The sequence below is a fragment of the Aquarana catesbeiana genome, linkage group LG08 (assembly GCF_042186555.1).
Source record: "Aquarana catesbeiana isolate 2022-GZ linkage group LG08, ASM4218655v1, whole genome shotgun sequence".
In the NCBI taxonomy this organism is placed as follows: Eukaryota; Metazoa; Chordata; class Amphibia; order Anura; family Ranidae; genus Aquarana; species Aquarana catesbeiana.
The window spans coordinates 41,564,951-42,141,666 of record NC_133331.1 but is presented as its reverse complement, the minus strand read 5'-3'; the positions used below and the strand labels follow the sequence as shown (position 1 = coordinate 42,141,666).

General features: G+C 42.9%; 1 protein-coding gene across 2 annotated transcripts; it reads right to left on the bottom strand.

The window, feature by feature from the left end:
• Positions 1–159,851: 159,851 nt before the first annotated feature.
• Positions 159,852–527,606, bottom strand: LG08H10orf90 (linkage group 08 C10orf90 homolog). Of its 2 annotated transcripts, XM_073595738.1 has the most exons (9): positions 527,383–527,605; positions 421,467–421,537; positions 415,700–416,630; positions 372,422–372,625; positions 296,922–297,043; positions 294,410–294,587; positions 179,468–179,531; positions 163,473–163,572; positions 159,852–163,392 (listed from the first exon to the last, which is right to left on the bottom strand). In XM_073595738.1, exons 1-9 carry the CDS (start codon positions 527,534–527,536, stop codon positions 163,354–163,356), a joined length of 1,863 nt encoding a protein of 620 aa, XP_073451839.1. In that variant the 5' UTR covers positions 527,537–527,605; the 3' UTR covers positions 159,852–163,353. The 2 variants fall into 2 exon arrangements, 1 of the variants encoding a protein (XP_073451839.1); XR_012235628.1 differs by lacking the exon at positions 179,468–179,531 and having other exon boundaries at positions 527,383–527,606.
• Between the last annotated feature and the right edge of the window lie 49,110 nt (positions 527,607–576,716).

Below are 576,716 nucleotides of genomic sequence, written 5' to 3'. Positions count from 1 at the left end.
GGGCAGGCGTCATATGAAGTCCTCGGCTTTTCGTCGCTCATGCAGGCCCCCGCAGCGTGGCAATTGGTGATGAGGCGTGTCCCTCGGACACAGCCTATCCCAGATCCCTGTAAAGAGCCAATAAAAAATGGCTCTTTACCACGTGACTGGCTGTGTCCAATCACAGCTGGTCACATACACTGTCCACGTACACGGTGCTCGTGCGCGCCCAGGGTGGCGATCGGGGACGAGGCCTATTACCCTGACACAGCCCAACCCCGATCGTGGTAAAGAACCAATGAAATTCGCTCTTTACCATGTGACTGGCTGTGTCCAATCACAGCTGGTCACAGAATGTCAACAAACTGTGGTAATGAGATGTTACTGGGTTCTGCGGGTTCTGGATTGCGGTAACAGCTCGTTACCACTTACAGTGTACATCAATCACACTGATTGCCCCCCCTAATAAAGAGGACCTGTCACCAGCCATCAAAGTACCTGTCACCAGCCATCAAAATACCCGAGTACCTGTCAAAGTCCATATGAGTACCTGAATACCTGTCACAGTCCATATGAGTACCCGGGTACCTGAGTACCAGTCATAGCCCATCTGAGTACCTGTCACAGCCCACCTGAGTACCTGAGTACCTGTCACAGCCCACCTGAGGACCTGTCACAGTCCATATGAGTAACTGAGTACCTGTGTACCTTTCACAGTCCATCTGAGCACCTAAGTACCTGTCACAGTTCATCTGAGTATCTGAGTACCTGTCACAGCCCTTCTGAGTACCTGTCACAGTTCATCTGAGTACCTGTCACAGTTCATCTGAGTACCTGTCACAGCCCATCTGAGTACCTGTCATCGCCCTTCAGAGTACCTGTCACCACCCATCAGAGTACCCAAGTACCTATCTGAAGCCCATCAGAGTACCCAACTACCTGTCACCAGCCCATCAGAGTACCCGAGTACCTGTCACTAGCCCATCAGAGTAACTGAGTACCTGTCACCAGCTCATCAGGTTACCCGAGTACCTGTCTCCAGCCCATCAGAGTACTCGAGTACCTATCTACAGCCATCAGAGTACCTGAGTACCTATCTGCAGCCCATGCCTCATAGAATATACGTTGGGGTGTTTGCTAAAAAGGGGTCATTATGTGGGTAATACCATTGTCCTGGTGCTCCAGGACCTTCAAAAGTGTGATATGAAATGAGATCTGTTATTTATGCTCCTAGAATGCCTGAAGGTACTACTTCAATGTTTGACCTCTGTATGTGGACTGGCTGTGTAAAAGTCTCACACATGTGGTATCACCATACTCAGGATGAGTAGGAGAATATGTTTTGGGGTATAATTTTTGCTATATACATGCTATGAGTTAGAAATATCTTATAAACCGACCACTTTGTGTAAAAAAAAAATACGTTTTCATTTTCTTTCCACGTTTTCCAAAAAATGAACCGTACAAAAGACTCATAATGCCTCATAGAATAGACGTTGGGGTGTTTGCTTTCCAAAATGGAGTCAGTTTGTAGGTAACTCCATTGTCCTTGTGCTCCAGGGCCTTCAAAAATGTAATAGGTCGTTAGGAAATTAGAGGTGTAATTTATGCTCCTAGAACCCCTGATGGTGCTCCCTGCATGTAGGACCTCCCATACTCGGGAGGGGTAGCAGAATGTATTTTGGGGTGTAATTGGAAGTATGCATATGCTGTGTGTGAGAAATAACTTGTTATTATGACAATTTTGTGAAAAAAAGTCTTAATTATCCCAAGAACTGTGAGAAAAAAATACAACTTCAAAAAACTCACCATGCCTCTTATTAAATACCTTGGACTGTCTACTTTTCAAAAAGGGGTCATTTGGGGGGTATTTGTACTTTCCTGACATTTCAGGGCCTCAAGAAATGAGATCATCAGTACATCAGGTGTGATCAATTTTCAATGATTTGCACCATAGCTTGTAGACTCTATAACGTTTACACAGCCCAAATAATACACACTAATTTGGGTTATTTTAACCAGAGAGATGTAGCAGTATAAATTTTGGCCCAAATTTATGAACAAAAATTACTTATTTCGTGAGTATACAGCAAAAGCTCTGCAAGTGACCCCTGTGTTGGAATGACTATTGCACAACATAACTGAACCAGAACTTACAGCAGACTTGCAGAATGTTTGCAAAGAAAGTTGATCTGGAGTCATGTAATGCGGACTTGCTCCAATTGTGCAGCAAACTAGTGAAGCCTGTCAAGTCTAACAATAGCTTAGCAAGTCATTTTCAAACTTTCAGCACAATTGCTTGCTATCTGGGTACATCTTCCGAACCCTCCCTCCTCCCTATTAAACATTTGGGGGGGGGGGGGGGGGGTTGGTGGGGGGGGCAAGTATGTTTTTCAGCAGATACTTGCTCCCACTTGCTCTTTTTTCACCTAGGCAAAAATAATGTAGCTTTCAGCTGACCCCCTTCCCAACCACCACCTCCTGGTATACAGCTCACGGATCAAACAAGATATACACACTGCTCAGGCAAATGATAATAGGCTGGCTGCTGCAGTTGCTTGCCCTGCCTCACCACCGACAGTAGCAGATACACAGAAGAAGAATATGGCCGGACACCACAGCGAAATAGATGCCTTTCAACGTCTTTATTGTCACCCTGCCAGACAAGTATCACAGGAACATTTGTTGATGCATTTCACACTAGCTGTTTGTTTGTTGACAACCTTGTTGAGCAAGCACGAACAGCTCGTGTGAAACGCGTCAACAAATTTTCCTGTGATACGTGTCTGGCACAGTGGCAATAAAGACATTGAAAGGCATCTACTTTACTGTGGTGTGCGGCTATCTTCTTCTTTTGTCTATATACAGCTCACAGGTCCCTGGGGGCTGCAGGACAGTCTCCCTCAAAACTCACCCATGTTCGGGCTGGCTTCCAAATCCAAGATGGTGGCACAGGAACAAGAAGAGCTGCAAAGACTTTGGGGGCCAGTAAAGCAGTGCTAGATTTCATGGTCTAGTAAGTATGTGGTTTTTAAAAGTCTGCTGACTTTTATTTTTTGGATAGCTGGAGAATGTTACCCTTTAAATAGTATCTATAGGCAAAACTTTTTTTTTTAGTAAGGGTGTACAAGAGCTTTTTTGGGGTTTTACTGTTGTTGGGAGCTCTGTTGGAGTGATTCCTTCACTTCATCTCTGGTAAAAAAGGTTTTCCCCAGAACAGTAGTAATGGGAAGTCACTCCAATGCCCCGTACACACGGTCGGATTTTCCAATGGAAAATGTGCGACCGTTGCGTGTTGTCGGAAATTCCGACCGTGTGTGGGCTCAATCGGACTTTTTCCATCAGATTTTCCGACACACAAAGTTTGAGAGCAGGCTATAAAATTTTCCGACAACAAAATCCGTTGTCGGAATTTCCGATCGTGTGTACACAAATCCGACGCACAAAGTGCCACGCATGCTCAGAATAAATAAAGAGATGAAAGCTATTGGCTACTGCCCCGTTTATAGTCCCGACGTACGTGTTTTACATCACCGCGTTCAGAATGATCGGATTTTCCGACAACTTTGTGTGACCGTGTGTATGCAAGACAAGTTTGAGCCAACATCCGTCGGAAAAAAAACATGGATTTTGTTGTCGGAATGTCTGATCAATGTCCGACCGTGTGTACGGGGCATAACAGCAACACAGACAAACGTAAAAATGCTTTTCTTTATGTTAAGTAGGGGAATGCTAGAACCTCTGCCTGTGTTCCGTCAGATTAGATTAGGCGACCCGTCAAAACTTGTAACGGAAGTGACGTTCCGTCGCAGCCATCTTGGTACATCCCGCCTCAGTAAGCCTACAGTCTGAAGTCGCCAAGCGGACATCTTTTTACACCCACTGGAGTCTTGCATTTCACACTTATTTTTACCACTAAACTGAGCTTATATATCGTCAAATACAGTATTTAGAAGTCCGTGACACTGTTTTGATGCTAAATTTAAAAGCAGTGGTCTTCTGTCAGATTACCAAACGTGTGAGATCAGCAGGCTTGCCGCTGCTTTTAAAATTCACCATCAAAACAGTGTCACGGACTTCTAAATACTAGACGATATAAGCTCAGTTTAGTGGTAAAAATAAGTGTGAAATCCAAGATGGGTGTAAAAAGATGTCCGCTTGGCGACTTCAGACTATAGGCTTAGTGTGGCTGAGTGCAGGGTGTACCAGGATGGCCGTGACGTAACATCACTTTCGTTACGAAATCTGATGGGTCGCCTAATCTGATGGAACACCTGCTTTTTATTGTGTATCCCCTTGGTGTAGATTTTCCCTCACTTCTCGCCTGGTAAAGTGTTGTCCCGAGAACAGAAATCTAAAAAACCCGCCCAATAGCACTAAAACCGGATGGATTGTAACCTTCCCAATTGTATCCGAAATGAAAAGAAAAATAGTTTGAGGTATAGATACACTTTAGAAGACATTCCTGGATGGTCATTAATGATGGTCTGTGCATTATTTGGTATTTAAATTAGGGGGGAAAATGCACCACTAGTTTTAGTTGTGGCATTGCCATCTAGTGGACATTTTTGCCATATGCATTACCTTTTGCCCTGGGTGGTTTGTAAAGCTCACACGCTTATGCCCCGTACACACGGTCGGACATTGATCGGACATTCCGACAACAAAATCCATGGATTTTCTCCGACGGATGTTGGCTCAAACTTGTCTTGCATACACACGGTCACACAAAGTTGTCAGAAAATCCGATCGTTCTGAACGCGTTGACGTAAAACACGTACGTCGAGACTATAAACGGGGCAGTAGCCAATACCTTTCTTCTCTTAATTTGTTCCGAGCATGCGTGGCACTTTGTGCGTCGGATTTGTGTACACACGATCGGAAATTCCGACAACGGATTTTGTTGTCGGAAAATTTTATAGCAAGCTCTCAAACTTTGTATGTCGGAAATTCCGATGGAAAATGTGTGATGGAGCCTACACACGTCCTATCACACATTTTCCGTCGGAAAATCCGACCGTGTGTACAGGGCATAACAGGCCACATGCTGACAACATACATGATGAATGTATGCTTCTTTGAAAGCTTGTTTTTTAAGGAAATGAAAGGTTGTAATTTATCTATCTCTGCAACCTTTTCTATACATTTCTTAAAGTATTTTGAGATGCACAAAAGGGAAGTACCATTTCCTGATTCCTTTACAAACTGTCAGTGTTTGTTTACAGGCATTTGTAATGATAGGAAGACCATTGTCCAGATACACCATGATACGCCATAAATTGCAGAACATCTCATTTTAAAATACCTAAATAGAGCCAAACAGCAGAATCAGCAGCACTAAAAAGGATTCATCTGCCACACTAAGGGCTCATTCTGTAATGTTGAGCTAGGTTCAGTTCCCACTGAATATGAGCTGACACAGCATGAAAGGTTTGTTGTATGGTATAGTTTGATGGAATTTTAAAATAATCTACAGGATATTGTACTGCTGAGCTAGCCCTACAGAGCTTCTATGTTAGTGGGCCATAGCAAACTATTCTTCTGATGGACTAAACTTTTTTGCTAAGAGTTAAAACGGTCTAATCAGAGTGCATTAATGCTTTGCTTGCGGCAGCAACTGGCACCAGACAGGTTTTCCTATCTACCGTGCTTAGCATATTTCCCTATGCAAGTAACAACATGAACTAAGCACCCCACTGTGGTTAATGGAAGATTAGGCTGTCAGTGCTTCTGACAGTTAGTGCTAAGTGAACACACCTTCTCATAATTATTATTCAGTAGGTAATCTTGATCTGCAATGATTCGCATTTGTTACCGAATAATGATTTTTTTTTTTTTTTTTACAAACTTCGCGCTCAGGTTTGTGTTTTTGATTATATCCCTTGGTTATTCCTGATTGTAAATCTAAAAACTAATTTTGCATCATTTATTTTAACTCTTCTATCGTGCATGAGAAACACCTTGGTGTGATCAGCCTCTAGTTTTGGACTTGCACACTCTTATGCGTCGGACGTACACACGGTACGAAAATCAGAAGGGGATTATCGTTTGAAAGGCTGTTGTCCGAAGTTCTTACTGTTAAGCCTCGTACACACGATCGGAAATGTGTGAGGACAGGCTGTTAGTGGAAAATACGACCGTGTGTAGGCTCCATCGGACAATTGTTCTCGGATTTTCCGCGGACAAATGTCTGTTGTCGGGTTTTCCGAGCGTGTGTACACAAGCCCATCAGACAAAAGTCCAAAGTACAAACACGCATGCTCGGAAGCAAGGACGAGCCAGAAGCGGTCGGTCTTGTAAACCAGCGATCGTAATGGAGAATTAACATTCGTGACGTGGCAAATTATGAAATCTCACACAATTATCTTCTTATTTAATGGGATAATAATGAAGCTGCTTTGCTGGTGATATTGATGGAGTTATTGCAAACAAAATTTCAAAGGCTTTTTTTTCTAGTGATATCAAGAATAATATTATTATGTTTATTTTTTTATTTTTTTATTTGGGCAAGTTACCACATCACCATTATCTCGTAGTATCTAAGATCAAAGATACAACTATGTTGGTGCCCCTTGTCAATTTTACATTGTATTTTTTTAAATGTAACTGCCTACTCCCAAACTGTCATTTGAAGTAAAACACATAGCCAAGTATTATTCTACACATTTTTTTTTATTGTGCATTAAAAAAAAAAAAAATAAATAAAAAATAGACATGCTATCTGCCAATAGAACTTAACCAGAAAGTGCATTCTATGCATCCAAAAATATAGAAAATATACCAAATCAAATCATTATTCAACCAAAAAAATAATGTTAAGGCAATAACTCCAAGGCCAATAATAAATAACATGTTATCTCTTCCGATTCTGCAACATGGCTGGTTGATGAACGGCCGTTCAGAAACTAACTGAAAAGTGCTAAATGAAAAGTGCAAAATGAAAAGCGCGAACGCTCATCAAACTTCTACAAACACAAAATTAGTAGAAGGAGCCCAAATGGTGGCGCTAAAGAGCTGAAAAACCACGTAGTACATCTAGTATGTCACTACGTTCGTAATTGTTGGCCAACAATTGTGTGACCATGTGTATGCAAGACAAGTTTGGGCCAACGCCCTTCGGACAAAATTCCACGGTTTTGTTGGCCAACAATCCGATCGCTTTAAGCCTCGTACACACGGTACGAAAATTAGAAGGGGATTGTCGCAGGCTGTTGTCTGAAGTTCTTACCGTTAGTACGCTCCTTTCAACAATTGTTTTCCAATTTTCGCCAACAAATAGATGACAGGCTAGTAAATTTTTGTCAAACGACAGCTCCTCGTCAGATTTTCGGATGGTCAGTATACAAATCCGTCACACAAAAGTCGAAAGTACAAACACGCATGCTCAGAATCAATGCTCACCAAACACGAAGTTAGCAGAAGGGGCCCAAAGGGTGGCGCTCAAGAGCTGAAATTCTTTGTAGTACGTCATTACATTTGTGTTTGTGGCATGACAATTTGTGTAACGTTCGTATGCAAGACAAGATCCTGGCACACTCCATTTTGATGAAAATCAGACGCTCGGTTGGCCAACAATGGTACCGTGTGTACGAGGCTTTACACACAATTCTCTTTTTTTTTGTGATTGCCCATTCTTGTTCTGTGCTATCTATGGTTTTTGATGCACAGTTCCGGGATCTTTTGTATTGACCCATTGCTCACCCTCAAAGTTTCCTTCCTTCACCCATTAATATGTAACAAACTCAGCTGGTTTTACTCCTTTCATTGCAATCATTTCTTACTAACCCTTGTGGCACACGGCTGCTTCTACCATAGGGACAAATTATGCAGATTCTCTAGGCCAATGTTTTTCAACTTTTTTCCAGTCAGCCTTGCAAAATATTTTCAGTCTCAAAGCACCCCAGTCTACGGCTTCGTTCACATTTCTGCGTGTCTGGGTTCCCGCACAAAATGGCGCGCATTTATGACATGCAGACAAATGCGCTGCTCTTTAGCAGACACATAGGAATGTCATTAATCATTAATGGTTCCCCCACACGTTGACAGTTTTTTGGTGCGGCGCAATTTAAAAAAAAGGATTGGGGGACGTCTCTCCATGTGTTTTTACAAGTGGGGCAGCACATTGTAATCAATGGGCTGCCGTACATAATGCATGCAGGTGCACAAATGTGAACCAAGTGCTTGTTAACATGTGAGGTTGGGGGATGGTAAAAACCACATAGTTGAGCCGCATATTTACCCCCAAATTGCACTCCCTTTAGCTGAAAAAGGCACCAGCCAGATACATGCTGTGGCCACAGCTGGAGGTATATTTTTAGGTGAATAGGGCTGTGCTGTTATTGCCCCACATGCGGCTGCAGCACAGTGATGCTGCATTTAGGGGATTAAAACAGACGGTGAGGAGGAGACATATCTCCTCTTCACCACCTATCAAATGCCTCTGAAAAGCAATCCATGCTCAGTTCACTATTCAGAAGTGCTATACTATAATGAACGATTAAAAATAAACAAAATGCAGCGCTTACTATAATGAACGAGACATAAAAATCAGTTCTGATCATACAGGATTAGGGATAAAGGGTACATACACACACACACACACACACACACACACACACATACATAGACACACACACATACAGTATCTCACAAAAGTGAGTACACCCCTCACATTTTTGTAAATATTTTATTCTATCTTTTCATGTGACAACACTGAAGAAATTACACTATGCTACAATGTAAAGTAGTGAGTGTACAGCTTGTATAACAGTGGATATTTGCTGTCCCCTCAAAATAACTCAGCACACAGTCATTAATGTCTAAACCGCTGGCAACAAAAGTGAGTACACCCCTAAGCGAAAATGTCCAAACTGGGCCCAATTAGCCATTTTCCCTCCCCAGTGTCATGTGACTCGTTAGTGTTACAAGGTCTCAGGTGTGAATGGGGAGCAGGTGTGTTAAATTTGGAGTTATCGCTCTCACTCTCTCATACTGGTCACAAGAAGTTCAACATGGCACCTCATGGCAAAAAACTCTCTGAGGATCTGAAAAAAAAAAGAATTGTTGCTCTACATAAAGATGACCTAGGCTATAAGAAGATTGCCGAGACCCTGAAACTGAGCTGCAGTACGATGGCCAAGACCATACAGTGGTTTAACAGGCCAGGTCGACCAAAGAAGTTGAGTGCACATGCTCCGCGTCATATCCAGAGGTTGTCTTTGGGAAGTAGAAGTATGAGTGCTGCCAGCATTGCTGCAGAGTAGGGATCAGCCGAACACCAGAACATGCGAACAGGTAAAAACTTTGTTCAAACACCGTTAAAGTCTATGGGACTCGAACATGAATAATCAAAAGTGCTCATTTTAAAGGCTTATATGCAAGTTATTGTCATAAAAAGTGTTTGAGGACCTGGGTCCTGCCCCAGGGAACATGGATCAATGCAAAAAAAAGTTTTAAAATATATATATATATAGTATGCCTGTAAAGGAGCCCATGTTTCCCGTGTTTAGAACAGTCTGACAGCAAAATGTCATTTCAAAGGAAAAAAAGTCATTTAAAACTACTCGCGGCTATTAATGAATTGTCGCTCCGACAATACACATAAAAGTTCATTGATAAAAACGGCATGGGATTTCCCCACAGGGGAACCCCAAACCAAAATTTAAAAAAAAAATGAAGTGGGGGTCCCCCTTAATTCCATACCAGGCCCTTCAGGTCTGGTATGGATATTAAGGGGAACCCCGCGCCAACATTTTTTTAAAAATGGCGTGGGGGTCCCCCTCAAAATCAAAACCAGACCCTTCAGATCTGGTATGGATTTTAAGGGGAACCCCGCACCAAAATTAAAAAAAAAATGGCGTGGGGTCCCTCCAAAAATCCATACCAGACCCTTATCCGAGCACGCAACCTGGCAGGTCTCAGAAAAAGAAGGAGGGACGAGAGAGTGCCCCCCCTGAACCGTACCAGGCCACATGCCCTCAACATTAGGAGGGTGCTTTGGGTCCCCCCAAAAGCACCTTGTCCCCATGTTGATGGGGACAAGGGCCTCATCCCCACAACCCTTGCCCGGTGGTTGTGGGGGTCTGTGGTTGGGGAGCTTATCGGAATCTGGCCTCCCCTGTGTGAAATGGTGAGGGAGTACAAAAGTACTCATACCATTTCACAAAAAAAGTGTCAAAAATGTTAAAAATGACAAGAGACAGTTTTTGACAATTCCTTTATTTAAAGTCTTCTTCTTTCCATCTTTTTTCTTCTATCCTCCTTCGGTTTCTTCCTCTGGTTCTTTCGCAAATCCTCTGCTTCTTGCTCCGGTGTTCTCATCCGGCATCTTCCTCTGCGGCGTCTTCTTCCCTTCTTCATTCTCGGGCTCCATGATGGGAGGCTCCTGCTGTGTGACGCTTCTGTGAACGACTCGAGTATAAGCCTAGGGTGAGAATGTAGCAGCTACTGTAAGTGGAAAAGAGGGTCAACAATGCCCATCTACAGCCTCACTGTGCCCATTTGCCGCCTCACTGTGCCCATTTGCCGCCTCACTGTGCCCATTTTCAGCCTCACTGTGCCCATTTTCAGCCTCACTATGCCCATTGCAAGCCTCACTGTGCCCATTGCATGCCTCACTATGCCCATTGCAAGCCTCACTGTGCCCATGTACCTCATAGAGAAGAGATTGTGAAAAGGGGAAGCTTTAGGGAAATGTGTCTGTAGTGAGGGCACCTTGACAACTAGGTAATCCTAGGAGCCTGAAAATGTAATAAAAGCCTTCAAAAACTTTTTTTTTTCATTATCCACTTTTTTTCTTACCAATTGCCACTGGACTGATCCAACCCCCAAAAGCTCCTGCCGCCATGTCAGTATTGATGCGGAGGGAAGGAAAGCCATATTACGCCATACATTTCCCCCTCCGATTCACAGCAGGGTTGTGTGTATAGGAAGTCTGGGCTGTCCACGCCGTCCCGGCTCCTCCTCGTCCGTCCGTGACGAGGAGGAGGCGGAGCTTTGTTACAGTGCATGTGTGTATAGGAAGTCTGTGCTGTCCCGCCTCCTCCTCATCTGTCTGTGACGAGGAGGCAGAACTTTGTTACAGTGGACGGCGTGGACTTCCTATACACACAGCCACTGTAACAAAGCTTCGCCTCCTCCTCATCACGGACGGACGAGGAGGAGGCGGGACGGCGCAGACTTCCTATACACACAGCCCTGCTGTGAATCGGAGGGGACAATGTACGGTGTAATATGGCTTTCCTTCCCCCTGCATGAATACTGACATGGCGGCAGATAACCTGAGCCAAGGGGGGTATTTTCAGCACAAAAAAAAATGTGCTGAAAAACTCAGCTTATACTTGAGTATATACGGTATATAAAAATCCTATCCCACTATGCACTTTTATATAAAAATCACATCCCACTATGCACTTTTTTATAAAAATCCTATCCCACTATGCACTTTTGTATAAAAATCACATCCAACTATGCACTTTTATATAAAAATCATATCCCACTATGCACTTTCATATAAAAATAAATCATATCCCACTATGTACTTTTATATAAAAATAAATCATATCCCACTATGCACTTTTAAATAAAAATAAATCATATCCCACTATGCACTTTTATATAAGAATCTCATCCCACTATACACTTTTTTATATAAAAATCACATCCCACTATGCACTTTTGTATAAAAATCCTATCCCGCTATGTACTTTTATATAAAAATCATATCCCACTATGCACTTTTATAAAAAAATCACATCCCATTATGCACTTTTATATAAAATTATATCTCACTATGCACTTTTATATAAAAATCCTACCCCACTATGTTTGGTCCCCGGCATCATCCGGGGGCCCGCATGGGACAGGGTAAAGGGCTCTTCGCCTGTGCCGTTCTTTCCCTTTTCTCAGCAGGTTTTATTGGTAGAATCTCCCTTAGCAACAAGCCTCCATTGGAGGAATTTTGGTGGGCTGTTCTTTGCGCCCTCTGAATGCCTTTAAAAAGCCGGATGTTGCCGCAGCTGCCAGCCACCTGAAGAGGACTGGTCTGCACTCCTGTGTACCCCTCGTCAGCATGGAGTCTCTCCTCGTCAGCTCCTGGAAAAAGCAGAAAGCTCCAGTTTTTGAGGAGTGGCTACGGCATTGCTTAGGTGAAGACCCGCCTGCTTGTTCTTCTCTCCCTGCCTGTATGATGCTCATGCTGAATATAACTATGGAGGAACACAAGGATTCTGCAGCGGCTGGCAGCTCCCGCCCACTTGTGGGAAAGAAAAAACTAAAAAGTCAGCAGCCCCAGCGGTTCCTTATTCTCAGGAAGATTCTTTCACCTCTGCTTCTCGTTCTAGATATCATAAGGATGCTGCAACTTTACCCTCCTCAGCCTCCATTCTACAAGCCAGGGCTGCAGCTCCTTTGGAACAGAATGCTGTGTTGGATAGCCCGCCTGGTAAGAGTTCTGTTTCTTCTATGCCTGACTTAATTTTTATTCTTAATTCCTTAGCGAGTGCTTTTGCTAGCCTGTCAGAAGGGGAACAAGGGTCTCCCTCTCTCATTGCCAGGGCTCTGTTTGCAGGCACTGGCAGTTCTTTTCAGAATGGCCAGCAATTACTGAATGCTGCAGGTCAAACACCTCTCCCTGTACAGGAGGCACTGCCTTCTGGTACGTTACAGGGAGCACATGTATTTGGTGCATCTCAGGAGACACAGCTTTCTGCATGCTCTCCTTAATAATATATCAGGTGTACAGTCCTCTGGTACTTTTTCCTATAATTTTCAGCCAGGTGCACAGTATTCTGGTGCAGTGCCAGGAGCTCAGTATGCTGGAGCAATGTCGGGTCAAAACTCAATTAATTATTTAAAATTTAATACTGCTCCACCTGCTGGTGTAAGGCAGGGTGTGCAGCCTTTAATTTTTTCAGGTGCACAAAATATTGGTGCTTATCAAGATACTGGTAATATGTTTCAGCAGTCAGTCACTGGTGAATCATTAAAGGTTGGCTCTGTTTGGAACAGTATGCGTTCTCAGGGTAATGTTACTATTCCTATGGATAAACAGTTTAACCCTTTCAGAACTCAGAACACTTTAGTTAATACTGGTGGTCCTGTTCCGCCTATTTCCTGTACCAATGCACCATTGCAGGTGGTAGAGGCTTGTATGAAAGAGGCTCTTCCGTGCGAAATCTCCCCGTTAGGCTTCCATTTGTCCTCAGTTAAAGAGAAAATTTGGAGAAGAGAGTTTGTTGACTTATTATCCCTCCTGCCTTCTTCTAAAGAATTTCTTTCTAAATTGGATAAGAAATCAGATGATCGTTCGGAAGAAAATAGGAGGAGAGCCATACCTAGAACATTTTAGAATTGGTTGCAGATTTTGATGCTTCAATCATGCCTCTTTCGATGAGGGCTTGGTTCTTCTTAGGCATTTTTTTTAAAAATGCGTTAATGGCCAAGGCTGATATCAAGTCTGCATTTCGGTTACTCCCAGTACATGCCCAAGGCTTTAGTTCTTTAGGCTTTCATATTAACTGATTTTTTTATTTTGATAAATGTATGCCAGTGGGCTTCTCCTTATCTTGTTTTTACTTTGAGGCCTTTTCTTCTTTTCTTCAATGGGTATTGTCTGTGGTTCACCCAGGTTCTGGTTATATTCATTATCTAACTGATTTCTTTTTTGTAGGTCTATCCGATTGCTCTTTGTCAGCGTTCTTTGATATTTGTGAAGATTTTGGCATTCCCCTTGCCTGGGAGAAAACAGTGTTTCCATTCACTAGTTTGGAATTTTTGGGTATTGTCATTGATTCAAACGCCATGGAGTTTAGATTGCCTCTGGCAAAGCTTTTCAAAATTAGGTCTTTAATATCCTCTTTTTTATCCAGATGAAGAGTTCTGCTTCAGGACGTCCAATCTCTTTTGGGCTTGTTTGCTTTTGCCGCAAGAGTAATTTCGGTAGCTAGGATTTTTTCTCGGCGGTTTGCTAGGGCTGCAAAGGATTTAAAAAATCCTTTTTCTCATGTTACCATTTCAAAAGCCATCAAGGATGATTTAATGGCTCAACAGTATGGCAGGAGTTTATAGATGATTTCGATCTAGGCCTTTTCACAGACGCTTCGGGTTCTATAGGCTTTGGTGCCTTCTTGGCAGGTCATTGGTGTGCTTCAAAGTGGCATACATCTTGGAAGATCCCTGAAATTTCTTGTAATTTAGTCTTGTTAAAGTTATTCCCGGTAGTGGTTGCGGTTGTTATTTGGTGTGACTTGTTTAAAAATCGGAGGGTATTAATTCACACGGATAATAAAGGCGTCCTTTTCGATCAATTGTTTATCTTCTAAATCTGAATTTGTAATTAAATTGCTTTGTTTTTTACCTGTCCATTGTATGAAATCTAATATTTGGCTTAAGGCTAAACATTTGCCAGGTGTTAGCAATAACATTGCAGACTCGTTGTCTTGCCTTCAGTTTTCCAGGTTCCGTGACTTGGCTCCGGAGGCAGAACCGATTGGCTCCCAATGCCCGGAATTCCTCTGGGGCTTGATTTGGGAATAATCTACGCCAATTTGAAGAACTCCATCTCATTGAGAACATGGGAAGACTATCTGCGAGCATGGTTGAGATGGAATAATTTCTGCTCTACGTACAATTTAAGTATTGCCAGTGTCAATGCATATACAGCACTTTCTTTTGTTACCTTTTTAATCCACTCTAAGCTTAGTGCCACTTCTATCCATAAAATATTGGCAGGCGTTTCCTTTTTTCTAAAAATTGTTGACCATCCTGCTTCGTCTACTTTTTATCCAGTCCGTGAGGTATTGAAAGGTTTTAAGCGTTCCCATTCGGATAGAGATGGTAGGAGACCCATTTCTATTGAACTTTTAGTTAAATTGATGCAGACTTTGCCTTCCGTCTGTTATTCTCACTATGAAATTTTATTATTTTAAGCAGCCTTTTCACTGGCCTTTTTTTGGCGCTTTACGTCTGGGTGAGTTTTCTGCCTCAAATAAGTCTTCCTGTGCTATCCTATTGGATAGTGATGTGGTTGTTTCTTCAGATTCACTCACTATATGCATTCGAAGATCAAAAACTGACTAGGTTGGGAAGGGATGCATTATTAATTTAGGTAGGGCATGGCATATGCCCTGTCCAAAATAATTCAAATTTATTTCTTTCAGACCTTTCTTTCATGGTTCATTTTTTATTCACAATGACCTGTCTCCTCTCACTCGCTATCAATTCTCTTCGGTCCTTTCTTCTTGTCTTAAAATCCTTGGTCTGTCAGGCTTTTATTTCTCCTCCCACTCTTTCAGGATAGGGTCAGCCACTGCTGCTAACTCTATGGAATTTTCTTCAGAGGAGGTTCATAGGTTGGGTTGGTGGGACAGTTGTAGGTATAAGTCTTACATTAGACCTGATTTAGTTACTAATTAATTTTCTTTTATTCATTGGGCCTACAAGCCGAGACAAGGAATTGCGCAGAGACTTTGGGTTTTAATGTTCATGCTTTGCAAATCTTTTGGCATGGTGTTATTGGTTTGCACTGGAAGGATGTAAGAAATGAGTTGATTTATTTAGCTAATGTTTGGCCCAGCCCGGATTTATTGATCTTCCATGCTGGGGCTAATGATATTGGTAAAGTTAAAACCTGGAATCTTTTATGTGAGATGAAGCAGGACCTTTTTCGTTTAAGGTCCTTTTTCCATCTGCAATTATCGCATTTTCTGAGATGATTCCTAGGTTACTTTGGTCCCCTTCTGGCAATTTGTTTTATTTAGACAAGATTCGTAGGCGTTTAAATAGAACCATTCATAATTTTGTTTCACAATTGGCTTTCGGCCGGTGGGGTTCGTCTTCCAGTATAAGTCTGGAGGGACATGGTGATTGAGATCTGGTATTGGATCATTTTGTTAACTTTAAAATTCAGTGCTATGCTGAAAGCTGATTTTGGTTAATTTGAATGTGGTAAATTTGGGTTAGCCCTTGAATAAACACTGTGGCCATTTTATGACCAATTAAGTATATTTGTGTCAGTTTCATTTATTTTAGTATTAGCTACTTTGTACTGTCCCACTTTTATATAAAAATTGTCTGCCACTATGCACTTTTATATAAAAATCATATCCCACTATGCACTTTTATATAAAAATCATATCCCATTATGCACTTTTGTATAAAAATCACATCCCACTATGCACTTTTATATAAAAATCCCATCCCATTATGCAGTTTTATATAAAAATCACATCCCACTATGCACTTTTATATATAAATCCTATCCCACTATGCACTTTTATATAAAATCACATCCCACTATGCACTTTCATATAAAAATCCTATCCCACTATGTACTTTTATATTAAAATCACATCTCACTATGCACTTTTATATAAAAATCACATCCCACATTCACTTTTATGTAAAAATCATATCCCACTATGCACTTTTATATAAAAATCATATCCCATTATGCACTTTTATATAAAAATCATATCCCATTATGCACTTTTAGATAAAAATCCAATCCCATTATGCACTTTTATATAAAAATCACATCCCACTATGCAGTTTTATATAAAAATCACATCCCACTATGCACTTTTATATAAAAATCACATCCCACTATGCACTTTTATATAAAAATCACATCCCACTATGCAGTTTTATATAAAAATCATATCCCATTATGCACTTTTATATAAAAATCATATCCCACTATGCACTTTTATATAAAAATCATATCCCACTATGGACTTTTATATAAAAAATCACATCCCACTATGTACTTTTATATAAAAATATATCCCGTTATGCACTTTTATATTAAAATCCCATCCCCCTATGCACTTTTATATCAAAATCACATCCCACTATGCACTTTTATATCAAAATCACATCCCACTATGCACTTTTATATAAAAATTATATCCCACTATGCACTTTTATAAAGAAATCATATCCAACTATGCACTTTTATATAAAAATCCTATCCCACTATGTTCGGTCCCTGTCATCATCCGGGGGCCCGCATGGGACAGGGCAAAGGGCTCTTTGCCTGTGCTGTTCTCTCCCTTCTCTCAGCAGGTTCTATTGGTGGAATCTCCCTTAGCAACAAGCCGCCATGGGAGGAATTTTGGCGGGCTGTTCTTCGCGCCCTCTGACTGCCTTTAAAAAGCCAGCCACCTGAAGAGGACCGGCCTGCGCTCCTGTGTACCCCTTGTCAGCATGGAGTCTCTCCTTCGTCAGCTCCTGGAAAAAGCAGAAAGCTCAAGTGGTGAGGAGTGGCTACGGCATTGCTTAGGTGAAGACTTGCCTGTTTGTTCTTCTCTCCCTGCCTGTATGATGCCCATGCCGAATATAACTATGGAGGAACACAAGAATTCTGCAGCGGCTGGCAGCTCCTGTCCACTTGTGGGAAAGAAAAAACAGAAAAAGTCAGCAGCCCCAGCGGTTCCTTATTCTCAGGAAGATTCTTTCACCTCTGCTTCTCGTTCTAGGTATCATAAGGATGCTGCAACTTTACCCTCCTCAGCCTCCATTCTACAAGCCAGGGCTGCAGCTCCTTTGGAACAGAATGCTGTGTTGGATAGCCCACCTGGTGAGAATTCTGTTTCTTCTATGCCTGATTTAATTTTTATTCTTATCTCCTTAGCGAGTGCTTTTGCTAGCCTGTCAGAAGGGGAACAAGGGTCTCCCTCTCTCATTGCCAGGGCTCTGTTTGCAGGCACTGGCAGTTCTTTTCAGAATAGCCAGCAATTACTGAATGCTGCAGGTCAAACACCTCTCCCTGTACAGGAGGCACTGCCTTCTGGTACGTTACAAGGGGCACATGTATTTGGTGCATCTCAGGAGACACAGCTTTCTGCATGCTCCCCTTAATAATATATCAGGTGTACAGTCCTCTGGTACTTTTTCCTATAATTTTCAACCAGGTGCACAGTATTCTGGTGCAGTGACAGGAGCTCAGTATGCTGGAGCAATGTCGGGTCAAAACTCAATTAATCATTTAAAAGTTAATACTGCTCCACCTGCTGGTGTAAGGCAGGGTGTGCAGCCTTTACTTTTTTCAGGTGCACAAAATATTGGTGCTTATTAAGATACTGGTAATATGTTTCAGCAGTCAGTCACTGGTGATTCATTAAAGGTTGGCTCTGTTTGGAACGCTATGCGTTCTCAGGGTAATGTTACTATTCCTATGGATAAACAGTTTAACCCTTTCAGAACTCAGAACACTTTAGTTAATACTGGTGGTCCTGTTCAGCCTATTCCCTGTACTAATGCACCTTTGCAGGTGGCAGAAGCTTGTATGAAAGAGGCTCTTCCGTGCGAAATCTCCCCGTTAGGCTTCTATTTGTCCTCCTCAGTTAAAGAGAAAATTTGATGAGGAGAGTTTGTTGACTTATTATCCCTCCTGCCTTCTAAAGAATTTCTTTCTAAATTGGATAAGAAATCAGAGGATCGTTCGGAAAAAGATAGGAGGAGAGCCATACCTAAAACATTTCAGAATTGGCTACAAGCATTCTGTATTTTCGCTTCAGTATTGGGTGAATAGTTTCCAGAAAAATGTTCTGGGTTATTCCACCACCTGGATATTGTTTCTGAAGCCTTTAGGCATTTCGGTGGCATCTCATGGTTTCATTACGATGAGAATTTCAGACAGAAACTGGCTGTACATCCTTCTCTGCGTTGGGGTGTAAAGGCCGTTGGACTTTGGTTAAATCTGATGCTGCCTCCGAAACTGCAGGTGCAATATAAAACACTCAGCCCTCCTAATAATTCATTTCGCAAAGGATTCTGCTTTGCGTTTAACAAAGGGCAATGTAAGTTTTTGGCCAACTGTAGATACAAGCATGAGTGCTCATACTGTACATGGTCGCACCCTGCTTGTAGATGTTATCACAAAGCCTCTGCCATGTCAGGACAGCCTCAATCCAGAGACGGGTTTTCAAAAGGCACTGACAACAGTGAAATTGTCAAGCATGTTGCCCTGGCTAAAAATTTATCCAAACATCAAGATTACGGAGCTGCTTCATGGCAGCTTTAAAGATGTTTTTTTTGGTCCCTGGATTTTCTGGGACTGGTTGTACGAGAGTTGATAATTTATGGTGAGTTTATTCACATCCAGAAGTTGTTAGAGATAAAATTGAGAAAGAATTAACAGAGAGCAGGATTGCAGGTCCATTTCTCATCACCCCCTTTTTCCAATTTTAGAATTTCACCTTTAGGCGTAGTCCCTAAGAAAGAGCCAGGCTTTTTTTGCCTGGTACATCATTTGTCCTATCCTGCTGGTCATTCTCTTAATGACGAGTTTGCGGATTTTGATGCTTCAATCATGTATGCCTCTTTCGATGAGGCCTTGGTTCTTCTCAAGCGTTTTGGAAAAAATGCGTTAATGGCCAAGGCTGATATCAAGTCTGCATTTTGGTTACTCCCAGTACATCCCCAAGGCTTTAGTTCTTTAGGTTTTCATTTGAAAGGATTTTTTTATTTTGATAAATGTATGCCAATGGGCTTCTCCTTATCATGTTTTTACTTTGAGGCCTTTTCTTCTTTTCTTCAATGGGTATTGTCTGTGGTTCATCCAGGTTCTGGTTATATTCATTATCTAGACGATTTCCTTTTTGTAGGTCCATCCAATTGCTCTGCTTGCTCTGATTCTTTGTCAGCTTTCTTTGATATTTGTGAAGATTTTGGCATTCCCCTTGCCTGGGAGAAAACATTGTTTCATCCACTAGTTTGGAATTTTTGGGTATTGTCATTAATTCAGACGCCATGGAGTTTAGATTGCCTCTGGCAAAGCTTTTCAAAGCTAGGTCTTTAATATCCTCTTTTTTATCCAGACGAATAGTTCTGCTTAAGGACGTCCAATCTCTTTTGGGCTTGTTTGCTTTTGCCGCAAGAGTAATTCCGGTAGCTAGGATTTTTTCTCAGCGGTTTGCTAGGGCTAAAAAGGATTTAAAAATCCTTTTTCTCATGTTACCATTTCAAAAGCCATCAAGGATGGTTTAAAACTATGGGATGAGTTCTTGTTAGGTCTTAATGGCTCAACGGTATGGCAGAAGGAGTTTATAGATGATTTGGTGCCTTCTTGGCAGGTCATTGGTGTGCTTCAAAGTGGCATATATCTTGGAAGATCCCTGAAATTTCTCGTAATTTAGTCTTGTTAGAGTTATTCCCGGTAGTGGTTGCGGTTATTATTTGGTGTGACTTGTTTAAAAATTGGAGGGTGTTAATTCACACGGATAATAAAGGCGTCCTCTTCGTGATCAATTGTTTATCTTCTAAATCTGAATTTGTAATTAAATTGCTTAATTTTTTAGTTCTCCATTGTATGAAATATAATATTTGGCTTAAGGCTAAACATCTGCCAGGTGTTAGCAATAACATTGCAGACTCGTTGTCTTGCCTTCAGTTTTCCAGGTTCCATGACTTGGCTACGGAGGCAGAACCGATTGGCTTCCAATGCCCAGAATTCCTCTGGGGCTTGATTTGGGAATAATCTACGCCAATTTGAAGAACTCCGTTTCATTGAGAACATGGGAAGACTATCTGCGAGCATGGTTGAGATGGAATCATTTCTGCTCTACGTACAATTTACGTATTGCCAGTGTCAATGCTTATACAGCACTGTCTTTTGTTGCCTTTTTAATCCACTCTAAGCTTAGTGCCACTTCTATCCATAAAGTATTGGCCAGTGTTTCCTTTTTTCTAAAAATTCTTGATCTTCCTGCTTTGTCTACTTTTTATCCAGTCCGTGAGGTAGTGAAAGGTTTTAAGCGTTCCCATTCGGTTAGAGATGGTAGGAGACCCATTTCTATTGAACTTTTAGTTAAATTGATGCAGACTTTGCCTTCCGTCTGTTTTTCTCCCTATGAAATTTTATTATTTAAAGCAGCCTTTTCACTGGCCTTTTTTGGCGCTTTACGTCTGGGTGAGTTTTCCGCCTCAAATAAGTCTTCCTGCACTATCCTATTGGATAGTGATGTGGTTGTTTTTTCAGATACACTCACTATATGCATTCGAAGATCAAAAACTGACCAGGTTGGGAAGGGACGCATTATTAATTTAGGTAGGGCATGGTATATGTCTATCTGCCCTATCCAAAATAATTCAAATTTTATTTCTTTCAGACCTTTCTTTCATGGTTCATTTTTTATTCACAATGACCTGTCTTCTCTCACTCGTTATCAATTCTCTTCGGTCCTTTCTTCTTGTCTTAAAATCCTCGGTCTGTCAGGCTTTTATTTCTCCTCCCACTCTTTCGGGATAGGGGCAGCCACTGCTGCTAACACTATGGGATTTTCTTCAGAGTAGGTTCAGCGGTTGGGTCATTGGGACAGTTGTAGATATAAGTCTTACATTCGACCTGATTTAGTTACTAATTAATTTTCTCTTTCAGATTTTCCTAGGTTCAAGGTGTGGATTGTAGGCCATTCATTTATTCACGGGGCCTATAAGCCGAGACAAGAAATTGCGCAGAGACTTTGGGTTTTAATGTTCATGCTTTGCAAAACTTTTGGCATTGTGTTAGGGGTTTACACTGGAAGGATGTAAGAAATGAGTTGATTTATTTAGCTAATGTTTGGCCCAGCCCGGATTTATTGATCATCCATGCTGGGGCTAATGATATTGGTAAATTTAAAACCTGGAATCTTTTATGTGAGATGAAGCAGGACCTATTTTCGTTTAAAGTCCTTTTTCCATCCGCAATTATCGCATTTTCTGAGATGATTTCTAGGTTACTTTGGTCCCCTTCTGGCAATTTGTTTTATTTAGACAAGATTCGTAGGCATTTAAATAGAACCATTCATAATTTTTTCGTTTCTTCCAATAACTTATCCTATCGCCACATTGATTTGGAAGGATTTCTTTCAGGTCTCTATAGATCAGACCTGGTACATTTGTCTGACATAGGTCTAGACATATTCAATGTAGGTTTACAGAATATTATAGAGGAAGCCACGGTGTTGGGGGGGCGTCAGCGTTTTGTTTCACAATTGGCTTCGGCCGGTGGGGTTCGTCTTCCAGTATAAGTCTGGAGGGACATGGTGATTGAGATCTGGTATTGGATCATTTTGTTAAGTTTAAAATTTAATGCTATGCTGAAAGCTTATTTTGGTTAATTTGAAAGTGGTAAATTTGGGTTACCCCTTGAATAAACACTGTGGCCATTTTATGACCAATTAAATATGTTTGTCTCAGTTTTGTTTATTTTAGTATTAGTTACTTTGTACTGTCCCATGCACTTTTATATAAAAATTGTATCCCACTATGGACTTTTATATAAAAATCATATCCCACTATGGACTCTTATATAAAAATCATATCCCACTATGCACTTTTATATAAAAATCATATCCCACTATGCACTTTTTTTTATAAAAATCACATCCCACTATGTACTTTTATATAAAAATCCTATACCACTATACACTTTTATATAAAAATCCTATCCCACTATGCACATTTATATAAAAATCACATCCCACTATCCACTTTTATACAAAAATCCTATCCCACTATGCACTTTTATATGAAAATCCTATCCCACTATGCACTTTTATATAAAAATCCTATCCCACTATGCACTTTTATATGAAAATCCTATCCCACTATGCACTTTTATATAAAAATCATATCGCACTATGCACTTTTACATAAAAATCACATCCCACTAGGCACTTTTACATAAAAATTATATCCCACTTATGCACTTTTATATAAAAATCCTATCCCACTATGCACTTTTATATAAAAATCACATCCCACTGTGCACTTTTATATAAAAATGATATCCCACTATGCTCTTTTATATAAAAATCATCTCCCACTATGCACTTTTATATAAAAATCATCTCCCACTATGCACTTTTATATAAAAATCATCTCCCACTATGCACTTTTATATAAAAATCGTCTGCCACTATGCACTTTTATATAAAAATCACATCCCACTATGCACCTTTATATAAAAATCAAATCCCACTATGAACTCCCATTATGCACTTTTATATAAAAAATCACATCCCACTGTGCACTTTTATATAAAAATGATATCCCATTGTGCACTTTTCTATAAAAATGATATCCCATTATGCTCTTTTATATAAAAATGATATCCCACTATGCACTTTAATATAAAAATCACATCCCACAGTTAAGGCAGTGTTGGAAAATAAGGGTGGCCCCCAAAATATTGACACTTGACCCAATATGGACATTTTCACTTACCTTTGTTGCCTGCGGTTTAGACATTAATGGCTGTGTGTTGAGTTATTTTGAGGGGACAGCAAATTTACACTGTCATACGTGCTGTACACTCACTACTTTACATTGTAGCAAAGTGTAATTTCTTTAGTGTTGTCACAAAAGATATAATAAAATATTTACAAACAAAAATGTGAGGGGTGTACTCACTTTTGTGAGATACTGTGTGTAAATAAATATATATTGGAAGGCTGGTCGCAGGCTAGCCTGAATTTGTAGGATTAGTCTGAGGGCTATATATCCCTCCTCCACGAATAAAAAGAAATTATATACTCTCCCAAAAAACTTTCTATGAATACGGCAACAAATCCAGTAAACTCCTGGAAGGGCTCTACAAGCTAAAAAGGCCTCCATGACTATCCACTCACTTACTGACGCTAAAGGACAAAAAATAGTCTCCAACGACCAAATAGCTGAACAGTTTATTCGCTATTATTCCCAGCTGTACAACTTACGCACCACAGACCCTCTGACTGACAACACCGACAGACTACAACTAATCAGAGATTTCCTCAGTAAATACTGTCCTGATCCCCTATCGGCTGAATCGGCCAACGATTTGGAACAACCTATATCGTCCATGGAAATCGATAGGGTTCTTAAACAATTGAAACCCAGTAAAAGCCCCGGCCCTGACGGACTGACGACGGGTTATTACAGAACTTGCATTCACACGCTTAAACCTCACTTTTTATCTGCCTATAACTCCCTCTCCTCCGAAAACCCACCACCACGAGACCTACTCACTGCACACATCACAGTAATCCCTAAACCAAACAAAGACGCGTCATTAGTGACTAACTACCGCCCGATCTCATTGTTAAATGTTGACCAAAATCCTAGCCAATCGTCTCTTGCCTCTCTTAACCAATCTCATCTCATTGGATCAAGTAGGCTTCATTCCAGGTAGAGAGGCAAGAGACAACACAATCAAAGCCATCAACATTCATAAGTGGCTGACCTCCTTCCAGCAACAGGGTTTCTTTCTATCCCTGGATGCGGAGAAGGCATTCGACAGGGTGGCTTGGGACTATATGACTGAAGTGCTCAAAATGATGGGAATACGAGACCGTATGCTTCAATTCATTATGGCCCTGTACTCCACCCCTACCGCAAGGGTCAGGATCAACGGTCACCTGTCGGATGCCTTCTCCATATCCAATGGGACTCGTCAAGGCTGCCCGCTTTCCCCCTTAATTTTCGTCCTTTCCATTGAACCCCTACTCCAACGTTTACGATCCAACCCGGACATCAAAGGAGTGTCAATAGCAAATATTACACACAAGCTCTCTGCCTTCGCAGACGACATTCTCCTATTTCTAACAGACCCGCACATCACTTTACCTAACCTACTTAAAGACTTTGACACGTTCAACACCCTTTCAAACCTACAAATTAACTTTGCGAAGTCAGAAGCCCTAAACATTTCACTAAGTAAAGAAACTCTCACGCTGTGCCAAACCAATTTCCCATTTAGATGGTCTCAGAACGCCATCACTTATCTAGGAATCAACTTACCATCCCAACTCTCTGACCTATATTCTAAAAACTACCTTCCTGTCCTCCAAAAAATTCAGAAGGACCTGAAGGCGTGGTCAACAGGCATGTTCTCGTGGTTTGGAAGGGCATCAATACTTAAAATGAATATCCTCCCGAGAATACTATACATCTTACAAACTGTCCCCATAAAACTACCGCAAGCCTTCTTTGCCTCATATCGCAGAGCATGTAGTGAGTTCCTGTGGGGCAAAGACCGTCCCAGGCTGAGCTTTGACCGTCTAACCCTGCCTAAACTCGAAGGAGGCATTGGTCTACCGGACATTGCTAAATACCACGAGGCATGCCAATTGACGAGAATAGTTGACTGGTGTGTCCACTCTTCCACGAAAGCTTGGGTTACAATTGAAAACAAATTCTCCCAGATACCAGTGCGACAACTACCCTGGATCACCCCAAATAATATCCCCTCGTCCTACACACAACATCCCCGATAAGTTGCACTCTCCAAACCTTTCAGAAGGCTTGCAGACACCACCACATCTCCTCCACACAAAGTCCGCTGACACCAATTCGACACAACCCGGAATTCCCAACGGGCATGACCGACACGTTTCTTACAGATCTCTGGCCTCACACAGACATACACGCTGCACACTTCTTCTCTGGAGAGACCTTCCTACCACTCTCCAATTTACATACGCAATCAAACGACCGACCATTCCCGAGGTGGATTTACCTCCAAATCAGACACTTTCTCAACCACCCTCACAAACGGGCCAATTACGCCAGACAACTCACGCCGTTTGAACAATTATTCACCAAATCAGAACCACAAAGACACTTAATCTCAGTTATCTACTCTCTCCTATTCTCTGACCACAACCCTAATGCCGCGTACACACGGTCGGACTTTTCATCTACAAAAGTCCAACGGACGCCGACGGACTAAAGCTGGCTGGTAATCCGATCGTGTGTGGGCTTCTCCGGACTTTCAGCAGACTTTTTCAGCCTCAAATCCGACGGACTTTAGATTTGAAACATGCTTCAAATCTTTACGTCGTAACTACGACGGACCCCGAAATCCGCTCGTCTGTGTGCTAGTCCGACGGACAAAAACCCATGCTAGGGCAGCTATTGGCTACTGGCTATGAACTTCCTTATTTTAGTCCGGTGTACGTCATCACGTACGAATCCGTCGGACTTTTGTGTGGTCGTGTGTAGGCAAGTCCGTTCGTTAGAAAGTCTGCTGCAAGTCCGCCGAAAGTCCGCCGGAAGTCCGCCGGAAGTCTGTCGGACAGGCTGTCGGACTTTTGTAGACGAAAAGTCCGACCGTGTGTACGCGGCATAAGTCTAACAAAGCTACCCGCAACTGGGAAAGAGACTTATCAATTGAATTGTCGGAAGAAGAATGGGAAACTATCTATACACACATTCATAAGGGTTCAACTAATGTGTTTGCACAAGAGAATAGCTTTAAAATCTTCTCTAGGTGGTACAAAACTCCGGCAAACCTACACAAAATTTCCCCCGCCTTATCTTCCAAATGCTGGAGATGCTCTGACGGAGAAGGCTCCCTACTACACATATGGTGGTCATGCCCATCTATCCAACCATTCTGGAAGGAGGTACATCGCATCACTTCCAACATCACCACCTATCAGATAGAATTTAGCCCTGCACAAATGCTCCTACACCACGCTACACTTGCTGAACGCTGCAAAGATGTGCATCCCGACCCTCTGGAAATCCCCCAAACCCCCTACCACCGCTACTTGGCTTAAACGTATAGCAAAAATAGCAGAAATGGAGGAACTGATACACCAATCTAAAGATACACCCATAAAATTCAGGACAATCTGGTCCTGTTGGCAACATTATCAGACAACAGACGAATATACGCACCTACTCTCAAAAGAGTAGGAAAGGATCCAAAAGGTCTATAACATAGAATAGGAGGCACGATCCATTGCTCACAACCCCCATCCTATACCCCCTTACTCCCCGTCCAACAGGACTCACCACCCACACACCACAGATTAGGACGCTATACAACCCCTGAAACCAGAAAACCTCCACCCACTCCAAACCTACTCCTCACCTACTCTTATTCACAACACCACTTTCCCCAAGTCTCCATCTTTCTCATACTTCCTGATTTCTGACTTCACTTCTGGTAGGATTTGGTGGTGGTCCGTAATCAGCAAACTAGCTGTCTCCTGTACCACCAGGCCTATAAAGCCAGGTGACAGTCGCCACACGTATACAAACACGCAACAACACCAATTAAATATCTCCTATCTCTCCTCCCCTAGCAGTGAATCCACACACTCGAACTGTAGCCACCAAACTATATACGAGCCCACGCTCCCCACTTATATGCTTTTAGCAAAAAACGGGCCACAGGCTTAGAATCGCATTAAGCGGTGAACAGATTCCCTCGAATGTATCAAGGTATCTAGCTACAGACAATACACATACCTGTCCAGAATTCCGTACAATGTTTCAAACACTTCGTTAAATAAAGGGCTCATTACCCCTGTTGAGTTTTTGATTATTGGTTCTATGTTCAGGAATTATTCCTTTCCTTAAACTTGACTTATATAAACCTACAATGCTGTTTGATCATTGTTGAATACTGTACTTCCTACTCTGTATTACCATGTTGATACAAGCTTGTAACACCTTTCCTATGTATTGAGATTGTGTATTTCAACATGTAATTCAACTTGTTTGAACAATAAACTTTTTGCTTTCCGAAAAAAAAAAATATATCCCTCCTTCTCCATCAGATCCTTCGTCGGCTCATTTTCGGGTTACGCTGACACACGTCACTTACGAAGAATTATGCAGGATGTGTATGTAATGGCAACAAGTGCGCACCCCCCCCCTTTCAAGCTGCAGAGGGGGGGCCACTGAGGGCAGTACCAGGTTGGGGGGGGCTGGTTGGTGTGTTAGTTCCACTGTCATGGTCGGTTCATGGGATTCCTTGCCCATATTCCTATCTTAGCGTGTTCCCGTCTTGGTGTGTTCCTGTCTTGGCGTGTGCCTGTCTTGGCGTGTGCCTGTCCTGGCATGTGCCTGTCTTGGTGGGTTTCTTTCTTGGCGTGTTGCTGTCTTGGCGTTTTGCTGCCTTAGCGGTTTTGTCAGCATGTCTGCCTTAGCAGGTGGTCATAACGGTCAGCAGTTCTACCGCACAGTTCCGCCTTGGCAGTTCCTGTCACAGCATTTTCAGTCAGCTTTCAGTCATAGCGGTTCTCGTAGCATTTTCAGTCATAGCAGGTCTGTCACAATATTTTCAGTCATAGCATTTTTAGTCATTGCGGTCCTGTTACAGCGTGTTCGGTTTCAGCATTTTCCAGTCATAGCAGTTTTGTCTAGTGTTTCAGTCACAGCGTTTTCAGACATAGTGTTTTTGGTTTAGCGTTTCAGTTATAGCGGTTTAGGTCATAGGGGGTTCAGTCTAAGCATTTCATTCACACCGTTTCCAGTCACAGTCATGTGTTCAGTCATAGCTTCCTGTCATAGTGTGTTACTGTCATAGCGGGTGCTGTCACACATGTTCAGTCATGACGTTCCAGTCTAGCGGGTTTAGTCTAGCTGGTATGTCCTAGCGTTGTCGTCAACGTGTCCAGCCTCAGCGTCTTGGTTATAACATGTCCAGTCATAGCGTTCCTGTCCAGCGGGTTATGTCTGACGGGGGCTGTCATAGCATGTCACAGTCACAGCAGGTACTGTTGTTCAGGTGCTGGCAGCAGGCGCTGTCATTAGGTGTTCAGTCATTGTGTTCCTGTCACTGCATGTTCAGTCATAACCGGTGCTGCCGTGAGCGCGTTACAGTCGCAACAGGTTCCAGACGCAGCTGGTCAGTCACAGTGGTTCTGTCATAGCAGATCGGTCACAGCAGTTCTTGTCAGCGTGGTCTGCGGCCTTGTCATAGCGGTTCTGTCACAGTGGGTTTATCATAGCATTTCTGTCACAGCATTTTCTGTCACAGCGTTTTCTGTCACAGCGCTTCTGTCCAGCATGTTTTTCCTGTCGTAGGTTTTCGTTCATAGGTTTTTGTTCGTAGCATTTCTGTCATACCATTAGCAGTAGTGCTCTGAGTGCACTACTGTATAACAGACATTAATTCTAGATCTGTATGGTGCTCTTGCTGGATTTTTCAATCTGTCAGCATCAGTCATCGTTTGCAGCATTTCTGACATAGCTTTCGAGGGTAGCATTCCTGTCGCAGCTTTTCATTCGTAGTATTTTCCTGTCATAGCATTTTCCTGTCGTAGCAATTTCGTTCGTAGCATTTCATTCGTAGCACTTTCCTGTCGTAGCACTTTCCTGTCGTAGCAATTTAGTTCATAGCTTTTCATTTGTAGCATTTCTGTCAGCAAGTGTGCGCATATCTAGGGTCTGTCACGTCTACGGATCCATACGGGCTGAGGTTTTATTTTTAATTGATTGTCGTCCCACAATCTTCTCACCCGTATACCATACGTCATACATGCATGTTCACCATTACACCTTTACTACTACCCACCACGGTCTGTGGGTACCTCAGCCCTGAGTGTTCAGTTTTAATTACCTGTCTTGGCGCTGCAGGTTGCTCAGGCTCGCTTACTGCATACACTAGGGTGGTGTCATTAGGATCACATTCACACTCTGTTGGCTTGTCATTTCTGCACCTACATCCTCATATTTATCAGGTACGAAGGGGTGTTGTTTTTCATGGGTTGGTTGTCTGTTCTCATTTCTCTAGTTTGTGTTTCCTTAGTTTAGGGCATGTTGGGCGTTCGGAAGCGGCCAATTTACATTCATCTCTCCACCGCCGCATGGGGGTTTAGTACATGGTAGCACCCCATCATTAAGGGGTGGGACCATACCAAACTCATAGCTGTTTTCTCACTGGTGTACCCCTTTCCTGGCCTCAGCTGGGGGGGGGGGGCAGTACTTTTTATGTTGTTAACACTGCCAACACTATCAAGTATCTATCAGGTGACCAGCATTTCAGGCCCCTACAAACTCCTGTCACTCTGTCCATTTTTTGCAGCTCACCCTCTCTAAGCCATCATAAGGGTATTCAGAGAAGTCAGGGATGTTCTCTTTGGCTCGGCTACCAGTTACCGGCCAGGTTTTTATGGTGTTTCAGACTTCCTGTCTCCTACCCTTGGTGCAGCTCCCAGTTAGCGCTCTAGGCAGTTCTCATTTACTACGCTTACGACTTCCCTATCATTAGAATAGATGGATAACAACGGGGGTTTGTGGTTATATTACTGTACCACAGTAACCGGGTCGGATTAAAGTATTTGTCCTTCTCTGCAATATTCCTCGAGTCTGCTTTTTCTCTCTCTCCCCATGCATTCTCTCATTACAAACAGTTTGTTCTCATGTCCAGGTATACTTGCCAAACTAGGCTTGAATCCTAAACCTAATTGGGGAGCACCCAATTATCCAAAAAGTGTACAGAATACGACCCAGAAAGATGATGCCTTAGGTGAAAACAAGCAGGGTTGCTTATGGAAACTTTAATATTGTACACACCTTCCAGACTTGACTAATTTACAGTCAACTGTAGTGCTACTTCATAACTATTATTACCTTTCTGGATTCAGCATACTGGACTTACCTGTTGTCTCTAGCAGTGATTGGGCCTGAATTGGCAAAATGGGAAAATTTTTTAAAATCATTTGCTTATTAATGGTAGTTCTGGAATATTCCTATTATTAAAAAAAAAAAAGTGCCTTACATTTACAGTGGTGTTTGTGTATTTTTCTGTCATGTCCTAATAAATTGCAAAACCAGATACATATCATTAGGTAAATTGTGTCTAGTTTTCCTGGGCAGTCCCTTCACAACCCTTTATGATTCTCACACCGTGTGTCACTAAGAATCTCTCATTTATGTTGAAGAATGCCGCATTTGTAGCTGCTTGTGACTCTCTGACTTAATGCAAAGGAAGGACCGCAGCAAGTGCATTTTAATAGAAAACTGCGGAATGTGTTTATCTTGGTGTCCCCACAGAAGAGCTTATTATTCATAGCCGTGTACATCACATGGGCCTAGGGAGACAGCACAGGTCAGAGGAAAGCCAGAAAATAATCCAAGGCTAATTACTTACATTACTTTCTATATTCAACATGAATATTATGAGGCAGTACAGAAGAGGAACTACAATTCTCCAGAATATATTACTGTATATCCAGGGGTGAGTTTCCAAAATGAAAGGAACTGGGTCACTTCATAAATAATTACATGTAAATCCTGACTTGGAATAGCCTTTTGGGCATTTTCTGACAACTCGTGACTGGTTGTCAACCCTTTACACCTCCCAGGAAATCTAGCTTGAATGTATTATAGATAACTCCACATTTTATTATACCCTGGCATGGTGGGCAGGTGATTTTAAGCACATTCAACTTTGAAAAAATCTGGCCAGGCAGCCAAGATGGACTGTAATGCCCAGCACACCTTGGCACCACTAGCAGAGTATGTGGAACTTAGATTCTCTGGTTGGTTGTAGTTATACTTTTGTCTTCCATAAACCTCCTACTGACACAGTAGAAACCAAAACACTTTTTTTTATTTTCCTTAACGTGTGCTTCAGTGTGCTGTGACGCATTGCAGTGTATTGCAGCTCGATGTGCTGCATTTAAATGTGGCATGTTCCATTTTCACCCAGCTCCCATCAAAACAGCTTGTAGGTGTGAACTGGACCTATTGGAAACAATGGATTTAAAATTGTCATTGCATTTGGACTGTGTTGAGCAGTAATCTCCAATGGATCTGGTGTGAATGGCCCCTAATTCTGATTACGGCTGAATTATATGTCTCAAGTTATATAACAAAACCTTATGCAACTTTAGGAAAATAGCTATTTTTTATATCCCCGTGGTTTTAACAGATTGACAAAATGAAAAGTAAAAAATAAATGAATTAGGACCTGTAGCTGTATGTTACTACATTCTTAATAATAATAATACAAAAAAATCATAATAATACAATAAGATTGTTATTTTGTTCATTGTAAGCTAGACTCTCGTGATTAGGGTGATGTTGTACGACATGATATTTTGTAGCTCCCTACACTGTCATGGATGTTGCCTAGCTGCATGGAAAATATATATGATTTTTACTGAATATATTTATAAACATAAACAGTTATGTGTATTGAATCGGTGTCATGCTTTTTTCATAATGGCCCAGAGTTCTGTTTTAATGAAACCTGCAACAGTGCTTAAAAGCCGCATTCCTGCTACCCAATGGCCACAACCTAAGCTAGAACAATGTAGGGAAAAAATATAAAAAAGCAAAAGAAGTTGCCATAATAAAAAAGTTTTTTTTCTTGTATCACTGTATTGTTATACGAGTGCTAAAACTATGGGCTCATTCAGACTAAACGCATGTCCTAATATGTGTTGACATACATTTTTAAACTGATGTGCTATGTTTATGAAAATATGTTAACTTAACTGGAATGGTAAGATGCAGATCAGTGCACCAAAAATGTAGAACAATACAATTAATTATTGGGAACAGACCCTTTGGAAATCTATGGATTGTCCCATGTACAGTATATGTATTTTGCTGGCCAGTGTAAATAAGCCCTATGATGGTCAAGACCCACAGGGACCTGCACAAATGTGTTTTTATATATGTTATTTATGTCTAATTGTATAAAATGAATGTAAATACCATGTGCTTCATAAAACAGAAGTGCAGTAGTGCAGTCACCACATTACAAATGCACTGTCCAGCAATGACACTGTAGACTTCATATAAATATACTATATATACAGTGTATCTATCTATCTCTCTATCTCTCTATCTAGAGAGATAGATATATAGAGATATATATCTATATAGATATATATATATACAGAGAGAGAGAGAGATAGATAGATATAGATATTATATATTTATATAGATATAAATATATATATCTATCTATATACAGGGCTTTTTTCAGCTGGAACTTGGTGCAACTCAGTTCCACCACCTCTGGCTCAGGCCCTCTGCTCCCTGCTCACCACTATCACTTTTGTAAACACAGAAGTCTGGCTTGTCTCCCAACGGCTTCCACAGATCTGATCTCCTGACTGAGCAGCTCCCACTGAGTGCAGGATGGGGACAAGGGAGATGCAGATGTTTGGGAAGCAGTTTGAATGTTAAAACCCCCACTGGATGATCTCCCGACATGTGAGAGAGGCAGAGCCATCTACCATGCGCAGACAGGTACTAGAGCCAGCTTGGTGCTTCAGTTTAATACAGTAACAAAAGTAAGATATGTGGAAGATAGTGGAGCATTTAAGGTGGGGGGGGGGGGGGGGGGGGGGGGCATGGGGGGCAGTGGAGGGGGGTTGCATGCAAAGGTCAGAGCTGAAGAGAGGTGAAAGTGAGATGTGGATGGGGACTGCAGAGGTAAGCAGCTGTGGAAGAAGGCTGAACTCTGCACTCTGTGTGTGGCGCACCCCCAAACTCTGCACTCTGTGTGTAGCGCACCCTCAAACACTGCACTCTGTGTGTAACCCCCCAAACTTAATGCATGCCTGGTATTTAATGCCCCTTTAGGACCCTCCCACTCTTATTTCAAATTGACCACACCCAGTATTTAATGCAGTTTGGAGAATTTACAGTGGGGACGGAAAGTATTCAGACCCCCTTAAATTTTTCACTCTTTGTTATATTGCAGCCATTTGCTAAAATCATTGAAGTTCATTTTTTTCCTCATTAATGTACATTCAGCACCCCATATTGACAGAAAAACACAGAATTGTTGACATTTTTGCAGATTTATTAAAAAAGAAAAACTGAAATATCACATGGCCCTAAGTATACAGACCCTTTGCACAGTATTTAGTAGAAGCCCCCTTTTGATCTAATACAGCCATGAGTCTTTTGGGAAAAATGCAACAAGTTTTTCACACCTGGATTTGGGGATCCTCTGCCATTCCTTCTTGCAGATCCTCTCCAGTTCTGTCAGGTTGGATGGTAATTGTTGGTGGACAGCCATTTGTAGGTCTCTCCAGAGATGCTCAATTGGGTTTAAGTCAGGGCTCTGGCTGGGCCATTCAAGAACAGTCACAGAGTTTTTGTGAAGCCACTCCTTCATTATTTTAGCTGTGTGCTTAGGGTCATTGTCTTGTTGAAAGGTAAACCAGAGAATCTTATTTCTCACCATCTTGGAGTCCTTCAGGTGTTTTTTAGCAAACTCCATGCAGGCTTTCATGTGTCTTGCACTGAGGAGAGGCTTCCATCGTGCCACTCTGCCATAAAGCACCGACTGGTGGAGGGCTGCAGTGATGGTTGACTTTCTACAACTTTCTCCCATCTCCCGACTGCATCTCTGGAGCTCAGCCACAGTGATCTTTGGGTTCTTCTTTACTTCTCTCACCAAGGCTCTTCTCCCCTGATAGCTCAGTTTGGCCGGACGGCCAGCTCTAGGAAGGGTTCTGGTCGTCCCAAACGTCTTCCATTTAAGGATTATGGAGGCCAGTGTGCTCTTAGGAACCTTAAGTGCAGCAGGATTTTTTTGTAACCTTGGCCAGATCTGTGCCTTGCCACAAGTCTCTGAGCTCTTCAGGCAGTTCCTTTGACCTCATGATTCTCATTTGCTCTGACATGCACTGTGAGCTGTAAGGTCTTACATAGTGTGTGGCTTTCCTAATCAAGTCCAATTAGTATAATCAAACACAGCTAGACTCAAATGAAGGTGTAGAACCATCTCAAGGATGATCAGAAGACATGGTCAGCACCTGAGTTAAATATATGAGTGTCACAGCAAAGGATCTGAATACTTAGGACCATGTGATATTTCAGTTTTTCTTTTTTAATAAATCTGCAAAAATGTCAACAATTCTGTGTTTTTCTGTAAATATGGGGTGCTGTGTGTACATTAATGAGGAAAACAAATGAACTTAAATGATTTTAGCAAGTGGTTGCAATACAACAAAGAGTGAAAAATTTAAGGGGGTCTGAATACTTTCTGTCCCCACTGTATGTGTATATATATATGCTGACGTCATCGGCACATGCGCACTGACACAAACTGAAGCAATGGCACATATGTGCCGTTGCTTCAGTGAGTGTTCCTTTACTGCACGCATGCGCGGGAGTTACGTCATCGTGGCTCCGGCCAATCACAGCGCCGGAGCCGCGATACCCGGAAGTAACCCCCGGGAGTGATGTCAGCCACCGGAGCGGTGTACGGGCTCCACAGTGAGGGCTTTGATCTCAGGTGAGTATTACATAATGAGCTAGTATGCTATGCACCAACAACCATGCCACGTTCAAAGTCACTTAAATCCCCTTTCTTCCCCATTCTGATGCTTGGCTTGAACTACAGCAAGTCATCTTCACCACGTCTAGATGCCTAAATGCATTGAGTTGCTGCCATGTGATTGGCTGATTAGCAATTTGTGTTACCACGCAATTGAGCAAGTGAACCTAATAAAGTGGCCGGTGAGTGTGTGTGTGTATATATATATATAAAACATCTCACAAAAGTGAGTACAACCCTCACATTTTTGTAAATATTTTATTATATGTGACAACACTGAAGAAATGACACTTTGCTACAATGTAAAGTATTGAGTGTACAGCTTGTTTAAGTTAGCGCCGGCCGTACGCACATATGCGGCCTCGGCTTTAAGGGGTTATACTGGGGTGATGCCAGCAGCTGCAGGCATCATCCCGGTACCGTTTTTTAGAGGGGTTAAGGGGTTTTACTGGGGTGATGCCAGCAGCTGCTGGCATCGACCCGGTACCGTTCTTTTAGAGTGGACGTTTGGCTCTTTAGGGATAACAACCGATGTGGCTAAAAGCCGCTCGGCTGTTATCTTGAAGAAGCTAGAGGGTACATCCCCCCTCCCGCCACCTTCCGCCACTCTTCCCGGGCCTCCTGTCCCACCGGGAGACCCGATTCAAGATCCGGCACTTCTGCCGGCTAGAGTAAGACTGGAAGAAGGCCAGAAACTGCTTCTTTCCATGCTCCTATGTGTAAACACGGAAGCGACGTCATAACATCACTCCCGGTTTACTCGGCTGCTAATGGTGGCAAATTTTTAAAAAAACAACAGTTTTCAGAATTGCCGTTTTTGATGATCTGAATACTTTGCGGTGCAAAGGAGGGATTTGTGGTCTTTTATACCCCCAATCTCTCCATAAAAAGTACCTGTCACCACCTATTACTGTCACAGGGGATGTTTACATTCCTTGTGACAGCAATAAAAGTGATCGAAAAAATTTTTTTTCAAAAGAGACATGGTAATAAAAATAAAAATAAAGAAAATAAATAAGAATAAAAAATGTTTTTTTTTTAAAGCGCTCCCGTCCCCGCGAGCTCACGCACCAAAGAAAACGCAAACGGTGTTCAAATCACACATGTGAGATATTGCCACAATCGTCAGAGTGAGAGCAATAATTCTAGCACTAGACCTCCTCTGTAACTCTAACCTGTTAACCTTTATTTTTTTTTAAAGCATCGCCTAAGAAGATTTTTAGGTACCAAAGTTTGTCGCCATTCCACGAGTGTGCGCAATTTCAAAGCATGAGATGTTAGGTATCTATTTACTCGGCGTAACATCATCTTTCACATTATACAAAAAAATTGGGCTAACTTTAACCCCCTTCCTGCCCAAGCCATTTTTCAGTTTTCAGCGCTGTCGCACTTTGAATGACAATTGCGCGGTCATGTTACACTGCACCTTAATTAAATTTTTATCATTTTTTTCCCCACAAATAGAGCTTTCTTTTGGTGGTATTTGATCACCTCTGCGGTTTTTATTTATTGCGCTATAAACAAAAGAAGAGGGACAATTTTGAAAAAACACAATATTTTTTTACTTTTTGCTATAATAAATATCCAATTTTTTTTTTTTTTTTTTAACAAATTTTTTCCTCAGTTTAGGCCGATACGTATTCTTCTACATATTTTTGGTAAAAAAAAATTGCGATAAGCGTATATTGATTGGTTTGCGCAAAAGTAATAGCGTCTACAAAATAGGGGATAGATTTATAGCATTTTTATTATTTATTTATTTTTTACTAGTAATGGCGGCGATCTGCAATTTTTATTGTGACTACGATATTGCGGCGGACACATCGGACACTTTTGACACATTTTTGGGACCATTCACATTTATACCACGATCAATGCTATAAAATTGCATTGATTACTGTGTAAATGTGACTGGCAGGGAAGGGGTTAGCACTAGGGGGCGCTCGAGGGGTTAATGTATGACCTAAGGAGGTGATTCTAACTGTGGGGGGAGGGGACTGACTGGGGGAGGTGACCGATCGCTGTCCCTATGTACAAGGGACACGCCATCGGTCTCCTCTCCTCTCTGACAGGACGTGGATCTGTGTTTACATGCACAGATCCACGCTCCTGCTCTGTTACCCGGCAATCGCGGGTGCCCGGCGGACATCGCGGCCGCCGGGCACGCGCACCGGGTCCCGAGTGACGCGCGCGCCCCCTAGTGGCTCGGGAGGGCAAGGACGTCATATGACGTCCTCCCAGAACAACAGAAGCCTCGTCCAGCCGTCATATGACGGTGGGCGGTGGCTTAGCGGTTAATGTTTCGGTTTTTTTTATATAATGAAAGTGCCCTTTTTCCCCAAAAATTACGCTTGAAAGACCGCTGCGCAAATACAGTGTGACAATTGCAACGATTGCTATTTTATTCTCTAGATTCTCTGCTAAAAAAAAATATCTATAATGTTTGGGGGTTCTAAAGTAATTTTCTAGCAAAAAATAGGGATTTTAACTTGTAAACAACAAATGTCAGAAATAGGCTAAGGTATGAAAGGGATAACAGTGTAAATTTGCTGTCCCCTCAAAATAACTCAAAACACAGCCATTAATGTCTAAACCACTGGCAACAAAAGTGTGTACACCCCTAAGTGAAAATGTCCAAATTAGGCCCAAAGTGTCAAAATTTTGTGTGGCCACCATTATTTTCTAACACTGCCTTAACCCTCTTGGGCATGGAGTTCACCAGAGCTTCACAGGTTGCCACTGGAGTCCTCTTCCTCTCCTCCGTGATGACATCACAGAGCTGGTGGATGCGCTCTCCACCTTCCGTTTGAGGATGCCCCACAGATGCTCAATAGGGTTTAAGTATGGAGACATGCTTGGCCAGTCCATCACCTTTACCCTCAGATTCTTTAGCAAGGCAGTGGTCGTCTTGGAGGTGTGTTTGGAGTCATTATCATGTTGGAATACTGCCCTGCGGCCCAGTCTCCAAAGGAAGGGGATCATGCTCTGCTTCAGTATGTCACAGTACATGTTGGCATTCATGGTTCCCTCAATGAACTGTAGCTCCCCAGTGCCAGGAGCACTCATGCAGCCCCAGACCATGACACTCCCACCATCATGCTTGACTGTAGGCAAGACTCAGTTTGAAGCTGTGGAGCTTGGTGTAAGTGGAGCTGGATTAAGTGGGAGTTAAAAACAAGTGTTAGAGTATACAAGTCTTGCTGTCTGTTGGTGTGTGTATTGCTGCTGTCTGTTGGTGTGTGTATTGCTGCTGTCTGTTGGTGTGTGTATTGCTGCTGTCTGTTGGTGTGTGTATTGCTGCTGTCTGTTGGTGTTTGCTGGGTTGCATTTTGGGGACTTTTCCTTTTAGTTTTTAATTTGCCTTTTGCTGTCACTTTTTAAATAGCTTTTTTTTTTTTTTTTTTTTCTGTTTCATCAGTCTATCAATTAAGGGGTGTGGTTAATTGCTCCCAGGTGCCTATTTAACTTGTTGTAGGACTCAGTTTGAGCGTGCTCAGTTTGAAGCTGTGGAGCTTGGTGTAAGTGGGAGTTAAAAACAAGAGTTTAAAACAGGAGGTTATAACAGGGGTCATAGTACCTGTGTAGTGTGAGTATCTGAGTGTTGTCTGAGTAGTGTGTGTGGATCGTTAGTACTTGTGTATTGTCTTGTCGTGTACCTGTGTATTGTCTTGTCGTGTACCTGTGTATTGTCTTGAGTATTAGTGCCAGGAAGCTAGTTGTTAGGTAATTTGGACAGGGTAAAATCCCCAAATCCTCACTAAATTTAATAGGTACGATGCCCGGCGGGTGTGGAGAGGCGACTCTTTGTACATCTTGCCGCATGTATGCGTTCCTTGATCATCCGATCGAGGGCGAATACTGCTGTGCAAAATGTAAGCACATTGTTTCCCTGGAAGCCCAGGTTCTGAATCTGGGGAAGCAACTGTCAGCACTGAGAAGTCCCTCCATACTAAAGGTGAGCCAGGAATGTACACGGCAGGTGCCGGCAGGGGCCAGCACAGAGGCGGGTGGAGACAAAGAGGTGCAGGCACTAGCAAAGAGTAGATGGGTGACAGTTAGGAGGGGTAGAGGGGGAAGTGCCAGGGAGGCCGATCCAGGACTGGAGCATCCCAATAAGTACGCTCCATTGAGTGACATTGGTGTAACCAGTCAGGGACCAGCACTGCTGGAGATGAGGGACTCTCCTAGCTGCCAGGGGAAGAACTCCTCCAGTAAGAGTGGGGGGGCAGCAAAGGGAAAGGAAAGACAGATTCTGGTGGTAGGGGACTCAATTCTTAGAAGGACAGAGAGGGCAATCTGTAACCAAGACCTGAAGCGCCGAACAGTATGTTGTCTACCGGGCGCTCGAGTTCGGCACATCACGGATCTTGTGGACAGATTACTGGGAGGGGCTGGGGAAGACCCGGCTGTCATGGTGCACGTTGGCACCAATGACAAAGTCAGAGGCAGATGGAGTGTCCTAAAGAACGATTTTAGGGACTTAGGAGCTAAATTGAGGAAAAGGACCTCCAAGGTAGTGTTCTCAGGAATACTACCGGTACATCGAGCCACACCAGAGAGGCAGAGGGAGATTAGGGAAGTAAACAAGTGGCTGAAGAGCTGGTGTAGTAAGGAGGAGTTTGGGTTCCTGGAGGACTGGGCCGACTTCTCAGTCGGTAACCGGTACTATAGAAGGGACGGACTGCACCTAAATGAGGAGGGTGCAGATCTGCTGGGAATGAAGATGGCCAAAAAGTTAGAGGGGTTTTTAAACTAGGCGATGGGGGGGAGGGTCCAGAGACAGTGATAGCCAGCGCGGAAGATATTCCAGAGGGTAGTATTGGGGGCATTAGTGGTAGGTTAACCAAAGCACAAAAACACAAGGTGAGTATAGTAGCAAGTCCAAGTTGCAATCTTGAAACACCCAATACGAGGACAATATGCGACCGGTCTAAACTATGTGGCATGTTCACCAATGCCAGGAGCCTGGCGGACAAGATGGGTGAACTAGAGATACTGTTGTACAAGGAGGATTTGGATTTTGTGGGAATTTCAGAGACCTGGTTCAACAGCTCTCATGATTGGCTGGCAAACATTCAAGAGTATACCCTATACCACAAGGATAGAGAGGGTAAAAAAGGGGGAGGGGTATGCCTATATATCAAGAATAATGTACAAGTGAATGTGAGAGATGACATCACTGAGGGGGCTAGGGAGGAGGTGGAATCTTTATGGGTAGAGCTCCAAAGGGATGAAGCTAAGGGGAAAATAATACTGGGAGTATGCTATAGGCCCCCTAACCTGAGGGAGGAAGTGGAGACGGATCTCCTATCACAAATTGGATTAGCAGCAAGGATGGGAAGTGTTATCATAATGGGGGATTTTAATTATCCAGACATAGACTGGGCGGAGGGAACCGCGCATTCATTTAAGGCTCGCCAGTTCCTTAATGTCTTGCAGGACAATTTTATGGGTCAGATGGTAGACGCACCAACTAGAAATAAAACATTACTAGATCTACTGATTACCAACAATACAGACCTGATAACAGATGTGGAAATACGGGGCAATTTAGGTAACAGCGATCACAGGTCAATTAGTTTCAGTATAAATCACACAAATAGGAGACATGAAGGGAACACAAAGACACTGAATTTCAAAAGAGCCAACTTCCCTAAACTACAAACCTTGCTAAAAGGCATAAATTGGGATAAAATATTAGGAACAAAGAATACAGAGGAGAGATGGGTTTTCTTTAAGAGCATATTAAATAAGGGCATTAGCCAATGTATCCCATTGGGTAATAAATTTAAAAGAGCGAACAAACATCCTGGATGGCTTAACTCCAATGTAAAAATGCATATAAAAGCAAAGGAGAAGGCCTTCAAAAAATACAAGGTTGAGGGATCATCCACAGCATTCAGAATTTATAAAGAATGCAATAAGAAATGTAAGGGTGCAATTAGGATGGCTAAGATAGAACATGAAAGACACATAGCGGAGGAGAGCAAAAAAAATCCCAAGAAATTCTTTAAGTATGTTAACAGTAAAAAAGGGAGGACAGACCATATTGGCCCCATAAAGAATGAGGAAGGACATCTGGTTACAAAGGATGGGGAGATGGCAGAGGTATTGAATTTATTCTTCTCCTCAGTCTTCACGAGTGAATCGGGGGGCTTCAGTAACCAAAACTGCAGTGTTTATCCTCATGACACAACACAGGAAGCACCTACATGGTTAACAGAGGACGGAATTAAAATTAGACTTGAGAAACTTAACATTAATAAATCACCGGGACCAGATGGCTTGCATCCGAGGGTACTTAGGGAACTCAGTCAGGTGATTGCCAGACCGTTGTTCCTAATTTTTACAGACAGTCTATTGACTGGAATGGTACCAGCTGATTGGAGAAAAGCCAATGTAGCACCAATATTTAAAAAGGGCCCAAAAAACATCCCTGGGAATTACAGACCAGTTAGCCTAACATCAATAGTATGTAAACTCTTGGAGGGGATGATAAGGGACTATATACAAGATTTTAGTAATAAGAATGATATCATTAGCAGTAATCAGCATGGATTCATGAAGAATCGTTCTTGCCAAACCAATCTATTAACCTTCTATGAGGAGGTGAGTTGCCATCTAGATAAAGGAAGGCCCGTAGACGTGGTGTATCTGGATTTTGCAAAAGCATTTGACACAGTTCCCCATAAACGTTTACTGTACAAAATAAGGTGCGTTGGCATGGACCATAGGGTGAGTACATGGATTGAAAACTGGCTACAAGGGCGTGTTCAGAGGGTGGTGATAAATGGGGAGTACTCAGAATGGTCAGGGGTGGGTAGTGGGGTCCCCCAGGGTTCTGTGCTGGGACCAATCCTATTTAATTTGTTCATAAATGACCTGGAGGATGGGATAAACAGTTCCATCTCTGTATTTGCAGACGATACTAAGCTAAGCAGGGCAATAACTTCTCCGCAGGATATGGAAATCTTGCAAAAACACCTGAACAAATTAATGGGGTGGGCGACTACATGGCAAATGAGGTTTAATGTAGAAAAATGTAAAATAATGCATTTGGGTGGCAAAAATATGAATGCAATCTATACACTGGGGGGAGAACCTCTGGGGGAATCTAGGATGGAAAAGGACTTGGGGGTCCTAGTGGATGATAGGCTCAGCAATGGCATGCAATGCCAAGCTGCTGCTAATAAAGCAAACAGAATATTGGCATGCATTAAAAGGGGGATCAACTGCAGAGATAAAACAATAATTCTCCCGCTCTACAAGACTCTGGTCCGGCCGCACCTGGAGTATGCTGTCCAGTTCTGGGCACCAGTCCTCAGGAGGGACGTACTGGAAATGGAGCGAGTACAAAGAAGGGCAACAAAGCTAATAAAGGGTCTGGAGGATCTTAGTTATGAGGAAAGGTTGCGAGCACTGAACTTATTCTCTCTGGAGAAGAGACGCTTGAGAGGGGATATGATTTCAATTTACAAATACTGTACTGGTGACCCCACAATAGGGATAAAACTTTTTCGCAGAAGAGAGTTTAATAAGACTCGTGGCCACTCATTACAAGAGGTTACAGAGGTTTAACCTTAAACTACGTAGAGGGTTCTTTACTGTAAGAGCGGCAAGGATGTGGAATTCCCTTCCACAGGCGGTGGTCTCAGCGGGGAGCATTGATAGCTTCAAGAAACTATTAGATAATCACCTGAATGACCGCAATATACAGGGATATGTAATATAATACTGACACATAATCACACACATAGGTTGGACTTGATGGACTTGTGTCTTTTTTCAACCTCACCTACTATGTAACTATGTAACTATGTAAGACACACTTGTCTTTGTACTCCTCACCTGGTTACCACCATACATGCTTGACACCATCTGAACCAAATAAGATTATCTTTGTCTCATCAGACTACAGGACATGTTTCCAGTAATCCATGTCCTTAGTCTGCTTGTCTTCAGCAAACTGTTTGCAGGCTTTCTTGTGCATCATCTAAATCATCTAAACCTCTGTATGGTCTTGGCCACCGTGCTGCAGCTCAATTTCAGGGTCTTGGCAATCTTCTTATAGCCTAGGCCATCTTTATGTAGAGCAACAATTCTTTTTTCAAATCCTCAGAGGGTTCTTTGTCATGAGGTGCAATGTTGAAGTTCCAGTGACCAGTATGAGAGAGTGAGAGCGATATTACCAAATTTACCACACCTGCTCCCCATTCACAGCTGAGACCTTGTAACACTAACGAGTCACATGACACCTGGGGAGGGAAAATGGCTAATTAGGCCAAATTTGGACATTTTCACTTAGGGGTGTACTCACTTTTGTTCCCAGAGGTTTAGACATTAATTTAGACATTAATTAATGAGTTATTTTGAGGGGACAGCAAATTTACACTGTTATACAAGCTGTACACTCAATACTTTACATTGTAGCAAAGTGTCATTTCTTCAGTGTTGTCACATGAAAAGATATAATACAATATTTACAAAAATATGAGGGTTGTACTCACTTTTGTGAGATACTGTATATACAGTATATATGTATGTATGTGTATAGATAGATAGATAAAGTGCTGGGCATAAACGAGTACACCCCATGGTTCAAGACCATGTTGCAAAAAAGAATACACTCCAATGAAATTCTTAGGACCAAAGCTAAATTTTAGACAACAAAATCCTAATTAACAAGAATTCAACTACAGGTGAGTCTAATTATTCATTAAACAGGTGCCCAGCAGACAGTTGATTATAAAAGGGCGTTACTTAACAAAGAAAACCCCTTCTCATTTCATGCTGTCATAAATGGCACCACATGAAAGAGAAATGTCACAAAGCCTGAGAAAGAAAATAATTTCTTTACACAAGAAAGGTGAAGGCTACAAGGAAATTGACAAAGCTTTAGGCTGGGTTCACACTATTGCAAATTTGATGCGGGATTCTCCACAACCAATTCGCATGTCTTGAGATTGTGACCGGCTCTCAATGGAGCGGATTCACACATCTGCGGAACAGCTCTGGAGCGATTTGCACAGGAGTTCTGTGCATCTTCTGGTCTGTTTCAGGTCCGAATTCAGCCCAAAATTTGGCCTGAAATCGGACCTGAAACAGTTGAACAGGGACGCACCGGACCCTGCTGTGAGCCACTCCATACAGCAGTGTGAACCCATCCTTAACAATCAGAAGACTGTAGCAAAAGTGATACAAACATTTAACAAAGATGGAACTGCAACCATCTCACAGAGACGTCCAGGTCGTCCATGGAAGTTAACACCTCAACAGGAGCATCTTCTGATGAGAAGGGTTGAAGAAAATTGCCATACAAGTTCACTGCAGTTAGCTAAAGAAGTAGAAAGCCAAACTGGGGTGATCGTTTTCTGTGACACAATACGGTGTACACTGCAGAGAAATGGCATGCATGGGTGTCGTCCACAAAGGAAGCTTCTCCTAAAGCCCATGCACAAAAAAGCCTGCCTAAAATTTGCCAGGGCCCATGCTAAAAAAGAAGACTACTGGGACTGTGTACTCTGGAGTGATGAGACCAAGATAAATGTTTTTTGGAACTGATGGCTTTAAAACTGTATGGCGTCTCAGAAGTGAGGAGTACAAAATAAAATGCATGGTGCCTACAGTGAAACATGGTGGTGGCAGTGTCTTTCTGTGGGGATGCATGAGTGCTGTTGGTGTCAGGGAGTTGCATTTCATTGATGGTATCATGAATTCACAGATGCACTGCTCTATATTGAAAAAGACGATGCTACCATCACTCTGTGCCCTTGGTCGTCGTGCGCTTTTACAATATGTGTCAGGAAATGCCCTGTGGAAGAAACAATGCTGCTGGCCAAGCTGGTGCATGTCTGCGTGCGCGCACAGGAGCGCACGCGCACACGATTCTCTGCGCCAAACGGGTTATTTAAACAGGGCTTGCAAACAGGAAAAGTGCTGTCTGATCTGCAGCTTCCCGTGACCCCTGCTCCCTGTAATCTGCTTCTGTGATCTATTCCTGTGATTTACCCGGCTTGCCTTTGGACTCTTCCTGCCTTCTGCCTACACCTGACCCTGGCTTGTCTTTGACCTTGCTTCTGCCTGCTCCTTTAAGTACTACGCAGCGCGCCAGTTACCGACCCGGCCTGTGACCCGACTTGCCTTGCCTACTGCATCAGTTCCAGTATCTTCTGCCTGTGTATGACCCAGCCTGCCTGTGCTCCATATCCCTCTGGGCTGATCTGCTGTCTGTCAGTCCCTGCATCCCAGAGTGTGGTGTCCGGATATTGGTCGATCCAGTTTCCAGCCTGCCCGCTGTCCAGATCTCTCACCTTGCTGGTACTCATCCTTGCAGCATAAGGAACCCAGCGCAAATCTTCTGACAGCTGACCCACCAGGCACTCATACCACTCTGCACTCCTGAGCCGCCTGTCTGCTCTATCAGTGGCCACAAGTCAGAAACGTAAGGGAGGCCTTCCTCTGCATTATCGGGCTCATCTACAAGGTACGTGGGAACGTGACAATATGACAGTGATCCAAAATACACATCTAAGGCCATTGTTGCATTTCTGAAGAAGAACAGGGTAAACGTGATTCAGTGGCCAAGTACTTTATGTCTCCTGATCTGAACCCAATCAAACACCTATGGGGATGTCTGAAAAGACAAGTTGAGCATCACTCTACATCCAGCATTCAGGTTCTAAAAGAGGTCATTCTTGAAGAGAAAGCATATCCCCCTGAGGAAGTCATGTGACCCTGTGGCATAACGCTTAGGGGAGGGGCTTGCTGACGTCACGACCCACTGAGATATAAGGGTGTGGTCATATACATGCAGTGGACTGTATTGTTTTCTCACTAGAGTTATGTACATATTTTATGCTGTATCTGGCTTGTGCACCTGTAGCACCAGGAACATGTGAGTGTTTTTAAACTATGTGTATTTAATAAAAAACGGTTAATTATAAAAGGAAAAGCACTATGTATAGCATTCTTTTTTATGTTGATAGATGAACGGAGGGGCATTTAAAGAGGAAACTGTTTATCTACATACTACTCTCTGGAGGGAGATCTAAAGAGCTTCCCCATATGTGGGATAGAGGGGCATATAGACCATAATTGGTGGTCATATATTGCAGGTGAGGGCACATCTGGTGGAGGGGAGCTCACATTTGCATGATAGAAGATTGTGCATACAGTGGTGAAAATACCAAGAAGCTTGCCATTCACTGTTATAGCGACATATCTTGGACTGCGCAAGTGGACTTATTTTTTCACTAGTTTTCATTTTCATTTTTGATATAACATATTTTATATTTTAAATATTTTTTATATATTTTTTTCTTCGTTTTTTTATAGTGATTGAAATTGCACATGTATGTGGGATTACTTGCGTTATTGTTATTATTATTTTAATATTAGTGGATACTTTTAAAAGGGAACACACACAGTTTTGTTCATTTTATTTAGAGATTTATGGTCAGGCGTGTGGAGAGCGGCACCATCTATTGAATATTGGAAAAAGATAGATGTTGCAATATGACGCCATCCTGTTCATTCCACGCCTAGAAGACTTGGCGCTGTACTTACAAATCATGGAGGTCATACAAAATACTAGACCAGGGCCCAAAATTTCAAGTTCTGAGCTACTTGCCAGGCCTTAGGGGTTACTCACCACCAATTGCCCTACCCAACCCCTGCCCCACCCCTAATTCCATCCCTAATTCCACCCCTAAACACGCCCTCATAAATGATCTCATGAATTGACAGTTGAATTGTTGAAATGTTTTATGCAGAATTAGGTTACAAAATAAATATTAACAACAACTTTAGCAGTGCCCATCAGTGCAGCCTCAACAGTGACCATCAATGCAACTTTACCAGTGCCCATCATAGCAACCTCACCAGTGCCCATCAATGCAGCCTCACCTGTGCCCATCAATGCAGCCTCACCGGTGCCCATCAATGCAGCCTCACCTGTGCCTATCAATGCAGCCTCTCACCTGTACCCAACAATGCAGCCTTACTGGTGCCCAACAATGCAGGCTCACCTGTGCCCAACAACCTTTGTCCAACAATGCAGCCTCACCTGTGCCCAACAATGCAGCCTCACCTGTGCCCAACAACCTGTGTCCATCAATGCAGCCTCACCTGCGCCAATCAATGCAGCCTCACCTGTGCCCAACAATGCAGCCTCTCACCTGTGCCCAACAATGCAGCCTCACCTGTGCCCAACAACCTATGCCCAACAATGCAGCCTCACCTGCGCCCTAAGACCTGTGCCCATCAATGCAGCCTCACCTGAGCCCATCAATGCAGCCTCTCACCTGTGCCCATCAATGCAGCCTCACCTGTGCCCAACAATGCAGCCTCACCTGTGCCCAACAACCTGTGTCCATCAATGCAGCCTCACCTGTGCCCATCAATGCAGCCTCCCCTGTGCCCAACAATGCAGCCTCAGCTGTGCCCAACAATACAGCCTCACCTGTGCCCAACAACCTGTGCCCATCAATGCAGCCTTGCCTGTGCCCATCAATGCAGCCTCACCTGTACCTATCAATGCAGCCTCTCAGCTGTGCCCATCAATACAGCCTCTCAGCTGTGCCCATCAATGCAGCCTCACCTGTGTCCAACAATTCAGCCTCACCTGTGCCCATCAATGCAGCCTCACCTGTGCCCAACAGTGCAACCTCATCTGTGTCCATCAATGCCTTTTCACCTGTGTCCATCAATGCCGCTTCACCTGTGTCCATCAATGCCGCTTCACCTGTGCAGAAGAAGAGAGAGGAGAGGAAGACAATTGCCGGCCAGATCATCAGAGAACGAGGAACATCGCTGTCATGCTGCGTACACACGATCGGATTTTACGACAACAAATGTTCGATGGGAGCTTGTTGTCGGAAATTCTGACCATGTATAGGCTTCATCGGATATTTTCCGTCGGAATTTCCGGCAAACAAAATTTGAGGTCTAGATCTCAAATTTTCCGACAACAAAATCTGTTCTCGTAAATTCCGATCGTATGTACACAATTCCGATGCACAAAGTTTCACATATGCTCGGAATCAAGCAGAAGAGCCGCACTGGCTATTAAACTTCCCTTTTTTAGTGCCGCGTTCTTGACGTTGGGAAGTTTCAACAAGATTTGTGTGACCGTGTGTATGCAAGACAAGTTTGAGCCAACATCCGTCGGAAAAAAAACATGGATTTTGTTGTCGGCAAATCCGATCGTGTGTACGCGGCATAACAGCTTTTATTTGAATTGCCGAGTGTTCCCTGCATTTGCCGTCACATACAGCCCCATCTCCTGGCCCAGGTATTTTGATATATGTCACGCGTCCCAACATTGGACCGGTGTTCTGTCTATCAAAGTACCCTGGCCAGGAGGCGGGGTTGTATGTTTCATCGAGTAGGGGAAACACTCTGCAATTCAAATGAAAGCTGTTATAGCGATGTCCCCGCTCTCTGATGATCCCGCCGCCTGCTCTTCTCTCTTTTCCCATGGGCGATCGCTGGGAGAAGGGCTCCCAGGCAACCACGCCTGCTGGCGGTGCTCGCCCCCCCCTCCGAGGCAGCCCAAGCTTGCCAGCATTCATTTTCCACTCACAAAATGCGAGTAGACGAGTGGAAAATTGGAGGGCCGTACTAGTAGTTTTGGTAGTGGGGTTTATTCACTTTTGCATTAACTAGTTTGAGTAAAACTGAAGATTTTGTCATCTACGTTATATTATTAACCTTACTTTAATGAGATAAACAGATGTTCTAAAAAAACTCTATAAATACCTTGTTTGATCTTTTTTTTATAAGTGATCACATCACCTCTTTTCTCAGCGACATAAGCGGCCTAGAGAGGTGGGGGTCGAAAAGCTGCACTATACTGACTTTTTATTATTATTATTATTCAGGATTTATATAGCGCCAACAGTTTACGCAGCGCTTTACAATATAAAAGGGAGACAATACAGTTATAATACAATAAAATGCAAGAGGATTAAGAGGGCCCTGCTCAGAAGAGCTTACAATCTAATAGGGTGTGGCAGGTGGTACAAAAGGTTGTAACTGTGGGGAATGAGCTGGTGGAAGTGGTAGGAGATTAGTTGGAGATGTGATAGGCTTTCCTGAAGAGATGACTTTTCAGGAATCGCCTGAAGGTAGCAAGAGTAGGGGATAGATGGAGGTAGCGAGTTCCAGAGGATAGGAGAGGCTCTGGAGAAATCGTGGAGACGAGCATGGGAGGAGGAGATGAGCAGGAGGTCTTGAGAAGAGCGGAGAGGATGATTCGGGTGACTTCCTTAGTTAATGGCTGTGCGGGGGGGGGGGGGGGGGGTCAGCAGAATTCTGATCATTGTGTTAAATAGAAAAGCCGGGGGATTGGCAAGGTCCCCATATACAGTATTTCACGCAAAAGAAGCAATACAAAGTTAACAGGACAATTTTAAACACATGTACATGGTACAACAGGCACATATCAGTAATATGAAATATTGGGGGTAACATATTTACAGTGTGTGTGTGTGAATACCCTAGATCAGTGATGGTGAACCTTGGCACCCCAGATGTTTTGGAACTACAATTCCCATGATGCTCACCTACACTGCAGAGTGCATGAGCATCATGGGAAATGTCGTTCCAAAATATCTGGGGTACCAAGGTTCGCCATCACTGCCCTAGATGATGTGTGTTAAGCTAGCGGACATAGTTAACAAATTGTGTGCAGCAACCCACAGCAGCCGATCAGATTTGACTTCCACTAAACAATTAAAGATGCTGACTAATTGGGTGCCATAGGATGATGCACTTTGCTAATTGTTCCATGTATACTCCTTTGCATTCTAAATTGTCTGTTTTGATAAATGCTTTGTGTAGCAAGGTTAGCATTACACTTAAATTCAGTACAAGCAAAATTATTTGTAATTAAGGTAATTACTTTTCTTTGAAAATAAAGATTAAACAACATTTTCTATTAGTATATATCAATGTATGGTTTTAAATAGGTGGTGTCAATGGCGTCCCTAGGGGGGCCAGAGGGGGCCTTGACCCCCCCCCCCCCAACATTATGCTGTGCCCCACCATGTCCCCCCCCCAATTTAAAAAAAAAAAAACACGGCCGCCCGATCTGCTCCTTCCCCTGCATCCTCTTTGGCAGGGAGAAGAGCAAGTTGCAGGAAGGACTCCACCAGGACTCTCAGTTACTGAAAAAATAGACTAATTTCTCCCGTCCTGAGGACAGGAGAACCAGCCTGTAAATTCCAAGAGATGCCAGACCAGCGCTGTCAATAGCAGGGGCAGGACAGCAAGAGGAGGCTGGGGAACCCCACAGCGGCAGAACACCAGAACAATATAAAGCATAAAAATAAGTGGTGCAGCGCTGATCCACACTAGACAACCATGTGTAAAAAGGTGAATAAAAAATCCCAGTGTCAAATATTAATATCATAAGAAAAGATCAAAAGAATATAAGTAAAACCAAAATGGGTGACAACAAGTGACAAAATTGCAAATCTAATAAAAATAATATTAATAATAATCAAAATAATAGGTGAATGTAGATCATTGAAGACTCTAAATAATTTGATACACCTAACAATAAACGATTATAGCATCAGGTAGGCATATATAAATAAAGAGGAATGGTATACACTTTGTGCCAATGACGCTCAAGAAAGTGACAATGTGCAATGAATGTGCAATGAACAATGACAATCATATGGGTCTAAACCCCATATCAATAGGTGACAAATGTGCAAAAAACACCCGTCCAAGTGGGTAGGGAATAATAAATAATAAATGTCCCAAACATTAAAGTGCAAATAGTGCTATACACAAAAAGTCCTTCATAAACTGAAATATGTGACAGCAACGGTTTAACATGCGGCCGTTGTAATAAACGTGCTCAGCGTGGGTAACATCACAAGTGTCTTCGTGTGCAAACACACAAGTGGGTAATGGCCCCTTACCTTAGGGTAATAGGGCATGCGCATATAATCAATAAGCCTTTGGGGTGTCCACCTAGGGGCTCCGGCGCGTCCCTCACGGTCCTGGATCCGGGATGTAATCTCTCAGGTGTGGTGCAGGGGGGGAGTATATGAAAAGCAGGAAGAGTCCCAATAATGTGATACCATTTAATCAAATCAGTTTTATTTAAGAAAGAAAATAGGGTACTCACATCACAATTTTAAAAACAGCGCTTTGTATCCGACGAGCGACGAGCTCGTAAGGGACGAGACAGGCTGCAGAGACTGCCAGAGGCTTACGAGCTCGTCCCTCATCGGATACAAAGCGCTTGACTTGCACAGTTCTTAACCTCACGCAGATATACTGCGGCAGAAGGGCACGTACAGGCAGATTAATGTACCTGTATGCTGCCCCTTAAGAGGCGGCTTGCGGGTGCGGTTGCGCCCACCAGGAGCTCCGTGACCGCGATCACAGGTCCCGCGGACCCGATGTCCGCGGGGATACCCGCGATCATCTCACGGTGAGGAAGAATGTGGAGATGCTAATGTAAACAAGCATCTCCCCGTTCTGCCTAGTGACACTGTCACTGATCACCGCTCCCTGTGGTCGGGAGCGGGGATCAGTGTAGTGCAGGGATATGCAATTAGCGGACCTCCAGCTGTTGCAAAACTACAAGTCCCATGAGGCATAGCAAGACTCTGACAGCCATAAGCATGACACCCAGTGGCAGAGGCATGATGGGGCTTGTAGTTTTGCAACAGCTGGAGGTCCACTAATTGCCTATCCCTGGTGTAGTGTAACACACAGCCCCTCCCCCCCCACAGTTAGAAACACTCCCTAGGATACACTTAACCCCTACAGCGCCACCTAGTGGTTAACCCCTTCACTGCCAGTGACATTTTTGCAGTAATCAATGTAATTTTTTAGCATTGATCGCTGTATTAATATCAATGGTCCCAAAAATGTGTCAAAATTGTCCGATGTGTCCTCCATATTGTCGCAGTCATGATAAAAATCGCTGATCGCCGCCATTACTAGTAAAAAAAAAATTATCAATAAAAATGCCATAAAACTATCCCCTATTTTGTAGACGCTATAACTTTTGCGCAAACCAATCAATAAACGCCTATTGCGATTTTTTTTTTTTTTACCAAAAATATGTAGAAGAATACGTATTGGCCTAAACTGAGGAAAAAAATGTTTTTTTCAAATATTTTTTGGGGATATTTATTATAGCAAAAAGTAAAAAATAATGCGTTTTTTCAAAATTGTCGCTATTTTTTTGTTTATAGCACAAAAAATAAAAACCTCAGAGGTGATCAAATACCACCAAAAGAAAGCTCTATTTGTGGGGAAAAAAGGACGTCAATTTTGTTTGGGAGCCACGTCACACGACCGCGCAATTGTCAGTTAAAGCGACGCAGTGCCGAATCGTAAAAAGTGCTCTGGTCAGGAAGGGGGTCAGTTCTTCCGGGGCTGAAGTGGAAGAGGAACTTCAGTCAAAATGTAAAAAAAAACCCTATAACATTTACAATGAATTTGTGAAGAAGGCTTCAGGGCGCACAAGAAAGTCCAGCAAGTGCCAGGATCTTACAATTGATTCAGCTGCGGGATCGGGGCACCACCAGTGCAGAGCCTGCTCAGGAATGGCAGCAGGCAGGTGTGAGTGCATCTGCACACACAGTGAGGAGAAGATTTTTGGAGGATGGCCTGGTGTCAAGAAGGGCAGCAAAGAAGCCACTTCTCTCCAGGAAAAACATCAGGGACAGATTGATATTCTGCAAAAGGTACAGGGATTGGACTGCTGAGGACTGGGGTATTGTCATTTTCGCTGATGAATCCCCTTTCCGATTGTTTGGGGCACCCAGAAACAACCTTGTATGGTGAAGAAAAGGTGAACGATTCCATCAGTACTTTGTCATAAAGCTCAAAAAAGAACATGAGCTTCTTTGGGGCAGATTACAGGCGTTTTTCTGCTTTTTACATTGATGACCTGTACAAAATCGCAGCAAAAAAGCAGAAAAAAAACGCGTGACTTTGAAACACTCAGGTGTGAATGCAGCCTAAAGCATTCTGAGAACATTCATGTGTAGGGTTGCTTCTCAGCCAAGGGAGTGGGCTCACTCACGATTTTGCCTAAGAACACAGCCATGAATAAAGAATGGTGCAAAAACATCCTCAGAGAGCAACTTCTTCCAACCATCTAAGAACAGTTTGGTGATGAACAATGCCTTTTCCAGCATGATGGAGCACCTTGCCATAAGGCAAAAGTGATAACTAAGTGGCATGGGGAACAAAACATCAAAATTTTGGGTCCATGGCCAGGAAACCCCCCAGACCTTAATCCCATTGAGAACTTGTGGTCAATCCTCAAGAGGCGGGTGAACAAAAAAAACCCCACAAATTCTTACAAATTCCAAGCATTGATTATACAAGGATGGGCTGCCATCAGTCAGGATGTGGCCCAGAAGTTGAATGACAGCATGCCAGGGCGAATTGAAAAAGAAGGTTCAACACTGCAAATATTGACTTTTTGCATAAACGTAATGTAATTATCAAAAAAAGCCATTGACACTTGTGAAATGCTTGTAATTATACTTCAGTATACCATAGTAACATCTGACAAAAAGATCTAAAAACACTGAAGCAGCAGACTTTGTGAAAATTAATATTCTCAAAACTTTTGGCCATGGCTGTATGTTGTTGCGGTGGCCATTTAGTAAGGGGAGCGGAAGCCAGTGTCTGTTGTCTTTCTGCAGCAGCTCCCAACTCAGCATGACGAAAATATACACACACACGCACAGACTGTGCTGTATAAAAGCTCATTTACTTGCCTCCCCACTTCCCGGAAGATGAGCCTTTGCAAATGTAAATGTTCAAATCTTCCTCTTACCCAATAGACGCCTGTAGAACATCAGGCTGTGCATTATGGAAGCCACATGAAAGTGATCCCCTTCTTTTCGCTCAACCAATGTCCTGTCCTTTTTTCATGATGTTTTGCTCTCTATCTTAGTGCAGAAAAACTCCTGGGATTTGTGTTGATATCCCAGGAGTCAACGGAACAGGAGACTACGTTGTTCTTCAAGTGAAAAAAGGAGAAGGTAGAGAGGGACAATCAAGAATTATGGTCAACAAAATTTTTTATTTTATTTCTATTCAATTATGTTATAGTAGTGGGAGATCATTACAATTAGCGGAACTTTAAAAACAGGGTGAATGTTCACTTTAAGTTAATAGTTGATCAAAATAATAAACCATTGTGTGGGCCTTTATACAGTCTTCTATGTACTGTAGAAGGGGACAACAAGTAGAAATTGGGCTAAGGCTAGGTCAGTTTGTATTATTGTAAAAATATTTACCAATATTTAATATTATTTGTTAAAAAATACACTCGTGCCACCTATATAAATATGAATATCTGCAGCTGCTGTCCCAAACCTTTTGGTTGTACAATAATCAAAAATATATATAATCCACAAGAGTTGGTTTTCTCTGTGCATAAACTGCTCTTGCCTACATGAATATTAGAATTGTGAAATACGTTGAAATTATCAAACACAAAACAACTTAGAAAATAAAAAAACTGCGAAAAAGTCCAAATAGTGATAATGTCATTTCCGGCTTGTATGGTTGGCTTACCAGTTTTCCCAGAAGTCTGTATAAAGGTACAAGTCCGATTTAGGCACTACCTGAAATTTCTGTTTTGGTGAGATGCAACCCAAGGGTTAAATGCTTCTTAGGGGATGCAGACCCTAAATCTTTTCTCATTAGAATACTGAGAGAGCACCAGCTGATTATAATGAACCTGCCCCTCAACTCAGAATCAGTCTGCAAAAAACATGGTGAAACAAAGACCTATTTCTTCAGCACATTGAAAGGCAGGAATCTCTTACAAAGTTTGTTAAAATCCTTACAATGTACATTGATCACCTAGAGGGTTTGTGCTAAAGAAAGTTCCTGAAAAGCTCACTGAAGAGCACTTCAAAAGCGCCTCAAAATGGTTCTTGAAGGTCATGTGACCTTCAAAAAAGCACACCCCTAACTCCTCAAAAGCTCCTGAAAAGTGATTGAAAAGCTCTGCTTTTTTATAGCGTTTTACAGCTTTTTTTAGGCAGTTTTCAAGCGCCTCAGTGTGAAAGGGGTCTTAGTGCAGCAATTACGCATGTATCCATAACCTCCAGGATAACTGGAACCTCTTTATGGTCATTAGGACTCTAGATATCACTTAGGAAGAAAGTATGTATCAGAATGCATGTGCCTCCACTGTGGGGACACTCATATTTTAGTGTTAGGACCACAGATACCAGGGTGCCGTGACGTGGCTCTGTGGCTCACGCATGCGTTTGCAAATGCGTGCGGACTAAACCCCGGTTGTCTGCGAGCTGGTGGTAAGTAGGCTTTATTTTTTTCCTGGGTTTTTCCTGGGCAATCCCCATGCTTTGTTAAGAAGAAAGTATGACTATATAGTGCAATACTGTATGAAATTACCATAATATACCACAACCATGCATGTAGTGTTACTCACAAAACAATGTCACATAACACCAGTGAGAGCCCTCACCACCCCAACCGCCACCCACATGTAGTGCGCACCCTCATACAGTATGCTGCACAAACAGCAGCAATAAGGGCTTATGCACACTGCATCTCAAAGAATCAGCTCTTACAGGCTTTTGAGCTTTTTTGAGCTCTCATTTATTTTTGCCTGGAAACTCCCCTCCATGTTAGCCAATGTATCCATGCACACTATGGCTTTTTCAGGAGTTAACAGGCATATACTCTTACAGGCAGAACCCCACCCCCCTCCCCCCCTTATCAAACCAGCGTTTTTGAGAAGTGCTCAAAAATGTGTGAAAAACTTGCAAACGCACAAAAAAAGGAAAAATTAGCTGGGGGGAGGATTTGTGAAAAAAAAAACGCTCAAAACGTCTCAAAAAAGCTTGATAAAAACGTGCAAAAGAGCACAAAAAAGCACAAGCTTCATCAAGCTTTTAAGCAGAGAAATGAAAGCTCAAATGCCTGTAAAAAGTATTTTTTTTTTACACAGCACAAGTCAAAGAAGCTACCTCTAATGGCAGTTCTCCTAGATGTGAATCATTTTTAATTTCTTTGATGCTGGATACTACTAGCAGCACTTTTCTTCCAACACTGAGATTGAGAGTCCTAGCTCTCATCCAGTAATGTTCCCTGCCATTCACCCTCCTCCTCATCTCCCCTCATCCATGCACAAAAAGCCTTGTATACCTTTCACAGAATTCAAGGCATTTTGACAATGAAAAAGGGAAAGTCTCCCAAACTTCTACACCTAAATATCTACATGCCAAATATCCCATTTACTATCTCTCTAATGGACCAAAAAAGAAAAGAGGTGTGGCAATTTGTATAGCTAAACATATACCTTTTTAATCCTACTTTAATACTTAGAGATGATGATGGAAGATACATCATGGTAGTTGGAGAAATTTTTGAATAGCTTATTACTCTGATTTATGCCCCGAATGTCGGACAATTGAAGTTTTTTGAATCGATGCTAAATAAATTGATGTCCCACATCAATGGTCATATTATTTTATGGGGAGATAGTAACATGCCTCTAGATTGGACACTTCTGACCCACTTCGATCCACTTTAAAACACATTCCAAAACAGAGCAATAATTTGGCTCATATATTAAACTCTTACGATCTCATAGACATTTGGGGAGAACTCATCCCCACTACTCGTGATTTTACTTTTTATTCTCAAGTACACAAAACTTATTCTAGAATAGATCATTTATTTGCGTTGTCATCATTACTTCCTTTAAATACTTCCACTACCATACTTAATGTGTCTTGGTCTGATCATTCCCTAGTACGTCTCACTCTATCGGATATGTGGTTTAAACCTAAACCCTCCTCTTGGCGATTAAATGCCTCCCTCCTTAATGACCTTTCTATCTATATTGAAGTAGAATCAGCCATTAAACATTATTTTAATAACAACCTCTCCCATAATGTTTTCCCAAATATTATTTGGGCAGCTCATAAAGCCACCATTCGTGGCAAATTAATTCAAATAGCATCTAGATCAAAAAAAAAAATCGCGAATAAGCAATACTACAACAAGAAACATAATTACAAAATATTATTTCTGAACAAAAACAAAATCCTAATTTAGATTTAAGACATAAAATTGATGCAGCACGTGCAATTCTAAATCTAATGCCGCGTACACACGGCTGGACTTCCCAACAGAAAAAGTCCGATGGGAGCTTTTGGTCAGACATTCCGACCATGTGTATGCCCCATTGGACTTTTTCTGTCAGCATTTCCAACGGACTCAGATATAGAACAAGTTCTAAATCTTTCCGTCGGAAATGCGACGGAGTTTAGCCTGTTGGCAAGTCCGCTCATGTGTACATGGCATTAGCCTTACTACCAAAGCAGAAAAATCTTTGCAATGGTCTAAGCATCGATTCTATTCTAATGGAGACAAACCATCTACATTATTAGCAAGAAAACTCAATCCTCGTTCTTTTAATCCGGCCATGCCAAAATTACGCTTGAAAAATGGTAATTTAACACAAAATCCACAATTTATAGTCCAAGAATTTTCTGATTTTTATTCTAAACTTTACTCTTCTCCAGATTCATTTTCCACAATTCATGCTGACAAATTCTTTCAAGATCTCTCACTACCAAAAATAACAAATGATCATAAAGATTTAATGGATAGTGATTTTACTGATTACGAAATTAAAGAGGCAATTAAAAGTTTAAATCCCTCTAAAGCACCCGGTCCCGATGGATTTTCAGGTCTCTATTATAGAAAATATTCAGATTTATTAGTACCTCATTTATGTTCTTTTTTCAATAATTTAAAAAAGGGATCTCCTTTACTCTCACATGAAAATGCAGCTTTTATACACGTAATACCTAAAACTGGGGAAAAGATCTTAGTAATTGTGAGAATTTTCGCCCAATTTCACTTATTGATGTGGATCTTAAGATATTAACTAAAGTAATAGCAACCAGACTGAACTCATTTTTATCTCAATATATACATCCAGATCAGGTGGGATTTGTTCCAAATAGACAATCTCCTGATCAAACTCGGAGATTAATAAACATAATTTCTGCATTATATTCTAATTGGGACAACTACGGTAAACGACAAGGAATGCTATTATCATTGGACCTTCATAAGGCCTTTGATTCTGTGTCATGGGATTACCTATTCTATGTATTAAAGGGATGTGGATTTGGTCACAATTTCTTAACTATACTAAAGGCCTTATACAATACACCCACTGCAAAAATTATTGTAAATGTTATAGCTCACAAAATATAAATATTTGTAGAGGTACGCGACAAGAATGTCCTCTCTCTCTGATATTATTTGTCTTGGCTTTGGAACCCTTAGCAATAACACTCAGAAATCATCCTGATATCAAGGGTATTTATTGTGGTGACAGAATACATACATTCTGATGATCCTCTCTTCACCAATAATTTTGCTACCCAATCTATACCGCACAATTCAATACTTTACTAACATTTCTGGTCTTAAACTCAATCACTCGAAATCCGAAGCCTTAAACATAAATCTTAGTATAGATACGGACCAAACATTCCAAAATTAATTTCCTTTTAAATGGCAAAATGAGAGTTTAGCATATTTGGGAATTTTTCTTACACCCTCCCTACATACTCTTTATAAAGCCAATTACCCACCGTTATATAAAAAAATGTCATTAGACCTTATACGCTGGACGAGTTCTCCACCTTCATGGTTTGGTAGATTATATACAATCAAGATGGATATCTTACCAAGATTATTACAGGCGGTTCCCGGTTTACAAACAAGATAGGGTCTTTAGGTTTGTTCTTAAGTTGAATCTGTTTGTAAATCGAAACAGGTACATTTTTTAAGTGTAGTTCCAGCCAAAAAAAAATATTTTTAAGCTTTTTGGATAGCATAGGGAAGGGTTAACACCCCTGTAACATTTGTTTTGCTGTGTGTGCCCCTGTTCAGAAGATTTCACCTCGCTTTCTGTCCCAATGACAATTGGATTTTGAAAATTTTGGGTTGTTGTGGAAACAAGCCTTGGTTATAAAGCATCAGTGGAGGTACCTTTTTCCCATAATAACTCTTACAGGAGTAAATTTCTCTTCCTAGGGGGATATTTCCTCCCACTTCCTGTTGTCTCCCTCCGTTTGTAAGTAGGAGTCGTTTGTATATGTGTTTTGTAACTAGGGGACCGCCTGTATATCTATCACAACCATCATGGATGAAAATTGAATCTTCTCATTATCCATCATGACCTATTAGACATCTCTTATGGTTGCAAAACAAAAATAGACCATCCATAATGTGTCCTACACTTTCTTTTTCTTTAAGTTTATGGGATAGGTTGAGCAAGGCTTATAAATGTATTTCTCCCCATGTTCCTTTAGCTCCTTTAATCGGTAACCCTTTATTCTTTCCAGGTCTTAATCCACAAGCTTTTTCTTGGTGGACGAATAAAGGTTTATTACGAATTGCCGATTTTTATGACTATAGGGGTGTTTTAACAATACATACACTCAGAGAAAAATTTCAATTTCCTGATTCTGAAATACACCATTATTCTTAAATTTCAGATTATATACAGTCATTAAAACACACATTTGACCTGACTTCTTCCACTTCAATGGAATGTTTATGTAAATCTTTTGATAAACATTCTGGACAAATATCGAAAAAATTTTTATTTTTTTTTGGTAACATTAGTTGAATTTACATATCGAAAATGTATTCTATTTTAATTTCTAATTCTGAAAAACTATCTTGAATGGTTCAAGTTGGCACAATATGCCTCTAAATCCTTTATTAATACTAATATATCCCTGAAGCATCATCATTATGTTTCAGAGACTGTGGAATGGATGGCACCATGTTCCATATTTGGTGGACGTGTCCAAGAATAAAAACATTTTGGATACGGATTTATGATTTAATATATTCTTTGACCAAAATTACCCTAATAAAATGTCCTAAACAAGCATTATTGGGATACCCTATTGAACATTCTCGGAAACATATAAAAAAACTTATAACATTCATTTTTACTACTGCTAGAGTTGCAATAGCCAAATCCTGGAAATCTCCCTCTGTTCCCATTCAGTTGGTTAAAAATAAATTGTCATTTATAATGATTAATGAACGTCTTACAGCTATTTTACTGTACAAACAAAATTCTTTTGATGAGATGTGGAAACCTTGGATAGATTATTTATCAAATTGTTTATAAATTGATACTATATTGCTTACAGATAGTGTACTCCCCCCCCCCCCATATTTTTTTTCTCTCTTTTTTACTCTTCTCTTCATTCCCTTAACTTTTTGAGTTATTTTCCTCAACGTTATATTATCCTGAGTTGAATAATTTGTAACAATCAGTTAGTTACGCTCTGTATGTATATTTGTGATTGTGTTTGATCATTATTAACAATCTTATATTTCTATGACTGTAATTCTTCCTTTCTATTTGAAATATCAATAAAAAAATATTGAGACATGAAAAAGGGAAAGTCCTGTAGTTCACCTACCCCTCCTTTCCTCTTGTCCATTTGCAGAACACCTTGCATTCTGTGAAAAGAATACCAGGCTTTTTGAATGGATGAGGAGAGAAGAGGAGACGGGTGCACAAGAGGGTCCTTCACTTTATGACAGCCACAGCACTGGAAGAAAGGCATTGACAGTTTTATTTGGCATCAAAGAAACAATGAATTTAACAGTAATTCACACCATTGGAGGTAACTTTTTTGATTTGGTGCTGTGCAAAAAAAAAAAAAAACTTTTTTTCCACTCAAAGTGTTACTAAACCCAGGACCTGCATTCACTATATCTGGTCTCCCACAGTACACAGAACATGGAAATTCAAGCTGAGTAAATATAAACTGCTAAATATTTTTTCTCATCAACAGTATATAGCAGTCTTGTAACTTCTATCAGTTCCTAGTAATGAAATTGTAAGTCACACACCCTCCCACCTTAACCACCACCCGGATACTGCCAAATAACCACACCACACATTTTGGCAAAATATTTGGCTGTGGGCAACTTTATTGGTTTAACATCTAAACATCCAATTGCACTTACTTTATTATCATAATAATATTACCAAATTATTAAAATGCCCAGTTTTCAGAACTTGGTCAGCCAGTCAACCACATTCTTTATATAATAAACAGTCCCCCCTGGAAATCCAGGGTAACCCCAGCACATAAGAGGTGCATGCGACTAGGGAGGGAGGGAGTACTTCTGCTGCTGGTCTGGTCCAGGGGGGAAAAGGAAATAAGCCCCACCACAGCTGCCCTTTATAGACACTCCAAGCTTCCAGCACATTTCCAGCAATCCTATTGGATCTTCCGAACCTGCAACACAGAACCCCTAAAGAGACAGTACCTAAACCTGCCTAACCATAACCACTACCTTATCTAACTATATACCTATCGTAGGTGTGCTGGTCACAATCTCACGCAGGTGGGCCCAAATTAGAGCCCCTCTTTGTCAATCTTGTAGGAGGGGTTTTAATTCTTCCCTTATCCTCTGTCTGGACAGTGCTGATTGGCCCTGTGCTGGTCACATGCACCCTCCCAAGAAAAAAAAAACTCTCTAGGTATACACACCAAACTGAGCATGTGCAGCCCTTCCCCTGGCTCTGTAAATATCAGGTTATTTTTTGGAGACAGTGGAAGAAGGGGATGAACAGAGAAGACAGGACCAAACAGTCTTTATACACAACACAAAGGATTAACCCCTTAGGTTCCACAGGGAGTATAACAAGCATGCTTTACTGCATATATAGACAGATTTTACTGTTGTGGGTTTAGTAACACTTTAAAGGAAGCCTATTTGCTTTGATGACGCAGAAATATACACAAAATATACCTATAGTTTTTTTTTGTTTTTTTTGCCAATGCAGGGGACCACTAAGCATTCACATCTATGAACTGTAGTCCACTTAAGGGTGTAGGTATATTTGTTTGCACTGTATATGTGCATTAGGGTGCCATTTAGAAGGAATGGCAATGCATATATAAAGCTGTCAATAATGAGCATTACTGCGTATGCAAAGGGTTAAATCCAGCCTTAATTAGATTAAAAAGTGTTTTGATATAGTTCATCTAAGCTTTGAGGCTTTTTCTCTCATCATTATTATTGCCAAACAAGTTCAATCCATGGTTCCCCTTTATCAATTCCATCTTTTGATTTGACCGTTTAAATGCACAACATGCTGTCCGTTCAGAGTCCTGCCAATTGGAAGCTCTTCTTGGAAAGAAATATGTACCAACTGTCTGCCTATTATCTGGTGAGGCACTTGTAATTTGCTATGGAAATGGGATTCTTGGCCTGCCAACTACATCTTTGTTTTCATTTTTCGTGGACATATAGTATAATTAACACTTTGTTGCATGATGACTGAGAAGTAATGGTACAATATTAATAAATGTGCTAATGGAATGGATGTGCAACTGTAGGTCATATAATGAAATTACCTGAGTAATCATTATTCCATATTGCACTGGTAAGTGTGCATCTGCAGTGTGATCTTTGTACAGCTCAGTCTTTGATGGTTAACGTGCAGCCTAAGCCAGAGCCAGATAATTCTTGTTTGTACAGTCTGCGGAATAGTTTATTCCAGAAATAAAATGCTACAGAGCAGAGACGATCTATAATTTACAAAAAGGAAAATGTCATGTACTTTTCAGTAAGTGCCTATTTTAAGTTGTTATTGTAAAGTTTACCTGAAAGCAAAGTGTGTATTGGGCCACAATGTCATGATTTTTATTTCAAACACGGCTCCCTCAAACAGTTACCAGTTTGTCAGTAAAATCAACATCCCTGCTGAACAACCTCCATTTTTTAATCCAGTAAACCAGGGCTTGACAATTTTGCTTTGAATCTAGGAGTCAGCTAAAAAAGTTATGACCCAGTCTTTTTTTTAACCAATTGCCTACAGGGCACTGTCACCCCCTTCCTGCCCAGGTCGATTTTCAGCTTTCAGCGCTGTCACACTTTTAAATGACAATTGGGCGACGGTCATGCACCACTGTACCCATTTGACATTTTTATCATTTTCTTTCACCAAAATAGCTTTATTTTGATGGTATTTAATCACCACTGTGTTTTTTATTTTTTGCTAAACAAACCAAAAAAAATCGAACATTTTGAAAAAAAACCCCAAAAAAACGTTTTCTTCTTTTCTGTTATAAAGTAATTTTTCTTCTTCGCTGATGTGCGGCGACAAGGCTGCACTGATGGGCACTGATGGGCTGCACAGATGAAGCTGCACTAAGGTAGATAGACGGACACTGATGAGGCTGCACTGATGGGCACTGATGAGGCGACATTGATGTGCACTAATAGATGGCATTGATGGGCACTGATAGGTGGCATTGATGGGTACTGATATGCTGCTCTGATGGTCACTGATTGGCACTGTTGGGGGCTGCACTGATAATCACAGCACTGATGATTAGTGCCCTGATTATAAGTGTAAAATGTCCCCTGTCACAGGATAGCGGCTTTCCTTTCCCCGCACTGTGACAGCGATGAGGAAAGGAAATGCCAATAACCGGCATTTGTTTACATGTGATCAGCTATGACTGGACACAGCTGATCACATGGTAAAGGGCTGCTGTGATTGGCCCTTTATCTCAATCTGTGATCAGCTGCGTCCGAAGGACACAGCTATCACAGAGCACGCACGCCAGGGTTCTGGGAGGACATCAATAGTGGCCCTCCCAGAACCGTACGACCACGATTTAGCTGTCTTTCGGCTTTAGCCTGGTTGGCAAGTAGTAGGCGAATGTGGATGGCTGACAAAAGCCCAGGCACCAGGACACAACTTCTAGTTGCCATGGTGACCTGGCGCCTGGGATTTGTCGAGCCCTGCAGTGACCTTGATAACTACATGGAGTGTTCATTGTTTTCTAGACTCTGCAGCTTGAGCTGAGGCTTTTGCTAAGTGACACACTCACATTGCAAGTAGTTTAGACATTCAAATTAAGGTGCCCCATCATTCCCCAGACTCCTTACATAGGTGTGTGTGTTGACGCCCAGCTCTTGTCCCAAGGGGTCATTGCGCCCTTTACAAACAGAGAAACTTTTTCAAGGTTTGTATTAGAACCTTTTTACAGTTCCGTTAATGAGCTGAGGAGCCCAGCCAATCTGGATCTGAAGACTCTCAACTTGTTCCTAATGGTTCAAAGGTTTTACATAAAGCTATATACTCTGTGAAACCATGCTGGTGAAAAAAAACAAGAATGAAAAGCTGCCAGCAAGCTATAAGATATTAAATATAGCTATTAAATACAGTATATCAGATGTGATGCACTAATTAAGCCTTTATCAAAACATCTATAACATACATATTACACAATAAACTAAATTGAATAAACAAAGTCCACACTTGTGATTCTTCACAAAAAGGCAAACAAATGTCCAAAATTCAAGCACTCTGAATCCCATTCCAAATGAATCTCCGCCACGTTGAGAGCACAGCAGAAGGCTTACCAGATACTGTATATATGACTCTCAAGTTTTACAGAAGTCATATATTGCATGATGTTTTTCTAACCCCTAATAGGCAGGGCTCAAGCTTCTATTGAAGAATCAACAAAAGGAACACCATAAGTCACTTTTCGGCATCCCGTGCCCCAGAAGACCTCAACAAAATGTGTAGGGCAGAGCTATGTATAGGGATATTATCACTAGAAGTACGTTTCGGCAGTTTGTTGAATTTTTATACAGCGCATTAGCATTTGCATAGATATAAGTACATTCACTTTGCTTTCTTAAATTGTTTTAATGGGTTTTATACTATGTGGAATGTATAGCCTCCTATCTGCCCATATTTCTCAGCATTGAGGACAGCATTCTTGCAGCAGATGAAAGACACATCATTCTTATTTCTCTTCAACATCGAAAGATGTCCAGCAGTGGCATTGGCACAGAATTGGCAGAAACCAGTGGGACCCAGGTACACCCATCTACTCTGTCCTGTCGTGGTTTTCATGGAAATCCAAAAAGCCACACCTTCGACGTGGAAACAAGGCTAAGTGACTCAACTGTGCTTGAAGCATAGGAAATGAGATACAGAAAAATGGCAGAAGGTGCTCTGGGCTGATAAATCAAAATGTGAAATATTTGGCTGTAGCTGTAAGCAGTTTATTCCCCCGAAGGGCTGGAGAGCAGTACAATAATGAATGTCTGCAGGCAACACTGAAGCACGGTGGAGGTTCTTTGCAAGTTTGTGGCTCCATATCTGCAAATGCAAGTAAACAGGACTGTATAACTTACAATATAGTGTACAGAGTTCATAGGTCAAAAATGTGTAAATTAGAACAAAGGGGAAAGGCAAGTAATTTGTGCCCCCTAACCCGTGGACTTTTAGCACTCCCTGAATCCCTTCCACTAGTTCTGCTGTGACGGATTATTAAGGGCTCCTCGTTCTTCACAGCCTTAGCCTCTGATTGGCTGCCCACAGCCTTTTATTATTCATTGAGGCGGGTGTGGGACTTTTCTGCACCCCTCTAGATGTTGTGCCCTCCCCCACTCTACGCTACTGGTTCATTGTGGCCCCATTTATGTGGCTGGTCATTGTGGCCATACTGATGCACTTGCTTACAATAATCACATTGTAGTAATTAAAAAAAAATACGGGGGGCGTGGCCGGATGGTGAAGAGAGCAGTCGCATAGACACACAGCTCCGGCTCTCAACGACCATCCTACACTTATCCTTGGTCCTAATTCCTCGTGGAAGGTGTCACTTTGCTCCCCACGGCTGTGGGCACCTATCAGGCTGGCAGACATGGTGAAATACAGGCTGCCGCGGCCCTCACGCATGGCAGAACAGTTGGCGCGGTTCCGGAGACAAAATGGCACTGGGACACATGCAGAGTGCACAGATGCGCTGCAGGCCTCCTCCACTGCTATCCAGGACTCTGTAACAGGGGTGAGTGCATCAATTCCTGCTATATTCCTCACACATACAGAACCCCTGCAGACACAGGAATCACAGCAATCTGCTGAGTTTAGCCAGGCTGGGGATTCTCCCCCTGCTGAGCCTATGTTATCTACCATTATGCTGGCTATCCAGGATTGCAAGGCCTCCCTCTTCACCCAAATAGCTTCTATCCGTATGGACTTTTCTTTATTGAAACAAGATGTCCAGAACCTCTGGGACCGCACAGGAGACGCTGAGGAGCGGATCAGTACCTTAGAAGATACTGTGCACCCCATGTCTGTTACCATAAGAGATACTACTAGCGAGATGGCGGCACTGCGTGCCAAAATCGACGATTTGGAAAATCGCTCTCGCAGGAACAATCTCAGATTTGTGGTATTTCCGGAACGCGCGGAAGGCTCCCATCCTGAAAAGTTTCTTTATTCATGGCTGCGGGACATTTTTGGTAAAGACGCACCCTCATTCTCACATGTTATAGAGCGTGCACACCGCACTCCTCCTCGTCCTCCTCCAGTGGGCGCCCCACTATGTTCCATCATTGCACGCATCCTCAATTTTCAGGATAAAGTTGACATCCTACGCCTGGCACGAGAAAAAGGCCCACTTACATTTAATGGCAATAATATTTCTGTTTATCCGGACTTTTCTGCTGAAGTTCAACGCCAACGGATCTTCTCCTCGGCAGTGAAATCTCGATTGCGCACGGAAGGCCTCTCCTACGCTATGCTCTTCCCTGCCAAATTGCGCATTATTCATGATGGCAAGGCCCATTTCTATACCAACCCCAAGGAGGCCATGAAGTGGCTGAATGATCAGTATGGAGCCGCACACAGACGCAGAGGAGATTGAAGTCGCCATCAACCTGCAATGTCAGTTAATAATTACCCTACTATAAGCCCCATACCTCTCTGTATGATTCGGTGATTATATAGCCATAATTCTACAATGTCTGAAGATTTGGTCATCTGGCCCTTTTTTTATCAGGAGATATTTACACCCTGCTATGCAAGATACGGTGTCAATACTCTGCAGGCTTCTTCATTTTCCCCTGCCCTTCATCTCTACGTTCTCCCCTGCACTGGTACTGTTTGCAACCCATGGTAACTTGCATACCAGAGTAATTGCCATGACAATACCTTCCACACGAACAAACAGCTCATGCATCCTTCATCAGGACACGATCAATGGGGAATTTTTGTTTTTTTCTCGGTCATCAGTTGGGAGCCTCACCAGACCCCACGTTACCCCCTTACCAGCTTGTGGCGAGGCCATGGTATAGTTTTTGACTTCTGCAGTTTTCTAGTTAGGAAGGACCTTCAGTTTAGGGATCCAAAGCTTGCTATGTTTGGGATGGCTGAGCGGGGTGGGGGGCAAAAAGGTTTAAAGGGAGCTGTTGATGTTTTTTTTTTTTCATGTTTTTTTGTTTTTTTTTCTTTTTTTACTTTTTATTTCTTTTTCAACACATCTCCACCTTTTGTCAATAGAGTGTCATTGATGGCCTATCAGGTCACCGCATATAGTGGTTTGTTAATGCCTCTGTTTTTAGCTATATTTTTAATTTTTTTTCTAAAACAAAAAAGTTTCTCTGGTCCATATCACCATACAAGCAGGTCCACGCACTTTTTTGTCATGTGCTTGTATGTGCTTCAGGTGGCTCGGCCTATCCGCTTATATTGGTACTAGTTCAAAGGTTCACCTATGCTTCTTTATTACTACATGTTCTAATATGGCACGGTCCCTTAGGATAGTCTCCTGGAACACTAGAGGCCTGAATGCACCTCAGAAGAGATCCTTGGTTTTTTTTTGTATTAAAAAAAGTCACCCTCACATTATTTGCCTCCAGGAGACTCACCTGATGGGCTCTAAGACAAGGGCCCTAAAGCGCCCATGGTTATCTAAGTTATACCATGCCACTCACACCAACTATTCAAGGGCAGTATCTATCCTTCTGGCGAAATCTCTCCCAGCTGAGATGATCAGCGTTAAAACAGACCCAGAAGGGAGGTTTATTGTTCTTACTTTACAAATTTCCACCATAACCTTCACGCTAGTGAATATTTATATTCCCCCCCATTTTCAGTGGAAGTACTCTCTAAATTATCCCTCCAACTACTAAAAAGGCCCCCTGGCCCTTTGCTTTATGTGGGGGATTTTAACGCAGTCCTGGATCCAACAGTGGACCGCCTGGGAGGGGGAGGTAGGTCTTTCCCCTCTTTTGTAGATTGGGCCCAGGTCCATGGTCTGACAGAAGTGTGGCGCTGGAAGCATCTGGATGAACACCAATTTTCCTGTCATTCGGATAATACTTTAAGACTTTGCATAGGTAATCTGTTTTGTGACCATACACTTTTGAACAGCATTCTGGCAAAAGCACTGAACTAATTGCATGAATGCTATTGTCATAGTTGCCAGGAAAAGTGACCCTGTTTGGCAGCAGACTGAAATGGAAAGGTAATTTTGATAACATTACGAAATGGACAAATGAGTTCCATTATATTGTCTTTTAATTAAAGAAGTTTTTCTTTTAATGAAGAAAGGAAATAGGGGGGAAGATATAATATATAATGTCATCGCTGTTAGGCTCTGTGCTCCAAATTGCTACAAGATCCACTGTCCTGAAAATTGTAAGTCACAGGCAATCTGAATACTTTTTGTGGATTTTGAAGGTGGTCATTTGTTCTGATTTGTAATGAAATTTGTGATAAAAATTATAATCTGTGAGGCTTCCTTGTTGCAGCTGAGGCCTGATGAGAATTTAATGAGGTGGAAAATACATGAACTAATATTAATTAATGCAAATGTGGAGAAGGAGCAGCGGGATAAGTATGGTATAGAATATATCTTCTTACACTGACTGCATTACAGCCGACTTGTTTCTTCTGCATCTACCTTTCGATGACTTGACTACTAAATCTCTTCTCGGCAGGAATAAAAATATTTGAGCTTTATGAAAGCTATGAAGGGTCCTTTGACTGTCATTGATATGCTTAACTGTACCTTCTGTGCAACTTTCTGTAATGGCTGCAGTTTCTTAGCAAGCACCAGGGATTCCTAACTTTTGGCGTGACTGAATGGTATGCAGAATCTCCCCACTATACCCAACATTTTAGCTCTAGGGTATTTCATGCTTTTACCATTTTGTTTCCAGGCTAGAAAAAATTCTAAAATTTTTACTTTTTTTGTCAACAGGACACACCAGACAAAAATAAATGTAAGCAATAATAAAAGCTAAGATTAAGGTATACATATCATTAGACAAGAGGCAGCTACCATTGCTGACCACCTCCTAAAAAGGCTAGTTGCCTGATTGGTGACATGGAAATATCTTTGGAAAAAAATGATTTTACTTGAAAGAAATATCATGTGTATTTTTTTTTTTTATTAACCAATCCATGTGATAGCCATGCCAGGGCTAACCTGGTGATCAATCCCTTAACCTTTGACATATAGAGCTCAAGCTTACTCTTCGTTCTTTTAGTCTGCCCTCGTGACCTTAACATCCCTAGACAAATATTGTCAAAAGTTTCTCAACCCCAAACTTGCTCATCCATGCCTTTATGGACCTTGCTTTGTGCACTGGTCCAAATAATTTGGTGGAGGGGGGAATTATGGTGTGTGTTTGTTTTTTTTTCAGGGCTTAGACTTGGCTCCTTAGTTCCAGCGAAGGGAACTCTTATGCCCCGTACACACGGTCGGATTTTCCGATGGAAAATGTCCGATCGGAGCGTGTTGTCGGAAATTCCGACCGTGTGTGGACTCCATCGGACATTTTCCATCGGATTTTCCGACACACAAAGTTGGAGAGCAGGAGATAAAATTTTCCGACAACAAAATCCGTTGTCGGAAATTCCGATTGTGTGTACACAAATCCGACGGACAAAGTGCCACGCATGCTCAGAATAAATAAAGAGATGAAAGCTATTGGCCACTGCCCCATTTATAGTCCCGACGTACGTGTTTTACGTCACCGCGTTTAGAGCGATCGGATTTTCCGACAACTTTGTGTGACCGTGTGTATGCAAGACAAGTTTGAGCCAACATCCGTCGGAAAAAAATCCTAGGATTTTGTTGTCGGAATGTCCGAACAAAGTCCGACCGTGTGTACGGGGCATTAAGGCGTCAGCATACCAAGACATTTTGGACAATTTCATGCTCCCAACTTTGTGGGAACAATTTGGGGATGGCCCCTTCCTGTTCCAACATGACTGGTCCATAAAGACATGGATAAGCGAGTTGGGGGGGGGGCGGAACTTGACTGGCCTGCACAGAGTCTTGACCTCAACCCGATAGAACACCTTTATGATAAATTAGAGCGGAGACTGAGAGCCAGGCCTTCTCGTCCACATGAGTGCCTGACCTTACAAATGCGCTTCTAGAAGAATGGTCAAACATTCCCATAGGCACTCCCCTAAACCTTGTGGACAGCCTTTTCAGAAGAGCTGAAGCTGTTATAGCTGCAAACATGACACCTCATGGCAGAGAACTCTCTGAGGATCTGAAAAAAAGAACTGTTGCTCTACATAAAGATGGCCTAGGCTATAAGAAGATTGCCAAGACCCTGAAACTGAGCTGCAGCACGGTGGCCAAGACCATACAGCGGTTTAACAGGACAGGTTCCACTCAGAACAGGCCTTGCCATGGTCATTTAAAGAAGTTGAGTGCACGTGCTCAGCGTCATATCCAAAGGTTGTCTTTGGGAAATAGACGTATGAGTGCTGCCAGCATTGCTGCAGAGGTTGTAGGGGTGAAGGGGTGGGGAGTCAGCCTGTCAGTGCTCAGACCATACGCCGCACACCGGATCAAATTGGTCTGCATGGCTGTCGTCCCAGAAGGAAGCCTCTTCTAAAGATGATGCACAAAAAAGAATGCAAACAGTTTGCTGAAGACAAGCAGACTAAGGACAAAGATTACTGGAACCATGTCCTGTGGTCTGATGAGACCAAGAAAAACTTATTTGGTTCAGATGATATTAAAGTGATTGTAAAGGCTCGTTTTTTATTTTTATTTTTCAGAGACTGGGCCACAGGGCAGTATTCCCACATGATAACGACCCCAAGCACACCTCCAAGACAACCACTGCCTAACTAAAGAAGCTGAGGGTAAAGGTGATGGACTGGCCAAGCATGTCTCCAGACCTAAACCCTATTGAGCATCTGTGGGGCATCCTCAAACGGAAGGTGGGGGAGTGCAAGGTCTCTAACATTCACCAGCTTTGTGATGTCGTCATGGAGGAGTAGAAGAGGACTCCAGTGGCAATCTGTGAAGCTCTGGTGAACTCCATGCTCAAGAGGGTTAAGGCAGTGCTGGAAAATAAAGGTGGCCACACAAAATATTGACACTTTGGGCCCAATTTGAACATTTTCACTTAGGGGTGTACTCACTTTTGTTGCCAGGGGTTTAGACATTTAGGGCTGTGTGTTGAGTTATTTTGAGGGGACAGCAAATTTACACTGTTATACAAGCTGTACACTCACTACTTTGTAGCTAAGTGTCATTTCTTCAGTGTTGTCACATGAAAAGATATGATAAAATATTTACAAAAATGTGAGGGGTGTACTCACTTTTGCGAGATACTGTAGTTGACCTGGGGTGGATTTGTTTTTTTTTCTCTGGTACACTAAAGCTTTGCTTTCAAGTATACCTGTCAAGCAATTAAACATATAAAATCCATAAACCTACCAATGAGTACATACACAGGATGCCTGTTATTACTGTTATTATCAAGAAAACTGTGTGTTCTGTGTGCTGCTGCTCAGTGAGAATTTCTGGGCTGGCTAAATAGGAATACAAATCCTTTGACACTTATAGCAGTTCACATTTATGTATTTACATATACACCATATTACCAAAAGTATTGGGACGCCTGCCTTTACACACACATGAACTTTAACCACTTCCATACAGGGCATTTTCACCCCCTTCCTGCCCAAGCCAATTTTCAGCTTTCAGTGCTGTCACACTTTGAATAACAATTGCGTGGTCATACAACACTGTACACAAATGAAATTTTTATCATTTTTTCCCCACTAATAGAGCTTTCTTTTGGTGGTATTTGATCATCCCTGCGGTTTTTATTTCTTGCGCTATAAACAAAACAAGAGTGACAAGTTTGAAAAAAACACAATATTTTTTTACTTTTTGCTATAATAAATATCCAAATTTTTTTTTAAACAAATTTTTTCCTCAGGTTAGGCCGATACATATTCTTCTACATATTTTTGGTAAAAAATATCGCAATAAGCATATATTTATTGGTTTGCGCAAAAGTTATAGTGTCTACAAAATAAGGGGATAGTTTTTTAGCATTTTTATTATTTTTTTTTTTTTTTACTAGTAATGGCGGCGATCTGCGATTTTTATCGTGACTGCGATATTGCGGCGGACACATCGGACAATTTTGACACATTTTTGGGACCATTCACATTTATACAGCGATCCGTGCTATAAAAATGCATTGATTACTGTATAAATGTGACTGGCAATGAAGGTGTTAACCAGGAGGGGGCGCTGTAGGGTTAAATGTGTTCCTAAGGAGTGATTCTAACTGTGGGGGGAGGGGATTCACAAGGGGAGGAGACCGATCTGTATGAGGAACACACCATCGGTCTCCTCCCATCCGACAGCGGACATCGCGGCCGCCGGACACGAGTGACGCGGCAGGGATCCTGGAAGGCAGTGCCGTCATATGACGGCGGCCCAGGATAACAGCTGCACCGTCCCGCTGTCATATGACGGTGGGCGGGCAGCAAGTGGTTAAAGGCATCCCTGTCTCAGTCCGTAGGGTTCAATATTGCATTGGCCCACCCTTTGTAGCTATAATAGCTTCAACTCTTCTGGGAAGGCCATCCACAAGGTTTAGGAGTGTGTCTATGGGAATGTTTGACCATTCTTCCAGAAGCGCATTTGTGAGGTCAGGCACTGATGTTGGACGAGAAGGCCTGGCTCGCAGTGTTCACGCTAATTCATCCCAAAGGTGTTCTATCGGGTTGAGGTCGGGACTCTTTGCAGACCAGTCAAGTTCCTCCACCCCAAAGTCGCTCATTCATGTCTTTATGGACCTTGCTTTGTGCACTGGTCCAAATCATTTGGTGGAGGGGGATTATGGTGTGGGGTTGTTTTTCAGGGGGTTGGGCTTGGCCCCTTATTTCCAATAAAGGGAACTCTTAAGGTGTTAGCATACCAAGACATTTTGGACAATTTCATGCTCTCATCTTTGTGGGAACAGTTTGGGGATGGCTCCTTTCTGTTCCAACATGACTGCGCCCCAGTGCACAAAGCAAGGTCCATAAAGACATGGATGAGTGAGTTTTGGGTGGAGAAACTTGACTGGCCTGCACAGATATATATTCCTGAATTTATATGAAGTGTATTTAGCTGTTTGGAGTTCAGCCTGAAAGCTCTTCCATACGTTTCCGTAAAAGCCCATCATAATACAAACCCCACAAGTGCTTCATTGTTCCTGAATAACCCTTTCTTCTCTGTTATCATGATAAGAACAACACATATAGTCCAGCGCTCAGGATATTTTTTTAAAATGCAACAGGCATAAAAATTGAATGTTTTAATAAACAAGTGATAGACCAGTCATAAATAGTAATCTAAGGTAACAGTAGTAACTACCACTGGGACCAAGTTAAAAAGCACTGTTGTAAAAAAAACACATAATTTTAGAGGAAAACATACACGCAATAACACAGTATTAAAATGTAGAAAACCAAAATATCACAATGATAAAAATAAATGTGTATTGCACTTAACATCAGAATGTGCTTGAATGGGGGGACAGTCAGCCTTAAACAGCAGGGGACTAACACTGGAGATCCATCCAAATATGTCCCACAGGAGCCACTGGGTAGAGTGATGAGAACCAAACACAGGCTCAAAGCAGGTGACAGTAGACGAAATAATGGGGGTAAACCAAAGTACTCATAGCCAGAAGGAAGTGCTCAAAACTACCTCATTCCTTGGGGAGGCTGGCGTCATGTAGGGGGGCTCACTGGCTCCGGCAGATGGTAGGATGGCCGCGGCGTGGAGGTGTACAACTCCGCCGTGCGGAGAGCAGCCTGGCCGGAGCTTCGTGTCAGTGACGGATGACGTCAGCGCGGGAAAGCCGCTGGAACGTCGGTGAATGTAAACACACCGCTGGTCTGCCGGAAGGTGTCTCCACAGGGTTAAAACCTCTTCAGTGAGACGTGGTGACACTGCGCTGAGATAGAAACTGGATCTGGGAAGCCAGGCAAGGGGGAGATGGTGCTGGCGGTAGGCTGATGGAGCTCACATCTGCCTGACCAGCCTGGGAAATAGCCAAAAAACATGTAGGCAATGGAAAAATGAAAATAAAAATAAATGATAAAATAAACAACTGAAACAAAAAGGGGAAAACTTGTCCAGAAAACAATAAGCCCGAATAGGGTGGTAGAGATGAAGAAGCTGAGAAAAAACCAATGCTGGTTAAAGGGGCAACTGCACAGGAAAGGTGGATGCATGGGTGAATGGATCAAAGCTCACAGTGAAAGGCTCTGGCTGGGGCCTCTGCCATTTGGTTGCCTTGACGACGCGTTTCGCGCATGAGCACTTTGTCATAGTCAAGGGTGTAGGCAACTCGCAGGGTTTAAATAGATAAATGTGGATTAAAGGAGGGGACATAGTGGGCGGGAAAAAAAAAAAAAAGGGACAAAAGTTTAACCCATTGTGGGGATGGGGGGGAATAAATACGTGGTCTCCAATGTTAACCCCCCGCCGTCCAAAGCCCCAACAATGGATAAACATACAATATTATACATATATATAAATATAAATAAATGTACAAGGTACACGTCCAGGGAACACATAGTTTACACTTCAACGTAGAATTTTCAATAATTGTCACTTAATACTTTTCCATAAAATATCTTAAAACTCTCTTAGAAATCTTTTATGCAAGCCTCTTGGAGTCTCTTAAGAAACCTTTTAATTAAAAAATTCTATCGGTTTAGTCTCATATCATCATTATTAAAAAAATGTAAAAAACATAGTAAACATAAATTTTCATTATTATTCTAAAAAATGTTCAACCTCTCATTAAATTTACACAAAACTGCATGTTTCTAGTTCTTCATTCAACCCCTTAGGGGCAAGCGAGTCAAACATGTAGATCCAAAAAACCTCACGCTTGCACAACAGAGAAAATCTTTCATTATTGGTTAGCGTACCCTTGGGGATCGTTTCAATAACAAAGACCTCCAGGAGTCTAATGTACTTGTCATGGAAACGTAAGAAATGCCGGGGTACACTGTGTTCATCGCACCCCTTAGAGATGAGTCTATGGTGATCACCCACCCTTGCCGTAAGGCCCGAATGGTCCGGCCAACGTAGACCAACCCACAAGGGCAACGCAAAACATATATGACAAAATCAGTAGAACAGGTGATGAATTGCCTAATCTTATATTTTTTGCCTGTGTTGGTTGTGATAGTCTTGGTGCCATGGGCAATAAATTGGCATGTAAGGCACCCTCTCTTTTTACACTGGAATATGCCCTTTCTGTCGTGAAAATAAGATCTAATATCAAGAGGAGATTTGGAAGATTTATTTATTATTTTGCTGGGTGCTAGCAAGTTTTTTATAGAACATGCTTTTCGGAACGTCACCTGTGGAACCTCAGGTAATACCGAAGCAAGATGTTGGTCCAGATGAAGAATACCAAAATGTTTTCTGACTATTTTAGAGATGGATTTATAGTTATCATTAAAAGCCGAGATGAATCTGACTGTCTGGTTCATTCTCAATTCGTTTTTTGGATACTTGTCTCTAAGGGGGGTGTTTAAGTGAGACAAAAAGGCGTCATTAACGAGATCAGATGGTTAACCTTTCTCCTGGAATTTCTTTTTCATCACTGTTCCCTGTTCAACATAATCCTCCAATCTTGAACAGTTGCGTCTGAGTCTGTTAAATTGACCACCAGGAATGTTGCGTTTCCATAATGGGTGATGGCAGCTTCCAAAATGGAGGTAGGAATTGCCACTAGTTGGCTTGACATGGTTTTTAGTGAGAATCCTATGTTCATCATGGAACAGCACCAAATCCAGGAATACAAGTTCCTGAGGGTCTATAACATGGGTAAATAACACCCTCAGGAACTTGTATTCCTGGATTTGGTGCTGTTCCACGATTTCTTACGTTTCCATGACAAGGACATTAGACTCCTGGAGGTCTTTGTTATTGAAATGATCCCCAAGGGTACGCTAACCAATAATGAAAGATTTTCTCTGTTGTGCAAGCGTGAGGTTTTTTGGATCTACATGTTTGACTTGCTTGCCCCTAAGGAGTTGAATGCAGAACTAGAAACATGCAGTTTTGTGTAAATTTAATGAGAGGTTGAACATTTTTTAGAATAATAATGAAGATTTATGTTTACTATGTTTTTTTACATTTTTTTAATAATGATGATATGAGACTAAACCGATAGAATTTTTTAATTAAAAGGTTTCTTGAGAGACTCCAAGAGGCTTGCATAAAAGATTTCTAAGAGAGTTTTAAGATATTTTATGGAAAAGTATTAAGTGACAATTATTGAAAATTTTACGTTGAAGTGTAAACTATGTGTTCCCTGGATGTGTACCTTGTACGTTTATTTATATATATATATATATATATATATATATATATATATATATATATATATGTATAATATTGTATGTTTATCCATTGTTGGGGCTTTGGACGGCGGGGGGTTAACATTGGAGACCACGTATTTATTCCCCCCCATCCCCATAATGGGTTAAACTTTTGTCCCTTTTTTTTTTTTTTCCCGCCCACTATGTCCCCTCCTTTAATCCACATTTATCTATTTAAACCCTGCGAGTTGCCTACACCCTTGACTATGACAAAGTGCTCATGCGCGAAACGCGTCATCAAGGCAACCAAATGGCAGAGGCCCCAGCTAGAGCCTTTCACTGTGAGCTTTGATCCATTCACCCATGCATCCACCTTTCCTGTGCAGTTGCCCCTTTAACCAGCATTGGTTTTTTCTCAGCTTCTTCATCTCTATCACCCTATTCGGGCTTATTGTTTTCTGGACAAGTTTTCCCCTTTTTGTTTCAGTTGTTTATTTTATCATTTATTTTTATTTTCATTTTTCCATTGCCTACATGTTTTTTGGCTATTTCCCAGGCTGGTCAGGCAGATGTGAGCTCCATCAGCCTACCGCCAGCACCATCTCCCCCTTGCCTGGCTTCCCAGATCCAGTTTCTATCTCAGCGCAGTGTCACCACGTCTCACTGAAGAATTTTTATCCCTGTGGAGACACCTTCCGGCAGACCATCGGTGTGTTTACATTCACCGACGTTCCAGCGGCTTTCCCGCGCTGACGTCATCCGTCGCCGTCACGAAGCTCCGGCCAGGCTGCTCTCTGCACGGCGGAGTTGTACACCTCCACACCACGGCCATCCTACCATCTGCCGGAGCCAGTGAGCCCCCCTACATGACGCCAGCCTCCCCAAGGAATGAGGTAGTTTTGAGCACTTCCTTCTGGCTGTGAGTACTTTGGTTTACCCCCATTATTTCGTCTACTGTCACCTGCTTTGAGCCTGTGTTTGGTTCTCATCACTCTACCCAGTGGCTCCTGTGGGACATATTTGGATGGATCTCCAGTGTTAGTCCCCTGCTGTTTAAGGCTGACTGTCCCCCCATTCAAGCACATTCTGATGTTAAGTGCAATACACATTTATTTTTATCATTGTGATATTTTGGTTTTCTACATTTTAATACTGTGTTATTGCGTGTATGTTTTCCTCTACAATTATGTGTTTTTTTTACAACAGTGCTTTTTAACTTGGTCCCAGTGGTAGTTACTACTGTTACCTTAGATTACTATTTATGACTGGTCTATCACTTGTTTATTAAAACATTAAATTTTTATGCCTGTTGCATTTTAAAAAAATATCCTGAGCGCTGGACTATATGTGTTGTTCTTGTCATGATCTGTTTCTACCAGTTACGGTTTGTCTGGTTGCACGGGGTTATTTTTGATGGTTTCCCCTTTCTACATTGTGTATGTGCTGTGTGAAATATACATATTACACATGTTATACAGCACATGTGTTGTTTTAAACTCTCCGGGTGGTTCACCACTGGCGCTGGGTCATTACTCTGTGTTTTTCTCTGTTATCAAGTGGCTGGCTTATTACTTTGGGTCCTATTCTAAGTGTCAGATTATTGTCAGGAGCAAAATAGCTGTATCTGGTGGTTGGTGGCATTTAAGTATAATTTTGATTTTGCCAAACAATGTTTATTAAGTTGGAGTGTAGTTTTGCTGCAATTTAACATATATACTATTTATAGTATAGTAAATATATTGTAATTTTTCTGACACAACAAGCATTCATTGTGTTGTTGTACTGGTTGCTGACTTAGCACTTCATGCAATAATTGCACTAATTCGTTACTTGAAAATTTAGGGGAAAAACACAAATTAGTTTATTTTCTGTGTAGCTTCACTGATTGAGGAAGTTGACTTTTTTTCTGCAATAAACTGTGTTCATAATGGAGTCTAGCAAGTGTAAATTTTGCACAATTAACAATGTTGGGAGATGTTTCTCTTAAAGCCCAAGATTTCGCTATTTACTTAACTGTAGTCATTTTCTATAGTGGGAAAGGTTAAAAAAAATTTTCATGTTTTTAATTGTGTATGATTTCATTAAGAGTATTATCCTTTTTTTTTTCCTGTGCCAGGAAATTGTGAGCAAGAAATTGGTGATGTCATCGGTGGACAGAAAGGTACAGACAGCAATATGTAAATACATGTTTTTATTGTGGTTGGACTTTAAAAAAGAAAAATTGAATCTTGAGAAAGGCATTGTGTTAAGTGTACAGGATTTTTTTTCTTATTTGAAATAGGAAAAAAGCAACATTTAATTGTTCAAATCATTATTAAAATCATGTTGCCATGCTGTGTATAGGCAACCAAAGCTTTGTATGGTTAAGCTTAGAGTACTTCTGTTTGAAAATGAGTAATTCGGTTCAACAGTCATTTAATTAACATTCCATTAGCAATGACTAATTGATAAGGTTGCAGCATTCTTAATAAATGTAGGACTCTATTTGCATGACATTTTCTACTACATGCCTCTAATGCCTCCTCATCCAGTACCTCCACTTATACTCTGTACACACGGTCGGATTTTCCGGAAAAAGTGCGATCGGATTGTGTTGTCGGAAATTCCGATCGTGTGTGGGCTCCATCGGACTTTTTCCGTCGGAATTTCCGACACACAAAGTTTGAGAGCAGGCTATAAAATTTTCCCACAACAAAATCCGATCAATTAAATTCCGGTCGTGTGTACACAAATCCGACGCACAAAGTGCCACGCATGCTCAGAATAAATTAAGAGACGAAAGCTATTGGCTACTGCCCCGTTTATCATCCCGACGTACGTGTTTTACGTCACCGCGTTCAGAACGATCGGATTTTCCGACAACTTTGTGCGACCGTGTGTATACAAGACAAGTTTGAGCCAACATCCATCGGAAAAAATAAATAAATAAAAAATAATGGTGGCCACACAAAATATTGGCACTTTGAGCCCAATTTGGCCATTTTCACTTAGGGGTGTACTCACTTTTGCTGCCAGCGGTTTAGACACTAATGGCTGTGTGTTGAGTTATTTTGAGGGGACAGCAAATTTACACAGTTATACAAGCTGTACACTCACTACTTTACATTGTAGCAAAGTGTCATTTCTTCAGTGTTGTCACATGAAAAGATATAATAAAATATTTACAAAAATGTGAGGGGCGTACTCACTTTTTGTGAGATACTGTAGGTTAGTGCACCCAAATATAATATTTAGTTATAGATAGAGCCTGGTGGGCTGACTCAGTTCCTGGCTTGATGTACATTTTAAATACACAACCATGAGAACCCCCTGCCATAATTCCCAAGTTTGCTGCTGTCCATTTTGAAGTTTTAGTTGTATGTCTTTGCAAATTTCAGTGCCTGATATTGCATTCATCATGATATAAAATACATAGATCCAAAAGTGAGCAGGGGCCCCCTCCAATTGGTCACAGCAGGTGTGCAGACCTGGGGCTCTTCCTGAGATCTCACCAAAAGAGAACTTGAAATATATAATCAACGGTCAGGTGTTTTAATGTGGGCCTAAAGTCCCACTTTCAAAAACTACAATCAGGCAGGCTCTTTATTGCACAAAAGACATGCAATGTACAGGAGTGACATCATCCCATGCCTGCCAATGAAGATATCCACAGTCCAGCATTGGGACGAAACCAGGTAAATTATACTAGAAAAGGACATTGGACCATTGAAGGATAAGTATATATTATGAGTTTAGAGCTGCTCATGTCCGCTTATCTCTCTACCAAAACCAAAATATTAGTATTGGGGTTATTGTGCCTCTATAAAATATTGCAATCTCTATGTTTAGCTCTTGTAATGGTTCATTTCCATGATGCTTTTTTCTGCTTTTAACATGCTCATCGGTTGTGGTTGGTGAAAAGCTTTCATGTGGTGATCAGGAATAGTGGGTATGTTCAAAAGTTCTAGGATAAATTATACAACAAAGACTAATTTGTTGGTATTCTTACTCTCAGATCTTTTTTACGATGCACCAGCAAGATTTGTCCCAAGTCTCATGTTCAGTCCATATCAATAAGAGTTGCTGACTGTCATTGGTTCATTACTTGCCCATGAGATATCACACAATCATGTATCAAATTTACAGCTAGGGCCATGCTTGAGGGTAAATGCCGCCTGAGGTGCCACACAGTGTCATTTTGCTGTGAGACTTGTATTGTTGTCATTGGTTGCTAGGATGCAGGCCCTTTGGAACACCTGCATCAGAATAACCGCTACACATACTGTAGCTACTGAATTTTAATATTAGGACACTTGCCTGTCCTGGAACCCAGCAATGTTAGCGCCCCAGGTGATGTTTCCATTGGCGCTCGGGTGCTGCTGCCGCCATTGCCTGTAAGGGAAACTAGCAGTGAAGCCTTGCATGCTGCGCTTTCTGAATAGCCCAGCGGCGGGGGGGGAGAGAAGGGGGGCCGAACTTCCGAGTAATCACGCTGCGGCAAGATCGCTTGGAAGTGGGGACAGATACCTGGTACCCGCACCCCCCGAAAGGTGCCAGATGTAGCACCAGAGGTAGAACTCCACTTTGAGGCTGGGTTCACATTTTCTGCAGGCGTAGCTCACAGCAGGGGGTCCAGTGTGTCCTTGTACACTGATTCAGGTGCGAATAAGGTCCGATTTTCTGCCTGAATTTGCACCTGATTCAGAGCCAAAGACGCAGAGGCCCTTCTTCAATGCAGACCGCGGCCGCCCCAGAGATGTGTGAACCAGCTCCATTGAGAGCCAACCACACTCTCCTGTCATGGGAATTGGATACGGAGAATCCCGCATCCAATTTACATAAGTGTGTACCCAGCCTTAGAAGTTCTTGGCAAGCAGTGGAAGACAAGTCCCTGAAATATACATGTAGACCATCTCTAAATACCAAGGACAGTCTCAGAATTTGAAGTCTCTCTTAAAGAAGAATTGAGTAGGAGACATGCACAAAACATCCTCTGCACACTAATGCCCAACAGACATTATTATACTGTATATATACTAACCTGATAGGACCACTACATATTACTCTGTACTAGGTATAGCATTAATGCAGTGGATGACACTGGCTGTATTCCCAGAATAGGACTCTCAGGAATCAGAGAAAGTCAGCAGGTGGAGTGTCCTCTTTACTTCCAATAAACTTTTCTTGGAGGAACTAAGGAACTACAGAGGATCGCTTTGTGGCCTTACTGTTTTGTATTACATGTGTATGTAGAAGGAAGCTCATGTACACTGACTCATTTGCAAAGCATCATTAGAAATTGTTATAGAATGTACTTGACTGTTGTGCCAAAGGTCCATAATATGTATAATGCGCCAAGTTCAAGGTATCCATTGAGTGCCAGTGCAAAAACCACAAAGGAAAAGGGCCTCATTAAGGTGAGAATAGTATGAAAACCTGCATCCTGCAGATAAGCATACGATTATTTCTTTCTTTTTTGTTTTTTAACAAGTTAGAAAGTGGGAGTGGGTAGAACTATGGGCAGAAACCTGTTTAATTTAGAGATTGACCTTTTTTTTTCTACAAATTTAGCAGCTTTATCATTAGCCAGAAATCTGTCTTCTGCAGCAGAAGAAAACAAAGCTTAATAGCTGATAATTTTATCCCAAGCCTGAATAAAAAAAACAGCCTTTCATGATGCACAAATTACACCGGGATTGTGAGTCCTCTTTGTAGAATGGGAACTGTGACAAATCCACTTCCTATCTCTATTTTTTCTAAAATAATGTTTACATCTATAAATGTACAACTTTTATTTTAACACCAATATATTGTCCTGCTCAATGACAGCTCATTTGTGTAGACTGACCAGAAAATTATTATTTTGAGGCTGTCGCTACTATCGTTAAAGAAAAAGTGAAAAAAATATGATAAACATAATATTCACAAATGTATATCAGTGTTTCTTTAGTTTCCTAATTATATATTTTCAAAGTGGTTGTAAACCTTCATGTTTCATTCACACCGAGCGTTTGCTCAGCTCCCCTGAATGCCTTTTCTCCTGGCAGCAGAAAAGCTGCTTTTAAAAACTAGCTTAAAGCTGCATTTTGCACAGGTGTTTAGGCACATCAAGCGTTTGGGCATTCATTCATTCCATTGGCCAGAATATTAATAAATTGTACGCATTGGGCTGACTAAATTCCCAAGCTCTCAACACGCCTAACATTTAGGTGCATTTACAAGCGTTTAGGAGCATCAAGAGGTTTTATGCTCAAATGTTCGTCTCCTGAATGTTGATGTTTTTTTTTTTTTTTTTTTTTCAGCCATTAAAGGCTCCTTTTCTAAAACACCCATGGTACTTTGTTGCAGCCAGACAAAAAAGAACAAAATATATTGATAAAAGTTAAATGTTTATTGTACAAGGTCATAAAATATACATATTAAAATCCTCAGGTTACTGTGGATGTACAATAGTATACATTGCCTTCCAATACAAAGGTGAGAAGGGCATGTAGATGCACATTAAATAAGTAAATGAAATGAGAATAAAAACGGCGCTGCCTCTAATATAATAAGTGCTATATACGAGTGTGGTAAGTAAATCCTAATGACTATAATGTATGAGAACTCAGTTAATAGCTATCAATGGTGCGGTCTACACCAAATATTCAGAGGTAACCGAGAAAATCAATAACACCAGTATTTTAGACACTGCTGAGTAAGTTATATCCCCCCAGTGGGATAAATGTATCAGCCAAAGTAGGATATAAGGTAAAAGAGTGGAAAAATAATATGGTGAACTGTGTAGGTAAATAGGAATAAAAAATGATAAGTTTCCACAGAATTCAAAAGTTTTGGGACAAGATGGCGCCAGAGATAATGTTGATTGTATAGTGAAAAATTATATGTGCATGGTAGTGTTGGTGTGATGCCCGTGTTGCCCCTTCCGTGTATATGTACAAAATATTAAGTTGGATCGTGAGTTACCCCAATGTTCAAAAATATTGGGACAGTGTGGCGCTTGTGAAACGTGGGATGTCTTTCTGTGACACACTACTATAAAACTCCCTGTGTGTTAGATACAATAAATAATATATATAAAAACATACATAAACCATAAATTCCAATTTCTTAAGTGTGTAACAGACAATCGTTAGCTTCTAAAAGGTTTAATATATAGTCCATGCAAAAAATTGTGTATTTATAACCAAGTGGAAAATCAAAGTTCAAGTATAAATGCTGTTTATTTCATCCTTGGGGACACACCACAGTGACTTCTGTGCGTTTCAATCAAGATGGTGACTTGAAGTGCTCACCCCCCAATGCTACCCCACTCACCAGAAATAATCACCCCTGCAGGGGTACCGAGCGACAGAGTGGGTGCCTCAGGGCAGATGATGTTCACTCCTGGTTTGCTTCCATTCCTCTGCTGTGTGCGATCCTTACAGCTGTTCCAGGGAAAATATGTGCTCTAATGTGACCATGCTACTCCAACGGTATACCACCTTATTCTGTTAAACTCTCCAGTGGACCGGAGAAAAGAGAAACACAAGGGGGCTTCCTTCGTGAAGTATGTCTGGTAAGTTTATTGCACATAAGCCAAAAAAGAGTCCAAATAAACCAAAAGAATGTCCACAATTACAAGCCAAAGCTAAAGTAAAGTTAAAACAGGCACCGCTGTGTGCAGGGATGGGACCAACAGCGATCGCTGAAAAAGTTTAGCAATCTTATCTATAGTAGCAGGCTTGAATGATGAAAGTGTTGTGTACCTGTGGGCATGGATTGTTAAGTTGGTGAGATCTATGTACTGTAAAGATCTCATCACAAATTATATCAATCTTATTTTTTAAGTGATTGGCAATCTCCTGGGCAGTGAGTGAGTTAGTAGGTAGAGGCAGTGGAGAACAAAGTAGAGAGTTAAATGTGGAGACTGGAGAAGAGTTGACGGGCACTGGATGAGAGGGTGTTAATGAGAGTGATAAAATAAGTCTGCTTGGCAATGTGGAGACAGGAATTGGAAAGCCCTTAAATATATTTGCCCAGGATGTATTTTTGTCTCCTAAATCCTCGGGGTGTGTTGTTCCGCTATACCTTACTCTCATTTGGTTTACTGCAGCTGCAGTGCATGCCCTGCCATTTCCTCTTTCTGGGAGCACCTTCTAACCAGCAAACCTGTCTCCTCCACTGGCATAATATAGCAGTTTCACCACAATGATTGGGTTCATAGCAGCCTCTAAGCCCACTGAGGCCTTCCACCCCTCTCCAGAGTGGCAGAGGTCATGAGTACGTACCCCCCCCCCCCCCAAAGCATTATTTCACAAGCATGGTAGCACACAAGCACACAAAAGATTGTCAGATGGACTCACTAGCTCAGGCTCAGCACTTAGCTCCAACAAGGATGGTAGTTTATCCCTTCAGGGCCTCAATAACCTTTACTGTAGTGGTTACCCCCAGTCTTTTGTTGGCCTGTCTGCCACTCAAGCTTCCTCTCTTCTGTCCAAGAGAGGAATTTTTTTGTCACAGCGAAATTTCATGGGCAGAAATTAAAGTCTTATTAAGGCCATATATAGCAGAAGTCACACCCATGCACCCTTGACCTCCCCTAATGAACTGGTCCTTGAATTTACTATTGAGCCAGACATGTGACCTGAGAAGGAAGTGCTAGGTGTAGATGATCCCTCTCCTGAGCAATGGGATCAGGATTAGACACCTGTAGCAGAGATTTTATCCAAGCTTGCTTAGTATTAGAGCAGCCTGAGTCTGCTCACCCCAAAGTGTCCAGCTTGGAGTCCCTTATATTGCCTAAACCAGCCAAGGCTTTCCCTGTCCACTCACTAGTAGAGCCTATTATGTATAGGGGCTGTACTCATCAGGAGAAGACTTTTACTAATCCAGCAGAGCTCTGGTTGAATCCTCAATCTGAGCAAGTCCTCACTGGATCAGTCACACAGATTGGATTACCTGAGTCTGACATAAGACACAGCCTTGTCCAAAATCTCACTGCTGTAGGACAGAAGTCTTTTCACTTTATGCCTGCATAAGGGTCTTGAGTCCAATGGTTGCTTCCTTCGAGGCTGTATTATATTCCCAGTATAACTCCAGACCATTTCAACTCATTCTGGCAGTATTGGACAAACAAATTCAGCCCTTAGACCTTTGCGCCTTACTCCCAATTCCAGACTCCCCATAGCAAGGTGTATTACCAACTCAGCTCCTAAATTAGGGAAGGCTTTTTCTCCAAAAAACATGGAACACTCTCAAAATGGATGTCAGACTTGGTCACAGGAGGCCCACCTTCCCATCAGCATGCTGGATCTCAAAGCAATTCATTTGTCCGTTCAGAGGTGGACTACTCTACTGCCACTGGACAAGAATCCAATTGGACTATGCCATGTCCGTGAAGGAGACACAAGAAGGTGCATCAGATTAAATCATGTATTAGTAAAAAATGCAAATTAGCCACTCACATGAAGTATGAAGTAGATGAGAGCAACACCACCAGTGTTATGAGATGCACAAGCTCAAAACCAGAAGATACATAAGCTCAGGAGCCAGTTAGATAGGTTGGAACTTGGCCGATGACATCAGATGCTGCAGGGCATGGAGGGGGCGTGGCTACACGTTTCAAGGCTGAAACACCTCTTTTCAAAGCCCATGTTACTGAGAAATACCTATGCTCCCTTTGAATACATACAGTGGCCAGCAAACCCTGCTCATCAAACTCTGGAAGCTGAATTAAACACACTGAGTGTGTGGCTGCAGCTCGGAGGTTGTTTTCCTGGGATAGGAGGGAACCGCTAAATGCTGCATATACAAAGAGACACATACAGTAACCTATAAACAAAGACATATGACTATGCATGAATAGAATCAAGGGATTAAAAATAATAATAGTAATGCTAATGGAGTGATTGTTCCCCATAATTGGAAATCCTGTGACCCATACTGTACTCTGCAAAACCGATTTTATTGGTAAGTCAAAAATCCTATTTTGCAAAAAATACCTAATCGTGTTCAAGGAAAACTTGAAAAAAGGAAAAAAAGCAGTATTTTTGCTTGCACATGATTGGATGATGGACAGCTCCGCCTCATTCACAAAATTAACCTTGCAGTTTCACCTTACTAAGCTAAGGGAAATTTTTCCTTGAAAAGGGAAGAGCCTATTTGCCTTTAGAAAACCAACCTCATAGCATCCAATCAAAAGCTGCCTTTGAATGTTCCGATGGCTCCAAATTGAGGAAACATGAAATCTGGATGCCAGGTGTTACTTCATCATTGTTGTACACTGCCTAAGTAAATGGTCCCATCATTATCATTTTCTTTTGTTCAAAGTGAGATTTAGCTGGGCAAAATATAACTTTAACTTGGTTAGTGTGTCAGCCGGTGTGTCACCCAAATTCAACTCCTTTATGATGGTAGGAAAACAACACATTGAGTTTCCCAGAATATACTGTATGTATTTCTGTGTATGTACTTTTCAGAAGTGATGATGTCTGCATATTCTGGCACACGCTGGTCAGTGCAGGTTTCCCACACATTGTGCTTGTTATGGAAGGGAGCTCAGCTTTGTTTGTTGCCTTGGGGAAGATTCCCACTTTTGACACAGTCTGCTGGATAGTACAGTGAACTGTGCAGGGAGACACTTTCCTGTCTTGGGCAAGAAGTCTGCTTTAGGCCTTAGGGAGCTCTACTTTAGTGTTATTTCCAACTATCATTTAATCCATTTACTAGTTCTAGGCTGATGGCAGACACATTTGCAAACAAAGCAAATGTATTACATCGCACAGATACATTTTCTAAATTCAGATTCTGGTTTCAGTTTTGTGTGTAATGGTAGAGAAAAATCATGAGGGACATGGCTCTCCACAGGGCCACGTCCAATTCTGCCAACCTGAACCTCTGGTGCATGTTTGGTACCAGTGATTTAAAATCAACCAGCAAGTAGGTATCCAAAGGGAGTCTACTATATAAGCACTTGTTTATACTCTGAAAAATGGCACCATGAAGATGTGGGAATGTTGAAACTGAAGCTGGCCACAAGTTCCAATCCCTAAACCAGTGGTGGTTAATTTTAACATTATAAAGGGCCCCAAGTGCTTCCCCCAACACTTCCAGAGGGCCACCCAATAGCAGCGCATTTTCATGCATTGTGTCATTATGTAGCGTATTCAAAATGAATGGGTTGTTATAACGCACCTCAACACCCAATAATTTCTGTCCTTCTGCATTTTATGCATTGTATCACAATGTGCACTGAAACATTTAGAGCACAATAACCAACAGCATTGGTGTCAGTGGCAGTAATAATAATCCCTAACATTAGTGTCAGTTAGTGCAGTAATAACCCCCAGCATTGGTGTCACTGAGTGCTATAATAACTACCAGCATTATTGTAGTGGACACAATAATAACCTGCCTTCCTTGTTGTCAGTGAGTACAATAATAACCTTCAACATTGGTATCAGTGAGTGCAATAATAACCCCCAACAGTGATGTCAGTGGCCGCAATAAGAACCTCCAGCATTGGTGTCAGTGGATGCAATAAGAACCTCACATAATTAGTGGCAGTGGACATGACCTGTGCGCAGGTGGAAGTTAATCCCTCTCCCATCCCCCCCCCCCACATTGGTGGTCATGGCAGTGAACGTTAACCAGTGACCCATGTATCTGCCACCAGGGTTCTATACAGTCTTATATGGATTTACCATAACTATGTAGCAGAAGCTACATAGTTATGTACAACTCATTCAGCGAAGTGGTTATTGGTGGGATATAATTTTGGATTGATTGAGTGTAAGAGCATACAAGACAAACATTAGAGTCAGATTCACACAAGAGATATATGTTTGGATTTTTCTGGTTTACCTGGCTAATTCTTTTAAATTTGAGTATTTTTTCCCATTAGTCTTTGTCATTGAAAGCATATCTAAATCCAAAAACAAAAACTTAACATACTGCAGTTTATTAGTTCTAAGATGTGGCAATACCATACTTCCTGTCCCTTTTTGTATACACTCATCTCTCCACTGTATCCAAGCAAGGAGCCATGGTTGTCGTATACACTGGACTTGAAATATGTTTGCCTGTGTTCATCTCAATGTAGCACTCTCCCCCAAAGGGGTCGTTGTAGATTTCCCCAGGTCTCTCTTACTAGAGTACAGAAGCTGGCGGACCCAAACAGACTGGCAAATGTTGGCTCAGTCTAAGAGATGTCTTTTTATAAATTTATTGCAGAAAACTTAAACAGGAGAGGGATATGGGTGCAGGTCACTCCAAAACACAACAGATATAGAAGGGTAGTCTCTTAATCACAAATCCATTCACAGCCGCCTTTGCTGGGGGTAAGAGAGAATGTTCCGGCTAATCTGGAAATCGGTGTGAGCATTCTCAGTCCTTACAGCAACCTCTGAAACTTCCCAAGGCACATGCACATCTGGGAACCACAATCAAAGTCTTACTTACAACGTCCAAGGACAGCTGCCTGCCACCTAGCTTCCATGTGACACCCTCCAGTGAGGAAGAACAGGGTCCATATCCAGACCAGTCTCCACAGGTGATACCCTCCAGCAAATGTCTTAGTCAAATCTTTTCTGAGCCTTCAGCCCAAAGCATTCTAAGACCTGACAGCAGCTATTCAGAACACAAACTGGCTGCTTCCCAGGGGTAGCAGCACCAGGGGAAATGGAACCCTCCAAGGAGAAGTGAAAAACAAGTCTGATCAGCCCTCCCAAATATTTATCATCTCCCCCACCCACCTTCTGGGTGCCCCTTCCCATTGGCTGAGGTCTGATAAATATTCATAATTCAGTGATTGATCTCCTACTCTATTTTCCAGAATATTCTTCCAAAAAGAGGCAGGGGCAATCAATCACCAAGCCCTCAAGGAGCTTACAATCTATGATCCCTTATTCACATTCAAACATACACATAGTAGGGCCAATTTAGCTGAATTTAGAAGCTGATTAGTTACTATAAAGAGCTGCGCCAGATTATCTGGGTTCCAGGTTTAGTAAATCTCCCCCTGTGAGTACTGACCTAAAAGAGAAAGAATTCAGTGACTGTCACTTCTATCACTCCTGCCAAACAAAGTACAAGGCTTGCCTGGCCTGGGTCAATGCTATCAGTGCCCCAGTGCTGTCCTCTTAATGTCCCACTGCTTAAGGGGCTGTTTAGCAGAGCTACTACAAGCAAGAGTGTCCTCTTACAGTACCTGTAAGGCTGGCCATACAAGAGTCGAACCATTAATGGGCAGGCTGAATGTACCAAGTTGATCGATAAACTTGGGTACAACCAGCCTGCCAGATTTGCTTCTGATTATCGCAAGTGGGCTGCTATAGCCGCTAGCAATATTCACTGTGTTCTCCTGCCCACGGGAGCAGACAATAGCTCGGCAGCAGGAATACCCCTTTTAGTGCTGTCTGTTCTGATGGGGGAATCGTGCAAATTTCTTTCCTGCAACCCGTGGCTGCAGGAAGGACATTTTCACCATCTATGGCCAGCTTTAGTAATGTTGAGTATCCCACAGCTCCCTGAACCCAATCCAAGTTACTGCAATAAACTTTAAAAAAGGCAACCCTTATGAACAAAAAATTCTAGGATCAAAGTGTGAAGTTGCTGTTTGGCTGCTGCACTAGCAGGAATTACATAAATGTTCCTTTTGAAAACAGTACAGGAAACAAATTTAAAAAAAAAAAAACACTTCGGGGTTTAAGAAAGAAAAAGGTTTTGGGATTCAATTGGTTAATTCCAATATCTGTTAAAAAGAAGGCCCCTGTCCTGCAGCACCATTTATGTTGGCATCTCAACTGTAGGTCATGTTGCCTTGGACTCAAGTCTATGTAGCCTGCCTGCAGATCTTGGCTTGGGTACCAAGTAATGGTAAATAAACGCTGGTATTGCAATAGATTTATAGGTGTAAACCTACCGGTGAGCAAACATACAAGTTGCAGTGTGTAGTGACACAGGATAAAGGCCTCATGTACACTGCTGCTGGTAAAAGGACGATTAGGAGCAGTTGGGAATTTTTCTCAACTGCTCCTGAGTCCTGAACTCTCCTCTATGTTATCTTATGAGTACATGTACACAGGGTCGTTTATAGTCGTTTCTAGACAGTTGCATTTAGAGGCTTTTTTTGGAACCCAAAAGAATACATTCAGAAGCCGTGTTTAGAGGCATTTCAAACACCAAACGCAGGCTAAACGCGGCTACCATTTCGTCTAGAAGCGTTTTTAAAGGGAAACATTTTATTTATTACTTTTGGGCCTGGCAAATGCTAAAAAACACACCAAAAACTCAACTATCACTGTATGCAAGCTTGATATATATGTGATATTCCCTTCATCAGCTAAGTTATGCTGTACAATACACAACTTGCATTACTTGATCCTGAAGTTGAATAAGAATTTCACTCACCTGCCAACCATTGAGAATTTAACCTGATGACCCCCACATTGAGCTTGAGACCCTAATGTCTGGCTGTTTGCATTTCTTTATGACCCAACATGTTATAAAGTTTTCCAGCTAGCTAATGAGATTCATACAATTGTCTCTTCCTTCCCCCAGCCTGTAACCCTATATCAATCTCTCACGTGTTATGCAAACTAGACGGGGTCTAACCTTTTCCAAGAGAACGTCCAAAGGTGGCAATTGACATGTGTGTAAAATTAAAACATTTCTCTGGGTAATTACGCAGCTGAACATACATATTAGAAAATTATCCTGTGGACATGCGTTGAGCCATCAATGGATGTGTCCAGTAGCGAAAAACTCTGGTCCTCTCACGCAATATTCTATGTCTTTGGAGCCTCAGCAAAAGCAACATCAGGAGCATTTCCTCACACATGCTCATCATGAGATCCATATTAACAAACCAACCAAAAATTAACAGCTAGCTACAAGCACACTGCTTTCTCAGCTGCTACTCGCAATGTTCTCTCACAGAATGGCTGAAATAGTTAACAAATACTTGTTTTTAGTGCTTTCTAATCATTTAGGAGGGTTTCCTAAAGGGCTTTCTAATCATTTGGGAGGGTCTCCTGAGGTTATCTTTAGTAAATGCTCCTGAACGCAAACGCGAAACGCCCCATGTACATGAAGCCTTAATGTTTAACTTTTCACATGACTGCAGTTCCTGCCTGGTCCTAGGCATTGATTAAGAATGTGCTCCGCACGAGAGTTGCCCCACGTGTAGTGGCACAGTCACCCTGTCCACATATTGGCGAGCTGAGAACTTCCAGTCTGCTCTATCTGACTCTACGACATCTGCCGCATACCAAAGGCAGAGATACTGTAAATCTCTCCACCCATTCCCTTTCGCCTGAAGAAAATCCATCCTGAATACACATCTGTGCATTGTATTAAAGCCTTAGCAAATACGCAGAATGCGCACTTATGTTTGAGCAGTTGTTCCGCAGCAAGAGAGAACAGATTTTTTTTGTTGGATATTTATACAAAATTCTCCCTGTTTTCCTCCTGGGTGTTTTGATCTCCTTTAGTTTTCCACTTCTGACTATCATGTTGTAAAACCCATCCATAAATTTCTAAAACCTATCTCTATAAATCTCTCTTTTTCCCAAAGTCCCTAAACTGTCTCTGCGAGCAAAAATGTCCTTCTTTAACCTTTCAGTTTGTTCTGTGATGCCAGATTTTTTTCTTCCTCTCAAAGCTATTAACTTATGTCCTCCTTTTTTTTGCGGATAGCAATGTGTATTACACAGGAGAATGCAGAGCTCAATGTTGTATTTTTGCAGCCTGTTGAAAAAAAAAAAAAAAAAAAAAAACCTTTATGCAAGCCCTGTGTCTAATTTGTGACATGGCGTATCGTTAAGGTGGCCAAAGACAGGAATTTGTGTCTTACCGAAAATATATTTTTGTCTGAAAACAATAGATGTAATTGAAGATTCAAAAAAAAAAAAGACCCTACAAATGATAACTGGTTTGTGCAAAAGATCTTTAATGTCTCAATCAATTGAATGTCAGTGAACAGACATCTTTGCAAAACTCAATCAGCATCAAGCAAGCTAGTCCTTAGAGAAAAAAGAGAGAATGATCTGGACCTGTACCATCGTCACTAATTGGTTTTACATGTGGAACTTTTTTTATGTACTTGCATGTCTTCACTTCCAAACAAAACAAGGAATTTATTTATATTATTAACATTTGGGATAGAAACACGTGAAACCTTACTATTGTGTACCATAACCAACTCTACATTCAGAACCATTAGTTAATTTGGTTACATTTTTTTTAGACTTAATACATTCATTGCATTAAAGTGCTTGTTAAAGTGATTGTAAAGGATCATTTTTTTTTTTTAAATAACAAACATGTCATACTTACCCCCACTGTTCGTTTTGCACAGAGTGGCCCCGAACATCCTCTTCTGGGGTCCCCCGGAGGCTCTCGTGGCTCCTCCCCGCATCAGATAACCCCCTAGGAGAAGCCCTTCCCCTGAGGGGGTTACCTTGCGGGCGCGCTCCCGAGTCCAGCTTTTGCATCCACAGAGATGAGTGCCAGACTCGGCCTCTGCGCCCGTGTCATTGTATTTGAGTGACAGCAGCGGGAGCCAATGGCTGTGCTGCTATCAATCTATCCAATCAAGAGCCGGGACCCCATGGAGAGAGGGGACAGCACGTCCCCGAGGAAGAGATATAGGGGCTCAGGTAAGAAAAAGGAGGGGCTGGGGGCCAGTGACTGCCAGGTGTCTTTTCACCTTAATGCATAGGATGCATTAAGGTGAAAAAACATGGGGGTTTACAACCCCTTTAAGGGTGAAGGTTTTTTACCTTCATGCAATCTATGCATAAAGGTAAAAAAACATCAGTGTGCAGCTCCCCCCCGCAGCCCCCCAATACCTAAAATATAGCAGTTTAAATGGGGCGGGGGGGTTGTATCCAAGGTCTGGTTTATAAATACTATTTTGCAGTTTATTTGGCCTCCCTAATACTTACCTGAGCCCGATCCCGATATAGCAATGTGCACCAGAGCAGCGGCTCTCCTGGGTCTCTTTTTGCTCCTCATTGGCTGAGACACAGCAGCGGGAGCCATTGAGGTGGGAGTGAGGGGCGTGACTGAGCCATGCTCTGTGTGTTCCATAGACACACAGAGGCAGCTGTCAGTGGTGGCCTTAGTGTGTAGGAGAGGCAGCTGATGTCCGCTTTCTCCTGCACACCAAGGGCGCCGCTGGAGACTTGACTATAGCAGCTGCAGAAAAGGTAAGTATAGTGACAGAGCTAGATAGATTAGGCTTAGAATATGGTTGAGAGTAGGTTTAAAGTTAGGTTTTATCTTTACTTCCACTTTAAAGCACATTATGTGCCTTAGCACTATGTGGTCCCTTTCCTTTTGAATAGCACCCCAAGAGACAAAGGCAACACATTGCCAATGTAATTGCGTTGCAGTGCACCAAAATGCATGGTGCTGATGTAAGTGAAGGCAATGTGATTTGGATCATTTGCAAATCACAAACTTGTGAAATACTGGTCATCCTGCTAATTTGTGCCCTTGCCAACTCTTTGTCTTGTTGTTATACTTCCAATTTATGTAAATCAGTATATTTTCCCTGCATTTATTGCAGTGTATCATCGAAAGGGAAATAAAGCTCTCCTTAAATAGAGCAAAGTCATTCAATGTAAGCTTTACCCATCCACAAGGGTCAGCAACCCTTTTCCACTGAAAGCGGAGTTCCACATGTTTGTAAGTTTATTAAAAAAGTCAGCAGCTACAAAAAGTGTAGCTGCTGACTTTTAAAAAACAGACACTCACCTGTCCCGCGGTCCAGCGATGCGGCCGCCTGAAGCCTCACTCCTCTCCCCCTCCTCTCCGTGGCGCCGGCATTGCAAGTGTGGGCAACCGGCTGTGACAGCTTGTGGCTTCACAGCCAGGTGCACACTGTGCATGTGCGAGTCGTGCTGCGCTCTCTTAATGGCCAGGCAATCTTCTGGGACCTGTGACATGTCCCAGAAGATTGCAGAGAGGTAGGGGGAGAGGAGGAGTCGCCTAAGGGGAGAGGAGAAGTCGCCTAGGCAGCGAGGCAATAATAGCAGGAAGTGGGAGCTGGGTACCTGTCAAAACTAGGTACCCGCCCCCCCCCCCAAAAAAAATGACATGCCAAATGTGGCATGTAAGGGGGCGAGGAGTGCTTAAAGCGGAAGTTCCACTTTTGGGTGGAACTCTGCTTTAAGGGCCGAATTCAATGTGAATGCATGGAGGGCCGTATCCACCTGCTAATAAATGAAGATAATAATAATCCTAACATAGTAATAATAACAGTACAGGTTTACCTCACTTTAAGGTGTTTCACTAATACAAAGCCAGTTCACCCTGAGGGAGCATGTGGCTGGGGATTAAGATTTTACTGCCCCCTCCCTCATCCTGACACCCAAGGGTGGCTGATGCCAGCCCTGCCAGTCAGCATGGTCTGGAGATGGGGTTCCTGTCCCTAGGGAAAATTAGGTTACTGCCCTTAGGGGAGATGGGGTCCCTGTCCCCAAGTGAGAAGGGGTCACTAACCCCAGATGAGATGGAGTCCCTGTCACCAGGGAAGAAAGGCTCCCTGCCCCAGGGGAGAAGGGATCCCCATTCCCAGGGGAGATGGGGTCCCTAATAGGGTCCCCCCTTATTGCAGTGTCCTCTGTCCCCCTTCACATCACTCCCATAGTGTCCTCTGTCCCTCTTCCTCCAATGCAAGTTACCTGTGCCCCACAAAGCAGTGTCCTCTGTCCCCTGCACCCCCCCACTGTAGTGTCCTCTGCCTCCCTGCACAGGTGTAGAGCAGAGATCGGCATCACAGGTCTGGATGGGGGTGGGAACTGCTGAAGTTAACTTTTCACATTAACAGGCTGGTGATTGGTTACTAGGATTGATAACTCTAGCTGTTCCCGCATCCATCCAGCCCTGTGATACCGGCCGCTGTCCAATGAAGAGGAGAGCGCCAAAAATGTCCGCGGGCCGGGTGTCCATGAATTAATCACAGGCGCTGATGGGCCAGACATTTAGCGGTGGTGCGGCCTGCGGGTTGAAGACCCCTGTCTTAAAGACAAAACACTTGGGTATTCAAGGGGATTAAGAAAGAAAAAGGCTTTGGGACGCAAGTGGTTAATGTCAAAATATATTAAATAGAATGCCTCTATGCTGCAGCATGATTCATGTTGGCATCTCAACTGTAGGTCATGTTGCCTTGGACTGAAGTCTATGTAACCTGCTGCAAATCCAGGCTTGGTTACCAAGTAATGGTAAATAAATACTGGTATTACAATAGGTTTATAGGTGTAAACCTACCTGTAGGCAGGTTGTCTACTGTAAGTTAGGTAGTCATGGCTGCCGTAGTCAGGGGGTTAATGCATTTACCGCCTCCCATGGGCTAAGTTGGCAAGCTTTTTTGGGATTTTATAAAGGGAGAGGGTCTCCAGAGAGCCACCTAAGAAACCTATGAAGACTTCCACCGTACTCACCTGGCCATTATGTAGAAGGGCTTCTGGGACTTGCTGTCCACTTCAAGGAGCACCGACTTGTCGGCACATAGTTGTCATGGACTTCTGCCATTCTGGAATTACTACTTGTGGACACATCTTATGCAGGTATGCTGGGGCAACCACAGTTAGGTTAAGTTAGGTAAAGAATCTTTGCCTGTTAAACTGTTGAGTTTTAGCATTAAAGCCTTTGAGCCGTTATGAGCCTGGCCTGTTATTCAAAAGGGTGCATGTTAAATTCTGGCATATTCCAAAGCACATGGTTCTTGAATTGCACTACGGGGTATGGAGTAATACTGCTACAAAGGGTTAACTTGTAAGGACAAGAAGAGTTGATATAACTAAGTAAAGGAACAAACTCTAGAAACCAGTTGTTAAAGTGGTTTTAAAGGCAGAAGATTTTTTAATCTTAAAGTGTTACTAAACCCAGTAATATGAAAATAGTTCATCTGCCCCCCCCCCCCCCCCCCCCCCCCACAGTGCCCACAGCTTATAAATCTTCTTTTTACATTAAAATATTGCCACTATATAACTTTTTGACTGTATACCATGATCACTTGATAAACTGCAGTGTTTGCTCTAGTGCTCAGTGTTCAGTTAGGAGGAGATTTCCACTATAGCCTGTGTCCTCATGCTGTTATGGGAGGTAGATCATCCATGAATCAAGATGTGACATCCAACCCACTGTGTTCTTCTTTAGTTACTGAACATTGAGGAGGAGGGTGGGACTGGGTTGTCATTTAGGATCAGTATACACGCCGACATGTGTGATGTCAATACCATGTGACCTGACTAGCTCAGCTCAACAAGGAAATATTCTCTACAGCAATAGAGACCAAACTGCGCATGTGCGGAGGGACCACTCTGACTGTGTCTTATCTGGGCTTGCCCAGAGAGACCCTGCAAGAGGAGGAGGATCTCCGCATAAAGGATCAAAGAGAATTTTTATACATTACAGAGGATTAACCCCTTAAGTTTTACAGTGAGTATAACAAGCATGCTATTCTGCATATACAGACAGGTTTTACTGTTGTGGTTTTAGTAACACTTAATTGCATTCTATGCATTTAGATAAAAAAAAAACCTGTGTGCAGCAGCTCCCCTAATACTTACCTGAGCCCCATCTTGATCCAGCAACGTGCACGAGTGCCTCGGCCATCGAGGACTCTCCCTCCTGATTGGCTGCGATACAGCAGCGGGCGCCATTGGCTCCTGCTGTTGTCAAAGTCAGTTAGCCAATGTGAAGAGAGAGGGGGTGGGGCCGAAAGGCGGCTCCGTGTCTGAATGGAGAGCTGCATCTCGGGTGCTTCCATAGCTGTTTGCTTTGGGGGCACTCAACAGGAGGGAGGGGCCAGGTGCACCAACGGTGGATCCAAGAAGAGGAGGATCCAGGCTGCTCTGTGCAAAACCACTGCACAGAGCAGGTAAGTATAACATGTTTGTTATTTAAAAAAATACATAAACTTTAGTATCACTTTAAGTGTGGTACCTGGTAAAGCGACAGGTCCTCCCGCAGCAAGGGGGTCAATGTTCTGGCTCCCTCCCCAGCAGTCCATCTCCGATGGCAATCATGAGCAGACTAGTGTTACAGAGATCTATGGCCTGGTCACGTTGTACGGGAAGGACAGAATTAAGTGAGAGCACGCAAGTGGTCCATGTTAGGTGCTCGGCTGGACCCCATTTTGTTACTTGATGTGAGGTAACAGAGGTACGCTGGACTGTTGGAGTGGGCGCAGGCTACACACGTCCCTACTAATGCAAACATACAAGTTGCAGTGTGTAGTGACACAAGACAAGTCAGAGGAATGCTGCATTATTATTGCACACAGGTTGGGGAACTGGCCTAATGTTTGACTTTTCACATGACCGCAGTTCCCACCTGGTCCCAGGCATTGATGAATGTGCTCCGCATGAGAGTTATCCCATGTGCACAGGCACAGTCGCCTTGCCCACATACTGGTGAGCCGAGAACTTCCAGTCTACTCTATCTGACTCTACGACAGCTGCTGCATACCAAAGACAGATATACTTTACATCTCTCCACCCATTCCCTTTCACCTGAAGAAAATCCATTCTGAATATACACCTGTGCATTGTAATAAGGCTTTAGCAAATATGCAGAACACACATTAAGTTTGAGTGGTACCATTCATGTTAGCATCTCAGCTGTAGGTAATGCATGGTGCATTGCGTTATAAAGAAATGTTGTCCATTTTTTGTCCGTTCTGATGCATTAGCAACTTATATATGTGAATAGTTACCCTAATACAACTTACTTTAGCACATGACACAACAGGACAACAAAGTGTGAACGAGCCCTCTGGCTTTTTGCTAGTCATCTGTGCAAGATGTAGAAAATGGTACATCAGTGGAATTGGTATTGGAGATGACCTAGATTGGTCAGCTTACTGTTGTAGGGTAAATAGGTTGGGTTACTGAAACAGTACATTCTTTGTTTTCATAAATCTAAAAACATTCGTCCCTCAACATAAGCAGACAGGTTATCCTGTCTTAGTACTCCAGTCCTATTAGAGTAATGGTGGTGTTTGAAAGTGCTTTGGTGGAGGTCTTCTTTGTTTCTTTGATTGGTCTGTATATTGGCGTTCAGTGGATGAATACATGTATGATCTTTAGCGAAGATGTCACTTGTGTTTTGAGAATACAACCTTTCCTAGCTGGGTTTTACTTTTTCACCTCATGGTAGGACATATGAATAGAAACGTTGCAGTATCCTGGCTCTCCCAGCACAAATGGACTGACTGAAGCAAAACATTGTCACGTGTCCAATCACAGAGCTTACAAATAAGCAAGCGGTGCAATTGGCTTTTGTCCTGCGGGTGCTTAGAGTTGGCTCACACAGTTATGTTACATAGCAGTGACTGTTTCCGAAATGCAAATCATTGTTAAACTTGACACGTGTAACCTAAACGCCACAGGAAAAAGGCTGAAGAAACAACATTTTGCTAACTATACAGTAGAACATGATGTCCTCCTAGCTTATACCTAAAAAGGAATGGATTTTTCAATATTAAGCCGCATTTTGGGTATTGTAAAGCTGGCACAATACATTATATCCACTGCTGTTATACAGTCAATCATGTTGAGTCAATAGGCTTCTAGAGGAATGTAGCAGAGCACTTACATTTATTGTGTTGCAGAAAGTATAAATATCAGGTAAGCACAGTAAATTTTACAGCTTAGGTATGGCTTCATAATATAAATTTTTATTATAAGTAATGCTACTTTTTTCCTTGTCGACTAGATAATGGAGTGCAGACTTTTGTGGCCAGAAAGGTGAGGCATAACTAAATATGACTTCCCACTGTTTGACAGTTGGAGATGCTATAAAAAATACTGCATGTACACAGCCCTGAAAACTTTAATAATAAAATTATTCATATCTAGTTTTTGTAGGGCTCATGTGAATTATGTGATACGGGGCAAGATGAGAAAACACTTTTTCGTTAAAGTGTCCGCACTTGTCCCTGCTTTCTAGAGCAAAAGTGCCACCATTAATAATCAGATTGTTGGAATCTTTTGGAGAAATTTTAATTTTATCGCTAACTACTGTGTTTCTACTGTAGTTTTCATATCAACCCCTTAGTTTGCAATATTTTGAATTGTCTGTGTAGTGTAGGTTTTTGATAGTTATTGATTTACAAGAAACCTATAAATTACAGTGTATAAATAATCACTTATATGTATATATAAATTTATCTCTGGAACCCACATCTCACTCCTTCAGTCGCCTCACGTATCACTAATTTACTAACAGGCATATCAGTCTGGATGTCACACCACTTCCTCAAACTCAATCTATCAAAAACCAAACTCATTGTATTTCCTCCCCCACGTGCCCCTTCCCCTGATCTTTCTGTCAAGATCGATGGCACAACTATCAACCCGTCCCTGCATGCCAAGATGCTAGGTGTAATCCTGGACTCTGATCTATCCTTTAGGCCTCACATCCAATCACTGTCTAAATCTTGCCTCAACTTCCGCAACATCTCCAAAATATGTCCCTTTCAAACCAATGGCACCACCAAGCTCCTAGTTCACCCCCTGGTCATTTCACAAATCGACTACTGCAACTCCCTCCTTATTGGCTTACCTTTACATTGGATATTCCTCTTCAGTCCATCATGAATGCTGCTGCCAGGCTCATCCACCTTACCAACCACTCCATTGTCTCCTCTCTGTCAATCCCTCCATTGGTTCTTGCTCACTCAACAAATTAAATTCAAAATACTAACAACTTACAAAGCCATCCACAATTCAACCCCAACCTACATCACTAACCCAGTCTCAAAATACCAACCTAACAGTTCTCTTCGTTCTCCCAAGACCTCCTACTCTCTAGCTCTCTCGTCATCACCTCCCATGCTCGCCTCCAGGACTTCTCCTGAGACACTCCCATCCTATGGAACTCCCTACCACAATCTGTCCGATTATCTTCTACTCTGCTTTTAAACGATCCCTAAAAGCCCTCCTCTTCGGAGAAGCCTATTCTGCCCCCACCTAACAACTGTACTTTGTTTTTCTACATCACCTCATCCCCCACAGTTATTACCTTTTGGTTTCACTTAACCCTCCCTCCTAGATTGGACGCTCTAATGAGCAGGGCCCTCTGATTCCTCTTGTATTGAATTATAACTGTAATGTCTGCCTTCATGTTGTAAAGTGCTGCGCAAACTGTTGGGACTATATAAATCTTGTATAATAATAATAATAATAATAATAATAATATATATAATATGTCTCATGTATACTGATACATATGGTCTCATTATTCTGTGGAAGTTGAGAACCTCTGACCTTTTTTTATTTTATGGTGTGGCTCATACCGGTTTTGACTAGTTTTTGAACTACTATATATATGGCTGAAAACAAAAGGCTGTTGGAGTTGGATTCAGAAGAGACGTATGAAGCAAGGGCTATGGCCTCTCGGAAGTTCAGATGAAGAAGTTGGGAACTCCCCCTAGATTGAACATGCTGTATTTATGTATTTTATCATTTGCAATACCTCTTTAAACCAAGCAAGTAAACCAAGTAAATTCCTTGTATTGTTATAATCTCGAGTTGACTGAAATTATTGTATGATACCCACATATCTGAAGGGTTAAACATAGAAACATTTAAAAGGCCAACCCTTTATTACACTCAGTGACACCTTCTTAAACATAACAGTGCATAAAAATGACTCAATAACAATAAATAAAATAGCAGTACCCTCAGGTTCCGTGTAACATCTCTAAAAAAAAAAAAAAAAAAAAAAAAGCCAAAGAAACTCGCAAGGCTCACAAACTAAGGTCACTCTAAAACCTCATACACACGATCGGACGTTATACAAACTTTCCCCTGGATTTCTGTACAAAGGGCGTTGGCCGTGAACTTGTTAAGCATACACACGGCAGGACTTTTTAGGTAACAAACACGAATGTAGTGACGTTTCAACGTACTGAAGACACTTCAAAAGAGGACGTTCAATTCTCCGGCGTCATCCTTTGGTCAACTTCTGTATTGTTGTCTGATCTTTTGCATTGGTTCTGAGCATGCGTGTTTGTACTTTGTACTAAAGTCTTTTTTTTTTGTACACACGATCGGACTTGCCGACGTGGGACTTTTGTTCATCGGACAAGTTTGCCTGTTCGCACAGCCAACATTTGTCCGATGAAAAACGAAAAAGTTTGTCCGATGGAGCGTACACACAGTCGGATGTTGCCTTAAAAAAGCTAATTTGCATGTTTGTTGTCAAAAAGTCAGATCGTGTGTACGGGCCTTAATATGCCAACTGGAGGTGGTGTGTGTGTGCTTGTGTGTAAGGGGGGGGGGGGGGGGGTCTGCATTTTATAGATAAGCCTAGCTATTTTTATGTAATGAAAGGTTAAGGTGGTCTATGCTGAGAGATATATATGTAGGCTGCTATTGTGGATAGCTAGCTTATCCTCTTTTGCTTTGTGTAATACTAACATTTTGGAATTTTGTGTTAGACTTTTGTTTATGTTCTCTTACTGAGAGGTCAGACCATGAACATCCCATATATTCCCTTCCTTTGGGTTTGTTATATGCTTATTCTCTTGCCTAAATATTTTCTTAATCTCTGATACTAATTTCAGCACTCCTGATTTGCTTACACATTGCCCAGCTGTTTGTGGGCTTTTTAAGTCACCGATCTGGAACAAGAATCCAGATCAGAAAGACCAACGTAATGTCAGGAGCTTTTATGAACCTGCCTATTACTAGTCACAGTCAGTGACTCAAAGGTTGAATCTATTGGATCAGAATGACAGCCAGGCAGCTAGGATTTTTGGAAGACCACAGCAGTGGCAACCTGTTTATTCACTTTGCATGGATTCCTTTGTTACTATACTATTTTATAATAGTGCATAATTGTAAAAGAAAATTGTATAATGTATTGCCAGTTTAATGTTAATGAATCAGATTTTTTTCCACATTTGTGGCCGAGAAACATTTGCATTATTATAGCTCACCTTTTAAAAGATGGATGATTTGACTAATTCTCAGGTGTAGCCATGCAAAAGTCTGTTCAGTTTATGTAAACGAAATGGCTTTAAGTTGATACTTGCAAAAAAGACAGCTTAAGTAAATTGCTTCCATTCGTAGGACATTGTTGTGAAAAAACAAAACTGTAAAGAAAGAGGAACAGGGGAAGCTGGTGCTGAATATCTGAAAAAAATTACTTCAATAGAAAAGTCACAATTGCTAAAGGAAGGTGAAAACAGACATGACTGACATGACTGTTAAGAAATGTACTTCTCTTCCTTTTTTTTTTTTTTTTGTGTAATAAGGGGGGATATCTTCTGTCAGGTTTTTGTTGCTGTGTCCCCACCATGGAGTTTTACCCTCTATGTTTAACGGGGACTGAAAACCATTGAAAAACTGCCATTGAAAGAGAGAATCTTTCAAAGGGGACACCAGTTTCGGTGTCTCCGAAATTTCCCACTTCCCCCTTTGTATTGTCTCTAGGACAGAAAGGTATGGGAAATCTCCCCAATGAGACACACATACAGTCATGGCCAAAAATATTGGCACCCCTGCATTTTTGTCAGATAATGCACCGCTTCACCCAGTGTTGCAATTACAAATGTTTAGGCATTCTCATGTTTATTTCTTTTGTTTGTATTGGTATGACAAAAAAAAGTGGAGAAACAAAAAGCCAAAAACTCCAAAAAATGGACTGGACAAAATTATTGGCACCTTCTCAAAATTGTAAGAAATAATTGCACTCCACGTTTGTGATGCTCCTGCGATTTGTAATTAAATTAACCTTTATCAATTAACAGGTGCTGACAATATAAAAATCACACCAGAAATCAGTTAAAATGGTGAAAAATTGACTCAACTTTTCTGTTGTGTGTCTCTGTGTGCCACACGGAGCATGGAGAAGAGAAAGAACAGCAAAGAATTGTCTGAGGATTTGAGAACAATAATTGTGGAAAAGCATGGACAAACTCCAGGTTACAAGTCCATCTCCAGAGATCTTAATGTTCCTGTATCCACTGTGTACAACATTGTCAAGAAGTTGACAGCCCATGGCACAGTAGCTAATCTCCCTGGATGTGGATGAAAGAGAAACATTGATCAAAGGGTTTGCCAAAACTTACATGAGATAGACAACATTATTTTGGGAGAATGTGCTGTGGACAGATGAAACAAAATTACAGCTTTTTGGTAAAGCCCATCATTCTACTGTTTTCAGAAAAATAATTGAGGCCTTTAAATAAAAGAATACAGTCCCTACAGTCAAACATGGTGGAGGTTCACTGATGTTTTGGGGTTGATTTTCTGCCTCAGGAACTAGATGTCTTGACTGTGTGCATGGCATTATGAAATCTGAAGACTGCCAAACAAAATCTGGGGTGCAATATGGGGCCCAGTGTCAGAAAGTTTGGTCTCCATCAGTCCATCAGTGGTCATGGGTCTTACAGCAGGATAATGACCCAAAGCACATGTCAAAAAGCCCCTAGAATGATTTAAAACAAAGCACTGGAGAGAACTAAACTGGCCAGCAACACGTCCAGATCTAAATCCCATAGAGCAGCTGTGGAGAGATCTCAAAACCGCAGTTGGGAAAAGGAACCTTTCCAATCTGAGAGACCTGGAGCAGGTGGTGAAAGAAGAGTGGTCCAAAATTCCAGTGGAGGGGTATAAGAGACTCATTGATGGTTATAGGAAGTGATTTTTTCCACGGGGTGTGCTACCAAATATTAAATTGAGGGTGCCAATAATTTTGTTCAGTACATTTTTGGATTTTTGTGTCAAAAGTCAGATTTGGCTTTTTGTTTCTCCACTTTTTGTGTCATACCAATACAAACAAAAGAAATAAACATGAGAATGCCTAAACATTTGTAATGGCACCAATTTTCTGGCAGAAGTGGTGCATTATTTGACAGAAATGCAGGAGTACCAATATTTTTGGCCATAACTGTATGGCAAAAAAGGACCCCTTTTTGAAGGGGTTCCAATCATTCAATAATTCATCAAAAATATAATAATAAAATGTTCGGCTTTAAAAAAAAAGTTTAAAAAAAAAAAAAAAAGTCGGCCATCAAGTTTAGTCAGTAGTCAGGTGGACGTACCATTGTCGATCATTCCCAACATTCATCTGAAAGTGCTAGTTTCTCCTCAGTGGTGAAGCAGGAGGTTCTGCATGGCAAGCCAGGGACCTATAATTTCTTTGTTTGTTTTAGTTTTGGATAGAGTGGAGAAGGATTAGGACACCTGTCAGTTTTTATTGCCTTATAAATAAATAATTAAATAAAAGAAAAAAACTGCGCCGTTTCAAATCTACAACTACAGCTGCAGCTCAAAGTGAAATACACACAAACATCAATAAGTAAACATAGGGAGCTGAGCTTCTCAAAAATATATATATATATATTAAAAATAAAAATGAAATTAATAAGTACATAATTTCAAATAACTAATGTGAGAATAAACAGTAAAAAAGTCCCAATAAGTGAATCAAGTGATATATAAGAGTCCTCCAATAAACGAGGAAATCTTGAGAGATCCTCCAGAGGAAGAATAGGTGGATAAATCAAACAACACAATATGGTGACTGTTTCCTGTGACTTTAGAAGAGACAATGTGAACCCACCGCCACAGAGAGTGCACACTTACCAGCTGCACAAGCTTTAAAGCTTGTGGCTAACACCCAGCCAGGGCGTTTATTTTCCAGGAGCCTTCGGTGGTCGATCAAACCATATTCCGCTATGGATTGTTGATCGTAGCAGCGGTCAGCAGCCCAATGTCCCGGTCCCGGTCCACACTCAATGCAGGTGATCAAAGCAATCCGGAGAAAATGTGGGAAAGGATCGCCATAGGTAAAACCAGGTGGTATGATTTATTTGTTTGTTAAAAGCAGTAACCGTTTTTATTGCTGCCTGCCCCCCCGTTTTGGAGTTCCACCCAAATCTATAGTCGACACCAGAACAGTAATAGATGGGAAATCTTCCAAAGGGGACACTAGTTCTGGTGACCCTGCTGACACCCTGGGATTCCGTCACTTTGGACAGATTTCCTCTCACCTCCTGTTTTAGCTATGGGGCAGGATGTGAACGAAAATCTCACGTATGTGACACAGATGGCAAGAAAAACAAAACAAAAAAAAGGACAAGAACTTTTGGCCCCCTTTACTCCATTCAAAATGAAAAAAAAAAAGTATTTTCTTTAGTTCTACTTTAGGTGTTCCATAGATTAGATTAGTTCATTCCAAAATTCAGACTTTCTGCTGCCTCCCTTTCTTTCCGCATGTTGCTTTAATTTCTTTGAATGATTTGTATAACTCTTTCCCTGTAAGCCAATGCAGAGTGAACAAACATCATTACATTTTCTGCTAGGTTTTCCACTTTTGTCAAAGCCATTCTATAAAAATGTAACAGACTGAATGCGCTCGTAAGTGAAGAGAGCCATTTTTCCCCCCACATCTATTTTCTAGTGTAAATTAACAAAGGCGGGAGACAACAGATGTGTTGATGAGATTTGCAGTATGTCTTTCTCACCTATAACATACTTCTCTAAAATAGCTGCTTGCGTCATGTATAAAAGACATCATATGCAAATTGGGTTTTCAATGAAGTCTTTACACTTTTTCAAAATGATTCAGTTTAAATCATACCACCCCACACATTTTTTTTTGCCTATTAATTGCACATCTTTATAAAACTTCAAGCTTTAAATCAAAATCATATCATGGAGCCTATCAGTAATTTCCTGTTGTGAATACAATTATTAAGCAGAAAAAGAAAGAAAAAATTATGTGATTATATATTTTTAACTCATAGTGCTGTCTATGGAGGGCAGCTGAAAGCGGATTAGCTGATATAGGCAACCCAGACATATTTTGCTAACTTGCTGATTATGCTATAAGTAAACTGTGGTTAGTGCGCTAAACAATGCCCTTTAATAAAACAATGTAATCCAAAAAATTAAATATATTTTAGACATACATACACGCAAAAGATTGCTGTGCCAGATCTGCATATCAATTTCAGCAAAAACCTTTAGCTTTTGCTTATATTTGTTCTATACTTTGCTACTTTTTAAAACTTTTTTAATGAATTATTTATTTCAGGTACTTATATAGAACCATCAATTTATGCAGTGCTTTACATATATATTGTACATTCACATCAGTCCCTACCCTCAAGGAGTATACAATCTAAGGTCCCCAACTCACATTCATACATACACATAATGGGGTAAATTTAGACTTATCTTTGGAGTGTGGGAAGAAATCGGAATACCCGGGGGAAACCCACGCAGGCACAGGGAGAACATGCAGGCAGGTAGTGTCATGGTTGGGATTCGAACCTGCGACCCTAGTGCTGATAGGCAGACATTTAGTGAGCACACAAGCTGATATGTATAAAAAAAAATCATTTTCCATTTGTGCATCATATTTCTATTTTCTATATATTTCTAAAATATTTAAAGTGGTATTTAACTCAAAAGCAACAATTTTATATATTACAGCTTACCAATCCTTAATGTATTGGCTGCATTAGTTTTCTTTTGTAAGGTATTTTTTATGTGGTGATCGGGTCAGCAAGTCTGTTGTTTTTCAATGTTCCTTAACAGACCAAGCTGTCCAGAAAAAGTGGTAGTTAAAAGGTCGAGGCAAACCATTTAGCACTTATAGGGGTGCCTAGTGCCTACATTTGACATTTATGTAAAACTTTTATCCCAAAAGGAAAAAACTGTTTCTTTAACTGCTTTATAAGTGTTAGCTGAAGTTCAGCACTTTTTTTTTTTTTAACAAGTCCTTCTAAATCTGCTAGTGTATTGAACTTTACCCTCTCCCCAGGTTGACAAAGTGGACGTCCTAAGGTGTCTTCATTGCTTCTCCATGTGGCGACACCTCAAGCCAGAAAGTTTGTTACTGGCTGGATCACCAGGTGAAGATAAAGGGGGAAAAAAAAGACTAACAAAGAAAAAAGAATGCAGTAACCACCTTATGCTCGGTTCACACTGCCACGACCTGAAAGTCGCGTGACTTGTGGTGCGACTTTGCCAGGTGACTTCCTACTTTAATAGAAGTATAGAATAGAAGAGGATAGAAGTCGCCTTGAAATCGCCCTTAAGTAACACAGAAACCTATTCTGAAGTTGGAGCGATTTCAGTAGTGATAAGTAAGACAGCTCTCATTGACTAACATGGGATTACACATGTCACATGACTTGGGGTCTTACAAGTCGGATCCCAAGTCGTGGCAGCATGAACCAAGCCTGAAGGATTGGTAAACTGCAATATATAAAATGTTTGCTTTTATGTCATGGTAGATGTTTAGTGAGCAGCAAAGACCCTCATTAAAGAAGAGCTCCAGTCTGTAAAAAAAAAAAAAAAAAATTAAAAGTCAGCAGCTGCAAATACTGTAGCTGCTGACTTTTAATATAAGGACACTCACCTGTCCAGGGAGCCCACAAATCAATTTGTCAATCGTCTTTGGGTGCCGGCGCCGGCATTGTAAGTAAGGGAAACCGGCAGTGAAGTCTTCAGGTTTCACAGCCGGTTTCCTACTGCACATGCGTCGCACTGCGCTTTCTGAATGGTCCTGCCGTCTTCTGGGACCTGTGTGTGTCCCAGAAGGCAGCGCGGGGGGGGGAGAAGGAGGGGTTGGAAATTTCGTAGATCGCTGATGGGGAACTTACCTGGAAGTGGGAACGGGTACCTGCCAAAACCAGGTACCCGCCCCCCCCCCTAAAAAAAAGGGCCAAATGTGGCAGTAGAGGGGGGGAGGGTGTGCACAAGCAGAGCTTCCCCTTTTGGGTGGAGATCCGCTTTAAGCATGCAAAACTGTTGGTAGGAAGGAAATCATGAATCCCCTTATATCACCTTTATATTCTGCTTGTCAAACCTGACCTCCAAAATATGACAAGGATTATTTCCAAAACTATACATCTTATACACTGCATTTTGAAGTCTGGCAACATTAGCCTGTAACTTTGTGAGTATCCAAGTATGATAATACTCTACATTTGGTTAGCATTAGAATTTAACACAACTTTGGTCTCATATACTGTATTGCACAATGGAGGCTTCAAATCCAGAGCTTGTCATACACATGGAAATTTTAAGGCAGTTTTTAGGACCTGTTCATAGCGGAACTTCACTCTCAATCAACATGGATTATTTTTAATCCTTACGCTGCTAGCATTAGTAAATAGATAGGAAAGTATATCATATTCACTTGTTTTAAACTTTTTACATTTCTTCAGGTACTTCCTGATTTCAATGCCTAGGCAAACTATGTCATACAACCCAGTAGTCTTTAGGAGGGGAGGAAGTTTTCTCAGCACAGCCTTTGCCTGAGCTAATGGCAGGTGGATTACAGGAAGTAAATGATAAATAATAATAATAATCTGCCCTTACTCAAGATGGCCACGGCCAAAAATACCAGGGGGTGTTTTTCAAAATGATTTCTCAGCAAAACAAAGCATGGAGACATTGATGGACGGCTGAGTTTGTTTTGAATATTAAAAATAAGTTAAATAGCATTTTTGGTTTGTGGTGCTCAGATGCAGTGCAGTTCCACTTTAGGGTTTATTTACACTTGCTTTGGCTTCAACAAGGCTTTAACAAGGCTTCGGACACGCTTTGTAAAAGCTCTCTGAACGCCAGTCAAAGCTCCTGTTACTAAATAAAATGGTTAACTTATAGTCCTGTTTACACCTTGCTTTTGCTTTGCTTAAAAAATTATACCTCATGTGGCTTCAGTGGTGCTTCAAAGCGTCTTCAAAGCCTCCATAGAAATCTATGGCAAAGCTCGCTTGAAGCCCCACCGAAGCCCCATCGAAGCCCCACGAAGCCTCACCGAAGCCCCACCAAAGCCCCACCAAAGCCCTACCAAAGCCCCACCAAAGCCTCATCGAAGCATCATCGAAGCATCATCAAAGCATCATCAAAGCATCAAGCAACAGCAGGTGTAAACAGGACTGTAAGCTAACCATTTTATTTAGTGACAGGAGCTTTGACTGACGTTCAGAGAGCTTTAGCATGTCCGAAGCCTTGTTTTAAAGCAAGTATAAACTAGCCCTTAATCATTCCTTAGCAGTGCATTAACATAAGCGCGTTATGACCCCTGTGAACATGCATCGTGCTAAGGCAATTGATGGAAAAAATGCACATGACCAGGTACATTTTATCATATTTTTTTTTAACAAAAAATTACAGAAACAATAACAATAGTGGCACGCATGAGAGACTAGAGCAAAGACTACAGGTCACAATTGCATGTCAGCCCAAAAGTACATACACAAAAGTATTGTAAAAGGGAATATCCCAATTATACAATCTTGTCCTACATTCTAAAACAGCCCTTTGGCTCCCAATGAAATTACAGCAGCTCTAATGCTATTCGGTGGAGCTTCTGGTGGAGGAGGGGGAGTGAGGGTCAAAAGGCCAAGACCAAAAAGAGGGGATGACAGGGGAAATGTAAAGAGGAAAGGGAAAGGCATGGGGGGAGGGGGAGAGAGGGGAGGCGAAGGAGCAAGGAGAAAGTGGGAAGGAGTAAGATTGGGGGAAAAAAAGGCAATGTACGAGAGAAGAAGGAGACAGCCCAAAGGTACTGTGCCTCGCAAAAGTATTCACCCCCCTTTGCTTTTTACCTATTTTGTTACATTACAGCCTTTAGTTCAATGTTTTTTTAATCTGATTTATATGTGATGGATCAGAACACAATAGTCTAAGTTGGTGAAGTAAAATTAGAAAAATATATACATAAAACTATCTTTCAGAAATAAAAAACTGATAATTGCATGTGTGTATGTATTCACCCCCTTTGTTATGAAGCCCATAAAAAGCTCTGGTGCAACCAATTACCTTCAGAAGTCACATAATTAGTGAAATGATGTCCACCTGTGTGCAATCTAAGTGTCACATGATCTGTCATTACATATACACACCTTTTTGAAAGGCCCCAGAGGCTGCAACACCTAAGCAAGAGGCACCACTAACCAAACACTGCCATGAAGACCAAGGAACTCTCCAAACAAGTAAGGGGCAATGTTGTTGAGAAGTCCAAGTCAGGGTTAGGTTATAAAAACATATCCAAATCTTTAATGATCCCTAGGAGCACCACCAAATCTGTCATAACCAAATAGAAAGAACATGGCACAACAGCAAACCTGCCAAGAGACGGCCGCACACCAAAACTCACAGACTGGGCAAGGAGGGCATTAATCAGAGAGGCAGCATAGAGACCTAAGGTAACCCTGGAGGAGCTGCAGAGTTCCACAGCAGAGACTGGAGTATCTGTACATAGGACGACAATAAGCCGTACACTCCATAGAGTTGGGCTTTATGGCAGAGTGGCCAGAGGAAAGCCATTACTTTCAGTAAAAAACAAAATGGCACGTTTTGAGTTTGCGAAAAGGCATGTTGGAGACTCCCAAAATGTATGGGGGAAGGTACTCTGGTCTGATGAGACTAAAATTGAACTTTTTGGTCATCAAAGAAAACGCTGTCTGGTGCAAACCGAACACATCACATCACCAAAAGAACACCATCCCCACAGTGAAACATGGTGGTGGCAGCATCATGCTGTGGGGATGTTTTTGAGCAGTCAGGACTGGGAAACTGGTCAGAGTTGAGGGAAAGATGGATGGTGCTAAATACAGGAATATTCTTGAGCAAAGCTATTCTTGAGTTCACCTTCCAGCAGGACAATGATCCCAAACACACTGCTAAAGCAACACTTGAGTGGTTTAAGGGGAAACATGTAAATGTGTTGGAAGCCCAGACCTCAATCCAATAGAAAATCTTGGTCAGACTTCCATCATCCAACTTGAGGGAGCTTGAGCAGTTTTGCGAGGAGGAATGGGCAAAAATCCCAGTGGTAAGATGTGGCAAGCTCATACAGTAGAGACTTATCCAAAGCAACTTGGAGCTGTGATAGCCGCAATAGGTGGCTCTACAAAGTATTGACTTTAGGGGGGTGAATAGTTATGCACATTGACTTTTTCTGTTATTTTGTCCTATTTGTTGTTTGCTTCACAATAAAAAAAAAAAACATATTCAAAGTTGTGGGGATGTTCTGTAAATTAAATGATGCAAATCCTCAAACAATCCATGTTAATTCCAGGTTGTGAGGCAACAAAACACGAAAAATGTCAAGGGGGGTGAATACTTTTGCAAGGCACTGTAAGGCGACAAGAGATTACTGGGGTTCCAGCTCTCAACGGTAAACAGCACTAGAGGATCACCAGACAGTTCAGCTCTGTAAGTTCTACAGCTTCAAAACTCTGACCTTAACCCACGCCTCCCAAACTTTATTACATTTCTTAGGGCAGCTGCAGCCAAGATAGGTAAGCTTATACAGCGGTAATACTTTGTTAACCAGGGAGCTCCACTGCTGTACTATAGGGGGATATGACACCTTCCACTTGAGAAGGATAGATTTTCTAGCATAATACCACGTGATCTGTTTTTAACAACACATCACACCATAGCATAAAGTATGTGGGGTATGTAGCCTTGCACTCTGCTGTACATTGCATTGTGGTGCCTGTCACAATAAATGTTGTGATAATGCACAAGTGCAACTGGGCCCTCAATAGCAAAAATAAGTAAAGGCATAAATGCAAACTTTCCAGAAATCATTTCAGTTAATACAATGAAATGATATAAGTATTGCTCATAGGTTTCCTTCAGTTGCCTTGTGACTGATAGCTGGTTGATGGAATTTAGTTAAAATTTCAGTGTATGACCAGAAACCAAAAATATCCCAAGAGAACAACCCACTTATTTAAGTTGATCTCAATCTTGGTATATCTGTAATGGGATCTAGCACATATCACCTGTGGTTTAAAGACAGCATGTAAACCTGAAAAAAAGTACAGTGCCTCTACAATTAAGCCCTCACTAGGGCAAAGCACGTTAGAGGGGTGTTCCCCCATGGGTGGAGACCAGACTGAAGCCATTTGACTGATCTCCATTACGGTGGTGAACATTAACAGAGTCCGGAGATGCATCATTTTGTTGTGGACTTACTGACAGTATGGCCAAAGAGCAAAGGGCAAGCCTTCCCTAGGTATTGATTGTCACAGACTTCAGCCCAGTGTAAGTTTGCATCTGGGGAGGGTGGGTATTTTGGGCAAGGAAAGGGGATAAAAATGTTAAGTACACTTTGTTTAAAAGTGCACTTATCCTTTAAGCTGGCTAGATATTTTATAGTCTGATGGAGACTGTCTTTGCTGGTCTGTTGTTCAGAATAAACTGGTTCCCTGGGATCATGCTGATCTAGTTGCTTTAGTGCAGTTTTTTATTCGTATTTTATGTTGGCTAATAGAACAGTGCAAAAATAACAGTAATCATTTTAATAGTATTAAACCGTACGTGTTGGATGGATGGCAGTCAGTCTGTTATCTAGCAGTTGGGGGAGGGAAGATATTGGCTAATGAAATATAAAGTGAAATTTACCGGTAGGTGGAATGTAAAGAATCAACTGGTGAGTTATAAGTTAAAGTGACACTAAAGTCTAGTTTTTTTATAATTACAGGTACCTGCCTTGTGCAGTGCTTTGGAACAGAGCAACCCCGATCCGCCTATTATCAGCTTCATCACTGGTGCTCCTGGCCCCTCCCTCCTGCTGAATGCCCCCACAGCAAGCAGCTTGCTATGGGGGCACCCAAGCCGAGCCGCAGCTCTGTGTCCCCTTTCAGGAGTTATAGGCAAATAATTTTAGGTGTGTGGTAGCATAGCGTACTACTACAGTCCAGTCGCTTAATCTTTGGGCATGTGCAGAACTTTAGTGCAGTTTTAAGCCACGGAGCTGGAATAAGTATGTTTATTTGAAGTTCTGAATTTACTTGTTACATTTTACAATACATCTTATTCCAGGTCACATTGCTGAAGCCAAATATAGCCAGTAGGCTAGCATTTTTGAGAGTAGGTCACCAATGGCCACCTTTGTATTTCTCTTAGTGGCTGGTTTAAGTAGGCCTTTGAACGAAATAGTTGTCGGTACCTCTTAAGGAGATTATGTGGCTTGCTTAGCCACCTTACTACTGTTGTATTGTAAAAAAAAAAGGTAGGTAGGTGAACTCAATTTTCTGGAGTGCTACTTAATACTGGCACTGCAGAAAAGACATATGGGTGGCTAGTGTGCGTGTTGAATGTCTGCGATTGAATTGTCAAAAGACAGGGCAGACAGCAGGCAAAATGCACAAAGCCAATCGGAGTGGCTCTTTGCCTTCTGATCACTGTGATGACCTATCACAGTGATCACAAATTTAAACACTGACTGTTTACAATATAGAGCTGCCCCCTTTCTCTCACAATGGGTCTGGTATGGATTTAAAGAGAAACCCACGCCAAAATGTTTTAAAAAACAATGGTGTGGGGACCCAAATCCATACCAGAACCTTAGGTCTCCTTCACCAAAAAAGTGTAAAAAGTTAATAAAAATACAACACAAGTTTTTGACTTGTCCTTTATCAAAATGTAAAAATGTCCTCTGCTATAGATGCATTGTCAATCTTGATGCCTTCCGCCACCTGTTACCTGAAAAAAAACAAAAACCTCATAAAAGCCTTTATAAAAAGTTCTCAAAATGAATCTGCTCCTCTGTGCTTTAAAAAACATCCAGGATGTGTATCACCACAGGTGCTCCCCCCCACAGGAATATTCTCACCTGGGTCAGTGTGACCACTGCAGCTAAGTAGGGTCAAAAACAGCTTTCTAGCCTCATCAATGGCTATAACAAGACAACTCCAGAGCTCCTCTCCACTCCTTGCTACCACGTTTCCTGAAATCCACCTGAGAAAGATAGGAGACCCTGTATCGACACGTGTTTGGGAGGGCCGTGGACAATCAGCGAGACTTGTGTGAATTGGAGAGGTGATTCCCAAACACAGGTTTTATCTTTGCTGTTTACAGACTGGTGTGCTTGAAGCACCAGAAAAATGTGAGTACCTTATCATTGCTTTGTATGCAAATAAATGCTTTTTAAGCCTATTTTTGAAATTTGGTGTTTACAAGTTAAAATCCATATTTTTTGCTAGTAAATTACTTAGAACCCCCAAACATTATATATATATTTTTAGCAGAGAATCTAGAGAATAAAATGGAGATTGTTGCAATATTTTATATTAAACGGTATTTGTGCAGCGGTGTTTTAAACGCAAATTTTTGGAAAAGGGACACTTCCATGAATTTTAAAAAATCCAAACAGTAAAGTTACCCCAATTTTTTTGTATAATGTGAAAGATCAGGTTACGCAGAGTAAATAGATACCAAACATGTCACACTTTATAATTGCACGCACTCGTGGAGTGGCGACAAACTATGGTAGCTATGAATTTCCATAGGCGACGCTTTAAATTTTTTTTACGGTTACCAGGTTAGAGTTACAGAGGGGGTCTAGGGCTAGAATTATTGCTCTCGCTCTGACAATCGCGGCAATACCTCACATGTGTGATTTGAACACCGTTTACATATGCGGGAGCGACTTCCATATGCGTTTTCTTCGCTGCGCAAGCTCGCGGGGACGGGGGCGCTTTAATAAAAAAAAAAATGTTTTTATTTATTTTATTTATTTTTATACTTATAAATTGTGTTTAAAAAAAAAATGTTTTTTTTTAACTTTTATTGTTGTCACAAGGAATGTAAACATCCCTTGTGACAGTAATAGGTGGTGACAGGTACTCTTTATGGAGGGATCGGGGGTCTAAAAGACCCCCGATCCCTCCTCTGCACTTCAAAGTATTCAGATCACCAAAAATGGCGATTCTGAATACTGTGTATTTTTTTAAATTCGGCGCCATTGGCAGCCGAGTAAACGGGAAGTGACGTCATGACGTCGCGTCCGCGTTTACAATTGGAGGGCTGGAACGAAGCCATTCATGGCTTCGTTCCAGCCCGCCCACAGCTGCTGGAGGCAGCTGATTGGACACCGGGCCTCCCAATCGCACGGGAGGCCCGGTAAGAGCGGTGGGAGGCGGCGGGAGGGGAGGTGTCCCCTCCCGCTCCTCCGGTATAACAGCCGAGCAGCTTTTAGCCGCATCGGTTGTTATATACAGATAGCCGATCGCCCGCTCAAAACAACGGTACTGGGATGATGCCTGCAGCTGTATAACCCCGGAAAGCCGAGTATGCAGATGTGCGTATGGTCGGCGGGAAGGGGTTAAACAATATAAGCACTATCAGTTTTCTTTCACTACTATTTATCATTGGTAATCCCTGGCCACCTGGGAGCAAGGAGTGAAGAGGAGCTCTGGAGTTGTCTTGTTATAGACCAGGGATATGCAATTAGCGGACCTCCAGCTGTTGCAAAATTAGTCCCATCGTGCCTCTGGGTGTCATGCTTGTGGCTGTCAGAGTCTTGCTATGCATCATGAGACTTGTAGTTCTGCAAAAGCTGGAGGTCCGCTAATTGCATATCCCTGTTATAGCCCATGGTGAGGCTAGAAAGCTGTTTTGACCTTACCTAGCTATAGTGGTCACTTTGACCCAGGTGAGAATATTCCTGTGGGGGGGAGCACCTGTGGTGATACGCATCCTAGATCCTTTTTAAGCACAGAGGAGCGGATTCATTTTGAGAACTTTTTATGGATCCTTTTTAAGCACAGAGGAGCAGATTCATTTTGAGAACTTTTTATGGATCCTTTTTGAGCACAGAGGACGGGATTCATTTTGAGCACTTTTTATGAAGCACTTACATTGTGGGGATTTTATGGACTCATTTCTACTGTATTTTTCTATATTCAATTTTTATTATTTTTTTAATGCAAAATTTAAGTATTTATGCACTGTATTGCACTGTATTGGTTTCACATATGAAGTGATATTTGTGGTATCATCAGAAAACTTATATATTTTCACTATACATGCACTTTAGTGTGTTTAGTTTTAAGCACTGCACAGTTGATTGTTTAAATGTATTGATACACATGTAGAATTGTAATTAGTGTTAGCAGCTTTTTAGGCTTCCCATTATCACGTTATAGGAGTGGCGCTTAGAATTTCTTTTTGATTTATGTTATAATTACCTGCTTTGTGCAATGGTATTGCACAGAGCGGCCCTGAATTTCCTCTTCTGGGGTCCCCCTGCCAACGTTCTCTTCTCCTCCTCATCTGAGGGCTAGCTCTTGAGCTGGGCTGTGTGCATTCATAGACACACACAGCAAGTCTTTGCCACGCCCCCCGCTCTCTGCTCACAGGATTTGATTGACAACTGCAGGAGCAAATGGCTCCCACTGCTGCCTTTAATCACCAGCTGTGTGGTAACATTTTTTTTGTTCTGTTACTAACTCCGGGCTGGGCCATGTTGGCTGGATCTGAGTCTGTCTTATAGTGCAACAATCAGGCAACCTGGTATCTACATAATCTAAGTATCTGCATAATTATTGTGTTGTCTTGCAGCTAAGGCTGGCCATACACAGTGCGAATATCTTTCCTGAAACCACGGGTTGCAGAAAAGAAATTTGCAGGATTCCCCCATCAATGCAAGACAGTATTGACAGGGGAATCAGCAATTGTCTTCTTCCGGCAGGGGGGCGGGGAGGAGATAGTGATTATCGCTAGCAGCTATAGCAGCCACTAGCAATAATCATAAAAGAAACTGGCAGGCTGGTTGTACGCAAGTTGATTGATCGATCAACTTGCTACATTCAGCCTATCCATTAACAGTTCGAATCTCAGACGGTTTCTGCTGAACTGGCCGAGATTCGAACCATGTATGACCTTCCTAAGTTTGAAGCCTATCAGGGAGTTTGACCGTCCTAAGTTTGAAGCCTATCAGGGAGTTTGACCGTCCTAAGTTTGAAGCCTATCAGGGAGTTTGACCGTCCTAAGTTTGAAGCCTATCAGGGAGTTTGACCGTCCTAAGTTTGAAGCCTATCAGGGAGTTTGACCGTCCTAAGTTTGAAGCCTATCAGGGAGTTTGACCTTCCTAAGTTTGCATGGGTTTCTTATCAGGGCTCTGGTTACCCCTCACAATCCAGAAACATACTGATTGGTTAACTGTTATCCAACCAGATTACCCCTATGTGCTTGTATGACTATTGACGCGGGACGGGGGTTGTAAGTTCCCCAGGGGGTAGGAACTGCTGTGTATGGTTCTACGTTCTCAGCAATATATAAATACAGGAAATAAACAGTTCAAGCCTTGCATAGGACATTTATCTGGAGTGAATATTTAAATTCTAAAAAAAATGGGTCTTAACCATCCTTTACTATATTCATACTTTAGTATTGGTATTAATGGCATAGAAAAGAAAGTATGACATTTGTATAACAAATGCCACCTTTCATGTATTTAAAATTGCTTTGTATCTTGCACGCTAATATGAAGTCAATAATAAAACAAGACAAGCAGAACTAACAAAAGCCTTAATACATTACAGCAAAATACACTTGGAACTTTTGTAATGTTTTGAGCAGGACCTTTAGTGAAGCGTGAGACCCATAATTAATTGTGATGTATTATTTTTCTCTGTTAGTGCCTGGTTAGGGTAATATGTAAATGTCTGTTTTCCAAATCTGATTACTGTGTAAAGACATATGAGATTTGGTTTATTAAAATATTTACAACTCCGCTGTAGCATACAATGTTGTACATTACTTGTTATGTTATCTCTTCTATTTAGTAATGCAATAAAGGATTAAATAGATTAAGAAATGCATATTTTTTGTGTATATGCACTTTATATACTGTAGTGTATGTGTGTATATTTTATATTTATTACAGCGTAGTTAGTAAACTCCAAGGCTTTGCATCTATTTAGCAAGATTTTATGAGCAATTGGCCAAAATTCCTAAAGTCAAGATTTCTCCTGTAAAATTTTCAATTCCTGACAGTATCACCAACACCTAAAATCGGAATCTCATCAACCTATCACCCTATATAAGAACAAGGTGATTGTTAACTTCTCTGCACATTTACCTGACATTCCCTCAATCTATTTTCACTCAAATTTGCCAGATTGAGTTTTGTCAAATCATTGCTCTGTCTACTAATAATGCAATGTTTTCCTAGTAATGCCGCGTACACACGGTCGGACTTGCCAACGGGACAAGCTCCGTCGGCATTTCCGACTGAAAAATTTAGAGCATGTTCTCTATCTAAGACAGTCGGAAATGCCGACAGAAAAATTCCGATGGGGCATATACATGTCGGCTTATCCGACCAAAAGCTCCGGACTTTTTCTGTCGGAAATTCCGACCGTTTTCTTCATTATTCCAGAGTTTTCTTCATTATTCCACATGCCCAGGAGGGCATGTCAGCAAGTGGTGGCTTATGTCCCACCTACCCTCGCCCATAGGGGGCAGCTTGGTGAATAGTTCCATCCCTGGTGAACTGGTTTTTAGGGGTCTCTTGGAACCCTAATCAGTTTACTGAACATGTGGGTAAGTAAAATAAATAAAAACACTAGCACAATTTTAGTAAAATAGATGACGTAGCATTGGGGATGGGGGACCCATTCTCATTCATCCAGTCTACCCAGAAATCTTTTGGACATTACTGGAATCCAACTGGTAAATATTGGTAGATTTTTCAATGGTGTGGGTGTTCTTTACTTTTTCTTAGCCGCCACATGTTAGGGGCCCCAGGGGCAGGTAGGCAGTAAATAGCCCCCATTGCTGCCATGCCCTCCTTGGTAACAGGGGAGGTAAAAAGCTGGGTTTTTAGGGAACCCCTCCCAAAGGACCCCTTCTGCAATGCTAAGGGGCATGCAGGCTGGTATCAGTTAAGCAGGGATCAGCATGCTTGCTATTTCCTTGCTAATGGGATAACAGCCCATATGCCTTCAGGAAGAGGGGAGGAGGAGATTGAATTAAACATTTTTTTTAAGCATATATAAATAAAAATACAATTATATCTACTGGTGCTGAAATTGTGTATAAACACATTTTCAGCAGCATGGGGGAGCTATTGTGGGCAGATTTGCCTTTGTTTACATTTACAGCCTTTTACAAATTCATCCAATTCATACTGTAAATAGGGAGAATATGACCATGAAAAAAAGATCAAATTAAGTTTTCACCATGTCTAGTATCTATCTAAAAAAGAGGGCCCTTGGTTGCTAGAACAATTTTTTTGCGTACGGTTGAGGTATAGCACAGCCTAAGCTTGAGAAAGACTAAACCAGAGACAATTTCCCAGCTCAGCTCACCAACCAATCTGCTGACCAACCGAATTAACCTGTCCAACAGTCTGCGTTAAAAACATGGGTTTAGTTAGCACACATTTGCAAATGCACGCGTAATCTGCAAGGCCTCTTCATGGCACCCTGTGTATTGCTTGCAGTCCGAACACTACTGAATTTATGGTCATCTCCACAGTGTGAGCACATGCATTCTAATGGATAGATAAGGGGCAGGTGGGCCTGGAGGTAGCCCGGTCCTCCTTAACCACTTCAGCCCCGGAAGATTTGGCTGCAGAATGACTGGGCCATTTTTTGCGATTCGGTTTAACAGACAATTGCGCGGTTGTGTGACGCTACACCCAAACAAAATTGACGTCCTTTTTTTCCCACAAATAGAGCTCTCTTTTGGTGGTATTTGATCGCCTCTGGAATTTCATTTTTTGCGCTATAAACAAAAGAGGAACGACAATTTTGAAAAAAACACAATATTTTGTACTTTTTGCTATAATAAATATCCCCATTTTTTTTTTTAAAAAAGCAAAGTTTTTTCTCAGTTTAGGCCGATATGTATTCTTCTACATATTTTTGGTAAAAAAAAACGCAATAAGCGTATATTGATTGGTTTGCGCAAAAGTAAGGGGGGCACAAAATAGGGGATAGATTTACAGCATTTTAATTATTATTTTCTTTTTTACTAGTAATGGCGGCGATCTGCGATTTTTATCATGACTGCGACATTATGGCAGGCACATCGGACAATTTTGACACATTTTTGGGACCATTGGCATTTATATAGCGATCAGTGCTATAAAAATGCATTGATTACTGTATAAATGTCACTGGCAGTGAAGGGGTTAACACTAGGGTGCGGTCAAGGGGTTAACTATGTTCCCTGGGAGGTGATTCTAATTGAAGGGGGAGGAGACTGACTGGAGGAAGTGACGGATCATGGTTCCTAGCTAATAGGAACAGACGATCTGTCACTCCTGTCAGAACAGAACATCGAAGTGTGTGTTTACACACACTCGTCCCTGTTCTGTGTCTCTTGCTCACGATCGCTCGTGGCCGGCGGTCATCGCGAGCATCGGCACCCCCGCTGTGCAGTGGGCGTGCATGCGCGTGCCTGCTATCCTGAACCCGTGAGCCGACATATAGCTACGACGGTTCGCGGGATTGTGCCGACCTGCCGCCGTATAATGACGCCGGCTGGTCGGCAAGTGGTTAAAGGCACAAGCAGCACACCTGACACATAGCACAATGGAAGTATCCAGTGTGTCCCCTGACCAAATATACACCAATAACAAATGGCCTCTGCCCCCACCTATAACTGGCCTTCACAGCAAGGAGCACATGGAAGGCCAAACGCATGAAAAACAAAACCAGAGAAAATTTCCAGCTCAACTCAACTCAACTGTCCAACAGACAGATTTATAAAAACACAGCCTAAACTTCCATGATAATTCCATGATGTTGTGGGCACATTTGCAGTATATATTATTTTCTAGCAATCATACCAGAAGGAAGTGAAATTTTATTTGAAATAAGAAATACGTCTGTGAACTTACAAATGTGTGCAAATGTACATGAGCTGTGTGAGTGTTCCGGGTAGGGAATGACCCACAATTTTTGAAGACAACATTCTAGAACCTTAAACTACAGACAGCGGAAACAGCTATTCACTTTATCTACCCAAAGTCTCCAGTGATGTGTTCAGACTTTTATCATGATGGACATTTTTCTGCAGACTTAGATTCCCTGACTGACATGTACTAATGTCTGATAAGGTTTCTACAAGGCACTACTGGCTTGTAATCATTGTCATTTTAGAGCTTGAATATACAGTAGAGAGCAACTTAGGAACACTTTATCCTGTTTTGTCTAAATGATTTACTGGTTGCCTTCCTCTGACAGCTGCCCACCCCCTCAAATGCACCTTCTGTGTGTTCACAGTATAAAAGCCTAAAGCTGATGTAAACCCAACCACTAAAAACAAATGTAAGCTATAAAAATTCATGCAAATTGAAATATTATTTTCGGTCCGTTTAAATCTGCAACTTTAATTAACTAACTTGTGATCCTACTATGAAGGTCCTTGTTCAGGCATTTCCTGCATGGGGGTGACAAGTGTATTCTAGTTGTGCTACTGTATTGTTACCCTGTTACATGCACCCTTGATGGAAACTAATAGAAACAATGCCGATATACAATGTGCCAGTGGCATACCTGGACTATCTGGCGATAATTGTTTTGTCACCCCCCCCACACATTTTTTTTGATTGCATGATTATAGTATATATTCTGGCCATAAAAAAGGAAAGCCACAAAACTGATGAAAAAAGCACTTATTGCCAGTTCACACCAATAGCGGTGCAGTGTATGGAAATAAGCTGCCATATGCATATGCACACATTTAGCAAATGCAAATGTGTTCACAGCCACCAAAATGCGCTGCCATACTTTTTGCGTATTCCGCAGCTGTTTGAAATTGTCCGCCTGTCGAAAATGTGCCATGTGGGCAATATGCTGTGCATAAGCCCATAATCAGTATGAAATATACAGTACAACGCCATGAATACCCTGGGTACCTTTCTGAAATAGTGCAACAAAAGGTTATATAGATGCAGTATATATGTATCACTGTCACTTGTAAACACAGTGGCTTGGTTTCTGTGTTTTCAAGTGACAGCTTGTCTTCCAGTGGCTCCCACAGATCTGATCTCCTGAGTGGTTCCCAGGGCAGTGACAAGGGAGATGCCAATGCCCAGGGTGCAGTGCGGTCATGGATGGGAATGGGGCCTCGGGAGGTAGGCTGCACCTTCTGTGATCTCTATCTAGTGCCCGGATGCCAATGCCCCTGCTGGAAGATTTTGCTGAAGAGAGGCAGAGCCACCTACAGTGTGCAGGGAGGTGCTAGAGCTGACAGGGTGCTTTGGATTAATACAGCAGCAATGGTAAGACATATGGAGGAGCTTTTAAGGAAAGGGGAGAATATGAGGGCAATGGAGGGGGTGTGTACAGAGTTCAGAGCTGAGGAGAGGGATACATAAGAAAGTAGTGGTGGAAGAGAGCTGAACTCTGTGTAGTGTACCCTTAAACTCTACACTCTGTGTGTAGCGCACCCCTAAATTCCACACTCTGAGTAGCATACCCCTCAACTTTGCATTCTATATGCAGCACACCCTTTACCTGTGCACTCTGTGTGTAGTGCACTCCTGAACTCTGCAGCCTCTGTGTAGCGCACCCCTGAACTCTTTATGTAGCTCACCCCATAATTATGCACTCTTTATGTAGAGCACCCCTGAACTCTGTACTCTTTGTGTAGCACACCCCTGAACTCTGCACTGGAGCTTTTAAGGGGTGGGGGGAGATGAGGGCAGTGGAAGGGGGTGTGGTCAGAGCTAAGGAGGGGTTGATGGGGGTGCAAAGGAAAGGAGTGGAGGAAGAGAGCTAAACTCTGCATTCTGTATGTAGCACACCCCTTAACTCTGCACTGTGTGTAGCTCATCCCTGAATTCCGCACTCTGTGTGTAGCGCACACCTGAACCCTGCATTCTCTATGTAGCGCACCCCTAAAGAATAAGTTCACTTTTTAGAAGGTAAAAAAAAATGCAGGTAAAATAATGTGCATTTATTATTATTTTTTTGAAGCCTGTAAAGCATTGCACCAGCAATCAGTAGATCGCTGGTGCCATGCAGGTCTCCAGCAGATCTGCCAGTGTATCTGCTTGCCTGTATAGTCTGTACGGACAAGCAGATGCAATCTGACAGGAAGAATCAATGTATTACCACAGCGCCATGGTAGATCATTGAAATCTACAGTCCGACAGCCACAAACGATGCCGGGGCATATAATTCATTCACACACAGAGCCCTGCACAGCCGCGCTGATTTCAAAAAGTGACGGGGAACATGTTACATGTTTCACCCTACAATATAGCGAACTTGTTCCCAAAGGTAAACTTATTCTCTAACTCTGCACTCTTTGTGTAGCAAATTCCTAAGCTCTGCACTTTGTATGTAACGCACTCATAAACTCTGCATTCTGTATGTAGTGCACTCCTGAACTCTGCATTCTGTTTCCTAGTGCACACCTGAACCCTGCACTCTGTATGCAATGCACTCTTGAATTCTGCACTCTGTATATTACTGACTTTTGTAATACCTCTGAATTCTGTCCCTAGCGCACTCCTGAACCTTGCACTTTGTACATATGTACACAGCACACACTCCTGAACTCTGCACCCTGTACATAGCGCACTCCTGGTACAACTCCAGTTCCAAAAAAGTTGGATCACTGTGTAAAATCTACATAAGAATAGAATGCAATGATTTGCAAATCTCATAAACCCATATTTTATTGACGTTAGAAAACAGAAGACATATCAAATGTTTAAACTGAGAAAATGTACAATTTTAAGAAAAACATAAGGCAATTTTGAAATTGATGGCAGCAACAAAAAAGTTGGGACAGGGCTATGTTTACTATGGTGTAGTATCTCCTCTTTTAACAACACTCTGTAAATGTCTTGGAACTTAAGAAACCTGTTGCTGGAGTTTTTGGAGATTTTTGGTGTTTAACCACTTCAGATCCGTGCTATAGCCGAATGACGGCTACAGCACTGATCTACTTTGCCAGGAGGGTGTCAATAGATGTCCTCCCGTGCTCGAGCAGCCTGCGCGCCCCCTGCAGGGCGTGCGTGGCCCGCTCTGTGATCAGCGAGTCTATGAGACTCACTGGATCACAGATCAGAGTAAGGTGTTGATCCTGACCCCTTACCACGTGATCAGCTGTCAGCCAATGACAGCTGATCATGTGATGTAAAAAGAGCCGGTAATCAGCTATTTTTTCTCCTCACGCTGATAGCATGAGGAGAAAGAAAAAAAAAAAGCCGATCACTGGCGGCTGTCAGAGTGATATTGGTCCTGATCAAGGAGAGCAGCCGCCAGCTCATCTGTGGCCCAGAGAAGATGGCGACATTTCTGGATCATGTTCAGATATGGCTTCTTCTTTGCGTGATGAAGCTTTAACTTGCAGTTTTGTATTTCATTAGTTTTTATTGGGTTTTACAAAGGTTGTACGGGAAAAGATGGTACCAAACAATGTGCAAAGAATAAATTAAATAGAACATTTTTAGTGTGTACAAGAACATTACACAAGGAATGAATATATTAAACTTACCATTTCGAACCATAAAGCAAACTAACAGTGCACAAAAGTGGAGTGCAAAAAATCCAGAGGAAAAACTGAAGGTTTTGGACCTAATGAGTGTATCTCTGCCAGCTGATATTGCCAAGTGGATTGTGACAGGCTTATATAGGAGAGCATCTTAAGTAACCTATCAAAGCAATGTAAAGTTGGTGGGAAATTAAAGAATTCCAAGTGAGAGTGAATGTGGGTATGCAATTATTTTTTATAGCATATATGCACTCAAATGCGGAATTACGATTGATTTCTTTGACAATTTTGGAAATCCCTGGGATATTGGAGGATTTCTAATGTCTCAAAATATTAAGCATAGCAAAAAGCAAAATATGAGTAATAACCCTTCTGGTGTTTTGGGGGAAGGTGTCTGTCTATGGTGAGGTGGAGAGAATTGCCAATTAACCTACAGTGGGGACAGAAAGTATTCAGGCCATTTGCTGAAATCATTTAAGTTCATTTTTTTTCCTCATTAATGTACACAAAGCACCACATATTGACAGAAAAACATAGAATTGTTGACATTTTTGCAGATTTATTAAAAAAGAAAAATTGAAATATCACATGGTCCTAAGTATTCAGACCCTTTGCTGTGACACTCATGTATTTAACTCAGGTGCTGTCCATTTCTTCTGATCATCCTTGAGATGGTTCTACACCTTCATTTGAGTCCAGCTGTGTTTGATTATACTGATTGGACTTGATTAGGAAAGCCACACACCTGTCTATATAAGACCTTACAGCTCACAGTGCATGTCAGAGCAAATGAGAATCATGAGGTCAAAAGGAACTGCTTGAAGAGCTCAAAGACAGAATTGTGGCAAGGCACAGATCTGGCCAAGGTTACAAAAAAATTTCTGCTGCACCTAAGGTTCCTAAGAGCACAGTGGCCTCCATAATCCTTAAATGGAAGACGTTTGGGACGACCAGAACCCTTCCTAGAGCTGGCCAGCCGGCCAAACTGAGCTATCGGGAGAGAAGAGTCTTGGTGAGGGAGGTAAAGAAGAACCCAAAGATCACTGTGGCTGAGCTCCAGAGATGCAGTCAGGAGATGGGAGAAAGTTGTAGAAAGTCAACCATCACTGCAGCCCTCCACCAGTCGGGGCTTTATGGCAGAGTGGCCTGACGGAAGCCTCTCCTCAGTGCAAGACACATGAAAGCCTGCATGGAGTTGGCTAAAAAAACACCTGAAGGACTCCAAGATGGTGAGAGATAAGATTCTCTGGTCTGATGAGACCAAGATAGAACTTTTTGGCCTTAATTCTAAGCGGTATGTGTGGAGAAAACCAGGCACTGCTCAATGCCTGTCCAATACAGTTCCAACAGTGAAGCATGGTGGTGGCAGCATCATGCTGTGGGGGTGTTTTTCAGCTGCAGGGACAGGATGACTGGTTGCAATCGAGGGAAACATGAATGCGGACAAGTACAGGGATATCCTGGACGAAAACTTTCTTCAGAGTGCTCAGGACCTCAGACTGGGCCGTAGGTTTACCTTCCAACAAGACAATGACCCTAAGCACACAGCTAAAATAATGAAGGAGTGGCTTCACAACAACTCTGTGACTGTTCTTGAATGGCCCAGCCAGAGCCCCGACTTATACCCAATTGAGCATCTCTGGAGAGACCTAAAAATGGCTGTCCACCAACGTTTACCATCCAACCTGACAGAACTGGAGAGGATCTACAAGGAGGAATGGCAGAGGATCCCCAAATCCCGGTGTGAAAAACTTGTTGCATCTTTCCCAAAAAGACTCATGGCTGTATTAGATCAAAAGGGTGCTTCTACTAAATACTGAGCAAAGGGACTGAATACTTAGGACCAGCTGATATTTCAGTTTTTCTTTTTTAATAAATCTGCAAAACTGTCAACAATTCTGTGTTTTTCTGACAATATGGGGTGCTGTGTGTACATTAATGAGGAAAAAAATAAACTTAAATGATTTTTGCAAATGGCTGCAATATAACAAAGAGTGAAAAATGTAAGGGGGTGTGAATACTTTCCATCCCCACTGTAATTACAGTACAAGGCAGGCTTCTCTCGAGCATCCTTGGTTCTCGATTCTGCTCCATTTCTAAACTCTCACCTTCTCAGGTGGACCTTATATGATAGGTTCATGCAAAGTTTTATCTACAGACTTGGGTGGGTGTAGCAGAACTAAAGTGTTTTTGCATGATTGTGTGCACAGGATAGCACCACTAGGAGGATATAGTGCTGCACGAAAAGCCAAAATCCTTTCTGTCACTTTAAAATAGTTTGTTTAAACCAAGCTGGTCCAAACTAACTAGTACTTTCATTAACACATACAGCGACTGGGTGGACTATATAAACTAGCATCCGCTACATACAGTATATAGCACTGTGTTTCGGCAATGGAACAAGACTACCCATCTCATTCCAAGAAGAAAATTAAGCTAGGCTGAGCACTGCTCAGCAATTCACAGGAAGCTTTGTATTTTCTGAATAAATACAAGATGTCCTCTGAGGTTGAGGTGGAGAGGTGGGCAGATGATGTCACAATATCCACCTCAACCAATAAGAGGAAACAAAAAGTTCATTTTCAAAAATTCATTTCAATGGGCAGGGGTGGTTTAGATGTATACAGCGCCCCAAAGATGCTGCTTGCAGGACTTTTTCTAGCGTCCTGCAAGCGCTCAGCTCCAGTGTGAAAGCACTCGGTCTTTCACACTGGAGTGACAGGAGAGGCGCTTTACAGGCGATTTGCCGGCTTTTTTTAGCGCTAAAATGCCTGTAAAGCGCCTCAGTGTGAAAGTAGCCTTAGTGAAGTAAATAGTTTGCTTGGACCAACTTGGTCCAAACAAACTATTTTAAAGTGACAGAAAACTGGAGTTCGGCTTCAATAAATAAAAACACTTACTTTTGACCTTATATAATACTGATGTCCTGAACATTGAAGCATTTGCAAGCTTATTTTAGGGCACAGTTTGTAAAAGGAGAGTGCAAAAGTTTTACTGATTATTAATGACTGGCAGTTTTGCACTCTCACTTTACAAATTGTGCCCTAAAATAATCTTGCAAATACTTCAATGTTTTAGAACAGCAAAGGAAAAAGAACTTTAATAAATGCAGCAGACAGCACTATATCTGCTTAATCTTCTCCTTGTGCAATATGATACAGCAAAATAAAGTGAAGTCCAGAAATGTAAACAAATACACCCAGAAATGAGTAAATTTTATTGCCTGATGCCCAAGACATGCACTTCCGGGTGCCAGGCAACTGCTTTTGTTTTTACATTAAGACCCCTTTCACACTGGAGCGGTTTTCAGGCGGTATTGCGCTAAAAATACCGCCTGAAAACCGCCCCTAAACAGCCTCCGCTGTTTGTTCAGTGTGAAAGCCCGAGGGCTTTCACACTGAAGCGGTGCGCAGGCAGGGCGGTGAAAAAAGTCCTGCAAACCGCTTTTTTGGAGCGGGGAAGGAGCGGGGTATTCCCCGCTCCTTCCCCGCTCCTGCCCATTGAAATCAATGGGACAGCGCGGCTATACCGCGGCAATACCGCGGCTATAGCCGCGCTGTACGAGGGATTTTAACCCTTTTTCGGCCGCCAGCGGGGGGTAAAACCGCACCGCTAGCGGCCGAATACCGCTGCAAGAACGACGGTACAGCAGCGCTAAAAATAGCGCTGTTGTACCGCCGACGCCCCCACCGCCCCAGTGTGAAAGGGGCCTTAGCTCTGCTGCGGGCAAGCAGCAGGGTTTACTTTATGCGTTGCACCTTTAATATCAGTTTTCAGTGCCATTGTCATTGTGAATTCAGCACCACTGCGATTTTAATTCTGCCAACAGTTTACACAGCGCTTTAAAGGGGGACAGTACAATTACAATACAGTTCAATACAGAAGCAGTAGGAGGGCTAAGCAAATCAATCATCTAGCCACCTCTATGAAAAACTGCCTTCCAGTCATCTCTATGCAAAACCAGGTATATATTGCATCCTATGCAAATAGTTATTTCAGAATGCCACAATGCTCTTTGCTGTGCGAGTTTGGAACACATCACTGCAAACTGGCACAGGACCCTTTTTTGAACCAGATCAAAATTGCATTGCACAGATGTGAACGTCCTTCATAGAAAAAATAATGTATTTTCAGATGCCATGCAAATCCACAAAACTCCTTCTCCTCGTCTTTGGGGGGGGGGGGACTAATGGAAAGCGTATACTTACCATTGGTGGATGTCTAAGAGGGGAAAGACCGTAAGGGTCATGGACCTAAAATGATTAATGACAAATCATAACATACAGTATGTCATGCAATAAAATGAAAATTCATTATTTAAAAATCATACAATGTGATTTTCTGGGTTTTTGTTTTAGATTCTGGCTCTCACAGTTGAAGAGTACCTATGATAAAAATTACAGACCTCTACGTGCTTTGTAAGTAGGAAAACTTGCAAAATCGGCAGTGTATCAAATACTTGTTCTCCCCACTGTATGTTAGGCAACAAACAAAACAGAATTTCAAAAAAGAGAGAGAACAAAAAAATGTATATATCTAAATGTTACTTTTTGAGAGGGAAGGAAGAATGCTTGCTGAACAAGAATTTAGAGTAAAGGGTTAATTTCCAGCTCCTTGTTCAACCCACCCAGTGTAAGGACATCTAGTCTGTAAATCCAGTAAGATTCCCGTGCGCACAGGCATTTGTAGCGTTCTGCTGCTGGAAAAATATTGGGTATGGCTTAGATTACCCAAACTTTAAGATCATGAGAGGAATGTTTATGATGAATTAGGAAATGTTTGGGGACAGTATGTTTATCTGACCCTGCGTCCACTAGACGCCTGTGTTCCCCAAATCTTTTTCGTAGTGTACGGATCATTCAGCCTTCATATAATAGGCTGCATGGACAAGACAGGCAATATATCACAAACTTGGATGAGCATGTGTAAAAATCAGATAGGGAATATGTTTTTCCTTTTCACACTGGGGTGGTTTGCAGGCGTTATTGCGCTAAAAATACCGCCTGCAAACTGACCCAAAACAGCCGCTACTGTGTGTTCAGTGTGAAAGCCTGAGGGCTTTCACACTGAAGCGGTGAAGCGGTGCGCTGGCAAAAAAACTCCTGCAAACCGCATCTTTGGAGCGGTGAAGGAGCGGTGTATTCTCCGCTCCTTCAACGCTCCTTCACCACTCCTTCACCGCTCCTTCCCATTGAAATCAATGGGGCAGCGCGGCTATACCGCGGCAATACCGCGGCTATAGCCGCGCTATGCGAGCGGTTTTAACCCTTTTTCGGCCCCCAGTGGGGGTTAAAACCGCACCGCTAGCGGCCAAATACCGCCGCAAAAACGACAGTAAAGCAGCGCTAAAAATAGCGCTGTTTTACCGCCGACGCCCCCACTGCCCCAGTGTGAAAGGGGCCTTAGAGTGGAATTCTTTTTGTCTGTGGGTGACATGTGAGCAAGTCAAGCATAGGGGCTTACGGCATTGGTACATGCCTCGGATATTGAAAAACTTAAATGGAGCACTAGTGGTGGGTGGATTTGATTTGAATGTGCTAGGGGCAATTCTGTTTTTTAGGTTCCTGGCACGTCTATATGAGATGAGGAGTCGTGCTGTGATGGTAGATTTGAGGTGTGGGTCTTCTTGTAAAATGGCCCAATGTTTTTGGAAGATTCGTTCCATATTTTTGAATTTGGTGTGGAAGTTGGTTGTGAATCTCAACGGTTGTGTGGGAGGGTTATGCCGCGTACACACGAGCGGACTTTTCAGCATCAAAGGTCCGACGGTCTTTCCGACGGACTTTTGATGGAGTTACTACGGACTTTCGAACAACCGGACTTGCCCACACACGAACGGACTAAAGTCCGTTCGAAAGTCCGTTGGTTTGAACATGATGACGTAGGAAGGGACTAGAATCAGGAAGTTCATAGCCAGTAGCCAATAGCTGCCCTTGAGTCGTTTTTTGTCCGTCGGACTAGTATACAGACGAACTGATTTTTCGACCGGACTCGAGTCTGTCGGAAAGATTTGAAACATGTTCTAAATCTAAAGTCTGTCTGAATTTTCGACAGCAAAGGTCCGATGAAGCCCACACACGATCGAATTGTCCGGCGGATTCGTTCCGTTGGACCTTTGCTGTTGAAAAGTCTGCTCGTGTGTACACGGCATTAGTTTTATTATATTTGTCTGTAAAACATGAATGCTTCATTTATGAGGGTGGGTAACCTTTCTCTAGGAATTTTTGTTTGAGAATTTGGCCATGTGTGGCGTATTCTTCATTTCTGGTACAATTATGTTTAAGACGATAGTATTGGCTTTTGGGAATGTTTTTAATCCAGCGTGGGTGGTGACAGCTTTTGTAGTGTAGGTATGAGTTTCCTGCATTTCATGAGTTTCCTGAGTTTCCTGCGGTGGGTTTTGTGTAATTTTGTGATTGTATGATTCCATTATCATGAATCATAGGTCAAGAAAAGCCAGGGAATTTTCGTCACAGACTGAGGTGAACGTGAGACCCATGTCATTAGCATTACAATGAGCTACGAATTGTTGGACTAGGGGTTTCGGACCGTCCCGCATTTAGTTATATACTATTTTCTTTACCTCAGTTCACCTATATCCCATTTCAGCTGCTTCCAGATCATAGAACTTAATTCTTTTTTGTTATATAGAAAAAAAGTATTTTATCAACCCCCCCCCCCCTCTTCTTTTCTTCCCCTGTATTATCTTCATTGCTATGTAAAAAAAGCTCATCTTTGTTCACATGAGCTCGATCAGTCCAATCCAGCCTGACACACCAGTGCCCATTCTGTAATCAGAAGCCTGTCCCACGAACGGTTGCCATGGCACCGCATCAACATCCCCTGGCTGAATAGACTATAAAAACCTCTTCAAACATGGCCACAACTATTGCCTGATGAAGAAGCACGCATGCTCTCGCCATCCAGAAGTGACGTGTCCAGCCACCCCTGAATCTGAGAACCAGGAAGCGTTGGGAGCCACCAGCGCAGCCGGGAACATCAACTGCCTCTCCACCTGCGAGCCAACTGCCTTCCCCCCAGGAGTGGATGAACTTCCTATACCATTTCACATGCGCTCTAATCTCTACAATCTTTTGAGTTTAAAATCGTCTGTCCTATATTAAAATGTTTTTTATCACGCTGCACTTAGATGGCGCTGCTCTCTTCTTTGTTGTTCAACATACAAGAGCATTCCTCCCGAAAAAAAGGATAACGGCAGAGTGTGTGGCAATTCGCTGCACTTGCCACCTAATACGTTTACACTACAATAGACATTGACCTAAAATTCTGCTGTATGAGAAGTTCTACTTTGTGCCTCATCACGTTTATTATTCATATTTTTTCAGCTGCTTGATATTCATTCTGCAGCGAGCTGGTGATACATTCCTGAACACCTCTGATTTGTGACACACTCACAGATCTTAGAGTGAAATGAATGGATGGGAGCTTAGGGAGGAAAAAGCTTTTTATACCAGTTTATCCTGCAATGTTTTTCAGCTTTGAAAAGCAAATGTCCTCTTTTCTGTGGGTTTTGTGACTGCTAGCAATTTAAAGGAGAGGCAGAAATATGATCCAAGAACAAACAGAGGAAAAGACACATGAAAATATAAGGGTGGCGGAGAGGTTCTGCTTGGGGGATCCTTGTCGTTTTTGGTAATGTTTTCTTAGCCAAGCACATACAGAGTAGATTAACATGAATTACACAAAGTGAAACATGGTTTGCAGAATGTACAGTGAACTGGGCTTCACATCACTGGGTTTGTTGTACATATTTTTATGCCTGCAATTTACATTGGAGACATCACTGTTTTGTCACTGATGTCCAAGTCTAACTAGTCATTCCCAGGATAATTAGCAATCATGGTGTAGTTCTGAGGATAGGCTAGGTTTCAGCGGAAGGCGGGGGAATGCAGTTTTCTGAACCTCCAGCACTGAATGTATGCAATGCCAAGGGGTGCTGGGGTGTGATGGAGGGTCTACTGATGCTGGCTGCTGGGGTACCGATTGTTGCTGGAGGTGATCTATTTTTGCATTGTAATCTATTGTTGCTGGTGGAGGATCTTTGTTACTGGAGGGGGGGGGGGGGGTCAATTGTTGCTGGAGAGTCTAATGATGAAGGCTGGCTGCTGGGAGATCTGTTGTTGCTTTTGAGGGTCTATTGTTGCTGGGGGGGGGGGGTCTATTGCTGCTGGCTGCGGGGGATCTATTTTATTGCTTTTCTTGTTATCATTACCAAATTCCATACAAATTACTCAGCACTACAAAATGAAACCTGGTTCTGTATTCTCTAAAATGAGCCGTACTGGGAGCTGGGTAGGGGGTGGAACCAAGTGTAAAGCCTCATATACACGGTACGATTGTTGGCCAACTCAGCGTCTGATTTTTTGTTAAAAGGGCGTGTGCCAGGTGTCTTGTCTTGCATACTAACGTTACACAAATTGTCGTGCCACAAACACGAACGTAGTGAAGTACTACGAGGAATTTCAGCTCTTGAGCGCCACCCTTTGGACCCCTTCTGCTAATTTTGTGTTTGGTGAACATTGAATCCGAGCATGCGTGTTTGTACTTTTGACTTTTGTGTGACGGATTTGTGTACTGACCATGCGAAATTCCGTTGGCCGCTGAAAATTTACTAGCCTGTCATCCAACATTTGTTGACCGAAAATCAGACAATTGTCAATAGGAGCATACTAACAGTAAGATTTTACGACAACAGTCTGTCAACAGACAATCCCCTGCCAACAATCGTACCGTGTGTACGAGGCTTTAGTGCTCAGAGGTGGATAGGGGAGTTCCTGCACCTATTCCCTGAGTAAAAAACACTGCTTATTAGTAGAGATGAGGTTCTGGTTCACCACTGTGTGAATCCTGCATGTTGTTCGTTTTCTTGCAAGAAATTTTTTTTTTTGTTTTGTCTAAAGCCCCATACACACGATTAGATTTTCTGCAGATTTTTGTCTTCAGATTTACCAAAACCATATAATATGAGGTCAATCATTAAGGCCGGGTTCACACCTATGCAAATTAGATGCGGGTTTCCATAGCAGGAGAATGTGACTGGCTCCCTATGGAGCCAGTTCACATATCTCCGTTGCGGCTGCGGAGCGCACTGCACAGAAACGCTGTGTGTCTTTGGCTCAGTTTCAGGGCCGAATTCAGGCATAGATTCGACCCTGATTCATCCCTGAAAGGGGGAACAGGGACACATATCGCTCCTGTGCGATCCGCAGCGGGTTCCAGTGTGAACCGAGCCTAGGAGTTTCAATTTGCATGCAATCAGGCACACCCTTGCACTACATGGTTTTGGTAAATCTGAAGACAAAAATCTTCAGAAAATCTAACAGTGTGTATGGGGTCTCAGGATAAGTTTAGTACCAGGAATTTCTTCTTACCTAAAGTAGTACTCAGCTTGCATTGCTGTCCTTTCCTGTGTTTACTTGACTAGAGCAAGAATGCCGTTAGGCTCGCTTCACATCTATGCATGTTGCTTTTGACTGTTTCTGCAGTGTTTTTTGCTGTGCTTTCCGTGTTTTTCTAAATGCATTTTTGCCGCGATTTGCGTTTTTGCTTTTTTTTTTTTTTTTTACATTCACTGTATATAGCCAGTTGCTAAGAAGCAGGTCGGGAGTCCGGACGTCGCTTTCTTAACTACCTATGAGTCATCAGCTGTCAGTGGGCTTTACCGCTGACAGCTGAATGTAAAAAAATTAATTTGCCAGCAAATAAAATTCACGAAAAAAACAGAGTCAGGTCCACCCCCCAAAACTATACCAGGCCCTTTGGTCTGGTATGGATTTGGAGGGGACACCCCCACGCCATTTTTTTTTTTTAATGGCGAGGGGTCCCCCTCAAGATCCGTACCATACCCTTATCCGAGCATGTAGCCTGGCAGGTCAGGAAAGGGAGGAGAACCATGCCAGGCCGCACACCCTCAACAAAGTAGTGTAATGTGACAAAAGACAATAGACAGTGTTTTTGACAAGTTCCTTATTAAAAATGTCTTCTTCTTCCCCCGCTCCTTCCTCTGGTCTTCTCTTCCCCCGCTTCATCTTCCGGTCTTCTTCTTCCCCTGCTTCTTCCTCCGCCACCGCTCTCGCCACCGACCCACTGAAAATAACAATAAAAATCCTCCTCGGGCGGATGTTGTCTTTCAGAGACCCTGCCCCCTTGTGACGTCACTGCCCGAGGCTTGATGGGTCTGTGGCGTCACAAGGGGGCAGGGTCTTTGGATGATGCCATCCGATGGGCATGCCCCACAGTTGTATATGAAATGTGCGACATTGAAGGGACAGAACGGTGGATGCAGCGTCGGAGGAGGATCTTTTTTTATTTTCAGTGGGTCGGCGGCAGGAGTGGCGGCTGAAGAAGATGAACACCGGACAAAGAAGACAGGAGAAAGAAGAAGACCAGAGAAAGAAGAAGAAGAACGGAGGATGAAGCGGGGGGGAGAAGCAGACCAGAGGAAGAAGCAGGGGAAGAAGAAGTCATTTTTAATAAAGGACTTGTCTCTTGTCTTTTGTCACATTACACTACTTTTTTTGGTGAATGGGTAGGGGTACAATGTACCCCATGCTCATTCAGAAAGGAGGGGAAGGATCTGGAGCCCCCTTGTTAAAGGGGCTTCCGGATTCTGATAAGCCCCCAGCCACAGTCCCCAGGGTTGTGGGGAAGAAGTCCTTGGCCCCCCCCCTTGTTGAGGGCATGCGGCCTGGTATGGTTCAGGAGGGGGGGGGGGGGGGGCGCTCGCTTGTCCCCTCCCTTTCCTGACCTGCCGGGCTGCATGCTCAGGTAATGGTCTGGTATGGATTTTGGGGGGACCATTGATGTGAACGTGTTCCATAGGAACCCATGAAAAAATGAAATGCGTTTCTGCAAAAAGCATAAAACATCAAAAAACGCATTCATGTGAATCGAACCTTACAAGAAAAAAACAATTAAATCATAAATAAGAAGTATTGAAAAAAATGTAATAATGTGTAAAACAAACTGTATAGCAAATAGAATATTTGCATTGCACATGTTCATGGAGATGACTTGAAGAAATTGGGTGTTGTAGCGACCACCAGCTGGAAACCAGGATAAACACAAGTCTTAATATACTGTATATTACTAGCACACCACAGATCTTCAAAGTAGCATCCAAAACTGTCATAAAGCAATCACATCACAGTAGTAAATTGACATTTCAGGGCTACACAGGACCCAACACATAACAATTTACTATTGTGATGTGATTGCTTTAATACATTTTTGGATGCTGTTTTGAAGCTCTATACTGTGATGGCGATATATGTAATAAATATTTGTATAGGGTACAGCCTCCAGACATACTCTCCTATGTTTGACCTTTAAGCGGTTGCTGACCTCATTACTTAGTTACACAGCAGCAGAGTGGCTCTCCTGTGTACGTGATCTGCCACTTTCGGGTAGGGGTCGTGCACGCGCCATGGCTGTGCTGTGATTAGACACAGCACAAGCCAATCAGTGGGTTGCCGGCCAACGGATGTCTGCCGGCACTCGCTGATCGGCCAGGAGAGACACACAACAGAGCTCTGCCTATGTAAACAAGGAAGAGCTCCATTATGTCAGCAGGGATGTGATGGATTTTCTTTCCCTGCAAAGCGGTTTCTTATGACTGCTACTTTCACCATTCAATTCAGGCCTATTACAGCTGGATAAAAAGCTGCAGGAGTCGCAGACAAAATTACCTAAGATTAAAATTAAAATGAATCAGACTGGGGTGCTGCTGCTGTATTTGGGCCTAGCTAAGTATAAAAAAGCAAAAAAAATTTACACATTCAAAATATATGATACTAGAATATGATGCTGCTGTCACTGTGAAAATTGTACTGTTTCCTAACATCACATGTGCTCATCACTGCCTCCCCCTTCCACCCTAATGTATTAGAGATGAAGACATGTTTGAAGCCCCACCTGGGTGACAATTGTGTGACAACCCTCCATAAATGCAGTGGAGGACTGAGCATAGCCACCCAGGGATAAGAAGTGTGGTGTTCCTGGGACTACCAGGAAAAAATAAAGGGGGAAAAAGCCTGAAAACAAACTGATGCAACCACCTCATCTATGAAAACTAGTAAGCAGCAATAGTATACATTTTTGGTTTTAGATAGACTAAAGTTTACCTCAACAAGATTAGAGAATGGGGGGTGTGGCCGAAATGTGAGCCAGAGAAGAAATGTGGACTCAGAGCTCCGTGCAGATCCATCCTATTTACCCTCAATATTGATGCTGCTGAGGTATCCATCTGCTCCTCCTAGCCTCCTGGATCCCCCTGTGTCAGCGATCATGTGTGTCTGCAAAAGGCTGGGGTAAGTCATACAGAGACCCGAAGCCCCAGCGCTCTGTGAAGGGGTTGGGTCACATGCTCACCCGACACCACCTTAGCTTCTGCTTCCAGAGCACAACGTGGGCAGAGGATGGAGCAGAGTCCAGCGGTGTTCTCCTCAGACATGGCATCTCCCTCTCCAGGTCTAGAGGCCCCTAGTTCTCCTCCACTCTTGGAGGCAGCTCCGGACTCTATCACAAAGCATATCTTAGAGGCTATAGAGGGCTTCAAGGCTGTGCTGATGGTCCCTATAGATCACCTGGTGTCTGAATGCACATTAATCCGCCATGACCTTGATAAGATCAGAGGGAGGATTACAGAGGTTGAGGACTGCATCGGCATGGTGGATATCTTTTCATGTAAAGTAGTGAGTGTACAGCTTGTATAACAGTGTAAATTTGCTGTCCCCTCAAAATAACTCAACACACAGCCATTAATGTCTAAACCGCTGGCAACAAAAGTGCGTACACCCCTAAGTGAAAATGTCCAAATTGGGCCCAAAGTGTCAATATTTTGTGTGGCCACCATTATTTTCCAGCACTGCCTTACCCCTTACGGGCATGGAGTTCACCAGAGCTTCAGAGGTTGCCGCTGGAGTCCTCTTTCACTCCTCCATGACAACATCATGGAGCTGGTGGATGTTAGAGACCTTGCGCTCCTCCACCTTCCATTTGAGGTTGCCCCACAGATGCTCATTGGGGTTTAGGTCTGGAGACATGCCTGGCTAGTCCATTACCTTTACCCTCAGCTTCTTTAGCAAGGCAGTGGTCTTCTTGGAGGTGTGTTTGGGGTCATTATCATGTTGGAATACTGCCCTGTGGCCCAGTCTCCAAGGGGAGGGGATCATGCTCTGCTTTAGTATGTCACAGTACATTTTGGCATTCATGGTTCTCCCAATGAACTGTAGCTCCCCAGTGCCAGGAGGACTCATGCAGCCTCAGACCATAACACTCCCACCACCATGTTTAACTGTAGGCAAGACTCACTTGCACACTTGTCTTTGTACTCCTCACCTGGTTGCCGCCACACACGCTTGACACCATCTGTACCAAATAAGCTTACTTATCTTGGTCTCATCAGACAACAGGACTTGGTTCCAGTAATCCATGCCCTTAGTCTGCTTGTCTTCAGCAAACTGTTTGTGGGCTTTATTGTGCATAATCTTTAGAAGATGCTTCCTTCTGGGACAACATCCATGCAGACCAATTTGATGCAGTGTGCCACGTATGGTCTGACCACTGACAGGCTGAACCCCCACCCCTTCAACCTCTGCAGCAATGCTGACAGCACTCATACATCTATTTCCCAAAGACAACCTCTGGATATGACGCTGAGCATGGGCACTCAACTTCTTTTCTCAACCTTAGCGAGACCCTTCTGAGTGGAACCTGTCTGGTTAAACCACTGTATGGTCTTGGCCACCGAGCTGCAGCTCAGTTTCAGGGCCTTGGCAATCTTCTTATAGCCTAGGCCATCTTTATGTAGAGCAACAATTCTTTGTTTCAGATCCTCAGAGAGTTCTTTGCCATGAGGTACCATGTTGAACTTCCAGTGACCAGTATGAGAGAGTGAAAGTGATAACATCAAATTTAACACACCTGCTCCCCATTCACACCTGAGACCCTGTAACACTAATGAGTCACATGACACCGGGGAGGGAAAATGGCTAATTGGCCCCAATTTGGACATTTTCACTTGGGGTTGTACTCACGTTTGTTGCCAGCAGTTTAGACATTAATGGCTGTGTGTTGAGTTATTTTGAGGGGACAGCAAATTTACACTGTTATACAAGCTGTACACTCACTACTTTACATTGTAGCAAAGTGTCATCTCTTCAGTGATGTCACATGAAAAGATACAGTATAATAAAATATTTACAAAAAATGTGAGGGTTGTACTCATTTTGTTAGATACTGAACGTGTAGTGGGCCTGCCTGAAAGAGCAGAGGGCACCTAACCCTGCTATATTTGCTGAATCCACATTTAAACAGCTGCTGTACCTGCCTGATATGCCACCTACATATGTTGTGGAAAGGGCACACAGAGTACCTACTGGAGCTTGCCTGGCTGGGTCACCTCCAAGACCATTCCTGGTATGGTTTTTGAATTTCCGAGACAGAGATATGATACTAGCGGAAGCATCCTGAATTGCCCTATGAAAACACCAGGGTGATGCTATTCCCAGATTTTTCAGAAGTTCAGAAATGCCGCCGATCCTTTAATGAGACGAGGCATTGACTCCGTGAAAAAAACGTCAAGCACAGCTTGCTTTACCCCAGCCGACTGAGAGTTGCACACCAGGGCAATGTCTGGTTCTTTGATACACCCATGGAGGCCAACGACTGAATCGATAGCCTGTGAGTCCCAGGCCGGCCAGCCAGGAGCTGGAGTTTCGCATTGCTGAAGTTTGGAGGCTCATGTTGTTAGCGGGGTTGGAGATGACAATCTTTGGGGGGTCCTCTGAGTGACAAGATTATCCATTATCAGTATGTACTATGACTATGTCACTGGAGGGCCCAGAACAGGTCTGAAGACACACCATTATGCCTTTTCAGTTGGGATCACTTGTTTAATGGAGTGAAGGGGAGCCAATACTCCTGACTGGGTTTTTTCTGATATCCTGTTTGAAGCACAGAGCTGTGGTAACACTGTAAAGTTTGTTTCCTAGACTAACGGACTCCAGAACCTTTTTCTATTTTTGTAAATTTTTTGGACTTTTCTACGGTCATGCTTTTGTAACAATTGTTTGGACAAGTTTTGGGATCATGCTGCATATTTTTGTTGTTCCAGTGTTTTACATAGCAGCAGGAAGTTACATGGGACTGGTGACTATTTTTGATGGTTTGTGCAATGTTTCATACTGGCCCTTTGGTACTATGAGTGCTGTGGATTACTTGCAGCCCTCTGGGGTCCTAAAATGACTAACTTTATTATGCTATACAATCTATGCCTTCTTAACGTTTACTTATGACGGGGTCTACAGTTAACCTAGTATCTTGGAATGTCCGAGGTCTAAATGACAAATTTTATCTGGCTTGATGTTCCAATACTTAAAACCACTTGAGTCTCATAGTGTTCTTGCAGGAGACACATTTGTATGGGAACAGTTTCCTGACTTTGCGATGCCCCTGGATTCAGTGTGCATTACAGGCCACGTATTCCACATATGCCAGGGGGGTAGCCATTTTAATCAGTAAAGTGGTCCCCTGTACCATCCACCAGGTCATATCGGATCCAGGAGGTTGTTATTTGATTGTTGTTGCTGATATTTACATGTATAAAATGGTGCTTGTCAACCTTTATGTCTCTCTCCCAATTCCAGGTAAAGGTGTTGTATGATTTAATAAGCAAATTGGCTCTCTTCATGCATTTTCCTCTTATTAAAGTGGGTGACTTTAATGCCATATTGAGCAGTACCTTAGACTCATCTAATTCGGGAAGGGCAGCATCTGTAGAACTTTCAGCTTGGGTGACAACGGCTTCATTAAGGAGCTGTGGCGATGGAAGAATCCTACTACCAGGAGTTTTTCATTCATCTAAAACATGTAAATCTTTCTCAAGGATTAATCTAGCTTTTGCTAATGCCCCAATGTTGCAATTGGTGTAGAAAGCTAATTATCTAGCAGGGGTTTGTCAGATCACACACCTTTATCTGTCCACATTGGTCTGCTCTTGCAGAGTAGGGGGGTGCATGGAGGTTGAGTCCAGGTTGGTTGGAGGTGGAGCCATTGTCTTTTCAGGTGGTGCCCCTTATTTCGAGCTACTGGGAGGACAACCTCTCCTCAGCTTCTTTTCCTATCATATGGGATGCCTTTAAGGCATGTATGCAGGGGCATTATATCTCAACTATTAAGCAGACTCATAAGGAATTCAATGCCACGTAATGCAGTGTACACACAAGCTGACTTTTCGGCATCAAAGGTCCGACGGACTTTCGACGGACTTTTGACGGACTTCCGACAGACTTTTGAATGAACGGACTTGGCTACACACGATCACACCAAAGTCCGACGGATTCATACGTGATGACATACGACTGGACTAAAATAAGGAAGTTGATAGCCAGTAGCCAATAGCTGCCCAAGCGTCGGTTTTCGTCCGTCGGACTAGCATACAGACGAATGGATTTTTCAACCGGACGCGAATCCGTCAGAAAGATTTGAAACATGTTTCAAATCTAAAGTCCATCTGATTTTCGACCGAAAAGATCCGTCGGAAGTCCGATGAAGTCCACACGCGGTCGGATTGTCCGACGGATTCGTTCCGGCGGACGAGTTCGGTCGAAAAGTCCGCCCGTGTGTACACGGCATTAGAGGAACTTCAGGATAAGGAAAGAGCTTGTGAGCTAGTTCACGCAACAGACTAGTAAGAACTCATTTATGTAGAATTGTTGGAAGCTCGTCGCCTCCTGATGTTGCATTATACTGAGCTAACACATACCTCTTGGACAAGAAGGGCTGAATCCCTTTTTTGAGCAGGGAGACAAAAACAAAAAGTTGCTGGCTATCTTAGTTGCAGGACAGAGAGTTCAGACCAACATCCCTTGCATTAAAAACACACAGGGAGATTTACTCACAGATTAAGCTGTCATTTTGGACACCTTTGTAGAATATTAAAGCACGTTATGCACCTATTCCAGCTTACAATGAACAGGACTTGGAATCACTACTTTCCTCCCTTACCCTTCCTGTTCTTTCTGAGCTGGATTAAAACAGTCTTCAGGCTGAGATCACAGAGAAGGGGATTGAGTCGGCTATCAGAGCCTTCCCTCCTCATAAATCTCAAGATCTGGATGCGTTTTGTGTAGAGGGGTATAGGCTACATCTGGAGGCTCTTGTCCTGAGACTTAGGTCCCTGTTTCACTTTTGTTTGGAAAACAAGGTTCTTCCAGACTCCCTCGTGGAGGCTTGGGTGATTCTTTTGCCTAAACCTGGCAAAGATCCTCTGGCATGTTCCTCCTACAGGCCAATTGCTCTTTTAAACCAGAATCTTAAGATTTTAACTAAAATACTGCCTAGCAGATTAGCACAGGTTATCACTACCCTGGTGGACATAGACCAAACCGGCTTCATTCCTCAGAAATCTACAGACACTAATCTCCGCATCCTATTTGCACACTTACAAATCGATCATGCCAATTCAGGGGCTAGGGTGGCAGTGTCCCTTGACATGGCAAAGGCCTTTGACTCAGTGGACTGAAAATATATGTCCATGGTCCTATGTCACATGGGGTTTGGCGATGAGTTACTCACCTGGATCTCCTTACTCTATAGTAGACTTAAGACGACTATTAAGATTGGTACGTCGGCTTCTCCTCAGTTTGCGGTGGGTAGGGGAACGCATTAGGGTGTCCACTCTTCCCATCCTTATTTGCCCTCACAATAAAACCAATAGCTATTGCTCTGCTAGCATCTACAGTGGTGAGGGCCCCTGAGGTGGGAGGTATCTGTGAGTGAACTGCCCTCTACGCGGATGATATTTATCTCTTTTTACAGGATCCAGGACAATCTCTCGATGCGGTGTTCAAGATTTTAAATACTTTTGAACATTTTTCAGGTCTACAGATTAATTGGGAAAAATCTCACATGCGCGTGAGCCGCCAGTCACGGCATGACCCCTATTAGAAACGACACGATGTACCCTTTCTAAAGTGCGCATGTGCCATAAACATCTGCGCTTTTTTGTAAATATCTCCTAAACAGTGGAGGTTTAGGAGATATTTCAAGCACCTACAGGTAAGCCTTAATATAGTCTTACCTATAGGTAAAAGTGGTTATACAGGGTGTACAACCACTTTAACAGGCTGCAATGTAATGAGTGATGGTCTCTGCATGCACGTATGAGGGTCCTGATGACTTGGGAGTCTACTTACAAAAATCCGGAATTTCCTTTTTCCATATAGGACTGGTGCAACAAATTATGTAAGTTTTCGTTTTGTTTTTCCTCTTGTTTTGTATCATGATGGTTAAACTGTTATGTATAAACTGTAATATGTGGATACTAAATTTAATTTATATTCCAGAGTGGTATCTTATCCCTGAAGAAGATAATTGTTATAAATATTTTGAAATGCTTTGGAGTCCCTAAGCAGAGTGGGCTAACCAGTAATCCAATTACTGCAAGCTAAATCATCAGCTGTGGGGAATACCATTTGGATCACACTTTTTGATGTTGTAACCCTAATTTTTTACAATATTTTATACTATGTAATATGTGATGCAATATATGTGGTTCAAATACATTTTATTATTTCAATCTTATTTTTTAGTTAGAAGTTGCCTTTAAAATCCTATAAAGGCAAATTGTGGTTTTCAAGATATGATTAAAAAGGATGGTGGCAACCACACCCAGAGTCACACATAGACATGTGCAGAACAAAAAAAATATGTTTTGTTTAGTTTTGATTCATTATTTACATAAATTTGTTTAGTTAAATTTGTTTAATCCGTTCAATCCATTTTCGGAATTATTTTCGTTTATTCATATTCGAATCGATTCAAATTTTCATAATTCGAATTAGAAAAGTTTTCTTATCAATTTTGAATAGTTTTCTTATCAATTTTGAATAGTCTTCGAATTCGAATAGGTTTCCATTATCCTAAGAGAACAAAATAGAATAGAAAAAAAAGGAATAGATTAGAAAAAAAGTATAATAAAATTGAAAAGAATATAACAGAAGATAAAAGAATAGAATAGAATAGAAACACAGAGGATCGAATAGACTAAAAAAAAGAATAGAATAAAATAGAATATAACCATCTTCTGAAATTCAAATAGAAAAGAATAGAATAGAAAAAAATATAATAAAAAAACAATAGAATAAAACATAAATAATATAACCATTTCCCCTTCAAATAGAATCAGTCTGAATTTGAATAGAATAGAAAATAACAGAATAGTATAGAAAAAAACATATAATCGAAAAGAATAGAAAGACTATAACCATCGTCCTATTCTAATCTATTCTTTTCTATTCTATTCAAATTTGAATTGATTCTATTTGAATTTTGGGAAATGGTTATATTCATTATATTCTAGTTTATTGTTTTTTTAATTCATTTCTTTTTCTATTTGTTTATTCTATTCTTTTCTGTTAATATTCAATTTATCCTATTTGAATTTCGGAAGATGGTTATATACTTTCTATTCTATTCTGTTGTTTTTTTCTATACTATTCTGTTATTTTCTATTTTATTTTAATCTATTCTTTTCTATTCAACTTCAAATTGATTCTACTTGAATTTTGGGAAATGGTTATATTCTTTCTATTCTATTGTTTTTTTTAATTCTATTCTTTTCTCTTCTATTATAAACTATTCTATTCTATTCTTTTTTTTCTATTCTATTCTTTTCTTATGTATTCTATTTGAAGTTCGAATTTCAGAAGATGGTTATAGTCTTTCTATTTTATTCTAGTCTTTTTTATTCCATTCTATTTGTTTCTATTCTATTTTGTTCTGTTTTAATATATTATATTCTTTTATTTTCTGTTATATTCTTTTCTATTCTATCTATTGTAATTCGGAAATTCTGATACATCTGAATTTCCAAAAAAATGAAAATTTGTCATATTTCAATTCGGAACTAAACAAACTGCACATGTCTAGTCACACATAGGGATAGGCCGAACGGACCCCAGACACCGCGAAAGTTCGGACCAGAATAACGAACTCCATTAAAGTCAAAGGGACCCGAACATCAAAAATCAAAATTGCCCATTTTGAAGACTTATATGAAAGTAATTGGGCATACAATGGTTATGGGGGTCCAGGTCCTGCCCTGGGGGACATGTGTCAATAAAAAAAAAGTTTGTGAAAAAAACGCAATTTTTAAATTAGCAGTGATTTTTTGATTTTGCAAGTGAAAGCCTAAAAATGAAAAATTCCTTCCAATTTGTGCCTGGGGGTCCCCTTGTAAAGTGGCAGATCTGTACCATGTCTAGAATCTGCTGCAGCAATAATTGCATTTATAAAGCCCCCAAAAAATTACATTTTCCATGCAAACTGCCTTTATTTTGCCCAGCAACAGCTGGGGAGCCAGTGTGTATGATGAGGCCACAATGTAGTGCACTGGGAACAAGATTACAGATTTTTTGGATACATTCTGGTGTCACTCTGACTTTGGATAGAAGTAACGGGGGCATAAAAAATGGTCTTTGGGTGTCGGTGGTGCCTTCCCACCATAACCCTTTAGAGGTACTCTTGATGAAAGCAAGAATTGGCCTTGCTGTAAAAAATTGCAATGATATGCACCTGTCAAACAGGTGCTGAAAAATTGGTCTTTGGGTGTTAATTGTGCCCATGAAACCTATACCAAAAACATTCTTCCAGATGAAATGATTGAACACCCTCAAAGCTAGGCAGCCTCGAAGTCCTGCAGAGATTCCACATCCCAAAAAGACTTTATCAGTGGCATCGGCATTAGCTTCATAGCTGGTAATCCAGGACCAATTCAATTTTATAAAAGTCAAACAGTCCACGGAGTCTGTAGACAGATGCATTCTATGATCAGTAACGAAACCTCCTGCAGCACCGAATGCTCATTCTGAAAGCACGCTGCAGTGCAGCCCAACAACTCAGTAGCATACTGGGTAAGTTCTGGCCAATGGTCTATTCTCATGACCCAGCAAGTCAGTGGATCGTCAGCTGGAAAGCTCTCCATCTCTGTTTTGGTAATCGTCCACCATGTGATGCAGATGCTGCCGATAGGATGTGGAAGCTGACAGCCCTTGGCAGGGAGGACTAAAAAAATTCCAAAATACCTCACTTAGGCAGACGCCTTCTCCAATGCTCCTCTCTTGACCAACGGAAGACTCAAAACGAATCTCTTGAGGACACGTTAAAGAGGATTTTATTGAATGTTTTTCCTGACTCCAGTAAGTTACAGTGTGGTGGAAAACATTTTCTACCACACTGTAACCTACTGGAGTCAGGAAAAACGTTCAATAATAAAATCCTCTTTAATGTGTCCTCAAGAGATTTTATCTTCTGCACTCTCTGTGGGGACGGGATGAGTTCTGAGACCTTTCCCTTATAATGGTGGTCAAGGAGGGTTGCCAACCAGTAATCATCCTTCTCCTTAATACCACGTATTCTTGGGTCCTTTCGCAGGCTTTGAAGCATGAGGTTGCCCATGCGCCTCAAATTTGCAGAGGCTTGAGAAGCAGCCTCCTCGGGGTCACTCAGGATGACAGCATCTGGAACCTCCTCCTCCCAGCCACATAATACTCCCAAGGGTCCTAGGGTTGGAAAGACATCACTTACAGATTGACGCATGTCTTCCTCTTCTTCGAAGCCTATGAAAGTGCCAGAATCCTCCTCCTCTCCTCTCTCCTCCTGTGTGTTCTGTGACATAGGAATGATGGTGTCTGGATAAAGTGAGCCTTGAGAGGAAAGAAAATCCTCCTCTTCCTCCTGCTGCTCTGCTTCCAGTGGCCTGTCCTTAATGCCACGCAGAGTCTGCTCCAGCAGGAAGACAACAGGGATTGTGTCACTGATGCATGCACTGTCATGGCTCACCATCCTTGTGGCCTCCTCAAATGGTGACAGTACAGTGCATGCATCCTTAATGATCAGCCATTGGCATAGGGGAAAAAAAGCCAAGGCGGCCTGAGCCTGTCATTGTGCTGTGTTCGCACAGGTACTCGTTGACGGCTCTCTGCTGCATGTATAGCTGCTGCAGCATTGACAAAGTCGAGTTCCACCTGGTGGGCATGTCACAAATCAGGCGGTTTACGGGTAAGTGGATTTCCCGCAGAATTTTAGCCAACTGAGCACCGGCAGTGTATGACCTCCTGAAATGGCTACAGACTCTTCTGGCCAGCTTTGGCACATCTTGCAACCCTGGGTACGTATTTAGGAAATGCTGCACCACCAAATTGAGGACATGTGCCAGGCATGGCACATGTGTCAACTTTCCCTGTCTAAGGGCGGACAGGTGGTTTGAGCCATTATCGCACACCACCATTCCTGGCTCCAGCTGGCGTGGTGTGAACCACCTCTGGGCCTGTCCCTGCAGAGCTGCAAGAATCTCTGCTCCGGTGTGAATCCTGTCCCCTAAACACACCAGCTAAAGCACTGCATGGCACCTTTTATCGTAACTCTGGGATTATCCCTTTGAACTCTTAGGGGGTACCTGATGTTCATAGGACAATTCTGCAGAGGAGGGCATTGTGGTGGCAGAGGAGGAGGGGGTAGAGCTCACAGGTCTGGCATCATCACCACTAGCTGTATGGAGACAAGCTGTTGCATCTTTTCGAGTTGCAAGCAACGTTACCCAGTGTGCTGTGAATGAAATATATCATCCCTGCCCATGCTTGCTGGATCATGTGTCAGCAGTAAGGTGGATTTTACGGCTGACTGCCTTGCCTTGCCCAACGATGCCAGAACATCCCCTTCCACATGATGGTAGAGAGGTGGAACAGCCTTATGTGAAAATTAGTAACCTGCCGTTGTGGTACAGCACATTGTGCGAATTCAAGGAAGGGGGCAGAATGCATCAGGCTGAAAGGCAGAAGTTGGAGAGACAACAGCTTTGACAAGCTTGCATTTAGACGCTGGGCATGTGGGTGGCAGACTAATATAGACTAATATAGTGGAGACTATATTATTTTTTTCTGCTGCAACAGATGGGGCAGAGAAATTTGCCGGCTACAACCTACAGCTGGTGGTGTGCTGCTGGCAGATGTATTACTTGGACCTGGGACACCCTGTGCTATACCATCATCCCTGTCAGTGGAGGCTGCTGAGAGGTAATGACTCGGTATAGCAGGGGCAGACTGAAGTGGGTAAGGAGGAGGGACAGATTTGTGCCCCTTTTTTGTGGCTTTTAGGTGCACTTGCCAACGGGCTGAGTGGTTGGACGTTAAATGCCTTGTTAAGCATGTGGTAGCCAAATGGTTGGTGTTTTTGCCACGTTTGATGTGCCTGAGACACAGTTTGCAGATAGCAACAGTGCGATCTGCTGCAGATGTGCTGAAAAAGGCCCAGACAGCTGAGCTTTGGGGAGTGGGAGATAACAGTTGCAGAATGTGATTGAATAGGGTGGCTGCTCTCTACTTCTTCTTGATGTCAGCCTCCTTGGTGTTGTGCCGCCTCACCTTCAGTTTCCTCCTCTGCTCTATCTGGCACCCAAGTCACATCAGTGACCTCATCATCATCTCCATCACCTCCATCTTCATCATTACCACTGGAGACAACATGGCAATACACTGCGGCTTGGGGAACATGAATGCCAATTTGTCTACCAGTGTTTCTCCCTCTCTCTAGGCTCATGTTCCTGTCATCCTCAACCTCAGAACCAACATCTGAAACCAGTAATGGCTGGGTATCATCAAGGAGCAAGTGGCTGAAGCTGTGGTCAAATAACTCAGCTGACTCCTCAATGGATGATATTGGGGCTATGGCAGGAAGAGATGTGGACAAGGATGCAGATTTATCCACTCTGGCAACTGCAGGGGACTGCCCACTTGTTTCTGCTTGCGTGACAGAGGATGAGGAAGGTTTAGTAAGCCAGTCCACCACCTCCTCTGCATGCTGTGGCTGGATAGCATGGGCAAACTCACTAAACAGAGGAAATGATGCCCTGCCTGAGGACTGACAACCACGTCCACCTTTGCCTTTGGACACATTTGTTGCTGGCCCCCTTACAGTGCCAAGGGAATGTCTGCCTCTCCTTGTTGTCCTCCCAGACATTATTAGGAGGGAGGGGGCGGTGCTTATAAGCAAATGTAAAGAAGAAGTTGAAATCTGTATGTAGATGCACTTCAATCAATGTAGTTTTGGTGCGCTTTAATTTGAGTACTCACACTACACAGACACACTCCACGGATACACTATAATATAATGCAATATAATGCACTAAATGTACAGTGACGCACAGAACTATATGGCGTTAAACTGGCAGTAACGCACACAAAAGTAAATGGCGTTAAACTGGCAGTAACACACAAAACGATATGGTGTTAAACTGGCAGTAATGCACACAGAACTATATGGCGTTAAACTGACAGTAACGCACACAGAACTATATGGCGTTAAACTGGCAGTAACGCACACAGAAATATATGGCGTTGAACTGTCAGTAACGCACACAGAACAATATGGCGTTAAACTGGCAGTAACGCACAAAAACTATATGACGCTAAACTGGCAGTAACGCACAAAAAACTATGTGGCGTTAAACTGGCAGTAACGCACACAAAAGTAAATGGCGTTAAACTGGCAGTAAGGCACACAGAACTATATTTTATTAAACTGGTAGTAACCCACAAAAAACAATATAGCGTTAAACTGGCAGTAACGCACAGAAAACTATATGGCGTTAAACTGGCAGTGATGCCCACAAAACTATATGGCGTTAAACTGGCAGTAACGCACACAGAAGTAAATGGCGTTAAACTGGCAGTAACACAATCAAATAGACGGAGTTCAACGTTCACTATACTAACGCTATCTGAATTGTCCCTACTCTAGCTATACACTAATGTAAAGATTACAGACACAGTCTCTCTACATTACACTGGAACTATCTGAGCTGTCCCTACTCTATACTACTGTATGTATGAATGACATGGTCTCACTACACTACAGCGAAACTATCTGAGCTCTGCCTACTCTAGCTGCACACTATGCAAAGCTGAATGATGGTCCTCCTCACTACACTCACACAATCCCTAGACTGACACTAAACTAATATTCTATCTACACTGTGCAAAATAGCACACTATAGCACACTAACTAACTAATAGCATTGAACAGAGCCCTGTTCTATCTCTCTCCACGCCGAAATCACATTGAAAATGGCTGCTATTGAAATAATACTTTTATACTGTGGGGTGGGAATTAGCCATGATTGGATAAAGTCATGATGACAGCATCCAGTCATGACTCTGACAGTGCTCTGTGCCCTGATTGGCTGAAGCTTCCACTGCTTCAGCCAATCAGGGCTTGCAATGCACTGTTCAGCGCCGCAAAGCATTGTGGCCGGTTTGGGGGGGCGAACAAATGGTCGAATGACCCGTTTGTTCAGATGTTTGCCGAACGCCCGAACAGCAAAAGTTAAGCCGAACTTATGCTCGGGCCGAACCGCTTGCCCATCCCTAGTCACACACAATAATTGTAATTCCTCCTATTTATCTTGCCTACCCTGTATACTTACCCATAAATATTTTTTGGAAAGTTCTTTTTTTTAAAAAGATTTTAATGTGTTTCATGCACATAAACACAAACAGTAAACTCAACAGTAGAAAAAAAGAAGATTTATCACCTACGACTAGTACAACATACTCCTCAGGGGGGGGGTTGACATCAGATCCCCACCCCCTGCATTCTGCTGCTGAGATCCTTTGTAAAATGTGTGTTTTGGAAGACTGCAGAGGTTAGATGGCTGCAGATAAACAGGTACTACTTATGAAGGAGGATTTGTTTCATCCCTGTGTATCACCTGAGGCTTGTCACTTCATTCGGTATATATGAAGGTTTACAACCACTTTCATTTAGAGAATTCATCCACTACAGTCTCTTTAAAAACCAACACCTCTGAGAGTGTTGATCTTGTCCAGTAGTGACGTAGAGGTCAGTGGACCAACCACAGTGCACAAGTTCTGTACATTAGGGCAGTGTTTGGCAGCACCAGTAGTGGGAAAGAAAATGTTTTCTATACTCCTTTATGAGCACTTTGATTTCAGTGACTAAGTCACTTTAAAGGCAGATATGCAAGAAGTGAAATGTTGGTAAATAGAATACTTTTTCTGGTCAATGTACAGTATGTGGAGTGTGAATGGATGATTAGTTTGACAACCCTGAAGTCAGCATCTTCAAAAACACGTCAGCAATAGCAGCTCCAATATCTGATTAATTACTTTTAATAAACAGTCACTAGGTGTGAAGCATTATAAGCCAAATTAGCCCTCAGATAAGCTCAGGTCAAATACACTGTCTAAAAATATACAGAAAAATCAGGCACTCCAGCGTTCCTCACACACTTCCTCCCTCTTGGCGCTGGTTTGTTCTATTTTTACAATTATATAGTTCACTGGGTCTGCCATTATCCTCTTTGATGTTTGAATTGTGCATCAATGTGCATTCTCCAGCTAAAATCTAAAGATTTCTGGATTAGTTGCATGCCTAATCAATGGGTAAAGCCATTCCTTTGTGTCTTTCCTCCTCTTATCCCTAGCACACATAGCAATTATGTAGCAGAGGGAGGAATGTGCAGGAGTTCTATATAGAAGGCTGATTACTGCCACCATTGTATTGCACTGAATGGCTGATGGTAAACAATATTATATCAAGAAAGTGTTTTAATGAACACAGGGATCTAAAAATGCATCCCCCTAAATATAGCCCCCTGATTATCAAATCATTTTCCTATGGTTATATGTTGTCCTTAACATAAGCTTACACTGTGCGATTAACCGACTATGGGGTCAATTCACTAAGAGTTAAATAACAGATAAAAATAGTGGTAAAATACCACATGCGGTAACATTTGTGCAAGTGTTCAATTCACTAAAATTTGGAGTTAAATACCGAATGCAGCATTTGTTCGAGGCCCCTTTCACACTTATATGGGTATATGGGATTGTTTGATATTATTTTTTATTTATTTTTATGGTTGAACTAGATGGACTTGTGTCTTTTTTCAACCTGACTAACTATGTAACTATGTATGTAACACTTGTGCGACTTGTCCTGCGACTTGGGACTGCAAAGTCACATGACAAGTCGTACCCCATGATTTTCAATGAGTACCATTCATATCTATGCGACTTCAAGTCGCAGCGACTTCAATGTAGTCCCTGCACTACTTTGGTCCGACTTTGAGGCTACTTGAGGTCCCTAGACCTCAACATTATGCAGGCATTGGTTCAAGTTGTGGCAAAATCGCGGCAAAATCACAGAAAAATCGTGGCAGGTCGCACAAGGTTGCATTGAGCTGGTTGCTAAGGAGCAGGCCCAGGAAGCCTGCCACCGCATCGCTAAAAAACAATGACTCATCAGCTGTCAGTGGGCTTCCCCGCTGACAGCTGATTGTAAAAAAAAAAAGCAGACAATTAAAAAGTTTGGAAAAAAAACATCGTGGCCCATCACCCCCTCCCCCCCCTTTGGGTCTGGTATGGATTTTAAGGGGAACCCCATGCCAAAATTTAAAAAAATGGTGTGGGGTCCTCCTATAATCCATACTAGACCCTTATCCAAGCATAAAGCCCCTCAGGTCAGGAAAGGGGGGGGGGAGAGCAAACAATCCCTCCTGAACCATACCAGGCCACTTGCCCTCAACATGGGAGGGTGGGTGCTTTGGGGCAGGTGGGCTGTGCCCCCCCACCCCAAAGAACCTTGTTGATGGGGACAATGGCCTCCTCCTCACAACCGTGGTCGGTGGTTGTTGGGGTCTGTGGGCAGGGGGCTAATCGGAATCTGGAAACCCCCTTTAAGAAGGGTGCCTTCAGATCCCCCCCATGTGAATGAGTATTGGGTACAATGTACCCCTACCCATTAACCAAAAAAGTGTCACAAGGTAATAGAAACACACACACACACACACAGTTTCTGACAAATCTTTTATAAAAAAAAATAAAAAAATAGTGTCCCTCGATGTAAATCCACCATCAATCACGCTGTCAAATCCACTGGTCCGTGACAATACAAGGGGGCAGGGCCACCAGGTGATGTAGCCAGGTGGTCCCGCCCCTTACATATATAAGAAATGTCAGATGATGAAACCTACATTAAGCAGCCAGCCTTCACTGGCGGCCGGAGCGGCATTTTTTTTTTTTGAGTCCGGTTGGGTGGTGTGATTGACGGTGGATTTACATTGTGGGACACTATTTTTTTATTTTTTAATAAAAGAATTGTCAAAAACTGTCTGTGTGTTCTTATTACCTTGCAACACTTTTTTGGTGAATGGGTAGGGGTTCAATGTACCGATACTCATTCACATAGGTGGGGGCTGGGGGCCCCCTTCTTAAAGGAGGCTTCCAGATTCCGATTAGCCCCCTGCCTGCAGACCCCCACAACCGGCCCTTATCCCCATCAACATGGGGGCCTATGTTGAGGGCATGTGGCCTGGTATGGTTCAGGGGGGCTCGCTCGTACCCCCCCTTTCCTGATCTGCTGGGCTGCATGCCCGGATAAGGGCCGGTATGGACTGGGGGGGCACCCCTGACAGCTGATGAGTCATTGGTTATTAAGGATGCTGTGGACGGCTTCCTGATCCGCTGCTTAGCAACCAGCTATTTATCAAAAAAACAGCCTGGGGGTCCCTTGACCCCCCAGGCTGTTTTTTGACAAATATTGCATGTGATATCAGCAGCAAAACCCTGGGGGTGATTATTTAATGCTTTTTAATGCTCTGGTCCATTTGTGAACTTAAGAGATTTTTATGTGCTTTTACCTCCGCATTTTTTTTTTTCTGGTAAATACCGCATAATCATTATTTTTAATTTTTTTTTGTCAATTGGACTTTGATGCACGTGATCATTTATGCAAATGAGTAACATGATACCCTTATTGCATGCAGTAAACACTAGTGAATTGACCCCTAACTATGGCTAGATAAATATGGCATTATATTTTTTTTTAAACAGAAATGGGACCTCCTAACCACGTGAACTCCGGAAGGTTTTACCCCCCTCATGACCAGAGCATTTTTTGCTATTGAGCACTGCGCTATTTTAACTGGCAATTGCGTGGTCACGCAACACTGTAAGTAAATTAAATTGTTATGCTTTTTTTAACACAAATAGAGCTTTCTTTTGGTGGTATTTGATTACCATTTTTTTTTTTTTTTTTTTTTGCAATATAAACAAAAAAGGCCCGAAAATTTTGAAAAACAACACAATATTTTCTACTTTCTGCTATATAAACATATCCAATAAAAAAGATAAAATTTCTTCATAAGTATAGGCCAACATGTATTCTGCTACATGTCTTTGGTAAAAAAAATCTCAAGTTATATTAATTGGTTTGTGAGAAAGTTTTATAGCGTCTACAAACTATGGTATATATACTGGAATTTATGCAGCTAAAGACAATATACTGTAATGGTTATGATCAGTGAATTATAGTGTGACTGTGATAGGATGGCGGCCAATCTGGCGCTAAGAGACAGGGAGGTTAATTTACTGAAGTCAAATGTGCTGTGCACTACAAATACACTGCAAGTGCAGTTGCTCTAGATCTGAGGGGAAGCTCTGCTGATTTCTGTCATACAATCATGTGCAAGTAAAAATGCTGTTTTTTATTTTCCTTGCATGTTCCCCTCAGATATGGAGCAACTGCACTTGCAGTGAACAGACTATTTGCCTTTAGTAAATCAACCCCACTATCTGGGAAGGTCACCGACTGACACTAACACTGCACTAATGACACGGGCTGAGAAGAGGTTAACATCTAGATGCAATCAAGGGGTTAACTGTGTGCCTAACAATGTGTAATTTAGAGTAGGGTGACCAAACTTCCCCAATTAACGGGGACAGTCCCTGGACTGAGGACACTGTCCCCGGACCAAGACTGTCCGCGGTTTTGTCCCTGGCCGGCAGGGGCGTATCTGCCTCTGCAGACCCCCGAGGAAGGAGAAGGCGAGATGCTCCACCAGTTGTCCTGGATCCAGACCGGCAGGAGCTCCTAGAACCTGGACTGGAGAAGCCGCTGGAGTTGTCACCCCTCACCCAGCCAAGGAGCTGGTGCACCCAGACGCCACCTTCTACCCCTGGTGCTGCTGTCAGCAGGAGGAGGAGGGGATCGGGCCAGCCCACTGCAGTCCCGTGGAGAACGGATACCTCCACCAGGACTGCTGCTTTTCCCAGTGCCCGTAGCAAGGCACACCGTCCCCCGTGCTCCCCTCTGCAGCCACCCATATGCTTTTGAATGGGGTGTGCCCTTATCTCCCCATGCAAACTAGAATTATCCAGGGCATTTTTCAGCTTTAATGTCCGGTGCCGATCCCTGGCTCGCCACTGACTGCTGTCACTTGTAAATACAGAAGCGTGGCTTCTGTATACATGTGACAGTGCTCCTCTGTTGGCGGCTTCAACAACCATCTCTGCCCTGCATATCCCTATGACAGCAGAGGGGGGAGGGGGAAGTACACAGTTGCTCTAATCCTATGGCGGAAGCTAATCAATAATCCGGCAACCTGCGCTCCTGTGTTGTAAGTTGCAGCTGCTATTGTGCAGCAGCTCTGTCTCTCATAGTTTCAGGGTGGCAAAGAAATCATTTGGGGGGGGGGGGAGAGAGCTCTGTGCTAGAAGCACTCTATGCACACCATACTCCTTAACACTGCACTGTATGCACAGTGCACTCCTGAGCCCCGCACTTTATGCGCTGTGCACGCCTGAGCCCCGCATTCTATGAACAGCACACTCCTTAACACTGCACTGTATGCGCAGTGCACTCCTGAGCCCTGCACTTTATGCACTCCTGAGCCTTTCACTCTATGCACAGCACATTCCTTAACCCTGCACTGTATGCACAACGCACTCCTGAACCCTGCATACTATGCACAGCACACTCCTTAACTCTGCACTGTATGGGCAGCATACTCTTCCTCTCCCTCCTGTGGCTGTCAGCTGCTTCATTGAAAGCCACACAGGCAGACTGGTGCTTGTAACTTCTCCCCACCGCCGTACCGATTATCCCCCACTGTCCATCAACTGTCCCTTGATCTCTGGACCACCATGCCCTCCTCTGGCTCCTGGTGTCCTCCTCTGGCTCCCTGGGTCCTCCTCTGGCTCTCCACCTCCTCCTGTGGCTCCCCGGGTCCTCCTCTGGTTCCCCTCTGTGCTCCTCCGTCTCCCCGGCTCCTCCAGCCCCCCCCCCCATCCTTGATCTGTTAGGATGGAGAGTGGAGGAAGGAGCCGGTAAATATGTCATTTACCGCCTCCTTCCTTTTCTAAATGAGCAGTGAGCAGTGAGTCAGTGACTGTCCATTCATAATTGAGCATCATAAACTATGTTTACGATGCTTCAGTTTATGAACGGAGAGGAGCCTTGGTCTCCTGTCCATTTCTCTCAAGCGCAGCTGAGGTCGCTTAGAAAGGGATTGGGAAATCTCTGTTCTCAGTCCCTTTCCCTGTTTCAGGGGTCTGTTCAGACTCTTGATATCTCACCTAAGCCCCCCCCCCCCCCCCCCCCAACAGGGCTGATAGAAAAAGAAAGAATTGTAATAAATAAATATTTAAAAACTAAATTGTAAAAATAATAAAAAAGAAAAGAGAAAAAAACACTGGCACCGTCCACTCCCCCCCCCCCCCCCCCAAAAAAAAAGCATTGTAAAAAAAATAACAAAAAATATAAATTGTAAAAATAATTTTTAAAAAAATTGTAAAAAATACAATTGTAAAAAAAATAAAAATAAAAAACTACCCACACCATCCACTGCTCTACTGACACAGTCCACTGCCCTCACAAAGTGTTTGTAAAAAATAATACAAAAATAAAATTGTAAAAAATAATAAAAATTAAATAAACAAAAAAAATTGACACTGTCTACACTGTCTATAGCTCTACGGACACTATCCACTGCCCTACTGACACCATACTGCACATACTGTACTACCCACCCCCATATACTCCACACTCTTCTCCTGCACATACAACCCACAGCCATATACTCTGCACTCCTCTCCCTTAGCTGATCATTATATTAGTGTCACTGTTGATGTCAGTCAGTTAAGCCAGCCATAGATGATTAGAATCTTCATGGTTTAGCAGGGACCAGCTAAGATTCAAACCATCTATGGGGTCACCCCTGAACTCTGCACTCTGTACATAGCGCATCTGCACTTCTTTGGAAATAATAAAATCCAAAATATGCATTTAAAAGTTTTTTTTCTCTATCTTATCTTCTTGTCATATCCTCAAAAATTCTCATTGACGAAATGTGAGAAATAATGTATATATCATACAATCATTCCATAAACACATACCATATACACTGCATATATAATTTAAGGAACATATGCTTAAAAAAATTGTTTACCTTTTGCCAATAAAAAAAAAAAACCATGTCCCTGGATTTCATTTTAAAAATCTGGTCACCTTAAATTAGAGAGAAGAATGAGAATGAGAGAGAAGTAACAGTCAGGATGCTGTTCAATGTACACAGAGTTCTGGGTTTTGTAAACACAAAACCACGTGTGTGTGATTGGCCACAGCCAATCAGGTGATTTCAGCCAAAATCATTGGCTGAAATCAGCTGCCAAACTCATGCTTTGTCCAATCACAGCACGGGGTAGAGGGGCCCAAGCCCGGAAGTAAGGCCACGATGTACCAATACGTCACCTGGCCTGCAGCAGCCGCCCACCTACAGTACAACTACCGTGGATGGGCGGGAAGTAGTTCATTTACTTTTGGTAGTTGATAGAAAATGCAGTCATTCACTGGCTGCCTATTTACCTAGGGAACTCCATGATTAAGGGCACCGTGTCCAATACAAGAAGATCTCACACTCAATGAGAGACATTTATCAATTCTGGCACAGAGCACAGAATTGCTTACCAGGAGCATGAGACCAAATATGGGACAGATTTACTACAGAGTTTAGCTCCATTAATAATTACTGCCCCCCCCCCCCCCCCCCCGGCTCTAAAGGAGCACTGCAACAGATTAAAACTTTCCCCTGACCATTTCTTAATTGTGCATCTGTGTAGAGAGAAATTCTGTTTCATCTTCATTGCTAGATTCTGTTGCAAACCTGTCTCAATTGGCTGCTTAAGATTCCAGGCACAGGGGTAGCAATGAGCGTAAATTGTAACATAATTTTGCTAAATGACAGCCATCCTGAGTTGTGCCTAGTTGTATTGTGAATTGCCTTAATTAATGTTCCTCTCTGTCCCTTTTTTCTAGTACATATTTTGTAGCAAGCAGTAGGAGACTTGATAATTCCACTGGTGCAGCAGGAGGAAGAAAAGTAGCACTAAACTGAAGTGGCTGGTTCAGTGTGCAGGTCACCATTTTTTAAATAAATGCACAATGTGGTTGTTCAATTGAAAACAGCGGGGAAGAGGAATGCACACAAGCGGACCCCTCCCAGTGATGACTTACCTAAAATGTCAAGGTTTTTAGACAAATCGGATCTTTCCCCCATAGTCCCTCATAGGTGGTTGTCTGCTGTAGACATTTATTTTGCATATTTATAGGGAGCCAATATACTATGTACTATTTTACAGAATTTATGGAATTCCTCTGATGACAATTTATAATAGTGAAAACATAAAATATATTTTATACAAAAAAAGAGTGGCTAGTTTGGGAGATGTATCATATGGTAAGTTATGGATTCTCCTTAGCTCTAGAGAATCCATCACTTACCATGTGATACATCTCCCAACTAGCCACTTTTTTTTGTTGGTCTACCATATTGCACAGACTTTTCTTGTTGTTCTTCAAGGCTCTGATGAAGAGGAACCCCTCGAAATGCGTCAGCTACCGTTGAGCACTTGCCCTTGTATGGGCATGTCTAATTTCTAAATTTTAATGTGTATATTTTGTAACCCAGTTTTTATGAATATGTAGACACTTTTTATATGCATTTATCGTTTCTGTATATGAATAAACTGTATCATTTTGATCAAAGCGTCAGATCACGCGCCTTCCACCTCTTTCCTTCACTTGGCTCTCTTCGGACCACCCCTGGTCAGTTTAGGCAGCGGGACACACATGATCATCTTTTAATTCCCTTCCTTTGAAAGTACTACCACTCTATACTAACAATGCCTTCACGAGCCCTGGAGAAATTCTTTCTTTGTTTATATTTTCCCACTGGAGTGACAGGAGAGGCGTTTTACAGGCCCTATTTTTAGCGCTATAGTGTCTGTAAAGTGCCTCAGTGTGAAAGTAGCCTCAAGTCAGTTTAGGTCCACCTGCTGATTAACCTCATTGGAGTTGCAGTAATTTTCACAGAATCTCAATTGCTTGCTGCAGTAGGAATCATGTTATATTTACTGCATTCTCTGTGCTGTAAAACAAAAATCCAGTGGAAAAAGTGAGATCCTAAGTAGATGGGCAAAATTGGCAGTCCTACCACAGTCCCTGAGGGCTAGGAGAAACCAAAGGGTGGGGTCACCCATCAAGCATCAACTCGTCAGTTTCGGGTGGATACATATTTTAAGTAGTTTTTACTACAGTCTCATTCTCATTCACTTCTTAGCAGATGCCTAGGTTTTTATAGCCCAGTGGCCAAAAGATGAGTAGTTACTGGGCTCCAACAAAAGGGAGTAGTTTGGACTCTGCAGCTGCATGGAAAATGACCCGCTTTGGTCTGAAATTTAATCTGTGAGTATTGGCAGGTACACTACTGAGGACTTGCCTACCGTGGAATATGAATGGGTACGCTTTTTTTCCCTGACATAGAATATGGTGCACTCTACCAAAAAAAGGTTTTGTTGTCTAAACTTGGCAAGTCAATATGCAACCTAAATTCATTCAATAAGATTTTAAAGCCAAGATTCAGCAATGAAAACACAAAACATTTCAAGGCACTGAAATGATTTAATTAGGTCACATAAAACAAAAGGATTTAGATAACATCGTATTGCTGTTTCAAGAATATGTAAAACAATGTCTGGTAAATAAATATAGACTATTTTGTATCTGCTTAAAAAAAGTTAACGTATAACTAAAGTTTTGGATAGGGTGGAGTCCCTCTCCACCCTCTTAGAACACCTGTCCACCTCCCACCCCTCCATACCTGTCCACCTTCACCCTCCCCCTCTCTAACTCCTCCCTCTCCACCCTATTAGGACACCTGTCCACCTTCCATCCCTCCACACCTGTCCACCTTCACCCTCCCCCTCTCCAACTCCTCCCTCTCCACCCTATTAGGACACCTGTCAGGTTTTTCATTACCATCTGTGCCCTCATTAAGCCAGCCATAGACTGATTGAAATTGAAATTTGAACCATGTATAGGCATTGGGCAGGCTGGTTGTACTGAAGTTAGACTATTTATCAACTTCAGTATAACCAGTCTGTTTTTTTTCTTCGTTCGATTCACACTTGTGAATGCACCTGGCTGCTACAATTAGCTGTAAGCAGCAGTCCCATTAAAAGCAATGGGAGGCTATTAGCTCTCACAGCTAATCATGCCCATTCACATGCGAGTGATCAGCCCTGGAGGCAGGCGGTCTTTTATTGGGGCTGCTGCTTGCAGCTAAATGTGCTGGGGGTTCTTAAAAATAATCGCAGTCGGGGTGAATTAGCAAGTGTGAATGCACCCTTAGTACAAACAATTGCAACTGCTATTGGCCAGCTGCCACGCCTGCTTACCGACTTTCCAGATCTGCCAAGCTATATATCCTGTAATATACAGAGTCCACATGGAGGATAGAACACCAGGAAGCTTTATTGTATTCTTCACATACAGCAGAAGGAAAAATGTACGCATTTCGCACTATAAGCATAAGGACTTATGACTAAACGCTGAAGAGTAAAGAGCATCAAGAATTTTCTTCTGCTGTAAGAGTCCTGATTTAAACAGTCTTCTGATGCTCTATCCTGCTTTTGGACCCTATTTCTGTATATACAGTATACTAGTTAGTAAAACATAGTTTTTTTGTTAGTAGATGACAATTGTAACACATTCATCTTAATCCTTCCGTTTGTTAATGTGTAATAGGTCCAGCACTATATATTTTTTTCTAGTCTTGGATAGAATAAGGGAATCCTAAAACCCCTATTGGGGCTGCTGGAGCTTAGTTAGAGAGATTTCTCTTCACTTACGACCACTGTGACAACGGTTTCACCTAACAGGAAGTGAAGTAAAATCTATAGCAGCATCACAGACAGAAATACAATTGCTTCTCTTTCTTTAAAGAAGCACCTTTTGCACCCCAAAAACATATTTTATGATACAAGAGTATAAAAGATGACTAATAAAATTGAATATGGACTGCATATGTTTTGCTTCTGCCACTTTCTTCCTTGCCTTGTTAGCTTTCTTTTTGAGAGTAGGGGAGGCTACAAAACTTTACACTTACCAGTCTTTACACTTACCAGTTACTGTCCTGCTAGTCTTGCTACCACCAATGGTACAGTTTAGCATATTTGTGGGCAGGAGAAATGGGTAATTAAAGACATCTCTATTTATAGAAGGCAACAAGCCATAAAGGAAGTATTCAATAGTGTTTTGTGAGCTGGAGGGAATTGCTCAAATTTCACATTACAAGCATCCTGTTCATTCTATCCACTAGAGCAGTTTAGGGAAAAGGCACTAGAACAGCAAAATCAATTTTGTATTTTTTGCAGGGCTCCTATACATGGCCTGTTTGCTCCTTTTTAATATTAACACTTACTCATCTTTTACAACACTTTTTTCATTTAAAAATACACTATCACCTTGCCCATGCAGAACAAAGTGACATTAGAGGGGAATTAATGAATTAATAACAACTTTGTCTCAAACTGTGTGGGGAAAAAATGGAAAAATAACTGGTTGTTATCTGCAGCGGCACCATTTGAGATAGAACTTGTCTCGGGCACTTAGACCCCTTTCACACTGGAGGCGTTTTTCAGGCAGTTTAGCGCTAAAAATAGTGCCTGTAAAGCGCCTAAAAAAAGTCTCAGATGCAATCTCAGCGTGAAAGCCTGAGTGCTTTCACACTGGGGTGCTGCGCTGGCAGGACGTCAAAAAAGTCCTGCAAGCAGCTTCTTCGCAATGGGCAGCGCCACTGAACTGCCAGCAAAGCGCTGCTGCAGCAGCGCTTTGCGGGCGGTTTTAACCCGCTAGCGGCCAAAAAGCGCTGCTAAAACGACGGTAAAGCGCCGCTAAAAATAGCGGCGCTTTACCGCCGACGCCCGAGAGCTGGCAGTCTGAAAGCACCCTTATTATTTATTATTAACTCCCCCAATCATCTCTACCAACTTATACTCTCCATGCCTGTGCTCCACTTCTTCCTCTGTTGCAGCTGATGACACTGTCTGGGGCTTTTTTGGATATGGGGAGCATGCAAGCTGCACACTGCTGTAGGCTAGAACACTGTTACATGATCAAGGGAGTGACATCTCTGAACCCACAAGTTGCTAACGTCAGTAATTTTAGTGAAGGCTGCAATAGGGGGAGGAACAGTGACACTGTCACTTTGCCCTGGATGTGCAAGGAGCCATTGTCTTCTTTAGGCCTTTGCTGCTTTAGGTATTTGTTGTTTTCTTAGAAACTGGTTCAAATTAAATAATGGTATTCTTTCTAGGATAGACCAACAGCAAATACTATATATCGCTAACAATGTATAATGTGTATACAATGCCTCTTTTTTTTTAAATACTACCTTTCAACCTTCAGAACAAGTAGACAAATATAAAACCACTGTAAAATGACTTCTGGCAAATTGATAGAAATGAGCAAAACTTTAATCAGCTTTGGTCTGTACGGTAACAGTATTTTGTGCAAAGCAAAATGTAAAGTGGATCTGTTGTTTGACCATACTAGTATAAGTAATGGGTTTAGCAATACTGGACCCTAAGCAGCAGCTTCTTACCTTTCCCACACTTGCCTCAATGTACCATAAGGCTTGGTTCACACTATTGCGAACTGGATCCGGGTTTCCCCGCATCCAATTCGCATGTCAGGAGATTGTGACCAGCTCTCAATGGAGCCGGTTCACACATCTGCACAGTGGCCGCTTAGCGAATTGCACAGAAGTCCTGTGCATCTTCTGGTCCGTTTCAGATCCGATTTCGGCCAAAAATTTGGACCGAAATCAGACCTGAACTGGTGAACAGGGACGCACCTGACCCCTGCTGTGAGCCGCTCCGTACGGCAGTGTGAACCCAGCCTTAATTCCTGTGTGGGTTTTGGCTTTTTTTTTTTTCTTTATGCTTTTATGTGACAGTTCAAACACCAAGCTCTACATTGGGGAGGCAACGAAAGTGCCACGTGTTTCCCATACCCTTAAATTATCTGTGGACCCAAAGAATTTTTCTTCAATGTTCCCTTTTGGTTTCTGAAATATGCCATTCAAGGTGTTTTTGTTATCTTTTAGATAGTTGCAAAAATAAAGGAGAAAAAATATAAAGAAACAAATTGTGCAGAATACAACCACCACATCTAAGGAACGATAAGCTGCAAAATGTGTTTAGATACACTTTAACTACTGGTTATTTATTTTGTGAAATGATGGCATCTGTTGAGTGTGGGAAGGTAAGGACTGACCCTTTATGAACCTGAGCATGTTGATTTACCTAGTATAGGCGAAGTACAAATCCACTTTAATTAAATTAGAGTAATATGCTAACCAAGACTGTGCAAATAATTACACTTAAATGCATGCAATTCTTTCATTAGTCTGAACTCCGATGCAGAATCTGATCCAGGAGTTTCTAGAAAAATAAAAAAAAAAGTACAAAGTTAATACGCAAAGCCATATATTTCCTCTCTGAGGGCCTCATGTATCAGTTACCTTTTTGAATATCTGGGCTCGGTGTCTGTTACTCTGGGTTATCACTCTCTTCTCTTCTTCCTCTTTTTTCTTTCTCACTTCAGGCAAGCTGTTATATATCCTGAAACAAGTCAGAAAATGATGTAATATTATTATATGAGCTCATGGTTAAAGCTATTCAACTGCAGAGATAATAGGATAATACCAGGCATTAGTCAATTCAGGGGGAAGGTCAGCCCATGGATTATTACAGTTGATATAACCATATATAACGAAACACAGATGTCTACTGAGTCTTCTTATAGGTTTACTTTTAGGGGGACTTAAAGTTAACCTGCCTTGCCTAGGTGTTTACGGTAACAATACTGATGATGAAGTGCAAGCTTTTAAGTGCCTGGAAGTATTATCTTTGTGTCCCTGTGGAATACTTTGGGTCCTTGTTCCTAGTTTACATGGGGCTTCAAAAAAATGTCACTTCTCCCCCCTCTTATTTTGACTTAAAGTGTATGAAAACTCTAACATTGAACTTCCCTTATTTGTTTCCTTTTGGTCTAATAAATACTCTCTTTTTTTATATCTGTTTAATTAGTGCATAAAACACTTGTTGATCCAAACAGAAATCCAGTGAATGTGTAACTTCACGTGTAGTGTTATTTCAAGCAGTGTTATAAGCCCTGCCCAGCTTACTTCTTAACCACTTCAATACCGGGCACTTTCACCCCCGTCCTGCCCAGGCCAATTTTCAGCTTTTAGTGCTGTCGCACTTTAAATGACAATTGCGCGGTCATGCAACACTGTACCCATATGAATTTTTTATAATTTTTGTGAGACAGATAGAGCTTTCTTTTGGTGGTACTTAATCACCATTGGGTTTTTTATTTTTTGCTAAACAAACGAAAAAAGATTGAAAATCATGGAAAACAAAAAATGTTTCCTAGTTTCTGTTATAAATACATTTTTCTTCTTCACGGATGTGCACTGATGGTCACTGATGTGCGCTGATGGGCACTGATGAGGCAGCACTGGTGGGCACTGATACGCAGCACTAATGGGCACTGATGAGGAGGCACTAATGGGCACGGATATGCTGCACTGATGGGCACTGGGGTAGGCAACCCGTGGCACACAAAGTCTGTTTTGCCATCACAAGCGCAGGGAAGTGTCAGTGAGACACTAACGTATTCCAATTTCAGAATTCCCCACACCGCACCAGCACTGAGGGGGAGGCACTGTGCCCCCACACATTGTAAAAGATGGGAAACATTGTTTGGTTCTCAAACTTAGCTGCAGCTGAGATCTTCAGCTTTTGTGATGGGGAAGAGATTGGGTAGAGTTCCTTCTGGGGGGGGTGGTCCCTGTTTCCAGGAGGAGGACAACTGTCATTGGCCACCGCTAAAGCCAATCACAGTCCTGCTAGGCCACCATCTCGATTGGTTGCCACTACCAATCTCAGAAAGAAGGGATTTCACTGTGATTGAGAAAACCCCAATCAGGTGACAGTTTGTGGAATTACTGTTGAGCTTCTGGGAACTTTGTTGAAATTAACCCTGAACCTTACTACTGAACCCCTCTGCACTCTGTGTCCCTTTAAGCAACAGACAGTATCCAGCGCGATGAAAATCACGCCCAACTTATGATCCTGCACACAGGCCCACTGCTTTCAGAAAATGCCCCTGACCTGAGCTCATCATTGCGCATCCATTCCAGATGCTTGTATGTGACATCACATACATCACATACCAGCACATGGGTTGGATGCGAGGTGGATCAGCAGGATGAGTGTGCCAGGACAGGTAGACGTGTCTCATCTCTGCTTCCTTTCACCACTCTGCATATCACACATATCATAGATGAGAAGAGGGTACAGCGGTGGAAGAGATGAGAAGGGGGTTCAGCAGTGGGGCAGAAGGGGGGGTTCAGTGTTGGGCCATATGAGAAGGGGGTTCAGTGGTGGGACTAAAAAGCAGGGGGATAGAGCAGTGGGGCAAATGTGAAAGGAGGTGTATTTGTGGGACAGATGAGCAGGGGGTTACAGTGCTGGGGCAAGAGAGCAGGAAGAACAGAGGTGGGGCAGAAAAACGGGGGTACAGAGGTGAGACAGGTGTGCAGGAGGTACATTGGTGGGGCAGATGAGAAACCGGGTTACAGTGGTGGAGCAGATGAGCAGATGGGTTCAGTGTTAGGACAGATGAGAAGGTGATTCAGTAGTGAGACAGAAGAGCATGGGGATACGGAGGTGGAGCAGATGTTCTGGGAGGTACAGTGGTGGCGCAGATAAGAAAAGTGGGTACATTGATGGGGTAGATGAGCAGGGGGGTTACAGTGGTGGGACAGAAGAGCAAGGGGGTACAGTGGTGGGGCACATGTGCAGGAGGTACAGTGGTGGGAGGGATGAGAAGGGGGTTCAGTGGTGGGACAGAAAAGCAGAAGGGTACAGTGATGGGGCAGATGATCAGGGGGTTACAGTGGTGGAACAGATGAGCAGGGGAGGGTTCAGTGTTGGGGCAGAGGAGAAAGGAGGTACATTGGTGGGACAGATGTGCAGGGGGTTACAGCGGTTGGGCAGAGGAGCAGGGGGGTACAGAGGTGGGGCAGATATGCAGAGGGGTGCAGAGGAGAAAGGAGGTCCATCGGTGGAACACATGAGCAGGGGGTTACAGTGCTGGGGCAGAAGAGCAGGGGCGGCAGTGGTGGGACAGATGTGCAGGAGGTACAGTGGTGGGGCAGATGAGAAAAGGGGTACATTGGTGGGACAGATGAGAAAGGGGGTACATTGGTGGGGTAGATGAGCAGGGGGTTACAGTGGTGGGGTAGATGAGCATGGGGTTACAGTGGTGGGGCAGATGAGCAGGGTGGTACAGTGGTGGGGCAGATGAGCAGGGTGGTACAGTGGTGGGGCAGATGAGCAGGGGGTTACAGTGGTGGGGCAGATGAGCAGGGGGGCTGATCTGAGGCGTGAGTGTGCAGGATGTTAATTTCTCACTACTAAAGTAGTTTACAGCATTTACTTTATAAAAAATCCTTTTCGTGATTGAAAGGGTGAAGTTGACATTTTTTTGTTATAAAATCGGCACTCTCAATTTCTTTGAAAACATTTTTCGGCACACTGTACTCAAAAGGCTGCCTACCCCTGGTCTAAATTATGTGCTGACAGGCTTGCTGGTATACGACTTTCCTCTCCTTCCACAGATACAGTGTGGGGGGAAAGGACTACTCATAACCAGCAAGTCTGTTTACATGTGATCAGCTGTGATTGGACACAGCTGATCACATGGTAAAGGGCTGCTGTGATTGGCCTTTTACCACGTTCTGTGATCAGCTGTGTCCGAAGGACCTGGCGGTCACAGAGCGCGCCCGATGTATGTTGCAGGAGGCGCGCAGGGGAAGGGATTCTGGTAGGACATCTATGGATGTCCTCCCAGAACTGGGCAACCTTGCTGTAGCCACCCTTTGACAATAGCACAGTCAGGAAGTGGTTAAACAACAGAACACATTCAATGTTATGAAGATGAGAAGAGGCGATCTGTAGTACTAACACATTTTCTGTCTTAGGGTGACAATATTGCTTCTTTATAGATACAATACAGTAAGTGCTACTTTATTAAGATGACTTCTAAAGTACATAAAGTATCTCACAAAAGTGAGTACACACCTCACATTTTTGTAAATATTTTATTATATCTTTTCATTTGACAACACTGAAGAAATTACATTTTTCTACAATGTAAAGTAGTGAGTGTACAGCTTGTATAACAGTGTAAATTTGCTGTTCCCTCAAAATAACTCAACACACAGCCATTAACCGCTTCAGCCCCAGAAGAATTTACCCCCTTCCTGACCAGAGCACTTTTTTGCGATTCGGCACTGCGTCACTTTAACTGACAATTGCGCGGTCGTGCAACGTTGTACCCAAACAAAATTGACGTCCTTTTTTTCCCCACAAATAGAGCTTTCTTTTGGTGGTATTTGATCACCTCTGCAGTTTTTATTTTTTGTGCTATAAACAAAAAAGTGACAATTTTGAAAAAAACGCATTATTTTTTACTTTTTGCTATAATAAATATCCCCCAAAAATATTAAAAAAAACATTTTTTTCCCTCAGTTTAGGCCGATATGTATTCTTCTACATATTTTTTGGTAAAAAAAAAATCGCAATAAGCGCATATTGATTGGTTTGCGCAAAAGTTATAGCGTCTACAAAGTAGGGGATAGATTTATAGCATTTTTATTATTTTTTTTTTTTTTACTAGTAATGGCGACAATCTGCGATTTTTATCGTGACTGCGACATTATGGCGGACACATCGGACAATTTTGACACATTTTTGGAACCATTCGCATTAATACAGCGATCAGTGTGATTAAAAATGCATTGATTACTGTAAAAATGTAACACTAGGGGGCGATGAAGGGGTTACCTATTTTCCCTAGGAGGTGATTCTATCTGAAGGGGGAGGGACTAACTACAGGAAGTGACGGATCGTGGTTCCTAGCTAATAGGAACACATGATCTGTCACTCCTGTTAGAACAGGGAAGTGTGTGTTTACACACACTCGTCCCTGTTCTGTGTCTCTTGGTCACGATCGCTCGTGGCCGGCAGTCAGCGCGACCATTGGCCACGAGCATCAGCACCCCCGCGCCTGCTATCCGGACCTCCTGAGATCACGTACAGTAACGTAATTTCGCACAGGGGAGCCAGCCTGCAGCAGTAAAACTGTGGCGGCTGGTCTGGAAGCGGTTAATGTCTAAACCGCTGGCAACAAAAGTGAGTACACCCCTAAGTGAAAATGTCTAAATTGGGTCCAAAGTGTCAATATTTTGTGTGGCCACCGTTATTTTCCAGCATTGCCTTAACCTTCTTGGGCATGGAGTTCACCAGAGCTTCACAGGTTGTCACCGGAGTCCTCTTCCACTCCTCCGTGACAACATCACGGAGCTGGTGGATTTTAGAGACCTTGCGCTCCTCCACCTTCCATTCGAGGATGTCCCACAGATGCTCAATGGGGTTTAAGTCTGGAGACATGCTTGGCCAGTCCATCACCTTTACCCTCAGCTTCTTTAGCAAGGCAGTGGTTGTTGGAATGTTGGAATACTGCCCTGTGGCCCAGTCTCCAAAGGGAGGGGATCATGCTCTGCTTCAGTATATCACAGTATATGTTGGCATTCATGGTTCCCTCAATGAACTGTAGCTCCCCAGTGCCGGCATCACTCATGCAGCCCCATACCATGACACTCCCACCACCATGCTTGACTGTAGGCAAAACACACTTATCTTTGTACTCCTCACCTGGTTGCCATCACACACGCTTGACACCATCTGAACCAAATATCTTACCTGTTCCCCATTCACACCTGAGACCTTGTAAAACTAACATGTCACATGACACCGTGGAGGGAAAATGGCTAATTGGGCCCAATTTGGACATTTTCACTTAGAGGTGTACTCACTTTTGTTGCCAGCGGTTTAGACATTAATGGCTGTGTGTTGAGTTATTTTGAGGGGACAGCAAATTTACACTGTTATACAAGCTATACACTTACTACTTTACATAGTAGCAAAGTGGCATTGTGTTTTGTCACATGAAAAGATATAATAAAATATTTACAAAAATGTGAGGGGTGTACTCACTTTTGTGAGAGACCGTAAGCAGGGCTTTTTTTCAGCAGGAACTAGGGGGAACTCAGTTCCACCACCTCTGGCTCAGATCTTCTGCTCCCTGCTCACCACTATCACTTGGTAACACTGAAGTCCAGCTTCTGCGTTTACAAGTGATAGCTTATCTCCCAGTAGCTCCCACAGGTCAGATCTCCTGTGCAGATCTCACTGAGTGCCGGACAGGGACAAGGGAGATACAGAACAGGTGACCAGGGTTTAGTGCAGTCATGGGCAGGAGAGGGTGTGTGGTAGGCTGCACCCTCCGTGGTCTCCATTTTTTTCCCTGGTGACCAGTTGTTTATGCTCCTACTGCATGATCTCCCTTGCAAGTGACTGTAGTATAGTATAGTATGCTGGGAGGTACTACAGCCAGATAGGTGCTTCTGCTTAATATTGCACCAACGGTAAGACGTATGACAGATGGTGTAGCTTTTAAGGAGGGGGAGAAGATGAGGGCAGTGGAGGGAGGGGTTGTATGCAGAGGGAAGAGCTACTATTTCATGCCATTTTGCAGGTATGTGTGTGTGGCAGGCATGGTTGAGTTCCTGCACCCATTCTCTGAGGAAAAAAAGCCCTGACCGTAAGTAAAAGTGCTCAAGCTGGGGTAGTAAATATGAATTTTAAGAGAACTTAACCCTTATATGTTCTCTTTATTAAGCCAATCTTGTGTAATAATATATCATATTGTTAGCTTAAGCTGTACTTGATTCATAGACAGGTTTTAACATCTTTGTACAGCCTGGTTAGCACAAGATTTAAACAAGACTGTGTAGCTGATCATAAAAGTATCAGAAGGAAGACAAATGGCCAGTGCTGAGATCCCCCAAGCCTATCACAGACTTATTAGCTTGACATGGCTATAACATCACAGAGAAGTCACTCCAGGTAAAATGTGTCTGTTGATTTGAAAAATGGACCTTGTTTCTGCAATATATAACTAGAAAATCAACCAGTTCTTCTCTGAGGTCAAAACAACCCCGTCAATCTATAATGGAAGTGAAAAGCGAAGGGACATATTTTTTTTATATATATTGGATGAAGAAATCCAGGAGTATTTGTACTTTCTTCCTGCAACAAATGCCTAAGCTCTGGGGTAGAAAAAAAAACAGAGCAAAATATTTTTTTATTTATACTTTACTATATATCGAGGTACATTTTGGAAATTCTATGTTTTTAAAGCGTCACTAAGCCCACATCATAAAAAAAAATGAAAATATCAATAAATGCTGTATTACAAGCTGTTCATAATCATTTTTTTTGCCTGTTCGTGCTGCTTTCTATCTGCACCCCCAATGTCCCCAATTCAGCATGTCCCCAATTCAGCTAGGGAGTTTGCACCTGTGGTGGGAACTCTACACATGCTCAGTTTTCAGTGAGTTTCTATGCTGCGCATTTCCTCTCTATCACATCTGAGCAGTAGGGATGAGCCGAACACCCCCCGGGTGAACATGAACATGCGAACAGGCAAAAAATTTGTTCGAACACACGAACACCGTTAAAGTCTATGGGACACGAACATGAATAATCAAAAGTGCTAATTGTAAAGGCTTATATGCATGGTATTGTCATAAAAAAATGTTTGGGGACCTGGGTCCTGCCCCAGGGGACATATATCAATGCAAAAAAAAGTTTTAAAAACTGCCATTTTTTTTGGGAGCAGTGATTTTAATAATGCTTAAAGTGAAACAATAAAAGTGAAATATTCCTTTAAATTTCAAACCTGCCTGTAAAGTGGCACATGTTTCCCATGTTTAGAACAGTCCGAGAACAAAATGACTTTTCTAAAGGAAAAAAAGTCATTTAAGAGTACTCGCGGCTATAATGAATTGTCGGTCCCGGGAATACACATAAAAGTCATTGAAAAAAGGCATGGGATTCCCCCATAGTCCATTACCAGTCCCTTTCAGTCTGGTATGAATATTAAGGGGAACCCCGAACCAAAATGAAAAAAAATAAATTGTGTGGGGGGTCCCCCCAAATTCCATACCAGGCCCTTCAGGTCTGGTATGGCTATTAAGGGGAAAACTTTTTTAAAAAATGGCGTGGGGGTCCCCCCAAAAATCCATACCAGACCCTTATACGAGCACGGAACCTGGCAGGCCGCAGGGAAAGAGGGCCCCCCTACTGAACCGTACCAGGCCACATGCCCTCAACATGGGAAGGGTGCTTTGGGGTGGCGGCCCCCCAAAGCACCTTGTCCCCATGTTGATGGGGACAAGAGCCTCATCCCCACAACCCTTGCCCAGTGGTTGTGGGGGTCTGTGGGTGGGGGGCTTATTGGAATCTGGAAGCCCCCTTTAACAAGGGGACCCCCAGATCCCGGCCTCCCCCCCTGTGTCAAATGGTAACGGGGTACAAATGTACCCCTACCATTTCACAAAAAAAGTGTGAAAATGGTAAAAACGACAATACACGCCTTGGGACAAGTCCTTTATTTAAAAATTAAAAAATAAAAGTGTCCCACGAAGTCCAGTCATCTTCTTCTTCTCTCGCTCCGACGGACCAAAAAAAAAAAAAAAAAAGCCATAGGAGGCACCTGCCGTAATGACCGGCCTCTCAGGTGACAGTTTTTTTTTACGTGACGTAACGTAACCGAGTGACCCCGCCCCCTCTGATGCTACGGGGAAGCCATAGGAATGTCTCCGTGTGTCAGAGGGGGCGGGGTCACCCGGCGACGTCACCGTGTGGCCCAGTCCTCAATTATAAAGGGAACTGTCACCTGAGAGGCCGGTCATTAAGGTGGGTGCCTACAATGGAGGCAGATCGGTGGCAGTGTGCAGCTTTTTTCTTTTTTTTTTTTTTTCGGCCTGTCGGAGCGAGAGAAGAAGAAGATGACTGGACTTCGTGGGACACTTTTATTTTTTATTTTTTTAATAAAGGACTTGTCCCAAGGAGTGTATTGTCGTTTTTACCATTTTCACACTTTTTTTGTGAAATGGTACATTTGTACCCCGTTACTATTTCACACAGGGGGGAGGCTGGGATCTGGGGGTCCCCTTGTTAAAGGGGGCTTCCAGATTCTGATAAGCCCCCTGCCCGCAGACCCCCACAACAAGGCAAGGGTTGTGGGGATGAGGCCCTTGTCCCCATCAACATGGGGACAAGGTGCTTTGGGGGGGCCGCTACCCCAAAGCACTCTCCCCATGTTGAGGGTATGTGACCTGGTACGGTTCAGGAGGGGGAGCGCTCTCTCGTCCCCCCTCTTATCCTGTGGCCCACCAGGTTGCGTGCTCGGATAAGGGTCTAGTACGGATTTTTGGGGGACCCCCACGCCATTTAAAAAAAAATTTGGCACGGGGTTCCCCTTCAGGTCTGGTATGGATTTTGAGGGGGACCCCCATGCCAATTTTTTTAAAATTTGGCGCGGGGTTCCCCTTAATATTCATACCAGACCTGAGGGGCCTGGTATGGAATTTGGGGTACCCCCACGCAATTTTTTTTAATTTTAGTTTGGGGCTGTCGGGCTGTTCTAAACACGGGAAACATGCGCCACTTTACAGGCACACTATAGACACCCCCCAGGTACGAAATTTAAAGGCATTTTTCACTTTTATTGTTTCACTTTAAGCATTATTAAAATCACTGCTCCTGAAAAAACGGCCGTTTTTAAAACTTTTTTTTGCATTGATACATGTCCCCTGGGGCAGGACTCAGGTCTCCCAAACACTTTTTTATGACAATACCATGCATATAAGCCTTTAAAATTAGCACTTTTGATTTCTCCCATAGACTTTTAAAGGGTGTTCCGCGGCTTTCAAATTTGCCGCGAACACCCCAAATTGTTCGCTATTCGACGAACAGGTGAACACCCGATGTTCGTGTCGAACTTGCGTTCGACTCGAACATCGGGCTCATCCCTACTGAGCAGCCCATATGACTATAGAGTCCCATATGTGGGTGTATACACTGTGATAAATGACAGCTCACTCCCTCCCTCCTCCTCCATGCCCACTAACCAGCTAAATACAATGGGTGGTTGGATATTACATGTAGATTAATGGTGACTTCATCTCTTTCTTATTCTAAGACACAGGCTGGAGGGGCGTGACACAGCCTGTGACTGGCAGAAATCCGCCCACATCATGTTATTTCCAGGAAATAGTAAAGATGTCAAATATATATTTGTATGCCAATTTAAAACAGTTTTTTTGTTAATTATTGTTTATTTATTTTTACTATGTATTCCAAAGGCTGTTTTTTTTTCTGGACATGTGACCAGCAGCAGAGGAATAGAAGCACCTCCTGCTTATGTTTCCATACAGACAGGCTGGGAAAGATCTGGGTCATGTGATAGCTGTATACCGATTAGGAAAAAAGTACTTAGATTTTTTTTTAAATAAAATAATTACAGTGCCATCAGCCACATAAAGAAATAGAAGGGAAAATGTAAATTAAACAGTGTATGTTTAGCATCACTTTAACCACTTACCGACTGTGTCACACAGATATACTGCGGCACAATGGCTCTCCTGGGCGAAATCCCGTACAGGTACCTCCTACCCGTTTTCAGCCACCAGAGGGTGCACCTGCCTGCTGCACAACGGGGGACCCGATGCGTGTGGCCGGTGGGCACGATCGCCGCTGGCCATGCGCGATCGTGTGCACGAGCTCCATCACGGGGATTTGTGTGTGTAAACACACAAATCCCTGTGCTGTCAGAGGAGAGGAGCCATATCATTTGTTCCTACTAAGTAGGAAAAACTATATGGCTCCTCTCCTAGTCACTCATCCCCATACAGTTAGAACATGCTGAGGGAACACACATTTAACCCCTCTATCGCCCCCTAGTGATAACCCCTTCCCTGCCAGTGAAATTTACACAGTAATCAGTGCATTTTATAGCACTGATCACTGTATAAATACCAATGGTCCCAAAAAAGTGTCAAAAGTCTCCAATCTGTGCATCACAATGTTGCAGTATTGCTAAAAATCACAGATCACCGCCATTACTAGTAAAAAATAATAATAATAATAATAAAAATGCCATAAATCTTTCACATAGTTTGCAGACGCTATAACTTTTGCACAAACCAATGGGTATACGCTTATTGCTAATTTGTTTTACCAAAAATATGTAGAAGAATATATATTGGCCTAAACTGATGAAAAATTTGTTTTAAAAAAAAACTTTTTATTTATTATATATATATTATTTATATTTATTATAGCAAAAAGTAAAAAAATATTGTTTTTTTTTCAAAATTGTCGCTCTTTTTTTGTTTATAGCGAAAAAATAAAAACCGCAGAGGTGATCAAATACCACCAAAAGAAAGCTCTATTTGTGGGAAAAAAGGACGCAAATTTAGTAAACTGCGCAATTGTCAGTTAAAGCGACGCAGTGCCAATCTGTAAAAAGTGCTCTGGTCAGGAAGGGGGTAAAATCTTCTGGGGGGGGTGAAGCAGTTAAGTAAATACAAATTAGGAGCTATTCTTTTTTCAAAAGAGCAAGTCATAAAGGTTTGAGTGATCAAGTTCAGATCCCCTGGGGCTACGCACAGCTGTCTTTTTATCCAGTGGTCTGTCCACTCTTATGCCCCATACACACAATCAGAAATTCCGTCAGAAAAAACTTGGATGGTTTTTCCCACGGAATTCCACTCAAGCTTGCCTTGCATACACACGGTCACACAAAAGTTCTCCGAACTGTCGACCGTCAAGAACACGGTGATGTACAACACTACGACAAGCCGAGAAAATGAAGTTCAATGCTTCCAAGCATGCGTCGAATTGTTTCCGAGCATGCGTGATTTTTTGCGAGTCTGAATTGCATACATACGAACGCATTTTTGGATAGGAACTTTTTCCGACCAAAAGTAGAGAACCTGCTCCAAATCTTTTGCTGGCTGGAATTCTGTCAGCAAAAGTCCGATGGAGCATACACACGGTCAGAATTTCTGACCTAAAGCTCACATCCGACTTTTACTGGTGGAATTTCTGATCGTGTGTACAGGGCATAACGTTTACAAATTGCAGATTACAAAAGACTAGTGGCTGTCAGCTACAGTTTTATGAAAGGTGTCTCTGAAGCACCATTTTCACTATACCTAAAGTAAAACACTCCTAGACTTCAAGTAACACGAATGACTCTTCAGTATGATAAGTTCTTTTGACAACAGTTTTCAGCAATTTTGATGTGCTTTTTATATGTTCTATTTTACATTTTGTTGTAAAATTTTACATCTTATACCAACTTTATACAGCCACAAAAGAGAGAAAACACTCCTAAAACAATGTGCTGCACATCAGGTATTAACAGTTTTTGTACAGTTACAAAACTACAAACAATACACCCTAGCCTAAAAAATCAAATTACATTGTATAGTATATTGGCGAGTTTTTCCTTTTTTTTTTTTACTGCAGTCTGTAGAAGACCTAGGTCTTACTGCAGGCAATTTTAAAATCGACAAACTCACCTTTCCTAGGCACTTCCTTTCACTCACGACCTTTCAGTTTCAGTTGCAGTAAACAAGTAGATTAAAAGACTAATCAGGGCTGACCTTAAAGTGATTGTAAAGTCTCGTATTTTTTTCTATAAAAATAATAAACATGCTTACCTGTTCAGTTGTAGTGGATTTCCACAGAGCAGCCCAGATCCTCCTTTTCTCGTGTCCGTCTTCTGTGCTCCTGGCCCCTCCCTCCTGTTGAGTGCCCCGACAGCAAGCAGCCTGCTATAGGAGCACACAAGCCGAGCTGAAGCTCCGTGTGTCCATTCTGACATGAAGCTGTGGTTCGGCCCCACCCCCTCTCTCTCTCCTGATTGGCTAACTGACTTTGACTGACAGCAGCGGGAGCCAATGGTGACGCTGCTGTGTCTCAGCTTATCAGGAGGGAGAGTCCCAGATGACTGAGACACTCATGGACATCGCTGGACAAAGATGGGGCTCAGGTATTAGGGGGGCTGAGGGGGGCTACAGCACACAGAAGGCTTTTTATTCTAATGCAAAGAATGCATTAAGATAAAAAAACCTTCTGACTTTACAGCCCCTTTAAGGTCGGCCATACACAGTTCGAATCTCGGCCAGTTCATTTGAACCTTTAATGCGCAGGCCGAATGTACCAAGTTGATCAATCAGCCTGCCAGATTATCTTGCGATTATCGCTAGCCAATGCTATAGGCTATAGTGATAATCACTGTCTTCTCCCAGTGGAGATGGCTTCCCAAAACAACCCCCCCCCCCCCCCATGCCTGGAAAATATAATGGCTCGGCAGGAGGGATTCCTGCATCAACAAGGTCTATGGTTACAAGAAAGAAATTTGCTCCGTGTATGGCCGGCCTAAGAGAACATATGCATGTAATAGCTAGAGTAGAAGTTAATAAAAACTCCAGGGAGGCTAAGGAGCATTACCCAGTCAGTGGTAAAAAACAAACCCATGCTCCAAGCGTATGTTGACAGAGCCACTGGAACTCCTACATGTATACTTTCTTGTTTGTTTTTCATCATAGGTTTGCTTGCATATATTGAACTTGGTACAATAATATATAAGACAAGGATATAAGATATATACATATAAAAATATAAAAATATAAATATAAAATAAAGCAGCAGTACCCTGGAAAGGAGTGAGGTATTCCTTAAGTCCTGGGTTAGTGCAGTAGAGATAAGGCTTAATTATTTTAAAATATTGTTTGAAATAAAAAAGATAATACTTAAAATAAAAAATAATAGCAGCAACAATATATATGGGATTAAGGTTTCAAGCACACAGACTATTTTGCCATTTTCTATGCCTAGCAAAAATCTACCAGTGCTTTCTTGCGCCAAGGGAGCCACACGTTCTGCATACAGGCTGCCATACAAGTGAATGTAGGCTGCCAAACTTTTGTAAACAAAGATGCTTCATTGCACTGTGGTTTACCCATGCATGAACGTGTGAAGTATTTCCCAAACAGGGGAGTTTCGTATTTACAAAAGTGGCCCCTGAGGAGGGAGGTTGCAGAAATGACATAACCAATCAATTGTCTGAGGGGTGAAAAGTGTTTGAGTGTCATTCTGTGGTCACTCCCTCAAATAGTGATTTTCCAAATGCATCCATATTTTTATATGTTCATAGGTTACAGTCTGGTATCTAATATATTATTGTTTATAATGCAATTACCTTTTAAATGAGTCTAAATATGATAGATAATATCAGATGCCTATGTCGTTTTAGGGGGTGGAATGTGTCTAATTTGCCTCCTGTATATGATACTCTTGCCATGTTTAGTATCACATTAGTCGTGGTGTATTGATACATTTGGCTAAATGTTTGTTATTAACATATCTGTATTTCATCAGAATTTATGAAGGGTGTGTGGACTTTAGTTCTAGCAGTTTAAAATGGGACATTTTCTGGTCAAGGGACACAAAATGTTTATCACATGACCTGCTAGCTAAACTAGTTTATGGCATGTCAATAAGCCTTAGAACAAAGTGCACTTCTGCAGTCCATAGGAGAGGTAGGGCCATACGTCTCCTTTAATGTCTAAAGCCTAACTGTTCAATCTTACGATTATATTGCTGAATATGAATTTTGATTTGCGGGAGGGTCCTCAGCCCTCCTTCCCCCCCACCCCTGCCATTTAAAATCCTCAGGTTGCTGGTAACGTGATGCTGCGGAATACTTAATCTTGAACCTGCAATTTCTGTAGAAATATAGATTCTCAACTACACCCATCAGTCTCTCTGCAGTCTAATTATGCACACTACATATTCTATAGCCACTTGGATGTTTTCTATTATAATAGCTTAATCAGAATGCTGCACTTATTGGCGAACAGTAGTAATCAATCCCTGAACAAATCAAACAAACTGCTTTCTATGGTGTAAGTTAAACTATTAGCATTTAGTTACAATCCCATACAATTTGAATATTTTGGGATCATACAAGAATAATAAGTTCTATAAGGTACTTGTTGTTTAAGTTAAACAGGACAAAGGTATTTGTTACTTCTGTTTATCCACAATTCAGTTACCAAAGATCGCCCAATGTAGCTTTAGGCTAATGCATTAGCATTATACACATCTGCAGTCATTCATTAACATTGTTCATCTCTATGCACTGCTGAAGACTGTACTTAAAAGAGAAGTTTGGGTTTTTCTTCTTTTTTTTTTTAAATCATACTTACCTAGGTAGGTGGATGCAGCATTGGTTCGATGCTGGATCACCCCCCGCCGGCTCTAAGACTGAGAACTGAGCGATCAAAGACCGCTGATCACTCAGTTCTCAGTGCTCCTTGAGCAGAGAGCTGGTGACTGTCAGTCACTGGCTCTCTGCTCTGCCCCCCCCCCCGCACTGGGCTGTGGAGGGGGCGGGGGCAGCTGGCTCAGGGTCTCAGCAGCTCACTGAGAGGCTGAGCTGGGTGCCGGTCCAGGCATCTGGGTGGATCCCAACCATAGGGTCGCAATCTTTCCCCAGCCTGGACTGGCTCTGTGACATCAGCTGACAGCGGGCTTCAGCCTGCTGTCTGCTGAAAACGGGTCACAGGAGTGCAGAAAGGACGGCACTCCTGTGATCCACAGGAGAAGTACAGCCAAACAAGCTTTGGCTGTACTTCTCCTTTAAAGAGAATTATGGCCAATGATTTTTTCTTTTCTTGGGGGTCACAGGAGTGCACTTAGTTTTGCTCTTTTGTGATCCGGAATCAGCCAACAGTGGGCTAAAGCCTGCTGTCAGCTGATGTCACAGGCTGCTCCAGGCTCTGAAAAGGATCCCGACCATATTGTTGGGATCCACCCAGCTGCCTGACTGACAGCTGGCTCCAGCTCTCCAGTCTGGCACTTTAGTCAGTGCTGAAGGAGCAGAGTGGAGAACTAAGCATTCAACAGTCATATGATCACTCAGCTCTCAGTCTTAGAGCTGACGTGGGCCAGTTGTAGCACCATACCTATGCTGCAGCATTGAGGTGAGTATGTATGTTTGTTTTTTGTCATCCCTATACATCTCCTTTGAGTATTACATGTGTAATGTGTGAGTATTACATGAAAAGATTTGCACAGAATGAATGACCAGAAACTGCAGTCCTGTTTAGAGGTCTTCTGAAAGTCCTGTTCTATCTGTCAATAAGAGATTGAGAGAAGTAAAATGGGCAGCTGTTTGATTTCTTGTTCTCTGAAACAGCCTGCCTCTTAATAACTATTATACGTCACGCATCACAATGTGACACAAACTTCTCTAAAGAAACTGATCAAGAATTCTGATAATCTCCTTATGTAGAGTATGAAATTGAGGTTTGCTCTGGTAATCAAATAAAAAGAGGGACGACAACTGAAAGGACAAAGTAACTTTTTAAGGAACTCTACAAGAAGCTGAGTGCCAGTGTAATTTCGCTCTGAGCACACTCCATTTGATTCTTGGATGGGGTGTCAAGATGTCTCCTACCTTCTTGATCTTTGCTGCATTTCTCGTTCCGAAATAGCTCTTTCCTTTGGTTTGAATAAGTTATCTAAAAGAGAAAAAATAGACATGGACCATCTGAATAATTCATGAGACACAATTTGCGTGTATCACAAATTCAGTGTTTAATGTAAGTGGAAAACGAAATAAATTATTTTCAGATTTGGAAAGGTTTTTTCTTCTCTGTTCAGCAGTAAAATAAAACAATTAGGGCCAAATTTTATTTAAAAATTTCCACTTTCTGCCACTAATAACAACTTTATGCCCTTTATACAGCCCATTTTTATATTTAGTTTTTTCTCAGCTGCTTTGGCATTATCAGAATGTTACCACTGGTTTCCCGATATAAACAGCACACATAAAAACAGTGAGTGTTAGAGCCATTTCACACTGAAAGTGCCCGGGCGTCGGTGGTAAAGCGGCACTATTTTTAGCGCCACTTCACCGTCCTTTTAGCGGCGCTATTCGGCCGCTAGCGGGGCGTTTTTAACCCCCGCTAGCGGCCGAAAAAGGGTTAAAACTTCCCGCAAAACGGCACTGTCCATTGATTTCAATGGGCAGGGGCGTTATAGGAGCGGTGTATTCACCACTCCTATAGCGCTGCAAAGAAGCTGCTTGCAGGACTTTTTGTGATGCCCTGCCAGCACTCGGGCTTTCACATTGGGTTTGCAGCTGAGACTTTTTTCAGGCGCTTTACAGGCGCTATTTTTAGCGCCTTAAAAACGCCTCCAGTGTGAAAGGGGTCTTATTGCAAGGATTGTGGCACCAACAGGAGAAGTGCAGCTTGCTCTCAGACCCTTTTCACACTGGAGATGTTTTTTAGGCGCTTTTGCGCTAAAAATAGCGCCTGTAAAGCGCCTGAAAAAAGAATACACCACTCCTATAGCGCCCCTGCCCATTGAAATCAATGGGCAGTGCCGCCGTACCACCGGCAAACCGCCACTACAGCGGCGTTTTGCGGGCAGTTTTAACCCTACTTTTGGCCGCTAGTGGTGGTTAAAACCGACCCGCTAGTAGCCAAATAGCACCGCTAAAACGATGGTAAAAAGGCCCTAAAAATAGCGGCGCTTTACCGCCGACACCTGGGTGCTTTCAGTGTGAAAGGGCTCTTAAGGTGATCATGTTAATTTACCTAGTATGGGCAATGCACATATTCACTTTATTTGACAGAGGAGAGCCACGGGTCTAAGCCCTTTAAAAATCCATGTAAAGATCAACTTAGTGTTCAGGTAGTTACTGCCACCAAGGTCAGATTTACAGGTGGTCACAGTAGACCTACACTTATAGGTGGCAACAGCAAAGAAGCAACTTTTTTTTGTATAGGTATTAGGCACACCTTTCTTAAAACAACAGCAGAAATAGTCATCTCATATTAGAACCCTTTACACTTCTCTGGTGCTTTACCACACGCATGTTAACATTCATTATATGTTACGCTGCCCATTCATTTTGGACTGGCTCGCAACACACTGCAATGTATAAAAATTCCGACAGGAACCATTTTTTTTTAGCACCACTTACAGATGTTTCCCATGCATTGAGGTATATTAGGGTGCCATTAAAAAAAAAATGGCACAGTGTATGTGTAGCATTAATGGGCAGTAAAAAATGTGTTCCTACAAAGTGTGAAGCCAGCTTCAGGCTTATTTACACATGGTCATAACATTCTAAGTTAGGTTAGGGCACCCCAAAAAAGGAAGTTGAACAGAAATGAAAAATGATTCTGCATTAAAAAGGGAATCCAAGCATATGGTTGTTACTTTGGGTTCCACAGGTATCACAAAATGTGTCCCCGACTGTCACAGATACTTTTAGGCCTGAAGAAGTAAACATCTAAGAATTAGGCCGGGTTTACACCTATGCGAAGTGGATGTGGGTTTGTCCTCATCCAATTCGCATAGCTAGAGAATGTGACCGGCTGTCTATGTCTATGGAACATATCTCCAGGGCGGCTGCGGAGCACACTGCACAGAAACACTGTGCGTCTTTGGCTCTGTTCTAGGGCCGAATTCAGGCAAAGATTTGGCCCCGATTCGTCCCTGAAACGGAGAACAGGGACACACAGCATTCCTGTGCGATCCGCAGCCAGTTTCAGTGTGAACCGAGCCTAAAGCTACAAGGGCAGTTTTAGTCTCTTGCTACTGAGAGATTTAAAGCCCAACTCACAATTTTATAACGTTTATTCTACAGAGAACCATTTCTTTTATTACCTGTTTAGTGATCATTTGTTACTTCAGTGTAGGTGAGCCTATGGGTAATACCTCTTCTAACCACTGTGACAGAGTGAGGCTCTTCACTGTGGACATGGTCAGGAAACAGACACAGGGATTGCAGGTTTTGCTGTGTGCATGACTACAGAGTGGTAACTTTGAGAGGCGGAAACTGCTTTTGCAGACTTCTCGGGGTTTGGTATTTCTGGATGGGACTCCATAGTTTGGAGATTTCAAAGTGCATTTGGAGGGAATAAATCTCCAACCCAGTGTCTCGATTTTTTGAAAGACCAGCAGGGTGTGTGCCCAGGTGCACACAGTCCTTATTTTGATGGTCTGGTGAGACTTGCAGGAGGAGTAGGAGGGGGAGTTGGCATTGCAGTTGGCATTGCAGTGGTTGCCGAGTGGGGATAGACCCCTGTCAGCAGAGCTGATGGTGCCTTTCAAAGACTACATCCCTGGTGTGGCGGATTTTTTGCCAAAGGATTGAGAAAACTGGGACAGTTACGTGGGCTTGGGAGACCAAGAGAGAGTCTGGAAGCTGAGAAGACTAAGGCGGTTAGCGGGTTCAGGATGTCTGAAGTTCTCAGAGAGTAAGTGAACCCGGGTGCTGGAGAATCATGACGAGGTAAATTTTGGAGATTAAGTTGCGGGGATTTCTAAGCCCCGGACCGGTGAAGCGGCGATTTGATGTGTCAGTGCGGGTGATCACCGTGCTCCAGGTCAGTGAGACTGGGGGGGGTGAGGAGGGCGTCCTGTATAAGTTCACCTTACAGATTTTTCTGTACATATACCCTCAGCATAACGACTATCATAATAGATTTGAGGGCTGTGTAAAGTCTGTAGCCTTCTTTTGTTATCAGGTGTGCTATAGCAAATTGGTTGTTAGGTGTGTCATCTGGTCGGGATGCCTAGCTTTAGTGGTCGATATGTTTTTCAAGTGAGTTCACGTCAGTCCATACTTTATCTAGGGGTCTGGTTGCCCACTTATTTTAAAAGGCAAAAATAAAGAAAAAGTCCAACATAAACGGGTTGCCAATTGCAGGGGTTCTTCTCCAGCCATTTACAAATAATGGCAGCAGCAAAAATGCCAAGTCACCTGGCTACGCTTTGACGGCTGCTAGTACACTGGCTTTTCTGGCTCACTTAGCCTCGGTTTGCGGTTCCTCACTGCACAGGCCTACTCCTGGCCTCAACAGGATGCCTCCTTTGTACATGAAAACCATTAAAACTTCCCTGACAAACTTCGCCAAGGTAAAAACAAAATACTCTGACTATAGCTGGTCAGAAATTAAAAGAGCTGTCATTCCTCCCTGATGCAGTTTTCTTTTTTTGTGTGTGACCCTGCACTACCTTTCACTACTAATGCTGTTTAGTTGTTGTCTAAGAACTCCATAGGGATACCGCACTGAGTTTCCCACCCAATGATGCACAGGACAAATGTAAAGAGCTCTCTGTTACAGCAAAGGACAGTGTGAAACACTATATCTAACTTCACAAAGCGACTTTATCTGTTCATTATTGAGGGGTTCAAGAGAGAATTGAATAAATCTAAAAGTAACCTAGAAAACCCCTTGAATGTACTAATCCGGACTGGCAGATGAATCTGTAAATCCAAAGTTGTGTGTTGCTCAGAGATAAGAACACATAAAAAAAAACATTCCATACTGACAGCTGTATTAAATACTACTCATCTCTCATCCTGCAGGGCTGGCACTTAATAAAATTTTGCTGTAATCAGAGGTGCTGTACTTAATCACAAGAGTTACGTGATTTCTACTATACAGGTGGGATCTATTTTTCATTTTTTTTGGATCACAATGAAGCAGAAGGATGTAATTATGATAAGTGATTCTATTTAGAGGCAGTTCAGGTAGTTAAAGATTTAAGGACTGATTACTGAAGAATTATTACTTGATAAGATGACATCTTAAGTTTTGAATTGCAATTCTATGTGCAAATTATTTAAATGTGGAATACATTAAGCAGTTGTTTTTTTCACTTGATATGTGTGCATTTTGCTCTTGCCATTAAGCTCTATTGATGATTGTTTCGAAGAACAGTATCTGCTGGGTGCATGCACTTAGCCCATCTGCATGGGGGGGAGAAGCAATGGATCAAAAAGCTGATTTTTTTTTGTGGGATGGCAAGTGTAGCACTTTTTGTTACTGATTGTAATCATTATGGACTGTTGATAAACATATCCACCGTTTGCACATCACCAATCAAATCTGGATATGACACATAGGCCCTCTGTACGGGCCACACCACTAGAAAGCTAAACTTCTCAATTCAGTTTTACCCTGATCTATCCCCACTCTCACATACCTTATAGTCTTACATAAACTTACCACGCTCCTTCCAACAATAACAGGGGAAAATAAAACTCCAGGGATGGTGGGCAGCACCAAAAGGGGAGGCGGGACGAACGCGGTCACTCATTCCCATCTAGCAAAACTGAAGTGGAAGTGAAATACCCTAATACATTCCAACCAATAGCCACGACGGTACAGCATAGTCCATCCTAACCCTCCCCCCCCCCCCCTCCAGGTTAAAGTGTTAATGTTTAGTAATGGTTTTGGTACTGTTATTACTTACCTCATGAAACGACTACTTTTGTTCATTTAGGTCACATCCGGTAACTGAACATTGTACATTACTATATATAACTAATTAATATCCAGTGTTTTTGTATTTCTTTGCAAAATTCAATAAAAATATGATAATAAAAAAAATAATTATGGACTGTCAGATGACCAAAAGCCGCATTATGAATGTCTTAAAGATTTCATCATGGCAGGAGGATTCCTGGCACATTCAATCTCAGGCATGGTTCTTTTCTCAGAGTGTAAAGATGATAGGCGCCAGTCTCCTAAGTGAGCTGGAAGAAAAGAACTTGTTTAATGCACAGTACAATGTGGGAAAGCGTGTGAGGTGTGAAATCAAAAACATGGATGATCTCAAACACCAGACTAGGTGCTAATCTCTTCTTCACCTCTCATCACTGACAAAATGTCTCCCTACCTTCTGAACACAAACTACGCTGGTCGGATACCCACAGAGTTCTGGCTCCTTGACAATTATTAACGTTCAAGTGGTATCTCAACCTTTATGTTCTATGGCAGAACATCATCAAAAGGTTTCTGTGTAAACCGTGATGCCTGTCTTCCTGTGGAATATTAGCTTTGTGTACGTATTTATTAAGTCCTCTACCTGTCATGTTCATGTGTTTAAATAGGCCTGTTATCCCATTTCTACACAGACACAGAACACTTTTATTTATTTGTAAAGCGCCCACTTTATTGCATTACTGTCTCTTTACCAATGTTATTTCCAGCTCTGGCTGCACTTTATCCCAGTATCCCTATGGGATGGAGGGATATGAGGAGCCAAGATTCCAGACTGGGTTACCATACAATCAGGAAGTTCAACAGTGGGCTCAGCAAAAGGGAGAGACAAAGGAAGGAACTCATAGGGGTTGATTTACTAAAACTGGAGAGCGCAAAATCAGGTGCAGCTGTGCATGTTAGCCAATCAGCTTCTAACTTCAGCTTGTTCAATTAAGCATTGACAATAAAAGCTGGAAGCTAATTCTATGCTGTTTCTATGCAGAGCTGCACCGGATTTTGCAATCTCCACCTTTAGTAAATCAACACAATAGTGTAGTTATTAATCCAGGCTTTTTACAAGATGGCAGAAGTAAAATCGCATATAAAACAATCAATCACATGCAGACACTCCAGCGGGTGGGATAAAGTCACCGCTGTAGCTCCTCCCGACTAGTTTTGTTCAAAAGAACATTATTGAGGGATAAAGGAGTAACATTCCACTAAGGGGACCAGTTTAGCAGTGCAGAGGATCAGGTAAGTAAATCATCTTTTCCATGCTTCCTAGAGCTAAAGGAGTAGCTAACCCTTGAGATATGTGCATAGCTCCACTGCAAGAAGGAATTTTTAATTTTTCTGAAATTGGGCTTTAACACACATTTGTAACATTGCTATCAGGATCGTAAACTGTGCTTAGGTGTGCAAAAGAAAATAATTTTGGATGGAAAAAGCTGCAAACACACTATGAGATATTAACATAGTCATACAAAATGCAGAGAATACATACTGCACAATTTCCAACACTGTAAATAAATAGAATTCAATTAAAATCAAATAAACCCACAAAAATAAATGTGATATTAAAATATAAGTGAATATTCATATGCAAAGTCCAAACGTGAAATAAGCATAAATATCCAAAGGTGACCACATCCACCCACATAAACGATTAGGAGATGAGGGTATCTTGAAAGGAAGATGAGAGATCCTCCACCAGGTAACACCATGCAGGCTTACCAGATAGCCATGACCTTGCAGAAATATCAGAATGCGTATCAACCAAAAAGGCCCATAGGGATCTTCTCCAAAAAAATCCACATAAGGTTAGGTATGCTTCACTCATCATAAAAGGTGCAATCAGGGGAATTCCTCAATCATACGTCCATATGTTTTAATGCCAGAGATAAAAGCAGAAAACTCCACGCAGTGTAAACCAGTATAAAAATCCTCTTTATTAAAAGTAGAAAGAAACTCACATTTAAAAGGTACAAAAGCGCTTGTAAACAGTCTCCGGCCTAAAAACCAAAATGTCTTCCCGCAGACTTCCGGTTACACAGTGACATCACAGCAGGCGGTCTCTTTAACAGAATTTCAACTATATTTTCCCCTTTAAAGTCTAAAGCTGGCTTCAGACCTATGCACTCTGGGGTGTTCTGTTAAAACACAAGTGCAAAAAAAACAAAAATACATGCTCATCTAAATAGCTGCAGCATCTACACTGAGAACTGATGGATCAAATGCTGCTAATCGCCCAGTTTTCGGGTCCGCTCTGAACACAGGATGTTGACTGTCAGTCACTGCTCAGTGCTCTGCCCCTCCAACATTCACTCAGATGAAAAAAACATACCTACACTTTTTTTTTTCCATCAGTGTAATGCAGGTGCATTGGGGTGGCATTCAAAATAAATGACAAAGTATCTTTTGTATTACCTCAACACAGTGGTGTGAAGGGGGTCCTAAAGCTACTTATAGATATGAGATGGGGTCTTCCCTACCTGGTCATTATAAGATTGGCTGTGTGGCTATGGTAGGCTGCTGACCATTCCAGCTGGCTACAGTTTCAGGGAACAATTGATCAAGCAGGTGTTAGAAAACTTTTCACAATAACCCCTTTTCCCTGGGAAAAAAGCTGTTGCAAAATAAAATATTTTGAAGCACTATATAAGCTGGTATGGTGCTCCTATCCTTTCAAAATGTCAGTAAGCTCCTTTGGGGGTCCTGCAGGACCCACAATTCCCTTTAGGACTGCAAACTACCCAACATGTTATAACACATCTCCATAAGGTTCACTGCTCCTACATCACAAAGACTGGGAAAAGCAATGGCAGCAGAGTCTGTCCGTGCTCATAATCTCCTTCCACCTTCCCTTCAGATGGGAAGCTTTATCTGGCTGCTGTAACAAACTACAGCACATGGATATTAGAATTAAATATAGCGTGCTTCATCTCTGCCACGATATAGTCACAGAGTTCTTCTGTGAATTCACATATGCTAATAATGTACAGCATAGGTACTTAACCCAATACACTTTTATTTCTACCATCTTCACAAATATAACATTTTTCTGACTGAAGGTACCTAGGTTCTGTTAATTAAATGATGTACGGAGCCCAGAATATTAGCAAAATACACAGAAGTAGACATTTGCCTTCAGGGTGACAGGATCACGATAACTCATATGCTAAAAAGCCACATAGAACAGTGCTTGCTCTTATTTTGTTAGTTGCTCACATTATGTAAAAGTCTGCCCTGAGTGTAAATTGAGGTCACTTTGCATACTTACAATTTGTCTTTATTTCTGGGTATCAGTTTCAGCCAGGAGCAGTTACAGTTAGATAAGGCAACACATTCAAACCTTTTGGATGAATTAGCAAGGACAAAAAGCATCCAACTAACTCAATTACTGAAATATGGATAAAATGTATGTTAGCTTCTATTTCCAACTTTTTAAAGCTCATATTGTGACTCTCCTTGTGGCTGGACCTAAGCAAATCAGGAGGTGGATTGAAAAATAGAGATGAGATACGGTTTGTGGCTGAACGTATCCAATCAGACTGGTGCATGCTACAATGGTGAAGTCGTAGTACTGACAGACAGATGTAGCCAAAAACACTTTAAAGCTATGCAGCAATACAGATCGACTTCCGATCTCCAGTGTGTAAAAGGGAGCATCTGCCATACTGTCTGTTGGGCTGACTGCCTTAGCAACAGATTTGAGAGCAGCAATATTTATTTTCTACACGGGTGTCTCACCTTTGTATAAAAGTGTGTAAATTGTCCCTTCACTTGGACATTAAAGTTTGCATGAACCAGCTACTATTCACTGGCAGATTCAGCAGGTGATGTCCCTTCCAAACTTCAAATAGAAGTTTATTCTATTTAGTCATTAGCAGGTCATGCAGCCTCTGAGGTCTGCATAGAGGATCATGGCACATACTTTTATATAAAGAGAAACATAACTTCACCCTCACTAATTTACACACCTTCCCATCTGATCCAGTGTTGTCCTGCTGTGAGCCACAGTGCCACTGCCACATGCCCTGTTCCATGCCAGCATTTTTTTTTCCTGAGGTATCAGGTACTTCTTCCTGGTTCAGGCAGCCCCACCTCTTGTGATGCGCACCAGACCCATCGTCCTCTGGCTGCTGTACATGGAAAATAAAGTATCCTGGGATGTACATATCCAAGGAGGCTTCAGAGCAGTGATGGTGGCTTTGGATAGGGAGGGGGTGGTCAGAGCAGACAAAAAAATAATTAAAGTAAACAAAAGAAAAAGAATGTTTTATTGTTTTAGATGGAGAAGGAGAGCAATGATGCCCAATGCACCCAGGGGGTGAAGGTTCCACTTTAGGAATGAAGAAAAGAAAGTATTTGCCACTTCTTGACTCTCAGTGTTAAAAGAGCACAAAAAATATGTATTCATATTATCTTCTTAACACACTCATATAAATCTAGTGTTGAGAATGACCTAAAATTAACCCCAGAGTTCTAAATAATCTGATTAACCTAGAATAGCGATTTAAAGTTCTAGAAAGGGCAATGTCACAAGTTTCCATGGGACATAATTGGGCTGATTTAGAGAGTTGAGTTTAGAATCTTTACATAATACGTTGTGTAAATATTCACTTCAACTACCAGATCACATGCAGATAAAATAAGCAAACAAGAAAATTTTCACAAATTTATTGCGTGAAGATTCTCAAATGCTTTAGTACATCAGCCAAATCCAGACTCCTTATTCTATTAGCTTGTGAAATGAAAGCATCATTTTAGTATATATGAGAACCTCTGGCACAAACCATGGGACTCTCCATGAGCAATCCTAAGACCTAGTTGGAAAAATAAAACCAACTATAGGAAGCCAACATTTTCTATTCTGGGAAATGTACTATGTAATCATCATTGATTGAATCTGGATATGCTCAATGCAAAAATAACAAATAGACCAAGTGTGAGTTGTCAATAGGTGCAAATGTAGTAGAAACATTTACATTAGAGGCATGCACATATCTGCAAGTTTAGAAATGTAGGTTTTGCATGTTGTAATGAAATTATCTTATGAGAATGCAATTCTTTTATCATTCTTCACAATGTGAAGTACAGTTAAAGCCTTGTCAATGTTTGTCAAATTTTGAAAATGTATCCAAACTTTATGTGATGCTATGTAAAGTTCTGACACCTTGGCCCACTATGCAGGATAACTGTCACTGGTGGGTATGATCTCATATTGAACCCAAAGTGCTAAACCCTGAAGCCTCAACTCTCTCAGAGTCGCATAAGCATTAGGAAGTCTATTTATAAATGTTCTCACACAAGATTCTCACTACTTTCACTCAGGATTTACACATTTTCCAATTTAATCCAGTTAGAAATATTTTTATCTTGTGTGTGAATCTGTACATTTATAAAATGTGAATCTTGTGTGAAATTTTTGTTATAAATAGACCCCTAGGAGTATAGTTTAATTAGCAAACAAAAATGTTTTGTCAAAAAAGGACATACAACTTTTCAAGGAACGAAATAGTTGAAAGACAAAATAATCCCCTTAAAGTGACACTAAACAAAATCCTTGTTCTTCAAATATAATTTAAAAACATTCACTACTTAATGGCCCTCTAATTTTTTCATTAAATCACTTCTCACTGTATTTAAACACAAAGAAGTTTGACGAAGGGGCGTGCCCCCCAAAATGCATACCCACGCCCCCTTCCCATCCTGTCATACTCCAGTATTTCTAGCTCCGCTCTAGGTTCGAGGCTAACAGTAGGGCGGCACAGTGGTCTAGTGGGTAGCGCTCTCGCCTAGCAGTAAGAAGGGTTGCTGGTTCGAATCCCAACCACGACACTACCTGCCTGGAGTTTGCATGTTCTCCCTGTGCCTGCGTGGGTTACCTCCTAGGAACTCCGGTTTCCTCCCACACTCCAAAGACATGCTGGTAGGTTAATTGTTCTCCCTGTGCCTGCGTGGGTTTCCTCCGGGTACTCCGGTTTCCTCCCACACTCCAAAGACATGCTGGTAGGTTAATTGGATCCTGTCTAAATTGTCCCTAGTATGTATGAATGTGAGTTAGGGACCTTAGATTGTAAGCTCCTTGAGGGTAGGGACTGATGTGAATGTACAATAAATATGTAAAGCGCTGCGTAAAAATTGACGGCGCTATATAAGTACCTGAAATAAATAAAATAAAATAAATAAACAGTGCACTGTAAGTTGGTTCCAAAGAGAGGTCCCAGTTATATTGCGCTTCTCTTCCATCTTGCGATCTTCCTATGCTCCACCTCCACTCTGGATGATCTCCAGCATCACCAATAAATTTGCAGTGTGTACATTTTATTAGCTATGCAAGTCTACATGCATTCTTGTTATGGTATATGCAGTTTCCTCTAGATGTTTGTACATGCACATTTGGATATGTAGCATACTTATTGTGTGTTACTTTAGAGAATCCTCCATTGTGCTATCCAAGGGCAAACCCCTGAAGAAGACCATACTGGTCGAAATGCATTGGACCGCTTGGCAAAACGCATATTAGAGTATCTTTTTGGGTATTACTGTATTTTATAACCTTGTGCATGTTTATTGCTATTTGTATTTTTAATGTTCAGTGACATTTCTGCCAATGCTTCCCACATAGTTTAAAATAGGAATTTTGACTTGCGTGTACATTGCCTTGTGGCAATCTTGTGGCTCAGTACCGGACACACAATTTGTAATATTAGACCATGGATTATATGCAGCTACCTTGATTTGACTCTGGGAAAAAAATATGCTATGGCCACCACTAGACATAATGACATAACCCCTCCCACTCCCAGGGCCATCTTAATAGCATCATGGGCCCCTAGGCAAAGTAATGCTCTACAATGGAGACAGTGCAGGTAAACAGACATCAAGTAGGTAGGAGGCAGACAAGCGGAGCTTCCCCCTTAACTACATGAACAATCATTCTTTACAGCAAAGAAACAGTGGGAAAATACTACATACAAAAAGCAACAAAGCTGTCCTGTGCATATAATATATCTGCTAGATTGATGCCTCCCCAGCATTATGGCCCCTCTACACCCTAGATATCCCACCAGCACTCTGACCCCTCTACACCCCAGAATTCCTCCCCCCAGCACTCTGACCCCTCTACATCCCATATATACCCCCAGCACTCTTCCCCCTCTACACCCTAGATATCCCCCCATCACTGTTACCATATACCATAAGATACCCCTTGTATTGTGACCCCACTACATCCCTGATACCCCCTACACCGTGGCCTCGCTACATCCCTGATACCTCTAGCACTATAGCCAACCAAGCATTGCTGCCCCCTATACACCCCAGACCCCCCCCCTCAGCATTGTTTTCCCCATACACCCTTGATATCCCCCAGCACCATTATTCCATCCATGTAGTACCCCCTTTTCCAGTGGAGATACAGTGCATGTGAACTTTTGGCTATGTGCCCACCTCCAGCACTGGACTCACCTATACCAATCAAGCAGGCAGAAGGAGGGGCGGAGGAGGGAGAATCCCACCGGGCATTCCAAGCCCTTCGGTGCAAACAATGCTGGAGAGCTGGGCTCACCATGACACCATCCACGATGCTACTTCTGCAGGTGGGCTCTCAGTGCTGCCGACTCAGCAGCTCCCACTCGAGCTCCTACCCCGCAGCCTTTGAGTCCAAGCATTCAAGCTGCATGGGGTGGGGTCAGAGCATCACTGGTGCTCCGGCCCTGCCCCTCCCTGCTGGCTGTGAAATAGGTATTGTTCTGCACAGCATGGCGCACCACTGCCAGCCTGCCTCCCCTGTGTATCCATCACTCTCAGTGCCATCATGGGGCCCCCAATTTTGGGGCAGCGTGGACTCAAGGACCAGCTGCTTTGGGGAAAGTGCAAGGGCCCCCCATGCAGCTGGGGCCCCTGGGCAGTGCCCGGGTGTGCCCACTCATTAAGACAGCCCTGCCCACTCCGAGATTCCAGTGATTTAGCAAGCAAAAAAGACATGGGGGTGGGGCAATACTGTAATCTAAAATAAGGAATTTACAGGTAAGTCAAAATTCCTATTACCTCAATATCATCATAAAGTATAGTACATAGGGCTTGTATTCTTAGACCATGGGACGTACCCAGGGGCAGATTAATGCACAGGCTGGTCTAGGCTGCAGCCTAGGGCCCCACGTGTGCAAGGGCCCCCGATTGGCCATGATATTTTTTATTAATTTATATACATTTATGTATATGTAGAATAAAAACCATGCCTGCGTGTTATACGAATACGCCGATAAATGTTTTTTTACCAACAAGGGGCGGGGATTGGCGGTCCGCCCCGGGTGCCACCCATTGGGGGGGTATCAGGCCAGCTGTACCGCCTCTCCTGGCCCCGGCACAGCGCTGCCAGCATACTTTAAAGTTGAGAAAACATTATTGCCAGCCTTTTCTCATGCACAGCTCCTCGTGTGTCACTCTCAATGTAAATGGAAGTCTCTTAATACCTCAATTAAAGCCTCTCTGTCTGGCCGCTCTCCTCCTCCCGCTCCACCTCCTTCCCGAGTGTAGCCTTTGATTGCAGGAGGAGAACGGTCATGTGACCCTCAATGAAACAGCAGAGGAGAGCAGGGTGTTCAGCTTTCCACATTGCCAACCATTGTTTATCCTGTGATCACTTTTAATCTGTAAGGTTTTTTATTCAATAAATCCCTTTATTTTTGACCTGCGCCATGTGGAGCCCCTTTTTCCTTTTTTCTCCTTCATGTTGTTATCCTTGATTGGTCCCTTTGAACCTACCTGGAACCTGAGAGCGTGTGAGAGGACTGTCCACCCCCACCGTTGACTGTATTGGCTATCAGTGACCGCGACTGTAAGGAACAACTTGGTTGATCGGAGATCGTGATCGAAGGGAGAACCCTTGGAGAAGAGTATATGGGAGGCTACCTCCACAAGCCCTGATAGACGTACAGCTATATGGCTGACACGTCCCACTTGCTCTGGTAAGAGTATTTTACTCTAGATGTTTTGTCGTGCTGTCCATGATTGATGTACTTTCCAGTCTCTAGTCAACACCATGGGTCCAAGCACCTCAGCTGTCTGAGACGACCTTCTGTATGCACTGACTTCAGCCTTTGACTGCAGTCCGTGGAGCACAACATATGGTTATTGGACATTTTTCATATTTTTCACTTTTTTGTTTGGACATTCACATGCACTCCACCAGTGTTTATTAATATATAGTTTTACTTCACATCATATTTGGTTTCAGTCACCTGATTGTATGTTAAGATTCACCCACTTTTTAGCGCTGCACTTATGCTTTTTATATAGAGGAGAGCAGTCACATGACCGGGTCACGAAATTTACTATGAGTGACACAGGAGGAGCGGTGTATGAGAAAGGGCTGGCAGTGATGTTTTCTCAACTTTAGAGTATTCTTTACCAGGAGACTGGGGGTCTCCTGGGAGTGCAGCGGGGCTTTATAATGAAAGAGGCCTGTGTGATATGCAGGCAAAGGGGTCTGTGTACTGTGCAGGGAAAGGGGTCTGTGTACTATGGGCGTGTAATATAGGTCTACCCTTTTACACATGGCACTAAATAATTTATTTTTTGGTAAAGCATGCTTAGGGGGGCCACACAAAAAGTAGCCTAGGGGCCCATGACCACCTTAATCCTCCACTGGGCATGTACCCAAGCAATAAACTGAAGAGTGGGCAACAACATAGCATACAGAACTGCCAACAGGTGCACAAAAAAACATTAGTTAAAGAACTCTAATAAAATGCTGCGGATGGCAGCTTGAAGCTTTTTGTGACCAAAGCTCACATCAGCTGAAGCCTGACCATTAACTTGGTGGTGAACTTGCAAATCTGTGACGCAGATGCTGAAAAGCCCAAGAGACATCAAAAGTCCTGGTGGAATGGGCTCTTATAGGGAAAGGAAGGAATCTGTCCTTAAGGGTGTATGACCTGGAAATTGGTTGCTTGATCGCCCTGGCAATGGTGGAATGGAAAGCAGGATGCCATTCTGTGATGGCACAAAGCAGACAGGACCTAAAGGGCATCCTGTACACAGATGCTGTGGCTTTCAGATAGACCCTGACCACAATTAGGCAATGTAGGGCGATCTCCCTGTCATGTTTTAGGGCAGGACAAGATCAATGTCCTTGTGAGGTGGAAAGAAGAGACCACCTTAGGTTGGAAATAGGATTTTGGTCCCAAAACCACTTTGTTCCTGTGTAAAAAGGAAACTGCTGCCAATGCCTAACAGATGTAATGGCTAGCAGGAAGGCAAACTTACAAGGGAGTTCTTCCAACAGGATATCCCTAACTGGTTCAAACTGAGGTCTCCCAAGTACAGAGAGCATTAAACTGAGACCCTAGGGTGACAAAGGAGGTTGAATTAGGTGATTTATATAGGCAACTCCATAGGGAGAAGTCTTGATGAGGGATTGCGAGTCAAGATATTTATGGAATAAAATCTATAAAGCAGAAACCTGACCCTTGTGCTTGTAGGCAGATGGTATCTGATGGGGCTATGCCAGTACTGACAATAAAAACTGAACAGATTCTGTATGCCTATTGCAACCCCTAAGGCTCCATGAACACCGGCATAAAAAACGTTGCTTCTCAAGGAGTTTTATGTTCTGCCTGTAGCAGCAGCTCAATATTATCCTATGTGTCCATGCACATTAGGACGATTAGAGGCATATTTTGAGCTCAACGTTTGAGGCAGGAAAAAAAAACCTTTCTGGTTCACGTTTCTGATTGGAGCTCGCTGGCAGAAAAAACGTAAAACTCTCCTAAACTCGTCTAGACTTTGTACAAAAAATGCTCTATATGAGTGTTTTTTACTCCCAAGAGAACAGACTTTTTTAAGCCTAGACTTTTTTAAGCCTAACAATCTCAATCTAAGAGGCGGGGAGCCAAAACTGCGACTTCTGAAAGTGAAATGTACAGTTTCAACAACTGATCAGTACAGCAGGGAGGAACATGTTTGACTAAAGGCATGTCAGGAATGTGTTCTTTCACTCTGGCTCATAATTTGTCATCACTTGAAACTTGTAGTCTCTGCTCTTAGTGCATCTGAATGGTTGGCTACAATGGGAGGCAATGAGGGAACAGAATTATTTGTAGTACACACAGGCATAAAGGAAATTAATGCAGTTGGGGATCTTTAGAAAGGTACTAAGGTATTTATGGAGACTAAATTTCAAAGAATTTTAGGGAAACGGGATGAAACAATTGAAACTTGAAATATATGTGTTATTTTTGTATATCAACTTTAGTTACACTTTAACGTATGCTCAAAGGAGAAAAAAATGCATGTGAGGAAAACAAAAAGCGATGCTTTATTATTTGTTGAATGGTGAGCAAACAGGTAGTTATTAAGTGAGAATAGTTAGCATAATAGGACCTCCTGAGTTTCCAGCCTTGCACTTCCTGTAGTTATGTCCTACTGTATATATTTAAGTATGCTATGCAAATACAGCAGGTAAAATAAGTATTGAACACAGCACCATTTTTCTAGGTAAATATATATTTTTAAAGGTGCTATTTTCACCACATGTTGGTAACAACCCATGCAATCCATACACACAAAAAAAACAAAACAAATAGGTTCAGAAAAAATAAGTTATGTGTAATAAAATGGAATGACCCAGGGAAAAGGTATTGAACACATGAAGAAAAGGATGTGCAAAAAAGACATGAAAGGCTAAGACACCAGCTGAAATCTATCGGTAATTAGAAAGCAATCCTGCCCTTGACAGTGCAAATTAATATCAGCTGGTTTAGTCTCAACTGATGGCCTAAAAAAGGTGTCTCATTACCAAGGTGTCACACAAGAAACATCTCATAATGGGTAAAAGCAAAGAGCTCTCTCAAGACCTTTGCAACCTTATTGTTCCAAACATGCTGCTGGCATTGGTTACAGAAGGATTTCTAAACTGTTCCAGTGAGCACTGTTGGGGCTATAATCGGGAACTGGTCGGGAACAAGAATCAATGGTGGAGGGGGGATTATGGTGTGGGATTGTTTTTCAGGGGTTTGGCTTGGCCCCTTAGTTCTAGTGAAGGGAACTCTTAAGGCATCAGTATACCAAGATATATATTGATATTCCGCGCTCAGGACAGGCACCTATACGAACTGCAGCCCCTCAGAAAAGGAAAACACCTAGGTGAAGTCCAAATGCTGTAAACTCTGCGAAAATAGGGGATTGGCGCTGTTCACTGATAAAATAATAGTAATAAACTCTCACTACAAGGGAAGAACTGCGCTACAGATCTGAATAAATAAACTAAAAACAGTGAAAAAAAGTGTGCTTCAATATGTATAAAATGGCATGTATATATATCCACGAATAAAACTAAGGATACCAATAAACATACAAACTGCTTAAAGTGAAAAAAATAAAAATAAAAAATATCTCCAAAACAATAAATAAAATTAATAATCGATCAAATATGCCACAATAACACAAAATCAAAAAATTATTAATATTAAAGAGGTGTATATAAATTGTGCCCTGAGAAAAATCAGTGATAAACAATCCAAAATGGTGTTATACCAATTATGTGTATTGGCAATCTAGATAGTGATCAGATGAAAAGTGGAACAGAAAAATATTTTATGTGCATTTAAAATTATGATCACATACCACGTAGAGCAAAAATAAAAAAATTATTTGAAAAATTAAAAATACTAAGACCCAGCATTAATAGTCCGTAATTTAAAAAAAGTGTCCGTGCATACAAAAATTACAGGAGTGTCAAAAATGTGATGCATATATCAAAAAAGTGTCCAGTGCATATAAAAAGTCCTTGTGCAGAAATCTAATATGTCTCCAAATGTTTCGGATGTATCCGTTCAGATTGGTATGAACCGTCCTATATGGAGCCCCCTCTAGTGTCCCCACTCACCGGAACGCCTAACCCCTGCAGGGGTAATAGGCATGTAAACGTAAATCCGATGATCCAAGCGGTCGATGTCCCCTTCACCGACTCATCTCCACTTGTGTCAGCAGTGTGATCTTAATGGCATCCGCCGGGATAAAATTCCATATACAGGGAGAAGAGAAGAGTCTCATAGCATGAATCCAAAGATAACTTTATTTGGCTATCAAAGCTTACATTAAAAACTACAACAAAAACAAAAAAACAAAAAGACTGGCAGCTCTCTGCCGGCTGGCTCCACGCCAGAAGCCGCAGACAGTGCAATGGTAGCGGCGTGCGTTCCACGGCCCGTCTACCAGAAACCAGAAGTCAATTGCATAAACAGAAAGTAAAGGGACGTATGCGTACCAAGTGGCCACGCTTACGCGTTTCGTCATCAAGACGTCATCTGAGGCGCGGCCATCTTGGTACACCATACGTCTATAAATACTTCACGGAGGAAAAGACACAACCAGCAAAGCAGTCTGCCACCCCCTGGTGGAAGTTAATGAAATTAGTCCAGATTAATGCAAAGAGCGCCTCCGTGTGTAAAAATAGCAGATTACAAGCATTTCAACAGACAATTCTATGCTTACAAACTAAGTGTAAGAAATAATAAAAAAAGAAAATAAACAAAAAAAGTACTTAAAAAATTTTTTTGAAAAAATATAATAACAAAAAAGGGGGGAAATATAAAATTTGACAGTTCAATGTCATATACATAAAAATCTTTCGTGAAGAGAATTAAAATGGATATAAATATTATAAATGACCTTATACGAAAAATATAAAAATAAAATAGATTTTAAAAAAAAAATTATCTTTATAAAAATAGCCAACGATATTATCACGTATCATTGTAATACGGGCATTAAGGCAAAAAACTATGATCTTGCGACACGGTGTGTTAAGTACATATATCCTTGCCCCAGAATCTAGGGACGAGGCCCTTAGATTGAGGTCTGGGAGCACGAGAAAAGAACAAAACCAACCTTACCAAATGATGGTATGCTTGAACAGGAGAAAACATATTTTGCATAAAACAACAAATAAAATAAAATAAAACATGAAGTGAAGATCAGGTAAAATTAAGAATGGGCCATAGAAAGCTAAGTGGAACTGAAAGGAGGAAATTCGTGTGCCTCGGGCCCACTAACATAATCCTATGTCATTCTATTTAACTCTAAATACGAGGGTACAAGATCCCAAAGGGGAGAATTGATGGTGAACATTTCATGGTTCTATAAATATTCTTCTGTTACCCACTAGCAGGGAGGGAAAGATGAAAGTATAAATATGAAATAAAGTCACTATGTATATATATAATAAGAATGTGCTAAAAATTGGATAAAAAACAGCTCAGATCGATATCCACATTGAGTCCTCTAGGAACCAGACTGTCTAAACGGTATATCCATCTGGTTTCGTTTTGGGAGATCAATATTTTCTTACTGCCCCCCCTCCAGTTATCTTTGATCGTATCTATACCGTAGAACAGTGTTTCTCAACTCCAGTCCTCAAGGCGCCCCAACAGGTCATGTTTTCAGGCTGTCCATTATTTTGCACAGGTGATTTGATCAGTTTCACTGCCTTAGTAATTACCACAGCCATTTCATCTTAGGGAAATCCTGAAAACATGACCCGTTGGGGCGCCTTGAGGACTGGAGTTGAGAAACACTGCCGTAGAACACCAAACACGATGGATCTCGATGATGAAATTCATCGAAGTGTCTTGAAAGATTATGCTTGGGAAACCCCTTTCTTATATTAGTAATGTGCTCCCTAATACGCACACATAGGGGTCTAGTGGTTCTACCCACATATTGCATTCGACATGGACACTCCATGACGTAAGTCACATGGGTAGTATTGCAGGTGATCAATTCTCTGATGTCAAACTCTATACCCCTCCTAGAACAAAAGGAGGATCTCTTCTTTGGTTGCTTTTTACTGACCCGGCATGCCAGACACTTCTGGCATCTGTAAAAACCTTTCATGCCTGAAAACAATTTGATGTTTTTTGGGGGTCAATGACGTTATGAACCAAGTGATTTCTGAGGGTAGGTGCCCTCCTGTAGATGAAACATGTTTTTTTAGTGAGGATGCTCCCCAGAGTTCTATCAGACTTTAATATGGGCCAATATTTCCTCACTCTATGCTCAATATTCCTATATTGATTATTAAAACCTGTGATAAAGGCTACATCCCCTGGAGAATCCCTCTGGGTGTTATTTCTTTTGGTAGTTAATAGAGAATCCCGGTCCAGATTCTTTATTTCGTTTTTCAATTTCAGCAGGGTTTCGGTACGGTAACCTTTGTCAATAAACTTCTTAATCAACATATCAGACTGTTCACAGTAGTCATCAACATTCCGACAATTCCTCCTTATTCTCAACAGCTGTCCCTTAGGAATGTTTTCTTTACACTTGGGGTGGTGACAGCTGGAGATAGGTATGTACCCATTACGATCTGTGGTTTTAAAATATGTTTTCGTAAACAATTCATCACCCTCTTTGAAGATCTGAAGATCCAGATAGTTTATCGTGTTGTAATCCGATTTTCCAGTGAACGAGATACCATATATATTCTGGTTCAATTCATCAAGAAATTTTTGGAATGTATCAGGGTTACCTTCCCATAAAATGATGACATCATCGCTGTATCGACAGTAAAACTTAATTTCCTGTCTTCTAGTCCCATATATGTAACGTTCTTCCATCATGTCCATAAATAAATTCGCCACGCTGGGGGCGTACTTAGCCCCCATAGCTACACCTTTCTTCTGAACATAGAACTCTTTCTTATACCAGAAATAATTGCTCTCCATAGCCAACTCCAGTCCTTCCAAGATAAATTTAATCTGTTCATGCCTTAGTTTAGATCTTTCATGTAGAGCCTTTTTTACCCTTTTAATCCGTCCTTCTGGGAGATGCTCATATACAAGGAGTTGACGTCTATGGTTGCTAATAACCATTGACCACTCCCTGAAATAGTTCTTAATTCATTAATCAACTGGGTACTGTCCCTAAGGTAAGACTTCCCTTCCACCACTAGGGGTTTCAAAAATTGATCGATATATTCCTCTAGTCTGGAAAATAGGGAATCCACTCCACTTATAATTGGCCTCCCCGGCGGTTTGTTCAATCTTTTATGTATTTAACTTATGCATTAACTTCCACCAGGGGGTGGCAGACTGCTTTGTTGGTTGTGTCTTTTCCATTTTTTCTACCACAGCGTTCAACCCAATTCTTAATGCTGGGCGGATGTGCTCGTCATTACACAGCTTCCTGATTGGATTCTGCGGCGCCTCCGTGAAGTATTTATAGACGTATGGTGTACCAAGATGGCCGCGCCTCAGATGACGTCTTGATGACGAAACGCGTAAGGCGTGGCCACTTGGTACGCATACGTCCCTTTACTTTCTGTTTATGTCATTGACTTCTGGTTTCTGGTAGACGGGCCGTGGAACGCACGCCGCTACCATTGCACTGTCTGCGGCTTCTGGCGTGGAGCCAGCCGGCAGAGAGCTGCCAGTCTTTGTTTTTTTGTTTTTGTTGTAGTTTTTAATGTAAGCTTTGATAGCCAAATAAAGTTATCTTTGGATTCATGCTATGAGGCTCTTCTCTTCTCCCTGTATATGGAATTTTATCCCGGCGGATGCCATTAAGATCACACTGCTGACACAAGTGGAGATGAGTCGGTGAAGGGGACATCGACCGCTTGGATCATCGGATTTACGTCTACATGCCTATTACCCCTGCAGGGGTTAGGCGTTCCGGTGAGTGGGGACACTAGAGGGGGCTCCATATAGGACGGTTCATACCAATCTGAACGGATACATTCGAAACATTTGGAGACATATTAGATTTCTGCACAAGGACTTTTTATATGCACTGGACACTTTTTTGATATATGCATCACATTTTTGACACTCCTGTAATTTTTGTATGCACGGACACTTTTTTGAAATTACGGACTATTAATGCTGGGTCTTAGTATTTTTAATTTTTCAAATAATTTTTTTATTTTTGCTCTACGTGGTATGTGATCACAATTTTAAATGCACATAAAATATTTTTCTGTTCCACTTTTCATCTGATCACTATCTAGATTGCCAATACACATAATTGGTATAACATCATTTTGGATTGTTTATCACTGATTTTTCTCAGGGCACAATTTATATACACCTCTTTAATATTAATAATTTTTGGATTTTGTGTTATCGTGGAATATTTGATCGATTATTAATTTTATTTATTGTTTTGGAGATATTTTTTATTTTTATTTTTTTCACTTTAAGCAGTTTGTATGTTTATTGGTATCCTTAGTTTTATTCGTGGATATATATACATGCCATTTTATGCATATTGAAGCACACTTTTTTTCACCGTTTTTAGTTTATTTATTCAGATCTGTAGCGCAGTTCTTCCCTTGCAGTGAGAGTTTGTTACTATTATTTTATCAGTGAACAGCGCCAATCCCCTATTTTCGCAGAGTTTATCATTATACCAAGACATTGTGGACAATTTCATGCTTTGTGGGAACAATTTGGGGATGGCCCCTTCCTGTTCCAAAATGACTGAGCACCAGTGTACAAAGCAAGGTCCATAAAGACATGGATGAGTGAGTTTGGGGTGGAGGAACTTGACTGGCCTGCACAGAGTCCTGACCTCAACCCAATAGAATACTTTTGGAATTACAGCGGAGACTGTGAGCCAGGTCTTCTTGTCCACATCAGTGCCTGACCTCACAAATGCGCTTCAGGAAGAATGGTCAAACATTTCCCTAGACACACTCCTAAACCTTGTGTACAGCCTTCCCAGAAGAGTTGAAGCTGTTATAGCTGTAAAGGGTGGGCCAACTCAATATTGAACCCTATGGACTAAGACTGGGGTGCCATTAAAGTCCATGTAAAAGCAGGTGTCCCAATACTTTTGACAATGTAATGTATATTTACCTAGAAAAATGCTGACGTGTTCAATACTTATTTGTATATAGTCTTAACAGGTGTTGCTTAATTCTTTTTCTAAAACTAGAATTGGCTGTTGCATTTCTTATGTCATCTCTTCCAGCTATAGAAGCAGATCTAATTTGTTCTTGGGTTCCCCTGCCTATATGGGATAATCTATATCTTATGACCGCACTTTGCCTTTAACGCAGGACACATGAATAATGTATAGTGCGTTCTGCTTCCAATGCAGTCCTGCAAAATTGATTTCCCGCAAGTGTCCTGCATTAAAGATCAGCTTCAATCTCTCCATAAAGAATGGATGTGTATTCTGAATACAATAAAAAGCCCTTGTCTTCAGATCCCTAAAAAACATTAAATTACAGGAGAATCCATTAAAACAGATAAGATAATATAATGTAAGCAGCGTGTTGTTCCCATCCAGCACAGACAATGTATAGGAAGATGTGTCCTGTATTGTAGGTCTTAGGGCAGGAGGGTAAAAGAACACAGAAAATCATAATGCATATTTTTCTTGTTTTACCGTCATCGGGCGTACCACTTTCAAATCAAATGCAGAATAAGAATGATGAAAGGCTATTGCTTAGAGTGTTTGCATGTTTTGTCAATAGATGTTTTTAATAAAAAATGTATTACACCTGGACAAACTAGATCTGCCAGTATATACTATCAGATGGACATGTAGGCATATTTTCTTTCTTTTGCAAGAAACATTTCACTATAGGAACTTTTCATACTATAGAGATTCTACATAAAGGATCTGATTTACTGTAAATATGATGTTCCTCAGGCCACTTTTCTTGTGCCCTTTCTCTCATCACCAAGGAAAATACTCAATAACCTCTTCCAGGTATGAAGTAGCACTTAAAGTAGTTCTAATCCCTTGTTGATAATAATAATTCTCTTTGTACCTTTATTTCTTTTACCCAATAATTGTAATAATATTCCATTTATATTTTCTATTCCTTTGTTATTTTTTTTTTTACTTTCCCTAGCTCTTCCTTCCTTGTGCTGCACTTTCCCCTAACTTCTGGGTGGGGAGCATGTACAGTATGTACACAGTGTTTCTCCAATACCCAGCACTGGAACGAATTCACATGCACAAAATTTAGAATGAGTTTCTACTGATCATTTCACCTATTACCACTGGGGAGGACCAACGTAAGTACTTTTTAAAAATTTTTTTTAATTTTTGGTTTGCATAAAGTTTCCAAAGGAGTAGCAAAGTGGCTCAACATGTAGGAAAAGAAAGATGGCCAGGGCCGCACAAGACCCCATAGCAAGGGAACAACAAAGGGGGTCATTTTAACATACACAAGCACCCAACATGTACACTTGCTCTCTACCTCCCCAATGCATTAAAAAAGAGAGCGGTTAAAAGAAGACACATAGGACCAAGAAACCATATTTAAGGTAGCTACATCGGGTTCCCATGCTGCGGGGGAATCAATCCATGAATTCGATATTTTTGGGGCAAGTTATGCTGGTGCAGACAATTTTATAGTTTGGTATTTTTGTGTTGATCATGTGGGATACTTGTGATAGTGTTGGGGGGGGGGGGAATTAGAACTTTTCCAGTTAAGTAGTATAACCTTCTACCTAGGAAATAATTTTTTATTAAAATAATGACTTAAAAAGAAAAAAAAAACAATCTGTATTGACCATGTTAAAAACTCAATCGCAGTGAGCGGGTGGGGAGGTAGGCAGATCAAAGATCCAGTGATATGAAACATATAATTGATAAAACATATAAAGTGCTGAGTGCAAAAACGCAAATTCCAATGGCCACAACCAGTGATGAATGTGGGTCACTGTGTAATAAAAATGAGTTCAAATGGGATTGATGGCCAAATACATGAAAAACAGTCCACCTTTAAAACAGAAAGTGTATTCAAAAGTGGGATGAAACGGCCATGACCGCACACAGAACACCAGAGATGGTGCATCCTCTACCCGGGATGAGAGGTAAATACTCTTACCGGACTTAGTGGACTCACATGCCAGCGGCAGTGGGTCGATCACGCTAAGAATGCCAGAACATGGAACCCCCCGTGGTGGACCCTGGAACTCCCACGGAAGAGGGTAAGACAGGAACTCTGATGACGATCAATCGGGGTGCAGGCAGTGAATGCAGAACACTCTCATCCTGAGGAATATGGGGATTATAGAAAGAAAAATGCCTCCATATGGTGTAGATCAAAAGGGATGGGTTTATTTAGCAGTACAAACATCAATTCATAGATGTGTACAAAAATTGTGATCACAAGATAAAAGGATAAAAGCAATGTGGAGAGCTTTCATATGGAGGCATTTTTCTATTTTACATCTCTCCATTACCCCCCTCCACACCCCCCCACCAGTCGGTAGGACGGTAGGTCACACCTGCCCCCCCGGTCGCTCAATCGTCAGCCCACCAGCCCCGCACTTACCCCATCTAGGTCACAGGCAGTGCTTCCTCCTCGTCGGCTTCACCCTGCGTCTCCTCTTCCTCGGCATCACGGCAGCTTCCCCTGCATCTTCTCCTCCTTCTCCTCGGCAGTAAATACAATCGCTTCTGCTCTCGGCCAATTGGGTCTCAGGACCTGCTTCCTGATTGGCCGGGAGGAGAATCAGGAAGACAATAGTGAATAATAGTTCAATATTGTCACACAACTGGGTAGGCTTAGGACGCAGTGCTCTGCGCTCCGAGCCCACCTTTTTTAGAAGCCAGTTTGTTAGTTAAGAAAAAAAGAAACCCATTGGAATCCATGTGTCCAGCACCCTGCATGTAGATTAGGGGGCCGGACGCATGGATTAGGTGGGCGGCGCCCCTTCGCCCCTTATGGACGGGCCACCACTGATCAGTACTCATTTCCCCCATATATTGCAGACATTTAGGGAACTGATTGGTTACCGGTCTTCAGCTGCTGCAATGTCATTAGCTAGCCCTGACTAGACATGGAAATGAGGAAGTTTGAATTGCTGTGGAAATGCTTAAGCCATATCTGTGACATCACTGGTTTTATCTCTGACACTTAGAGGACCTGGTTGGATGCATAGCAGAGCTGTTCTGGCTATCCTTGCGTCTGTTCGACAATAGATCACATAACGGCTTGCTGTTGTCTGCAAGCTATGGATCACCACGAGGAGTAATCAGTTGTGACATGAATATATGTTAGGCTGTATATACATAAATGAAAGAAAATTAAAATAAATGAAAACTGACAGTAAAAGATAAATATTTTATCTGCTTCCTAAGATGTTTCTGCAAATATTGCTCAGTTTGACATTGATGCTTATTGCATGCTTGTCACACTTATGCATGAATGCACAAATACCATATCACTGACTCTGAACACAGAAAGAAACATCCGAAAAAATGTTGTTGTAACAGTGATTTTGTTCCATGAAAACTCACCACTAGTCTGGCTCATCCATTGCATATAAATCCTTTACATTTATGTTCAGTATATTTTATGACTCAAAAGCACTGTTAATCTGAAAAGAAGACTACTAACCTCAGGGGTCTCTGGCACATAAAAAAGTACTCTTATGTCATATTCCTGGACTCTAGAGAATTAGCCTTTTTTACATTATGATATAAATTACTGGGATTGCTCTAATTATGTAAAAGTAGGTTAAGGAAAAAGTACCAGATTTTTTTTTTTTTTTGCTACTTCTGCTAAAGTAACCTGTACAAAACAAAAAAACCCATTAATTTACAATGAACTTCCAGACTGGAATTGCCTGCCAAAAAAAAGTAAAATCCCCATTGGTTATGAATAGGTCCCGCACTGACCCTGAACCTCAGAAGGTGATGAAGCCTATGGATTGGTATGACAGCCAGGAAACTAGGATTTTCAAACAGGGATGCCCTTAGGGCATTGCTGGCATCTGCACTGCAGGAAGTCCCCGAGTGCATTCATCTCCCTCCCAAAGGTGCCTGCTTGTGGACATTCAATTGAGCCAAAGCCAGCAGTTTCTCTTTTCTCACAAATAATTAACCACAGGTACTAGTTTTTACCTAAGTGCACCTGTGCCTAGACTAATGCCATTAGTGTTTTTACATATTCTTAATACATTTCAGGTATGAATAGTTTTACTTAGTTACACTGGTCCATCTTGAATAAATCTAACTATGCATATAGTGTTCCTGTGGCATCCCCCTGGAAGCTGGCAATCACTCTAGTAGTCAACTCTACTCCAGTCATCTCCACTAGTTTCTGGGTTCCGTGCCAAGCTGGTGTTCTGCTGCATTGTGAACACAAAAGGTCAGACAGTTGACACAAGCGCCATGCAGAGAATAGTTTACATTTTCTCAATTAATGCAAAGCATTCAATGATTGGACTACGTGGAGAGGCTGGGTGGTGTATTCACGCTCTCCACTTCGTCCAATGAAAAATGGCTTTGCATTCAGAGAGAAAATACAAAGCATTCTCTGAATGGCGCCCATGCCAAGTGACTGATCTTCTGTGTTCACAATGCAGCTGGGCAGTCATTTGGGACAGGATCACTGTAGTAGCGGTGCCAAATACAGTGATTTCCAGCTTTTAAAGGGATCCCACAAGCACGGAATATATAGTTACATAGTAGGTGAGGTTGAAAAAAAACACAAGTCCATCAAGTCCAACCTATGTGTGTGATTATATGTCAGTATTACATTGTATATCCCTGTATGTTGCGGTCGTTCAGGTGCTTATCTGATAGTTTTTTTAAACTATCGATGCTCCTCGCTGATACCACCGCCTGTGGAAGGGAATTCCACATCCTTGCAGCTCTTACAGTAAAGAACCCTCTACGTAGTTTAAGTTTAAACCTCTTTTCTTCTAATGAGTGGCCACGTGTCTTATTCAACTCCCTTCCGCGAAAAAGTTTTATCCCTATTGTGGGGTCACCAGTACGGTATTTGTATATTGAAATCATATCCCCTCTCAAGCGTCTCTTTTCCAGAAAGAATATGTTCAGTGCTCGCAACCTTTCCTCATAATTTCGGAATATACATTTAATTCCTTCTTCAGGGGGTGGTCACAAAAAGCTGTGACATCTAGTAATACAATAACAGAGTATCAGAAAAAATATGGTATAGAAAATTTATACAGAAGGAATTAAATGTATATTCTGAAACATGTTGGGATTTTCCTTTGCGGTTATGGCCTCTAATGCCCCGTACACACGGTCGGATTTTCCGATGGAAAATGTTTGATGGGAGCTTGTTGTCGGAAATTCCGACCGTGTGTAGGCTCCATCGGACATTTTCCATCAGAATTTCCGTCACACAAAATTTGAGAGCTGGTTCTCAAATTTTCTGACAACAAAATCCGTTGTCGGAAATTCCGATCGTGTGTACACAATTCCAACGCACAAAGTTCCACGCGTGCTTGGAATCAAGTAGAAGAGCCGCACTGGCTATTGAACTTCATTTTTCTCGGCTTGTCGTACGTGTTGTACGACCCCACGTTCTTGACGTTCGGAATTTCCGACCAACTTTGTGTGACCGTGTGTATGCAAGACAAGTTTGAGCCAACATCCGTCGGAAAAAAATCCGATGGATTTTGTTGTCGGAATGTCTGATCAATGTCTGATCGTGTGTACGGGGCATTACTGTGAGATTAACCGTGTGTCAAAGAATTCAGCTGTATATTATCCATATATGATTACCATTCATGTATAGTAAATGTGATATTCTCGTCTATTGTCAGGCGGTTTTTATCAATAAAATTTGTACTTTTTATTATACTTCTTTACGCATCTTTCTGGTTTCCAACCCATGCCTACAAAGTCTCAGGGGGCACCTCCTTTGTTTTTCTTTGAGGTATACAACCCTGCACCCAATCGCATTCTCTAGTGTTCCGGCCGCTGCTCACCTTCTCTGATGCTTGGCGGAGTGTTCCGTACAGTGCTTTACCCACTCCGCTATCTCAGGGACCGATGTAAGACAGCTGACAAGGAGGGAGCGGTAAAACTAATCCTGGCGGCGGTAGCATGTAGCACGGCAGGCACTGGGCAGTACACAGTGAGTTGAGGTGTTACAACACCCGTTGTAATCTTAACCACTTGCCGACCGGCTCACGCCGAAAGTGGCACGGATGCGCAAAACAACATACCCGTACGTCGCTGCGTCATCAGCGGCTAGCGGGCGTGCACCCGCCGGTCCAGCGGACTCGATGTCCGCCGGTGGCCCGTGATTGTGGCACGGAGAGGCAGAACGGGGAGATGCCTATGTAAACAAGGCAATTCCCTGTTCTGCCTAGCAACATGACAGGGATCTACTACTCCCAGTGATCGGGAGCAGTGATCTCTGTCATGTTCTAGTGAGCCCTTCCCCCCTACAGTTAGAACATGCTAAGAGAACACAGTTACCCCCTTGATCGCCCCCTAGTATTTAACCCCTTCTCTGCCAGTGACATTTACACAGTAATCAGTGCATTTTTATAGCACCGATCGCTGCATAAATGCCAATGGTCCCCAAATAGTGTCAAAAGTGTCCAATCTGTCCGCAATGTCGCAGTCTCAATAAAAATCGCAGATTGCCTCCATTACTAATAAAAAAAAAAATATTAATAAAAATGCCATAAATCTATCTCCTATTTTGTAAACGCGATAACTTTTGCGCAAACCAATCAATATACACTTATTGCAATTTTTTTTTTTTTTTTTACCTAAAATATGTAGAAGAATACATATCGGCCTAAACTGAGAAAGAAATTCATTTTTTATATATTTTTGGGGGATATTTATTATAGCAAAAAGTAAAAAATATTGCTTTTTTTCAAAATTGGCGCTCTTTTTTTGTTTATAGCGTAAAAAATAAAAACCGCAGTGGTGATCAAAAACCACCAAAAGAAAGCTCTATTTGTGGGGAAAAAAAAGGACATCAATTTTGTTTGTGTACAATGTCGCACAACCGCGCAATTGTCAATAAAAGCAACGCAGTGCCGTATCGCAAAAAAAGGGCTTGGTCAGAATGGGGGTAAATCCTTCCGGGGCTGAAGTGGTTAATAGAATCATCCTCACAGTGCCTTATAATTCTCAGTATAGGATAATTATTCACACAGCACAGGAGGCGCTCCATGGCTCTGTCAAAGTGTGTCACATGCTGATGTGTGCTGACTTTGTTACTTTATGGGTGTACTTACTATGTGATACAGATTGTACCACAGTACAGCCATAGCAAAGTCAGCACCCAACAGCATGTGACACACTTTTGACAGAGCCATGGAGCACCTCCTGTGCTGTGTGGATGATTATCCTAATGCTATAAGGCCTCATGCACACAGGATGCTTTAAAAATGCCCCTCCTCCTTGCCACCGCCTTTTGCCAGAAAAAACATGCCCGACGCTTGTAAAAAGTGTCTAACACTTTTACAAGCGCTTAGGCTCATTTACAGGCATCAAGCACTTTGGACGTTCATTTGATTGGCCAGAATAATAAGTTATTCTGGTCACTGAAATAAATTATCGCTCAAGCTAAACGTGCCTAGCGTTCACATGCGTTTAGAAGCATTTCCATGCATCAAGCATGTTTTTTTTTTGGTCAAAACACTGCTGCTCCTGGACGCACTAGCCCTGTTTATTTTTCCTGCTTGTAAACGCTCTTACCACTAAAAGATTCTAAAATTCTATGTTTGCATAGACACATAGGATACAATGGGGGGTGTTTGGAAGCAGTAAAAGAAATGTGTGCATGAGCCCTAACGATCACACGGCACTGTGAGATGCTACTGTACACTTGTGTTTGGGGGGGGGGGGGGGGGCAGTAAAAACACACAGCTGAGCTGCATTTTTATAGCCCCCAACCACTTCCCTTTAACCACAGCATTTTATATCAGAGCTGGAGCCGTGCTGTGAGCATGTATTTTTTTAAACACATACACACATTTCCGGCTGGGGTCAGCAGCAGCCAGGAGTTTTTGTATATTTGTAAAAGCAACTGTCCAGGTTTCATGTGGAAGTGATACGAGCAGCTCTGAAGTAACCGTTCACTTCCACAACTGTTGTACCCATAGGCGTGCGCACAGGGTGTGCCAGGTGTGCCTGGGCACACCCTAATCACCCCGTGCGGTGCAGATTCCCCCTGTTTAGACTCCTGTTTCACCAAAGCCCCCTAACGGGGCTCCTAAAAAAAAAAAAATTATAAAAAATAAAATACTAAAAATAAAAAAACACTGCCCTACGGATACCGGTGGTATATATACACATGCATATGTGTTTGAGCTTTGGAGTGCACACCCTAATGCAATAGGCTGTGCACACCTATGGTTGTACCATATCCCCCCCCTCAAATTTTGAGGCAGGGGAGGGGCGGGGTCGAAAGGGGTCCCGTCAGGTAGGCTATACGGGGCCCCATGATTTCTAACAGTGATCCTGCAGCTGTCAGTGGATAAGCAAGCAGATGTGAATGAACCAAAAAGCTGCAAGCATTAGCATTTTGCCACTTTTGAGTTCACAGCTGTCATTCCCCAACAGCGCTGGTCAGGGAAGAAACTAATCAAGCATGATGGGGTCTATAAGTGACATTATTAGACCCCTGATGTCTACATAACTTCTTCTTTAGCAGTGCCCTTTATATATGGGACTTTAAAAACACAGTGTTTAAATTTGTTCTGTGCTTTCTGGTGGAAAAGATTCGGGCCGCTGGAAAGCAGCCCAACCACTTCCACAGCCCATCAAAGGTAAAAGTGCCCCTCTCACATATCCCGAGCTCCACTGTCCTACCTGTGAACTGGGGACCAGCATGCGAGTGTTGGAGGTGTAAGACCCCTTTCACACTGGGGTGGGCGTTGATGGTAAAACGCTGCTAGTTTTAGCGGCGTTTTACTGTCATTTTAGCGGCGCTATTCGCTAGTGGGGCGCATTCAACCTTTGCTAGCGGCCGAATAAAGAGTTAAATGCGCCTGTGTATCGCCGCTGCCGAAGCACTTTGCAGGCGCTTCGGCAGTGGTGCCCATTCATTTCAATGGGCAGGAGTGGTGTACACCGCACCTTCATCGCTCCAAAGATGCTGCTTGCAGGATTTATTTTAATGCCCTGCCAGCGCAGCGTCCCAGTGTGAAAGCACTCTGGCTTTCACACTGGGACTGCAGGGGAGGTGTTTTTCAGGCGCTTTACAGGCACTATTTTTAGCCCAAAAGCACCTGAAAAACACCCCAGTGTGAAAAGGGTCTAATGGAGGTAGATCAGCGAATATTTGTTCGATGATCTCCCCAGGGCTGCTGATAGAAATCGTGGGGCCCAGTACAGACTACCTGACAGGCCCCCCCCCCCCCCCCCCTAAGAAAATATTAAAGCTATATTTTGCTAAAAATATAATAAAATTATTATTAGCAGAGGCAAATACAACATAATTCACAGAATTCCTGCGAAATCTAAAAGATAAAACTGAGCGAGAGAGAGATACAAAGTTACAGAGGTAACAAGCTCAGGAGCAGAGATAACTATAGAGCCAGCGCTGGGAGGGGGGCCCGCACAGGGAGAGGATTAATGAGGGACAACTGTCTCTTTCTCAGCAGATAAAAGCTGGCAGCAGGGAGAGGGGGAGAGACCAGCTTTCAGCTGCTGGAGGAAGAGTTCCACAATTGTCATCCATCACTAATCCCCCTCCCTGTGTGGGCCCCCCTGTGTGCTCAGGCCCCCTACAAGAGAAACGGTGGTGCCCCCCTATCAGCGGCCCTGGATCTCTCCACCGATGCATGAACACAGAAGAGATGTATTATGTATTATGTCACTTTCGGGTTCAAATATTACTTTTCCCAGATGCTATGGCTGGGAATAAAGCAAATGGAGCATGTTTTGTGCTCCATTAACTTTGGTGAAGGGCAGAGGAGACACATCCCAGTAAAGAGAACCTGTCATTAAAGTATACTATCATACTATCAGGATGACAGCTATAAAGTTAAGTGTAAAAGAAAAATAAGAAACATATAAAAAAAAAACAAAACTAAAAAAAATTATAAAGTCTCTTTCCACCAAATATATGCACATAGGAACATAAATACTTGCAGCTAGTGCCTTTCCACCAAATATATGCACATAGGAACATAAATACGTGCAGCTAGTGACATTTTCAAAATGCAGAGGCACAAAAATACATTGATGTAAACGTGTTCCATAGGAACCCATGATAAAAATAATGTCCTACATTTCTGGAAAAAGCATGAAAAATCACATCGTTGTGAATGGAGCCTTACCGTTAACTCAAAAATGAATACCTGTAAAGGCTTTTAAAGCATCACCTACCCTGTTTCCCCGAAAATAAGACCTAGCATGATTGTCAGTGATGGCTGCAATACAAGCCCTACCCCCCAAATAAGCCCTACCTTGTTTCCCCGAAAATAAGCCCTACCCTGAAAATAAGACCTACAAGGACTTTAACTAGGGCTTATTTGGGAGGTAGGGCTTATATTGCAGTCATCACCGACAATCACCCTAGGTCTTATTTTCGGGGGAAACAGGGTACAGGCATACCCCACTTTTAAGTACACAATGGGGTTTAATTACTAAAGCTGGAAAGTGCAAAATCAGGCTCACTTCTGCATAGAAACCAATGAGCTTCTATTTCCAGCTTGTTCAATTAAGCTTTGATAATAAAACCTGGAAGCTCATTGGTTTCTATGCAGAAGTGAGCCTGATTTTGCACGTTCCAGCTTTAGTAAATAAACATCATTGTGTACTTAAAAGTGGGGTATGCCTGTATATACAGTTTTGGTTACTGAAGTTTGTCGCCATTTCACTTGAACATGTAATTTTTAATGCTTGACATGTTTGGTACTTATTCATTGTTTATAATTTAGAAAAAAATTGGGTTATATATTCTGTCTGTGTGCACTAAAATTATTGTCAGTGTATTATTTATGAAACATATGGGTTTGATAAACATGTGCGCTAATATCATGTAAAAAAAATTGCAACTGCCTCCATTTTATTTTCCAGGGTCTTTGCTTTCAGAAAATAATATAATGTTTGGGGGTTTTAACTAATTTTTAGGCCTAAAATGTGCATTTTAACATGTGTGCAAAACCTGAAAAAATGGTTCTGGTAGAAAAGTGGTTAAAGAGGACCTTTAATTTATACTATGCTATCACATAAGGGTAAGAGTATTTTCTGAATACTGTGTGCAGGAGCATAAGTTGGGCCCCTGGAACAGGGGGAGGCCATGCCACACTGCATATACATGTACATATACCACCCTCCGATACCGATAAACAATCTTCAGTAATAATAATAATTTGCTACACAGAATACTGGGTGTGGCCAGATTGCACTAACAGTGGGTGAGTCCCCTTAGATCAGAGCTCCCCTTTAGATTGGAATGATCGCTTAGATCAAAGTCACCCCTTAGATCAGAAGCCCCCCCCTTTAAATCAGGGTAACCCTATAATTAGTAGTCCCCCCTTAGATCAGATTTGCTCCTTAGATCAGAATCTCCCTCATATCAAAAGTCCCCCCTAGATCACAGTCACCCCTTAGATCAGGAGCACCCCCCCTCCCTTAGAACAGAACCCCCCTTAGATAATCCATTTCCCCTTAGATCATTAGTTCCCTTCATTTCAGGAGTCCCCCCTTGGATCAAAGTCTGTTTTTAGATCAGAATCTCCCCTTAGATCATCAGTCCTCCCTTAGTTTAGGAGTCCTCCCTTAGATTAGCAATTCTCCTTTAGATCAGAACCCCCCTTAGATCAGGAGTCTCCCCCAAAATCAGAAATCCCCTTTAGATAAGAGTCCCCTCTTAGATCAGAGTACTCCCTTTAGATTGGAGTTTCCCCTTAGATCAAAAGTACCTTCTTAGATCAGTCTCTTCATAGCAGGAGTCCACCCTTAGATCATAGTCTACCTTTAGGTCAGTTCCCCCCTTAGATCATAGTCCCCTTTTAAATTAGAGTCCTGCATTAGCTCCTAGTCCATCTTATCTTAGGGGGTGGGAGTTAGGAAGAAGGACTCAACAGGCAGAGAAGCTCCACATAGAGGAAGTTCTGTCTTGCTGTGTGTGCAGTGGAAGCATGTCATTGGTTACTAGGACATCGGCGGTCCTAGCAAACAATGACGGTGGCGAGGGGTCACCTGCATACGAGAGAACCGGAGAGTGCAAGCACCTCACAGTAGTCCTCAATGTGTGAGGGCACAGTGAGCCCCATCCCCCTTAGGATCTGCAAATGTAGAGGGGACTATTCGTCTCCTACACGATGGCAAAATGTAAAAAAAAACATAGCATAAAAAATACAAACATTTTTAGAGCCTCAACGTATAAGCATATACATACATATATAAGACCCCAAATCCATCCTTTGCACATAAAACCATTCACAATGCCAAGATTGGTGTCTTTGAATACTTGAATACTTTTGAATACTGATTTTTTAAAACTGGAAGTGATGTCATAACATTGCTTCTGAGTTACTACATCTGAGACCCGATCAAAGCCGATCTTGTCTTTCTTTGGGTCTCTGGCCAGCCGGCGGACGTGCCGGCTGGTCGCTTGGGTCTCCAAGTAGGACAGGAGAGTCTGGGGCGAGCAGTAGAAGGCGGCGGGAGGGGGTCATCCCCTCCCGCTGCTTGTGAGAACAATCAAGTAGCTGCTTAGCTGCATGGGTTGCTATTAAAAGAGAGCTGACCGTTGGCTCTAAACAACAGTACCGGGGTGATGCCTGCAGCTGTAGGCATCACTCCGGTACAACCACTTAAAATCAAATGACTTTTATTCCCCTAAAATTTGGGTTTGATAAACATGAGCGCTAATGTCAGCTGACAGAAAAATCGCAACTAGCTGGTGAAGCTGAGTCTTTCTCCCACAGACCACCAGTGTAAAATAAACATTACTCCAGTGTTTTCAAAGAGGAGTTCCACCCCCCCCCAGCAAAAAAAATTAAAAGTCAGCAGCTACACATACTGTAGCTGCTGACTTTTAATATTAGGACACTTACCTGTCCTGGAATTCAGTGATGTTTGTACCCCAGCTGATGTTTCCATAGGCTCTCGGGTGCTGCCGCCGCCATTCGTGGTAGGGGAAACCGGCATTGAAGCCTTTCGGCTTCACAGCCGGTTCCCTACTGGGCATGCACGAAGCGTGCTGCGCTTTCTGAATGACCCGGAGATGGGGAAAGGAGGAGGGGGGCCGAACTTCCAAGTGATCTCGCCACAGCGAGATCTCTCGGAAGTGGGTGCAGGTACTTGTTAAAAACAGGTACCCGCTCCCCCCCAAAAAGTGCCAAATGTGGCACCGGAGGTGGGCAGGAAGTTGATAAGCAGAGCTACCACTTTTGGGTGGAACTTCATTTTAAGAGGATGAGTTGTCTTTGAAAATTACACCAATCAACCATGTTTGTTAAATCCCTGTTGTTTTTGTCCAAAAATAATGCATTTACTGTAAAGATTAAAGCTGAATTTACAGTGCAGTACAAGGTCCACATATACAGTCTGCGATGTTTTTCCCTGTAGAAATTGCCTTCAAATGGTAGAGATAAAAGTGACATATTGAAAAAAAAAGAATTAATTTTTTACTTGCCTTACCCCCATCTTCTGCATTGCACATGCCCATCCTTTTAGGAATATATCTGGGGAATGCAGAACAGGTCTGATCCTGCTAGAACAGTGGTTCTCAACCTCAGTCCTCAAGTACCCCCAATGGGCCATGTTTTGAGAACTTCTCTCAGATAAAATAGCTTTTATCAATACCATGTCATTGATATTGGTTTAAAGCAGCTGTGCAAAGTAAAGCAATAATCTGAAATCATGGACCGTTGGGAGTACTTGAGGACTGAGGTTGAGAACCACTGTGCTAGAAGATGTAGATGTGCAAGAGTGCTTTCGCAAGATTTGGGCTGCTTGGTGTTCCCCAGGAACTTGTTGGAAGGGCAAAGGTAAGGCAAGTATAATCCTCTTTACAGGAAATGCTAAGACTTACTACTAGAAGGCACTTTATACATGGGGAAGGAGCCTGGATAGAATATGCAGACATTGCATTGCGCTGCAAGGTTCACTATAACTTCTTTACATGTAACCATGAATTTTTAAGCTAACATGAAAAGTGCCTTTAAAATAAAAAAAAAATGTAATTTCTAACCCACTGTAGTAAATGTGCCATGAGCAGAATGTTGTGTGTTGCAGCACTTCAATGCCCAAAGGCCATGACTGCAAAATATATGAGAGAGTTTGGAAGTGGAGACTTTAGTGGCCACTGTGAAAATAAAACCTCTTGGTTGCTAGGTGACAAAGGGATGTCACAAACGAGCAAGTTTCAGTCTATCACCCCGGTGAGAGTTGTTAGACATTAGAAAGCTCTGTTATAGTTTGCCATCTTAAAATTGATCCATCATGTTGCACTCTGCTGCACATTTTACACCGTTCCAAAGAGAAAGATATATCAACAAGGTTTATTGTATACTTTAAAATGGTACCTATGTATCATTTATTGCTAATGCTCTATAGTATTTGTCCACAGTTCACCCAGAGCTCTCTACAGTCTCCGAGATTTGTTTGGAGTTACTATGACTGTGTTACTGCTGCTAACCTGTGATGAGTAACTTAAGGATGGTTTTAAGTGTGTAATGCTGCATTTTTTTTTTTAACTTGTAGCACTTCTTATAAAATACGGAACATCTTTAATGGCATACGTATGGATTTAGGATTGAATATCAGTTGCAGCACTATTTGATATTTTAATCTTTGCATACAGGACTGCAGAATACCATGCAATTAAAGCTAAGCTCCAGTGTGAGCTTCATGACTGGTGTATAGCTGATTTTCGTGTGCTCCCCTTAACCAAAACCCATTCCACTACTTGCCTTACCTTACTTATTAAAATGATCGCCACACACCTTCTGGATTAAATGGCCATCCGGCCCCTTTATTAACAAATAACAATTTTTATAAAAATAAACTCAATTTAAATATATATAACCATATATATATATATATATATATATATATATATATATATATATATATATATATATATATATATATAACATATAACACTTATAATAAACCCCAACTTTTTTAAACTCCTGCTCTGTCTGAGGTTTGTGAAGGAAGGTATATCTACCGCATCGGCTGCACCACCACCACCACAGTATCCTTGGCCCCTAGCCATGATCCCACTAGCACAGGGACGAACCATTGCCACCTTAATAACACTGCAGCCCGATGACCGGTAGCCTATTATTTCCAGCTAGGGAGGGTACCATACCGAGATAGGTCCAACCCTCCCCACACCATATCCTGTTTACCTTCCACCATTCCAACCTACACGAACCAGAGACCCATATCACAGACTCCCAACGGTGACCACCTCACGCGTGGGAGGCCCGCCACAGCCGACAGGCCCGCTGCAGCCCATCCTGGAGCCCCAGGAACCACATGTCTTTTCCGACGGCTGACAAATGTACCCCATCAGCCCTTAAGTACAGACCGATGTCCTGTTCCAACTCGAAATGGCGGACCACCAATCCACCATTGTGAACCACAAATTTGGCCACAGCCTTGTTAACCTTTATCCTGGGCTTGTTGATTCGCTTAACAGACCGGGCACCCCTCCAAGTTGCCATGCCAATCATATCTGACCACACCACCACTGTCTACGGGAATGCTAACCTTAAACATGAGAAATCCCATTTGACATCCCGAATAAGATCTCTTGAGGCCCTGATACTCAAATCATTACCCCTACGTGCAACAACAGCACATCCGGGGGCATATCCAGCGTCGCGTACCGTTGCTCTTCAGGAAGGACGTGGGCCCACAGCATGCCCGGAATCCCAATCCACTGCACCAAAGCTTCCACCCTTGGGAAAGCCAACTGTCTTCCTTCCCGTCTGACCAAGGCCCTTCTTGCTCCCCAATAGATGAATGAGTGCCCCATGATCCATATCAGGCACACCGGGCCTGAAAGACAGAAATACACAAAGGGAAACATAGACACACACACCAATCTTCATTCATACCACCCCATTATTAACATACAACACCACATAAAGACATTACAAACAACACCAGACAGGACCCGTCTACCCGAGCTCCACCCCCAGACCCTTCCCCACAACCCTTCAAAGTAAATGAGGGCGAACATAGAGTCGGAATCGTTGAGATTTCCAGCGACCAATCCGTTGCAAGATCTGGTCACTGACACCCCACCTTGCCGCCTCCGTAGCCACCCCAATCCTAAATGAATGAGATGAGTAGTCACAAGGGGAGAAACTCCCTGCCACTAAACACTTCCTGAACACGGACACAAATTGATATCACAACAACTGCGAACCATTGTCATGTACCAGAAGAGAAACCCCACTGGAAGGCGGTATTCCTAGCCACTCCCGGATAACCCTTACTGGGCATAACTCCAGCCCAGTCACCGCACCCAACACCACCTTAGCCCCTTTACCCAACTGATCAGTTTTTGATCTAGGGATGACCAACGTAATCGAATCGTCCACTACTGATACATCCGACAGTGCCAGACCCCCAACCACCGACTTCGAGGGGCTCACCAATTCACCCACCCTCAAGACCCCAAAAAAGGCCAACACGAAAGCTATTCTGAACAGCTGTGCTTCAAATGAAGAAAAACAAACCTGGGGCAGATTACTCACCAAGTTAGTTAACATCCCCAACGACACTGGCCTCCTGGAATCCGGCTTACTTCGCCCCCGTCTGTAACCCCTCAAAGCCTTCCGCACTATAAACGCCTTCGTGACATCCTTCACCCCATTCAGCTGGAACATGAAAGCAAGGCCCGACATCTTCCTATCAACCACGGAAACCGACACCCCTTCTTCACAATTCTTACCCAGCAAATACAAAAGTACCTGAAGCCTTTCTCTTTGTTGGAACAACCGCTGATATCACTTACCAACTTCAGCCATTCCTGCCATACCCGCTCATACCCACGCCACGTAGCGTCCGCTACAGAGCGCCGCACCAAAGCCATCACATATCAAGATGAGATCCCACATGTGCCTGGGGCACGGGACTCCCAGCCGTTCCGCTCCTGGCGCCAATTGACGGAACCTCTCCCACTGTAAACGAGAAAGCGCATCAGCTACCTCATTCTCCACCCCAGGGATGTGTACAGCAGACACACAAATATTCAATCGTAAACATATTAACACCAGATGTCGCAGCAGGCGCACCACTGGCAAAGAAGAAGCCGACAGGGAATTGATGGCCTATACCACACCTAAGTTATCTCAATGAAAAGGAACCCTCCGGTTGGTGAATTCCATGCCCCACAGTTCCACCGCATGCACTATTGGAAACAACTCCAACAGCATGAGGTTAAGCACTAGCGCCGACAGGCCACCGGTCCGCGCACCATTTCCCATTGAAATAAGAGGCATAGCCTACCGACCCTGCCGCATCCGTGAACAACTCCAGCTCAGCCGCCTGAACCGCTGGCCCCAACCAAAAAGACCTACCATTATACTGCTCTAAGAAGGAATCCTAAACCTGCAGATCTGCCCGATGCTCCTGACTTAACCGAATGAAATGATGTGGCGCCTTGACTCCGGCAGTCGCGGCTGCCAGGCGCCTACAAAAGACCCTCCCCATTGGCATCATTTTACACGCAAAGTTCAGTTTTCCCAGTAAGGACTGCAGCTCCTTCAGCTGATCCTTATACCGCCTAGCCACCCCAGCCACAGTCGATGGAAGATCCTCCAGCTTATCACTAGGTAACCTGCACTCCATCAGTGTAGTATCAATTATGATACCCAAAAACTTCAGGACTGTGGTTGGGCTCTCTGTTTTTTCTCTAGCCAGGGGATCCCCAAAAACCTGAAAGACATGTTGCAACGTGGCCAACAAAATGGAACTCGGCGGACCTATCACCAAGAAATCGTCCAGATAGTGCAAGACTGAACTAAGGCCGAACAAGTCCTTGATGACCCATTACAGGAAGGTACTGAACAACTCAAATTACGAGCAAGAGATAGCGCAACCCATAGGAAGGCACCTGTCCATGAAAAACTGACCCTCCCAGCAACAACCCAACAAACGCACACTATCCGGATGAACCAGCAATAGGCGAAAAGCCGACTTAATGTCGGTCTTGGCCATGAGTGCCCCTCTCCCGAATTTCTGTACCCACCGCACTGCTTTGTCAAACGAAGCGTAAGACACCGTACAGCGCACTGGATCAATCGCATCGTTTACCGAACCCCCTTTTGGATGAGACAAATGGTGAATCAGGTGGAATTGATTCAGCTACCTCTTGGGCACCACGCCCAATGGGGAAACCACCAAGTCCTCCACCGGCGGCCCCTCAAACGGGCCCGCCATCCTCCCCAACTCAACCTCCTTATGCAACTTACCTCCCACCACCTCCGGATGTTCGTACGCTGATCTAAGGTTAGGAGAAATAAGGGGGACCCTATCCAATGTGCTCGGAATGGTGAAACCATCCCTAAAACATTTTATAAAATACAATGTAAAATTGACAAGGGACACCAACATAGTTGTATCTTTGTTTTTAAAAACTACGGGATAATGGTGTTGTGGTAACTTGCATAACTAAAAAAAAAAAAAAAAAAAAGCATAATAATATTATTCTTGATATCACTAGAAAAAAAAGCCTTTGAAAATTTGTTTGCAATAACTCCATCAGTATCACAAGCAAAACAGCTTCATTATTATCCCATTAAAGAAGAAGAGAATGTGCGCTGCATTTGGAGATTTCATAATTTGCCGCGTCACGAATGTTAATTCTCCATTACAAACGCTAGTTTACAAGACTGACCGCTTCTGGCTCGTCCTTGCTTCGGAGCATGCGTGTTTGTACTTTGGACTTTTGTTCGACGGACTTGTGTACACAGTCACACGCTTGGAAAGTCCAACAACACACATTTGTTGGCGGAAAATTTGAGAACATGCTAGCCAACATTTGTTGGCGGAAAGTCCGACAACAATTGTCCGATGGAGCGTACACACAGTCGGATTGTCCGCCAACAACCTGACATCCAACATTTCCCCTCATAAAGTCCGATTGTGTGTACGGGGATTTATACACTATAATACAGCACTATCGTTATGCACTTTATATGTAATTTACTTTGATTATTTGATATATGTAACATGTATTGATAAGATTGATTTGATGCACTAATCTATTGGAAAGTTTGCAAAACACAGATTGCTTTTACTTGTGGGAACATAGTGGGTGGCTGCAGCAACTTAAGTATTGAAATATATGTTCACACACACATTGGGGTTTATTTACTAAAGGCAAATACACTTTGCACTACAAGTGCACTTGGAAGTGCAGTCGTTGTAGATCTGAGTGGGATATGCAAGGAAAATAAAAAACAGCTTTTTTGCTTGTACATGATTGGATGATAAAATCAGCAGAGCTTCTCCTCATTTCAGATCTTCCCCTCAGATCTATACTGACTGCACTTCTAAGTGCACTTGTAGTGCAAAGTGAATTTGCCTTTAGTAAATCAACCCCATTGTGTTTTATTATTTTGATAGATTATTATTTACATTGAGGTAGCGCAGAGGTATATTTTATTTATTTATCATGAATTCACAGATGTACAGCTCTATATTGAAAGAGAAGATGCTACCATCACTCCGTGCCCTTGGTCGTCATGCACTTTTCCAACATGACAATGATCCAAAACACACATCTAAGGCCACTTTTGCATTTCTGAAGAAGAACAGAGTGAAAGTGATTCAGTGATTCAAGTATGTCTCCTGATCTGAATCCAACCGAATACCTATGGGGAATTCTGAAGTTGAGCATCACTCTCCATCCAGCATCCAGGCCCTAAAAGAGGTTGTTCCTTGAATATTGGAAAAAGACAGATGTTGCAATATGTCGCCGACTTGTTCATTCCATGCCTAGAAGACTTGGTGCTGTCCTTACAAATCATGGAGGTCATACAAGTAGTAGTTTTTGTTGTAGCGTCTATTTATTTTTCCATCAAGTAATTTGAGTAATACTGCAGATTATGTAATCTAAGTTATATTATTCACCTTACTTTCATGTAATGAGCTAAGCAAATGTTCTATAAGACTCAGTTTTGTCAAGATTTTGGAAATTGTTCTTGTGTTCATTGAGATATTGATAAAAATCTTGCTTTTTTTAAAGGGGTGTACTCATTTATGCTGAGCACTGTATATAAATTATGACAAAGGTTTTATTTAAAAATGTAATCGGCATGTTGATGAGGGGCGTAGGGCAGAACCAGGGAAGTCAAAATATAGGCACATTAACCTACAGCTTTAAGGCATCTCGGCAGTCATGATTCAGAAAATGTCAGGACCAAACTGATATCATGTATTAAGGATAATTATAAAATTAGCAATGCACAGATATGATTTGTTTGGTTTTTCAAAAGAGTTGCTCATCACTCTGCATATGTTTATAGCTATTAGGGAATTTAATAAAGCTTCCTGGAAACTGCACCACAACAGGTCCGGCATGGGTGAGCCTGGTAGACCTGTTTCATATTTTCCTGCCCCACCTGTGCCAGTTTCTATTTCAGAGTGAAACAGAAAGAGGTGTGGGTTGTCTGCCTAATTAACAGAGGGATTGTGGCAGTTTTCACTATAGAAAACTGCCTCAGATCCCCTTCAGATTGGACTTGGATTATGAGATGTTAATTGTTTGCCAGCAACCAGCTTACATGCCTCTCTCTGCCCCTGCGGAGAACACACTACTACATGGACAGAGCATGCATAATTGCAGTGGTAACAGCCTTCCTCCTTCTTCTTGCTCTCAGTTGGGCAGGGCTAGGCTAAAGGTGCTGGAGCGAGTAGCTCCAGCTCTCCTGCTCTCTATACTATGTCTGGCACAGACACAAAATATAAATTGAAGCAGATCACTTACGCCCTCTTTGTTCATTCGGAGTAGTATCTGCTCTACTTTCTCAGTTTAGAAAGCCTGTGCCACTCTTTGTTAATTCCCCCCATGATTTTAATAGTTTTCCTTGCACTAGTAAATGTCAGGTGTACATCTCATTGGCTTCTGAGGACACTTTCATTTGTTTGAATTAAACAACAATAACTGCTTTTTTAAGTAGATCCCCAGAAGCCTTACTAACTGTTTTCTCCTTCCTTCATCCTTTTTATCTTAGTACTGCTGATCTGCTCCAGGCTCCTGTAGCTGTTTTTTTTTTTTGTCCACATGCATATCATTGCTCTTCACCAGCCTTCTGAGTGACAGCAGTGGACCACATCTGAGCAATGCAACTTATAGTGGTTGATTTACTAAAGACAAATAGATTGTGCACTTTGCAGTTGCTCCAGATCTTAGTAAATGAGGTAAAATGTAACTTTGCAAAGAATAGCTAATCACACGGAAAATAAAAAAAAACAGCATTTTTGCTTGCACATGATTGGATGATGGAAGTCAGCAGAGCTCTGCTTTATTTACTAAGCTCTGGAGCAATTGCACTTGCAGAGTGCAACTGCACTTTGCAAAGTGCACAGTCTGTTTGCCTTTAGTAAATCAACCCCATAGTCTCCATCAGGGGTGCATGCGACAATGTAGCACCACAGTTGGGAGACAAGTTTTAAGCCTTGTGCACACTGGGCTTAAAAAATGCTGCTTTTACAGGCCTTTGGCTTTTTTTTTTTTCAGCCTGTAAAAGAACCTCTATGTTGGATTATGAGGTTGAGTTACTAAAGGCAAATAGACTGTGCACTTTGCAAAGTGCAGTTGCTCCAGAGCTTAGTAAATGAGCAGTTTTTTGTTTGCTGTTTGCTGTTTTTTTTTATTCTCCTTGCATGTGATTGGGTATTCTTTGCAAAGTGAAGCTTTACCTCATTTACTAAGTTCTGGAGCAACTGCACTTTGCAAAGAGCACATTCTATTTGCCTTCAGTAAATCAACCCCTATGTGTCCATGCATACATAGGCTTTTACAGGTGTATTAAAAAATGTGTTTGGGAAAAGAACTGAAGATCAGAAAAAATGCATTATGCGCCTAAACTTGTGTTAACGTTCCTAAATGCTAGATGAGTTTACACACATTTGAGCATTAATGCATTCCATTGGCCAGAATAAACTAATATTTTGGCCAATGGAATCCATTCATGTGCAAAAGCTCAACGCGATTAAAAGTGTACCTAAACACATGTGCAATACAGGGCTTTAGGCACGTGTTTAACCACTTCAGCCCTGGAAGAATTTACCCCCTTCCTGACCAAGCCATTTTTTTCGATACGGCACTGCGTCGCTTTAACTGACAATTGCGTGGTCATGCGATGCTGTACCCAAACAAAATTGATGTCCTTTTTCCCCACAAATAGAGCTTTCTTTTGGTGGTATTTGATCACCTCTGCGGTTTTTATTTTTTGCGCTAGAAACAAAAAAAGAGCGTCGGACTTGCAAATTTTCGCCTCTCACATTGCTTTTATACATTATTTATCCAGTTTGTGATAATTTTACTGTCTATCTTGTAAACTGTTGTAAGATTTTTACGTTCAATAAACCACACCTGGCTGACCTGCACCATATGGAGCACCCTTTTTCTTTTCCTTTCCTTTTTATATTTTGATATTGCTGATTATCCTTTCATCATCATGTGAATGGGTTTTAGATTCTTCTGGCTGTCGGTTGTCGGTTCCTTCCGGTCCTATGGTTTGGAGTCGCTTACTGACCATCGCATCCAGTGTGACAGTCTCAGAAGGACTACAAGCTCCTTTGACCCACTGCCGTATGGTATGTGTGTCCACCAGAGCTGGTAAGAGTACCCTACCTCATGTACCATATCCCTTGGAAGTGTCCATAGGCATTCCCACTGGTTTATCGGGACCATTTATTAGCCAACTTATCTGGATACGGGGCTAGAAGGACTCTCTCCATTTTATATGCACTTACCATATGGATGTTTCACATCCCATTGTGTCTCACTAGCACAATCAGTGTTTATATTTTCCTCATTTCACAATACTTCACTTTTGTGGATTGACTGTTTCACATTCATTATATGTATAGAGTATCAATATTAATTGTTTATGTATTGATTACCTCTTCAGGTCATTTGATTTTATGTTTCCATTTACATGGTCACAAGCCTAAGCGCTACACATTATTTTCCACATGCCACTTTGAAGTTTGTTTGTTTGAGTGTTAGCTGCTCCCTATTTTTTTTTTTTTTTGTGCATCGTTTGTTTTTTTGGTTTAGCGCAGTATTCCCCCCCCCCCTTTTCACCTACTGAATAAATATCACTTACAGGGAAGGAGTTAACACTAGGGGGTGATCAAGGGGTTAAATGTGTTACCTAGGGAGTGATTCTAACTGTGGGGGGATGGGACTGACTCCTCTCCCCTGACAGGACGTGGATCTGTGTGTTTACACACACAGATCCATGTTCCTGCTCTGTCACGAGCGATCATGGGTACCCGGCGGACATCGCGGCCACCGGGCACCAGCTCCTCTGTGACACGGCGGGCGCTTTCGCGCGCCCCCTATACTGCCGGGAAGCTGAGGACGTCATATGACGCCCTCCCAGGATGGGAAATTCCATCTGCAGACGTCATATGACTATGGGTGGGTATTGAAGTGGTTAAGCAGCTTTTCTCATCCCAGGAGTTCTGGCGTTCGGAGGAGAAAAGCAAACGTCATGTATGCATGAGGTCTAACAGGAGGTGCTTGAGCAATGGTTTTCATGGTAGCATCATCAGTTTTTATTTTAAAGTCAAGCTGCAGGTTTAAAAAGATTAAAAACTTTTAAAATGACACAAACATGCTAAAGTTTATATGAGATTTTATTGATTGGGCTTAGATGTACTTTTAAGCAGCAGTTCTGTATGATAGCGTCTTTAAATTAGTCACGTAGAAGCTTTTGAAGTAACTACAGTTTGGTTATTTATCTGCGATAAGCTCTTCTGTAAAATGAATTGTTTTCTGAGTAAACTGTTCCATCGATCTTGTCTAGTACTCAGTATTCCGTTCGTGAATTATCATTGAGATGTGAGAATCTTGTTTTGCAAAGGTGAAAGAGAAGCACGCAGAGGTATTTAGATGGAAATAGTGCAGTAAAGGAGCTGTTGTGCCTAATATTCTCAGCTAACAGCATCCCGCATAGAATCTGGGTATGGGAAGACCTACAGAGCCGTACTTCTTCTCAGCTACACTGTATTCCTCTTCAGATCAAAAAAAGAAAAAATGAACGTATAACTCTGAATAAATATGAGACACTCTATCTCCCACAAAGGAAAAAAAGTAGAAAATGGCTACAAGGGCAGATATATACGCAGGTATTGCACACATAACCTACAGCATTTGTATTTGTATACCTACACATAGAAATGCAAAGAATACACCGCATTGCCAATACTTTACCATGCTGGAAGGTAAACTATATTGGTAAATCTGTAAATGCCTCAAAGTCACCAAAGACATCAAATGAGGTCAAATGAGCAGGCATGATCTGACTGCCAAAACTTCTTTTCATAAACATGTATGCTTGAATCAGCAATGCAGTAGAGGTCAACCAGAAATATTAAACTCAGCCAATTGGTTATGTTCAAGAAGGCTTGGCTAGGGAAAGTCTGGATAGGTCGCAGACAGGTACATTTGTTATTTGATCTAAATGTATCGGTCCAGGTTGTAGAAGGGTGTCTGACATTACGGAAATCTTTTGGGGCTAGGTTTGTGCCTTACCTTTGATTGATCCAGCTCCTATCAAGGACATTACCTGCATGCAGTTCATATGTTCTTCTCGTGCATGTGTTGGTTTTCTCTGGGTGCTCAAGTTTCCTCCCACAGTTTACAGGACCCATAATGGTAGGAAGGAGGAATGAGCTGCTTCCAGGCGTATTTGCCCTTAATTTATCCATTGCTATATATGGTTCAACATGGAGACTCTTAATTTTTTTTTTTTTTTTTGCAGGCTGGTTGGTAAGTGTGCTGGGAAATCTCTTGTTTGTGCTGAGCAAAGCCCTTCCATGTGCACCTTGCTTTAAAGGTTAGTGATAAAATCAACTGCCATTTTTGTTTATTAAAGTAGGTTGACTGGTTGCTAATGAAATTATGTTTGTGCATATGGGCATCTGTATGAGCATAAGGACACTAGATTGGAGGCTTCTCTGTAGCCAGAATTGTTTTTATGTGGTTTGCAAAGTGTTGGATGTGAAATATAAATTGTTAAAATGAATGTTATTGTTTGTAAATAAAATATACAGAAAGTCAAACTGTCCTGAGTTCTCCCACAGATCTTAGGTGGTGTTGTAGGTGATGCCCTAACAGATGCAAAGCACAAAGTGAATTCCAAAAAGCCTTAATGAAAAAGTGCATATCATTAGAATCTTCGCTGCTTTTAAGATAATGGGTAGCAACCAGAAGTGTCTAGCCAGTGATCCTGAGTGGGTGGCTTGAAGACCTAATGAAAAACTGGCAGAGAGAAAAGTGTTCACCTAGACATCTATGGAAGATGAAGAATAATTATTGCTCTAGATCAGGGGTCTCAAACTGGCGGCCCTCCAGCTGTTGCAGAACTACAAGACCCATCATACCTCTGCCCATGGGAGTCTTGCTTGTAACTATCAGCCTTGCAATGCCTCATGGGAATTGTAGTTCTGCAACAGCAGGGCCACCAGTTTGAGACCCCTGCTCTAGATCACAGTTTCTCAACCAGGGTTCCTCCAGAGGTTGCTAGGGGTTCCTTGAGCAATAAGCACTTTCTGCCTCTCAGATAAGTTCCTGCTGACACCACTGACATCATTGATTTTGGTAGCAATCTGGTAGGGGGGTGTAATTTTTCCCAATGACCACAAATGTAAAGAGCATTCTTCAAACTGACCATCATACTAATGTAAAGGTAAAGGTGGTAGATATAGCAATGTTTAGAAGGGGTTCTCTGAGACCGGAAAGATATTTCAAGGGTTCCTCTGTGTAGAAAATTGTGTTGATTTGGGTAAGTATGTATCTTGGGCAGGGACTGCCTTAAAGCAGGGACTAAGGGTGGTGTGGAAGGGGCAGACAAAAAAAAAAAGAGAACTATACTTTTTATAAAAGTACAGTTCTCCCTTTAACTTTTAAATGGCTCTGATTTCCTTTTAAAACTATTTTAGCAGTTAATACCAAAACAGCTGGGAAGTGCATTGTTAAGTAGCCCTAGTGTATTCCTGGGATCACGCGTAAAATATTGTAAAACCACATGGATAATCTTACAAAACATGTTGTAAAACATATCCACTATACTGTATAGAGTAAGCTAGTGCATAATTACCTATTAGAAAAACAAGGACATTCTCTGCCACCCCTAGTATACCACAACTTTAAATTTGAGGTTTAATTTAATTACTTCGTAAACTGTTACCATTTATTTTCAAACCAATCTGGTAAAACAATAATAACATTGGACACAAATCTGCTGAGGAAGCATAAGCATGAAAATGTCAAGAACTGCGAAAGTCGCTGCCAAGTTCTGTAACAGAAGGAAGAGTCCCAGTCGAATAAAAAAGATGGTATTAAAAATAACAGGAGCTCAGAAATTAATGATATGTATAAGAAGCTTTGTGTATAGTGTATATAGTACATAAAGAAAAGGATCATTTAAAGTGAAAAGCTGCAGGGCATTGCAGCACCCCCACCAGAAGAGCACAGTTTGGGCATCATTGCATCTTTTGAACTAACAGTCCCATTAGTGGATTAACACACATGTAATAATCATAAAGCCCATCTTTAGGCCAGCCTAAATGTTTGATGAGACAGCCCCCCAATCAGTATGAAGTCCCCACACTGTTTGTTTAACCTTCTGTCTGTAGAAATCTCTCTCTGAAAACAGGGTGAAGGTTTCTTCCAGCAGCAGCTACATGATGCAGGCACGCCTTGCAGAGAAGGGGTATGAAGTAGACCAGTCAATCTGCGCACAGTTTAGCAGCTCAGATGACTAGTCTTCTCAACAGGAAATGTTACTACTACAGCCAGCAGGCCACATTTTCCTGATCAATTATAACTAAAGAATTAGTAGCTGCATGAAGAAGTAACCCAACAATAAAATTCGGACACTTGCTTCATTTTTTTTTTTTTTTGGCATGATCAGAAATGATAAAAGACAACAGGATCTAAAAACACCCTCACCAAACAAATGATCCTACCTCTGCGCCAAAAATGAGCAAATAAAAATTCTATTTAAGCTGCCACTTTAAAAGATTGGTATAAGCAGTACATATATCGCAAACGGAAGATAAATAGTAGCGCTAAATATATTAACTGTATAACACCCAGTGATGACAGAGTGCCAATGGTCATAAAGAGTCCAAATGTGAATACATCCATAGAAAGTAGCATGTAAATCAGTCCATGAAAGATAAATCCAGATAATGTCCACTCCACACCATGTGCCACGTGTGTCACCACTCCCCCATAAGATGTACACTCACCAGCAATATTTGCCTCGCACTCTCATGCTTGGCAATAAGGCATTGTACCCCTCAGGGATATAAGTGATCCATAGCGTATCCTCCAATCTCATTAATAGAAAGCTCCCGTTTATAAAAGACATAATAGGAGACTTCAATAGTTCAAAACTATCTCCTGCACTCCTCTCCCCCTCGGTATGGACCTCTCACCTCCTCTGCTCCTCACCAACCCCCCTGCTCTCCCAGCACACCAGCTGACAGCTGGAGTCTCCTCTTATGTCTTTTATACATGGGAGCTTTCTATTCATGAGATTGGAGCATATGCTATGGATCACTTACAGTATATCCCTGAGAGGTACAATGGCTTATTGCCAAGCATGAGAGTGCGAGAAAAATATTGCTGGTGAGTGTACATCTTATGAGGGAACGGTTACACACGTGGCACATGGTGTGGAGTGGACATTATCTGGATTTATCTTTCATAGACTGATTTACATGCTACTTTCTATGAATGTGTTCACATTTGGACTCTTTATGACCATAGCACTCTGTCATCACTGGGTGTTATATAGTTAATATATTTAGCAGTACTATTTATCTTCCGTTTGTGATAAATTTACTGCTTATGACCAGAAATTAGCTTAAAGAGAAACTTCATGCTACTTTTTATTCTTAATATTAGTGAGGTGCTAATGCTAGCAGAAAGTCTATCTGATTTGTCTTCAAAAGGCTATGTGTGGTTTTAATTGTTGTTTAGATATACATGTGAAATAGGTGATATCAGTTGTAGACAATCTTATAAATCTTATAAATCTGTGTTGTTTGAAATTTTATCTTGTGCAGATTGTAGGTGTATGTAATAGATGGCAAAACTAGACAGGTGATGTTTAGGTGGGCCCAAAGGTACCAAAGACAAAAGGTCTTCTTAAAACAAAAGTTATATTTATGTCTCACTTCACAAACTCCAAAAACAAGTGGCTTTTTCCTCATTTTACAATAGTTATGTGGATACCTTCAGCGTGAAAACAGTAGTAAAGTCTGCCTTTTTTATTTATACCTACAGGTAAGCCTATAATAAGGCTTGCCTGTATGTGCAGTAAATATCTCCTAAACTCCTAGGAGATTTTTACTTTAGTAGCAGCCGGTGACATCACAGCGCATGGGCACTATGCTCTCAATGGACGTCTATTCAGAGACCTGTGCTGCGGGAGTGACATCATTGCGGCTCGGCTATTCAAATGGCCAGAGTCCGTGAACCCAGAAAAAAAGACAGAATGAAGATGGAACCCCTCTCAGTGGTGACAGCGTGCCGCTGAATGGCTTCTTTTTAAGGTAGGTCTGTTATAATGTGCTAGTATGTGATGCATACTAGCAAGCACATCATAACATTATCCTGCAGGGGCCCATTTTTTTATTGTCATTTACTACCGCTGTAAGAAGGCTCTCCTTTTTTGTACAGGTTTAAAGCCCATCATCAGGATAAAGATAACCCCCCTTCCCACCCATTTCTAACCGATCACTTTATTAAAAGAAAACCTTAAAAAAAAAATCTTCCTAGAAAGGCTTTTATTCTGTTTGATTCTGGCAGGGTCCGCTTTGTAGAAAGGCTTTTATTCTGTTTGATTCTGGCAGGGTCCTGCTTTGTATGTACACGCCACTGCCTGCATGACATGGACACGCCCTATTGGCTGTCCACAAGAGGAGTCCTCTCAAGATCCAGAAGAAGAGTAATGTAAGCACAGCGGGAAAGCACAGCAAGGGAGCATCTGCAGTAATAGATTAGCGGTCCTTGGAAACAGCAGCAACGAGGGACCTGGATGAACTTAAGTGAGCATAACTTGCTTAATTAGGTAAGAAAAAAAGAAAACCTTGCAGGATGGGTTAGAGGGGGGGGGATTGGGAGGTCAATCATATTTTACCCAGAGTGGGGCATTGTTGGAGGGCTTTTTGGTTTTCTTTTGGCCACTTCACCATAACCTGTTGGGTTATACCATCTAGTCAGGGCTTTTTTTCTCTGAAAAAAGGTACAGGAACTCAATCACGACCCCCCCTTACACACATCCTCCAAACGGCATCAAATAGTGGGTGTGGTCAAATTTTACTAACAGTGGGAGGGTCTTAACAGGATCATTAAATACCAGGAGTGCATTATGTACAGAGTGCACAGTTCGGGGGGGTTACACACAGACTGCAGAGTTCAGGGTGTGCTACATAAATAGTGCAGAGTTCAGAGGTGCGCTACACACAGAGTGCAGAATTCAGCCTTCTTCCACAGCTGCTTATCTCTGCACCCCTCATCCACATCTCACGTTTACCCCTCTTCAGCTCTGATCTCTGCATGCAACCCCCCCTCACCTGCCCCATCTTCTCCCCATCTCCTTAAAAGCTCCACCATCTTCCACATGTCTTATTTTTGTTGCTGTATTAAGCTGAAGCATCCAGCCGGCTCTAGTACCTCCCTGCTTACTGTATTTGGCTCCACCTCTCTCACTTGAGGGGGATCATCCAGTGGTGATTTTGGCATTTGCACTGCACCCCAGGTACCTGCATCTCCCCTGCCTCCATCCTTCACTCAGTGGAAGCCACTCAGGAGATCTGTTGGGGAACAAGCTGTCACTTGTAAGCATAGAAGCCGGACTTTTGTGTTTTCAAGTAATAGGGGTGAACAGGGAGCTGAGGACCTGAGCCAGAGGTGGTGGAACTGAGTTCCACCAAGTTCCAGCTGAAAAAAAGTCCTGCATCTAGTTGCTCCCCAAGCCCTACACTGTAGAAGTCATTGCTTCCATGCACTGCAGTGATGGTGGCCAATACACTTGAAACATCTGTAGGCAGGTACCAGATGACCTTCTGTTATGCCCTGTACACACGGTTGGACATTGATCGGACATTCCGACAACAAAACCCATGGATTTTTTCCAACCGATGTTGGCTCAAACTTGTCTTGCATACACACGGTCACACAAAGTTGTCGGAAAATCCAATTGTTCTGAACGCAGTGGCGTAAAACACGTACGACGGGACTATAAACAGGGCAGTAGCCAATAGCTTTCGTCTCTTAATTTATTCTAAGCATGCGTGGCACTTTGTGCGTCGGATTTGTGTACACACTATCGGAATTTCCAACAACGGAAATTTTATAGCATGCTCTCAAACTTTGTGTGTCGGAAATTCCTATGGAATATGTGTGATGGAGCCTACACACGGTCGGAAGTTCCGACAACAAGGTCCTATCACACATTTTCCATCAGAAAATCCTATCGTGTGTACAGGGCATAAGTGTGTATAGCAGTCTGTCCAACAGAACAGAAGCTGGTCTAACAACCAGCTTTTGCCAAACGGACGTGCTGGAAAACCAGCATCCGATTAGTGTTCACATGGGCCACTGGGTTGAACAAAAAAAAAAAACTGCAGTGTGTATCAGGTTTAAGACATGTATACAGTGGGGCAAAAAAGTATTTAGTCAGCCACCAATTGTGCATGTTCTCCCACTTAAAAAGATGAGAGGCTTGTAATTGTCATCATAGGTATACCTCAACTATGAGAGACAAAATGTGGAAACAAATCCAGACAATCACATTGATTTTTTAAAGAATTTATTTGCAAATTATAGTGGAAAATAAGTATTTGGTCACCTACAAACAAGCAAGATTTCTGGCTCTCACAGACCTGTATCTTCTTCTTTAAGAGGCTCCTCTGTCCTCCACTCATTACCTGTATTAATGGCACCTGTTTGAACTTGTTATCAGTATAAAAGACACCTGTCAACAACCTCAAACAGTCACACTCCAAACTCCACTATGGTGAAGACCAAAGAGCTGTCGAAGGACACCAGAAACAAAATTGTAGACCTGCACCAGGCTGGGAAGACTGAATCTGCAATAGGCAAGCAGCTTGGTGTGAAGAAATCAACTGTGGGAGCAATAATTAGATAATTAGAAAATGGAAGACATACAAGACCACTGATAATCTCCCTCGATCTGGGGCTCCACACAAGCTGTCACCCCATGGGGTCAAAATGATCACAAGAACGGTGAGCAAAAATCCCAGAACCACACGGGGGGACCTAGTGAATGACCTGCAGAGAGCTGGGACCAACGTAACAAAGGCTACCATCAGTAACACACTACACCACCAGGGACTCAGATCCTGCAGTGCCAGACGTGTCCCCTTGCTTAAGCCAGTACATGTCCGGGCCCGTCTGAGGTTTGCTAGAGAGCATTTGGAAGATCCAGAAGAGGATTGGGAGAATGTCATATGGTCAGATGAAACCAAAGTAGAACTGTTTGGTAGAAACACAACTCGTCGTGTTTGGAGGAGAGAGAATGCTAAGTTGCAACCAAAGAACACCATACCTACTGTGAAGCATGGGGGTGGCAACATCATGCTTTGGGCCTGTTTCTCTGCAAAGGGAACAGGACGACTGATCCGTGTACATGAAAGAATGAATGGGGCCATGTATCGTGAAATTTTGAGTGCAATCCTCCTCCCATCAGCAAGGGCATTGACGATGAAACGTGGCTGGGTCTTTCAGCATGACAATGGTTCCAAACACACTGCCCGGGCAATGAAGGAGTGGCTTCGTAAGAAGCATTTCAAGGTCCTGGAGTGGCCTAGCCAGTTTCCAGATCTCAACCCCATAGAAAACCTTTGGAGGGAGTTGAAATTCCGTGTTGCCCAGCGACAGCCCCAAAACATCACTGCTCTAGAGGAGATCTGCATGGAGGAATGGGCCAACATACCAGCAACAGTGTGTGACAACCTTGTGAAGACTTACGGAAAACGTATGACCTCTGTCATTGCCAACAAAGGATATATACCCCGTATATGCTCGAGTATAGGTCGATCCGAGTATAAGTTGAGGCCCTAATTTACCACAAAAAAATGGGAAAAACGTATTGACCCGAGTATAAGACGAGGGTGAGAAATGCAGCAGCTACTGTAAGTGGAAAAAGAGGGTCAACAATGCCCATCTGCAGCTATATACCACCCTGTGTCCTGTGCATGTGTCCTGTGCATATGTGCATGTGTCCTGTGTATGTGTACCTGTGTCCTGTGTATGTGTCCTGTGTCTGTGTGCATGTGTCTGTGTGCATCCTACCTGTGTCCTGTGCATGCCTCCGTGTGTTGCTCTGCACCGATCAGCGTGTGCTATTACTATTCGGCAGCCATTCACTGTTGAAAAGCCGCGCCTCCTCCTCGTCCATGATAGGCAGAACACTCAATTTCCCAGCAGTCAGCAGTCAGCCTATCACGGACATTCTCTCATCCTCATACCACGAACGAGGATGAGAGAATGTCCATGATAGGCTGTACACTGACTGCCTATCACAGACGAGGAGGAGGCACGGCTTTTGAACAGTAATAGCACACGCTGGCCACCGTCTCCCTGCATTAAACGCTGATCATGTAGGCAGACGGTGGTGACTCGAGTATAAGTCGAGGGGGGCACTTTCAGCCCAAAAAAAAGGGCTGAAAATCTTGACTTATACTCGAGTATATACAACAAAGTATTGAGATGAACTTTTGATATTGACAAAATACTTATTTTCCACCATAATTTTCAAATAAATTCTTTCCAAATCAGACAATATGATTGTCTGGATTTGTTTCCACATTTTGTCTCTCATAGTTGAGGTATACCTATGATGACAATTACAGGCCTCTCATCTTTTTAGGTAGGAGAACTTGCACAATTGGTCACTGACTAAATTCACTGTACACCTTGTGATTTAGGAAGGCTCCACTGTGAATTAAAGTAAACACATATTTTGTCCCTACGGCCTGTGTGTTTTTGTCAGAAATACCAGAAAAATTATCAGTAGTAGGAAAGGGTCTAGAAATGTTGATACTAACTGTCATTCTTTCACAGTTCAGGATTTAAAATGAAAATAATTTACAGACCATGTAATCACATTAAAAGGTTTTTAATTTGGATGTAAAATATGGTGCTAACTTAAAGCAGGCACATGACAAATGCATTCCCCTTTGCCAAGGTATAAGCAGAATGGGAATCTAGAATGAATAATCCAAGGTTGAGACTGGTATTGACCAGTTATCATGCTTATATCTTTAGCCATTTCTCTTGCAAAGCTTATTGGAAAACAAAGCTATCCATAAATCAATATACTTGCTGCGCTGTGGCATCACAGCCAGCTGCTGATTTATACTACCTACCATAAATATAAATTTAGTATGATCTGCAGGTTAGTGTATAATCCTGGAGGCTGCTTGCTGATGCTACAAGAATGGTTTGAAAGAGTTGTTCTTTCTATTTACTTTCATGCAGAACTGATTAGTCTGATGTGCTGGTCTTCTTCAAACTGTGCACATCAGATGGATGCCGGGGAATTGTTTTGTGGCCTTGCTGATATGTAAACACAGAGCAGATGTTTTATCGGAAGGTTATAGGAGTCCCTTTTATCCTTCATGTGACAAGGGAGAGGTTGGCAGCTTTCTTAGAGAAGGACACCAATCTATTTTATTGGCAGAGCAAATAAGGCTATCAGTGGGCACAGTGCAATCGCACACAACACTGCAACGCCAAGCAGGACCGCTTCAGGAAAGCAGAAATCAGTCAGGAATGCCTACCCGCAGATTCAATAAGGACCTGTTAAACTTTCATATGGTCTTAAAAAGAACCTGTCAAATTTCCTCTTTTTTGTCTTGGCTAAAGCACTTAACTAGAGGCAGAAGATGCCTTATGCACTCAAAGTGCAGTGATTGATGTTTTTCTGCACTGTCTGAACATCAGTCACTACTAGAACACATAGAAAACAATTTTTTGCCTTCCACATACTGTAACACAGTTAGGAGGTGCGGTGAGGTGAACTGAAGAGGTAAAATGAAGACCTGAAGCATTTCACTGCAATGCACTGAGAGACACTGAAGGTCACCACACAGCAGCACAGCATACTACGCTGCTGTGCAGAGATATGAATGAAGTGTCACTGTGTGACACTTTAAATAAAGTTAAAAAGATGAAAAAATTCAACAATGCAAAGCTCTGAAACACACCTCACACCATGCATTTAGCATGCAGGCAGTGTGAACGAGCCTTCAACCACCTTGAGTCAAACAACGCTTTTTGTTTCAGCAGTGTTTCGGTTCTGCACATCATATTTTTTAGCTTCTGTGGTCTACCAGAACATATTATAAGTTGTTTTTTTTCAGGACAGACAGGGCTTTAATTTGATGGCAAATTTAGATACAATTTTTTTTTTGCTTGTTTTCTATTATTAATATATAATAAAAAAAAGATTAGAAAAATGCATTTTGCTCAATGCAACATTTATGTAATTTGAGCATCCCTCATGTGTTTACAGCAAAATGTATTTAATAAAGTTCTCAGATTAAAATGATATCACCTTACTGTGGCTTCTACTAGAGGAATGGAAAAGCTCATATAAAACGTATGTGTTATACTTTAGGTGGGCTTTATTCCACTTTTAAGGCTATATTGTGATACATCCAGAGGGGGAGTAAAAAAAAGAGTTTGCATAAATTTTTAGGATAGATTTAAGATAGGATTAAGTTAAGTTGACAAGGTCACACATTAGCATGATGGTGACATTTTCCCTGGTTTGCAACTATTAAAAATTTGAATGACATTGCGTTCATTTGCGTGAGCATTTGATGCATTGGAGTAAAGGCAAATGTCATCCAAATCATTCAACATCATGGTGCAACCTGGGGTGGAGAAATAGTTTTTTTTAGAATTGAAATGTGTGTATTCATGTCTTTATGGACCTTGCTTTGTGCACTGGTCCAAATCATTTGGTGGAGGGGGGATTATGGTGTGGGGTTGTTTTTCAGGGGTTGGGCTTGGCCTCTTAGTTCCAGTGAAGGGAACTCTTAAGGCTTCAGCATACCAAGACATTTTGGACTATTTCATGCTCCCAACTTTGTGGGAACAGTTTGGGGATGGCCCCTTCCTGTTCCAACATGACTGCGCACCAGTGTACAAAGCAAGGTCCATAAAGACATGGATGAGCGGGTTTGGGGTGGAGGAACTTGACTGGCCTACACAGAGTCCTGACCTTAACCTGATAGAACACCTTTGGGATGAATTAAAGCGGAGACTTCAAGCCAGGCCTTCTCGTCCAACATCAGTGCCTGACCTCACAAATGTGCTTCTGGAAGAATGGTCAGACATTCCCATAGATACACTCCTAAACCTTGTGGACAGCCTTCCCAGAAGAGTTGAAGCAGTTAGAGCTGCAAAGGGTGGGTGGACCAACTCAATATTGAACCCTATGGAACGGACTAAGACTCCGATACCATTAAAGTTCATGTGCGTGTAAAGGCAGGCGTCCCATTACCTTTGGTAATATAGTGTGTGTGTATATATATATATATATATATATATATATATATATATATATAGTTCAAGTCCAGTACATAACCTAAAATGATACAAAGGTTAGCGGTGCCAGAGGTTAACACAAACTGAAAAATAATGTACATTTCAGAGTTACTGTATACAAACAGGAATTTTCAGAGAAGTAATGGGTTAGCAGCTCACAGTTGTTCTGCAGCAATGTAAGTACATTAAGCCTGAAAGTTTATGCTAACAATTCCTACAGGTGTCCCAAATTTTGCTGATTACTTACATGCTCTGTTTGTATAAAATCAGTATTAAAACAGACTGTATTACTACATCCTCTTAAGGAATATTTAGACAGTATTTAACTGCAGGAAATGATATATTGCTCTCAAAATAGTGCAAAAAAGGCATTTAGCAAAGGGAGACAGACAGACTATTAGAACCCCTAAAAGTATAGGTCCTTAGATCATAAATCAAATAGTGCTGTGCAATAACATCCCATACAACAAATAAATCCAACAAGTTAATGCTGTGTATAATCAAGAAATTTATACTCAAATAAACATGAAAGGTAGTATAAAAAAAAAGATCAAAACATTTCTGAATGAAAGCAATTCACTATTGAAAAAGTCACAAAGGAGGTGAAAAAAATGAGTCGGGGTGACCTTAGTGACGTCATCACGCCACAGGGATACTGGATACTTTACACTGGTGATGCTACAGTCTTACCCCTAAAGGGAACATGTACTTTTATGTGAACTATGTGTTTTTTAGGTGGTATACTACTGGAAATTAGTGCACCTACTTTGTAAATGCATTTTACTTTCATTTTAATTGCCATTGTTATTTTATATTTCACATGATAACTGCAATGTAGCAATGGTGGTGGAACCTTCTCACTAATTCACTGAATGACTTTCAGTTTCTTATTTTAAATTCTGTGTGTGCTTATTATACGGCAGTATTTGGAATTATTTGTACACACTTATATGAGGTGAAAGAATATAGTGAATTGCTTTGATTTAGGATTTTTTTTGTTTGTATACTAGCTTTTACATTTATTTGAGTATATATTTCCTGATTTTACTCAGCATTAACTAGTTGGAATTATTTGTTGTGTTGATGAAGTTGAGGGACAGTATTTGATATATGATTTTGGTTTGATGTGGGGACACAGTGTGAGCATCAATATTAGTACATCAGGAGCATTTGACTTAATTTATCAATGATTTATTTTTGATATAGCACTTTTTGTGTTGCGCAGAGATTTCTTCTTGTTCAAATTTTTTATTGGTAACATATCAAGAAGCATTCATTGGTTTCAATTTGTAACGACACCCCAAAGTATGAAAGGGGTTAAAGTTGTTTAGGACATTCCAAACCCAAACACAAAGGCAGCTACCGAGCACTTCAATCAGCCGAACAAGGAACCCATACACATAATTTTCCCCCAAATACGAGACAAGGCTCTGTCTTGAGGTTCAAGCAGGAATGATTCTTTATTCAAACACGTTATAAACTTCCCCCCACCCTTGGAAAACAGGACAGGTTAAACTGTCCAATGACAATGGACACACAGGTCAGGTGTGTATAACTTCTAATCAGTAAACAGTCTTAGCAGGGGGCTGCTGGAGGAATCCCCCCTCCCTCCATAGAGATAAACATCCCATAATATCCAGAGCAGACAGACACAATAGAACATTGTAATACAGCCCCACCCCAAACTAGCACAGCAAATGGTAAACAACAGCATGAGACAACACACAATATATACACACAACATTGTGAAGCAGTCACTATTTATAATGTGGCACATACGGGTTCCCAGAGTTTAGTGTTTTGGGGGGACATGGACTTGAATCCAAAGTAACATTACTTCCAGGATCCCCAGGCATACAGCTCACAACGAGCACCGTTCCCCCAAATGCCAGGGCCCATAATCGGTAGGCAAGAGGCTGGCATTCAGTCCCCTCCAAAAGCCTCTGTCCCGGCTAGGTCTGTCACACAATTAACCAATACATTGTTGACAATCAACAAGGAATACCAACAAAACAATATTGGCATTGGGGATACAGAGAGGTTTAGAACAACAATAAATTAAGCACCAGGGAGGCGCAGAGATTTATGTTCACTAATATCTGTTTGTAAATGTTTCTTTTATATATATTGCAAAGAAGTCCAAGGTGTCAGTAAAAAAAGTTTACTACACTGTGAAAGGGTACTTGGAAACTGGAGGAAACTTTTATAGGAGGAGGTCTGGCTGACCCAAAGCCACAACAGAATCAGAAGATACGTGATAGGCAGCTCACAGGACAACAGCTTCAAGCACAGCTTAACACTGAGGCTCTGTTCACATCTAGGTGTTGCTATTTTATTTTACAGGCATTTTTCTGGAGTTTTTTCAGGCTTTTTTGCAGAGTTTTGCAGCGTTTTTGTACAGGTGTTTTCAAGGTTAAAAGGTCACCAATGTAAAAGCGGTAAAATGCCTATAACCTGCCAAAAAAGAAGCTCCTCTACTCGTTTGTGCGACAGGCATTTTGCTTCGGATGACAGAACGCTCAGTGTGAACAGGGGCCATTGAAATGAATGGGATTTGTCTTGTTGGGCATTTTTAGAGCTGAGGCTTACAGCAGAAAAATGCCCAAAAAAGCCTAGGTGTGAACGAAGCCTGATCAAAATAAGCAAGTCTTAACTGTGATTAGAAGACTTCAAACTGCAGGCTTGACAGGTCTAGTGGCTGTAAGAAAGCCATTGCTAAGATGGCAAAATAAGAAAAAGAGGCCATGACTGGGACATGAAGCACTGCCAGTGGATTACTTATTGAAGACTAGAAGGTCTTATGGACCGATCAAAATGTGATATCTTAGGTTCTTCATGTGGGATTTTTGTATGCCGTTGAGTAGGTAAAATGATAGTTCCTTGGTGTGTGACACCAACTGTCAAACATGGAGGAGGAAGTGTGATGGTCTGAGGCTCTTTTGCTGGATCCAGGGTCAGTGACTTGCACAGAGTGAGTGGCACCCTGAACCAAAATTACTATCACAGCATTTTGCAGCACCAAGCAATAACCCCTGGAATAGTGGGTCGGGGGTTCATCCTACAGCATGGGTGCTCAACCTGTGGCCCTTCAGCTGTTGCGAAACTACAAGTCACATCATGCCTCAGCCTATGGGAGTCATGCTTGTAACTGTCAGCCTTGCAGTGCCTTATGGGACTTGTAGTTTTCCGCAAAATCTGGAGGGCCACAGGTTAAGCACCCATGTCCTACAGCAAGATAATGACCCAAAACATACCTGTCAGAACGATCTCAGAAAAAAAGAATAAGAAGGTTAGGCTTCAAATCATGGAATAGCCAGTAGAGTCTCCAGACTTAGACACCATTGAGCTGGTTTGGGATTAAATGGACAGAAGGGTGAAAGCAAAGCAACCTACAAGTGCAACATATTTGTGGTAATTTCTGCAACAGTGTTGGGAAGAACTTTACGAACAATATTTAATTTCCAATAAAAATGTCACAAGTGTGTTCAGCTATTATATCTGCAAAAAGGTGGCTACTTCAATGGGTCAAACATTTAGATTACATTTTGTTAAAGAAAATGATTCCATGATTTTGTTTGATGTCCTATTGTTTATTTGTTCTAAGCTTTATTTATAGAGTACACTGAGACATCAAACTGAGACATCAAAAATGTCAATAAAAACTGGAAAAATTGGCATGTTACAAATTTTTTTTACAATTTTTTTTCTTGGTGAAGCTGTGGAGCACCAGATTAGTTCTAATAGTGATCTATTGCTGCAATCAGCCAGCAATAGATCACTATAGCAGCATACCTCCCAACTTTTTGAGATGGGAATGAGGGACACCCATCAGCAAAAGTATGCAGGCATAGGACACACCCCTTAAAAGATAAAAGTGTAACCCTGCGCTTACCCAACAAGGAAGCAGCTCACACAACAAATAAGGATTTTGTCAAATTACAAATGCATATACAAGTGTAGCGCTGTGGGTTAAAAAGCTTATAAAATAATGGAAATAAAGAAAAAACGTCTGTGTCAAACAACTATAGTTGCAAATTATGTTAACTTCTCAGATAAATAAAATAGACAAAATAAAGTCTCTGATATTTCTTCAGATGTTTTTTTAAAAATTTGAAGAGAACTGATGTTAGTCCAAAGGTATGTATAGTTTCTTATTCACCACGTGGATAATACATGCAAAAGAGTGATGAACCCTCCACATAAGGACAAAATGAAGGCTTACCAGAAGGATTGAACTCATAAGAACATACGTTCAATGAGTCAATCAAGCTTGTAACCCCAACGGGTAATCAAAAGGAGGAACCTTGCGACTGGATGGTGGTAAAGCTTCAGTATATGTCCACACTTCTGACGGAACTCAAGATAAATGGCAAACCTTCCCACGGGTCATCTCAGATGGATAATCCATATAAGAATAAAGAAGGGGAGCCACATAGCATAATACCGTTTGGGAAAACAGATTTATTAAAATAAGTAAACAACTTACATTCAGTAGTAAGAAAAGCGCTTCAAATTAAAAATTATGGCAGGCAGTGGAGTCTCCCGGGGAGACTCCACTGCCTGCCATAATTTTTAATTTGAAGCGCTTTTCTTACTACTGAAATGTAAGTTGTTTACTTATTTTAATAAATCTGTTTTCCCAAACGGTATTATGCTATGTGGCTCCCCTTCTTTATTCTTATATGGATTATCCATCTGAGATGACCCGTGGGAAGGTTTGCCATTTATCTTGAGTTCCGTCAGAAGTGTGGACATATACTGAAGCTTTACCACCATCCAGTCGCAAGGTTCCTCCTTTTGATTACCCGTTGGGGTTACAAGCTTGATTGACTCATTGAACGTATGTTCTTATGAGTTCAATCCTTCTGGTAAGCCTTCATTTTGTCCTTATGTGGAGGGTTCATCACTCTTTTGCATGTATTATCCACGTGGTGAATAAGGAACTATACATACCTTTGGACTAACATCAGTTCTCTTCAAATTTTTAAAAAAACATCTGAAGAAATATCAGAGACTTTATTTTGTCTATTTTATTTATCTGTGAAGTTAACATAATTTGCAACTATAGTTGTTTGACACAGACGTTTTTTCTTTATTTCCATTATTTTATAAGCTTTTTAACCCACAGCGCTACACTTGTATATGCATAGGACACACCCCTTGCCACGCCCCTTAAAGGAAAAAAACAAGATTGGTTAAACCCACAAGTGTTTTTTTTTTTTTTTACCACTACTATTTCTTTATATTGGCTTTTGGAATTTACAAATGCAGCATTTTAGAAATCATATGAAAGGTTTAGCGCTGGAAAACACTTTTTGATAGATAAAAAGTGCATTTTATATACAGCTATATAGATCAGACCAAAATGAGGGACAAATGAGTAGGAATGAGGGACAGAGGGACATTGCTCCAAATCAGGGACAGTCCCTCCAAATCAGGGACAGTCGAGAGCTATGTAGCAGTGATCTGTTTTGGGGAGACTACAGCAGTTTTGTCTGAGGTTCATACTGACAGGAAGTGCTGTGCCGTTACTCCTGACATCACTATACTTCCAATGTAAATCCTATGCAAACTCAGGTTGCGAGCTCTGCAGGGCAAGAGTGCTAACCACTGAGCAACTGTACTTATTGAATAATGATCTTGGATGAAGCTGCACAAGTAGTAGTATGAGTCTGTGAATGACCACCCTGTGAGTCTGAGGCCCAAGACATCTGCACAGATTCCGTCTAAACACCTTAAATGCCTACAGATCTCCTGAAGCTGACATTTGTATTCTGCTGGTGCTTTTACATCTTAAATCTCCTACTTAAACCTGTTGGCTGTGGGCTGCAGCTAAATTGGCAAGTTTACTGTCACATCAATAAATGTTGTTATGTTGGACTTGGCTTTTAACAGAGTAATTGAAAAACGTTAAGAAAACAACTAGGTGAATAGCCTCCACTGTTTGCTTCCTATGTGATTGTATCATTAGCATAGATTAAATCGTGTGAAAATGTTTGTGACTTGATTAGTTTGTAAATCTTATTAGAATTGCTGTTTTAATGGAACTGCTCCATTTTGTGGAGGCTTGCATGACATATCCTATTTGGACAGTGTCCGTGGACGTGCAGTGCGGTCAGTGGCTGGTAAGGCACTGGCTAGTATCAGAGCCAGATAAACACAGGTTACATACGCTGCGAACATTAGAGCGAGAGCAATAATTCTAGCACTAGGCCTCCTCTGTAACTCTAAACATGTAACCTGTAAAAAATTTTAAAGCATTGCTTATAGAGATGTTTAAGTACCGAATCTTGGCACCATTCCACAAGTGTACGCAATATTAACCACTTAAGGACCGGAAGGATTTGCCCCCTTAATGACCAGGCCATTTTTTGCGATACTGACAATTGCGCGGTCCTTCAATGCTGTACCCAAAACAAAATTGTCGTCTTTTTTTTTCCCACAAATAGAGCTTTCTTTTGGTGGTATTTGATCACCTATGCGGTTTTTGTTTTTGCGCTATAAACAAACAAAGAGCGACAATTTTGAAAAGTTAAAACTTTTTGCTATAATACATATCCAAAAAAATTATAAAAAAAACATTTATTCATCAGTTTAGGCCAATATATATTCTTCTACATATTTTTGGTAAACAAAAATCACAATAGGCGTATATTGATTGGTTTGCACAAAAGTTATCGCGTCTAAAACTATGGGATAGATTTAGGGACTTTTATTTTTTTTATTGTTTTTACTAGTAATGGCGGCGACTTGCGACATTAGGGCGGGCAAATCTGACCCCAAATGACACTTTTTGGGGACCAGTGACATTATTACATTGATCAGTGCTGTTAAAATGCACTGATCAATGTAAAAATTACACTGGCAGGGAAGGGGTTAACACTAGGGGGCGGTCAAGGGGTTAAGTGTGTTCCCTAGGTGTGTTCTAACTGTAGGGGGAAAGGGCTCACTGGGACATGACAGAGATCACTGTTCCCGATCACTGGGAGCAGAAGGTCTCTGACATGTCCCCTGTCAGAACGGGAATCCGCTTGTTTACACTGGCAGATCCCCGTTCTGCCTCTGTGCTAGGTGGTAGACAGTCGTCGGTGTACATTGAGTCCGCCCAACCCATGGGCACGCTCCCGCAGCATGCAGCGGGAGTGAGAGTGCGCCCGCAACTGCACCTGCGCGAGCCGCCGTACAGGCGATTCACGCAGGAGAGCCAACCTGCCGCCATATAACGAGAGCGGCTGGTTGGCTTAAAGCGCGACGTTAGGTATCTATTTACTTGGCGTAACATCATCTTTCCCATTATACAAAAAATCAGGCTAACTTCAGAAGTTTTTTTTTTATATTCATTCATTATTTTTTTCCCAAAAAAACACTTTTGAAAAATTGCTGCGCAAATACCGTGTAGCATAAAAAGTTGCAACAACAGTACGCATGCGCGGGGCTCTGAAGATGGCCACTTGAGCCAGGAGCTACTCATCACCCCAGCACAGCAGAGCTCACAGCAACTCACACAGCACACCGTGAACAGTGATTGGGGGAGGCACGGCACCCCCTGACACCCGGGAACCCCCTATTATGTCCGGATCCTCGATCAGGAGAGATGTCAGGCCGCAATTCAGCAGTGCTGAATCACACAGCAAATTCAAGATGGCGGCTCAGCCTCATGCTACCAGCTCTGAGGGTCTCCAGGAACACAGGGAAATGATTGCCCCGACGACTCTGAACTACACTCCAGTGATCCATGTGAGTAACCAGCAGGCCATGCCACCCTCCCCTGCCTCCACAAAGTCCCTAATAGGCTGCACTATGGAAGACTATGTATTCTCCCCTATGGGGCCTAATACAGCCTCTGCCTTCCCTGCAGCGGAGCTTTACCAGAAACTGTCAGACCTCTTGGAAAGAGGCCTGGCTCAAACTGCAACTAAAATCACAGGGGATTTAAAATCTGACCTCCAGAATCTAGGTGCCAGAATGGAAACTACTGAACATAAGCTGGACAAGACTGTCGCAGTAACAAACCAAAACTCAGATCATATCCAAACATTACAGGAACAACTGGACATTGCCCTATCCAGAATTGATGATTTAGAGAACAGATCCAGGAGATACAACATCAGAATCAGGGGACTCCCAGAGTCCATCACTAATGTCCCTGCATCGGTACAGGACGTAATCAAAAATCTGATCCTAAATATCCCCCAACACCGTCTGGTGCTTGACAGAGTCCACAGGGCCATGGGGCCCCCTAGGAAAGATGGTCATTACTATGCTGTGAAGAAGGAGGTGATTAAACAATCATGATCCATTTCCCGGGTGACATGCCAAGGTCACTTAGTTCAGACCTTCTCAGATCTGTCCCCCTCCATATTACAGTGCAGAAGATCACTGAAACCATTACTATTAGTCATCACACAGAAGGACATTAAGTACAAATGGGCCTTCCCTTTCGTTCTCTGATAAAGGAAAGAAGTATTCCTCCTCCAATTTTTCGCATGGTGAAAAACTTCTTCTCCACCTGAAATTTGTCTCCCAGGAAGCTGATATGGACACATCCAACAATGCACCTGGATCAGCCAAAAGACTGACACCTACTAGCCCCCAATTCCCGCTCTGGAACAAGGCGAAGACACAGAAAGCTAAAGACAATGGTCCCTCTTGAACTTTCGCCAACTACTCCGGATTTTTCCTCTCTCATTACCCAGAGTTTGGTTCCTAGTTCTACTGAATCCACTGATTACAGATACATCTCTCCTATTTTCCTGATGTTTTCCATACCGGTTTAACAGTTTTCCAGTTTTTTTTTCTTTATCATTTTTTACTCTTTTGAGACTCATCAGAAAATCTGGACTCCCCTGAGGAGATTCTGCCGGCCGCCTTGGAGGGTCTCCGCCTTCTCAACTCAAGAAGTCGCTGTCCCCGGATGGGGTAATTCGTCCTCATTCTTACCACAGGGACCCAGAGACACATTAACTTTTTTCAGGTTTACCATCCTGAGGTGGGAGGTTCAGCAATAGAAGCTCTGGGCCTCCTCCCATCTTCTCCCCCTAGGGGGAGAAGGAGGGAAGGACCATCCAAACAAGTTTTGGAACCTTTTTTTTATCCATATGTTTACGTTACTGGTTGCTGTTTTGTAGCTCTTATACAATGACACCAAGGGCGCCCTGGCCAGGGGTGGACCCCATGTGCCTCCACCTACCCCTCAGACTCATGAGGGCCTCTGGGGGCTAGGTTGTCTATGCCTATACAGGCCAGACCCTTATTGTTTTTGCGTGTAGTGGATCTCGAGGGGTTTCTCTCCCCCGGTCCTGTTCTCTTGCGCTAGAAGATCCTCACCTCTCTACTCTGTCCCCTTTTGCCTACTTCTCTCTTCCTTACTCTCTATGTGCCTAATTCTTTCATCTGTTGCAGCCATCCACTACATCTTTCCAGCGATGAACACCGGGGTTCCGTGCAATCCTAAAGGAGATCCTTCCCACCATCACTCTGAGAGAAGACATCTAAGGGTAAGTGGCGGTAAAGACAGCACCATCGCCCCTTTGGAGCTCCATGTCTAACCCCACAAAGAACACTCTTAAAATAGCAACCCATAATGTCCAGGGCCTAGACTCTCCTCTCAAACGAAGGAAAGTTTTTGACAGTTACAAATCCCTAAAACTAGTCATTCTAATGCTACAAGAGACTCATTTTCCTATATGGTACAGCCCCAAATTCATCCACTCACACTTTCCCCACTTCTACTTGGCCAATGCTACAAATAAAACCAGAGGGGTAGCAATTCTGGTCTCTAAATCCTGTAAATTTGATTGGCTTTCCGACTTCAAACACCAAGAGGGCAGGTTTCTTCTAGTGAAGGGCACAATCGAGGGGCACCTATACTCCCTAGTCTCCTATTACTCCCCCAATAAAGGACAATGAAATTTTTTCCAACTTCTCATGGATACCTTGAGTACTCTTTTGGAGGGCATGATCATCTTTGGAGGGGACTCAAACGTAGCATTTGATCAGGGGGTGGACAAATCCAAGTCTCCTTAGGCTCAATTGACCCGACCAACCGGGGCGAGACACAAAATAGGCAAACAAATTCATGCACAGGGTCTTGCCGATGCCTGGCGAGAACTAAATCCCTCCAAACGGGACTTTACTCATTATACCCTCCCACACAATACATAAGCCAGGATTGACCATATCCTGATCCCAACAACCCTTCTCCCTCTTGTTCTTCACTCTCAAATTAGAGATACTGTCCTGTCAGACCACTCCATAGTGGTCATGTCTATCCATTCTAGCATCCTTAACACAAAACTGGGTAATTGGAGATTGAATGAATCCATTCTCTCTAACCCAATCAGAACCACGGAGATAAATAAATCACTGCAGGAATACTTCAAGCTTAACAATATAGATGGCATCTCATCTGAAACTTTGTGGGCTGCCCATAAGGCCTTTATTAGGGGTAATATTATCCAGATTGCCACCCAAATCAAAAGGGAATGGAATGCTGACATTGAACGCTTAGAGAAGGCTTGAGCAGCCCAGTGGGGGGCTCAACACAAAAATAATCCCTCCAGCACCACAGTACCCAAATAGACAAAGCCAGACTGGAACTTAACTTAACCCCTTATGACAAAAGCAGAGAAATCCATCCGCTGGAGTGGCAACAAATTTTACACACACAAAGACAAAATAGGTCCGTTGCTAGCTGCCAAATTCTCCCCCCCGAACAAGGATCCACACCATGCCATGAACAAGGATCCACACCATGCCCAAGATACAAATCTCTGGCCAGGAGCCCACAGCCTACCAGGATACTTGATGCATTGCATGACTTCTATTCAAGACTCTATAGCCCCCCTTCACAGACCAACAGGGATTATCTATCCAGGTTTCTTGATAGCCTTCCCATTCCATCCCTAGATACTAAACACAGGAATCTCTTGGAGGCAGCCTTCACAGAGGAGGAGGTGATGGAAGTCATCAAGGGCCTCAAAAAGGCCTCATCCCCCGGCCCAGATGGCCTTTCCATCCCCTACTATAAAGCCTTTGCAGGCACCCTAGCCCCGCACATGACAAAGTTTTTAAATGCCAAAACCCAGGGTGACCCTCTAGACACCCAACTCAACACAGCCTACATCACGCTCATACAAAAACCCTGAAGAAGTCAGCAACTACCGCCCAATTAAATAATGACCTGAAAATCTTAACCAAAATTCTGGCCAACCGTCTTGCCTCCTTTATTAGTACATATATACATAAAGACCAGGTGGGCTTTATCCCGGGCAGACAGGGGCCCGACCAAGTAAGATGAGCAATAGACATCATATCGATACTGCAAACTATTTGGGACGGGGGGCCAAAACAACAGGGTCTACTCCTCGCACCTGACCTACAGAAAGCCTTTGATAAAGTGTCATGGCCTTACTTATTCTCCCTCCTGGAGCGATGGGGTTTAGGTTAGTGCTTCATGGGGCTGATACATGCCCTCTATTCCCTGCCAAAGGCACAAATTAGTCTACAAGGTTACTACTCAAATCCAATAGACATAGCCAGAGGCACGAGACAAGGTTGTCCTCTCTCTCCACTCATCTTTGCCATTGCCATTGAAACCCTAGCCATAGCGATTCGCCAAAATCCCAACATTAAAGGGGTATCATGTGGTGGCCAGAACCACAAATGCGGACTCCTTGCAGATGACATTCTCTTATTTTTGACTTCCCCCTTACGTCACTATCCAACCTCTACCAAGTCCTAGAAGAATTCTCCAAGATTTCAGGTCTTCAAGTTAATTACTTCAAATCGCAAACCCTAAATGTCTCTCTTCCATCCACAACAGTCTCCCTTCTACAGAAGTCCTTTAAATTTGAATGGACTGAGTCCTCAATCAGATACCTAGGGATTACCTAGCCCGCACAGAATCCCTTTACACTAACAACTTTCCGCCCTTATTTCGAAATCTGGAATTAGACCTCAAGAACTGGTCCAAAAATGAACTCACCTGGCTAGGCAGAATAAATTCTGTTAAAATGACTTTGCTCTCAAGATTCCTTTATTTATTTTGTTCCCTCCCCATTCCCATCAGGAAAGACCGTTTCAAAGTAAGATACTTAAATTTATTTGGGGAAGCTCAGGATATAAAATCCCCCAACACACTTTATACCTTCACAGACGAAAGGGAGGTCTTGGACTTCAACATTTGCATAAATACTACTTAGCTGCTAGACTTGCCCAACTCTCCACAGTATACTCCAGATTTGAAAAAAACAGATTGGGTTCAAAATGAAAGACAGGCCGTTCCTCAGTTCACCTTGGACTTCTTACTTTGGTGTCCCCAGAAAAATCGACCTCCAATTCTAGCCCCTACCTTATCCCACTCCTTCGCTTTATGGGACAACCTCCGAAACCTGCCAGCTCTGGTGTCCACAGGACATCCTCTTGCTCACTTATTTCACAATCCAGACTTTCCCCCTGGTCTAGATATTAAATCTTCAAGTGGTGGCTGGACAAAGGCCTGTACTGTATAGGACACTTGTACACCTCCAAGAGACCTATCACCCTTAGCCAATGTATTAGCAAATTAGAATTCCCTGACTCTGAAAGGTTCAGATTCAGGCAAATCTCACACTTCCTACACAAATTATGGACGGACAAACCGCTTCCACCCAAATTTACAGCATATGAACTCTGGTGTGGGCATGCCATGGGGCAAAGAGGAGGCATCTTTGTAATCTATTCATCACTTACTCTCCCGACAGACAAATCCTCCTACATGACAACCTGGGAGGCTGACATCCAATATAAGTGGGATCTGGAGACCTGGCAGGCCACATGCGCCAAATCTTTCAAAGGGACCTTAACATTTCCCTGATTGAGACCAGCTTAAAGGTTCTAACTAGATGGTAACTAACCCCCACTTGCGTCAATTTACCCCTCAGCAGACCATGTTTCAGGGGCTGCCAAATCCTGGGCTCGATGACGCATATTTGGTGGGAGTGTCCTAGAATTCGCTCATTCTGGAACCAAATTTTTAACCTTATATCCAAGGTTACCAAATGCACGGTCCCCATCAGTTGCCCTACTTAATGCCCATATCCCACAAACCCCCAAGTCTAAACCAAAAACTGATTCACTTTATTCTGCTAGGAGCAAAGTTCACTATTGCCAGGGCCTGGAAACAGCCCAAGATTTCCATAGCAGCGGCAAAATGTAAAATTTCCTGGATAATGTCCCAGGAAAAATTAGCAAGTATTCTAGTGGACACAACCCAGAAATATGAAAATATTTTAAAACCTTGGGCCCTCTACGTAGATGTTTCATTTACCCCCGGTATTCTCCTCAGCCAACATTCCCCCACAGCTGAGTGATTGGCACAAACTCTTCTTCTTCTCTTCCTTCTATTCTCTTTTCCTCTCCCCTTCTCACCTTACTTCAGATAGATTGACTACTGGAGATGCTCCATATCTTGGCTCATAAATTTTGGCAGCAATACAAACTTATTGGTCTGTCTAGTTTTCCAATAGTGGTTACCAAATGTTAACTCCCCAGTGATAGTTCTTTTTTGATGGCTTTGAGGTGAGGCTTAGTTGGTGGATGGGGGGGATTCCCCCCTTGGCACAGGATGATCCCATTAGGTGTGCCAGGGGCATGGATGACTCCATTCCTCTCCCGCTGCCGTTCCCCCCTTGGCTCTAATCCATGGCTAACCTGTCTTGTGGGGTGTCACGGAACGTCCCTCACTCCGCTTGAGTGCTTCCGTCAGTATTCCTAAGTTCTGGAACACGAGTCCAATGGATAAGGCTATAGGAACCCCCAAGAACTAGACAACACCAGTCTTGGAGTACATCAGGACTAACTCTTTATTTGAGATCTCACACACATTTATACAGCAGGCTGACTCAAAGCTAACCTAATTAACATGAGCTAATTTACTAAAAAATTTACCCAGACCAGATGACAGACTTGTGGGCACCAAGCTTCACACAGTAGTATAAACACAATAGCTGGAGCTAATTACAATTAACAATACAAACAACAATCTCCCCCCCTCCTCAGCCTAGTCATCAACAGTTCGTCTCCTAGCCAGTCCTGGAGGCTAATGTGATCAGCTCACTCAATTAACAGGTTGAGTTCAGAATCAACCAAACCAATAATAGTCTCTACATACATCCTGGGAGATATTGTGGACAAATATTACTGTCCCATTTTAAGTAGTCCAAGATATATTTTCTCACTCACCCTGTGCCAGGATAGCACAGGGTGACTTAGACATAAGATGTATATGGGGAGCTGAAACAAGGACATCCCCTACTTTCCAAGGGATTCTGAGTTCCACGGGCCCTCCCGTCACATCTCTCCCCTTTCAGCAGAAGACTAACACAGGAGGAGACCCCAGACGGGTTGACTCCAAAGTTAGTAAGTAGTTCCAGTCCTCTAATGCCTGTACCCACAAAGTACCCCACATAAATTGTTCCAAACAAAGCATTACTCACCCAGCCAACCTCTGCCTCTCTCAGAGAACATATCTGCCGCTGGGGAGAGGCCTGGACTGGCCCTTCTCCCTGGAGTCCTTTCTGCCGCTGGAGAGAAGACAGGGTGACTGGGCTCACTCTGTCATGCTGTTGGGGATCTGGGCCCACTGCCCAGCATCCCTGGGGTATACAGGTGGAGACTGAAGTCCCATCCACCTTCACAGGAAATCCAGCCTCTGTTAGTTGAGGGCAGAGTCCAACAGTCCTCGGCCCTGTTGCCAGCCCTTCTCCTGGAAACCCCACACCATCTGTTTCGGCTAACTGTTGGGGAGGGAGGCCGACTGCCCCGCCTCCCTGGAACTCTGTAGTTGTTGCCGGTGCTGGGCAGAGGTTGGTAACACTCTGCCCTGTTGCCAGCACTTCTGCTGGGGACACGGCATCCTCTGCTCCGGCTAACCGTTGGGGCAGGAAGCTGGCATCCTCCACTCCCAAACTGTGTAGCTGCCATTGGGGAGGTGAGCCGGCTGCTTCCTTTTCCATTCCCTCATCTGGTTGCTTGGACGACATGTCTATGGTACTGTCTCCCAGGTGCACTGATCTTTGCTGGGGAGGGAAGGCCGCTTCCTCCACCCTGGCCAACTGTTGGAGAGGGACAACACACACCTCCTCTCCCTTCTCCCCCTGTATCTGCTGCTGGGAAGTGATTGCCACCTTCTCACCCTGGGCTTCCGAAACTGCCACAGGTGTGGGGCAGAGGTCTTGGACCCTCTGTCCGGTTGCCAGATCTTCAGTTGGAGAAGTTTGTTGTAACTCCACAGATACTGCTGTTGGTGCTGGGCAGAGCACAGTGAAGTTTGGCCCTAATACCAGCTCTTCTGCTGGAGGCTCATCAGGTTGTTCTTCCTCAGCAGAAAAGTCTACTAAATCCCCTATCTCTATAACTGGTGTCTGGGGATAGAGGTTCACCATCTCCTGTCCATGGAACCCAGAAGATGTTATCAGTGCTGGACAGAGGTTAGCAGAGCTCTGCCCTGTTGTCAGCACTTCAAGTTTGGGGACGGCAATCTTCAGATTTTCCACTGCCGATTCTTTGGCATGGTGCTGAACGTGTTCTAGCAGTTTCCTGTATGCCCTTTCCAGATGCTGTTCCTTCCTTAGCAAATGGTGCAGATCAGGTTTGAGCTCTGAGACCCCTGCAAGACCGAGCATAGCCTCTCTATATTCTCGCAGGTCCTCAAGGTCAGGCTCCCCTTCATCGCCAAACATACAACGATCTGTAAGGCTCTCCCACAGCAATCCAGGGCCTCCAAAGTCATATCCCTCCGGAGAGCATTCTGTTGTCTCCCCTAAATATCCCTCCTCTGCGTGCCATTGGAGAGCCTGATAATGATTGTCCATCTCTATCTCCTGCTGGACCAGCCTGTCCAACTCAGTCACTCATTGCTCCTGGGGCTGCTCTCCCAGGAATGCCATCCGCAATGCCCATTGGTCACTGGCCCATTGCTCTTGTGTTGGAAAGCACTTGCCCTGTTTTATACCAGCGAGCTGGAAGGCTCCAAACCAGAGCTCCATCCGAATTTGCTGCCTAAGCTCCAGGTATTCATCCTCAGACACAGTCCTGGTGTATGTTGAAAGGATGATCCGCAGCAGCCCCGGGAACTCTGATGCCAGGTCCATATCTCCGCTGGGGTGACTGAAGTCTGCTATCCTGATCTTGGATCCAGGTGGAGGTTTAGATTTCCCAGACTGCAGAAAGCTATCCCACTGCTGCCACCAATGTCACGGAACATCCCTCACTCCGCTTGAGTGCTTTCATCAGTATACCGCTTCCTAAGTTCTGGAACACGAGTCCAATGGATCTGGCTATAGGAACCCCCAAGAACTAGACAACACCAGTCTTGGAGTACATCAGGACTAACTCTTTATTTGAGATCTCACACACATTTATACAGCAGGCTGACTCAAAGCTAACCTAATTAACATGAGCTAATTTACTAAAAAATTTACCCAGACCAGATGACAGACTTGTGGGCACCGAGCTTCACACAGTAGTATAAACACAATAGCTGGAGCTAATTACAATTAACAATACAAACAACAATCTCCCCCCTCCTCAGCCTAGTCATCAACAGTTTGTCTCCTAGCCAGTCCTGGAAGCTAATGTGATCAGCTCACCTAATTAACAGGTTGAGTTCAGAATCAACCAAACCAATAATAGTCTCTACATACATCCTGGGAGATATTGTGGACAAATATTACTGTCCCATTTTAAGTAGTCCAAGATATATTTTCTCACTCACCCTGTGCCAGGATAGCACAGGGTGACTTAGACATAAGATGTATATGGGGAGCTGAAACAAGGACATCCCCTACTTTCCAAGGGATTCTGAGTTCCACGGGCCCTCCCGTCACATGGGGCTTCTGAGATTCCTATCTCTCTAGCAAATGGCATCTAATGACCTGATATGGACTCATTACTGAATGTATGTCCCTTCACATCTCCAGTGCACTGTCATTTACCACAATGTGTTTTATTTTATCGTACTATGCTGATTTTTCTTCTTGATTGAAAAATAAAATATTTTGTAAGACAAAAAAAAAAAAAAAAAGTTGCAACGACCACCATTTTATTCCCTAGGGTGTCTGCTAAAACAATATATATAATGTTTGGGGGTTCTGAGTAATTTTCTAGCAAAAAAAATATAATTTTTACATGTAGGAGAGAAGTGTCAGAATTGGCCTGAATAGCAAGTGGTTAATTACCACAAGTAAGTAATATGGATTTAATTATTATATATTGTTTTTAAGGTAATTTACTATATTTTATATTTATATTTAAAACTCAAGCAGGTGGCTTAATGGACAAATTACTGAAGTTTGAAGTTATAACTTCCAACCAGTAATTTCACAGTAAATAGATAAATAATAAATTATTATGTTTGAATCAAGCTAAATCATATATTATTATGCCATATGTTAAAACAGTACCTTTTCAGCAGACAGTAGATTCTCAATCTCCCTCTTAACTGTGTGAGAAAAACATGGGATTGTGGGTAAATCTTATACCCATAAACCCATGCTTTTTCCTTCTAGTTAAGAGGGCTGGGCTGGAAGGGAGCATGTGTCTTTTAGACACATGCCCGCTTCTATGACACCGCATTGAGAGGCGAGCCTCCACTGCAGCATTTTTATTGGACAGCTTGTTCCAATGGTGCTTTACCATTGGTTCAAGGCTCCAAGCTGTCCATTAACCTCAGTGCTTCTGAAAAGAAGTGAGAGGCACTGTGAGCTCATCCTCTCAGTCTGCTGCAAACAGAGTGTGCCAGTTTGTATTTAAACTGGCCACTCTGTATGTAGCTTCTGACAGGCTACACACGAAGCCCCGTATCTCCAGAATTATATGTGACAGGAGCCCCAAATTTTGACCAGTGGTGGGGTAGGACTTCAGTCTCTGTGACCCCAGAAAGCCGAGTTATGGCCCTCAAAGCTCGATTGTTTTTTTGGGGGGGGTTTTTGTTTTTTTTATGTTCTCCCCTAACTGCACATCCCTGGTGACAACAATACGCCTGACCTACAGGAAGAGCTGTCAATTGTTTAATACAAATGATAGTAGATTATGCTACACTAGAATCATACTTTGGGGCTGAATTATTAGAGCAATAAGGATGTGCAAATATCTTTATTCCAATACAGTAACAAATAAGAATTATTATGTACTGATGTATTTACTGTACACAGAGATTTAATTGGTTACAATGATTTACTGAACTTCATTAATTTGCATTACACTTTGCACTGGTTTACTGGAAAAGGTATCCCAACTGAAGAGCTGGATATTGCATTTAAGAGCTATCGAAATCAATATTGTCATTTTCTTAGGAATAAGAAGGCACCCGCTGTGTATGTTGCTTCCTCTACATTAGGTTAATTTTTCTGGATCAGCAATGACATACTGAGGAGTGGCACATGTACAGACGAAAACTTGACTTTGTGCATACGTTGATGGCAGTTAGAAGCTTCACTAGTTTCACTAATCACATTTAAAGTGACACTAAATTATAGTTTAAAATAAAAAAACATACTCATAAAAGTAACTCTAATTGCACTCAGCCTCCTCCAAATCCCTAAATTAATGTTTTTTTTGCTCCTGGTTACTACTCAGTACCTACCAGGTTACTGACCCATTTATATAGCAGTAGTTGAGCGAACTGACTTTTATACTTTTCTGCTGGCCTTACACATAGTAATCTGATCATTCATTCTCAATTGGGATTCTGTTTTCCATTGATAGTGAATCAAATAATATACTATTTTTGATTGATTGTTGGGTGATTTGGTTGAAGAATCTCTGAATGAATGTGGTGGAAAATCTGATTGCATTCAATAAGATTGCTTGATGTGGTTTCAGTTTTTGATTAATTTTTCTTTCAGCCTATTCATACTAATCTATAAAATCGATTGAGGTTTCTCGATTGATCAAATTCAATAATAGTAAGTTGCCTTCTTTCCTTTAATTGTTTTAGATATTAACGACTGAAAGCTGCTTGAACATGGATGAAATTGCCTGAATAATATATTATGGCGTTAATTTACTTAATCTGGAGAGTGCAAAATCTGGTGCAGCTCTGTATAGAAACCAATTATCTTCTAGGTTTTATTGTTAAAGTGATTGTAAAGTCTATTTTTTTCCCTATAAAAATAAACAAACAAACATGTTATACTTACCTGCTCTGTTGCAGTAGAGTTGCATAGAGCAGCCTGGATCCTCCTCTTCTCGGGGTCCCTCTTCTGTGATCCTGGCCCCTCCCTCATGTTCAGTGCCCCCACAGCAAGCAGCTTGCTATGGGGGCACCCGAGCCGAGTCACAGCTCCCTGTCTCCATTCAGACATGGAGCCCTGGCCTGGCTCTGCCCCTTCTCTCTCTTGATTGGCTGACTGACTTTGACAGTAGCGGGAGCCAATGGTACAGCTGCTGTGTCTCAGCCAATCAGGAGCAGTGTCTCGAACGGCCGAGGCACTCGTGGACATCGCTGGAGAGAGAGGGGACTCAAATAAATATTAGGGGGGTGCCAGAGGGTGGCTGCTGCACACAGAAGGTTTTTTATCTTAATGCATAGAATGCATTAAGATAAAAAACTGTCTGCCTTTACAACCTGTTTAAAGCTTAAAGTGGAGCTCCACCCTAAAGTGGAACTTCCTCGGATTCCTCTCCCCCTCCGGTGCCACAATTGGCACCTTTCAGGGGGGAGGGGGGTGCAGATACCTCTCTAATACAGGTATCTGCACCCACTTCCGGGCATAGATAGCTGCAGAATAGACGCAGATACCCACCCCTACACAGTACCCAGAACACAACGGGGACCAGTTAAGACGCGCAGCACGACTCACGCATGTGCAGTAGGGAACCGGGCAGTGAAGCTGCAACGCTTCACTTCCTGATTCCCTGACCAAGGATGGCGGCAGGGACAGCCGAGAGACGAGCGATCAATCAGCTTCGCTGCCGACATCGCTGGACCCTGGGACAGGTAAGCGTCCATTTATTAAAAGTCAGCAGCTGCAGTATTTGTAGCTGCTGGCTTTTAATAATTTTTTTAAGGTGGAGCTCCGCTTTAAATGAACAAACTGAAGCTAGAGGCTTCCATGCACAGCTGCACCATATTTTGCACTCTCCAGTTTTAGTAAAACAGCCCCTAAGAGTGTTGCCAAATTTTAGATCTCAGGTTAAAATTTCTTTGGCTAAACTGAAACCTTTCACTTTCATGTACAGGTTCCTTTATCAGCCTGTGACTGGGTAGTGAAAAGAGAAGAAGTAGACTGATGAGCTCATCTTTGCCCCATGTGCTGCAGCACACCTGCAGCTCTTTGTGCTGCTTCTTTCTCCCACCATGTGAGTTCTGCTATACAGGGGTGGCAAGAAGATGATACCAAAGTAAATTATTTTAAAAAAATGTAATCTTCTTTCTTTTTTTTCTCTCTTTTTTTTGTTTGTTTGTTTTTTTTGTTTTTTTTTGTTTTTTTTTTTCCTTCTTGCCGTTACCCGCCATCCCTTTCCCCTCCATTCCTTCCCCCCCCCCATTCAACTGTAATCATGCAGGCAGACAGGAAAGATTCTGTTCGCCTCATGTCATGGAGTGACGCAGAAGGCAGGGCCCTCTTTGTGAAGGGGACTTTGGGTGGCGCATTGGTTACTTTGGTAAATTTATACTTGCCTAACTCTAACCAGATTTCTTATCTGGAACCGATCCTGAACAAGCTGGGAGACTTTGCAGAGGGGATGGTGCTTATGGGGGGTGATATGAATTTCACCCCGGATCCATCCTTAGATGCGTCTAAATGCACCTCTCAGATCTCCTTTGCTGCCATTAAACATCTAAAGAAAAACTTCCATGCGTTCCACCTTGTGGATGTGTGGCGGATTCTTAACCCGGACCAAGGAGATTATACATTCTATTCGCATACTCATGGTTCTTACACTAGGATCGACTTCTTCTTCTTGCCCCAGTCCCTCTTATCTAGAGTCACCTCCGCCTCTATCGGTTCCATTACATTCTTGGACCATGCCCCAGTTTTTGTAGACATCGACTTATTAGCCCCTTCTCCTAAGCAATGGATGTGGAAGATGAATGATTCCTTGCTCCAAAGCCCGGAGGTCTTGCATGAGTTGAACAGGGAACTGGGATCTTTCTTTTCATCCAATATTGGTGAAGACAGCGCCCCCATGATGGTGTGGGCGGCGCATAAATGCTACATCAGGGGTCTCATGATCAAGATTGGCTCACAGATGAGACAGGCAAGGGCAAAACAAATTGTAGAAATCTTGGAAAAGATTAGAACTCTGGAATCCATCCATAAGAAATCCCTAACAGATAAGTACCTAGTGGATCTTACAGTTCTCAGATCCCAGCTGCGAACCCTGGCGTTAGATAAGGCTAAAGCTACGATAGCGAAATGCAGACGGACCTTCTACGAGCATAGCGATAAGTGTGGGAAATTGCTAGCATGGGCTAAGGGAGCCCAACAGGCCCGTGCCTTTGTTCCCGAAATATAAGACGACGGCAATGCCAAAGCCCATACTACAGAAAGGATAGCAGACATCTTTCGGCAATACTATACCTCTCTCTATAACCTTCCCCAATCCACCAGAGAGGTCTCCTCCAGGAGATTGGCAGTCCGGGAATACCTACAGTGCTCAGGACTTCCCCGTATCTCGGATGACGACCTCACCGATCTTGACGAGCCTCTCTCCGCTGAGGAAGTGGCCCTAGCACTAGCACAAATGAAGCCGGGAAAGGCGCCGGGCCCGGATGGCTACTCTCTCCTATATTATAAGACCTTTGGAGACCTGTTAACCCCGCATTTCCTTTCCACATACAATGCTGCTGGGGAAGGCACCACCCCACCAAAGGACACCCTCCGGGCTCATATAACTGTGATCCCGAAGGAGGGTAAGGATCCCCTATTATGCCAAAATTACCGACCGATATCGTTACTAAACGTAGATCTGAAGATATTCACCAAAATACTTTCCCTGCGCCTGTTTGGGCCTATCCCCCATCTGGTTCACTCAGATCAGGTGGGGTTTGTCCCAACGAGAGAAGCGAGGGACAATACGACCAAGGCGCTCAACCTGATATACGCCGCACAGAAGCGTAAAATCCCCCTATTGCTTCTCTCCACCGATGCCGAAAAGGTATTTGACAGGGTGGATTGGACCTTTTTGACTGAGACCCTACGCTTCCTCGGCCTGGGGCGGAGGATGATGCACTGGATTCAGGCCATTTACTCATGCCCCTCGGCCAGAGTGAAGGTAAATGGACACCTATCACAGTCATTTGAGATATCCAATGGCACACGTCAGGGGTGCCCCCTGTCCCCCCTGATTTTCATCTTGACTCTTGAGCTGTTCTTGCGAACCATATGAAACAATCCAGACATCTCTGGTCTCCAGTTGGATAATACTCTCTCTCCGAAGATTGCAGCATTTGCGGACGACCTTCTCTTCGTCCTGTCCAACCCTCTGATCTCCATCCCAAACTTGCTTTCGGAGCTGAAGACTTATGAAGCGTTGTCCTTTTTCTGAGTCAACTATGAGAAGTCAGAAGCTCTGAACATATCTATGACTGCTTCTTACGTGCAGACTTTCCCTTCAAGTGGGCTGCAGAGCATATTAAATACCTGGGGATCTGCCTTCCTAGACGGATAGAAGAGACCTTTTCGTTGAACTTCCCCCCTCTACTGATGGCACTTAAAAAAGATTTAAATTCCTGGCAGAAAGGTTTGTTCTCATGATTCGGACGCTGCAACATAGTGAAGATGAACACGATGCCGCATCTGCTGTACCACTTCCAAGAGCTCCCGATCCGGATCCCAAGCTCCTTCCTGAGGACGGTGAACCGAACATTGGTGACCTTCTTGTGGTCGCAAACCCCCCCCCCCCCGACTGGTACAATCTACCCTTAGACTACCAAAGCTCAGGGGAGGCATGGCTTTGCCTGACACTAATCTCTACCATACGGCATGTCACCTGACGCGGGTTCTAGACTGGTGTCACCATGGTGAACTCAAACAGTGGGTTAAGATTGAGCAGATTTTGTCGGGAATGCCACTTGAATCCTTACCATAGTGTCAGTTTGCGGTACCCCAGCAGGTACTGGATCACCCCACGATAGGGGAGACCAGGAGGGTCAGCCAGATTGCCTTCCGAGACTCTTCGTTGGCGCCCTTACCGTCGCCACACACATCTGTAGTAGGAAATCCGGCTTTTACACCTGGACTCCGAGACCCTAGATTCCAGGACCTGAAAAGCAGGGAACGAACACAGGCTCGACACTTTGTAGTCAATGGCAAATGGATGACTAGACAACAACTCATGGTGGACGCAGATTTGGCAAAATTGTCATTTTGGCAAAAAATACAGCTGGCACACTTTCTTGGATCCCTACCCCCTCCGGAGTCATTCGAGAGACAACTTACCTCTTTCGAATTGCTTTGTATAGATCAGTCTCCACTTTCCCATGCTGTTTCCTTAACCTATCAACTGCTGATCTCACCACCAGTGGGCCATAAGCTCTCTTATATCGCCGGCTGGGAAAGAGAACTGGGGATAGAATTGTCAGAGACACAGACAGATAGACTCTTCCTGTTATCTTATAATACTTCGATCTGTGCTAAACATCAGGAGGCGGGCTTTAAAGTACTGACCAGGTGGTACCATACTCCGGCAAAGATTCATAGAATGTTTCCCCAGTGCTCAAACCTATGCTGGAGATGTGGAGAGGAGGTTGGCTCTATGCTTCACATTTTTCTGGTCCTGCCGTCTTTTGGAGCCGCACTGGAACGAAGTGTATTGTATAGTTCAAAAATTCACGGATAGACCCATCCGAAAGATCCAGCTCTCTTCCTTTTGCACCACCATGACATACCAAGTAGGGATGAGCTGAACACCCCCCTGTTCGGTTTGCACCAGAACATGCGAACATGCGTGTCTATGGGACACGAACATGAATAATCAAAAGTGCTAATTTTAAAAAAGTTTTAAAAACGGCCGTTTTTTCAGGAGCAGTGATTTTAATAATGCTTAAAGTCAAACAATAAAAGTGTAATATCCCTTTAAATTTCGTAACTGGGGGGTGTCTATAGTATGCCTGTAAAGTGTGAAGGAATGTGATGTAAATAATAATAATAATCTGAAAATGTCTATTTTCTTATGTGCATACATATTTTTCTCCTTACTCATTATATAAGTATACAGATTAGCTCTGTTCCTATATTCTTCTCAAAATGGCGGGTACCCCCTACATCCCACACATCAGAAGAACGCGGAACTGAAGATAAAACCAAGGACAGCCAAACCTCGTTATGAAGATTCTCCATCTTCTTTTCTATCCTAACCAATGAGATGTACCTATTAGACTAACATAGCAATGACGTATTTGTGTGTATAAAACATTAGCACCGCCTTGAATAAATCAGAAGTGTAAAAAGTAACGGAGCTGAGCGTGTCTCAGAGTGTTTACTTTTATATGCATGCATAGCCACACTTTCCAATTAGAGACAGCAGCAGACAACCTTGGGCTCGATTGGAGCTCTTAATCATTTCCATAACAGCTGGTGCCGAAACCCGGGACCTCAGGCTACAGTCGAAGCCAGACCGCGATAAGGATTCGAGCGTTAATTGATTGATAAGAGTGGGGTGTTTGCGCAGCCCTAACAGTACCGGTAAGTTGATTTATATTCTTACAACTGTACGACTTTCTTATCTTTCGGTTGACCGCTGGATTCTGTCGGTATGCTGAGACTGTCTTAGAGGCAGGTATCTCCTCGCCTGAGGTTGTTTTAACGAACCTGCCAATGGGTTTCTGCTGACTGTATTTTTTGTTCACTGTCTGCCATTCTTTGGGCTATGAAACTCAGCCGTCTAAAAGTGCTACATGTGTGAATGTGTGGTCTCATCTCCAGATGAGCTGTCGGCCTCTGGAATGAGATTTTTTCCCTTGTAGCAGACGTTTATAGACGGGTTACTCTGGGTTTGTCGAACCTTTGAGGGTTATCTCAGCTGCTGGCTTTGCAGTCTGAAAGTGTTACAGATGTCTCACCCCAAGACGAGCTGTCGGCCTCTTGGTGTAGAGCTGTAACAGACGTCTATAAACGGGTTAATTTTTGCAGGGTGGTCTGCCCTTGTGGTTATCTTAGCCTGCTGAGGCTTTGCGGTTCAGAGAGTGGCAGGTGTAATGTCCTGTCCTGAGTGTATTTGTGGTTTATTGTTTGCTATACACGAGAGGGGTTGGGGTGGGGACTGGTTAAGGTCGGAGGGGGGGCTACCCGGGTGATCTGTTGGGTCGCGGGCCGTAGCTCCCCATTACCCCTGATGTGTTTGTTCTTGTTCTGAGATTAACCGTACATTACAGGGTTATAGCAGACAGTAGCAGCTAGGAGCGCAGTCTTATGTGCCCCCACCCAAGGAATTTGTTGATAAAGAACACTGACAAAGATTATTAACCCCTTGGTTGTACGTATTCTCCTCTCAAGCCGTTAGCCGAGAAACAGAGAGAGAAAAGAATGTGATAGTGAAGAGGAGATAAGATGTTGAAATAGTTAACAAAGTCGAAAGAAGTGGCGAAAGTTATGTTGCTAAAGAAACAGGGAGAAAAATCCTGTGTGATAAAGAAAATTGGATAAAGGAAGTTAAGAAAGATGGCGATTGTATTATGTATGTGTATCACAGAGTTGGGGATACAGTATGTGAAATTACCACGCTATGTTGGAATTTGAAACAAAAGGAGGGGAGGGACAACACTGCCCTCCGTCTAACAACCACTCCTTTCTCACCACCCAAGCACAACCCACTGTGACAACTCAGCCTGGCGGCCATCTTAGTGCACCCATGCCTTCACTTTCTACCTAGCCCAGTGCACTTCCTGCCGGCGGCCATCTTGGTACACCCAGTAAGCTTAAACAGCCTGTACCCAGCCCTCCCTGTTTTAAACCAGGATGGTTCATACCACACATCTGTCTTCCCCAATACGGAAGCATCACATTCCCAGGCCGGATATGTTAATGATGAAAAAGCTATAACCAAAGATATGTACAATCAGCGCAAACAAACAAAATCAATCTAATTGCAAGCTGAACACTAAAGGGTAAACACCAAGCCCAAATGACATAATATACAAAGCAATAAAAGTGCAGCGCAAAAAACTTGAGAAAAAATAGAGTCCTTTAAAGGGCATATATTTCTCTTCTGTAAACTTTCTTCTTGTTAAAAGACAACCCACATACTTCAGCATTACTGAGCAAGTTGACTGCTTACCAGATGGAAAATCAAAGTAGGCATAATTACCACCGATGCTGGGGATACTTGGATCAGCTGATCTGACAGTCTGAAATAATGTCCGGCAGCTTGTCCTCCAATGCGATAGGTGATACAGTCACTACAAGATGCGGTAAAGCAGGAAAAAAGGAAGGGACATCTAAGAGCGTTCCATATAGCTCAATATATTTTATTAACTTAAATGGGTCGGAATACAGTCCATAAAAAAGGTAGCGCTATTTAAAAACATCTACGAGCGGAGATAAACCAGACTGTTCGCATCCGAACAGCTGTGAGATGACAGCGGGTGACGTGAGACTCCGCCCCCGTACGCGGCGTTACGTCCTATGGACTTCGTCAGCAGGGGCCCTGCTGACGAAGTCCATAGGACGTAACGCCGCGTACGGGGGCGGAGTCTCACGTCACCCGCTGTCATCTCACAGCTGTTCGGATGCGAACAGTCTGGTTTATCTCCGCTCGTGGATGTTTTTAAATAGCGCTACCTTTTTTATGGACTGTATTCCGACCCATTTAAGTTAATGAAATATATTGAGCTATATGGAACGCTCTTAGATGTCCCTTCCTTTTTTCCTGCTTTACCGCATCTTGTAGTGACTGTATCACCTATCGCATTGGAGGACAAGCTGCCGGACATTATTTCAGACTGTCAGATCAGCTGATCCAAGTATCCCCAGCATCGGTGGTAATTATGCCTACTTTGATTTTCCATCTGGTAAGCAGTCAACTTGCTCAGTAATGCTGAAGTATGTGGGTTGTCTTTTAACAAGAAGAAAGTTTACAGAAGAGAAATATATGCCCTTTAAAGGACTCTATTTTTTCTCAAGTTTTTTGCGCTGCACTTTTATTGCTTTGTATATAATGATGAAAAAGCGTCTGAGTGGGAAGCCCAACAACAGGCAGCAAGGCCACCCACTGATTTAACCCCCAATCCGGCTCCGGACTCACAGTTCCGAGAAGATCTCAAACACATGCTGGCAACCATAAGGAACAGTGCCTCTTGTCAGCCCCCGCCCCAACAACAGTCTCGGTTACCAGAAGGGGCACCAGTGATGTATGTCGCTTTTACTCTATCACAAGCAGCGGCCTTAGTGACAAGTCTGCCTGACCCAGAGAAGCAGCCAATTCCCTTCTACCACAGGATAGTGCAGATACAAGAAACTTACTCAGCTGCCTGGAGAGACTTGATCAGCCTATGCCAAATCAAAGCAGGACATGTCTTTTGGCCAGTCATGCAGACGGCCTTCAATGATGCCAGCCTGACAAGTGCCACTTCCTACACCTCAGGCGTGGAGTTCTGTGCACAACTCCACGACTGGGCAAAGGAGAAGTTGACGGATCAGACCACCACAATCCAAGATATTACCCAAGATAAAGGGGAGTCTGTGAAGAAGTATCATGCTAGACTCATAAAGGCACGAACACACATGTTATCAACTGCTTTTGTTTCAGGGCTCAGAGAGGATATCAGAAAAGGCCTGATGGTGGCCCGCCCTGAATACCATTCAGTGAAAATGTCTGATTTATTGTTGGTGACCAGAGGTATAGAAAATCAAAAAGGTAAAAAAAAAACACCCCTCATGGTAACCCATGACGAAGATCCCGCCTACACTAGTCCACCACCACTGCCCAATACCAGGGAAAGGATCACCTGTTACAACTGTGGAAAACGGGGTCACTTTAGAAAAGAATGCAGAGCCCCAAGATGTCCCAGACGAAAAACCTACCACTTTCCTCATTGACAGGGGTGCAGCCAAAAGTGTGTTGAGGGTGGTGAACCTGCCTAATAATTCTTTCCTTTCCACTATTGATGTTTCCTGCGTAGGAATGGATGGGGTGCCCCGCTCCAGTCCACTTCCTGATTTGCTTGCCAGATTTGTGGTGTCCTCTACATGTCCCTTGAATCTACTAGGAGCTGATGTGTTGTCCAGACTACAGGCCTCAATCAGGACACGCCTGAAGGGGGGATGAAGTTACATACTCCCCTATGTTTAGAAGACTCATCTGCTTTGTGTTTTTTTGCCTCTCCTGATGACACTTCATGAAGCAAAAACTTCAAGTTCAATACTGCAGGAAGTACTTGACAGAATCCCTGTGTGCCTATGGTCCACAGGACCGGAAGACAACGGTCACTTAAAGGTGCCACCAGTTTCAGTCAAGCTAAAAGAGGGCGCTTCATTGCCCCGGAAACCACAATAACCCCAAGAAGAGAACCCCTAAAGAAGAACCAGGTACCTGCTGTGGATGCCTTTGACTGCAAAATACCTCACAGAGGTGGACCTTACAAACGTTTTCTTCAGTGTCCACCCTCACCCCTCCTGCTGGTACCTTTTCGCATTCATCCACGGAAAGAAACGGCAACATACCTAAATAGTTGTGCTGCAAGGGGCACAGAACTTTCCAAGCCAGTTTGCAAAGGCTATGGCTATCATCCTTGACACATGACAAGAGGAACACCCGGAAGTGATTCTCTTCCAACATGTTGATGACCTTCTCCTTTGTGTAGCTGACTTACCCCCTGTTGAAGTCACCTCAGAAAGCCTGTTGTGCTATCTTGCCAACCAGGGGTGCAAAGTCTCAAAGCCCAAATTGCAGTGGTGCTCAACACCTGTCATTTTCCTTGGACACTGTTTGTCCCATGGAACAAGACATCCCACTGAAGACAGGGTGCAAGTAATCTCTGATATCCCATTGCCACAAGGTCAGAAATCCCTTCATGCCTTCCTTGGACTAATTTCCTAGTGCAGAGCATGGATTCCAGAAGCCTTCCTGCTGATGCTCTGCAATCAGACCCCTTCCAGATGTCTCCTGAAGAAATATCTAAAGTTTGAAGCCCTTAAGTGCGCCACCTCCGGCGCTAGGGCTCCCAGCCTACGACAAAATGCTCAAGCTCTTTGTATCCGAACGTCTGGGACATGCTGCAGGTGTACTCACCAAATCACACGGCATCAGCCTACGCCCCGTAGGATATTATTCCTGTCGGCTGGATGCGGTAGCAAGAGGAGGCCTATTGTGTCTGCGAGCTGGCTTTGCTACACAAGCCTTGCTTGACAAAACTTTGAACTTGGTCCTCGGACACTGCCTCGTTCTGCTTGCTCCCCATGACGTTGTTGCCATATTCAACCAGGATCCAGCCGAAACACTTGTCCACTACCAGACACTTGAGGCTCCTATGTTTCCTCCTACTGGACAGCATTACTCTATTAAGTTGTCAAACACTGAACCCTACCACCCTTCTTCCACTTCTTGAGGGGGGAAAGGAGGAGGAGGAGTAGAGTCTTGACTTGTCACCCCATGACCACACAGGACACGCGGTCACCACTGAAAACACGGTTCTACAAGCTGAAGCCTTACCACCGGTGATGTCTGCACAGGAGGCAGAGCTGTAAGCACTTACTACAGCATGTAAATGGGCAGAGGGAAAAAGAGCCAACATTCATATGGACTATATGAATTCAGCATTGCCCATGATTATGGTGTTATCTAGGACAGAGGATTCCTGGCGGCTGCAGGAACACCTGTGAAAAATTGATGCCTTGCTTCTCCCAACCCAAGTGACTATTCTGAGTAAAAGCACACGACAAAATGAACTCAAAGGAAGCTCGAGGCAATCATCTAGCCAATTCAGCTGCCAAACAGACAGCTGGTGGTCCACGGGAAGTGGACAGCAGGGTGGTAGAAGAAGACCACCCCGTGCTTACCTTACAGACTTTCCCAGTGGACAGAGTTTATCTAAAAGAACTACAGGAAACAAGTCCGGATAAGAAGGAAAGCTGGAAACGGAGAGGAGCAACTCTCAGAAATGGACTATTCGAGTGCAACAAGAAGCCTTGTCTACCCAGGAGTATGTACCCAGCCGTGGTGCAATGGGCACATGGAGCTGCCCACTTGACAAAGACTTTTATGAACTCTCTTATCAACAAGTGTTGCACCAAGAGTTACTCCACTGACCGACAACTTCTGCAGATCATGCATTATCTGCACCAAATGTAACCCAGGATACACAGAAGAAGCACCTGGCAAAAGCCCTATACCCCATTCCAGAGGATGCAAATTGATCATTCTCAAGTGCCAAGAAGTGGCAGATTCGAAAACGCCCTAGTGGAAGTGGTCATGACTGCCAGGACCACAGCTAAGAAACTACTGAGTGAGATAGTATGTAGATTTGGGGTCCCAGAGGTGATATTGAGAGATCAGGGCCCAGCCTTAACAGCAACCCTTACTTAAGAGATTTGGGCAGCACTGGGGGTTCAGTTGGCACTACACATCCCATACCACCCTCAAGGTAGCGGGAAGGTAGAAAGGATGAATGGGACACTAAAAACAGGATGTTAAAGATGGCCCAAGAGACTAACATGAGTTGGCCAGACAGTTAACCCATTGCCCTGTTCAGTGTCAGACACACCCCCGGGGGAAACATGCCCTATCCCCTTATGAAATTTTGTTTGGTTCAGCTCCCAGACTTGATTGTTACTTTCCACAACAGTTACAGTTGCAGTCTGATGTGTTGACTAATTATGTAACAACATTATCACGAGAATTAACCTGAATGCATGTCCAGGTGTTTTCTTCCATTCCAGATCCTGAATTAGATACAGGAACACACCAACTACTGTCTGGAGATCCTTGAGCCAAGTTATGATGGTCCATTCCAAGTTTTGCTGACCACAGCCACCTCAGTCAAGTTGGCCAGGAAGAACACCTGAATGCACGCTTATCACTGCAGGAGAGCGTGTTTTCGGGTGCTGCATATCCTTTTTCTGTTTGATCTAGGGGGGAAGGGCCCAGGAGGTGGCCATCACAAAAATGATAACATAATTATGTTTTGGTGTAACTCTTCAGGTACACATGTGACCACCTTTACCTTAGATTACTGTGACATAGTACCTTGTCCGTTTGACCCTTCATGGTGATGCCATTGGTACAGTGATATCCCTGACGGTAAGGACATATATGTATGCCACACAGACAGTTACTGGGGACAGAGTTGTGGTTTCTGTGGGGGCCAGTGGGTTGAAACACAGGGCCAGACTGGGCGACCACAGAGTGCATTAGACAAAAAAGATGAAAATAGAAAGCCCCCATATCCTAACCAAAGATACCCCTGATACATACACTGACCCAGCACACAGTCAGAGGAGGAAGCGAGCAGCTCTCTCCGGAAGCTTTGATCCTCATGTATACATACATGTCATAAGGGTTACAAGGGGGGTCCCTGATGAGTTTAAAGCCAGGGATCAGGTAAAAGCTGGTTTTGAGTCTTTGATCCCCATAACAACTGTCAGCAAGAATGTAGATTGGATTAACTACATGTCATGGTTATGCAATAGAGTTTGTCGATCAGCATACCTGTCTCCATGCGTTCATCTCTAGAGACCAGCTGACCCTCACCTGACTGCTTTTGTAACCTCTCCTCTAAGCATGGCCCCACCGCAGGCCCTATCAGGGAACCCTATATTAACCTGTGCACCGCAAGCCAGCAGTGCTGATCAACCATTGTGTGTTAGCCTCTGTGTGCACTTGCTGTGTTTCATACATCTGATTCCTGTTACCGACTTTGGCGTGTTCCCAACCATCCCTGTTTGCCTGTGACCCTGAACCTTGGCTTGTCCCTTACTTTCCTTGTTGTTCTAGCCTGCTGCCTCCTTCCTCTTCTCCTGTAGTCTACCGTGAGCGTGAGCTGTGAGACCCTGGGGGCCGCAACCTGGAGCCAGACTGCAGCGCAGTCCATCCTTACCATTAAAGGCTCTGGTGAACACCTGCTGGCTCTTAGACTCCGCGCCCTGGGGAATCTATGCTCTAGCTCCCAGTGGGATCTGTGTCAGTGATCCAGTAGAGCTGCTTCCTGAACCTCCCAGGGTTCAATCCGCAGCAGTCAGCCGTAGGGTCCACTACCTTGCGGTGCACTCCTGATCCCAACGGTGTGCATCTGTCACCCAGCCTCTAGGTGACCTGACACTACACATATTATAACCAACAGAGATTTGTAAATTACCCTAAAGATGCCCTCCAGGAAATTGCTGACCAGTTAGCCCCCACTTCCTACATGACATTCTAGGACCGGGTGGCCTTAGACATGGTGCTAGCTGGGAAAGGAGGTGTTTTGTAAAATCATAGGAAAAAACGGGAACCTGTTGTACATACATTCCTGATAATACTGGCCCAAATGGTAAGGTTACTCTAGCTATAAAGAAATTAGAAGATCTGTCATTGGAGTTGAAGAAGAACTCAGGTATCACAGACCCATGGGACCAATATTTTAGCTGGATGAGTGGGTGGCAGAAGGTGCTCGCCCAGATACGGGTAAGGGTATTAATAATCCTGGTTCTTTTAGCCCTGATTTTATGCTGTATTCTACCTTTCGTAAAAAGTTAATGAACAAGGCTGTAGACAATAGCACACCTACATTTCTCCACCAAGAAGAAGAGGACCTCCTTATGATGGAAGATGACAAACCCTTCACTCCCCTACAGTCACTCCCTGTCCATAATCTCACAATCCTATAGGGTTTTAGGGATAGATAGCACCTGACTGCACCTCTCCAGCTGTATCGAGGAGGGAAGTGAACAGTTGCTGCCCAATTCTATATACAGCCTAAAAGAGTTGCTGAGGAGAAGGGCCAGGCCAAAGTGGGACCTTTAGATATTAGGGACAGAAAAGAGAAAATAGTCATTTTAGGGGGGGTTGTGAAGGAATGTGATGTAAATAATAATAATAATCTGAAAATGTCTATTTTCTTATGTGCATACATATTTTTCTCCTTACTAATTATATAAGTATACAGATTAGCTCTGTTCCTATATTCTTCTCAAAATGGCGGATACCCCCTACATCCCACACATCAGAAGAACGCGGAACTGAAGATAAAACCAAGGACAGCCAAACCTCGTTATGAAGATTCTCCATGTTCTTTTCTATCCTAACCAATGAGATGTACCTATTAGACTAACATAGCAATGACGTGACGTATTTGTGTGTATAAAACATTAGCACCGCCTTGAATAAATCAGAAGTGTAAAAAGTAACGGAGCTGAGCGTGTCTCAGAGTGTTTACTTTTATATGCATGCATAGCCACACTTTCTAATTAGAGACAGCAGCAGATAACCTTGGGCTCGATTGGAGCTCTTAATCATTTCCATAACAAAAGGGGCGCATGTTTCCCGTGTTTGGAACAGTCTGACAGCAAAATGACATTTCGAAGGATAAAAGCCATTTAAAACTAATCGCGGCTATTGCATTGCCGGTCCAACAATACACATAGAAGTTCATTGATAAAAATGGCATAGGAATTCCCCACAGGGGAACCCCAAACCAAAAATTTTAAAAAAATGACGTGGGGGTCCCCCTAAATTCCATACCAGGCCCTTCAGGTCTGGTATGGGTATTAAGGGGAACCCCTGCCAAAATTTTTTAAAAAAATGACGTGGGGGTCCCCCTAAATTCCATACCAGACCCTTCAGGTCTGGTACGGATTTTAAGGGGAACCCCGTGCCAAAAAAAAAAAAAATGGCGTGGGGTCCCCCCAAAAATCCATACCAGACCCTTATCTGAGCACGCAACCTGGCAGGCCACAGGAAAAGAGGGGGGGAAGAGAGAGCACCCCCCCTCCTGAACCGTACCAGGCCACATGCCCTCAACATTGGGAGGGTGCTTTAGGGTAGCCCCCCAAAACACCTTGTCCCCATGTTGATGAGGACAAGGGCCTCATCCCCACAACCCTGGCCGGTGGTTGTGGGGGTCTGCGGGCGGGGGGCTTATCGGAATCTGGAAGCCCCCTTTAACAAGGGGACCCCCAGATCCCGCCCCCCCGTGTGAAATGGTAAGGCCTTCCATTTCACTAAAAAACTGTCAAAAATGTTAAAAATGACAAGAGACAGTTTTTGACAATTCCTTTATTTAAATGCTTCTTCTTTCTTCTTTCTTCTATCTTCCTTCATCTTCTTCTTCTTCTTCTGGTTCTTCTGGCTCTTCTGGTTCTTCTTCCGGCGTTCTCGTCCAGCATCTCCTCCGCGGCGTCTTCTATCTTCTTCTCCTCGGGCCGCTCCGCACCCATGGCATGGGGGGAGGCTCCTGCTCCTCTCTTCATCTTCTTCTCTTCTTCATCTTCTTCTTCATCTTCTTCTTTTCTTCTCTTCTTCTCTTCTTCATTTTCTTCTCCGGGCCTCTCCGCATCCATGCTGGCATGGTGGGAGGCTCCGCTGTGTGACGGCGTCTCCTCGTCTGACGGTTCTTAAATAACGGGGGGCGGGGCCACCCGGTGACCCCGCCCCCCTCTGATGCACGGGACATGACGGGACTTCCCTGTGGCATTCCCCGTGACGTCACAGGGAAGTCCCGTCAAGTCACCGTGCGTCAGAGGGGGGCCCCACCCCCCGTTATTTAAGAACCGTCAGACGAGGAGACGCTGTCACACAGCGGGAGCCTCCCTCCATGCCAGCATGGATGCAGAGCGGCCCGTAGAAGAAAATGAAGAAGAGAAGAAGAGAAGAAAAGAAGAAGAAGAAGATGAAGAAGAGAAGAAGATGAAGAGAACAGCGGGAGCCTCCCCCCATGCCATGGGTGCGGAGCGGCCCGAGGAGAAGAAGATAGAAGACGCCGCAGAGGAGATGTTGGACAAGAACGCCGGAGGAAGAACCAGAAGAGCCAGAAGAACCAGAAAAGGAAGAAGAAGATGAAGGAAGATAGAAGAAAGAAGAAAGAAGAAGCATTTAAATAAAGGAATTGTCAAAAACTGTCTCTTGTCATTTTTAACATTTTTGAAAGTTTTTTAGTGAAATGGTAGGGGTACTTTTGTACCCCCTTACCATTTCAAACGGGGGGGCCGGGATCTGGGGGTCCCCTTGTTAAAGGGGGCTTCCAGATTCCGATAAGCCCCCGGCCCGCAGACCCCCACAACCTCCGGCCAGGGTTGTGGGGATGAGGCCCTTGTCCTCATCAACATGGGGACAAGGTGTTTTGGGGGGCTACCCCAAAGCACCCTCCCAATGTTGAGGGCATGTGGCCTGGTACAGTTCAGGAGGGGGGGCGCTCTCTCGTCCCCCCTCTTTTCCTGCGGCCTGCCAGGTTGCGTGCTCGGATAAGGGTCTGGTATGGATTTTTTGGGGGACCCCACGCCGTTTTCTTTTGTTTTTTTGGCACGGGGTTCCCCTTAAAATCCATACCAGACCTGAAGGGTCTGGTATGGAATTTAGGGGGACCCCCACGTCATTTTTTTTTTAAATTTTGGCAGGGGTTCCCCTTAATATCCATACCAGACCTGAAGGGCCTGGTATGGAATTTAGGGGGACCCCCACGTCATTTTTTTTTTTTAATTTTAGTTCGGGGTTCCCCTGTGGGGAATTCCCATGCCATTTTTATCAATGAACTTTTATGTGTATTGTCAGACCGGCAATGCAATAGCCGCGAGTAGTTTTAAATATATAGACACCCCCCAGCTACGAAATTTAAAGGGATATTACACTTTTATTGTTTGACTTTAACCACTTGACCACTGGGCACTTAAACCCCCTTAATAACCAGACCAATTTTCAGCTTTTGGTGCTCTCACATTTTGAATGACAATTACTCAGTCATGCAACACTGTATCTATATTAATTTTTTGTCCTTTTTTTCACACAAATAGAGCTTTCTTTTGGTGGTATTTAATCACCGCTGGGTTCTTTATTTTTTGCGCTATTAAAGAAAAAAGACCGAAAAATCTGTAAAAAAATAAATTTTTCTTCGTTTCTGTTATAAAATGTTGAAAATTAGTAATTTTTCTTCATATATTTTGGCCAAAATTTATACCGCTACATATTTTTGGTAAAAATAACCCAAATTAATGTATATTATTTGGTCTTTGTGAAAGTTATAGCGTCCACAAGCTATGGTGCCAATATCTGAAAATTGATCACACCTGAAGTACTGATGGCCTATCTCATTTCTTGAGACCCTAACATGCCAGAAAAGTACAAATACCCCCCAAATGACCCCTTTTTGGAAAGAAGACATTCCAAGGTATTTAGAAAGATGCATGGTGAGTTTTTTGAAGTTGTCATTTTTTCCCACAATTCTTTGCAAAATCAAGTTTTTTTTTTTCTTTTTTTTTTTTTTTCACAAAATTGTCATATTAGCAGGTTATTTCTCACACACAGCATATGCATACCACAAATTACACCCCAAAACACATTCTGCTATTACTCCTGAGTATGGCGATACCACATGTGTGAGACTTTTACAGAGCGTGGCCACATACAGAGGCCCAACATGCACGGAACACCATCAGGCGTTCTGGAGCACCCAGGCCAATTCTGACATTTCTCTCCTACATGTAAAAATCATCATTTATTTGCTAGAAAATGACATAGAACCCCAAAACATTATATATGTTTTTTTAGCAAAGACCCTAGAGAATACAATAGCGGTCATTGCAACTTTTTATCTCGCACGATATTTGCGCAGCAATTTTTCGAACGCGTTTTTTTTGGAAAAAAAACAGTTTTTTGCTTTAAAAAAAAAACCAAAACAGTAAGGTTAGCCCAATGTTTTTGCATAATATGAAAGAAGAAGTTACGCCGAGTAAATAGATACCTAACATGTCACCTTTTAAAATTGCACACGCTTGTGGAATGGCGCCAAACTTCGCCACTTAAAAATCCCCATAGGCGACGATTTAAAATTTTTTATTGGTTACAAATTTTGAGTTACAGAGGAGGTCTAGGGCCAGAATTATTGCTCTCGCTCTACCGATCGCAGCGATACCTCACATGTGTGGTTTGAACACCGTTTTCATATGTGGGCGGGACTTGCGTATGCGTTCACTTCTGCATGTGAGCACATGGACAGGGGCGCTTTAAAAAAAATGTATTTTTTTTTTATTGTTCATTTTACTTTATTTATTTTAGTTTGACACTTTTTTCCAAAAAAAAATTTTTTTGATCACTTTTATTCCTATTACAAGGAATGTAAACATCCCCTGTAATAGGAATATGGCATGACAGGTCCTCTTTACAGTGAGATATGGGGTCAATAAGACCCCACATCTCACCTCTAGGCTGTGCCTGAAATAAAAAAACAAAAAAAAACAAAAGATCCTGGCTTCAATCGTAGCGGTGAGTCGGTAGAGGCACCGGAGGGCGGCGGGAGGGGGGGACGTCCCCTCTCGCCTCCCGTAAGAACGATCAAGCAGTGTAACAGCCGCTATGATTGTTCTTATGGTGTAGGGAATCGCTGGCTGAAAAAGCTGATATCTGAATGATGCCTGTAGCTGCACCCATCATTCAGATATCCCCACACAAAGTCAAGGACGTCGTATGACGGAAGGCGGGAAGTGGTTAAAACGCTTTTTTTTTTTTTAACACAAAGTTGTCCATTTATACAATATTTCTAACACATAGCATGTACATACCAAAAATGACACCCCAAAATAGATTCTCCTACTCCTCCTGAGTATGGCGATACCACATGTGTGAGAGTTCCACAGCCACATACAGAGTCAGAGTATGGCTGAGCATGGCCGGGTATGGCTGAGCATGGATGGGTATTGCAGAATATCGCCGAGTATGACTGGGTATGGCAGAGTATGGCTGGGTATCACCGAGTATTGCAGAGTATGGCTGGGTATTGCGGGGTATTGCAGAGTATGGCTGGGTATGGCAGAGTATTGCGGGTTATGGCAGAGTATTGCAGATTTTTGCAGGGTATTGCAGAGCATGGCTGGGTATGGCAGAGTATGGCAGAGTATGGCTGGGTATGGCTGGGTATCACTGAGTATTGCAGAGTATGGCTGGGTATTGCGGGGTATGGCAGAGTATTGCGGGATATTACGGGGTATTGCAGGGTATGGCAGAGTATTGCGGGGTATTGCAGGGTATGGCAGAGTATTGCGGGGTATTGCAGGGTATGGCAGAGTATTGCGGGGTATTGCAGGGTATGGCAGAATATTGCGGGGTATTGCAGGGTATGGCAGAGTATTGTGGGGTATTTCAGGGTATTGCAGGGTATGGCAGAGTATTGCGAGGTATTCCAGGGTATGGCAGAGTATTGCGGGGTATTCCAGGGTATGGCAGAGTATTGCGGGGTATTCCAGGGTATGGCAGAGTATTGCGGGGTATTCCAGGGCATGGCAGAGTATTGCGGGGTTTGCAGGGTATGGCAGAGTATTGCAGGGTATTGCAGGGTATGGCAGAATATTGCGGGGTATTGCAGGGTATGGCAAAGTATTGTGGGGTATTTCAGGGTATTGCAGGGTATGGCAGAGTATTGCGGGGTATTCCAGGGTATGGCAGAGTATTGCGGGGTATTCCAGGGTATGGCAGAGTATTGCAGGGTATTGCAGGGTATGGCAGAGTATTGCGGGGTATTCCAGGGTATGGCAGAGTATTGCGGGGTATTGCAGGGTATGGCAGAGTATTGCAGGGTAGTGTAGGGTATTGCAGGGTATGGCAGAGTATTGTGGGGTATTTCAGGGTATGGCAGAGTATTGTGGGGTATTTCAGGGTATTGCAGGGTATGGCAGAGTATTGCGGGGTATTCCAGGGTATGGCAGAGTATTGCGGGGTATTGTAGGGTATGGCAGAGTATTGCGGGGTATTGTAGGGTATGGCAGAGTATTGTGGGGTATTCCAGGGTATGGCAGAGTATTGCGGGGTATTGTAGGGTATGGCAGAGTATTGCGGGGTATTGTAGGGTATGGCAGAGTATTGCGGGGTATTCCAGGGTATGGCAGAGTATTGTGGGGCATTGCAGAGGGAATTGCAGAGTATTGCACAGCATTGCAGGGCATGCAGAGTAGTGGGGATGGCTGAGCATGGATGGATGGATGGCTGGATGTCTCTGTGCAGCGCTGTGGGCACTACACATCCAGCCCACAACGCTGCAGCCATCCATCCATCCCCCTCTCCGCTTACAGTGTACCGATCGGTACACAGGAGGGGAGGAGAGGGGGAGGAGAGGAACCGGCGTCATCAGATGACGCCGGTTTGTTTATATGTGATCGCTCCGTCATTTGACGGAGCGATCACATGGTAAACGGGTGCGATCAGCGGCCATTTACCGGGATCTGTGATGCGCCGGGTCCTCTGGACCCGGCGGTCACGGATGCTCTCGAGTGCGCGCCCTAGGGGGCGCGCGAGAGCAGAATTCTGGGAGGACTTCCCTGGACGCCCTCCCAGAGTTAAACAACCGCCCTGTAGCCGTCATTTGGCTATGGGCCGGTTGTTAAGTGGTTAAGCATTATTAAAATCACTGCTCCTGAAAAAACGGCCGTTTTTAAAACTTTTGCATTGATCCATGTCCCCTGGGGCAAGACCCAGGTCCCCAAACACTTTTTATGACAATAACTTGCATACAAGCCTTTAAAATTAGCACTTTTGATTTCTCCCATAGACTTTTAAAGGGTGTTCCGCGGCATTCGAATTTGCCGCGAACACCCCAAATTGTTCGCTGTTCGGCGAACTTGCGAACAGCCAATGTTCGAGTCGAACATGAGTTCGACTCGAACTCGAAGCTCTTCCCTAATACTAAGTAAAGCATATAGGAAGTCCATTCTGCCCCTTTTGATTACAGCCACTAAGGGATGCATTCCTCTGTTCTGGCAGCAGACACAGCCTCCGTTCATAGCCGTCTGGTTGAAAAAAGTTGCTGACATTCATGCGATGGAAGATCTGGTGGCCACCGAAAGGGGTCTTAATGAGAAATTTTCTAGAAGATGGTTTTGGTGGCACGAATTTGTGTACTCTGAGGAATACGCGGTACTGGTTCAGCGGAACTAGTCTTGTGAACACTCACTGCATAACAGGATAACTGGCAAAGCCTACGGTCTGGGTTCGGGCGGATGGAAGGGAAAATTTTTCCCTATTCCCTGTCATCCCTCTCCCCCCCTTCTTCCTGTTTTTTTTGTTATTTATGTTGATTTGTTTATATTTATTTTTGGGTTTCCCCCCCCCTGTTTGAATGGGACTTTGCGGGTTTCCCTCGATCCCCCGGAGTCCTTCCTACACGGTCTTTTCCGTAAAAATTTGACATGCGGAATACAGAGACTCCTCTGATAGAGCAGATCACCATCTGCGATAGAAGTATTAGATGAGATTACCAACATAATGTTTTCTGAGAACCGGAATGTTCCTTATTCTTTATGCTTCTAGATACTGATATCAGTGTATGGTCTCTGTATTTACCGTATGTTTTGCTTGCAAAAATAAAGTATTGGAAAAAAAAAAAAAAAAAATTCATGATATACCGTATTTATCGGCATATAACACACACTTTTTTCCCCTTAAAATCAGAGGAAAATCGTGGGTGCTGTTATACGCCGATCCCCGCCGATCCCTGGTTGTGAGAAGAGCGAGCGCCGGCTGCTGATATACATACATAGCCGAGTGTACTCGGCTAGGCTCGGCTAGTTCCGCTCACAGTCATGCCCAGTCCCGCCCTATGATGGACATAACACAGGGACTGGGCGTGACTGTGAGTGGAGCTAGCCGAGTACACTCGGCTATGTATGCATATCGGCAACGCTCGACTCACAGTCAGGCTCAGTCCCGCTATTGCACGTGTGGTATGTCCATCATAGGGCGGGACTGGGCGGGACTGCGAGAGGAGCCGAGAGGAGCCGAGATACACTGGACCGGCTCTGTGTATCTCGGCGGCGCCATTTTTAAACTGCAGTGACAGTAACAAGGGAAAGGCTGCAAATGATCTGACAAGGCTGCAGATGGACACTGATAAGGCTGCAAATGACACTGACAAGGCTGCAAGGCTGCAAATGACACTGACAAGGCTGCAAATGACACTGACAAGGCTGCAAGGCTGCAAGTGACACTGACAAGGCTGCAAATGACAGTGAACAAGCATGCAAATGACACTGACAAGGCTGCAAATGACACTGAACAAGCATGCAAATGACACTGACAAGGCTGCAAATGACACTGAACAAGCATGCAAATGACACTGACAAGGCTGCAAATGACACTGGACAAGCATGCAGATGGACGCTGTGCAAGGCTGCAGATGGACACTGATAAGGCTGCATTGATGGGCATTTAAATGTAAATTTTTTTCCTTAAAAAGTTTTTTTCCTTAAAATTCCCTCCTAAACTTGGGTGCGTGTTATACGCCCATAAATACGGTATTAATGATTACATAACTGACAGAAATATGTATTATATAGCAAGAAAAAACTATGAAGGTTGCCTTTTCTGGCCCTTTCGGAAAGTTCTAGTTGACTAACTGTTATGATAACTTGCTACCTTCACTAGTTCCTGAATCACTGACATGGTAAGAGTATACAAATCAGCTAAGTCAAAGGTCTCTATCTGCAACCGAATGCTTGCTCTGGTTCAGTGATTTAAAGTGGTTGTGAACCTCAGACATAAAAAGTGAATAAAGCACATCGCTGTATATTATTATTATTATTATACAGGAATGATATGGCGCTGACAGTTTACGCAGTGCTTTACAACTTGAAGGGGTTGTAAATCCTCGTGGTTTTTCACCTTAATGCATTCTATGCATTAAGGTGAAAAACCTTGTGTCAAGCTGCAGCCCCCCAGACCCCCTGTTTTACTTAACTGAACGCGTTTTTTTTCTCCCCGGGGATTAGCACACCAGCTCTAGCTGGTGTCTTGTGTCCTGATTGGATAGATTGAAAGCAGCGCAGCCGAGGGCGCTAGGGGGTGGTGCTGAGTCCTGCTTTCTGTGTTAATAAGCAGAATTCAAGAGCGCACCTGCACGAGTGTCCCGAAGGAGAGCGCTTCTCCGACGGGGCACTCAAGAAGAGGGGGAGCTACTAGCGCCGCTGAGGGACCCCAGAAGAGGAGGATTGGGGCCACTCTGTGCTTAACCGACTGCATAATGGAGGTAAGTATGATATGTTTGTTTTTCTTAAAAAAAAAAAAAAAGAGCGTTTAGAAACCCTTTGAGGGTAGACAGTACAACTACAATTTACACTACACTTTAAAACAGTAGGAATCAGAGAGCTCTGCTTGTTAGAACTTGCAATAGTGTGTACTTGTCTCAATCTAGAGCACTAATGCCGCGTACACACGATCGTAATTTCGGCCCACAAAAGGCCAATGAGAGTTTTTCGTCGGAAAATGCGACCGTGTGTATGCTCCATTGGACTTTTGCTGGCGGAATTCCAGCCAGCAAAAGATTGAGAGCAGGTTCTCTATTTTTCGGTCGGGAAAAGTTCCTATCCAAAAATGCAATCGTCTGTGGCAATTCCAACACGCAAAATTCCTACGTATGCTCGGAAACAATTCAACGCATGCTCAGAAGCATTGAACTTCATTTTCTCTGTTCCTGTGTGCCGTGTGAAGGGGGTGTATGTCCCTTCCCTCCAATCAGCGCTCAGAGCTCTCCTCACTGAGCTCTGCAGATTGTAATTTCAGCTCTGTTTTCTGACAGCTCAGACAAGCTTTATAAATTCTGGACTTCGAATGGATATAGAGAACAGAAGACTGCAGGTATAAAAGGTATATTATGTAGGAAGATTTGTTTAATCTCTGTGCATCACCTGAGGCCAGTCACTTCACAGGGTATATGTAAAGGTATAAATTAGATTTAAATAAGTGCGTGTGATCAGAGTAAAGACCCCACGTGACAAATTAAATCGTGGCGCTATCACTCTACCACCTCTAAGGTGGAAAAGTAAACCTAACACACACCTTATGATCAGTGCCTCCCTGTGTATATTGCAAAGAAATATAAAATATAAACAATTATGATGATGCGTGCAATAGTGCTATAATGAAAACATACTATTGATAAGTTCACACCAAAAAATGTGTCAAATCACCACGAAATAAACAATAAATGTGACTTGGTGTCAATATCTCTCAGATGCTGTTGTATATATATAAATCCATCAAGTCCGTGAGCATCCCCGCACACTTCTATACGAATGACTGTGTAAATAAAGTCTCTTCAATATCACACAAGTGTGCCAACACGTGTCCACATCAGTGCTAAAGTAAAAAAACTGGTGCATCCACAAATTCCTTATTTATAGGAGTGTGATTTCTTCTAGTGCAATCTTCCACCACACCTCTGTGTTCAGTGACCACTCTCCCAATGGACAGCCACTCACCAGCTCCTCATGCCTCCACTTGCGTGTGAGGCTAAAAGACATAGATGTCCATTTCTATTGGCAGGGTTTAAATCTTATCCATCCGGAAGATCATTCCATGTGAAGACAAGAAAAACTTCCAATAGTGTAATACTGTAAAACTCTTTTAATAAATCACACTAAAGAAACCACTTCAACAGTTTCACTCACATTGTGTAAAAAAATGTAAAACCACAGCAAACTCCACAGCAATCTGTCAGGTGTAATCTCAACCGGCTGCTAAGATCAATCTCTCAGGGGGGTATGCGGTCACGGCGGACCCTCTATGAGCTAGCGTATAGGAAGTATCTCTCACCCTCTCCCCGCTTGCCTCTTAGATAGATTACGCCGTCTCCCCCACTCGGTAATCCGTGCAGCTAACCTCCTTCTGTCACACGTACGTGGTGTTATCCTGTATACGGCCACGCCCCCAACATGTTTCGATGCGCTTGCATCTTAATCATGGGATAGGCCGCTTCAGATCCCCATCATTCGTTTTATCCCTCCCCTCACCAATCGAATGAGGAGTCTCAGTGCGCATGCGCACCTGATCATTCGGCGCCTGCGCCTTACGAGTGTCCCCGTGAGCGCAAACCCCCGTCAGTAGAAACAGCAGACCTAGACTTGCTGCTGTATTTTAACCCTGACATGTCAAATAAAATCAATCACCTATTACAGCGGTATATGCACATAACATCCTGCATTACCATAACAATGCTAAACAATATACATAATATCGGTATCCCCACAGTTCTAGATATTACAACGATCTATTCAATGTGGTTCAGGACTCAATTTGACATCATGCCTACTATAATCCATGTGTTCAACCAATAATATTAATAAAATACCCATAAGGTAGATATTAAAAATGACTACATAATGCCCAAATGACCCAATTTCAACCTACAGTTGAGAATGGTCACTCTTATTAATATAATGTTACAAAAATCTCTAATCCTATTGTTAAAAATAGTATGGTGGATCGGTATATATTTAAAAATATATAAAATATACATATATCTCTAATCCTATTGTTAAAGATAGTATGGTGGATCGGTTTATTAACATATCTGCTAATTAAAATTACATGGACTTAATAATCCCTATAAAATCCCTAACACATGATAATTCATAAAAATAGCCCCCCATTCATCACGACGTCAGGGCATATGTGGGATAGGGGACTAAGTAGTTTACCAACCTATAAAATCTGTCTAAAAATCATTCAGAAAGCAATTTAGGTCCAATTCAATGTTGAGGCCTCTCGGGGTCAAACTCTTAAAGCGAAATATCCATTCCGTTTCTCTTTGTGAGAGGTCTCTTACCCTGTTGGACCCCCTCCAGGATGGGTGGACCACATCGATGCCACAAAATTGTAACAGCGAGGGGTCTTGTTGATGTTTATCTCTAAAATGCATGGATACACTATGATATTTGTAGCCGTTTTTTATGTTGGTGATGTGTTCATTAATACGGACTTTCAACTGTCTTTTGGTCCTTCCAACGTAATATAAGCCACATGGACACCACATCAGGTATACCACATGTGTGGTGGTGCAGGTGCTAAATTCCTTAATTTCAAATCTTTCCCCTTCTCTGTTAACAACACTCATAATACCTCTGTTGCTGACCCTAACCGTTTTACAACAAATGCACTTCCTACAACAGAAAAAACCTTTGAAATCAAAGGATAACGGTCTTAGTTTGGGAGGATCCAAGATCTTCTTTACTATCTGGTCACCTATATTTGGGGCCTTCCTGTAAATGAACTTTGGCCCTGCTGGTAGTATTCCTCCTAAGTGTTTGTCTTTACAGAGAATATACCAGTACTTTTTATAAATGTTCTCGATGTCCCTGTATTGATAGTGAAAGCCCGAGATGAAGCTCAATTGGTGCTCAGAGTCCCCTCTCGCTGTTTCTTTTTCCTTCAGGCACTGTTCCCGGGGGATATTGGCTACCTCGTGCACAATTTTGGTGAGGTCTTCATCTCTGTAACCCTTCTGGATAAATCTTTCTTTCAAAGTGTTAGATTGTGTCATAAAATCCTCCAACTGAGTACAGTTGCGACGGATCCGCAATAGCTGACCCTTTGGGATATTTTTTATCCATGACGGATGATGACCGCTAGTTACGGACAGGTAGCTATTGCGGTCCGTCGGTTTGAAGTACACCTTAGTTTTTAATGAATTATTCATTTTTTCAATCGTAACATCTAAAAAGTTGATTGATGCATCACTGATCGAGTATTCCAACTTGATGTTATTTGTATTCCTATTTAGTTGTCCAAGGAAAATATCCAAAGTGTCCCTAGAGCCTTCCCATATCAGCAGGATATCGTCAATGAATCTTCGGTAGAAGATCAATTCAGGCCTGCTGCTATTGAACACCTGTCTATCCTCCCATTCAGACATGAACAGGTTGGCGAGGCTGGGGGCATATTTAGCCCCCATTGCCACGCCAACCTGCTGGGAATAGAAGTGTCCATCGAACCAGAAGTAGCTGTGGGACATGCAGAAATCCAGTGCATGTCCCACAAACTTCTTCTGTATAAATGGGATGTCATCCCTTTTACTCAGTGCCCAATTCAGGGCTAACGATGCATCTTCATGTTGTATACTTGTGTAGAGTGACGCTACGTCTGCGGTTACCAAGTAAGATGTTACTTCAGGATTGAGCTTCACTTGTTCCAACAGACGCAGTAAATCTGAGGTGTCTTTTAGATATGCTCTCGTCGCTTTTACACTGGGTTGGAGGAATTTATCCAAGTATTCGCCTAGTCTTGCTGTTACGGATCCAATCCCATTCACTATGGGTCGCGGTGGGGGATTTTGAGTGTTTTTATGCACCTTAGGTAATGTGTATATCACCGGTATACGGTTGGCACTGGGTACTAGATATCTTCTTTCCTTGGGGTTTAGGGCTCTCACCCCATACCCCCAATCTACCAATGCCGCCAGTTGAATGCTATACGAGTCAGTGGGATCAGATTTCAGTTTTTTATACGTATCTTGGTCACTTAATAGCTCCACCAATTGTTCGTAATAAAATCGCTTCTCCATGACTACCACTCCTCCACCTTTATCCGCTGGGCGAATAATAATATTTTTCCTGTTTTCCAGGGACTCTATCCCCTCTTTAATATACTGGGGATTCACTCCTTTCTTTACTGGGAGGTCCTCGATGTCTTTCAGCACCAAATTTTTAAAAACCTCCACATAGTGATTATTTTGAATCTGGGGATTAAAAATTGATTTGTTTTTTAGACCACTATCTATTCTATCTGGTACTTGTGCTGCTCTCATTCCTGCTTCCACTGGATGGCTCAAAAAATGTTTTTTTATATTTAATGAGCGAATGAACTTATGTGTATCAATGTACACCTGGAACTTATTCATTCTCTTTTTCGGAGCACATTTAAGGCCCAAATTCAAAATATTAATTTCTTTGTGGTCCAGCTCAATCCCACTTAAATTGTAAATCCCAGTGTTTACATGTCCCTCAACCGTTTTCTTGGGTTGCTTGGATCTACCTCCCCTACATCCCCTCCTTCTTTTGGTGGGGGCTTTGTGTTCATATTTTGCATGTGTGGGGGTCCAGGTCTTCCTCCACCCCCCTGTTGTTGTGCTCGGGGATATCCTCTCGGAGTACCCCGCTTCCCTCCCCTCCCCCGTGGTCCTAAAAAAGCCTGGTTGTACGACTGTTGGTAATAACTTGTTTCATCCAAACCAGAGTATCTATTATATAATGGAACTTCATTTCTCTCTGGATGGTGGTACACCGGGGGATATTGTCTCCACTGCTGGTCATCCTGTGGAGGGGGATATCCTCGTGTATTATCTCTTCTATATGGTGATCGATAGTCATATCCACCCCTTTCCTGGGGTGTATTGCCCCTATAGGGCCCAGGTGAGTAATAATTATAGTCCCCTCTCTCCTGTCGGAAAGGTCTAGGGGAATGAGCAAACTCCTTATTGTAATTTGTGTTAATCACTTGATTCCCCTTATTCTGGGGGGAATTTGTAGACCCTTGTTCAGTTCTCTTCACCATATTTTTTTGCCCATGTTTCTTCTGGGATGATTTAGGTATCAGTTTCTTTACAACAGGTTCCACCTCTTGGCCTGGTTCACCAGTGGTTGCTACCTGTTCACCAACATTTGTGTTCTGCCATGCGTATATCTTATTCATTCTAAAATCATTTGAATCTCTCGTGAACTTCTTCACCTTCTTTTTTTGTATTTCACGATCCACTTTCTCTAATTTCTTCTTCATGTTAGTATTGAAGTCTTTCATTTGGTTGGATTCCTTTATGGGTTCCAATTTATCCTGTATCTTTTTAATGCTTTCATTAATCTTTCCTAATTTGAATTGTTTTCTTTTTAGAACCAGATCTTGTAGTTCCCTTCCCACTTTATTAAAAAATAGTAGCCATTCTTCCATAAAACCTGGATCGTTTAATCCATCCTGTGGGGGTACATCCCACCTTAAACTTCTAAAAATTAAATTTTCCCTCTGGTAGTGCTCAAAGGTGAACACGTCCCACCACGCCTTAATTTGCTTTTCTAGGAGGTTCTCTAGTGACCTTAATGTCACTGAGTAGTCCTCTTCTTCAACAGTCATTTCTACGTTAGTGGAAAATACATGTTCAGGGTTCATCTGCCTATTAGACAGGTAATTAAAGGGGTCCATAGCTGCTAGTGAGTAAAAGGTAAATCTATGAATATGCGGTTATCCTAGGTTAAACAATCCCTCCTATACTAGGTCAACCCCCACTGCGCTAAAGATGGTTAACAATGATGATCTTAATCACCTAGTTAAAAGTTCCTACCTGCAGCTGCCACTTAATGTAAACAAATAGTGTAAATTAGATTTAAATAAGTGCGTGTGATCAGAGTAAAGACCCCACGTGACAAATTAAATCGTGGCGCTATCACTCTACCACCTCTAAGGTGGAAAAGTAAACCTAACACACACCTTATGATCAGTGCCTCCCTGTGTATATTGCAAAGAAATATAAAATATAAACAATTATGATGATGCGTGCAATAGTGCTATAATGAAAACATACTATTGATAAGTTCACACCAAAAAATGTGTCAAATCACCACGAAATAAACAATAAATGTGACTTGGTGTCAATATCTCTCAGATGCTGTTGTATATATATAAATCCATCAAGTCCGTGAGCATCCCCGCACACTTCTATACGAATGACTGTGTAAATAAAGTCTCTTCAATATCACACAAGTGTGCCAACACGTGTCCACATCAGTGCTAAAGTAAAAAAACTGGTGCATCCACAAATTCCTTATTTATAGGAGTGTGATTTCTTCTAGTGCAATCTTCCACCACACCTCTGTGTTCAGTGACCACTCTCCCAATGGACAGCCACTCACCAGCTCCTCATGCCTCCACTTGCGTGTGAGGCTAAAAGACATAGATGTCCATTTCTATTGGCAGGGTTTAAATCTTATCCATCCGGAAGATCATTCCATGTGAAGACAAGAAAAACTTCCAATAGTGTAATACTGTAAAACTCTTTTAATAAATCACACTAAAGAAACCACTTCAACAGTTTCACTCACATTGTGTAAAAAAATGTAAAACCACAGCAAACTCCACAGCAATCTGTCAGGTGTAATCTCAACCGGCTGCTAAGATCAATCTCTCAGGGGGGTATGCGGTCACGGCGGACCCTCTATGAGCTAGCGTATAGGAAGTATCTCTCACCCTCTCCCCGCTTGCCTCTTAGATAGATTACGCCGTCTCCCCCACTCGGTAATCCGTGCAGCTAACCTCCTTCTGTCACACGTACGTGGTGTTATCCTGTATACGGCCACGCCCCCAACATGTTTCGATGCGCTTGCATCTTAATCATGGGATAGGCCGCTTCAGATCCCCATCATTCGTTTTATCCCTCCCCTCACCAATCGAATGAGGAGTCTCAGTGCGCATGCGCACCTGATCATTCGGCGCCTGCGCCTTACGAGTGTCCCCGTGAGCGCAAACCCCCGTCAGTAGAAACAGCAGACCTAGACTTGCTGCTGTATTTTAACCCTGACATGTCAAATAAAATCAATCACCTATTACAGCGGTATATGCACATAACATCCTGCATTACCATAACAATGCTAAACAATATACATAATATCGGTATCCCCACAGTTCTAGATATTACAACGATCTATTCAATGTGGTTCAGGACTCAATTTGACATCATGCCTACTATAATCCATGTGTTCAACCAATAATATTAATAAAATACCCATAAGGTAGATATTAAAAATGACTACATAATGCCCAAATGACCCAATTTCAACCTACAGTTGAGAATGGTCACTCTTATTAATATAATGTTACAAAAATCTCTAATCCTATTGTTAAAAATAGTATGGTGGATCGGTATATATTTAAAAATATATAAAATATACATATATCTCTAATCCTATTGTTAAAGATAGTATGGTGGATCGGTTTATTAACATATCTGCTAATTAAAATTACATGGACTTAATAATCCCTATAAAATCCCTAACACATGATAATTCATAAAAATAGCCCCCCATTCATCACGACGTCAGGGCATATGTGGGATAGGGGACTAAGTAGTTTACCAACCTATAAAATCTGTCTAAAAATCATTCAGAAAGCAATTTAGGTCCAATTCAATGTTGAGGCCTCTCGGGGTCAAACTCTTAAAGCGAAATATCCATTCCGTTTCTCTTTGTGAGAGGTCTCTTACCCTGTTGGACCCCCTCCAGGATGGGTGGACCACATCGATGCCACAAAATTGTAACAGCGAGGGGTCTTGTTGATGTTTATCTCTAAAATGCATGGATACACTATGATATTTGTAGCCGTTTTTTATGTTGGTGATGTGTTCATTAATACGGACTTTCAACTGTCTTTTGGTCCTTCCAACGTAATATAAGCCACATGGACACCACATCAGGTATACCACATGTGTGGTGGTGCAGGTGCTAAATTCCTTAATTTCAAATCTTTCCCCTTCTCTGTTAACAACACTCATAATACCTCTGTTGCTGACCCTAACCGTTTTACAACAAATGCACTTCCTACAACAGAAAAAACCTTTGAAATCAAAGGATAACGGTCTTAGTTTGGGAGGATCCAAGATCTTCTTTACTATCTGGTCACCTATATTTGGGGCCTTCCTGTAAATGAACTTTGGCCCTGCTGGTAGTATTCCTCCTAAGTGTTTGTCTTTACAGAGAATATACCAGTACTTTTTATAAATGTTCTCGATGTCCCTGTATTGATAGTGAAAGCCCGAGATGAAGCTCAATTGGTGCTCAGAGTCCCCTCTCGCTGTTTCTTTTTCCTTCAGGCACTGTTCCCGGGGGATATTGGCTACCTCGTGCACAATTTTGGTGAGGTCTTCATCTCTGTAACCCTTCTGGATAAATCTTTCTTTCAAAGTGTTAGATTGTGTCATAAAATCCTCCAACTGAGTACAGTTGCGACGGATCCGCAATAGCTGACCCTTTGGGATATTTTTTATCCATGACGGATGATGACCGCTAGTTACGGACAGGTAGCTATTGCGGTCCGTCGGTTTGAAGTACACCTTAGTTTTTAATGAATTATTCATTTTTTCAATCGTAACATCTAAAAAGTTGATTGATGCATCACTGATCGAGTATTCCAACTTGATGTTATTTGTATTCCTATTTAGTTGTCCAAGGAAAATATCCAAAGTGTCCCTAGAGCCTTCCCATATCAGCAGGATATCGTCAATGAATCTTCGGTAGAAGATCAATTCAGGCCTGCTGCTATTGAACACCTGTCTATCCTCCCATTCAGACATGAACAGGTTGGCGAGGCTGGGGGCATATTTAGCCCCCATTGCCACGCCAACCTGCTGGGAATAGAAGTGTCCATCGAACCAGAAGTAGCTGTGGGACATGCAGAAATCCAGTGCATGTCCCACAAACTTCTTCTGTATAAATGGGATGTCATCCCTTTTACTCAGTGCCCAATTCAGGGCTAACGATGCATCTTCATGTTGTATACTTGTGTAGAGTGACGCTACGTCTGCGGTTACCAAGTAAGATGTTACTTCAGGATTGAGCTTCACTTGTTCCAACAGACGCAGTAAATCTGAGGTGTCTTTTAGATATGCTCTCGTCGCTTTTACACTGGGTTGGAGGAATTTATCCAAGTATTCGCCTAGTCTTGCTGTTACGGATCCAATCCCATTCACTATGGGTCGCGGTGGGGGATTTTGAGTGTTTTTATGCACCTTAGGTAATGTGTATATCACCGGTATACGGTTGGCACTGGGTACTAGATATCTTCTTTCCTTGGGGTTTAGGGCTCTCACCCCATAGAGAGCATATCTAAAAGACACCTCAGATTTACTGCGTCTGTTGGAACAAGTGAAGCTCAATCCTGAAGTAACATCTTACTTGGTAACCGCAGACGTAGCGTCACTCTACACAAGTATACAACATGAAGATGCATCGTTAGCCCTGAATTGGGCACTGAGTAAAAGGGATGACATCCCATTTATACAGAAGAAGTTTGTGGGACATGCACTGGATTTCTGCATGTCCCACAGCTACTTCTGGTTCGATGGACACTTCTATTCCCAGCAGGTTGGCGTGGCAATGGGGGCTAAATATGCCCCTAGCCTCGCCAACCTGTTCATGTCTGAATGGGAGGATAGACAGGTGTTCAATAGCAGCAGGCCTGAATTGATCTTCTACCGAAGATTCATTGACGATATCCTGCTGATATGGGAAGGCTCTAGGGACACTTTGGATATTTTCCTTGGACAACTAAATAGGAATACAAATAACATCAAGTTGGAATACTCGATCAGTGATGCATCAATCAACTTTTTAGATGTTACGATTGAAAAAATGAATAATTCATTAAAAACTAAGGTGTACTTCAAACCGACGGACCGCAATAGCTACCTGTCCGTAACTAGCGGTCATCATCCGTCATGGATAAAAAATATCCCAAAGGGTCAGCTATTGCGGATCCGTCGCAACTGTACTCAGTTGGAGGATTTTATGACACAATCTAACACTTTGAAAGAAAGATTTATCCAGAAGGGTTACAGAGATGAAGACCTCACCAAAATTGTGCACGAGGTAGCCAATATCCCCCGGGAACAGTGCCTGAAGGAAAAAGAAACAGCGAGAGGGGACTCTGAGCACCAATTGAGCTTCATCTCGGGCTTTCACTATCAATACAGGGACATCGAGAACATTTATAAAAAGTACTGGTATATTCTCTGTAAAGACAAACACTTAGGAGGAATACTACCAGCAGGGCCAAAGTTCATTTACAGGAAGGCCCCAAATATAGGTGACCAGATAGTAAAGAAGATCTTGGATCCTCCCAAACTAAGACCGTTATCCTTTGATTTCAAAGGTTTTTTCTGTTGTAGGAAGTGCATTTGTTGTAAAACGGTTAGGGTCAGCAACAGAGGTATTATGAGTGTTGTTAACAGAGAAGGGGAAAGATTTGAAATTAAGGAATTTAGCACCTGCACCACCACACATGTGGTATACCTGATGTGGTGTCCATGTGGCTTATATTACGTTGGAAGGACCAAAAGACAGTTGAAAGTCCGTATTAATGAACACATCACCAACATAAAAAACGGCTACAAATATCATAGTGTATCCATGCATTTTAGAGATAAACATCAACAAGACCCCTCGCTGTTACAATTTTGTGGCATCGATGTGGTCCACCCATCCTGGAGGGGGTCCAACAGGGTAAGAGACCTCTCACAAAGAGAAACGGAATGGATATTTCGCTTTAAGAGTTTGACCCCGAGAGGCCTCAACATTGAATTGGACCTAAATTGCTTTCTGAATGATTTTTAGACAGATTTTATAGGTTGGTAAACTACTTAGTCCCCTATCCCACATATGCCCTGACGTCGTGATGAATGGGGGGCTATTTTTATGAATTATCATGTGTTAGGGATTTTATAGGGATTATTAAGTCCATGTAATTTTAATTAGCAGATATGTTAATAAACCGATCCACCATACTATCTTTAACAATAGGATTAGAGATATATGTATATTTTATATATTTTTAAATATATACCGATCCACCATACTATTTTTAACAATAGGATTAGAGATTTTTGTAACATTATATTAATAAGAGTGACCATTCTCAACTGTAGGTTGAAATTGGGTCATTTGGGCATTATGTAGTCATTTTTAATATCTACCTTATGGGTATTTTATTAATATTATTGGTTGAACACATGGATTATAGTAGGCATGATGTCAAATTGAGTCCTGAACCACATTGAATAGATCGTTGTAATATCTAGAACTGTGGGGATACCGATATTATGTATATTGTTTAGCATTGTTATGGTAATGCAGGATGTTATGTGCATATACCGCTGTAATAGGTGATTGATTTTATTTGACATGTCAGGGTTAAAATACAGCAGCAAGTCTAGGTCTGCTGTTTCTACTGACGGGGGTTTGCGCTCACGGGGACACTCGTAAGGCGCAGGCGCCGAATGATCAGGTGCGCATGCGCACTGAGACTCCTCATTCGATTGGTGAGGGGAGGGATAAAACGAATGATGGGGATCTGAAGCGGCCTATCCCATGATTAAGATGCAAGCGCATCGAAACATGTTGGGGGCGTGGCCGTATACAGGATAACACCACGTACGTGTGACAGAAGGAGGTTAGCTGCACGGATTACCGAGTGGGGGAGACGGCGTAATCTATCTAAGAGGCAAGCGGGGAGAGGGTGAGAGATACTTCCTATACGCTAGCTCATAGAGGGTCCGCCGTGACCGCATACCCCCCTGAGAGATTGATCTTAGCAGCCGGTTGAGATTACACCTGACAGATTGCTGTGGAGTTTGCTGTGGTTTTACATTTTTTTACACAATGTGAGTGAAACTGTTGAAGTGGTTTCTTTAGTGTGATTTATTAAAAGAGTTTTACAGTATTACACTATTGGAAGTTTTTCTTGTCTTCACATGGAATGATCTTCCGGATGGATAAGATTTAAACCCTGCCAATAGAAATGGACATCTATGTCTTTTAGCCTCACACGCAAGTGGAGGCATGAGGAGCTGGTGAGTGGCTGTCCATTGGGAGAGTGGTCACTGAACACAGAGGTGTGGTGGAAGATTGCACTAGAAGAAATCACACTCCTATAAATAAGGAATTTGTGGATGCACCAGTTTTTTTACTTTAGCACTGATGTGGACACGTGTTGGCACACTTGTGTGATATTGAAGAGACTTTATTTACACAGTCATTCGTATAGAAGTGTGCGGGGATGCTCACGGACTTGATGGATTTATATATATACAACAGCATCTGAGAGATATTGACACCAAGTCACATTTATTGTTTATTTCGTGGTGATTTGACACATTTTTTGGTGTGAACTTATCAATAGTATGTTTTCATTATAGCACTATTGCACGCATCATCATAATTGTTTATATTTTATATTTCTTTGCAATATACACAGGGAGGCACTGATCATAAGGTGTGTGTTAGGTTTACTTTTCCACCTTAGAGGTGGTAGAGTGATAGCGCCACGATTTAATTTGTCACGTGGGGTCTTTACTCTGATCACACGCACTTATTTAAATCTAATTTACACTATTTGTTTACATTAAGTGGCAGCTGCAGGTAGGAACTTTTAACTAGGTGATTAAGATCATCATTGTTAACCATCTTTAGCGCAGTGGGGGTTGACCTAGTATAGGAGGGATTGTTTAACCTAGGATAACCGCATATTCATATATGTAAAGGTAATTACAACCGCTTTAAGATACTGAAGCAAGAGGTTCAGAGTGGGAGCCAGGCAACTATAATTTTCCAAATAGCTTTGCAATAGAGACATTCATATTTAGTGGCAGATTTAATAGCGTGTTTTGCAAGTGACCCTCCAACATTGTGAGTGATTGCTCACCACGCTGCCCTAAAAGGGTGACGTGATATGGAAAAGGAGCCACACATGGAAACTTTATAATGTGGAAATTCTGTCACTGTTACATTGTAAAATATGCTGAGGCACAATTTGTTTTATTGATTACATATGGACATTCCAAACAAATACAATTGCTCTTCTTCATAAAAAAAATTGCTTATTACTGGGACACAGAGACGCATAAAAGTTCATAATTGTTCTAGGGCTTTGAGACCAATGCCAGATGTATTACATTACCCAACGTTTTTTGTGAAAACCACTTGCTGAAATTGCAGTCTAGTCTAAAAAGAAAACTTAATTCCTAGACAATTATTTCTGAAAAAGAGATATAAAATAAGAGAAGAGTCATTAGCCTGCAGCAATATGAAACGACTTTACACATACCTCACACCTACACGGTGTGTTCTGCCTCTCTGAGCACATTAGCAGTTTTGCCTAATGCTTTTATCCTTTGCTTGAAATTCCTGAGACAATGCCTATAGAGGGAACGGGTAGTATGTTGACTCAGCACAGAGGGATCACATCTGCATTTTTGCTGTATTGTCAGCACAATATCCAGGAGAAAATGTTTATTATATACTTGCTTAATGAGGCCTTGAAGGTTTTTTTTCTGTATTCTTATTTCAAAGTAAAAGCAGAATTAATGTATCTAATTTATCCACCATAAGCTAGTGGTATCACTTGTGTCACTTGGCCTCTGGTCCAGAAGATGTGATCTGTTGTACATAAAAGGCTGTATTTCCTCCTGTTTCCGTAAGCACATAGTTTTAATGGTGAAAAGAAAAAGTTTTTGGGTTTTTTTTTCCTTTACTTTCTGACACAGCGTTTTAATGCTTATGCTATGCTTATAGAAATCCTTTTGTGATAGCTAATATTCGTTCTTTAAAGTGTTACTAAACCTACAACAGTAAAATCAGTCTGTATATGCAGGAAAGCATGCTTGTTATAGGCAGCAGGACTTGGGAGTGCCCCCATGGAATGTGGCTCTCTCCGTGGGGGCACTCGAGAAGAGGAGGAGCCAGGAGCGACGCCGGGGGGGGGGGGTCGCCAGAAAAGGAGGATCAGGGCCACTCTGTGCAAAACCCTTGCACAGAGAAGGTAAGTATAACATGTTCGTTATTTAAAAAAAAAAAAACTTTACAACTTAAAAGCCATTGTATCCATGGAGTCAATAACCTAGCTTATACTACTAGTTGGAGAAGCCTGTAAAAATTTATAAACCAGTAACATCTGATGTACTAACCACTTAGAGGATGGGGAACAGTGAACACTTTCTTTCTCAGGTGAATTGGTTTTGCTTGAAGTCTTGACCCTGGTGCTTCTTGCTTCTGTGTTTTTCTCTGTCGTGCCATGAGCTCCAGTTTGTGGACACGTTCTTGGGAATTACAAATAAAGTCTGGTCTGTGGTGTTCTAGAGCTTCCTGTTAAAATAAAATGTATGCAAATATCCACCTGATTATCAAGACCTTGGTTTTCCTTTTGATGTGTACATTTCCTTTTTACTGTAAACTGTGCAGATCTACAAAGGAACTGGAATAGTTTTCCTGAAACGTTCACTCCAGGAATATGTAACAATTTAAAAGATCTACTGTACATATGGGGATATAACCAACCTGGCCAGGACCTTTCATCCTGTAATTAGTATATCACACCACTTAAATCTGTTTGATGAGTACAAAAATATCTGTTGATCAAGTCAGAAATTCAGAGCCATCCTGTGTCCAGCACCCCCTTCTTGTGTTATATCAAGGAGTCTAATTACACTCTTTAAAGGACAGCCCTGTAATCTTTCTGTGGGTATATAGTGTGGTGGGAGCCAGTAGTCTATATATATATAGTCATATATATATATATATATATATAAATATATATATAAATATATATATATATATATATATACACAGGTGCATCTCATGAAATTAGAATACCATCAAAAAGTTAATTTATTTCAGTAATTCTATTCAAAAAAGTGAAACTCATATTTTATTTTAGATTATTTACACACAGAGTATTATATTTCAAGCATTTCTTTCTTTTAATTTTGATGATTATGGCTTACAGCTAGTGAAAACCCCAAATTCAGTATCTCAGAAAATTACAATATTACATAAGACCAATAAAAAAAAGTATTTTTAATACAGAAATGTTGGCTTACTGAAAAGTATGTCCTTGTACAGTATAGTATGCGCTCAATACTTGGTCTGGGCTCCTTTTGCATGAATTACTGCATCAATGTGGCGTGGCATGGAGGTGATCAGCCTGTGGTATCGCTAAGGTGTTATAGAAGCCCAGGTTTCTTTGATAGCGGTCTTCAGCTCATCTGCATTGTTTGGTCTGGTGTCTCTCATCTTCCTCTTGACAATACCCCACAGATTCTCTATGGGGCTTAGGTCAGTCGATTTTGCTGGCCAATCAAGCACAGTGATTCCATGATTATTAAACCAGGTATTGGTACTTTTGGCAGGGGGGGCAGGTGCCCAGTCCTGCTGGAAAATGAATTCAGCATCTCCATAAAGCTGATCAGCAGAGAGAAGCATGAAGTGCTCTAGAATTTCCCGGTAGAGGGCTGAGCTGACATTGAACTTGATAAAACACAGTGGACCAACACCAGCATGGGGTGACATGGCTCTCTAAATCATCACAGACTGTGGAAAATGTTACATTTCATTTGGAAATGAAGGTCCCAGAGTCTGGAGGAAGAGTGGAGAGGCACAGAATTTAAGTTGCATGAGGTCCAGTGTGAAGTTTTCACAGTCAGTGATGATTTGTAGAGCCGTGTCATCTGCTGGTGTTGGTTCACTGTGTTTTATCGAGTCCAAAGTCAGTTCAGTCCTCTACCAGGAAACTCTAGAGCACTTCATGCTCTAGGAAGAAAAACTTCTACCTGCTGTGCCAGGAAAGTATGTTTTTTTTTTTCTGAACCATTACTAAATGTGTAAAAGAAAGTGAAGACCTGAGCTGTAAAGTGCATCTGTGCTTTGATAATGCTGAGCAAAGAGACGGGTTCACTTAACTGTCTCCTGCTGCCTGTACTTCTGTTTGTTCCAACCCCCCCCCCCCCCCCCAACTTTGTAAAGAAGAAGCATATGATTACCTCTCCTTCGCATGATGCAGTGTTGGGCACCAAAGCAGCTAACTGGCAGGCCCAACACAGTCACATGTAGGCAGAGACAAAGCCCTGTGCATGCCAAACAACTCGGAGCTTACACAGGGAACTTAGAAAAAACAACTGCGAAAAAAAAAGTTTGCAAAATAATTTTAAATATGATTATTTTACACATTGTTTCATTGCCCCGTTGCGCCTTGAGGCGATTCAGTTCGCATTTGCAGCTCTATACGAGTCATTCATTCATTCATTCATTCAGTATCAAATACTATCCCAAAAGCTTTATTTTACCTTGAGTTTTCATAAATGCGATTCTGTTTTTCATTCTATGCAAACATGCTAATTGCTAAAGGCAACCACTTCACATTTACTGTGGTTTCCTTGCTCTATTGTTCATAAATCAGGTCCCATTTGTGACTTACATATTCTTTCAGAAGTAAGCTAGTCTTGGTAAAAAATATGCAGATAAAGAATACAATATGATAAATTCAGCTGCAGGGCTTACTAATCAAGTAGCTTGTTTCGGGTCATGAGTGTAAGCAATGCTGCATTTTTTATGAAATGAGTAATGTTTACTGTTCAAAGAAGTGCAGCATTCTTGGAAGGGTGAGTATCTTCATAAATAAAAAAATGGCATTAATATATTTACCTGCAGACTCATTGTTTCTTGAGACACTTTCTTGCTTTTGTTGTTTTCACCTAGTTCTGGTAACGGCATGTTCTCTTTATCGGAACTTCCACGGTTACTGCACGACTTATGCCACCTGTGTCCTGCAGAAAGAAAAAGCACATATTAAAATACCATAGGAGAATTGAACTGTTGTGTATCGCATGTCTAAATTGCTATCTAGCATCATAGTTTTCCAATTTCTAACCAGCATATTTTGAGCTATAGATAGACACCCTGGACACAGAAAATGAAGCAGGTCACACAGTTATACGGCTGGCGTGACAGTACATCTCTACACAACTGGCTTTAATTTTGTAACATATTTTCTGCAAAATAATATATATAAAAATCAGAGAGTATCTGAAAAGGCCTGGTAAATGTTGAAGAAGTTACGTTTGTCTCTGAGAACCTGCTACTGCTTGTTTTTGGCATATGGACCAGGATTTTGGCAACAATCCTAACATGGAAATACCAGATAAAATTGGTAATAACAATGTAGGTATAAAGGTCCTTAATTTGGGTTATAGCTAAGGTTAGTTAGTGTTAGGTTTTCATTGATTAAATGTTAAGTATTAGGGTTAAGGTTGTGTGTTATATCCCAAAAGCAAGAAATGTAACACCTAAAAAAATTCACTTTCTTAATAATTATTTTTTGGACATGTAGTGCTACCCCTTGAGGGATAACTTGACAGATGGGTCCTCCTGACTTTCCCCAGTGATGATCTTTCCTGCCTGTCCCCAAACCTGCCAAGACACATGGTAGCGCAGTGGGCTATTACAAATATAATAACAAATATACAAATTTATTAACTGACTGTATAAACTAACACAGAAATAATCTCAACAGTAATTTCCGGACACAATAAGCCCTGCCAGCCCTCTCGGCTGCAGCTGTCTCTTTCCACTGCCCTTCCCACAGTCCACTTTTCTGGTTCTGCACCCATCTCAAACTGCAAACTCCCAGTTCTCTCAGGCGTGCCTCCCCAGTCCTCCCAACTATGCTTCACTCACCAGCCCTCCTGGTTGTGACCAGTTGTCCCCTCTGGAGTCTCTTAGCAGTGCTCTCTCTCGCTGTCCTCTCTTTGCTCTCTCATGTGCCTCTCCTCCAGTATCTCTTGCCTCCTGGCTGCACCCGAGCCCAGGCCCAAGGTTACACCCCCCCAGACGGGGGAGCTCCCTGTGGGCCCTGACAGCCTCCACACTCTCTCCCTCCAGCAATTCCACCCAACAACTCCTCCCCAGCTGGGCTGACCCTGGGTGTTTAAGGAGGAGTGCCCCCGCCAATGCAAGTTGGAGATTGGTCAAGGCTCCTCAGAATACCCTAGGCAGCTCCACCTTTCCTCTCCTCCTCTTTTTCTAGCACCTTCTAGAAAGAAGAGGGAGGTGACAGTGATGCTACCTGTGAGTCACCCAGCCCTACCCTGAGCCACTCCCAGCCCAGAATAAAAACAAACAGGCCTAGCCACTAGCTAGGCCTGCTTAAATTTCCCTACTCTAAAGAAAAATCTAACCTCTAGCACCTATCTAACTAGAGGGTGCTACAACATCATGCCCCCTAAGCCAACCGTGTCATCCTCAAAGCCTAGACCTCAATCCAATAGAAAATCTGTGGTCAGACTTAAAGATTGCTGTTCACAAGCGCAAACCATCCAACTTGAAGGAGCTGGAGCAGTTTTGAAGGGAGGAATGGGCAAAAATCCCAGTGGTAAGATGTGCCAAGCTCAAAGAGACTTATCCAGAGCGACGTGGAGTTGTGATAGCCGCAAAAGGTGGCTCTACAAAGTATTGACGTTAGGGGGTTGAATAATTATGCACATTGACTTTTTCTGTTATTTTGTCCTATTTGTTGTTTGCTTCACAATAAAAAAAAAAAAAAAAAATCTTCAAAGTTGTGGGCATTTTCTGTAAATCAAACAATGCAAATCCTCAAACAATCCATGCTAATTCCAGGTTGTGAGGCAACAAAACACGAAAAATGCCAAGGGGGATGAATACTTTTGCAAGGCACTGTTCATCAGCTAAAGTCAAACAAGCTTTTATCTCAGTGTTTTCTTTTTAATGCTTAATACTCTTCCCAATATTTGTTCATGAGGGCAAATTTCAGTGATCATTCAGCAAGCTCAGTTTAACAATTTGTATTTTCTTCTTGTTGCCAGGGGCACATTTACAATTCTCTGGGCTGTTTATCACGTACATTAGCTACATTCTTGCATAATAGACCTTACTAAACTTGTAAAAGCTAGTATTATATTATTCAAAATAAACTATAATTATATCATATAAATGTTTAACCACAGCTATCAGCAAAAAAAAAGAAACGTCTAGTAGCCACTATTGGTTTCATCCAATGCATTGACATTAGCTATATGTCACCAAAGTGTTGGTGTTGAGAAGGTACTGTATGCATGCAGCACCCGCAATGGCTGGTGGCAGGGATTATACATGGCCTTTCCTCATTGTAAATTTGGTGTGGTATAACTGTTATATGGCAGCAAACAGAATTAAATTATTGCTAAGGGCTATTTTCATACCCTCTGTCTGCTGTTTATACTACCATAAAAACTGCATTGCTGCCAGATGTCTGCATATACTGCTGGAATCATATCGTTTATGTGAGTATATATGAGAATTCTCAGGGTTTGACATTCGGTTGCTGGATTTTTGTGCATAATTCAAGGTCTTAGAGTTTTCAACCTATTCTTTGGGCAACTCCTGCAAACTAGGCTGGGAGTTTCTAAATTTATGAAAAATGTTGTTATGTTAAAGAGGAAGTAAACTTCCACCTAAGTTTTTTACCTATAGGTAGTGTAAATATCTCCTAAACATACACCGTGTAGGAGATATTTACTGTACATGCAGCCAGTGAAATCACTGGCGCATGCACTCTGAAGGCACGGCTACCTGTGCTGTTTCTTCAGAGCCCTGTACCATAACCGTTGGCTCCCGCACGCATTCCAGTCACAGAACCTTTGCCCTCTGGAGCAGGTTTTCATGAAGGATGTCTCTGTACATCGCTGCATTCATCTTTCCCTCGATCCTGACTAGTCTCCCAGTTCCTACCCCTGAGAAACATCCTCACAGCATTAATCTGCCCCCACCATGCTTTACTGTAGGGATGGTATTTGCCAGATGATGAGCGGTCCCTGTTTTCTCCAGACATGGCGCTTGCCATTCAGGCCAAAGAGTTCAATCCTTGTTACATCAGACCAGAGAATTTTGTTTCTCATGGCCTGAGAGTCCTTCAGGTGCCTTTAGGCAAACTCCAGGCGGGCTGTCATGTGCCTTTTACTGAGGAGTGGCTTCCATCTTGCCACTCTTCCACACAAGCCTGATTGGTGGAGTGCTGCAGAGATGGTTGTTCTGGAAGTTTCTCCTCTCGCCACATAGGAACACTGGAGCTCTATCAGAGGGACCATCGGGTTCTTGGTCACCTTCCTGACTATAGCCCTTCTCCCCCGATCGCTCAGTTTAGATGGGCGGCCCGTTCTAGGAGGAGTCCTGATGGTTCCAAAGATCTACCATTTACGGATGATGGAGGCCGCTGTGCACATTGGGACCTTCAATGCTGTAGACATTTTTCTGTACCCTTCCCCAGATCTGTGCCTCAATACAATTCTATCTCTGAGGTCTACAGATAGTTCCTTGGACTTCATGGCTTGGTTTGTGCTCTGACATGCACTGTTAACTGTGGTACATTATATAGACAGGTGTGTGCCTTTCCAAATCATGTCCAATCAACTGAATTTACCACAGGTGGACTCCAATCAAGTTATAGAAACATCTCAAGGATGACCAGTGGAAACAGGATGCACCTCGGCTCAATTTTGAGTGTCATGGAAAAGGATGTGATTTTTTCATTTTTTATTTTTAATAAATTTGCAAAGATTGCAAACAGACTTCTTTCACATTGCCATTATAGGGTATTGTTTGTAGAATTTTGAGGAAAATAATGAATGTAATCCATTTTGGAATTAGGCTGTCACATAACAAAATGTGGAAAAAGTGAAGCGCTCTGAATACTTTTCGGATGCACTGTATATTTATGATGTCATAGAAAGTATATTTCAGGAAGCCTTTTACAACCAGGCACTGACCAGTTAAAGAGGTAAAAAAAAAAAACAGACGTGGTGGCTGCATTGGGTTTCTTTTTTATGGCTTGTTTTCCTCTGTTTTCACCTGGTGACCTGGACAGTAACACACCTCCTGTATTAGCATGCCTCCGCTCTGGATGAAGGAACACAGGGGGCACATGTGGATGGCAACATTGTCAGTCTGGGGGGAGGGGAGTGTTAGATGTAATAGCAGATTTAGATACACTAAACAAATTGAAGCCAAACTCCAGCTTACAGCATTTTTTTTTCCATTTGGGATAAACATGGTTTTACATGAACAAATAAAAGCTGATCATTGTAAGCACCCCTGCTAGTGTTAAATTGTTTGTCTCATCCCTGTAAACTGATAGCACTGGAAGAGAGCTTGTTTCTTTTTTTATAAACAACAGACTTACTGCCTGGATCACCAAATGAAAATAGAAGAAAGAAAACCTAAATAAGAAAACAAATGCAGCCATCGCATCCAACAATTGGTAAGCTGCAATATAGTAAATGTTTGCTTTTGGCATTAATATTGCTTCAATGCCAACCTTTATGAAAACAAATCTGAAAAATACTCAAAATAGAAGAGCAGAGCTACACAGAAGCCCACTATATAGTAGCTGTGTAGTAGGTAAAGCTAAAAAAGAACAACTTCTTTAGGTGAATAGATATACAACATACAGGCTGCAATTTCTCTAGAGAAGCCTCAGTCCTCTGGAATTTTCTTCTCTATCCTTAGCCTAGCTTCCACTTTTGCACTCTGTGTTAATTTTAACTTCATTTTTTTGTCTGGTGATTGTAGTGTGCTGAACTGCATAAAACATTGGTGCCTTATTAATAAAAAATATTTTATTTTAATACAGAGTCCATTAGAAATATAAATCCAGAAAAGCAGTTTTTCAACTTTGTAAATACTTACTTTCTGATTTTCCTCTTATAAAGTCATTTGATATTGGCACTGTTCACATTTTGCTAGATACAATCCCACTGCAATGAAAAATATATGAGCTGGGGCATGGTCTGAACATGGAAGAGAATGGCCGCCTAATCCTGGAGCTCTGGCAGCCAGTGGGACACAAGATGACCCGAGCCAAGCCGAGAAAAACATGGGGAAGCCCAAGAACAGCTCTGCCTCCCACTCGCGATCCCCACAAGCATCATGCACACAATTAAGCTGCCAAATACCGGAAATGTTCCGGACATAGCCCTCCAACATGGCGGCATCTTCACAGAACAGCACACAGGCTCCCGGCCACACTGCAACCCAGCAGAGTCCAAGCTCAGAGGCACTGGTGAGCGATCTTCAGCCACCAGCACCCCCAGCTCATCACACCTCTCCTAGTCTGCACGACCTACATTCAGTGGCAACAGACATTAAGGAGAGTCTCTCGGCTGCATTCTCAGCAGCTTTCTCTGACCTGCGCCATGATATTCAAGCCATAGCAGAGAGAGTACAGGAGGTGGAAACAGTCACATCTCACCATGAGGCACACATACGCCAGCTCCACACAGTACAGGATGCCCATACATTCCAGATGAGAGAGCTACAAAGACACATGGAAGATTTAGATAATAGGGGCCGCAGAAATAATCTCAGCGGAGTCCGTGGAGTGACTGAAACAGTGGAGCAGGATAAAATTCAACAAGTAGTTAATGACCTCCTAGGCAGACCCCCTGCCACGGAGATTGGGATGGAAAGGGACAAGGGACATTGTATGCTGTTTGACTAGCTTTTGAATTAAGGAAGATATCCTTAGAAAGGCGCACAACAGAATACATATCTCATATGAGAGTGCAGATATCAAAATCTTTCAAGATCTGTCCAATATCACTCTGCAACATCGTAAAGACCTGTGCCCACTTCTAGACATCCTACACACTACAGATGGAAATATCCTTTCTGCCTCTCTGCTTCACTGGCGGGCAAAACACCATTACTAAGAGTACCGGAAGACCTCCCTCACTTCTGCCAGACCCTGAACATCCCTCTCGTCTCTATATCGGATTGGTACAGTGAAGTCCGCACACCCTCAGCATCCAGAGGACCTAACGGTGAAGACCAGATGGACACCCAGACCTCAAGACACAGACGCCGCAGATCGCCACGGCATGGCTCACCCTCACCTGCTAGCCATAGAGCGCTTTTCAACTCCAGCCCTACTGCCTCTCCAGCACACCGGAGATCCAGACAGGCATCATGGATCCTATCATGATATGTCACCCCGTTTGATACGGATACTGTTCCTAGGAACAGTTTTGTTTGTTTTTTTGCATATAGACAGGCACTGTCTAACCTCCCACATTTCTTAAGTGACGTGCACCTGCACTACAACAAGTGAGAGATCCTCTCTCAATACCCAACTACAGAGAAAATCACTGGAAAACAACAGCCCTACAGACCGCTAGGGAGATTCGGGAACCTTGTGACACTTCCATGATAACGTTGTACACATTATTGTACACATTATTGAGTATGAAGCTCATGTGGAAGTCAAATATTGGTTTGTTATTATATATATATGAGTGTCAGGCATGAGAAGCCGTTCTTCAGTTGTGTATGCGGAAACTACCTCACTTCCCCTCTGGTCCCAAGGACTCAGACTGTACGTAAACAGGCTCATATGTACATGATACATAGTTAGAACCTGACCTGATTTTGGGCATCGGATGGATATCAGGAGTACATATTAAATGACACTGGGGTTTATTTACTAAAGGCAAATCCACTGCAAAGTGCACTTAAAATTGCACTGAAAGTGCACTTGGAAGTTCAGTCGCTGTAGATCCGAGGGGGACATGCAAGGAAGATAAAAAACAACATTTTAGCTTGCACATGGTTGGATAAAAAAATCAGCAGAGCTTCCCCTCATTTCAGATCTACCCCTCAGATTTACAGCGACTGCCCTTCCAAGTGCACTTTCAATGCAATTTCAAATGCACTTTGCACTTGTAGAGCATAGTGGATTTGCCTTTCGTAAATAACCCCCTCTGTCTCCTTATTTTAGACCAGGGGATACTAGGTTAGGATGAAGGATTTCCTTTCTTTTATAAATGTACAGTAATATACATGTCTTCTGGACTTGAACAAGAGACAATGGCTCCCTTAACAACTTCCCGACCGACACACGCCAATGTACGTCGGCAGAATGGCGCGGCTGGGCAAATGGGCATACCTGTAAGTCCCATTTGAATTCCTCGTCATGCCATTGCGTGCGCGCCGGCCGGGAGCTCCATGAGTCGGGTCGCGGGTCCCGTGGACTCGATCGCCGCGGGGATACCCACGATCGCCTCACGGAGAGGACGAATGGGGAGATGCTGATGTAAACAAGCATCTCCCCGTTCTGCCTAGTGACAGTCTCACTGATCTCTGCTCCCTGTCATCGGGAACAGAGATCAGTGATGTGCCACAGCTAGCCCATCCCTCCTACAGTTAGAAATCACTCCCTAGTACTGACTTAACCCCTCCCCGCCCCCTAGTGGTTAACCCCTTCACTACCGGTGTCATTTACACAGGAATTAGTGCATTTTTATAGCGCTGATTGCTGTATAAATGTCAATGGTCCCAAAAATGTGTCAAAAATGTCCGATGTGTCCGCCATAATGTCGCAGTCACAATAAAAATCGCTGATCGCCGCCATTACTAGTGAAAAAAAAATTATTCATAAAAATGCCATAAAAACTATCCCCTATTTTGTAAACGCGATAACTTTTGCGCAAACCAATAAATAATCGCTTATTGAGATTTTTTTTACCAAAAATATGTAGAAGAATACGTATCGGCCTAAACTGGAGGAAAAAAAATGTTTTTTTAATTATTTTTTGGGATATTTATTATAGCAAAAAGTAAAAAATAATGCGTTTTTTTTCAAAATTGACGCTATTTTTTTGTTTATAGCGCAAAAAATAAAAACCGCAGAGGTGATCAAATACCACCAAAAGAAAGCTCTATTTGTGGGAAAAAAGGAAATCAATTTTGTGTGGGAGCCATGTCACATGACTGCGCAATTGTCAGTTAAAGCGACGCAGAAAGTGCTCTGGTCAGGAAGGGGGTAAATTCTTCCGGGGCTGAAGCGGTTAAAGACATCCTGAATCTCAATGAAACACCATTAGGGACATAAGCTATAACCTGACTACTGTACCTCTTACCCATTGATAGCATGCAAAACATAAACCACACCCCCCTTGGGGAAACTAGATAAAGCTAGAAATTTATACTTGCTCTTTGGGAATTTGTATTCATGGATCCTCATCTCTTGCCAGCGTCTCTTGTTCTCGTCCAAGGGTAAATGCTGAAGAAATGTCTGATCTTATGCTAGTTCAATGTTTTAATGTTTAGGTTGAACCTTAGACTCGTGGGACCTATGCTAGTTTGGGTAAAATGTTTTTCAAAAGCTTTTAAGACAGTTGCTAAAGTTATATGATAAATGGTTTCTCTCTAATATAATATCTTTCTTAAGACACATTAATAATTAAGGTCTGACCCCATAGTTTGATTGTTAAGTATACCCTTACCAGGTATTCACCAGGGGGTGACCTCATTACTGCAACCTGACAGGGAAACTGCACTAGGGTGCCTATGCCTCTCCTACACGCCTGCACGAGTGCTTCAACTTAACCCCATTACCTTGCAGTGATTACGGATTGGGATCTACTGACAAGGTTGCCTGCTCACCTGATAATATCCCCTAGCTAGCCACAGCTACCTACTACCCTGGTAGACAGACTACGTTTACCCGCAGTGGTCAGTAACCCCATGGACATTTCCGGGGATGTACTCTTTACTGCCATTGATTTTTTCCAGATTTTCCCACTCCTCCCTCAAGACAGAGTAGCAGGTACTCCCCTGTCACCGGAACACCCCTTCCTTGTGCCCTACCTATTCTCCCAACCCTTCACATCAGGCTCACATTTTCCCCTCTTTTGTAACTCCCTTCCGCCTTTTTGTTTTCACTTTCTTCTTTCTTTCCCCCTCCCTCTCAGGGTTTTCGCTCTTGGACTAGTTTGATTACAATATCGTCTGGCTCTCCATTGATCAGTTCCTACTTCTGCTTTACTGATGGAGTCTCAAAAACAAAAAACGATATCTAAAGCCTTGAAATTAATCTTGATAAATGCGCAAGGTCTAAATATACCAGAAAAATGATCTAAGCTTTTATTGCTGATGAAAAAGTTAAAAGCGAATGTGGTATTCATACAGGAAACTCACTTCTGCAGCAATAACATACCAAAACTAACCAATCAGTACTTCTCTACAGCATACCATGCCACCAACAGTGTAGCAGGGACCAAGGGGGTTCTTTTGATTTCTAGAAATCTCCCCATAATAATATATATTATAGACCTATTACTCTAGCAAACCTATACTTCCCTAACTCAAACCAGGTAACATTTCTGGATTCAGTAGTAAACCACTTAACTGCTTTCCAATCGGGCATATTAGTGCTTGGAGGGGACTTCAACATCCCACTACAACCCCTCTTGGACACTCACACTGGCGCATCTTCACTACCATATAAGGCCCTCAAACACATCCACCTTCTCTTACAACACCTTTTAGTACATGATACATGGCCTACTCTTAACCCTGACATCAGAGATTACACCCACGTCTCTGCACCCAACAATAACCATTCCAGACTGCACTACTTTTTTCTATCACAAGCAGACATTTGTTTCCTTTCAAAATGTGCTATCAAACCTATGCTTTTATCATATCATAGACGATAACCATGATTCTAAATTTTCCGGGACATGTGCCACGCACCAAGCATTGGCGGTTAAACGCCACTCTTCTTACTGACAAAATGCAACTATCAAAGGTTTCTACATGCCTTCAGACATACTTCCAGGAAAATGCAGATCCGGATATATCCCCGGTCTCTATTTGGGAAGCGCACAAATGTGTTATGAGGGGAGAAATAATAGCACTGGCCGCGCGTAGACAGAAGGAAAAACAGGCCCATGTAGCAGACCTAATGAAACATATACAGACACTGGAAGCAACGCACAAACAAACACGAGCAATACAAACACAACAGGAATTGCTCTCAGTCAGGAAGGAACTCCTACATGAACTAGATCACATAGTTAGACGCCAATACATGCTGACCAAAAAACTGTTTTAGGAGTACGGAAACAAGAGTGGGAAATTACTTGCTCGAGCCCTTCAGTCGAAAAAAAAGCCTCCACAAACATCCGACACATCATATCCTCGGACAAATCCTTGGAAGGTAAACTTCTTGCATCTACAGATGTCTTCTTTACTCAAACCTATATAACCTGAAATTGAATGCCCCAACTCAATTAAGACCAAAACTCTAGAAAACATCTCATCACTTTCTTACCCAATACAACCCTAGACCGATATCCCCTGAGGAATCTCAAAAACTAGATCAACCACTTTCAATATGATTGGGGATAGGGGATATGATTTCAATTTACAAATACTGTACTGGTGACCCCACAATAGGGATAAAACTTTTTCGCAGAAGAGAGTTTAATAAGACTCGTGGCCACTCATTACAATTAGAAGAAAAGAGGTTTAACCTTAAACTACGTAGAGGGTTCTTTACTGTAAGAGCAGCAAGGATGTGGAATTCCCTTCCACAGGCGGTGGTCTCAGCGGGGAGCATTGATAGCTTCAAGAAACTATTAGATAATCACCTGAATGACCACAACATACAGGGATATGTAATGTAATACTGACACATAATCACACACATAGGTTGGACTTGATGGACTTGTGTCTTTTTTCAACCTCACCTACTATGTAACTATGTAACTATGTAATAGAGGAGTTAAAGATAGCCGTGAAATGACTTAAAATAGGGAAGAGCCCTGGCTCGGACGGTTTTTGCGCATCATACTACAAAACCTTTGCGGATATTTTATCCCTTCCTTTCCTATCTGCCTTCAACTCTCTCACCTCGAACCCGTCAGGTCTCCAAGGCCTCTTGGAAGCACATATCACAGTGATTCCCAAGGAGGGTAAGGACCCTACACACGTAGCCAACTATAGACCGATCTTGTTGATCAATGTTGATCTAAAAATTTGTGCAAAAATTCTAGCAAACCGTCTTTCCTCAATTATGCCACTTCTCATAAGCAATGATCAGGTTGGTTTCGTCCCGGGTAGGGAAGCCAGGGATAATACCCTGAAAGCCCTCAACCTACACTACTGGCTCTCTAAAGCCAAAAGCAAGGGGTTCTCCTTATCATTGTATGCGGAGAAGGCATATGACAATGTGGCCTGGGACTATATGCAAGCAGCACTGACGCATGTTGGCATTCCAAACAATATGCTAAACTTCATCCTTGCGCTATATTCTAAGCCAACTGCTAAAGTCAGGGTCAACAGCCGCAAGTCGGATGCCTTCTCCGTGTCTAACGGCACTAGACAAGGGTGCCCTCTTTCACCACATTTATTTGTTCTCATTTATTTGTTCTCACCCTGGAACTTCTACTGAATCAGCTCAGGAACAATCATAATATCAAGAGGATAGATGTCATGGGGCGCAAATATAAAATTGCAGCATTTATCGATGATATCCTACTCTTTCTCTTTAATCCACAACTTACCATTCCTAACTTACTTAAGGATTTCACACACTATAATAACATCTCTAACTTGCAAATTAATTTTGCTAAATAATTTGCCCTAAACGTGACGTTACCGAAGTCCGAGGTGCATGCATGCACATCTAGCTTCCCCTTTTCATGGCAGAAGAGATCTATCACCTACCTCGGAATCAAGCTTCCATCCTCCTTATCTGACCTTTACATGCTTAACTATGTCCCACTACTGCGTAATATCCATCGAGACCTTCAGGCCTAGCACAAGGGGCTTTTCTCTTGGTTCAGGCGGGCTGCTATCGTGAAAGTGAACATACTTCCACGTCTCTTATACATTTTACAAGCAATCCCTATTATCCTACCTAAAGCATTTTTCATAGCATAATACAGAGCCTGCACCCTCTTCGTCTGGGGGCAGAAACGTCCTAGAATTAAATATAATACACTCATATTATCAAAACTGAAGGGAGGCATTGGTTTACTGGACATTTATAAATATTACTTGGTGCGCCACCTCACGAGGATAGTGGGCTGGAATGTACACCGCACCACAAAAGCCTGGGTCCTTCTAGAACAGGCAAACTTGACAGTCCCCCTGAACATGGTTCCATGTAAGCACAATGTAACTGTGTGAAACGCGTCTGCCTTCCACTTGCTATCATCCTGCAGTGTTTGTCTTTTGAATTTTATGTGATGGTTAATAAAAAGACTTTCGGTACTCCGGTGTGCAGCCATTCTTTTTTCTAAGTATTCCAAATGCCTCTTATTGGATTAGTTATACCATGGTCACTTCACTTTCCCTATTTGCTTCCTGCTGCACTGTGAAGTCTGGAGAAGGATCAAGCAAACATTCGATTATACATCTAGTGAACATCACTTCAGGAGGTCTTAAGAGTCTTCACTTGCCTGCACAGTGTTGATTGGCGCTGTTGAGATCATGTGTTTTATATGGAGCAGCTAGCAGTGAAATAAAGCCTCTGTCAATTATCCCTGCTAGAGAGAGAATATGTCAATCAAAGTGCTGGAGCTGCCCCTAAAGCTGACAAAAATAGTCACGTGGGGCGACTTGCAGTGGAACAATTGGGAAGTGGATGGCATCTTTGCTGTAAACATGCAGAGCATGCCCAATAAGGCCTGATTCACACCTATGCAGATTGCAGTTTGCATATTCCAGGTGCATTTTGCATTTTCAATACACAGTTTTGATCCATTAAAGTCTATGAAACCAAAAACCAGAAAAAAGTCACTGGCCCTTTCCATAAAATGCACAGATGTGAATACAACCCATAGGAAATCATGTCAAATGGACTGTAGATGGTTACTGCAAAACTGAAAATGCACAAAAAATGCATAGGTGTGAACCAGGCCTTAAGATGGCAAGACAACATCCAGAGGATCAGCTGCAATTGCATTGCCACAGACAATAAGGAAGTAAGCCAGGATCAATCAGGTATTTACTAAGGTAGAGAAAGTGAAAGGTGTTTTTTTCATACAAATGTACACCCGATACTGATCTCCTGCACAGTGTAAGACCTGGTTCACACATATGCATTTTTTTGTGCATTTTCAGTTTTGCAGAAACACACTACAGTCTATTTAAACATGGTTTCCTATGGATGTAGTTCACATCTATGCATTCTATGGAAAGAGCCAGCAGCCTGCAGAGAAAAAGTAAACTACTATGGTGGCTGGGAGTTTGCTTACATTGACAGCAGTGAAAGGTTTAAAGTGACCTTGCTGCAAAACTATAATTGGCTAAAAAGATGTCCCTGCAAAAAAGGAGAGTTAATACTCACCATAGCCATTGCCGACACCACCAAATTCTGCTGTATCAATTATAGTGAGCAACAGCATAACATTCATTCCTGAAGACATACAGCTTTTAATTTAAAGTTTTTCGGGTCCTAGAGGGGTTTGAACTAATGTAAATGCATAGTGCCCCCCATTAACACAGTGATTCTCAATGTGAACTTCAAAATGCTGGAAAAATGGATCAGAGAACCATTTTATTTCACTTTAAATATTTTCTCTTTTACTCTTTTACAAAGTCATTGTGACACTTCTTAGGAGGGTCAATGAGTCAACATATGGTGCAAACCCGAGTTGTCTGGTTGTCATTCTACTGAAAAATCCAGTTCACATGTCGTTCTATCTATTGGCCATATAGTAATACCAAGTCAAGCTGTGTGTTGCTAATGAAAAGGGACTTTAAAAAAGTATATGAATTCTTTTTAATGGGAAAAACTTTTATGAATATGTTTTGGCTTGTATCCAACACATAGCATTCCAAGTTGACATGGACATTCATTGTACTGTTCATTTAAGCACAAGAGAATCCATTTTGTTCTCACTGTTGAAATGTGTTCTGTAACCTTCACCTAACACACAGACACTTCTCCTACTAAACGCTCTCTACTCCCCCCTCCCTTTTCAAGGTTTTACTTTTGCAATTGTTCTATTCGCTAGTTTTTAATAATATATTTCTATTTGTTAGCTTTTAATAACATATTGCTATTTGTTACTTTTTAATAACATCTCACACCACCCCTTTCTTATCTATGTATAAAATAACATGTAATAATAAATTTTTCACTGAACGGACATTTTAAACACAGTGATTGAGTCCTGTGAATCTGTTCCTGCAGCTGCAGTATTAACTTTGTTTTAGAGTCCCAATCAGAAATCAGTCATATCAGTCTTGGCGAGCCAGCCAGGAGTTTGGCAGAGTCTCCAGAAGGAACCGCGCTTCGATCGGGATCATCGGGAAACGCAGACCTCAAATGCCGGCTAGGTAAGCTGCCCTTAAGCTTGCTATATTTCTGCCTTTTCCTATGTATCCTATCTGTCGGTTCTCAAGGAAACCAGACCACTCTTGGACCTTTCTGGTTGGGTAACGTGTGTGTGTGAATGTGTTTGTGTCCCCCTTCACGGGTTGGACTGTGTGTGGATAGGGAAAATCCTCTGCAGTTCCCTGCGTTGACTCCTTGTGGGCGACCTGGGTCAGAGGCGCATGGTAGGGTCAGATAAAACTCACAGAGAAGAGAAGAGACGAGGAGGGTCTCTTAATGAGTGTTTTGTCTATTGTCATAAACCCCTTCTATCCACGTAGATAAGTGGAGACTATTCTTGTAAATCTGCAGATTTGCTGTACTATTTGTTTTAGAGGCAAGAGGGTATAGGCACAAGTAGAGAAGAGAGAAGACTGGCCAGTCATTATGGGCATTAAATTAATTAAGGGAATGAAGGGAGAGAGGCCTTCAGAAAATGCCCAGCGCAAGATGAGCGCTAGAGAATATATGAACCGAAGGTACGGTTCTGCCTATACTGAGCCCCTAGATAAATGGGTAGAATGGACAAAGGGAACAGCTAAACCTTTAAAATCTGAAGGGACTTTTGATTTAAAAGTATGGCAAACTTTTCTGCACGATTATGGCCCACTACTGTGCAGTGAAGGAACGTGGAGAATAGCTTGCACATGGGAGACAGAAGCTAAAGTAGCAAATCAAACTGGCCTGACGGAGATATTTAATAAAAGTACTGCCCAAATTTACTACGTTTGGCCAGAAGACTCTGTAGAGGAGGACCCCCCACCTTATGTGGCTGCCAGTTTGGCTTTAAGGGGTCCACGCACAAAAGCAAAAGAATTAGATTACATGGAACACACAAAAGATGAGCTATGTAATATAGTAGAGAGCAGAGGTTTAACAGCCCCATATCAACCTACAAAGAGGGATTTGGCTCGTATCCTAGAAACAGATGATTGGCATAAATCAAAAGGCACATATGCAAACCTAGATCTCTCTGAACTTAAGGCATTGGCCAGAGAAAGAGAGATAGAGTCTGAACTTCCAGAGCAAACCATAATTTCCAAATTGTGGCAGCAAGATGAAGAGAGAAGGAAGGGAGATGCCAGCCCTTCTGCCCCTGGCATAGAGAAATCTGTTGCAGTTTATCCTGTCAGAACCCAATTAGTTTTTGAAGGTGATGCTGTTGACAGGAAGTCTCAAATTAAATGGCATGTACCTTTTAGTCCCCAAGATATGAGAGCCATATTAGAAGGATTGGGAGATCCTAGAAAGAATCCAATTGGGTTTGCAAACAAACTTAGTGCTGCACAGGAAGCATATGAAGCTTCTGCTACTGACATTCATCAGCTTCTTATTAAAGCAGTGGGAAGCAACATGTCTGGCTATATACTTAAAGAATGTGGTGTAGACGTCAAAAATCTAGGTAAGATGGTTAGTGGACGGGAGGTTTGTGAGAAATTGAAGGAAAAATTGCCCCAAATATATGGACAAACCAGACATGCTGAATTTATGAATGCTAAGCAAGGGAAAGAGGAAGCAGCAGGGGCTTATTGGAGGCGGTTAAGTGAGATGGCTGAGGAAGCAGGCATTAAAATAGAGGAAGAGAAGGCGGGAGAAACTGCAAGTCCATCTACACAACTGGTGAAACAAAGGTTTCTTGATGGTTTAATACCCCAGTTGAAAGAAAAGTTGTTCACAGCAAGGCCTGAGGCAGGCAATATGTCTATTCGAGACGTCCTGCCTATCCTGTTGTCCATAGAAAACAGGATTAACCAAAAAGACAGCAAACCCAAGGTAATGTACATGGGGAAGCAGAGAGGAAAAGGAAGAGGAAGAGGCAAAGGCAATTTCAGAAATCATGGCAATCGGGGACCAATTATATGCTACAATTGTGATGGGGAAGGACACATAGCCAAATTCTGCCATCTTCCTGACCGTAGACTAGAAAAGAGCTTAGAGGCCCCTCATGCTGATCCCAGTTCTCTGCCAAAAGCAGTGGATCAGGCATAGGAAAATGGCATGCCAGTATCAATCATGTTAAATAGGGGAGACAATGGTCCCGAGGCCAGAGTAAAAGTATTTTTACAAGAACTCCCCTATCCTGGAGGAGAAACAGAATTAACCTGTTTAATTGATACTGGTGCAAGCCGAAGTGTTTTTAATAGAGAGGACTTACCTCCAGGATTATTATCTACAAATGTTATCTCTGGTGTTGGCCTAACCGGGACCTCTACTGATTTGGTTGAGTCCAAGCCACTTAAACTCAGGCTAGGACAGCAAACAGAAATTGGCACTAAAGTGTTAGTTTCAGACACAGTTCCTACCAATCTTTTGGGAGCTGACATTTTGAACCAAATTCTAGCAAACATAGACTACACTCCTACAGGAGTCCAAGTGGTCAGTAGTCTATCAGGAGAAGTTTTAAATTCTGCCTGTGGAGTATTTTTAATCCAAGACTCCACTCTGCCATTTCCACCAGAATTGAAAGTGATTTCCATTGAATTATGGGCCACCAGCAAATATGATGTAGGTCTGCTGGATTGCACCCCAGTCATGATAAAAATTAAACCAGGAGCCCATCTCCCACAGATTAAACAGTATCCACTGAGTATTGCTCAGACTGAGGGGATAAAGGATCAAATCACTCAACTGAAAGCAGCAGGGGTTGTTGTACCAATTAAGTCCCAGGTCAATACACCCCTGTTCCCAATTGCAAAGAAGCCAGACAAGAAGGGTGGGCAGGTGACATATCGCATGGTGCATGATTTGAGAGCCATTAACAATATAATAGAGGCAGATACCCCGATCGTGCCCAACCCCCGCACTTTACTAAGTGGAATACCTGCCTCCAGCACCTGCTTTACAGTAATTGATCTTGCAAATGCTTTCTTTTCGGTGCCCCTGCACCCAGATTGCTGGCACCTTTTTTCATTTACCCATGATGCCCAAAAGTTAGCATGGACAAGATTGCCCCAAGGCTGTGTGAGTAGCCCCTCTGAATATAATACTGCGTTAAAGCAAGTATTGGACCAATGGTCCCCCTCACACCCAAACACAGTTTTGCTTCAGTACATAGACGATTTGCTTATTTGTTCTGATACAAAGGACATTTGTAGCAGAGAAACAGTAAGCCTTCTCATGTTTCTCTATAACAGTAACAACAAAGTTAGCAAAAATAAGCTACAATACTGCCAAGAGAAAGTGATCTTCCTGGGTCACTGCATTTCACATGGAATCCGTCACCTAACCCCAGATCGAGTTAAAACTCTACAAAACTTTGAAAAGCCAAGAAATGTCCGGCAACTACGTGCCTTCCTGGGGTTAGTGGGATATTGTAGGGACTGGATTCCAAATGCATCAGAACTTATGGCTCCTCTATATGAGGCTACCACTAGAAACCCTTTCAAACTCACATGGGACAATGAATTGCAGATGAAGGAGCTTATTAAAATTTTGTCTGAAGCGCCCGCCATTGGACTTCCTGACTATACTAAGACTTTCTCGTTGTTCTGTCATGAAGTCAATGGATTTGCTGCAGGTGTACTCACCCAGCTACATGGAGACAAACAGAGGCCTGTGATGTATGTATCAGCCTCATTAGACCCTGTCATCAAAGGCTCCCCCAGTTGTATGCGAGCCATAGCAGCCTGCATTTTGCTGCTAGACAAAGTAACGGAGCTTGTACTAGATTCTGCTCTGATCCTGTATGTGCCACATGCAGTGCAGGAAATCATGAATCAAGTAAATACTAGACATGTGTCTGCCAGTAGATTTGACAAGTACCAGTCTGCTCTTTTTGCTCCATCGAATTTAACAATCAAACGATGTGTTACTTTAAATCCGGCTAATCTTCTTCCTATAATTGATGAGGAAGATGCAACAAATGGTACTGATGTAGAACCTGAGAGTTTTTCTCATGATTGTATGGCTCTTATGGAGGTAGAAAGGGCCTCTGTCACACCAGCAAAAGATGAGCCCTTATCAGATTGTGACACACACTTATTCGTAGATGGTTCCAGATTTTACACTGACGATGGTCAGCCACACACAGGGTTTGCTGTAACCACTACAGACACCATTTTACATCAGGAAGCATTGAAACCCCAGATGTCAGCACAGGAAGCGGAGTTGTATGCTGTAGTCAAAGCATGTCATCTCCTAGAGAAAAAAAGGGGAAATGTTTACACTGACAGCAGATATGCATTTGGAATAGCCCACGATTTTGGGCCTATCTGGAAAGCACGGCACTTTCTGACTAGTGCAGGGAAGCCAGTGAGACATGCAAAACTCATAGAGCGGCTATTTGAGGCCTTTCAGAAACCAGCAGAAGTTGCCATCTTGAAGGTAAAAGGGCATGCAAGGGGAAGTGACATGACAGCCAGAGGAAATGCTTTAGCGGACCAAGCGGCAAAGGATGCTGCCCTTATGGCATTTGGAGTCACATCCACTGTAGGGGTCGCCCAGGTAGCGGGGACAGATTCCCCTCATCAAGAGCAGTGGGATGTAGAAACTCTAACTCAGTTGCAGAACCAGGCCCCTGATGAAGAGAAGGATAAGTGGATCAAATGTAATGCTACCCAAAATCAGCAGGGCCTGTGGAGCGCTGACAACAGGTGGTGTCTACCCAGGAGTTTGTACCCAGTTTTAGCACAGCTGGCACATGGCGTCAGTCATCTTGCTAAGGGCGCGATGGTGGCACTTACTGACTGCTATTGGATAGCACCTGGATTTAGTGCATTTGCAGCCAGGTTTTGTGCTTCATGTCTCACTTGTGCTCTGTACAATGCAGGGAGGCCTGTTCATGTTCCCCAAAGGCATTCTCCAAAGCCAGATTTCCCTTTCCAAAGAATTCAAATAGACTACATTCAGATGCCCAGGATAGGCACCTATGAGTTTGCTTTAGTGTGTGTTGACATGTTTTCAGGTTGGCCCGAGAGCTGGCCAGTAGCCAAAGCAAATGCAAAAACAACAGCAAAGAAAATTTTGAATGAAATAGTTTGTAGATATGGAGTTCCTGAAACTATTGAGAGTGACAGAGGAACCCATTTTACTGGGGAAGTAATGAAAGAGGTAATGGAAGCACTTCACATACAGCAAGCTTTCCATACACCTTATCATCCACAAAGTAGTGGTAAAGTTGAGAGACTTAATGGAATTTTGAAAAACAGATGTGCAAAAATTAAAGCAGATACAGGAAAAGGATGGGTGGAAGCTTTGCCATTAGCCCTATATTCTGTAAGAACTACCCCTAAACAACCACATGGGCTGTCCCCCTATGAGATTTTATTTGGAGGGCCACCCAAAACAGGGCTATATTTTCCCCAACAGTTGCAGGCTTCTCACTCTAATCTGTTAGAATATGTTCAGATTTTGCAAAGAACATTGAATAAAATACATGAAGGTGTTTATAAATCTATCCCCGACCCAGATTCTGTTTCAGGTATTCACAGAATCCAACCAGGTGACTGGGTGGTGGTCAAGCGACACGTCAGAAAGCCACTAGAACCAAAATTTGACGGACCACATTTGGTGCTTTTGACAACCGGTTCTGCTGTCAAGTTGGAAGGAAAACCCACCTGGATTCACGCCAGTCACTGCAAGAAAATCCTGAAGTGATGATATCCTTTGAAAAAAAGATGATAATGTTTCTTTTCTTTTTGTTGTTTGTGAGAACTGAGACATGGAAAAATAACCCTTTCATCCAAATGTTAAAATTGTATGCAACCCATAGCAACGCTAGTAACTGCTGGGTGTGTTCTCACTTACATCCCCAAACAGGAACAATACCCATGATAGCAATGCCTCTCAATTTCACTGATCTAAACAGGACCAGAATAAATGACTCATACATAGTCTCCACAGCTAATGAGCACAGATCAGTAACTTTGATGGTTTTGAAACAGATAAACACTCCACAGATATGTTTAAACATTACATGCCCGTTTAACACTAAATGTACACGGTTGGGCAATTCAGATTGCAGCGGAGCAAAAATTACAGTTTATGGAGGAGACTATGGTCAATATTATTATATCCCAGATCCAGAACTAAATAGAACCCTTTATAGTACAAATTGCTCACAGTTCCCAATATGTGAAAATATCGGTTTCCTGAGATTCCATGTTATTGCTTCCAGTTTTTTAGGAGCAGGCATACCGTCCATACGTAGAGGGTTATATTATATATGTGGAAATAAAGCTTACGCCTGGCTTCCTACTAATGTTACAGGTACATGTTACATTGGGAAGTTAGTACCTGCTTTGGCTGTTCGCAAAGATACAGTGCGACCAGATCAAAGTCCAGAATACCCTTTAGTGTTCAAAAGAGAGCTGTTCACTGAAGGTGACATGACATGGTCATGGTTCCCTTCCTGGACAGGATGGGGAATTGAAGCAATGAAAAGACGAAATAATTACACTAGAATTGTAGATGAGATTATTAACCTTACTACCACTGATATAGGTTTATTAAATGAAGAAATGGCTCAGCTTAAAAAAGTAGTATTAGAGCACAGATTAACGCTAAATTATCTCACTGCAGCTCAAGGTGGGATGTGTAAGATATTTCACACTGACTGTTGTATATACATTTCTGATAATGAGGACATTATTAAAGGGCATCTTGCTAAGATAAGAGAACTACAGAATAAGGCCAGAGATATTGCTAAAGATGGATGGAACCCCTTTCAGGGTTTAGGAGGTTTTGGTGATTTTTTATATGGCATAGCAACATGGTTACAGAAACTAGGCGCTTACATTGTGATGTTCCTATTTCTCATGTTTGTTATTTACTTCCTCATCAGGCTATGCCTCTGTGTGACTACCCGCTGTACCAACAAATGTACCACCAGCCCTGATGAACCCATTATTGTGAGAAAGCTAGGAGAGAGCTGAACAGGACGCCGTCTCTCTGCGCCAATGTAACAGGAGTTACCAGCAATCGGCTGAACGTAACGCGGAGAAGAATGGTGTCAAATAAACAAAAGGGGGGAAATGACATGGACATTCATTGTACTGTTCATTTAAGCACAAGAGAATCCATTTTGTTCTCACTGTTGAAATGTGTTCTGTAACCTTCACCTAACACACAGACACTTCTCCTACTAAACGCTCTCTACTCCCCCCTCCCTTTTCAAGGTTTTACTTTTGCAATTGTTCTATTCGCTAGTTTTTAATAATATATTTCTATTTGTTAGCTTTTAATAACATATTGCTATTTGTTACTTTTTAATAACATCTCACACCACCCCTTTCTTATCTATGTATAAAATAACATGTAATAATAAATTTTTCACTGAACGGACATTTTAAACACAGTGATTGAGTCCTGTGAATCTGTTCCTGCAGCTGCAGTATTAACTTTGTTTTAGAGTCCCAATCAGAAATCAGTCATATCAAAGTGTACTAAAGAGTCACACAGGATCTGTCAGATATCACATACCTGATGGTAATGTACAGAAAAAAGAATGCAATTACCAGAAAATATTGCATATTTATGAGCACAATTCCTCAAAATCTTAAATAGCTAGATAGATGTTCATGAACCCAACTGTGAATGGAAAGCTTAGTCATAAAAGTGATATCTTTGTGGCACACCATGACTGTGATAATTGCCTGGTCTCATACGCAGCCACTATAAAAAGGGTATGTAAACCTTAAAGTGGAAGTAGAGTCTGCTATTTGATTTATTTGCAAAAGAAAAAAATTTTTGACTCGCGCTTTGCAAACTAGTGAATGTGTGGCTGAGGAGTGCCACACCAAAAGAAGTACAGTATATAAATGAATTTAAAATTATAAATTATACCAAACTGTACCACACACAATGTAAAAGATTATAAAGGGAATACATAAACCCCTCTAGTGAACAGTGCAAAACAAACAGTATAATCAAACTAAATAGAGTCCATATGTATGAATATGAAAAAGGAATGAGTCCAAAAAGGTCCATATGGGGGGACCCACAGGATAATAGACAGTCCCGGGTGATTCAGAATATATAAGATCATGAATGTGTGAATCCACCACCAAAAAGAGGGAGCCTGGCCGCTTACCAGAACCCCATGACCCCCCGTTACAGAGGGTCTAGATGGGCGTTGAGATCCTGCTAGTCCGGAACTCCCACGAGAGAGGCTGGAGGGGCGTCAGGAACTGTGATGGAAATGGATGGATCCCCAAGGAGGCTCAACTCTCAGCATAGTGTGGTCATCATGGGAAAAGAAAAAGGGAGGGCTCCCATAGTGTAAAATCAAAGGTGGTTTATTGAAGTAAAAACATAAACACTCACATGTAGGTATAAAATCGTCATCAAATAGAAGAACAACCTGTGGCACCGGCCGGATGACCACAGGCAGCCCGTCCTGCTGGATATACAGCGACAGTGGGAGGTGGCGCGATGAAACCGCTCAGCCCTACGCTGCGTTTCGCAAATAAGTTTGCGTCTTCTCGTGCCCCTGGAAGATGCAAACTTATTGCGAAACGCAGCGTAGGGCTGAGTGGTTTCATCGCGCCACCTCCCACTGTCGCTGTATATCCAGCAGGACGGGCTGCCTGTGGTCATCCGGCCGGTGCCACAGGTTGTTCTTCTATTTGATGACGATTTTATACCTACATGTGAGTGTTTATGTTTTTACTTCAATAAACCACCTTTGATATTACACTATGGGAGCCCTCCCTTTTTCTTTTCCCATGATGACCACACTATGCTGAGAGTTGAGCCTCCTTGGGGATCCATCCATTTCCATCACAGTTCCTGACGCCCCTCCAGCCTCTCTCGTGGGAGTTCCGGACTAGCAGGATCTCAACGCCCATCTAGACCCTCTGTAACGGGGGGTCATGGGGTTCTGGTAAGCGGCCAGGCTCCCTCTTTTTGGTGGTGGATTCACACATTCATGATCTTATATATTCTGAATCACCCAGGACTGTCTATTATCCTGTGGGTCCCCCCATATGGACCTTTTTGGACTCATTCCTTTTTCATATTCATACATATGGACTCTATTTAGTTTGATTATACTGTTTGTTTTGCACTGTTCACTAGAGGGGTTTATGTATTCCCTTTATAATCTTTTACATTGTGTGTGGTACAGTTTGGTATAATTTATAATTTTAAATTCATTTATATACTGTACTTCTTTTGGTGTGGCACTCCTCAGCCACACATTCACTAGTTTGCAAAGCGCGAGTCAAAAATTTTTTTCTTTTGCACTTTTGTTGTGTTTGTGTCACAATTTAGGACATCGCAGCTTTATGTCATTTATTTTTTGAAGCGCAATTATTTATTATACATTTTTTTTTTTTCGTAATGGAATCAATCGTGCCCCTGGAAGACGCAAACTTATTGCGAAACGCAGCGTAGGACTGAGCGGTTTCATCGCGCCACTTCCCACTGTCGCTGTATATCCAGCAGGACGGGCTGCCTGTGGTCATCCGGCCGGTGCCACAGGTTGTTCTTCTATTTGATGACGATTTTATACCTACATGTGAGTGTTTATGTTTTTACTTCAATAAACCACCTTTGATTTTACACTATGGGAGCCCTCCCTTTTTCTTTTCCCATGATGACCACACTATGCTGAGAGTTGAGCCTCCTTGGGGATCCATCCATTTCCATCACAGTTCCTGACGCCCCTCCAGCCTCTCTCGTGGGAGTTCCGGACTAGCAGGATCTCAACGCCCATCTAGACCCTCTGTAACGGGGGGGTCATGGGGTTCTGGTAAGCGGCCAGGCTCCCTCTTTTTGGTGGTGGATTCACACATTCATGATCTTATATATTCTGAATCACCCGGGACTGTCTATTATCCTGTGGGTCCCCCCATATGGACCTTTTTGGACTCATTCCTTTTTCATATTCATACATATGGACTCTATTTAGTTTGATTATACTGTTTGTTTTGCACTGTTCACTAGAGGGGTTTATGTATTCCCTTTATAATCTTTTACATTGTGTGTGGTACAGTTTGGTATAATTTATAATTTTAAATTCATTTATATACTGTACTTCTTTTGGTGTGGCACTCCTCAGCCACACATTCACTAGTTTGCAAAGCGCGAGTCAAAAAATTTTTTCTTTTGCACTTTTGTTGTGTTTGTGTCACAATTTAGGACATCGCAGCTTTATGTCATTTATTTTTTGAAGCGCAATTATTTATTATACATTTTTTTGTATTTGATTTATTTGTAGGGATGGTCCAAACAGCCCCGGGTTCGGTTTGCAACAGAACATGCGAACAGGCAAAAAGTTCTAGCGAACATGCGAACCCTATTAAAGTCTATGGGACACAAACATGAAAAATCAAAAGTGCTCATTTTAAAGGCTTATATGCAAGTTATTGCTATAAAAAGTGCATGGGGTCCTGGGTACTGGCACAGGGGACATGTATCAATGCAAAAAAATGTTTTTGAAACAACCGTTTTTTTAAGGAGCAGTGATTTTAATGCTTAAAGTGAAATAATAAAAATGAAATATTCCTTTAAATATCGTGCCTGGGTGGGGGGTCCCCTTAGTCTGCCTGTAAAGTGGCGCATCTGTGTGATGTGTGGAACAGTGCTGCAGCAAAATTACATTTCTAAAGGAAAAAATGTAATCCAAACTTGCTCGCAGCTATAATGTATTGCCAGCTCCTGGAAATATAGATGAGAAATGGCAATATATAGAGAAAAATGGCGTAGGTCCCCCCCCCAGTCCATACCAAGCCCTTCGGATTAGGTATGGATTTTAAGGGGAACTCATGCCAAAATTTTTCAAAAAATTGGCGTGGGGGTCCCCCCAAAATCCATACCAGGGCCCTATACGAGCATGTAGCCTGGAGGTCAGGATAGGGGAGGATGAGCGAGCACCCCCCTCCTGAACCATACCAGGCCATATGCCCTCAACATGGGGAGGGTGCTTTGGGGTCTCCCCCAAAGTACCTTGTCCCCATGTTGATGGGGACAAGAGCCTCTTCTTGACAACCCTGGCTATTGGTTGTTGGGTCTGCGGGCGGGGGGCTTATCGGAATCTGGAAGCTCCCTTTAACAAGGGGGCCCTCAGATCATTATTTATTATTATTATTATTATACAGTATTTATATAGCGCCAACAGTTTATGTAGCGCTTTACAACTTGAGGGTAGACAGTACAAATACAATACAATTTGATACAGTAGGAATCAGAGGGCCCTGCTCCTTAGAGCTTACAATCTAAGAGGGAAGGTCAAGAGATACAAGAGGTAATAACTATGGGTGATGTGCTGATTGAGAAGATAAATGTAGAGTTGTTAAGTGGGGGCCAGATAGGCTTCTCTGAAGAGATGAGTTTTCAGGGATCGTCTGAAAGTGGATAAAGTAGGAGAAAATCTGACGGATTGGGGTAGAGCATTCCAGAGGATGGGGGAGGCTCTGAAGAAGTCCTGAAGGCGAGCATGGGATGAGGTGACAAGGGAGTTTGAGAGCAGGAGGTCTTGGGAGGAGCGAAGAGAACGATTAGGTTGATATTTTGTGACTAGGTTAGAGATGTAGCTGGGGGCCAGGTTGTGGATGGCTTTGTAAGTTATAGTTAGTATCTTGAATTTAATTCGGTGACTGAGTGGCAGCCAATGGAGGGATTGGCAGAGAGGCGTAGCAGACACTGAGCGGTTTGTGAGGTGGATGAGCCTGGCAGCAGCGTTCATGACGGACTGAAATGGGGATAGCCTATTTAGAGGTAAACCAATGAGGAGGGAGTTGCAGTAGTCAAGGCGGGAGATGACCAGGGAGTGGATTAGAAGCTTTGTGGTGTCATTGGTTAGGAAGGGGCGTATCTTGGAGATGTTGCGAAGATTGAGGCAGCAAGTTTTGGATAGTGATAGAATGTGGGGTCGAAAGGTTAGTTCAGAGTCCAGGATTACACCTAGGACCTTGGCTTGGGGAGATGAGTTGATAGTTGAGCCGTAGATCTTGACAGGGAAATCAGGGGAAGTGGCACCTGAGGGAGGGAGATCATGCCCCCCTCCCCTTATGTGAATGGGTATCTGTTACATTGTACCCCTACAATTCCTTTATTAAAAAGAAAAAAAAAGTGTCCCACAATGTCCATCCATCTTCAATCACGCTGCCGGATTGACCCGAAAAAAAAATAAATGAAAAAACTCTGCCTCCATGGGAGGCCTCACAGCGACTGCTGTCTTATGCTTTGACAGCTCTTATATAGGCAAGGGCGGGCCACCCGCTGATGTAATCGTATGACCGCACCCCTCTGATGTCACATGGCATCACATGACGTCAGAAGGGGGCGGGTCACTTGGTTACATCGCCGAGTGGCCCCGCCCTTGCCTATATAACAGGTGTCAATGCCAAAAGACAGCAGTCGCCGGGAGGCCTCCAATCAAGGCAGAGCTGTTTTATTTCTTTCTATTTTTCGGGTCCGTCAGGCGGGGTGATTGAATATGGATGTTTTTTTCTTTTTATACTGGCAGCTGTCGTACTCTTCACAGTCCTCTCCTGTACATACTGCCAGCTGTCATACTCTTCACTCTCCTCTCCTGCACATACTTCCTGCTCTCATACTCTTCACACTCCTCTCCTGCACATACTGCCATATGTCATACTTTTCATACTTCTCTCCTGCACATACCGGCAGATGTCATACTCTTCAAACTCCTCTCCTGCACACACAGCCTGGTGTCGAATCCTCTACTTTTCTCTCCTGCACATACCTCCTCTTGTCAAACTCAGCAATACTCCTCTCCACATTCTGCCCCTTGTCATTCCATTTGTTAGTATTCATTTTATCTAACCAATATTATATTTATTATGTGTGATCTTTTACAATGAAGGAAAGGGGGAGAGATTTAGGGACTTTCAGGAATCCGTGACCTGGTAAGGTCATGTGTTTCCATCCCTAGGGACTTTAAATGATATTGTGATCTGGTAAGATCACAAATATCCATCGCATGTATATTTGGAAAGGAGGATATGCTGGCAAGGCAGGTGGGACTTTAAATGAAGCATCGGACAGCAAGGAAGTACTTAGATGAATAAAAGGAATTTTATTATTGAAAGACTGGATATAAAAGCATAAAAAAGTGTTGATTACAATGGTACAAGGATAACATACATATACTGATTGGACTCCTGATGACAGTCCATGTACACGTTTAGTAATACCAACAGTAAATATTCAACAGCATACTCAAATTGATAATAATCTCACATAATATAAATACATTAAATTCCTCATTTCATCTTGAGAGAAAAAGATGTATAGAATGATACAAATGGTGAATCTGCGGGACCTATGGCCTCATATAACCTGGAGAGGTAGACATGCATAATAACTTGAAAATTCTTGATAAATAAATAAGGACACGGCAACCGGTAGCTCTACGCGTTTCGTGGCTAATGTGCCACTCGTCAGGAGCAAGCACGTGTAGTATCTGAAAAAGTAATAACAATAAGGGGAAAAATTGATAAATATGAAGGAAGACAAGGTTGGGGGTGGGATGTCATCCCCCATAACCAAGGCTTACTTGTTGAGGCTTGAGACATTGCCGAGGTGGTGGTGAGGCCACACAGGCACTCCGGAAGTAGCTCCCAACCGGGAGCTGAGGTGGAAAGTCCCACGGACTGGAAGGGGGGCGATACCAGGGGCAGGCACGGCAAACGAAGGGCAACTGAAGGGAGAAAAAATGTGTGTGTGTGAGCCAGGTTGGTGGAGAAAGAGGAAACAATAGGAAGGGAGAAACGAAGAAAGGAAGGAAGGGGAAGATAAGAATGGAAAGGTAGGTTGGAAAAAGAAGGGGAGGGGGAGGGGGGGGGGGAGGGAGGGGGAAAAAAGAAGGAGGGAGAAAGGAGAGGAAAGGAAACAAGAAAGGAGGGGGGTAGAACAGTGAGAAGGTGAGGGGAGTGATAAGGTGAAATAGGAGTGGGGGACTAAGTGGTGGATAAAAAGTGAGGAAACTAAGGTGTCAAGGTAGGAAGTGATAGAGCAGTGCAAGTTCTAGTGTAAGTGCCGAATTACCTTGTGTGGATGAGGAGCCCTGTTGAAAGGGAACCAGGGGAGTTGCAGATAACCAAATGATGTGAGGATCGGGGTGAACAGAGCCCCAAGTGCCGAGACCATCCACGGACCGTCCCTATATAGGCCAGCCGTGGGGGAATCCACCAATGTCACGCCGTGTAGCGAGGGGAGGATCCCCGTGCACCGGAAGCCGGGTATCCGGCACCGACACACAGGTGGCTCTCCCATTGTACACAGGTGTGGTGATCACAGCTAGTGCGTACGGCGTCAACAAAACATCACGCGCACAGCGTGATGTGCGTGACATCGACGCACAGTAGCGGCGCATCCATCCTCCCCCATGGTCAGGAGGCGGGGGAGGAGAGGATGCCCGGAAGGTGCGTCGCAGCTCCCAGGACAGGAGATAGACCAGAGGCAGTGCAGCCCAAAGTACATCCACCACTGGCGATGCCAGAAGTCTATCAACAGGTATTTTGGGAAATGGTAGACGATGGGATCATAGGATAAAAACAAATAAAGTAATTAAGACAGAGAAACAGAGATAAAGCAGGAGAGGCTTACATAGGTGATAAAGGGCAGAGGATTTATTAAAGTTAAAATAATGGAGCTAGTCCGTATGCTTCCATCCCTATATGAATACAATGAAGGAAAGGGGGAGAGATTTAGGGACTTTCAGGAATCCATGACCTGGTAAGGTCATGTGTTTCCATCCCTAGGGACTTTAAATGATATTGTGATCTGGTAAGATCACAAATATCCATCCCATGTATATTTGGAAAGGAGGATATGCTGTCAAGGCAGGTGGGACTTTAAATGAAGCATCGGACAGCAAGGAAGTACTTAGATGAATAAAAGGAATTTTATTATTGAAAGACTGGATATAAAAGCATAAAAAGTGTTGATTACAATGCTACAAGGATAACATACATATACTGATTGGACTCCTGATGACAGTCCATGTACACGTTTAGTAATACCAACAGTAAATATTCAACAGCATACTCAAATTGATAATAATCTCACATAATATAAATACATTAAATTCCTCATTTCATCTTGAGAGAAAAAGATGTATAGAATGATACAAATGGTGAATCTGCGGGACCTATGGCCTCATATAACCTGGAGAGGTAGACATGCATAATAACTTGAAAATTCTTGATAAATAAATAAGGACACGGCAACCGGTAGCTCTACGCGTTTCGTGGCTAATGTGCCACTCGTCAGGAGCAAGCACGTGTAGTATCTGAAAAAGTAATAACAATAAGGGGAAAAATTGATAAATATGAAGGAAGACGAGGTTGGGGGTGGGATGTCAAGGGGGGCGATACCAGGGGCAGGCACGGCAAACGAATGGCAACTGAAGGGAGAAAAAATGTGTGTGTGTGAGCCAGGTTGGTGGAGAAAGAGGAAACAATAGGAAGGGAGAAACGAAGAAAGGAAGGAAGGGGAAGATAAGAATGGAAAGGTAGGTTGGAAAAAGAAGGGGGGGGGGAAGGGGGGGAGAAGGAGGGAGAAAGGAGAGGAAAGGAAACAAGAAAGGAGGGGGGTAGAACAGTGAGAAGGTGAGGGGAGTGATAAGGTGAAATAAGAGTGGGGGACTAAGTGGTGGATAAAAAGTGAGGAAACTAAGGTGTCAAGGTAGGAAGTGATAGAGCAGTGCAAGTTCTAGTGTAAGTGCCGAATTACCTTGTGTGGATGAGGAGCCCTGTTGAAAGGGAACCAGGGGAGTTGCAGATAACCAAATGGTGTGAGGATCGGGGTGAACAGAGCCCCAAGTGCCGAGACCATCCACGGACCGTCCCTATATAGGCCAGCCGTGGGGGAATCCACCAATGTCACGCCGTGTAGCGAGGGGAGGAGCCCCGTGCACCGGAAGCCGGGTATCCGGCACCGACACACAGGTGGCTCTCCCATTGTACACAGGTGTGGTGATCCTCTATTGTTTCCTCTTTCTCCACCAACCTGGCTCACACACACACATTTTTTCTCCCTTCAGTTGCCCTTCGTTTGCCGTGCCTGCCCCTGGTATTGCCCCCTTTCCAGTCCGTGGGACTTTCCACCTCAGCTCCCGGTTGGGAGCTACTTCTGGAGTGCCTGTGTGGCCTCACCACCACCTCGGCAATGTCTCAAGCCTCAACAAGTAAGCCTTGGTTATGGGGGATGACATCCCACCCCCAACCTCGTCTTCCTTCATATTTATCAATTTTTCCCCTTATTGTTATTACTTTTTCAGATACTACACGTGCTTGCTCCTGACGAGTGGCACATTAGCCACGAAACGCGTAGAGCTACCGGTTGCCGTGTCCTTATTTATTTATCAAGAATTTTCAAGTTATTATGCATGTCTACCTCTCCGGGTTATATGAGGCCATAGGTCCCGCAGATTCACCATTTGTATCATTCTATACATCTTTTTCTCTCAAGATGAAATGAGGAATTTAATGTATTTATATTATGTGAGATTATTATCAATTTGAGTATGCTGTTGAATATTTACTGTTGGTATTACTAAACGTGTACATGGACTGTCATCAGGAGTCCAATCAGTATATGTATGTTATCCTTGTAGCATTGTAATCAACACTTTTTATGCTTTTATATCCAGTCTTTCAATAATAAAATTCCTTTTATTCATCTAAGTACTTCCTTGCTGTCCGATGCTTCATTTAAAGTCCCACCTGCCTTGACAGCATATCCTCCTTTCCAAATATACATGGGATGGATATTTGTGATCTTACCAGATCACAATATCATTTAAAGTCCCTAGGGATGGAAACACATGACCTTACCAGGTCATGGATTCCTGAAAGTCCCTAAATCTCTCCCCCTTTCCTTCATTGTATTCATATAGGGATGGAAGCATACGGACTAGCTCCATTATTTTAACTTTAATAAATCCTCTGCCCTTTATCACCTATGTAAGCCTCTCCTGCTTTATCTCTGTTTCTCTGTCTTAATTACTTTATTTGTTTTTATCCTATGATCCCATCGTCTACCATTTCCCAAAATACCTGTTGATAGACTTCTGGCATCGCCAGTGGTGGATGTACTTTGGGCTGCACTGCCTCTGGTCTATCTCCTGTCCTGGGAGCTGCGACGCACCTTCCGGGCATCCTCTCCTCCCCCGCCTCCTGACCATGGGGGAGGATGGATGCGCCGCTACTGTGCGTCGATGTCACGCACATCACGCTGTGCGCGCGACGTTTTGTTAACGCCGTACGCACTAGCTGTGATCACCACACCTGTGTGCAATGGGAGAGCCACCTGTGTGTTGGTGCCGGATACCCGGCTTCCGGTGCACAGGGCTCCTCCCCTCGCTACACGGCGTGACATTGGTGGATTCCCCCACGGCTGGCCTATATAGGGACGGTCCGTGGATGGTCTCGGCACTTGGGGCTCTGTTCACCCCGATCCTCACACCATTTGGTTATCTGCAACTCCCCTGGTTCCCTTTCAACAGGGCTCCTCATCCACACAAGGTAATTCGGCACTTACACTAGAACTTGCACTGCTCTATCACTTCCTACCTTGACAGCTTAGTTTCCTCTCTTTTTATCCACCACTTAGTCCCCCACTCCTATTTCACCTTATCACTCCCCTCACCTTCTCACTGTTCTACCCCCCCTCCTTTCTTGTTTCCTTTCCTCTCCTTTCTCCCTCCTTCTTTTTTCCCCCTCCCTCCCCCCCTTTCCCCCCCCCTCACCCCCTCCCCTTCTTTTTCCAACCTACCTTTCCATTCTTATCTTCCCCTTCCTTCCTTTCTTCGTTTCTCCCTTCCTATTGTTTCCTCTTTCTCCACCAACCTGGCTCACACACACACATTTTTTCTCCCTTCAGTTGCCCTTCGTTTGCCGTGCCTGCCCCTGGTATCGCCCCCCTTCCAGTCCATGGGACTTTCCACCTCAGCTCCCAGTTGGGAGCTACTTCCGGAGTGCCTGTGTGGCCTCACCACCACCTCGGCAATGTCTCAAGCCTCAACAAGTAAGCCTTGGTTATGGGGGATGACATCCCACCCCCAACCTCGTCTTCCTTCATATTTATCAATTTTTCCCCTTATTGTTATTACTTTTTCAGATACTACACGTGCTTGCTCCTGACGAGTGGCACATTAGCCACGAAACGCGTAGAGCTACCGGTTGCCGTGTCCTTATTTATTTATCAAGAATTTTCAAGTTATTATGCATGTCTACCTCTCCAGGTTATATGAGGCCATAGGTCCCGCAGATTCACCATTTGTATCATTCTATACATCTTTTTCTCTCAAGATGAAATGAGGAATTTAATGTATTTATATTATGTGAGATTATTATCAATTTGAGTATGCTGTTGAATATTTACTGTTGGTATTACTAAACGTGTACATGGACTGTCATCAGGAGTCCAATCAGTATATGTATGTTATCCTTGTACCATTGTAATCAACACTTTTTATGCTTTTATATCCAGTCTTTCAATAATAAAATTCCTTTTATTCATCTAAGTACTTCCTTGCTGTCCGATGCTTCATTTAAAGTCCCACCTGCCTTGACAGCATATCCTCCTTTCCATGTGTGATCTTTTGGTGTACATGAGGGGAAAAAATGGATTCACTGAATCTAGAAGCTTACCAACATATGACTTATGAGGCACATTAGCAACAAAAAATAAAAAATTCATAGCCAAATTAATTCCTTTACCTTGGTTGTCTTCTGGTAGAAAAGAGGATATGAATAACATATTGCATGTAATAAATTTTTTGTTTTGGAATGTAGGGACTTTTTAAGAGTGACAGGAGATATAATTGGGTTATACAGAATATTGTGCAATTATTTTAAAAGCTTCCCTTGTTTTGTTTTAGCTGTTTGGAGTACTTTAATATGCAGTAAACATGTTTTTCATTTCTTTGGATAAAGCAGTGATCCAGCTAGAGTCTCATGTTTAATTTGTCCAATATTTCAATCCAGAATATCATTTCTGCCACTAATTGTTCCTGTGTTTATTGTGAAATCAACAGAACAAATTATAATTCTGTTTATCTAATGTTTACTTCTTTTATAAAAGTGTCCATGATGTGTCGTAACAGATTTTTGGATTTATTTGCCTAACAGTGATAATGATGAAGATGGCAAACACTCTAGATGTATACTGAATGGCAAACTTAAGAAAGCAATATGCTAGTAGAATTTCATTAAAAAAATGTTTTCTTGTAAAATGTGATTTTCTTGAAACAAGGTAGATATTTGAGATACCACATGGATATACTTATTGGTAACCTATGAAAAATATCTGGTTTGTTGAATATTCATTCCCCAGTGGGCCTCTATTATATTATATATAGGAGTCTTGTGGAGAGACTGGCTATAGGAAATTCTGGACTTCCATATAGTAAGGGAACAAGCTCCCGCCTATGGGAAACTCTGGACTTCTATACACCAAAGGAACAAGCTCCCTCTATTTTTTAATCAGACATCAGCCCTAGTGAGTACTATGTTAATAATAGAAGAATTTTCTATTTGGATTGTGGAAACCTTGATATAAGTATTTTAGCCATTGTATATTTTAATTATAAAAGGCTCTTATTTGTTGTTGAAGGATACGTTTGTTTGAATCGTTCTCCCACGCACCTGGCACGCCGTAAATGGTGATTCTATATGGGTTTCAGAGTATGTGAGTTTTTTTATCTATTAAAAAAATGTTGTCTAGTGTTCTATACATCTTATGAGATGATAGGCTGTGCTAATGGCTCTGCTTTATCCATGGAGAATCTAACAAATAATAATAATATCCATGTATCTCATTGTTGTATTTTGATCAAAGTCTCTGTCAAAAATGAAAGGTTCTGAAGAAGCAAGAATGCTTAACACAACAACCACTTGACAATCACAGTAACAGAGATCTTTACATTTCATGTTATCCACTTACAATTTAATGATTTTATGAATGTAATACATTTTTTAACTTTTGTTAATAAAAATATTTAGTAAAAAATTCTGTTTACAATTTCCTCTCTGGTACCAAGAAAGTCCATCATGTCTGTTTGTTTCTTTCTAAGTATTATATAGGCTGAGGTACCCCCATAGCCTACATTTTTTTCACAGTGATTTTCTAATAGTTAATGGGTAGGGATGAGCTTCGTGTTCGAGTCGAACTCATGTTCGACTCGAACATTGGCTGTTTGGTCGTTCACCGAATTCCGAACTTTATGAGCCGTTCGCGCCAAATTCGTGTGGCGCGTCACGGCCCATAATTCACTGCGGCATCGTAGTGCATTGCTGGCTGATGATTGGCCAAGCATGCACTATGACCCGCATGCTTGGCCAATCACAACACCGTCGGTAAAGAGAGCTGTAATTGGCCAAAGCCAGGGTGGCTTTGGCCAATTATGGCTCAGGGGGTTTAGAAAACGCCCCACACTATATAAGGCCGCCTGCACGGCGGCCCTGTGTAGTGTGTGTTCCGGCGTTGAAAGAGAGATAGATAGACAGAGAGACAGTGTCATTTCATTTGAGTTAGATAGATTAGGCAGGACAATCAGTGAGTTAGCTGCACTTACAGTGTATTGTGTATATATATATGCATCCCAGGTGTTTTATATATATATATATATATATATATATATATATATATATATATATATATATATATATATATATATATATATATATATATTTATATATATATATATACACTGTATTCAGTTTAGCTAGATCTGTTCCTGTTATGTTCTTACTGACAGGCAGGCTTGTCTTGTTATAGTATTTACAGCTACCTGAAGAAAATTACTGGTGTTCTTTTGATCCTATTAGTACCACAGTCAGGCAGCTAGACTATTTACAGTTAGTGCAGTGCGTCCTGCTCACAGTGTTCTGCTAAACCTACAAGTTAGTGTGGTGCGTCCTGCTCACAGTGTTCAGCTAAACCTACAAGTTATTTTTTTGTGAGCTCTGCACAGTGTTCATCTAAAGCTACAAGTTAGTGCAGTGCGTCCTGCTCACAGTGTTCAGCTAAAACTACAAGTTAGTGTAGTGAGACCTCTGCACAGTGTTCATCTAAAGCTACAAGTTAGTGCAGTGCGTCCTGCTCACAGTGTTCAGCTAAAATTACAAGTTAGTGTAGTGAGACCTCTGCACAGTGTTCATCTAAAGCTACAAGTTAGTGCAGTGCGTCCTGCTCACAGTGTTCAGCTAAAACTACAAGTTAGTGTAGTGAGACCTCTGCACAGTGTTCATCTAAAGCTACAAGTTAGTGCAGTGCGTCCTGCTCACAGTGTTCAGCTAAAACTACAAGTCAGTGTGGTGCGTCCTCCTCACAGTGTTCAGCTAAACCTACAAATTATTTTTTTGCGAGCTCTGCACAGTGTTCATCTAAAGCTACAAGTTAGTAAAAAGCACAAATAAAACGACAAGAGGAGGCGCCCCTAAATCTCCAAAAGACAAACCAGGGGTCAGTACATTGAAGCATTACATGAGACAAGGAGCCAGCCCAAGAAATACGGAAGTGGAGAAGCAGGGGAAAGCGAAGGAAAATAAAAAAGGGACAGACAAGAAGGCGGGTGAGACCCCAGAACACTCCAGGGAAGATTTCATATCAGAAGGGGAGTTGGAAAGCAGTAGGATAGAGGGGAGACCATCCGAGTCTCTCCCCCCCACAAAAGGAGAGATGAATGAGATGTTACTGAGACTAGAAAAGTCGATTAAAACAGACATCAATATGATGAGAGGAGATCTGGGAAGCCTCCTGGATAGGGTAGAAGAAACAGAAAAAACAGTAGAAAATCAAAAGAAAGAACTGGAAACCCTTAAACAGCAAATGAAAATAGCACAACAAACCCAGAAGGAAATTCTCTATAAGCTGGAAGACCAGGAAAATAGAAATAGAAGACAGAATATAAGGTTACGATCAGTCCCAGAAAAAGAGGGAGAAGATCTGAGGAAAATGTGCACAATAATGCTAGGCCCCCTTATAGATAAAAAGGATGAAGAACCCCTAAGAATAGAAAGAATACATCGGGTTGGATACCGGCGAAACCCAGAAGAGAGACCACGGGACATTATTATTAGATTTAGATTCTATGAGGATAAAATGGAGATTTGGAGAAAATTAAGAGGAAAACCACCCTTGACATATGAAGGAGCGGAGTTACAGGTGTATGCTGATCTGTCCCAAGAAACCCTGACAAGAAGAAGACATCTCAAACCCCTCTTAGAAAAAATGAGACAACAAAACATTAGATACAGCTGGGGGTTCCCAGCCTGCCTGACAGGATACAAAGAGGGGAGATCAGTGAAATTGCGCTTCCCCGAAGATCTAGAAGAGTTCTGTAGAAAACTGGACTTACAGATACCAGATATACCGGGCTGGATGGGGGGGGACTAGGGGGGAGGGGGAGGGGAAAAAGGGAGGAGAGAGGAAGAAAAAAGAAAAAAAAAAAAAAAAAGGAAGAAAGAAAAAGGGGAGAAGCTTTCCATGTTTAGGGGAGAGGGGAGGAGGAATACTAAAAAATAGGGTGCACAGATCACGTGAAATAGAGGATGGCTGATTAACACCCCTTCAAAGTTTCAATCTAAGGAAGGGGTGAGAGGCTACACTGGGTCCCACACCTTGGGACAAATGGGTTTGTCAGACGCCTTGACTTTCAGGGCGCCGGACAAACTAGGGGCCCATACAGGGCCAGGTGGGGAGAGGAGGGGGAGGGTGGATGGGTGGGGATGGAGGGAGGAAGGGGAAGGGGGGGGAAGGGGTGAGAGGAGACACCGGGCCCATATCTTGGGACAAACGGGTCTGTTGGTTGCCCTGATGTTCGGGGCATGGAAAAAACTAGGGACCCACTTGGGGCCAGGAGGGGAGGGGGGGAGGGGGGAGGATGGATAGGGGGAGGTGGTGGGAGGAAGGGGAATGGGGAGCAGGGGGGGTACATTGTGCATATGCCTCGATAGAAAAAGGGGTAGTTCAAGGTAGGCCAGAGGTACAAAAGATAGCAAATTCAGAAAAATGACAACATTTAAATTCCTATCCTACAATGTAAAAGGAACTCAAACTTGAAAAGGCACAAAATTTTGAGGGAACTACAAACCTATGGGGCAGGGGTGGTGTCCCTGCAGGAGACCCATTTAACATATGAATCAAATATTAGATTAAGATCAAAAGAATTCCCGAATTGGTTCTATGGAGATGCAATATCAAAAAGAGCAAGGGGAGAGGCGATAGGGTTGGCTAAGGGGGTACAGTTTAAATGTGGAGGTATGATGCAGGACCCAGGAGGGAGATTTCTGTTCATCAGAGGAATACTTGGAGAAATAGAATGCACCCTCGCCAACATATACGCCCCTAACAAAAACCCAATAAGGTTTCTGAAGGACACATTGGAAAAATTAATGGATTTTAGGAAGGGGGAACTTATAGTAATGGGTGACCTCAATATGTGCTTAGAACCAGAGATCGATAGTACGTCCGGGGCACAGGGGACGAATAACGGACAGATGAGGAAGATAAAACAGGAACTACATAAAAATCAATTGGTAGACATTTGGAGGGTCACGAATGGTAAAACACGAGATTATACGTTCTACTCCCCTGTGCACCGGACGTACTCTAGGATTGATTACATCTTAGTAGACCATAGACTTTTAGACAGGATAGTAGGCTCAAAAATAGGAATAATCACAATATCAGACCATGCCCCTATTGAGATGGAGATGCAGATATACAGGGCTCAAGGGAGGCAATCATTATGGAGAATAAATGAAGACCTTCTGCAAAACGAAGATATCTCCAAAAAAATAGAGCTAAAATATTATTTTGCAACAAATGAAACAGGAGATACATCGGGATCGGTGATATGTGAAGCACATAAAGCCTACATAAGGGGAATAATAATAAAAGAGGGAGCAAGGAGAAAGAAGGAAAGGAAAAATAAGATGGGAAATGTTATAAAAGAAATTTCTAACTTAGAACAAGAACATAAAAAACACAGAGGACACCACCAAACAACATACCTTGCATTGATAAATAAACGGGATGAACTAAAAAAGTTGATGGAACAAGAAACAAAGGAAAAATTTAACCAAATAGCTAAAGAAAGATATGTGTGGGGAAATAAGGCGGGAAAACATCTAGCCAGAATGCTCAGGAAAAAAAAAGCCCTAAACTTTATAGGAAAGATACAGGATAAACATGGGAAGATGGTCTATGAAACCAAAGAGATTGGTGAAGTATTTAAAAACTACCATAGTGAACTATATACAGAGGAGATGAATGGAAACCAGATAAGTGAGGAAAATAAAAACAGGAAGATAGAGGAATTCTTAAAACGTGCCAAATTAACCAAGATTACAAAAAATTCTAGAGAGGTCCTGGAGAAACCAATAACAGAGGAGGAGATCTATAGAGCAATAGCAGATAGTACACAGGGGAAAAGTCTGGGTCCGGATGGGTTCACCACATATTACTACAAGAAATTTAAAGACATACTAGTACCGAAAATGTGTAAGTACATGAACGGGGTGGGAAGTGAGTTTGAACTAAGTAGTGAGGCGCTTTTCGCTACAATCACCGTGATCCCCAAAGAGGCCAAAGACGCGACTTTATGCGCTAGTTACAGACCGATATCATTGATTAACGTAGACACAAAAATATACTCAAAAGTACTGGCCATGAGGATAAAAAAATTGATGAATGAGGTGATTCATCCGGACCAAGTAGGCTTTATAGCAGGAAGGGAGGGAAGGGACAATGGGGTGAGAACCCTATTGCTGCTCCAGAAGAGAAGGGAGGAGGGACTTCCAGGTCTGCTCTTGTCAAGTGATGCCGAAAAGGCGTTTGACAGGGTGGACTGGGAGTTCCTGTTTAGAACCCTAGAAATAATAGGAATAGGCCCAAAGATGATAGGACGGATCAAAGCACTTTATAGAAAACCCAAGGCGGCCATTAAGATCAACGGAACCCTGTCGTCACCTTTCGAGATGAGGAGAGGGACAAGACAGGGATGCCCCCTGTCTCCCCTTCTCTTCGTGTTGGCCCTAGAACCCCTCCTTGCAACAATTAGAAATAACCCTGACATTGAAGGATTTAAGGTGGGAGAAGAGGAGCACAAATTGGCCGCTTATGCGGACGATGTGCTCTTCTATATAAGTAACCCCGGAAATACATTACCAAGATTGGTTAAAATATTAAAACAATATGGCGAAATAACAAATTTTAAGATTAATATGGGGAAATCGGAAATTCTAAAGATAAACGTGAGTAAAATAGAGGAGGAAAAACTGAAGAGAGATTTCCAATTCCGCTGGAAAAAAGAGATCAAATATCTGGGAATAATGCTCGCGAACTCCCCGGAAAAGATATATAGAAAAAACTATATCCATCTCTTGGATGAAATAAAGAGGGAAGGGAAAAAATTCCAGACAAAACCTCTTTCATGGATGGGGCGTATTAACGCCATAAAAATGGTCCTCTTGCCTAAGATCACGTATAAATTTCAAATGTTACCTATTAAACTCCCACAGGAATATATTAGAAAACTGAAGTCAATAATCTCTAATATAATATGGAAAAACAAAAGATCAAGAATATCTCATAAGACCCTAAAACAAGATAAAGACAAAGGGGGCCTTGCGGTACCGGATATCCTAAAATATTATAAAGCAATAATTTTATCAAGAGCAATAGAGTGGGCTAGGGATAACCAAGAAAAAAGATGGGTGAATATAGAGAAATATTATAGTAAAACACGTTTAGGATCTATTATCTGGAACCCACCGAATCACAGAACGGTAGATGAGGAAACGCACTGTTTGACAAAAATAGTTTTAAAGACATGGGATGTAGTATATAAACAGTTAGATAAGATTTATAATTCTCCCCTGATAGAATTAAAGGAGAATGAGTATTTTGCACCAGGGAAAAGAGATATAGGTGGGAACTGGATAAAAAAAGATAAAGTACAGCTTAGAGAAATACTTAAAAAAGGGAAAATTGTCACAATTACTGAATTGAAACAAAACACTGACACATGAGTGATAGATGAATGGAGGTACATGCAATTAGACCGCTTCGTGAAAAATTTACCTCAAACGATAAGATCCGGAGAAAATTTGACAGCGTTAGAAAAATTATGTTGTTCGGAAAAAACAAAAAACACAATATCTAAGCTATATAAATTAATATTGAAAGAAGAAGAAGCAGAGGTACCCACATTCATCAAAAAATGGGAAAAGGAATTGGGAACACAAAAAGACATGAGCACGATTAATAAAATGTTATTCTTGGCCCATAGCTCAGCGGCGGATATAAAAACGGCCGAGATGAATTATAAATGTATGGCAAGGTGGTACGCAACGCAAGATAGGATAAGTAAATTCCAACATGGGAAATCGGCAGAGTGTTGGCGGGGCTGTGGAGGGATGGGTACTATGGCTCACTTATGGTGGAACTGCCCGGTAATTAAAATATATTGGAAAAAAATCTTGAGCTCGATAAAGGAGATTACAAAAATTGAGGTGAAGGAGGATCCGTGGGTGGTTCTCTTCCACGGCATAGAAGGGAGTGTGAAACAATATAAAACATCTCTGGTTCCACATCTTTTAAACGCAGCAAAAAGATTAATCCCCAAAAATTGGTGGGGAAAAGAAAGTCCGGAGATGTGGGACTGGATAAATGCCGTGGAGGAGACCCACACCATGGAGCAGTTTTCTTTGTACAAAGAGGAAAAGAGAGAAGTAGACAAATGGAAATGTTGGAAGGAGTTTAAAAAAAACATGGAGTTATGCAGAATAAATCAGGATTTAACTACCTACCAAATAGATCATAGGCATCGCACAGGGGTTAGGGGGGGAGAGGGGGGGGGGAAGGGAGGGAGATAGGAGGGAGATAGGAGGGAGGGGGGGTTATATATATGTATATGGTTTCTTTTTTTTCTTTTTTTTTACTTAGATATGTGAAACAGAGAGATTTATAAATAAAGATACAATTTTAGAGAAGGGGACCTAAGGACTGAGCCTCATCAGGTGAGGTTAGGTTTTATATAATTATTTTCTTGTAAACCCCTGTTGTGTTCTTCCGTTGAAAACAAAATAGATACGCCACAGTGATGAAGAGATGAGAAGAGACATATATGAGCGAGAAAGCTGAATTAGTCTCTAGTAATTTTCTGAAGTGGCAAAAAAAAAAAAAAAAAAAAAAAAAAAAATAAAGCTACAAGTTAGTGCAGTGCGTCCTGCTCAGAGTGTTCAGCTAAAATTACAAGTTAGTGTGGTGTGTCCTCCTCACAGTGTTCAGCTAAACCTTCAAGTTATTTTTTTTTTGCGAGCTCTGCACAGTGTTCATCTAAAGCTACAAGTTAGTGCAGTGCGTCCTGCTCACAGTGTTCAGCTAAAACTACAAGTTAGTGTGGTGCGTCCTCCTCACAGTGTTCAGCTAAAACTACAAGTTAGTGTAGTGCGTCCTCACAGTGTTCAGCTAAAACTACAAGTTAGTGTGGTGCGTCCTCCTCACAGTGTTCAGCTAAAACTACAAGTTATTTTTTTGCGAGCTCTGCACAGTGTTCAGCTAAAGCTACCTGTAGAAGGTTGGTGGTGTTTTCCTGATCCTATCACTACCGCAGGCAGCTAAAAAAGCTACAAGTTAGTTTTTTGCGAGCTCTGCACAGTGTTCAGCTAAAGCTACCTGTAGAAGGTTGGTGGTGTTCTCATACTACAGGCAGGCAGTTGATTTTGTTAGCTGCAGTATCAGTATATATATATATATATATATATATATATATATATATATATATATATCCCGGCTTAGTGCAGCTACAGGCCATTAGTATGTCTGGAAGGACAAGAAGGAGAGGCAGACAGTCACAAGCCAATAAGAGAGGGCAAGCAGGCTTTGTGTCTAGTGCTGGTCGTGGAGACGGTGCATCCTCATCAGCACGTGGCCGTGGGACACGCTTGGCCTTTTTTTCGGCAGCTGGCCGTGTTGAGCCACAACATGCTGAAGACTTGGTCGAGTGGATGACCAAGCCGTCCTCATCCTCCTCATCCTCTCTCACTCATGCTCAGGGTACATTGTCTGGCAAAGCAGCGGCCTCTTCCCTCGGCTCAATGTCATCAGTGACTCCTTCCCTAGCCCCACCATGTCCTCCTGAGGAGTCCCTCAAACTGTTTGTCCACAGTGTTGGGTACATGCTCCAGGAGGATGCCCAGCGTTTGGAAGGCTCTGATGATGATACTGAGCTCAATGAAGGCAGTAACATGAGCACGGACAGAGGGGGTGCCCAAGAAGGACAGCAATCTGGCAGTCATGCTCCCCCTGCTGCAGCATACTGCCAGGTTTGCTCCAGTGATGAGGAGGGAGGGGATGATGAGGTCACTGACTCAACGTGGGTGCCTGATAGGAGAGAGGAGGAGGAGGCGGCACATCACCAACGAGGCAGGATGCCCTCCAGGGGCCAGCCTAAGGGCAGCACATTGACTGCATCACACCCCAAAGCTCCACATGTGCAGGGCGCTGCAGTCTCTGCGTGTTATTCAAAAAGTTCTTTGGTGTGGGCCTTTTTTGAGACGAGTGCATCAGATCGCACCGCTGCTATTTGCAACATATGTCTCAAGCGTATCTCGCGTGGCCAAAACATCTCCCGCTTGGGTAACACATGCTTGACCAGACATATGTTGACCTGCCATGCAGTTCCTTGGCAAGGGTATCTAAAAGACCCACACCAAAGAACAAAGAGGACCTCTCCTTGCTCCTCATCAGCTGAGATCTCCAACCTCACTATACCTTCAGTCCTCTCTGAGACTTGCACTGAGAGGAATGAAGGTGTAGAATTAGGTGTGTCACAGCCAAGTACTTGTGGGCAATCTGCTTTTGGTACACCGACGTCAGATTGTACCAGGCAAATTTCCCTGCCCCAGCTGCTGCACCGCCGAAAGAAGTTTGCTCCCAGCCATCCACATGCCCAGCGGTTGAATGCTAGCTTGGCAAAATTGCTAGCACTTCAACTGCTGCCTTTTCAGTTGGTAGACTCTGCCCCCTTCCGTGAGTTTGTGGAATGTGCGGTTCCTCAGTGGCAGGTACCCAAACGCCACTTTTTCTCATGGAAGGGGATTCCGGCTCTCTACCGGCATGTGGAAGGCAATGTCCATGCCTCGCTGGACAGGGCGGTCAGCGGTGCATATTACCGCTGACTCATGGTCCAGCAGGCATGGACAGGGACGTTACCTAAGTTTTACGGCGCATTGGGTGACTCTGCTGGCAGCTGGGAAGGATGCAGGACAAGGTGCAGTAGTTTTGGAGGTTGTTCCGCCACCACGCCTCCAAAATGCCACTACTAATGATTGTGACACACCTCTCTCCTCCACCCCCTCCTCTTCTCCTTCCTCCATGGCCTCTTCCTGTGCTTTTTCCTCGGAACCAGCGGTGCTCCGTAGCCGTTCAAGGGGCTACGCAAGTACGCAGGCCAAAAGATGCCATGCGGTGCTTGAGCTGGTGTGCTTGAGGGACAGGAGCCACACTGGGGCAGAGGTTCTGTCAGCTCTGCAGGGGCAGGTTCAGAGGTGGTTGACGCCACGCCAACTTAAGGCAGGAATGGTGGTTTGCGACAATGGCACCAACCTCCTCTCTGCCCTCCGACAGGGACAAATGACCCATGTGCCCTGTTTGGCTCACGTCCTTAACTTGGTGGTGCAGCGGTTCTTGGGCAGGTAACAGGGCTTACAGGATGTCCTGAGGCAGGCCAGGAAAGTCTGTGTGCATTTCCGCCGGTCTTATAAAGCCAGTGCTCGGCTGGTGGACCTCCAAAAGGAGTTTAACCTGCCCAAGAACCGCCTAATCTGTGACATGCCCACCAGGTGGAACTCAACGTTGGCCATGCTGCAGCGGCTGCACACGCAGCAGAGGGCCATCAATCAGTACCTGTGCGACTATGGCACCAGAACAGGGTCAGGGGAGCTTGTTTTTTTTCCCCACACCAGTGGGCCATGATCAGGGATGCATGCACTGTCCTGTCACCATTTGAGGAGGCCACGAGGATGGTGAGCAGTGACAGTGCATGTATCAGTGACACTGTCCCCCTTGTCCACCTGTTGGAGCACACGCTGCGTGGAATAATGGGCAGGGCACTTGAGGCAGAACAGAGGCAGGAAGAGGAGGACTTCCTTAGCTCTCAAGGCCCCCTTTATCCAGACAGTGTTCCTGCATGCCCGCCGATCACACAGGAAGAGGACGAGGAAGAGGAGGAAGAGGAAGATTATGTCAGTATGGAGGTGGAGCCTGGCACTCAGCATCAGCAGCAGTCTTTAAGGGATCAGTCCCAAGAAACACATGGACTTGTACGTGGCTGGGAGGAGGTGGCTGCGGACCATGTCGTCCTTAGTGACCCAGAGGACTCCGGACCGAATGCCTCAGCAAACCTACGCTGCATGGCCTCCCTGATCCTGCAAAGCCTGCGTAAGGATCCTCGTATTCGTGGTATCAAGGAGAAGGACCAATACTGGCTGGCAACCCTCCTTGATCCACTTTACAAGGGTAAGGTTGCGGACCTTATCTTGCCATTGCAGAGGGAGCAGAGGATGAAACATCTTCGGGAGGCCTTGCAGAAAGGTCTGTGCAACGCGTTCCCAGAGACTGGGAGGTTACAAACTCCTGTTTCTGGACAACGTGTTGCTGAGGCTTCGGTCAGTCAAAGAAGGAGCGGTGGAGAAGGTGGCCGTCTGACCGATGCATTCAGACAATTTTTTGGTCCGCAGCCCCAAGGTATGATCGGTTCCAGCAACCATCGCCAACGTCTGTTTTACATGGTGCAGGAATACCTAGGGGCAAGATCTGACTTGGACACCTTTCCCACTGAAAATCCTCTGGGTTACTGGGTCTTGAGGATGGATCACTGGCCAGAGCTTGCACAGTATGCAATTGAGCTACTGGCCTGTCCTGCATCCAGCGTTCTTTCGGAACGGACATTCAGTGCTGCTGGAGGCTTTGTAACCGATCACAGGGTGCGTCTGTCCACCGACTCGGCCGATCGACTGACCTTCATAAAAATGAATCAGTCTTGGATCACCACCAGCTACCAAGCACCTGATGCTGATGTAACCGAATAATTTTTTTTGAAATCTCAGATCCCTTCAAAGACTGCCTATGCTGACTAGGGATGAGCTTCGTGTTCGAGTCGAACCCATGTTCGACTCGAACATCGGCTGTTCGATCGTTCGTCAAATTGCGAACGATATGGGCCTTTCGCGCCAAATTCGTGTGGCGCATCACGGCCCATAATTCACTGCGGCATCGCAGTGCATTGCTGGCTGATGATTGGCCAAGCATGCACTATGACCCGCATGCTTGGCCAATCACAGCGCCGTCAGTAGAGAGAGCTGTAATTGGCCAAAGCCAGGGTGGCTTTGGCCAATTATGGCTCAGGGGATTTAGTACACACCCCACACTATATAAGGCCGCCTGCACGGCGGCCCTGTGTAGTGTGTGTTCCGGTGTGCTGAGAGATAGAGAGAGAGAGAGACAGTGTCATTTGATTTGAGTTAGATAGATTAGGCAGAACAGTCAGTCAGTTAGCTGCACTTACAGTGTATTGTGTATATATATGCATCCCAGGTGTTGCATATATATATATACACTGTATTCAGTTTAGCTAGATCCGTTCCTGTTATCTTCTATCTAGACTATTTACATTTAATGCAGTGCGTCCTGCTCACAGTGTTCAGCTAGATCCGTTCCTGCTATTTACATTTAGTGCAGTGCGTCCTGCTCACAGTGTTCAGCTAGATCCGTTCCTGTTATCTTCTAGACTATTTACATTTAGTGCAGTGCGTCCTGCTCACAGTGTTCAGCTAGATCCGTTCCTGCAATTTACATTTAGTGCAGTGCGTCCTGCTCACAGTGTTCAGCTAGATCCGTTCCTGCTATTTACATTTAGTGCAGTGCGTCCTGCTCACAGTGTTCAGCTAGATCCGTTCCTGCTATTTACATTTAGTGCAGTGCGTCCTGCTTACAGTGTTCAGCTAGATCCGTTCCTGTTATTTACATTTAGTGCAGTGCGTCCTGCTCACAGTGTTCAGCTAGATCCGTTCCTGCTATTTACATTTAGTGCAGTGCGTCCTGCTCACAGTGTTCAGCTAGATCCGTTCCTGCTATTTACATTTAGTGCAGTGCGTCCTGCTCACAGTGTTCAGCTAGAGCCGTTCCTGCTATTTACATTTAGTGCAGTGCGTCCTGCTCACAGTGTTCAGCTAGATCCGTTCCTGTTATCTTCTAGACTATTTACATTTAGTGCAGTGCGTCCTGCTCACAGTGTTCAGCTAGATCCGTTCCTGCTATTTACATTTAGTGCAGTGCGTCCTGCTCACAGTGTTCAGCTAGATCCGTTCCTGTTATCTTCTAGACTATTTACATTTAGTGCAGTGCGTCCTGCTCACAGTGTTCAGCTAGATCCGTTCCTGTTATCTTCTAGACTATTTACATTTAGTGCAGTGCGTCCTGCTCACAGTGTTCAGCTAGATCCGTTCCTGTTATCTTCTAGACTATTTACATTTAGTGCAGTGCGTCCTGCTCACAGTGTTCAGCTAGATCTGTTCCTGTTATCTTCTAGACTATTTACATTTAGTGCAGTGCGTCCTGCTCACAGTGTTCAGCTAGATCCGTTCCTGTTATCTTCCTACTGACAGGCAGGCTTGTCTGGTTACAGTATATAAAGCTACCTGAAGAAAATTACAGGTGTTCTATTTGATCCTATTAGTACCACGGTCAGGCAGCTAGACTATTTACATTTAGTACAGTGCGTCCTGCTCACAGTGTTCAGCTAGATCCGTTCCTGTTATCTTCCTACTGACAGGCAGGCTTGTCTGGTTACAGTATATAAAGCTACCTGAAGAAAATTACAGGTGTTCTATTTGATCCTATTAGTACCACGGTCAGGCAGCTAGACTATTTACATTTAGTACAGTGCGTCCTGCTCACAGTGTACAGCTAGATCCGTTCCTGTTATCTTCCTACTGACAGGCAGGCTTGTCTGGTTACAGTATATAAAGCTACCTGAAGAAAATTACAGGTGTTCTATCCCAGCTTAGTGCAGCTACAGGCCATTAGTATGTCTGGAAGGCCAAGAAGGAGAGGCAGACAGTCACAAGCCAATAAAAAAGGCAAGCAGGCTCTGTGTCTAGTGCTGGTCGTGGAGACGGTGCATCCTCATCAGCACGTGGCCATGGGACACGCTTGGCCTTTTTTTCGGCAGCTGGCCGTGTTGAGCCGCAACATGCGGAAGACTTGGTCGAGTGGATGACCAAGCCGTCCTCATCCTCCTCATCCTCTCTCACCCATGCCCAGGGTGCTTTGTCTGGCAAAGCAGCGGCCTCTTCCCTCAGCTCAATGTCATCAGTGACTCCTTCCCTAGCTCCACCATGTCCTCATGAGGATTCCCTCGAACTGTTTGACCACAGTGTTGGGTACATGCTCCAGGAGGATGCCCAGCGTTTGGAAGGCTCTGATGACGATACTGAGCTCGATGAAGGCAGTAACATGAGCACGGACAGAGGGGGTGCCCAAGAAGGACAGCAATCTGGCAGTCATGCTCCCCCTGCTGCAGCATACTGCCAGGTTTGCTCCAGTGATGAGGAGGGAGGGGATGATGAGGTCACTGACTCAACGTGGGTGCCTGATAGGAGAGAGGAGGAGGAGGAGGAGGAGGAGGAGGAGGAGGCGGCAGCACATCACCAACGAGGCAGGATGCCCTCCAGGGGCCAGCCTAAGGGCAGCACATTGACTGCATCACACCCCAAAGCTCCACATGTGCAGGGCGCTGCAGTCTCTGCGCGTTATTCAAAAAGTTCTTTGGTGTGGGCCTTTTTTGAGACGAGTGCATCAGATCGCACCGCTGCTATTTGCAACATATGTCTCAAGCGTATCTCGCATGGCCAAAACATCTCCCGCTTGGGTACCACATGCTTGACCAGACATATGTTGACCTGCCATGCAGTTCGTTGGCAAGCGTATCTAAAAGACCCACACCAAAGAACAAAGAGGATCTCTCCTTGCTCCTCATCAGCTGAGATTTCCAACCCCACTAGACCTTCAGTCCTCTCTGAGACCTGCAGTGAGAGGAATGAAGGTGTAGAATTAGGTGTGTCACAGCCAAGTACTTGTGGGCAATCTGCTTTTGGTACACCGACGTCAGATTGTACCAGGCAAATTTCCCTGCCCCAGCTGCTGCACCGCCGAAAGAAGTTTGCTCCCAGCCATCCACATGCCCAGCGGTTGAATGCTAGCTTGGCAAAATTGCTAGCACTTCAACTGCTGCCTTTTCAGTTGGTAGACTCTGCCCCCTTCCGTGAGTTTGTGGAATGTGCGGTTCCTCAGTGGCAGGTACCCAAACGCCACTTTTTCTCACGGAAGGCGATTCCGGCTCTCTACCGGCATGTGGAAGGCAATGTCCATGCCTCGCTGGACAGGGCGGTCAGCGGTAAGGTGCATATTACCGCTGACTCATGGTCCAGCAGGCATGGACAGGGACATTACCTAAGTTTCACGGCGCATTGGGTGACTCTGCTGGCAGCTGGGAAGGATGCAGGACAAGGTGCAGTAGTGTTGGAGGTTGTTCCGCCACCACGCCTCCAAAATGCTGATTGTGACACACCTCTCTCCTCTACCCCCTCCTCTTCTTCTTCCTCCATGGCCTCTTCCTCGGAACCAGCGGTGCTCCGTAGGCGTTCAAGGGGCTACGCAAGTACGCAGGCCAAAAGATGCCATGCGGTGCTTGAGCTGGTGTGCTTGGGGGACAGGAGCCACACTGGGGCAGAGGTTCTGTCAGCTCTGCAGGGGCAGGTTCAGAGGTGGTTGACGCCACGCCAACTTAAGGCAGGAATGGTGGTTTGCGACAATGGCACCAACCTCCTCTCTGCCCTCCGACAGGGACAAATGACCCATGTGCCCTGTTTGGCTCACGTCCTTAACTTGGTGGTGCAGCGGTTCTTGGGCAGGTACCCGGGCTTACAGGATGTCCTGAGGCAGGCCAGGAAAGTCTGTGTGCATTTCCGCCGGTCATATAATGCCAGTGCTCGGCTGACGGACCTCCAAAAGGAGTTTAACCTGCCCAAGAACCGCCTAATCTGTGACATGCCCACCAGGTGGAACTCAACGTTGGCCATGCTGCAGCGGCTGCACACGCAGCAGAGGGCCATCAATGAGTACCTGTGCGACTATGGCACCAGGACAGGGTCAGGGGAGCTTGGTTTTTTTTCCCCATGCCAGTGGGCCATGATCAGGGATGCATGCACTGTCCTGTCACCATTCGAGGAGGCCACGAGGATGGTGAGCAGTGACAGTGCATGCATCAGTGACACTGTCCCCCTTGTCCACCTGTTGGAGCACACGCTGCGTGGAATAATGGACAGGGCACTTGAGGCAGAACAGAGGCAGGAAGAGGAGGACTTCCTTAGCTCTCAAGGCCCCCTTTATCCAGACAGTGTTCCTGCGTGCCCGCCGATCACACAGGAAGAGGACGAGGAGGAAGAGGAGGAGGAGGAGGAGGAAGATTGTGTCAGTATGGAGGTGGAGCCTGGCACTCAGCATCAGCAGCAGTCTTTAAGGGATCAGTCCCAAGAAACACATGGACTTGTACGTGGCTGGGAGGAGGTGGCTGCAGACCATGTCGTTCTTAGTGACCCAGAGGACTCCGGACCGAATGCCTCAGCAAACCTACGCTGCATGGCCTCCCTGATCCTGCAAAGCCTGCGTAAGGATCCTTGTATTCGTGGTATCAAGGAGAAGGACCAATACTGGCTGGCAACCCTCCTTGATCCACGTTACAAGGGTAAGGTTGCGGACCTTATCTTGCCATCGCAGAGGGAGCAGAGGATGAAACATCTTCGGGAGGCCTTGCAGAAAGGTCTGTGCAACGCGTTCCCAGAGACTGGGAGGTTACAAACTCCTGTTTCTGGACAACGTGTTGCTGAGGCTTCGGTCAGTCAAAGAAGGAGCGGTGGAGAAGGTGGCCGTCTGACCGATGCGTTCAGACAATTTTTTGGTCCGCAGCCCCAAGGTATGATCGGTTCCAGCAACCATCGCCAGCGTCTGTTTTACATGGTGCAGGAATACCTAGGGGCAAGATCAGACTTGGACACCTTTCCCACCGAAAATCCTCTGGGTTACTGGGTCTTGAGACACACCACCTCCTGGACCCTCTGCAATCAGGCTTCCGCCCAGGCCATGGCACAGAAACAGCACTTCTCAAAATATGGGACGATGCCCTCGAAGCAGCAGATGACGGAGAACCGAGTCTCCTGGTACTGTTAGACCTCAGCGCAGCATTCGATACAGTGGACCACAATACTTTACTTGTCCGCCTCTCAGAAGTTGCAGGAGCCACAGATTCTGCCCTAAAATGGTTTACATCCTTCTTAGAGAATCGCTCTCAGACAGTGAAACTAGGAACATTCACCTCGGAATCTCGGGCAGTCTCCTGTGGAGTCCCTCAGGGCTCACCCTTGTCACCAGTGCTATTTAACATCTACATCCGCCCGCTTCTCAATATCATCAGGAAAATGGACCTCTGCTTCCACTCATACGCAGACGACACCCAACTCTACCTTCGCATTAACGGACAAAAAGATCATCATCAGCAACTACAGAAATGCCTCACTTTAATCAATGACTGGATGACCACTAGCTCCCTCAAACTCAACGGATCAAAAACAGAACTTCTTCTCCTGCAAGCCAACAAAAATTCCAAAATTAAGACTCCGTGGACACCACCCTCCATCCTCGGACAGACCATCTCCCCCAGCACCAAAGTCAAGAGTCTCGGAGTCATCTTTGACTCAGGAATGACAATGGATGCACAAATAGGATCGGTGGTGAGCGGATCCCACCACCTCCTCCGCCTGCTTCGCAGACTCATCCCCTTCATCCCAGAAGAGGACAAAGCGGCAGTTGTGGGAACAATCATCAATTCCCGACTCGACTACGCAAATTCCCTCTACGTAGGTCTACCCCAATATCAGCTTGCGCGCTTGCAACTCATCCAAAATACGGCGGCAAGACTGTTAACAGGAAAAAAGCCCTGGGAATCCATCTCCCCATCCCTAAAAAGCCTACATTGGCTAACTGTGAAGAATCGGATCATATTCAAGACCCTCTGCCTCACCCATAAATGCATACAAGGAAACGCTCCGCAATATCTCCGGGAAAAAATAAAACACTACACACCGAATCGCAGTCTTCGATCAGCTAACCAAAACCTCCTCATCATTCCCAAATACCGCTACAAAGCAAAGGGAGAACGTAGATTTGCAGTCCAAGGACCTCGACTATGGAATGCTCTCCCAACCAACCTCCGCATGGAAGAAAACCACCAGGCCTTCAGGAAAAAACTAAAGACCTTCCTTTTCTAGAAGCTGGCTACAGAGAATACATCCAGCGACTTGAGGCGATTCAGTTCGCAATTGCAGCGCTTTACAAATCATTCATTCATTCATTCATTCATTCATTCTTGAGGATGGATCACTGGCCAGAGCTTGCACAGTATGCAATTGAGCTACTGGCCTGTCCTGCATCCAGCGTTCTTTCGGAACGCACATTCAGTGCTGCTGGAGGCGTGGTAACCGATCACAGGGTGCGTCTGTCCACCGACTCGGTCGATCGGCTGACCTTCATAAAAATGAATGAGTCTTGGATCACCACCAGCTACCAAGCACCTGATGCTGATGTAACCGAATAATTTTTTTTGAAATCTCAGATCCCTTCAAAGACTGCCTATGCTGATGCTGAGTGACTATCCCTGAGTAATTATCCTCTTCCTCCTCAATCATCACGCTGATAGCTTGTAAGAACATTTTTGGTTCTGGGCGCCACCACCAGTGCCTAAGGCACAATTTTTCAGCCCCTGTTTAACAGGGGCGTGTAATTACAATTTTTGATGTAATACTTTGCAGCAGGGCTCGTTCCTGCATTCCAACTAGAGTGTCTGTGAGGGGTTGCAGTGTTGTGGCACCAGCACCAGTGCCTAAGGCCCAATTTTTCTGCCCCTGTCTAACAGGGGCGTGTAATTACAATTTTTGATGCAATACTTTGCAGCAGGGCTCGTTCCTGCGTTCCAACTAGAGTGTCTGTGAGGGGTTGCAGTGTTGTGGCACCAGCACCAGTGCCTAATGCCGCGTACACACGGTCGGACTTTACGGCGGACTTTGCCCGGCGGATTTTTCGACGTACTTTCCGACGGACTTTGTGAATGAACGGACTTGCCTACACACAATCCACCAAAGTCCGTCGAATTCGTACGTGATGACGTACGACCGGACTAAAACAAGGAAGTTCATAGCCAGTAGCCAATAGCTGCCCTAGCGTGCCTTTTTGTCCGTCGAACTAGCATACAGACGAGCGGACTTTTCGACCGGACTCGATTTCAACGGATAAATTTTAAACAAGTTTAAAATCTAAGTCCGTCCAACTTTTGAGAAAACAAAGTCCGCTGGAGCCCACACACATCGAATTGTCCGACGAAATCCAGTCCGCCGGGCAAAGTCCGCCGTAAAGTCCGCTTGTGTGTACGCGGCATAAGGCCCAATTTTTCTGCCCCTGTCTAACAGGGGCGTGTAATTACAATTTTTGATGCAATACTTTGCAGCAGGGCTCGTTCCTGCGTTCCAACTAGAGTGTCTGTGAGGGGTTGCAGTGTTGTGGCACCAGCACCAGTGCCTAAGGCCCAATTTTTCTGCCCCTGTCTAACAGGGGCGTGTAATTACAATTTTTGAAGCAATACTTTGCAGCAGGGCTCGTTCCTGCGTTCCAACTAGAGTGTCTGTGAGGGGTTGCAGTGTTGTGGCACCAGCACCAGTGCCTAAGGCCTAATTTTTCAGCTCCTGTTCAACAGGGGCATGTAATTACAATTCTTGATCTAATATTTCACAGCAGGGCCCTGTGAGGGCTTACAGTGTTGTGGCCACAGCAACACCTAAGGCCCAAATTTCTGCTGAGTATATAGGGCAGGACCCTACTTTCAAACATCTAACTTACAAACGACTCCTACTTGCAAACGGAAGGAGACAACAGGAAGTGAGATGAAATCTACCCCTAAGAAGGGAAATTCTCTCCTGTAAGAGTTAATATGGGAAAACAATTTCTCCTTTCCACTGATGCTTTCCAATCCTTGTTCCACAAAAAAACCCAAATTTTCAAAAAACATTTTTCATTGGGACAAAAAAGTGAGGTGAAATCTTCTGAAGAGGAGGAAAGACAGCAAAACAAATGTCACAGGGGTGATAACCCTTCCCTATGTTTTCCAAAAAGCTTAGAAAAGATTTTTTGGCTGGAGCTAAACACGTTAAAAATGTTCAAAATTACAAACAGATTCTACTTAACAACAAACCTACAGTCCCTGTCTTGTTTGCACCGCCTGTATACTGCTGTTCAGAGTATATAGGGCCTGGTGGCCCCACACCTTTCCTTATTTTAATTTGGGTGCGGGGTTCCCCTTAATATCCATACAAGACCCAAAGGGCCTGGTAATGGACTGGGGGGTACCCATGCCGTTTGTCTCACTGATTTTCATCCATATTGCCATGACCCGACATGACATTAAACCCGCAAGCAGTTTTAAATGAGATTTTTTCCTTTAAAAATGACATTTGGTGCAGGGACTGTTCTAAACATGGAAAACACGCGTCACTTTACAGGCATACTATAGACACCCCCCAGGTACGATATTTAAAGGAATATTTCACTTTTTTTTTTTTACTTTAAGCATCATTAAAATCACTGCTCCCGTAAAAACGGCCGTTTTTAAAAGTTTTTTTTGCATTGATACATGTCCCCTGGGGTAGGACCCGGGTCCCCAAACCCTTTTTAGGACAATACCATGCAAATTAGCCTTTAAAATGAGCACTTTTGATTTCGAACGTTCGAGTCCCATAGACGTCAATGGGGTTCTAACGTTCGTGCGAACTTTCGGTCCGTTCGCGGGTTCTGGTGCGAACCGAACCGGGGGGTGTTCGGCTCATCCCTAATGCTGACGCTGAGTGACTATCCCTGAGTAATTATCCTCTTCCTCCTCAATGATCACGCTGATAGCTTGTAAGAACATTTTTGGTTCTGGGCGCCACCACCAGTGCCTAAGGCCCAATTTTTCAGCCCCTGTTTAACAGGAGCATGTAATTACAATTTTTGATGCAATACTTTGCAGCAGGGCTCGTTTCTGCGTTCCAACTAGAGTATCTGTGAGGGGTTGCAGTGTTGTGGCACCAGCACCAGTGCCTAAGGCCCAATTTTTCAGCCCCTGTTTAACAGAGGCGTGTAATTACAATTTTTGATGCAACACTTTTTGCAGCGCTCGTTTCTGCGTTACAACTAGAGTATCTGTGAGGGGTTGCAGTGTTGTGACACCAGCACCAGTGCCTAAGGTCCAATTTTTCAGCCCCTGTTTAACAGGGGCGTGTATTTAAAATTTTTGATGCAATACTTTACAGCAGGGCTCGTTTCTGCGTTCCAACTAGAGTATCTGTGAGGGGTTACAGTGTTGTGGCACCAGCACCAGTGCCTAAGGCCCAATTTTTCAGTCCCTGTTTAACAGGGGCGTGTAATTACAATTTTTGATGCAATACTTTGCAGCAGGGCTCGTTCCTGCGTTCCAACTAGAGTGTCTGTGAGGACTTACAGTGTTGTGGCACCAGCACCACCACCAAAGGCCCAATTTTTCTGCCCTTGTTCAACAGGGGCATGTAATTACAATTCTTGATCTAATATTTCACAGCAGGGCCCAATTCTGCGCACACCAAGAGCGAGTGAGGACTTACAGTGTTGTGGCACCAGCACCACCACCACCACCAAAGGCCCAATTTTTCTGGCCTTGTTCAACAGGGGCATGTAATTACAATTCTTGATCTAATATTTCACAGCAGGGCCCATTTCTGCGCCCACCAAGAGCGAGTGAGGACTTACAGTGTTGTGGCACCAGCACCACCACCAGCACCAAAGGCCCAATTTTTCTGCCCCTGGTCAACAGGGGCATGTAATTACAATTCTTGATCTAATATTTCACAGCAGGGCCCTGTGAGGGCTTACAGTGTTGTGGCCACAACAACACCTAAGGCCCAAATTTCTGCTGAGTATATAGGGCAAACGACTCCTACTTGCAAACGGAAGGAGACAACAGGAAGTGAGATTAAATCTACCCCTAGGAAGGGAAATTCTCTCCTGTAAGAGTTAATATGGGAAAAACATTTCTCCTTTCCACTGATGCTTTCCAATCCTTGTTTCACAAAAAAACCCAAATTTTCAAAAAACATTTGTCATTGGGACAAAAAGTGAGGTGAAATCTTCTGAAGAGGAGGACAGACAGCAAAACAAATGTCACAGGGGTGATAACCCTTCCCTATGTTTTCCAAAAAGCTTAAAAAAGATTTTTTGGCTGGAGCTAAACACATTAAAAATGTACCCGTTCAAACTTACAAACAGATTCTACTTAACAACAAACCTACAGTCCCTGTCTTGTTTGCACCGTCTGTATACTGCTGTTCAGAGTATATAGGGCCTGGTGGCCCCACACCTTTCCTTATTTTAATTAGGGTGCGGGGTTCCCCTTAATATCCATACAAGACCCAAAGGGCCTGGTAATGGACTGGGGGGTACCCATGCCATTTGTCTCACTGATTTTCATCCATATTGCCAGGACCCGACATTACATTAAACCCGCAAGCAGTTTTAAATGAGATTTTTTTCCTTTAAAAATGACATTTGGTGCAGGGACTGTTCTAAACACGGGAAACACGCGCCACTTTACAGGCATACTATAGACACCCCCCAGGTATGATAATTAAAGGAATATTTCACTTTTTTTTTTACTTTAAGCATCATTAAAATCACTGCTCCCGAAAAAACGGACGTTTTTAAAAGTTTTTTTTGCATTGATACATGTCCCCTGGGGCAGGACCCGGGTCCCCAAAAGCTTTTTAGGACAATACCATGCAAATTAGCCTTTAAAATGAGCACTTTTGATTTCGAACGTTCGAGTCCCATAGATGTCAATGGGGTTCTAACGTTCGTGCAAATTTTCGGTCCGTTCGCAGGTTCTGGTGCGAACCGAACCGGGGGGTGTTCGGCTCATCCCTATTAATGGGGTCAAAATTATGGTCATTTTTGACTGTAGTGACAAGGAAAGTGACGAAAAATGTTTCACAAACAAAGGAAATTCTAACTGTGAGTGAGATTTTCATTCAAGAAACATTGTGCTCATTGTAAAGTGCATGTGTATCCTGAAATTGAATGAAGAATTTAAAACATTGACATGACAATCAAACTAAATTTTAGATTTGAAAACATAACAGGGGGTCAGCGCTAAAGAAAAATAAATGGGCAGCTTGCAATAGGAAAATATACAGTATTAGATAAATATACAGACTCTTTTGCATTGGACTTTATTCACACTGATTTATTTTTTATTATCATTTTTGAATATTGTGGATGCCTTTTGCACATTATGAATGTTGTGTTGATAGCACATGCCTTAAAGGGGTTGTAAACCCTTGGGTTTTTTCACCTTAATGCATCCTATGCATTAAGGTAAAAAAACACCTGGCAGTCACTGCCCCCCCCCCCCCCCCCGTTTTACTTACCTGAGCCTCTTCATCTCCTCAGCGGGGACGCATCTCTCCACGGGGTTCCGGCTCTTAATTGGATAGATTGATAGCAGCGCAGGCATTGGCTCCCGCTTCTGTCAATCAAATTAAATGACGATGACGCAGGCGCCAGGGGGGCGGGGCCGAGTCCAGCATTCGTGTCTGTGGATGCAAATGCTGGAATCTGGAACGCGCCTGCAAGGTAACCCCCTCGGGAGAGCGCTTCTCCTAGCGGGTTATTTGATGCGGGGAGGAGCCATGAGAGCCACCGGGGGGGGGACCCCATTGGAGGATGTTTGGGGCCACTCTGTGCAAAACGAGCTGCACAGTGGAGGTAAGTATGATATGTTTGATATTTCAAAAAAATAAAAAACGATCCTTTACAATCACTTTAAGCTTATAATAGTCTATATATGGAGGTGCTGCATTATTTTCTTTGTATATTTTAGATTTAATTAGATACTTTATTATTGCATTCAAAACTGACAACAGCAGTAAATACATACCAAATAGCAATAAACCTGTGCTTACAAAAAATAAATACAAAAAGCAGCTGACACAATATACTGGCGGCGAATAGCAAAATATAACATACAAAAAGTGCAGTGCTAAAGGATTGTCAAAAATAGTTTGAAAGGAAAAGTTTGTCTAAAAGAGTCCAATTAGTGTGGAACCCAGGTGGTAATAGAAAATCTTGTGAGGGATCATCCACCAACAGGTGCACACACACTGACTCTTACGGTCCACAGTGGACCACTAGATACAGCGGTCACTTGCGTTTGTTTTTACTAATCCAATCACCTAGATGCCAGACACCAGAACTCCTCCACCCTTAAGCGGACTCCACTTCATAAGAACTCCGATGGATATAAAGTTCAAACAAGGCAAATAGACATTTCCTATGCAGTATGTTTGATTAAAGTTTAATAAAAATCCAGCAAACACACTCTTCATGTGTAGGATAAAAACATGCATGTACATCGATAATAACTTGGAACATTTCCAACCATCAAGATAGCCAACCTCTGTGCGTGGTAACGGCACGTGATCCAGTTTCAACCAATGCGTTTCGTCATAGCAACGCCATCAGGGGCGTGGCCTCTTATGTACTTAGTGTCTTATATATGGGAAGGGCCAGAAATGACTCGCCATGCGTTCCAAAGAGCCGTAGATTTAAATACATGCATATACATACACATACATATGCACCAATATACATGCATTACATGCCTATAAAATGTAAGCAATAGCACTGTAACATAATGCAAATGTATTCAAAGTAATACAAATATTACAAAGGTAAGATAAAAGATACTAATAGAATATATGAATATGAAAGAAGAAATGTTGAGGTGCATTATTTGGGGAATTTGTATATGATGGCATAATGGATAGTACAGCTCTGGGAAAGAAAATGTACTTCATTCTGTTTGTGTGAATCTTGATTGCTTTGTACCTTTTTCCTGATAAAAGTGGGTTAAGCACACCATACCTTGGGTTAGTTGGATCTTTGCTGATGCGCCTAGTCCTTTTCTTCAAACAGCCAGCATACACAGTGTCCAGGTTTGGTATTTCAGTACCTGTGCTGTTGTTACTACATGGGACAGGTTTTTCCTATCCTGAACCATGCAGCTGGCATACCAAAGTGGCTCCCCCCCCCCAAGAATCCCCAATTCCACCCATACAATCACAATCTGATCATTCATGATAATAAAGAAAGTCAGGAAACTGAAAAGTGGTCAATTTTGGCAGCAGCCCCATTATATGGTTTAAAACAGAATATGATCACCTTTAACCGTCATTTTACCAGATTTTACTAGATTACTATTAAACACAATGGCCAATACCACTGTTAAAACTTGAATCAAACCACCTGTTCAGTCTTTCAGGATGTGAGCACAAAGTAACTGTACCAGCCAACAAGTACAACCATTACACTGTCCACCCACACAATATCCCACCAGCCAGGTTACAACCTCACACTTCCACCGCTGTAGCCAACTCAAGCATGGACTGGAGTTCAGCATTAAAAATATCACAACCAATGTTGGACAAATGAACAAAATTACCCCATTTATAAACCCTCCAAGCTCAAAATGATAATAAGATATCCCCAACGGTTAGCATGAATTTATGCATCAATCTGTTAACCCTTTTTCCAATCTTGCCCATATACTGAAGCCAGTACAGCCCTGATTATATCTCCTAAAAAAGAACAGCCTCTGCTGTGCCTTAGTCACAGGATAGTTGAGTGGCCATGACAATACTTCTGTTATATAAACTCCATTTATATGCAGGGCGAAATGAATGATCTTCCTGGATCTCCTATAGCCAAAACCCCCTTAGTTTTTGTAGTATTCAGTTATCCAGACTTGAACTTCCTGTAGCACCGGTCCACCTGTAGGGGGTCTGGGCACAAATGGGGGTCTGAAAAGCAGGGAAAACCAGTTGTGAGCAAGATAGGGAGGGGGATCGGTGCAGGGGGAGCAATCACAGGAACAATGCCCTGTGTCTGTGTCTCTCCCTGCAGCAGCTGAAAGCTGGTTTCTCCCCCTTTCCCTCCTGCCAGCTTTTAACTGCTGCAAAGAGAGACACAGACACAGGGCATTGTTCCTGTTATTGCTCCCCCTGCCGCACCTAGGGTTGCCACATTATTTAGGCTGCACTAAGGAGTTGTGGGGAAGGTTCCCCAGGTGTCCCATTACCACGCACTGTCTGGTGCTCTCTCCGGTGTCTATCCTGATCTCCTTGGTGACCTGCACAAGCCCTCTTCTCTTCCCAGGTAGCAGCTGGCTAGGAACTTTAATGGCTGTGACTTGCACCCGGGGACATGTTTCTACTCTGTACACAAAGCCAGTGTGAAGGTGTCCCTGCCACAGGCAAACGTGCTGAGGAAGACCTGACCTCAGGGGACCTTCAGTGCCAGAGCCCAGGATGTGGTGAGTGGAGGCTGGGGGCTGGCTATGAGCTGCAAAGTAGACCTGTCACCCGCCAACTGTAGTGAAACCAGAACTCCCAGTGTACCCTGACAGCTTCTGCTGGACTTCTACTTCTACTGATAAATTTCCATTCATCATGTGTGAGGATAGTGAGAAGCACTTGTCATATCACAGCTGTTATAGTACCACAAGTCCCAGCATGTCCTGACTTCTGCTGACCCTCCATAGAGCTGATATCCTGTATATATTGTATAAAGAACTTGTACAGTATTGTGTCCTCAGCACTGTCCTGATATGAGTTCCCTGACAGCTTCCGCCAGGACTTGTCCTTCCTCTAGAGTTGTCACCTGTCTAGGATTCACCAATTCAGGATTTGAATCATGTGTCCAGGTTTCAGTCTGCCTGAAACCCGGACACATTTATTCAGACCAGACCAAGGCCATAGCTTGTGGGGGGTGGTGCAGCTTTCCTGTCATGTACCAATTGGTACCAATCTCCCACTGTGTTTATTCATAACTGAAGTATAGCAAGTTATGTTATGTTTGTGTCCACTAATAATGACTTTAGTGTATTTTTAGTGAAAATATCACCTTGATATTGTTTTGGGGTGGGGCCCTGTCAGCTAGGCTGTACGGGGCCCCATGATTCCTAACAGTAGCCCTGGCGATTAGAGTAATATCATCTGCAAACTTCACTACTGTATTAGAGGCATGAACAGGGATGCAACCGTGTGAACAGGACCTGACTGGGCACAGAGGCACGTGGTATTCCTGTGTTCAAAATGAGAGCGGGGGCGAGTTGATTCCAATTTTCACAGCTCCTGAGAATTTTACAAGGTTTTCATATGAAATTTGGCAAATCAATAATGGTACTATCAAAATTCTCAGAAAAAAGATTTTTTCTGAAAGTCTACAGTAAAACAAAAGTGGTGTGAATAAAGTAAGTGGTGATTGCGCTGTGATAAGAGGGGAAGGAAGGAGGAGGAAGGGGAAGGGGCTAGCTCAAATGTATAGAGAGGTGAATGAAAAATGAAAAAATTATACAAAATATAAAGGTATAATGAGCATGAGGGCTAGTATCATACTAGCACATAAAAAATAACATGTAAATACTGAAAGAAGAAAAGAAAATTCTCAGTGCAAAAGGGCTAGTACCATACTAGCACATATGTGCTAACTCAGCAAATACTTATCAAAAGAAAAAACTCAGTGTAAAAGGGCTAGTATCATACTAGCACATATGTAGTAACTCAGCAAATACTTAGTGGTGACTCCAAGTAAATAAATAAATGGTGAACAGTCCCACCACCTTGTAGTACAAAGTGCTCAAACAATGAGTCATCAGTTCCAAAAGGCAAAATGAAAAAATTATACAAAATATAAAAGTGTGATGAAATGTAATAAAGTGCAGTCTAATGAGCACTAAATCCGAATTAACTGAAGAAATAAAATAGCCTAAAATGTATAAAAAGCTAAGAAATGCGTGACAAATACAGTGTGGGTACAAAAAAATTAACAAAATAAAATATATAAATCAAACAAAGTCCATGTGCATGAGGGCTAGTGTCATACTAGCACATAAAAATATTGTAAATACTGACACAAAAGAAAAGAAAAAATCTCAGTGCAAAAGGGCTAGTATCATACTAGCACATATGTGGTAACTCAGCAAATACTTATTGGTGACTCCAAGAAAAATAAATAAATGGTGAACAGTCCCACCACCTTGTAGTACAAAGTGCTCAATGAGTTATCAGTTCCAAAAAGGCAAGTCCACAAGCCACAGGAAAGGGAAACAAAGTCTTCAGTGGGGACACCTCTGTGCTCGCAAGCAGCTCACCTTACTGCTGCAAGACAACAGCTTGTAATCCGGTAACAAATCACCAGCAAGCAAGGGTCCCATCCAGTAGTTCAGGCAATTCAGGTGGTGGGTGTGCAGGATGGTATATAAAAAACATAAGCAGACAGTATATAGTATAATTCCGTGGCGGCCAAAGTGGAAAAAGGGACAGGACACAGAAGGGGGATGCACTCTCTTTTGTAAAATGAGTGTGGGCGTCAATCCAACGAACGCCGAGTTCGTATACCTCAAAAAGGGTGTCTTCAAACCGTCCCCATTTCCTCAATGCTCGTCACAATGGGATGCATATATGTGGAGTAGGGATGAGCCGAACACCCCCCGGTTCGGTTCGCACCAGAACCCGCGAACGGACCGAAAGTTCGCACGAACGTTAGAACCCCATTGACGTCTATGGGATTCGAACGTTCGAAATCAAAAGTGCTCATTTTAAAGGCTAATTTGCATGGTATTGTCCTAAAAAGGGTTTGGGGACCCGGGTCCTACCCCAGGGGACATGTATCAATGCAAAAAAAACTTTTAAAAACGGCCGTTTTTTCGGGAGCAGTGATTTTAATGATGCTTAAAGTAAAAAAAAAAAAAAGTGAAATATTCCTTTAAATATCGTACCTGGGGGGTGTCTATAGTATGCCTGTAAAGTGACGCGTGTTTCCCATGTTTAGAACAGTCCCTGCACCAAATGTCATTTTTAAAGGAAAAAATCTCATTTAAAACTGCTTGCGGGTTTAATGTCATGTCGGGTCATGGCAATATGGATGAAAATCAGTGAGACAAACGGCATGGGTACCCCCCAGTCCATTACCAGGCCCTTTGGGTCTTGTATGGATATTAAGGGGAACCCCGCACCCAAATTAAAATAAGGAAAGGTGTGGGGCCACCAGGCCCTATATACTCTGAACAGCAGTATACAGGCGGTGCAAACAAGACAGGGACTGTAGGTTTGTTGTTAAGTAGAATCTGTTTGTAATTTTGAACATTTTTAACGTGTTTAGCTCCAGCCAAAAAATCTTTTCTAAGCTTTTTGGAAAACATAGGGAAGGGTTATCACCCCTGTGACATTTGTTTTGCTGTCTTTCCTCCTCTTCAGAAGATTTCACCTCACTTTTTTGTCCCAATGAAAAATGTTTTTTGAAAATTTGGGTTTTTTTGTGGAACAAGGATTGGAAAGCATCAGTGGAAAGGAGAAATTGTTTTCCCATATTAACTCTTACAGGAGAGAATTTCCCTTCCTAGGGGTAGATTTCATCTCACTTCCTGTTGTCTCCTTCCGTTTGCAAGTAGGAGTCGTTTGTAAGTTAGATGTTTGAAAGTAGGGTCCTGCCCTATATACTCAGCAGAAATTTGGGCCTTAGGTGTTGCTGTGGCCACAACACTGTAAGCCCTCACAGGGCCCTGCTGTGAAATATTAGATCAAGAATTGTAATTACATGCCCCTGTTGAACAGGAGCTGAAAAATTAGGCCTTAGGCACTGGTGCTGGTGCCACAACACTGCAACCCCTCACAGACACTCTAGTTGGAACGCAGGAACGAGCCCTGCTGCAAAGTATTGCTTAAAAAATTGTAATTACACGCCCCTGTTAGACAGGGGCAGAAAAATTGGGCCTTAGGCACTGGTTCTGGTGCCACAACACTGCAACCCCTCACAGACACTCTAGTTGGAACGCAGGAACGAGCCCTGCTGCAAAGTATTGCATCAAAAATTGTAATTACATGCCCCTGTTAGACAGGGGCAGAAAAATTGGGCCTTAGGCACTGGTGCTGGTGCCACAACACTGCAACCCCTCACAGACACTCTAGTTGGAACGCAGGAACGAGCCCTGCTGCAAAGTATTGCATCAAAAATTGTAATTACACGCCCCTGTTAGACAGGGGCAGAAAAATTGGGCCTTAGGCACTGGTGCTGGTGCCACAACACTGCAACCCCTCACAGACACTCTAGTTGGAATGCAGGAACGAGCCCTGCTGCAAAGTATTACATCAAAAATTGTAATTACACGCCCCTGTTAAACAGGGGCTGAAAAATTGTGCCTTAGGCACTGGTGGTGGCGCCCAGAACCAAAAATGTTCTTACAAGCTATCAGCGTGATGATTGAGGAGGAAGAGGATAATTACTCAGGGATAGTCACTCAGCATCAGCATAGGCAGTCTTTGAAGGGATCTGAGATTTCAAAAAAAATTATTCGGTTACATCAGCATCAGGTGCTTGGTAGCTGGTGGTGATCCAAGACTCATTCATTTTTATGAAGGTCAGCCGATCGACCGAGTCGGTGGACAGACGCACCCTGTGATCGGTTACCACGCCTCCAGCAGCACTGAATGTGCGTTCCGAAAGAACGCTGGATGCAGGACAGGCCAGTAGCTCAATTGCATACTGTGCAAGCTCTGGCCAGTGATCCATCCTCAAGACCCAGTAACCCAGAGGATTTTCGGTGGGAAAGGTGTCCAAGTCTGATCTTGCCCCTAGGTATTCCTGCACCATGTAAAACAGACGCTGGCGATGGTTGCTGGAACCGATCATACCTTGGGGCTGCGGACCAAAAAATTGTCTGAACGCATCGGTCAGACGGCCACCTTCTCCACCGCTCCTTCTTTGACTGACCGAAGCCTCAGCAACACGTTGTCCAGAAACAGGAGTTTGTAACCTCCCAGTCTCTGGGAACGTGTTGCACAGACCTTTCTGCAAGGCCTCCCGAAGATGTTTCATCCTCTGCTCCCTCTGCGATGGCAAGATAAGGTCCGCAACCTTACCCTTGTAACGTGGATCAAGGAGGGTTGCCAGCCAGTATTGGTCCTTCTCCTTGATACCACGAATACGAGGATCCTTACGCAGGCTTTGCAGGATCAGGGAGGCTATGCAGCGTAGGTTTGCTGAGGCATTCGGTCCGGAGTCCTCTGGGTCACTAAGAACGACATGGTCCGCAGCCACCTCCTCCCAGCCACGTACAAGTCCATGTGTTTCTTGGGACTGATCCCTTAAAGACTGCTGCTGATGCTGAGTGCCAGGCTCCACCTCCATACTGACACAATCTTCCTCCTCCTCCTCCTCCTCTTCCTCCTCGTCCTCTTCCTGTGTGATCGGCGGGCACGCAGGAACACTGTCTGGATAAAGGGGGCCTTGAGAGCTAAGGAAGTCCTCCTCTTCCTGCCTCTGTTCTGCCTCAAGTGCCCTGTCCATTATTCCACGCAGCGTGTGCTCCAACAGGTGGACAAGGGGGACAGTGTCACTGATGCATGCACTGTCACTGCTCACCATCCTCGTGGCCTCCTCGAATGGTGACAGGACAGTGCATGCATCCCTGATCATGGCCCACTGGCGTGGGGAAAAAAAACCAAGCTCCCCTGACCCTGTCCTGGTGCCATAGTCGCACAGGTACTCATTGATGGCCCTCTGCTGCGTGTGCAGCCGCTGCAGCATGGCCAACGTTGAGTTCTACCTGGTGGGCATGTCACAGATTAGGCGGTTCTTGGGCAGGTTAAACTCCTTTTGGAGGTCCGTCAGCCGAGCACTGGCATTATATGACCGGCGGAAATGCACACAGACTTTCCTGGCCTGCCTCAGGACATCCTGTAAGCCCGGGTACCTGCCCAAGAACCGCTGCACCACCAAGTTAAGGACGTGAGCCAAACAGGGCACATGGGTCATTTGTCCCTGTCGGAGGGCAGAGAGGAGGTTGGTGCCATTGTCGCAAACCACCATTCCTGCCTTAAGTTGGCGTGGCGTCAACCACCTCTGAACCTGCCCCTGCAGAGCTGACAGAACCTCTGCCCCAGTGTGGCTCCTGTCCCCCAAGCACACCAGCTCAAGCACCGCATGGCATCTTTTGGCCTGCGTACTTGCGTAGCCCCTTGAACGCCTACGGAGCACCGCTGGTTCCGAGGAAGAGGCCATGGAGGAAGAAGAAGAGGAGGGGGTGGAGGAGAGAGGTGTGTCACAATCAGCATTTTGGAGGCGTGGTGGCGGAACAACCTCCAACACTACTGCACCTTGTCCTGCATCCTTCCCAGCTGCCAGCAGAGTCACCCAATGCGCCGTGAAACTTAGGTAACGTCCCTGTCCATGCCTGCTGGACCATGAGTCAGCGGTAATATGCACCTTACCGCTGACCGCCCTGTCCAGCGAGGCATGGACATTGCCTTCCACATGCCGGTAGAGAGCCGGAATCGCCTTCCGTGAGAAAAAGTGGCGTTTGGGTACCTGCCACTGAGGAACCGCACATTCCTCAAACTCACGGAAGGGGGCAGAGTCTACCAACTGAAAAGGCAGCAGTTGAAGTGCTAGCAATTTTGCCAAGCTAGCATTCAACCGCTGGGCATGTGGATGGCTGGGAGCAAACTTCTTTCGGCGGTGCAGCAGCTGGGGCAGGGAAATTTGCCTGGTACAATCTGACGTCGGTGTACCAAAAGCAGATTGCCCACAAGTACTTGGCTGTGACACACCTAATTCTACACCTTCATTCCTCTCACTGCAGGTCTCAGAGAGGACTGAAGGTCTAGTGGGGTTGGAAATCTCAGCTGATGAGGAGCAAGGAGAGATCCTCTTTGTTCTTTGGTGTGGGTCTTTTAGATACGCTTGCCAACGAACTGCATGGCAGGTCAACATATGTCTGGTCAAGCATGTGGTACCCAAGCGGGAGATGTTTTGGCCACGCGAGATACGCTTGAGACATATGTTACAAATAGCAGCGGTGCGATCTGATGCACTCGTCTCAAAAAAGGCCCACACCAAAGAACTTTTTGAATAACGCGCAGAGACTGCAGCGCCCTGCACATGTGGAGCTTTGGGGTGTGATGCAGTCAATGTGCTGCCCTTAGGCTGGCCCCTGGAGGGCATCCTGCCTCGTTGGTGATGTGCCGCCGCCTCCTCCTCCTCCTCCTCCTCTCTCCTATCAGGCACCCACGTTGAGTCAGTGACCTCATCATCCCCTCCCTCCTCATCACTGGAGCAAACCTGGCAGTATGCTGCAGCAGGGGGAGCATGACTGCCAGATTGCTGTCCTTCTTGGGCACCCCCTCTGTCCGTGCTCATGTTACTGCCTTCATCGAGCTCAGTATCGTCATCAGAGCCTTCCAAACGCTGGGCATCCTCCTGGAGCATGTACCCAACACTGTGGTCAAACAGTTCGAGGGAATCCTCATGAGGACATGGTGGAGCTAGGGAAGGAGTCACTGATGACATTGAGCTGAGGGAAGAGGCCGCTGCTTTGCCAGACAAAGCACCCTGGGCATGGGTGAGAGAGGATGAGGAGGATGAGGACGGCTTGGTCATCCACTCGACCAAGTCTTCCGCATGTTGCGGCTCAACACGGCCAGCTGCCGAAAAAAAGGCCAAGCGTGTCCAATGGCCACGTGCTGATGAGGATGCACCGTCTCCACGACCAGCACTAGACACAGAGCCTGCTTGCCCTCTCTTATTGGTTTGTGACTGTCTGCCTCTCCTTCTTGGCCTTCCAGACATACTAATGGCCTGTAGCTGCACTAAGCTGGGATAGAACACCTGTAATTTTCTTCAGGTAGCTTTATATACTGTAACCAGACAAGCCTGCCTGTCAGTAGGAAGATAACAGGAACGGATCTAGCTGAACACTGTGAGCAGGACGCACTGTACTAAATGTAAATAGTCTAGCTGCCTGACCGTGGTACTAATAGGATCAAATAGAACACCTGTAATTTTCTTCAGGTAGCTTTATATACTGTAACCAGACAAGCCTGCCTGTCAGTAGGAAGATAACAGGAACGGATCTAGCTGTACACTGTGAGCAGGACGCACTGTACTAAATGTAAATAGTCTAGCTGCCTGACCGTGGTACTAATAGGATCAAATAGAACACCTGTAATTTTCTTCAGGTAGCTTTATATACTGTAACCAGACAAGCCTGCCTGTCAGTAGGAAGATAACAGGAACGGATCTAGCTGAACACTGTGAGCAGGACGCACTGCACTAAATGTAAATAGTCTAGAAGATAACAGGAACGGATCTAGCTGAACACTGTGAGCAGGACGCACTGCACTAAATGTAAATAGCAGGAACGGCTCTAGCTGAACACTGTGAGCAGGACGCACTGCACTAAATGTAAATAGCAGGAACGGATCTAGCTGAACACTGTGAGCAGGACGCACTGCACTAAATGTAAATAACAGGAACTGATCTAGCTGAACACTGTGAGCAGGACGCACTGCATTAAATGTAAATAGTCTAGAAGATAACAGGAACGGATCTAGCTGAACACTGTGAGCAGGACGCACTGCACTAAATGTAAATAGCAGGAACGGATCTAGCTGAACACTGTGAGCAGGACGCACTGCACTAAATGTAAATAGCAGGAACGGATCTAGCTGAACACTGTGAGCAGGACGCACTGCACTAAATGTAAATAGCAGGAACGGATCTAGCTGAACACTGTGAGCAGGACGCACTGCACTAAATGTAAATAGTCTAGAAGATAACAGGAACGGATCTAGCTGAACACTGTGAGCAGGACGCACTGCACTAAATGTAAATAGCAGGAACGGCTCTAGCTGAACACTGTGAGCAGGACGCACTGCACTAAATGTAAATAGCAGGAACGGATCTAGCTGAACACTGTGAGCAGGACGCACTGCACTAAATGTAAATAACAGGAACGGATCTAGCTGAACACTGTGAGCAGGACGCACTGCACTAAATGTAAATAGTCTAGAAGATAACAGGAACGGATCTAGCTGAACACTGTGAGCAGGACGCACTGCACTAAATGTAAATAGCAGGAACGGCTCTAGCTGAACACTGTGAGCAGGACGCACTGCACTAAATGTAAATAGCAGGAACGGATCTAGCTGAACACTGTGAGCAGGACGCACTGCACTAAATGTAAATAACAGGAACGGATCTAGCTGAACACTGTGAGCAGGACGCACTGCACTAAATGTAAATAGTCTAGAAGATAACAGGAACGGATCTAGCTGAACACTGTGAGCAGGACGCACTGCACTAAATGTAAATAGCAGGAACGGATCTAGCTGAACACTGTGAGCAGGACGCACTGCACTAAATGTAAATAGCAGGAACGGATCTAGCTGAACACTGTGAGCAGGACGCACTGCACTAAATGTAAATAGCAGGAACGGATCTAGCTGAACACTGTGAGCAGGACGCACTGCACTAAATGTAAATAACAGGAACGGATCTAGCTGAACACTGTGAGCAGGACGCACTGCACTAAATGTAAATAGCAGGAACGGATCTAGCTGAACACTGTGAGCGGACGTACTGCACTAAATGTAAATTGCAGGAACGGATCTAGCTGAACACTGTGAGCAGGACGCACTGCACTAAATGTAAATAGTCTAGAAGATAACAGGAACGGATCTAGCTGAACACTGTGAGCAGGACGCACTGCACTAAATGTAAATAGCAGGAACGGATCTAGCTGAACACTGTGAGCAGGACGCACTGCATTAAATGTAAATAGTCTAGATAGAAGATAACAGGAACGGATCTAGCTAAACTGAATACAGTGTATATATATATATATATGCAACACCTGGGATGCATATATATACACAATACACTGTAAGTGCAGCTAACTGACTGACTGTTCTGCCTAATCTATCTAACTCAAATCAAATGACACTGTCTCTCTCTCTCTCTATCTTTCAGCACACCGGAACACACACTACACAGGGCCGCCGTGCAGGCGGCCTTATATAGTGTGGGGTGTGTACTAAATCCCCTGAGCCATAATTGGCCAAAGCCACCCTGGCTTTGGCCAATTACAGCTCTCTCTACTGACGGCGCTGTGATTGGCCAAGCATGCGGGTCATAGTGCATGCTTGGCCAATCATCACCAAGCAATGCACTGCGATGCCGCAGTGAATTATGGGCCGTGACGCGCCACACGAATTTGGCGCGAACGGCCCATATCGTTCGCAATTCGACGAACGATCGAACAGCCGATGTTCGAGTCGAACATGGGTTCGACTCGAACACGAAGCTCATCCCTAATGTGGAGTATTGGAAAAGAGTGCACATAGCGTGATCCCGTATATAAATCAGTTTATTAGGTTAAAAACAACATGGTACACTTACATTTAGCAGAAGGCTATAGTAAAAAACATCCACGAGCGCCAAGCTCGTATCCTATCATCAGTCTGTGACAGTTCCTGTGCTCCAAACCTCACGCGTATCGTCACATCACGTGACTTCATCAGAGGATCGTGCATCCCCCTTCTGTGTCCTGTCCCTTTTTCCACTTTGGCCGCCACGGAATTATACTATATACTGTCTGCTTATGTTTTTTATATACCATCCTGCACACCCACCACCTGAATTGCCTGAACTACTGGATGGGACCCTTGCTTGCTGGTGATTTGTTACTGGATTACAAGCTGTTGTCTTGCAGCAGTAAGGTGAGCTGCTTGCGAGCACAGAGGTGTCCCCACTGAAGACTTTGTTTCCCTTTCCTGTGGATTGTGGACTTGCCTTTTTGGAACTGATAACTCATTGAGCACTTTGTACTACAAGGTGGTGGGACTGTTCACCATTTATTTATTTTTCTTGGAGTCACCAATAAGTATTTGCTGAGTTACCACATATGTGCTAGTATAATACTAGCCCTTTTGCACTGAGATTTTTTCTTTTCTTTTGTGTCAGTATTTACAATATTTTTATGTGCTAGTATGACACTAGCCCTCATGCACATGGACTTTGTTTGATTTATATATTTTATTTTGTTAATTTTTTTGTACCCACACTGTATTTGTCACGCATTTCATAGCTTTTTATACGTTTTAGGCTATTTTGTTTCTTCAGTTAATTCGGATTTAGTGCTCATTAGACTGCACTTTATTACATTTCATCACACTTTTATATTTTGTATAATTTTTTCATTTTGCCTTTTGGAACTGATGACTCATTGTTTGAGCACTTTGTACTACAAGGTGGTGGGACTGTTCACCATTTATTTATTTACTTGGAGTCACCACTAAGTATTTGCTGAGTTACTAAATATGTGCTAGTATGATACTAGCCCTTTTACACTGAGTTTTTTCTTTTGATAAGTATTTGCCGAGTTACCACATATGTGCTAGTATGGTACTAGCCCTTTTGCACTGAGATTTTTCTTTTGATAAGTATTTGCTGAGTTACCACATATGTGCTAGTATGGTACTAGCCCTTTTGCACTGAGAATTTTCTTTTCTTCTGTTTCAGTATTTACATGTTATTTTTTATGTGCTAGTATGATACTAGCCCTCATGCTCATTATACCTTTATATTTTGTATAATTTTTTCATTTTTCATTCACCTCTCTATACATTTGAGCTAGCCCCTTCCCCTTCCTCCTCCTCCCTTCCCCTCTTATCACAGCGCAATCACCACTTACTTTATTCACACCACTTTTCTCTGTTTGGATCAGCCATTTAGGTGTTGCAGCAGTGCCCCTTAGCATAGGTATTTCTGACAGCGCAGGAGTTTCTTCATTATTTCTACAGTAAAACAAAATTCCATTGGTGTATGACTAGCAGTACTTTCTTCTGTGTTTGCACCCTAATGTTCAGTTAGCATTACCCCACATGGGGCAATAACCACATAACCACAGGAAAACCAAGTGGTTTGAGGGCAGTTTTGATTTCACATGAATCACTTGAATCGCTTCACTAATTCATCTTTGTGCATAATATGAACTTCAGCTTATCCAGCTCTGTAAACTGTTTTTTTTTTCTATAACATTAGCTCAGTTTTGCTGGTTGTAAAAAGTAATAATAAAAATATTTATATGTAATATCTAAAATTTGCCAAATTAAACAAATTGATAATTGTTTTTTTTTTAACCCTAACTATGATGCACATAAGATATAATAAAAAAGGCAGGACATTCTGTACAAATTTTAATAAAGTAGGTTTTAAATATACCTCTTAATTCACACATGTCACAAAAGTCTCAAGTAATTATGAAAACGTATGTATCTAAAGCCAAACCTTAGAGCTGGGAACAGGCAGAACCCTGTGTCAGCTTTTTATTATCCCTGCAGGGGAAATTAACTGTCTTCATTTTTGAAGAAGAGAACTAAAAACAATGCTAATAACTAGTACACATGATGAGAAAAAAAATGCTACTTTTGGAGCGATTGTCTGATAATCCGATCATTAGTACACAGCTTTAGGGAGCCAATCACGACAGTTCATGTGAAAATATCCGAAGGGACAAGCATAAAAAATGTTCTTGTACAATAACAGAACGAGAGATTTCTGTATAATATAAAAATCGTGACCAAGACCATGCAATGAAAGAATACATTACAATACAACAGAGAATGCATTACATCACTTTAGAATTTTTGTAACTTTAGTAACCTACTTGTTTTTGACTACTTGCCGCCTGCACTATAGCCGAAAGACGGCTGCATCGTCGGCCTTAATTGCTGGGAGGGCGTCTATGAACATCCTCCCGAGCAAGCGCAGCCTGCACGACTGTAAATGCAGTGAAAGGTGGTTCTACAAAGTATTAACTCAGGGGGGGGGGCTGAATACAAATGCCCGCCAGACTCAGCTGATCACAGATCCGAGTAAGGGGTCAATCCCGGTCCCTTACCACATGATCAGCTGATCACGTGATGTAAACATAAGCTCGGTAATCGATTTTTTTTGTCAGCGTGAGGGGAGAAAAAAGCCGATCACCAGCTTTTGTCAGAGGGACATCGTTCCCTCACTCAGAAAGCCGCGGTTGTGCCCATCAGTGTCACCTGCCAGTGCCCACTGTGCCACCTACCAGTGCCACCTATCAGTACCCACCAGTGCCACCTACCAGTGTCCACAGTGCCACCCATCAATGCCCATCAGTGCTGCCATTCAATGCCCATCAGTGTCTAATAATCAGTGCCGCAGATCAGTGCTGCCTATCAGTGTCACCTACCAGTACCTACCAGTGCCCATCAGTGCCACCCATCAGTGCCCATCAGTGCCACCTATCAGTGCCACTTATCAGTGCCACCTATTAGTGCCCCTCAGTGCCACCCATCAGTGCCAACCACAGTGCCCATCAGTGCCAACCATCAGTGCCACCCATCAGTGCCACGTATCAGTGCCGCCTCATCAGTGCTTATCAGTGCCCATTAGTGCCGCCTTATCAGTGCCCATCAGTGCCACCTATCAGTGCCCATCAGCGCAGCCTATCAGTGCTCATCAGTGCAGCTTCATCAGCGCACATCAGTGAAGGAGAAAAATTACCTGTTTTCAAAATTTTATAACAGACTATGAAACAGTTTTGTGTTTTTTTTTTTTCAAAATTTCGGTCCCTTTTTGTTTTATTTAGAAAAAAATTCAAAAAAAAAAAACAGCAGCAATTAAATACCACCAAAAGAAAGCTCTATCTGTGTAAAAAAAAAAAATGATAAAAATTTTATTTGGGTAAACTGTAGCATGACTGCGCAATTGTCATTCAAATGACAGCCCTGAAAGCTGAAAATTGGTCTGGGAAGGAAGGGGGTTTAAGTGCCCAATAAGCAAGTGGTAATTTGAGACTAGCATCCAAAACACAGAGGACTTATGGTGTGTACCAGGCTTAACTGATAACAGTTAGCAGAGACAGAGAGCACAGGACCTTTTCAGCTCACATGTTTTCTGACATGATTATCTGGTATTTTTGTGCATTTAGTAAACAGATATAAAAACACTTTTAATAGTATATTTGACAGACCAGGTGGAGTAAAAAGACCAAGGGGGGTAAAAAGAAGTATATTGTTTGGTTTTGCAAACACTTTAGAGTAGTTGTAAAACTAAAAAAATTAAATTAAATGAAAAAAAACAAACCCTGTAAGACAAAGGCATCGCATTCTAGCTCATTATGAAATACTTACCTTAGATCGAAGCTGTTGCAGCAGCCCCCGCACACCGCTGTGACCGGCGACATGTCTCCCGGAGTTATTTTCGGGATCGCGGGCTCCGAAGCATTGATTGGCCGGAGCTGCGATGAGGTCACTCCGGCGCATGCGCGCGGGAGTCGCCGATCAATGCACAGGCCCTGAAGAAATGACACGAGCAGGCAGTTTCTTCAGTGCGCATGCGCCAATGACTTTGGCGCAAGCGTATATGGTAAATATCTCCTAAACCGTTTAGGAAATATTTACAGTACCTTCAGGTAAGCCTTATTAAAGGCTTGTTTGTAGGTACAAGTGGTTTAACTAGGTTTACAACCACTTCAATGTGGCTTAGCTATTACCAATATACACTATTTTTCAACACATAGCAGACTTGCTTTCCAGTATTTCTAAAGGAGGAAACCACCAGCTGTCAGTTGGGTGCTTCATTTTGCCTTCAGTTGCAGCTCAGAGCAAAACAAGACATAAATGGCAATTCCCTAAGTTCCGTATCGACATAAGCATATATATATAAATTCTGCACAGACATATACAGTACACAAAGTAAAGTCACTGCAAATGTTAATGTTAATGTTACTTCTTTTTAGGAAATGGTTGATGTCATACTGTGCAGATGACTATTAAAGGCTAAAATCTTCAGAACATTCAATAGTGATCATCAATACAATAAATAAAAAGCATTTTTTTTTCTGGTTTAGGGTATAATGGTAATGAGAAACCTGTATTGTAAATATAGAGGGGCTGCCGCTGACTACTTTTGAAGAAAGAAATGCCTCTTTTCTGTATGTCATAATGATCATCTTTCTTGAATCTTTTCTGAATTACTAAACAAGAACAAGTATTCAGGCCTTCTGCATTTCACTATTGCCGCTAACTTATTCCATGTCATGGACAGGAAGCATTGAAGCAACAGACAACCAGGCAACTAGCATTTTTATAGGGAGATCAGTAGTGGCATTCCTTATTTTACTCTTAGTGCAGGTTTCCTTTAAAGTGGTTATAAAGGTAAAAGTTTTTTTTAACCTTGATGCATTCTCTGCATTACGGTAAAAAAAAAACCTTACAGACCACTTTTTGCTACAGGTAAGCTTATAATAAGGCTTACCTGTAGCTACCCAGGATATCTCCTATACCTGCACGGTTAAGGAGATATCCCCTGTATTTGCACGTTCCGATGTCATCGGCGCATGCAAACTGAAGCAACGGCACGTACGTGCCGTTGCTTCAGTTAGACTGTGCCGTTACTGTCGGCTCCCGTGCACATGCGCGGGAGTGACATCATTGGCTCCGGCCAATCACAGTGCCGTAGCCACAATACCCGGAAGTAGCCAGCCAGTGCTGTGTACGGGCACCGCAGTTTCGATCTCAGGTGAGTATTACATAATGAGCTAGTATGCTATGCATACTAGCTCATTATGCCTTTGTCATGCAGGTGTTAGTTTTTTGGGTTTTTTTCAAAGTGGGTTTACAACCACTTTAAGTGCAGCTCCTCCCGCAGCCCCCCTAACTACTCACCTGAGCCCGATCTTGGTATAGCGCTGTGCACTCTGCCCACTGTTGACTCAGCCCAGCTCAGAAGCGACAACGAATGAGTGCTCCCATGGGAAGCGGTTTCCTTTGGGGGCACTCAGCGGGGAAGGGGGAGAGCAAGAAGCACCGGCGGGGGGACCCGAAAAGAGGAGGATCAAGGTTGCTCTGTGCAAAACCATTGCAAAGAGAAGATAAGTATAATATGTTTGTTATTTTAATTAATTAAAAAAAATGTAACTTTTAATATCACTTTAATAACAAAATATAGTTTAGCATCTTACCTTTAACTAGGATCTTTTCCTTGTGCAAGTTCTGTTTATTGTGCTCTAGGTTTGTAATTTGTTTCCCAAATATGAAGTTAAATGTTGTTACGGTTGGCCTCTTTGGCCCAAGGTTACTGGCGTCCTTTGGCGGGCAGTCCTTTTGCAAATAAATCTCACAAACTGGATGGGAATCCTGCTTGAGTGTCTGCGACAAACCAAAGGCTGAAGAAATAAAAGTTTATGGTTAGTCTTAGTGAGGCTGTAAAAGAAAGTGTTTTTATATGTGGAGGGATATGAATCTGCCCTTATTATCACACTGGAGGAACACAGGATTTAGCATATCTTCTGTGTAAATACTGTAGTGTGAATGTTTTTTTTTTTTTAATCAGATGATGTGGATAAATGTACCAGCTCTGTGCTACAGGCATGGACCCTGTCAATAGTACATTGTAGGTTCCTAGATTTACTACACAGGGACGGTTGTATCTCTGCTTATTTGTGATGTTCATGAATGCTTAGAACATTCTCATACTAAATTGGTTTAAAAGGTCATTCCAATAAAAACTATTTTTTTTTTGTTTTTTTGTAAATGCTAAAGAGTTAAATCACCACCAGTTTCACTTGTCTCCCAGGGACTCTATTGATGGGATCTCTGAAATGGAGTTCAAGGGTCAGCATACCTGTTGTGCCCATCATGAAGGCTTCCATTCAGCCTGCTGGATTTTTTTGCTTTACATTATGGATAATGTAACAGGAGGCATTAAGACACACAAATATAAGAGGAAGGCGTTAGGACACAAATACAGTGCCTTGAAAAAGTATCCATACCCCTTGAAATTTTCCACGTTTTGTCATGTTACAACCAAAAACGTAAATGTATTTTATTGGAATTTTATGTGATAGACCAATACAAAGTGGCACATAATTGTGAAGTGGAAGTAAATTGATAAATGGTTTTCAAAATTTTTTACAAAATAAATAACTGAAAAGTGTGGCGGGCATTTGTATTCAGCCCCCCCCTGAGTTAATACTTTGTAGAACCACCTTTCACTGCATTTACAGCTGCAGGTCTTTTTGGGAATGTCTCTACCAGCTTTGCACATCTAGAGAGGGACATTTTTGCCCATTCTTCTGTGCAAAATATCTCAAGCTCTGTCAGATTGGATGGAGAGCGTCTGTGAATAGCAATTTTCAAGTCTTGCCACAGATTCTCAAGTGGATTTAGGTCTGGACTTTGACTGGGCCATTCTAAAACATGAATATCCTTTGATCTAAACCATTCCATTGTAGCTCTGGCTGTATGTTTAGGGTCGTTGTCCTGCTGGAAGGTGAACCTCTGCCCCAGTCTCAAGTCTTTTGCAGACTCTTAACAGGTTTTCTTCTAAGATTGCCCGGTATTTGGCTCCATCCATCTTTCCATCAACTCTGACCAGCTTCCCTGTCCCTGCTGAAGAAAAGCATCCCCACAACATGATGCTGCCACCATCATGTTTCATGGTGGGGATGGCGTGTTCAGGGTGATGTGCAGTGTTAGTTTTCTGCCACACATATCGTTTTGCTTTTAGGTCAAAAAGTTCTATTTTGGTCTCATCTGACCAGAGCACCTTCTTCCACATGTTTGCTGTGTCCCCCACATGGCTTCTTGCAAACTGCAAACGCGACTCCTTGTGGATTTCTTTCAACAATGGCTTTCTCCTTGACACTCTTCCATAAAGGCCAGATTTGTGGAGAGCACGACTAATAGTTGTCCTGTGGACAGATTCTCCCTCCTAAGCTTTGGATCTCTGCAGCTCCTCCACAGTTACCATGGGCCTCTAGGCTGCTCCTCTGATTAATGAACTCCTTGCCCAGCCAGTCAGTTTAGGTGGACGGCCATGTCTTGGTAGGTTTGCAGTTGTGCCATACTCATTCCATTTTCAGATGATGGATTGAACAGTGCTCTGTGAATTGTTCAAAGCTTGAGATATTTTTTTTATAACCTAACTCTGCTTTAAACCTTTTCACAACTTTATCCTTTACCTGTCTGGTGTGTTCCTTGGCCTTCATGATATTGTTCGTTCACTAAGAACCCTTTCACACTGGGGTGCTTTTCAGGCATTTTAGCATGAAAACTAGCGCCAGTAAAGCGACCAAAAAGCGCCTCTCATTCCTCCCCAGTGTGAAAGCCCGAGTGCTTTCACACTGGGACAGGGGGGCTTGCAGGACGGGAAAAAAAGTCCTGCAAGCAGCATCTTTCGAGCAGTGCAGGAGTGGTGTATACACTGCTCCTAAATCGCCCCTGTCATTGAAATCAATGGGCAGCACTGCCAAAGTGCCTGCAAAGAGCTTTGGCAGCGGTGCTTTGCGGGCGCTTTTAACCTTTTATTCGCCCGCTATCAGGGGTTAAAAGTGCCCCGCTAGCGGCCAAAAACATAAATATAACATGTATAAACATATATAACAGCGGTAAAGCGCTGCTAAAACTAGTGGCGCTTTACCATTAACGTCCCCCCCACCCCACCCCATTTTGAAAGTAGCATAAGGTTCTCTAACAAACCTCTGGGTGCTTCATCAAACAGCTGTATTTATACTGAGATTAAATTACACACAGGTGACTTCTGAAGGCAATTGGTTCCACTAGATTTTAGTTAGGGGTATCAGCGTAAAGGGGGCTGAATACAAATGTATGCCACACTTTTCACATATTTATTTGTAAAAAAATTTTGAAAACCATTTATCATTTTCCTTCCACTTCACAGTTATGTGTCACTTTGTGTTGGTCTATCACATAAAATCCCAATAAAATACATTTAAGTTTTTGGTTGTAACATGACAAAATGTGGAAAATTTCAAGGGACATGAATACTTTTTCAAGGCACTGTATGGGGGGAAACAAGCTTTAGTGGACAGAAATAAAGTTTAGATTTATGGCAAGGAGAGCTCACTGTTGAACCAAAACATATAGGAAACCAGGGGTTGACTTTTCCCAGTAGGCTCTATCTACAACTAATATAGAGAAGGGAATAAAACAATTTAGCGTAACTAGACTGCAGACTACATTAACCTATAGGCAAACCATGTTTTCATACAGTAAGAAGTAAATGGAACAAAATAACTGAAAGTGGAGGCTCTATAATGCAGGATGATTATTATTCAGGTAAAAACATGTGGGTAGCAAATTCATGGTTAGTGCCCTTGGATCCTCATAGTCTGTAAAGTTTGAATGTGAAAGGAATTGTATTGGAGTAAGAATCTGGCCTTCTCACCACCCCTACGGGGTTTAAGGATGTGGTCAATACTAATGTCAGTTGCACTTTAGAGATTCTGCTCAGTTTGGTGTGTATTGCTAGAGAGGTTTCTTTATTTCTTGGGCGAGTGCATGTGATCAGCACAGGGCCAATAAACACTGTCCAGACAGAGGGTCAGGGGCCATGCATCCTTATAGGACAGTCAGAGCAGAATGAAAACTCCTCCTACAAGCTTTAACCAGACACTAATAGAAGTCACAAGACTGCTCTAACTGCTGATGAAAAAAGGTATTTAGAAGTTTATTATTATTAATATAATTGCATTTCCATGTTCTGTGTACTGCGGGAGACCAGATATAGTGAATGCAGGTCCTGGGTTTAGTAACACTTTAACCACTTAAGCCTCGGACCATTTGGCTGCCCAAAGACCAGAGCACTTTTTGCGATTCGGCACTGCGTCACTTTAACTGACAATTGCACGGTCGTGCGACGTGGCTCCCAAACAGAATTGGCGTCCTTTTTTCCCCACAAATAGAGCTTTCTTTTGGTGGTATTTGATCACCTCTGCGGTTTTTATTTTTTGCGCTATAAACAAAAAAATAGCGACAATTTTGAAAAAAAACACATTTTTTTAAACTTTTTGCTATAATAAATATCCCCAAAAAATATATAAAAAAACATTTTTTTTCCTCAGTTTAGGCCGATACGTATTCTTCTACATCGCAATAAGCGTTTATTGATTGGTTTGCGCAAAAGTTATAGCGTCTACAAAATAGGGGATAGTTTTATGGCATTTTTATTAATATTTTTTTTTTTTACTAGTAATGGCGGCGATCAGCGTTTTTATCATGACTGCGACATTATGGCGGACAGATCGGACACTTTTGGCGCGATCCTGGGACCATTCACATTTATACAGCGATTAGTGCAATTAAAAATGCACTGATTACTGTGTAAATGTGACTGGCAGTGAAGGGGTTAACCACTAGGTGGCACTGTAGAGGTTAAGTGTGTCCTAGGGAGTGATTCTAACTGTGGGAGATGGGCTATGTGTGACACGACACTGATCGCCGCTCCCGATTACAGGGAGCTGTGATCAGTGTCCTGTCACTAGGCAGAACGGGGAAATGCTTGTTTACATCAACATTTCCCCGTTCTTTCTCTCCATGAGACGATCACGGTATCCCCGCAGACATCAAGTCCGTGGGACCCGCGATCACACTCACGGAGGTCGCGGCGCGCTCCCGCAAACCACTTCATTAAGGGCAACGTACAGATACGTTAATCTGCCTTTATGCGCCCTTCTGATGTATATTGGCGCGAGCTGGTCGGCAAGTGGTTAATGGCTTGTTGGCCCACTTTTATTAAAGAAAGTACAAAGTTCCAGAAACAAATTCAAAGGGTTTCCCTCGCAGAGGCTTTCCACTATCAACACAAATTAACGGTAAATTCAGCCTCCTGGCTTACCCATGCAACAAAATACTTATTCAGCCTCCAGGCTTATACAAGCAGCACTCCTGCTCTGGCCTTACCCTTTAGGCCCTTTGTCTGCCTCTCACAGACAGCCTTCATACACACTCTGTGTTTACATAATTTGCAGCTGATTCCTGGTAGCGATGTCCTCTGTCTGCTGTGGGTGGAGCCCAGAACTATGTTCGTCTCTACAAAAAGGCCTGCACACACCAGTGTACTGGCTGTTCACCACTCTGCACCCAGGACTGGAGATTTCATCCCACCGGAAGCCATGCATACCCATACCATCACACTGCCTCCACCATGTTTTACAGATGACGTTGAGTGCTTTGGATCATGAGCTGTTCCAAGCCTTCGCCACACTTTTTTCTTCCCCTCAGTCTGGTACAGATTAATCTTAGTTTCATCCATCCAAAGAATGCTTTTCCAGAACTGGTCTGGCTTTTTTAGATGTTTTTGGTAAAGTCAAATTTGGCTTTTCTATTCTTCAGGCTTATGAATGGTTTACACCTTGTGGTGAACCCTCTGTATTTGCTTTTGTGAAGTCTTCTTTTGATTATAGACTTTGACAATGTTACTGTCATGAGAAGGTCTACCCGTTGGTGGCGCTATCGGTCTCTTGGATCGCAGTACCAGTGTCCATCAGCAGGTGTCTTCCAACACCTAGGACCTGCAGTAAGAGGTCTTTCCTGCTGGTGGCACTGTTGCATCTTCGGGCCGTAGTACCGGCGTCAACCAGCGGGTGCACTCTGGCAGTGTGGAGCAAACAGCTCACACTGCGCTCAGCTGTAACGTGAGGTCAATTACCACAGCCTTACAAATACCCAGCAAGCCCTCATAGGCTTGCCTTGGTATCTCTCTCTCCCTGCACGCCAACCTTGCTGCCTGTTACTTTGACCTTGAGCCTGCATCTGCCTTGTCCTGACCTGACCTGATCTGATCCCATCCCTATCCTGAGCCTATCCCCTCTGTTCCTGGTTACCTTGGATCCCTGCCCTGTATCCCATCCATCCACCCTCTTCCTGTCCTGCTGGTTTGATCTCCCTGTGTATGACCTTGGCCTGGCTTTGTTTACGATTACGGTATCTCCATTTCCTTGTATATATTGTTGTTTGTAGTGGGTTTGTTGTGTTGGTTTTGCACTGTTTATATTTCTTTTACTTGTCACTTATTTATTAAACACCATTATTTCACTTATATGTGTTTTGGGTTTCCTCTGTGCAGTCCACACAGTCTGGTCAATTAGATTCTCTGACAGTATACCAAGGCCATCCCTGACCAGACGTGGCTGCATTGAGGAAACCATCCTGGTTTATCGGGTCTGCTAATATGGATTTCGATGAAATCCTTTATTATTCTCTGCTAGCAGAAGAGGATGGTGAATATTGTCGCCAGATTTTAAAAGGGTGGACTAGTGACAGGCTGATGGAAACTATCCGATCAGCTCATTCCCTAGTGGATCAGGGGTATATGTCTTTTGAAGATGTTCAGCCCCTGATCCAGTTATGTGCAAAACCAGCCCTGTCATGCATTCCCGAGGGAAGTGATGATTTTTCACCCCCCTTCAATTATGGCCAAGTTGAATCCCTGGTTTGGTTGTTAGAGGATGATCCAGCCTATTTTATGGAACATTATTCCAACTGTTCACAGCAAGTGTTGTCTAATTGCATCCAGTCAGTGCAATCCTTGATTAGTCAGGCTATGTGTGAATCAGCGTTTGTTCAACCTGTGCTGCAGGTATGGTCAGATCTCCTGTCTTTTGCTAAGCCACAATACTCCAGCCCTGCCATTAATCCTCTGTCTCCCCAAAAATGTATCTCCCCGTCGCCTATGGCAACCTCAGCTACAGCCCAGTTTATCAAACCCCCTACCAAATACTACTACCCAGTCTCCAAGTGTAGCACCTATCCCGCCTTCAATCCACCTGTCTCTTCTCCTCCACCTGTAACAGTCCCACAAAACCCCTCTCTAGCTACAGTTCCTTGGTCTTCCTTCGATCCAGCTACTTTCTTTTCTTTCAGCCCTGCACCTACATACAAGACTGCACGGGCTAAACCAAAAAAGAAACAAAAATTCTTTCCTACCCACACGATCCTGCCAGTAACCCAACTTGCTTCCACACCAACTAACCCACCTGATTCTGTCAAACCAGTGCCTGCTACCGAGCCTGATGCGCCAGTGTCTTCTACGCAACCTGTTGTGCCAATGCCTGTGCCTGCTGTCCAGTTTGATGTCCCTGCCTTCCAGTCTGGTGTGCCCACCTTCCAGTCTGATGCACCCGCTCTCCAGTCTAATGCACCTGCGATCCAGTCCGATATGCCTGCCTTCCAGCCGGATGTCTTGAAGCTTGCCTTCCAGCCTGAAGTCCCGGTGCCCGCTTTTCAGTCTGTGCCCCCTCCCCAGTCTGATGTCTTCACGCCTGCCTCCCAGTCTGATGCCCCGAAGCTTGCTTTTCAGCCTGATGTCTTGGTCCCTGCCTTCCAGCTTGATGTCCCTGCCTTCCAGTCTGGTGTGCCCACCTTCCAGTCTGGTGTGCCCACCTTCCAGTCTGGTGTGCCCACCTTCCAGTCTGGGGTGTCCATGTTCCAGTCTGACGCCCCAGCGACTATTGACCAGTCTGATGTACCTGCTGTTCTGCCCGATGTGCCAGCGCCTGTGTCTGCTGCCCAGTCTAAAGTTCCAGCACCCGCTGCCTGGTCTGATGTCTCGGTGCCGGCTTTCCAGTCCGCTTTCCAGCCTGATGTGCCAGTGTTTACGACTCAGCCAGTTGTGCCAATGCCTGTGTCCGCTGCCCAGTTTGAGGTCCCAGTGCCTGCTGCTCAGCCCAAAATCCCAGTGTCCATGTTCCAGTCTGACGCTCCAGCGACTACTGACCAGTCCGATGTACCTGTTGTTCTGCCTGATGTGCCCACTGTTCAGCCTGATGAGCCTGCTTTCCGGTTTCATGTGTCCATCCTCCAGCCTGATATCCTGGTACCTGTCTTCCAGCCTGATGTCGTGATGTTGGTATCCCAGCCTGAGGTTTCGGTGCCCGTGTCCCCGCCTGAAGTTTCGGTGCCCGTGTTTCAGCCTGGAGTTTTGGTGCCCGTGTCTCAGCTTGCTGAATCGGTGCCCGTTACCCAGTCTGTTGAATCGGTGCCCGTTACCCGGTCCGCTGAACTGGTGCCCGTTACCCAGTCTGCTATACCGAAGTCCGTCACTTGGCCTGTCAAGCCAGTATCCGTTATCCGGCTTGCCGAACCAGTGCCCGGTGTCCAGCTCGCTGAGTCGGGGCCTGTTACCCAGCCCACTGGGCCAGGGTCCGTTACCCAGCTTGCTGAGCCGGTGCCTGTAATCTGGCCTGCCCTTACGGTGCTCGCTGTTCGGCCCAATGTTCCAGAGCCTGCTGCCCAGCTCGATGACCCGGAGCTTGCTGCCCAGCTCGATGACCCGGAGCTTGCTGCCCAGCTCGATGACCCGGAGCCTGCTGCCCAGCTCGATGACCCGGAGCCTGCTGCCCAGCTCGATGACCCGGAGCCTGCTGCCCAGCTCGATGACCCGGAGCCTGCTGCCCAGCTCGATGACCCGGAGCCTGCTGCCCAGCTCGATGACCCGGAGCCTGCTGCCCAGCTCGATGACCCGGAGCCTGCTGCCCAGCTCGATGACCCGGAGCCTGCTGCCCAGCTCGATGACCCGGAGCCTGCTGCCCAGCTCGATGACCCGGAGCCTGCTGCCCAGCTCGATGACCCGGAGCCTGCTGCCCAGCTCGATGACCCGGAGCCTGCTGCCCAGCTCGATGACCCGGAGCCTGCTGCCCAGCTCGATGACCCGGAGCCTGCTGCCCAGCTCGATGACCCGGAGCCTGCTGCCCAGCTCGATGACCCGGAGCCTGCTGCCCAGCTCGATGACCCGGAGCCTGCTGCCCAGCTCGATGACCCGGAGCCTGCTGCCCAGCTCGATGACCCGGAGCCTGCTGCCCAGCTCGATGACCCGGAGCCTGCTGCCCAGCTCGATGACCCGGAGCCTGCTGCCCAGCTCGATGACCCGGAGCCTGCTGCCCAGCTCGATGACCCGGAGCCTGCTGCCCAGCTCGATGACCCGGAGCCTGCTGCCCAGCTCGATGACCCGGAGCCTGCTGCCCAGCTCGATGACCCGGAGCCTGCTGCCCAGCTCGATGACCCGGAGCCTGCTGCCCAGCTCGATGACCCGGAGCCTGCTGCCCAGCTCGATGACCCGGAGCCTGCTGCCCAGCTCGGCTTGTTCCTGGAGCCTGCTGCCCAGCTCGGCTTGTTCCTGTCGTCTGCTGCCCAGCTCGGCTTGTTCCTGGAGCCTGCTGCCCAGCTCGATGACCCGGAGCCTGCTGCCCAGCTCGATGACCCGGAGCCTGCTGCCCAGCTCGATGACCCGGAGCCTGCTGCCAAGCTCGATGACCCGGAGCCTGCTGCCCAGCTCGATGACCCGGAGCCTGCTGCCCAGCTCGGCTTGTTCCTGGAGCCTGCTGCCCAGCTCGGCTTGTTCCTGTCGTCTGCTGCCCAGCTCGGCTTGTTCCTGGAGCCTGCTGCCCAGCTCGGCTTGTTCCTGTCGTCTGCTGCCCAGCTCGGCTTGTTCCTGTCGTCTGCTGCCCAGCTCGGCTTGTTCCTGTCGTCTGCTGCCCAGCTCGGCTTGTTCCTGTCGTCTGCTGCCCAGCTCAAGTTGTTCCTGTCGTCTGCTGCCCAGCTCAAGTTGTTCCTGTCGTCTGCTGCCCAGCTCAAGTTGTTCCTGTCGTCTGCTGCCCAGCTCAAGTTGTTCCTGTCGTCTGCTGCCCAGCTCAAGTTGTTCCTGTCGTCTGCTGCCCAGCTCAAGTTGTTCCTGTCGTCCGCTGCCCAGCTCAAGTGTTTCCTGTCGTCCGCTGCCCAGCTCAAGTGTTTCCTGTCGTCCGCTGCCCAGCTCAAGTGTTTCCTGTCGTCCGCTGCCCAGCTCAAGTGTTTCCTGTCGTCCGCTGCCCAGCTCAAGTGTTTCCTGTCGTCCGCTGCCCAGCTCAAGTGTTTCCTGTCGTCCGCTGCCCAGCTCAAGTGTTTCCTGTCGTCCGCTGCCCAGCTCAAGTGTTTCCTGTCGTCCGCTGCCCAGCTCAAGTGTTTCCTGTCGTCCGCTGCCCAGCTCAAGTGTTTCCTGTCGTCCGCTGCCCAGCTCAAGTGTTTCCTGTCGTCCGCTGCCCAGCTCAAGTGTTTCCTGTCGTCCGCTGCCCAGCTCAAGTGTTTCCTGTCGTCCGCTGCCCAGCTCAAGTGTTTCCTGTCGTCCGCTGCCCAGCTCAAGTGTTTCCTGTCGTCCGCTGCCCAGCTCAAGTTGTTCCTGTCGTCCGCTGCCCAGCTCAAGTTGTTCCTGTCGTCCGCTGCCCAGCTCAAGTTGTTCCTGTCGTCCGCTGCCCAGCTCAAGTTGTTCCTGTCGTCCGCTGCCCAGCTCAAGTGTTTCCTGTCGTCCGCTGCCCAGCTCAAGTGTTTCCTGTCGTCCGCTGCCCAGCTCAAGTGTTTCCTGTCGTCCGCTGCCCAGCTCAAGTGTTTCCTGTCGTCCGCTGCCCAGCTCAAGTGTTTCCTGTCGTCCGCTGCCCAGCTCAAGTGTTTCCTGTCGTCCGCTGCCCAGCTCAAGTGTTTCCTGTCGTCCGCTGCCCAGCTCAAGTGTTTCCTGTCGTCCGCTGCCCAGCTCAAGTGTTTCCTGTCGTCCGCTGCCCAGCTCAAGTGTTTCCTGTCGTCCGCTGCCCAGCTCAAGTGTTTCCTGTCGTCCGCTGCCCAGCTCAAGTGTTTCCTGTCGTCCGCTGCCCAGCTCAAGTGTTTCCTGTCGTCCGCTGCCCAGCTCAAGTGTTTCCTGTCGTCCGCTGCCCAGCTCAAGTGTTTCCTGTCGTCCGCTGCCCAGCTCAAGTGTTTCCTGTCGTCCGCTGCCCAGCTCAAGTGTTTCCTGTCGTCCGCTGCCCAGCTCAAGTGTTTCCTGTCGTCCGCTGCCCAGCTCAAGTGTTTCCTGTCGTCCGCTGCCCAGCTCAAGTTGTTCCTGTCGTCCGCTGCCCAGCTCAAGTTGTTCCTGTCGTCCGCTGCCCAGCTCAAGTTGTTCCTGTCGTCCGCTGCCCAGCTCAAGTTGTTCCTGTCGTCCGCTGCCCAGCTCAAGTTGTTCCTGTCGTCCGCTGCCCAGCTCAAGTTGTTCCTGTCGTCCGCTGCCCAGCTCAAGTGTTTCCTGTCGTCCGCTGCCCAGCTCAAGTGTTTCCTGTCGTCCGCTGCCCAGCTCAAGTGTTTCCTGTCGTCCGCTGCCCAGCTCAAGTGTTTCCTGTCGTCCGCTGCCCAGCTCAAGTGTTTCCTGTCGTCCGCTGCCCAGCTCAAGTGTTTCCTGTCGTCCGCTGCCCAGCTCAAGTGTTTCCTGTCGTCTGCTGCCCAGCTTAATGACTCTGACATGCCAGCAGTACCCACTGTCCAGGTTGATGTACCCGATGCCCGGCCTGATGTGCCCTCATCTGTCCAGTTGAAGGCCATGAACTTTGAACAGATACACCTTGTTGGAGCGTCCGGAGGCCGCTCCTTTAGGGGGGGGTACTGTCATGAGAAGGTCTACCCGTTGGTGGCGCTATCGGTCTCTTGGATCGCAGTACCAGTGTCCATCAGCAGGTGTCTTCCAACACCTAGGACCTGCAGTAAGAGGTCTTTCCTGCTGGTGGCACTGTTGCATCTTCGGGCCGTAGTACCGGCGTCAACCAGCGGGTGCACTCTGGCAGTGTGGAGCAAACAGCTCACACTGCGCTCAGCTGTAACGTGAGGTCAATTACCACAGCCTTACAAATACCCAGCAAGCCCTCATAGGCTTGCCTTGGTATCTCTCTCTCCCTGCACTCCAACCTTGCTGCCCGTTACTTTGACCTTGAGCCTGCATCTGCCTTGTCCTGACCTGACCTGATCTGATCTGATCCCATCCCTATCCTGAGCCTATCCCCTCTGTTCCTGGTTACCTTGGATCCCTGCCCTGTATCCCATCCATCCACCCTCTTCCTGTCCTGCTGGTTTGATCTCCCTGTGTATGACCTTGGCCTGGCTTTGTTTACGATTACGGTATCTCCATTTCCTTGTATATATTGTTTGTAGTGGGTTTGTTGTGTTGGTTTTGCACTGTTTATATTTCTTTTACTTGTCACTTATTTATTAAACACCATTATTTCACTTATATGTGTTTTGGGTTTCCTCTGTGCAGTCCACACAGTCTGGTCAATTAGATTCTCTGACAGTTACGCCCACTACCTGGAGAGTGTCCTTCACTTGTCTGGATGTTGTGAATGGGTTTTTCTTTACCATAGAGAGGATCCTGCGATAATCCACCACTGTTGTCTTCCGTGGATGTCCAGGTTTTTTTATGTTGCTGAGCTCACCGGTGCATTCTTCTTTCCTTGGAATGTACCAATCTGTTGATTTGGTCACTCCTAATGTTGCTGCTATCACACCTGGCCATGAAACAGCTTTTGATTCAATTGTCCTATTATTTTTGGTCCCTTGAAAAAGGGGGTGGCTATTCTTAAGAGCTGTAATTCCCAAACTCTTCCTCTGATTTGGATGTACATACCCTCAAATTAAACCTGAGAGTGTCAACTTTCAGCCCATATCTATTATATAACGATAGCTTAAATATGTTTTGGTAAATGACTGAAAAAATGAAAAATTGTGCCTGTGTCCAAATATATATTGATTTAACTGTATGTGTGTGTGTGTGTGTGTGTGTGTGTGTGTGTGTGTGTATGTATATATATATATATATATATATATACACACACACACACACACACACACACACACACACACACACACACACACACACACACACACACACACACACACACACACACAGTATCTCGCAAAAGTGAGTACACCCCTCACATTTTTGTAAATATTTTATTATATCTTTTCATGTGACAACACTGAAGAAATGACACTTTGCTACAATATCTAAACCACTGGCAACAAAAGTGAGTACACCCCTAAGTGAAAATGTCCAAATTGGACCCAATTAGCCATTTTCCTCCCCAGTGACATGTGACTCGTTAGTGTTACAAGGTCTCAGGTGTGAATGGGGAACAGGTGTGGTAAATTTGGTGTTATCGCTCTCACTCTCTCATACTGGTCTCTGGAAACTCATGGCAAAGAAATCTCTGAGAATCTGAAAAAGAAAGAATTGTTGCTCTACATAAAGATGGCCTAGGCTATAAGAAGATTGCCAAGACCCTGAAACTGAGCTGCAGCACGGTGGCCAAGACCATACAGTGGTTTAACAGGAGAGGTTCCTTCTCAGAACAGGCCTCGCCATGGTCGATCAAAGAAGGTGAGTTCACATGCTCAGCATCATATCCAGAGGTTGTCTTTGGGAAATAGACTTATGAGTGCTGCCAGCATTGCTGCAGAGGTTGAAGGGGTGGGGGGGGTCAGCCTGTCAGTGCTCAGACCATGCACCGCACACTGCATCAAATTGGTCTGCATGGCTGGCATCCCAAAAGGAAGCCTCTGCTAAAGATGATGCAAAAGAAAGCCCACAAACAGTTTGCTGAATTCAAGCAGACTAAATACATGGATTACTTGAACCATGTCATGTGGTCTGATGAGATCAAGATAAAACTTATTTGGTTCAGATGGTGTCAAGCGTGTGTGGCGGCAACCAGGTGAGGAGTACAAAGACAAGCGTGTCTTGCCTACAGTCAAGCATGGTGGTGGGAGTGTCATGGTTTGGGGCTGCATGAGTGCTGCCGGCACTGGGGAGTTACAGTTCATTGAGGGAACCATGAATGCCAACATGTACTGTGACATACTGAAGCAGAGCATGATCCTCTCCCTTCAGAGACTGGGCTGCAGGACAGTATTCCAACATGGTAACGACCCCAAACACATCTCCAAGACGACCACTACCTTGCTAAAAGATACTGAGGGTAAAGGTGGTGGAGAAGGCAAGCATGTCTCCAGACCTAAACCCTATAGAGCATCTGTGGGGCATCCTCAAATGGAAGGTAGAGGAGCGCAAGGTCTCTAACATCCACCAGCTCCTTGATGTCCTCATGGAGGAGTGGAAGAGGACTCCAGTGGCAATCTGTGAAGCTCTGGTGAACTCCATGCCCAAGAGGGTAAAGGCAGTGCTGGAAAATAATGGTGGCCACACAAAATATTGACACTTCGGGCCCAATTTGGTCATTTTCACTTAGGGGTATACTCACTTTAGTTGCCAGTGGTTTAGACATTAATGGCTGTGTGTTGAGTAATTTTGAGGGGACAGCAAGTTCACACTGTTATACAAGCTGTACACTTTACATTGTAACAAAGTGTCATTTCTTCAGTGTTGTCACATGAAAAGATATAATAAAATATTACCAAAAATTTGAGGGGTGGACTCACTTTTGTGAGATACTGTATATATATATATATATATATATATATATATATACACACACACACACACACACACACACACACACACACACACACACACACACACTTGACTAAAATTGACTTCTTGTATACACCTCCATGTGATAAGTTTAGCATGACCATATATACTGTACCATGATGCATGCCTTTCAGTGTATATAATTTAGTTTGCCTGTGTTCCTATTTGCTGCTGTTGGACTAGCCAACATGTTTCAGTCTAATTTGTCTCTCAGATTTATCCTTCTAATTTTGTTTCTGTTTCTGTTTTATTGTGTTTTCCAGTCCTCTGAGATTTGTGATCAGTAGAAAAGACAAGTTTGTCACCCCCAATGTAAATAATTCTTGTGCTGGTGACTGTTGTTATGCTAACTTGTATAGGGTCTATGCAGATGGATTGTCACTTGTTTAGATTAAGCCGTTTACCAGTGCAGGACACATGTAATCGACCTTGCAGAGGCTGTGATTAGCGATCAAGGAAATAGCACTGTAAAAAGCCATACCGACAACCCTGACAATTCTCCCTTATTTTGAGGGTGTTTTGAGTTTTGACCCTATGAATGGTAGATGAACTCCAGGCAAACAGCTAAATACTCAGATAAAATCTCAGATAAAATACATTTGGGAGCTTTTTTACCTTTCAAAGAATTTGTATTTGCCCATCCAGTCCTGAGATTTACACAGCTCTGCCACACAGCACAGTTTTCACAAACTACAACAAAAATGGTACATATACAACATGCTGTAAATTATAACTCCCTGCTTTTTTTATTGTTGTTTTTGTGTTCGTGTACATTTTGCATGTGCCAGGAAGTAAAGCTCTTTATTAATGGGCTGCCAATGTACTAACATGGACCAGAAAGCATTCCTTTTTCCCACTGCAGTGCGCCCCAAAGAACACTATGAACTATGTTGTGCATTGGCCAGTAATGTACATTGTGTTGGAGTGCCTTTCACTATAAAAGACACAACACTGTACCATACATATAGCAGCGTGTTAAAGGGACACCCCACATAAAGCCGTGTGTTGGCACATGTTACAGTAACTTGTGCAATGCAGTATACTGAATGGACCCATAAAGTGTTTTCTGTGTATGTGCATATATGTATATTTATGTACAGTTCCTCACAAAAGTGAGTGCACCCCTCATATTTTTGGTAATATTTTATTATCTTTTCATGTGACAAAACTGAAGAAATGTCACTTTGCTACAATGTAAAGTGAGCTTGGCTGGTGGCGGATCACTGTTTTTCACGTGGTGTAAAAGGGGTAATATAGCAAGGGCACTTTGGATTTGACTTTGCACTATTTACACAAAACTTTTGTAAGTAAATTAATGTTAATTGATAACTTAATTTGATTTAATGTATTATATTATTATAACACTATGGGCTTGTTTACTAAAACTGGAGAGTACAAAATCTAGTGCAGCTCTGCATAGAAATCAATCAGTTTCAATTTTTTTGTCAAAGCTTAATTGCACAAGCTGAAGTTAGAAGATGATTGGCTACCATGCACAGCTGCACCATATTTTGCACTCTCCAGTTTTAGTAAATCAACCCCTATATGTGTTTTGTCCTCTTTCCTCCATTAGGTATGACTTTAACTGTTGAGACACTTAGTCTCTACACCATATTTTTCCTTTGATGAAGGGCAAGCTTAGAATGACCCTACAATATTAGGTAGGCAGGTGAAAAGTTTTAGTGGTGGATAAGTGCTATTTCATGGATTCTGCATAGAAACATTGCAAATGATTGGACACAATTTCAGATTTTTTGGGGGGGATTTTATTTTGTTGAAGATTGGTTACTTTATTATACAGTGACTGTGCTGTACAATCTGTTTTATAGTATTATTAACATATATTTATTTGTGGGTATCTTGGGGGGCTGCAGTCACTTACTTATTTTGCACATTATTGAGTTGGTTTATTGTGCTAGACACCAAGCCCAGAACTCTCTGGGATTTATTTAGGCCTGTTTCACACTGGGGCGGTTTGCAGGCGTTATTGCGCTAAAAATACCGCCTGCAAACCGCCTCCGCTGTTTGTTCAGTGTGAAAGCCCGAGGGCTTTCACACTGAAGCGGTGCGCTGGCAGGACGGTAAAAAAAGTCCTGCGAGCCGCATCTTTGGAGTGGTGAAGGAGCGGTGTGTTCACCGCTCCTAAACCGCTCCTTCCCATTGAAATCAATGGGACAGCGCGGCTATACCGCGGTAATACCGCGGCTATAGCCGCGCTGTACGAGCGGGTTTAACCCTTTTTCGGCCCGCCAGCGGGGGTTAAAACCGCACCACTAGCGGCCGAATACAGCCGCAAAAACGACGGTAAAACAGCGCTAAAAATAGTGCTGTTTTACCGCCGACGCCCCCACCGCCCCAGTGTGAAAGGGGCCTTAATGCACATATCTTATGTGTACATGGGGATTCCCATTTTCAGTCATTATACACACACAGGCTGTGCTCCCCACTTTGCTGTGCTATACAATGGCTGGGCTTTACTTTTGCTCATTACAATTCAGGTAATGTGGTCCTATTCAGCCTTTTGCAGTTGTTTACTATGTTTTAACCAGAATGCACCTTTAATTTTAAAACAGAACACTACAACAGGTCTTTATTCAACCTTACTAACTATGTAACTATGTAACAACGCTTTGTGGTGATCACACTAGGGGCATTGAGGTGTCATCTAAAATGAACGGCACTGCAATGCACCACAGCCAGTTTTTTGCATTACTGCCATGCACAGTTGTTATTCCGATCTATGAGTCTGTTGACGTGTTAAAAGTGTTACTAAATCCACAACAGTAAAATCAGTCTGTATATGCAGTAAAGCGTGCTTGTTATTCTCACTGTGGAACCTAAGGGGTTAATTCTGTGCATTGTGTAAAAAAGCCGTTTGATCCTGTCTTCTCTGATCCTCCCTTTCTTCCACAATCCATCTCCTGATAGTACAGAGCCTCGGGGGCACTCTGCACATGCTCAGTTTGGTGTGTATTGTTAGAGGTTTTTTTTGGGAAGGTGCATGTGATCGGCACAGGGCCAATCAGCACTGTCCAGTTATAGGGTCAGGAGTCATGCAGCCTCATAGGACAGTCAGAAGAGAATGAAAACTCCTCCTACAAGCTTTAACGAGTGCTCGGCCAGACACTGATAGAAGTCACAAGACTTCAATTTTTTTTCCTTTTTTTTTTTTTTTTCCTTTTTTCTATGTGAATGCACTTTTTTAATTACCCTGCAATGTGATATATTCACTTAATTTTTTCTACTTTTTGTATCTATGTAATAAATGTATATTTGTAATAAATACATTTTATTAAAATTTAAATTCGTTTTCATTGCCTTAAAAATCCCTTTAGAGGTTTATGTAGTTTTCCTATTAATATTACGGGATGATGGCAATGACACATCCATACCACCAGGGTCAACCATATATATATATGTCACAAGACTGCTATATACTGCTGATGAGAAAGGGTATTTAGCAGTTTATATTTACAAAAATAATTGCATTTCCATGTTCTGTGTACTGTGGGAGACCAGATATAGTGAATGCAGAGTCCTGGGTTTAGTAACACTTTAAAAGAGGAGCTCCAGCCCCCCCCCCCCCCCCCTCCCACCTAAAAAAAACAAAAATCAGCAACTACAAATACTGTAGCTGCTGACTTTTAATATTAGGACACTTACCTGTCCAGGGATCTCGCGATGTCGGCATCCCAGCCAATTTTTCAATCGGCTCTCTGGGGCTGCTGCCGCCATTCCTTGTAAGGGAAAATGGCAGTGAAGCCTTGAGGCTTCACAGACGTTTCTCTGCTGCGCATGTGCGAAGCACGCTGCGCTTTGTGAATGGCCCGGCAGTGGGGGAAGGAGGAGGGGGGCCGAACTTCCAGGGGACCTTTCTGCAGCGAGGTTAGCCGGAAGTAGGGATTGGTACCCCCCCAAAGGTGCAAAATGTGGCACTGGAGGTTGGGTGGAGCTCCGCTTTCATCACAGTGCACCTCTTTTGTAGTTGATATCTTATTGGTCACAATTCCATATTCTAACACATATTCACCCTCCACTGTAAAGGGAACCGCAGCACCAAGAGCACGCAGGCTCCACAGTGATATCATGCAGCACAGAGACCGTGATCCCAGAAAAGGTTTAGAACTTCTGTGAGGAGTTTTCGTGCTTCATGTGTACCTGCTGTGAAGATCTTTTCTTACTTTCTCTATGGTTACTGGGATAGGAAATTAGTAGAATCTCTTTAAAAGAGCCACAGGTAGCACCCCTGTCAGGTCTGGTTTTGTGGTCTGTACCCTACTGCTGAGATGTCCCCTTATTTCCTGTGAGATCACTTGAACAAAGTGAGGGTAACACACCCAAATGGAACACAAGCAGCAATACAAATCTGAAAGAGGTTCAGATACACCAATCTTCTGTGAAAGAAAACACTTGTCTAGGTATTTTTAGAATCTATAGGCTACATTCTAGATTGGGTTGAGTAGATACACTCACTGGTCGCTTAATTAGGTACACCTGTTCAATTGTTTGGTAACACACATTGCTAATCAGCCAATCACATGGCAGCAACTCAATGCATTTAGGCATCTAGACGTGGTGAAGATGACTTGCTGAAGTTCAAACTGAGCATCAGAATGGGGAAGAAAGGGGATTTAAGTGACTTTGAACGTGGTTGTTGGTGCCAGATGGACTGGTCTGAGTATTTCAAAAACTGCTGATCTACTGGGATTTTCATGCACAACCATCTCTCAGGTTTACAGAGAATGGTCAGAAAAAGAGAAAATATCCAGTGAGAGGCATGTGGATGAAAATGCCTTGTTGATGTCAGAGGTCAGAGGAGAATGGGCAGACCGTTCTATCATCTCGGTTCGAGATGATAGAAAGGCAACATTAACTCAAATAACCGCTCATTACAACCAAGGTATACAGAATACCATCTCTGAACGCACAACACATTGAACTTTGAAGCAGATGGGCTACAGCAGCAGAAGACCACACTGGGTGACACTCCTGTCAGCTAAGAACAGTAAAATTAGGCTACAATTCGCACAGGCTCACCAAAATTGGACAATAGAGGATTGGAAAAACGTTGCCTGGTCTGATGAGTCTCGATTTCAGCTTCAACATTCAGATGGTAGGGTCAGAATTTGACGTAAACAACAAGCATGGACCCATCCTGCCTTGTATCAATGGTTCAGGCTGGTGGTGGTGTAATGGTGTGGGGGGATATTTTCTTAGCACACTTTGCGCCCCTTAGTACCAATTGAGCATCGTTTAAACACCACGGCCAACCTGAGTATTGTTGCTGACCATGTCCATCCCTTTATGACTACAGTGTACTCATCTTCTGATGGCTCCTTCCAGCAGGATAATGCACCATGTCACAAAGATCAAATCATCTCACCACTGGTTTCTTAAACATGACAATTGTTGGAAGAACAACAGCATAGTAGCTTTATATACTGTGAACTATACATATGCATTATACCTGTCTATACCAGCAGGTGGCACTGCAGTATTATAGTGTGTATCTATGATATGATGTAATGGGAGGAAGTACTGTTTTTCCTCTGTGTGTACTTGAGTGTGTTCAGTTCCTGTTTCATGTTTCTCATGCTGTAAGAGATGTTCTGTAATCCTCCATAAAGGCAAAGCTATTGCGGCAAACAAGAAGCTTCACAACAATGAGGTCACTTTACTCCAATGGCCTCCACAGTCACCAGATCTCAATCCAATAGAGTAGTTTTGGGCAGGGCCACCACCAGGGAGGTACTGCCTGTACACATGTAAGGGGCCCGCGTGTCCAAGGGGCCCGGACCACAGGTCAAAACCCGGGCTATATTTAACAAGAGGAAGCTGCTGTCAGAGCGGACCGTCTGCCAGGATGCAGGGGAGGGAAGAAAGGTGGGTGGATCCCATGTGTGTGCAGTTTGGGGCCCGCTGTCAGATGCTGTGTGGGGTGGGTGAGGTCAGGTGCCAGGTCAGAGGGCCCCATGGAGGAGGACATCAGGTGGGAAGGAGCCAGTCCCCGCTCTTTTGTGTGTGCAGGTTGGAGGGCTCCATGGAGGAGGAGGTCGGGTGGAGAAGGCAGCGATCCTGGTGGAGATGGGACATGGGCTCAGCTACCCCTCCTGGCAATGGTGGACAGGTGAGAGCTTGGAGGACTGGTGCTTTTTTACGTGTGTGTGACACTCCCACCTGTCCCACTGCCCCCTTACCTGTGACATTGCCTCCCACCTGTCCCGCTGCCCCCTACCTGTGACACTCCCTCCCACCTGTCCCGCTGCCCCTCTATCTGTGACACTGCCTCCCACCTGTCTCACTGCCCCCCTACCTGTGACACTGCCTCCTACCTGTCCCACTCCCTCTCACCTGTCCCACTGCCCCCCCACCTGTGACACTGTCTCCCACCTGTCTCACTCCCTCCCACCTGTGACACTGCCTCCCACCTGTCCTGCTGCCCCCCTACCTGTGACACTCCCTCCCACTTGTCCCGCTGCCCCCCTTCCATGACACTTCCCCCTCCTGTCCTGCTGCCCCCCTCCTGTCCTACTGACCTCCTCCCATGACCCTTCCCCCTCCAGTTCCGCTGCCCCCTTTCATCTGGCTGCCCCCTCCTGTCACGCTGCTCTTCTCCTGTGACACTCCCCCCTCCTGTCCCACTTCCCCCTCCTAACCCACTGCCCCCCCATCTGTCCCCTTGCTCCCTTCCTGTCCCACTTCCCCCCTTCTGTGGTAGGAGGGGATGGGACTGGAGGAGGAGGAGGAGGAGGACATGGCATGGAGGACATTTGACTGGAGGAGGAGGACATGGGATGGAGGAGATGGAACTGGAGCAGGAGGACATGGGATGGAGGAGATGGAACTGGAGGAGGAGGACATGGGATGGAGGAGATGGAATTGGAAGAGGAGGACATGGGATGGAGGATATGGGATTTCAGGAGGACAAAGAGGACATGGGATAGAGAACATGGGATGGAGAAGGGTGTGGGATGGCCAGTGGGCAGAGGCAGATTTGATGGGACAGCCAGTGGGTGGGCTCTGGGGAATGTTGGCGGTCATGCCCACAAGGAGGGGGGAGATTTGCATCATGGATGTCTAGCCGACAAATCTGCAGCAACTGCGTAATGTTATCATGTTGTCAGTATGGACCAAAATCTCTGAGGAATGTTTCCAATGCCTTGTTGAATCTATGCCATAAAGAATTAAGACAGTTCTGAAGGCAAAAGGGGGTCCAACCCGGAACTAGCAAGGTGTACCTAATAAAGTGGCCGGTGAGTGTATAGATCTGTTGCCACAGAGCTAGCATGCAGCCTAAAATTCATGGAAAATCAGTTTCTGTGTAAAGTGTCTCATATAGATATCCTATTTTGTGGAATGCATGTAGTAAGCAAGCATGGAATATTTTACGGTGTGCTAAGAAAGGTTTTTTTTACCCATGAATGATGGAGTTGTGCATAACCATCAACTGTGATCACAGATTAAAAGAGAAATCTTAGCTTGCTGAACAACTAAGGTGCATCCTGGGAGCAGCTGTCAATCTTGTGTGTGTTCATTCTGTGGCAGGTACAAGAGGAGCAGGTGCAAGTGCAGCACTTCACATTATTCTATTACTCACAGTCAGAAGAAACTTCTTGCTTGTCAATAAAATATATAGCCTTTAGCTTACAGATTTTTTTCCCTTTAATATGTTACAGTATGGGGAAAGCATCATTCTTTACACAAGCAGGCTTATTCCAAATAAAAGGCACACTGCAGTAACCCATTGCTAACCCTTGTTTCTCCGGGAGAGGTAAGCAGGCTGATTCTACCCACTGCCGCTGTGCTAATAATACAAAGGCTATTTGATTTAACTTAAAGCAAACCTGTACTTAGTTGTAGAGCAAATTAAATGTACAGTACATCCCGAAAGTATTCACAGCGCTTCACTTTTTCCACATTTTGTTATGTTACAGCCTTATTCCAAAATGGATTAAATTCATTATTTTCCTCAAAATTCTATAAAACAAAACACCATAATTACAATGTGAAAGACGTTTATTTAAAATCTTTGCAAATTTGTTGAAAATAAAAAAACAAAAAATACTTTGTTGAAGCACCTTTGGCACCAATTACAGCCTCAAGTATTTTTTAGTATGATGCTACAAGCTTGGAACACCTATTTTTGGGCAGTTTTGCCCATTCTTCTTTGCAGGACCTCTCAAGCTTCATCAGGTTGGATGGGGAGCATCGGTGCACAGCCATTTTCAGATCTTTCTAGAGATGTTCAATCGGGTTCAAGTCTGGGCTCTGGCTGGGCCACTCAAGGACATTCACAGAATTGTCCCATAGCCACTCCTTTTATCTTGGCTGTGTGCTTAGGGTCGTTGTCCTGTTGTAAGGTGAACTTTCGCCCCAGTCTGAGGTCCAGAGCGCTCTGCAGTAGGTTTTTATCAAGGATGACTCTGTACATTGCTGCATTCATCTTTCCCTCGATCCTGAGTAGTCTCCCAGTTCCTGCCACTGAAAAACATCCCCACAACATGATGCTGCCACCACCATGCTTCACTGTAGGGATGGTATTGGCTAGGTGATGAGCTGTGCCTGGTTTTCTCCAGACATGACGCTTGAAATTCAGGCCAAAGAGTTCAATCTTTGTTTCATCAGACCAGAGAATTTTGTTTCTCATGCTCTGAGAGTCCTTCAGGTGCCTTTTGGCAAACTCCAGGCGGCTGTCATGCCTTTTACTGAGGAGTGGCTTCCGTCTGGCCACTCTACCATACAGGCCTGATTGATGAAGTGCTGCAGAGATGGTTGTTCTTCTGGAAGGTTCTCCTCTCTCCACAGAGAAACGCTGGAGCTCTGTCAGAGTGACCATCGGGTTCTTGGTCACCTCCCTGACTAAGGCCCTTCTCCCTTGATCGCTCAGTTTAGCCAGGTGGCCCGCTCTGGTGGTTCCAAACTTCTTCCGTTTATGGATGATGGAGGCCACTGTGCTCATTGGGACCTGCTGCAGAAATTTTTCTGTACCCTTCCCCAGATCTGTACCTTGTTACAATCCTGTCTTGGAGGTCTACAGACAATTCCTTGGACTTCATGGCTGGGTTTTGCTCTGACATGCACCGTTAGTTAACGGGGACCTTATATAGACAGGTGTGTGCCTTTCCAAATCATGTCCAATCAACTGAATTTACTACAGATGGACTCCAATCAAGTTGTAGAAACATCTCAAGTATGGTCGGTGGAAACAGGATGCACCTGAGCTCAATTTTGAGTGTCATGGCAAAGGCTGTGAATTTTTTTGTTTTTTATTTTTAATAAAGTTGCAAAGATTTCAAACCAACTTCTTTCATGTTGTCATTATGGGGTATTATTTGTAGAATTTTGAGTAAAATAATGAATTTAATACATTTTGGAATAAGGTTGTAACATAACAAAATGTGGAAAAAGTGAAGCGCTGTGAATACTTACTAGATGCACTGTATACAGCATGCTTTGGGTTTACTCATCAAGCCCTATGGTTAAAGCGGATCCAGACTGCATCTGAGCACCACAAACCAAAAACCTATTTTATACATTTTTAATATTCAAAGCAAACTCGCCCATCCATCCATGTCTCCATGTTTTATTGTGCTGAGTAATGACTTTGAAAACACCTCTTAGCATTTCTGGCCATGGATATCTTTAGTAAGGGCAGATGATTCATATAGCATTTACTTTCTGGAATCCATTTGCCCTTAGCTCAGGCATGCAGGCAGGAGGGTGTTTTTCAATACCACACATCAATGCAAATGTGTTTTAACTAAAATGTTTGCACCTTACTGTTAACAAAGCAATCTGTTATTCCATGCAAGCTTCACATACATCCAAAGGAATACATAATAGTAATAAATTATGAATGCAAATACATCCCAAGGCAGCACTGCAATAAAGTGCTTAAACACAATAAAATACAAACTACAGTAAAACCTTGGATTGCAAGTAACTTGGCCTGCAAGTGTTTTACAAGACAAGCAAAATTTATTTTATACATTTTAAAAAAAGCCCTGCTTGCAATACAAGTAGTGTCATGTCACAACTGAGTATGAAATAGAAGAGAAGCGCCTCTAAGTGTAGCAATATGGTTACATTTAATAAAGGTACAACATTTAGGCTCGATTCACACTGCTGCGACTTGGGATCCGACTTGTGAGACTTCACATGTCGTGTGACATGTGAAATCCCATGTTAGTCAAGGAGAGCTGTCTTAATTAGCACTACTAAAGTCACTCCAACTTTAAAAAAGTTTTCTGTACTACTTCTAAGGTGACTTCTATCCGACTTGTGCCCATAGACTTTAATCGATTCACGACCGGCTCACGCAGATATACTGCAGCAGAATGGCTCCCCTGGGCGAAACCCCATACGGGTATGTCATATGCTTTTTCAGCCACCAGAGGGCGGGCGCGTGCCCGCTGCAGGGAAGGGGACCCGATGCGCGTGGCCGGCAGGCACGATCGCCGCCGGCCACTTGCGATCGTGTGCATGAGCGCCAGCATGGGGATTTGTGTGTGTAAACACACAAATCCCTGTGCTGTCAGAGGAGAGGAGCCATATCCTTTGTTCCTACTAAGTAGGAAAAACAATATGTCTCCTCTCCTAGTCACTCCCATCCCCACACAGTTAGATCACACTGAGGGAACACACAGTTAACCCCTTGATCGCCCCCTAGTCGTAACCCCTTCCCTGCGGGTGACATTTACACAGTAATCAGTGCATTTTATAGCACTGATCGCTGTATAATTGTCAATGGTCCCAAAAAAGTGTCCGATCTGGTCGTCGCAATGTCGCAGTACTGCTAAAAATCGAGATCACCGCCATTACTAGTAAAAAATAAATAAATAATAAAAAGGCCATAAAAATGCCATAAATCTTTCCCATAGTTTGTAGATGCTATAACTTTTACGCAAACCAATCAATGTACGCTTATTGCGGGGTTTTTTTTACCAAAACTATGTAGAAGAATATATATTGGCCTAAACTGATGAAGAAATTTTTTTTTTTTTTTTTAATTTTGGGGGATATTTATTATAGCAAAAAGTAAAAAATATAGTTTTTTTTTCAAAATTGTCGCTCTTTTTTTGCTTATAGCGCAAAAAATTAAAACCGCAGAGGTGATCAAACAGCACCAAAAGAAAGCTCTATTCGTGGGGAAAAAGGACGCAAATTTTGTTTGGGTACATCGTCGCACGACCATGCAATTGTCAGTTAAAGCGACACAGTGCCAAATTGTAAAAAGTGCTTTGGTCAGGAAGGGGGTAAAATCTTCCAAGGCTGAAGTGGTTGATGGAAGTTGCCTCCAAGACGGATCCTCATGTTATTGATGTGATCTGGATCCAAAATTACAGGAAGATTACCCAGGCTTTCCCTGAAGTTGCCTTGAAGTCACATTGCTACAAACTTTTTATGTGGACTATAGACAGAAGGACTTGTGAATAAATGGTTGTGGAAGGAATAATCTGAGTTTCCATTATTTCTTAGGTGGAAATTCGCTTTGATATACGAGTGCTTTGGATTGCAAGCCCGTTTCTGTAACGAATTATGCTCACAATACAAGGTTTACTGTAAACTCAAAATGAAATGCAATATATCAATGTTTATATGTGTCCATGAATTAATCTCTACTAGCAATAAGCCTCAGGAAATGAACTCCAATTGTTATCTGGAATCCTGTATTTGGACATCCACACATCACCATCGTGACCCTTATGCCGTGTACACACGAGCGGACTCTCCGGCAGACTTGGTCCGGCAGACCGGACTCCGTCGGACAATTCGATCGTGTGTGGGCTCCAGTGGACTTTTTTTCCCAAAAGTCAGACGGACCTAGAAATAAAACATGTTTCAAATCTTTCCAACGGACTCGAATCCGCCCGTCTGTATGCTAGTCCGACGGACTAAAACCGACGCTAGGGCAGCTATTGGGTACTGGCTATCAACTTCCTTATTTTAGTACAGTCGTACGTCATCACATACGAATCCGTTGGACTTTGGTGTGATCGTGTGTGTCCAAGTCCGTTCGTTTGAAAGTCCGGCGGACGTACGCTGCAAAGTCTGTCGGAAAGACTGTGGGACCCAGTCCATCAAAAAGTCCGCTCATGTGTACGCGGCATTAGAGCTGAACTCCAGGAATTCAGCCATTTTGTAAAATGTGCTGGCACACTATGGGGCTGATTTACTAAGGGCAAATAGACTTTGCACTTTGCAAAGAGCAGTTGCTCCAAATGAGCAGAAGCTCTGCTGACTTCCATCATCCAATCATGTACAAGCAAAAATGCTGTTTTTTTTTTTTTAATTTTTATATTTTTCTGCCATGTGATTGGATATTCTTTGCAAACTGAAGCTTTATGTCATTTACTAAGCTCTAGAGCAACTGCACTTTTGCGCACAGTCTATTTGCCTTTAGTAAATCAACCCCTATGAGTTAAAGTACAGCTCCACCCATAAGGGGAAGCTCCATTTGTCTGCCTCCTCCCCCCTTCCGCTGCCACATTTGGCACCTTTTGGGGGGGGGACAGGTTTTGACAGGTACCTGCTCCCGCTTTCGGCTCAGTTCGCCATGGCGAAGTGAGTTGGAAGTTTGGCCCCTCCCTCCTCCCCCCCCCACAGCTGACCCATTCACAGAGTGCAGCGCGATTCGCACATGCAGTAGGAAACCGGCTGTAAAGCTGCAAGGCTTCACTGCCTGTTTACCTTAGCCGAGATGGTGATGCCTGGACAGGTAAGTGCGCTAATTGTCAGGAGCTACAGTATTTGTAGCTGCTGACTTTTAATATTTGGTGTGTGTGTGGGGGGGGGGACTCTTTTTTAAGTCCAGCAAGGTGCCTGCAACCTTGTGAACAAATCTCTTTTATTTACATCTGACAGTTTTACATTTTTCAGTAAAATGCTTGTCTTAATTATGTTTTTTTTTCTTTTCCCCCAAAACCAAAATGCACTTTTTACATCCATGTACATGTGTGTTTACATGTGTACGTGATGACGAATCTGATTGCAGTTCATATTTACGCACCTATGTGCAATTCTCCATTGAAAACAATACACCTGAATTCAGGACCGTAAATAAAAAAATGCTTTTTTAACTTCTGTATGCATGAGGCAATACTCCTCAAACTCTGAAACATCCAATATGAAAAATCTAGACAGTGAGATAAAAAGTTACAATAATGGCTCACAATGAGAACTTTCTGAAAATGCAGTATACTGTAGTTAGCTTGTAATCAGTAGGCCAGAGGGTGCACTATGATACAGGCTTTGCTTGCTGTACGCACTGGAATGTATTGCATACGATCAATCAGTCATGCTGTATAAAATAGGTTCAGATTATTTAAAGATTATTAAAAAATATATATTTATCCATGCTAAAATGCGTATGATGTGGAACGCACCTGTTCTCTTTATGAATGTTTAATTACTCATGCAGGACTACAGGGATAACATTCATTGGCAGGTTTTGCTACAAATGTTCCAGAACATAAAAATGACCATTATTACTAGATTAGAAATCTGCATGTAATGAGCCTTATCTCATATGTGCTATTGAAGCTAAATATCTGTATACTACTGGGAAAGGGGAGAAAAGCTAATGATAAAAATGTATGGCCCATAGTAACCAACCCAACCATCCATTTCATGTTTTTAAATGTAAGGTTACACATCTAGGCCCATATATGAAAGGGAATCTCTGGCTGTATAAAAAAGTAACCCATAATAAATCTACTATAAATACGGCAGAAATGTTGTCAAATAATTACAAGTTCTCTTTTTCTGAACTGGTAAAATTTTTTAACAGCTTCAATACAGGGCACTTTTACCCCCTTCCTGCCAAGGCCAATTTTCAGCGCTGTGACACTTGTGAATGACAATTGCACAGACATGCAACACTGTACCCATATGAAATTTTTATAATTTTGTTCACATAAATAGAGCTTTCTTTTGGTGGTATTTAATCACCACTGGGTTTTTTATTTTTTGCTACATAAATGAAAAACATCAGAAAATTTGAAAAAAATAACAAAACACGTTTTTCTTTGTTTCTGTTATAACATTTTGCAAATAAATAATCTTTCTTCATAAATTTAGGTCAAAATGTATTCTGATACATTTCTTTGGTGAGAATAACCCAAATCAGTGTATATTATTTCGTCTGTAGGAAAGTTATAGAGTCCACAAACTATTGTATATATATATATATTTTTTTTTTTTTTTTTTTTTTTTCTACATACTGTCACCCGTGCCGTACAGCATTGTCATATTACTGGTGTGCCAGTGATCAGGGACATTGACTGGTGACAGTATGTAAAAAAGAAATGTATTGCTTTTTTTTTTGTTATTACATTTTTTTTTTGCAATTTTTTTTAGAAAATTTTTTTCTAATGCACTGTGACCAGAGCAATACATTGTTACCATAGTAACACTGTACTACGCTGGGGAAGTGATCAGGATTGTCTTTTCTTTACACATTACAATTGCCTATACCAAAGAATGTGATTGGCCTGTCTGTACCATGTGTTCACTGTGACCAATCACAGCTAGCAACACAATTGAATACGATGGATGGCATGAAAGGAAGCCATCCATTGTTTACAACTGTCATGTGATCTGCTGTGATTTGTCATAGAGATCACATGACACTGGCAGCGGGCCAGTGCAGTGATCAGTCACCGGCTGTGTCCGGTGGACACAGCTGGTGACAGATCACGCTGCTGCGCGGCCCTGCTTTTTGAGAGGATGCCATGTCATGTGACATCCACCCAGAACGTGAGAGCAAGAAAAAACAAATGCAGGCACCTCTGAGTTAGACTGTAAAGTGTGTATTAATAAAAACACATAGTAACTTACATCTAGGTAAACAAGAAAGGGTACATCTGTGGGTAAACACTCTGTGAGGCATCCATCACACTGGTCAGTTCCTGCCGGCCAGGAGAGCCTACAGAGCGGCTGAGACAGCTGAGACAGTATACCTTCTACTGACCAGTGTGATGGATGCCCCACAGAGGGTTTACCCACAGATGTACCCTTCCTTGTTTACCTAGATGTAAGCTACTATGTGTTTTTATTAATACACACATTACAGTCTAACTCAGAGGCGCCTGCATTTGTTTTTTCTTGCATATCTTGGAGACCGCTTCTGCTTCCCTTCTAAGGCTGGCCCTGAATCAATAGACTATTTTTAGGCTGCATAGCAGCCCACTGCCCACTTGGACTTCAGTACTATAGGATCTGTTTCAGTACCAGCGCCACATGTATATTTGTCAGAATGGGAGAGCCCTGAGGGTGGAAGGTGTTAACAGTATAGTATTTAATTCACACTAGTAATGCAATGATCTGCATTTTAGCGCACACGTCAACACAGTGCAACGCAAGTAAAGAAAAAAACGTTGTCTTTTCATTAATTATGTCCCTGACCCACAAACAGGAACAGGATGTGATGTCACTGGGAACATATAAAATGCATAGCATTGTATTGTGCACTAAAATACAGGTCAACACACGTCAAAATGTGCATCAATACAGGTCACTGTACATCCATTTTACTGCAAGTCAGTCAGCCTTAGAGGTCAGTGTATAGCTTGTCAGTCTAGATAGCCAGCCACATGTGTTTCCCAAAATAATGACTCTTCTGCCTAACAAAGGAAAGTGGGAGTGATAGATGTGTGATGGGAGTTCATAATGATCAGATTCCAGTGTAAAGTTAGGTTCACACTATTGCGTGTGGTGCAGCTCGTGTTTGCCTGGGCAGGAAAAGGATCCTGACCCTTTTTTTTTTGTGTTGCACTTACCTATGTTCATGTGTGTTGCAGTAAAATGTAGACAGGTTGCATTTTAACTCAATGCACATGTACACAATATCTTGTTGTAAATGAGGCCCAAAGAAAACCACTATTTTGTGCGTGTCTTTGCAGCGACCTTTGTTGATTTGGTGCAGAAAACTGCTGGTCACTGCACATGATGGGCATGAGCCCTAATTGTGCAGTGTGGATGACCATTCTGAGGCTGCATAGGCCTGCTTTGCTTTGTGCTGCATGTCATTGGGCACAGCAGATGCTATTAAGATGGGTTTCTCGGCACCCAGGATGTAAACACTGCAGAAGGTTGCCACAAAGAGTTAAGCACCGACATGGGGTTTTAGGTTTGAATAGCTTGTGGAGCCCAGATTTTTGTTATAAAAGTGTATTTTTACTTTAAGGCCCAACTCCAGCTTTAAAAAACAAACAACAATTTATATGATTAACCCATGAAAAATTAAAAAATGCAACTTGCACTGCAATACTCACCTTCCCCCGACTCTCTCCCCTGCAGACACCTCACTTCTTGCTGCTGCTGCTCCTCTGGGTTGAATTATTCCCGTGTCTATCAACTCACTTTCTGTAAGCCCAGGTTGTCAATGGGGATGCATCAACACACTTCCTGGGCTCATAAGGAATATTGCATAGAAGAGCACTTACACATCATAATGTGAAGGGGGGGGGGGGGGGTAGTTGGGCTTTAAGATGTAGTATGGAATACGCTACCCAAGAAATAATCATGGTAAAATCAATAACAGGGTTTAAAAAGAAACTAGATTGCTTCCATACAACTTATCATATGCACACTTCTAAATATACAAATAGTATGGGGTTGTTTTGACCCAGGAAAAGCAATCCATCCTCCATTTATGGGGTCAGGAAGGATGGTTCCACCAGTGAGGAAAGATTGACAGCATCTGCCAGGCTTTTTCCTTTTGTGTTCTTCTGAAGCAGAACTGATGGACGTAATTGATGATCATCTGTCTTCTGTTTTCAGCCTAGCTGATATAACTATGTACACTACACTGAAAAAATGGCAGCAAGAAATTGACAGACTTCAATGAGCGCAGGTTTACATTTGCTGAAGACACCATAAAATATATTATTGAAGCTTTTGTGGATCATATTGGACTTTTGTTTAGGCTATCTTCTGTTTTAGAAGTATACCTTCTATGACAAGATATAGGAAGACAGGGTCTAATGCTCATAGGTAGCCAAAACCACAACTGCCTCCAATGTGAGTATTTATCTTATCTATTGTACAACCATTTTTTTAGCCTTATTGAAAAACTGAACCTTTAACTACAAGCTATAGAACCGTTTTTGAAGTTTTATATTTTTACTTGCTTGCTGTTCTGTGTCTTGATTACAGTTTCACATACATGTTAAAAAAATGCCATTTTTATCATCTGTTTATCAGATTAAAATAGTATCAAAGGTGTGGCGCTTTCACATATAGTTCCTAATGAGAGTCCTTTTCAATATGTGTAAAAATTCCAAAGTATGGCATTCAACCTGTGCAATTTTCACACACAAGAGGTTCTATAGAGGTCCTCCACCAAGAACAAAGCACACACTGACCCTTACCCTCAGTAGTGGACCACTTAAGATAATGGTCAGATACGTTCAATTAACCCAGCTCCAAGACACAAGATCCATGGGATCACTGGATGTCTTTTACCTCACTGGCAGGAGGGCTTCCAACAGAAAAGGACCTCAACTCATGCAGGGTATGGAGATAGATAAAGAACAAAACATAGGTATAAACTTGCATATCAATCCATAAGAGCAGCAAGAAAGTTTCCAACCATAAAGATAGATGACTTCCATGGCGCGGCAACATCACGTGACCAAGCTCCACCCAACACGTTTTATCATACAGACGCATCAGGGCATGACGCCCCTGCGTTGGTTGGAGCTTGGTTACGTGACGTCGCCACGCTGTGGAAGTCATCCATCTTTATGGTTGGAAACTTTCTCGCTGCTCTTATGGATTGATATGCAGGTTTTATACCTATGTTTTGTTCTTTATCTACCTCCGTACCTCACATGCGTTGAGGTCCTTTTTCCGTTGGAAGCCCTCCTGTTAGTGAGGTTAAGGACATCCAGTGATCCTGTGGATATTGTGGCTTGGGGCTGGGTTAATTGAACGTATTTTACCATTATATTAGGTGGTCCACTACTTAGGGTAAGGGTCAGTGTGTGCTTTGCTCTTGGTGGAGGACCTCTATAGCACCTCTTGTGTGTAAAAATTGCACGGGTTGGATCCCATACTTTGGAATTTTAACACATATTGAAAATGACTCATTGGGAGCTATAAAAAATGTTGCACCTATGACACTATTGTTTTAAAGTTTAATTTCCAGTGAACTGTACTAGTTCCTGCCTGTCATATACCTTTATATCCTCATAATATTGTAAGCACGGTGTATTGTGGTTATTTAGTATCAGATTATAGTCAAACTCCAGACGGATATTAAAAACACTAATTAATGCATAATGTATTCATTAAAAAATTTAATATGTAATGTAATTTAATGTAAATCCCTTTACCTGTCTTTATATCAGCCTCCTGTATTCCAATAAACAGGAGCATGCAAACTAGAAGAGGGAAGGCCAACCCTAGACGTTAACCAGACTCCTCTGCACTGCACAGGAAGAGAGATCAGACTGAACGAGATGTGCTGTCACAGTGCAGTGCAGGTCAAGGTTCTGATTGTGTTTTCCGACAGGAGTTTTAAGATCAGAGAGATGCAAGTCTATCGGCCAGTGAAACAGTTCCTATATATGTATTTCCACTTTTTGCTTATCTGTTTGCCTGAAGTTTATCTATAAGGGTGAAGTTCAGTTAATCCCCCCCCCCGCAAAATATTATGCTTTATTCCATCAATAAAATAGATGTAAAAGATTTTCACTCACAAATATAGTGCCTATAGACCGGCACTGAGTGTTTCCAGTGATACTTTTGGGGCTAACATGCGCCGTTCCGTCTCCTGGGGTTGGCGTGCGATCCAAGCCTCGATATGGTGTGGGTTGGGGCAGGAAGTGACGTTGGCGTTACCGAGAAGCTACCGAGAAGCCTCTACGCGTTTCACATCCAATCATGCGTCTTCAGAAACTTAGAGCTGCCATCTTAGTTTAGGTATTTATGCCTACTGCCAATTCATTGGCCAATCAATTTGCTGCCATCTTAATTACTGGTGTTCTATGGCCTTTCTTAGATCTAATAGTTTCCTCCTTTCCTCATATCTCCTTTTCCTATAAAACTGGAACTTAATGCCCCAGTTAGTGCCCATCTGTTCCTTATCTATATTGTTGTGCATTAAATGTATACTCGCCCCAAAGGGAAGGCTGGAAGGACCTTACAATCTTAGCATATATATAATACTTTACAAATTATTAAAACTTTAATACAAATTTAATAAAACTGTCAAAACTCCTTTTTTATAATTTATTGATTTCCTTGTGTATGCTACCGTTATTAGAAATATATCTGTTTAAACTAAGCTGAAGCGCCAATAATACCATAGGTGACCATTAAAATAGAATAAATTAAATTAAATCAAATCCAACTGAATTAGAACAAATTGGATTAGATTAAATTAAATTAAGTTAAATAAAAAATAATTATATATTATTAAAAATAGAATAGAAATTTAAATTAAAATTAAATGAAAAATGGGTAATTAATCTAATAATCTTCTATAAAACAGTTGATATCCAATTCTACATTCAACCCATTAGGTTTTATCGTGTTGAATTTAAAAATCCAATATATTTTGTTAAGCGAAAATCATAAGCAAAAGATTGCCGCTCCAGTCTCTCAAATCCGTATCAAGACACCCGCCCTAATGGAACTCACAGGTGCTGGCTCTGCACAAGCTTGTGGAAAGAGAAAAATATCCTGGACGGCCGCACACCATAGAAGACATCTTTATTGATATGAAAAAATAAAATCAAAATGCAGTCACCTCATGTACAGGGAGGAACAGGAAAGATAGCTAACATGTTTCACGCCCCATCATGGCACTTATTCATAGCTGAATGATTAAAGTTTGATCATGGGTATATATAGGGACTTCAGGTTTTCAGGTTTTCAGGTTGTCATGAATGCGGCCACATACAGAGATGAGGCCATGCGACAACTATCGGACACCACTACCTATTGCAAATTAAGGGGTGACCCTACTGAGTCATTTAGGGCAGAGCTCTCCTCATTGTTGGATCGAGCCATCCGAATGGGTCTATTCACACAAAAAGAGAAGGATATGTTTATACCTATGTTTCCTGTTATGCCAATTTTCCTCCATCTCCCTAAACTACACAAAGGGTTAACTCCCCTCACAGGGAGACCGATCCTGGCAGGCATAGACTCACTAAATGAGAGATTGGGTCATTGGGTGGATCAGCAACTGCAACCATTGGTAGTGGAGCTGCCAGGTCACCTCCGTGACACCAAACAACTTTTATCTAAACTTAGTGGTTTAACATGGAATGAAAATTACAGTTGGATAACATGTGATTTTTCCAACCTGTACTCTTCAATTCCACATGCCCTGGGTCTACAGGCGGTATCCTTCTTCTTAAAGAGATCAGGAAACTTCTCTCTGGCTTCACAGGAGTTCATTATCATGTGCCTGGAATATCTCCTTACACATAACTTTTTTATGTTCGACGGGGACTTTTACCTCCAAAAGTGCGGGGCCTCTATGGGAGCTAAGTTCTCACCATCCCTGGCCAATTTGTATATGGGATGGTGGGAGAGGTCCCGCATTTTTGGACCTGAAAGTCCCCGTCGAAAAGACACTGCATTCTATTGTCGATATATAGACGATCTCCTGTTCATTGTCTCTGAGCCACACATCTGTTTAGATCAATGGTTGGAGTATATGAATGATAATGCTTTAAATTTAAAATTTACAGGACAACATGAATCAAAGTCTATAGAGTTTCTAGATGTTAAGCTCACAGGAGACAACAATGAAATAATTTCAAATCTCTATAGAAAGCCCACTGCGGGTAATATTCTTCTACGTGCAGACTCTAGCCATTCGACCCATACCATCAAAAGTATTCCAGTGGGCCAATTTCTAAGGCTGAAAAGACTTTGCACCAGACAAATAGATTTTGAACAGGAGGCCATACATATGTCATCTAGATTTGAAGCTAGGGGTTACCCCAGGTCAGCTATCAATAGGGCTTTGTCCATTGCAAATAAAACACCTCGGGCCAATTTGCTAATGGACAAACCCAGTAACCACAGTAGACGGAATAGATCAGAAAAATCCCATTTTGTTCCAACATTTTCCACTCCGTACAGTGCTGAATTTCATAAAATAAAGAAAATAGTTACCAAATATCTGCCGGTGTTGTCTAACGATCATAGCTATTCTCAAATTTTAAATAAAGGCATACGTACAGTATCAAGGAAAGCACCTTCTTTAGGTGGACTTTTGTCCCCTAGCCTTTACATTAGCAAAAAACAAACTGCTCATTGGCTGCAGTTTAAGGGAACATATAGATGCGGTGGTCGGTCTTGCACATATTGTCCCTTCATAAAAGGGGGTGACACTGTCACATCTACTTCAACAGGCAAATCATATAAAATACAGTCCTTCATCAATTGCAACACGCGTTACATAGTTTATGTCATCACATGTACCATTTGCTCTATTCAATATGTTGGCAGGACCACTCGCAGACTGAGGGATCGTCTTTACGATCACCTCTATGACATAGAGAAGGAACATGCCACTAACATTGCTCGCCATTGGGTTGATATTCATTTCAAGGATACTTCCAGCCTGACCATTCAAGGCATTGAAAAAATTGTTAAACCTCCTAGAGGTGGGGACAAATTTGGCATATTGTGCAAACAAGAGGTTCGGTGGATTTTTAATCTAAATACTAGACGTCCCACCGGCCTCAATTTTGAATGGGACGTGTCCCACTTTTATCAATAGATATGCACCGTGTTATGCCCATGTGTATACTCTATTGAATCCAAATAACATATTGATTGATTTAGGTCACATTGACTCCCACAATATCTCACATACATGTGTGTCTATCGTGATACCTTAGCCTAAATATATTTAGTATATGACGTAATGCTCCCTGGTTTATATTTGTCAGTGGCCATCTTTCACTTCGATTTTTTGTTTTTTGTTCTTCCGATTTGCTATCAATTTTGTGCATTTTTCCATGTTTTTTTCGTTTTTTTCCCGATGTTTTTTGATTTTTTGCGATTTTTTTGCGATATTTTGTGATTCTGCGACTTTTTGCGATTTGTGCGTTTTTTGTGATTTTTTTGTGATTTTATATATATTTGGTGATCCATTGCTGTTTGTGATCTACTTAGAGCCTGGAAGTTTAAATTATAGTTTTTGTAACAAAATTATCATCTTAATCATGTTATTGCACCAAGTATAGAGAGACTATGTCTCCTACACATCTATCCACACAATATCTGTTGATTTTCTAGGGTTCTTTGAGATTCAACTGAGAAAATCAGTAGCGTGACCACCTTTCCCATAGCAGTTACAGGTACAACGAGATCATTGCTCTTTGTTTACTGTTCCTTGCATAGCCATCCAGGTAATATTTATAGATCTCTATAAATTTTGGACCACTGTCTGAAGTTTACGTTATTTAGCACATATAGCTAGTCTATTAAAAAGATGTTAACGTAACTCCTTTAGGGTCCCTCTCTATTTTCCCACCTTTTCCATGCACCATTTAAATGCTTCCCCATTGGATGACGATTTTTTGTCTTTTTCTTCTCTTTTTTTTCTTGGCCGTTTGTTGCAAATTTGAGATATATTTTTTGTTTATGTATCCAATATGAATGGATTCCAGACATCGTTGAATGGGGCTTGCGTTCTTCTTGAGTGCATGGATTTATGTGGGAATAATGATTTATACATAATCATTTTTAAACGAAAATCAAGGTTTTATTTACACAATTTTCAAATGTAATTAGGTTTATATATTTCAGGATGATGTGTATATATGTATAGACATTATTGATAGTGCTGGGAATAGGATTATTGGTATTTTCACATCAATTTCTTGTATATGTTATTTTGCGATTTTGCGATTTTGTATGGTTTCAGCATGTTTTACATTTTTACGAATTTTGTTTATCATCATTTATACACAAGTTTTCCTTTGAGATTATTTAGCATTTATGATTTGAAAATTAGTGTTGTTACTTTGTACTTTGCTATTGTTTAATATTGTTTTAGTATTTATCATGGTCTTCATCCCAAGGTTATGGATGTACACAATGGGAGAAGTTGAATAATGCGAATAGTAAAAATAATCATGTGTCATGTATATACATATATATATGCACACTGGTTCACTTAGTAAACTTTTTTAGTTTGGTGGACCTTTATAGGCATTATTACATTGTCATGTTAGCTTGTCTTCAAATTTTGATTTAAAATTCAACTTCACATCCCAGGTGTCTCCTATCTCTTGGGTGTCGGTCTAGAGTTTGATTATGTGGGCAGGTCTCTATTTGAGACCATCTCTGGATTGGCTATCAAAACCTGAAGTCCCTATATATACCCATGATCAAACTTTAATCATTCAGCTATGAATAAGCGCCATGATGGGGCGTGAAACATGTTAGCTATCTTTCCTGTTCCTCCCTGTACATGAGGTGACTGCATTTGGATTTTATTTCTTCATATCAATAAAGATGTCTTCTATGGTGTGCGGCCGTCCAGGATATTTTTCTCTTTCCACATATTTTGTTACGCGATATCTCCCTGCATAAATGTGAAATTCTCCAATTTTGGTCTACTTTGTCTATAGCATAAAATTTCAGGTGTCGTGGGTCTCTATTATGTGTGTTCCTAAAATGCTTTGAGACACTATGGTGCCTGAACCCCTTCCTTATGTTTTTAATATGTTCCCCTATCCTAATAAAGAGTTGTCTCGTTCTCCCCACCTACTGTAGCCCACAGCTGCATTCCAATATGTAGGTTACGTCAGTACTACAGCACGCGATGAGTTTTTCAATGTTATATTTTAATATGGTTGTGTTTGATTGGAATTCCATTATTTTTCTTGTTCCTTTGTTAGTAGTTCTACAGGGTTTACATTTGCCACACTTATAAAAACCCTTATGGTCAAAGAAGGTTACCATTTTTTTAGGTGGGTCAGGTACATTTACCACAATGAATTTAGGTTTGGATGGTAGAATCCTACTTAAATGGGGGTCATTACAGATAATTGGCCAATTTTGCTTTACAATTCCCTCTAGGAATCTGTACTCAGTGTTGAATCCCATCACAAATGGCACTTAATTTCTCTCTGTTTTCTTCATTGTTTTTTCTTGTAGCATAATATCTCTATTCAGACTTTCTACTTTGTCTCTGGTACACTCCAATTCTCTCCTTTCATAACCCTTGTCCACAAATCTTTCAGTTAGGACGCTTGTTTGTTGCGAGACTCCCATCAGGTCACAATTATGCCTAATTCTGATGAATTGGCCTTTCCACTGGGGGTGATGGCAGCTGCTGAAAGGGATGTAACCGTTATGGTCTGTATACTTAAAGTACATTCTGGTGTTCAACTGCCCCCCATTTTTAAAAATCTCCAGGTCTAGAAAGTTAATAGTTGTTTTATGTACATTTACAGTAAACCTGATGCCATATTCACTTGAGCCTTTACAAATTTGTTTAGGTTGTCCTGGCTGCCTTTCCAGACAATCAGTATGTCATCTATAAATCTTTTGCATACCTGTATGTGTGGCCAACACTTTCCAAATATCTTCTCCTTCTCCCATTTGTTTCAGAATACGTTGGCCACACTTGAAGCATATTTATTACCCATACCCACCTCCTTTATTTGTCTGTAATACTTGTCTGTGTTTATGCCAAAAGAAATTGTTTCCCATAGCCATCCTTAAGCCCTCCAATAAGAATGTTCTCTGTTTAAGCTTTAGATCTGGTTCTTTAATGCCCATGCTACTGCTGCCAGTGCATCGGTTTGTTTTATATTAGTGTATAAAGATTCCACGTCTATGGTCACCAAAAGCGTGGAATCAACACTTACCTGCTTAAGTGTGTTAATGACATCCTTGCTAATGAATGCCTGCCCTTTCCCTGCTGGGGGTTGTAGGAATACATCAAAGTATTCTCCCAATCTGGAATGGACAGATCCAATTCCACTAATAATTGGTCTACCCGGTGGTCTAGTTTTGTTTTTGTGTACCTTCGGAACCTGGTAAATTACTGCCACTTTTGGTGCCTCTGGAAGCAAGTACCTGCCTTCTTTTTTCTTTATTATTTTATTTGAAATCCCGTTGTTTAGAAACCCCTTTAATTTAGTTCTTAATTCCTTATTGGGGTTCTTATTTAGTGGTTGGTAAGTTGTTGTATCATTAACTAGCCTGTCCGATTCCAATGCGTAACCCTCTTTTGTTAAAATGACAAGTCCCCCTCCCTTACCACTATATCTTTCTGTTTTTGTAATTTCTTAATGCTCTGCCAAACTCTGTCCTGCTTCTTAGTTTGTTTTGGTTTAATACCTTTAATTTCCTTTTCCACCATTTTCTTAAAAAACTTCTATATACTGGTTAGAATTGGATTTTGGGTTGAACGTGATTTGTTTCTCAACTGACTATGTGTATAGTCTATACTAGTATGTTTTATTACTTCACCTTTTTCCAAAAAATGTATTTTCAAATTTAATTTTCTCACAAATTTTTGTAGATCTATAAAGGCTTCAAATTGATTAAAATATTTGCTTTGTGCATACTTAATTCCTTACTTAATCTAATACTAATAACTCTTCCTGTGAAAAGTCTATGTTTGTTAAATTAAAAATACCCTCTCCTCGTTTTCTCTTTTTCTTTTTGCTTCCCCCTCTACAGCCTCTCCGTCTTGTGGGTTTCTGTTCCAACCCCCCCCCGTTCGCTTGGTAGGTAGGTATTGGTGGCTTGTAGGGTTCCCTCCAGTCCCTCCATTCCCCCTGCCATTGTGGGGGTCTGTAATTTTGATTATAATAGCCTCTACCTCTGCCTCTGGGTCCTCCTCTCCAAGGGCTAGAGTAGTGACCCGTCAGTGGTTGGTAGGGATAGTGGTTAACTACATTTCCCCCGCTTCTATTTTATTTGGTGTGGCCTTATTCTGAGCTACTGTGGTTTGGGTACTTGTGCTGGGTGTGGAGTCTGATGTTTTATTCTTGCTAGTAGTGGGTATATTTCCCAATGCGGTATTTGCTCCTTCTATATTGGGCCTTCGTACTTCCATATCTTCATTCGAGGAAGTATTGTTTGAATTAATTGGTATGTCATCTTCCTGCCATTTGTATACCTTTCCCGCTACATAATCTTTTTTGTCTCTTTGATATTTTTTTTTACTTTTTTATTTTTTACCTCATTATCCATTTTCACTAGATACTCCTGTAGTTTGCTGGCTCTAGTTTTATAATCATTGCTTTACACATGTGGTACCATACTCTCCTTAATATTATTGATGTTGCTCTCAATTTTGGTTAATTTTATCCTTCTTCTTTTGATGATGATGTCCAATAGTCTGTTCTCACATCCATTGAAAAAAACCATACCAAATTTTGGCAAGTTCCTCATCTACTAACCCATCATTGGGTCCCACATCCCATCTTAATCTCTTTGGTGTGATGTTAGCATCCCTATATCTCTCCAGTGTGGTGATGTCGTACTAAACCCTAACTTGTTTGTCCATAGCATTTTTTTTAATGTTTAAAAGACTGTTCTAAATTCACCGCTGTGGTACTGTCAAAATTTTCAAACAAACCACCCAAATCTAGCCTTCTATTAGCTAGAAATGAAAATACCTCCATTAATGCTGCCCGTAAAGTGTTTACTAATACATATCTCCCAACAGTTTGAGATGGGAATGAGGGACACCTAATAGCAAACATATGTAGGCATAGCACACGCCCCCGTCACACCCTCTTAAAGGAGAATTAACCAAGAAAAAGGTTATTTAAATCGGTTGTATACCTTTTTTTTTAACTTTCACCTACAGGTAAGCCTATAATAAGGCTTACCTGTAGGTAAAAAAAATATCTCCTAAACCTGTACGGTTTAGGAGATATTCCCCTCGCAATGAGCAGCTGACTGCAGCGGCACATGCGCACAGGGGATTCTCGGCTGAAAGCCCGGCAGCCGCCAGACTTTGCCGGAAAAAAAGTCTCCTGCGCGCATGCGAGGGAGTGACGACATCGCGGCTCCGGCCACTCACAGCGCCGGAGCCGCGATACCCGATATATTGGATTTTCAACTTTACAAATGCAGCAATTTAGAAATTGGATGAAAGGTTTAGCACTGGGAAACACTTTTTGAAGGATAAAAAGTGCATTTTATATACAACTATATAGATCAGACCAAAATGAGGGAAAAATGAAGAGGAGAGAGAGACATTGCTCCAAATCAGGGACAGTCCCTCAAAATCAGGGACAGTTGGGTGCTATGCTAATAGTAAATAGCTGGCTTCGCAAGGAAATCAATAAATTATAAAAAAGGGGTTTTGACATTTAATTTGTAAATGTATTGATTTGTAAAGTATGATATATATGCTAAAGTATGATATATATGCTTTGAGACACAGTGGTGCCTGAAACCCTTCTTTATGTTTTTAATATGTTCTCCTATCCTAATGGAGAGTTGTCTCGCTGTTCTCCCCACGTACTGTAGCCCACAGCTGCATTCCAATATGTGGGAAGAGTTTTTCAATGTTATATTTTAACATGGTTGTGTTTGATTGTAATTACATTGTTTTTTTATTTAACTTAATTTAATTTAACCTAATCCAATTTGTTCTAATTCAGTTGGATTTGATTTAATTTAATTAAATTTTAATTTATTCTATTTTAATGGTCACCTATAGAGTATTATTGGCGCTTTAGCTTAGTTTAAACAGATATATTTCTAATAATGGTAGCATACGCAAGGAAATCAATAAATTATAAAAAAGGGGTTTTGATAGTTTTATTACCTTTGTATTAAAGTTTTAATGATTTGTAAAGTATTATATATATGCTAAGATTGTAAGGTCCTTCCAGACATCCCTTTGGGGCGAGTATACATTTAATGCACAACAATATAGATAAGGAACAGATGGTCACTAACTGGGGCATTAAGTTCCGGTTTTATAGGAAAAGGAGATATGGGGAATGGAGAAAACTATAACATCTAAGAAAGGGCATAGAACACCAGTAATTAAGATGGCAGTAAATGTACTTCCAGTTTTGCGGCAAATTGATTGGCCAATTAATGGGCAGTAAGAGCATAAATATCTAAACTAAGATGGCGGCTCTAGCTTCCTGAAGATACATGAATGGATGCCAAAGCGTAAAGGCTTTTGGGTAACACCAACGTCACTTCCTGCCCCAACCCGCACCATATCGAGGCTTGGATCGCACGCCGACTCCAGGAGACAGCCCAAAAAGTATCGCTGGAAAGACTCAGTGCAGTTTGCTTTCTGTGTGATCCTGAGATCAACCAATGTGGAGATGCATGGAGTGATTACTGGCATACTGTTTGGAAATCTTCAGATATGTTTATATGAGTGGAGTGGTATAACCTAGCATAAACCAAAGACGTCTTTTTATTTTGTTTCTGGTGAGTGTTCATTTTAGAAGGTGGTGGTGTCTCACGAATTGGTGGAAGTTTTCCAATAACGGATGTGGATTCGGATAACCAGTTCTTGAAGAGGAATACTGGGACTGTCATTTTGTTAAACATAGGATTTTCATTCATTCACCAATATTTTATATTAAGTAAAAAATTATTTTCCCTATATTACTGTAGTTCACTAAATATGCACTTGATTGATTTTATGATTAATTATTGATGGATTATTGATGAATATTATTCACTCATTTAGGGTCAGCACAGTTATCCTTTTTACTGTAATATTGTTCACCTTACATTATTGGTGGGCAATCTATGACCGCAGCAGATCCGCTACTTAAAGACACATTTACACATTTTTATAGATTTATATTTTTGCACCAATGTTGCACGAGAGCTTCGGCTGTCCGGGAAACTCCCTCCTGATTAGCGCCATTTGTGCCCGCTGCTGTCAATCAAAGTCAATGAGCCAATGAGGAGAGAAAAGGGCAGAGAAGTGGCTCTGTGTCTCCATGTTTTTAAACAAAAAAAACAAGACTTTATTATCACTTTAGGTCTTAATGGCATACCCACGCATCAGAAAACACTTGGAAAGAAAATGAATGTTTGTTTTGCATATAACTATATCTGGTATAAAGGCTGAACATAACTTGGGTCTGGATTAAAATAAATGTCATTATGTCAAGAAATACTGGTCGAGCTAAAAAGATGGCACCCTAATTTTGTGCACACAGTTACTCTATACTATTTACCATCCTGTGAATCTCACCTTTTATATTTCGATAACTGGAAACATGTTGACTTGCTTCATGGTCGTGAAGATTCTGATTCTCCTCTTGACTCTCTTGATGCTCTTTATACTGTGTACACTGAATTTCAAGGATTGGTTTTGGTGGCTGAGTTTGATCTGCTTTACATTTACTATTTCCCTTAGTACCTGCCATTGAGAAATAGCGGCAGAGAGAGTAAGCAGGTAATTTCGGAGTCTCACATCTACTAATCCCAGTATGCCTTCTTGGCCTGGGCTGTATTTTAAAATACATTGTTGATTTATATGTCGTTGGGTTGGCTACCTGACCAAGAGGAAGAAAAAAAGACCTGTCTATGTAATAAATGCTTCCTGGAAACGTATGAGCCACTTTAATATGAACACCGGAGATGAACAATCTTGAATTCTTCTTGTGGATGCCGTTTAAATATTTGAGAGTCGTTGCGCTGGGCTGCAGTGGCAATTCATGAGAATGAAAAAATCCACAAGGCTCGGGAGCCCTAGTATTATACTCTTCGCTATTTAAATATCTACATTGCTGATCATGTTCATCTGATGAAACAGAAGCCTTCATTAATAAGTCATTACTTCTGCACTGAGAAGAAGCTGGGTCAGTGGTAATTTCCTTTGGAGCATGGCTTAAAGATGCAATATATCTTCTGGCTGTAATTGTAATAGAAGAAAATCCTTTCTTCTTAGCTGGGCTGCACTCTTCGCTGGAAGGATGGAGGACTGTTCCATGTATAGTTTTATCCAAAGAGGTTTGATGCTTTAATGTGATGGGAAGTGGCATGAACGTTCTGTTAAAGCTAACTGAATTGCAATTAGTCAGAAATGGCTTTATTTGACGGCAAGTGATGCCAGCCTTGGTGATCATACAATGTGCAGAACCAAGCTTTCTATCTTCTTCAGTATCACTCTCATCAATCATCTGAAATACAAGGACAGATACAATCAGCTTAGAATTTTGCAATCCAAGATTTTTTTGTCAGCGAAAAAATTCTAATTATTCCAATTTTATTTTCTATAATACAGTGTTTTTCATTTGGAGGGGTTTGTAGAAAATGATACTATGTGATCTCTTGCTCAAGGCAAAATATAAACCTTGATCTAAAAACTTAGCTAATTTAGAGCTGGAAAAAAATGAGGCAAAGTTTAACCATCTCTCGCCCGCCATATGGACAAATGACGGTGGCAGGGTGTCTCTCTCATTCTGGGGTGATGTCATGCCACTCTCACTGCAGTTGTGCACCCAAGAGGGCGCACAGAGCGGCGATCGGCCATGCGCTGTTTTCCTGGAACACAGCGCATCCCCGATCTCGGTAAAGAGCCGATGACGAGGCTCTTTACCCATGTGATCAGCTGTGTCCAATCACAGCTGATCACATGTAAAACAGGAAATGCTGGTTATTGGCATTCCTCTCCTCACACTGACAACGTGAGAGGAGAGCTGATCAGCGACATTTTCTCACAGGGGAGACGTGCACAGATAATCAGGGCATCAGTGTAGCCCCAACAGTGCCCAGCAGTGATGCCAGCCAGTGCTGCCTTTCAGTGCCCATCAGCGCCTGCTCATCAGTGCCACCGATCAGTGTCGCCTATTCATGCCGCCCATCAGTGCCGCCTATCAGTGCCCATCAGTGCCGCATATTAGTGTCTCCTCATCATTGCCACCTCATCAGTGTCCTTCAATGCAGCCTCATCAGTGCACATCAGTGAAGGAGAAAAAAGTACTTATTTACAAAATTTTTTAACAGAAAGAGTTATTTTTTTTTTCTAAATTTAGCAAAAAATAAAAAAGCCAGTGGTGGTGACCAAAAGAAAGCTCTATCTTTCTAAAAAAAATCAGAAATTTAATTTGGGTACAGTGTTGCATGACTGCGCAATTTTCATTCAAAGTACGACAGCGCTGAAAGCTGAAAATTGGCCTGAACGGGAAGGGGGTGAAAGTGCCCAGTATTGAAGTTGTTAAAGTGATTGTAATATTTGTTTTTTAAATAACAAACATGTTATACTCAACTGCTCTGTGCAATGGTTTTGCACCCCTGCAGCCCTGATCCTTCTCTTCTCGGTCCCCCCGCTGATGCTCTTGGCTCCTCCCCCCTGCAGCAGCTTACTATGGGGACACGCCTGTGGGCATTGACATTACATAAAATAAAATAAAAGCGAATCATTTTAAGCACCCCTGTCAGTGTTAAATGGTCTATCTTATCCCCTTAAAGTAGTAGTAAACTCCGCTCTGTTACTTTTACCTACAGGGTAGCTTATAATAAAGCTTACCTGTAGGTAACATGAATATCTCCTAAATGTGCACTGTTTAGTAGATATTTGCATGTTTTGCAGCTGGTAATGTTACTTGAGCATACTCAAGTGTGCCATCCATTGAGAGTGAAGTGCCACAACTGTAACTTCCATGTGCATGCGCAGGAGTGATATCATGGCGGCTCGGCCATTCAAATGGTTGGAGCCCACTAACTTGGAAGGAAGACCGGGTGAAGATGGAAGCCCTGGCAGTGGCGATAGTTCGCTGCTGGGGGGCTTCGTTTTAAGGTAAGTCTTTCATAATGGGCTAGTATGTGATGTATACTAGCACATTATCACATTACCTTGCAGGAAAATCTTTTTTTTTTTTTTTTTTTTTATGTTAAGAGTTTACTACAGCTTTAACTGCAAGAGAGCAACAGACTTACTGGCTTGGTCAACAGATGAAAATGGAAGAAAGCCTAAAATAGCAAACGAATGCAATCACATCTAAGGATTAGTAACCTGCAATATATATTCAAAACCAATCTCATAATATTTCCTCCCCCACGAGCCCCTTCCCCTGACTTCTTTGTCAAGATCAATGGCACAACCATCAACCCATCCCCCCTATGCCAGGGTGCTAGGTGTCATCCTTGACTCTGAACTCTCCTTTCGGCCCCACATCCAATCACTTTACAACCTTTGCTGCCTCGACCTTCGCAACATCTCCAAAATACACCCCTTCCTAACCAATGACAACACAAAGCTCCTAATCCACTCCCGGTTATCTCTCGCCTCAACTACTGCAACTCCCTCCTCACTGGATCACCTTTAAATAGGCTATCTCCTATTCAGTCCATCATGCACGCTTCTGCCTGACTCATCCACCTTACCAACTGCTCCGTGTCCACTACCCCTCTCTACCAATCCCTCAATTGGCTTCCACTCACCAAACAAATTTAATTCAAAATACTAACAATATCTTACAAAGCCATCCACAACTTGGCCCCCAGCTACATCACTAACCTAGTCTCAAAATACCAACAAAATTGTTCACTTAGTTCCTCCCAAGACCTCTAGTTCCGTTGTCTCCTCCTCCTATACTCGCCTCCAGGACTTCTCTCGAGCCTCTCCCATCCTCTGGAACTCCCTACCCCAATTTGTCCAACTATCTCCAACACTATCCACTGTTAGGCAATCCCTGAAAACTTTTCTCTGCACCTAACAACTATGATTTTATTTATCAGCGCATCCCCCACAGTTTTGTATCATTTGACCCTAACCTTTAGATCGTAAGCTCTAACGAGCAGGACCTTCTGATTCCTCCTGTATTGAATTGTATTGTAACAAACTGTTGGCATTATATAAATCCTTTATTATAATAATAATAATAATATAATACATGTCTGCTTTTGGGTTTAATACTGCTTTAAGTCTATTCTGAAAAGCCTTTTAATTATTTGAATACATTTATATCTAGTAAAAAGATCTAGCAACATCTTTTTATAGCACTAATCACGAGAAATAGCCTGATAATATACATTTGGACCTCTACACTCCAGTCAAAACACGAAACGTTGGTTTTATAGAAAACTTGTTCAGAGAAAAATGTTTAGGCCTGCCTCTACAATTCCTCCACTAGATACAAATGTATTCTACCTAACTAGCTTGTTGTTAAAGCAGAGTTCCACACTGTGACAGACCTAACCAAGATAGGGGCTTCTGGAGAGGACTAGGAACAAGCCTCTTACCCACTGACTATGGCCCAGGGAGAGAGCAGATCATTCTCTAATGATGGACCACCAGTTAATGGACACTGAGAATGTGGTGGATTACTTCAGATGGGACAGTAATATTTATCCACAATATCTCCCAGGAAATTTATAAAGACTATTCCTGGTTTGTTTGATTCTGAACTATACATGTTAATTGAAATAGCTGGTCACATTGGCCCCTGTTTCATGTTCTTTAATGTAAGAGCCGAACAGTCTGCTACTGAGGTCTCCTGCTATAGTCTGTTGCCTACTAGGCTGAGGAGGGGGGAGATCACTGTTTGTATTGTTAATTGTGCTAGTTGGAACACCTTTTGTCTCTCCTAGCAAACCCTTCTGGGATGTGTTTATACTTATGATAATGTGTCCTTTGTATTCACTGTTGTAGGGGCTGAATAGTCTAGTCATCCAGATGGCTAATTAAGGTAATGTTATAGTATGTCAGTTGTCAGGAGTCTGCAGTAGTGAGCTCTTGTAGATCACCAACTCAGGGTTCCCCAGGGCATCTAAGCCCCAACCTGCTTCTTCACCAGAGCCCCTGATGGTGGGGATGGACTTGCAGCAAGCTGGAACCAGGTCGCGGTCCCCAAATACACCTAGCCGAGGATGCAGAGACCACTCGTGTGTGCAGAGTACAAGCAACAGGCAAAAGGGAATCCAGAAGACAAGCCTACACCAGGGCAGGCAGTGAACATGCACAGACGGTAAACGAACTTGGGGTCGGTACACAGGTAGTCAGACACAGTATGGACAAGAGGTATGCGAACAGGAGCTCAGAGAACTATGAAGTTGCTCAGGCAATGTGGGTTACACTGAGCATGTCTGATATAGACAAGCAAACAAGGAGGCGGGCCAGGAAGTGATGGAAGAGAAGGAAATAAATGTCCACAGAATAGAAGACAAGGCCCGTAGGTGAGCACAGATGAGCCACACGTGTGAAGGAATCAGATAGAGAAACAATGCAGCAAGGAGGTAAGTGTACACAAGCAGGAAACTGCAGGCCAACTTGTGACATCAGTTACAGTTTGTATTTTTTAGGGTAATATGATCAGGAGGGAGGATGTCCTCCTGTGGTATATATTTTGTGTGAGTTTGTTCAAATAAACATTCCATGTTCCAGCTTTGTAACTGAGCTAGTCTTGCCTGGTTCTTGGTTGCAATATGTGGCTGTAATATCTGATATCTGAAGGTCCAGACTGGAGGAAGTGGTGTACTGACGGAAGCACTCAAGCGGAGTGCGATGGGGTTCTGTGACAATAGAAAAGTGGAAGCTCCGCTTACCTGTCTCCTCCCCTTCTCCAGGGCCACATTTGGCACCTTTCAGGGGGAAGGGAGGAGTGGGTATTTGTATTTGACAGTTACTCATCCCCACTTCCATCAGACCTCCCCGCGGCAAGGTACGTCAGAAGTTCGTTCCCCCTCTTCCTCCTCCCCTCGCCGCCGGGCCAGTTAGAGAGTGCGGCGCACTTTGCACATGCGCAGTAGGGAACCAGCTAAGAAAACTCAAGGCTTCACTGCTGATTTCCCTTACAGGCTATAGCAGCGGCAGCACCCGGGAGCCGATGAAAACATTGACTGGGATGTCGATATCGCTGGATTCCAGGACAGGTAAGTGTCCTATTATAAAAAGTCAGCAGCTACAGTATTTGTAGCTGCTGATTTCATTTTTTCATGTGGGGGCAGAACTCCGCTTTAATATACCAAGAGACTATTACTACTGGAGTGTCATTTCAAATAAGAAGTTGCCTTACCTTTCTATGATACTCAGTTTGGCTCTGTGCTTGTTTTATGTGTCCAGAGTTCCCATTGCACTCTTCTAGACCTGTGTAAAAATAACATGAAAAGAAACCAGAAAAACAAAAATCATGAATTACTAATGAATGTTGTAAATTTAGTGTACATTGTATGTGGATGTTATCCGTGCACAATGATTAAAGTTTAAACCCTTAGAGACAAATGTTAATACCTGAAATAAAATATACAAATTTGACATGTAAGTATATCTGTACATATCATCACAACTACTTTGTGTATCTAGGTGAATTATAGCGTGTGTTTTTTTCAGGGCAAACTGGTCTTTCTTTTGGAAGAAAATGGTAATGGATATCTCCTGATTTTTTATTGTATTTACTATTATCAAAGGAAAACTGGCCCAAAATAGTAAAACTTTTTTTTTTTTTAATTTAGCTGTAAATTTCTTTGTATTATCATAATTTACCACCAAAGAATAACCCAAAATAAATTATCCTGCTCCTGACAATCACAGCAATGCTGCATATGTGTATGATATTTGTTGTTTGTACCCCATAGTAGGGCCCATAAGCAATGGTTTGCATTTTCTTTTTTTTTAATTCTACCTAAAACACACTGACACTAATTTAAAAAAATGCTTTTTTAAAAAAAAATCCTACCAAAAATATACTCACCATGACCTTTGACCTCAATCTTTGACCCCAACCTTGACATGTGACCTTCGCCTTGACCCTAACATTAACCCTGACACCATAGGTGTGCGCAGCCTATTGAATTAGGGTGTGCACCCCAAGGCTCAAACACGTGTGTGTTTGTATAGTATACAGTTATTTACAGTGCCTTGCAAAAGTATTCATCCCCTTGGCTTTTTACCTATTTTGTTACATTACAGCCTTTAGTTCAATGTTTTTTTTTTTAATCTGAATTATATGTGATGGATCAGAACACAATAGTCTAAGTTGATGAATTAAAATTAGAAAAATATATACATAAAACTATTTTTCAGAAATAAAAAACTGATAATTGGCATGTGTGTATGTATTCACCCCCTTTGTTATGAAGCCCATAAAAAGCTCTGGTGCAACCAATTACCTTCAGAAGTCACATAATTAGTGAAATGATGTCCACCTGTGTGCAATCTAAGTGTCACATGATCTGTCATTACATATACACACCTTTTTGAAAGGCCCCAGAGGCTGCAACACCTAAGCAAGAGGCACCACTAACCAAACACTGCCATGAAGACCAAGGAACTCTCCATACAAGTAAGGGACAATGTTGTTGAGAAGTACAAGTCAGGGTTAGGTTAAAAAAAATATCCAAATCTTTGATGATCCCTAGGAGCACCATCAAATCTATCATAACCAAATGGAAAGAGCATGGCACAACAGCAAACCTGCCAAGAGACGGCCGCACACCAAAACTCACGGACCAGGCAAGGAGGACATTAATCAGAGATGCAGCACAGAGACCTAAGGTAACCCTGGAGGAGCTGCAGAGTTCCACAGCAGAGACTGGAGTATCTGTACATAGGACAGCAATAAGCCGTACGCTCCATAGAGTTGGGCTTTATGGCAGAGTGGCCAGAAGAAAGCAATTATTTTCAGCAAAAAACAAAATGACATGTTTTGAGTTTGTGAAAAGGAGTGTGGGAGACTCCCAAAATGTATGGAGGAAGGTGCTCTGGTCTGATGAGACTAAAAATGAACTTTTTGGCCATCAAAGAAAACGCTATGTCTGGCGCAAAACCAACACATCACATCACCCAAAGAACACCATCCCCACAGTGAAACATGGTGGTGGCAGCATCATGCTGTGGGGATGTTTTTCAGCAGTCGGGACTGGGAAACTGGTCAGAGTTGAGGGAAAGATGGATGGTGCTGAATACAGGGATATTCTTGAGCAAAACCTGTACCACTCTGTGTGTGATTGGAGGCTAGGACGGAGGTTCACCTTCCAGCAGGACAATGACCTCAAACACACTGCTAAAGCAACACTTGAGTGGTTTAAGGGGAAACATGTAAATGTGTTGGAATGGCCTAGTCAAAGCCCAGACCTCAATCCAATAAAAAATCTGTGGTCAGACTTAAAGATTGCTGTTCACAAGCGCAAACCATCCAACTTGAAGGAGCTGGAGCAGCTTTGCAAGGAGGAATGGGCAAAAATCCCAGTGGTAGAATGTGGCAAGCTCATAGAGACTTATCCAAAGCGACTTGGAGCTGTGATAGCTGCAAAAGGTGGCTCTGCAAAGTATTGACTTTAGGGGGGTGAATAGTTATGCACTTTTTCTGTTATCTTGTCCTATTTGCTGTTTGCTTCACAATAAAAAAAAAAAACATCTTCAAAGTTGTGGACATGTTCTGTAAATTAAATGATGCAAATCCTCAAACAATCCATGTTAATTCCAGGTTGTGAGGCAACAAAACACGTAAAATGCAAAGGGGGTGAATACTTTTGCAAGGCACTGTACATACAAATATATACATACAGACACACACACACTTAAGCAGCCCCATAGATTATACAATTTTCATTTTCTTCCACCACAGGTAGAAGGAAAAAATATATCTCGATTCCCCCATCACCACAGTTAGTGTTGATGGGGTAATTGCTCCTGCAATTGTATTCTGACAGCTGGAGGTTTCCCCACGATCAGAATACAATGATCACTGCTGGCAGCTATAGTTGCAGACAGTGATCGACTTCAGTGCAACTAGCCTGCCCATGGATGGATTGAAATTTTGATTAGTCTGTGGTCGGCCTTATAAATAAATGAGAGAGAGAGCAAGGGAGACAGTCAGCACTAGTTGGCCCTTGGCTACACTAATGAGCACAGGGTGATTAGGGTGTGCCCAGGCACACCGGGCACTGCAGTCTGCTCACATAAATTGTAATAAAAACATTCTTGCCATTCTGAAGCTTCCCTCCAACCACTTTGCATATTATTTTATATATACTGTGATTCTGTACTTGCCAAATATGCTGCAGAAATCATCTAAGTCTGGCTACATCCATTTTAACTGTAGGCAGCTGAAGCTGCTGCCTGTTCACTTCCTGGATTTACACAGACACACAGAGGCACACCTCCAGCTCTGCAGCCCTGCAGCTCTCATTGGTCCTCCTATGACCCATCCCCCCTCCCTTCCTGGAAAACTCTCAGTAGAGTGAGAGAGAGAGCTGTGCATGATGTCTTAAGCCTAGTCTAATGACCAAACAAGAAACAGGAAGTGGGCTGTATAAGGTATTTACTGGCAGAAAAAAAATGTTTTACTGTCCAAAGTTAAAACAACAAAGGCAGAAGATTTAATAGATGGAAAGTTGAAAAAATGACTGAAGGTCCACGTTAAAGCCTGTAAAGTGTACATTAAAGCCTGTAAAGACTGTGAGCATGGTCTGTATACAGTTAAAAGAAAAGAACCGATCTCTAAAGATTAAGATCCTGAGTATTTGAGGGATTTTCCACGCCAATCACAAGGAATAAGTTCTTAAGGGCATTCATCTAAATTAAACAAGTATATTATATTACAACTGAATAATTAAGCTTAAAATTGCTAACATATTATTGATGGTAATGATGTTCTAGGGGAAGTTACATGAAGTAAAAGATCATTTGCATATGGAATGAGTTTATGCTAGTATGAGAGTCTGAAATTGCCTTTACTAAGTAATTGTACATTAACCCCATTGCAAGGTGATCTATTACTGTCTGAAATACAAAAATGGTGAGAGGGCAACATTACAGATAAGCTCCAAATAAATGTAAAACAACCCTTTAATCAAATTACATATTTTTTTAATTGTTAAATGTGTTTGAAATAGCACTGGTATAAGCTCATTTCAGCCTAGGAAGATTTTACCCCCTTCCTGACCAGAGCACTTTTTACAATTTGGCACTGTGTCGCTTTAACTGACAACTGTGCGGTTGTGCAACGTTGTACCCAAACAAAATGTGCGTCCTTTTTTTCCCACAAATAGAGCTTTCTTTTGGTGGTAATTGATCACCTCTGCGGTTTTTATTTTTTGCGCTATAAACAAAAAAAGAGCAACAATTTAAAAAATATAAATATATTTATTTCTGCTATAATAAATATCCCAAAAAATGTTTTTTTTTTTAAAAATGTCTTCATCAGTTTAGGCCAATATATATTCTTCTACATATTTTTGGTGAAAAAAAAGAAATCGCAATAAGCGTATATTGATTGGTTTGCGCAAAAGTTATAGCGTCTACAAACTAAGGGAAAGATTTATGGCATTTTATTTATTTATTTTTTTTACTAGTAATGGCGGCACTGCGACATTGAAGCGGACAGATTGGACACTTTTGACACATTTTTGGGACCACTGACATTTATACAGCGATCAGTGCTATAAAAATGCACTGATTACTGTGTAAATGTCACTGGTAGGGAAGGGGTTAACACTAGGGGGCAATCAAGGGGTTAAATGTGTTTCACTAGTTAGTGTTTCTAACTGTATGGGGATAGGACTGACTGGGGGAGGAGACATATTGTTGTTCCTACTCACTAGGAACAAATAATATGTCTCCTCTCCCCTGACAGAACAGGGATTTGTGTGTTTACACACACAAATCCCTGTGCTGGCTCTCGTGCCCGTGATCGCACGTGGCCGGTGGTGATCGCACCCGCTGGCCATGTGCATGGGGTCCCCTGCCGCAGTACTTAAAGGGAACAACGTACCCATACGTTGTTTTGTGCAGCTGTGCCATTCTGCCGACGTATATCAGCGTGAGCTGGTTGGCAAGTGGTTAAATCAATTTTTATGTGTTTTATGTAATCCTCAAAACTACAGGGCTGGTAGTGGGAGGAACAGAACTCTAAGGCAATAAGGCTCTTTTGCTCAAGTATATAAAGATGGTGGCTGCACACCCATTCTGTTGATTTAAAAACAAACCACACAAGATCCTCTGTCTGGCACATTTCCCCTCCTAGGGGCGTACTCATAGACTCAATGACTCAAAGCCCCTTAGGAGGAAATGCAACAGAGGGAGGAGCTAGTGTAGTCTGTGTTTACATCAACAATGCTAACCAGGATCAAATTGGGCAGCTATCACTGTATCATATACTTAGTGGTTTAAGTGTGGTTAAAGGAGAAGTACAGCCAAAGCTCATTCGGAGGTGTTTGATTGTTCAGTTCTCAGTCTTAGAGCCAGCGGGTACAGATGCAGCATTGCTGTGTCCACCTAGGTAAGTATGATTCTGAAAAAAACAAAAAACATACTTCTCTTTTAAGGATAAGCTCCAGGAAGCAAGTACCTGAGATGGAGTGGATTTGTGTGTTACCCTTCAGACTATAAAGTGTGCCTAGGGTGTGTAAATCACAAAAGTGGCACAACAGAATCACAGTTTGTAGGGTAAAAACAGTTCGCAACTTGGTATAAAGACATAGAGCTGGAGTACATCTTTAACACATTTTTTTGAGAAAACTAGTATATGTAGCACCCTTCTAGGTGGGTAGAGAGTATAGTTTTTGGGTCTTTCTGCTTACCAGGAAGGATACTAGGAAATGTAGATGCTTTCTGCCTACCAGGGAGCAGTTATCCATTGATAGGGTCTGCTCATGGTGCTCAGGTGCTGCTCATGTTGTCTGAATGTTTCACACTGGTTCAATAGGATGGGGCATATTGGACAGTGTGAGGAAACCTGACAAATGAGAGCACAGGCATAGCTACAGCCCTGGCCACTGGCCGAGGAAAATGCCTCAGTGCATGCTGGGTGACTGTATACAGTATATGCTGAGGGCACATGTGCTTGGGGTCTTCGGCTGGAGAGAGGGGTCCTTTGAGGGAGGGGGTGGTTGACCTGAGGGCCTGAAATTGAGTAAAGCTGCAACCCAGATGTCCTGCAGAGCTGAATAGAAGGGAGACACGCCAGGAGGGATCTGTTTCTGCCTATAGTGAGTACAGATCTGTGTCATGGGACCTGTCTTGTGAGGGCCATCCCTTCAGCTAGTAGAGTCAATGGAAGGGGGTCAGCCAAAGGGGATGCTAGTGAGGGTCCTGAAGATAGAACAGTTTCATCAAGTCTGCTGCCAGAGCAAGCAAAGAACTTATTTCTTCCATACAAGTGTTGTATGTCCTAGCAAAGAATCTGCTACCACAGTTAATCTAGTGAGAGTTGTCCTTATCTGCAAACAGTTCCAGTTGGAATATATATCCCACTTTTCCCTTCTCCTATCCATGTTACAACGATAAATACCCAAAAAAATAACTAAACCTGGATTGATTATTGGATAACGAGCGGATGAGAGTACATTTGATCGTGTGAAAACCTCTAGTAACTGGCTGCTAATAAGGGGAAGGCCCAGGGAAGTCTACACACAGCAATCCCTACAGGGCATTGCTACATATCAAAAACAATTTTGTTAAAGAAGTAGGTTTAATGCAAAGATGAATTTAAAGAAGAAAAGCCAAAGGACCCTTTTGATAGCCTTTAGTGTATCATCCTGGAAAGACACATAGGCAAAGTTTTCTTTAGAATATAGTCAATAAGCAAGTATCTGAATTGTGATGTTACGCAGCTCATCCCAGGGACAAGGCCCACTAAATCTGTTTAAAGTAATTGAGGTTACATTGTGGTAGTCTTTGGCTCCAAAATTGAAAAATGTCTGCCTAAGAAAAGGATGTAATATCTTCAGAATGTCAGCAGGTTGGAATATGAACACATTTTTACTAAAATATTTGTTATGTTTGTAGTAGACCTCAGATGGTTTCATTAAATGTCTAGTTTATCTTAGAAAAAAAATCGATATAGCAAGGTGTCACTGGTCTTTTAGAACCTGGGACCTCTGCTGAGTCTGGCGGTGATTCTGCTTGCTGAGCCACCGGGAATTCTGGACAGTTCCTTAGACAATTCATTGAGTGATCTTGTCTTGAATCTTGTTTGCCTTGAACCTTGAACTCTTTGCTCCTCCCATGAACTTCCTAATTTAAGCCACATCTCTGCACTTCCTGGTTGCCAGAATATTGTGCCACCAGCACCAGCCAATATCTTGCTCCTGTCTCTCCTGCTGCCGACCGTATCTTCGCTACCATTCGCTACCGACATTTGGCTTGTTCCTTGACTACACTTCTGCTGAATCCCAACCTGCAACTATTTGTTACTGACTTTTGGCTTGTTTCTTGACTACGCTTCTGCTTGATCCCTATCTGCTATATCTGCTACTGAACTCTGGCTTGCTCAACTCCTGGTGGGGCTATCCTGAGGACCGCGACCTGGTACTAACACGCAGCAAAGCACATCTCCTCCATTAGGAGCTCTGGTGAATACCGGTTAGTGCTTAGACCCCGCATCTCAGGTGAACCCGTGTCATCAGCCAGGGTGACCTATGTGATTATCTGCTCCCCTGCTGTAGCTACTGGCCTCTAAATCTGACTCCAGACTGTGACATATAGACATTTACTAGAGATCTTTTGAAGTAAAATTCTAAACAAATCTTTTATTTTTAGTTCTGGTCAATGTATAAAGGGTCATCCCCAAAATTAAGGGAATCTCCCCTTCCCTGACAGTTATTACCACAACATGTCTCCATTTCACGTTCTCTCCTCTACTCATGGCTTCCTCCATACTTTCTCTCCTGGTGGCAATGGTCACCAGGACAAATAGTGGCCTTAGATCTCCCCCCAATGGGTCACAGACAATGTTTGAAACCAGACAAGGATCTTAACCCTCACATACTTTAGGAAAAAGTTTGGCTTGAATTACATTTTAAGTTTCGAACTCTAAAGCAATGGTTTTAAAGCAGCATGTACAAAAGGCATTTGAAAGATATGATTTTCATCATTACCTCTGTTTTATTTCCTACATGAGATGATGAAGTGAGGAGCTTTTGAAGTCGTGTATCTGGCTGGATTCAATGTTTTCCAGTATTTTTTTTTAAAGTTAAGTAGATTTTGATTTTATCTGCAGCCTCAACAGCACATAACGAGTAATTGGATTTTTATCAAGAAAACACAAAGTTCCGAAGTTCTATACACAAAACTGTATCAGTCGTATGCCCTTGATAGCTTAGACAGGTTCATAACAACGTGTAACTGAATGTTCAGAGTATAATATAATATAATGTTTGTTTTTAATACCATAAAAGCAATCTCATTGTTGCAATATTAAGGTCTTCTCAAAAATCATTGTATTTCATGGAAAAAAATATGCTGGGTGGCTACAAGTCACCAAATTAAGGTGCAATTGATCACTAGCCCTAATAATAAAAGTTTACCTGACATGGAATATGGAAATAGCAAAGACTGGAACACACTATTCACCATACCTGTGATGCTAGTGAGTTTATGGTGTTCTGCATCTAGTTGCAGTCTGTTGCTCCTCAGGTTGCAGCTATCCCCTCCTTAAAATGCCACTGCTCCCTACCCAGCATGGCACCTTCCCCAAAAAGAAGCCAGGGGGTTGTAGACACAATCAGTACTTCACCTACATAGTGATATTTTGTAGACAGGTTTCAAAAGGCAAGGGGATTGATTTACTAAAACCATACAATAAGCTTCCAGGTTTATTGTCAAAGCTTAACTGAACAAGCTGAAGTTAGAAGCTCATTGGCTACCATACACAGCTGTAACAGATTTGTCACTCTCCAGTTTTAGTAAATGAACCCCAAGAATCCTGCTGCTAGATTGCATACTTGGAGTTTGAGCTTTTCCTCTCTCCTAGTAATGAAGGAAGGAGCGATGTCAAGCTAATGGATAGAGGTTTGGAGAAACAGTTCCGCTGCCGGTCATTACAAACAAGCAATGGGACTCTACTTTTCAAACTCCATCCCCATTCATTCTTTACTAGGAGAGAAGCAGAATTTACCTTCATGCCTACAATTCATCAGCAGGTCTTTTGAACCAGTTAAGCGGGGCACAGTTCAGTGACCTGCATTTTCTGCACTGGATAAACGCTGGTCACTTCTAGGGCACAGAGAAAACAATTGTATTCTATAAGCCACGTTCACACCACAACCCTATTGTGATGTGCGGTGGAGTTAAAAAAAAAATGCCAAAGAATAATTTAACCACTTCCCAACCGGTGCACGCTGATGTACGTTGGCAGAATGGCACGGCTGGGCAAATGGGCGTACAGGTAAGTCCCACTGAATTCCCCACCGTGCCATTGCGTGCGCGCTGCCCGGGAGCTCCGTGAGTCGGGTTGCGGGTCCCGCGGACTCAATCGCCACGGGGATACCCGCGATCACCTCACGGAGAGGACGAACGGGGAGATGCTGATGTAAACAGCATCTCCCCGTTCTGCCTAGTGACAGTGTCACTGATCTCTGCTCTCTGTCATCGGGAGCAGAGATCAGTGACGTGTCACAGCTAGCCCACCCCCCCTACAGTTAGAAAACACTCCCTAGTACTGACTTAACCCCTCCCCGCCCCCTAGTGGTTAACCCCTTCACTGCCAGTGTAATTTACACAGGAATCAGTGCATTTTTATAGCACTGATTGCTGTAAAAATTGCCAATGGTCCCAAAAATGTGTCAAAAATGTCCGACGTGTCCGCCATAATGTCGCAGTCCCAATAAAAATCGCTGATCGCCGCCATTACTAGTAAAAAAAAAAATTATTAATAAAAATGCCATAAAACTATCCCCTATTTTGTAAACGCTATAACTTTTGCGCAAACCAATCAATAAACGCTTATTGTGCTTTTTTTTTTTACCAAAAATATGTAGAAGAATACGTATCTGCCTAAACTGAGGAAAAAAATGTTTTTTTAATTATTTTTTGGGGATATTTATTATAGCAAAAAGTAAAAAAAATGTGTTTTTTTCAAAATTGTCGCTATTTTTTTGTTTATAGAGCAAAAAATAAAAACCGCAGAGGTGATCAAATACCACCAAAAGAAAGCTCTATTTGTGGGAAAAAAAGGACATTAATTTTGTTTGGGAGCCACGTCGCACGACTGTGCAATTGTCAGTTAAAGCGACGCAGTGCCGAATTGCAAAAAGTGCTCTGGTCAGGAAGGGGGTAAATTCTTCCGGGGCAGAAGTGGTTAACTGCCTTATGAACATTTCTAATTGAAAACTAAGAGTTATGTTAGCCATAGATATGGCCAACTTGGGTGACAAATTATGGGATCCCCCTGGTCCTGCTGTCTGTGGGGACATTTGAAAATACAGATTGGAGCGTGTGCTTTGTTCCTGCCTGCAAGCTTTTTCCCATCTCTTGGCATACAACAAGAATGTTCAGCCATGTCGAATGCTGGTGTGTAGTGACCTTTATTATTGTACTCTATCGAAATAGGTGCCAAGTATCAGAAAATTTACCTTGCATCAAACTGATGCATAAAATATTACAAAATCAACAGGTCCTCTATAATCATTCAGAGATTACTTAGTGTAATAAATGTACTTGTATTATTTTCTTTATCTTTTTTATCATGGCTTAAGCAATACGGTGATAAAGCTGATATGTCTATACATTCAATGTATCAGTACACCCACACGGCCAAAGCACAGAAGCAGAAGCAATTCAGGTATTTCTGAACAGTGTAAAAGAACACAACAAATCAGCAGGAACCCGAGATGTTAGACAAGAGGTGAGGGCTCAGATTCTTAATGAAATGACTGGCTGAATTCTCAGGAACATTAGTTCAACAAACAAACTAGATGCCAGCAGTGATTTGAAGGCAAAGTGATATAAGGTAAGCTACAGTTAATGCTCCTGACTGAACAACACACATGGAATGGAGCTGACTAATGTAAAAAACACACTGATAGATCATAGCGCCATGCAGTGACTAGCGTCAATAAGTAATGCAACACCCGCAGAAAAAGTGTATTCCTCCTGATATAAAAGTGGTTGGGAGCAAGTTGAAAACATCATGTTCAGGCAGACAGCAAGGTCCTTGCAGTGAATTTCTGGGACAGCTGAGAAGGAATTTCAGTACATGCAAAATGCACTGAGTGGGCATTTTCACAATCATTTTTTTTAGAGCATTGGATACAGAACTAAAATTCACCATTTGTATATTGAGCACCCCAAGATCAGAGGCTCCTAGGGTGCTTAAGAAAATGTATAAGTTCAGGCAACTCTTGATAGAGATTAATAGCTTGGGGAGATTTTTAAGAGTTGGGCTTTGGAGTGGAGGTATTAGAGATTGTTAAAGAGTAATGCCCCGTACACACGGTCGGATTTTCCGATGGAAAATGTGTGATAGGACCTTGTTGTCGGAAATTCCGACCATGTGTAGGCTCCATCACACATTTTCCATCGGATTTGAAAGTTTGAGAGCAGGATATAAAATTTTCCAACAACAAAATCCATTGTCGGAAGTTCCGATTGTATGTACACAAATCCGACGCACAAAGTGCCACGCATGCTCAGAATAACTAAAGAGATGAAAGCTATTGGCCACTGCCCCATTTATAGTCCCGACGTACGTGTTTTACGTCACCGCGTTCAGAATGATCGGATTTTACGACAACTTTGTGTGACCGTGTGTATGCAAGACAGGTTTGAGCCAACATCCGTCGGAAAAAAAATCCATGGATTTTGTTGTCGGAATGTCCGAACAAAGTCCGACCCTGTGTACGGGGCATTAGAATGAATCTGGTTTGGCCTAAAGGGTGCCTAAATGAATGAATGAATGAAAGATTTGTATAGTGCTGCAAATGCGAACTGAATCGCCTCAAGACGCTTGATCCGTGCTGTAATGCAGCATGCACACGAGCGGACTTTTTCGACCGGACTGGTCTGACTGACTTTCCGACGGACTTCCAACAGACTTTTGACGGACTTCCGACGGACTTTTTAACGAACGAACTTGCCTGCACAAGACCACACCAAAGTCCGACGGATTCGTACGTGATGCCGTACACCGGACTAAAATAAGGAAGTTGATAGCCAGTAGCCAATAGCTGCCCTAGCGTCGGTTTTTGTCCGTCGGACTAGCATACAGACGAGCGGATTTTTGGGCGGAATTACGACGTAAAGATTTGAAGCATGTTCCAAATCTAAAGTCCGTCAGATTTTCGACTGGAAAAGTACGCTGAAGGTCCGATGAAGCCCACACATGATCGGATTGTCCGACGGACCAGTCCAGGCGGAAAGTCCGACCGTGTGTATGGTGCTTTAGAAGAGATGGATCTTGAGTTTTTTCTGAAGGCCCGATGATTTTCTTCCATGCGGATGCTGGTGGGTAGAGCGTTCCATAGCCGTGGTCTTTGGACTGCGAATCTTCATTCTCCCTTTGATTTGAGCAACAATAACTCCAATAACCATGCACTGCTAAGTGTACCTGTTAGTTTTCAAATTGTTCGCAGTGCCCTTGCAGAAACCTTTTGATCCTTTACTCAAGTTACCAAAGGTACACAATATTTCTGTCTAGATCCATATTATACAATGATGTGTGTACAAAGATGTGCATACAAGCATCTGCAGGACAGGAAACCGCTTATGATTGGCGGTCAGCAGTGACAGCTTTCTGGCAGGATAGCTTGTTCAGGTTCAGACCAATATCTGACATACCCGAGTTCATCCTTGTCCATAGGGGGAAACATTTCAGAGAGGTTGTCCTAGGGGTGGCCCATGTGCTGAAGCTTGTTGGCTGATTAAAGTTTTGCCTGTGAATACATCATCAGTGTGCAACTTTTCTTTTGGATTATAGTGAGCCTTATCCTTATTGTTACTTGATATATCAGGGACAAGTGCATGTAACTAAACAGCATAGATGCATTCTAAAACAACATGCACATGTAAATAATCCCAGAGGCTAATGGTTACCATAAAAAGCATTTTTTCACACAAATTGTATCGTTTCCATAACATTTATAAGGCTTCGTTCACACCTAGGCGTTTTTGGGCATTTTTCTGCTCTACGGCTTAGCTCTAAAAACACCCAACAGGACAAATCCCATTCATTTTAATGGCCCCTGTTCACATCTGAGCGTTCTGTGGCTTGAAGCAAATTGCCCATTGCCCAAAAAAGTACAGCTTCTTTTTTGGCAGATTACAGGTGTTTTACTGCTTTTACATTGGTGACCTTTTAGCCTTGAAAACCCTGTACAAAAACGCTGAAAATACGCCAGAAAAAACGCTCCAAAAAAAACGCCCAAAAAAAAGCCAGAAAAACGCCTATAACATAGCAACGCCTAGATGTGAATGGAGCCTAACATGAGGTTAAAGCATATATCTTTTTTATATTTATATTGTGCTTAGTTTGGTATATTATTTTTATCAACAATAACAAGTTGATAAAAGTGAAGAACACAATGATATGCCAGCTGGCATTTCCCTAAGGAGCAAACAGTTTCCTTAAATAGAGAGTTTAAAGTAAAATGAAACAATACATTTTTTAATGATACGTTCATATTACAAATAACATGCACTTTACAAAATATAGCTGTGCCAAATACAAAAAAAAAATCAAAATAGAAATCCTTTTTTTTCATTTGCGAGCAGCAAAGCTTTTCCCTTGAATTTTATTACGCTGAGAACAATATATTTTGTTATAAAATACACTGCCGTTGGATTTGATACTGTTACTTAAGTTTAAATAATATGAGCACGTCCCAGCTGTTCATGATCCTATAAAATCCATCCATTGAAGCAATATTATTTTGTGCAGTTGAATACTTGTAACATTTCCAAGAAAAAGGAGAAATCTGTTGCTAGGCAACACACCAAATTCATGATTATAGCTTATCCCATATGTAAACCTTAAACCTTTGAGACACGCTAATGCTGCGTTCAAAACAGAATTAAGTCATCGGTATAAGAAGACTCATTTTGGATCCCCTTTAATTTATGTTAATATTTTTGTTCCCTTTTGACCAGGGAGAATTAGACTGGCTGGTGATATTATTTTTCCCAGATCACCCTTACAAATAAATACTAAATGACCCAGGATATTCAGAGTTGATATAATGATAATTAGTTAGAGATAAGAACAGCAAACAGTGTATGCTCACAAAATTGTGCATTTTAAAGTCAATGTATTCAGGAGAATAGAAAACTATTATTGCATGTTGTTGTACATTCCACTGCATTAAAGTTTTAATCCTACATTGCCTGCCTTAACGTTAGTGCCCATTGTCCGCCAAACTTCCAGCCCCATAATCCCCTACAATTCTTTATAACACATTTTTATTGTCCTTGGTAGTGGTAGTTCTCAAGTGGCCAAGCAGGCAGCCACCTCACAGCTCTGGTGGCTTTTGGCAGAGCCAAGGATAAAGGGGTACCACCGGTCTTCCTGTACAGGGCCCAGGCAGCTGGGTGAATCGGATGTGGGCAGGGAGGGTGATTGACATGATAGGCGGAAATTACTGGAACCAATCCCCTGTATGGCTTCTTATCCTCTTCCTTCTGCCGGATTTCAGCTGCTGCAGAGAGAGCCGACCAGGGGATCGGTTCCAGTAATTGCCCCCCTGCCTCATCGAACACCCTCCCCATGCACCATACTTTTCCCCCTGCTACCCAGGTCCCCCTGTGTGCCCCCCACCCCCGTAGTGTTAGAGGCTTCCCTCCTCTCTTTCCACCAGCAGCTGCAAATCACAGAATAGGATCCTTCAGGATAGAGAGTGGGGGAAGGGGCCAGTAAATATGTCACATTTACCAGTCTCTTCCTTTCCTGAAAGAGAACAATGTGTAATCGGTACAGATCACTCACTGTGTTCTTTCATAACTGAAGCATACTAAACTGTGTTTATTTGGGGAGGACGGTCAAGTTGGCTGTATGGGGCACCGTGGTTTCTAACAGTATCCCTGGCTGTTTGTATGCATCCCTACTAACTCTAAAAGGAAACTATCACTTATATTCTGAAAGTCCACATTTGTTATACCGTTCCATTAAAAGAAGTTGTGTCACTAGGCCTGAGGCCTGTGTGTTCCTTATCTTCTATTAAGAGCTCTTCATATACCATTAAAATATGTATTATGTATGCCTTCTCTGCACTTATAATGGCATTTACGCCCATTACCTTCAATGTGGGCAGTGTGTGGTGAGCAATGTACATAGTGATAAGGCCAAGCTCTTCCTTGGCATAGCCACTAGATGCTTTAGATATGCCTTCAGCTGATGCACAATGTATTTGTCATTGCCTGTATTTCCTGCTTTAACATTGTTGTTGGATTGCTAAGTAAGTGCATTAAAAGTATATCTACAACTGTAAGCCCATAATCAAAAATGTAACATTGCAGCGTATTAGTCCTTGGTGTGGTGGCTGCATTTGTTTTATTTTCTTCAAACTTATTTTGTATCTTTGGAGGGAGCCATGGTTGTCACCCTAGGGTTATACTGATATTGACTGCAAACATGTCCTTATATCTTCATCTCCATTACATGGGGGCAGGACAATTGGTAGATTACAAAAGATATACTAGCTAGGAAGGAAGACATTCTTTGGTGCAGCTCACAGGAAATGACAAGGACACTGCATTTCTGGGTTTAGTTATCCTTTAAACACTTAGCACTGTTCTTTGATTTTGTTTTTATACAGTATATTTGGAAAGAGTAGGAGGCATACACTGTTTTTTGTGGGTGTGGCAATCTTGGTAGACAAATGGGGCTTTGTTTCGTGTCAGAGCCATACCTTGATGACTACTATCCTAATAACTAGTCTGGGGGTATTTAAGAAGCGCATCATGCTTCAAAAACAAATGCATGCATTGTGAAGCCTGTGGCCCAGGAATTAAAAGAGAAGTATGGGATTTAGGAAAAAAATTAACTCACCTAGATGGACGCAGTATTGATCTGATGCTGCATCTGTCCCCCACCGACTCTGCACAGAGAACCGAACGATCAAACACCATTGATCGCTCAGTTCTCAGCATTCTGTGAGCAGAGAGCCGAGGACTGTCAGTCTCCAGGTCTCTGGTCTTCCCCTCCAGTGTTCACTGGTGCGCTGGGCCATGAAGGGGGCGGAGGGGCTGGCTTAGGCTCTCAGCAGATCATTGAGAGGCTGAGACAGCTGTCGGTCCAGGCTTCTGGCAGATCCGACCATATGGTTAGGATCTTTTCAGAGCTTGGCTCTGTGATGTCAACCGACAGCAGGCTGAAGCCAGCTGTCAGCTGAAAACTGATCAAAGAAGTGAGAACAAACTGCACTCCTGTGATCATAGGAGAAGTATAGCCAAAATAGCTATGGCTGTACTTCTCCTTTAAGGCAACAAAGCACAAAGAAAGGACACCCTGGTGCAAAGTTGAAATCGAGTAGATTTATCAGTTGAACGCAACTGTGAGTCCAGGTTTAAATTAACATATCAGTCTTATGTCATTGCTATGAGTCATTGTTTAAAGGCTAAGTTCACCTTTAGTAACATGTTACATGTTACACTCATATTCAGGGTGCAACATGTAAAACGTTACTAATGCAGCAACCCCACAATCACCCCGATCCCCCATTATGACATCCTTTAGAGTGGGTAAAATTATGGAGTAGCTGGTCTCAGTCTGATTCACTGACAATGTGGCCAAACATTTAAAATTTTTATAAAATTGTTTTACGTGCCATGTACGAAAATAAAGATATCCTTTACTTAAGAAAAAAAAGAAATCAAACCCTTGGACGCAAAAAACTTGAACACAACCAGTTAGCTTTTACATTTTCATTTTCTAAGCTATGTGGAAAAAAAATGTAACTATAGAAGCTCTAATTGGTTTGTTAAAAGCACCAGTCAGGCTAGAACTTGAAGAACACTTTTTCTTAATTCCACCCAGTTTGTATGGTCTTATGTGCTGAAAATTCAGACAGGGTACCATTGATTTGCTCAGTGTATAATAAATGACAGCCGGGATATGCAGAATAATACACCAGGAGATGCTGCTGTTAAACGCAGAGTTTCTGAGCAGTGTTTTTAAACACTTGTCACCTACACACAGTACATTTAGACCCCTTTCACACTGGGGCGTTTTTCAGGTGCTTTTGGGCTAAAAATAGCGCATGTAAAGCGCCTGAAAAACACCTCCGCTGCAGTCCCAGTGTGAAAGCTACAGTGCTTTCACACTGGGGTGCTGCGCTGGCAGGACGTTAAAAAAAGTCCTGTAAGCAGCATCTTTGGGGCGGTGGAGGAACGGTGTATTCACCACTCCTAAACCGCTCCTGCCCATTGAAATGAATGGGCACCGCTGCCAAAGCGCATGCAAAGCGATTCGGCAGCGGCGCTACGTTGGCACATTTAACCCTTTATTCGGCCACTAGCAGGGGTTAAAAGTGCCACACTAGCAACCGAATAGCCCTGATAAAAGGATCATAAATTTTACCGTCAACGCCCGCCCCAGTGTGAAAGCAGCCTTACTGAGAGCGGGCGGTACAGCAAGGCTAGGCAATGTATCCATATGTTGCTGCCAAACTTCAGGGTTTGGGGCGTGCATGCTCGTGCCCATTGCTGACCCGTGCTGTGTTTGGACACAGCATGAGTATGTCAGCAGAATTCAGCCAATGATTTTGTCTGAAACCTGCCAATCGGCTGTGACCAATTACAGTACAGAATTCCGTGTTGACAAACCCTACAGAACTGTACACAGACAGCAATTTATCTGTTTCTTCTCCCTGAAATCAGCTCTGTGCTCAGGGAGAAAATACATATAGAACTGTTAGTAAAAGCAGCACACATTATACTTGTTAGGCACACAGTTAACCCCTTCATTGCCTCTTGGTGTTAACCCCTTCCCAGCCAGTGTCATTAGTACAGTGTACAGTATTATAACTAATCACTGTATTAGTGTCACTAGCGACGTCAGTGTCACAGTAATTCTGATCACCGCCATTACTAGTATAGTATCTGAACGGATCAGTATCTTGATCACCATCAGAACTATGCCAGTGTCCCCAATAGTATAGTGTCCTCAAAAACGCAATTTGTTTTTTTACCAAAGACATAGAGCAGAATACATTTTAGCCTAAATGTATGAAGAAATGTAATTTGGATATTGGATATGTTTTATAACAGAAAGTAGAAAATATGTTCTTGTTTTAATTTTTGATATTTTTTTGTTTATATAATAAAACATAAAAAAACTGTGGTGATCAAATACCACCAAAAGAAAGATCTATTTGCGTGAAAAAAATTATATCAGTTTCGTTTGCGTACAGTGTTGCATGACCAAGCAATTGTCAGTTAAAAGTAACACAGTGCTGAATAGCAAAAAATGCCCTGGTCTTGAAGGAGGTAGGACTTTCCAGAGGTCAATTTAGCAATATATTATTGTTACTGGGGATGAGCTGAGTGTTCAGCATGGACAAACATGACAGCTTCCTGCTATCAATGGGTGCTAAAAAAGCAGCGGGCGCCTGCACCTGCTATATCCTTAATAACCACTGGCATCGCCCAACCCATTCACTCACATGCCTCTAAGGTTACTTTCACACTGAGGTGCTTTACAGGTGCTATAGCGCTAAAAATAGCGCCGGCAAATCGCTTGTAAAGTGCCTCTCCTGTCACTTTAGTGTGAAAGCCTGAGGGTTTTCACACTGGAGTGGTGCGCTGGCAGGACACTAAAAAAAGTCCTGCAAGCAGCTTCTTTGAGGCTCTTTCGGAGCAGTGTATACACCGCTCCTAAAGTGCCCCTGCCCACTGAAATCAATGGGCAGCGCTGCCAAAGCGCCACTTTTGGGGTGCATTTAACCCTTTTTCGGCCGCTAGTGGGGGTTAAAAACTCCCCGGTAGCGGCTGAAAAGCGCTGCTAAAATGACGGTAAAGAACCGCTAAAAATACTGGTGCTTTACCGTCAACACCCCCCCCCCCCCCCCCACTGACGCCCCAGTGTGAAAGTGCCCTAAATCTTGGGTCACATTGAGCAGGGATGGGTGAGGAGATCATGGCCATGGCCAAGGACTAGTCAAAGACTGTGTTTGTGTGTTTATTGCTTTTCACTTATTTTGTGAATGATGGGTACTATGTACCCCTTACTCATTTACATGGGAGGGCTGCTATTTGGGGGCTCCTTTTATTGTAGAGCCTCCTTAAAGCTTGTTGAAAGCTTGCTGAAGTCTGCTACCAGCTTGCTTTAAGTGGCAATCAACATTCCCATGAGGATCTGTGTTCAACATTTACAAATTGGAGCTGAATGGTACTTTAAAAGCTTGAACAAAGCTTGCTGAAAGCTCTGCAAATGCTATGCGAAAGCTTGCTGCTCTTATACAAGGTGAATCCCTTGTGAAACAGGCCATAGTGTGTTTAAAATCACTGTATACTAGGTGCTTATAAATATTGCTTGTAGACAAGTGGTTACAAACACTGACCACGATTATAAAGGGATTGCGGATGACCCAATGACCTGGTCCTGAAGCAGCAGATGATGTCCACAAAATGCATCAACATCATTGCATATGTATATTGTGGAATGGTCTACTCTAAACACAAAACAAGTTGTATTAACTGTGGTGGTCTGTGATTTTATATTGTATGTTGATACACAAAATATCTCATCTTTTTAATGAGAGTAGCTCATTAAATGCTGGCTATGCATTTCTTTTTAGAAACAATGTTATCAATAAATAGTTATGACTTTTGTGATGCAGTGTATATGGTCTTAAGTCAGTGGTTCTCAACCTGGTGGTCGTGACCCCCTCGGGGGTCAAATGAGGATTTGCCAGGGGTCACCGAATCCTGGGCTGTTCCTGAATCCCGCACCGCTCTCCCAACCTTTTTTGCAGCCGCCAAGCAAGGCTGTCTCTGGAGCCCACGGCTGCCCACTCAGCCTCTTCGCAGCCATCCATTCGGTTCACGGCATGGCTGGGGGGCAGAGACTAGAGGTCAACTGACTGGTGAGGAATGTGAAGTGGGAGTGGCTGGAGGAGACCCTATCCCCTGATTTTAGCATAGGTGTCACTGCTACGAGACACCACAAAGTCAGAGACACAGTGAGTAACACTACCTGTGATTATAGTTGCCATTAAAAGACCCCACTATAGTTCTCAGATCAGCAGATGACCTTGATCAAGAGCACCTAAGTTGGCTGATCAGAACTCCCCCCAGTATTGCCACTCATCCAAACTCCCCGCCAGCACTGCCACACATCCCATTCCCCCCACCCCCTCCACCAAGGAGTAAGAGAAGGAATAAAAATAGAGAATACATGGAAGGGAGAGGAAAAGAGGGGGAGGAACAAAGAAAAAGGGAGAGAAAGAATAAGAAAGACGGCTAGAGAGAGGGATGGAGAAAGAAAAACAAGAAATTAGGATAGAGAGAGATAAAAGGGAAAGAAAGGAGAACAATGAGAAAGAGTGATATATCTTAAAATGTACCATAAGGGGTTTTAATACTGTACAAGTGGAAAGGACTCAGGGAGCACTAAACGTCCGTGGGTTAGAGGTGCAAATTACTTGTCTCGCCTTGAGTGCTGACAACCCACGCTACAAAAATAATTTTACTGTGGGGTCCCCACAACTTGGGAAATTTTATCAAGGGGTCACGACACTAGAAGGGTTGAGAACCACTGGTCTTAAGTGTTAAAAATCAAAGTCCTATTAATTTGCTCAATATATAGATTTTGTAAAAAGGGTTGTCAGTACCACTCTTTGCTTAAACCATCTTACTGGTTAAAAAGTGGAAAGGGGATAAGGGGGACATAGCATGAGACATACACCCTATGTGTTGTGATGACGTCTTTTGGGCACACTTTTCAGGCCCAACAAATAAAAGCTACAGCCCCAACTTTATTTAGAACCTGTATTCAGCACTTCCATGCTGGAGCTGAAAGGTGCTCCAAGGTCTAAGGTTAAATGTTGTAAATATTTGTTGAATCTGATTACTTTTAGACTAGCATTTACAACTAAATTAAAGAATTCCTAGTGTTTAAAGCCTAAAATTAAAACATTTGTTGGAGAACCGCTTTAAAATTCTATGCTTGCACACCATTTGGAAGTGTACTATCCACTTTTGGATGTGCCGGCTAAATTTTCGCATGCTTATTGCATATGACTCACATATGCTTCCACCAACCTAACAGTGACCTTCACTTAAGGGAGTTTAGTATTATCACAGGATACACCCACTGAACTATTTTTACCCTTTTAGTGGAAGGTTTTTCACTTTATCTCATATTGCATTTCACTGGGATTACTTATTTGCTAGAAAATAATGATATGGAGAATCAGTTATTCAATGTGTATCCCACATTACACCGATAATTATTTTTGCAGATTCTGCCATACAGTCAGATGGAATATTGGGCTGGGAAGGTTTTCCTCATTAATATATGTTAACATTCTGTTTTTGACACATATTACTAGTTTAAAGGGGCAGTTGCAGAGTCTGTTATTTTGTTTCGAAAATGGATCTAGTCTTAAAGTCTATCTATATGTTTTTATATTTTATATTTTTCTTCTGAGGTGATAAACACACATTTTTCATGCAAGTTAGCATGTTAAATGTTTATAAAGCGATGTATTTTTTCAATACAGCTATTGCTCCCTGCTAGACGAGGATGGGAAGGACTGAGCAGGGATTTTACATAATTTTTCTAAGCTCCTGCAGATGGAGCAATGTGCTTTCAATTTGGTGCGGCTGTTCTGTGATAGGGCTATCAAACTTGCCAAATTTAAGTATTTGTGCTCATCGAATGTATTTTCTGAATGCAAAGTAGGTAAACGCTAATGCAAAAAAGCATCAGTGTTTACGAGAGTACAGCTGCATACAGCCATTCATTTGTGTGGCAGGCTGTGTGTGGCTCCCTGGGTGTGGGAAGGTGCTGGAAAATTTACACTAGGCCTATAAAATGCCTATTAATATCTATGTGCAGGAGCCCTAAAGCAGCTACAGCAGCAGCAATGGTGATTCATTTCACTGCAGAAGGAAGACATTGTCGTCTTCAAAAGAGATACCTATCCAATAGTTATACTGGGTTTTACTGGCAGAATCAACAGGTGTTTACAAAAAGTTCCAAGGGGTACTTTGAAACTCAGAGAATCCATGCTTACTGGCATGGACAACCTATATCACATCAGTGATGTATTACTGTGACCATAGTTCTATTTTAAGGAAATCTGTCACTGAGACCTTTACATGCATGCAGCGTCAAACATAACAAAATAATACGTTTAGTAAGTTTGTCTGTGTCTAGATTAAAATACAACTCCACCCAAAACCCTTGTTTAATTTTCTATAAGTTGTAGTTGCTGTATTAAACCTAGGTAATAGATTTTCTGCCAATCTATGTAATATCCTGTTTCCCCCTTTCTGGACTGCAGTCTTAATACATTCCCAAACAGAATCCATTAATGATCTGTCACTGGAAATATATTGCCTGTCCCCTAGAGCAGCCATTTTTAACCAGGGTACCCAGGCACCCAGGGGGGCCTTCGGGTTTCTTCAGGGGTGCCTTGGCAAAATTCCTAAAAATTGCCCAAAAACTGTATACAAACCAGAGGGTGGATCAAGCCTGCTTTCTGGTTATTCGCTGGCCTCCTAACAACCAATGACATTGGTTGATAAGGAGAATGTCAGGTGTTTGCACAGCATCCTTGTTTGCCCCTCCCTTGCCCCTTTCTGTCAGCACTGTGGTTACATTAGCTGAGCGAGGAAGAGAAAGATTGCAATACCTGTGTGCAAAGGCGTATTTTGCTTTGGAAGAATAAATCACCTTTAACGGTGTCCTAAGTGTGTGGATGTTGCTGCATTATGTCAAACTATTAGTTTTGTTTTTACCATTTTATAATAGGGTGCCTCGACACTTTGCAGGATTTTAAAGGGTGCCTTGACTGAAAAAAAGGTTTAGAAACACTACCCTAGAGGATACAGTACTCAGTATAATTGAACTACAGCAAAGCCCTGGCTGTCACAACCCAACCAGAAGTGAAGGAAAGCTCCTCACAAAGCCCTGCAACTGCAGGTGTCAGTAAAGACCTGGCACGGTTCAAACCCTTCCTTACTTCAAAGGTTTGTTCTAGAGTTCCACTTTGATGTTACAATATTATAAAAAATATTCTGTTCTGTTTTGATTTATCATCTGCAATGTCTAGACACAGAACATTGTCCAGAGCGCTAACTCCATGCAGCTTTTAGCTACAGAGTTGGTAAATGTTCATGTTCCACTCCTGATTACATAGCAATATCAGTATGAATATTAAAAGGATAAAGCAATTGCAAAATTTTTTTAGTCTCCTTTACAACCCTATGATATGTTCTCAGATGTGATATGCTCGCTTTCATTACCTTCCAAAAAATGTAATTTATCTAATAATTTAAAACTTAGCAATGTGGGAGCATAATTGGACATTTAAGCAACATGGAATATACAGTATGTACTGAACAATGTAAAGGGTATTCTAGCATGAGAGCATGATAAAGGAAGGTACATTATACATCAGGCACCTACTCCATGTAAACAGTAATCACAACTTATTTATACACAGGTAGTCTTTTTTTCCCCTTTTTGTTCATTAGGGACACAGGATCAAAGCTAAATCAGAGACAAGTGGGTTATACCACTGCCTTTAGAAGGAATTACGTCAAAAGGGGTTGTGACCAATCCACACCATTTTGGTAAAGAAACACCCAAATGCCTCCATCCCAAATATATGTAACAAAATGGGGGGACAGAAACGGGACTTTGTATGAGGCATGTGGGTGAATATGTTGGGCCAATAATGAGGGTGGGGTATGAAAAAAAGGAACAAAACATATAAGTTGACAATTATGAATGGAGTGAGAGTAAGATGAATAGGGTCAACATAGATAATAATGAAAGGTAATGATAGTAAAAAAGTTTATTGGCATGGATATTCGATTCAAATACAGTCAATGGGAGAAAAGACACATATAAAACCAAAATAAACCATATTCGCAACTATGTATGGACCAGCAGGGTTCATAAATAGTAATACAGTTGCAAGGGCATATATACATTATACAGTCAGTGTATACATGAATGGATCTAGACTCTAAAACAAATTACCAGCAATGTATGGACAAGCGAAGAACATAACTAGGTAGTGCATTGACAAGAACACATATGCATAGTACACAATGTATGGACAAGCGAGGAACATAACTAGGTAGTGCATTGACAAGAACACATATGCATAGTACAGATAAAGGATGCATCAATAGATCTAAACTCTACGCGTTTCTTGGCTTTAAACCAATCGTCAGGAGTCCGATGCGGTTAAACTATAACAGAAACAATAGAGTATCTGTTATTGTATGGATAGGTATTTATAGAGAACATATGCTGAAAATATGATCTTCTGCATACTCACAGATTGTGCAGTGGTTAGTTTGTGATGACCTATGTGTTGCAATGTGATGTTAATCTAGGTCCATGGAGTCTCCCCCGGGGTTGAGGCAGAGAGCGCACCCCAATGATGTCGGCCACAGTAGCCCAAGTAACACAGGCACCCACAGGAATTGTTCACTGGCAAAAAGCACCAAACTGTATGTTGGCACAGAGTGGTTAGCTTGATTTGGGAAACAGTAATGGGCAGAGCGTGACATTTGTGTGCCAATCAAACACAGGATTGGAACAAGAGGGTAGGGGGGAGGTTGCTTCCTGAGTCCCGACCTGCTCTACCTCTTAACCTCTACCATGCAGTTCTATGTAAAGAAACATTTCACCCAGCAGTGCAGATCCTGACCTCCCTGGGGCCCTAAGCAAAATTCTGCTAAGGGGCCCTCTACCTGACCCGTGATGCCGTGAGCTATGTAAACCATTTGCCATTGCGACACAGTCACACCTAACACTTCAGTGCTCCCAATACAATCCTCCCTCCTTTAAACAAAACAGTCAAAGAATAATGCCGCGTACACACGGTCGGACTTTTCGTCTACAAAAGTCCGACAGCCTGTCCGACAGACTTCCGGCGGACTTCCGGCGGACTTTCGGCGGACTTGCAGCAGACTTTCTAACGAACGGACTTGCCTACACACGACCACACAAAAGTCCGACGGATTCGTACGTGATGACGTACACCGGACTAAAATAAGGAAGTTCATAGCCAGTAGCCAATAGCTGCCCTAGCATGGGTTTTTGTCCGTCGGACTAGCACACAGACGAGCGGATTTCGGGGTCCGTCGTAGTTACGACGTAAAGATTTGAAGCATGTTTCAAATCTAAAGTCCGTCGGATTTGAGGCTGAAAAAGTCTGCTGAAAGTCCGGAGAAGCCCACACACGATCGGATTACCAGCCAGCTTTAGTCCGTCGGCGTCCGTTGGACTTTTGTAGATGAAAAGTCCGACCGTGTGTACGCGGCATAAGTACAACAATATAAAACAGACATGTATATAATATACGTGTGTGTATATATATGCATGTATATATATATATATATATATATATATATATATCGTTACATATCTGAGTGCGGATCCCCCACTTATATCAGGGTCCCCAGAGATCCCCCACTTACATCAGGGCCCCAGAGAGACCCTCCTTACATCAGGGTCCCCAAAGAGCCTCCCCTTACATCAGGGTCCCCAGAGAGCCTCCCTTAAATCAGTGTCCTCAGAGAGTCTCCCCCTACATCAGGGTCCCCAGAGAGCCTCCCCCTACATTAGGGTCCCCAGAGAGCCTCCCCCTACATTAGGGTCCCCAGAGAGCCTCCCCTTACATCAGGGTACTCAGAGAGCCTCCCCCTACATTAGGGTCCCCAGAGAGCCCCCCCTTACATTAGGGTCCCAGAGAGCCTCCCCTTACATCAGGGTCCCCAGAGAGCCCCCCTTACATCAGTGTCCTCAGAGAGCCCCTCCTTACATCAGGGTCCCCAGAGAGCCTCCCTACTTAGACCAGGGTCTCCAGAGAGTCTCCCCATACACCAGGGTCCCCGCAGAGCCTCCCCTTACATCAGGTTCCCCAGAGAGTCTCCCCTTACATCAGGGTCCCCAGAAAGCCCCTCTTTACATCAGGGTCCCCAGAGAGCCCCCCCTTAAATCAGTGTCCTCAGAGAGCCGCTCCTTACATTAGAGTCCCCAGAGAGCCTCCCTACTTACATCAGGGTCCCCAGACAGTCTCCCCCTACATCAGGGTCCCCAGAAAGCCCCCCTTAAGTCAGTGTCCTCACAGAGTCTCCCCCTACATTAGGGTCCCCAGAGAGCCTCCCCTTACATCAGGGTCCCCAGAGAGCCTCCCCTTACATCAGGGTCCCCAGAAAGCCCCTCCTTACATCAGGGTCCCCAGAGAGCCCCCCTTACATCAGGGTCCCAAGAAAGCCCCTCCTTACATCAGGGTCCCCAGACAGCCCCCCTTACATCAGGGCCCCAAGAAAGCCCCTCCTTACATCAGGGTCCCCAGAGAGCCCCCCTTACATCAGTGTCCTCAGAAAGCCCTCTTTACATCAGGGTCCCCAGAGAGCCTCCCTACTTACATCAGGGTCCCCAGAGAGTCTCCCCCTACACCAGGGTCCCCAGAAAGTCCCCCTTAAGTCAGTGTCCTGAGAGAGTCTCCCCCTACATCAGGGTCCCCAGAGAGCCTCCCCTTGCATCAGGGTCCCCAGAGAGCCTCCCCTTACATCAGAGTCCCCAGAAAGCCCCTCCTTACATCAGGGTCCCCAGAGAGCCCCCCTTACATCAGGGTCCCCAGAAATCCCCTCCTTACATCAGGGTCCCCAGAGAGCCCCCCTTACATCAGTGTCCTCAGAGAGCCCCTCATTACTTCAGGGTCCCCAGAGAGCCTCCCTACTTACATCAGGGTCCCCAGAGAGCCTCCCCTTACATCAGGGTCCCCAGAAAGCTCCTCCTTATATCAGGGTCCCCAGAGAGCCCCCCTTACATCAGTGTCCTCAGAAAGCCCCTCCTTACATCAGGGTCCCCAGAGAGTCTCCCCCTACATCAGGGTCCCCAGAAAGCCCTCCTTAAATCAGTGTCCTGATCATTGCCGCCTCACCGTGCCAATCAATGTAGCCTCACCGTGCCCATCATTGCCGCCTCACCGTGCCAATCATTGCCGCATCACCGTGCCAATCAATGTAGCCTCACCGTGCCCATCATTGCAGCCTTACTTTGCCCATCATTGCCACCTCACCATGCCCATCATTGCAGCCTTACTGTGCCCCTCATTGCCACCTCACCGTGCCAATCAATGTAGCCTCACTGTGCCCATCATTGCCGCCTCACTTTGCCAATCATTGACGCCTTACCGTGCCAATCAATGTAGCCTTACTGTTCCCATCATTGCCGCCTCACTGTGCCAATCAATGTAGCCTTACTGTGCCCATCATTGCTGTCTTACCGTGCCAATCATTGCTGCCTCACCAGTTAGTGCTAGTGGATTACGTACAGGCACAGCGCGCATCTCACGCTGTGTCACGGAGCTCAGTGTGAAAGGTTCAGTCGCGCTGTGACAAAGGTCCCGCCCTCCTCCTAGACCAGCTCATGTGATAGACAGAACACTGCATCTATCACACAAGCTGGTCTAGGAGGAGGGCGGGACCTTTGTCACAACGGGCTTCACACTGAGCTCCGTGACACAGCGCGAGATGCTCAAAGCGGCCCCAGGGCAGGCAGCCTACCGGAAAATGTCCCGGTAGGCCAGTCTGGCCCTGAGCAGAGCCGATCCGCCCTTGGGGCCCCCCTCCACAGCGGCATGGCCCTACGCAGCTTGTGTAGTGAGCGTATTGGGTGGTCGGCTCTGAGTGCAGGTGCCAAACGTTAACTTCAAAGTCAGCTAATCAGAAAAGTCATCTGGGTCAGCTAGGTACAGTAAATCTGCGTTTTCTGAAAAGTTTAAATATGTGGGTATAAATTTATGTACAGCATGTGTGTATGCATGTGTGTGTATGTATTTTATATGTATATATATATATATATATATATATATATATATATATATATATATATACATACATACATAGTATCTCACAAAAGTGAGTACACCCCTCACATTTTTGTAAATATTTTATTATATCTTTTCATGTGAAAACTCTGAAGAAATTGCACTTTGCTAGCTTGTATAACGATGTAAATTTGCTGTCCCCTCAAAATAACTCAACACACAACCATTTATGTCTAAACCGCTGGCAACAAAAGTGAGTACACCCCTAAGTGAAAATGTTCAAATTGGGCCCAAAGTGTCAAAATTTTGTGTGGCCACCATTATTTTCCAGCACTGCCTTAACCCTCTTTGGCATGGAGATCACCAGAGCTTCACAGGTTGCCAATGGAATCCTCTTCCACTCCTCCATGAAGACATTACGGAGCTGGTGGATGTTAGAGACCTTTCGCTTCTCCACCTTTCATTTGAGGATGGCCACAGATGCTCAATAGGGTTTAGGTCTGGAGATATGTATGGCCAGTCCATCACCTTTACCCTCAGCTTCTTTAGCAAGGCACTGGTCGTCTTTGAGGTGTGTTTGGGGTTATTATCATGTTGGAATACTGCCCTGCGCCCCAGTCTCCAAACAGAGGGGATCATGCTCTGCTTCAGTATGCCACAATACATTTTGGTATTCATGGTTTCCTCAATGAACTGTAGCTCCCCAGTGCCGGGAGCACTCATGCAGCCCCAGACCATGACACTCCCACCATCATGCTTGACTGTAGGCAAAACACACTTGTCTTTGTATTCCTCACCTGGTTGCTGCCACACATGCTTGACACCATCTGAACCAAATAAGTTTATCTTGGTCTCATCAGACCACAGGACATGGTTCCAGTAATCCATGTCCTTAGTCTGCTTGTCTTCAGCAAACTGTTTGCAGGTTTTCTTGTACATCATCTTTAGAAGAGGCTTCCTTCTGGGGCCAGTTTGATACAGTGTGCGGTGTATGGTCTGAGCACTGAAAGGCTGACCCCCCACTCCTTCAACCTCTGCAGCAATGCTGGCAGCACTCATTCGTCTATTTCCCAAAGACAACATCTGGATATGATGCTGAGCCCGTGCACTCAATTTCTTTGGTCGACCATGCCGAGGCCTGTTCTTAATGGAACCTGTCCTGTTAAACCACTGTATGGTCATGGCCACCGTGCTGCATCTCAGTTTCAGGATCTTGGCAATCTTCTTGCAGCCTAGGCCATCTTTATGTAGAGCAACAATTCCTTTTTTCAGATCCCCAGAGAATTCTTGAGGTGCCATGAGGTGCCATGTTGAACTTCCAGTGACCAGTATGAGAGAGTGAGAGCGATAACACCAAATTTAACACACCTGCTCCCCATTCACACCCGAGACCTTGTAACACTAATGAGTCACATGACACCGGGGAGGAAAAATGGCTAATTGGGCCCAATTTGGACATTTTCACTTAGGGGTGTACTCACTATTGTTGCCAGCGGTTTAGACATTAATGGCTGTGTGTTGAGTTATTTTGAGGGGACAGCAAAATTACACTGTTATACAACATATCGCTGTACATTAACTACTTTACATTGTAGCAAAGTGTCATTTCTTCAGTGTTGTCACATGAAAAGATATAATAAAATATTTACAAAAATGTGAGGGGTGTACTCACTTTTGTGAGATACTGTGTGTATGTGTATATATAGATAGATAGATAGATAGATAGATAGATAGATAGATAGATAGATAGATAGATAGATAGATAGATAGATAGATAGATAGATAAATATAGATATATCTATATCTATATAGATATAGATATATATCTATATAGATATAGATATATATCTATATCTATATAGATATAGATATATATCTATATAGATATATATATATATATATACAGTATGTCAGGGCTTTTTTTCAGCTGGAACTTGGTGGAACTCAGTTCGACCACCTCTGGCTCAGGCCCCCTGCTCATCACTATCACTTGTAATCACAGAAGCCCAGCTGAGGTCAGAGCTGAAGAAGGGTGAAAGTGAAATGTGGATGGGGGATGCAGAGGTAAGCAGCTGTGGAAGAAGGCTGAACTCTGCGCTTTGAGTGTCGTGCACCCCTGAACTCTGCAATCTGTGTGTAATACTCCCCCCATGAACTGTGCGATCTGTACATAATTGACCCCTGGTATTTAATGCCCCTTTAAGACCCTTCCACTGTTTGACGTAAAATGTGACCATACCCACTATTTGATGCAGTTTGAAGAGTGTGTGTGTGTGTGTGTGGGGGGGTCATGGTTGAGTTCCTGCACCTATTTTTGGAGAAAAAAAGCCCTGCAGTATGTATATATGTGTAGCGCTGGTAGATTTTTAATCTACCGCTTATATGTAAATTTAGTGGGTCACCTGTTCTGTACACGGTTCAGATTTAATCTATAGCTAATTTAGCTTCTGTTCCAACCTTGGTTGTGTTGCGAGCAAAGATTTAATCCTGAACCGAAGATATATTCATCCCTGAGATTTCAATTCCTTAGTGCTACACCAAGAAAAGGTATTTGAACTTCCCTGCAACTCTTCTTCTACCTCTTTCTTGCTACTTCTTCCAGTTAGCTCCCATTAAAGCATTGGAAAAGTACTCAAGTGACTGGTGCCTACATTGTTAGATGATAAGTTCAACGTGGACTCTAAATCTGGTATTGGTGAAACTACAGGTAAAAAGGTGACGGAAACAGCCCGCTTTAAATCAGCAGCTCCACCGTGAGTTATTGCTACATGTGGGGGCGTCGTCCGGCATTGTTTGCCATTGCCCTAAGCAGCCCTGAGAAGTATTTAACCAAGAGTCTATACTAAAAGAGGTTTCTGGACTTTGTCACTTTTTCCAGGAAAAGAAGGGGTTAAATTGCAGGACTACATGTTCTGCGTAGGCTGCGGGTGAGAAGTAAAAGCTCGGGAGCTACGTGATCAGAGGAACAAGTGGGAGGAGCCACATCTACTAGTTGCCGCGTGGGACGCGGGTATGTGTGTTTTGGCTCCAAAGGAGAAGAGAGGCCTCGTGATCGTGTTGAAAGGATCAGAGTGCAGCCATGTCTTCTTTTCCATTGATACCGTCAACTATGGGATCCTACAAGCACCGCTGCAGGTGTTATGCTAACCGGAACCCTGCTGACGGATACCGGCATTCGTTTGAAGCCGCAGGGGCGGTTCGTACTATACACTGTTGGAGATGTTGAGGGGCTGGGCATGCTTTGCCACAAGTGTGAAGGACTAGCCATACATCTCCATCCATTTGTTCGATGTTTGCAGTGCGGAGAATATTTGTTCACAGTGGAGCAACCTACAATGTCGCCCCAAGCTTATCGTGTGGACTGGGCTACAGGTACCGCTACAGTGGAAACTACTGCCATCACTGCTGGAGAGCAGCAGGCCGTGGTCTTGTATGCTAACGTGAGTGTTCCCGAGGGAGATGTCGCTGTTACCGTTTCATCAGCGGACATCACTTTCATTTCTACTTCTACTACACCTATCCCCGTTGCACCTGTCCCAAGGAAGGTGGGATATGTGAAGGCTTCCCACGGCCGTGGTCGAGGCCTACCCCAGAGACTGCCCGAACTGGAGTCGGAGAAAAATATGGATCCGGAGAAGTCCACGTCAGGAACGGGTGAGAGATCAAAGGGGAACATATCTGGGACTCTTTGTAAATATTTGCCAGCGGAAGAGTTGAGAGACTCGGAGATAGATTCTATGTCAAATTTCTCCGGTGATAATGATTTGTTTGAGACAATGTCACAGGAACTATTGTGCGCCCAATGTGAAGATGTTGCTTCTGCCCTTTCTTTCTCAGAATGTATAGCCATGGATTCAGGGAAGACATCACCTTGTGTGGAGCCGCACAGCACTACTAAAGAGACATTGTCTAAAGTTGCTAGTTTGCTTGAACTTGAGCTGATGCCCATCGGATCTATGGTACGTAAATCACCAAATTCTTGTGTGCCTCCTGGTTTGGGGAAAAATAGAGCTTTGCCTAGACTTGCCCGTTTACAGAGAGTGCTCACCAAATGTGTTGCCACAGAATATGGTCTGGAATTTCCCTACGTTACTCAGGAAATTATGCAGGAAATGAGGCCAACCGGGAACAGTGGTACCGTGAAGCTGTCTGGGACTATTTGTCTGTACCAAAACCTTTCCGTAGAGCTGGGTATTCTGATACTATGGATGAACGTTTCAATGGATATTTGCTGCATTGGAACTATGGTCGGCACATCTATGCTGATAAGGTGGTCATTTGCAGACCTGGAAAAGATGACATTGTTTATTTTATCACCACCATGGATAAACAAGGGAAGAAACTGACATTACCAGATCCCCGGTTTTATTGGTGATTATGCAGAGAGACTATTGTCTTTTGTTCTACTAAAAGGAAAGAGAACTTTGGGGTATATAGCCAGATAGTGTCAGGGCTTAGAGAACTCCATGGTCAAGAAACTTTATTCACCTAAGCACTTCTATATCCAAAGACTTTTTGCTAACTGGATTTTCTTTTACTGAAAAGATATAATACGCCCAGAGATAGGGATGGACTTTTTCAAGTTTACCTTAGTTCATTTTCTTTAGAAGGAAAATATGTGGGGAAGAAAGTGTCATTCTCCAGGGAATGAGGCTTTGCTCCTAAACTGTTTATTGATGCTACTGTACATTTTTGTGTGTTTAACTTTGTTTTTTTAGGAACAACTAGATCTCCTATCAAGCTGTTAGGCTTTTCAGCTAGGTAGATAGTGGGGTTTGTGACATGACTAATGTGACGTCTTTTGTTAAAATGATATGTCGTTGTATAAAAGCTGTTTGAAGCTGTAACATTTCTTACTGCCTTTCTTTTTTCTCATCCAAATTCATTAAGTTCAAATATCTACTCTCAGGCTTGAGAGTTATATTTTGGCAGGCGTTGAGGACAACGTCTATTGTAGTGGGGGGAGTATGTAGCGCTGGTAGATTTTTAATCTACCGCTTATATGTAAATTTAGTGGGTCATCTGTTCTGTACATGGTTCAGATTTAATCTATAGCTTAATTAGCTTCTGTTCCAACCTTGGTTGTGTTGCGTGCAGTTCCACTCCATCACCTGTAGATGTCGATGTCACTACAGACCGGAGCTGGAAAGCAGCAGACTGAGGTGTATTGAGTGCTTTTCTTTTTCAGAAGTAACTCGGCAGAGGTTGTCCCCTGCGGTGCATTCTGGGAGGGGGAATTTAAGGGACAGACGCCATATTTCTGGGTCTTTTTGTTCCACCTGCTGGCCCTCCTGGCCGACAGGTATGTGCTAGGAGTCCTACCTCATGGTTCTCCGGCCCGGAGGACTGCGATGCTGCAGCGTGTGGGTGGGCCCAGAAGTCTGTCTGGGGCCTACTACAACTGCTACGGAGATGGTCCTGTGCTGTCTGTCCTACGGGAAGAAGCTGGACAATTGAAAAGAATCCAGGGGAGGACCCGTCATGGAAGGATCATGCGGAGCGCTGGTCTGGAGAGGGGCCTGGTGACTCAATTGGAGGACAGATCTTAAGTTAACCTACCACATAATACTGCCAGGTCAGCTTAAAGGTTCTGGTACTGTGTTGCTGTTCACTGAAAACTACTACATCCTGTGGCAGAAGATCGTACAGTTTTGTTTCACTCAAGTCTGTGGCAGAGACTTTCTGTTCGTGCTGCATACCGGCTGCTAGGTTAGTGAGAGAGACCTATCCGGGCGAGCAAAGATTTAATCCTGAACCGAAGATATATTCATCCCTGAGATTTCAATTCCTTAGTGCTACACCAAGAAAAGGTATTTGAACTTCCCTGCAACTCTTCTTCTACCTCTTTCCTGCTACTTCTTCCAGTTATCTCCCATTAAAGCATTGGAAAAGTACTCAAGTGACTGGTGCCTACATTTTTAGATGATAAGTTCAACATGGACTCTAAATCTGGTATTGTTGAAACTACAGGTAAAAAGGTGACAGAAACAGCCCGCTTTAAATCAGAGAAACACTGGTCTAGATAGAAGTCAAGGCCAAATAGAAAGCTAGATGAAGAGGGGCCAATCAAAAGAGAAGAGCTAAGGAGAGGGCATATAAAGCAGAAACCTGGAGCCACTGATCAGGTCAGCAAACTCTGAATACCTAGTAGGCCCAGATTTTGGATCACCCTGCTCTGTCAGAATGCCGTGCTTTTCTATCAGGCAAAGCTTCAGCACTTACTGGTGGTGTCAAGTGGTCCACCCCTTCTAATCACTCACATAGTCCTACTGGCCAGTGAAGAAACCAATCAGAGTATAGGCAAAAAAAAAATGTATGGGGAAGGGGGGGCAAGCTTTTTTTAACCAGGAGGTGCAGAGGTTTTTCCCAAACAGAACAGCCAGGCATTTGGGCGAATCAGAGACACTGAAAGCTGCAACACGTATGTACAACTGTAGGTGCCTGCACCTTACACCTGTCTCTATGTTTTTTTCCCGCTGATTGAGTAAAAAAAATGCACCATGATTTTTGCAGATGTGAGTGCCATGGCTAGACCTGTGGCACAAGGGGAGATGGCTGGGTTTAAACAATTGCTATATATGATGAGCAAAATGCTAGCCATTGCAAATTGTGAGATCTGATCCAAAATTTTTTTTTTCCTTTTTTTTCTTTCCCTTTTTTTTCTGATCCAAAAGTAGACACCTCCAAACGAAATGATGACATTTAGTAGAGAACAAGGGGTCTGGGAGGTCCTGGAATTTTAAACTTCAGTATAGGTCAGTGATGGCAAACCTTAGCACCCCAGATGTTTTGGAACTACATTTCCCATGATGCAACTACCATGAACTACACTGCAGAGTGCATGAGCATCATGGGAAATGTAGTTCCAAAACATCTGGGGTGCCAAGGTTCGCCATCACTGTTATAGGGTATTCTGAAAAATACTAAGTAGACATAAAATATTATGTACATTTACAGACAAATGTCTTGTATGAAGTTCTACTTTAAACATATTTGTAACTGCTCATGTAAAGCATCAGGGAAGGTTTTTGCATAATATGTTCCCATTTAATCAGCGCCCAGTGCTTAACCATTCATAAAATCTATAGTGGTTTTTGGATGGAGGTCATAGATAATGTTTTGCATTATCTGCTAGTAGTGGAGTGCAGGGAATGCTGCGTCCCGCTGTTCTGTCAGCTGCAGCAGTTGGTTTAGATGATTACTGTATTCCCAGAAATGATGCAGGTGTGCCAAACAGCAAGTAATGTGTTATTAAGACTCAGATTGAAGCCATTTACTGACTCAGCTACATGAACGTTTTACACTATCTCTAAGGCCTAAGACCTACAATATGTGCAGGATTTTTATTTTGTGTTTTTAATTAAGCAGACCATTTAACAAAGTGGTTAACTAAAAACAGCTAACAATTATGTCTTGTGCTTTCTGTTTTCAAAATGTAATGTGCAAAATTTTCCATTAAAAAAGAATCTATATTTTAATACATGTCAGTAGAGAACATTAATAAAACATAAACTGTAAGAAAACTGACATTTTCTGTGCTTGGCATATTTTTGGTTATATGGTTTATTTATAATGCACAGTTACACTCTTCCTACTTTTTGGCTTGGAAAATAGTTAGCAAAATGATGGGGTTTTTTTCACAAAAAGTAAAAAAAATTATTTTTCCTAAAAAGTGTAAAAAATAAGTCCCCCATTGTGTTTTCTTACCTAAATCAAGAAATATGCACATGGTTTTAATCTGGCCATACCCTGCTGAACCAGCTGAATTTCAATCAGTTTGTGGCTGTCCCTCTTGAAGGGACTTGCTGGAAAACATTTGTTGATTAGCGGCTGCAGTCAGTCGGCTGCAGCCACTGATCAGTGAATTCTGACCGCTGTGATACAGTGTCTTGGAGGGGGGATTCCTACTTCTATCTCATTATGTCATTTGTGTGGATGAGGGGATCGTTTTTTTTTATTAATTTTTTGTTCAGCTGCAGGCTGAATGACAAAAAAAAAAATAGCAGTGTGTGAATAGCTTTAACCCAGGGAGGTTTATGATGGACTTTGACCAAAGGAGATGACAGCGATAACAGCCCCCTTATTTTTCCCATGACAGTCACTTTGACTCCCTAAGTCAGAGCTAGAGTTCTCTAATCAGCAAAGATCATAAGTTTTAGTGCTGGTTCACACTGGTGCAATGTGGGAAACCCTGCGAATCCAGTGCGGGTTCCTGCATCGCAGCAGACTCGCAGCCAGTTCACACTGCCCTCTGCGAACAGCTGCAGGTGTCAATACAACGGTTCTCCTAGATCGGTTCACAGATCGCAATGCGAACTGTAAATTCAGACAGGAATCAGATCGCATGGGTGTGAACAAGCATGCGATACGATTTTGGTGCGGACAAAAAAAATGGTCCTGCAGGAGTTTATTCTGAATGCGATGCAAATTCAGCCTTACAGTTTGTATAGCTGAATTTGCACCACGCAGACATCGCATGTGATCTGCACAGCAACGCAGTGCGAATCACATGTGATGTCTGGCATCGCACCAGTGTGAACTGGCCCTAACTGATTGCATTGATGAGCTATGGGTCTGATGTGATTTTGTTTGACTGTAGTATGGGGATGGGGAAAGGCAACAGTAGGTGTCTAGTCTGGACATACCAAACTAACAGCCATAAAAACCTTACAAAGATTTCCTACTTTATCCAAAACTAAGAATGGGTACTGTACATGCCTCACTGATAGTTATAAAAGCCTTAAGGCCCGTACACACGATCGGACTTTTTGACAACAAACATGCAAATTAGCTGTTTTAAGGCAACATCCGACCGTGTGTACGCTCCATCGGACAAACTTTTTCGGTTTTCATCTGACAAATGTTGGCTGTGCGAACAGACAAAAGTCCTATGACGGCAAGTCCGATCGTGTGTACACAAAACCATCGGACTTTAGTACAAAGTACAAACACGCATGCTCAGAACCAATGCAAAAGATCAGACAACAATACAGAAGTTGACGAAAGGGTGGCGTCGGAGAATTGAACGTCCTCTTTTGCAGTGTCGTCAGTACATTGAAACGTCACTAGGTTTGTGTTTGTTGCCTATAAAGTCCTGCCGTGTGTATGCAATACAAGTTCAAGGCCAACGCCCCTTGGACAGAAATCCACAGAAAAGTTTGTTTAAAGTCCGATCATGTGTACGAGGCTTTACAAAGGTTCCCAACTTTATCCAAAATGAAAGTGTTACTAAACCCAGGACCTTACATTCACTATATCTGGTCTCCCACAGTACGCAGAACATGGAAATGCAATTATTTTACTAAATATAAACTGCTAAATACCTTTTCTCATCAGCAGTTAGAGCAGTCATGTGACTTCTATCAGTGTCTGGTTAAAGCTTGTAGGAGGAGTTTTCATTCTCCCACAATTGTCATATGAGAATGCAAGACCCCTGACCCTCTGTCTGGACATTGCTGATTGGCCCTGTGCTGATTACATGCACTCTCCCAAGAAAATGAGCATGTGCAGCCTGTCTCCTGGCTCTGTAAATATCAGGAAATATATTAGGAACTGTGGAAGAAGGGGAAGATCAGAGAAGACAGGATCAAACAGCCTTTTTACACAATGCTGAGGATTAACCCCTTAGGTTCCACAGTGAGTATAACAAGCATGCTTTACTGCATATACAGACTGATTTTACTGTTGTGGGTTTAGTAACACTTTAAGGGAGGGGGTAGTAAACCTACAAGGTTACCTCAGAAAGTCTGGCAAATATTCTATATTAGAAAATGTTATACATAGAACTTCCACCTCAGATCACACAAAATAAATACAATGGAAATTTACCAATCTTTGGTTTAGGAATCAGGCTGTTATTTACACTGGTCATGGTTGGGTTGATGTAGCTTTGAATTATACTGTCAATATATCTGACTGTTTAGCTAAGTGATAACCTCGTTGTACAAGTACATTTTAGATGTTATCACCTTTATTTTTTACTCAAAAATAAACTTGTGATGAGGGAAATATACATGTGCTATCACTACTACTAACTCCCTGGCTATTATATGTATACTTTGGCATCGCTTCTTAGTTGACAAGTATTCAGCCATTTGTGGCACAATGTGTAAAAAAGGTGGTGGGTCCAGCTTTGTTGAGATGATGAAAAAGGATACAATTTTGAGTCAACCTTATCACTGTTAAACATTCTGGTATTTCACCTGGTTAGACAATAAACCTAGCCATCCCCTTTGTCTTACTGCAAATGGGAAATCCAATTGCCATGCATTTTAGATTGAGATTTCTCTCCAGCCTGCATTGTTTTAAACAAAGAAATCCGAATCCTCTGTACATATTAGGTAAAGATAACTCTTTGCCAATCCAAAGTGAGCCTTATGTCACTTTATGAGTTGGAGAAAGGGATGAGTTTATTCTCCTGGGATAAAGGAACAAATAAGGGAAGGTACAGAGCAAGATGGAGATGGAAAGACTCACTGCTGGCCTTGAGGAAGCCAACTTAAAGCCTGCAACTGCAGATCCTCATGAATTCTTTTCACCTAAACTAATCTGCACTTTAAGTGGAAAAGAGAGTTTTATTCTTATTGCTGTCTCAAGCCTTCCTAAGGTGATTTAACTCATCTCTTGCCCTGCTGACATGTCACCAAGACAGGAAGTGAGGGAAAAGTGAGTGTTGACACAGACAGCAATGAAAAGCTGATGAGGTTCTAATCTCCCCCCTAAAAAGAGTTTTTTTTTTTTTTAAATTGTTTTCCCTCTTAGGAATTTTCTCTGACTTCCGATACAATGTACATGTTGTCAGCGGGACAGAAGTTTTATTGTCATTGCCCATTTCAATCTAAACCTTTTGTACTTTCAAAAACATCCTAAAATATTCAAATGTTCCCTTTCAACAATGACAATAGGGGTATTCGGCACACTAGTTTTGTGCAGAATGCCCACTACAATGTTATTTCCTGATAATCTAGATTGTAAACTCTAACAAGCAGGGCCCTCTGATTCCTTATGTATTGATTTGTATTGTAAGTGTACTGTCTGCTCTCATGTTGTAAAGCGCTGCGCAAACTGTTGGTGCTATATAAATCCTGTTTAATAATAATGTAATTGGCTGGCTGGTTGCTCTTTCAGTTTTGTTTTCTTACTATAACTGCACTGATTGCGTAATCCTAGTAGGTTCATCCTATCAACACGGTAAGCACTGTTAGGGCTGCTAGAACATTTGTAATGTAATATAATATAATATATTGATTAGTATTGTTTCATATATTTCAATGCAAACAGGTACCGCATTATACAATATTTTTCTAAACAATGGTCCTTTTAGAATTACCATTGCCTCCAAACAATATAGTGGCATCCTAACAGTTTTCCTGCTTAATGCAACCTTATTGCCAATATCAAATTCAAATTAAACCTATTAAACCTAAATTTAACTACTAACCTCTTCGCTACCTAAAGTAGGAAAATTCTCCTCCATTGTTGAGGAATCATCCTCAAATGTTTACTGGTTAAGAGATGCTTCCGGGAGCGTCAATCTCTTGTGTCCCCAGTAGCACTGTCACGTTATTCCTGCCGGCCTCCATGTAATGCACTGCGCACTAGTGATTTATAGGTCAGTGAGAGGCAATGCTGTATCCTGGCCTAGGCCGACAAGGCCCAGGCCTAGGGGAGCACTTTGCAGGGGGGCAGCACGGAAAGAGTCCCAGCTGGCTTGCGCTACACTGTTAGTGTAGCACCAGTCTTATGAGGCGGATTGGGCTGAGAGGCAAATTAGTCTAGCACCCCCATAAAGCAGCCGCACTGCTTCCGGTATGCGGGTGTCCGGCATTCCGTAACTGTGTGTGTGTGTGTGTGTGTGGGGGGGGGGGGGGGGCGCTTCTAATTTTGACTGTCCTATCATCCTGGACCACAAACCTTCCTCACTGTGCTATACGGTTTCTGCTGGACCATTGGCATGGTTATATCGTCTTAGTCCTCTCCATAAAATTATCAGAAATTTGTGCTTAAAGTAGAACTATAATACTTTTTTTTCATTTTGGATAGAGTAAGGGAGGGTTATAGCCCCTTCTAATTTATTTTTTACTATCCCTGTCTCATTGCAGAGATTTCCCTTCACTTCCTGCCCCATAGCCAAACAGGAAGTGAGAGGAAATCTATGCAAATTAAGGGAATCCATCGCCCCCCTCCCCAGTCTTTCAAAACTAGTGTCCCCACTCGAAAATTTCAGGGCGGGTCTTAAACAGCAAGGAGTGTGGCCTTGACAGGAAGGGTTGGGTCAAATTTAAATTAGGGGGTACACAAGATTTAGTCAGGCCTAGGGCAGCACAAAACCTAAATACACTACTGGTGAGAGGAACCAATGAGAGCTGTGGGCGACATCCTAGAAGTGTCTGTTTCCTAGCTGACTTTGGGGGATGATCACCAACAGAACAGTGCGGCGAGTATTTACAACCTTCAAGAAACAGGCATATTTTCAAGTTGATATTGATAGTTGATAAAAGAGCCATTTAATAAAAAATAAATAAAATAAATTTGAACGCTCTCTCACAAATTTTCATATAAATATTTTAACCACTTGACGACCGCCTCACGCCGATTTACGTCGGCAAGGTGGCACGGACAGGCAAAAGCACGTACATATACGTGATTTGCCTTCCGCGGGTGGGGGGTCCGATCGGACCCCCCCCCGGTGCCCGAGGCGGTCGTCTTTTCTCCCACGGCGATCGGAGATGAAGGGAAGGCCATCTGTTCGTGGCCCCCCCCCCCTCGCGATCGCCGCCGGCCAATGAGAACATTCTTTTGCTGCTGTATGCTCTCTCCTCGGCTCGGTAATTTCCGTTCCGGCCCGAGGAGAGAAGACAGGTATGTGAGTGCACAAACACTACACACACAGTAGAACATGCCAGGCACACAAAACACCCCGATCCCCCCCCCGATCGCCCCCGATCCCCCCTCAATCACCCCCCCCCCCCCCCGTCACAAACTGACACCAGCAGTTTTTTTTTTTTTCTGATTACTGCATTGGTGTCAGTTTGTGACAGTTACAGTGTTGGGACAGTTAGTATTACCCCCCTTTAGGTCTAGGATACCCCCCTAACCCCCCCTAATAAAGTTTTAACCCCTTGATCACCCCCTGTCACCAGTGTCACTAAGCGATCATTTTTCTGATCGCTGTATTAGTGTCGCTGGTGACGCTAGTTAGTGAGGTAAATATTTAGGTTCGCCGTCAGCGTTTTATAGCGACAGGGACCCCCATATACTATCTAATAAATGTTTTAACCCCTTGATTGCCCCCTAGTTAACCCTTTCACCACTGATCACCGTATAACTGTTACGGGTGACGCTGGTTAGTTTGTTTATTTTTTATAGTGTCAGGGCACCCGACGTTTATTACTGAATAAAGGTTTAGCCCCTGATCGCCCGGCGGTGATATGCGTCGCCCCAGGCAGCGTCAGATTAGCGCCAGTACCGCTAACACCCACGCACGCAGCATACACCTCCCTTAGTGGTATAGTATCTGATCGGATCAATATCTGATCCGATCAGATCTATACTAGCGTCCCCAGCAGTTTAGGGTTCCCAAAAACACAGTGTTAGCGGGATCAGCCCAGATACCTGCTAGCACCTGCGTTTTGCCCCTCCGCCCGGCCCAGCCCAAGTGCAGTATCGATCGATCACTGTCACTTACAAAACACTAAACGCATAACTGCAGCGTTCGCAGAGTCAGGCCTGATCCCTGCGATCGCTAACAGTTTTTTTGGTAGCATTTTGGTGAACTGGCAAGCACCAGCCCCAGGCAGCGTCAGGTTAGCGCCAGTAGCGCTAACACCCACGCACGCACCGTACAGCTCCCTTAGTGGTATAGTATCTGATCGGATCAATATCTGATCCGATCAGATCTATACTAGCGTCCCCAGCAGTTTAGGGTTCCCAAAAACGCAGTGTTAGCGGGATCAGCCCAGATACCTGCTAGCACCTGCGTTTTGCCCCTCCGCCCGGCCCAGCCCAGCCCACCCAAGTGCAGTATCGATCGATCACTGACACTTACAAAACACTAAACGCATAACTGCAGCGTTCGCAGAGTCAGGCCTGATCCCTGCGATCGCTAACAGTTTTTTTGGTAGTATTTTGGTGAACTGGCAAGCACCAGCCCCAAGCAGCGTCAGATTAGCGCCAGTACCGCTAACACCCACGCACGCACCGTACACCTCCCTTAGTGGTATAGTATCTGAACGGATCAATATCTGATCCGATCAGATCTATACTGGCGTCCCCAGCAGTTTAGGGTTCCCAAAAACGCAGTGTTAGCGGGATCAGCCCAGATACCTGCTAGCACCTGCATTTTGCCCCTCTGCCCAGCCCAGCCCACCCAAGTGCAGTATCGATCGATCACTGTCACTTACAAAACACTAAACGCATAACTGCAGCATTCGCAGAGTCAGGCCTGATCCCTGCGATCGCTAACAGTTTTTTTGGTAGCTTTTTATTGAACTGGCAAGCGCCAGCGGCCTAGTACACCCCGGTCGTAGTCAAACCAGCACTGCAGTAACACTTGGTGACGTGGCGAGTCCCATAAGTGCAGTTCAAGCTGGTGAGGTGGCAAGCACAAGTAGTGTCCCGCTGCCACCAAGAAGACAAACACAGGCCCGTCGTGCCCATAGTGCCCTTCCTGCTGCATTAGTCAATCCTAATTGGGAACCCACCGCTTCTGCAGCGCCCGTACTTCCCCCATTCACATCCCCAACCAAATGCAGTCGGCTGCATGAGAGGCATTTTCTTTATGTCCTCCCGAGTACCCCTACCCAACGAACCCCCCCAAAAAAGATGTCGTGTCTGCAGCAAGCGCGGATATAGGCGTGACACCCGTTATTATTGTCCCTCCTGTCCTGACAATCCTGGTCTTTGCATTGGTGCATGTTTTGAACGCTACCATTCACTAGTTGAGTATTAGCGTAGGGTACAGTATTGCACAGACTAGGCACACTTTCACAGGGTCTCCCAAGATGCCATCGCATTTTGAGAGACCCGAACCTGGAACCGGTTACCGTTATAAAAGTTACAGTTACAAAAAAAGTGTAAAAAAAAATATATATATATATAAAATAAAAAAAAATAGTTGTCGTTTTATTGTTCTCTCTCTCTCTATTCTCTCTCTCTTGTTCTGCTCTTTTTTACTGTATTCTATTCTGCAATGTTTTATTGTTATTATGTTTTATCATGTTTGCTTTTCAGGTATGCAATTTTTTATACTTTACCGTTTACTATGCTTTATTGTTAACCATTTTTTTGTCTTCAGGTACACCATTCACGACTTTGAATGGTTATACCAGAATGATGCCTGCAGGTTTAGGTATCATCTTGGTATCATTCTTTTCAGCCAGCGGTCGGCTTTCATGTAAAAGCAATCCTAGTGGCTAATTAGCCTCTAGACTGCTTTTACAAGCCGTGGGAGGGAATGCCCCCCCCACCGTCTTCCGTGTTTTTCTCTGGCTCTCCTGTCTCAACAGGGAACCTGAGAATGCAGCCGGTTATTCAGCCAGCTGACCATAGAGCTGATCAGAGACCAGAGTGGCTCCAAACATCTCTATGGCCTAAGAAACCGGAAGCTACGATCATTTTATGACTTAGATTTCGCCGGATGTAAATAGCGCCATTGGGAAATTGGGGAAGCATTTTATCACACCGATCTTGGTGTCATCAGATGTTTTGAGGGCAGAGGAGAGATCTAGGGTCTAATAGACCCCAATTTTTTCAAAAAAGAGTACCTGTCACTACCTATTGCTATCATAGGGGATATTTGCATTCCCCGAGATAACAATAAAAATGATTAAAAAAAAAAAAAATGAAAGGAACAGTTTAAAAATAAGATAAAAAAGCAAAAAAATAATAAAGAAAAAAAAAAAAAAAAAGCACCCCTGTCGCCCCCTGCTCTCGCGCTAAGGCGAACGCAAACGGCGGTCTGTCGTCAAACGTAAACAGCAATTGCACCATGCATGTGAGGTATCGCCGCGAAGGTCAGATCGAGGGCAGTAATTTTTGCAGTAGACCTCCTCTGTAAATCTAAAGTGGTAACCTGTAAAGGCTTTTAAAGGCTTTTAAAAATGCATTTATTTTGTTGCCACTGCACGTTTGTGCGCAATTTTAAAGCATGTCATGTTTGGTATCCATGTACTCGGCCTAAGATCATCTTTTTTATTTCATCAAACATTTGGGCAATATAGTGTGTTTTAGTGCATTAAAATTTAAAAAAGTGTGTTTTTTCCCCAAAAAATGCGTTTGAAAAATCGCTGCGCAAATACTGTGTGAAAAAAAAAAATGAAACACCCACCATTTTAATCTGTAGGGCATTTGCTTTAAAAAAATATATAATGTTTGGGGTTCAAAGTAATTTTTTTGCAAAAAAAAAATAACTTTTTCATGTAAACAATGAGTGTCAGAAAGGGCTTTGTCTTCAAGTGGTTAGAAGAGTTGGTGATGTGTGACATAAGCTTCTAAATGTTGTGCATAAAATGCCAGGACAGTTCAAAACCCCCCCCAAATGACCCCATTTTGGAAAGTAGACACCCCAAGCTATTTGCTGAGAGGCATGTCGAGTCCATGGAAGAGAAGAGACAAATTTTTTTTTTTTTTTTTGCACAAAGTTGTCACTAAATGATATATTGCTCAAACATGCCATGGGAATATGTGAAATTACACCCCAAAATACATTCTGCTGCTTCTCCTGAGTACGGGGATACCACATGTGTGAGACTTTTTGGGAGCCTAGCCGCGTACGGGACCCCGAAAACCAAGCACCGCCTTCAGGCTTTCTAAGGGCGTGAATTTTTGATTTCACTCTTCACTGCCTATCACAGTTTCGGAGGCCATGGAAAGCCCAGGTGGCACAAAACCCCCCCCAAATGACCCCATTTTGGAAAGTAGACACCCAAAGCTATTTGCTGAGAGGTATAGTGAGTATTTTGCAGACCTCACTTTTTGTCACAAAGTTTTGAAAATTGAAAAAAGAAAAATAAAAAAGTTTTTTCTTGTCTTTCTTCATTCTCAAAAACAAATGAGAGCTGCAAAATACTCACCATGCCTCTCAGCAAATAGCTTGGGGTGTCTACTTTCCAAAATGGGGTAATTTGGGGGGGGTTTTGTGCCTCCTGGGCATTCCATGGCCTCCGAAACTGTGATAGGCAGTGAAGAGTGAAATCAAAAATTTTCACCCTTGGAAATCCTGAAGGCGGTGCTTGGTTTTCGGGGCCCCGTACGCGGCTAGGCTCCCAAAAAGTCCCACACATGTGGTATCCCCATACTCAGGAGAAGCAGCTAAATGTATTTTGGGGTGCAATTCCACATATGCCCATGCCCTGTGTGAGTAATATATCATTTAGTGACAACTTTGTGCAAAAAAAAAAAAAAAAAAAGTGTCACTTTTCCGCAACTTGTGTCAAAATATAAAATATTCCATGGACTCAATATGCCTCTCAGCAAATAGCTTGGAGTGTCTACTTTCCAAAATGGGGTCATTTGGGGGGGTTTTGTGCCACCTGGGCATTCCATGGCCTCTGAAACTGTGATAGGCAGTGAAGAGTGAAATCAAAAATTTACACCCTTAGAAATCCTGAAGGCGGTGCTTGGTTTTTGGGGCCCCGTACGCGGCTAAGCTCCCAAAAAGTCCCACACATGTGGTATCCCCATACTCAGGAGAAGCAGCTGAATGTATTTTGGGGTGCAATTCCACATAGGCCCATGGCCTGTGTGAGCAATATATCATTTAGTGACAACTTTTTGTAAATTTTTTTTTTTTTTTTTTGTCATTATTCAATCACTTGGGACAAAAAAAATAAATACTCAATGGGTTCAACATGCCTCTCAGCAATTTCCTTGGGGTGTCTACTTTCCAAAATGGGGTCATTTGGGGGGGTTTGTACTGCCCTGCCATTTTAGCACCTCAAGAAATGACATAGGCAGTCATAAACTAAAAGCTGTGTAAATTACAGAAAATGTACCCTAGTTTGTAGACGCTATAACTTTTGCGCAAACCAATAAATATATGCTTATTGACATTTTTTTTACCAAAGACATGTGGCCGAATACATTTTGGCCTAAATGTATGACTAAAATTGAGTTTATTGGATTTTTTTTATAACAAAAAGTAGAAAATATCATTTTTTTTCAAAATTTTCGGTCTTTTTCCGTTTATAGCGCAAAAAATAAAAACTGCAGAGGTGATCAAATGGGCTCAGGTAAGTAAAAGTAGGAGTTGGGGGTGAGGGGGATGCTGATGCCTAAACATTTTTTACCTTAATACAAGTAAAAAATATTTAGGCTTTAGAACCTTTAGAACTTTAAGTTGTCTTGCATGCACTACAAATGTAAGACCTACCTACTGATTCTCAATACAATTTGGGCTTGCTAAAAACATTTTTGGGAGGTACAAAAACATCTGCATGTGTGGTAAATGCTGAGCCTCATTCTTGTTGGTGCAACTGTACCAATCTATATTTGAAAATAAGGGAATGTAAGCAAGTAAAATCTATTACTCACAATAATTACCGTACTCAAATATAGTACTCACCTAATATACACCAGAATTGTCTTATAAAGTAGTATTAAACCCTCATCCCAAATCTACCATTTCTCTTCAGATTTAAATCGATAGCTATATCTTTTTTTTTACATTGCCACACTGTCTTTTTCTCTCCCTTTGGACCTTTAAATCTCTGTTCAGGAACAAAGTCACACAAAGGTCCCCCTGAGGGTAACATACAAACATGCAGGAGCAGAGCTTGGACAGTCCATCTGTCCAACTAGAGCTGGTGGATGGAGGAGGAGTGGGTAGATTTTATTACTGAGCTACTTGTTACTGTGCACCTGCAGTTACGTTAAGGAACATGCACATAAGGGTGGCTCCAGGGACACCCCACAAGCACATCAGAGCCACCCCATAGACAAAAGGGTACTTTGCCAAGTTTTCCAGTTGATCTCCTGCAGAACAGATGGCTCAGAGAAGGAAAAGTATGAAGCAGCACGCACACACAAATAGGGTGGAGGAATTCCCCCTGCCAGCACCGCAGCTGTCATAATACATTGATTAATGGCTGTAGCCACTGATGGAGAAACATTTCCAACATGACCCCGTGGAGGAAGTTGATCAGAGGATCGATTTCTGGCAAGTGGGAACAGTCTCACACTGATCAAAATTTGGATGGTCACTGCCGAACTGGTTGAATTTCGAACAATGTATGAACAGCTTAACACTTTATATTTATTATCTTAAAAGTTTAATAACACTCGGGAGTTAAATATCTAAAGGCAAATAGGCCATTCGGTTAGCAAAGAAATTTTCCCCAATACCTAATGAATACGATGAAATCTTATTTTGCAAAGAATCTCCAATCAAGGGATTTCCTTGGAAAGTGAACAGCCTGTTTGCCTTTAGTAAATCAACCCCTTTAAGTTATTTAACTATGATTGTCAACCCCATTTTTTTAAATCTGGGCTTGTAGGACTGTTCATTTTTCTTTCTTTGTTTCTGTGCATACTACTGTGACTCTCAGACCCCTTTCACACCGAGGGCGTTTTGCAGGTGCTATAGCGTTAAAAATAGTGCCTGCAATCCACCCTCAAACAGCTGCAGCATTGTCTCCAATGTGAAAGCCTGGGGGCTTTCACACCGGAGTGCGGCGCTGACAGGACGTCAGGGAAAGTTCTGTCAGCAGCTTCTTTGGAGTGATGTGTTTATCGCTCCTCCACCATGCTCCCCATTGAAATCAATGGGGCAGCGCTGGGATACCACCGGCAAAGCGCCGCTATTGCGGCGCATTGCGGGCGGTTTTAACCCTTTCTCAGCCGCTAGCGGGGGTAAAAGCGCCCCGCTAGTGGCTGAAATGCGCCGCTAATCCAACGGTAAAACGCCGCTAAAAATAACGGCATTTTACCGCCGACGCTATGGGTGGCTCGGTGTGAAAGGGCTCTTAAGGATTCGTTTTCTAAATTTCCTCTCTTGCTAGACACTGCTGTGTCTTTCCTGTCATTCCAAACCCCCTCTAATAGAGCCTGGCAGCATTCTGCTGATTGTGACACTACTGACACATTGAACTAAAAACAATTCTAGTGCTGATTAAAATAAAAAATACATTTTGTTCATGTTCAAAGCATGACACATTTTCTGCATACATCATTAAATCGAAATATATATATATTTTAATCATTAAACACTTTTTTTTCAGCAACTTTCTTCAAAGAAATTCTGATGTCTTTTTACTAAGAGTTAATTTCTTAAAAAAAAAATCATATTTACAGCACCCTTTACACATTTTTTTTAAAAAGGTATTAAAGCTAGTATACTTATCTGAAATCAGCCTTTATCAAGATTGAGTTGCCACACACCAACTTAGCTACTTCAACTCTCACACTTGTATGCCCCCTTTGGTTACAAAACTATAAATATACACTTTTTTAATACTTTGATCAGTGTTGTTTTAAAAAAATTGTGTTACTTTAACAAAAATATACATTTTATTCTGTAATTATAAACAAAATTGAATATATGTTTTATTCAATAACTTATTCTGTTTGAAATTATACTAAATTATGATTCTGGTTCAAAGCATTGCTAAGTTATTTACAAATAATAAAAAAAAATAGTAAAAAAAATATATATATATAATATATATATTGCAGGTTTTCCTACTTATAAAGCATGTAGAGGTCTGTAATTTTTACTCTTCAACTATGAGAGATGGAATCTAAAATAAAAATCCAGAATATCACATTGTATGATTTTTAAATAATTAATTTGCATTTTTTGCATGACATAAGTATTTGATACATCAGAAAATCAGAACTTAATATTTGGTACAGAAACCTTTGTTTGCAATTACAGAGATCATACGTTTCCTGTAGTTCTTGACCAGGTTTGCACACACTGCAGCAGGGATTTTGGCCCACTCCTCCATACAGACCTTCTCCAGATCCTTCAAGTTTCGGGGCTGTCACTGGGTAATATGGATATTCAGCTCCCTCCAAAGATTTTCTATTGGGTTCCGGTCTGGAGACTGGCTAGGCCACTCCAGGACCTTGAGATGCTTCTTACGGAGCCACTCCTTAGTTGCCCTGGCTGTGTGTTTCGAGTCGTCATGCTGGAAGACCCAGCCATGACCCATCTTCAATGCTCTTACTGAGGGAAGGAGGTTGTTGGTCAAGATCTCACGATACATGGCCCCATCCATCCTCCCCTCAATCCTCTCCAAGAACACCATCCCAAGAACACGGTTGGGATGGTGCTCTTGGGGTTGTACTCATCCTTCTTCTTCCTCCAAACCCGGCGAGTGCAGTTTAGACCAAAAAGCTCAATTTTTGTCTCATCAGACCACATGACCCTCTCCCATTCCTCCTCTGGATCATCCAGATGGTCATTGGCAAACTTCAGACGGGCCTGGACATGCACTGGCTTGAGCAGGGGGACCTTGCGTGCGCTGCAGGATTTTAATCCATGACAGCGTAGTGTGTTACTAATAGTTTTCTTTGTGACTGTGGTCCCAGCTCTTTTCAGATCATTGACCAGGTCCTGCCGTGTAGTTCTGGGCTGATCCCTCACCTTCCTCATGATAATTGATGCCCCACGAGGTGAGATCTTGCATGGAACCCCAGACCGAGAGAGATTGACCGTCATCTTGAACTTCTTCCATTTTCTAATAATTGCGCCAACAGTTGTTTCCTTCTCACCAAGTTGCTTGCCTATTGTCCTGTAGCCCATCCCAGCCTTGTGCAGGTCTATAATTTTATCCATGATGCCCTTACACAGCTCTCTGGTCTTGGCTATTGTGGAGAGGTTGGAATCTTATTGATTGTGTGTACAGGTGTCTTTTATACAGGTAACAAGTTCAAACAGGTGCAGTTAATACAGGTAATGAGTGGAGAACAGGAGGGCTTCTTAAAGAAAAAAAATAACAGGTCTGTGAATGCAATAAAATGCAATAAAATGCTAATTAATTTTTTTAAAAATCATACAATGTGATTTTCTGGATTTTTGTTTTCAATTTCTCTCTCATAGTTGAAGAGTACCTATGATAAAAATTACAGACCTCTACATGCTTTGTAAGTAGGAAAACCTGCAAAATCGGCAGTGTATCAAATACTTGTTCTACCCACTGTATAGCTATATAGATATCTATATATAGATAGATATCTATGTATCTATATATACACAGTATATATCAGGAAAATAACAGTTAAAGACGTTGTAAGGGCTGAAGGTTTTTTATCTTAATGCATTCTATTCTAAGATAAAAAGCCTTCTGTGTGTAGCAGCCTCCCCAGCCCCCTAATACTTACCTGAGCCTCATCTCTGTCCAGTGATGTCCACAAGTCCTTCCGCTGTCCGGGACTCTCCCTCCTGATTGGCTAAGACACAGCAGCGGCACCATTGGCTTCTGCGGCTGTCGATCAAAGTCAGTTAGCCAATCAGGAGAGAAAGAGGGTGGAGCTGAACAGCAGCTCCGTGCCCTCATAGCAAGCTGCTTGCTGTGGGGGCACTTGAGAGGAGGGAGGGGCCAGGAGCAGTGAAAAGGGACCCGGTAAGAGGAGAATCCAGGCTGCCCTGAGCAAAACCACTGCACAGAGGAGGTAAGTATACCACGTTTGTTATTTAAAAAAAAAAGAGACTTTACAATCACTTTAAGGAGAGAAGGGGAAGACAGAGTTAATTAGGGCTGATTATGGTAAACTAAGGGATAATTAAGAGATAATTGACATCACATGCGGATAAAGCTCATCTCATATATCTGCAGATGAAAGTAACAATGCTACTTTGTATCGCTCTATCCTGCATCTGCACAGTACAGTATTTAGAAACACTATACAGTATTTTTACAACTGCTATAAGAGCTGCTGCATTAACAAAGCAACTCAGGGTTATCATTTTGTCAGCTGGGAATTGCCAGCAAACACAGAGAGGGGGTCAGCAGCAGTGGAGAAAGACAGGGTGTGCTTGTATACAATTGCAGCTCTTTAGACTAACAGGTGGAAGAGAGAGAGCCTTGTCTAGGGTTTGTGACTCAAAGTATTTAATACACAGGATTACAGCGTTGAAATTAGCACTTTCAGAAGAAGATTGGGAATGACAGCCATATGTCTTTCAGCACAGGTTTCCTTTGAAATGCTAGTACCTATGCAACTGTGTTTTAGTAAGTTCAGAGTGGGCCCACTACTACAGTGTTTACACCTTCTTATAAAATCCTGATGGCAAATACCACCATTCCTGTATAAGATGAAAAATATAATATTCTAATATGACAATCCTTTAAAAGACTTGTTCGTGGATGTTTTCTGTGTTTCTTTGTAATATCCTGTCCATTGGTAAGTTAGGCCACTACTTCAAGTTAGGTGAGTTATGGTGAGTTAGGCTCACCATAGCAGTGGTGAGCCAATAGGAAAAGTGAAGGAAGGTCGGAGGGAGTGCCTTCCAATTTAAAATTTCAGTGTAGGCACATTTTAATATCGTTCATGACATCAAGGACAGCAAAATGTGCATAGAGATTTGTTCTGGTATAATACACTGTATGCCAGTAGGACCAGCAAATCTTAAATCTGATCCTCTCCTAAAACAGAGGCCATGTGGACAACTGCCTGGGAGTTTTGTCATGAGAGCAACAGTGGTGGAAACATAGATCTACATAATTTTCTCTAGGTTAAGGTGGTTCAGCCTTTGTATTATTCTTTCTTTATCCACCCAAAGGGCCTTAAAAAGTAATTCCACTTTTGTTGAAAAAAAAACCCTTTCCCCTCTGGGTAGTGGTGACTGCTCCATTAGGGGCACAGGGGCCCTAATCTACATGCAGGGTGCCGGATGCATGTATTTCAATGGGTTTTTATTTTTTTAAGCACAAGATTAGAGCCTGAGGCCCACCTAGTTGTGTGACAATAGCAAATTAATATTCACTACTGTCTTCCTGCTTATCTTCCGGGCCAATTAGGAAGCGGGGATTGGCCGAAAGGAGAAGCGACCGTATTGGCCGCTGACTAGGAGATGCAGGGGAAGCCGCCAAGGAGGAGATGCATGAGCAAGCCACCGATGCCTGCGACCTAGATGGGGTAAGTTTGGGGCAGGTGAGGCAGGGGGTGATGGGTGGTTTGCCGATCACCCAAGCAACAGGGGGGATTTTGACTGACCGACTGACCGACTGACCAAACGGGGAGGGGCTTGACTGACAAACAGACAGACCGAATGGGGGCAGGGTTGGGGGGTTTGTTTACCGACCCCCCTTAAAAAAATTAAGCACCAGCCGCCACTGCCTCTGGGTGTTCAATGTACATTGCAAGGATTTTAACAAACTTTGTTGCAGATTCCTATGTTCTGTTATTCTGAAGAAAGCCTTGTGTGTTTGTCTGTGTCCATATGGAAAGTGAATCTAATGGGAGTGATTTCATAATTATCAATCATCTGCTGCACCTGCAGGGCTCTAATGAGGAAAACTGCTGTGTCTGCATCCCTTTAGACGTGATTTCCTATTGGGAGTATCTCACCAAAAATGACATTTTTGTTGCAGGGGATGCCTGAAATCTGACTTGTATCTTAGTGCAGACTTCTAGGAAAATCAGTGAGCCAATCACACAAGAAGGAAATTATGTTTCTGGGGGGCCTTCTGTACAAATTCTGTGTACAGAACACCTCCAGGTTGCCATATTGCATTGCATTTTACAGAAAATTACAGAGCGAAAAGGAAAGGTAATTTTTAAAAACATTCCATTACAATATGACTGGTGCCGCAATTGTATACGCTATATTATTATTTATTATTTATTTGCTATTTTTTTCCCTCCACGAAAGTGGAGTTACCCTTTAGGATGTATATCGGTGCAACATGCAAACTATAGGAACTGCTCTGGATATTACTGTAACAGATTTCAGAAACACAAGGGGTTAGTCATTGTTCCACAGTCCTAAAAAATACAAACAAAAGAATATTAATAATAGCTAAGCTTTGTTTTAACTGTGATGCAAAGGGATGTTGCGTAGTAATTTGGTTTCAACATATTGTGCTTTAGCTTCTTGAAAAATATTGATTTTACATAGAATGTTGAATAGGAAATAAGAATGGGAATGCAACAAAGGAGCCTATTGTTTTCACCACTTCAAGACAATCTTCACCTTCATGATGGATATAATCAATATAAAACAATCACATTCAAAAGATTTCATATAACTGAATACAAAAAAGTGCTGGAATATTGCTTTCTATTTAGGAAAGAGCAACTGAATGTTCTAAAAGTGCTATTGTTACTGAACGCCAAGGTTTTATCTTACAGGCAGTCTGCATTAAAGTTTAAAGGCATTCCAAACCAGAAACAAAACATTTAAGATTCTTGCTTTGTTAGAGAATCACGATCTTTGATATCATGCAAAAGGGAATGTGCAAAATGTGATTCAATTAAAAGAAGTCAACCAGGAGCACATCTTTAAAAAGGTCAGGGAATCTGGGCATATTGGCTGGCACTTGCCACTATTATAATACTGCAAATATTCTCTGAATATGTAAAATGTATTGGCTACATTGTAGCAGGTAAAGTGGTTGTAAAGGCACAAGTTTTTTTTACCTTCATGGATTTTATCCATGAAGGTAAAAAACATTTAGAAAAAAAAACAAGACTTTGGTATCTTTTCACAGTGTACATAAACCATAGCAATTCATTTTTTTTATTTGCCCTCTTTAACTTTGTTAAAGTGTTACTAGACTCACAACAGTAAAATCAGTCTGTATATGCAGTAAAGCATGCTTGTTATACTCACTGTGGAACTTAAGAGGTTAATCCTCTGCATTTTGTAAAAGGGCTGTTTGATCCTGTCTTCTCTGACCCTCCTCTTCTTTTACTGTCCCCAAACCATCTGCTGATATTACAGAGCTTTGGAGGCACTCTGCGCATGTGCAGTTTGGTGTGTATTGCTAGAGAGTTGTTTTTTTTTGGTAGGGTGCATGTGACCAGCACTCAGCCAATCAGCACTGTCCAGACAAAGGGTCAGGGGTCAAGCAGCCTCATAGGGCAGTCAGAGGAGAATGAAAACTCCTCCTACAAGCTTTACCAGTACTTGGCAGGACACTGATAGAAGTAACAAGACTGCTCTAACTGCTGATGAGAAAAGGTATTTAGCAGTTTATATTTACTAAAATAATTGTATCGCCACGTTCTGTGTACTGTGGGAGACCAGATATAGTGAATGCAGGGTCCTGGGTTTAGTAACATTTTAAGGGCTAAGTTCACCTTAAGCCCTCGTTCACACTGGTGCAATTTGTCATGCGATTTGACAGTTCCAAATGTTTGCCGGCAATGGAACCATTTAAATTGCCAAGACTCATGTCGCAGCGATGCTGGAAAAGGCTCCTGCACTACTTTTTTCTGATTTCATTGCGACTTGCATAGACTTCTGTTAAATGAAGTAGCAAGATTTCAAAGCCACACTGGTGTGAACTAGGGCTTAAGGAAGAAATATTAAATGCACATATTTATGATGGAAAAAAATGTGCAGTTATTATTTTTTCCCACATTTTTCGCATTATACCTGTAATCGGTGGATTACGGGTGCAATGCCAACCTCCTGCAAACTCTTCCTTCAGCTTTCAGTGCATTCCTCTGTATGGGTTTTCAGTTAAAGCTGGAGGAAGTGTCAATGGACTATGGGTGATTACTGCACTCAGTCCATTGAAACTACAAGTCAATCTGCTGCAGTGGAAGATGGGATTTGTAGTTTATTCATTCACAGATCTTTGTGACTGAATGACGCGGCTGTGTGGGTGGAGTCAAAAGGAAATCTTAGCCTTTGAACATACAATTTAAATAAATTTGTTACATCTGTTTGAGAGAGGGAAGGTGTTATGTAGTCCTGCCACACTTCTCATCCTAAGGTGACAAAGTGAGTCCCAAAGGTGTTCTATCAGGTTTAGGACTCGCTCATCCATGTCTTTATGGACCTTGTTTGTGCACTGGTGCACAGTCATGTTGCAACAGGAATGGGCCATCCCCAAACTGTTCCCACAAAGTTGAGCATGAAATTGTCCAAAATGTCTTGGTATGCTGACGCCTTAAGAGTTCCCTTCACTTGAACTAAAGGGTCAAACCCAACCCCTGAAAAACAACCTCACACCATAATCCCCCCTCCACCAAATGATTTGGACCAGTGCACAAAGCAAGGTCCATAAAGACATGGATGAGTGAGTTTGGAGTGTAGGAACCTGACTGGCCTGCACAGATTCCTGATCTCAACCAGATAGAACATCTTTGTTTGCTGTCCTTATTTGCCTCCCCACAGCCTTAGGGTCCGTGACAATCTCCCAAGCTATACGTTGTTGTTTTGTATTGACATTACATGTAACAAGGCATCTGTCATTCAAAAATGTGCCCTGAAATGGCAATGGCCAAGAAACACGTTAACTTTTTGGATAGATGACCATTGCCAATTGCTACTTCTATAAAAAGTATCTATAGATGGTGATATCATTTTGGATTTGTGATTTATATGACTTTTAGATGACTTTCTGTAATAAAATATACGTTTTTATGAATTCAGTGTAATTTTGATGGGCCATCCTTGAACAACCTTCACTTTCCTTTTTTTTCTTCATGTTACATGCTAGGTTGAGTTGATGACCTATTGTATCAGTATAAGGCTGGATTAGCCCTTTCTACTATAAAATCCTCCCACACATCTATGTGTAAATCATGGAACTCTGTTCTTCCACCTCCGGCTCTTGCCCTTCACTCCCTTATCACCACTGTTACTTGTAAACACAGAAGGACAGGTTTCTTCTCGGAGGCTCTCACTGATCCCTGCCTGTCCTGCACTTATGGCAAGGACAAGGAAGATGCAAGTGCAGTGTGGGATGAGGCATCATGGGGCAAGCTGCACTGAGATTTCCATTGATGTCAACCAATAATCTCCCCACAAGTGAGAGGGATTGGTGGAGCCATCTACACAGCCAGGTAGATGAGATATGAGGAAGCTTTGGAAGGAAGGGGGGGTGAGGGCTGGGAGATGTTTGCAGAGATGGAGGAGGGGGGAGCATGGTGTAGAGGTCAGAGCCAAGGAGGGGTGAAAGTGATATGTGGACAGCCTGTAAAATAGAGCTGAACCCTGCACATTGTGCATAGCACACCCCTAAACCCGACACTCTCAATGTAGCGCATCCTCAATCCTGCACTCTGTACATAGGGCACCCCTGAACTCTGCACTATGTATGTAGCACACCCTGAAACATGAACTATGTACGTAGCGCACCCCTGAACTTTGTACATAGCGCATTTTTAAACTCCGTGGTTGAGGTCTTGTACCCATTCTGAGAAAAAAAGCCCTGGGTAAATATACATGGTTTTACAGATACAAACGGCCCATTGAAGGCAACCATAATGCTGATGCAGCTCACGATAAAATTGAGTTTGACACCCCTGGTCTAATTGAATAATGCAAGCCTGTTTTAAAATATATCTTCACTTTCAAGGCCAGAGTGAATAAAAGCTCCAGCAGTGAAGGGTTGTGGTGAAGTTGGTAACTGTGCTGCCAGAGAACTTCAAAAGCATCAGTGCTTAGCAGTGATGGGATCATCATGTACCATATCTGGCTAAAATTGATCACCATTTTTGAATCCATGACCGCCTAAGGAAATTAGTTAAGCCCCTTAGACAAAGGCACTGTCCCTTTCATTTAGCAGGGGATCCGTGAACAGATCCTCTAATGAATCTGAATAGAACTTTTGTGACATCCGTGTCCATTCAGTTCTTTCCAGCCAAACCTTAACATACCCATGCTAGGTCCGTGGGCAGGCAGATGTGCCATAAAATATCCTTTATAAATGTGAGGAATGTTTCCCCCAGCAAATGAATATACATTTTTATATTCGCTTCCATGAAAAGGTGGAAGTCTCTGTTTAGCTCCAGGCACAATATTGGTAATTCATGTAATGAAAATTTGCTAATCCCAGTCTGTAGTTACAATGTTATAAAATGTGCAATTCAATAATGATTGCTGTTACAATTCTTCCTATTAAATAAATGAATGAAGTAATTAAAGTACACCCTAATCAATTTGAAAATTAAGACTGGAGATATCTATAGGGAGCTCAGAATATCTGCTCAATACTTCAATTTTACTTCTGGGCATTGCTGTATTGTACCAGTCTACCCAGTTCTCTACTGTTGGTTATCTGCTGATCTGAGAACTCCTGCTTGCTATGCGGAGTAGAGGAATTCCCAAACACACCAATATGACATAACATTTAACTATAAAATATATACAGAATAGGAATAAAGTGAGTCTGTTGAATGCATTGCTGCAAAATAATGTTGTTTCCTCAGAGTAAAAGACATTGCTTGGGTGAAAAGCAGTGACCTTGCTTTTGCATCATTCTTATACCTGCAGTAGTTTGCTAAAGTTCAGTAAAAGTTTAGTGGTATTTCACAAAAATTAAATTAAAAGTTTACTGCTCAAATGGCTATACCTAGTCACATTCCAGCAGCTGACTGCAGAAGATATGTTTTTAAGAAACCCTCACTGTAAAAAATATTGTGCTGGGTCTACTCAAAAAATGTTTTTTAAGTACTGTCAACTAAAATTATTTGTCTGACTCATTAGACTTTTCATGTTTTTAACTCTGTTGTTTTAAGTAAAGCCAACTCAATTTTTTCAGTTTATAGATAATAATTTTTTTAAGTTAGGAATACATAACTTAACTTGTCTGGAACTATAGTTTTAAGTAAAGCCAACTAAATTTTTCCAGTTTATAGACCATAGGTTCAAGTAAAGCCAACTCAATTTCTCCAGTTTATAGAAAAGTTTAAGTTAGGAACCCATATATTAACTTATTTATTTCAAGTACTTATATAGCACTGTCAATTTACGGAGGACTACATTGTACATTCACATCACTCCCTGCCCTCAAAGAGCTTACAATCTAAGATCCCTAAGTAGGAGGAAACCAATGCAGGCACAGGGTAGAACATGCAAACTGCAGGCAGGTAGTGTCGTGGTCAGGCTTCGAACCAGCGACCCTTTTGCTACTAGGTAAAAGTGCTAACCACTACACCACTGTGCTGCCCTATTACTTAGCTATTTAGTTTTAAGTGATATTAACTTGTAACATTTTCCAAATGTATTTGATATACGTTTGAAGGTTATTATATAAAAATAATACAATAATATGTTTTTTAAAAAAAGGAATAGTCTCATAAAACAGGCTTTCAAAAAAAATTAACATTTATTATTTATAGTGTTACAAACGTAAAATTATTAAAGCAGCATCAAATGTAAATGTAAACATTTAAACAAAAAAAGAAAAAAATGCCTCTTTTTCAGCTAACAAATCAAACTGAAACACAAACATGTATATACAGTATATCTGTAAAGACATAGAATACAGAATGTATTAACTTTTTTAAGCCTTTTAGGAAAGTAATTTGCACTTTAACCACTTCAGCCCAAGTTATCGCATGTACAAACTACGGGATATATTTAGGAACGTTTATTTTTTTTAATTGTTTTTACTGGTAATGGCGACGATCTGCAAATTTTAGTGGGACTGCGATATTGCGGTGGACAAATCTGACCCCAAATCACACTTTTTGGGGACCAGTGACATTATTATATTGATCAGTGCTACAAAATAGAAAGATCAATGTATAAATGACACTGGCAGGGAAGGGGTTAACACTAGGGGGTGATCAAGGGGTTAAGTGTGTTCCCTGGGTGTGTTCTAACTGTAGGGGGATGGGCTACCAGGGACATGACAGAGATAGCTGTTCCCAATCACTGGTAACAGAAGATCTCTGACATGTCATCTGGCAGCACGGGGAATCGCCTTGTTTACATAGGTAGATTCCTGTTCTGCCTCTGTATGCCGCGATCGTGGGTCGCCGGCAGACATCAAGTCCACCGGACCCGGGGGCGTGATCCCGCTGCTGGCTCACATGCCCGCTATCTCCTGTGCAAAGACCGACGTACACCTACAGCAGTATTCTGCAGGAGAGCTGACCTGATGCAGTATAATGACAGTGGCTGGTAGGCAAGCAGTTAAAGTGTGAACTTTTGAGGATAGATTCCCCACATCTAGCTCTAAAAAGATCTTCTGAAAAACTTTAAAGGTATATTTTAGGTTTCAGGGTAGCTCAGGCTAAAAGCATAAATGAGTCCCATAATCATTCTTTCATATATAGTGCTATATGAAAAAAGTATACTATAGCAATATGCTTGTTTTTCCTGCCAATGCAGCATAAATATGGTATATTTGTTTTTGAAATGTAAAAACATAGTGAAAGTGGGCGGGGCTTTAGGTTACATAATCTAACGTTGAATATCCAATATCTCAAAAACCGAACAAACAGAAATTTTGTTTTTGTGGTACAAATCAGCACAAAGGCAGCACAAACAAATTGTCTAAAATGTAATAATGTGGTGCAAAGTGGGAGAGGTTTCATCAACTTGTCAGGGCTGGGCTCAGCCCTTCCTTCTCTGAGCTAGCCGCTCAGCTGTCAGCTAATTGCCAGTTTCATATCTCTCCACAGTGACTCCTCTGTTGATGATATTCTGCTCGTCAGTCCTGCTTACTTAAGCCGTCCAGCCCAGATGTTCTCTGCCTTCGCCTTGGTCAACATCACAGAGACTTTCTCCTGCGCTCCTGTTAAAGACTTGCTTGGCTGACATTCCTTCTGGCTCCAGATTCTGCTTGCTGTTCCACTATGCTGTTTGCTGGCTTCCTGACTTTCTGGCTTGTCTTACTATCCATTCCGGTTACCGTACTTTGGCTATGTTTTGACTACATTTGTTCTATTTACTTTTATTATTAAACAAGTGTGATTTAACTGTACTTCTGTCTCGGTCTGATTCATGGTTTCTGACACAAATATAATGCGCAATATCTCTGAAACCAAACCAGCACATACATTAGTTTTTGCAGCACAAATCGGCACATATGCAGTGCAAACTAATGCTATCTTTTTTTTTTAATTTTGATAAATTTGGGTGCAAAGTGGGTGGGGCTTGAGGTTACATAATCTGAAATTGAATTCCAAAATCTCAAGAGTTGTCTCAATAGGTGTATACAATGGACGTATGTCCATTTATTATAAATATATTAATCTGCAAAAAATATAAATACTTTGGATGGTATGTTAAGCAACATTTAAAGCAAGTGAACGATAATTTGTTGAATGTTCACTCTTACCTTTCAATGGCATTGCATGGCTTTGTAGTGATATGGAAAAATTCTTGTCACTGGTGGTGCTCTTTTGTCCTGATTGGCCTCAAACGTATGGGAACTGCCTTGTGCAGGCTTTCAAAGTTCCAAAAGACATCAAACTCTTTAAACTATACAGCATCAAAACTCATGCGGTTGCACGTTTGGCAAAGATACGTGTCCCGCAATTTCAGTCAAATGAAAAGATATTTTTTTTAAATAAATGTAACTCAAGAATATATTAGAATATGGAAATGCTCATACCTTAAAAGTTTTTTTTCCTAGATTACTCAATATTATACATTATTTTTGTAAATGTAAAAGGTGTGTTTTAAGAACTAATAAAAATGAAGTAAGGTACTTAACCAGTTGCCCACCGCTGCACGCCGATATACATTGGCACAATGGCAGCAGTGGGCAAATGGGTGTACCTGTACGTACCCTTAAATTGGCGGGGCTAACGCGCGCACCGCATACAGCGTGACCGTCCGCCAGTGGCCCGGCGATCATCTCACAGAGCCGCAGAACGGGGAAATGCCTATGTAAACAAGGCATTTCCTCGTTCTGCCTTGTGACATGACAGAGATCATTGATCTCTGTCATCGGGAGCAGTGATCGCTGTCATGTGAGTTGAAGCCCATCCCCCCCCACAGTTAGAATCACTCCCTAGTGTTCAACCCCTTCTCTGCCAGTGTCATTTACACAGTAATCAGTGCATTTTTATAGCACTGATCGCTGTATAAATGACAATGGTCCCAAAATAGTGTCAAAAGTGTCAGATGTGTCCGCCATAATGTCGCAGTCATGATAAAAATCGCAGATCGTCGCCATTACTAATAAAAAAAAATTAATAATAAAAATGCCATAAAACTATCCCCTATTTTGTAGACGCTATAACTTTTGCGCAAACCAATCAAAATAGGCTTATTGCGTTTTTTTTTTTTACCAAAAATATGTAGCAGGAAAACATATCAGCCTAAACAGGAAAAAATAAATTTTTTTATATATTTTTGGGGCATATTTATTATAGCAAAAAGTAAAAAATGTTTTTTTTCAAAATTGTTGCTATTTTTTTGTTTATAGCGCAAAAAATAAAAATTGCAGAGATGATCAAATACCACCAAAAAAAGCTCTATTGGTGGGAAAAAAAGGACGTGAATTTTGTTTGGGTGCACCGTCGCACGACCAGTGCAGCCAATCAGTGCCTACCAGTGATGCCTTTCAGGGCCCATCAGTCATACCTGTCAGTGCCCATCAGTGATGCCTGTCAGTGCCGTCTATCAGTGCCCCCCCCATCAGTGCCTATTATTGCTTTGTAGCCGTGCCGCCTGTCAGTGTCCATAAGTGCTGCCTATCAGTTTAGCCTATCAGTGCTGATCAGTGCTGAATATTAGCATCTCCTCATCAATGCCCATCAGTGCCACCTCATCAGTGCAGCCTATCAGTGCCCGTCAGTGCAGCCTTATCAGCGCACATTTTTTAAATAAGAAAAACTATCTATTTACAAAATGTTATAACAGAAACTAAGAAAACATTTATTTTTTCAATATTTTCAGTCTTTTTTCTTTCGTCTAGCAAAAAATAAAAAAACCCAGTGCTGATTAAATACCACCAAAAGAAAGCTCTATCTGTCTCAAAAAAATTATAAAAATGTGGTTTGGATATATCATTGCATGACCGCACACATTGTCATTCAAAATGCGACAGCACTGAAAGCTGAAAATTAGCTTGGGCAGTGGGCAGGAAGGGGGTGAAAGTGACCACTAGGATTAAGCCTGTTCGCAAAGAAAAGTATTAATGTTTACCCCTTCCAATACCTGTACCACTGAACTCCACCAAAAAAAATCTGCTTCTTCTGACATTTCCGGGAGTGTTGGAGTGCATGCTTCTTCCATTGTATTTTGGGATTTCACTTGCTGGTCCTTACATTACTACACAACACAGCAGTGACATAAGGATGATAGATGGAACCACAGAGTGCAGAGGGGAACCAGGCATCTGACTCACCTAAAAATGTGCCAGATGCTGAGGATTTTTCAGCAAGCTTACTCTCAGAAAGACAGTGGAGTTCAGTGGCACCAGAAAGTGCCGCTTTTTTTTTTTTTTTGCTGCTTTTTATTTTTTACTTTCTTTTAGCACTTTAATGTATGATGTTCCATCGGTCACTGTGGATATCTCTGAGCACTTTCCTGGCTTTTCTAAGCGTATGATAATGAGAATTCTGTTAGGGAACTATCCTTAGACCAGTTCTGATGTGACTCGAGGGAAAGTGAATATGAATGCGGTGGGATCATTGTAAAAGTAATATAACCTTGATTGAGTGGGTGAACGCTGAAATATCCAAGTTGTTGACGTCATTGTGATAAAAGGACATGAAAAAGGTATATAAAAATTACTAGATAAAAGTATCTGACTTCAGAGCTTTGAACCCCTCTGGAGACATCTGTGTGAAGATATTTTTTGCATATCTTATCCGTGTTTTAACTTTTTCTTTAAATACATTGTAATTTCATAGTTCTGATAAGTGAAAAACAAGCAAAAATACATTAATTTACTAAAACTGGAGAGTGCAAAATCTGCTGCAGCTCTGCACAGAAATCAATTAGCTTCCAGATTTTTCTTTTGTCAAAGCGTAATTGAACAAGCTGAAGTTAGAAGCTGATTAGCTACCATGCACAGCTGCACCAGATTTTGCACTATCCAGTTTAGGCTCTGTTCACACATCCGTAACTTTCTTTGGGCAACGCGCGTTGTGCGATTAGGTTTGGATGAGTGCAGCCTGATTAGTCACGTGACAATTGTGGCTGAATTGCACCGCGTTTTTAGGTGCCATTGAAATGAATGGCACCTGAACATGCTAATGTGCCATTTTAACAGCGCGTTTTCACAGCCATTCTGCCCCCCGATTCAAAATGCCTATGTGTGAATGTAAATCAACCCCAAATATCTTTGTGTTTCACATAGCAAGCTGTAGAATGCCATAAAATGCAGCAGATTGTTTTTTTTTTTTGTCATCAACATTTTAGTTAATGCTTTACCTTGTACCGGCTTCTGTTTGTGTTGAAGATTTTGCACTGGTCTATCTTTATGGGTTGTCAGAAAGGCAAACTGCTATACAAATCCTTGGGCTTTAAAGGTAACTAAAACTCTATTGGGTTGGCTACAGATGAACTTGAAAGCAAGATGTAAACTCAATCACTGAAATCTTTGACATGTTAATTTATTTTAATCTTCCTAAACCTGCAACTTTAAATAAATTAAAAAATCTGATAGTCCGGCCAGGAAGGCCTTTTTTTAGACACTTCCTATTGTAGGGTGACAGTGATCTACTCCCGTCTTCCAATTGCTCTCCACTGTCATCCCCCTCACCTTATGCATTGCACACACTGGAGATAAACATCGGCCTAAGCCGGGTACACACGGGCCAAATGTCCGGAGACATTTGCTGGTTCAAAAAAAAGGCAAACATTCGGCCCATTTGGCCGGCTTCTGTCGGAGGAGTATGCTGGAAAAACTGCAGCCGACCGGTTCTCGACCAGCGATCTCCGCGAATGGTAGAGAGCGCTGATCGGAGTGTTCTGGTAGGGGGTCCTCCCCCTGTCAGAACACAATAGCTCAGAGGGGAAGATCACTCTACTTACTTTGCATGGTGAGTACAGCTGCTCCAACCGGAGCTGTCATTTTTTTTTTCGTTCAACCTGCTGGGTTGAACGAAAAAAAAAACGAAGACTGTGTACCAGAATTAAAATATATTAGGGATCTGAGAATGGTTTTGGTCAAATGTATTATTTTCAACAGGTACTTGGAGACAATGAACATTAACAAAAATAAATAAATAAATTAATAAAATAAAAAATCGAGAGAGGCCTGTAATTGTCATCATAGGTATACCTCAACTTTGAGAGACAAAATGTGGAAACAAATCCAGACAATCACATTGTCATATTTGGAAAGAATTTATTTGCAAATTATGGTGGAAAATAAGTATTTTGTCAATATCAAAAGTTCATCTCAATACTTTGCTATATATCCTTTGTTGGCAATAACAAAGGTCAAACGTTTTCTGTAAGTCTTCACAAGGTTGTCACACACTGTTGCTGGTATGTTGGCCCATTCCTCCATGCAGATCTCCTCTAGAGCAGTGATGTTTTGGGGCTGTCGCTGGGCAACATGGACTTTCAACTCCCTCCAAAGATTTTCTATGGGGTTGAGATCTGGAGACTGGCTAAGCCACTCCAGGACCTTGAAATGCTTCTTACGAAGCCACTCCTTCATTGCCCGGGTGGTGTGTTTGGGATCATTGTCATGCTGAAAGACCTAGCCACGTTTCATCTTCAATGCCCTTGCTGATGGGAGGAGGTTTGCACTCAAAATCTCACGATACATGGCCCCATTCATTCTTTTATGTACACGGATCAGTCGTCCTGTTCCCTTTGCAGAAAAACAGCCCCAAAGCATGATGTTGACACCCCCATGCTTCACAGTAGGTATGGTGTTCTTTGGTTGCAACTCAGCATTCTCTCTCCTCCAAACACGACGAGTTGTGTTTCTACCAAACAGTTCTACTTTGGTTTCATCTGACTATATGATATTCTCCCAATCCTCTTCTGGATCATCCAAATGCTCTCTAGCAAACCTCAGATGAGCCCGGACATGTACTGGCTTAAGTAGGGGGACATGTCTGGCATTGCAGGATTTGAGTCCCCGGCAGCGTAGTGTGTTACTGATGGTAGCCTTTGTTGCGTTGGTCCCGGCTCTCTGCGGGTCATTCACTAGGTCCCACCGTGTGGTTCTGGGATTTTTGCTCACTGTTCTTGTGATCATTTTGACCCCACGGGTGAGATCTTGCGTGGAGCCCCAGATCGAGGGAAATTATCAGTGGTCTTGTATGTCTTCCATTTTCTAATTATTGCTCCCACAGTTGATTTCTTCACACCAAGCTGCTTGCCTATTGCAGATTCAGTCTTCCCAGCCTGGTGCAGGTCTACAGTTTTGTTTCTGGTGTCCTCTTTGGTCTTCACCATAGTGGAGTTTGGAGTGTGACTGTTTGAGGTTGTGGACAGGTGTCTTTTATACTGATAACAAGTTCAAATAGGTGCCATTAATACAGGTAATGAGTGGAGGACAGAGGAGCCTCTTAAAGAAGAAGATACAGGTCTGTGAGAGCCAGAAATCTTGCTTGTTTGTAGGTGACCAAATACTTATTTTCCACCATAATTTGCAAATAAATTCTTTCAAAAATCAGACAATGTGATTGCCTGGATTTGATTCCACATTTTGTCTCTCATAGTTGAGGTATACATATGATGACAATTACAGGCCTCTCCCATCTTTTTAAGTGGGAGAACTTACACAATTACTGGCTGACTAAATACTTTTTTGCCCCACTGTATGTTATAACATAATAATTTATTCTTTATCTATTTACTGTGAAATTACTGGTTGGAAGTTATAACGTCAAGCCACCTGCTGGAGTACAGATTTTGAAAATATAGTAAATTACCATAAAACAATATATAATAATTATTTGTATATTACTTATGGTAATATACCCCTTGCCACCCAGGCCAATTCTAACACTTCTCTCCTACATGTAAAAATCATCATTATTTTGCTAGAAAATTATTCAAAACCCCACAAACATTATATATATTGTTTTAGCAGACACCCTATTGAATAAAATGATGGTCGTTGCAACTTTTTATGTCACACGGTATTTGCGCAGCAATTTTTTTAAACATTTTTTTTGGGGGGGTAAAAAACTTTAATGCATTAAAAAAACAACACTAACATTAGCCCGATTCTTTTGTACAATATGAAAGATGATGTTACGTCATGTAAATAACTTATGGACCGCCCCGCCATCATTATACAGTGGCTCTTTGAAGTGGAACATTGTTGTTATGGCAGCAGCTAGCTGCCATAACCTTGGTGTCCACATCTTCAGCGGGTGGTCCACTTTCAGATAAAAGTGGTCTCAGCGGAGAATTCGCCGTGAGATCACTTTAATTAGTGGCAGGAGGGGGCCACCCTCCTGCTGTGCTCCGGTGCCCTCCGCCGCTTACCGGAGCCCCCGGCAGCAGCGGAGGCGATCGAGTCCTTTCTCCTGCTTGCCATGGAGCTGAGTGAGGGGAAGATGGCCCCCACCCAGCTCCATACCATTGCAGGGCAGAAGTGACGTCAAAACGTCACTTCCGCCCATAGCTATTAAAGGGACGTTTATTTTTTTATTGCATTTTAGTGTAAATATGCGATCTTTTTGACCCCAGATCTCATATTTAAGAAGTCCTGTCATGCTTTTTTTCTATTACAAGGGATGTTTACATTCCTTGTAATAGGAATAAAAGTGACACTTTTTTTAAAAAGAACAGTGTAAAAATAAAAAATAAAAAGCAAAATAAATAAGAAAAAAAAAACTTTTTTTTTTTAATGCACCCCGTCCCAATGAGCTTGCATGCAGAAGTGAACGCATTACGTGAGTAGCGCCTGCATATGAAAACGGTGTTCAAACCACACATGTGAGGTATCACCGCGATCGTTAGAGCGAGAGCAATAAATCTAGTCCTAGACCTCCTCTGTAACTCAAAACATGCAACCTGTAGATTTTCTTTAAACATTGCCTATGGGGATTTTTAAGGGTAAAAGTTTGTCGCCATTCCACGAGCGGGTGCCATTTTGAAGCATAACAATCAATTTACTTGGCATATCATCATCTTTCACAATATAAAAAAAAAAAAAAAAATTGCGCTAACTTTACTGTTGTCTTATTTTGTAATTTAAAAAAGTGTATTTTTTCCAAAAAAAGTGTGTTTGTAAGAGCGCTGCGCAAATACGGTGTGACAAAGTAGTGCAACGACCACCATTTTATTCTCCAGGGTGTTAGAAAACAATATATAGGCTGGAAGGGCGGGTCATGACGTAAGACGTCTGACGGGAGGGGAGGAGAAGGAGGTGTGCTGGCCGGCCAGCGTTAGCGGCCGTGTGCTTGATTAAACAAGCAGCTCTGCGGATGGGAGGTTGGGAAGACGGGATAGAGCACGGAGCGCCGCCCGCAGAGCTACGGGATCCATGGTCCGGATGAACAGCCGGAAGCTTCCGCGAGCGGCACGCAGCCCTAGGAGAGGAATGGAGGCATAGCCACTGGTTGCCTAGCTCGCGCTCCCCCGGGCCCCCGTCCTCGCTCCCCCTTGCCTTCACACCGCCCTGCTATTCGGGCAGCTGCCGGAGCGCCGCGTCTTGATGCCCCGACATCCACTGCTGTCGGAGGTGCAGAGGGAATAGCGAAACAGCCTGTGTCTACCCACTCCTAGGCAATCGATCAGACGAATCCCCTGTCAGCTCAGAGAGGGTGGAAAGGAACCCCTAGAGCCAAGCCTGTGTAGGTAAGAGTGGAACAGCAGTCCCGCTGTAAAAGGGATGAAGACCGCTGGAAGGTATGGAAATCAAATAGGATCTTAAGAAAATGTCCCCTTCTGATCTTTTGATATACAAATACACTGGTTGATATAACTGTCTTCACATGTGTTGCATTGCTCTCCCGATATTTGTAACTACAAAGGGTGAAAGTTATCGTGAAATATAAGTGTTATCAGTCCTGGAATAATCCCCGTTGGGGGAGAAACATTTAAGATAACATACACGATTATTTATTATCTGTCTCTTTATCTCATTTACACTACCTGCTGAAACACCCTTGCATAGGCTCAATAACTAAGAACGGAAAATAATCATCAAACAAAGCGACGCCCAAGATGGGGATGGGGGGCGTACGGAAAACCCCTAAAGATAGCTCCGCAAGCGGTACCGCCTCTGGGAGTACTATTAAGCAATATATGAATCGCGGAGGCAGCCCGGGAAACCCCCGCTTAGAGACCCAAAAGTCAACCCTGACTGAAAAAAAAATGGGGGGGACTGGAAAAGTTGCACAGACCCCTGAACACTCAAGACAGGACTCCTCAGTTGATAGTATTCTAGATAATACCCGAATGGAGGAAGGCAGTCAAGATATGCAACCCCCCTCAAAAAACGAGATAATAGAAATGTTTAAATCACTCGAACTAGCAATCAAAACGGAAATAAATGTTTTAAGGATGGATTTGGGGGGTATTCTTGCTAGAGTGGAAAAAACTGAGGACATATTAGATAAACAAGAACTGGACCTCTCTGAAATAAAAGAACAACTTAAAATTATACACCAAAATCAAATAAAAATCTGTTACAGATTAGAAGATCAAGAAAACAGAAATCGCAGACAAAATCTGAGAATCAGAGGGGTCCCAGAGAGGAAGGATGAAGATTTAAAAAAGATTATGGTAGACATTTTTGGACCTATCCTGGAACTAGGGGGTGGGGAATTCCCCAAAATCGAGCGGATTCACCGGATAGGTAGACGGGACACAAGTCGCACGGAGAGAAGCCGGGACATTATTGTGAAATTCAGGTATTTTGTAGATAAGGATAATCTATGGGCAAAACTCCGAGGAAGAACACCACTTCTATATGAAGATGCCAGGATATCAGTCTACCCTGATCTAGCCAGAGATACTCTAACCAGAAGACGCCATCTGAAGCCCCTCTTAGACCTATTAAAGGAACAAAACATTAAATATACATGGGGGTTCCCGGCCTGTCTGATAGGAAGCAGAGAAGGAAAAACAGCAAAACTGAGATTCCCAGGAGACCTGGAAAAATTCTGTGGAAAACTAGAAATTCAGGCCCCCCCACTACCGGACTGGGCCAGTGAAAAGTGGGTGGATCTGGGAATAGGTTACATATAATTATCTGGAGGTGGGGGCGGGCGGGGGGGGGGGGGAGGTGGGAGGTAACTTGGTAAAGCCAATAGAAGTAAATGGGAGCAAGATTGCTCCTTGGGTACCGAGCCGTGATGGCTTGCCGAGCAGCACACCAAGAGCTTCACCCTCAGAGGTGGTGACCAAGAGAGGAGCTCACATCTGGGTATTCCTCAATGGTCTATGGGTCCAATAAGGACCACGTGGGGGGAGGGGGGGTGGGAGGGGTGTGTGAGGGAGGGGGTTCTGGGAATAGGGGGTCGCAATTTTTTTTTTTTAAGGGGGATTCTCTCCAAGGTCAAAGGAAAGATGAGGTATTTACCCATATTGAATGATAGTTAGGCCCACCTTAAAATTCATCACGTACAACGTCAGAGGTCTAAATATGAAAAGAAAGCGTAGAAATGTTCTTAATGAGCTTAAAATATTGGGCCCTGATGTAGTCTTCCTCCAGGAGACACATATCTCACAACAGTCTAAGTTAAAGCTCTTTTCGAGCAATTTTCCGCTCTGGTACCATGGAGACACCATCTCGAGTAAAACCCGAGGGGTCGCTATAGGATTCGCAAAAACAACAAGATTTGTGTTAGACGATAGAATGGTAGACCCAGAAGGTAGATTCCTCATTCTCCGAGGCAGATTAAACGAAAGGGAGTACACCCTAGCCAACATCTACGCTCCAAACCAAAACCCTATGAAATATTTTATCCAAATTTTAGAAAAAATAATAGAATTTAGGAAAGGACAACTAATCTTGATGGGAGACCTCAACTTCTGTATGGACCCAAAAATAGACAGTACGGCCCGCACACAGGAAACGAATAATGGTCAATTAAAAATGGTGAAACAAAAATTATCTTTACACCAGTTGGTGGACATATGGAGGGTGACTCACCCTTGTTTGCGTGACTATACATATTACTCTCCTGTGCATGGCTCGTACTCCCGTATAGATGTGGGGCTTATAGATCACAGGGAAATAGAGGAGGTGGTAGACGTCAAGATAGGTAATATAACCTTTTCAGACCATGCCCCTGTAGTTCTGGAAATGACAATAAGGGGGGAGATAAGACCCAGGGATCAATGGTGCATTAACGAGGAGTTAATAAGGGATGAGGAAGGTTATGCATTAGTCAGAAAGGAACTGGAAAAATACTTTACTGTTAATGATAATGGAGAAGTCTCAGGGTCTATACTCTGGGAGGCTCATAAATCATATATTAGAGGGGTCTTGATTAAGACGGGAGCCCGGAGAAAAAAGGAAAAACACGAGGCCATTCAGAACTTAACAAGGGAGGTAGACAAGCTAGAGCAGGAACACAAAAAACAAACAGGCTCGCCATCTAGCAAGATGTATAGACAGCTGACAATCAAAAGGATAGAGTTAAAAAAGGCACTGGAACTTGAATCAAAAACAACATATGGGAGGAGGATAAAAGACCAATATTGTTGGGGAAACAAACCTAGTAAGGTACTCGCTAAAATAGTAAAAAAAAAGAAAGCCAGAAACTTCATCGAGAAGATTCAGACTAAAAACGGCCGTATGGAACATTCCTCTAGAAAGATAGCTGAAACCTTCAGGGAATATTACCAAGACTTGTACTCAGTCAAAGCGCACGAGCCCAAATCTAAAAACAGGAGAGAGATTAATAATATTTATTTAAAGAACGCCAATTTACCTATAATATCAGATCTAGCGAGGGCCCATCTTGATGAGCCAATTACGGAGGAGGAAATTGGGAAAGCTCTAATAGGCGGAGCCCAAGGGAGAAGTCCGGGCCCGGATGGGTTCACATTGTTCTATTACAAAAAATTCAAAGAAATATTAATCCCTAGGCTTTGCAATTACATGAATGGACTAGGAGATAGCTACGAGATGAGCAGAGAAGCCCTTCAGGCGTCTATCACAATTATCCCAAAGGAAGGAAAGGAGAAAACACTCTGCTCCAGCTATAGGCCAATCTCTCTGCTCAACACCGACACAAAACTATACGCGAAGGTCTTGGCAGAGAGATTAAAGGAACATATAAACCTTTTGGTCAACCCGGACCAAGTGGGGTTCGTCCCCAAAAGAGAAGGGAGGGACAACGGAGTTAAGACGCTCCTCTTGCTACAAAAGCTGAAGGAGGATGGACCCCCAGGGCTACTGCTGTCGATGGATGCCGAAAAGGCCTTCGACAGGGTAGACTGGGGGTTCATGTTTCAGACTCTGGAGGCTATGGGAATAGGACCCATAATGATTCAACGGATAAGGACATTATACCATCACCCCATGGCCTCAATAAAAGTTAACGGGTTAATGTCCCAGCCTTTTGAGATGCGGAACGGCACGAGGCAGGGTTGCCCTCTGTCGCCGTTGCTCTTTATCCTATCCCTGGAACCACTCCTTGCAACGATACGTAGAGACCCTGAGATAAAAGGTATCAAGGTAGGGGAGGATGAACACAAAATTGCAGCATTTGCAGATGACGTGCTATTATATATAACTGATCCAGTAGCCTCTCTAAAGAAATTGAATGTAGCATTGAGGAAATATGGAGATTTATCCAACTTTCAAATAAATTTGGGTAAATCGGAAATATTAAACATCAACTTGAAAAAGGCAGAAGCAGATAAGGTGAAGAGGGTATCTGGTTTTGGGTGGACTAAGCAGCTTAAGTACCTGGGAATTCAATTAACAAACTCTATAGATAAGATTTACCACATAAATTACATCCCTCTATTGGACAGTATTAGAACGGAATGCAAGAGACTCGCCAGCAAACCGCTCTCATGGATAGGGCGAATAAATGTCTTGAAAATGACACTCATCCCTAAGATAACCTACCACTTTCAGATGATCCCGGTCCCTCTGCCCCAGTTTTACCTAAGGAAATTGAACAAAATAATGATGAATTTTGTTTGGAAAAATAAAAGAGCAAGAGTCCCCTTCCAGATATTAAAACAAAGTAAAGATAACGGGGGACTGGCGGTACCAGACATACGAAATTACTACAAGGCCATAATTTTATCAAGATTAACAGATTGGGTTAAAAAAAGTAATGAAAAAGGGTGGGTGAAAATAGAGAACACAATTAGTAATGTGCACTTAGGAAATATAATCTGGAACCCTCCACATAGCAGAACTTTAGTTAAAAATACCCACGTAATCACACAGATAGTATTTAAAGTATGGGACGGGGTGTATAAAAAAGTGATCGGGAAATACAATTCCCCACTATTGTCACTTAAAGACAATGAATATTTTGCACCAGGCACTCAAAAAGTAGGAGGGAAAGAATCATTTTGGGGGATTTCACAGGTGAGAGATATAATCAAAAATGGAAAAATAATTACACTCCAACAACTTACACAAGATAGGGAATCACGGGGGATAGATGAATGGCGGTATCTACAACTGAAACACTTCGTAAGCAAACTACCCCAACCCATTAGATCTGGGGAGGATTTGACAGAAATGGAAAAGTTATGTGATTCAGAAAATTCGAGAAACACCATTTCCAAATTATATAAAATTCTGATGGGAGCTGAAAAGGTGGAGATACCGCCATACATAGAGAAATGGGAGAGGGACTTGGGCACAAAAAAAGATAAAAATATAATAAGTAAAATATTAAATAGGACTTTCAACCTAACACTTGATACACAGTCCGCAGAAATGAATTATAAATGTATAAGTAGAAGTTATTTAACCCCCGAAATACTAAGTAAATACCAGGCCGGTTCAACAGCACTCTGCTGGAGGGGCTGTCATGGGCTGGGAACAATGGGTCACATCTGGTGGAGTTGCCCCAAAATAACATTTTTTTGGAAGAGGACTCTTGCATTAATAAAGATTATCACTAACATAGAAGTGGCAGAGGACCCATGGGTGGTGTTATTTCATGGATGGGAAGGAGATACAAAAAAATACAAGCAGACATTGATCCCCTTCCTCTTAAACGCTGCTAAGAGACTAATACCTAGGGGATGGCAGAGGAAGGAGAGCCCTGAGACATGGGAGTGGTTTGATGCGATAGAAGAAACATATAACAATGAGGAGCTTGTAAATAAATTAGAAGAGAAAGATAACGGGACTCTGGCGGTCTGGGAACAGTGGAAACAATTTAAAAAAACTTGGAGATATGTGAAAGAATTGAAGACCCTAGATTAATGCCAGTAGGAGTAAAATAGAGCTGACCTTGGAGAGAAGGGAGGGGGGAGGGGTTAGGGGGGATTAAAAATAATGAAGTTTAGAAATCAAGCGGGGTTATTGAGTTAGCCTAACCCCTAAGAGATGCACATTTTGTAAGTTTTTTGATTAAATTTTGGCAAAGGCTACAATGATGAGACACTGAGAGGGAGATGGTTCAGAATATGATCCTCAAAATTGATTCAATCCCCTCAAAAGGTCGACTGAAGTGGCAAAAAAAAAAAAAAAAAAAAAAAAAAAAAAAAAAAAAAAAAAAAAAAAAAAAAAAAGAAAACAATATATAATGTTTGGGGGTTCTAAGTAATTTTCTAGCAAAAAAAAAATTTAACTTGTAAACAAGTTTGAAAAATATAAAAAAATGCATTTTGGGACTTTGCATGAGGATAGTGGGGACGTTCAATACCCCTCCTCCATCCCGGTTCAATAATAGAATTGGGAGAGAACAGGTGCGGGACTTTGAATGAGGCACAAGGGAGCAGAAGAATGAATTGAATAAGAATGTGATTTATTAATAAAATGATACAAAAATTCATATATTTACATATTTAGGCACATAGCTCTACATATGTTGGCACATAGCTCTATAATGATTATCTATAGTTATCAAGAAAATACATTCCGACAAGGATTTCTATTGCAAACATAAACATACAATAAATTAGGAACGTTCATACGCATATGATTGATCATTGTGTACACATAACGGTAGTTGTAAGCTCTACGCCGTTTCGGGACCTTATAGCCACTCATCAGGAGCATAACCGTAGTGACCACCTATGAATAGGGGAGATAGCAATATTGAATGATTTGAAAAACAAATGGGTAATGGTGGAGCATGTCTTTCTCATTCTTTCACTTACAGCATGTATGCGCAGAGGTAGCGGTAGCCCCGCACGCACAACCAGCCAGTATGCCAAGGTCCGAAGCTGAGGGAGCATGTCCCGGCGGCAACACCAACGCAGAGAGTCCCCCAGACCGGATCAGTGTGGGGGAACAGGATGAAGGGGAACAGGATGAAGGGATGAAAACTCTTCCACTTTTCTGGCCTTCTCTCTGACTGCTTTTATCTCCTCTTTCTTCAGCTTCCACCTGCATTCTCTTCTCTCTCTGTTTCATTGCTCTCTCCCTATCTTTCTTCCCTTATTCCTCCTTTTTTCTTTCTCCTTCTTTCTAGATTTTCCTCCTCCTCTCTTTTCATTCCCCCTTTTCCCTTCTCTTTCTTTTTCATTCTTCCTTTATTTTCCCTTTTTCCTTCCGTCCTCCTTTCTTTTCTTCTCTTTTCCCCTACTCACTCCCTATCCTACATTTTTTCTCCCCTAGAGTCACACTCAACCTTTTTACCCACACTCACTCTCTACACTTGTTTGCCTTTTTAGGTTGGAATTCTTTTCACTTTTCCCCTCCTCTTCATGAGGTCCCATTCATCACCCCTTCATCCTGTTCCCCCACACTGATCCGGTCTGAGGGGCTCTCTGCGTTGGTGTTGCCGCAGGGACATGCCCCCTCAGCTTCAGACCCTGGCATACTGACTGGTTGGGCACGCGGGGCTACGCTACCTCTGCGCATACATGCTCTAAGTCCATGTTTTTAGTGAAAGAATTAGAAAGACATGCTCCACCATTACCCATTTGCTTTTCAAATCATTCAATATTGCTATCTCCCCTATTCATAGGTGGTCACTACGGTTATGCTCCTGATGAGTGGCTATAAGGTCCCGAAACGGCGTAGAGCTTACAACTACCGTTATGTGTACACAATGATCAATCATATGCGTATGAACGTTCCTAATTTATTGTATGTTTATGTTTGCAATAGAAATCCTTGTCGGAATGTATTTTCTTGATAACTACAGATAATCATTATAGAGCTATGTGCCAACATATGTAGAGCTATGTGCCTAAATATGTAAATATATGAATTTTTGTATCATTTTATTAATAAATCACATTCTTATTCAATTCATACTTCTGCTCCCTTGTGCCTCATTCAAAGTCCCACACCTGTTCTCTCCCAATTCTAAGTTTGAAAAATAGGCCCGGTCCTTAAGTGGTTAAAATTGCGCACGCTTGTGGAATGGCGCCAAACTTCAGTACTTATAAATCTCCATAGGTGAGGCTTTCAAATTGTTTACAGGTTACATGTTTAGAGTTACAGAGGAGGTCTATTGCTAGAATTATTGCTCTCCTTCTAACGATCGTGGCGTATGTAACCTGTGTGTATCTGGCTCTGATGCTAGCCAGTGCCTCACCAGCCACTCACCTCACCGCACGTCCCTGGTAAAAAAAAACCTTGAGCCTTTAGAACCACTTTTAATTAAATTCTTTAAAAGACCAAAGGCTGCATGCAGCCCAAAAAAACATCAGTTTGATGTCTAGTCATCACAGTCTTAAAGTCTAAAGCACCACCTTAACTTTTCTTGTACAGTTATTTCTTCTTGGCATGTGCCTCTTGTTCAGTTTCACATAGAACAGTTTCCATGGTGGCAACTCAAAAACAAAGAGACGCTTATCTTGTAACGTCAGAAGGCCCCGTGGTTATACATGTTTACAGCTATTGTGTCTCCTCATCTATTATGCATGTGCTGAAATAGTGATGTGGGGGAGATGTGGAAAAGACAACAAGTATGGTTTGATCAGCTGTTTTTCATCATTTCCCAGTTTAACTTCATGGTTTTGGAATTAGCAAATAAACTTTTTCCTTATGATTTCAACATCTATGCCTGACTATCAATCACGTATGCCTGATACAGCAATAGCAGAGATCATAGTTCTGTGAGCATGACACACTTTTCATGTGTTGGAACACTCCGCTTCTCTTCTGTAGCTGTACATTTATCTGTAGCTGCAGGAGGTTGTGCACTTTAGAGCACTTCTATTTATTGGGCCCTCTTTCAGTTTTGGTCATTGTTTATATAGGTTATACTTACCTCTATGCATTTCTCCTAAGATCTTTGAAATGGGGTTTGCCTAGTGCCACAGGCCTTGGTTGAAAATATTCCCATTTGGCCACCATGTCCCTTCAAATATGTGCCAAAGCTCTACTGAAGCCAATGGTAAGCACACATGCAGTCTATCAGCCTGTTGGTGGGGGTTCTACTGAAGTCAGTGGATGGAGTATGATACTCACATGCATAGGGGGTGACTGGACAAGTGACACTACAAAGATCCCTGACCTGCATTTAAAAAAAAAATAATGATCATCAGAGGGCTGAGGACCTGCTAAGGTTAAAAACACTAACAAGCTTTTGTCCTTTAAGCCCTTTAAGGTGTAACTGTACTTTTGTAACAAATTTAGTACAAGAAAATTGAGTGAAAAAATAAACTCTGCATACTTTAATGGTCTGTACAGATGTAATCAAATAAACAGGGTAACAATTACTGCTTTCATTGTGCTTTACTGGATATGTTCAAATTTTCTGGGAGCAATTGGGTTTAGTTTCTAGCCACATACTATTGACTATTAAATGGTCACACAAAGACAGCATTAGCTTGTTTGTACAGAAACAAAAATGGTTGGATATTCTCAACTGGACACTAGCCTAAATATCAAGAAACTGTACAAGCGTAAAGGAATATAAGGTAATAAATGCCAGGTGCCACGGTGGAAAAAAAAAAAATCGATGATTTTTAAAAAACAAAAAAACAAATCGTTTTTATTTAAATCATATTTTTTTTGAGCCACTGTGGGACAGAGATAACAGTTGCTATTTTATGATTTGAATCAAGCCTTTTTACTAGTGATTTAAATCGTGATTTAAATCAAATCCACCCTGCCAGGTGCACAGTTGAATATTTTACTATCATAACTTTAAATAACAATTTGGCCAGAAACATTTGCAAATGTAAAGTTACTCTAATGGATTCCAGTTATTGTAGAATTCAGGTTTTCCTGTCATTATAAACAGTCTCCTTTTGTTGGTATTTCTTCAGCCAGTAGTAGGTAGGCAGACTGGGCCTGGCTTATCATAGAATATTTTTGTTTAGAGACTTGATTCCCCTTATTTTCTGAGTGACCCATCACAAACACTTCCACAATCGAATGTGGGTCCTGACCCATAGTTTAGGAAATGCCGCTATGGACAAGTCTTGTGGAACTGCATCCTGTGGTCGCTTGCATCACTCGGTGGACTGTACAAGTGAAATACAGTGGATATCACTGGGAACAGTGGCATAACAGTAGTCATAGCAGCCCATGCGGTTGTAATGGGGCCTATGGGTAGAAGCAGACCCCATTAGCGTAGCTGTTGAAGCAATTTAAACATAGGAAATCTGTGTGCATGTGAACAGAACACAAATCCATCACTGTATTCTTAAGGATTGTAGAGGTTGCTGTTGACACTGACCCTGTACTCCCTATGACATTTACAATCAAGAAGTGCTGATGTCAAACATTTTAGCTTTCCATTGAAAAAAGACAGAGTTTATAAATCTGCTGTTCGTATCTAATTACATAGAGCAAGTTACTACATAAATTAATTTACTTTTGATACCTATGCCCCTCTCCAAGTTCAAGAAAGGCTTCCTGAGGTACTGCCTATTAGCAGCTAGGGTGGCAATCTTCCATCATAGAAAATCGTCCACTCTACCTCATCTTGTGGAATGGGCACAGATTCTTAATGACAAAATAAACATGAAGACCCAGGTGCCCTTGAATCAAAACAAATATAAAGAAGCCTTTTCTATCTAGACCTGTTGACTGACTTACAGGGACTATAATTTATTTAGGGCCTTGATTCAGCAATACCCGAGTCTGTTACCCCTACAGGCTCTAGCGCGGTTTCCCCATCTGCCTCCTTCTTCTCTTCAGTTTTTGTGGAATTGCTGTTCTGATGAATTGCTATTCAAAATACCTCTAATTTGCCTAAATTGGGGTGTTCTGTACCCCAATGTACAGACTATTGTACCATGTACCCCCCCCCCTTATTCCTCACTCCCCCCTACCGTTCATTTGTTACTTTTCGATCCTGTACAAGCATGTTATTTTTATGATATATCACCTGAAAACTTGCATAAAGACATACAGTTAGGTCCATATATATTTGGACACAGGCACAGCTTTCGTTTTTTTTAGGTATTTACCAAAACATATTCAAGCTATAGTTATATAATGGATATGGGCTGAAAGTGCACACTCTTAAGTTTAATTTGAGGGTATGTACATCCAAATCGGAGGAAGGTTTTAGGAATTATAGCTCTTAAGAATAGTCATCCTCCTTTTTCAAGGGACCAAAAGTAATAGGACAATTGAATCTAAAGCTGTTTCATAGCCAAGTGTGGGTTACTCCTTTGTTATTTCTTCATCAATTAAGCAGGTAACAGGTCTGGGAGTTGATTCTAAGTGTGGTATTGGCCTTTGGAATCTATTGCTGTGTTCCTACATCATGCGTTCAAAAGAGCTAACCATGCAAGTGAAACAGGCCATTGTAAGGCTTTGAAAATGAAACAAATCTATTAGAGAGATAGCAGCAACATTAGGAGTGGCCAAATCAACAGTTTGGTATATTCTGAGGAAGGAAGAACGCAACGGTGAGCTCAGCAACATAAAAAGACCTGGACGTCCACGGAAGACAACAGCGGTGGATGTTCGCAGGATCCTCTCTATGGTAAAGAAAAACCCATTCACAACATCCAGACAAGTGAAGGACACTCTCCAGGAGGTGGGCATATCATTGTCAAAGTCCACAATCAAGAGAAGAGTTCACGAGAGCAAATACAGAGGGTTCACTACAAGGTGCAAACCATTCATAAGCCTGAAGAATAGAAAAGCCAGATTAGACTAGCCAGACCAGTTCTGGAAAAGCATTCTTTGGACGGATGAAACTAAGATTAATCTGTACCAGAATGACGGGAAGAAAAAGGTGTGGAGAAGGCTCGGAACAGCTCATGATCCAAAGCACACAACATCATCTGTAAAACATGGTGGAGGCAGTGTGATGGCATGGGCATTCATGGCTTTCAGTGACACTGGGTCATTGGTGTTTATTGATGATGTGACAAAAGACAGAAGCAGCCTGATGAATTCTGCAGTGTTTAGAGATATATGGTCAGCCCTGATTAAGCCAAATGTAGCTAAGTTGATTGGACAGCACTTCACAGTACAGATGGACAATGATCCAAAACACACTGCAAAAGCAACCCAGGAGCTTTTGAAGGAAAAGAAGTGAAATATTCTGCAATTGCCGAGTCAATCACCTAATCTCAACCCAATTGAGCATGCATTTCACTTACTGAAGTCAAAACTAAAGGCAAAAAGACCCACAAACAAAGAACAACTGAAGACAGCTGCAGTTAGAGCCTGGCAAAGCATCAGAAAGGAGGAAACCCAGTCTTTGGTAATGTCCATGAGCTCCAGACTTCAGGCAGTCATTGCCAGTAAGGGATTCTAAACAAAATATTAAACATTAACATTTTATTTATGATTATATTTATTAGTCCAATTACATTTGAGTCCCTGAAAATGGGGGGACTGTGTATAAAAATGGTTGCAGTTCCTAAAATTTGTACTTGATACTTATGTTCAACCCCTTGAATTAAAGCTGAAAGTCTGCACTTGATATTCATTTGGATTGTTACATTTTAATTTTATTCTGGTGGCATACAGAGCCAAAAGTATGAAAATTGTGCCTGTGTCCAAATATATATATGGATATTGTCACAGTTTAAGTCTGCCTTAAAAATAATCATCTCAGATATTGAATGGAGAAATGATCATCGACGTGCAGAAGCAGAATGCATAGCAGCCGGAGTTCACCATTCATTAGAGCAGTGAGGTCAATAGAAGATGGCTGATGCTTTAAGCTGCTATAGGCCACTTCACTTGCAAATAGTTTTCTATGTATTCATGTTGCACATGGTAACAACAGCAGTGGTGGTGCGTCAATAAGGATGCATGGGCGCTGCCCCCTCTCTCCAGCCACCCCCTCTATCACCAATAGATAGATTCATGCATTCATCCTCTCTATTTGTCCTGTTTACCACTATCATTGAAAGTGAAAGTAAAAGAAAATCCCAAAATTCAGGTTGTCCCCAGAAAAGTAATATGTTTGTGGCAAGGAAATGTGAATTGGCAGAACAGATGAGCTTAGAAGAGCTCAGGATCAAGCAGAAGAAAGAAAAGAGGTGAAACATGTCATCCTAATCAATTTCCCTGCATAATAAAGGAGGTGAACATATTTTTTTAATATTTAGGAATTTCAATTACAAGAGCTTACTTCCAAATACTAGGTACAACAACTGGAAAGAGTGTCTTTGTTCTGCATAGCAGCAAAGCAGCAGCTTTCGCTTTTTAACCCTTTCACACCTAAGCCCATTTCTGACATTTGTTAAAATCAATATTTTTTGCTAGAAAATTACTTAGAACCCCCAAACATTATATATATTTTTTTAGCAGAGACCCTAGAGAATAAAATGGTGATAGTTGCAATATTTTATGTCACACGGTATTTGCGCAGCGGTTTTCAAATGCATTTTTTTGGGAAAAACGACACTTTCATGAATTTAAAAAAAAACTAAACAGTAAAGTTAGCCCAATTTTTTTAATATAATGTGAAAGATGATGTTACGCCGTGTAAATAGATACCCAACATGTCATGCTTTGAAATTGCGCACACTCGTGGAATGGCGACAAAGTACGGTACCTAAAAATCTATATAGGACGTTTTAAAAAGATTTAATGGTTACCAGGTTACAGAGGAGGTCTTTTGCGAGAATTATTTCTCTCGCTCTGACGATCGCGGCGATACCTCACATGTGTGATTTGAACACCGTTTACATTTGCGGGCGCGACTTACGTATGCATTTTCTTTGTTGCGCAAGCACGCGGGGACGGGGGCACTTTAAAAAAAGGGTTTTTTTTATTTTAATTGTTTTACATTGTCCCTTTAAAAAAAAAAAATCTGATCACTTTTATTGCTGTCACAAGGAATGTAAACAGACAGTAATAGCTGGTGACGGGTACTCTTTTTGGAGGAATCGGGGGTCTAAAAGACCCCAAATCCCTCCTTTGCACTTAAAAGTATTCAGATTGCCAAAATTGGTGATTCTGAATACTGTCACTTTTTTCAAATCGGCGCCGTTGGCAGACGAGTAAACCGGAAGTTACGTTTTGATGTTGATTCCAGGATTTTACATCGGAGACTTGATCAGAGCCGAATCCAGCTTCATTTGGGTCTCCACCTAGCTGGCGGATACGCCAGCTGGTGGCTCGGGTCTCCCGTTGGGACAGGAGGCCCGGGAAGAGCGGCGGAAGGTGGTGGTGGGGGGGTCCCCTCCCACTCCTTTAAGTTAAAATGGCGAGCGGCTTTTAGCCGCATCGGTTGTTGTCACTACAGAGCCAATCGCCCACTCTAAAAAACGGTAATGGGGTGATGCCTGCAGCTGCAGGCATCATCCCGGTATAACTCCTTCAAACCATGAACACAAATTTGCGTATGGTCGTCGTGAAGGAGTTAATCTACACAAAAATATTGATTGGAAATGGATTGACTGCTGTAGCCAACATAGGTATTTGTTTTTCCACTTTTAAAACATAAGGACTCAAAATTTGCACCAAACAATACCAGGTGTTGAGCATCATGACTTTTCCATTTGAAAGTCAAGGCAACTACACTTTTCTGGAAAGAAAAAAAAATACCAGATCCCGACAAGACATTCAAATATGCTGGATGAAGGCTGGTTGTTGGGAAACAATCCAATCATTGAATGATCATATAAACAGCAAGTGTCTTACATCATGAAGGAGCATGGCTCTGAAGACTGTACTTCTGCTTTCACCATGAACAAAGACAGACAATAGCATGAACATTCAGTTTAGTTCATCTGTATTTATGTAATTTTAGGGTCACAAAATGAGCTTTTTTAGACTGTTCACAGCACATAATCTTTACAGACTGAAATTATTACAATCAGTTATCTATTGTGTGTGGTATCCTTACAAGCTTGACATTTAGGAGAATTTTACAATGGAAAGAGATTACAACACAATCTGAATGATTTTGGCATAGTCACGTGACAGGTTCTCTTTGAACAAGGTATTAGCAGTCACAGCACACAGCAGATAATAACAGGAAACCAGCCACCAGGTCACCATTCTGCTCAATTTAAACATATACTTGGTTTACAACGCCCAACTTTGTGACAAGTTTACGTTGAATTTTTTAAATGGGTTAAAGAGAAAATTTCATCAGAAATCTAAGTCCTGATCGATCACTTCATGCTGGCCCCTTTCGCAGGTATAGCTATGTAAAACATTAAAATAAAGGTGTCTATGCTGTTTAAAATCCACTAATGCACTGGCTCGCCTTGCTCTAGACATGCTCAGTTGCTATTTATTCTCTGCACTGTGCCTAAAATCAGAGCCACTAGAGGCGTGGAGTGAAACGCGTTGGGAGCATGGGCTGGTCAGCGTCCAGGCTGAAGTTGCGGTCATTAGAGAGACCTTCTCTTCACTTGAAGGGGGAAGAAAGCAACAGAAATGACAGAGGGGTTGAGCTACTAAAACCGGAGAGTGCAATATCTGTTTCAGATGTGCAAGGTAGCCGATCAGCTTCTGCCTTCAGCTTGTACAATTAATCCTTGACAAATAAAAACTGGAAGCTGATTGGCTTCTATGCAGAGCTGCAACAGATTTTACACGCCCCAGTTTTAGTAAATCAACCCCAGACTGTGCTGAGGGAACACAGATTAGGGAGGGAGAAAAGAAAAGCAGGAGAAAAGAAAAGCAGGAGAGGTGACAGGACAAACTCTGCTGCCAGAGAGACACAAACGATTGTAACTTATAAGGATAGTGTATTATATTATCTCCCTGATGTTCTCTCCTTTTCCCCCTCATCTGTGAACTTCAGCACTATAAAGCTTTTGTCAGCTTTCCTTTCTATCTGAGTCAAGATATACAATGAAGGCTGGACATATACATATTTTAATTAAAGAAAGTGAGACCAAGGAGGAGGGAGAGTTTCCAATAAGGGATGACTGTTCTGGGCTTCAACAAAATGGCAGCCTCCAGCAGGAAGAAACAGGAGATGCTGGAGGCAATTTACAGCACAAAAAAAATGTTGGTAGCGTAATTATGAATGTGGAATGTACAGTATGTTCTTATGTTAACTAGTTAAGGACCGGAAGGATTTGCCCCCTTAATAACCAGGCCATTTTTTGCGATACGACACTGCGTCACTTTAACTGACAATTGCACGGTCGTACCCAAACAAAATGTATGTCCTTTTTTCCCACAAATAGAGCTTTCTTTTAGTGGTATTTTATCACCTCTGCATTTTTTTATAAACAAAAAAAGACTGATAATTTTGAAAATATTTTTGCTATAATAAATATCCAAAAAAAAAGTAAAAAAAAACAAATTTCTTCATGAGTTTAGGCCAACATGTATTCTTCTACATATTTTTGGTAAAAAAAATGGCAATAAGTATATTGATTGATTTGCCCAAAAGTTATAGCATCTACAAAATAGGGACATTTTTATTATAATTTTTTTTTTACTAGTAATGGCAGTGATCAGCAATTTTTAGCAGGACTGCGACATTGCGGCGGACAGATCGGACACTTTTGACACTTTTTTGGGACCAGTGACATTTATACAGTGATCAGTTGTAAAAATAGCCACTGATTACTGTATAAATGTCACTGGCAGGGAAGGGGATAACACTAAGAGGCAATCAAGGGGTTAAGTGTTTCCTGGGAGGTGTTTCTAACTGTGGGGGGAGTGTAGTGACTGGAGGAGGAGACAGATCGCTGTTCCTAATCACTAGGAACAGCAGATCTGTCTCTTCTCCCCTGACAGAAGGGGAGGTCTGTTTACATGGACAGATCCTCGTTCTGTCTCTCTCAGGAGCGATGGCGGATGGCCGGCGGCCACGTGCATCGGCTCCGGCGTCGCACTGCGCCCCCTAGAACTCTTAATGCGGCCGGCGTACAATGACAGTGATTCGCCCAGGAGAGCCAACCTACCGCAGTACAACTGCAGCGGCTGGTCTTAAAGTGGTTAAAGAACATTAATTGTTATCAAACTGTTATGGGTAAAGTACCACTTTAAGGCCCAAATGCTGTCTCCTCAAAACCTATACAAATCTGTACACAAGTAAGCATAATTGTTGCCAATTGCAGCACTATAGTTGTGATAATGCCAGAGGTGTCTCAAACAGAGTGCAGCGGTTTTTAGATGTAGCCTCCTTCCAGAAATAGGTGTTTTCTGCTGGGGCTGAGAAAGCAATATAAAACAAATATACAGTAAAGCAAACCTGATACACATAGGTTCCCCCCACCTCTAAACAGTTTGAATGAAGGAATCTCCTATGCTGGCTATTGTGTTCAGACAGTCAGCATTAGCAGCTGTCTGAACACCTGAACAGTGACTGCATCTGGCTGGATTCGCTGTTATGCCCTGTACACACGGTCGGATTTTCCGACGGAAAATGTGTGATAGGACCTTGTTGTCGAAAATTCCGACCATGTGCGGGCTCCATCACACATTTTCCATCGGAATTTCCGACACACAAAGTTTGAGAGCTTGCTATTAAATTTTCCGACAACAAAATCCGTTGTCAGAAATTCCGATCGTGCGTACACAAATCCGACGCACAAAGTGCCACGCATGCTCAGAATAAATTAAGAGACAAAAGCTATTGGCTACTGCCCTGTTTATAGTCCCGACGTACGTGTTTTACGTCACCGCGTTCAGAACGATCGGATTTTCCGACAACTTTGTGTATGCAAGACAAGTTTGAGCCAACATCCGTCGGAAAAAATCCATGGATTTTGTTGTCGGAATGTCCGATCAATGTCCGACCGTGTGTACAGGGCATTAGGCTGACAATTTTCCCCCTGGCTTCTTCGATTTTTCAGTCAAAATTTGTTGAGTCTGATGGTGCTGATTGGGCCAACCATGACTCGAATTTCTGCAGATTGAACAGGAATCGGCTAAAATTTGAGCCATTTATAGCAGGCTTAAAGCGGCGTTCCAGCCTGTATTAAAAAAATATTAAAAGTCAGCAGCTACAATTACTGTAGCTGCTGACTTTTAATATAAGGACACTTACCTGTCCAGAGAGCCTGCGATGTCGGCACCCAAAGCCAGTGCTGTTCTTTGGCCTAGGCCAACAAGGCCCAGGCCTAGGGTGGCACTTTCTGGGGGGGCGGCAAAAAAGCCGCCCCCCCACCAAAACGGCATCCGCGCCCTCCTCCCGCACAGCAGGGCACATCAGCAGAGTAAAGCTTAGCAGTGCAGTGGCGTCGCGGCTGCAGATGGGGCCAGAAAGCGGTGTAAGCAGGAGCCGTCAAGCCGCCCCCCCGTAAAGCCGTGATTCTCTCTCACCGATGTGTCCTCTGCTGTGGCCAATCATGGGGAGGAAAACAGCTGGGTGGCGGCACAGCAAAACCAATTAGAGCCGCTCTCTCTCTTTCTTCTCCCTTCGGGCTTCGGCTGACAGAAAGGGGAGGGGGGGCGAGCGGGGGAGTTCTCTGGTAAATGGAGCAGCAGCGCTGTGACAGGGAGAGGAGAGATGTGGGTTGTCTGTGTATCTCCCCCGCTCGTCCCCCCTCCCCTTTCTGTCAGCCGAAGGGAGAAGAGAGAGAGAGCGGCTCTAATTGGTTTTGCCGTGCCACCGCCCAGCTTCCTGACCGCTGTTTCCCTCCCCATGATTGGCCACAGCAGAGGGCCAATCAGAAGACTCTGGGGGCATCATTGGAAAAGTAGTTCCTGAAGAATGGCGGCCCCTGTGTGTCCACAGACATCATGCTACAGCCTAAGGGGTGTTACAGGAGGAGAAAAAGAATACTGTGCTGGGGGAAGCCAGATAGGGAGCCACACTGTACCCACACCACCAGAGCTACCCTGTACCTGCACCACTAGAGCCACGCTGTACCCGCACCACCAGAGCCACGCTGTACCAGCACCACTAGAGCCACGCTGTACCCGCACCACCAGAGAGCCATGCTGTACCCGCACCACCAGAGCCACGCTGTACCTGCACCACCAGAGAGCCACGCTGTACCCGCACCACCAAAGAGCCACGCTGTACCCGCACTACCAGAGCCCCACTGTACCCACACCACCAGAGAGCCATGCTGTACCCGCACCACCAGAGCCACACTGTACCCGTACCACCAGAGAGCAACGCTGTACCCGCCCCACCAGAGCCACACTGTACACGCACCACCAAAGAGAGCCATGCTGTACCCACACCACCAGAGGAGGAGAAAGATGAAGCCACTGCCAGGGTAGAGACACGCTACACTACTGACTAGAGTCGGGCTGGGCAACCCAGAGTGAGCGAACGTCCAGCCAGAGGGATCACTGTTGCGGTTTCATCGGGTCTGGTAAGAGAGCCTGTTGGCCATTATCCATTACTGTTCCCAGGGACTGAGCCATTAGGAAGTGCCTAACCTGATATCCTCTAGGCCAACCCTAGTGACGCCACAGTCCCGGAGCCCACAAGTTCCGGCACTGAGTTTCGGTAACTGGCCAGACAAGGATGTGCCAGCGTGGGCACCCAGGACATTTGCCGCCGTCAGCTACACACACTCTTCGGCTCCTCCTCCCTTCTCCTTCTCGGTTCCAATGTTCTAGTGTACACAGCCAGGAGGAGCCACAGAGGAGGGACATGACTTCAGTGCAAGAGCCTCCCAAAGCACCCAGCACATATCCCCTTACCCCCCAAATGAAAAGATGCCGCATCCCTCACTGTCCTCCTCCCGCGGCGTCCCTCTGTCCTCCCATGAAGATGACAGGGCGGATCTTAAAAAGGAAGGGGTGTGGCCTTGACAGGAAGGGGTGGTCATAGTTAAATTAGGGGGTGCGCAAGCTTAGTCAGGCCTAGGGCAGCACAAAACCTAAATACACCACTGCCCAAAGCCAACCCGTCCATTGGCTTCAGGTGCCGGCATCCTTACTAAGGGAAACAGGAAGTGAAGCCTTGCGGCTTAACAGCCTGTTTCCTGCTGCACTTTCTGATTGGTCCCACTGTCCTCTGGGATCTGTGTGTCTCGCAGAAGGAAGCGGGGGGGGAAGTAGGTTGGCGCCCTTACGCAGAAGCGGGAGCGAGTGCCTGTTTTTGACAGGTATCCACTCTCCCTCCTCCCGAAAGGTGCCAAATGTGGCACCGGAGGGGGGCAGCAGATAAGCAGAGCTTACACTATTGGGTGGAACTCCGCTTTAAGACATACCACACAAACCCTTTTTAACCAACCTGGCTGGAGTTGTATTTGAGACAGCTATTGAGCTTTAAGCAGGTTGTTTGTGGAAACAGATTTATAATAAAAATAGAAGACATCCGACCAGGCTAAATCTCACTCCGTGCTGAGATGAGCGATTGCTAAGCAGTGGTAAAACTTCCATTTACCTTTTTCGGATGCTGAAAAATAAACCTAATGCCATAATGATTAATGAAATGCTCATTAGCTTTATATTAGCTAAAATGAATAACATTTAACATGATATGGACGCCTAGGTTAAAAAACAAATCTTTCATGATCGACTTCATAATGCTTTATCTTCTTAATTAATGATTTTCATTATCTGGTTCCTGCAGTTGTAACACTTAACACTGGAGATAGACTGACTATGACCTATTTCCTTTGGGTTGCCTTTCCACAAGATTTAGGTATGCATCAATTTTACAAGTGTACAAGTTATAACATCTGGCAATAAATATTATTCTGTCTTAAACTAAAATAGGGAATGTAATAAAATGTAACCAGTAAAGTTATTTTTGGTGGTAATATTGAACAACTATTGCTACAAAGGAATTATACTGATGCACGGTTATGTATGTAAGCGTATTTCGATCACTTCTTGTATACATTCACACCCTCCTATCAGGTGCACATAATTGATTTTGTAGGGACAAGGGTAATGCATGACTCTGTAAATTTGTGTTGGCATGGTCACTTGTATCAGCCAAAACATTTACTGCTGCTCAGGGGCTCTGGGCTTCAGCAAAATGACATCCTGTGGCAAGAAAAAACAGGAGCAACCGTGAAGGCAATTTAGAGCACACACTAATTTGGGTAGCATAACTACATAACTATTAATGTGGAATGTAAGTTCCTTGTTAAAGAACATTATTTTTTTTATCAAGCTGTTATGGGTAAAGTTCCACTTTAATGAAAGGATCACCAGGTCTTCTATTAATAAAAACTGCATATTTACAAAGATTGAAATCAACTTTTGCGTTATTGCAAAATTGCATTAACATGTTAACGCTTATGTGGAATTGGTTTTAGATATGGGATATTATTTAACCACTTCAGCTCCGGAAGGTTTTACCCCTTAATGACCAGGCCATTTTTTGCGATACAGCATTGTGTTACTTTAACTGACAATTGTGCGGTTGTGCGCCGCTGTACCCAAACAAAGTAGTTATCCTTTTTTTCTCACAAATAGTGGTATTTGATCACATCTGTGGTTTTTATTTTTTGCGCTATAAACAAAAAAAAAGATTGACAATTTTGAAAAAAAAAACAATATTTTTTATTTTCTGCTATAATACATATGCAAAAAAAAAAAAAATTCTTCATCAGTTTAGGCCAATATGTATTCTTCTACATTTTTTTGGTAAAACAAATCCCAGTAAGCGTATATTGTTTGGTTTGCGCAAAAGTTATAGCGTCTACAAACTATGGGATAGATTTATGGACTTTTTTTTTTTTTATTGTTTTTACTGGTAATGGCGGCAGTCAGCGATTTTTAGCGGGACTGTGACATTGCGGCTGACAAATCTGACCCTATGTTACACTTTTTGGGGACCAGTGACACCAATACAGTGATCAGTGCTAATCTGATCGCTGTATAAATGACACTGACAAGGAAGGGGTCAACATCAGGGGTGATTAAAGGGTTAAGTGTGTTCCCTGGGAGTTTTTCCTAACTGTGTGGGGGATGGACTGACAGGAAGAACACAGAGATCACCGTTCCTGATTACTAGGAACAGAAGATCTCTGTGTACTTCCCATTCAGAACGGGGATCTGCCTTGTTTACATAGGCAGATCCTGTTCTGCCCCATTGTGGAGCGATCGTGGGTTGGCCTGCGGATTTACTCCCCCTCTGTGCAGTGGGCACATGTGCACCCACAGTATCTAGTGCAGGAGACAATGTGCAGGTACGTTGTTTCGCGCAATAGAGCCACCCAGCCGCAGTATATATGCGGTGGGCGGCCCTGAAGTGGTTAAAAATGGCATCTTTGTGATAATTATTTATCTTCCTGTTGTCGCTTACAATAGAGATCATTGATGGCCAATGTGCTTTAAAGATTAGGCATGCCTATTAGATGAATAAAGTTTTGTTTTTTTGAAAAGGAACAATCCGTTTCCTTTTATCCAGCTTTTTGGACCTTGTTTGTAGAGAAAATTTCTGCATGGTCACAAAAATCCTAGAGGTAAAACAAAAACAAACAAAAAACTGGAAATTCCAAATCTATAATGAAGAGGAATATGTGGAAATGTATAATGGACAGATGATGGAAGAATGAGATAAACCTTTCTAATGAAATTCAGGCTTGAGCCAGAATCTAGTTATGGCAGTCTTCAGCCTAGTTATAAAGTTCCCTCACCTTCATCTGCACCTGAGATGTATGCCGCTGGCAATATGACCCAGTCACCTACAATCTTTTTTTTTTTTTCTTTTGATTTTTCATTAGATGTTCGCAGTGACAAAGACATTTTGCTCAGGGGATGTCTTTCACCTTGAGATGTTTCCTAAAAATCTAAGAATCACACAGCCAAACTCTTCAGCTTGTATTAGTTTTAATTTAATTCTTGTGTCAAATATTTTTATACTTATCCAGTTCCCACACTGTATAAAAGCATTTTAATGTAAGTATGTTACTGATGGCATCACTATTTTAGAGGTAGCCATACAGAGACAAAAGCTAGCGATGCAATATATCTGAGGACCAGTTATGGCAGCTGGTAAGGTGGGGGTTAAGGGGTGACCACAGCCAACTTTAGAAGTGCACAGTTCAATCACAAATTACCCGGATCTCAGCAAAAAGGACCTTTCATTGGCTGCTACAAAACCACCAGTGTGACATAGTCCTTTAACCACAAGAATAATGGCAACATTCAAGTCTGATACACATGTGCATTGTTTGAAATTAGTTGTAATTGCTAGTTTGAAGAGCTTCAAATTCTGCAAGTATTGTGCATTTGAGTAGATTTGCAAACTTCATCTAATTTTTTTTTTTTGGTTTGGATGGAAAAGAGTTAGAGTCTCAATTGTTGTTTTTTCCCTATCTGTAGCTATGTTGGTAAAGTTTTCCTTTACTTCTGTTATGTTGAAAGTACTGTAGCAGAAACAGGAACTGAGCAGAAATCTCTTTAACAGAGACACAACAGCAATGAAAACACCTCTTTTATCAGAGGGTAGGAAGCCTAGGACCTACTTTTCCTGACGCCAACATGGCAGCATACATATGATATAGCTCCGCCCCTATATCCACCCACAAGACCTGTTTAGCTCTATAAAAGTCTGCCTGAGAGCTACCTCCCCCATTCTCCTTTTTGTCCTCAAAAGATCAACACTTACAGACCGTTACACTCAGTATAAAGCTCTAACCTATGTCGGAGTCCGTTTGGGTTCTCCCGGTACGCAGTCCCACATCTTAGGCAGCTAAACACACCAACAAGGTGGGGAACCCCTTCTGGTGGTCTTTTGGAGTCGAGGTGTTCTCTAATCAGAGACAACAATCCTCTTGTGGCATGTCTGCTTTGGAGTCCGGATCCAGCAGCTGGGACTGCATGATGTCTTCTCTTCTGAGGAACTCTTTCCAGGTCTGTCAATTTCTATAAAACTTTTTTTCTTTTTCTTGCCCTCATATCTCTAAAAACCCCATGCACAGTGTGCAGCTTTTGTTGTCTGATTTCCTTTAGATTTGCCAGGACCATGTGGTGCAGGGGCCTGCCTGATTGCATACAAATTGAGGCTCTTAAGGTTTGACCTTATATTGTGTGGTTTTGGTAAATCTGAGGGAAAAAAAAATTGAGGGAAAAAAGGCTTAAAATTGTCCTTTTGTGTTGATGGGCCTCCAATTGTACTAGCCCTTTTTTTTTTTTTTTTGAAAAATTGACAATTTTTATTAATTTTTCCAAGAGAGAACAAAAATGACAAAATGAAATACAAGGTAATACATTTTAAAGCATAGTAGGTACTTCTGAGATAAAGGCCAATCTTACATCACTCGGTGGAAGATGCTGGGCAATATGTGCCATTTGATCTAGTAGCTGACAGCAGATTACATTGGCATAACATTACCTTAATCAATTATTACTGCTTGTACACCTTGTATGACATAACAAAATTAAATAGAAAAAGGGAAATGAAAAAAGATGGGGTAGAGAAGAGAATAGAAAAAAGGGGGAGAAGGAGGTTTAAAATAAGGTTAGTAGGGATGGATAGGAAGTAGTGGAGAAAAATGAAGAAAAAAGAACTGTGCCCCGCCCCTGAAGCCCACCACCCCTCCACAAGTGGAGGGGATCAATATCCCGGGACCCGCCATAGGAAAGGTTAAGTAATGGGATTTTCGAAGAGGACCCATACCTCCCATATTCTATTATGCTTTTCAAGATTGTCATTTAAGGAGGCTGTTAGGTACTCCATTCTCTTGACATCTCTGATCCTAGAGTGCAATTCCAATATTGAAGGTGGTTCTCTCTGCTTCCATTTCAGTGCCACCGAACATCGTGCGGCAGTTAATATATGTGATAAAAGTTTCTTGGACATTTTAGGGAGAGAGATTGGTGGGAGACCCAACACAAAAATCTTCGGATCAAAAGGCACTTCAGCATCTAGGATGGATCGGAGCAAGGAGTGTACCATTTCCCAGTATGGGGCAATCAGGGGGCAGGTCCAGTAAATTTGAAATAGCGTCCCTCTGTCTTTATAGCATCGCCAACAGCGAGAATCGGACCCTGGATATATGGAGTGGAGCAAGTCTGGAGTCTGGTACCAATGGAACAAAATCTTATATTGGTTCTCTTTATATAACGTGCACATAGAGCTCTTAGGGGCCTGAGACCATATAAGCTGCCATGTATGTAGAGGGAGATCTGCACCCAAGGCTCGCTCCCACTTTCCCATATATGCATGCCGAGGACCCGTTGACAAGAAATCATGTGTTAAGAGCTGATAGGTTTGTGAAATCATACCTTTAGGGGACGAGCTCTCTAAGCACAGCTTTTCAAAGTCAGTTAACGGGGAGAATTGAAGATTGGGGACTAGAGATTGTGCATAATGCCGTATTTGTAGGTAGCTAAAGAAAGCCTGTTTGGGAATGTCAAAATCTTTTTGCAGATCTTGAAATGATCTCAGCATACGAGTCCTGGGATCAATCAACTGGCCGTAACGGAATAGGTTCTTTTCCAACCAGAAGTGTGACATCTGTGAAGTCAGGCTGTCCAGGATGTTAGGAGTAAATAGGAAGGACGTAACCAGTGAAGAAGGGGTGGTGAGCGGGTATGTCGGTTTTGCACGCCGCCACAGATGGTGTAGGAGGGACATTGGTCCCAATAGCCGTAGGCTTTCCGTAGATACATCAGAACCCCATAACATGGAGTTTGGATGTATAGGGGCCAACCATAACTTCTCAATTTGTGTCCAACGATTGAAAGCTAGGCATGTGCAATTCGTTTTTTAACGAATTTCGACAAATTCGTTAATTCGGGAATATCCAAATTAACGAAAACTTGTTTAACAAATTTTTTTCCGAATATTCGTAAATTCGATAAAATTGGACATTCGTAAATTTGGGCATTCGTACATTCGTACATTTGCAATTTACGAATGTACATTCGTACATTAGTAAATTGGTGAATTCGTAAATTTGTAAATTTAAAAATTCGGAAATCTGAAATAATAGTTAACTGATAATAACTTAACTATTAGTATTTACTAGTAACTTTTAAATTATAGGTATTGTAATTTCCATTAAAATTTGACTGTTAGTGAACGTAACACATACAATTTTATCCGAAGTTATGAATGATCCGAAAAAATGGAATGGAACGTAATGAATTAATAAAAATAAATAACAATAATAATAATAACAACGTTTTATTATTATTATTTATTATTAATTTGTTCCGTTCCATTTGTTTAGATGCAGCATTCGTTTTGGATAATTCGTAACTTCGGATAAATTTGTATTTGTTACGTTCAATGACAGTCAAATTTGAAAGGAAATTACAATACCTATAATTTAATAGTTAGTTACTATTTCAGATTTTTGAATTTTCGGGTTTTTGGATTTTCAAACTTCGAATTTACAAATTTCCGAATGTTCTAATTTACAAATGTACGATTTTATGAATTTACGAATGTACGAATTTACAAATGAACAAATGTAAAAATGTACGAATGTACGAATGAACGAATGTACGAATGAACGAATGTTCGAATTTACGAATGTACGAACGAACGCATTTACGAATTTTACGAATGAACGAATTTACGAATCGCGATCATAACGAATGACCCGAAAAACGAAAAAAAAAATAAACGAATGAAACGAAAACGAAAATGAACGAATTTTTTGGCTGTGAACATGTCTATTGAAAGCGTGGAGGGTACACCAAGAGGCTACAGGGCGTAATTGGGCTGCCAAATAGTATTTGGCTATGTTAGGAAATGCTAGGCCACCCTGATTACGGCAGGCGTAGAGAACTGATTTAGCAATCCGGTGTCTCTTATAGTTCCAAAAGAAGTTGATCAGGTCGTCCTGCAGTCTCTTAAGGTGTAGGGTTGGCATGGGTATCGGAAGTGTCTCAAATAGATATAGGAACTGGGGTGAAATTGTCATCTTCAGGGTCGCTAGACGCCCAAAGAGGGAAAGTTTCAGGGATTTCCATTTAGTCAACGAGGCTAGCGGTATATAAGTGGGGGAAGTTAGCTTTATAGAGGGAGTCATATGTGGTTGTGAGGTGGACCCCGAGGTACTTTAAGGAGGACGTTTTCCAGGAGTAATTAAATTATTGCGAGAGAGCCGCCAATGTCTGAGGAGGCATATTGAGGGGAAGAGCCTCTGTTTTAGAATTGTTAATTTTATACCCAGATAAGGCACTATATCGATCTAGCTCTGTATGTAAATTCGGCAAGGAAGTATGAGGTTGCGTCAGGGTAAGAAGAACGTCGTCAGCATATAAGGAAATCTTAAAGTCTCTAATACGAACTGGGATGCCATGAACATTTGGGTTCTCCCTGATATGAGCTGCTAAGGGTTTCGATACAAAGGGCGTAGAGCAGCGGTGAGAGAGGACAGCCTTGCCGCGTACCGTTAGATATCGGGAAGGTGGCAGAGGTAGCGTGTTGGGTGCGTACCATGGCCGACGGGGATGAATATAGATGATAAATGGCTCGTAAAAAAGGACCTGCGATTCCAGCTCGACGTAGAGTCGCAAACATAAAAGTCCAACTTAGCCTATCAAAAGCTTTTTCTGCGTCAAGACTGAGCAGAAGTGCTTCTAATTTGGTCCTGTTTGCTACCTCCACGAGGTCAATAACCCTACGGGTATTGTCCCCTGCTTGCCGCATGGGTATGAAGCCTACCTGATCTTTGTGAATCAGTGACGGCATAAAATTGTTTAACCTATTAGCCAGTAGTTTCGTGAAAATTTTTAGGTCCGCGTTAAGTAGCGCTATAGGTCTATAGTTTGATGGTAAGCTGTGGTCCTTTCCAGGCTTGGGGATCAGCGTAAGGAAGGAATTTTGCATATCTCGCGGGATAGGTGTCTCCGACAGAAATGAATTAAACAAGGTTGTCATATAAGGGAGTAAACACAGTAGGAAGGTTTTGTAGTACTGATATGGGAATCCATCAGGTCCTGGGGCTTTGTTATTTGGGAGGGATTTAATTGTGGCCGTGACTTCCTCCTCTGTAATAGGGGAGTTTAGGGTGGTCAAAGCAGAGGGAGAAAGTCGCGGTAGTTCACAATCTTCTAGATAAGAGTGGATCCTTTGGGACAGATCTTGTGGGGGGGGATTATGTGGGACAGTCGAATTGTTATACAAAGTCGAGTAGTAGTCATGAAAGATCTGAGCAATCTTAGTGGGATGGGATTGGGAAATGCCACTTCCATCATTAAGGTGGGAAGTTGAAGCGGTCGCGACTCGATCCCGTAACTGTCTGGCTAGTAGCGTGTGCGGTTTGTTAGCTTTATCGTAGTAGGTTTGCCTTAATCGTAGTAACGCCTTCTCGATTTTACCTAAGTCTATGTCTCTCAGCCCAGCCCTGACATTTATAAGCTCTCTAAGAGTGTTTAAGAACGGGGAGAAAAAAAGGCGTGTTTCCAACTGTTTAAGCTTATCTAGTAAAGCTCTGCGAGCAGTATTAGCGTTCCTTTTGAGTGCCGTGGAGAGTGAGATACATTGGCCTCTAAGGACCGCTCTAAGGACCGCTTTATGACTCTCCCAGTGGAGAGTAGCAGTGGAAACCTCAGAGGAGTTGTTTTCTGCAAAATATAATTTCAAGGTTTTTTCCAGTTCGTCCCTGGAGGGGTCATGTTTAAGCAGAAAATCATTCAAACGCCAGTGACATGTACGAAAGGTGCCCGGGGACAATGCAAGAGACAGTGTGATCGGGGCATAATCCGACCATGAGATTGCTTGAATATCTGAGCCCGTGCAAGCTCTCAGGGTCGGGGCATTCACAAAAAAGTAATCTAAGCGTGAGTGAGATTTATGAGGGTGAGAGTAGAAAGTAAATTGTTTGGCTGAGGGGTAGGCAGTCCTCCAAGAGTCAAATAGGGCGTACTTCCTAGTTAGCTGACGGAAGAGAGTTGATCTTCTATCAAGGGCCTTGGGGACCTGACTCTGTCCAAGGGAGTGTCTATCTAGGCAGGAGGAAAAGGTCAGGTTGAAATTCCCTCCGATAACCAAGTACTGGTGGGGAGATGCAAATAGTCGTTTATAAACTTTAGATAGGAAAGAGGTTTGGTTAGTGTTCGGGGCTTAAATGTTGCAGAGTGTGAGATTAGCCTCTTTCCATGTACCTCTCAAGATGATATAGTGCCCTAAGGGGTCTGAGATTATTGATTGTAACTTAAAAGGGGAGTCTTTTTTAAAAAGAATTGCTACTCCGGCTCGTTTACAAGGGTTAGAGGCTAGGTATATCTGGGAATAATACTTGGTAGCAAATGTCGGTTTTATTAAGGTGTGTTTCCTGGGTGAAAATGATGTCAGCTTTAGATCTTCTGAATTCCCGTAAAGCTAAGCTTCTTTTAATGTTGGAATTAAGGCCTTTCACATTTAATGACAGTATGTCAATCATAGTGGATGGATAAAAAAAAAGGAACATTAGCTTACCAAGACGGCTGTGGTGGTTTTGGATGTGGAGGGTGATGAACAGCTGATTCTTCAGGAGAGTTACGTACCGGTTAGGGAGCATGGTTCTACAGGCGGAGCCTGGGCTCCAGAGGCGGGGGGGCGCCCACAACATAGTAGATAAGAGGGAAATAGAGGAAAGAAAAACCAATAGCGAAGGAGTAGAGAGAGATGTGGATGAAAAAGGAAACAAAAATTAGTACAAAATCAAGTAATAGCCAATCACAGTTTAACCCACCTATAAAAGGTGGTGGGTCGGAAACCTTCGAAGGGCCCCCCCCACATAGGAGGTAAAAACAATACCCTCCCAGGGGGTTAAATGGGGAGCCACTTGGAGATCTCCCGGGGGAGGATAGGACAGTTCCAGGACGGTCATCACCCTCACCCAGGACCGCCTGCAGTTAAGTAATTATGCAGCACACCGTAGAAAAGCAGCTAGATAAAGAAAACTTATGTTTAACAATTAGTAACTAGAATACCATTTGTTCTAAGCTGTGACATCAAATAAGGCAAACTGGTGCAGTTTTTCGCTCAATGATGGGCAAACAGGAATAGTATAGGGATCACTGATCTGCATATGAGCCTAGAAACCTCCCTGGTTACCCATTTAGGAACCCAGGAGAGGTGAAAATAAATAATTAGGTGTAGTATTATACCCTAATAAGATATGGGGTGGGAGGGCAGGGGAGGGTTGGGGGGTAGGGGTTGGTAAAAGTGGGGAAGGGAAGGAGATAAGGGGGGTAAGGGTAGGGGGGTGGAGGGGGAGGGAGTAGGGAAGGGAAAGGGAGGGGAGGAGGGAAGGAAAATGGGTAGACGAGGGAAGGGGAGACCCCGTTAGTGGTTTGAGAGAGCCTAATCATGGCATTAAAATGTCGTCAATAATATACAGACTGAACTTGCGTAAATGCGAAACCATAATACCATAATCCTGGATGTTGGCAGATAGAGTCTGGCCCTCTGTAAAGTAGGAAGAAAAACAGGGTAATTCCATAAACTCTTAGTATGATAGGCAGTGATAGTAACTCCTATACTTGTGATCAGGTGCATCTCAAGCAACGAAAAGTTATCTCTGATGGGCAGATGTTGGAGGGCTATTGGAGTGCGGCCTCTGTCCCTTTCTCCCATTCACCTGGACCCAGGGCTCTGGGCAAGGTGGAGGGGTTGGAAGGGGATCCCACCCAGGAGTGGGCGGGACCGGGATGCCCAGATCCCTGCAGAATGAGTGGAGGTCCTCCGGATACCGTAGGGTGGTGGATCTCCCATCTTTCTTTGCCGTGAGGCTGAAAGGGAAGCCCCAGTGGTATCAAAAGTCATGTTCCTTCAATGTTGTGAGAAGTAGTTGCAAGGAGTGTCTTTGCTGAAGAGTGATCCAGGACAAGTCCGGAAATAGCTGTATAGGGGCGCCATCGAAGTCGATGGTGTGCATGTTGCGCACTTTTCTCATTATGTCCTCCTTCAGGGCGTAGTTGTGGACCCTGCAAATTACATCTCGTGGTCTAGGACCTGGACCACGGGGACGGAGTGCGCGGTGGGCCCGGTCCAATTTAACTCTTTGATTTTCCGGGCGACCCAGTACATTATTGAAAATAGCTTGCAGTGTCACTTGTAGGTCCTCATCCTGAGTCACCTCTGGGAGGCCTCAGACTCTGATGTTGTTGCGTCTGCCTCTGTTATCGAGATCCTCAAGGTGACGTTAAAACTCTCTGAGGGCCAAAGCTTGCGTAGACAAACGATCGTGTATATGGGAGATTTCTATCTTTGTATCATATGCTTCTTCTTCTATGGAAGTGACTTTGGCAGAAAGGTGATGTAGATCAGTACGGAGCATGTTGATTTCAGATCTGCATGTATCACGCACGTACTAGCCCTTTTTTGATTACAACAAAGGTGAGAGAGAGTCTCTCTCTCTCAGGTGCTTTATTTACAAAGCACAAATGGCCAGGTAATGGATGCCTTTGCTATTCAGGCATCCAGAGAGGCACAATCTCATTCTGTGGAACAGTCAATGGCAGGTAAGTCTTGCTATCCTAGTAATGGGGATAGAAGAGGGAAGGAGCAATGTAATATTGGGGGATAGGGGGAGTTTTCCCAGATTTTTTTAATTTAAATTTGTTACTCTTTGAAAAAAAATGTATTTTTTTCTCTCTCTCGCTACCCTTATTTCTCTGTTGCCATGCAGTCCCCCTTGCACCAGCATGAGCCTAACACCACATAACCAAGACCACCGCAATACCAGGTAAGGGCCAACTTTGGGTAAGTAAGAAGATGCAGGAAAAAGAGTGAGTTCTGCCCTGACGAGCGTGCCTTCCTGTCTATTGCAGTCCTGGCCACTCACACTCCAGCTCTAGGAGGTCCAGAGGCCCTCTGGATTGTCAGGATTTTTCCAGGGCAGAAAGTGACTCCTTTAGTCCTGGCAGACCCCAGTACAAAGGGCGCAAATGTATGCTTAAGAGAACGCACACAATTTCTCCGAGGGTTCAGTGCCCGAAAGGCAAATGTTGGTCATGTGGAGATGACCCTATACCTGGAAAGCTACTTTGCAGTAACTGCTTCAGGCAGTTTGCCAGAGACCAGGCATATGAGAGTGAGCAGGTGTCAACCTTGCTCAAGAAAGTAGTCCCCAAGTACATGGCAGAATTTTCCAGTCATCTCGGGCAACCAGGGACAGAAATGGACGAACAGTGTGTACCCTGCACCAAGTCTAAACCAAGCCAACCAAAACCTATTATCACACACCATACAATCTGATTTTAAATTGTGTGGCAATCGCTGCACAACAAGCATTAGGTGCCTTTATCTTTTCAGAGCACCCCAAATGCGATGCGATTCTGCTGTGATTGTCACATGGGAGAATGACCCTTTAAAAACATTGTGCGAAGCTGGTCGCCCCTAAATAGGAGCCGGGGCTTATTTTTGCACACGTAGGGCAGCAAAGTGAATGGGCCGCCCCAATATTGTGTACAAATCGCATAGCAGGGACACTTGTCCCATCTACGTGATAATATCAAATGCCTCTGAAAAGTGACCTAAGCACAGATCACTTTTCAGTGCAATAGCATAGCCTGCCGCAAATGTGAACAAGCCTTTGGGTTCCATAGGAGGAACCTAAAGAAACCTTTCCTCTAATGACAGAAATAAGGGGCCTATTTCAGGAGGAATGGAAAAGGGGAGAGAAAATCCTCCTCAACCAATAGGTTGCAGAAGATGTATCCACTAATGGAGGAGGATGTGACTCCTTTATCTAACCCACCAACGGTGGATGCGGCAGTCACCAGACTGGCCAAGAATGTGACACTTCCGATTGAAGACTCTTCCTCCTTTCACGATATCCTTGATTGAAGCATTGACATGGATTTAAGAAAGTTTTACCTCGCAGCAGGTGGTGCTTGTAAACAGGCCGTTGCTTTAACATCCGTAGCAAGTGCTATGCGAGTGTCGGCACAGAACTTGGAGTATGCGATCAAAAACCAGCTGCCAAAAGAATAAAATCATCAAGGCTCTTGATGAGATAAAACTCTCGGCGGACTTCACAGGTGAGGCAGCTATAGACATCATTCGATGGTCCTCCAGAACCATGCTCAGCTCAGTCATAACCAAAAGAGCGCTGTGGCTAAAACCCTGGGCGGCTGAACCATCCTCAATGCAGAATTGCTGTAAACTGCCTTTTGATGGGAAGGTGCTGTTTGGCCAAAAAACTGGAGACTGCCATCTCCAAGGTTACAGGAAGAAAATCAGGTCTTCTGCCCCAAGATCGAAGGTCCAGACGCCAGAAGGGGCAACCATCTAGAGGAGCGCTAAACAAGTACTGGGATTTCGGAGGTTTTCGCCCATCCAAGGAATTCAGAAGGTGTTGGAGGGGTACACAGTCAACCTTCGTAAGATCGCAGAGAGCTAAGATCCCTGCAGCTCCCTCAGATACCCAGAAGCCCTTTTAACATCAGGCCCGCCCAGGAGGTAGTTGGAGCCAGGTGGCTGAAAGTGACCTAGTTCTGGCAAGACCACTGCCAAAAAAGGCGAAATCAGTCCACAGTGGCGCAAGGCCATTATTGGCTGTTCAAACGGCAGCCTCCAGAACTACCTCAAGAGGCTGAATCAATTTATCTGGAAAGACTCAAGATGGAGTCTCTCCATACCATAGTCCAGGTTATTCAACCAGGAGACTGGAGGATTTCAGTGGACTTGCAATATGCCTACCAGCATGTCCCAATCCTTCAGTCATACCAGCAGTACCTCAGATTTGCATTGAGGGGCAGGCATTACCAGAGCCAGCTGGAGCCTACACAGAATATGGTCTACCTAGGGGCCCAATTCAATACTCAGGAGGCCACAGTTTCCATGCCACCTGAGAAACTCCCCAAAATCAGGAAGAATTTCCAACAGGCATTGGCTGCACCAGCGATGTCAGCATCCCAGTGCATGATTCTTCTTGGGACGATGGCTTCATGTAGTCCAGTGAGCCCCTGGGCTCACTGGAAACTCAGAGTTTTCCAACAAGGCTTCCTGATGCAGTGGAAGAGTTCGTCTAGCCCAGCCAATCAGGATCACCAGCCGAAGGCACCAGAGTCTCTGGTGGTAGATGAAACAAATGCTAAACAGCATTATCCATTAGGGCCGCAGCCATGGATCATTGTTATCACAGATGCAAGTGCAGCAGGGTGGGGCGCCACCTGCGAACAACTCAAGATCCAGGGCAAAGGGGAATTTCCCACTCAGGGCCTAGTTTCCAATATTCTGGAACTTCAAGCAGCATTCATGTCATTGCCCACCTTGCTGCCTCATATACAGGGTCGCCCAGTCCTGCTCCATCTGGACAACATGACAGCAGTGTCTTATATACAGCAACAAGGCAGGACACACAGCCAAACCCTCATGAGAGAGGTGGAACCAATCATGACATTGGCACAACAATATCTCCCAGATTTGAAGGCCATATATCTTCCAGGCTGTTAGAACTTGGAAGCAGATCGTCTATACAGACAATTCATGGACCCCAACAAATGGTCCCTTCACCCTGAAGTGTTCAAACAGATCATCCACGAGTGGGGGTGTCCGCAAGATGGATATTTTTGCCTCATCAACCATCTGCAAGGTGAGCCAGTTCCTCTCGCACTACCCTCATCCATTAGCAGGGGGGACGGGTACCTTGACCAATCCTTGGGTTGGGCAACTGGCCTATGCCTTCCCTCCAATTTCTTTAATCCTGAAATTCCTGAGGAGATTGTTGACAGAGAATTTGACAGTCATCACAGTATTTCCTTACTGGCCTCACAGACCATGGGTCTTTCTGGCAATGGATCTCAGCATGTGCCCACCGATCACTCTGCCGGTGACTCCTTATCTCCTGTCTGAAAGAGATACCCTACATCTGCAACCATCACGACTGGCTTAGTGGCCTGGAGATTGTAAGGCAGGGGTTACAAGAGTTAGGATGTTCTCTAGAGGGTATTAGAACTTTACAGAGTTCCAGAAAGGGGTCAACCAATGCCATCTACTCAAGAATATGGAATAGGTTCACGAGCTTTGCAGCTGGACGTCAGTTTGACCCTAGTGACCCACATGTATCTCAAATCCTGTATTTCCTGCAATCCGGATTGGATTTGGAGCTCGGCCTAAGTTCGCTTAAGGTGCAAATTTCAGCCATCTCGGCTTTTACCCAAAAGAAATGGGCAGCAAACCTGCTGGTGGAGCACTTCATGAGATATATTGTGATGAAGTCCCTTAATTTTGAGTTCAGAAGTTTAAATTCACATTTCACTGTTTGCAAAAATGTAATCAATGCATCCACATTCTTAAAATATACATTTGCATTTATTAAATGTTTGTATTGAAGCCTGCAGAGCACTGCAACCAAGATCAGCACATCATAGGTGCAATGCACAGGCTCCTGCAAACTCTTCCCCAGCCCCATTTGTAGACCTCCATTTATGGACCTTCTATTATGGGGCCGAAGGGAGTAAACAATGGACTACAAGGACAATGAGGTCACCACGCTTGTGCTCTATTGAGATCTGCATGTCTGTCTGTTACACTAACAGATGGGACTTGTAGTCCTCCCATTCGATCTGTGAATGGGTGACATGGCAGTGTGGAAAAAGGACCCTGTGATTCAGGTAAGTGAGTGGAGTGGTTAAAGGGTGTTGGGTGGAAAATATGACCATGTTAAATGTTATACCCTATATATGAGTGTAATGTGAAATGTGGCCTTTATAGCAGGTATAGAAGTACAAGAGCCATATATGAGATTGTGACATGCTGTTCGAATCTGGATTTGCTTACAGCAACTGATGAAGGTCTAGATCAGTGGTCTTATCTGACCCTTGAAACACTATCCCCGCCACTGATACAAGGCACTATTCCTCCCACTGACTTCAACAATGGGCCACCATTCCTTCCACTGACACCAGCTATGGAGCACCATTTCACCCACTGATGCCAATGATGGGGCACTATTCCTTACCCTGAAACTAACAATTACATAGTTACATAGTAGGTGAGGTTGAAAAAAGACACAAGTCCATCAAGTCCAACCTATGTGTGTGATTATGTGTCAGTATTACATTGTATATCCCTGTATGTTGCGGTCATTCAGGTGATTATCTAATAATTTCTTGAAGCTATCAATGCTCCCCGCTGAGACCACCGCCTGTGCAAGGGAATTCCACATCCTTGCCGCTCTTACAGTAAAGAACCCTCTACGTAGTTTAAGGTTAAACCTCTTTTCTTCTAATTGTAATGAGTGGCCACGAGTCTTATTAAACTCTCTTCTGCGAAAAAGTTTTATCCCTATTGTGGGGTCACCAGTACAGTATTTGTATATTGAAATCATATCCCCTCTCAAGCGTCTCTTCTCCAGAGAGAATAAGTTCAGTGCTCGCAACCTTTCCTCATAACTAAGATCCTCCAGACCCTTTATTAGCTTTGTTGCCCTTCTTTGTACTCGCTCCATTTCCAGTACCTCTTTCCTGAGGACTGGTGCCCAGAACTGGACAGCACACTCTAGGTGCGGCCGGACCAGAGCCTTGTAGAGTGGGAGAATTATCGTTTTATCTCTGGCGTTGATCCCCCTTTTAATGCATGCCAATATTCTGTTTGCTTTGTTAGCAGCAGCTTGGCATTGCATGCCATTGCTGAGCCTATCATCTACTAGGACCCCCAGGTCCTTTTCCATCCTAGATTCCCCCAGAGGTTCTCCCCCCAGTGTATAGATTGCATTCATATTTTTGCCACCCAAATGCATTATTTTACATTTTTCTACATTGAACCTCATTTGCCATGTAGTCGCCCACCCCATTAATTTGTTCAGGTCTTTTTGCAAGGTTTCCACATCCTGCGGAGAAGTTATTGCCCTGCTTAGCTTAGTATCGTCTGCAAATACAGAGATTGAACTGTTTATCCCATCCTCCAGGTCGTTTATGAACAAATTAAATAGGATTGGTCCCAGCACAGAACCCTGGGGAACCCCACTACCCACCCCTGACCATTCTGAGTACTCCCCATTTATCACCACAATCTGAACTCGCCCTTGTAGCCAGTTTTCAATGGGGCACTATTGCTGTCATTGATACCAATGATGGGGCATTGTTTATTCCCAGGATGTTTAATGTGCACACTGGCCACAGTCCGGCCCCCCAAAGTCTGAAGGACACTTAAATGGCCTTTGTTTGGAAAGTTTCGAGACCCCACCTCTAGATGCTTCCTAATGCCAATTTGGAGCTGGTACAATTTGCAAATCCTATATCACTTAAAGTCACAGTATGACCAGGCTCATGTAAGGTAACGCTCCTAAGTGTGAACTGTACTTTGCCTTTATTGCAGCTTGTATAAATTTGTTACTTGCAGCCATGGAGGGGGGCAATGACATCATTACCGTTTCCCACAGTGCCATGCTCCATGCTTGAGCAACCAGTTGCCAGGCTCAAAGTCTGGCACATGACATAGGAGAGGTATGTATAGCTCTGCACAAGTTTTATCTTTGAGTAAGTCACAACTTGCACAGGTGCTGCAGTAGCAAATTAAGGCAGAAGGGGGGCATGGGAAAAGTAATACCTTCTTTTGATACACTGTCAAGCAAACTTAAAGTAAAGCGTCCAATAAGAAAAAGTTCAATAAACATTTAGAAAATGTTTCTTTAGCATTAAAATGTAAAAGCTGCAAAAAACTGTCATAAAACAAGATACTTAAAAGGAAATTGGCGGCATAATTTTAAAAGAATACTGACTAGTGACTACTTGTCTATTAAAGTGGTAGTAAAGCCTGCTTTGTGATTTTTATCTACAGGTAAGCCTATAATAAGGCTTACCTGTAGGTAAAATTAATATCTCCTAAACATGCACCGTTTAGGAGATATTCACCCTGCATGCAGCCGCTGATGTCATACAGTGTCAGACCTTTAGAGCGTCTTGCTGGAACCGAGGGCTCCTGCGTGCATGTGCGGGAGGGACGTCATCGCGGCTCTGCTCACTCACAGCGCCGGAGCCAGCAAACCCAGAAGAAAGGACGGGAGAACATTCAGCACTCTCAGCGGTGACCGGGCGCCACTGGAAGGGCTTTATTCTCAGGTAAGTATTTCATAATGTGCTAGTATGCAATGCATACTAGCTCATTATGCCATTGACTTGCAGGGGTTTTTTGGGGGTTTTTTTCAGCGTTTTACTACCACTTTAAGGCCATAGGTGAAAATTACCCAGTGTCATTTCTTTGCCTCTTGTCTTATTAGGAGCAACAGGCTACACATCAAAGATGCATACATGTCAAATATCTGTTTCTATATGAATGTAGGTACTATACTTACCGAGTTGTGAGTGTCATTCACATATTGTACTTTTCATTTTTTTATACCTTGTAGTTTAATGTGTATGTAAAGCCAAAACTTTTTTTTGTTTTGGATAGAGTAGGCAATTGTTAAGTCCCATGTCATTTATTTTTCTGAGCCTCTTCAGCATGATTTCCCTTTACTCTTGGGCCCCAAGGCACAGCACAATTTAGGAGGAAATCTTTTCAAAGGAAGGGGAAATCCTTATCACCAGAGCAGGTGTCACCATGGGTAGAACTCCTTTCACTTCTTGCTTCTGTGACAACTGTAAAATTGTGGCTTTCCGGAGACAATGGTCACCAGGACAGCAGATATGGGGGGGGGAATCTCTCCAGTGGAGAAAAAGAGATTGATTTACTAAAGACAGATAAGCTGTTCACTTTACAAGGGAAGTTACACTGTGCATGGAAATTGTCCCTAAAGCTTAGTGAATGTGGTGATATTTTACTTTGAAAAGAATACCCAATCATTTGCAAAAAAAATTTCTTTTAGAAAAGTAGCATTTTGATTGGATGATTGGAAGTGCAACTTCCGCAAAAAAAAAAAGAAGTCTATTTGCCTTTAGGAAATTAACCAATAAAAACAGCAAAAAGATCCTGCCTTGGAATTCCTATTTCCCCATTACATGCAAAACAATAACAACAAAAAAAGAAAAAAAAAAAGGCTGTACATACACCTAAAATTAAAACTTAAAATAATGCCTTTTAAATGTTATTATGTTATAAATATCAACTAAAAAGTGCTCAGTCATTGTATGTTTTTTTTTGCATGTTTTGAAAGCAAGAGGCAAAAATGTGCAAGGACAATTCTTTAAAACCTGCTGGGACCATCCATGGCAATCAGGTACAGCTTGCAGTTACCATTGCAGGCTGACGTGTCTGTTGTTAGGTAACGCAACACGGAATTCATTTAAATAGCTCAAGTTGTCGGGTATTACTTACCAAAGTAGCAGGCCTCTTTCTTGATCGAATAATATACTGGGAGATGTACCTGAGTAACAAAAGTCTTGGCTGTGCTTATCCTTTGTTTGGAGTCGGTGAGATCAAGATCCATATAGTTATTTAGGAAGATGGGAATCCTCTCCTGGGAAGGCATCGCAGTGTTTACAAGTCTTCAGTGACTAGGCCACTGACTTGTTGCATTGGTAACAGGGAATGCCAGGATCTGCCCCTCAGCTGAGTCTGCGCTGCAGCCATGAATAATGAATGCAGCTTACAACCCATCATTACAATTGCATTCAAAAGCTATTGAAACTATTTATTATAAGACCTCCTTGACATCTAGTTACATAAAGATTACTAACCCTGGCATGTATCCTTTTTTTCCAGCATGATTGTTCAAAATTACACTTTCACTCAGCAAATTTTAATTTCCTTTGTTAGATTCATGAAGCCTTTACTGGTTTTACATTCTGCTGAAAGGAACGTGCACGGGCTTTGGGTATAAATGTTTCATCTCTCTGACTTTAATATTTAAGTCCTGGTTCTTTAGTTTGGATTGTTTCCCTGAACAAAGTTAAGATGAGAATCTTGAAGCTTAATTCCTGTACATACAGTACTTCAAGAGGTATTCCCCAGATCTTATCTTACAGCCAATGCTTAGGCTTTGCATATCTTAACTACAATATCGATACATTTACTTTTCCAAAATAAGTTTTATTTAATTTCTGTGAGAATGGAAATGATTAATTTGGCAACTTCAATTTTCAAATTATGACTTTACGGTAACAAAAAGAAGAATATAGCAGAAACATAGAAAAGTGACGGCAGAAAAAGACTGAGTAGACTATCGGGTCTGCCCATGTTATTTTTGTTTTTTTGTTTGGGGTTTTTTTTTGAGGGGGGGGGAGGGTCATTAACTTTGTTGTCTGACTATACATCTATGTTTATCCCAAGCAGGTTTGAAGTCATTTACTGCTGACTCTTTACTGTTGGTAGTTTATTCCAATTATCAACTGCCCTTTCAGTAAAATAATACTTTCTAAGATTAGTTTTGAACTTTCCTCCTGTTAGTTTGAGCTCATGTCCCCGTGTTCTTGATTTTGGTTTTGTATTGAAAAGACGGCCTTCCTGAACCTTATTCACCCCCTTGATGTATTTAAAGGTTTCAATCATGTCTCCCCTTTCCCTTCTTTCCTCCAGACTGTACATATTAAATTCCTGAAGTCGCTCTCGATATTTTTTATCCCCTAAACCTTTCATTTTCATTCACCTCATCATTCTTCATGCCACTATTTGTATTAGGCAAGTGCTGGGAGCCGGAGCATGCACTTGCTACCAAAGTTATAGACTTCTTTTTAGCGGCAGTGTCAGGCGGTCCTGCGTCAAGGGGGGGGGGGGCGCCCTGTCCCACATTGCAGCTAGAGTTTTAGGCCTCAGGCATGCAGGACATTTTGTAAACTCTTCTAGAAGCCTTTCTTGCTGGCAGCAGCGTTTTGGCAGAAAAATGCCTATTGCTTGTAAAAGTGTTTAAGCGCATTTGCAGGCGTCAAGCACTTGGGCGTTAATTCCTTTTTTTGGCCAGGATAATAATTTATTCTGGCCATTAAAATTAATTAATATGAAGCACTAAATGTGCCTAGCTTTAACGCACATTTACAAGCGCCACATGTTATTTTTTCTGCCAAAACTCTGCAGCTTCTGGATGCACTGACAGTGGGGGGGGGGGTTTCCGGCCTCTAAATACCTTGGCCACTAAACTCCTCTAAAAGTCTATGTGTGCATGGTTTACATGCAGGGGGAATTAGAGGCAGGAAAAAAGACACCAGACTCCCCTAGGAACAGCTGAAAAAATGTCAAGTGTGTATGAGGCCTTAGGTTTCATGTGAACATGGGAAAAAGTTCTACAATATAAAGAAAATAAAGAATTTAAAACAAATTAGTGATGATTCTTCTTTGAGTATTTTATAAGATGTTGCTAAAATGCCTACCCTTGAAAACGATGAAGTGCTCCAGAAAATATCTATGGAAAGGACAGCGGGAGCTATGTGTGATGTGTTAATTACACTTAACTGCATACTGTTTTCCCAAATACTTCTCTCTAAAAATGTGCAGAAATAGAAAGAAAAGCCCACAATGTGGGTTGTCACCAGGACAAGAATATATAAGGGAAAACCTCTAATGGAGACACTAGTTCTGGTGACCCTGGTGATAACCAGGGATTTCCCTCACTTTGGAGGGATTTCATCTCACTACCTGTTTTCGTTATGGGACAGGAAGTGAAAGGAAATCTCCCCAATGGCATACAGATGGCAAAAAAAAATTGACAGGGGTTATAACCCTCCCTTACTCCATCCAAATAAAAAAGTATAGGATTTTATTTTACATTTTGTATTGTTTTTTTCCATCATGTAATGAAAAAATTAAGCATTATTTTTTACTGAAGCAGTGTACCAAATTAAAGGCTTTTTTTTAATTCAACCAGTGGGTTGATCAAAATGTACACCCTCACATTTTTGTACATATTTTATTATATCTTTTCATGTGACAACACTAAAAAAATGACACTTGGCTACAATGTAAAGCAGTGAGTGTACAGCTTGTATAACAGTGTAAATTTGCTGTCCCCTCAAAATAACCCAACACACAGCCATTAATCATTAATGTCTAAACCACTGGCAACAAAAGTGAGTACACACTAAGTAAAAATGTCCAAATTGGGCCCAAAGTGTCAATATTTTATGTGACCACTATTATTTTTCAGCACTGCCTTAACCCTCTTGGGCATGAAGTTCAGCAGAGCTTGACAGGTTGCCACTGGAGTCCTCTTCCTCTCCTCCATGGTGACATCACGGAGCTGGTGGATGCTAGAGACCTTGCGCTCCTCCACCTTCCATTTGAGGATGCCCCACAGATGCTCAATAGGGTTTAGGTCTGGAGACATGCATGACCAGTCCATCACCTTTACCCTCAGCTTCTTTAGCAGGGTAGTGGTTGTCATGGAGGTGTGTTTGGGGTCGTTATCATATTGGAATACGCATATGCATATGCAGCCTCCGGAGGGGATCTTGCTCTGCTTCAGTATGTCACAGTACATGTTGGCAATCATGGTTCCCTCAATGAACTTTAGCTCCCCAGTGCCAGCAGCATTCATGCAGCCCCAGACCATGACACTCCCACCACCATGCTTGACTGTAGGCAAGACACACTCGTCTTTGTACTTCTCACCTGTTTGCCGCCACACACGCTTAACACTGATCCAAATACGTTTATTTTGGTCTCATTAGACCACAGGACATGGTTCCAGTAATCCATGTCCTTAGTCTGCTTGTCTTCAGCAAACTGTTTGCGGGCTTTCTTGTGCATCATCTTTAGAAGAGGCTTCCTTCTGGGATGACAGCCATGCAGACCAATTTGATGCAGAGTGTGGCGTATGGTCTGAGCACTGACAGGCTGACCCTCCACCCTTTCAACCTCTGCAACAATGCTGGTAGCACCTATACGTCTGTTTCACAAAGACAACCTCTGGATATGACGCTGAGCACATGTACTCAACTTCTTTGGTCGACTATGGCAAGGCTTGTTCTTAGTGGAACCTGTCCTGTTAAACCACTGTATGGTCTTGTCCACCGTGCTGCAGCTCAGTTCCAGGGTCTTGGCAATCTTCCTATAGCCTAGGTCATCTTTATGTAGAGCAACAATTAGGGAAAATGGCTAATTGGGGCCAATTTGGACATTTTCACTTAGGGGTGTACTCACTTTTGTTGTCAGCGGTTTAGACATTAAAGGCTGTGTTTTGAGTTATTTTGAGGGGACAGCAAATTTACACTGTTATACAAGCTGTACACTCACTACTTTACATTGTAGCAAAGTGTCATTTCTTCAGTGTTGTCACTTGAAAAGATATAATAAAATATTTACAAAAATGTGAGGGGTGTACTCACTTTTGTGAGATACTGTATGTGGTGTGGGAAATGCAGCAAATCCTGAGCGTTCTCCACACCGCACTGAAATCGCACTCCGTTCATGCAAGGCTGTCCACAAGGTTTAGGAGTGTGACTATAGGAAAATTTGACTATTCTTCCAGAAGCGCATTTGTGAGGTAAGGCACTGGTTTTAGACGAGAAGGCCTGGTTTGCAGTCTCCGCTTTAATTCATCCCAAAGGTGTTCTATTGGGTTGAGGTCAGGAGGTGCAGGCCAGTCAAGTTTCTTCACCCCAAACTTGCTCATTCATGTCTTTATGGACCTGGCTTAAAGCTTAAAGCAGAGTTCCATCCTAATTTACAACATTGGCTGCAGTTATTGCCAACCACATCCCCATTAATTTTCAGAGAGTTTTTTTTTAATCTTCTGCCTTTTGTTGAGGGAAAAGGCTGCACTTCCGTCAATCCTCGCCATGGAGAGGTACACCATTTCCCTTTTCCCATTGGCTCCTGGGATAGCAGTGTCATCAATTCCAGGAGTCAATAGGCATCCCCCGCTGCTGGTATTGCGTTATTTTACCTGCTATACACAGAGTGGGTTGTGATTAGTTTCCACTATACATGTGCAAAATCGGAGAATGCATGCTGGGTAGCCAGCTGCACCTGATCCTGGAAGAGAGTCCGAGCAGGCTTCAGATGCCCACAATAAGGATGGCTGTTTGCTGGATAAGGAGTTCAAAGTAAGTCCTAAGACGTGCACAAAGTCCAAAACTCTATAATATATAGCACATGCCGATTTTTAATGAACAAGCGGCGACTGTCACGGGGGTTATTTAAAAAAAAAAAAGCAAAAAAAAAAAAAAACGTCTGGAACTCTGCTTTAAGAAAGAAAAAAGAAGTTGCAAACAAGGTTTATTTACACTACTATGCAAGAGAAACCTTTACATACACTGGTATAGACAAATTAGCAGCAATGGGGGGCCTCACTTGCTAAAGGGACATTGATAAATGCAGCCCTTTGTGCTTAAACACATTCTCAGCGTGTTTTCTGCTATATTGCTTAACAGCTAGTGTATCCTTAGCAATACCTGATTAAACAACATCACTTAAACGATGCTGACATTTGTGTGTGTTCTCTTCTATGTATTCTATATGAAACAGAAGTACGTGTGGGCACAAGAAGTTTCCAAGGAAGGTCAAACTTTCATAGTTTGAAAGTGCTACAATTGTCACTTATGATACAAAAACACATAATTACAGAAAGTACTTTTAACAGAAAGATTCTGAGTCTATATGTCATTAATAGGGATGAGCGAACGTTTCGGCCTGAACATAAGTTCAGACGTTCGCTGAACAGCCGAACAAATGGGTCGTTCGACCATTTGTTTGGCCCCCCGAACCTACCACAATGCAGTGAAAGCTTCAGCCAATCGGGGCACAGAGCACTGTCAGAGTCATGATTGAGTCATCATGACTTTATCCAATCATGGCTCATTCCCGCCCCACAGTATAAAAACAGAAAATTGTATCCTACTTACTGTAATTTTCTTTTCCTGGTGCCTATTCATGGCAGCATACATAAGATAGTAGCCCCGCCTACTTCTGCCCACAGGACCAGTGCTCAGCTATAAAAAGTTAACACCCACACAACAGCCCTTTCCCTGTATATCGCTAGGAGCGATATGGGTGGGTTCGCTATGCTGCCATGGATAGGCACCAGGAAAAGAAAATTACAGTAAGTAGGATACAATTTTCTGTTTTCCTGGTGCCTCAATGGCAGTATACGTATGATAGATCAATAACTAGCTAATCAGGGTGGGAAGCTTCAGCAAATTAGATCATAAGAAAGTGAGTAAGCTACTGGCTGCCTGCCAAAGACAGGTGTAGTGAGGACTACGAAGCCCATCAGTAGTGCTGAAAGAACGCGCCATAATAGAACCGGATTGGCTCCCCTGCCTGCCATGTTGGCTGACATCTCACTATGAGATAGGCAAGCAAATGGACAAAAAAAGAGAATGGGCTGTTGTGTGGGTGTTAACTTTTTATAGCTATGCACTGGTCCTGTGGGCAGAAGTAGGCGGGGCTACTATCATATGTATGCTGTCATGGAGGCACCGGGAAAGTATTCTTTTAATAGCAGCCATTTTCAGTGTGATTTTGGCTTGGAGAGAGACAGAACAGGGCTCTGTTCCATGTTATTAGTTAGTTAGTGTGATATACTGAGCTATTTTGCTTCAATTGTCAGTGTAGAATATTAGTTTAGTGTCAGTCTAGGGATCGTGTGACTGTGTCAGTAATCTTTACATTAGTGTATAGTTAGAGTAGGGACAGTTCAGATAGAGTCAGTGTAGTTGTGTTTAAACACCGTCGATTTGATTGTGTTACTGCCAGTTTAACGCCATTTAATTCTGTGTGCGTTACTGCCAGTTTAACGCCATTTAGTTTTTTGCATCACTGCCAGTTTAATGCCTTATAGTTCTGTGTGTGTTACAGCCAGTTTAACACCATATAGTTTTGTGTGCATTACTGCCAGTTTAATGCCATATAATTTTGTGTGCGTTACTGCCAGTTTAACCCCTTGCCGCCGAGCGTACGCAGATGTGCGGCCTCGGCTTTCGGGGGTTATACCGGGATGATGCCCGCAGCTGCAGGCATCATCCCAGTACCGTTTTTTAGAGCCGGCAATCGGCTTTCCAGGGATAACAACTGATGTGTGCTAAAAGCCGCTTGGCTGTTATACTGGAGGAGTGGGAGGGGACGCCCCCCCCCTTCCGCCACCTCCCGCTGCTCTCAACAGGCCTCCCGTCCCACCGGGGGACCCGACAATCCGATGCCTCCGGCGGCTAGGGACAGACTGGAATGAAGCTGGAAAAGGCTTCGTTCCAGCCTCCTGATTATAAACACAAAAGCGATATCATGACGTCACTTCCCGTTTACTCGGCTGCCAATGGCGCTCATTTAAAAAAATATACAGTATTCAGAATCGCCTAAAATGGCATTCTGAATACTTTGAAGTGCAAAGGAGCGATCGGGGGTCTTTTAGACCCCCGATCCCTCCATAAAGAGTACCTGTCACCACCTATTACTGTCACAAGGGATGTTTACATTTCTTGTGACAGCAATAAAAGTGATCAAAATGTATTTTTTTTTAAACACAATTAATATAAAAATAAATAAAATAAATAAGAAGAAAAAAATTTAAAGTGCCCATGTCCCCGTGAGCGCAGCAAAGAAAAGCATACGGAAGTCGCGCCCGCATATGTAAACAGTGTTCAAATCACACATGTGAGGTATCGCCGTGATCTTCAGAGTGAGAGCAATAACTCTAGCACTAGACCTCCTCTGTAACTCTAACCTGGTAACTGTAAAAAAAATTTAAAGCGTCGCCTATAGAAATTTTTAGGTACCGTAGTTTGTCGCCATTCCACAAGTGGAATCAATAGTATGTAAACTCTTGGAGGGGATGATAAGGGACTATATACAAGATTTTAGTAATAAGAACGATATCATTAGCAGTAATCAGCATGGATTCATGAAGAATCGTTCTTGCCAAACCAATCTATTAACCTTTTATGAGGAGGTGAGTTGCCATCTAGATAAAGGAAGGCCCGTAGACGTGGTGTATCTGGATTTTGCAAAATCATTTGACACAGTTCCCCATAAACGTTTACTGTACAAAATAAGGTCCGTTGGCATGGACCATAGGGTGAGTACATGGATTGAAAACTGGCTACAAGGGCGTGTTCAGAGGGTGGTGATAAATGGGGAGTACTCAGAATGGTCAGGGGTGGGTAGTGGGGTTCCCCAGGGTTCTGTGCTGGGACCAATCCTATTTAATTTGTTTATAAACGACCTGGAGGATGGGATAAACAGTTCAATCTCTGTATTTGCAGACGATACTAAGCTAAGCTAATGGGGTGGGCGACTACATGGCAAATGAGGTTCAATGTAGAAAAATGTAAAATAATGCATTTGGGTGGCAAAAATATGAATGCAATCTATACAATGGGGGGAGAACCTCTGGGAGAATCTAGGATGGAAAAGGACCTGGGGGTCCTAGTAGATGATAGGCTCAGCAATGGCATGCAATGCCAAGCTGCTGCTAACAAAGAAAACAGAATATTGGCATGCATTAAAAGGGGATCAACTCCAGAGATAAAACGATAATTCTCCCACTCTACAAGACTCTGGTCCGGCCGCACCTGGAGTATGCTGTCCAGTTCTGGGCACCAGTCCTCAGGAAGGATGTACTGGAAATGGAGCGAGTACAAAGAAGGGCAACAAAGCTAATAAAGGGTCTGGAGGATCTTAGTTATGAGGAAAGGTTGCGAGCACTGAACTTATTCTCTCTGGAGAAGAGACGCTTGAGAGGGGATATGATTTCAATTTACAAATACTGTACTGGTGACCCCACAATAGGGAGAAAACTTTTTCGCAGAAGAGAGTTTAATAAGACTCGTGGCCACTCATTACAATTAGAAGAAAAGAGGTTTAACCTTAAACTATGTAGAGGGTTCTTTACTGTAAGAGCGGCAAGGATGTGGAATTCCCTTCCACAGGCGGTGGTCTCAGCGGGGAGCATTGATAGCTTCAAGAAACTATTAGATAATCACCTGAATGACCGCAACATACAGGGATATGTAATGTAATACTGACACATAATCACACACATAGGTTGGACTTGATGGACGTGTGTCTTTTTTCAACCTCACCTACTATGTAACTATGAGTGCGTGCAATCTTAAAGCGTGACATGTTTGGTGTCTATTCACTCAGCATAACATCATCTTTCATATTATACAAAAAAATTGGGCTAACTTTACTGTTTCGTTTTTTTTAAATTCATGAAAGTGTCCCTTTTCCCAAAAAGTTGTGTTTAAAACACCTCTGCACAAATACCGTGTGACATAAAATATTGCAACAATCGCCATTTTATTCTCTAGATTCTCTGCTAAAAAAAATATATATATATAATGTTTGGGGGCTCCAAGAAATTTTCTAGCAAAAAATACGGATTTTAACTTGTAAATCCCAAATGTCAAAAATAGGCTTAGTCGTGAAAGGGTTCACACCATTTACTTCTGTGTACGTTACTGTCAGTTTAACGTCATATAATTCTGTGTGCGTTACTGCCAGTTTAACGCCATATAGTTCTGTGTGTGTTACTGCCAGTTTAACGCCATATAGTTTTGTGTGCGTTACTGCCAGTTTAACGCCATATAGTTCTGTGTGCGTTACTGCCAGTTTAACACCATATAGTTTTATGCATTACTACCAGTTTAACGCCATTTATTTCTGGGTGCGTTGCTGCCAGTTTAATGCCATATAGTTCTGTGTGCGTTACTGCCAGGTTAACGCCATATAGTTTTGTGCGTTACTGCCAGTTTAACGCCATTTATTTCTGGTTGCTTTGCTGCCAGTTTAACGCCATATAGTTCTGTGTGAGTTACTGCCAGTTTAATGCCATATAGTTCTGTGTGTGTTACTGCCAGTTGAACACCATATAGTTTTGTGCATTACTGCCAGTTTAACGCTATTTATTTCTGTGTGCGTTACTGCCAGTTTAACGCCATATAGTTCTGTGTGCATTACTGCCAGTTTAACGCCATATAGTTTTGTGCGTTACTGCCAGTTTAACGCCATTTACTTCTGTGTGCGTTACTGCCAGTTTAATGCCATATAGTTCTGTGTGTGTTACCGCCAGTTTAACGCCATATAGTTTTGTGCGTTACTGCCAGTTTAACGCCATTTACTTCTGTGTTTCACTGTACGTTTGGCGCATTATAGTTCAGTATATTATAGTGTATCCGTGGAGTGTGTCTGTGTATTGTGAGTACTCAAATTAAAGTGCACCAAACACCTCTTTACATTGATTAAAGTGCATCTACGTACAGATTTCAACTTCTTGTCAGGGCTGGGCTCCTGATTGTAAACACGGAAGTGACATCATGACGTCACTTCCCGTTTACTCAGCTGCCAATGGCGCCCGTTTTAAAAAAATATACAGTTTCCAGAATCGACGAAAACGATGATCTGAATACTTTGAAGTGCAAAATATAACTGCCAGTTTAACGCCATTTACTTCTGTGTGCGTTACTGTCAGTTTAATGCCATATAGTTTTGTGTGCGTTACTGCCAGTTTAATGCCATATAGTTCTGTGTGCGCTACTGCCAGTTTAATTCCATTTAGTTTTGTGCGTTACTGCCAGTTTAACGCCATTTACTTCTGTGTGTCACTGTACTTTTGGCGCATTATAGTTCAGTATATTATAGTGTATCCGTGGAGTGTGTCTGTGTAGTGTGAGTACTCAAATTAAAGTGCACCAAACACCTCTTTACATTGATTAAAGTGCATCTACGTACAGATTTCAACTTCTTGTCAGGGATGGGCTCAGCCCTTCCTTCTCTGAGCTGGCCGCTCAGCTGTCGGCTAATTGCTAGCTCCTATCTCTCAACAGTGACTCACCTGTTGATGATATCCTGCTTGTCAGTCCTGCCTACTTAAGCCGTCCAGTCCAGATGATCTCTGCCTTCACCTTGGTCACATCTCTAGAGACGCTCTCCTGTGTTATTGTTAAAGACTTGCTTGGCTGACATTCCTTCTGGCTCCAGATCCTGCTTGCTGTTCTACTATGCTGTTCTCTGGCTCCCTGATGTTTTGGCTTGTCTGACTATCCGTCTCGGTTCCTGAACTCTGGCTATGTTTTGACTACGTTTACTCTGTTTACCTTTTTTATTATTATTAAACAAGTGTGATTTAACTGTACTTCTGTCTCAGTCTGATTCATGGTTTCTGACACTTCTTTACATTTGCTTATAAGCACTGGTCACTCCCTCTCAATAATGTCTGGGAGGACAACAAGGAGAGGCAGATGTTCCCTTGGCCCTGTAAGGGGGCCAGCAACAAATGTCTCAGGCAGGGCATCATTTCCTCTGTTTAATGAGTTTGCCTGTGCTATCAAGCCACAGCATGCAGAGGAGGTGGTGGACTGGCTTACTAAACCTTCCTCATCCTCCTCACCCTCTGTCACCCAAGCAGAGACAAGTGTGCAGTCCCCTGCAGTTGCCAGAGTGGATAAACCTGCCTCCTTGTCCACATCTATTCCTGCCATAGCCCTAACATCAGCCATTGAGGAGTCAGCTGAGTTATTTGACCACAGCGTCAGCCACTTGCTCCTTGATGATGCCCAGCCATTACTGGATTCACATGTTGGTTCCGAGGTTGAGGATGACAGGAACATGAGCCTAGAGAGAACACTGGTAGACAAATTGGCATTCATGTTCCCAAAGCCACAGTGTATTGCCAAGTTGTCTCCAGTGGTAATGATGAAGATGGAGAAGATGGAGATGATGATGATGATTATTATGAGGTCCCTGATGCGACTTGGGTGCCACATAGAGCAGAGAAGGAAACTGAAGGTGAGGCGGCACAACTCCAAGGAGGCCGACGTCAAGAAAGAGTAGAGAGCAGCCGCCCTATTCCATCACAATCTGCAGCTGTTATTTCCCGGCCCACTTCCCAAAGCTCAGCTGTCTGGGCCTTTTTCAGCACATCTGCAGCAGATCGCACTGTTGCTATCTGCAAACTGTGTCTCAGGCACATCAAACATGGCAAAAACACCAACCATTTGGGTACCACATGCTTAACAAGGCATTTAACGTCCAAACACTCAGCCCATTTTCAAGAGCACCTAAAAGACACACAAAAGGGGCACAAATCTGTCCCTCCTCCTCCTTTTTACCCACTTCAGTCTTACCTCTCAGCAGCCTCCACTGACAGGGATGATGGTATAGCACAGGGTGTCCCAGGTCCTAGCAGCACATCTGCCAGCAGCACACCACCAGCTGTAGACTGTAGCCGGCAAATTTCTCTGCCCCATCTGCTGCAGCAAGAAAAAAAAAATACAGTCCCTGCCACCCACATGCCCAGCGTCTAAATGCAAGTATGTCAAAGCTGTTGGCTCTCCAACTTCTGCCTTTCAGCCTGGTGGATTCTGCCCCCTTCTGTGAATTCGCACAATGTGCTGTAGAACAATGGCAGGTTCCCAGTCGCTACTACTTTTCAAGTAAGGCCGTTCCATCTCTCTACCATCACATGGAAGGGATTGTTCTGGCATCGTTGGGCAAGGCAGTCAACCGTAAAATCCACCTTATTGCTGACACGTGGTCCAGCAAGCATGGACAGGGATGATATATTTTGTTCACAGCACACTGGGTAATGCTGCTTGCAACTCGAAAGGATGCAGGACAGGGCTCAGTGCTGCAGCTTGTTGTGCCCCCAAGTTTCCATACAGCTGGTGGTTATGATACCAGACCTGTGAGATCTACCCTCTCCTCCTCCTCTGCCACCTCCATGCCCTCCTCTGCAGAATTGTCCTATGAACATCAGGTACCCACTAAGCGTTCAAAGGGCTATTCCCAGAGTCAGGCTAAAAGTTGCCATGCAGTGCTTCAGCTGGGGTGTTTAGGGGACAGGAACCACCCCGGAGCAGAGATTCTTGCAGCTCTGCAGGAACAGGCCCAGAGGTGGTTCACACCACGCCAGCTGGAGCCAGGAATGGTGGTGTGCCTTAGACAGGGAAAGTTGATACATGTGCCACGCCTGGCACATGTCCTCAATTTGGTGGTGCAGCGTTTCCTAAATACGTACTGACATGGCTACCTTTACACATACCTCACTTATATACTTAATGATACATAAGTGATTAAAACCTTTTATCGATATATGAATCAACCCATGAAATTAAGGACGAATGATACCTGTTCGAAAAGGGTAACGATCTAATTTATTTAAACTTACTATTGTACAGAAAAGAAACTTGTGTTAATATGAGATTAGCAACTATAACATAAATGATACAACCTTAAAAACAACAATGTTACCAATGATAATAAATATTGCTATAATGGTCATACCCATGCTATCAAGAGATTAATAAGGTATTACGGCCAAATCCTACGATAGAAAAGGTTACAGGAGAGAAAAGAGACATAGAGATACATTGTATGGAGAAGTCTTACGTAACCATCCTGCATCTAGACCGTCCGCCGGAGAGAGCTCGCCTCTCCAGGTTTTTGGTTGTATATTGTTAGAACCCACTCCCACTCAATCAGAACTCAGGGTCACCTCATTGGTTCAGAAGTGGCATTGAATCCTGATTGGCTACCCCTGAAGCCTAAAGTTTATTGGTTAAACTTCTGCTTTAAACATTAGACTCTCTGGTGCCTCTGAGTCTGCCTTAAACCAGTTAGCTCTGTTTGAACTCAATATAACCAATTCGGAAATTAGCATGTCAAAAGACCCCCCATCCAGGTGGTGAATTATCACCTGCCTAAAACATTCAACAGCTTTTGAGAACCAGGAAAAATCTAAGCTGGGCTCAACCTGATATCACAAAATATAGTACTTTTATTAGAGAGTTCCCCTGAAGATATAAATATGGATTGCAAAATCTCCACCACAGTCCCCCCTGAAGTTCATTCTTGAACTTATGTCCTCCTTCAATGATCTTGCACCCACCCACAACAGCCCAGAAGCCCCGACCCTTCCCCACCACCACTGCGGCCTCCTCTTCCTTTCTTGAACACGCAGGAACTCCTCAAAGTAGGCTTAAGATAGCAAAGAAATCCTGGTCCTTTGGAGACTTCACATCCAAACCATGAGTGTCTGTATTGCAATGTTTCATCACTCCTCTGCCTTGGAGGAGCGGAACTCCAACATTGATGGCGGGATCCTGGCATATCTAGTCCTGTATCTATGTAAGACCATGTAATGGTTGCATCGATTGGATCGGACCGCGAGACAGCACTTTTCAGCATGGTGAAGGAAAGTCCAGGAAAGTCTTATTCGTGACACATTTATCTCAAGAAATAACTTGGTGGTCGCTGCTTCTTCAGGTGGGGTCGGGCGGGTCTCCAGACAGTCGTGCATGAATACAGAAAGAGAGAGGAGAACGTTAGTGTACAGAGAAATGCTGGACAGGAACAGAGTGTTGGCCATTAAGACTAAATACTCATAAAGGGTGTAATGTGGACGAGTAGAGTGGGTTCCCACAGGGTACAGAGTCTGAGCAACAGCCAGTATCATCCATGGCCCTTGATGGTAGGGATAGACAATACTGTCTGTTATTGCCAGGTCCCTGGGTTCACCACACCTGCTCACGGGGCTCAGGTTAAAGTAGTAGGTAGACTAGGGGAGGTGAAATTACATTAAGACATAAAACTGGATGTCCAGGGATACTTTAGTTAAAATATGGTACTTGTGGGCAGGCAAAGTCTTTTTTTAAAGAAAAATGATATGACTGATGTCTTAGTTACATTATCTTGAGAAGATAAATGATAGAAACCAAAGGAAAAACTTAGAGAGCATAATATTAAATAAGAAAAAGGAATAGAAGAGAGGTGAGTAATGAAAATGAACAGGAAAAATAGTGGGAATAGTAATGAAAAAAAGAACAAAAAACAGAAAAAACTACAGATTGAACGCTGCTCCAACCAAGACTGTTAAAGAGCCTTGAATCTGTATATAAAAAAATGAATACATTGGTTAAAAAAAACATAATAAAAAAATAAAACAAAAAAAACAAAAAAATGTTTTTCAAAAAAAAAAAACTCCTCTCCCATTAACAGTATTTTTGCAGGTCAGGTACACAGATATTAACATCAAAAGGGAGGGGAAAAAAAATAAAAAATAAAAATAATTAAAAAAATGATTGAAACTTTTGGAATTTAGGTAAACCTGACTGCACTTTATTACTAAAAATTGAAGAAGCTTATCCCTGGAACAAGAAAATATAGTTCTAGGGTCCTCTCTTAAATGCGCAACTTCTTTGTACTGGTCTGGATTGGATATGGCTTCCTCAGAGATTTGTTTCTGAGTTAGTGGCCTTTCTGTTCCTTGAGAGATGATACCTTGTTGAGGTACACATTCTCATAGCTTTGGCATTCATTCTCCTGATAGTAACGCACATTATTACCTGCATCAGGAAAAGCAATAAGGCTGCACAGGTTAGGACAACAACAGGGTGGAGCAAAATGTTTAGGAAAGCTGTAGCGTTCGGACTATACCCAAATAAACTTTCCCACCAGGAAATCTTAGCATCTGCGTCTAAAGCGTGGGATACTTGGATCAGTCTATTTTGATCATGGGTGAGTCGTATGGTGGCTTGTTTTTCAGCATCTCCTAGTACATTTAATATTTCATCCTGTTGTCCGAAATCCATCAGCCAAGCTTTTAACTCAGCCCCAAATCCCAGAGGAAGTTTCTGTAGGTGTAAGGGGATGTCAGGTTTGCTATAAAACCTTTCTTCAGGGGTGATCGGGGTACAACCCGGTGTTCCTGCTATATCCATGCCACGGGCCAGAGGAGGTGTACTATAGACTCCCCGAGGTAGTGTATCGTGCTGAGTACCATTTAACCTGATGCTGAAAACAGTGCATCATTAGACATGAGATACTAGCACCAGTACCCTGGTCTCCAGTCTCAAGTAGTTTTAACTTTGTTTAGGACCAGTTGGGACACTACCCCGGCATCCATTAGACATGACCCCCCCCCCTGTGCCAGCTTTATTGCCTTTTCCCATAGCACAACCCTTACCTTCCTCTAGCACTCATCAGTACCAGTCATCTGAGGCTGTCCATACTCAAACCATCAGAACAAGATGGACTCCAGGGTGTAATCCAGTAGAGTCTGATAGGATAGTACCCAGATTGACCGTGATATCTGCACAATGTTCCATCCCTGCCATTAGGGATGAGAACAGTGCAAGTAAGATTTTTGACGATCCTGGAACTGAGTCATCCACCAATCTATCACTACTCATAGGCAACCTGGATACTACCCCCCCCCCCCCTGTCTGTCCTTGCAACGTGATGCTGGACAGAGCAAGTTGGCTTTCCTAACCCCTTCCCTGATATGTAGCACAAGACCCCCCCAATGTGATCCTGAATATCCTGAATATCTCCAGCTCCATAGTGTTTTAAGGTACCCAGTGCCCCACCTCCAGCTCCAAAGACAGTCTCAATTAAGCCTCTCTTTCCTAAGGATGGGAAATAGTCAGAATACCCGGATTGAAAACCACCTGCCACCAGGTACACTTGTCTCTTCATAGAGGTTGCACACCTTATGGGGCACTGGTTTTCCTGTCATGCAGGACACAGACCACTAGTTAAGGTACGCAAGGAGTCTAGGACAGGAAGGACACCTATGGGTATCCACTGAGGAGAATACAGCGTGCCCACACAACTCCATCCCTGTGCCTGGATTTCAGAGACCATGCCCAGGGTATACAATGCACCACTACCTATGGTTAGGTTCAAAGAACCCTCTAGTTCCCTGACTAACGTTACATCGGTATTCCTTAGGACACAGAAACAAACTCGTCTATGTCCCAAATAATACCCAGGTGCTTCCTTCCCAGCAATGACCTCTCCATCCAGAACACAGAGTGCAATATACACAATCTTCCTGCACAACTCTTCTCCAGGCTCTCCCAAAACTATACACTCTCAACTTGTATGCCATCAGGCAGGCCCTCATACTACACATCTGAAGGTAAATCTGAAGGAAATTGGAAAACAAAAAATTGCATAATGTGTATCCAACTCGAGGAACTTCTGCTACCAAACACAACTGGCCAAAGGGCAAAGAAATATCCCTTGCAGCACTGAGGCGCCGGGATCACTGAACAGTAGTGGGTACACGAGCCGACCCTTTAAAGCCAGGAAACCCAATTATCGAATCTGAGAAATAAAACACCAATAAAATTTAGTAATAAATATTCCATTTTCCTCCTAGAAACAAAATAATCCAATGGTTATATACCTGTAACAATACATTAGCATATGAAACACAAATATACATTACATTACATTACATAAACAGTGCACTTTTTTTTTTTTTTTTTTTTTTAAGATACCAAAAAATTGTTGAGCTCAACTTATCATTAATATGTATTACTTAATACACATTAATACCACGTGGATTTTTTGTTTTATGGTATACCAATAATTCCCCAAAAAAATTTATTCACCATGGTTGAAAAAAATTAGCAATCCGTAAAAAACCTTTTAGCAGTACCATTTGTCAACAGATGATAATACCTCACCACAAAGAACCTCTCCAGTACTGTTTTCCTGAAAAACAAACCCATTTTAGTACATGTATCTTTCAATTCACTAGTACAGATAATTATCTTGGCTCAGGTCATTTGCATGTCAATACAGTTCGCTGCACCTTTTCACAGACCTGGTGAGAAAGAAGGGTGGTCATTTGGGTGGGCTGTCAGCAGCTGAGAACAAACGTTACACAACACGACATATATTGCATATTCCACACACACACACACAAATGGCTAGGTTATAGATGAACTCTAGACATCACACATCAGCATGTTTTCTATAATACCCTGTACTTCTTCTTAAACCCATAACATCTGTTTGGTAAGGTTAAAATTCTTTCAGAGATCCATCCCATTTCATTAGCCCCTTCTCAGCCTGTATGGACGCATTCTCAGGAGTTTGGAATGATTTCTCCTTAAATCCCATAGTAATAACATTCACTTCCTCTGTTTTATTTGCTGACTCCAGCCTCCATATAAATAACGTGTCTTTTTCATATGGCCGTGTCATCTTTCTGTGGTGAGCAAGGTACAGATTTTCCCAAGCTGTTGGCTTAAAAGTACCTCTTTTAAAATACTTCTTCCCAGTCCAACGATCCCAATCTTGCAAATATTTCACAACCCAAGGTCCATATCTATCTATAATCTCTTCCCTTGGGGTCATTTGATAGGGTTTACCCCATTCAAACCCCCTCTTTGAAGCGATTAGATTACCCATCCTTTACGGACTCCGGACCTTGAACTGATTCCCCAACCTTTTTACAGGTTGCCTTTACTTCAGAGGTAGCTACTCTCTGACCAAGAATTGGGTTGACAGGTACCGCCCCTGTCACCCTTGCCGATTTTTTTTTGTCACTACTTGTCAGAACAATTTTTTTTCCGGACTCTGCGTACAGAGAACCCCGCGCTTTACTTTCGGAGCGGTTATGGTTTGCGCCTTTATCACGATAACCGGCCCCCGCATTCCGGTTATTTTACACGGCCTGAGCGGGCTGCTAGCGTACTACTCCTAATGTTCCCTGTTCTGACTATAGTCCTTCAAAAAAAATAGCGTGGAGATTTTCCAAACTATAATAGTTCAATCTCCCCCGTGGACTTTTCAGAGGTATTCTAAAGGAGATGCTTAACGAAGGGCTATTACTTCTGTTATCTCCATAATGATTAACATAAACTTGGATAATCAGGACCCTATGGGTGCTTGTAGTACAGGAGGCAGTTAACTGATGCACACCTAAGTTCAATATGATTGGTATCAGTTTACAATATAGCCAGTGTATACAGGTCTAATTACAAAGCTCACCATCCACAGTTAGTAGTTTACAAAGAGACAGATCCATACTAGGGCTGAAACAACTAATCGACTAATCTACAACCAATCGACCACAAAATCATTCGACTACTACCTTCACAATCAATCAATCAGCCGGTAACACAATGGAGGTTAAAAAAACAAAAACAAAATGAGCCCTCTATAGTACAAAAAGAGCAAACAATCGCAAACGTAAATATAACTTTCATCGTTCTACAGTAAAAAAAATGAACCCCTTACAGTAGTGACTATCTGCTCCCCCCTGCACCCCAAAGGGCCAACCCTAGCCTTCTCAACCCCATTATGTTAATAAACGTCTTAGACCTGGTTCACATCTATGTGCTTTTCTGGTGCCTTTTGCAGAAACACACTACAGTTCATTCACATGGCCTCCCATGAGACACGTTCACATCCATGCCCCCCCCCCAGCATATTTGGAAAGGGTCGGGGACTCCCTCCTTAATGCAAAACAGCGCCTCTTCTGTTCAATACACTTCAATGGAGAAGCTGCAGAAAACATACAATGCACCCCTGCAGCAACCCGTGTCCTCCAATCTGACCTACAACAACCTGGCCAGAAAAAAACAAAAACGCAAATTGCAGCAAAATCACATGCAAGAAAATCGAAAACGCACAGCAAAAAGCACTGCAGAAATAGATAAAAAACAAACTGCATAGGCGTGCACCGAGCCTCATGCTGGCCACACAGATCAATTTTCAGACAGGAATATTCAGACGAAAAATCTTTGTACCTTTTGCTGAATGGAAAAAAATGTTTGAAATTTTAACTTGTTTTTAACATTCTGTTTTTAAAATCAATGTAATTTCTGAACGAAAACCACATACACTGTCTGACAATTCCCTTGACCAAGAAGTTCCCTATTTATCTCCAAATCTTCCCATCACTGTGGTTAAAAATAAACGTCGACCCGACCCCGCTAACGATTAGAAAATCAAACGAATGCTCCCAAAAATGACACCCTTCTTAAAAGAAGACATTGTTTTTTTTTTTTTGTTTAAATAAAAAAATTTGATCTCTGAGTCTGATGATATCAGCCAGACTCACCCCCCACAGTACACACAGCATATCTCTCCTCTAATAGTCCACACAGTACATCTCTTCTGTCTGCCACTCCCAGAGTGCACCAAACATCCTGCTCCCTAACCATAACTGCATAGAGATATCTAAGAATAAATTGCCCCTTACTAAACTCTTGCAGGATATACAATACAAGCCTCAAAACAATGAATTGCCCTCTGAAGAACTCTAAAAATATTTTAAAAACATGCACCGCTAAAAGTACAAAAAACTCAGTTAAAGCTATTAAATTCAATGCAAAGTAGACTGGATGGCTACACCCATACAAAGGAATTGTAGCAGCTTCCCCTCTGGGATGATTTACAGGCTAGAAAGCACAAAATCCTTAAACTGCACCTCTCAAAATGGCCGCCGACCATGGCCTCATGGTGTCTACAACAAAAGCCCGGCCACAACAAAAGGGTGCATTTTCCCACCAAAACAGAAATCCAATACAAAAATCGCCACTCTTCTACTGAAGAGTTGACAAAAAGTACAAACACAGAACACCTACAAAAGCTTACATTCACTTACAACAGAAATAATGCCTAGAAACAAAATGGTGGCTCATGTCACATGGTTTCACACACAAAGGAATGGTGGCTACACCTTCCCCTATAGAATGACCCACAGGCCAAACAGCACAAACAAAAGCCAGGCCACGACCACATGGTAGACTACAGCAAGATGGCCGATGAAAACCACAGCACAGTCACATGGTAACAAAAAAAGGAAATGGCAGAGGAAGGCCAGGCCACAACAAAATGGCGAATTTTCCAGACAAAACTAAAATTTCTCCCTACAAAATTACACATTTAAGATACTAAATGAACACTTACAAACATTTCATTCTGCATACCACTAGGGACCTTGGCAGGCCTCAAATACAGGCTCTCCAACCAAACAACACATCCCAAAAAGCCAAAAGTTACATAAAACATAAACTGGTAGTTGCAAATGAACATCGAGCCACAGTCTCACAGCGACCACAAAATGGCCAATGAGAAAAAGGGCACACTAAAACACCAACACGTAAAATGCAATTGTTGATCCTGCTAAATCAGACTTCTTCACTAGACTCCTTTCTCCACAAAGACTGACTACACATTTGTAAATGCACACTTAACCATAGACACACAGTTTAGGAACAGTTCCACTGAAAAGTATGTAATCTCGCCGCACAATTGAGAGTGCACACTTAGCAACACATGCTTTACAATGAAACAACAACGCCACAATATAACACAGCTCAAACATACCCACTTTTCTCAAAGAAAGTTCAATCCTTCTTCTGGCATCAGCTTTCACAGAAAAAACATCTCAGAAATACAAACAGCGTTTCTGGGATCCTGAGACCATCCCACCCACAGTGAATGCTTGCATGGTCTTTTCATCTCAAAAACAAAAAGAAACCCTCCCTCTTCCTATTGTGCACAGGGAGTAGCCCTTTTCACATACATATCCTAATGTAACAACCTTGGAACAGCGAGCCTGGCTGCCCATCCCCCGTGCACGGCCACAAACATGCAGTTGCTCACAAAACCCACACATTGCAGTTTGCAACTAATCCCACATCTATAATCATACACAATATACAGTTTCCATTTCTATTTCTCATATGCATTATTCAAAATCAGTCTCATCCAAGAATTAGCATAGACAAAAGGTAAAGTTCTAATAAGTTTTTTTAGTCTGGGTATTCAGATGGGAGACAGGTAAACACAAAACCAGCTCTGTCTTCCATACAAGAATCATATTCACCCCAAAATTAAACTTCCTCACACAGGGGGCACCATCTGACATGGCTACCTTTACACATACCTCACTTATATACTTAATGATACATAAGTGATTAAAACCTTTTATCTATATATGAATCAACCCATGAAATTAAGGACGAATGATACCTGTTCGAAAAGGGTAACGATCTAATTTATTTAAACTTACTATTGTACAGAAAAGAAACTTGTGTTAATATGAGATTAGCAACTATAACATAAATGATACAACCTTAAAAACAACAATGTTACCAATGATAATAAATATTGCTATAATGGTCATACCCATGCTATCAAGAGATTAATAAGGTATTACGGCCAAATCCTACGATAGAAAAGGTTACAGGAGAGAAAAGAGACATAGAGATACATTGTATGGAGAAGTCTTACGTAACCATCCTGCATCTAGACCGTCCGCCGGAGAGAGCTCGCCTCTCCAGGTTTTTGGTTGTATATTGTTAGAACCCACTCCCACTCAATCAGAACTCAGGGTCACCTCATTGGTTCAGAAGTGGCATTGAATCCTGATTGGCTACCCCTGAAGCCTAAAGTTTATTGGTTAAGTTGGCTTAACTTCTGCTTTAAACATTAGACTCTCTGGTGCCTCTGAGTCTGCCTTAAACCAGTTAGCTCTGTTTGAACTCAATATAACCAATTCGGAAATTAGCATGTCAAAAGACCCCCCATCCAGGTGGTGAATTATCACCTGCCTAAAACATTCAACAGCTTTTGAGAACCAGGAAAAATCTAAGCTGGGCTCAACCTGATATCACAAAATATAGTACTTTTATTAGAGAGTTCCCCTGAAGATATAAATATGGATTGCAAAATCTCCACCACAGTACCCAGGGTTGCAAGATGTGCTAAAGCTGGCCAGAAGAGTCTGTAGCCATTTCAGGCGGTCATACACAGCCAGTGCTCAGTTGGCTGAAATTCAGCAGGAAATCCACCTGCCCGTAAACCGCCTGATTTGTGACATGCCCTCCAGATGGAACGCGACTTTGTCAATGCTGCAGCAGCTATACATGCAGCAGAGGGCCATCAACGAATGCATCCAAAAAATCTCTAATCTTGTTCCCAGTGCACTACATTGTGGCCTCATCATACACACTGGCTCCCCAGCTGTTGCTGAGCAAAATAAAGGCAGCTTGAAGGGAAAATGTCATTTTTTTGGGCTTTATAAATGCAATTATTGCTGCAGCAGATTCTAGACATGGTACAGATCTGCCACTTTACAAGTAGACTAATGCCCCATACACACGATCAGAAATTCCGCCAGCAAAAGTCGGATGTGAGCTTTTGGATCGAGGGAGATTATCAGTGGTCTTGTATGTCTTCCATTTTCTAATTATTGCTCCCACAGTTGATTTCTTCACACCAAGCTGCTTGCCTATTGCAGATTCATTCTTCCCAGCCTGGTGCAGGTCTACAATTTTGTTTCTGGTGTCCTTCGACAGCTCTTTGGTCTTCACCATAGTGGAGTTTGGAGTGTGACTGTTTGAGGTTGTGGACAGGTGTCTTTTATACTGATAACAAGTTCAAACAGGTGCCATTAATACAGGTAATCAGTGGAGGACAGAGGAGCCTCTTAAAGAAGGAGATACAGGTTTGTGAGAGCCAGAAATCTTGCTTGTTTGTAGGTGACCAAATACTTATTTTCCACCATAATTTTACAAAAACTTCTTACCAAATCAGACAATGTGATTGTCTGGATTTGTTTCCACATTTTGTCTCTCATCGTTGAGGTATACCTATGATGACAATTACAGGCCTCTCTCATCTTTTTAAGTGGGAGAACTTGCACAATCGGTGGCTGACTAAATACTTTTTTGCCCCACTGTACACACATACTCGTATCCTTAAATACTTTTTATTCTGCCCAGTTTTTAGTCGCTTCTCACAACTGAGCAGGTTAACCTCCAGGAATACAATAAAACAATAAATGTTAAACTAACAGAGTAAAAAAAGAGTAATAACAATTATTTCATTTGAATGCCTTTGATGACTGTACCTCTTCTTCTGGTATTGTTTATGGATGTGTTACTATATTGCTGGGGTATGCAATAAAACTTTAATTGAAAAAAAAATATTTAAAATGAGCCTACAGTATGTCCAACATATGGACACTTAGGTATTTACAAATTCCTAACAATCAGTAAATAAGCTTTAACACAAAACTCCAGTGACCTTTGTAGTTGCAGGGATTGTGGAGCAATTCATGCTTGCAATTCACTGAAGTCTAGTTGTATTTGGTTTCTCAGCAGCACAAGCTCCCCTTGCTTCCTTTCCCAGTAGTAACCTGGCAGTCTCCTGGCTTTCTAATATAAATGCAGAGTATCATGATAGCATATGATGTGATTAAAAAAAAAAAAAAAAAAACCTTTCATGTGAATCCGAGCAGGTCAAAGGAGGGCAATGCTGATTTACGGATGTACAGCAGAATTCTGTGAAGGGATACGTTTAAAAAACCCAGGTTAATTTATATACAGAAAAGCAGATACTGTAATGTGAGAATGCTTTGTGTACTTCACAAAGACTTCTCTCAGAATAACCAAGCTTGACAATGGCTGTGTGTACATAAACAACTAAAATGATCAACGAATAAAAAGTCCATGGGTTCATATGCAGAAAAAACACACATGTAAATAGGAAACCAGAGACGTCAGCGGTGATAAAGGGTGTTTCATACAAAGTCTGAAGTGCTCCTTAGTCCGTGCTCACACCATTAGTTAGCCAAACTGCTCACCTTGCATAATGGACCCCTGAGCTAACAGGAAGGTCATAAGGGCATTCGCCACCACTGGTGGTTAAGGTAAACTTGTAGATGGAAGCCGGGCACCTCTTTACCTCCGCAGATAAAACTTGTATATCTCCCGTGACATAAAATGCAAAAAAGATACCAGTGGTGGCGAATGCCCTTAAGACCTTCCTGTTAGCTCAGGGGTCCATTATGCAAGGTGAGCAGTTTGGCTAACTAATGGTGTGAGCACGACGATTTCTATATCACCGCTGACGTCTCTGGTTTCCTATTTACATGTGTGTTTTTCTGCATATGAACCCATGGACTTTTTATTCGTTGATCATTTTAGTTGTTTATTATTTTAGCGCTGCACTGTTCATTATATTTTTGTCTTAAAGGGTTTCTATATTTGCCTTTAGTGTCCAGCTGCTGTTAGTAGTTATTAGGTTTTGCGCTGACTGTCTTCGATTGGTTATTTGTGTGTACATAAAGCCAGGCCAACAATTTTGGCAAACCCGAAACCTGCAATCTTGCAATAAAATCTAAAATTTTGTCAAAACTCCCTACATGTTAAGAATACACTACTATATCATTGTAAATAGTTAAATGAACCTAAAGTGATATTGTAGCTATAAGTGGAGCCTGGTAGACTGAGTAAGCCCTTGGCTTTTTATACGTCTTGGACTCTCCTGTCTACCTGGCAGCTGAGATTCTTCCCACTCACCTTTGTGCATTCTCCTCCACCTTTGTGCATTCCTCCTATCACTTTTTCCTATTACAAAGTAAATACAACAGAAAAAGTGGGACTTTTCATGAGTTGTAGCAAAGAAATTCACCCCCTGTATGTCTGGCTTTAAGCTTCTTTACTTATACACTTCAGTTGCTCAGCTAACAGGGGGCCTGTGTTTAAAGTATATCTAAACCCAAAAAGATACATTTAATATTTTGCAGTATACTAATGCAAAGACCACATCTAAGGACTAATATTCTCCAATGTATTATTTTTGTATTCTTGGGTTTAAATATTTTTTAATTTCCACCAACTATCCTATTTACTTATGCAATGAACTTGCTCAATCTCCTCCACCCAAGTAATGGATCACCGGTGCACAGCAAAGTCTTCTGTCAGCCAACTCAAAGTTCAAAATCCACCATACCTCACACTCAAGCCTCCGGTGCAAATTACTACCTCTCCTTCAGAAAAGCTCTCTCCATTCCAACCTTCTTTCATACCATTTTTCACTTTTTGTGGTGTAGAGAGAGTTTTTTTGATAGCGAGAGGCAGTGATTTGCACCAGAGTCGGAGGTATGGTTGCTTTTTAAATTATGCTCAAGGATACCTCTGGGTCTAAATCATCACTAGGGTGCCAGCATTTTCTTGAAATGGTGGGTTTAAATGTTTTTCGCAATATATTTATGTTTATCTGTTGCCGATTGTTCATAGTATATTTCAATTATACTGTATCTGTTGTTATATACTAGTAATATATGTGGTTTTAACTCATTCTTTCTTGTTTATGGTGTGACACACCTAGTGATCTAGAATTCTACCCCCCACCCCAGGGATTCAAAGGATTTAAGGTATTTATTGGTTGTTTGAAACACGTAAACAATAGGGCAGAGCTTACAGTGCCACTATGTCACTTCCGGCTCGGAGTTTCTGGTCTGTGGAACGCAAGGCGTCCCAGACAAACCGGTGTACAACTGTATACTATCTTGTAACACTATTGAGAGTGCTTTTTTCTTACTTTTATCTAATAAATTTGATTATATGAAGTTAAACAACAACAAGGGGGAGGGGAAGTGGGACTTTATATGAAACTGCGCCAGGTAGAGGTCGCACGTTTCCATCCCTGTCACACAATATCTAGAAAACCCGCAAGCAAAAGCCAGTGGGTAAGGAGGAGGAGGTGGGACTTTATATGAAGCCAATGGTTTGCAAGCCGACACAAACGGTGGGTCAATAAAATTCTTTATTTGCATGTTCATACAAACAATGGTATCAGAAAATATCAATATAACACTTGGTAAAATGTTAACAATGATAACCAGAGATCAACATAAGGACCAGTAGTATAGTTATCAAGGATATAAAAGATATACAGGTAACATGGATAATAACATGAGTATAGGCAATATTATTGAAGATAGACCAGGGATCACCAGGTGTCAGAATGCGTACATGGTTAAAACAAAGTAATGCCTGCCTGATAGCTGGCCTCAAATTCCTGTTAAGGGGTAAAACTCAGTATAACATGGGTTGGAACAGTAAATGACAACCGGTAGCTCGACGCGTTTCGTGGTTCAAGACCACTCATCAGGAGCAGACATGTCATGTTTCTGGAAATAAAAATGATAATAATATCAAGGGCCAAGGTAAAAATGGGTACAGAGGGCTAAATAATCCTCCAAAAATTGAAAAGTACTCACGGCAATTGTGGGTAAATGGTGAATGGCCAGGTACGGCAACCATCCGGAACTAATGCCGGGTCGGGAGCTGAGGCGGGCCCCCCCGCCGCGGCGACCAAAACAGGCAATCCCCCCCAGGGCGATGCAGAGCCACGAGGCACCCTAGAGTTAAGAGTGGAAAATGAGTGATGATGCAGGGAGTGTATGTGCAGCGGGGGGAAGAGGGAGGGGGAAAAAAGAGAGGGGGAAAGGTAAGGGTTGGGGGGGGGGAGAAAAGGGGGGTAAAGAAAGGGGAAAGGGGGGGGGGGAGAGGGGGGGAGAGTTGAGAGTGAGCGTGATGTAGAGGTGAGTGAGTGAGTGGAGTGAGTAGTGGAGTGAGGGAAAGAGGGATGGGGAAGCTGGAGGACGACATGTGCACGATCAAGGGTAAGAAGTGAGCTTACCTGTGTGACAGGGTGGTGTAGAGCAACCACCACCATGGTGAAGTGTAGCGGTAGTGTACCTCGAGCGCCGCACCGCCCCAGGTGAAAAGGCGCCCATATATAGACGCCGCCGCGAGGAGGCCCGCCAACGTCACGTCCGCATGGCCGAGGGTGGGAGGAGCCAGAGCGGGAAGCCGACCATTGGTCGGCGGCCGCTGAGACCAACCCACCAAGCCTGCGAGCATGAAAACCAGCGTGAGGGGCGCGGCGGCGCCAGGAGGCGCGGCGTACGTCCACCGCTGGTGACGTGACGTCGATGGGCAGTGGCGGCAAGCCCCGCCCCCACACACACGCCCACCAAGGGAGGTGGGCGAAGAAGGGGGAGGGGGGGGGCCCAGAGGCCGGCAGTGCCAATCGCAGCTCCCGGGCAGGCAAGGGCCGGACGGCCCACCGGCCAGCCACAACCACCCACCCACAATTGGGTTGGACCACCATTTGGAAAGGGTTGACCATGAAATTGATAAACCTAGTAACAGGATAAGAAACATGGCATGTGCGATTGGAACTGGTAAAAATGACAAAAAGGTAAACACAGGTGAGGCTCCCAAGAAATCAATAGGGGCAGGATGATAACAATCTGGTAATATCAAGGTAGAGCAATAGAGCAAACCATGGGCTTCCATCCCTATTCATATAAACAACAACAAGGGGGAGGGGAAGTGGGACTTTATATGAAACTGCGCCAGGTAGAGGTCGCACGTTTCCATCCCTGTCACACAATATCTAGAAAACCCGCAAGCAAAAGCCAGTGGGTAAGGAGGAGGAGGTGGGACTTTATATGAAGCCAATGGTTTGCAAGCCGACACAAACGGTGGGTCAATAAAATTCTTTATTTGCATGTTCATACAAACAATGGTATCAGAAAATATCAATATAACACTTGGTAAAATGTTAACAATGATAACCAGAGATCAACATAAGGACCAGTAGTATAGTTATCAAGGATATAAAAGATATACAGGTAACATGGATAATAACATGAGTATAGGCAATATTATTGAAGATAGACCAGGGATCACCAGGTGTCAGAATGCGTACATGGTTAAAACAAAGTAATGCCTGCCTGATAGCTGGCCTCAAATTCCTGTTAAGGGGTAAAACTCAGTATAACATGGGTTGGAACAGTAAATGACAACCGGTAGCTCGACGCGTTTCGTGGTTCAAGACCACTCATCAGGAGCAGACATGTCATGTTTCTGGAAATAAAAATGATAATAATATCAAGGGCCAAGGTAAAAATGGGTACAGAGGGCTAAATAATCCTCCAAAAATTGAAAAGTACTCACGGCAATTGTGGGTAAATGGTGAATGGCCAGGTACGGCAACCATCCGGAACTAATGCCGGGTCGGGAGCTGAGGCGGGCCCCCCCGCCGCGGCGACCAAAACAGGCAATCCCCCCCAGGGCGATGCAGAGCCACGAGGCACCCTAGAGTTAAGAGTGGAAAATGAGTGATGATGCAGGGAGTGTATGTGCAGCGGGGGGAAGAGGGAGGGGGAAAAAAGAGAGGGGGAAAGGTAAGGGTTGGGGGGGGGGGAGAAAAGGGGGGTAAAGAAAGGGGAAAGGGGGGGGGGGAGAGGGGGGGAGAGTTGAGAGTGAGCGTGATGTAGAGGTGAGTGAGTGAGTGGAGTGAGTAGTGGAGTGAGGGAAAGAGGGATGGGGAAGCTGGAGGACGACATGTGCACGATCAAGGGTAAGAAGTGAGCTTACCTGTGTGACAGGGTGGTGTAGAGCAACCACCACCATGGTGAAGTGTAGCGGTAGTGTACCTCGAGCGCCGCACCGCCCCAGGTGAAAAGGCGCCCATATATAGACGCCGCCGCGAGGAGGCCCGCCAACGTCACGTCCGCATGGCCGAGGGTGGGAGGAGCCAGAGCGGGAAGCCGACCATTGGTCGGCGGCCGCTGAGACCAACCCACCAAGCCTGCGAGCATGAAAACCAGCGTGAGGGGCGCGGCGGCGCCAGGAGGCGCGGCGTACGTCCACCGCTGGTGACGTGACGTCGATGGGCAGTGGCGGCAAGCCCCGCCCCCACACACACGCCCACCAAGGGAGGCGGGCGAAGAAGGGGGAGGGGGGGGGCCCAGAGGCCGGCAGTGCCAATCGCAGCTCCCGGGCAGGCAAGGGCCGGACGGCCCACCGGCCAGCCACAACCACCCACCCACAATTGGGTTGGACCACCATTTGGAAAGGGTTGACCATGAAATTGATAAACCTAGTAACAGGATAAGAAACATGGCATGTGCGATTGGAACTGGTAAAAATGACAAAAAGGTAAACACAGGTGAGGCTCCCAAGAAATCAATAGGGGCAGGATGATAACAATCTGGTAATATCAAGGTAGAGCAATAGAGCAAACCATGGGCTTCCATCCCTATTCATATAAACAACAACAAGGGGGAGGGGAAGTGGCACTTTATATGAAACTGCGCCAGGTAGAGGTCGCACGTTTCCATCCCTGTCACACAATATCTAGAAAACCCGCAAGCAAAAGCCAGTGGGTAAGGAGGAGGAGGTGGGACTTTATATGAAGCCAATGGTTTGCAAGCCGACACAAACGGTGGGTCAATAAAATTCTTTATTTGCATGTTCATACAAACAATGGTATCAGAAAATATCAATATAACACTTGGTAAAATGTTAACAATGATAACCAGAGATCAACATAAGGACCAGTAGTATAGTTATCAAGGATATAAAAGATATACAGGTAACATGGATAATAACATGAGTATAGGCAATATTATTGAAGATAGACCAGGGATCACCAGGTGTCAGAATGCGTACATGGTTAAAACAAAGTAATGCCTGCCTGATAGCTGGCCTCAAATTCCTGTTAAGGGGTAAAACTCAGTATAACATGGGTTGGAACAGTAAATGACAACCGGTAGCTCGACGCGTTTCGTGGTTCAAGACCACTCATCAGGAGCAGACATGTCATGTTTCTGGAAATAAAAATGATAATAATATCAAGGGCCAAGGTAAAAATGGGTACAGAGGGCTAAATAATCCTCCAAAAATTGAAAAGTACTCACGGCAATTGTGGGTAAATGGTGAATGGCCAGGTACGGCAACCATCCGGAACTAATGCCGGGTCGGGAGCTGAGGCGGGCCCCCCCGCCGCGGCGACCAAAACAGGCAATCCCCCCCAGGGCGATGCAGAGCCACGAGGCACCCTAGAGTTAAGAGTGGAAAATGAGTGATGATGCAGGGAGTGTATGTGCAGCGGGGGGAAGAGGGAGGGGGAAAAAAGAGAGGGGGAAAGGTAAGGGTTGGGGGGGGGGGAGAAAAGGGGGGTAAAGAAAGGGGAAAGGGGGGGGGGAGAGGGGGGGAGAGTTGAGAGTGAGCGTGATGTAGAGGTGAGTGAGTGAGTGGAGTGAGTAGTGGAGTGAGGGAAAGAGGGATGGGGAAGCTGGAGGACGACATGTGCACGATCAAGGGTAAGAAGTGAGCTTACCTGTGTGACAGGGTGGTGTAGAGCAACCACCACCATGGTGAAGTGTAGCGGTAGTGTACCTCGAGCGCCGCACCGCCCCAGGTGAAAAGGCGCCCATATATAGACGCCGCCGCGAGGAGGCCCGCCAACGTCACGTCCGCATGGCCGAGGGTGGGAGGAGCCAGAGCGGGAAGCCGACCATTGGTCGGCGGCCGCTGAGACCAACCCACCAAGCCTGCGAGCATGAAAACCAGCGTGAGGGGCGCGGCGGCGCCAGGAGGCGCGGCGTACGTCCACCGCTGGTGACGTGACGTCGATGGGCAGTGGCGGCAAGCCCCGCCCCCACACACACGCCCACCAAGGGAGGCGGGCGAAGAAGGGGGAGGGGGGGGGCCCAGAGGCCGGCAGTGCCAATCGCAGCTCCCGGGCAGGCAAGGGCCGGACGGCCCACCGGCCAGCCACAACCACCCACCCACAATTGGGTTGGACCACCATTTGGAAAGGGTTGACCATGAAATTGATAAACCTAGTAACAGGATAAGAAACATGGCATGTGCGATTGGAACTGGTAAAAATGACAAAAAGGTAAACACAGGTGAGGCTCCCAAGAAATCAATAGGGGCAGGATGATAACAATCTGGTAATATCAAGGTAGAGCAATAGAGCAAACCATGGGCTTCCATCCCTATTCATATAAACAACAACAAGGGGGAGGGGAAGTGGGACTTTATATGAAACTGCGCCAGGTAGAGGTCGCACGTTTCCATCCCTGTCACACAATATCTAGAAAACCCGCAAGCAAAAGCCAGTGGGTAAGGAGGAGGAGGTGGGACTTTATATGAAGCCAATGGTTTGCAAGCCGACACAAACGGTGGGTCAATAAAATTCTTTATTTGCATGTTCATACAAACAATGGTATCAGAAAATATCAATATAACACTTGGTAAAATGTTAACAATGATAACCAGAGATCAACATAAGGACCAGTAGTATAGTTATCAAGGATATAAAAGATATACAGGTAACATGGATAATAACATGAGTATAGGCAATATTATTGAAGATAGACCAGGGATCACCAGGTGTCAGAATGCGTACATGGTTAAAACAAAGTAATGCCTGCCTGATAGCTGGCCTCAAATTCCTGTTAAGGGGTAAAACTCAGTATAACATGGGTTGGAACAGTAAATGACAACCGGTAGCTCGACGCGTTTCGTGGTTCAAGACCACTCATCAGGAGCAGACATGTCATGTTTCTGGAAATAAAAATGATAATAATATCAAGGGCCAAGGTAAAAATGGGTACAGAGGGCTAAATAATCCTCCAAAAATTGAAAAGTACTCACGGCAATTGTGGGTAAATGGTGAATGGCCAGGTACGGCAACCATCCGGAACTAATGCCGGGTCGGGAGCTGAGGCGGGCCCCCCCGCCGCGGCGACCAAAACAGGCAATCCCCCCCAGGGCGATGCAGAGCCACGAGGCACCCTAGAGTTAAGAGTGGAAAATGAGTGATGATGCAGGGAGTGTATGTGCAGCGGGGGGAAGAGGGAGGGGGAAAAAAGAGAGGGGGAAAGGTAAGGGTTGGGGGGGGGGGAGAAAAGGGGGGTAAAGAAAGGGGAAAGGGGGGGGGGGAGAGGGGGGGAGAGTTGAGAGTGAGCGTGATGTAGAGGTGAGTGAGTGAGTGGAGTGAGTAGTGGAGTGAGGGAAAGAGGGATGGGGAAGCTGGAGGACGACATGTGCACGATCAAGGGTAAGAAGTGAGCTTACCTGTGTGACAGGGTGGTGTAGAGCAACCACCACCATGGTGAAGTGTAGCGGTAGTGTACCTCGAGCGCCGCACCGCCCCAGGTGAAAAGGCGCCCATATATAGACGCCGCCGCGAGGAGGCCCGCCAACGTCACGTCCGCATGGCCGAGGGTGGGAGGAGCCAGAGCGGGAAGCCGACCATTGGTCGGCGGCCGCTGAGACCAACCCACCAAGCCTGCGAGCATGAAAACCAGCGTGAGGGGCGCGGCGGCGCCAGGAGGCGCGGCGTACGTCCACCGCTGGTGACGTGACGTCGATGGGCAGTGGCGGCAAGCCCCGCCCCCACACACACGCCCACCAAGGGAGGCGGGCGAAGAAGGGGGAGGGGGGGGGCCCAGAGGCCGGCAGTGCCAATCGCAGCTCCCGGGCAGGCAAGGGCCGGACGGCCCACCGGCCAGCCACAACCACCCACCCACAATTGGGTTGGACCACCATTTGGAAAGGGTTGACCATGAAATTGATAAACCTAGTAACAGGATAAGAAACATGGCATGTGCGATTGGAACTGGTAAAAATGACAAAAAGGTAAACACAGGTGAGGCTCCCAAGAAATCAATAGGGGCAGGATGATAACAATCTGGTAATATCAAGGTAGAGCAATAGAGCAAACCATGGGCTTCCATCCCTATTCATATAAACAACAACAAGGGGGAGGGGAAGTGGGACTTTATATGAAACTGCGCCAGGTAGAGGTCGCACGTTTCCATCCCTGTCACACAATATCTAGAAAACCCGCAAGCAAAAGCCAGTGGGTAAGGAGGAGGAGGTGGGACTTTATATGAAGCCAATGGTTTGCAAGCCGACACAAACGGTGGGTCAATAAAATTCTTTATTTGCATGTTCATACAAACAATGGTATCAGAAAATATCAATATAACACTTGGTAAAATGTTAACAATGATAACCAGAGATCAACATAAGGACCAGTAGTATAGTTATCAAGGATATAAAAGATATACAGGTAACATGGATAATAACATGAGTATAGGCAATATTATTGAAGATAGACCAGGGATCACCAGGTGTCAGAATGCGTACATGGTTAAAACAAAGTAATGCCTGCCTGATAGCTGGCCTCAAATTCCTGTTAAGGGGTAAAACTCAGTATAACATGGGTTGGAACAGTAAATGACAACCGGTAGCTCGACGCGTTTCGTGGTTCAAGACCACTCATCAGGAGCAGACATGTCATGTTTCTGGAAATAAAAATGATAATAATATCAAGGGCCAAGGTAAAAATGGGTACAGAGGGCTAAATAATCCTCCAAAAATTGAAAAGTACTCACGGCAATTGTGGGTAAATGGTGAATGGCCAGGTACGGCAACCATCCGGAACTAATGCCGGGTCGGGAGCTGAGGCGGGCCCCCCCGCCGCGGCGACCAAAACAGGCAATCCCCCCCAGGGCGATGCAGAGCCACGAGGCACCCTAGAGTTAAGAGTGGAAAATGAGTGATGATGCAGGGAGTGTATGTGCAGCGGGGGGAAGAGGGAGGGGGAAAAAAGAGAGGGGGAAAGGTAAGGGTTGGGGGGGGGGGAGAAAAGGGGGGTAAAGAAAGGGGAAAGGGGGGGGGGGAGAGGGGGGGAGAGTTGAGAGTGAGCGTGATGTAGAGGTGAGTGAGTGAGTGGAGTGAGTAGTGGAGTGAGGGAAAGAGGGATGGGGAAGCTGGAGGACGACATGTGCACGATCAAGGGTAAGAAGTGAGCTTACCTGTGTGACAGGGTGGTGTAGAGCAACCACCACCATGGTGAAGTGTAGCGGTAGTGTACCTCGAGCGCCGCACCGCCCCAGGTGAAAAGGCGCCCATATATAGACGCCGCCGCGAGGAGGCCCGCCAACGTCACGTCCGCATGGCCGAGGGTGGGAGGAGCCAGAGCGGGAAGCCGACCATTGGTCGGCGGCCGCTGAGACCAACCCACCAAGCCTGCGAGCATGAAAACCAGCGTGAGGGGCGCGGCGGCGCCAGGAGGCGCGGCGTACGTCCACCGCTGGTGACGTGACGTCGATGGGCAGTGGCGGCAAGCCCCGCCCCCACACACACGCCCACCAAGGGAGGCGGGCGAAGAAGGGGGAGGGGGGGGGCCCAGAGGCCGGCAGTGCCAATCGCAGCTCCCGGGCAGGCAAGGGCCGGACGGCCCACCGGCCAGCCACAACCACCCACCCACAATTGGGTTGGACCACCATTTGGAAAGGGTTGACCATGAAATTGATAAACCTAGTAACAGGATAAGAAACATGGCATGTGCGATTGGAACTGGTAAAAATGACAAAAAGGTAAACACAGGTGAGGCTCCCAAGAAATCAATAGGGGCAGGATGATAACAATCTGGTAATATCAAGGTAGAGCAATAGAGCAAACCATGGGCTTCCATCCCTATTCATATAAACAACAACAAGGGGGAGGGGAAGTGGGACTTTATATGAAACTGCGCCAGGTAGAGGTCGCACGTTTCCATCCCTGTCACACAATATCTAGAAAACCCGCAAGCAAAAGCCAGTGGGTAAGGAGGAGGAGGTGGGACTTTATATGAAGCCAATGGTTTGCAAGCCGACACAAACGGTGGGTCAATAAAATTCTTTATTTGCATGTTCATACAAACAATGGTATCAGAAAATATCAATATAACACTTGGTAAAATGTTAACAATGATAACCAGAGATCAACATAAGGACCAGTAGTATAGTTATCAAGGATATAAAAGATATACAGGTAACATGGATAATAACATGAGTATAGGAATATTATTGAAGATAGACCAGGGATCACCAGGTGTCAGAATGCGTACATGGTTAAAACAAAGTAATGCCTGCCTGATAGCTGGCCTCAAATTCCTGTTAAGGGGTAAAACTCAGTATAACATGGGTTGGAACAGTAAATGACAACCGGTAGCTCGACGCGTTTCGTGGTTCAAGACCACTCATCAGGAGCAGACATGTCATGTTTCTGGAAATAAAAATGATAATAATATCAAGGGCCAAGGTAAAAATGGGTACAGAGGGCTAAATAATCCTCCAAAAATTGAAAAGTACTCACGGCAATTGTGGGTAAATGGTGAATGGCCAGGTACGGCAACCATCCGGAACTAATGCCGGGTCGGGAGCTGAGGCGGGCCCCCCCGCCGCGGCGACCAAAACAGGCAATCCCCCCCAGGGCGATGCAGAGCCACGAGGCACCCTAGAGTTAAGAGTGGAAAATGAGTGATGATGCAGGGAGTGTATGTGCAGCGGGGGGAAGAGGGAGGGGGAAAAAAGAGAGGGGGAAAGGTAAGGGTTGGGGGGGGGGGAGAAAAGGGGGGTAAAGAAAGGGGAAAGGGGGGGGGGGAGAGGGGGGGAGAGTTGAGAGTGAGCGTGATGTAGAGGTGAGTGAGTGAGTGGAGTGAGTAGTGGAGTGAGGGAAAGAGGGATGGGGAAGCTGGAGGACGACATGTGCACGGTCAAGGGTAAGAAGTGAGCTTACCTGTGTGACAGGGTGGTGTAGAGCAACCACCACCATGGTGAAGTGTAGCGGTAGTGTACCTCGAGCGCCGCACCGCCCCAGGTGAAAAGGCGCCCATATATAGACGCCGCCGCGAGGAGGCCCGCCAACGTCACGTCCGCATGGCCGAGGGTGGGAGGAGCCAGAGCGGGAAGCCGACCATTGGTCGGCGGCCGCTGAGACCAACCCACCAAGCCTGCGAGCATGAAAACCAGCGTGAGGGGCGCGGCGGCGCCAGGAGGCGCGGCGTACGTCCACCGCTGGTGACGTGACGTCGATGGGCAGTGGCGGCAAGCCCCGCCCCCACACACACGCCCACCAAGGGAGGCGGGCGAAGAAGGGGGAGGGGGGGGGCCCAGAGGCCGGCAGTGCCAATCGCAGCTCCCGGGCAGGCAAGGGCCGGACGGCCCACCGGCCAGCCACAACCACCCACCCACAATTGGGTTGGACCACCATTTGGAAAGGGTTGACCATGAAATTGATAAACCTAGTAACAGGATAAGAAACATGGCATGTGCGATTGGAACTGGTAAAAATGACAAAAAGGTAAACACAGGTGAGGCTCCCAAGAAATCAATAGGGGCAGGATGATAACAATCTGGTAATATCAAGGTAGAGCAATAGAGCAAACCATGGGCTTCCATCCCTATTCATATAAACAACAACAAGGGGGAGGGGAAGTGGGACTTTATATGAAACTGCGCCAGGTAGAGGTCGCACGTTTCCATCCCTGTCACACAATATCTAGAAAACCCGCAAGCAAAAGCCAGTGGGTAAGGAGGAGGAGGTGGGACTTTATATGAAGCCAATGGTTTGCAAGCCGACACAAACGGTGGGTCAATAAAATTCTTTATTTGCATGTTCATACAAACAATGGTATCAGAAAATATCAATATAACACTTGGTAAAATGTTAACAATGATAACCAGAGATCAACATAAGGACCAGTAGTATAGTTATCAAGGATATAAAAGATATACAGGTAACATGGATAATAACATGAGTATAGGCAATATTATTGAAGATAGACCAGGGATCACCAGGTGTCAGAATGCGTACATGGTTAAAACAAAGTAATGCCTGCCTGATAGCTGGCCTCAAATTCCTGTTAAGGGGTAAAACTCAGTATAACATGGGTTGGAACAGTAAATGACAACCGGTAGCTCGACGCGTTTCGTGGTTCAAGACCACTCATCAGGAGCAGACATGTCATGTTTCTGGAAATAAAAATGATAATAATATCAAGGGCCAAGGTAAAAATGGGTACAGAGGGCTAAATAAACCCAAAAAGATACATTTAATATTTTGCAGTATACTAATGCAAAGACCACATCTAAGGACTAATATTCTCCAATGTATTATTTTTGTATTCTTGGGTTTAAATATTTTTTAATTTCCACCAACTATCCTATTTACTTATGCAATGAACTTGCTCAATCTCCTCCACCCAAGTAATGGATCACCGGTGCACAGCAAAGTCTTCTGTCAGCCAACTCAAAGTTCAAAATCCACCATACCTCACACTCAAGCCTCCGGTGCAAATTACTACCTCTCCTTCAGAAAAGCTCTCTCCATTCCAACCTTCTTTCATACCATTTTTCACTTTTTGTGGTGTAGAGAGAGTTTTTTTGATAGCGAGAGGCAGTGATTTGCACCAGAGTCGGAGGTATGGTTGCTTTTTAAATTATGCTCAAGGATACCTCTGGGTCTAAATCATCACTAGGGTGCCAGCATTTTCTTGAAATGGTGGGTTTAAATGTTTTTCGCAATATATTTATGTTTATCTGTTGCCGATTGTTCATAGTATATTTCAATTATACTGTATCTGTTGTTATATACTAGTAATATATGTGGTTTTAACTCATTCTTTCTTGTTTATGGTGTGACACACCTAGTGATCTAGAATTCTACCCCCCACCCCAGGGATTCAAAGGATTTAAGGTATTTATTGGTTGTTTGAAACACGTAAACAATAGGGCAGAGCTTACAGTGCCACTATGTCACTTCCGGCTCGGAGTTTCTGGTCTGTGGAACGCAAGGCGTCCCAGACAAACCGGTGTACAACTGTATACTATCTTGTAACACTATTGAGAGTGCTTTTTTCTTACTTTTATCTAATAAATTTGATTATATGAAGTTACATGATGAGATGTCCTTTTTCTTGTCAAAAGAAGTTTATTGAGTATACAATGTTATAAAGATACATAAAGTAAGTTTACAAGGATCTATAAAGTAAGCTCATTGTTTTACAGTAGGGTTTATATAGGTAAATATCATGAAATTTCAAATATTAAACATTGGGTTCACGTAAACCTAAATTAAAGATATAAATCATTTCCTTAGTTACTTTTGTAGGTATTTAAATGATTTATACCTACTATACATATTGTTTACAAGTAGAGTGTATATAGGTCAAATAAATTCTGATAATGAGCTTTAATCGTAAGGTGGAGAAAAGGAAAGAGAAAGAAGAAAAAGGGTTGAAAGGTAGAGGTATGGTCCACAAGGTTGTCCCGCTCGTCAGTTTATTATTCTTTTTAGTTCTCTTTGAAGCCTTAGAATGGGTGTCTCTGTAAGTCATTTAATCTGTTACCATGGCAACAGGACAGAGTCATTGAAGTTTGACAGGAACTGTTGTTTTATCCAAGGATGCCAAAGTTTTTCAAATTTTGGAATTTGATTTTGATCGATGGCTACCATCTTAGCATGGGACATTGTATTATTCATTCTGTGAATTGTTTCTGCTAGTACCAATGTAGGAGATTTCCATGCCTTGGCCACTGTTTGTTTTGCAGCCGTTATTAGTTGGATCATAAGTTTGAATTGAGAGAGTGTTAACCATTCCGGTTTTAGATTAAGTAAAGTTAAATATGGATCTGGTTGTATTATTTTTTTAAATATTTTAGATGCAATCACGAAGACTTTCTTCCAGAAGGTTTGGATTACTGGGCACGTCCACCATATGTGTAAATATGTGCCTATTTCTGGGCATCCTCGAAAACAAAGAGCTGAGGTATTAGGTGAATATTTTGCCACTCTAGCGGGTACAAGGTACCAGCGAGTTAGGACTTTATAATTTGTCTCCAGTGCTAAGATGTTGGGTGAAGATGACTTAGATGTGAGCCATATGTTAGACCAGTCCGTGTCTTCTAAAGTTCGTCCCAGATCCTCCTCCCACCTCTGAACGTAAGAGGGTCTATTAAGATTTGCTACTCCATATAATTGATTATAAAGTGATGAAATTGTACCTTTAGCAAATGGATCTTTTGTACAGATTGATTCAAAAATGGATAATTGGGATAATGGTGTATCCCCCTTTAGGAATGGTGTATAGAAATTTTTGATTTGGAGATATCTAAATATCTCTGAGTTTGGTAGATCATATTTTTCTCTAAGCGATGGGAATGAAAGGAATGATTTAGATGCTATGAAGTCATTTAGTGTCTGAATGCCTGATGTTGTCCAAGCTTTAAAAGAATTTGGGTAGATCCATGCCGGATAAAAGGCCGGATTTCTGATAAAAGAAAGGAGAGGATTGTGTGGAGATTGTAACTGATATTTGGTTTTTAGTTTATCCCAGAGAGATAAGAAGTGTTTAGTTATGGGATTATGAATTTTAAAGCGGTCTTTAGGATCAAGCCATAATAAATTTGATATTAATAGAGGGTCATTTTCTGAAGCCTCTATAAATACCCATAATGGGATTTCCTGTTTTGCATGGTATTTGGACAGACTGGCCAAATGTGCTGCTCTGTAGTAGTTAGTAAAATTAGGGTATCCCAGGCCTCCTTTATTTTTGGGAAGATGTAGTGTGTGTATAGGTATACGTGGTTTAGAAGAGCCCCATATAAACGAAGTTGCTCTTTTTTGTACTATTCTCAAAAAATAGGAAGGAATTGGAATAGGGAGGACTCTGAATAGATAAAGCAATTTGGGTAGAATAGTCATTTTGATTGCATTAATCTTCCCTATCCAGGATAAAGGAAGTTGCGACCATTGTTTTATTAGATTTGTGATCTGTCTTAATACAGGAGGATAATTGGTTGAGAATAAGTCAGAATGAGATGCTGTTAAATGAATTCCAAGATATGGGATTGATTTTTCTGCCCATGTGAATGGGAGTGCAGCCCTAGCCGGGATCAATTCCATGTTTGTGAGTGAAATATTAAGCACTAGGCATTTCTTAGGATTAATCATAAGGCCGGATAGGGCTGCAAATCCATCAAGAGCTGGTATTAAGTTAGGACCAGAGACCTGTGGTGATGATAGAAAAAGTAATATATCGTCTGCAAATATACATAATTTGTGTGTAATACCTCCTACTTCAATGCCAGTTATAGTTTGGTTTGTTCTGATGTATTGGGCCATGGGTTCGAGTATAAGGGCAAATAATAAGGGAGATAATGGGCAACCCTGTCGGGTACCTCTTTCGATATTAAAGGCTTCAGATTTGTATCCAGCATATTTTATATAGGCTTTGGGTTTATTATATAATGCTTTGATCCATGTTAAAAAGTGGGGTCCAAAACCCCATTTTTGTAATGAATATTGCATATATTGCCAGGATACTGTGTCCTCTTAATATCGAGAGATAGAAAACATAAAGGGATTTTCCGTTTTTTTAGCAATATGTGCCAATAACACTGCCCTGCGTATATTATCGCCTGCCTGTCTATTTGGCATGAAGCCTACTTGATCTCTATGTATTAATTTTCCTATAATGCTATTGAGGCGTTTTGCTATTATTTTTGCTAATAATTTAATATCGAGGTTTAACAGAGAGATAGGCCGATAATTCACACAGGAAGTATCATCAGAAAGGGGTTTTGGGATCATACAAACAATTGCCATTAGTGTTTCTTGCCGAAAAGAATGTCCATCTAGAAGTTTGTTAAAAGTTTCAGTGAGAATGGGAGAGAGTATTTCTGAGAATGTTTTATAGTATAAAGCCGAGTAGCCGTCTGGGCCTGGTCTTTTGTTAAGTTTTAGGTCTTTTATGGCGTTAGCAACTTCATCTATAGTTATAGGCTCATCCAAACTGCTTTTTTGATTCTGAGATAACTCAGGTAAGGTTATTTTTGAGAAGAAGGATTCAGCCTCTGTAGGATTAAATTCATTGTTTGTCTTGTATAAAGTTGCGAGATGTGAGTGAAATTTATGGACTATTTTAACTGGATTACAAGTGTAAACATTTTTTGATAATTTCAAACGTATTGGTTTGAAAGATTTGTTAGTTGAATTTAATGCCCGAGCCAAATATGTACCTGGTTTGTTTGTATTCATGTAGAAATTGTGTTTGGAGCGTTTGAGGGATTTATCAACTGACTCAGTGAGAAATAGATCGTATTCCAATCTAGATTTTTCCAGATGAGATTTTGTACTCTGAGATGGATTGTCTTGAAATGATATGTAGGCTGCATTAAAATTGAGTTCTAGTTTTTTTGCTAGATTTTTGCGTTCCTGTTTAAATAGTGCCATTTGTCTTTGTATTGTACCACGCAAGACAGGCTTATGAGCTTCCCACAGTGTTATTGGGGAGATGTCTGTTGTATTATTAATTGATATGTATTCCTTTAAAGCTTGTTCAATGGCCATCTGATGTAGTGGGTGTTTGAGCATTATGTCCGGTAAGTACCACGTTGGGTCATGCGCTTTTGGTATGGCTGAGGCTATAGTAGTGTATACTGCATTATGGTCAGACCACGGAATCGGAATTATATCTGATGCTATAATTTCTGGTATCATTCCTATTGTTAGAAAAATATGATCTATTCTGGTGAAGGTTTGATGAGGGTGCGAGAAATAAGTGAATTTCTTTTTCATTGGGTTACTTTCTCTCCACGAATCTACCAGATTGTATTTGGAAAGAAGTTGAGAAAAGGGTAATCTAGAGGTTATTTTGGATGGTGTAAAAGGTGATTTATATAGAAATGGAAGGAGGACCTGGTTCGAATCCCCACACATTATCACTGTTCCTATTTTGTGTGTATTAATCACTTGTAATATATGTGAAAGGAATGGTGTAGGTTGTTTGTTAGGAGCGTAGTAGGAAATCACCGTGATTGCTGTATCCATTATATAACCCATGAGTATCAGGTATCTACCTTCTGGGTCTTTAATTTCTGATGATAAGGTGAATGGTGTGGATCGGTGAAATGCAATTAGAGTTCCCCTTTGCTTGGTACAGGCAGAAGCCGTGTAAATTTGTTGATAAAAAGGAGAAATATATTTTGGAGTAGAATCTTTGGTGAAGTGTGTTTCTTGGAGGCATACTATGTGAGCCTTCTTGTTATGGAAAGTACGGAAGGCTTTGGTCCTTTTTTGAGGGACATTTATTCCCTGAACATTCAGGGAAAGTATATTCAGTGGTGCCATGGCAATAGATCAAATAGTTTTGACTTACTTTTTGTTATGCAGAGCTGACTGCGCAGATCAACCTGTGTGGACTGAAGAGATGAATAGATAGAAAAGAAACCAGTGAATTCTGGAGTAAAGAGTAAACAAAAAACATATGAGATTAGATGATACATTGTATGAATGATTTTTTGCAAGTAATCACAATTTACCCGTGAAAGAGAATAAATATCTCTCTCAGGGGAATAAGTGCCTTCGTCACACTCCCACATAATATGGTTGGGAGAATGAGGAGGGCTAATGGGGGTACACGGATCTTCCGCTTACAGGAGAGAAGTGCTATGTCAAAAGACATCAAAATGATGTTTCATTAATTGGAGTGCAGAATATAGTTTTTGTTGAAATTATTTATTCCAGGGTGGTTGTATATGGTTAGTCTTGCCCTAGGCTAAATAATTCAGTTAGAAAGGTACTGTTAATAACTTTGGTATTGATGAAGATAGTTTGAATTATTTTGGGATTTTAACCCTTTTAGAGTAAACAATTACATATTTTATTCATATGTAACTGTTTAGATATGTTAACTCATAAAATTGAGGTGGTATTGCTTCAGATTAGAACAAAAACATAATTCTAGGAACTAGTTAGGTAATAATATATTTGTTTTAAGAAAAGAAAGAAAAAGCTTCCATTACTTCTGGATTATTGAACATATTTGTCCTAAAAAGTAATAAATCTATTGTTATTACTTGATAATATATAACTGAACAAGAATTTCCTTATTTCACTTATATATTCTAAGGCTATATGAATCAGAAGTAATAAGAAATATAACTGGAATGTAACATGATCCCACACAGTGTGTGACTATCAGAATGCAGTTACATTCAGTTATAAATATAGTTTTTTTTATAGAGAACCATCTCTTAGTATAATAAATGAAGAGATATCAGGAATTAGGATGTCAGTCCATTGAATCTTCTTGGTCCATGGATGATGTGGCATAATGGCCTCTTTTGTGAGAATGATGATTCCCATTTTGTTCTGAAATTTTCTGGGTGCTGCCTGAAGGTGAAGATGATGCCATTCTTCTGCGTGTGGGAGTGTTGCTGCTTGTGGGTTCTGTCAGATTTAATTTTAAAAGGGTTTGTTGTAGTTCATCTGCTGATCTGCTTCTGTAAATTGTACCTTGGTAGTTAAATCTGACTGAAAAGGGGAAGCCCCATTGATACATAATGTTGTGGCGTTGCAGTTCCATTAGTTGGGGTTTCATGGATCGTCTTTTAGTAATAGTAAGTTGGGATAGGTCAGCAAAAATTTGATAATTGTGTCCTTGAAAATTAAGTTCCTTTTTTTCTCTTGCAGCAATTAGTATCTGTTCTTTCGTTCTGTAATAATGAAATTTTGTGATTATATCACGTGGGGGTCCATCTTTCTTTTTGGCTGTGAGGGCTCTGTGTACTCTGTCCAGTTCTAAACGTTCAATAGGGATATCTGGCTTTAGTTCTTGTAATAGAGCAGTAATAGTAGATTGCAGGTCTGTCACAGTTTCAGGTATTCCCCTTATGCGCAAGTTTGAACATCTGGCTCTATTTTCGTAATCTTCGAGCTTAGTTTGAAGTATTAAATTCTCTTTTTTTAATTGTTCCTAATCTGTTATATTTTCTTGGGTTGTAATTTCAATTTCATCCATTTTTATTTCTAAGGCTGCGGTGCGGTTTCCCAGCTCTCTTATTTCTTTGGTTAGGCTTTTTGTTATTTGGTCTGAGGTTTGTTTTAAAGCCTTATGAAGCATCTTTTCAAATTGTAATAATATTACTGGGGATGCTGAGGAGGCTTGTGGAGAAGTTTGTGAGAGGATTTGTTCTGTATCTGACTCAAATGGAGAGTCTTGCTGTGACATTTTCTGTCTGTGAGAGCGCCCTGGTGCTGTATATTGTGAGGTGACTGGAGCTGCTTCAGCTGCAGTGAGTGCCTGTGAGCTCTTTGTGAGGTGATTTTTATTTCTGCCACGGTTTCCTCCCAGTACCATATTTCCTGCCCAAACTTTCACAGTTTGTTCCCTGGGGCAAAAAGGTTCAAATGGATACCTTTTGAGCCTGCAGGCTCCGCTTTGTCCTTCTCTTCTCTCCTCAGCGATGTGGAGCTCTAACAATGCATGTCTGCTCCGCTAGGCTCCGCCCCCTGCCCCCCCCGAGATGTCCTTTTTCTTTACCCATTCTTATGTGATTGCACCCATTAATCGTGGATGAAGAGGAGGAAATACAGGACAAAGAGTTGATTCCAGCGTGAGGTTTTTCACCCCTGCAGGGGTACATCTCTTTGGTGAGTGTGGACCTGAGGGGGGAGCACACGTGAAGAGTCACCAATCTTTACTTATTACAATATTCACTCAAGCACCAGCCACTTTTCTGAAGATGATCATTTATATGGATCAGTGAATTATGACTTTTTGCTGATTATTTTTATTTTATATTTTGCTTGAACATTTTTGCAAGAAACAAATTATATTTTGTTGTGCACGATTTGCACTTTGAGCACATTATTCGCATATATTTTTTGTCAGTAATTGATGTTATTAGTTAGCAGGGTTGTGCCTGCACACTTATACATGTGTTCATTAGTGTGTTTTTGGTATTTAAAGAGAGCACACCATTTAATGATTTCTATTCATTCATTTATATTACACAATTAGCACATAGCAACACCACTTCACCCCCTTAATTTATCTTTCACTCTCCACTGATCCCACATTCTTGTTGTTTTAGCTGGGGTGGGCAGCAGCTATCATATCACCTTAGCACAGAACATCATAATTATTTACAACTCTAGTAATAATGTGACTGTATTACTGTGATAGGAACAATGAATTGTTAGCTTTGCTGGGCAGGAACTGATGTGAATAGCTCAATCCACTCTAATGTGTTGCAGAATGGATCCATGTCAGTGCTATATACAGTGGGCATAAAAAAGAATAGTCCCCTTTAAAATAAACACATTTTGTTGCTTTACAGCCTGAAATGAAGACAGGCACAGTTTTTCCAGTTGTATTTATTCAGTGCAACTTATAACATTCAAGATATAAACACCATAGTGTAAAAAAAAAAGAAAAAATTCAAAAAGAATCACTGAGTTGGAAAAAGGATCACCCCCCTCCTAAAATGACTCAATCGGGTGTAGCTAATCACCTTCTTAATGGCACACAAAGCGATATGACTTTCAACTGTGATCAGCTGTGTTGATTTTGATTAGCTCAGCATGAAAAGAGCTTTCCTGGAGCATTTCAGTCCCTGGTAATGCAACTGAAGCAAACAATCAACTATGGGTGGCAAGGCATTGTCAAAAGATCTCCAAGATAAAGTTGTGGACAGGCATAAGGCAGGAGATGGTCACAAAAAAATTCAAAGGCTTTATCAATGCCTAGAATCAGAGTGAAGTCTATTATTAGGAAGTGGGAGGTATTTGGTACAACACAGACCCTCCCATGATCAGGATGTCACTCCAAACTGGATGAAAGAGCCAGAAGAAAACTGGTCAGAGAGGCTACCAAGAGGTCTACAGCAACTCTGAAGCATTTGCAGGATTTTATGGCAAAGAGTGGTCATTAGAGTTGGGTAAACGGTTTGGCCCAAGCATGAGTTTGGGTTGAACACTGGCTATTCGCCCCTTAGATGAACACCCGAATTATCGGGACGTTCGACTGTTTGTTTGGCCCGCCAAATGACCACAATGTCCTGCGCCGCTGCACAGTGCATTGGAAGCTCTGATTGGCTGAAGCAATGAAAGCTTTGCCCAATCAAGGTACAGAGCACTGACAGAGCCATGATTGGAGAAAGTAATGATGACTCTATCCAATCAATGCTCATTGCTCTTAGTCCCACCCCACACTATAAAAATATTCTCCCCATAGCGGCCATTTGTAGTGTGATATTGGCATTGAGCGAGATAGAACAGGGCTTTGTTCAGTGCTGCTAGCGAGTTAGTGTGCTATTGTGTTTCTATTGTTAGTTTAGAATATCAGTTTAGTGTGAATCTAGTGATACTTCAGTGTGAGAGTAGTGACACCATTCATTTTTTACTTTAGTGTTAGTTTAATTTGTCAGGGCAGGTTTCCTGCAGTATACTGTACATCAGTGCATTACTGCACGTTTAACACAGTATATATCCGTATGTCACTCCATGTAGACCAATTTTTCCGCAACTGTTTGAGGGGGAATCAAATTTCAATTTTTGACAGCAAGGCCAATTCTTGCTTTCATCAAGAGTACCTCTATAGGGTTACGGTGTGAGGGCGCGGCCTATACCAAAAGCCCAATTTTCTGCACCGTTTACTTCTATCCAAAGTCTGTAAAAGAAACACCAGAAATTATCCAAAAAATCTCTAATCTTGTTCCCAGTGCGCTAAATTGTGGCCTCACCAAACAGATTGGCCCCCCAAACTACTGTTTATAAAATAAAGAAACCTTGAATGGGCAATGTCATTTTTTTGGATTTAGAAATTTCATTATTGCTGCAGCAGGCTCTATACACGGTACAGATGTGCCACATTACAATCAGACTAAGGGGACCCCCTAGGCACTATATTTAGGGATTTTTCATTTTTATTGTTATTTCTCCTTTTGATAGTTTCACTTTAAGCATCAGTAAATCACTGCTTATTTAAAAATTATGTTTTTTTACAAACTATTTTCATTGATACATGTCCCCCAGGGCAATACCCAGACCCCCTGATTATGGTATGCCCAATTAGTTGCATATAGGCCTTCAAAATAGTCACTTTTGATTTCTCCAGTTCAGGCCCAATAAACTTCAGTGGGGTTCGTTATTCGGTTCTGAACTTTTGCGATGTTTGAAAGTTCTGTCGTGGACCGAACAAGGGGTCATTCGGCCCATCTCTAGTGGTCATTGTGTGCATGTGACAACAATATCACAAATTCTCCACAAAGGAGGCTTGTATGGGAAGGTTGCAAGAAAAAAATCCACTCCTCAAGAAAGGCCATGTGCAGTCACCACTGAGTTTTGCCAAAACGCACATTGAAGATTCTGAGGCCACATGGAAAAAGGTGTTATGGTCAGATGGGACTACAATTGAATTATTTAGCCTGAACACCAAATGATATGTCTGGTGGAAATATAATACAGCTCACCATCCAAATAACACCATTCCTACAGTAAAGCATGGAGGTGGTAATTTCCTGTTATGAGGGTGTTTCTCTGCAGCAGGGACTAGAGCACTTGTCAGGATAGAAGGAAAAATGGATTGGGCAAAATACCATCAAATTCTCTGCCAGAAAGTTGTCAATAGGAAGAAGGTTTACCTTCCAACATGACAATGACCTAAAGCACACCGCAAAAATTACCACACAGTGGTTGAAGGAGAAGAAGGTGAATGTTTTTTGCATGGCCTACTCAGAGCCCTGACTTAAACCCCATTGAAAATTTGTGGAATTACTTGAAGATTGCAATCCACAAATGGTCACGATCAAATTAAGGGTAACTTCACTTTCGTGTGGAAAACAAAGCAAATAAAGGAAAAAAAATGTGTGCGTGTACAATTGTGATACAAGTAATATTGTAACTCAATGTTATTAAAAATAACCTTTCCGTTTCAATCTGCAGCCGCTGTAACTTTCTATTAATGCAATGCAATATGGCTACCTGGAGTTGTTCTGTACACAGAATGTGTACTGACCACTCCCCAGAAACATCATTTCCTGCTTGTGTGATTGGCTCACTAATTTTCCCAGAAGTCTGCCTAGGATACAAGTCAGATTTCAGCCATCCCCTGCAACAAAAATGTCATTTTTGGTGAGATACTGTGAGAAACTATGAATCAGACCGAGACAGAAGTGCAGTTAAAATCACACTTGTTTAATAATAATAATAGTAAAAGGTAAACAGAGCTACGTAGTCAAATCATAGCCAGAGTTCGGTAACCAGGACGGATAGTCAGACAAGCCAGGATGTCAGGAGGCCAGGAATCAGCGTACTTCAGGACAGGCCAGGAAATCAAGAAACCGGAGAATCAGCGTAGTGAAACAGCAAGCAGGATCGGGAACCAGAAGGGACGTCAGCCAAGCAAGTCTTCAACAGGTACACAGGAGAGAGTCACTTGATGTGTTGAGCAAAGCGAAGACAGAGAGAGACTGAACTGAACAGCTTAAGTAACCAGCAGGACTGACGAACAGGATATCATCATCAGGTGAGTCACTGTGGAAAAGATTAGAGCTGTCAATTAACCGATAGCTGAGCGGCCTGCTCTGAGAAGGAAGGGCTGAGCCCAGCCCTGACAGATATTCCCAATAGGAACATGTCTAAAGGGATGCAGACCCAGCAGCTTTCCTCATTAGTACCCTGCAGCTACCACAGCTGACTGATAATTATGAAACCACTCCCATTAGACCCACCCAGCCCAAAGGCACAGACAAACACACATGGATTGCTTCAGAATAACCAAAGGTAGGAATCTGTAACAAAGGTTGTTATAATCTCTGCAATGCACATAGATGACCCAGCGGGAAGATTTTTTTTTCAAGAAAAGTGGAGTTACTCTTTAACTGAACTTGAGCAGTTCTGCAAAAAAGAGTGGGCAAATATTGCAAAGTCTAAAAGTGCAAAGTTTTTTGTTTTTTTTTAACAAGGTTGGTCTTTATTGGAAAAAAAAGGATGAAATTGGTACGATACACAGCGGTCTGCACAATAGATAAATGCAGTTATAGCCATACAAGGAGCATAACAATTAGAAGGTATTGGCATAAAACAACATGCGTCATAGATATTGGGAGAACCAAACAATAATCAGGAAGTACACAGGATATGGAGGGGAGGGAGAGGAGAGGGGAGGGACATGGGGGAGGAAATCACCACAGAATCATCTAAAAAAAAAAAACTGGTACATTTGCAAGCAGCAACAATTACGGGCAGGTGTTATACGTGGGATCCGTCCATGGCCGCCAAATCCGTTAGTACTTCAAAGGACACCCTCTACTCATGTAGGTTAGCTTATATAATGGCAGTACTGCATTAACCGAGTCCTCCCACAAACATATTGTGGGGGGCAAATGAGAGGACCATTTCAACAAGATTTCTTTTTTGGCGTAAAAAAACAATAGTGAGATCAGTATCTTAGTATATCTAGGTCTCTGCTCATCATCCTGGATACCCAGCAGGGCCAGCTCTGCCGTCAATGGGATATTCAGCTGAAGGCGAATATTAATAGACTCCCCCACCGCAGCCCAGTACCTCGATAGTCGAGGACAGGTCCAAAACATATGAAAAAAGGTGCTGTCCGGTGACTGACAACGCGGGCAATTCGGGGAGCGTAGCGGGTAAGCAGTCTCTGGGGCGTGTAGTATACCCTATGCAAGAATTTTGTTTGGATCAACTTATCTCTTGGCGAAATCACCAATTTAGAGCTATCCTCAAAAC

Bases quoted from the DNA above. Each gene is read 5' to 3' on its own strand.
- LG08H10orf90 (XM_073595738.1), bottom strand. From the start codon at position 527,536: ATGCCTTCCCAGGAGAGGATTCCCATCTTCCTAAATAACTATATGGAT. The intron at 297,044-372,421 runs GTAAGATGCTAA...TTCTTTCTGCAG, and splicing joins GGAAAAGATCCTAGTTAAAG to GACACAGGTGGCATAAGTCG. The intron at 179,532-294,409 runs GTTAGTACATCA...TTTCTCTTTTAG, and splicing joins TGTTCCCCATCCTCTAAGTG to ATAACTTATTCAAACCAAAG.